At 38.4% G+C, this 522370-nt stretch overlaps 12 protein-coding genes across 31 annotated transcripts; 6 read left to right on the top strand and 6 right to left on the bottom strand.

Annotated features, from left to right (window-relative positions):
• Positions 1-51920: 51920 nt before the first annotated feature.
• On the top strand, positions 51921-122701 carry LOC134806059 (serine/threonine-protein kinase Doa). Of its 10 annotated transcripts, XM_063779271.1 has the most exons (14): positions 51946-52080; positions 53655-53694; positions 55607-55746; positions 99942-100068; positions 112889-112970; positions 113531-113597; positions 114828-114941; positions 115267-115357; positions 115774-115953; positions 118084-118213; positions 119088-119232; positions 120051-120156; positions 120757-120904; positions 122377-122701. In XM_063779271.1, exons 2-14 carry the CDS (start codon positions 53692-53694, stop codon positions 122451-122453), a joined length of 1410 nt encoding a protein of 469 aa, XP_063635341.1. In that variant the 5' UTR covers positions 51946-52080; positions 53655-53691; the 3' UTR covers positions 122454-122701. The 10 variants fall into 10 exon arrangements, with proteins under 10 accessions (XP_063635339.1, XP_063635341.1, XP_063635340.1 ...); XM_063779269.1 differs by lacking the exon at positions 53655-53694 and having other exon boundaries at positions 51921-52080; XM_063779270.1 differs by lacking the exon at positions 51946-52080 and having other exon boundaries at positions 53629-53694.
• Positions 122702-124808: 2107 nt separating this feature from the next.
• LOC134806044 (NADP-dependent malic enzyme-like) lies at positions 124809-175477 on the bottom strand. 2 transcript variants are annotated; one of them, XM_063779249.1, is made up of 12 exons: positions 175309-175477; positions 150358-150562; positions 135405-135563; positions 134780-134961; positions 134322-134482; positions 132183-132387; positions 131482-131608; positions 130913-131138; positions 130372-130514; positions 129264-129437; positions 128661-128784; positions 124809-125586 (listed from the first exon to the last, which is right to left on the bottom strand). In XM_063779249.1, exons 1-12 carry the CDS (start codon positions 175353-175355, stop codon positions 125453-125455), a joined length of 1887 nt encoding a protein of 628 aa, XP_063635319.1. In that variant the 5' UTR covers positions 175356-175477; the 3' UTR covers positions 124809-125452. The 2 variants fall into 2 exon arrangements, with proteins under 2 accessions (XP_063635319.1, XP_063635318.1); XM_063779248.1 differs by lacking the exon at positions 175309-175477 and adding an exon at positions 154617-154859.
• Positions 175478-176996: 1519 nt separating this feature from the next.
• LOC134806043 (translation initiation factor eIF2B subunit alpha) lies at positions 176997-190000 on the top strand. Its single transcript, XM_063779247.1, has 8 exons — positions 176997-177151; positions 177226-177327; positions 177723-177862; positions 182440-182556; positions 183398-183510; positions 184030-184174; positions 185645-185791; positions 189849-190000. Exons 1-8 carry the CDS (start codon positions 177139-177141, stop codon positions 189981-189983), a joined length of 912 nt encoding a protein of 303 aa, XP_063635317.1. The 5' UTR covers positions 176997-177138; the 3' UTR covers positions 189984-190000.
• A 298-nt stretch (positions 190001-190298) lies between these two features.
• LOC134806003 (tyrosine-protein kinase Fer) lies at positions 190299-259831 on the bottom strand. 5 transcript variants are annotated; one of them, XM_063779191.1, is made up of 15 exons: positions 259365-259831; positions 257427-257617; positions 206697-206793; positions 203636-203837; positions 202226-202363; positions 201509-201757; positions 198832-198933; positions 198093-198201; positions 196831-197013; positions 195032-195232; positions 194456-194632; positions 193743-193956; positions 192822-193097; positions 192474-192596; positions 190299-192300 (listed from the first exon to the last, which is right to left on the bottom strand). In XM_063779191.1, the coding sequence occupies exons 1-15, from the start codon at positions 259558-259560 to the stop codon at positions 192164-192166; spliced, it is 2595 nt and encodes an 864-aa protein (XP_063635261.1). In that variant the 5' UTR covers positions 259561-259831; the 3' UTR covers positions 190299-192163. The 5 variants fall into 5 exon arrangements, with proteins under 5 accessions (XP_063635261.1, XP_063635263.1, XP_063635258.1 ...); XM_063779193.1 differs by lacking the exon at positions 196831-197013 and having other exon boundaries at positions 259365-259830; XM_063779188.1 differs by lacking the exons at positions 201509-201757; positions 202226-202363; positions 203636-203837; ... (1 more) ...; positions 257427-257617; positions 259365-259831 and adding an exon at positions 201328-201480.
• Positions 259832-261772: 1941 nt separating this feature from the next.
• Positions 261773-279826, top strand: LOC134805997 (eukaryotic translation initiation factor 4B). Its single transcript, XM_063779181.1, has 14 exons — positions 261773-261842; positions 262350-262463; positions 263435-263628; positions 263987-264094; positions 264464-264552; positions 267496-267671; positions 268757-268886; positions 275233-275340; positions 276225-276298; positions 276955-277147; positions 277813-277897; positions 277975-278014; positions 278138-278676; positions 278838-279826. The coding sequence occupies exons 1-14, from the start codon at positions 261830-261832 to the stop codon at positions 278898-278900; spliced, it is 1926 nt and encodes a 641-aa protein (XP_063635251.1). The 5' UTR covers positions 261773-261829; the 3' UTR covers positions 278901-279826.
• A 2319-nt stretch (positions 279827-282145) lies between these two features.
• On the bottom strand, positions 282146-304834 carry LOC134806004 (uncharacterized). Of its 3 annotated transcripts, none has more exons than XM_063779195.1 (6): positions 304532-304834; positions 287279-287357; positions 284511-284765; positions 284288-284411; positions 283474-283988; positions 282146-283286 (listed from the first exon to the last, which is right to left on the bottom strand). In XM_063779195.1, the coding sequence occupies exons 3-6, from the start codon at positions 284673-284675 to the stop codon at positions 282711-282713; spliced, it is 1380 nt and encodes a 459-aa protein (XP_063635265.1). In that variant the 5' UTR covers positions 284676-284765; positions 287279-287357; positions 304532-304834; the 3' UTR covers positions 282146-282710. The 3 variants fall into 3 exon arrangements, with proteins under 3 accessions (XP_063635265.1, XP_063635264.1, XP_063635266.1); XM_063779194.1 differs by lacking the exon at positions 304532-304834 and adding an exon at positions 288875-289082; XM_063779196.1 differs by lacking the exon at positions 304532-304834 and adding an exon at positions 288875-289081 and having other exon boundaries at positions 284523-284765.
• A 6457-nt stretch (positions 304835-311291) lies between these two features.
• Positions 311292-430177, top strand: LOC134806037 (transmembrane and ubiquitin-like domain-containing protein 1). The gene is made up of 10 exons (XM_063779246.1): positions 311292-311491; positions 313936-314123; positions 315083-315151; positions 315623-315748; positions 316500-316649; positions 318527-318755; positions 321983-322142; positions 322892-323022; positions 324718-325993; positions 430106-430177. The coding sequence occupies exons 2-9, from the start codon at positions 313946-313948 to the stop codon at positions 324860-324862; spliced, it is 1188 nt and encodes a 395-aa protein (XP_063635316.1). The 5' UTR covers positions 311292-311491; positions 313936-313945; the 3' UTR covers positions 324863-325993; positions 430106-430177.
• LOC134805984 (large ribosomal subunit protein eL15) lies at positions 337066-339130 on the bottom strand. Its single transcript, XM_063779157.1, has 5 exons — positions 339021-339130; positions 338590-338782; positions 338268-338404; positions 337615-337725; positions 337066-337350 (listed from the first exon to the last, which is right to left on the bottom strand). Exons 2-5 carry the CDS (start codon positions 338759-338761, stop codon positions 337156-337158), a joined length of 615 nt encoding a protein of 204 aa, XP_063635227.1. The 5' UTR covers positions 338762-338782; positions 339021-339130; the 3' UTR covers positions 337066-337155.
• LOC134805988 (uncharacterized) lies at positions 344885-360948 on the top strand. 2 transcript variants are annotated; one of them, XM_063779165.1, is made up of 20 exons: positions 344885-344991; positions 345258-345560; positions 346383-346498; positions 346816-346999; positions 350387-350549; positions 350787-350896; positions 351167-351279; positions 351936-352023; positions 352583-352709; positions 352974-353194; positions 353614-353724; positions 354125-354209; positions 355375-355437; positions 356168-356317; positions 356615-356710; positions 356960-357058; positions 357492-357704; positions 359436-359632; positions 360055-360147; positions 360358-360948. In XM_063779165.1, exons 2-20 carry the CDS (start codon positions 345303-345305, stop codon positions 360820-360822), a joined length of 2952 nt encoding a protein of 983 aa, XP_063635235.1. In that variant the 5' UTR covers positions 344885-344991; positions 345258-345302; the 3' UTR covers positions 360823-360948. The 2 variants fall into 2 exon arrangements, with proteins under 2 accessions (XP_063635235.1, XP_063635236.1); XM_063779166.1 differs by lacking the exon at positions 355375-355437.
• Positions 368095-372267, bottom strand: LOC134806031 (ATP synthase lipid-binding protein, mitochondrial). Of its 3 annotated transcripts, none has more exons than XM_063779238.1 (4): positions 372191-372267; positions 371672-371747; positions 370781-370967; positions 368095-368727 (listed from the first exon to the last, which is right to left on the bottom strand). In XM_063779238.1, exons 2-4 carry the CDS (start codon positions 371714-371716, stop codon positions 368564-368566), a joined length of 396 nt encoding a protein of 131 aa, XP_063635308.1. In that variant the 5' UTR covers positions 371717-371747; positions 372191-372267; the 3' UTR covers positions 368095-368563. The 3 variants fall into 3 exon arrangements, with proteins under 3 accessions (XP_063635308.1, XP_063635310.1, XP_063635307.1); XM_063779240.1 differs by lacking the exon at positions 372191-372267 and adding an exon at positions 372091-372147; XM_063779237.1 differs by lacking the exon at positions 372191-372267 and adding an exon at positions 371926-371966.
• On the top strand, positions 372472-380162 carry LOC134806019 (juxtaposed with another zinc finger protein 1). The gene is made up of 5 exons (XM_063779222.1): positions 372472-372645; positions 372980-373168; positions 375915-376023; positions 377238-377378; positions 379742-380162. The coding sequence occupies exons 1-5, from the start codon at positions 372546-372548 to the stop codon at positions 380145-380147; spliced, it is 945 nt and encodes a 314-aa protein (XP_063635292.1). The 5' UTR covers positions 372472-372545; the 3' UTR covers positions 380148-380162.
• On the bottom strand, positions 392618-416659 carry LOC134805989 (vacuolar protein sorting-associated protein 16 homolog). The gene is made up of 17 exons (XM_063779168.1): positions 416379-416659; positions 415551-415740; positions 414900-415046; positions 412719-412845; positions 412039-412172; positions 410570-410745; positions 409727-409973; positions 400565-400708; positions 399782-399894; positions 398194-398332; positions 397736-397870; positions 396085-396246; positions 395375-395488; positions 394451-394556; positions 393886-394063; positions 393157-393357; positions 392618-392867 (listed from the first exon to the last, which is right to left on the bottom strand). Exons 1-17 carry the CDS (start codon positions 416426-416428, stop codon positions 392723-392725), a joined length of 2508 nt encoding a protein of 835 aa, XP_063635238.1. The 5' UTR covers positions 416429-416659; the 3' UTR covers positions 392618-392722.
• Positions 430178-522370: the final 92193 nt, after the last annotated feature.

Below are 522370 nucleotides of genomic sequence, written 5' to 3'. Positions count from 1 at the left end.
CTCCCATACAACAAACGTTTGTCGTTTTTCGCGTAATGGTACGGAGCCCTTCGTGCGCGAGTCCGACTGACACTTGGCCGGTTTTTTATCCTACGTGCGTTTCCTTAATGTTGGCGAGTGAATCAACTTTTTCTTGTCACTCGTTGTCGACGTTGGCATAGTTTCGGTCGCCTGGATCACTCTTTAAATCCTCGTTTAAAATAACCAAACGCATTTTTGTGGTACCTAGTTATAAGCCCTTTTCACAATGGACCATCTACCATCCACCAAGCACGATACGATAATAAAACGTGGTACGAGAGTTTTTCTAACAACCTGTGCCAATATTGTCGCCTGGCTGACGGGACAGAATAACAACAAGAAATAGTCGATTCACCCTGGCGTACTGCACAAGGTGTGGTATTTTGCTAAAGTGCCAGTGGTCTGGTCACATATGTCAGAATTCTGCTGATGGATGACCCCAACACGTTGAAAGTTTAAATCATGCAATCGTTAATGTGCACAGTGTGCACTGCGTATCTATGTATTTGTATGCTATATGTCTGGTGAGTGGACGGGCTTCACGGGCTTATTACCAGAGGATGGATGGACAATGGTGAACGGCAAAGGCCTAGATAGTGTAACTACTTTGCCTAAATGTGTTATTGCTATAACGCTATAACGGCTATTCACAAGAAAGTGTAAATGGAATTATTTCTACGCGGACGAAGTCGCAAGTGGAGACGGTTTTATAGCTCTTCTTTTAAGGGGGTAAGAGGTTGTTGAAAATTTGTTACGAGAGCAAATATTTATAATTTCATGGATTTAAAATTTCCTTGAAAGATATTGTGTCAGACAAATGTCACATGTTGTGAAACTATTAATCCAACTGCCTATTTTTTGCTGCAATTTAGAATTACAACAACCAACATACTCGTAAAACGCCACGCGAAGGAAGCTGCGGGCAACATCTAGTCAATTAGGTTTTTTATTATATAAGTAATAAGCCTGTATGTATACAGTCTGGGCAGAATACGCTGGACGCTGGACTAATCAATCGACAGGCGGCTGGCATCGACTTGTCACGCTTGTCAGAGTTGTCAGAGCCAGGCTCCATTAGGGTTGGCCGCTTGGCCGAGCATTCCCATCGGCTGCATGAGCGAGTTAGGTTCTTAGGCCAACCAATTTAACGTCCGTCGACGCTAAGTTTGCACTGATTTGGTGACAATCTATTGGAGTGCCTCTTGAGGTAGTAATTACTTACTTGGCTTGGCGTGGCGTGAAAGCTTAGCATAGGCGTACCAATACTTACACAACGAATACAGAATATATAATTAGGGCGAGCGAAGCGAGCCCTATCACTATTCGACAAACTATGCATTCCTGTGGTACACTTTACGGAAAAACTATCGCACTTATAGGTTTGAAATTTAACATAGTAATTTAAATTCATGTCTAGATGTGTTATCAAACATAAAAATATCATTTTATAAACCTAAAAAAATAAAATAAAGGAATAATTACTACTAGCGCCATCTGTTAGAAAAATTATGAATTAAAATTCGTGCTAATGTACTATGTGCTAACAAAGATGAATACAAAAAACTGGTCAAGTGCGAGTCGGACTCGCGTTTTAAGGGTTCCGTACATCACACAATTTTTAACAATTTTTTTTTGTACGTGAAACGACGTGAGTAAACGTCTTGAAAAACCCGAACTGGTCAGATCAAAAACCAGATGTAACATGAAGTGTTACGGAGCGGTGGCTTATATCTCTGCAACTATGCAAAGTAGCTTGGATAGGAAGATTACATCCCGATAGGGCTTGCAATTCGAATATTCGAATTTGTCGAATATTCGGCCTGTTTTGATATTCGAATATTCGGCCGCTCAGGTTTCGAATATTCGAATATTTTTTATTACTATAAAAAATCTATTTCATCCACTGTAGTTACAGTTTCTGTGTGTTTTCCGGGTATTTACAGTGAATGAGGAACGGTAGGTACCCAAATACGAAGGAAATAATATTTTACTGTATTCCTCTCGATAGACTTCGAACTGCGTAGAACGAGACTGCGTACGTTAAGCGATTTTTTGAAGACTAAACCTTGCCCGCACTTATCGCAATTCTCAAATTTGATCCAACCAAACCTGCCCAACTAGGTAATCTAACTATGCCCCTTTAGCTAACGAATAATCCACCCAGTAGTCAACTAACTTTTTCCCTTAAATATTCCAATATAATTAAGTCGACCTTTAGGAATAAAAACTTGCCAAAACAAACAAAGTCAATAAAGATTCAAAATACAATGGAATTACATGCCTTTTTACAGGCCTCTGAGTGACTACAAGTTAATTTAACTCTGAAAATAATTACCTACTAAAAAAAATATCTTACATACCTAGGTGTTTGGATGGTTAAAGTTATATTATTTCACGCAACGACGCATTTATAATAAAAATTTTATCTAGCAATATTGAATACGTCTTATTTTGGCGTTTACTTGTTTTTATAAATGTGGGCATCTCATAGTAGGATGATAAAATCTAGTTAATTAAGTGGATTTCTGCAAAATATCATTAGTTTTGCCAATATGTGATAAAAGCTTTTGAATAAAACGATAATAAACCGATTTCTCGTTATTTTTATTATTTTTTATAATATTCGAATAATTATTCGAATATTCGAATATGTCGTCAGAAAAAGTCGAATAAGTATTCGAATATCTGAAAGTTTCGAATATTTGCAATCCCTAATCCCGAACAATAGTACCTACAACTGTCCAAATGCGTCAGGCCGAGCTCCGCGTAGAGCTGAAAGCTCGGAGCGTCCGACGGGTTCGCGCTTCCCACAACTTCCGCAAGTGTTTTAAAGCGAAGGCCGAAGAGAGGTAATACCTATAGTGCTTTTTTAAACACGTAACAATAGTAACCTAATCAATCAGTAGTACAAGTACCATTACGGCTGTGTGCCAGATACAGCCTAGTCGCACTTTTTGTCTTCAGTCCGACTCACGCTTGATCATTAAGGCACGCCTCATCGGGACGCTTCGGGGCTTCGTTCTTAGGCCAAGCGCGCACCACGACTTTTTGTCGCGCGATAATTTAGTCGCAGAAATGTAACGTATGTGTTTATATGGCAGTGCGCGCATATGCGACAAAAAAATTCACAGATTTCGTGCCTCACACGACTATCGAGCACATTGGAAATGAATCTACGGAATTCGAAAAAATATTGTCGCTGAGCGACGAGAAAGTCTGGATAAGGAAAAAGTTACAAAATAAAACTACAACGTTGAATGATAATTATTTTATTCTTAGACTAACACAAGTATCCTGGACATAACGCATGTGAACAAACAAATAGCAAAATTTCCACACGCGTATCGAAGTTTGAATAATTGTCGCCGTGGCGCATTTCATTTTTCGATTCATAAGCAGGATATATTAATGTTCAAAGTACAAGAAAATTATTACACGGCAAATCCGTAGTCAACTCGAGAAGTGGTAGCCACATCGCCGTTATCGTCACTCGAGTCTTGATCGGCAGCGGCCCATCTCCCGGCTCTCCCTCTCCCTCTCCCTCTCCCTCTCCCTCTCCCTCTCCCTCTCCCTCTCCCTCTCCCTCTCCCTCTCCCTCTCCCTCTCCCTCTCCCTCTCCCTCTCCCTCTCCCTCTCCCTCTCCCTCTCCCTCTCCCTCTCCCTCTCCCTCTCCCTCTCCCTCTCCCTCTCCCTCTCCCTCTCCCTCTCCCTCTCCCTCTCCCTCTCCCTCTCCCTCTCCCTCTCCCTCTCCCTCTCCCTCTCCCTCTCCCTCTCCCTCTCCCTCTCCCTCTCCCTCTCCCTCTCCCTCTCCCTCTCCCTCTCCCTCTCCCTCTCCCTCTCCCTCTCCCTCTCCCTCTCCCTCTCCCTCTCCCTCTCCCTCTCCCTCTCCCTCTCCCTCTCCCTCTCCCTCTCCCTCTCCCTCTCCCTCTCCCTCTCCCTCTCCCTCTCCCTCTCCCTCTCCCTCTCCCTCTCCCTCTCCCTCTCCCTCTCCCTCTCCCTCTCCCTCTCCCTCTCCCTCTCCCTCTCCCTCTCCCTCTCCCTCTCCCTCTCCCTCTCCCTCTCCCTCTCCCTCTCCCTCTCCCTCTCCCTCTCCCTCTCCCTCTCCCTCTCCCTCTCCCTCTCCCTCTCCCTCTCCCTCTCCCTCTCCCTCTCCCTCTCCCTCTCCCTCTCCCTCTCCCTCTCCCTCTCCCTCTCCCTCTCCCTCTCCCTCTCCCTCTCCCTCTCCCTCTCCCTCTCCCTCTCCCTCTCCCTCTCCCTCTCCCTCTCCCTCTCCCTCTCCCTCTCCCTCTCCCTCTCCCTCTCCCTCTCCCTCTCCCTCTCCCTCTCCCTCTCCCTCTCCCTCTCCCTCTCCCTCTCCCTCTCCCTCTCCCTCTCCCTCTCCCTCTCCCTCTCCCTCTCCCTCTCCCTCTCCCTCTCCCTCTCCCTCTCCCTCTCCCTCTCCCTCTCCCTCTCCCTCTCCCTCTCCCTCTCCCTCTCCCTCTCCCTCTCCCTCTCCCTCTCCCTCTCCCACTATATTTTCACTATTTCGACCATAACTTTTTTTGTTTTTGACTTTCTCGAATAATTATTTTTGCACCTTACAGCTCTCGTGATTATGCGTCTTTTGAGCCTATTTTTTAATATCATATCTTCACAACTTTCCGAGATATAAGGGGATCGCACTTTTTCGCGAAATCGGACCCTATACTGGAGCGAACGAAAAGACATTTCCAATGTCAAAATCGCAGCGATTTTAAAATTGTGATTTGTCACATTTTTCCGCGACTACTCGCGACGGCGACGCGATTGTCGCAAAGTGAATTGCAGCATACGGAGTTGTATGGCCCCGCGCGCACTGCGATAATAAAATCGCACCCGGACCTCAGTCGGCATTTCGCAGTGAATTTTCTGCGATATATTACAGCGCGATTTTAAAATCGTGTCGCACAAATTAAAATCGTGGTGCGCGCTTGGCCTTATGCGGCTATCGGCCTAGTGCCTTCGCAATAGCTGTCTACACCACGTTTCACGTGGGCCATTGCGGCTGTGTCCCTAAAAAAGCCTAATCGCATTTTTGTTCTTAAATCCGACTCACGCTTGACTCTAGATTTTTAATAGGTTTTCCTGACATCTTTAGGTAAAGAACTATTTTGTGTATTCTTTACAAAATTTTAGAGCCTGTCGTTTCGGAGAATCAAAAATCAAAATCAAAAATATACTTTATTCATGTAGGCCTAGCAACAAGCTCATATGAATCGTAATTAATCTTAATCTAATTATCAGAGCATATCCATAATAAAATTGGATTATTATACATATCAAATTTTACACTAAGAATTTCACAAAGGGATCGTCAAACATTAAAAAGATTGTATAAAAAAATACTAGACTAGAATTTCTAGAATAAAATCTAAATGTCAAAAAAAAAGCATAAGTAACAAAAGAAGTAGATAGTATTACATCGGAATATCCATTTCCTCATCAATAATCAAATATACCTAATAAATAAATAATCATTTCGAATAACAATTACCTAATCCCACGTTGTAATATCATTCATGTAGTCTTGTGTGGTATAATAAGCTTTAGAAATAAGTTTACGCTTTACATAATTCTTAAATTTATTAGGGCGAGCGAAGCGAGCCCTATCACTATTCGACAATCTATGCATTCTTGTGGTACACTTTACGGAAAAACTATCGCACTGTTAGGTTTGAGATTTAACATAGTAATTTATATTCATGTCTAGATGTGTTATCAAGCATAAAAATATCATTATATAAACATAAAAAATAAATAAAAGGGTAAATAATGTGTATTACTACTAACGCCATCTGTTGGACTAATGTTAGTTATTTCTTTTTCTAACAGATGGCGTTAGTAGTGACTAGGTTAAAGGTTGTTCCGTTAAAATGCGCTGGGTTTTTGTGGCTCAATATAATTGGGTATTTGACTATACTAGTCAAATGAGTTTCTTTTTTCGAACTGTTAAAACGATTTGCTACTATGGAATTTATATGAAACACTAGCATGTGACGTCACAAGCAAATTACCTACTCTTTATAGTTGTTATCGGGTTTTAAAATAGAAATTGTGACTAAAAATAACTGCTATCTACGTTTCTCTATTAATCTTCTGGTGCTTTATTTCTTGCATGGTGTAATAGTAGATTGTACAACATGGGCATAAAGTGACCCATTTTTACCCGAGGCAATTTTTTGGTCTGAGCGAAGCGAAGACCAAAATAGTAGACGAGGGTAAAAATGGACATTTATGCCCTTGTTGTACACTCTGCTTTTCACTTCGATTGCGAGAAAAATATACAAAAAATCAAATATTTTAGGTTATTTTAACGTATTTATTCAAGACTAAAGAAAATTGTTCTTGGGCCGGTCGGAGGCGCGGGGTACGCCGATCGGGAGAGCGCCGGTCGGGGGCGCGCCGGCAGGGCTGGCAGCCCAAGTAGCATTGCAAGCTGTATATAAGCTGTATTAAAGTTTATTTGTATACTATAAGCTGTACAGTTAGGCTGTACAAAGGCTGTATAAGCGCTTATACAGCCCTTATAAGTAAAAAAAGGGCCCAAATTATACAGCCTTTGGCGTTATTAGAGCTGTAGAGTAGCTGTATAAGCAATACATAAGCTGCATAATAGCTGCATTACAGCTATATTTCGGTGTAACAGGAAACCTTAACACTACAGATAATCTGTTATAAGTACGATATAAGATTATAAGTTTTAAATGAGTTATAAGAAAGAATTACAAGAGAATAATAATCATTTAAGAAACTAAAATGTCTTAATCTTGTTCATTCGTAATATAGTAATGGCGACAATAAAGTGTTATAGTGGATGGTAAAAGTAAAAGTAAATATTATACAGGACTTGAATGGAATATTACATTATTGGTAAGTGCGGATTATTTTTTATTGTGAACCTGTGTATCTTTTCTGGCAAAATATTTACGCGCCTGCAAAATAACAAAGAGAAACCATAAGGAAAATATCAAAAATCGGTAAAGTTACTGTTTGTTTTTAAGGTTAGAGTATCAAAAATATTTATAAATATTAATTCTAAGGCTAAACAATTTATTTTAGCTGGTAATCATAACACGGCGTTAGTCTGCTAAATATTTGCAAGTATTTCTTTAATTATATTTACAAATACGTTTTTTTTTTATTGTAAAATGGCGACAATTTTTAAACAGCCTACAGGATAGTTGGAGAGCATTATAATCTTAGTAGCTGTGCTGTGTAATAAATGGAGTGTCTTTTACAGCTTTTGTAATTAAAACAGCTTTATAATAGAATATTTGTATTCGTTTGGCTGTATTTCGGTTCTCCGTACATAAGTTATAAGTAATTCTCTTTAGAGATCCGTATAACAAATGAAAAACCTGTACTGTAACTGTCATATATTCCTTTAGTTTTATAATACACATATTTTCAGAAATCATTACACTACTATACTTATACGAGTGTAAAATTACGCCAAAAGATTGTTATAAGCGACTCTATCAGTAATACAGAAAAAAGCTGTACTATAGCTGCCATTTATTCATTTGGTTTTATAATACCCTTACAGACAGAAGTTATACAACTACTATTCTTATAGGAGAGTAAGATTACGCCATAAGAAATAGCTTTAAAACGGGGTTGACAGATACATTTGTACAGCTACAAGTGCCAAGTGATACTACAATACAGCCTGTATACAGCTTTTACGATAAAATTAGCTTGTAGTGTTTCACAACACTTAATGTTTTAAAACGGAGTTGACAGATACTTTTGTACAGCTAAAAGTGCCAAGTGTTACTACAATACAGCCTGTATACAGCTTTTACGATAGAATTAGCTTGTAGTCTCTCACAACACTTTTAGTTTTATAGTAGATTTTTTATATTCTGATAAAGCACCCCATGCTTCCGCAGAATCCTTTATAATGATTTTATACAGCTTGAGCTGTATAATGTCTGTAAAGTACCTTTTATACAGCTTAAATCTTTTCTGACACTCTTATACGTCCCTTAAATCACTCTAAGTTCTTAATTGGCTGCTATATTGATGTTGCCGACACTTCCATGCTACTTGGGAGTTTGTATGGCAGAATTTGGACTTTATTGCTAAGTCAATAAGGGTCGTATTAGATGATTTTACTTTATGCTCTAGAGCATAAAATGCGATTTTATGTCGTCTACGCACGACATAAAGGTGCACTTTTTGAGCATGAGAAGTGAAAAATAATTTATCTTAAGTACAGTCAAATACCCTATTATAATCATAATTAATTATGGGTGAAATTTAATACGTGACTATATATTTTTTGATTGAATCGTTAATCGTTTTTACTACTATGGCGGTTAAAATCACACGTGATTGATTTCGAAATTGCGGCAGTAATGCAGTTGGCAGTAATATCGCAGCAGTATTGCAGCGCGATATTACTGTCTTACTGTTTCAAATGCCAAAATCGATTTCGCTGCCAGGGTTTTTGATATTCGAGGCAATAATGTAGTCGGCAGTAATATTGCAGTCAACAGCAGTATTGTAGCGCGCAAATGTCGAAATCGATATCGCTGCCAGGATTTTTGATATTTGCGGTAGTAATGCAGTCGGCAGTAATATCGCTGTTGGCAGCAGTAGGTATTGCAGCGCGATAGTACTGCCTTATATACTGTTTCAAATGCCAAAATTGATGTCGCTGCCAGGGTTTTTGACATTTGCGGTAGTAATGCAGTCGGCAGCAGTATTGCAGCGCGACATTACTACCTTACTGTTGCAAATGTCAAAATCGATGTCGCTGCCAGTATTATTGACATTTGCAGTAATGTAGTCGGCACTAATATCGCAGTCGGCAGCAGTATTGCAGCGCGATATTACTGCCTTATCGTTTCAAATGTCGAAATCGATATCGCTTTCCACTCTAGACGACCGGCTAAAGCAAGACAGAGGCAGAGGGCCCTTTTTATCCACCCTTCTATCGGGTGGCAGAACTTCCCACTTCCCAGGAGCCGTGGGAATGTTTCTTCCCAACAGCTCTCCACAAGCTGCCCTGCGTTGACTGATTGTACTGGTCCATCAGCAAGCGATAGGGTTGTCACATCCCTACGCTCATATTCATGTCTACCGGTCAAGAAGCTATAGGTGCTCCGGACATTTGTAAGGCTTGCTCGGAGTTTAAGCCAACACGTGAGGCCCTTTTGACATTCTAATGAGATGTAGTAGTAGTAGTAGTAGTAGTAATAGTAATAGTAAAACACTTTATTGTACAAAAAGAAACATAAGATAAGACATGAAAAAACACACAAAGTTTTATAGTACAAAGGCGAACGTATCCCTTTTAGGGATCTCTTCCAGTTAACCTTTGAGCAATTGAGGGAGAATTGGAGAGCGGTAGACATAAAAGCTGTACTAAACGGTATAAAAATATGAGAAGTTTTGGATACATCAAGATATAGATGGTTCCCTTATAATAGATTAAACCTACGTAATGTTAAACACTCAAGTATTGAAATGTAGGAAGGGTATTGATATAATATAATACAAACACTCTCGATATAATATAATACAAAATGATTTGGGGTATTAATTATTTATAGAAGCCCTTATATCATATCATATCATTTTTAGAGTTCCGTACCTCAAAAGGAAAAAAACGGAACCCTTATAGGATCACTTTTGTTGTCCGTCCGTCTGTCTACTAAGACCTTTTATCTCGGGAACGCGTGGATGTATCGAGTTGAAATCAAAAGCATAACTTAGGTCCTTAGAAAAGCTGTGAAAAATTTAAACTTCTAAGAGTTCTAAGTGATCGGAAAAAAAGATACGGCCGTTTATGCCGCAAAAAATGTATATTTCGAAACTCTCAAAGGAATCAAAATGTACCTATAAAGGGGCCCACTGACGGACTTCCCCGGACGATATCAGCCGGTCAGTTAAACGCAAAATTTGACAGCTTCGACAACTGACAGGTTGATATCGTCCGGCGAACTGGTAATCTGTGGGCCCCCTTAAGAATGGTAATTCCCGTTGATCTAGAATTTCTAGAACTATGAAATTTGGCAAGTAATATCGTCACTACAAGTACTGGGAAAATATTTGAAAACTATTTTTTTTGTAAATAAATTAATAAATACGTTAAATTTGTACGGGACCCTCGGCGGGCGAGTCTGACTCGCACTTGTTTAAGATGAATCTCTTATTAAAAACTACCTTAGTAATTATAATTTATAACTATATAGATAGAAAAATTCCGCGAGCCCTTACAAAGCTCTGCTTTTTGCTAGTTAATAGATAATTCAGTAATATGGTTTGGAAGTTTATTATAAAATCTTACACAATTACCCATGAATGATTTTTTAATTTTATGGAGCCGAGTGAAGGGCACTGCGAGCTTATATTTATTTCTAGTATTAATATTATGAATTTCACATTTTTTCCTAAAATTTACAATATTTTTATGTACATACAGAATATTCTCATAAATGTATTGACAGTGCACTGTCATTATGTCAATTTCCTTAAATTTATCTCTAAGTGAATCTCTATGGTTCATTTTGTATATTGCTCGAATAGCCCTCTTCTGCAGAACAAAAATGGTATTTATCTCTGAAGCACCGCCCCACAGTAAAATACCATATGCCATAATGCTATGGAAGTAACTAAAATATACTAATCGAGCTGTTTTCACATCAGTTAACTGACGGATTTTGCTCACTGCAAAAGCGGCAGAGCTCAGTCTATTCGAAAGAGTAGCAATATGGGGACCCCACTGGAGTTTAGAATCTAAAGTTATACCAAGAAAAACTGTACTATCAACTAATTCCAATTCCTCATCCTTCACAATGACACTTGTTTGCACATGCCTTACGTTACTACTAGTGACAAACTTAATACATTTAGTCTTTTTCTCATTTAACAATAAATTATTAACATTGAACCAATTTACTACTTTTGAAATGGCATTGTTTACATCATTGTAAGCTTGTTGCTGTCGTTTGACTTTGAAAATAAGTGAGGTGTCGTCTGCAAACAATACTATATCATGGTGGGTCTTAACAAGGAACGGCAAGTCATTTATGTAGATAAGGAACAGGAAAGGCCCCAATATTGACCCCTGTGGTACACCCATAGAGACCAATGACCCAGGTGATCGCTGTCCATTCACATCGACCCTTTGTATTCTACCATTTAAGTAGGACTTAAGTAAATTCAGTGCCGATCCTCTAACTCCGTAATAATGAAGTTTCCTGATTAATGTTTCATGACAAACACAGTCGAAGGCCTTAGATAAATCACAGAAGACACCTAAAGCATCTCGTGACTCCTCCCAGGCATCGAAAATATGCTTAATTAGCTCAACACCGGCATCGGTTGTTGAGCGACCCCGTGTAAAACCAAACTGCTTATTATGCATCAAATTATTAACGTTAAAATGTCGTACTAATTGAGAAAGAACTAATTTTTCAAAAATCTTGCTAAATGTTGGTAATACAGATATCGGTCTAAAGTTAGTGGGGTCAGAGCTGCTACCAGATTTAAATAAAGGAATTACTTTACTATGTTTCATTAGATCAGGAAACTCGCCGCAATCAACACTGTTGTTAAATATAACTACCAAGTCAGGCGCTACAATTTCTACTAAGGATTTGACAGCATGGACAGAGACTCCCCAGAGGTCATTAGTTTTTTTGACATTAATTGATTTAAACGCCTTTATTACATCTGAGGTACAAACATGTTCAAAATGAAGGTCTCCACAACACTCTGGAGCGTTATGTTTTAATAATGTAACAGCAGATGAGGGTGATGAATTTAAATCTTTAGTTGTGGATACTGGTACCTCGGTGAAAAATTTTTCAAATTCTGTAGCTACTTCTAAATTGGAATCTATAATTTTGTTATCAATGTTTAGTTTAAGCTCTTTAATTGTGTGTTTCGAGCAACCAGTCTCCACATTTATAACTTTCCAGGTTGCTTTAACAATGTCGGAACTACTTTTAATTTTCTGACTTAGATAATTTCGCTTAGCTATATGACAATCTACTTTAAACTTCTTCGAATACTCCTTCACATGTTCTTTAAATTCATCACTCTGATTAAACCGCCGTTCCTCATTTATGGCATACAGTTCACGTCTTCTTTGATGTAAGTCCGCAGTAGCCCAATCACTAAAAACTGATGCACCACTAACTACGACCGATTTTGAGGTGAATATCGCATTATAATGATCCATAAAAGTGTGAAAGAATGAATTATACATACTATTAGGACTCATATCGGAAGACAAAAAGGGTAGCGCCTGAACTAAACTTAGCTTCATTCTTTCCACGCGGTCCGAAGTTACTGGTACAAAAGTTATTTGTTTTCTCATGGTATTTTTCCTTAATGCCTCAAATACCATTAATTGACCTAAGTGGTCTGATTCTAAATTGCTGATAACTTTTTTAGCAATAGGAAAAATATCTGTGAAAATATTATCTATACAGGTTGCACTATAGATTTTATCTATTTTCTTGAATAACTTCTAAACTTTTTATCCTAAATTTATAATATATTTGAGATTCTCACAATGAGCCCTTTGGTTTGATATGTAACACGATATAATTTGCAAAAATTTGTTTTTTAATTTTCTCATTTACCCCTCAAAAGTAGTCCCTATGTTTAAAATTCATTTGATGACGTTACATGTCCGTCTTTGGGTCACAGACTTACATATGTGTACCAAATTTCAACTTAATTGGTCCAGTAGTTTCGGAGCAAATAGGCTGTGACAGACGGACAGACGGATGGACAGACAGACGCACGAGTGATCCTATAAGGGTTCCGTTTTTTCCTTTCGAGGTACGGAACCCTAAAAAGAGTTAAAATTTTGGATTCCGAACCATCTCGCTTCGGTCGGTTTGGTTCCCAATTTAGCAATTAAGTTTCTGTGAATACTGGAACATTCAATCTTGCTGTATATTCACTGCGGAGGTCAATTTACTCGTATGTTCTGTTCTGTGACGCCGAAGAACTGATCAGTCATGTTGTGTTAGCAAACTTAAATCGGGTATTTTCAGATCGAGAAACAGTTTTAGTGTTACAATTGCTTGAAAGTGCCAAAATCTATATATATAAATGCAAGTGTCCTGACTGACTGACTGACTGACTGACTGACTGACTGATTCATCAACGCAGAGCCGAAACTACAAAAGCCAGAAAGTTGAAATTTGCACACCAGATTGCATTTATAAAGTGTACAAGAGATAAGAAGCGATTTTGAGAAATTCAACCCCTAAGGGGGTTAAAAAGGGGATGAAAGTTTGTATGGGGTTAAAGTTTTCTTTTAAGCTAGGAATTTGAAACTTCGTAAAAAGATATATTATTAAAATACAAGAAAACTGATTTCAGCGTTTTTGAAAATTCATCCCCTAAGGTGGTGAAAAAGGGGTTGAAAGTTTGTATGGATATCAAAATTTTTTTTGAGTGTGGGACTTGAATCTTTGTATTTAGGGATATTGTTAGAAGACAGGAAAACTAATTTCAGCGTTTTGTAAAATTCATCCCCTAACAGGGTTAAAAAGGGGTTGAAAATTTTAATCCATTACAAATGATTTGAAACGTCGTAGAAAGGCATAATAGCCGATCACAAAAAAAGTGATTGCAACGTTTTTGGAAATTCAACCCCTAAGGGGGTTAAAAAGGGGATGAAAGTTCGTCTTCGGGTGCAAATTTTATTTTATGCTAGGAACTTGAAACTTTGTAAAAAAGTATCAAATTAAAATACAAGAAAACTAATTTCAGCGTTTTAGAAAAATCATCCCCCAAAGTGGTGAAAAAGGGGTTGAAAGTTTGTATGGATATCAAAAATATTTTCGAGCGCGGGACTTGATCCTTTGTATTTGGGGATATTATTAGAAGACAATAAAAGTAATTTCAGCGTTTTGTAAAATTCATCCCCTAACAGGGTTAAAAAGGGGATGAAAGTTTGTATGGATATCAAAAAAAATTTCGAGCGCGGTACTTGATCCTCCGTATTTGGGGATGTTATTAGAAGACAATAAAAGTAATTTCAGCGTTTTGTAAAATTCATCCCCTAACAGGGTTAAAAAGGGGATGAAAGTTTGTATGGGGTTACAGTTTTCTTTTGAGCTACGAATTTGAAACTTCGTTAAAAGATATATTATTAAAATACAAGAAAACTAATTTCAGCGTTTTTGAAAATTCAACCCCTAAGGTGGTGAAAAAGGAGTTGAAAGTTTGTATGGATATCAAACATTTTTTCGAGTGTGGGTCTTGAATCTTTGTATTTAGGGATATTCATAGAAGACAGGAAAAGTAATTTCAGCGTTTTGTAAAATTCATCCCCTAACAGGGTTAAAAAGGGGTTGGAAGTTTGAATCCATTACGATTTTGAAACTTCTTAGAAAGGCATAATAGCCGATTACAAAAAGAACTTATTGCAACGTTTTTGGAATTTCAACCCCTAAGGGGGTTAAAAAGGGGATGGAAGTTCATCTGCGAGTGCAAATTTTATTTTAAGCAAGGAACTTGAAACTTTGTAAAAACGTTTTAAATTAAAATACAAGAAAACTAATTTCAGCGTTTTTGAAAATTTATCCCCTAAGGTGGTGAAAAAGGGGTTGAAAGTTTGTATGGATATCAATCATTTTTTCGATTGGTGGACTTGAATCTTTGTATTTAGGGATATTATTAGAAGATAGGAAAAGTAATTTCAGCGTTTTGTAAAATTCATCCCCTAACAGGGTTAAAAAGGGGTTGAATTTCTCAATCCATTACAAATGCTTTGAAACTTCTTAGAAAGGCATAATAGGCGAATACAAAAAAGTAATTGCAACGTTTTTGGAAATTCAACCCCTAAGGGGGTTAAAAAGGGGATGAAAGTGCTAGGAACTCGAAAGTTTGCAAAAAGGTATTAAATTAAGAAACATGAAAACAAATTTAAGTAATTCTGAAAATTGATCCCCTAAAGTGGTGAGAAAGGGGTGGAAAGTTTGTAAGGAGATCAAATATTTTTTTGTGAGTGCGGAACTTAAATCTTATTAGTATAAGGGCATATTATTAGAAAACAAGAAAAGTTATTTCAGCTTTTTTTTTAAATTCATTCTTTAAAAGGTTTAAAAGGGGGGTTGAAAATTTGTATAGGGTTCAAATTTTATTTTAAGCTAGAAATATTTCATTCGTAAAGACTTATTTCATTAAAAGAGAAGATAACTAATTTCAGCGTTTGTCTAATTACTCGCACGAAATCCTATGTTCTATATAGTGGTTGGGTTTAACAAAATACCGCATCTGCATCCGCATCCGCATAAAATCGATGCGAAGCATCCGCATGATGCGGATGTCGACCAAGTCGGTAATAAACAGGAACGGTATTAATAGCGGTGGCGCCGGCGGCGTAATCTATATATTTAAATCATTCGTCATTATATATAACGAAATCGTCTAGATCCCGAAAAGTCGGCCAAGTTACTGTTTATTAAATAAAACGCACCTATATGCTTGCTCAGAAAATACTAAACGTTTCGTTTTTATTTAAATAAAAATGCTAAAAATGTAATAGTTGACGTTTTTTATTTAAGTACGTACTTACCAAATCTTGACATCCGCATCCGCGTCCGCGGATGTGAGGCTTTAAATATCTGCATCCGCATCCGCGTCCGCGGATGCCAAAAAATCTGCATCCGCAACATCCCGGCTATACTCAGCTTAGCGTTTATTTATTTTAATAAAGCTTTTCGTTCATAGATGGCGTTAGTGGTTGTCAATTTCCTTATACGTTCCCAAGTTTCTTTCATTTAATTAGTTAAAGACAACTTTTATTGTATATTCAATTATATCAGAAAATTCAATTATATCAGAAAATGCAGCACATTTTAAATTATTACATACTACAGATTAATATACGTAGTTTAAAGTTTACCTAATCTATTGAAATTAGTGAAGCTATTCGTCCCTAGATGGCACTAGCTGTACTTGATTTCTAAGATTGCAGCAAATAAAAAAAATTAAAAAATGGACTTCTAATTATTATTGCACGTCTATCTGTCACATTGTCATAAGAACACTAGCTCAGATACTGTAAAATATGTTTAGCGGTGGCGCCGGCGGCGTGATCTATATATTTAAATCATTCGTCATTATATATAACGAAATCGTCTAGATCCCGAAAAGTCGGCCAAGTTACTGTTTATTAAATAAAACACACCTATATGCTTGCTCAGAAAATACTAAACGTTTCGTTTTTATTTTTAAATAAAAATGCTAAAAATGTAATAGTTGACGTTTTTTAAGTACGTACTTACCAAATCTTGACATCCGCATCCGCGTCCGCGGATGTGAGGCTTTAAATATCTGCATCCGCATCCGCGTCCACGGATGCCAAAAAATCTGCATCCGCAACATCCCGGATATACTCAGCTTAGCGTTTATTTATTTTAATAAAGCTTTTCGTTCATAGATGGCGTTAGTGGTTGTCAATTTCCTTATACGTTCCCAAGTTTCTTTCATTTAATTAGTTAAAGACAACTTTTATTGTATATTCAATTATATCAGAAAATGCAGCACATTTTAAATTATTACATACTACAGATTAATATACGTAGTTTAAAGTTTACCTAATCTATTGAAATTAGTGAAGCTATTCGTTCCTAGATGGCACTAGCTGTACTTGATTTCTAAGATTGCAGCAAATAAAAAAAATTAAAAAATGGACTTCTAATTATTATTTCACGTCTATCTGTCACATTGTCATAAGAACACTGGCTCAGAAACTGTAAAATATGTACCTATTGTATAATGTATAATCTATAATAGCGGTGTATGGTATATATAGGTAGGTATAACATTCAATGAATAATTTGGTAACAACACGAAATAATATCCATCCTAAGACTCAGTTCAACATTCGAACGTAAATAATATCAATGTCAATAAATGAATTATCTGTACTTCTATCATTGGTTAAAAGTAAAAACATAAACTTAACATACTTTATGAGAAATCTTCTAAGTATTTAATTGTTTTTGAGTTTTCGTCATTAGATGCCGTTAGTAGTCGTTATTTTTTTCGTTGTTTTTACGTAAACATATTTTATAGTAACACGATTTACTACTGAAAAGGCAAAACGAAGTTATACTTATTACGCACACTTTTCGTCATTATTGTATTTATTTAGATATTAAGTAAGTATTTTATTGTTTTTAAAAAAGCCTGTGATTAAATTTAGTTACAATTGCACTCAATAGATGGCGCTGTACATGTGCCGCATGCAGTGTACTTCGCGCTATTAAGATTTTTCCAGATTTGATGGGGTGATGAGGCACGTCAAGCTAAGATTAGGAATTTCGGTAGTCGTTAGTCGTTTGTCTCGGTTGTTTCGTTGGTTGAATTGGTTCGTTTGGTTGTTTTGTTGGGTCGTTTGGTTTGTTTGATTATTTGGAGTCGTTGTTGGTCTGGGGAATTGGGAACTAATAATAATTGTGGGGTTATTTTAAGTTTGGGAAATTGGGAATTAATAATCTTTGGGTTATATTAAGTTAAATAAACGGTAATAACATCTTAATTATAATGGTCACGGAAATAATAAATGTAAGCGGTGTTATGAAACCTCACACCGTTGTTCGTATGGTAGGGGATGGAGCGTGTCTGTTCAGGGGACTCTCTTACCTATTATACGATACACAACTAATGGCCAGAGAGATCCGAGAAGAAATTGTGGATTACGTTGTGCAAAATTGGAATAAGTTTTCCATCATGACACACGACGAAAATGGTGATAATTACACGAACGCTGACGTTTATTACAGCGAAATGAGTCGTCCTAACACTTACGGTGGTTTGTGTGAAATATTTGCTGCCGCCGAGATTTATAACCACTGTTTTGAAGTGTATCGTAACGGCGAGTTGTATGTAAGTTCTGGACAAATAAGCCACCCCGTTGGTAGACTGCGTTTTACGGATAATTTGTCGAGTGGACACTTCGATGTATACATTCCATACGACGAACAAAGTATTTTATGCACGGAAATAATAAATGTAAGCGGTGTTATGAAACCTCACACCGTTGTTCGTATGATAGGAGATGGGGCGTGCCTGTTCAGGGAACTTTCTTACCTATTGTACAACACACAATTAATGGCCAGAGAGATCCGAGAAGATATTGTGGATCACGTTGTGCAAAATTGGAATAAGTTTTCCATCATGACACACGACGAAAATGGTGATAATTACATAAACGCTGAGGTTTATTACACTGAAATGAGCCGTCCAAATACTTACGGTGGTTTGTGTGAAATATTTGCTGCGGCGGAGATTTATAACCACTATTTGAAGTGTATCGAAACGGTGAGTTGTACGTAAGTTCTGGACAAACAGGCCACCCCATTGGTAGACTGCGTTTTACGGATAATTTGTCGAATGGTCACTTTGACGTGTACATTCCATGCGCCGAACAAAGTATTTCGTCACCGACATACACAAATCCGGATGATTTTGCCTCTTTTCAAATGCGATTTGTCCCATCCACTTTGAGTCAGGAAATATCCACACATTCGCCAACATTCACACAGCCTAATAGTTTAAATTTAAACACTTCTGGTACAATTTCTATGCCTGATTTCCAGTGTTCTCAACAGTCAAAAAAACGTAGAGTTCGTGTATTAGATTCAACCCGAAATATACAAGTAAGGAATGCAGCTACCAAATATCAAAAAAATAACCCTAAAGTGCATAGGAAAGCCGTTACAACCTATCAAAAAGATAACCCGGAAGTACATAGGAAGGCCGTTACAACCTATCAAAAAGATAACCCGGAAGTACATAGGAAGGCCGTTACAACCTATCAAAAAGATAACCCGGAAGTACATAGGAAGGCCGTTACAACCTATCAAAAAAATAACCCGGAAGTACATAGGAAGGCTGTTACAACCTATCAAAAAAATAACCCGGAAGTACATAGGAAGGCTGTTACAACCTATCAAAAAAATAACCCGGAAGTACATAGAGAAGCCGTTACAACCTATCAAACAAATAACCCAGAAGTGCATAGGGAGGCAGTTTCTAAATTTCAAAAAAAACATCCAGAAGCGCATAGGTTATCCACCGCTTTGCACGATTCACAGCACCCTAGAATTCGGCAAGAACGGAGAATACGTGAATGGAAAACTAAAAAAAATTCAGGATTGGCTTATGATGCTACTATCGCATACGAAAAAGATGCAGTTGTAGCGGTAGGCAAAAGATCTTTGAAATGCATTTATTGCAATGCCCTAAAATGGAAAGGTGAGTCAATTGGAATGTGCTGCTGTGAAGGAAAAGTTCATCTGCCTTCTTTTGAGCCTCTTCCTGAGCCCTTATACAGTTTAATCATGGATTTGCATCCTGATCATGCTCATTTCATGGAACGCATAAGAAAATATAATAGTTGTTTCCAGATGACATCATTTGGGGCAAAACAGGTCAAAGAAGATGGATTTATGCCCACTTTCAAAGTACAGGGTCAAGTGTACCATTTGATCGGGGGTCTGTATCACTTGCTGTTCCAGGGTCAGTTCTGCTAAAAATCTGGTTATTTTAGCACCTCAGGGTGAAACTGTAAACGTAGTATATACCGAAGTTCTACGGTGACAATAATAATAAAAAATTTGATATTTCTAGAGCTTAAATCGTACCTCCACTCTTATTTTTCTGTCTTCCTTATGCTCTTACCTTTTACATTAAATATAACTTACTTCTATCAAAAATATGTTACGTCTCTTTGACCTTATTTCCATGGATGTTTCACTATACATTAAACTATTTACATATTAAATACGTATATGTTTTCCTTAAACATAGACAACGTCAACTAAGTTTAAGTCTACCGGAAATCCCCAGCTAAAAGTTAAACTTTTCATCAAAGCGTCGCCCAAACAATGAGTTATTTAGACCGCTAACTACTGCTCAGCTAATTATGTAATACCTAATTATTAATTATGTATTTGATCTGTGTGATTTAAGATTTAAAAATTAAAGATAAGATTCCACGCGGACGAAGTCGCGGGCAACAGCTAGTTATAAATAAAGATAAGCATATTAGGCCGTCTGTATCGGACGGACTACAACCCAACTGCAACTTGTATGGAAGCTGCACGCCGACTGCACGCCAATTGCAACGTCAGCGTGCAGTTCAACAAAATGACCCAGAACCCTGGCAGTACCTAGCGGAACTCAGGTTTGGTGCAACATAGGCAAACGCTGTTTTGGTCATCCGACTCGTTTTTTTGAGCACTTGGGAGATACCAAAAATAGAGCTGTAGCTGAACTCTGGCAGTATTTAGTGGAACTCAGGTTTGTTGCAATATAGGCACACGATGTTTTGGTCATCTCACTCGTCTTGATGAGCACTTAGGAGAGTAGTACCCAAGGTAGCTGATGCTGAACTCTGGCAGTACCTAGTGGAGCTCGGGTTTTATACAATATAGGCACACGCTGTTTTGGTCATCCGACTCGTCTTTTTGAGCACTTAGGAGATACTCACGATAGAGCTGTAGCTGAACCCTGGCAGTATTTAGTGGAACTCACGTTTGTTGCAACATAGGCACACGCTGTTTTGGTCATCTCACTCGTCTTGATGAGCACATAAGAGAGCAAATTATACGTAAGTTCATGTGCGGAGCAGCATGATTACCGCCAGTAGGTGTCCAGACGGGATAGTTTTACGCTCAATTGTGTGGTGTGGACGCATAAATAAATTCAAGGACATTGACTCGCTGACCCAACATTATGTAGGAAAGCCAGTTGGCTTCCTTACAAAAAGTACTGGGCGACCGTGTAGGATGTAATAAGCGCTTATGAAATTGTATATTACGTGTGGATGATATTGGCAATTTGATTTTGTCGTCTGGACACGTTTTTGTACAAAGTACTTAAAAGCTGTAACAGACAGGCGTACCGGACAGCGACCGGGGTTCAATTAGTAGGTATATTTCTTTCTTGCTCTCACTTATAGCTGCATCCTTAACGGACTTATTACGTACCCATTCGATCGAACATGGAACAAGCCTCGGACTGGATCAAAGTCGCGGTCCGGTACGTTTAGGTAGAAAAACTCCGCGAGCCCTTACAAAGCTCTGCTTTTTGCTAGTAAATAAATAAATACTAAAATAATTACCTAGGTACAATTTCACAGTGACAATATGAGATCATTAGGAAATTTAATACCTACTGATTATCAATGCAATATGGTACGAAATGGTATCTACATAAATTAAATTCCATGACTGCGTAGGTGGGAATTTTCATTTAACTTGTACTTAAGTCGTGTTTCAGTAACGTCTAACCGTTACATTCCTGACAAAATGTATGGGATTTGACATTGACCGTCAGTTTTGTAACGATTGCTAACCGGCCGTTAAAGGTGTTCAATTAAGTGAAAATGCCCAGGTACGACGCATACACTATATTGCACACCGCAGCGACGTGCGGGTCTGCATCCAATGTGAAGACAGCACACATTCACTGCCCGCAACCTGCTGGTAGGGTTCTTTGTTCGTAGGCGTTTTTCGCTACAAATCTGAAAAAACGTGTTGCTCGCAATGCCCGCTACAAGCGTAGCACGTAGTTCGCGCTCGGGCTGGCAGTGATGCGTTATTTATATTTTATACGCCAGGGGCCGATTTTTGAATTTCGACCGCTCGATTTCATGTATTTCGTTCAATAATATCTCCACTACTAGGCATTTAAATTCTACAATACCACAAGATTCCAAATTTCGATCGCTCGTTTTTCAAAAATTAGCATTTCGCCGTTTTCCACCGATTTTCGAGTGACGAAATCGAGTGATCGAAATTCAAAAATCGGCCCCCTGGACCTCCAATGGCTAATTACCCGGGAACGACGCGGATGACACCCCTGTGGCACAAAAAACCACCAATTAGACTCCGGCAACCTTGACCCTAGGATTTTAGGGACAAGGCATTAACCCCTCTGTAAATAGCCTGGGTAAACAGGCACAAAAAAGTCTCTGTGGTTTGCGTTGTGGGGTGGATTTCAAAATCCTGCGAAAACTTATGGTTCGGTCTTTATAAAAAAAACTAGTAGGTTGTGCGAGTTGCAACTTTTTTATATGTTTTTAAGAACTATTATCTTCATGTTCCTTCAATTACCATCTCCAATAACTTAATAGTTTTTTTTATATAAAATGTTTTATGTGTCTAAAATCATCACCGTCTACCGGAAAAATCTGAACTTTATTGTTTGCAGTGAAAATTATAGCATACCTATCGTACGATTGCGATTTTTCTTTTACTTATATCTTTTCCATGTTGTTGTTTAACACATGGGAAAATATGCAATAATTCCTTCACCGAGAAAGTACATTTAAAAATATTTAAAATTTTGTCACGAATATTCGTCAACACCGTCATGGTAATGTCAATGTGAGCTTATCTCCGTGTATGAACAACGAAATACCGCTAAAGGTCCTTGCCCTATTTTTCACTTTAATATAGAATGCCAAAAATGATTTCACTATAAAGTCACATCATTGAATCGTGAGAAATATTACGAACAAATTTGTAAAACGTAGTTTGTCACAACAGAGCATCATCACCGTTATGCTTTGGTTTAAATAAGTTACAAATGATATATTAGAAATAATTATTGAAATGAATGGCAAACTACATGAAGTTTATTGTGTAGCATAGACATTAACTACTATTATTCGTATTCTAGAAATAAAAACAAGAAACTCTCAAATCGTCAACACCATACCCATCATCACCGGGAAAAAATGACGACCGGTGATGATTTCATGTGTATGGTGATGACGGTTCTCAGAAACTTTTCTAGTTATTTTGCTATAATTCATTATGAAATTAAGCTGTATGTTTGAAAAACGTTCTCTATGTCTTCTAACACTATATAATGTCTACCTTATAAATGTAGAAGAAGATATGACTATTTTTTTCACACAAGAGGATGGTTAGTTTTAAATAACATTTTGACTGAAGTAGGCAAAATTTAGGTCACTTAGAAGTTAGAACATATATGAGAATGACTATTTTTTTCACACAAGAGGATGGTTAGTTTTAAATAACATTTTGACTGAAGTAGGCAAAATTTAGGTCACTTAGAACATACAAATGTTTATTTTTTATTATCTAATAATGTAAATCGTGCAACTTAGAGTCTGTAATTGCATGTTAGTCGTGTTAAAACAAAGTATTTAAACAAGCAACATATATTAAGTTTTAAGCGACCATAGGCTACGGTACTGGCTCACTATCGTAATGGCCTTATGTTTTTTGATAATATTATATTAATTGATGTATATAATTACAGCAATTAATAATTATACCATTGGGTAGTCACCGGACCCAATACCTAACATTTTGTAACTTATGACATGCATTACAAGTAGGGGTCTTGCAACTTATAAAACACTGATTATATATTAATGTTTAGCTATTAAACAATATATATATGGATTTAAATCATTAAAGCTATTTTAAAGTTAATTTATAAAACAACAAAAATACAAACTTATGCAATGAATCAAATTATCAAAAAAAAGTAATATATCATAAAAATTAAGCTCACTGGTAAGCCAGCAATTTTATAATATGATATAAATACCAAATAATGCAGTAGATAAAAGAAGATGCGGGTTTAAACTGATAATAAGAGTACAATATTGTTAATATGATTTAACATTGAAAAAACCCAAAAAAATAAATTAATACATAAATTGCCTATTTCGGAATATAAATTATTTAAAATTATACAATAAAAATACTTGTTATATATTTATTTATATGAATAAAATGTATTTTTTATAATTTTCTAAAAATAATTTATGTAGCTAGTCTTATATTCAAAAACATGTTATTTGTAATGTTTATTAAAGTTCTAAAGCCTTACAATTAAAAAAAGTTTTTGTTTTTTTAATACGTTTTAATACATATATAAATTAGTTCCCAAATCGTCATTACCGTACATGCAGTGTCATTACCGTCTATAAAAGAGTCATTACCATACCATGATTGTCATCACCATCTTGCGTTTTTATTTTCCGAAAGCGATAACTTCAAATATAAGCCACAAATGAATCACCTTGGCAACCGCTAAAACGCACGCTTTGAAAACGTTATCAGTGAAATTAATATTAAACTTATTTATCCCCTGTTGTTTTACAATAGCAAAAGTGTGCAATAGTTTTCTAACCAACGACAATAATATTTACGGGTCGTAACTGCAGTTATATCCATTAAAATTCGTCGCAACGAAGACGCAGCGGATTTGGTTCAAAATGACAGACGTCAGAGCCAAAATCACAACAAAATAATACGAATTGTAATGATTGTTGAGTGTTTTCAATCATTTATTTATGTAAACCTTACTACACCCTAGTTTTGTTTGTGCAAACAGTGTATTCTGTGAATCCCATAAGTAATTGCTCGCACTGCGCTAACCAATGGATTATCAGGAGTATCTAAGACGTACAGCCACAAGGAAGTCCTGCACATAGAGAGAGGAAGCCCCCCAGTGTCCTTACCCGCTGAGCTGGGGCTCGCGCCAGGACACCTATCGTCTTTATAATTATTTTTATCCTTTACACTTTTAAGCATTTTGTTATAAGTACTGTTAGTTTTATTATTAAGTTTATTTGTAAGTAGTTTAATTATTCACTTTTAAAACCAGTCCTTTGTTGATGCCCCTTTCAAGCCTATCTTGCCCTACTCCACCCACTGCATTGCCAGAGAACCTTGTTCGTTGCCCTGAATGCATAGAACCGAGCTTTTTTAAAGGCCCTAGAGGCCTAAATATTCACATCGGCAAAAAACATAAACAAGGCCTCAGCCAGCCCACACCTTCTACACAATTTCAACCTAACGCCGTAGCCAGTCCCGATTCCCAGTCATCTAACTCAAATGTACCTTTCTGGAAAATACTAAGCGACCTAAAAAACACCCGCCCGGTCCTAAAGCGCATACCGCGCGGTGCGCGCGTGTCCGTCGCCAAATTTCTAAGTGAAACAATCAAATCAATAGTCTCAAAAAATTCCATTCACAGCTGGGAAAATTTACTAACGTTCACCTCTAGAGTGTTGCACATAAAACCGGATCAGAATACCAAGTCACTCACGAAAATTATTAAAGATTCTAAGCGCTCGAGCGATAATATATTCAAAAAAGTAGAATGCAAAATCTCCGATGGTGACATCAAAGGTGCCGCCCGCCTTTTGTTTTCTGACGATGCAGTGGCCCCGGCCAATTCGGATACCCTCGCAGCCTTACTTGCTAAACATCCACCCTCAGACCCGAACCTTCATCTTCCTGATCCCCCGCAACCCAACGACCCCAGTCTGCGTGCATCCACCGATGATGTTTTCGCAGCCATAATGTCGTTTCCTAATGGTTCCGCAGGAGGCCTCGACGGTTTGTCACCACAACACCTCAAAGACCTCCTGTACTGTGGCTGTGGTGACACCAAGGAAAGTCTCTTGAAGGACTTGACGGCCCTTGTAAATATCATGCTGGCTGGTCAAGTCCCTCTAGAGATTACAGGCATTCTGTACGGAGCCAACCTATGCGCCTTAACCAAAAAGGACGGCGGTATTCGGCCCATTGCAGTTGGTACTACCTTGCGCCGTCTCACTGCAAAAATTGCTTGTCACTCCATCCTCAAGGAACTTAGCTCAGAATTACAGCCTGTGCAGCTTGGTTTCGGTTCCAAGAGCGGCTGCGAAGCCGCTGTGCACGCTGTGCGAACCTATATCGAACATCAAGCAGGAGAGGTTCTTCTGAAGGTGGATGTCTCCAACGCATTCAATTCAGTAGACAGGGGCGCCTTGTTGACCCAAATCAAAGATAAAATTCCGGCTACCTATAATTTTCTTTGGCAGTGTTATAGTTCCCCTTCTAAATTGTTATATCAATCTAACCTCTTGGCTTCATCCGTAGGATGTCAACAAGGCGACCCGCTCGGCCCAGCAATTTTCAGCCTCGCCATCCATCCCATAATTAAAAACCTAAAGTCAAAATTGAATTTATGGTACCTTGATGACGGAACCCTTGGTGGTGAAGCGTTTTCAGTTCTCGGTGATTTGGAAAAATTAAAAACAGACCTCAGTATTATTGGCTTATCCCTTAACTTTTCAAAATGCGAACTCTTTGTTACAGAATCTTGCCCAAACAAGGAACGAACAATAGAACAGTTTGAACAACTAGCTCCTGGAATCAAAATTATTAAAAAAGAAACGCTTCACCTCCTTGGTTGTCCCATCTTGGACCAATCTTTCGAAAATTTTATAGATACAAAAATTCAAAATTTTAAGGCATCCATCGTCTGATCAAAATTAATATACATTCGGCGTATTGTATCATAAAACATTGTCTATTCGTCCCAAAATTCACATACATTCTCCGCGGATCACACCTTTGGAAACACCCTTCTTTGTTATCAAACTTGGACAACTTAGTTTTAGAAACCCTCACCACCATTTTCAACATTTCTTTTGGCGAAAGAACATGGACCCAGGCTAGCCTACCCATTAGGTTGGGCGGCCTGGGCATCCGCAAAATTTCCAGCGTGGCGTTACCCGCTTTCTTGGCTTCGGTACACGGTGCTCAAAACCTTATCGGGAAAATTTTAGCCCCTTCCCTTGGGGTCCTGGAGGCTTCGCACTGTACCGAGGCCAAGAACGTATGGCAGTTAACATGTCCTAACACAGACCCGCCTATCAACCCATGTTCGCAGAGGCAGTGGGACGAGCCTCTCTGCCGTCTAACTAGGAACCGTCTCCTAGATTCGGCACATAGTCCGACAGATCGAGCTCGTCTTCTTGCCACTGCGGAATGGGAGTCGGGTCTGTGGTTACAGACATTACCATCCACAACTGTTGGCACATTTTTGGATAACACAACATTCCTTTTGGCCACATGTCTCAGACTAGGGGCACCAACAAACATGCCCCACCGGTGCCAATGCGGAGATATGGTTGATAATCTGGGCCACCACGGCCTCTCATGCAGCCGTAGCGCTGGAAGGATCCCCCGCCACGCCAGCCTCAACGACGTCATTCGAAGGGCCCTTGTCAGTGCCAAGATACCGGCAGTCCTCGAGCCCAACGGTCTGGCCAGGGTCGATGGCAAGAGGCCTGACGGAATGACGCTGGTGCCTTGGAGTATGGGACGGCCACTTGTCTGGGACGCTACGTGCGTAGATACCCTGGCGCCGTCCCATATTCCAAGCACCAAAGTTGGCGCTGGTGCGGCCGCATCCTCGGCCGAAAGCCTCAAACGCCGCAAATATGTCACACTAGGTAGTAGCTACATATTTGCGGCGTTTGGAGTGGAAACCCTGGGGCCGTGGGGACCTAGCGCGCGTCGCCTCTATGAGGAGCTGTCAAAGCGCCTCATAGAGGCCTCCGGTGACCAGAGGGCTGGCCAATATTTTGCCCAAAGGATCAGCATTGCTATCCAGCGGGGCAATGCGGTCAGCCTTCTGGGCACCCTACCTACAGACCACGATTTAGGGCAAATTTTTTATTTATAAGTTTTCGTAGTGTTTTTATTTTGTTGTAAAAGTCCTGAAATAAAAGCCACAAATGATTGTATAAATACCATAAATATCCTCAATATACAGCCCCCTATTACTTTACCCAGCTAGAATCGTGTTAAATTAAACATTTAAAAAAAATATTTTTTTGTATGGTGAAATTTTTGGTGATGAAATCCACCCTGTGGCAAATTTTGAAAGGAGTTGCACATTCAGGAAGTTATTAGTATTTGCAAAGATATATGTAACTCCGTATAAGATAAATAAAGTCTAAGAATAAAACGTGCCTCGGAAATCACGAAAAAGTCATTCTCGAATAGATGGCGCCATACCTTTGGCCTATTCTCGGCTAGATGGCGTTCACGACACTGTTTGATATTTAACAATTTTAACACATATCAGTGAAAGAACATGGGTCAGTATGGTACAATAAAAATTAAAAATCATTTATCCGTAATCATAGTTTGATTAATTTATACATTTACAAATTTTATTTTAAGTTTTAATCGTGTGTCGATAGATGGCAGTAAATGTACCGTGACTACAAAATTTACTATGGCAATAGCCCTCTATACTATCTATTCTCTTTGGTATTTGTAAATGCTAGGGTAGGTTTTACGTAGTAAAGCCAAATGAGACCATTTTTACCAACTAAGTATTAGTTTACGTTCTGCAATATATAAAAAACTGCAATATCGCCTTCAACTGTAACATATATCAAAATATTTCTTCGACATTAGAGAATTTCAAGATGTAGGTAATTATTTCCAGTAGGTAAGTATATATAGGCAGGCTATGGACAAAATTATTTAAGTACCATTTTTTTATAATATTGCTGGCCTTCCGAAAATCCAAAAAACGGTCCTACATTGTAGCCTATTTGCACTAGTTCTGTGCTATTTGCAGAGTGTATAGGTACGTTTACAATGTGTGTGTATACTTACTGGAGGTGCTCAAAAATATCTGAAAACGCACTCTAACGCCTTGAAAATAGAGGCGTGTTCGGATATCTGTGAACCCTTGGACGTTCCGATATATCTAATAGCGACTGTACCCAATGACGTAGGTACCTAAGCGAAAAAGGGAGTGGCTCTAGTACTATCCTAATCTCTATATAATGCGATAGCAATGACCTTATCTGGTCTCTACCTAATCTAGTGTCTATGCCATAACCTACTCTGGTACCTATAAGGTTAGGTTAAGTATGGCACTTTTAGGTAGGTTCATTAATAACCCTGAATCACGCAGTCAAGATTTTGCAGCAAGAGCATGCACTAATTATAATATGATGTCAAGCGAAAATAATAAGTTAAATGTCAAGCAAAATAAGAGTGTACTTAGAACTAAATTAAAATGTGTCCAGTAAATATTCCATTATGGAATACTATGCTTTTTGTACCAAAAATCTAATATGTCTTGGCAACTTATTGTATATTTTAGGTGCCATCCCAAAAATACTTTTAAATTAGCAAGCAAAGCAGAGTTCACGGATTGGATGTAAATTTTGTCGCATCTGCGAGCACTTTTAAACATTGAAAATTGATGCATGATGTTCTTGACATAAACCGCAGTTTCAAAAATGTATAGACATGGCAGGGTTAGTATATTGAACCTAATGAAGTGTGGTTTACAGGTTTCCAGTAACGGTAATCTACAAACAGATCTTAAACATTTTTATTGCGCCTTAAAAGCAGCCTCTCGATCAGTGGAATTTCCCCAGAACATGACGCCATATCTTAGTGTAGACGTGACATATGCATGGTCGGCAGTCAGTAAAGCAGACTCGTTAACTCTTTTACTTAGATTATACAATGCGTAAGAAAATCTGCTGAGCTTATTACATACAATTTCAATTTCATTTTTCCACGTCAACTTATTGTCTAAACTTAATCCTAAATAAAAACTTTTTACAAAAAAAAAAGCAAACCGACTTCAAAAAGGATGAAATAAAATATTATCCTTTTTGAAGTCTATGCGTTACCAACTGATATGTTTGAAGTCGGTGCCAAGCCAAATTTTGAAGCATACCATGATTTTGGTGCGATTCGATATGGATGTTCCTACGTTGGATTGCCTTACACGACGACAATGAACGTACTTTCTGTAGGTACAGTCGACGTTAAAAATATGTTTACACTTTTCGCCTTATTACAAAGGAGTAAGGTGCAAAAGTGTAAACATATCTTTGACGTCGATTGTATCTAAGAACACACCTCAGAACACACGATCAAACCTTCTTGGCGCAGTCTGTACCATGTTTGTCGGCACATTAGTGGAAATCCAATGCATTTTTTTTCCGTCGTATTTTTTAAAGAGCATTTCTTACTAATGCTCGATCAGTCTATAGCACGCAAGTATGAGATTGGGACTGAGTAATTTCCCGTTCCTTATCCAGAGGACTACATTTCAAAATATAAAACAATTCAAGAAATTTACCTTTTTGCCAAATTTCACCTAAAGCGGTTCAGTTGTTTAGCCATGAAAAGGCGACAAAGAGGCAGACAGAATTACTTACACATTTGTAATAGTTATTAGTACAGTTCTAATGGGATTTATAGCCATAAATCTGATTATTTTTGACTGGTATTGTTACTACTTGGCTTGGCACCGACTTCAAACATATCAGTTGGTAACGCATAGACTTCAAAAAGGATAATATTTTATTTCATCCTTTTTGAAGTCGGTTTGCTTTTTTTTTTTTGTAAAAAGTTTTTATTTTTCCATTTTTAGTTTTAACGCATTGTTAAGAGCGCGACGCATGAATGAAAAACAAGATCATGTTTAACACTAAATTCGTGTACCTATTTCTTTAATAAATATGTAATCAGGAATTTTCTCGAGTCCGTCTGGGAAATTATAATTCCTGTCACTACTACACTAAATCCATCCTCCGCCCCGCCACTGACCCAATCCCTCAACGCCCCGATCACTCAACCTCACAGCGCATCAACCCCTGATCCAGGAACCCCTCGACCCTGAACCAGAAATTTTCTCGAGTCCGTCTAGGAAATTATAATTCCTGTCAACTAAATCCATCCGCCCGCCCCGCCACTGACCCAATCCCTCAGCCCCCCGATCACTCAACCTCACAGCACATCAACCCCTGATCCAGGAACCCCTCGATCCTGAACCACCAACCCTTCAACCGCCATTCCCCGACCCCTTAATCCCTGACCCCTTAACTCCTAACCCTAATCCCCGATCAGTAGCCTTACCAGCTTACTACGAGTTTGACATCGATATATTCGCTAGCATGTTTGTAACTTACTTCCTATGCATCTCGCTCGTACTAACCTTAGTGTGAGCGAGATGCATAAAAAGTTACATTTAGATGCATAAGACGTTAGCGAATGTGTCAATGTCAAACTCGTGGTAAGGCTACAGTTGCAGTACATTAAATTGGTGGTTTTCGGAAGCAAATGCTCGAGTTACTTTAGAAAACCCCGAAATCACTTAACACGTGCCTTTAAAAATTGAGGAGTTCCCTCAATTCCTCATGGATTCCATCATCAGACCAGAACCAAAAATAATACGGAAACACCTTGGAGGTAACTTCTTCCAAACAAAAAAAGAATTACTCAAATCGGATCACAGGTGCCGGAGTAATCGCTGAACATACTTAAATTTAAAGAAATCATCATCATTATCATCAAAATAATCATCATCATCAGGTCTACTTCATCAAATTGGTGGTTTTCGGGAGAAAATGCTCGAGTTGCTTAAGAAAACGCCCAAAACACCATGCATGTGCCTTTAAAAATTGAGGAGTTCCCTCAATTCCTCATGAATCCCATCATCAGAACAGAACTAAATTAAAATGGGACCAACTCGGAGGTAGCTCCTTTCAAACAAAAAAAGAATTACTCAAATCGGACTACGGATGTCGGAGTAATCGGTGAACGCACATAGAAAAAAAAAAAAAATAGCCACAACCGAATACAGAACCTCCTCCTTCCATGAAATTGAAGTCGGTTAAAAATTTGTAATGTCAGTTTCATCAATAATGTTATCTTTATATGACACAGTAAGATTAGGCAATTTGTCTACTCTTTGTTTAAAATTCATAATTTTTTTTTTAGTCAAATTAATGCGTAAATTGTTTCTGTTTAGCCATTCTATTACTGTTTCAAGCGTCTTGGTTATGTCAATTTGTAATGCATGTGGGTCTAAATCTGAGAAAACAATTGTACAGTCATCTGCAAAAAGGACCATGGGGTGATCTATAGCTAGTGGCAAGTCATTGATATAGATAGATGATACCTACCGATGGACGGGCTGAGCTTGCACGAAAGCTATGCAAAGAAGAGTATTTACAGTTACAAGTTGCCGGGATGAAGATGCTGAGGTGGATGTGCGGCGTTAGGCTTGACAAAATCCGTAACGAGTACGAACGAGGAAAGCCTGGGCGTGCGCGATATCACCGATAAAATGCAGGAGAGCAGGCTGCGACGCCTGCGATGGTATGATCACGTAAAAAGGCTTTCTGACTACGTAGGAAATTTGGCACTACAACTTTCCATCCCAGGTTGGAGACCCAGAACAAGATGAAAGGTAGTAGTACTAAAGGACATAAGTGGGTGCCAGTTGTCCGAGGACGATGTCGTGGACAGGGCGAAGTGGAGAAGGTTAAGCAGGAAAGCTGACCCCACCACCATGTGGGATACATATAGATAGTTAGGAAGAAAGAGAGAGAGAGAGGTACTCGTCCACCATCTACTAGATACCATCGCCCACATTGTTAACTGTACATGCATCGGTGGACCTTATTATACGAGGGCTGATCCGAAAGTTGTTAGCTGCTCCGGCTCTACTCATGCGATTGCAATATGATTTATACCATTGTGAGGGATATTTCAATGCTAATTATGGACATAATTTTTTTTTTCTTATATGTTTATTTTTTATATAATATATTTTTTACTAAAAGCTGTTTTGTATGGAGTTATAAATTACTAAAGAAAGTACTGCCTGAGTCCGCATCGAGAATACGCTGTCAGGTCAGTTCAAGCCGGAAAGAGGAGAGAGGCAGGGCTGTATATTGTCGCCTAAGCTGTTCAATATCTACGGCGAATACATTGTACCCAAGGCCACCGAGAACAGGGACGGCGGCATAGCGATTGGCGGGAAGACGATATGCAACCTGCGCTATGCTGACGACACAACACTCTTGGCTTGCGATGAGGAGGAGATGAGTCGACTGTTCAGACGAATAGAAGCCAAAAACATCAAATTAGCACTTTACGCCAACCATGCAAAGACCAAGCTGATGTTCGTGTATCGCAAAAAACCTCCTCCACGAAGCTTAGAACGAAAGGATCTCGATTGTGTTAGCGCCTTCACCTACCTCGGCTTACTTATATCTATGGTAGCTGTGACGGAGAAATTATCCGGAGGATTCAAATAGCGAAGATAGCTATGGCTCAGCTTGATAAGATTTGGAAGGATCGTAGCATATTAAGACGGACGAAGGTTAGACTTGTGCGTTCTCTGATTATCCCAATATTTATGTATGGTTCGGAGACATGGACTAACCGAGCCATTCTGACCAAGAGTATGGTGTTGGCGCCGGTTTCTACGAATACCCTGGACGGCAATGCGTACCAATCGGTCCATACTGGAGGAGCTACGCATTAAACGCCGGTTTTCAACGATATGCCAGGACCAAATGCTTTCATACTTCGGACACTTCTTACGTCGCTCTCCGGATAGCCTGGAAAGAGTAATAATGACGGGCAAAGTTGAAGTCGCGAGACCTCAGGCCCCTCCCCCTACGAGATGGTGTTCTCAAATCACGGCACCTATGCAATTCAAACTGCACGAGGCCATGCGCTTGGCGGGGAAGAGAACCCAATGGAGGAACCTGGTCTTCAACATAAGGACATGATGTCACTATCCTCAGTATTGAGGGACCGACTGAAGAAGAAGATGCCAGCGTGTTGGAGAAGATGTTTTAATGGTAGGCACATTTTCTACTCTACCGAACTCGTCATTGTTAGAGCTTAGATCGCTTGGTTCTGATACTGGATCTGATTCTACCTCTTCCTCATCAATAACCGGGTCGCACCGCGCCGCGCCGAGTGGACGAGCCGGCGGCGGCGGCGCGGCGCGGCGGCGCCGGCGCGGCGCGCACGTCTACCTAGTGGAACTCAGGTTTGGTGCAAGATAGGCACCTACTGTTTTGGTTAACCGACTCGTCGTCGTGTGCCTATGTTGTAGGGTTCCTCTAGGTGGATCAATTCACTTTTTTCTAATCGCCTTCAAAAACAAAGGAGGTTCTCAGTTGGTCCCGTATGTTTGTATGAATGTCTGTATGTTTGTTCGCGGTTATCTCGCGTTTGGCTAAACTGATTTTGAAGCGGTTTTCAGAAAAGTATTTGTTAAATTCTGGAGAAGGTTTTAATATACATGGATAACACACTTGGACCCGATAGGTGGCGCTGATATCGGTATATCGCCAAATTTGATTTGCTGAGACCGATTCAGATGGAATTTCGTGTTTAGATTAGATAGACGAAATGGTGGGAGTGGGAGTGCGAGACAACAGTGCGAGTGCGGGTGGGAGTGGTAGTGGGCGTGGGAGTGGTAGTGGGCGTGGGAGTGGTAGTGGGCGTGGGAGTGGGAGTGCGAGTAGGAGTGGGAGTAAGGTCTATCATTTACATGCCTATACTCGTATCTTGTCGAGTCTTTTGAGAGTTAACTTTTTCTTTATAAATCTTAATCTATTTGGGCTATATAAGTACGCCCCGGATCCGCATGGGTAGTTCAACTAATATACAAATTATACACGTAAACCTTTCTCAAGAATCACTCTATTGAAAAGTGAAAGCCGCGTAAAAATCCTTTCAGTCGTTTCTGAGTTTATCGCGAACATATAGACAGACGAGGACCTCAATACGAGGACCTATAATAATATGTATTGAGATGTATTGATTTTAACCCTAGGCAAACTAAGATACAATGGCAAACATATTACCTATACCTAACTATTTACATATCGTTTAACACCGAAACGTCAAAGTTTCGTCGCTATTATTCGATAGGATAACCATCGCCAACACTAGTACTAGCTCAAAACTTAATGGAGAGCCCATCTATGTATAAACAAACTAATATTTTAACTCAAAACCTAAAATAAATAAAGTACCTGTCACTAAAAAGTAAAAAATAAATAAAAACGGTGAAATAAAAATAAAATAAAAACGGGTAAAATAAAAATAAAATTAAAAACAAATAAAAAACAAAAACAAAACCAAAATAAATTATTTTTATTTCTTTTAAAAGAAAAGGAAACCGCTTTCAAAAACCAACCCACCGAAAAGCATTAAATAATTTTTATATACCCCACCCCTACTAACCTTATCCATTCCTTATCCCGTCCTAAAGCAAAATTCTGCCAAAAGTAATTAATACCTAATAATAAGCAAATTAATAACCATCCGGGTAATTACTTCGTTTTTGAAGGCGGTGCCAAACCAACAAAAACATTCTTTGCTGCCAAACAGAAAAAATAGAAGTTGTTAGTAGTGTAAGAACTAAATTAATGAGTAAACTATGTATGTCTTTTTTATGCAAGTACTTAAGTCGAGCGTTCTTCGTCTCAATAATTTTGGTTCTCTAACATTTTGGTTTGGCACCGCCATCAAAAACTAAGTAATTACCCGGATGGTTATTAATTTGCTTATTATTAGGTATTAATTACGGCAGAATTTTGCTTTAGGACGGGATAAGGAATGGATAAGGATAGGGGTGGGGTATATAAACATTATTTAATGCTTTTCAGTGGGTTGGTTTTTGAAGGCGGATCCCTTTAAAAAAAAAAAAAGAAATAAAAATAAGTTATTTTGGTTTTGTTTTTGTTTTTTATTTTATTTTTATTTTTCCCGTTTTTATTTTATTTTTATTAATTCCTTTTTTTATTTTACATTTAATATTTGCTTCGGGTTGGTGTGGTGAAAAATTTTGTGTTTCACTCAAGGACAAATTTTGTTTAACCCTCGTGCTTTGAAACCCTCGCAACGCTCAAGATTCCATTTTTCGAACCACTTGCTACGCTCGTGGTTCAATTTTGGAATCTTTCGCTTGCTCGGGTATCAATATTAGCACGAGCGGTTAAACACCAACTTTGCCCCCTTGTAAAACAAATAACTATTTTATTTGTGAAACGCGAGTGAATTGCCTTCAAAAAACCCGTAGGGCTCGGATCAAAAACTAAGTAATTAGTCCGACTCACGCTTGACTGCATATTTCTAATAGATTTTCTTGTAATCTATAGGTAAAGAACTATTTTGTATAATTTTTTCAAAATTTTAGACCCAGTAGTTTCGGAGATAAAGGGGGGAATGGTCATTTTTGGCTATTTTCTTAAATAACTTCTAAACTATTTATTTTAAAATTACAAAAAATATATATTTGTGATTCTCAAAATGAGCTCTTTCATTTGATATGTAACACAATATAGTTTAAAAACATTATTTATTAATTTTCTCATTTATCCCCCAAAAGCGGCCTCCATGTTTAAAATTAATTTGTTTACGTAAGATGTCCGTCTTTGGGTCCCGAATTTACATATGTGTAGTGTGTACCAAATTTCAACTTAATTGGCCCAGTACTTTTGGAGAAAATGGGCTGTGACAGACGGACACACAGACAGACGCACGAGTGATCCTATAAGGGTTCCGTTTTTTCCTTTTGAGGTACGGAACCCTAAAAACCGGCCAAGTGCGAGTCGGACTCGCGTTCCAAGGGTTCCGTACATTACACAATTTTTAACAATGTATTTTTTTATGTGAAACGTGAGTGAAATGTTTTAAAAAAACCCGTAGCTTTCTTAAATTACTTCTAAACGATTTATCTTAAAATTATAAAAAAAATATATTTGAGATTCTCACAATGAGGTCTTTCATTTGACAACACGATAAAGTTTTCAAAACTTTGTTTTTTAATAGGGAATATTAGGCAAAGCTCTGCGTAGGTGGCACCTTTGTGGCACATACAGTAAACAAACCACATTGACACATGGCCTACCGCGAAACAAGAAAATCGAAATTTCGTTATCTAATCTCTCTATCACTCTTGCATATCCGAGCGATAAAGAGGCAGATAACTAAATTTCGATTTTCGCGTTTACCGGTAGGCCCTTGTTAACAAACCGCCTTGATGCATCAATGTCATATTTTATTGTCTGTGAAAACTTGTCAAAAAACAGTTTAAGGCGCAGTATGTATAAGTTAGTCTGTGAATTTACTGAGTCGGTAGTGCTGCACTCTGGCGGCAGAACATTGCAGTAATATCCCCTATTGTCTCATTTACCCCCAAAAACAAAAGTGCCCTCTATGTTTAAAATTCAATTATTTACGTTACATGTCCGTCTTCGGGTCACAGACTTACATATGTGTACCTACCAAATTTCAACTGAATTTGTTCAGTAGTTTCGGAGAAAATAGGCTGTGACAGACGGACAGCCAGACGCGCGAGTCCTAGGGTTCCGTTTTTTCCTTTCGAGGTACGGACTGAACCCTAAAAATTAGCAATTAATCACAATAAATTGGTAAACTATAAAATATGAAAAAAATAAATATGGTTGTCTGTAAAGTCGGTTTACGGACGATAATTTTGCGTGATAACGTCAGAAAACATTGATGAAGAATTGCATACTTTGGCCGTATAACGTTACCATGGAGATCTGTCCACAACGTTACTATGGAGACCTGTCCACAACGTGACACTTTTTCGTGCATGCTACCGGTGTTCATCGATTTAGAAGACGTCATCACGTCAAAAACAAAAAATACAAGACCTCAAAGTTTACCCTTTTAACTTACATTTAATTTAAAAAATATTGTATATAGCCTGTCAAGCCATTTCCGTCAGTAAAAAAAACAGCCAAATTAAAAAATGTAGGTGCGAAGGGTTATCGTCCCATAGAAAACTAGATTTTCGCGCCTTTTTGGCTTTTTCTACTGACATAGTTGCTTGACCGGTTATAGCAACAAAATACATTTCACCGACAAAATCTTCATACATACATTGAAACGGCTTCATGAAATAAAAGACTATATCATCTGTAAAAATTTCAACTGCCTAGCTAAAAGTTGGTCAAGCAGATCTTGTCAGTAAAAAAGGCGGCAAATTTGAAAAATGTACGCGCGAAGGGATATCGTCTCATAGAAAATTTGAATTTCGCGCCTTTTTCTACTGACAAGATTTTCTTGACCATTCATATTTCAGTGATCTATCACTGTTCATGAGATACAGCTTGGAAAAAAGAGTAGAAATTAAAAAGTGGCAACACTGTAGTGTCGTGCCGTTTTTATAAATTGGTTTGAAAGGGACGACACTACAGTGTTGCCACTTTTTAATTTCTACTCTTTTTTGCCAAGCTGTACAGCCTGGTGACAGAAAAACAGACAGCGGAATCTTAGGCCTAACAGACTATCGCACCGCACCGCGACCTTGATGCGGTGCGGCGCAAGTATCGATAGTGTGTAAGCTTCCATCGCACATAATAATAATTATTAATAGCGATGCGATGGGCATGCACGTCGCTACGCACCAATTTCCCTAGTGTGTAAGGCTGTAAGCTGCATCGCACCGTTTGACAGCCGTCATTTTCAAATTATGACAGTGGATGGCAATGTAGCCAGTTGATGAAATAACAAAAATGCGGAAGCAGTGCTTTAAAGACGCAGATTTTTAAAATTTTCATGGAAAAAGGTGCGTTATATTACATCAGGCCGTTCATCTACCTCTAATGGCGGAGCCACATTAATTGAATTTAATTCTTAAAGGATTCCATTGCAAAAATTCATTGATAAACACGGAAATATGGGACACTTTGCAACACTGGCGCACGAGTGCGGCAGTCTGTAAGCTAGGATCGCACCCTTTTGACGGTTCGGTGCGATAGTGTGGAAGTCCACGCCAGTACGAGCTATTCCTAGAACTGCTCCAAGGTCGCGGTGCGGTGCGATAGTCTGTAGCCCACAGACTACTGTAGCCTTAAGTAATAGGGTCCCGTTTTTACCCTTTGGGTACGGAACCCTAAATAGACTATGTTAGGAGACGTTTCGTCAGTAACGTGCAATTGCCAGACTTTGACTATAATTTTCTATTCGACGATTATGCCGCCTACACACGTAACTATAAATCGTAGCGATTAATCTGTGCAGTCCGATTTGCGCAGTTTTATCTACCGTGTGTATGGCAAATCGTTGTCGATTATCGTAACGATTTGTCATACACACGGTAGATAAAATTGCGCAAATCGGACTGCATAGATTAATCGCTACGATTACAGAGGGGCTACCGCGAAAACCGAAATTGGTCAATTGCGGGGAACTTTCTCTGTCACTCTAATAACGCTTTCATTGGAGTCAAGGGCCCAACGTTTTCTGTTCTCTTTCACGGCGCAGCAACTAGTATCATTTCTCTCTCCTCGCTCTTTTAAAAATGCCGTTTGTCAAAAAAGGACAACCATACTGTTGACAAGATGGACTTCAAATCAAGTGTTGCCTTTTGTGATGCGCCCAGGCTGTGTATGTGTGCGTAAAAGCGTATATGTGTGCTCTTTTAGGGATGTGAAAAGTCGATTTTAATCATGTTATATATCGATAAACGCTACACAGCGGAACGAAATAGCGATTAATTGAAGCTTCAATATCTTCGTTAAACATAAACATAATTGAAATGCTAATGGATAATGAATATATTATAATATAATAATATAAATTAATTATTGCGGAACACCTATTTTAGGAGGTATTTATGTATTTTAATTAAATATCTGAACTTTCCCTTGGTTCCCTGCTGGGGCGTGACTATAAAATTGTGATCTGATAACCACAATAAAGAATAAAAGCGTTTTTGTTCATTTTAGGTACCGTTAAACCTTTGAAGTAAAATTAAAATTGCAAGAAATGTCGATAGTTTATCGATATGACTTTATCGACATGGCTACAGCAAGGTGGGCCTCATTGTTAATCGTACACTAAACAAAAGTGGCAACAGTGACAGCTCGCTGAGACACCGTCTCTATATATTATAAGTCTATGGTTGGAGTAAAAGAGAAAGATCCCCGCAATTTGCGAATTCCGGTTTTCGCGGTAGCCCCTCTGAGCCTACATTTTTTTCTCAAGCCCGCTCCACACTCGTGCGCGAATCGCGGCACGAAGTCGTGAACGCGAGTGTGGAGTCGAGTTCACAGATCTGCGAAATTCGCGCACGACGACACGAGTGTGGAGCGGGCTTCATGCTTTAAGGCCGTAACAGATTATCGCACCGCACCGCGACCTTGGAGCGGTTCTAGGAATAGCTCGTACTGGCGTGGGCTTCCACACTATCGCACCGAACCGTCAAAACGGTGCGATCCTAGCACAGACTGCCGCACACGTGCGCCAGTGTTGCCAAGTGTCCCATATTTCCGTGTTGTTCAACGAATTTTTGCAATGGAATCCTTTAAGATTGAATTTAAATTAATGTGGTTCCGCTTTTTTAGAGGTAGATGAAGGGCGTGAGGTGATATAATGCACTTTTTTCCATGAAAGTCTTAAAAAATCTGTGTCTTTTTAAAGCACTGCTTCCGCATTTTTGTTATTTCATCGACTGGCTACATTGCCTTCCACTGACATAATTTGAAAATGACAGCTGTCAATCGGTGTGATGGAGCTTACAAACTAGGGAAATTGGTACGGAGCGCAGCAGTATTATTAGGGCGAGCGAAGCGAGCCCTATTACTATTCGACAAACTATGCATTCTTGTGGTACACTTTACGGAAAAAACTATCGCACTGATAGGTTTGAAATTCAACATAGTAATTTAAATTCATGTCTAGATGCGTTATCAAACATAAAAATATCATTTCATAAACCTAAAAAAATTAAATAAAGTAATAACTCTTTGTATTACTACTAGCGCCATCTGTTAGAAAAATTATGAATTAAAATTCGTGCTAATATACTATGTGCTAACAACGATAAATATAAAAAAGGTTTAAAATTTTGGATTCTGACACATCTCGCTTCGCTCGGTTTGACTCCCAATTTAGCAATTAAGTTTCTGTGAATAATGGAACATTCAATCTTGCTGTATATTCACTGCGGAGGTCAAATGACTCGTATCTTCTGTTCTGTGACGCCGATGCACTGATCAGTCCATGTTGTGTTAGCAAACTTAAATCTGGTATTTTCAGTTCGAGAAACAGTTTTAGTGTTACTATTGCTTAGAACTGCCAAAATTATAGATAAAGATAAGCATATTATGCCGTCTGTATTAGTCCTGTAGCGCTGGCTATATTTTGAGCCCTAACTTAAAGTAATATTAAAGTCAATTATTTTTTCGCTTACGAATACTGTTTTAAGATGTTAATCTTACATTTTGTTTTGTGTCACAGATATTATTTGCTTCTTAAGTAATTTAATAATTTGTGGTGATTATTTTTATTTTGAATTATTTTGGAGAAAAGAATATTCGAGAGAAAACATGTAACTGTGTCGCATTTAGGATAGTTTTTTTAATGTGAAAACATAGTTTGTGTCAATTACGTCCATTGCAATCGGATACTATGTCATACTATTCAAAATGACTCAAAAAATAATTAAAGTTAAAAAAAATTGCTGACGTGGCATTTAACCGTGTCAATATGTACATTACATGTTTTTGTGTCTTATTAAGGCATAGCTTTATAAGATTTGTGATAATTTTGTTCTAACAGGCTATTACCATAACAAAAGAATATTAAAGTTACTAGAGTTCACATCTTATTAATATAAAAGGCGGGATTAATAAGAAATATGAATTTGTGTCAGTTTCATCCATTGCATAAACAGATAATACAAAAATAATGTTTGCGTTCATACGACGCTAGCGGGCGGCTATTAACGGGCAACGCGGGCCGTGCAGGGGGTCGGGCGCGGCGGGCACGGCGCGACCTTGGCGTGGCGGCGGCGGGTAAGGGCCTCTCTCTAAAAACCACACGTTGCGTACGTTTACTTCGCCTGCGCGCCAAATTAACGCAACTTATGCAAAGTTATACTACTACAAAGAGATAGATATTGTACAATGTCACCATTTACCAAAAGAACTGTAAGTAAGTACATCTTATTGCGAGAATTAAGGTCTGTTTATATCTATACCAGGGATGTAACGGATGTGGTTTTATCGGAACCGAAAACGGAAACAGATGTTTTCAATTTAGTTTAACGGAACCGAAAACGGAAACGGAACCGAAAACGGTAACGGAACCGAAAACGGAAACGGAACCGGAACCAGAATCGGAGCCTGACTTTTTAACGATGCAGTCGTTTTCCCCTTTCTAGAATAAACCTTCAGACAAAGTTTACACTTAGCCGTGTCCCCACCAACTTCATCAAAATAGTTCCAAATCGAACTTGATTTCGGCTTCATTGTGCGTTTTTTTACACACTAACATTCACCACACACACTACCGCGTGGCTCACTCCGCAATTTCGTCGCTTTGCTACAGGTAGCTAAAAGTACATCCGTTCCATACCAATTTCTGGGAAAGCCATAAGCCGCGCGTGGCGCTGTGCTGATCGTAACAGACGCGTTTTGTTAGAGAGCGAGTCTTCAGTACCCAGTACTATTATTTATTCTGTGACACTACACACAGTCAGTAGTCAGTATACAACAGAACTCATACGATTTTAATTTTAATAACACGAATAAAACAAAGTATAGAAACAAACAACAAATTAGCGTAGGACGTGGCAAGCGGGGCGATGAGCGAATGACTGGTATGAACGTTTGTTTTTGATGTACGCCGCCGCCGCGCGAAGCATTGACATCCGTTATAACTTCCGTTTCAAACATAACGGAACCGGAACAGAAACGGATGTGTAATACCAAACGGAAGTTCCGCCTTAACGGAAACGGAACCGGAGCTCCGTAACATCCCTGATCTATACACATTGAGAATGTGAAATTCCTCTTTGACGTTCGTTACGTAATGTTGATTAACAAATATGCGACTGATCCATCCTGAGGGCCTACCGCGAACATCGCAATTCGCAAATTGCGGACATCTTTCTCTGTCACTTTTATTACGTCTAATTGGAGTAAAAGAGAAAGAGTCCGCAATTTGCAAACTTCAGTGTTCACGGTCACGCATCATATATTTGTGACAGTGACAGGGAAAAGGTACCACTTTAGTAAAATTTGGTTATTAATACCGTGACTTAATATGAAGATATTTTTTTTTCATTATATATAGCATAAACCAGTCTTTCCATACTTAACATAAATTATACAAATAATTTTTTTTTAGCTCTTATCATTTTTTTATAATAGGTATTATTAATTGTGTAATTAATAATAGGTATTATTAATTGTGTAATTAATAATACCTATTAAAAAAAAAATGCTACGTACAAAAAAATTGAGGTTATTTAATGCCTGTTTATTCTGATGTTTTGAATATATTTACCTTAAATGATAATTACCAACACTTTTGATAGTTCAAGCTTCTTGGATTGGGTTCAATTGGCGTAAAGGACATTTTGGCGAAAATGAGTTATATCCACTACCGTAGGCTCAAAGGGCTTAACTGACAAAACGCGATTTTTCAGGAGATAAAAAAAACAGTTTTGTTTTGAGAAAAAAAATCAGACCTTTTTTGTTTGTTGGAATTAACTGATGCCTGTATGTGGCTTATTCCTAACTTTTTGAGGTCTTTTAGACTGATTTCTTGAACTTATAATGCTTATTTAGGAAAACAGCATGTCCGTTACGCCAAAAAACACGACTGTTTTAAGAAGGGCGTCCCTTACGCCTCTTCTTTATTGTTTATCTTATTAGAAAAAGGGCGTAATGTTCTAAAAATCAAACTGTTTTAGTACCATTTGGCGTAAATCCAACAATTTCGTTGCAATATTGGCAACTTGCATGTAGGGAACACTATACTTCTAAGTACTATAATTTACATTGTATTTTCCGAAAAATTATAGAAATGTATTCACTGTTAAGTTTTTCCCCATTTTTGTTATTTTGGATACTTAAACGTGGAGAAGGTCGTTTTCTTAGCCACAAAAACAATATTTTTTTTTATTTGTCTATATTACTTCAACAGAATCACTGCTGTCCTACCATTTATGTATATTGATATACAACAATTTGTAACAAATTAATTTTACTATAGAAAGTATTATGCGTTATTTCTGTTTGTAATGTTAATTGGATTATAAATTTTACTTTTACATACTAAAATACTATTAGGTATAATAGTAGTTTTGAAATTTCGTATGTCTATTCAGTAAACCTTAATGAATATCGACTACCGTAGGCTCAAAGGGCTTAACGGACAAAACGCGATTTTTCAGGAGAGCCAAAAAACAGTTTTGTTTTGAGAAAAAAATTATAACTTTTTTATTTGTTTGAATAAACTGATGCCTGTATGTGGCTTATTCTTAACTTTTTGAGCTCTTTTAATCTGATTGCTTGAAAATATAATACACTGCTTATTTACGAAAATAGCAAATCCGTTACGCCAAAAAAACACGACTGTTTTTAAGAAGGGCGTCCCTTACGCCTCTTTTTTATGGTTTATCTTATTAGAAAAAGGGCGTAATGTACAAAAAAATTAACTGTTTAGTACCATTTGGCGTAAATCCAACAATTTCGTTGCAATATTGGCAACTTGCATTTAAGGAACACTAGTACTTCTAAGTACTATAATTTACAATTATTTTTTCAAAAACTTATAGAGATGTATTCACTTAAGATTTTTCCCCAGTTTTTGTTATTTTGGATACTTAAACTTGGAAAAGGTCGTTTTTTTAAGCCACGAAAACCAATGTTTCTTTTTTTATTTGTTTATATTTCTTGAACAGAATCACTGCTGTCCTATCATCTATATCTATTTATGTACTTATATCAAAACAATTTATAACGATTTCTTTTACTACAGAAAGTATGTATGCGTTATATCTGTTTGTAATCTTAATTTGATAGTAAAATTTAAGTTTACACACTATAATACTAATAGGTACAATAGTAGTTTTGATATTTTGTATGCCTGTTCAGTAAAACTTAATGAATATGCGATTATTTATAACATAACATCAGAGTAGGGAGCAAAAAAGGCATATGGCTAGGCCAACTTCGTACTTCTATGGATTTAAATCCAAACGTTATAGACAATAACTTTCATATTCCTATAAATTAGGGTTTAATTTAAACGAAAATGTATTAATCAATGTATGTTGTATTATTATGTATCGTCTAATCATAATTGCAAATGGAACAGTCACATACAAAACCGAAAGTTATCAGTCTAACCTTAATTAATTGCCATAATTATCACTTGAATATAATCATGTTTTATTATTTTCTTAAAACTGATGAAAAAGGTACCAACTAGTTCAGTATAAATTGTCAAATTTTAGTAACCCTATATAATAAAGCATTAATGAGCACATGAGCAGGTAATGCAAGTACCTACTTAATAAAAAAAATGACAAGGAAAGTACTAGGTCATCCCAATTAAACACAAAAAAGCAACAATTATAAACCCGAAACTATACATAGTATGGGGGCGTATTTCTTACATTGAATTATCTAACACTCGTATAAATATCCATTAGTGGTGGGCGTAACGTACATTTAGCACTCAAAAAGCTACTGCAAAGAGGCGTAATCGACAAAAAATTACAACATATTTAATAAAATTTCCGATGCAAAAGGGCGTATCGTACACAAAGTTGGGAGTTACGCCAAAATGTCTCACAACATTTTTTTGAATTGGCAAATACGGCCAAATGCGTTGGAAAATTGTGTTTAAGCATTGATTTTTCATAGGGCTTAACGGACATTTTTTTCAAGTTATCGAGACGTTAAATATACTATTCGATAGAGAAAAAAATACTGAGTATAACTGCATTTTCGCAATTTTGTCCCTTACGCCATTTGAGCCTACGGCAGTCGTTATATACAGTTTTGTTCAGAATTCCAAGCGCTTTCGTTCTGTATAGTGAAAATTTCGATATCTCTTAAAAAGTTGCCTTTACGACCCAATTTTTGCACTATGAGCTTGCAAAAACAGCTTATCTCAAGGGGCGTAAATGACCAGTTATAAATTAGAAATTCATAGATATAATCGTAAAGGTTACCACTAAATATAAATATTGTTGTAAATGACTTACATGACTTTTGTCGTCCTTTAAGCCCTTAATTTGTCTTGATGATTTTTCATATCGTATCTCGTATGGTCAATATGGTCGTAAAGGACATATATTACTATTGATATTATTTTACTTGCCTTTTATGACCCGCCCTAAAATGATTTTACCATAAGTATATGAAGCGAATAAGGTTGTAAAGGAATTTTCTAATATTTGTATCGTTTACTACCACGAATTAGTTTCTAAACTCTAAATTTAAAACAAATAACATGGACGTAGCGGTGTGTAATAACAAATAAATAGTTTTCTGGGACGTATATTACTACATTGTAATGTTTGCCCTTAAATTTGAAAGCATTTACGCTAAGAGTTTTTTCGGCAGTTATCTTTGTTCATGGGCGTAAAGGTCTAGAATGCCTAATATATAAATAGTTGTATGGGTCCTTTATTACTAAAATGTAATGTTTGCTCTTCAAATTAAAAACCTCAGCTCGGTGTTTTTCAGCAACTATCATCGTTTTACTCGCAGTGGAATTTCTTATAGTATATTATTATACATATAATTTCTTATATTCTATAATATCGTTGTTTATCGACTAAGCCAATCTGTGTAAGAATGTCCTATAAAATCATTCATTCATTCAATTGTTTCATAATCGTTTTAACAGAAAATATTTTTAAGCGTTTGAAATTATAAATTATTGCAGCTAAAGGTAACGTGGTCTAAATAACACAGAAATTACTACTTAAATAGGAATGAATAAATCGTATTTTAAAATAAGACCACTTGAAATATTGAACCAATTATTACCTATTATAACATACCGTATAGAACTATAGTCTTTTGTTCATTAAGTAAACGTCCAAATGCTTGATATGCTAATTCTAATCATCGTTAGGCGATCTATTACTTCCCGTGTTATGATTAAAAGCTGTTATGTTATGATTGTTATAAGGCAGTGGGACATTTACTTTACCTTCATTCCCGTATATTAGCTACTTTTTGAGCATGTAATTATTTTGTATTATATAATTGGTTAAAAATATTGTGTTTTCTTCTTTATTTAATTTAGGTCTTAAGTTAGGGTTTTACAATGTGAGTATATAAGTACAATATAAAAACACTTACAATTCATTACAAAAAATATATAAACACATTATAAAAACCTAACCTAGGGTGCCGCCGGCAGCGGGGCAGGGCCCAAGCTGCCGGTGGTCAGGGCCGCAGAGTGAGGAACCGACGTACTATACGCGCCGTGTCCAAAATTACTGCCATCTGCATCTGACCCTTGATCCAACCACCCAGCGAGAGTGTCTCTAGGTGTTGGTCGAGACTCTTCGCTATGAGACCATTCGCCGACACGACTATAGGAACAATCATCGTAGAATCAACATCCCACACGGCGGTTATCTCGTGAGCTAAGTCTAGGTACTTACTGGACTTGTCCTTCTCGGCCTTCACGAGATTCTCATCATGGGGGATGGTGACGTCGACGAGCACGGCCCGGCGCTGCGATAGATCTATCAGCACGATTTCAGGCTTATTGGCTACAATAGTTCTGTCAGTGATGATAGATCGATCCCCATAGAGCGTGGCACGACCATTTTCGAGAACGGGCGCAGCTAAGAACTTCGCGGTCCACAAGGCCGTATGGCCAAGGCAAGCTGCCAGTGAATAATTCTGGCTACGAGATTATGTCTGTGCAAGTACTCGCCGTTAGCAAGATGAAAACACCCGGAGATAATATGCCTGTGTTTTCTTTATTATTATACTATATTATCAGAAAAATATTAATTATAACTCTAATCGGGATATACCTGGCATAATCAACTACCGGTTGATACATTTTTAAGCTTCGTAACAGTAAATTATGCTGAGAAAAGTTAACATGTGTACCGTGACTGGTAACTAATACACCCCGAATTTGGTATAAAATAGTCTGATAATGTCACTTACGACCCCCTAATAAACAAGATTCATTAAATTATCAAAAATTTCATGGCGTAAAGGACATTCATAGTGTTTTTGACCAATTTTAAAGGACATTAACTTCTTTCGTATTTAATTTATAGATATAATCATATCTATAGCAATCGCTAATTCAGGTTAAAGAGACTAACATTTTGAGTACTTTTCCAATACACATCAAAAACATACCTCGATAAACAACAAAAATATATTATAAACATCTTAAAAAATGCAGTTTTTCGCGATCCCAAAAAGTAGCATTTTGTCCTTTACGCCAATTGAACCAAAAGGTATCGTAATAATATATATTACTAAAATTAATAAAATCAGTCTTTATATTGTCTATCAACTAGGTACATATTATAGTTGCACATGCAAGTGCAAATATTTTCATTGCATTCAATTCATGCTATGTTGTGGGGGGCGTGGCTAACGATAATCGCAAGCCAAAATTTTTTCTCATGATTATACCAACCCGGTGGAGCCCGTAATATCACCAAAATAATTAAAACAATTATATTCTGCTCCTCAAACGAGCATATTTTTTTTTTCAATAACTTTTAAAATTTATGAAGTCTTGTATTCAATGTAATTGACGTTGCTTGCCACGCTTTATACATCACATAATTAGCAATACATGGCGTCTTAAAATAATCTTAAAAAGTGTACTAAATATCGAATAAATCTTATTTTTAAAAGTCGCTGATGTGACATTCTCATTCAAACTTTGTCGTTCACCATAAAGACGAAATTTTATTGTATCTTTATACAAATAACCTGTCAGAGAGTCCTTATGGCAAGGATAAAGTGGTACCTTTTGATTGCGAACGTCACGAATGTTGGTCAGTATGAGGAGCCTACATTTTATTTTTAAATATACTTACAACATACCTACTCCCACACTATGAAAAGACTTAATGTAATTATGCCTCCTAATGAAATAAATACACTGTAATGGCTCCTCTACACGATGGGCCAACGCCGGCCACTCGTGCACTCCAAGGGACGCATTTATGCTTTAGAGGGAGCAAGTGATATTGCTATCTCATTGAGTGGCCGGTGTTGGCCGATCGTGTAGAGGAGCCATAATGTTCATGTAACAAGCACCCTACCCGCGTAGGTAGCCTTCCCCGCGTACGCCGTTCATGCAAAGTTTTATTTTGCCAAATAGTAAAAAACCGTTGTTGAAAATGACCCAAATTATGAATGTTGTCTCGATGTGGCATTATAATAATGTAGACGTAAACTTAATAACATGAATTTTTTTTTGTGGCAGATACATCATGTTTATAATAAAAACAATTATTAAAAATAAAAGCGATGGATGAATTTGACACACATTTGTTTGAATAACATATTATAATATCCTGTGAAGTACAACACTTCACTTACCGACTATAATTTTATTTTAGGCATTTTAGGTTCACTATTAGGTATTTATTAAATGTCATTATACCCGTGGATGAAAATGACACAAAATGCGTGTGTACGTCGGAAGCCACTTTGCTTTTACAGGGAAACAAAGAATTTCATCTAGAATATTTTTTTTACCGAATGCTGTTTAAAAAAAGAAATACCTAAATTTCTACCTAAGCAAGTACCTAGGATGACACAAATTATTATTATTAGGTTTAGTGTGTGGTCTGGAAACTATATGTAAAAAATAAGCAACATTAATAATCTTATAACTTCAAAAGATATTGCTACCGGACTATATCGGCCCTAAATCACTGAAGTTTGTATTAAGAAAACTTCAGTGATTTAGGGCCAACACAGACGGACTACAACCCGACTGCAACTTGTATGGAAACTGCACGCCGACTGCACGCCAATTGCAACGTCGGCGTGCAGTTGAACAAAATGACCCAGAACCCTGGCAGTACCTAGTGGAACTCAGGTTTGGTGCAACATAGGCACACGCTGTTTTAGTAATTCGACACGTCTTGATGAGCACTTGGGAGAGCAGTACGATTATAGAGCTGATGCTGAACCCTGGCTGTACCTAGCGGAACTCTGGTTTGGTGCAACATAGACACACACTGGGTTGGACATCCGACTCGTCATGATGATCACTTGGTAGAGCAGTACCCAAGATAGCTGATGCTGAACCCTGGCAGTACCTAGTGGAGCTCGGGTTTTATACAACATAGGCACAGGCTGTTTTGGTCATCCGACACGTCTTGATGGGCATTTGGGAGAGCAGTACCCAAGGTAGAGCTGATGAGCTGATGCTAAACCCTGGCTGTACCTAGTAGAACTCAGGTTTGGTGCAACATAGATACACGGTATTTTGGACATCCGACTCGTCAGAATGAGCACTTGGGAGAGCAGTACCCAAGATAGAGCTGATGCTGAACCCTGGCAATACCTATTGGAACTCAGGTTTGGTGCAATATAGGCAAACGCTGTTTTGGTCATCCGACTCGTTTTTCTGAGCACTTGGGAGATACCCAAGATAGAGCTGTAGCTGAACCCTGGCAGTATTTAGTGGAACTCAGGTTTGTTGCAATGTAGGCACACGATGTTTTGGTCATCTCACTCGTCTTGATGAGCACTTAGGAGAGTAGTACCCAAGATAGAGCTGATGCTGAACCCTGGCAGTACCTAGTGGAGCTCGGGTTTGGTGCAACATAGACATACGCTGTTTTGGACAGCCGACTCGTCAGAATGAGCACATGGGAGAGCAGTACCCAAGATAGAGCTGATGCTGAACCCTGGCAATACGTATTGGAACTCAGGTTCGGTGCAACATAGGCAAACGCTGTTTTGGTCATGCGACTCGTCTTTTTTAGCACTTAGGAGATACTCAAGATAGAGCTGTAGCTGAACCCTTGCAGTATTTAGTGGAGCTCACGTTTGTTGCATCATAGGCACACGCTGTTTTGGTCATCTCACTCGTCTTGATGAGCACTTAAGAGAGCAAATTATACGTAAGTTTATGTGCGGAGCAGCATGATTACCGCCAGTAGATGTCCAGACGGCATAGTTTTACGCTGAATTGTGTGGTGTGGACGCATAAATAAATTCAAGGACATTGGCTCGCTGACCCAACATTATGTAGGAAAGCCAGTTGGCTTCCTTAGAAAAAGTACTGGGCGACCGTGTATGATGTAATAAGCGCTTATGATATTGTATATTACGTGTGGATGATATTGGCAATTTGATTTTGTCGTCTGGACACGTTTTTAATGGACAAAGTAAAAGCTGTAACAGACAGGCGTACCGGACAGCGACCGGGGTCCAATTATTTGGTCTGTATATTTCTTTCTTGCTCTCACTTAATTATAGCTGCGTCCTTAACGGACTTATTACGTACCCACTCGATCGAACATGGAACAAGCCTCGGACCGGACCAAAGTCCGCGGTCCGGTACGTTTAGGTAGAAAAACTCCGCGAGCCTTTACAAAGCTCTGCTTTTTGCTAGTTATTCCACTGTCATACTTTGAAAATGACAGCTGTCAAACGGTGCTATGCAGCTTACACACTAGGGAAATTGGTGCGGAGCGCACCAGTATTATTATTACCTGTCAGTTGGTGCGACGTGCATGCCCACCGCACCGCTATTAATAATAATTATGTGCGATGGAAGCTTACACACTATCGATAAATGCGCCGCACCGCACCAAGGTCGCGGAGCGGTGCGATAGTCTGACAGACTATCGCACCGCTCCGCGACCTTGGTGCGGTGCGGCGCATTTATCGATACGGTACGGGGTACGGACCCAAAGGATAAAAACGGGACCCTATTACTATATAAGACTCCGCTGTCCGTCTGTCTGTCTGTCACCGGGCTGTATCTCATGAACCGTGATAGTTGAAATTTTCACAGATGATGCATTTCTGTTGCTGCTATAACAAAAATACTAAAAACAGAATAAAATAAATATTTAAGTGGGGCTCCCATACAACAAACGTGATTTTTTTTGCCGTTTTTTGCGTAATAGTACGGAACCCTTCGTGCGCGAGTCCGACTCGTACTTGGCCGGTTTTTTCTACTGACGGAAATGGCTTGACAGACTATAGCGTCGCACAATAACACTAGCTTTACGGCTAGCAACACACCTTGTCACATGGCAGCACAAAGTCCCTTTTCCTATTTTGTATCAATTTGACATGATTTAATTTACTACTTTAATTTATATTTTCGAGAAAAATATAACGTTATTTTAAAGAAAATATATAATTTTTGTAACTGGTGATTTATTATTTTTTCAAATAAACACTTATAATTTATAAGTACATTGCTTGACTAACTTGACTTACTACGCCATTGCAGTGCTGTTCAGCCAACCAACAAAGTGCTTGGATTCGGATCGATGTTCGGGCCCTTGTTGCGAGGAAACATTCTACAAGGCTCTGCATCACGAACTTGGAACTGCGTTACAACTTTCAGCCATCAACTTTGGTGTAAATTGAAGTATTTACGTGAATTGAGGGTGAGTTAGAAGAATATGTTACTTTCTAGATAAGCGTATCCTATAGTTCCTACAAACTTGGAAACCAACATGGCGTTAGCGTAGCATGTAAATAACTATTGACGTTTATCTAATGGATTCTGTTATTTTTATGCGTAGTGTCGTTTTAGGTGTATGTTGTAGTCGTAGTTACAGTAATGTTTCTATACAGGTTGTTATCCTTGGTTTACAACGTTGCCTACACTGAATATAATATGTACTTGCTCCTCGTAGGCTAACTTGAGAGTTAAATTGGGAAGTTTATTTTGGTATCTTATCTTATTGCTATATTCGAGTAGATCTACGTCTTTTATTGAAATTTAAAAGTGTAAATTACTAAAATATCTCCAATACTTGTAGTACATTGTATTAGTCTTAAAAAGAGCTAATAAACAATGTTCATAGAAAACATTAATTTCTGAAGATTTTACTGCTTTGTACTTTGATGTCATAAGTAGATACATCATTTAATAACCATTATAATTATAATGCATCTATAAATGTAAGTAATTTTAGATATGTTATTGCTGTTTAGCAAGTAAATTTTTCTTTTTATAAACACTTAAGACTGGTTTGCATGGCTAGAAACCTATGCACAATCCCAATAGACAGGTTTGGTAAATCTTTACTTTATGGACCCACGATTTTTGAGGTGGGAAGGGGGGGTGGGGGGAGGGGGTGGAGAGGGCTACCCCCCAGTCCAACCCCCATGGTGAGGAACCCCATGGTTATGGAGATATTCATGGTTAAAGTTTGTATGGAATTACTAAGAAATAAGGGATTACAGCAAATTTTGAAGGAGGAGGGGGTGAGGGGTGAGGGGGGCCGCGGTGAAGCTGTTGGATCTGGGTTAGCTCCGGCGCTGCGGAAGAGCAGCCCTTCCGCCCTCGCGTGACTAAGCACGCTCACTACACTCGGCTCCGCAGCTTCGGCTTACTGGTCGCCTTCGGCGACCAGCCTCAGCCGCTCGCCTCGCTCGTTCCCGCGCTCCATCACGGCGGGCGAGGGCTGCCCTCCCTCCGCGCCTCCGTTTTTGGAATTGCTCTCTAGGGGTAGGACAGACAAGACCACGTGGATAGTGGGGTGCTCTGATTCGGTTTTAAGTGACCTTGACATTTTGGGTACCTTGAGATTCTGGTGACCAAAAATTTTGGTGAACTTGAGATTTTGGTCACCATAAAATTTCGTGACCTTGAGATTTTGGTGACCTTGAGGATGGTGGTGTGGTATAAAAGGTAATATAAATTAACAAACAACGGCACCTATCGACATCTGCTATTACATTTCTCCTTTATTTCATAGTAATTTCATACAAACTTTAACCATGGATATCTCCATAACCATGGGGTTCCGCGCCATGGGGGTTGGACTGGGGGGTAGCCCTTTGCACCCTCTACCCCCCCATACCCAACACACCCTCCAAATCGTGGGTCCATAAAGTAAAGATTAGCCACAGGTTTTCCAGAATCCTTGCTGTTAGACCTATTTGGCATGACCTGTCTGCTATAATACCCGGGGGTGCAATTCCACTGGTTAAATAAGTTTATGTTTTTCAGCTTTTTCTCATTGGATAGGAGTTTTGGTATCCGATTTATGGTAAGTGAAGGTACCGCTGTACTTTCCTTATTGTAAGTAAAAACCGTGACCCTGTCAAAAATATTCATTGTTTAACATTCATGATGATAACCGGGCTCACATTAATTGTTATTATTTTTGACAGGCTCATACAGCATGATTGGTTTTGTGATCAAAGCTTTCTCATTTAATTGCATAGCGGCAGGCTCATCTGAACACCATTGAACATATTTTAACCTTACCTTTTATTTTACATTAGGACATGTTTTGGAAGATTACCTAAGCCACAGAGGAATATAGTAAAAATAGAGTGCTCACTCCATACATCAGTTTTGGTACCAAAACAACAATTTTTTTCGAAGTCGACATCTAGCATCGAGTAGTGGAATTATCAGTACCGCTACTTGATACTAGAATTCTCTATTGTCGCGACTCACGAAAATTGTATTGCGCAACAATTTATAACTAAACAAAATAGAATTCCTGTTAAACCTGTTATATATAATATATGCTGAAAATTGTTGAGCATTAGACTTTTCGGTTGGTGCTACATCTATTGTTAAGTAGCAGTGATAATTCCGCTACTCAATGCTAGATGTCGACTACGAAAATAATAGTGTTTTTGGTACTAAAACTGAAGTATGGACTGATCACTCTTATGTATTTTTTTCTCTATGCCTAAGCATAGACATCAAATATATGTAGGTAGGTATTTATTATTTACTAATCAATAAAAAACTTGTACTCACAGCACAGTAAAAGTGAAGACCTGCTTTATGAAAGGAATGCATTCATAAAGTGGGTAAGCATTTTTGCAGCTGCAGTAAACACATATATTTTATATTTGACATCTAATATTAGGTTATTCTTCTGGGACCCTCCTAAATCTATTAACACTCCAACACAACATCACCATTATATTGCAATTATAGCATCAACAATTTAGAAAAACATACTAAAGGTGTAATCAAAGTGAAAATTATATCTTGCAGTCTTAAAAATCACAATTTCTGCTTGCGCTAGCAATTATTGCTTCAATTGTCATTTAGTTAATTTTACTGAAGTTGTAGGTTGTTGACTATAAAAGTTTACTTTGCTGTTAACCTAATGACAATAAGCTGTTTAGATTATTTTGAGCTTTGCAGGGCCTCTGCCACTGTGGTTTGCTTTTTGCACCCACTGTGCTGCAGTAGCAGTTCACACTACAAAATACATATTCTTTTATAATACTTTTAAAAAGTGGTGTAGATTTGAAGAGAATTGCCATGTGTAGAATATTACTAAAGAATAAACAGGATGCTCCGCAATAGTCATACCTGGATCATTGTCATCATAATATATTTAATGACAATTCACACATTGGGTGGATAGATTGTATATATTGTACAATGTTACACCCTAGTTTTCATTGCATTTTAATATTTCCATTAACAGAATGTCTTTTATTAAACACACCTGTTTTTCATTTTTAAAAACCAATATTATGCATGTTATTCATAACTTTTTCTTATTAATTGCTTGCCACTAGAACTAGAACCTTATGCATAACCTTTTACTACTTTAATACAAGCAGATGCCTTATTCCAATTCCTTGTTTTTGGAAGAGACTTTTGCTTATGTTACGAATTGTTATGGTTATGTTATGCAAAAACCCTTGAACTTGATTTTAACAGCTCTTCAAAATACAGTAATGATTGAACAATGTTTTAGGTCCACATACTATTATATTGCTAATACAAGACTTTCTGTTACAATTTTATATCCTTGAGCCATTGTTACTAGCTTGTTACACTCAGCCGTACAAACAGTTGTAAAATACCATTGTTTTCACAACTATTGACACAATTGCCACAGCATAAAGCCATAGAGATGGTACAGGGTACAACAACAATTTGCCAAGGGCACCAGTTACGACATGAAACAATGGTTACAGATGCCGCGAACCCGCAGGAAGCACTACGCATCGCACTCGCGGTCCCGGTCGCGGACCTACGAGGCGAAGCGGAGGCGGCTGGACGACGGCGACCGGGAGAAGGAGGAGCCACACAGAAAACGTAGCAGGGATAATGACAGGTTAGTGCTGCTCTTCTCTTTACAATCATAATGCTACTGTAGAACCTTTAGGGAACACCATTAACACCAGCAAAGAATAAGTTGCTCAAAATCAAATCTCAAGTCCAAGGGCTTTAATTTAATGATGTTTAGTTTTCAAAAGATTCAATTGATTCAATGCCTTAGGTTTTCAATCTATTTACCTCACTTTGTGTGTTTACATTGAGTAACTGGCAAGTGAAAGTGAAACCAACGTGTAATTTGATCCACTCCATTACAGTAACAATAACTGCAGCTATTTGCTCTGCAGTTAAATTACTATTCAATCTATCAGTGAGTGTAACATATTGTAATAAAATGGCATTTATTTAGTCGTTTACATACCTACCCATGTTGGTCAATAAAGTAAAGCGCATAATAATATGCAGCATCGTTGAGTGGCGCCCTCTTTTAGCGTGAAGTATATTCTATTAGCAACAGAGAGAACTGTTTTGACAACTTCAGTTACTGTAGCTTCGTTGTTTTGCTACTTGCTCACAGATGGCGCCTCTAGTAGCGCAAAGCAAAGACATATGTAACTTCGTATAAGACGAATAAAGTCTAAGGAAAAAACGTGCCTCGGAATTCAAGTAAAAGTCATTCTCGAATAGATGCCGCACACACCTTTAGCCTATCCTCGGCTAGATGGCGTGACGACACCGTTTCATATTTAACAATTTTAACACATAGATATCAGTGAATGAACATGGATCAAAATGATATAAAAATAATAAAATCATTTATCCATATATATACATTTTTTGATAACTTTATATGTTTTCATTTTGAGTTTTAGTCGTGTGTCGATAGATGGCAGTAAATTTACAGTGACTACAAAATTTACAATGACAGGACCCCTCTATACTATCTATTCTTTTTGCGCAAAGCAAAGCTAATCCATCTACTAAAACCAACCTACATAAAAGTAAACCTTTTAATTGATGATTGATGTCTGCGAAGTTAACACATTAAGTTTCACCATATCACGTTTCTATATTAATGTTTTCTTAGTTCTTCAATTCCTGATATCAAAGATATATGTCTCCGTATAAAATGAATGAAGTCTAAGGAAAAAACGTGCCTCGGAAATCAAGAAATAGTCATTCTCGGATAGATGGCGTACACACCTTTGGCCTATGCTCGGCTAGATGGCGTTGACGACATCGTTTCATATTTAACAATTTTAACTCATAGGTATCAGTGAAAGAGCATGGGTCGAAATGATATAAAAATAATAAAATCATTTATCCATATATATAAAAAATTTTGATAATTGTATTCATTTTCATTTTCAGTTTTAATCGTGGGTCGATAGATGGCAGTAAATTTACTGTGACTACAAAATTTACTATAACAGGACCCCTCTATACTATCTATTATCTTTGCTGATATGTACTTTTAACCAATATTTGTATTGTATTAACCATAAAACAAATTCTACGATATTAAATCACATCAATTTAACTAATTACCTACTACAAAAAATATATTTTGTTCCTAGATTTATTAAATATGTACTTACAAATTTACAATTTATATAAACATACTCAACCATCGACAAAACAGCATTGTTTTGACGTTGTAAACCGTCAGAACTCCCGAAATTGTGATGCACAATTGCCAATCCTCAATCGCGCAGTATATACACCTACGAAACATAAAGAGCCCATTTGTGCCAGCAACAGTTTTCCAATTAATTATAGTAAATTACGTCACTAATTGCCTTTGACTTTCCTTTCAATGACGAAGTAAATGACACGATCGTCACTGATAAGAGTGATAAGTGCATGGAACGCAGTGGGTGTGACGCAGGTCATAGCTAGTAGACGTACTTAGAAGTTAGATTATGTAGGAAACGACCTCCAAACGTATCAGATTACCACAAGTACCACAACCCGTAATTATAACCTAATTATGTAATTACTTAGTAACATTAAGGTATGAACAAAGCCATGTACAAGATATTAACGACCAAGTTTCCCTAGCTCGATATAGATATAGAGTGCTCCTAATAGGAAGTTCTTATAATATTAGTTCACAATGTGCGGGGTACTATTGGGCTTCGATACAACTGAAGAATGAATGTTAGTAGCTCTGTGAGCTACAGACCTCGCGAAAACTATGACTAAAACCGCTTTAATGAGAAAAATCTAAAAACTGAATCCACAATCTATACATTAATTGAACCTGCTGCGAACAAACGTTCACGAGAATCGGTTGAGTACCTCCAACGGAGAATAGCCGTACATAAGAAAGCATAGCCCAAGCTGAAACGGAGATGCTTCGCGTTTAGCTGGGTCAATTAGCATGGGATATTATTTGTTTTAACAATTCAAATTACAAGGATAAAAAATAACTAAGAATTAGGTTCCGGGGCAAGCCGCCGAAACTGACACAAGAACAGATGACGTTTCAACGGAGCCACGCCGTTCTGTCACCAACATAATATATGTTGGTCTTTAATATTTGTAATACTTAGGTCTTGTTGCCTGATCAAATCTAAAAAGAAATAATAGATGAGTCCCCAAAGATAAACGCTTTTCATAGCATAGTCCTTCTATTTGTTGTTCATCTTTACTGTAATTTGCCTGCCTAGTACCTAACTAGTTTTTCCGTGAGAAAACTATCCAGTGGCAGAATTATTGTTACATGTAGTTCAATCGTTCACCTGCATGATCGCGCAGCGTGAATGTAACGGTCAGTGCGCCGGCCGCTTCACACGGCGACCTAACGGAGACCTTTGCCGACCAAGGAGAGACGGACTAATATGACATAAAAATTATGTAAAACTATCCATTGCAGAGATGTCAACATGTAGATCGAACCTGAATGCTCAGTGCGCCAGCTAACCCGGTGGCCCTACGGTCTCCCGAAGCGAAGCCCAAAACCAACAATAATTTAGAAATTGATAAAATTTTAAGCATAAATAAACCACCCGAATTGGAGTATTTAGAATCAAACTCACCTCTTATAATTAGATCAATTAGAAATCAATTCCACAACATGATTGGGCATTCTTACTGCAATTTGGGTTTTTTAAATGACTCATGTACTCAGAAAGCATCATGTCCGGGTTGAATCGTATTGATAGAAGTCCTTTACCATATGTTTTTTATCTATACCATTTGGTATACTATCAGCCTGGTTTTAAAACCATCGAACCGGCAGTAGCGATTGCCTGGTATATATTTAATAATAATAACGTAAGGCTTCACAATAAATTAGCTATTTCAACCTCTATTTCGTTAAGTGTACTTATAAGAAGGACGAAAAGTTGAACGATGCGATTCGTTCACCGTGCTGCTGAGGAAGTCGTGCCGCGCCACGCCGGGTGAATCAATCGACCTCGCTCCCAGCGCTACCGGCCGACCCCGGTGAACTACGCCACCGGGGAATGCCGTACTTGAACACTTCGTCTATTGGAAATGGCAGACGTCCTCAATATCCTTATTACTTTCAAATTAAATCTGTCGAAGTAAAAATGAATTCACAAAATTATTCATCTAATATGACCTAGAGAACGGACAGACAACAAGAAAATGATGATGACATTGATATCTGATGAGCAACTAATAGTGAAGATAAGCAGCATAACAGCGGCTATGACCAACTTGTCGAGACCAAAGTTTAACCATGAAATGAATGACGTATTTTGAGCGAAGACAAGAAAGTAAACATTTTACTAGTTTGTTAAGTGGGTATCTGGGATTTGTAGCTAGTTTCTCCAACAAAATGTAATGCGAATAAACCTAATCCCAAATTACCAACAGTAGGTACTAATGACAGGCATGAAATCAGTGAGAAACTTTATGTGTCTGTTGAAAAAACGAAACGTGTGGCGCAAGAGCCTCCGTAAAATATGTTGTGGCAGCTCATGGTTACGATAAATAAGTAATTTTACCGACTTAATGTATGAAACTGTTATTGAATGCGTAGAGTTGGCGGCGCCTTTTTGTTGGCGCTCGTCAAGAGGTGCCAATCAAAATCGATTGATTACCTTATAATTCTTATAAACCTCCTATGAAGTGCAATTGTTTCATCGGAAAATCGACCACATGAACTAGGGAGTAAGATTCAAGTTTCGAAAAGGTGCCATTAAAGTTGTGAGTTTGGGAAGTATTAAGTGATCGATTTATTGTATGATTAAGTAGGTGGTTTTCATGTCGAGAGTTGTACAAATTGGCAGCACGACGTATGGCGGGGTGTCACACGTGTAATGATTAAACACTCGGCCTTCGGCGCGTGTCTCTTCGTGGGAATGCGTTTTTTTCCTTTTTGCTTGTTACTTTGACATTTACGCATATCAGAATAAGCGATTCGAGCGATCGTGACCTGCCCTATCCCGGGACGACCAAAAATATGTGTAAAGTAAAAGAAAACTAAAAAGTAGAAGACATATACGACTATGCGTAAAGCAATTGTGAGTCAGGTGCAATTTGATCGTGGTCTTCATGCAGGCGCTCAAGTGGTTTGTGTACTTTCATCACCTGGCACTACTTTTCCCCCAAATAAAACGCCTGGCATTGTTGTATTTGAATTAAATACATAATTAATTAGCTATGATATCACACCAAACACAGAGCTCTATAAATTGCACACCTTCAATTGATTTTACAACCCCTTTGTTGCCCAACCACTGTCACACCCACCGCTGAACAGCTGCCAGGCGCCCGGATTAATTAATAATCATAGTATGGCACACTAACTAGAGGGATTTCGTTGCTCTATAAATTGCATACCGTAAAACGGGGTCAACAGAAATCGCGGGGTGAATAGAGAAATTTTGAACTTTTTCTTTCAAGTTGTTATATTTAAAAATGTACATCTCTAAAATTAGATTTTTTGGAATGCGTATATAGTAGGCTAATTATTCTCTACATTGATACCAAAAGAACTTAATCAAACTGCCTAAAAGTTAGATTTTTTTGACCCTAAAGTAAGGTCTCGCCGAGGTAAGAAATGAAGCCTGTCTGAACTTTGTTCTAGCGGTATATATTTTGACATTAACTAAGTAAAAGTTAGCTAACCTGGTAATATAGTATCTGTAGTACCTAAATAATAAATAATATCACTAATTTTCTCTATGATGAAAAATTTTTTTGCAAAAAACTAACAAACAAGCAATTTTACGTAATAAAGGGGTCAGTGGACACGCATATGGGGTGAGTAGTTACGCCATACGGGTTAAAAGACACGAAAAAATAATTTTGTGTCAAATAGCTGTTTAACAGATATATATACCATTTGCTAATAGAGTATCAACATAATAATGACCAAATTCGATGCCTATGACAACTAAAACTTAATATTTCTATTCACCCCTTTCTTGTGTCTATCAGCCCCGTTTTAAGGATATGGAGAAAACAGGTAGTTTTCTTTGATTTTCTCTGAATTGGGCAGGTAAAAATTTATTTCACAAATGCAAAATTAAAAAACTAACCAAGACTCAAAAAATGATATCAAAATTTTTACTTTTATCATTTGGATTATTGGCGAAAATCGTCCTTGAAGTTGAAAATCGTGTCTTTACACCCCGTTTTACGGTACCTATTTCCGTAGCTAGCTCTCCGGCTATAGGGAGAAATCAGAACGAAATCAAATAAAAACAAAACCACCACCATATATGACGATATGTTTAAGTTGTTTTAAGAGCTAAGAATTTTTTCGGTGTTTGAGTTAAATTATATTTTGGTCAATAATATCGCCGCACCCGCACCCGACCCGAAACATAATAAGTGCTTTAGTATTAGTAAATTTTATGGAAATAATAATGTAACGTTGATATTTCTTTACATGTATTTAAAAGACAACATGCACACAGAATAGAAGATGCGGGGGGACCTATTACTGTTAAATTGTTAATGCAAGTCTGACTGGTTGAAGGTGGAAGGCCCGGCCGGCCGGCGCGGGCGCGGGCCCGCAGCGCGCGGAATCCTGTTTTGTCCTTGCGTGCCTCGCGCTCGGTTTTTCATCGCACCTCCTTCACGGATCCCTGGCCACCAAGTTAACGAAATGCAGCAATGTTTTATTTTCTTCGTTGTCCTTTTTAATTAGATGGTAATGCATTCAAGTAAAAAGATGGACGGGCATTTAAGAATTATTGAAATAACCTGTTAAAGAAGTGTATATAACGCACGCCACTGTTTTACAATTTAGCTCACTTGTAGCGATTGTTACTCTTGTTGAAACTGATAGTTAGATTAGACAAATTGACACATTAAGTACAATAGGAGCATTTGTTAACGTTAAGTTAATAGTTCCTTAGTCGACGATGACGTAACTCGGTTATTGCTTCTAATGCATTTGTCCAAGAGGCCGTTGAACTAGCGCGCGCGCCGAGGGCCAAGTCATTTACATGATAAATGTAACTCGTAGGGCAATAAATTGATATTTCGCACAAAGGCCCGACGACAGTAATTGTAGGTTGTCGGAAAATCGCGCGTACGTGTCGCAAGAACGATTTCTTTAATCACATGTCTGGTCTCAAGGATATGACTCTGCTAATGCCAAACTGTAATTTATGACAATGAGTGCTTATTGGCACTGAGATGAGCATCGTGAACAAAAGTGTCATTATGTCGATAATACACGACAGTGTCGCATAAATCCTCTTTTTGGCTGACACGATTGTTTTTATTATGAATTTTAGTATTTTGCAATATTCGCAAACCGTGTACTGCAAGGTCGCCTACTGAAAATGGTAATCTTAATGTTGATCTGTAATATGAACGCGCGATCCATAAGTTTTCACTGACGTCATGTCAACGGGTTGGGTTGGATACGCTTGGATTCCACTGTTTACGTCTTCAGTTGGACAACAATGCATACCTACATTTGTTATGATTGGTACACACAATACATATTGCGTGCCTATGGCAATTTTACTTTGCTTCGTTTAGTAAAAAACCGTCAGATAGTCTCGTAAGCGCTTGCGCACGTCCAAAGTTCTATTGTCGCAAGACTTGGTATAGGCGACGGGCGAGCCGGGGCAGCTGTGCGGGGCGCGGGGGCGAGGGCGACAGGCGTTGTTCTTGACACAGTAAAACTAGAAGTGCAGTAGGTGCAACTTGCAGCCCACGTCGAGCTTTTTGCAAGCCGACGGTACCTTACAGACATACCTACTTCGTCTAACCCGCTTAGTTACCAAACCATATATAAGTCGTTTCAGTTTGAACATCTGTCTAGAGCGAGATTATGTTAATTGTGGTTGCAGTGAAACTTGCATAAATTATAAAACATTGTATAGAAACTGAGTGAGAACAAAAGGCATTCTTAGCAATTAAGACCCCGTTTGGAAGTGCTGTTAGTGTATAGTATTTTTGATTTCACCGCGTTCCCGGCTCGGTAAGGCACGCGGCTGGCTCGCGAGTTATCTGGCGTGATCTGCGTAGATCTCGGCCAAGAAACGCTTTCCATGTCGCGAGGCGGAACAGCGGCCCGCGATTTATGCCCCGTATCGCGCCTGCGCGATACAATCCGTTCAGGATTTATACTTGACTTGTACCCCAGCACTGCCCGGCTTCCTGCATATTTTAAAACAGCTCATATTCATTACTCCTAATATGTAAATTTAAACAATGCATTTTTTATTTAATAGCTTAAATACTTTAAATAATTTGGTTAAGTGTACCAAAAACCTCTTAAAATGATATCACCACCAGTGCAAAAAAAGCTGCCGCCGGTAAGTTCTATAGAAGAGCATAACCCGCGAAAGTGCATAGTAACTACCTATATATCGTCGATATGTCGGACCGGAACTTGAAGCTAAATTGCTACGTCGTTTAATCCAGTTAGATGGTACAAAAGAGCGTCGGAATGGCATGCTTGATCTCAATAGTAATCGCTTGTGTTGTCAATTTATAGAACATGTTGAGTTTCTAGTCCGTGCAAAATGAAAACAATAATTGAAGAATGTTATTAGCTTGTAATGTTCTTCTAAAGAGTGATATTAATTTTATTTGAAACATTCAATCGATATAATTAGTTTGAATAGTCTTGTATTTCAACAAAGAGTCTTGTGTTTTTGTTTGAAGAATTGCCGGGGCCAAACGAATAACTAATTATTGTAATTTAGTTTTATGTGTTACAAGTCACGACCCTACTAATGGTGTTAAATATTAATGTAGTTGCAGTCTAATGTTTTAGTCAAGGCACTGCCGAGTAATGTCACATTTATGGCAAGGTGATGATCATTACCGAAAATGATTTCCTACCATGTCGGGCGCCTCGTCGGATTACCGCGAGGTCGCCACAGCCACATCCTGCTGTCGACAATAGGCCATCTCGGCCTTGCCGCGAGGGTCTTCCTCTTCAGGGCCTAGTTAAGCACGTCTGAGGATTAGGTACACCTCTCATCATCATCATCATCATCTCAGCCATAAGACGTCCACTGCTGAACATAGGCCTCCCCCTTGGACCTCCATACGTGCCGGTTGGAAGCGACCCGCATCCAGCGTCTTTAGGTACACCTCTGCACTGCACTAATTACTTAAGTTATTTCGATTAAGGGTGATAATACCGCGGTAACTTGAGTTTATTCCTGCGATATTTATGTTACTTGTCTTATTCGTCGCTTATTCTGTCGCATGGCAATGTAAAGTACATTACCATGCGACAAAAGCGTGAAGTGTAGTCATCATTTCAAAGACTTCGCATCTACATTCGATCCGTAAATTAAAACTATTTTCAGTCGGATTAGGGTTAGATTTACAAATTACACCCTTGATTGGAGGCGGGCAAGCGAATCTGCTGATTATTTGTGAAATTGTGTTGCATGTGTCACGCCAGTGTCGTCGAAAAAATTGAGATTTTAGTGAAATAAAAAACTCGTCAGAATTTCATTAAACACTCTTCTTCGTGTGGGGATTAAGCTCACCTCTGCAAACTTGCTTTAATCTCATAATTTTATTAGCGACAGCTTTAGAGATTTTAATGACGTTTTTATTAGCTTCCTCAGTCCCACATCCCGACAGTACTTAAAATTTTACGAACGTCTTTTCCACTGCTGCTAGTAGATATCCGATTTATGATTTGTGTTACCTATAGTCAAGTGTACTTATTTAAGTTAACGAACCCAATCCTAACGATTTCTCAGGTCTATATGAACACAAATCATAAACCGGATATCTCTATCGGATATTAGTAACACTACTAAAAAGGATAATGGATTATAGTGACGAAGTTTTGTGGATTACTTGTTTTGTCCCTGAACTACATAATTTTTACATCCAATTTAAGTTTCCATTCCTTAAGCTAAAAACGTATGAACCCTTAAGTCTGATTTAAAGCCATTGTGGGCGATTTGACGCAAGAATTGCCCAAGTTAACGGAGAATTGACGTGTTTATGAAGAGTACAGTGTTATTTACGATTCCCCGGTTGTGCTCGCATTGTGCGCCGGAACCAACGACCGTTTAGTGAGAGCTCGTACACTTATTTATAAATACTGCAATCACGCTAATAGGTACGCTACGCAAAATAAAACTAGCCACTTGGAACATATAAATTTCTAATATTAGACCATTAACCGCTGCCAAATACGCGACAATAAAACTTAATTTATCTATATCGTTAATTCTTTCAACGATGTTCTATAGAACAAATAAAATAGTAACACAAAAACAATGTCTGGTCTTAGAGATGTTGATCATAAATGGATACATCGTCATAAAACAACATAAGAGCCAGCCGTGTATTTATTGATTGTTGGTTCCGATAAATCACTGCTAGCGGTCCTGCTCGGCTCGTCTATAAATCATTCGAGTTTGCAACATGGACCCACTTTTACCTTAATCGGTCTGCAACTAAGTGTTTTTTAACCGAGAAAATTACATTTTTATCATCTTTACTGGCCGCGTAGCCAAGATGCCAATCGCTCACGCTCCGTAGCGATCGAAACGCAACTGTCACTGTCGCACTAATATGGAAGAGTGATAGAGAGACATAAAGCTTTTCGTTGTCGAAGCGATAGCGATTGTAACCTTGGCTAGGCCGGCTGCTCTGACAACGTGACAACGATACAATGTTGCGACTGTAGATGTACAAACTACGTCAAGTACTTACATGCACATGCTGCACATGATCCCTGCGGGCGTAGCATCTTTCCATTTTTATCGCCTGTCTCACTTTCGCACTTACATACTTGTTAGAACGTGACAGGCATGGTGACAAGCTATAAAAATGCGACCGTGCTACCGCCGCTGAACAAGCATCTTAAGTATCTTAACACCTCAACTATACGTCTCGTGTTCAGAATGTTCAGACATTTCTTATTTTAGTTATAATACTAAAAATTTTCGCCTCCGGTCTATCCTATGGCAACTCTCCAACCCATTGAGATAATACATACAATTTTACACTAAACTGTAACTTGACTCTTAGCTCTTGTACCTATTAATTATTCAGTAAAACTATGTACATAGTCTACTAGAATTAGCTTTTTGCATTACGGAACATCGACCTACTCGTCCGGAATCCTACTTGTTGCTTGGTCGGCCACGGCGCGGCGCGGCGTCGGCGCTGACCGACACGAGCAGACAATAGCCCGGTTGTCACGTCTGTGTCTCGTTTGACGTGACATTTGACGCCCAATTCCTTTACTTTAGTGAAATTGCGCGAGGGAACAATCGCTCCGTTCGCCTATTAACACAACAACTTGGATAATAGGCAGTACTTTATCTTCACACAACTCGGCACAGTTTACGTTACGACGGGATACTTCCAAGTTCCAACATGTTCACGGTTATTATTATTGATTTCATAAAATTTACGTAAATTTAGAACATTGCAAAACTGCCAAATGATTAATACGACTGTTGCTTTCCCGTTATTTTCCGCTGAACGAGAGGTTACTAGGTAAGGTACTTCCTTAACTAAAAGGTACAGGTTGCTAATTTGGAATTTTCGTCGGGTAGAATTTCGTATTTGGTGTGCTCGCTAATTTACGAAGTAATGGTACTGATTATGTATAACTGTGACTAAACGGTGACATAATGACTTTGATTGTCTCCGCTGGACAGATCTTGCACAACGAGCCGATAGGTACTAGTAAATCAATACGTGCCTACTTATTTGTTACGTATACCCTAGTTGAGAAACGTTTCCTGAAGAAATGAAGACATGTCTCATCAAACATTTAATAAATATACTCTTATTAGAATATAATAGAAAAAGTCATCAACTCAGACAATATTACAAGCAATTCACAGATTAAAAAATACAACAAACAAATACCAAGGCAGAATGTTCTCCACAAAGCAACGAAGCGGGTTTTCAGTGAATCCAGCCCAGCGGGGTTTACAGACGGTACTGTACGATTCTTATCAGGCAAAGTAAATTGGTCAATTAACTAGCGACCCGCCCCGGCGTCGCACGGGTTACACAAAACCTTAACAAATTATACACCTAAACCTTCCTCAAGAATCACTCTATTGATAGGTGAAAACAGCATTTATCCGTTCAGTAGTTTTTGAGTTTCTCGCGAACATACACACAAACAGACAGACGCAGCGGGGGACTTTGTTTTATAAGGTGTAGTGATTACATGCATGTTAATCATTATCTGTTCCTGTGCTGTCGAAGTGGGCCTAAAATTATTACTGGAGTGATTTGACGAAGTGTGTCGTTAAAATTATCCACGCTCCCTAAATTTCAAGTTGATTGGATTCCAAGCACCTAAATTGGATTTCAAGTGATATAAGAAATCTGTTGACGACGGATCAACTTAAGGTAGATCTGCTAATTAAAAAGAAGCTCGACCGCTTTTTACAGGCGTGTCGTAGAAAGCCATGCCATCATCATGCTGCCATGCCATGATGGGCACTTGATGAGCTCACGATTTCTTTATTAAAGTTGCCTTTTAAAAGGATTTATCTGTATTTTTGCAGATCCTATCTTTACCGAAACTTTAGTAGACATCTATAGTTAAATTGGCAACGTACAATTACGCGCCTATCCGTTGATTTGATACCCAAATTACCCAATACATACGTTACTTTGTTTATTTAGATCACTTGTACATATTAAAAGTCATCAATATCTGGGAGACCGAGCTTTGCTCCGAAAACATAAAAACTCAAAAATGCGCATTTTCCCAGAGATAAGACCTAGCTAGATCGATTTTTAGGCTCCGATAACCCCCATATACCAAATTTCATCGAAATCGTTAGAGCCGTTTCCGAGATCCCCGAAATACATATATGTATATAAATAAATACATATACAGGAATTGCTCGTTTAAAGGTATTAGATAGATAGATATTTAAAGAAGCTCTTCGCGCTTAAACCGCTGAACAGATATGAATGAAATTTGGTATTTGCCGAAGCTAGCACTAAATGCATACAGACTATCACACTACACTGCCCAGCTTATTTTTATATTGATCATATGGCAACACTGTCCGCAACGGGTTGTGCATGTTGCGGAGAAGCCGTTAGTCGCGTTTAGGCGCGGACGGGAGCGGTGCGGGATCGATTAGTGAACCGGTCCTGTGGACGTTGACTCCCGAGCCTGCGCCCACGTCGCGAATTGCGCCCGCCGCGCTAACCTAGCTGCATCAACTAACCACCTAGGGCTATATGCGCGAAATTCGACATTCTTATATTTCGATCTCTTGAAATAAGTACATACACAAAAGAGGGTAAAGGATAATACGTAGACAAATTTTCAATTAACGGTAGGTCCTGTGATGCACTTTAAAGGCTTTCTTTATTAAAAAGATGCGTTGCTGATTTAGGGAAACACGCACAGGGGCCTATTTCTCGTACGTTACAAGTTTTGTAATACAAGTGTGTATCTATGGTAACGCTTGTATTTCAATATTTTTTACAAGTTTCCGTTTCACGTAAATGTATAATTGTTACAAGAGCGGGGATAAAAGAGTTTTCACAAGTGTTGTTGTTTCACAAGTTGACAAACACTAGTAGATATTATATACTAAAATAGTAATTTCGTTTCTCAAAAGCTGTACTTTATACTTGTAGCTTGTGACTTATCACGAAATAATGAGGAGTCTCTATAAACTGCTAATATGGGTTTTTGGTAAAAATCGATTAATAAATAAATGAAGATATTGCATTTTTAAGATCTCAAACGTGTAAGTTTTGAATGCACTTCGTTAAAATCAGTCATATTATTTAAATTTAGCTTTTATTCTCCAATAATAAACAGTAAACTCATTCCTATGAAATTATTATAATTGGGAAAGAACCAGTAAATGACCAATAACATAATAATTTTGTAACGAATTCACCCGTATTATAAAAAAAAAACTGACCCACCCTGAAGCTTGTAAACATTCATAGAGTGACTGACGAAACTGAGTTTGATTTTACACTTGTAATTGATAATTTTGAGAAACGCTTTTCATTACTACTTGTATTATTATACGCTTGTATATTCCGAAAACACAAGTCAGCCATATTATTTTCCTCTTATTAAGATTATGATGTATAACAGTGACATTGACATTAAGATAACATTTATAATGGCCATTGCATTTCCTTTTTGCATAGTAAACAAACCTATTTTCTAACTTTAGACAGCCGCCTTGTAGCACTTGTAGTAATCATTCCTACGAGAAACAGAATTAAAACACACTTGTACAATGAAATTTTAAATGTAAGCTTGTAGACTTGTGAACTTGTAACGTACGAGAAATAGGCCCCAGATCGCAATATTCGTCGTCGAACGAGATTTTAACCCTTCTTTTTTTTCTAATTAATATTGTATGAGTGAAAATAGAGAACGGTGCTGTTTTTCTTGTACCGGGCAATTAGCAACATGGCGAGCAGTAAAAAATGATAAAATAAGCTAGATATTTTTATCTTGATGAATTACCTAGGTACTACCTAATATTATAAATGCGAAATTAACTCTTCACGCTGAAACCACATTTAGATGAAATTTGGTATGGAGATTGTTTGAGGCTCAAAAAAGGACATAGGATAGTTTTTATCAATCATTATCGTCATCATCATCAACCCACGTCTGCGAAGTCGCCGGCAGAAGCTAGTATTTTATTCATCCTTAGCTTTGGTATAGCTACATACCCAACATACAAATTTTTTAATCATAAAATTAAGTTAATCAAGATGCACCGACAGCTAGTGTTTAGGTACCGTTCACTTTTTAAAGTGACGCCCAAACAGTAACAGTACCCTTTAATAATAATTGAGGCTGTATGTCAGGCGGTGCCCCAGTTGATGATATGTGAGTCATAGCATGATATGCGATATTAACTTGAAATTTAGCACAGTTAAAAAAATGCATGTCAATTTCTCTTTCAACATTGAATGTAAAAGTGCCTTTTAATCGAAAGTGATATTTTGCTTTCATGTAATAGTGTATTAACGGAAGTACCGTTATAATCTCATACATTGTTAGAATGGTTATTTATTTACAAGGCCTACATTATAAATACCTTTTCTCGCCACTGTTCGGAAATGTGGCAATATATGGTCTAAAACCAAGCTGGAAAGTAGGCAATAGCTGTAGCACCTGAACCACCACTACTACAATGTTTCATTGTTATCATCATCTGTCATTGGTGATGGTTCGCTACAGCAATGAGTATCATTTAAAATTTAAAACATAAAAATCAATAAAAAATCCTTTTTGGCGCAACTTTTTTTTTCAAAAATAGAATTAGGTTATTTATAGGACCAATTTCTTGTTTAAAAATAAAGAAATGTCAAAACCATTTAGTTATTTTTTTTAACAATTATTCATTCAGTTCACGCTTAAGGCGTTTTTTACTTTTGTAGCTGTTTAATTGTGGTTCTTTAGCAAAAACGCTTCTAAGTTTAGAGTCGGTTTGAAGCAAATAACAGAAAAACGCCTCTTAAAAGTGATAAAAAAAGTTAAAAAGGCGGGATCGGAAAATACTTACTGAATTGGATAGTGTAAATTGTGTTTGACTAAAAAATACAAGAAACACGTATCTACGCTCGCTATAAAAATATGTTCTTTTAGTGAAGAAAATGATATTCTTACGCTGACGCCTACCGAAATTCAAGAGACAGCACAGGCAGTGGCTAGTAATTTGCTACCTGAGAAATCGCGGGCTAGTACTTATAGTTATGCAAATGTTTTCTAATTTCCTCGACTAAAGTAGTCGTGAAAAGCACTATGTAATGCCTCGGCCGGAAACGCTAAAGATGGACTCAGTATTATTTGAGGGCCTCCACTAACGTGTCGGCCCTCAAACTCACTCGTCCATTTTTTAGCGGTTTTCCGTCCTCTCCTACAATGTACTATATTGACTAACATACAATATCCTACATATAAATTTCATTAACTTACATTACACGAATACGAATTGTGTTCAAGTCATAAACTACCCCATACGGATTTCGCAACTGCATATTGAACTAAGAATTAAGACGCAACAAATATTCATACTTCACTTTGATTGCAAGTGTCAAGTACCAAACCACTCTGTCGCGCATTCTTTCCCTGTCGTTTTTCTAACTGTCAGACGTTTGCTTTAATAGAAATGTCACAACCATAATTCATAATTTACTGTACAAATTTAACCAAAGTTAAAAGTATGTATGTATGTAGTTTGCTTTCGTGACACTCTCACATAATACATAATATTTTTTTTTATACCACATCGGTGGCAAACAAGCTTACGGCCCGCCTGATGGTAAGCAGTCACCGTAGCCTATGGACGCCTGCAACTCCAGAGGTGTTACAAGCGCGTTGCCGACCTTTTAAAAACCTGTACACTCCTTTTTTGAAGAACCCCATACTGTAGACCCTCGGGAAACCTCGGAAGGGAGCTCATTCCACAGCCGGAGCGTCCGCGGGAGGAAATTCCTCTTAAATCGCACAGTACGCGACCATTTAGGTTCTAGGGTGTGAGGATGAACACCCTGCCGACGGCGAGCGGTGCGGTGATAGAAAGCGGCCGTTGGCATCATGTCAAATAATTCCTCAGAGCACAGCCCATTGTACAAGCGGTAGAAAACACAAAAGGAGGCAAAGTCTCTCCTTAGACTTAAAGGTTCAATACCGCTTGTGGGTTTGGGATCATCGACGATTCGTACAGCGCGCCTTTGGACTGAGTCGAAGGGTCCAAGCTGGCATCCAGGTGCTCCTGCCCAAAGGTGACAGCAGTACTCCATATGGGGTCTGACTTGCGATTTATAAAGCAGCAGTCTTTGCCCCGGAGTAAAGTATCGCCTCGCTTTATTGAGCACACCGAGTTTTTTGGATGCCAGCGCAGCCTTACCTTCCAGGTGGCTACGGAATTGGACGTCACTGGAGATGTCGACACCTAGGATCCCAATACGCCCTGACATGGTAAGGGCTGTGCCCTGGAACTGTGGGACCACAGTAAATGGGGTTTTCTTAGCGATGAACGCGCAAACTTGTGTCTTGGTGGGGTTGAATCGCACTAAATTGTCCCGACCCCACACCGAAACTCTGGATAGAGTGCTCTCAATGTCCGACACAAGCTTTTCACGACTCTCCAGCACCACAGAACGATATGTGTAATAGGCATCCCCAGTACTGTCGTCTGCATAGCAATGAATGTCATCGATAGACAACATGTCATTATTGTGCAGCAAAAACAGCGTTGGGGATAACACAGAACCTTGCGGAACGCCAGCGTTAATGTCCATGCTATCGGAGCAGCTTCCGTCTACTACGGCTCGTATGCGTCTGCCGGACAAAAAGCTAGCGATCCATTTGCATAGTCCCTCTGGCAATCCATAAGATGGTAACTTCGACAGAAGACCCCGATGCCAGACCCGATCGAACGCTATTACATAATTATGTATTGAGAGGGCTTGCTTGAATCTATGATCTTTGGTCTGCGTCAATCAGTGTTTCTAAAAGCTCGCGGTCGCTACACAGCTAGTACCTATGTAGTTGCAAAGAAACAAGTCAATGGAAGTCGTATGGTTAAAAGTGGCCAATAACTATAGCAGTCACCCTAATTATTGGATATGGGAGCGCCAAAGCGTGGTGGGTGACCGCCAGTAGTCTCATTTATATCAAGGATCAAGTATATCAAGTTCGCGCACGTAAGCCTAGTTTTACTGTGGTTGACGGGTTTAGCGACTGCCAAGATAAGCAGGTGCAGGACTCAGGTGGTGACTATTATGAGGAAAAAATCCTGTTCTTGTTCCGTTGGGCTTTAACTACCAGTTCTTAACGGGCATGATAATGTTTCCTCTTTTTTTACTCGCGTTTGACCCTCACCTGCGAAATGACATCAGGGTGGAGAATTGTTACTCTGAAGTCTCGGAACTCTGGTCATATATCTGAGATAGTATAAAAGATTTAATCTGAGATAGTATAAAAGATTTATCTACTGAGGTATATCAGTATTCAGTAACTCAGCTTATTGAACACTGACATCTTTTCCTTATGGTATATGCGTGATTACAAATGAAAAAAAACTATCTATTTCCTTGTTAAAATCACACATAAATGGTTCTGTACAAACTGCTGATTATTGTTTCCTTTTTTCAGATCTGAGGGTTTTAGATGCGTTCAGATAATATTTGTATTAACTGAACGCATCTAAAACCGCTGCATTGCAGCAATATGTTATGACATTCAATCTGTTTCGTCACAGCATAATAACATTGTGAATATTAAGATGAATAAAACATAGTAGTCGACGAGCGGTCTGGCCTGGTGGGTAGTGACCCTGCCTGTGAAGCCGATGGTCCCGGGTTCGAATCCAGGTAAGGGCATTTATTTGTGTGATGACACAGATATTTGAACCTGAGTCATGGTTGTTTCTATGTATTTAAGTATTTATATATTATATATATCTTTGTCTGAGTACCCACAACACAAGCCTTCTTGAGCTTACTGTGGGTCTTGGTCAATCTGTGTAAGAATGTCCTATATTTATTTATTTATAGTTATTCGCTTTATTTATTTTGCTTGGTAAGCCACATAATCCCGAGTCAATGTCGCTCGCATTCGTGTCCTTGTCGAGTGAGAAACAAGAAACATATTACATTTTTATTCGCCTTACTAAAATTATTGTGATGCCATTTCTTAACCTTGTCGTACGTAGAAAGAACTCAAATAAAGGTTATAATTCGCAATAAATAGTTAGGGAGCGACTGTTATCAAGGTAAGAAGAGTCCGCTAAGTGGCCAGTGTTGAACTTTTAGTTACGAAATGTTGTGCATTTGACAATGACCAACAAACTGCTAAATTGCTATATGCTGTTTATTGTGAGGTTTCTTTACTTACATTTAAAGCATCCGAGATTTGTGTAAAATATTTCTTTAAATCCGTCCCATTAAAAAGAAGTCAGTCCTTTTGTGTTAACTGGTTTCTCCTTTCTTTCGCCATTTATCTTCAACGGTCCGAGTGCAAGACAGGAAATTCTGGGAAGTGTAAACAAGAGGCAACTGTCGGAGCTGATTAAACATGATAAAGCCGTCTGGTATCGTCCTGAAGGTGCAAGGGCCACGGGCGCGCGGGGAGGGCCGGGCGACGAACCCGCGTGGGTCGCGGGTCAGCTCCGCGCCGCGACGCGTTCATTAGTGGCGCAGGCGCACAATGCTGCATTTTACGCATACTTGAAGGAATAAGTGGGCATAAACATTTTACGCCTTTAAATAACTCTCCGTTTACTCAACTCCGCATACCTTATCTCAACTCTAGAAATTGAAACTTAAACGATCTCACCGTCATTAACTCCTTGACTCGTAATTGAAGGTCGGGTGAGATATCGGACGAAGACCTCACCGCGGAAGCTGTAACTTTTTGTTTTCCGTCCTGTCCAAATCGCGCTTTATTGACTGCCCTCGAATATGTTTATTCTTGTTTTTATTGTCTACTGCCCGAGGTGCTGTAGGTAGTGTAGGTACACTCCGGTCCGGTTAATAATAATTCATTTCTTTGTAAAGGAAACCTATTGTTGAATTAAAGGTTTTGTGAGGGCATAGCTCTCTCCGTTCAGGGCCGACGCGAAGGTTTGCGGCTTGACAATAATTTTCTTTGCACACAATGCGTTCATTTAATACGCTCACTCATTTTAACTTGATGTTTACTGCGCAAGTAACGTTAAGTGGCGAGATGACTCGAGTCTTGTACGTGGGCACAGGGGATAACCAGCGACTCTTTTCATAAAACTGACAAAGAAATGTACATATGTAACGTACGTATAAGTAGGTACTTACTGTCATTGTTGCAGAGAAACAGTGTCAACGAAAGTTTTTGTTATTGACATTATGAATTTGTGTCAACGAAAAATAATTTAGACCGGTATCATTAATCTAATTCGAGTCGCTAGACGTATGCAATGAATCAGTATGAGTCAATCGAGAAAGTAAACCAGTAAGCATTGTTCCAGTGGATGCGCGGCGCACCGAGACTGCGTGGGCGCTGCGCAAATTAAAGCAGCTCTCTATTCATTACTCATCATTATTGCTATATCCATTTTCGGAGACGAAAGAGAGTGTTTTTGAGCTTGCTTAACTATCTTAAAGATAAATAAACCTTTAAACCGATTTACACTTTCCTATGTACACGAGCGACCTGTTGAGGAATTGATTATTCTGCGAATCCTCAACCGCCCTCTCAAAACGAATCTCAATGATGATCTGATAACAGAACGATAATGAAACTAATTAAAAAACATATTGTTCTATTTAACTATTAGATTATTATTGATTTGGTCCGCTATTAAGCACATAGAGCTTTCCCCATTGGCTCATTTTTCCGGTAAGGGCTTGTGCACAAATCACGCGAGGTTCGATAGGGGGGGTGGGGGTCACGAAAAAATCACGACAGATCACGTTGGGGATGGGGGGTATAAAGAGACCTCACGTGTATTTTTCTACAGTGAACGAAACTAAGAAAATACACCTACCACATGAGTAGATACTTTTTCTCGGTTTCATCAAACATAAATCTTCAAAATAGCGAGTCTATTTTACGAAATTTTGGATCGCGTGGCCTGACCGGTCGGATGGAAAAATTTCAAAAAAATACACGTGACTCACGTGAGGTTATGTGGGGGAGGGGGGGTAGCCGAAAACCTCACCAAATATCACCACGGGGGAGGGAGGGGTCAAAAAGTAGCCATAAACACCTCGCGTGATTTGTGCACAACCCCTAATCTGTGTCCTGTGTTAGGTACTGGTACTGCCTTCTTTCTTTATATCCGTATTATCTTCTTGACACTTGGCTAATTAGTATGGCTAGCGCTGATAAGAAGAAAATTAAATAAATCAAATTATCCAAGTGGTTTCAACGGGAACGACCAACAAGTTTTTATAGAAATGCACGAATATTATCAAATAAACTACATACAATGCAACAATAAGTGCAAGTAATTAGCCATGGCGTAGTTGTTTAATAAGAAAAGTCAGACAATGTTTACTCTTACTAATCTACACAATAGGTATAATAAAGCGATTGTTCGCGGATCGCAGTCGTCGGGGCTAGAAAGTACTGCGCGTAAGAGCGGTATTTAATTACCTGACGCACAAATTGTATTGTTCCGACACCAGTAGAGTTCCCTGAGATATGCTTGCCGTTTCTACGTCGTTTGTAACAGCAGATAACAGTAATAATATTAAATGCTATTTTCCTACTTAACCCTACACCACACTTTGTTGCACGATACCTAAAATTATGAACTAATGGGAGACTTTAACGTCCAATGACATTTTCTTATATACCTTGCGATTGTTAGTTGTGGTTCTGCTTCATCATGAATGCAGTTTCATTATAAATATTTCATCACTCGTATCTCGTATCCTAGTCTTGTCACAACCCACGGGTTATAAAAAAACTTATCTGTTCTCTGTACTGATGATGAATATTTGTAGTTTAGCGTACCGGCAGCTGATTTTCACAAGGCTTCATTACATATTTCCATTAACCACTCTATGCCGAGGAAGCCATGACTAACTGTTATCAGATATTATTCGTGGGTCGAGGTTTATAAAACATTAATAGCAGGATTCATACAAATAAGCAATGGCATTTTCAGTTACTGTAAATGATTATTTTGTTGCCGTCACTGCGCCTCAATTAATTAGTGCTAGTTTCGTAATCAGAATTCAAATGCGTGTGGTAATAAAACTAATAAATGAATAAAAGATACACACATTAAATATTTTTCGTCTTGCTTGTGCCTTTCTCTATCAAAATTATACACCGTGATATCTTTTCACTTTCACGACCACAAAGCCAATCAAAATAAATCTTAAAAAATGAAAATTTTATTCAATTACTTGGTTTAAATTAAAAGACGCTTTAAGGACCCATACATGTACTAGTCTTTACATGCTTTAAAAAGTATATTGTAGTAATATTCTATTATTTTATATATATTGATTAAGTTTATACTTGGGTAGCTGTACCTTTCTCATGAGTTTCATAGCGTTCCTCATAATTCTCATAACTAATCTGTTTTTCGCTCTATAATAATAGATATTTTTTTTCTACAAGTGCACATGAGAATGTCGCCGTCATGGAACTGGAATGATGAAGATCGCTACTAATAACTTGACGGTGTTTAGCAAAAATGTGTCAACCCACATTCATTTTGCAATAAGATGATAAGATAAGATAATCGTTTATTTGATAAAACACGAGTTATAAATAAGATGTCAATATATACAAGTTCAGTCCTTTACATGTCTGGCTGGAATTTCAGCATTCAAATATTTATCACAAAATTAAATTACAAACATAAAATAAGCAGTACAGAATAATATTGAAGAGAAAAAAAATGTCAATGTGTATCAATGTCAAATTACTAAACTAAACTATCTAAATATTGTTAAAATTATAAATAGTTGTAAATATAGTTGTAAAATTTTTAATCATTTATGTCATTATCGATATCGATGTCGATATCGATGCATTGCGACTAAAAAAAATGACGCTTAAAGTTGACATTTTATTGCAAAATGAATGTGGGTTGACACATTTTTGCTAAACACCATCCAACTGTAGTGTGAGTAGAGTGTACCGAACCGAACGATGTAATGGTATCTTTAAGATATACCGAATGTCTGTGAACCCCATTACGCACGATTCAAACAAATTTATGCCGTTTTTCTACGAACAGTAGCAGCAAACCAGTACCGGCGGCATTGGAGTGCTCCTCTGGCGGTAGGCGGGGTAGTGAAAGCTATTTTTTTTTATTTGCGCTTGTTTACGTCGGCTTATCTGTAAACATTAATTATCAGCCTACCTTTACAATCTCCATTTCACGGTTGTAATGATTTTTGATGCTATCATATCTCCGGAGGCCACAAATGGAGACATTGACTTCTTTTTAGGGTTCCGTACCCAACGGATAAAAACGGGAGCCTATTACTAAGACTCCACTGTCCGTCTGTCTGTCTCCCCGTCCGTCTATGTAAAAAACTATTGGGTCCTTACCTATGAAATTGGCGTTTTTGTTCATAGATATAAGTCTGATCCTAGTTTTTTTTTTTTTACAAAAGTACATACACAATTACAATAAAACTACAGTGCACTCAATAAACAACGATTTTACATACAATTAATTGTTATTTTTTATTGTTAAGTGTTCAGAATTAAGCCTTGAAAATAGGTCTTTTCATGTGCTGTCGGTTCGAGTATTAAAATTACTTATATTTTTCTAATGGTACCAATTTTCAAGAAATGGAGATATTGAAAACATACCTTAAAGGTGTCAAAAATTACTGGAAAAATTTTGTTTGGTTTGAATTAGCCATCAAAAAAATATCCGCAAAATTAATTGTATGGAAATTCGTGTTTCGTTGAAATTCTCCGAACAAAACGCCAATTTCATAGGTAATGACCTAATATATACTATCATGAACCGTGATAGCTAGAGACAGTTCAAATTTTCACAGATGATGTATTTCTGTTGCCGCTATAACAACAAATACTAAAAAGTACAGAACCCTCGGTGGGCGAGTCCGACTCGCACTTGTCCAGTTTTTTTTATATGACTAGTAACTTGCTTTATTTGGTGTTGAGTCTTCTCGACTAATCTACGCTTATAAAGCGTGGGTGATAACTTAAAGATCACTTTCAATAGGATTAATGAGTGTTTCTTTTTATTATTTCACTTCATACTACTGCTGTGTGCGAACAGAAAACGAATACCTTACTGTCTGACCAAATTTCTTCATAGTAATTTGTATGAGAATTTCAAATGCAAGTCTGCACGGTTCCAATTACAGGAATGACTTGAATTGTTTTTAAGATGTTTTGCGGTATGCGCTGTTAATTTATAAGTTGCAAAATATGGGTTCTTCTAACATAAGATGGGATTAGATGACGTTGCTTTAAAATTGGTTTATTTATTTGTTAGGTTTTTAAGCAAAAGGTACCGTGGGTGTATTTTCGATTGTCCGCTACGGCAAATTCTACTTGCGTTTATCGATACATCCGACAATGTTAGTGTCCTAAATATGTCTGCATACGGTCCTCATTAACTTTACACTTTTTTTTAAATCGGATTAGTCATTAGTTATTATAACCCGTGTAGCAGTTATAGGAAAGTAGATAAGAAATCATCATATAGGACCTAATCGAATGTGCCACATAAATATGCGCATGATATTAGATAAATGGTATCCGTTAAGTGTTTCAACGTGCTGATTTATAAGGTACCTACTCTGGTATTGTTTCGTCCGGGTGTGGGCAGCGGGTCTGTTTAGCAGTCAAGCAGTAAATAAAATATGGGTCACATACAAGATATGTATACTATAAATGTTCCTATTATCGAAAGCTGGTTGGATTATTTTTTATTATTATAACATTCGAATATATGCCTAGCTTGTGTCGGACATGACATAACGGATAGTTAGTTTAAAAAATGTTCACGGTTTTTAAGATATGTAGTCGCTAGTCGCTATATTAAGAAAAAAAAATCACAATCAAACATATGTGGCTTTCCATCAGAGTAGGGTCCCTATGCTTCATCTGCATTGCAATAAGGACTTTTATATCAGGATTCCTTATTGGACTTAAAGCATAAGGACCCTTCTGTGATGGAAAGCCAGTAGCCACATATCAAAGTTACAAACAAAGATAAAAGCTCCTACTCAGCATGTTGCCATGGGGCGCTAGGGCAAAGTTATATTATGTTTTATAAAAACTACTAAGGTACTTACTAAAAGAACATGTGTGCCTATACTCCGCAGTCCGCACATTCAATACTCACAGTGAAAATTCTTGTAAAATAATACTCATTACGAGTTTGAGCATTGTATTGAATTTGGAGTAATTTGCAAATGTAGGGAATGGGGGCAATCGGACCTAAGCCAATACTGTTAGCTCCGGTGTTGAGTCATCGGTAAATGCTTTTGTTAACTCGATTTTCATGAACAGACACGTGTTACCGTTTCCACAATCGCCACGCGATGTTTGAGATTATTGATACACAACAAGTCTACACTTACTCCAATACATAGACCGGATAGACCCGTAACCATTGATGGGGAAAGAGGAGTGTGGTGTTTATTGTGGTAGGTAAATGAAATAAATGTCTAACATTAATAAAAACCGGCCAAGTGCGAGTCGGACTCGCGCAAGAAGGGTTCCATACCATTACGCAAAAACGGCAAAAAAAAATCACGTCTGTTGTATGGGTGCCAACCCCACATAAATATTTATTTTATTCTGTTCTTAGTATTTGTTGTTAGAGTCTGTGCGGAAAGAGAAGAGTCGTGAAATGTATGGGCTCCCTTACGTTCCACAAGTCTTCTCTTTCCGCACAGACTCTATAGCTGCAACAGAAATACATAATACATCATCTGTGAAATTTTAAACTGTCTCGCTATCACGGTTCAAGAGAAACACCCCGGTGACAGTGGTGACAGACAAACGGACAGTGGAATCTTAGTAATAGGGTCCCGTTTTACCCTTTGGGTACGGAACCCTAAAAAGTCTAATTTTCCTACGCGTGTCTTTTTACGTAATAGAGTTGTGTAACCCATTATGCAACCATTAAATATTTACAAGTCGCCTCGGCGTAAGCATATTTTCTTTTTAACACTTGTACTGTATTCTAGTAGGGCAGCCTAGAGTAAATAAACGCACACCTATATAGCGACGCGTTTCGCCAGTGCCAAAGCACGTTTTATCAAGCTTAGTGAGTGTTAGTATATCAGACTTTTGCACGTGGCCTGTTTACTCATCCTTAGACAGGAAGTTGTAATGCAAAACTTAGACATTAGTCTGAATCATGAAGAAGCTCTTTGTTCGTCTCGGGTGTTGATGTTTAGTTGCCAGTTAGTAGCAATGACAATGACATTGATTATCACGCTCGCCATAGGAGGCAGTGCCCTGCCTGCGATTAGACCGTATGTTTATATTGTAGCTTATAAAACTCTACGTCACACCACATTAGCATCTTAATATGACATTTTATAGGTAATTTATTCAACTCTGTGCAGCTACACTGTGCTTGACTTGTTAGTTTATCCGATTGGCTTACTAAATAAAGACATACCGTGACCAGACCTCTAGACGATTATGCAAATTGTATCATTTATTTCCATTTACGAATCGAATCTAAATTATAATTATTCGAGTTGCCGATGCACTCGTGATGTTTACTAGCGGGGCCTTCGCAGGCCGCTCACGTTTACGGAAGTAAAACACTATTCCGATCATTTTTGTCAAGGACAAGCGTCTGGGTGAAATTCCACATTCTTCGCAAGAACGATCTTAATGACTCGAGGCCTTGCAGAACCGATAGCGATACTATTTTAAAGGAAAGACAAGTAAGTAAGGTACCCGTTTAAGGAGTTACGGCAATGCATCGACCGCCCACGATTCCTTCGGAAAGCGATGGAGGCGTCGCACTAAAACCCTACACACGATATTTCGGATCGTAATATGTTCACGGAAGCATTTAACTTACTTACTTACTGCCGTGGCGCAGCGACCCGAAGTGGATCTTGGCCTCTGACACTAAGGAACGCCATGCATCTCTGTCTAGCGCCGTTTCTGTCCAATCGACGGCACCGAGCTCGTTCAGATCTTTCACGACCTCATCGCTCCCAGCGATACCTAGGACGCCCAACTGGTCGTCGACCATCCGGACGGCCCGAATACGCTCTCCTCCATTTAACTGATACTCTTTCTTAATAAACGGTTTAGCTGCGACTTCCCTACCGCGTACTTCATATTGCGTCTCTGTTCAATAGTACCTACGTAGATTCGAATATTAAACAATTATCATTGAGGTAACACCAGATTTGACCAACCAGTTCATTTACAAACTAAAAAGGAAACATCTTCATGTATACGTTATCTTGTTAGATGAAGCTAGTTAAATAGAATATATATAATTAAAACTAATTCAGTTGCTGCACATCCTAAGCGTGGGCGCCGTGGTTTCTCTCGAAGCAAAGCTCGTCGTTTACGCAACTCTCAGTATTTGGCGTATCTCGTAAATTGTGATCACTTTTGTTTTCAAACACAAAGCCATGCCGTGGCCTTGATTACGATCCCGCGCGGTATTATTTGCAGCCATTTGTCAGCTGACATGACATGATTTCCCTTTTATCAAAAGAAATATTAATAAGCGAAAGTTTCCTTTTCAAGCACTGGTTAAATGACGATTTATGACAAGTATCCAATCAACGAATGACGTGTCAGATTATAAAGCAACGTCAACTCTTAACCTTTTTCTTGTAGAATGCTTCCGCGATTCGAAAACAAAGTGCATTTTCTGCATGAGTCAGTCAACCCGATGCTAATGACGGCGGCGTTAATAATTAATATTAAATAAACGTTTGTCTTTAGCAATGCTTTATTGCCTTGTTGTAAGGAAAAACTGTTTCATAAATTGAGTTTATCTGGAAACTTTCCGATGCGGTATATTTTTACACCTAGGGATAATTAAATTATATGTTTACAAGTTTAATTTCTGCGTTGAAAGTAGGTTAAGTTATTCGCGCTACGCTAAAGCAACTACGGCACTTCACCTGTTTTATGACCCGCAAACGAAGCTTTAATTGCTTCTTAAACTTAAAACCATGTACAACACCCACAAGCGGTATTTTCTCTAAAAGCAATACATACAATTGCAATTTCTAACCACACGTCATAAGTGTGACACGACCCCAAAAGTTTGATTATGGGAACAAGTAATGTTGTGTTGTGTATGAAGGATGACGAGCGGCGGCGGTAAATGCTGACCGCCTACGCGCTCATTCGCCGAATCGAACTGTACGGCGATGCACTGACAGCTTTCTGCCCCAATTACAGACGTCTCGATTTCGCCGAATTGTGGGAAGTCGCCGCCCGGTCATAGACAGCGATTTGCACTGCCGCCGATAAATAATGAAGAAAACTTTTACTTTACTCCTACGTTATCTATCACAAGTTGTGGCCACCAGTTTTTGTTACTAATCTTAAAAGAATTTAACTTTTACGTTGTCGTTGATTTTTAACAAGTCACGCTATAAACACTCGAATGCTGTTTTTTTTTTGTCTGGCGTAAAGGCTCCACCGTCTCCGTGAGTCACAAGCACGAAGGATCTTTGTTGTGCTTCTGAGAAGCTTTACCATCCATCAGGCCCGTGTGATAAAAACTTTTTGAAATACGGGTCGATCGGAGAAAATAATTAAACGCCGCATTTAGTTTGATATCGGCTGACTGCATCCGCTTGAATGTCGTCCAATCGGTCGCATGAATTATTTGGATTTTAAATTAAAACGTAAGATGTCGTGGAATGCATTTCGTTTTAACCAAATAATTAAAGAGTTGTTATAGTATTTGGTTGAACTGATTTTTTGATTGAGTGTTAAACAGTCATTAGAAGATGACGAATCTATAACGAGTAGTGTTTGGTTATTCATGAATCTGTATGACCCATTCTGACCCCAATGAATAATAAGGACCGTTAGATACTCCTACCTTGTTATTATTGCGTTACTTATTGAAATATCAGCCGTCGATATAAACTTTTTTTGCATAGTTTCAAATGTTCGTATTGGGATTTAATTGGTGCGCTTATTGTAACTATAATTATCTACTGGGTTGTAATATGTACTCTCGGGTACACACGCAGGAAAACGTTAGTGAGGAATCCCAGATTTACAGGAAGTCCTTATATGGAAGCTATTTTGATAAATTGTTTAGATTGTACTGAGAGATCAGGTTTCCGAGAGGGCTCCATTTACGGCGCTGGATTAATTTGCTACAGCACGGATCGTGTTTTAAGTGCCGACTAATGCTTTTAGTCGAGCATGTTCAAATGATTTGATTAGCCTTAAAAGATTGGAATGGTTTTTCACATCATTTCCATCCTCGGAACTATTTAGGCCCCCTAAGCACTCGAGGAGCGTCAGTATAAAATCGTGTCGAATTCGTACTTGTTCGTCACTATCATCTCATACATGTAGTTGATCAATGTTCATGAATCGCGGAAGCGATCCGACCTTTGATTTATTATAGGCATCTCGGAAGAGTTGAGAAATTAATTTAACCTTTATAATATCAGAATATCTAAATATAGAACTCCTAATTTAGTTACGTTTAGCGTACACAGAAACAAAGCAGTGGTACACCGCAGCCGGCTCAGACCAATTTTTCTTTCATTATTAGTCTAACAAGGCGGCCTAGTAATGAACCATTTGGGTCATTGGTCCTCGCCGTTTGTTGGCTGACGCCGCCCCCGGTGGTTTTTTTTTTGCCTCTATTTGCCGCCAATTGAATAGTCTGACGTAGTAGCCTACAATTACAACTCCAAGTGTTTTCCATAAGCACCTCTATGACTGTACTGATTGTGTTTTCATATACTCGCGAGTAACGGATTCATCTCGAGAGTTCGACCTGCCAGTCGTCGCGTAGGTTGGAGCCAAACACCTATTTTAGTAGGGTACACACAGGGTGAAATCGTAAACAATAAAATTAATCAACTTATTTTCTCCACTGGGACGTTGCCTTTGGATGTTTATGAACAGAGATCAAATGTCTCTTTTAATTGCTAATTAATTAAGAGAGCTAATTCGTTGAGATCTTAATTAGTGCTTCATGTTCATTTTAGAAAGCTTTTTCGGAAGATGTGGCAGTTTCACGACTTAAACTCAACAACAACTCCTCCACACTACAAAATTTATTGAGATATTGTTTTATACCTCTAGGTACAAATTCTACCTTTTTAGTTTAAAGCGTGAAGAGAAAAAGTAATAACATATTATCTTGTAATATACATATACAATTCAGCACGAGATGGTTTGGGCCCTCTCGTGCTTGAGGGGTCTGTGCCCAGCAGTGGGACGTATGTCGTATATAGGCTAAATTATTTTATTTATTTTGTATACCTACAAGTAAGTTATTAGTCAACAAGTAAAGCTACTCGCGTTCAGGTAAAATAATGCACCATGTTTTCCAAGTCATATGCGTCGTTTTTATACTAGAGAGTTTATGAGTTTTATTTATAATAACGATCGGGATATAGGTCAAGCTCTACTGCGTTAGCTTTGAGCCTAAAGGGGAAAAATTACAGAAGCGCATAATCGCTGGCAGTGACACACTTTGTCCGCTGAACAGGAGATAACACTCTGGGCTGTTTATTTGTTACCTACATAAATAAATGTCAAATGAACCGTGTCGCGATATACTGTGGATGTTTACACAGCGGCTAAATGACATCGCATCGATGCGTTTATGTAGGCTAAGCTAATGCACTCGACACCTGAGTAATTTTTACCCGAAATTTTATAAAGTACTTTTTTGTTGTGTGTTATTAATATTGATAAACGGTTAAATAAAACTAAAGATAAGTATCGGTTCTAAGATGCAAAATACAACAAAGACCAATTTACGGTATAATGTGGAAAGTTTAAACGCGAAGAAATGACAATAGGCATTGATTGATAAATAAAATTGTCTCGGAATTATGGTAGATATAATATTATCTTTCCTTTGTCGAAAGTATTTTCTCGGTAAAGGACTGTAGGCCGCAATGATTTATGTCTGCAGTGTCGGCTATTAATTCGATTTGTTTCTAATATTCGATCTTCGCCACTTTCTCCCGTATTGGGCAGCCTTAAGCTGGTATATAAATTTCTCAAACAATTGATTTATATGTCTTGCCATTTTCTAATTAATAAAAGATTAATCAATAAAATCTTGATTAATCTTACAAATGTGGATATAAATAAATATACGAATAGATAAATATAGATGGAGCAATATGGTTTCTGTTTTGTTTTAATTATGAATGTGACTTATGTGAAGTCATGAATTAAATCTGACAGAGTATTGAAACCGCACACGCCTTGTGTTCAATTAACGTAAATTTTGGACGCACATGAATATGCGTTGTTTATTTTTGTCTGTGGCCCAAATGCATATGTAATAATGTTCGATGCGTGCAGTGTTTCGAAACCCGACTCGACCATCTGCCCTTGTCCGTAGGTTTTTTTATGCATGTTTACTTCTGGGTACTTATGTATAAGTGCATAATATCGCTTTAGAATGGCTAATAATGTTTTAATCTTGTTTCAGGTAAACAAACAAAATGAAATCTGTTAAAAATATTTGAGGTGAGGCCTTTTTACATGATAGTAAATACTAATCGTTTTATATACTGATCTTAATTAATACATAGCGTGTGTTTATTAATTATATTTAAATCGAAGCGTGGAGCTGTTGCTGACGTTCTCATGGAATGATTTGATTTGATCGTCTCCTGCTGTCGTCGAATTCTGTAGTTTCTTGTACCTACGTATTTTAATCCATTTAAAATTACGCAAATATACATTTTCTTTATGCTTTATTTTTGTCTCTTACTGCGTGACTGCCAAAATTTTTCTCTGTCTCCATTTTGACTTATCATAATGAGTAGGTAGTTCTTTCGCTGTTTTTAACATAATTTATTAAGTTCTATTCGATCTATCTTAATGTTACACGTACTGTATGGTGGTGGCTTAAAAGCCGTGTCGAGCAGTCGATCCTATGCAGGGCAGTCGAACTGGCTCGGACGTATGTCGGCGGGCGCTCCTGCGATTCCACCCGTAGCGCTATCGAGTTAAAGTCACTTGTGGTAGACCGCAGGAGAGAGGCGCGCAGCGGTGGGGTCCTCGCACCGGTCCGCTCTACGCCTCCCTTCAGTCAGTTTAGTAGCAGCGGTGCACGCACACCGCACGCACAGTTCTCGCGCGCGCAACGAGAAGGTACGAGTATGCATGCGATCACGCACTGGCTTCCGGTGCCCTCTCGACCGATACCGAGCAATCCCGGCTAATGGGTCCCACACTTATCGGACTTTGTGTAGTGCACAGAGTGCCCTGTGGAGCCAGTGTATACGATCCGGTGCCTAGATCACAGTGAAATACCCAGTGCCATTTAATGAGCGGAAACGTGTTGATCTAATTTATCATACTAATAGTGTAGTGTTTATTTCTCTCAACGATAAAATTAATACTGTAATTTATATACAAATAAACTAAGTGTCTCATATGATCTGTCTATCACATTTAACCATACAGGCACGACGCATTCATACATAATTAATGTGTTTCGGCCTTGTTGTCATAGCTTAATTGACAAGAAGTTTAAAGTGATTGCAATGAGAAGAAAACAAATAAAATACGATTTAAATATTATAGACTAAACAGGAGTCATGAAATAATGTATTATAATCTCTTGTAAATAGCTTGCATTGTAATATTGCATTAACCTAGAAAAGTTGCAGTTATAGATAGCGATAATATGTCTGTGGCGGTGCAGCTGGGGTGTAGACAGGCGAGGATGTGTCCGCCGCAGGCCATATGGCAGCAGCGCTAGTAGCCTTATTAGGGATGCCTCCAAGGCGACACTCGATGCACTTATACGGCGTAATTGCTTCACGAAACGGGCTAACGTACAAAACTCTTATCACCACTTCACTTAATAACGGATACTTAACAGTTTTGTTAAATCTTTTAAAACTGTGGAGTATTGAAAGCGGTTAAAGTTTGACCGGCTGCATAACTGCATAAGAGATAAGGTAGGGCAAGCGGTTTGCGAGTAAGTTATGCAAGCGAGACGAGCGGTGGAGCGCTGCACGGCGGGCACGGCCTGGCGGGGCGGTTCGTTGACCAGTGCGTTGTCCCGCCGCGCGCGGCTGCCGCGAAGGTCGCGGCCCACAGCCCACAGACATCCATGCACCACACGCTGCACCTTCACGACTATATCCGCAGAAATACCGCCAACTCCCGTCGTCCCTAATTAGATCAACACGTCACCGTTCCCTCCTTTTTTCTGTACAGGTAGAACAGCTATGTGTTCACTGTGTTCAGTGCTGAAAGTTTGATTGTGAAACTAGTTATTTTTAATTAATAGTGGAATTTTTGATCTCAAAATGGTGACTTCGAGAATACCGGCTTATTCTCTTAATTCGGAGTTCAACAGGGAGTTCAGAAGTTTCCGCATAACGCGAGCGACGCCGCGGTCGAGCCTATACGCGCCAGCCATTGTTCCCATCCACGAGTACCCTAGGGTCAGCGTTCACGAACGAAGGGAGGCGCTCAAAGCGGCGCTCGCCAAAGCGTGGTCATCTAAGAGCAGCGAAAAGAAAAAGCACGACACGTGGACCGTTCCCAACGAACAGAGCCGGACTGGTATCATGACCGCAGATTTCACCAACAAGTCGCAATATAAAAATGGCATCAACGGCGAAGACGTTTCACGAGTTGCACTCGTCAAACATGAATTCGAAAGCAAAGATGTGGAACGTAGAGAATCATTCGACAATCGAGTGGAAGGTGGTCAGCCTGCAAGCTTTAGTTACAGCCGGCTCAACGGGAACGGTATAGACATACAAGAAACTCTCAAGAAGGGCTGTGATAAAGGTTTACACAGTAAACATTTAGGCTATACAGACTACTTAAATAATGTTCCAAAATGTAAAACTAGTTTTGAAAACAACTTCCTCAAACAGAACCACGAGGATCGTTACGGAAAACGAAACGGGTACGATGTGGTACTGAAGCGTACTGATAGAGATTTAAATCTTAACAATGTCGAATACAGCAGCCTAAATGGCGACACTTACGATTCTTTGAAGTATTCGCGAACTGCGAACGGAACAGAATCAGTGCAATATAAAAGTTACGGTAAGGCGGACACCGTTAAGAGTAAATTGCTCAGCACAGATAGTCCGAGAAGCGTAACGTCTTGCAACGGAGAAAAGTTGAATGGATACGGAGGAGCCGAACGACGCAGCGTCAAAGAGCAACAGCGGCTGCTGACCAGCGGCCCCAAGTCCGTCGTGGAGCAGCGCCTGGCCGAGCGGGTCGAGGTGAAGGTGGCCGAGCTGCCGGCGCTGTATCTCGGCGTCGACTCCTGGACGCCCAAGTCCCACGCATTCCAGAAGAGCATGCGCGAACACGAGTGGAGCGTATCGTATGTAACACTATTTTGCCAAGGAGCAATGCATTTTCTTGTTCTTTACTAACAACCACTTTCCTAATACCCTTTCGATGATCGTCGGATAGTCTGTGATTTCAGTAGGTATTTTTGTCAGGAATTTATTAATAAATACTGACGTGTTAACGCCAAGCGATCACGTGAATGGCAATAATAAGCTAAGTTTGCGATGCCCGAGTGCATCGACTTTCTACTGGTCTGGAGCGCGCGAGCCGGTCCCCGCACATGTTTCGCTAACCACCAACTTGCTCTACCGTTCTTACTCCATAACATCTCACACTACCTTATGTTACGAAAAACTACAGTTATTTAACATATTTACTTTTAAATTGTGGTCATTCGATGATGAGGTATGATAGAATTGTCCCTATGTTTTAAATAGCAACAACACAACATACGGTATTACGTAATAGCTACTATACGGAAGTACAAGTTGCATACCTATCAGCAGAATCTGACGTCCTGAATATAACAGAATTAAAAAATATTTACTCACGATCCCTATAGAAATCTACTGAGGATCCAAAATCGCCGTACAAAAAAGGCCCTGGAGACTGAGCCGTGTGTGCTTTTCACGGTGATTCCATCCTTAAGAAACTGCATACTCGTGGTCAGAAAGATATTAGTCAACCATTATAAAAAATTGACTAACCTAATTAAAACAGTTTTTTCTCTATTTAAAAAACTTTCAGTGTCCCCGGTACGCATTAATTAACTTGAATTCTTCTTAAGCCGAGACGCTAAATTTTTTAGCAAAATAACCTGTTTGCTCATAATGCAATTTTATAATTCAAAGTGACAGTCTCCAAGTAGTTTGGCGGGTTGTGCAAATTGTTGCACAATTTAGCGTGAGTCACCATCGTTGCGCTTTATTCCATCCTGCTGCTGCCCGGGTTGCTTAACCTCGCTACTCATTATCGCCATTTCGCCGCCGTAATGGTAAACGCATATTGAAGTCAAATATTCATTAAAACAATTTTATTTTCCTTAAGAGCGCTCTTACAAGAAAAGTCGAAATAATGCAAAATTGATGATACTAGTCGACGAAATTCAGGACTTTGCGCTCATTATTAGAAACAATGAGTACTTGTTCCAGTAAAAGCGTCTTCTTATCTTTATAAATATCGTTGTAAATATTAGAAAAAGGACTTATTAAATTAGTAATGATTTTTTTTCTGATGGTCGTTTCCGAAAAACCCCGTGAAGCACTGAATGGCGAGCTCTTATTTGGAAATGTTGAGAATTTTACTCTGCTAAACCTGGCTATTTTGTATTACTAATACCCTGTACTTTAGGCATATCAAACTATATTTTTCCTACATACCTTTGAGAAAGAGAAAATCAAAGTAAAACGAACTCTATTTTCTCTCCGAAACAAGTGTCAATTCCTACGAAAATCTACTTAATATCGAAGTCATTTTCATACTCAAGCAATCTGCAACGTTTGCTTATACTGTTGGTATACATTAGTGTTTATGAAATTCTACTATAATTTTTTGGCAATTTTTTGAAAACTACTCTATATTACCGATGACGCGCGCTGCGCCAGCTCAGTGCCGCGGCAGAGCTTGTAGAGGCAGGACGTGTGTCGGTCGGCTCCGCACATTTTCAACGGCGACGACGAGGTTTTTTATCATTGTGTGCGGCGGGCGCCGTGTAAAACGCTATACTGTGTGCGTGTAAACCGCAACGAGAGACTTTGATCCTAGCACTGTTTTTATAGTATTATAATTTATAATGGTACAGTTTAATAAACTACCGGACAGGATTAAAAATATTTGAAACGACCTGACATTCTATATGTATTTATTTGACTCAAGATAGTACTCAGGGTCTGATGATGGAGCCGGAAGGTGGTCACCGGTACCAATCAACCATGCAACTAAACCACTTCGTGTTTAGGCTCGTTTTATTCATCTCAACAAGATCTTTGACACAAGATAGTACTCAGGGTCTGATGATGGAGCCGGAAGGTGGTCACCGGTACCAATCAACCATGCAACTAAACCACTTCGTGTTTGGGCTCGTTTGATTCGGCTCAACAAGATCTTTGACTTAAGATAGTACTCAGGGTCTGATGATGGAGCCGGAAGGTGGTCACCAGTACCAATCAACAATGCAACTAAACCACTTCGTGTTTAGGCTCGTTTTATTCGTCTCAACAAGATCTTTGACTTAAGATAGTACTCAGGGTCTGATGATGGAGCCGGAAGGTGGTCACCGGTACCAATCAACCATGCAACTAAACCACTTCGTGTTTGGGCTCGTTTGATTCGTCTCAACAAGATCTTTGGCACAAGATAATACTCAGGGTCTGATGATGGAGCCGGAAGGTGGTCACCGGTACCAATCAACCATGCAACTAAACCACTTCGTGTTTAGGCTCGTTTGATTCGTCTCAACAAGATCTTTGACACAAGATAGTACTCAGGGTCTGATGATGGAGCCGGCAGGTGGTCACCGGTACCAATCAACCATGCCACTAAACCACTTCGTGTTTAGGCTCGTTTTATTCGTTTCTATAAGATCTTTGACACAAGATAGTACTCAGGGTCTGATGTTAGAGCCGGAAGGTGGTCATCGGTACCAATCAACCATGCAACTAAACCACTTCGTGTTTAGGCTCGTTTGATTCGTCTCAACAAGACCTTGGACACAAGATAGTACTCAGGATCTGATGATGGAGCTGGAAGGTGGCCACGGGTACCAGTCTACCATGTAACTGAACCACTTCGTGTTTGGGCTCGTTTGATTTGTCGCAACAAGATCTTTGACACAAGGTAGTACTGAGGGTCTGATGATGGATCCGGAAGGTGGTGACCGGTACCAATCAACCATGCAACTAAACCACTTCGTGTTTGGCTTCGTTCGATTCGTCGCAACAAGATCTTTGACACAAGTTAGTACTCAGGGTCTGATGATGGAGCTGGACTGTGGCCACGGGTACCAGTCTACCATGTAACTGAACCACTTCGTGTTTGGGCTCGTTTGATTTGTCGCAACAAGATCTTTGACACAAGGCAGTACTGAGGGTCTGATGATGGATCCGGAAGGTGGTCACCGGTACCAATCAACCATGCAACTAAACCACTTCGTGTTTGGCTTCGTTCGATTCGTCGCAACAAGATCTTTGACACAAGTTAGTACTCAGGGTCTGATGATGGAGCTGGACTGTGGCCACGGGTACCAGTCTACCATGTAACTGAACCACTTCGTGTTTGGGCTCGTTTGATTCGTCGCAATAAGATGTTTGACACAAGATACTACTCAGGGTCTGATGATGGAGCTGATGATGATAGACAGGTACCCGTAGCCACCTTCGCGCTCCATCATCAGACCCTGAGTACTACCTTGTGTCAAAGATCTTGTTGAGATGAATAAAACGTGCCTAAACACGAAGTGGTTTAGTTGCATGGTTGATTGGTACCGGTGACCACCTTCCGGCTCCAACATCAGACCCTGAGTATTATCTTGTGTCAAAGATCTTGTTGAAACGAATAAAACGAGCCTAAACACGAAGTGGTTTAGTTGCATGGTTGATTGGTACCGGTGACCACCTTCCAGCTCCATCATCAGACTCTGAGTATCACCTAGTGTCAAAGATCTTGTTGAGACGAATCAAACGATCCTAAACACGATGTGGTTTAGTTGCATGGTTGATTGGTAATGGTACCTTCCAGCTCCATCATCAGACCCTGAGTACTGTCTTGTGTCCAAGATCTTGTTGAGACGAATCAAACGAGCCCAAACACGAAGTTGTTTAGTTACATGATAGACTGGTACCCGTGGCCACCTTCCAGCTCCATCATCAGACCCTGTGTATCTTCAGTGTCAAAGATCTTGTTGAGACGAATCAAACGAGCCTAATAATGTTACTACATGGTTGATTGGTATCCGTGACCACCTTAATCATCATCAGATCCTCAGAACCAGTTCGTTTTTAAACCCTCGTTGATACAAACTTTACAACCTATAGGTACCAAATGCAATGACGAAACATGTAAATAAGCGAGTAGGTACCTATAATTTCTTTCGAGTAATATACCTTCATAAGTACGAGTATGGGGCTATTCATAAATTACGTCGTTTCAAATGGGAGGAGTGGGGGGGGGGTCTGGACATCGGATGATGGTAACATGACGTAGGAGGAAACAGATTCATCCGAAGCTTGATTTTTGGATGATTAGAGGGGGGGGGGGGGGGGTCAAAAATAGATGACGTAATTTATGAACAGCCCTTATGTACATTTGCACTGCATTTAGTATTTTCGTACTTACCAAATAACAGTTTTAGAACTTTAAAAGTTAAGTACAGTTAGTGTTGTTATGGTTGATTTCAATATGCTTCGCGAAGGATCAAGAATGTTTAATCCATCATTGTAGTGCGAGTGTGGTAGAAGGGATCGGCATACTGAGCTCGCACGGCCTGCCGCAGCGCGTAAAATACCTAAACTCGCTCAACGCCGAAATGTAATAGCGCTCTTAAGAACTGTTAAAATATAATATTTTACATTTTGCCAATTACGGTTGTTTTTTTAGTATTGGGTCTAAATGTGAAATTTTTAACCATGTCATTTTCGTGATCACGTCCATCAAAATCGGCTACCACTTTTATCTTCTTCTTCTTCCTGCCCTTATCCCAAGTTATGTGGGGTCGGCACTTTCATATAAATGTGTCTATGAAATTCATTTTGAGTTATAATTTAACAGCAATCAAGTTTAATCTGCACAACAGGTGACCGAAAGAGAAGTGTTTACAACATTGCACACTCGCACTCTAAAGGCTTTAATTACTTATAAAGATCGCTTATTAACCCTTTCACCATTATTTTTTTATAGCAATGAATCGAGAACTTTAACGATACGCACATATTGAATTTTTTTTTTTATGATTTTTGAGAAAGAGAAATATATATATTATTTCGGGGTTTCCGAATTATAAGACGGCAATATGTTTGCCGCTATCAGCCAAGGGCAGTAATTGACAAGACCGTCATGTGACATGTCAGTTTGCCGGGGGAACTACGGGTGGCATGAAGTATCTAAAATGAATAAATTAAAAACCGATAGAATGATACGAAATTATTAAAACCTTTATTGAACTTAAAAAGATTTGTTTATTCTATTTATAATATTTTTAATATATACTATTATATGTAGGTATTGTACATATATTATTTCCAAGTTGATATTGTAATCCCAGCAAAACTGTGGATAGGTTGCTAGCATGTAATAATTTGAAGTATTGAATTAAGCTATTGCTCCATATATAAATCAACAATAGTAGCCTAACCTACCCTTTCCTTCAATAAACACCAGACACTTAACGGATAGTGGCCAATATATTGCCGTCTTCTTTTTTTTTTTAAACTTTATATCGCCAAACTTGTCTCTGAAACTAGAGAATTGTGACTATCGGATAAATCCAGCAAAGAACATTTTATTTACAAACATTTTTGTTCAAATGTAGGCAATAGTTAAAAATCTAAGTTTGGGCCTAAGAATCATCATTTAACAAGGGATGGAATAACGTTTATCAGCTCTCCTTTTTTTCGTAGATTGGTACGAGTATATTCTCTTATGCGAACCAAAATTTATATTAACTAACACCACGTTCATTGATAAAAAAAAATATCTGAGTGGTATGACGGCAAATATCTTGCCGTTACCCACTAAAGGGTTAAGGCATTATTTCTACAGCAGAAAGAAAATCCGGTCTCGGTCCAAAGAGAATCCAAATTAATTTTACTGATAAGACTACATTTTTCACAAATAGTGTTACTAAACACTACTAGTGCGTGACTTTATTGAGCTATCAGTCACGTCAGTAAATGCTGCAATATTTAATTGTTTTCTTCATAAGTATTTTTAAAATCTATAATAACACAATGGAACGTAGATTCGTCCATTGAGATTCATTTCGATAGTTTGCAGTAAATGTTTCAAGGTCTTGTTCTGCTTAGCTGTTCGGAAAGGATTTGTCAACTCCGTTATCCGTATTGTAATGTGTATTTGTTCCAATTTGTTCTCTTGTCACCCTCATATGAGCACTGCAACGTTGTAGTTATTGTTATGGCCTAGCTAGAGAAGTGTAGAGAAAGTGTCTTCAATATGTTGTGGTGAAGTTTTGTGGCTTCCTTGCGAAACCTTAAGACAAATTCACCTAATAATATGTGAAAATATATCGAATAGGTTAATAATTAAAGTCAGTTAGGTACTTTGCTCAGACATGCTCAATTCAGCGAAGTCTAACGGGGAACAATATCTTAACGTAACTGCCTTAAACATAATACCTAAATAAGTAATAATCATTAATTAACGTGTACAAAGTTGCGCCTGAATCGTAAAGATGAGCGTTTTGCGTTAAATCTAAATACATTAAAGAATAGTTAAATCGATGGTTAGAGTCACACATTATACATTAAAATAAAGTAAGATAAAGCCTATTTTTCTTATTATTTAGACATAAGTCAATGCGCTTACATTTATAATGGATAGAAAATAAGTATGTTTGGTTCGTACGTCGGACATATGTCAAATGTGGGTCCGATCAACTTTCACTGTAGACTGACTGTCCCACTCGGTGCCACAAACACGTGCCCGCACCATACCCAAATACCAAACCTCTCTTGCATGTTTTATGCAATTTCTTTACGACTTCTAACGTAACATTTTAAATCGGCTAGAATAATCTCGTATTCAACATATTAGGCAGTGGGCGGCACCTAAAAATTGTCAGGCGATTATTTATAAATGTTATAATAAATAGTCTCGCCTTAATGCAAGGTGTTTATTTATTGCAGCTCGATTCGCTAACTAATTAGGTACATACCGGTTTGTTTTAGAGTCACATTTCGTAATAAACTAATTTGCCTAAAGGTCATCATATATTTTCTATTGGTTTGTTAATTAAGAGTAAGTAAGTATGTATTCCATATATTGATGTTGATAAATTACTAAAACTATCGAACTAAAGCTAAATTAGTAACTAGTAAAAGTAAATGCGTACATCCGACGGCACATGGTGAAATCGTTAATTCGGTAGCAGTCTAATTTGTTTAGCTAGAAAGGAGTCATGGTTGTCATTGACCCGGCGACCGCCGACGCGGGCGGTGTTTTTTAGACTCGCCCGTACTGACACAGTTCACAGTATCTGCTCATCCGGCACGGCCTTGTCGGCGACCGACAACCGACCAACTTGACACCAAATACAAACAATTTTCCAACTATGTAAATATTTCCACACATAACTGGCGCACTGCTCAAGAATCTGCTCTATATATATAGAAAAATTTTAATATTTGAAGTCGATTCTTTGTACTTCAACGAAAAATTAAATGTAAAACTATTTGCAATATTCCTCGGACAACTTAACTTGTTAGTCCATATCCATGCAATTCAGAACGGTTCCTCCACTTTGACTATCATTTCTGATTTCGTTGCTTTTAAAATGCAGTTGGTCCCATACATAGGAATAGACATGACGTCGGCTAAAGTCGCAAACCTCGTAGCTCCTGTCCAGGAGAGTTCAATCGACGGTGTGATCCTTACAAAAACGGGCTCGATTAACATCAAGAAAAAAAGAGGCAAGCGTATTACCGGCTCACAATTGGCGTGAAACCTTGACCGGACGTGGTCGTGTCATGTTGGGTTATGATTTCGTAACCAAGTCGACTCGCAGTTTCGGCCCGAGATCGATTATGGTCATTGTGCCACGACGTTTCACTCTCGGTTTCACGATTTGAACTTGTAAATTGTTTTCGCTTGTTTTGTTCTAGGTATGTGTTAGATATCTATTGAATATATTATGATTATGACAGTGATTCGTCTATTCGTAGTATAATATAATTATTCGTAGTATTATTATACGAATTCGCCATTGTTTCTAAATCTTGTTTGTTTATTAATTTATATACAATAGTCTCCGGCGACTAAATAGTAAACAACGATGCTTTTAACATTTACCATTCCAAATACCTACTTTTAGTCAACTTGAAGTAGTTGATAGCTTTAATAAATAATTATATTAATGGAGTTTCCGGTGGCTATAATATAATTAGAATTGACGTAGATATTAAGTGTAATAACCGGGAAATAACGAGCCGTAAAGGAAATATCTATAGCTTTTCCTTTTCAATATACTGCCATGAAATGTCTAATTACCTCCACCAGTAAGCAGTGTTTACATATACTTGAACATGTGTCGCAGGTTCCAAGTTACATACTCGTGTAGTTACGTAGTCGGCTTTCACCTTCGACGAGCAACCACCTCAGGTTGCCCGTCGTAATTAAAGCTCCCTAACCGGCAGTTTTACGAGAAGAGCGAGCGGAAGGAACCGACCGACCTGGCGCTTTCCATTCCACCAATTAAAAAGAAAACAAGGCCTTAATGAGCGAAATTAAGCCAGCCGTTAATAAAATTCATAACGAGAACTTTCAGATGTTTTAAATCACGAGCTGCAACTTCTCGTCACTGATGTGAATTTGTCGTAAGGATTAGTTTCTTAAGAGAGATTCACAAGCCGGTTTTCGCAGTAAACATAACAGATACCGCGAATCTATAATGTTGACGTCGTCAGTCGTGGAAAGTGAACGCTGCGTGTTTGTATTCGCGACGTATTGTTTGACACTGACGCTTGGCTTTGTCCATCATTGAAACGCCCTGGGTGACTGCCGGTGGCGCGCCGACGCTATTCAATGATAGCTATTCAACGGAAGTACGTAAACGTGCGTTCAACATTTTATATTCAAACTATTCCTATCTGATTATGACTCACCTCCTGTTGCTGAAATTATTCACGCATGTCACAGTCCGTCAGATTTAATTTAATTGCAGTTTCATGCCTATTTGAAACAATAATATTTCATAATGCACCTGCATTGTAATGTTAGGCATTCATTATGCACGTGCAGAATCGATCACATGAGCTGCCATTGAGACGTGTTAGTTCAAGTTCAACGTGTGGTGCTAAACACAATGTGACATTTAAATGCTGCCATTTATTAGGCGCCGCCCGCGCAGCTCTGTTGGCGTTAGTTGACGACTCGACCGAGTTCGGAATTGGATCGTTGAATGCAGATAACTTAATCTAACGCCATATGCCGCATATGGCCATCTATCAATCGTTCTGTACACGGCTTCATTAATGAAAGGCTTCCCAACTTCGAATTGTTATACAATGGAGATTAATCTTAGGTACTCATGTTTAACTAATTAAATCTCACACAGATTTTTTTGAGTAAGTTTGTCTCAAAAACAGTTGATAATCCTATCGGTAGTCAAAATAGAGTTTTTCGTAACTTGGTTACTATTTGAAGGATCGAATAATGAATGACGTTCAGTTCGTATAAACAATTATTCAACTACTCGGTACTAGATGTCGCCACTTGTTCATATCTTCCAATAAGTAAATGCTTATAAGATTCTCACTCTCTACTTGAAATTGGCATAATCTCACACTTCTATTAGTCATGTATGCTATATTTAACCCTTTAATGTCTCCGTCGGTCGGTAAACCAATTACGTAAAGTTAATTCCATTATAGAAGTGAGAGCGCCACTTACACATTCTTGTAGTTGCAGTTCACGTCAGTTGGCCATTCCTTCCCTACCTTCTTCTTAACCGGAACCTATTTGTATTTAAGATTAAATTCGACCATGATGTATATAGAAAAATTAGACGAGGAGTGTGATGATAGTGTTCGATTGATAAGGTTTTTCGACACGCTTCTCTATAGACCACAACACATGCGGGTTTGTTGGTAAGTCACATTACCAGTCTGAAACCAACTCATGGCGTGACAAACGTTCACGCCCGTCAGAAACGAAACCTGTTTTGTTTACAAGACCTTCCATCAATCCGAATAGTTTATGCCTACGAACCGTAAAGAGATTTTCAATATTAGGTGCATGCAAATTTAAGGTCAAGGTAAGCTGTTCTCAACAAAGTTAACCCGTTGCACCTATACCTACAAGCTCAAGTATGCACCTTAATCTCTATCTCAAACACGCGATCTATTGATAACTTCGTGGGTTTTTTATTCGTAATAATACCGTTTTACCAAGATAGATTGTTCAGTTATGTATGAAGTTAGTTGACGCACCGTTTGTAAACGCGAATTTATTGTATGTTGCTGTATCTAAGCAATCATGCCGCGCGTGCGACAGTGGTCGTGCTGAGTTGATTGGCAGTACACCGGTGACCGCAGCCCACGGCGGGTCCCTGTCAAGTGTGGCGTACTCTTGACATGCCTCGCTTCGCTTTACAATGGCAGTTCTTCTCGACCCTCTATCGCAACATTCGCTATCATTCAAAGAAACAGTCGACCGCGATACACGTCATCTGTTAACCTTGGCTTGCTAAGTATTTATTTTGTGCCCGACAATGCAGCGGATTTAGTGGTAACATTTTACGGTTTATTGATCAGTGTATTCTTTCATATTGTAGCTATTATATACTTGTTAAATGATGAGTGAATAGAAAAGAACTTGATAAATGGCATTGTTATATACAAATGTTTCACTGTAATCACTAGTGGACTCTAAGGTTATTAAAGGCCTAGGCACGGGGCGACGTCGTTGGGCTGCTCTATGCGCGGTCCTACGCGTTTGCTGCGTGCCGCCTCCCGACCAACTCGCGCAGCTCATAGACCCTCACTCCGGTGGCAGAGGACGATCGACAACGTTAGTAACAGCTCCGCGTTCCTAGCACGCTCTAACCTCACCTCAACATTATTTGTATACGATTCGTTATCGTGTTACCTATTCACTAACCCCCTACAGACTATTGATCGATGATTTCGCAGCTCGGAGCACTCGTGGAGGCGGCGAAATGAACGCTCCAAACGTTCGCATCACAGGCGCTCGCCGACTTCACACAGGCGGCGGAGACATCACCGCGACGAGTCTTCACCACGTTCACCCCCGGAACAGGTCAGTAACCGTTCCTTATTTCTTACTTTAAGGAGAAGTATGAAAGGATTTTTTTCTTTATACCCAACGCTCGCCATCACCACAAGTGTTCACCCGAAAGCCTGTCTGTTAGTCGTTCGTGATAACGTTAGCTCGTGTACCTGTCGAATGCAAAATGCGGAACCAGAATAAATCGCGAAACGTCAGCGCGCCCGTTTGGGATAACGTGCGGGACGGGTTTGGATTGTAAACGCGCGTGCGCCTTCGCCCGTGAAGATGTGCGCGAGAGACGGCGACCTCCTCGCGCTTGCGCCCGTTCTATTTGCGTTCGCCTTCGTCAGTTGGTACGCCTTCAGTCAGTCGCGAAGCTCTGCCGGCCGCCTGGCGCGCTTCTCCCAACGCCCCGAAATACTCGCCCGCCGCGCCCGGCCGCGCGCGAGCGCGAGCCATGGCTGACCAACCGTTGCGTCCGCCGCCTAACAATTTACTCTTCTGCGGGCCCCCGCCCGCCCTTCCGCCCGTTCTTCTCTTACCGGCAAACTACCCGCTCGAACCACCCGCACTGCCTGCTCAACCTGACAGTGCCCCAAGTTTAACAAACAATGAAAATACTCTGCACGAAATAAACAACGTGGGTGTGCCAACTTACAACACTCAATTTGAAACACATTTGGATGACCCCGAGGTACAGAAGGACCTTTATACGCAGCCCGTGTTACCAGCATTCAATAGCAATTTTAGAAGAACAAATAGTTTCGACGCGTCATACATATACAATGAATTAGAAAATGAAATTGAAATTAAACCACGGCTGTGTAGGTCTGAGCCAGACTTATCTAGATGTGGGTTAATGGTTGAACCTGAAGCTTTTGTAGAATATGAACCCCACGACCCTGCTCCTCTTGTACTTAATAATCCGTTTTATGACGGATCATACGCTCTTGGTCCCGCGCAATACAGCCATCCAGTGGTCATGTTGCCTGATAATTACTTGGCGTTTGAAGACTGCTTCGTGCCAACGTGGGATTATAAACCAGAACAATTTGTTGAGAGAGAAATGTATTATGACGGTTTACCCATGATACCGTCCAACGATCCATGGGCCATTATGCAGTATGGCACAGACAATGCTGCATTTCAATATTACACACCTCATTACGACGAAAACGCAATTGGAGATCATAAAGATATTCATTACATGCCATTGAGTGACATAGAATATGCGATACCTCAATACATGAGTTTGCCAGTGGTAGAAGAACCTAAAGATGAAACGTTTACGGATAGTCATAGTCAACCGTCAGCAACAACAACTACTGTTAATAACGAACAAACGGAAGACGACAAAAGTTTACGAACTGAAGACGATCAAAGTTTACGAACTGAAGACGACCAAAGTTTACGAACTGAAGATGCAACAACAACTTGTCTTTCAAGTGTTTCTAATCAAGAAACTGGCGATAGTGAAAAAGTCTACGGTGTAGACTCTATCTCCGATAACAGACAATCATCGGTCCAAAGTGAAGGGTCGTTAATTGCAGATACCTCGATCGATGTTACGTCTAGCTTGGCATTCGTACCGACCAGCCAAAGTTCAGAGACGCCCCTCGGCGGCGACGCCACCAGCGACGACGACACGTCCCCGTCCTCCACCGACTACCACGAGGCTTCTGCACTCGACCTAGCACAAAGTCTCGACGAACTGTCTTCTTGTGAAAGCACAGACTTTTCACAAAGTAGGGACGAGGTTTCGCCGCTTATTCCTAATCCACCAAAATTTGACGAACTAGTGCCAAGTAATGTTAGTAACAGTGTGAAAGATGAAAACTTAGTTTCAAATAAAACACCAGTTAATATTCCTAATCAGCTCATTCCAAATAATAACAATGTGCCCATAATTAACATAACTAACAGTATACCAGATAGAATAGACTCTAAAACAGATGTCACACTAAGAACATCAGTTGAAAAACACACCATTGTACCTGTCTTTGAAAATCATGAACAAGTTACTAAAGTGAGTGAATCGTTATACTGTAATAATAATAATGAAAAAAATATAGAAGCTAGTCAAATTGTGAATACCAGTGCTGCAAAAGTCAGTGTCGCCGAAATATCGCCCAGAACACCGCCGCATCCGCCGGCAGTGCCGTCTTCTTGGTTAACTAGCAAAACATCGGTTTGTGACAATCAGAAAGATGCAGTGCCTTACACATCACCTCAGATACAAATAGAACATGTAGAGGCGTCAACAGTAGTGGAAAAGGATGCTAAACTTCCGCCAAAGCAGCCATCTTGTGAGAGCAAGCCGGCTCCAGCGGAACCCAAGCCTTCCTGCTCTTTTGTGCCACTTGTTGTACCACCACACGTGCCCCAATTCAAGCCGAAAGAACCACCTAAAGAAGTAGAGGTCAGACTCATATTTAACTTAAGTGTGTACATCATCAATTTCATCATCAATTTTTAGTCATTATATTTTTATTAGAAATTTCTGAATCAAGTATGACCGCTATTTAGAATTTCTATGTACGCATTGCGCTGCTGCTACTAGCAATCGTGAATATTGAGAGCATATGTATCTATTTTTGCATATGATCAGGTCAAGGATTGATATTATTAACAATCAGATATTTAACCACGCTGTTGAAACCACTGCATTAACTGTTTTAACTAATGAAATGCATTCTCTCAGATTGCTGTTTCGTTACATAATATTTTACACAATAACAAAATTAATATGCATGTATGTCCTCGTTTAGATGTAAAAATTCAAATTAATTTGAACCAATGGCAATTTTCTATTTAGGTTAATTCCGCATATTTTAGGTGTAATAGTTGGCTTATGTCATGACATGAATATAAACGCAATGAAATTTTTATGAAGCCATCGGGTGTAAACAAATCCACGTACATGACAACGAAAATAGTCTTAGCAGCTGGTACAAGTATGTGATTCTAATGGCGTTCGCTAGATGGCGCCACGTGGGGCATATTCGCGCGTTAAAAACAACGCATGCGCACAGGAATAGTATTGCGACGATCACCTTCACCTAGGCGTAGCACCGCACGCCCGTTGTTATGATTACACACGATCCTCAAAGGCGCGCCGCCCACTCTATAAGAAGACAAAGCTTTATCCATCCATGCACTGACATGACAAAATACCCTCAACACCTTACTTTATGAAATTTCGTTTATTTGTATCTCATCTGTAACCGCAAATCATATTTTTATACAACAGTAATAACCAGACGTTTTAGACTGTTGTTTTGCGCTGTGTCACGTTTTATTGCTTCTGGCGTTTAACAGTTTGCGCATTCTTATTGATACTGAAATTACTGAATGGCGGATTGTATATTGACAAAAACTTTCCAAGCGCGAATACGTAGGTCACTCGAAAATTTTGAGATAAAAAAGAAACTATTGAAGATATTAGTATTATTTATTTTACATTTTTTCAAAATACTCTCCATTACTCTCTATACAAAGTTCCATTCGTCTGAACCAACTTTGGAAGCACTTTTGCCAGTGTTCATCAGATAGGTCCGAAATTGCTTCTTCTTCATATGCAGCCACGGCTTCTTCAGCACTCGAAAAAAACTTCCCTTTTATTTTTTCTTTCACCACCGGGAACAAAAAGAAATCGCAGGGAGCTAAGTCAGGACTGTAGGGTGGATGTGGTAAGGTTTCTATCCCAGCTTTATCAATAAACGCCTTTGTTCTGAGGGACGTATGTGAAGAGGCGTTATCGTGATGCAGCAAGATTCCCCGAAGTCCAGTCTTTGGTCTCCTCTCTCGCACTGCTTTGAGAACTTGCGGCAATGCTATTGTAGTATACCAATCAGAGTTGACTGACCTATAATTTTCCAGCATTGATGTTGATAAATGTCCGCCCCGTGAAAAGAAACTAGCTACCATTTTTTTGCCGACGTTACGAGGTCTTTGTAGTTTTGTTGGTAACTTTCCCTCTGAGAAGACCCATACTGACGATTGCCGCTTGTTTTCCGGGTCATATTGGTAAATCCATGTTTCGTCACCTGTAATTATTTCCGATACACGCCGCGATGTCCCGTTGTCGAATCGTAGACGCATCTCACGACACCAATCTACACAGGCTCGTGTACACATCGTCGTCGTCTACACGAGCCTGTTTCTCAGTATCGGAGAGCAAACGTCCAATCCAACGACAACAGAGCTTCCTTACTCCAAGATGTTGATGTAGAATGATGCTAACGCTCCCCGAACTGACGCCTAAGATATTCTCTATGTCGTTGTATGTTATTCGTGGATCTTCTCGCACCAACATTTCAGTAGTCCACACGTTTTCTGCAGTTACTGCTGTTTGCGGGCGACCACTTCGGTGGTCATCTTCGAGGCTGGTTTCCTTTTAAATTCGTTGAACCATCTAAAAACTGTTGCCCGTGAAGGAGCAGAATCTCCTAACGCTGACTGCAATCGTTGCAAACACAATTGTTCAGATAAACCAAATTTAAAATCTTAAAGCACGCAAATTTTCGCGGTTAAGCTCCATCGTTTCAAAAAACGCGGGAACCGTTTTAGAAAAATGACTAACATATTTTTTTTTTTTAATTGGAGCGAATCGGCAACTTGTGTTCTTATTTTAAATAAATTTGCTTTTTAAAAACATATAATTCAGGTGCGTTCCATTTTCGAATTTCGAGCATCTCAAAACTTATGACCTACGTAGTACTAATGTACCAAAATAGGTTTTGTATTTTAGGTAGGTAGGTAAATTTATGATAGAAAAGCTCGACCTATGATGGAGGTACTACCCATGTTGTATGTATGTACTTCCCGAGTATCATTTACAAAATGTAACCGAAGCCAGGGTCCAAAACAAAGGGTCCACAAAAGCGTAACGACCTTTGTCTCTATATAGACGAGGAGCACACAACAGAGGCGAACGGATTAAATAATTGTTCTCCTTTGGCGATTCCTATGCTGGTTTGAGTATATAATGTCCGATTTTTAGGCACTCGTCCGCAAGGGTGGCATGTTAGTACCTACCTACCTATGCATTTCCGAAAAACTAAAAATGATAAAATAAAGTAATAATTTACTTGATAGCTCTAGGATTTCTACATACCTGTAACTAAAGCCTCCGTCTCGATTAGGCCATGCGCTGCATTGATTTAGATTGCCTAGTTAAAAAAACAGAACCTAAATACTCGTAAAGTCAACGTAGACCCACTCGAACATTTGACTAATAGATAATAATCAAGAAGCGTCCGCTACAATTGTTTTGAATTGTACTACGAATTTTAAATTGAAACCCGCCTCCAGCTAGTTCAAGTCAGTTTTGCGAATGAATCAGATGTCCCGCAACTTCATTACAACTGAAGAAAAAATCATTCTGACGTTTATAATGCGTGACCAACGACCCATATTGTATATGTGCAGGTTTATTGAGTGGAGTTGGAGTATTCTCTAACACTTTAATTTCTCTCATTACCGTGTTACTTGACTGTACACAGCTATGTATTCTGTTTAATGTTAAAAAGGCCGTGTTATCTTGTTCCTTATTAACAGTTATCTGTTGTCCTTCTGGATGTTTTTTAGCGTTTATATCTTATTCCGTACATTTACACTTAACGATTACTCAACATCAAAGTCAAGAGTTCAAGTTCGCCGGTATAGGATGTATATGGGCATTTCGGTATCGCGTATCATTAAAGCCGGCGAGTGGCACGCTCGCAGATATGGTCTGATAAATGCGGTACACCGTTTCGTAGCCCACCTATCTATTTGGTAATGCCCAGTTCCTTCCGGTCGACCTTGCCCGTATCGCTTACCGCGTCTCTGCGGCGGCCGCCTTCAGTTAATTCAATCAATTTAACCCTCGTGAGACATAAGAATACTTCATGTTTATTGCAAAAAAAGGGAAAAATATTTTAGCAAGATTACCCTACTTATATTCATCAAAATTGCTTTAATGTTTTAGTATTCCGCAAAAATCGTATAATGGCAGGAATAAAAATTATGTAATCTGAAAATGTCCAATTTATTTACATTTTCCGATCAAAATAGCAAAATTCTTGCTTTTATTACATTAGGACGGCTGCAATTTGGCTGTGATGTCACACCCAGCTCTTGCTGATATGGTAATGGGTATGGTCTGAGCCTCTACCATCAGTTTTAACATTGACATAACGCTCACGTCTACGTAATTTACTTTCTGTACATCTCGCTTGCACTATTGCTCGCATATGCGAGTACGAGCGAGATGCATAGAAAGTAAGTTACGTAAACGTGAGCGTTATGTCAATGTCAAAACTGGTGGTAGCCGTAATGGTGTTTTGTCGGGATACGTACTTACGGTATCATGTTGTAAGAGGCGTTTCGTTCGAACGCCAAGTGCGAATCGGAGTTGAATTCTCATTTCCTTTTTTTTCTCAATTTCTACCGTCGCATAGCTCCGATATCGTTCAATGGATTTCATAGATAATATATGAAGAATCGAAAACGCGTGCGAGTTGAGGGATTAAAAGTTGGACCTAATACATTGACCTTCACAAAAAAAGGATAAAATGACGCCATACAAAATCTAGTCACCATGCGTATAGTGATACGCATACGCATGGCATGGCGATATTATGGTGTTTAGGTATCCAAAGAAAACTATGTGTAATTGCGTTGCTCAAGGAGTTGTCGACAATTAACGGGCCGCCTGAGCGCGGATAAATCCTGTTCCAACCAAAAGATTCCATTACGACTCTCCGCTCTATTGGTTTGCACTCCTCAATCCGTCGCCGCACCATACAGTTCGCTTCAAGACGATCCACGTCTCGCCTGAAATTCTGCCACAACCGTTTTAACGTGTTTTATTATTTATTTTGTTTTCTTAATATATAATCTTTATTATCCATTGTTATTTGAAGAAGATACGCCGCGCACTGGGTGGTTGTATCGTCCCCGCGATACAGTTGCGAGGCAGCCGGCGGGCTGAACACCCGCCGCCCTAACTTGGGCTCTGTTCCGTGTAAACCGTGTGAAGTGTAGTGCTAACACAATGACAGAATTAGTAATAAAACACCAGCATATAAGGCTGCCTCCCTCCTTGAGGTTCACGTCTTTCTATGAACTTTACAAGCGGTTTCTTAAAGATCATGGGTGCAAGTGGCATGATGTAGTTAAAGTGCTCTCCGCGGTAGCTGAAATACTTTTCGATGTGGATGGTGCGTGTAGTGGACTAGGTTCCAAGGTCAGTGTCATCTCTATAAAGGGATTTCTCATATATTTTCATCACTTCATACCATACTTTTGCTGCTTCAGGTTAATAAACTAACTACGTTTCTATTTAAATTTTAACATATGTATTTAGTAAAATAACATTTAGCAAATGTAATCTCTTAGATTATGTTTCTGAGTAAATTGAGTTAAATGTACCTAACATATTATACTTAATTTATTTACGAGTTCACTGAAAACTATAAAAAAAAATCTTAACCCGGGCTTCTCAGGTCCCCTCTTTGTAGTCTTAACAATACGTGCCCCTGAGAACTAGGGGATGCGTTATCCAATCCCGAATCGTTTCTTATTACCTGCACCCCAACTCGAATATTATAAATACTAACAACTGACTTCATCGGCAGTTGACAGCCGGCTGCACTATGTACTAATTGTACGAAACGTTCGTCAATATAGTGTTTAGTGATGATAGTACCCATTCAATATCTAGAATTCACCTGTGCTAACCCTTCATTCGGGACGTTGTTTTTATTAATTACTCTGTGTATAACAGCTTACAAAATGAAGACATTAAACATTGTAAAGACTCTCAGATATAAGTTACAAAGTTTCAACTATCCTCTGTCTATCGATGATTACTTGTTAATACCAACGGTATGTACCTACATTCTCCAGTCTATTAAATAAAATAATATTTTCTCAATAGTTACCAAATAAGTGGAATTCTGTATTGGTCTAAGCCACAGCTACTTGTCAAACACGTTGGTCATGTGAAATGGTTTGCATGTCGTGCTATATAAATTCTAGAACAACGTCGCCATTTCGCTGAAAATGAACGCAACCTACTACCTACTGTAAATTTGTAAAATTGGCTAGTGAAAGTAGGTAGCCACTTTTAAATGACGTCGGGTTGCGATAAACATGCTAAGATCGTGAGATCTTGGCAGAGCGTTTCCGTTGCATTGCATGCAAATGTACCTTAAAATGTGAATCAATGCAACTCGCCCTTAACACGTTCAAATCAAACATTTATTTAAAGTAAGTATGCGAAACCAGTACGTACTAAGATAAAGATATCGCACCGAGTACTCTCTTTGCCTGCAACAGTTTTGTTTACTTACACTGTGCCTTGTAAATGATAAGTGTGACAATCGCACAGACTGCCTTCGTGTTTCGTCGTTTCCCAGCTATCGGACGTGCTTCATTACGCCCGCATCCGTTCTGCTTTTAATACATTATACTTTTCCCCTATTAGGATATATACATGATACAATATCCTTATCATTTGACATTTGACCTGTTAGATAAGAGTTACGGCATGTTCAGTGATGATGATATTGTGGCATACGCGTGTCCAACGGCAGCGCATCATTGTTCCGTGCACGCGCTCCACTAACCCAATTACACGCCGCTTATTGACAGAACTGTCTTGGCTCTCAGCTCGCCGGTCAGAGAAAGGCGCTCGCCTCGCTATCAGGCAAACATTGCCGTATGTCCCTGTCAATTAAAATGATAAAAGGTGCCCTTGGCGCTGAAGGTAGACTTCTTCTTCATCTTCACCTGAAATTAAACTCGAAAGCGTAGGCAATAGAATGGATGCCAAAATCTTGTGTGCGTTGATGACTAATACCATACATTATGAGAGTATAATATTAAATTGAAATAAGTATACTTATATATGACTGATATGCAATTGGAAATCAAAGCTGAATTTGTGCTACCCATATTTTAATAACTTAATATGTACATGACTACTTATAAGGTTACTAAAATATTTTTACGCAAAAATATCGAATGTTCATTGTGCTAAATGTAGTCAAATTGGTGCGGTTTAATTTATAATATCGATGAATAGGTATTTGTAAGCAGAATTAGGTGCCACTTTGACATATACTGGTAGGTATAGAGAGAGTAATGCGACGAAATGCGCGCACGGCGGCCAGCCCGAGCGTGCGGGAGGGCGCTCCCACGGGTTGCTGATATTTTTAGTCCACGACCATTACTTGGCACTGCCGGCCGCACTCGCCTGCGCTACTGATCTTTCTGATTCTGAAATTCGTTCGCGCTTAGGTACGCTCCCAATCTCGAGATAGAACCAGTGGTATGTCCGGTGGGGTAGCATTAACCCCATCGGCGAATACAAAACATATCCATTTAATAATCCTGAATGTGAAATTATGACGTTTAGTGAGTGTTACGAGACGTGTCTTAGTGAAAAGAGTGCTTACATAAAAGTGAAAACTACTCGCAAGACTAAACAAACATGGCCAACATAACTGCAAACGGTAATGGCACAACAAGCCCTAGACGGCACCGCTACCAGAGATCGTCTACTACGGCAAGCGTAACTCAGCTGTTATCAGATGGGTATTCCAGTTTTATCAATAGATTGACACGACGGGGACCCTCCGAGAAATCAGACGCCGATACAAAGTTGACAGCCGCGAGAACTAGATATGACGATAAGCTTTTGTCCAACAAAAACTTATCGCTGTCGAACGTCCAACGATATGACACTAATGGGCACATCTCGCCGTATACGTCGCTCTCCGGTGTGACCAGTGCGAGGAAACTGAACGACGACCGTACGTACTCGAGTTACCTGGGCGCTTCCAAATCCCGAATAGACCTATCCCCACTGCATTCTACCTCCGGTATTAATGCTCTCGGACGTAGTGACTCATTCCGCAGAGCTCACATAAAAAATAACAATAATAAGTTATCACCGTTTTCGAAACGATATCCCCTTAAAGAAACTAATAACAATATAGAGAGCACAATTGTTCTAGGTAGCACTAGAAGTCGCTTAGAAGATAAATATTCATCCGTACTTGATCGAATTGCAGTTCAAAAAAAGGAGAAGGCCAGGAAAGACATTGTGGACCGAGATAAGACGTTAGAACCCGAACCGCCGAGAGGGTTGATGAAAAGTTTAACGACTACTTTCTTTGGGGAAAACTCATTTAAAAGAAATAATGTTTCTAGAGAGAAAACCCGAGATAAGACGCCTTACAGAAATACAGCTGACCGTCGAATGCCTTCGATGGGTAAGAAAAACCTGGAGAAGGAACTCTATGATAAAAATGGGTTTGATGATCCTCTTAGAGGCCATCATTATGGAAAGGATAGAGATAGCATTTATCGCAAGCACAGAAGGAGGTCCCTGAGGGCCGAAAGAAGCGAGCACAACGACAGAAATAAACTATCGCTGCGACCCATTGATATCAACATACATCCAGGTGCTAGGGACTTAGTATCCCCTCCACAGCACAGTATTTACGATACGAATTCGAAAAACAAAGTGACAAGAACTCCAACGTCGCCGGTGGGAGAAGTGGGTAGACAGAGACAGATTTACTTTCCGTCGAGCGACGAGGACGACGACAAAACCCCTGTCGGCGACCGCATACTCAGCGAGCGGGAAACGCGACGTAAAGAAATCCAGAGTTTGATAATGAAGTATGCCCACCTAGACGAGATGTACGGGCGCATGGCGGAGAAAGGGTCGGAGCTGACGGAACCCGGGCGCAAGCAGGAGCCTCTGGGCGTGGGCGACGTGGTGGCGCTGCCGCCCGAGCTGCGCAGCCGCCGGCGCCCGCAGCGCCCGCGCCACCACTTGCGGCGCGCGGCCACGCCGCCTGTAAGCACCGCCTAACCCACCGCCTGCCGTCTGCGTCTGTGTGCCGCGTGTCAATAACTTGGTCCGTGCTTTTTTTGCTCACATTCCAATATTTTCAATGTTATGATATGACTTTCCGTCTCGGCCAAATATCGGCCGAACCCTAATTCAAACAAGTCCCTGTTAAAAAAAAATGTTTTCCTTAAACTGCAACCTATAAAATCCATTGCTAAAAAATAGCTAGCGTTTCTAACACCGATCACAGTATTGGCTGCGTCGTTACGCCTGCAAAATTGGCATCTGCACAATAAGGTTCTGTGAAAGCAATTTTGTGTTTAGGTATTATATTACCGTATCATATTTGATGCATATACTGGATTTTGTAAGCGCAGCGACGCCACATTTAAAATGCACGTATTTCATCACTGAAGCACACATCATGGTATAATAATATACTCCGCCTGGTACTCTATTCCGAGATTCGCGTATGACCTAACTGACACGGGCCTACGTCATCATGCTGTTTACAGGTTCTCAAACTTTAAAATGTGGGAGAATTTTAACCAACGGTGAAAATTATTTTAACGGCATTAACACATTCATTGCCGCTAAGTGCTACGGGTTACGCTCGTAGCGCGTAACCACGGTTTCGCCGTATGGAGCGCGTAGTCGCTACGAACAGTGTACCCGACAGTGGGGTTCTTGGCCCTGAATGTGTTAATTTTAAGTTATTCATGTAGAAACATAGTAAAATAAAACAAATCTAATGTATTAAATTAAACTTAATTTATCTATACAAGACAAACGTTTGAAAAACTAATTCACAGTTACACATTAATTACCAAGCTTACGACGTGAAAAGTTTGGAAAACACTGCGACTGCTGACACTGAGCGAGAAGGAAATAACAATTAACACGCGTTCGACAAGGATGACGGTCAGGGCATGAAGTTATCTAGATCCGAATTGTCAAATGTGACAGCGCTATCCTGTGTTGCCAGTAATGTAAACAGAATTACCCGAACGTCTGAAATTTCATTCGTGAATCGGAAGATATTGCCAACGAATAATTAAAAATGACGTGTTATTGTAAAATTTAAGATAAAATACATATAAATGAAAATTATAATATTATAAAGAAATATTTTAACTTATTAACCATAGGTATAATGTACCCATGTAACATGTTATGTTGAAATAAAGTGGCAATGTTATTGTGACGTAGGCCCGTGTCACTCTGGGAATAGAAGACCATGTTTTATTAGACCATGGCACACATTATATATGTGGGTACTTAGTAAAGCATAAACTGAGGGTACACGATGAACATCGAGTCGTTATCAATCGCCAAAGTATAACCGTGCGTTGACATTGATTTAGTTTAAATATTAGTAAAATTATCAATGACTGCCATGATAGTGCATGTATTGTGCTTTTTTGTACGTTTTCTCAAGACTAACATGTCATTATTTTGCGTGAATATATTTTCGAAATCCAAAAGAAAAAGGTGCTACATAGATACGAGTGCTAGTGTTAGTATTGCAATGATGATTCTATTAGTGTAATTAGTGTTTTAACGTCAGGATACGGGTGGACACTTCCCCTATGTGACCTGTATGAGTGGTTATTATGAGAGCGAGATGAAAGTCAAGTGCGTATGTTGCGGTCCCACCCCGTCCCGGTCCGATCCCGTCGAGCGACGCGCGGCGGAGGCGGCAGCGCCGCATTCGCCCGCCGCGCATCGCTCGACACCGCTCCGCAGCGCCCACCGTCCGCCATCTAACAGCATGTACGACACACAATACCAATTGTCGCTTGTCTGACGGGCAACCGTTCCATTGTCTGATTGTTGGGTACAACACTACTCGGGTCGTGGCGATCGCGTGGCGCTCCTCGTGCTTGTGGCGTGGTGCGTGTGCGACGCGGTGTGACGGCGCGGCGCGATGCTGACGGCGCTGGCGGCGACTGCGGGCGACTCCTGGCGGCCTGGCGCGGCGGCGGCGTCCCTCTGCAGAGTTCCCGCGCGCGCTCCTCCGTCAAGGACGACAAGGACGGACACCTCGTCTACTGGCCCGGATATGTCATGGGAGCGAGATGTTCGTGTCCACAACATAACTTAACAAACTATATCTTTATTTTACACTACACATAAAATAATACTTTTTCAAAGACACTTAAAACTAACTAAAAATCTGGTGACAAATATTAATTTGTCGCGCATTTACATTCACACAACAGTTTGAATCAACATAAAAAAATTACACAGAACATCCACTTTTACAACAGGAATCAAGATTTTATAAAATCATTTGTTTCTTACTAGAACTTCAGTCAAGCTTTCCAGTTCAGTGTTTCCAGTTGAAAATGAAGACTTTAATTTTTTAATTTAAAATTTGATTACAAATAATATACATAAAAATAAAATTTAATACCATTATTGTAATGATATTTTATCGGAAGTCATGGTGGGGCTGTCAACATTGGTTTTAATCCTTTTTTAACCACATTGAAGTTAACAAGTTACAAGTCTTAAATATTGATGCTAATCATTCAAAGGGTAACTTGACAGTTTTATGGCTTAAAATATAATGTAAACTCCACCATGACTTTGTCACCGCTTCATTTAGCTAATTGCGTCTCCTTGGTTTCATTGCAGACAAAATCATCGACACGCTCGGTGAGGGCACGTTCGGCAAAGTGGTGGAGGTGAAAGATTTAGAAATGTAAGTATTATTTATATTGCTTCTGTTATTACATGTGACGTTTTCAACCAAAAGGTACCACATTGTCGGTTGTCGATAAGATTGATTTCAAATTGAATCTATATGGAAACAGCGCCTTATTGACAACCGACAATACCGTTTTGGTTGAGAATGGCACATATAGGTATATTATACCTCCAAATGTATTTGAAGAATTCAGGGGGAAAACGATTGCAGCCCATTTTTAACCGACTTCATAATACAATGCGATTTATACATTATTTACAGACTCCAAAAAAAGGAGGAAGTTATAAATTCGACCGCATTTTTTTTGTATGTATGTTACCTCATAACTCCGTCATTGGTGAACCGATTTGGAAAAATATTTTTATGTTTGAAAGTTTATAGTTCCAAGTTGGTCCCGTTTTTATCAAATCCCAGTTCTGATGATGGGGTCCATGAGGAATCCAGGGAACTCCTCGAATCGTATAGGCATACATATAGCGATTTTTGTGTTTTCATCAATAAAGCAAGTATTTACGTTCAGAAAAAGTTGACATTTAATTAAAAATTAAATGGAACTGCTGATGATGATCAAAACGGAACTCTTTAACGATGCATAGTTCACTTTGGCGATTTGTCCTCTTGGTTAAGTTTACTAAGCCAGTAAGATTTATAAAGAACATTTTTATCAAGGTTTAGTTTGATGATGGATTCTATGAGGGATTGAAGGAACTCCTCAAATCTTATAAGCATACATACAGCGATTTTTGTATTTTGATCAACAAACTAAGCATTTACAATTAAAAAGTGCCATTTGATAAAGTAGAACTCAAGTCGGTTTTACTTTTTTTTTTTATGATTAATTATTTTACTTGTAAAAGTCATATTTATCTCCTGGACTCTCTGAGGAACAATGAATAGTAACTATGGTATCCCAAAAAATCCCACTATGTAACAACTTGTAGACTGAACGGCTTGAGATTTTTACGTATCTTAAATTTCACCAAAAAACAAGACAATACCTGTATGGGAAGTTTTAAATGATCAATTACTTTCACGTATTTGTTTACAAGTCGGTTCCTACAATAAATCGTGCCGAATTAGAGCGATGACTAGCACTTTGAATGCCGGATGCTGAAACATTGTTTGGCAGTGTTGTGGTGTATTTCTATTTAGTTTTTGCTCTGAAAATTTTGCATGCAGCAACAATCGTAATCATAGATTAAGTAATTCTTTATATGATTTCAGGGAACACAGAATGGCTCTGAAGATAATTAAAAATGTAGAGAAGTACAGAGAGGCTGCGAAACTAGAGATAAACGTATTAGAAAAGTTAGCTGAAGTTGACCCAGACTGTAAAAAGTGAGTACACCTACGTTTTTTGAATAGTTTGCGAAACTACTATTTGATATCAAGGAGATTCGAATGTAACAATATTCGACCTTGCACGTTTATAAGCGAGATTATGGCTTCTGGTTGGCAGGTGGCCAATGAAGAACTTGGTGTCAACTCAAAACACAAAAATACCGTTTGCTCGCGCGTCATTTATTTCTAAATAGCGAACTTTTTGACAATAACTCTAGACTCGTACAGATTCTTGTCTCGCGCATAGACTTCATAATAATTGTTTGTATTTATACCCATGCAAATGCAAATGTACTAACGGAAATTGTTGTTTCTCTTTCAGCTTATGTGTGAAAATGTTAGACTGGTTCGAATACCACGGACACATGTGCATCGCATTTGAAATGCTCGGACAAAGCGTATTCGATTTTCTGGTGAGTTCTACCTTTCATTTTAATTAATCTCTTAAAGAAAAATAAGTAAAATCCATGCATTACACAATTATATAAAAGATACATCGTGAAAAGAAACTGGCGAATGCCGTCACGCTCCACATACCGTGCATTTTTGCTAAAATTTAATCTCGCATACTAAAGAACCGTAGCGTGTCAATTTATTGCCTAATTTACTTTCAGACATAGTCTGTCGCGGCGATAACGCCTTTTCTAATTGTCAGTTGTAAAGCTCATTAGAAAGCAACTTAAAGAGAGTGTCCTTTCTCCAGGCGTCTATAGTTTCTTTCGGACTTGTATATTTCGCTTGTAAAATGTTGAGTTTACTCATTCACCAAAACTAGTTAAACGTTGAGCGCGGATGATGTGTTTAACGTGTTACGTATATGGCGTTGCAGAAAGACAACAACTACCAGCCGTACCCGCTGGAGCAGGTGCGGCACATCGCGTACCAGCTGGTGTACTCCGTGCTGTTCCTGCACGACAACAAGCTCACGCACACCGACCTCAAGCCCGAGAACATCCTCTTCGTGGACTCCGACTACGAGGTGCTCAGTGTGTACGCTAGCTCTAAGAAGGTACGGACAAGCGCCTGAGGGACGGCTACCATGCACAATACTCATCGCGTTACATTACTCTTTATAACCTGGCGTGTACCTACGCGTGTTGTGAAAATTCACGTTAACAATAGGGTAAACGAGGAAAATTGTTGGCCATTATATGCCATTTATTTAAATGCTTTTCAAGGTAGTGTTTAGTTCAGACACTGCTGTTGGTAGATCAAACTGAAATGAAAACACGCCAGGATTTACGATGGTAAACAGTAATGACGATAGGAGATTTATTCGCAATTTATTAGGTGTTTTTGTTTATGATACCTTGTATATAACTGTACATTTCAATATTACACCTCTACATATACCTGATGACTCGAAATCTAATATTACTTTCGCGACTCATTGAGCGAATCCGTACGCCTCCGATGTTTGTCTCGCCCACTTACAGACTTAGGGCTGATTTAGACGGCGCGCGAACTCGCATGCGATTTTAGTTACATTGCGGACTATTGGTAACGTCCAATTTAACCGACCGATCAAAACCCGCAATGTAATGAAACTCGCATGCGAGTTCTCGCATAAATGAGCCCTTAGATACTGTGAGCTTATTAATATCACGAATTGGTTTCATTAATATTATCACTGTAACGTAACTCAAGATTGCATTGCTTTGGTTTCTGGTTTTCCCTAACATTGTTTTTCATAATAGGGTTCTCCATTCTTCATTATTATTATCAACTGTGTGGTCATATTTCCTGTTATGTTATGTATACATACTGCACCCTCGTCCCCGTTTGTATTCGGGCTGATAATATTAACACTAATGAGGAAAAATTGGTCCATTTAATCTTTGACTTTATGGAGTTGTGTTATTTTATTAACTACTAGTGACCCGCCCCGGCTTCGCACGGGTTAATAAATTATACACTTAAACCATCCTCAAGAATCACTCTACGAGGGTCGCACTGAAAGATTCGGGAATGGGACACTTAGAAATAACATAATAGAAAGAGGCATATAATTTATAAAAATGTAACTCTTTATAAAACTTTTAAGGTATATTCCATTTGGTTGTCATTTGTATTTAAGAATTACTGGCAATTTGAAAATTGTATGTCGAACATTATTTGAATTTTTGGCCAAGTGATTTTTCGGATCATATTTTTAAACGGTTTTCAATATGCCCTCAGCGAACAAATAAAAGTTACAATGGGCTTCTATTATTTTTTTATGAACTAGAGTTCATCGTACGCTCGTTTGCAGTTAAAATTAAATATGAAAGTCACTCATTCATTTTATCCCATGGGTGATCTTAAAGAAGCATGTGTCATTCCGAAGCGACGTCAAAAATTAAAATCGCATTTGTGCTGTTAATTAAAAAGACTGCCAAAAAAGTTGCATATCGGCAGATTTCGACATTCCTAAATATTGATATGACAACAGTAAAAAAATCTTTTATATATATATATATTGTAAAAAAAACTTCAATTCCGTTGGCTACTCCACGAATTTCATACAAAACCACTAAGGCCCCAAAATCGCCATACAAAAAGGACTTTGGGATTATGAGCCGTGTGCATTACAGAATGATTACTTTCAAAAGAAAATTTATATGCGTGGTCAGTTTGAGTTTAAGTATGCATTAAAATAAAGATTGACTGTCTAGATGCGATAGTTTTCTCTATTCCCGACATTTTCAGTGAGACCCTCGTATTGATAGGTGAAAACCGCATGAAAATCCGTTCAGTAGTCGCGGATATACAAACAGACAGACGCGGCGGGGGACTAAGGTTTAGTGATTGTAGTAATAAATTCGTCGGTATAGTGAAAAGTACCATTATTAACAAACATTTTTTTATTAAATACGACCTTATGACAACGAAATCTTTTCCCAAAAACAGATGAGAGGAGATGACTATGTATTATAATTTGTTGAGTTTATTTTACTCCGGTCAGAACCTGAACAACCTACTAGGCTAGGAGTACTAATGCCAAAATAGTAAAGTTCCTATTCGAGTTTGAACCGTAGATAATATTCGTCGAATCCAGTGAACGGGATAACGAAATCTGCATAATCAAAACGATGGCCCTAAGATAAGTAGGCATGGGCGACGGGTACGGTCGGTACAAGCTTGTGCGTTGCGGTTGCAGAAGCACGACCTGCGGCGTGTGAAGCGCAGCGACGTGCGGCTCATCGACTTCGGCAGCGCCACCTTCGACCACGAGCACCACTCCACCATCGTCTCCACCCGCCACTACCGAGCGCCCGAGGTCATACTAGGTAACTACCGATACTAATGCTTCATCAATACACTCTGCCCTTGATTCACCGAAGCTGACTGGAATGAAATATTAAATAAATTATAGATATCACGATTCGTAGACACGTACAGTTTGGAAAGCCAAAAAAGGAGGCGAGAAGAGTTGACCTTCAATAGAAAATTTGAATTACCTACGTGATTTTCGCGCCTTTTTCTACTGACAAGTGGGTTCGCCAGAGTATACGGACCATTTTGTCACATATTCTTTTAATTCACGTCAGCTTTGATGAGAATCAAATGTTCGACCTGTTCAATAAATGAGAGTATTTATGTAAATAAATGTACAAAAACAATTGATGGCGATTATTCAAGACGAGGTGATTATTGTGTCACTACGGCTATTTTTTTTTCCTATCAAACCACGGTAAAATGTCCATGATATAATCTCATGATACCATTCTAGATAAATGTAAGGGCATCATAATATTATTCAATATTATTATCTTGCGTTACATATGACCTTACATACTTTGACCTTAATTCTCATATCTACTTTTACTGCATTTCTAAACAGCCACTATCTGTTTATTTGCCTTATAATGTCTCATGTATGTAATATCAATGCTATTAGCGTGAACATGAATAACTACTAAAGCTATTTTCATTTCATGATTAAATTATACTGTATTCGGGCTTATATAATGACAAGTAATTTTAAATAATTGTGAGAATAATTCACACTGCAAATTTAATCTAATTTACCCTGATATTTCAGAAATATGTAGAAATGAAATATGTAGTGCAGAAGTGCAGATTTTTCCTACGCCTACGTTAACGTCTAAACAAAGGATAATATTATTTCAGTAAGTAATAAGTACATTTGTGATATTCCAGAATTAGGATGGTCGCAGCCGTGCGACGTGTGGTCGATCGGGTGCATCATGTTCGAGCTGCACCTCGGCATCACGCTGTTCCAGACACACGACAACCGCGAGCACCTCGCCATGATGGAGCGCATCCTCGGACCCATCCCCTACAGGTACCCTTCCACCTCATACTCCTACACTACACTCCACAGCACCACCACATCAGTAGGGAATGCTTCCGCTACTGAATTTGTATATCGAGGACCGGGCATTCCCGGTTCCAATAGTGTTTGTATTGAAAACTAAGACTAAGACCTTCTTTCTATCAATTTCGCGGTCTGCTAGCGCGTTGTCGCGTGGCTTTATTTTTCTTTGATATATGTCGGAATGGCGATTACTCCGCCGACAAGAGCTAGGCTCTTAAGAATAATGATGATGATGATGATGTCGGAATAAGACGACTCATTAATATTTGGGCAAATACGACAGCGGGTGTTGCTGGCATTTGACAATAATGAATAATACGCGGCTAACAATGATGATGATGATGCATTCCTGTTATCCCTCATTAGGGACATAGGGCTCGCAGAAGAATCGTCCATTTGTCACGATCTTCAGCGTCTACTTCCAGCTCTTTCTAGCGTCTAACAATAGGCATGATAATTCATACCTACTCCGTTTTCTGAAACAAAACACTATCTTATCTACAACTTGCCCGCGATCGGCCTCGTTTTATTAAAACACACTAGACAGGGCATTCCTTAATCCAGACTAATATTAGCATATAACTTGTTTGATTTGGTAACAATCTGGTATTTGATTTAAACGTTCACGATTATTAAACATTATCAAACTACACAACGGTACTTAATCGCGATTAAGTCCCGTTGTGTAGTTTGATAATCTGATATTTACTCACAGACGTTGCGAACATGACGTATTCTGTTTATTTCTTATTTTGTGTTACTGAACTGTAATTGTATATTTCCAGAATGGCGCGCAAAACGAGAACGAAATACTTTTACCACGGCAAATTAGACTGGGACGAAAAGTCATCAGCCGGCAGATACGTCAGAGAAAATTGCAAACCATTATTAGTAAGTAACCGTTCTGTCGCCCTTCATGCTCCACTGAAGTGCGCGCTCCACATAGAATGCGGCACGCATTGCGTACGTAAGACTTCCGTTACCCTTGACTGGTGCCCTGATTGCACGATTTCTAACATAAACAAAGTTAATTTAGATAAGCATCTGACTAAAGATAATCCGCTGTGTATGCATTGAGGTGTTTCTAACTGCCGACTACCTTCTGTTTAGTGCCAAATTAACTAGCTATTTCAATGCTACATCCGTCGGAGCAATTGGAAAATGCTCTATAAATATAATAAGTAAGTTAACCCTGGCCGTCGATTTGTACGATTTCTTTTTTCGACAAACCGACATCCCCATTACTTTCAGCATGTGTTTTAATGCGAATCGAAGTATGTAGTTAGACTACGACTTTTACTCGAGTTATGCGGCAATTACATAAGTCGGTAGCCACACGGAAACCTAAAGCTCCGGTGTGCGAACGGGACATAGCCGTGCACGTGATTAGCGCTGTCTGGCTCACACACCGGAGTGCTGTGTGGATCTGACCGATATACCCACCGCATTAGATGAACCTAGTAATGTAATGCCACCATTATGTTCCTGCAGAGGTACCAACAAAGCAACAGCGAGGAGCACCGGCAGCTGTTTGATCTCATCACGCGCATGCTGGAGTACGAGCCCAGCCAGCGCATCACGCTGCGCGAGGCGCTCAAGCATCCCTTCTTCAGCAAACTGCCCACACACCAGAAATTAGGTCCGTATACTAACTAGCGTAAACCGACTTGATCGACGACAAACAAAAAAAAGCAATTAGAAATTAACTTTATCGACCACCTACGATGTAGTACCCCTTGATGAACACCTGCAAACCTAAACAGCTGTGCGACAGAATTGCAAATGGTCTCATACAAGTTGATATGAGAGAACTTTATTTACACAATGATAGGCTCAACAAGATTGTTGACACATGTTTAGGTTGTAAACAGATCTTTAGTTCATGCGAATCTGACGTCAGCTGTGGTGAATAAATCTGGAATATGATGCGATAAAATAGGCGCTATGTATAAAGTGATTACCTCGCCTTTATTTTGTCTATTCTGTACTATGTTTGTGTTTTGTACAAAAAAGTGTCATTACACTCGGTATGACAGTAGTAATCGGGGCATAAATTTACGTTTTCAATCAAAAGGTACCACAATGTCGACGCTAGATTCGAATTACCATAATGACAACTTACAATTTTTTGTTTCAAATACAAATATTTCAAGTTGATGTTGGTCATAACATAATGTTAATGTACCTTTCACGTCATAGGTGCACTGCCATCGCCCAGTGGTGATTCACATTTGATAATCTAAATCATTAATTCAATGTACATAACAGTCACATTGTATTACAAAACAGTGATCTCATAATCAACATCGCTGTATAAGACACACTTAAGGCAGTCTGCTTCAAAGTATCTAAAGCTACTTTGAACAGATACGGTGTTATTATTATGATGTATGGTTTTTTGTTATAGGACACCAGTTTACAAGGCCATCATTCCTTAGGTCAGGCCTGTTTCACTTCTAGTTGCTTCTGAAGCTTCTTTATGTTTTCACGTAAACGGGTCATTCCTGAAAAATCTCATTCTCCTGGCCCTACCTATTCGCAAATTCCCAGGAGATGCCGCTTTATTAGCATCTCGTTTTTAGTGACCCGTGCCAAGTTCCATCTACAACCAAAATGCTGAGCTTCCGCTCTCCTGGAAATTTGCGAATATGTAGAGCCAGGGGAATGGGATTGCTGGTGAATGACCCAACCCATAGTGCGACATGATATTTTAAATGAATGTTTACAATGTGTTGTCAGTGTGCTCTTAATCTACTCGCTTCCGTATTTATATACCTGGTTGTTTTATGTTTAAGTATCATTTTAATACTTACAATACTATTTAAAGCTTCCGTTTCTTAACAAAAGAATTGTGAAAGATGTTCATTTCATTTTAAACAGTTTAATTCTGACACTATCATCACTATTTTTCTCGTTTCCGACTTAGGTAGTTTGATATTCTGTCTTTCCAAATTTCAATAACGTGGGTCGGAATGGGGTGTAGATTTTATTTAATGTCGCTCCGATATTAAATAATTGCACCTAGTGCTATAATGGACGAAGAGGGCCTATTTTCCCGATTACTTAATTTTTTATAGGCCACGTCTAGTAATTATTTGGTGCACGTTACAGGCAATGACCGGTCACGCGCCGGAGCCGGAGCCGGGTCGGCGGGGTCCCGGGAGCGCTCGCACTCGCTGTCGCGGTGAGGCCGCGGCCGCGGGGCCGGGAGGCCGCGAGGCCGGCGGGGACCCGCGAGCCGCGGCGAGGCCGGAGGCCGCGGGCCGACGCGCCTATGGAGCGCCCGCTCCAAACTTGTACATAGATCGTTATAATGAAGTGATAAGTGATCATTATTTTGTCGAACATTGTAATCTAGGTAATTTGTTGTGAATCGGTACTTCTCATTTGTATTTATAAATAATTATTCAAAATAAAGACTGTCGGTCTGAAATTACACATGCATTTTTACTGACGCGAGGTCGAGACAATTATGGTTATTAGACAGGCACACGGCTACCGAGTGTAATTTGTAGTTTTACTTGACCTCAAGTCCTTTTTTCTTTCGCCTATAAAGATCGGACCAAGCTCTGCACAAACTATAGCACCATAACATAACCGTCAGAATGCGTTACCAGAATTTAGAGGCACAAAACCTGGTGAAATAGTTTGTGGGAGACATATCTCCCTATTAACCTTTTCGACGCCGTGTCAAATACAAAAGCTGTCACCGAAGTGTCAAAACTGAAATTGAACTATGCATATGCACGTAGGTCTATGTTGCTCTGTGGTCTGTGGCCGATTAATCGGTCTTTGGCGTTGAAGCTGCGGTGCGGATATATCGATCATTGGCGTCCAAAAGGTTAACAATTGTTTTAGTGGTTTTAGTATTAACAAAGATAATAGATAGTAGATTGCGTTAATATTAATATTTAATAAGTTGACACATACCAGTGAAAGAAAAAGGATCAAAGTCAAATGGCATTCTAACAGTTTTATGTTCTGACGAAAGATGGCAGTAAATTTACAGTGGCTACATAATTTACTTTGACAATCCGTCTCTATACACTCTATTCTCTTTGGTATTAACCTAGCTTCATTAAATGTAAAAGATTGGCAAAATGTAACACAAATTCAAATTCGTTCATTCATCCTATGGACAACGGCACATTATGTACATTCAAATCCAACCTATCTATTTCAACTATCAAACCAGGAGCACGATATGGCCAGAGCACACATCAGGCGGCGTGTGCGTAGACGTGCGCGTGCGCTAAAACGTTGGAGCCGTAAGTACACGCATACGTCATGCAAGCGGTGTGCCGTCTTTCATAAGGACAAGGATCAAAAGTACATCAGGTCCTCCATTACGACACCCTCTGCTATAATAAGCACGTAACGTAACTACGTCGAAAATTTAAAGGGCCATATGTACCTATCTACTGTAGAACGTTCGATACACGTGCGAATAGGTAATTTACAACTCTTGATACCCTCTCAGGGTTCGTGTTGAGACTGTACTTAGCTTTAAGCTATAAATAAGCATCAAATGTACACATGAAACGCAGTAAAATATTTAACTTTGACTTAAAACACTCCCATCGGTCGTTGCGAATTTCATACTTGTATCGTAAACTAGTATGTTACAACGTGCACGTCTACGCATATGCATCCAGTGTAAGGCTCTTTAGTAATTAGTCCCCATCGGTAGGATATATATGTATATAAATATTCCATATCAAAAATACTCAAATATAATTTTGAATTTATAAATGAAAGATCGTGGAACATTTCTTAATTTTTATTATAAATACCTCGTTAATGCCGTGTAGCATCCACACAATCGTCTGCTTAGTTTTATCTCAGCGTATACACAGTTAAAAGGAACAGAGCTAAAACCTGAGCCATTATAAAATCTACCTCATATAAAAATATTATAAATCACAATTTAGATCCGGGTAACTTAAACATAACCACCAATTACAACTAATAGAAATCTTTGTTCGAAGATAGACCGACATAACCGTAAATATCATCGTCAAATGATGGAAAACTTTAAGTACATATATGTGACGTTATCTATGAAAAGGGACCTTATTGTCGATGGCGCTTACGCCATTATTGACGATGCTCCGATATAAATACAATACCGCGCGACAAGGTGCGGCGTAAGCGCCATCGACAATAAGGTCCCTTTTCATAGATAATGCCCCATATTATAAAAACAACGTCTGAAATGCATCAAACTGGAACTACTTGCGATATACTAAAACAATAAATACAAGGTTTAATTGAAAACATTTTTAGTTAGTTAGTGCAGTCTATGGTAGTTAATAAAATAATCATAGGTGTACACCTAAATAATTTCAACACAATTTTGTCTCTACACATCATCTACACATACACCAACAATAGTGTCATATATTATAAAATAAATAACGAGATACGAAATGATTTAAACACCGCCAAGAATATTTTGGAATGATAAATGTAACGATTACATAATATTCGCTGATTTCAGAAAAGGCATTTGTTAAGTATGTTGAACACTGACTCTGCTGGAGATAGAAGTGCCTTAACTATTTATTTATTTTGTTATCTTTTTTCTACAGTAACTGCAGTTCAGGGATAATTTAATTTACTTATATAATTTGTAGCAAAGCACTAACAATTTTCTCAAAAATGCCTACTCGGCACGTAAATGCACTTAACTTAAATTTTAACTTGTTTGAAAATTCATATTAAGTAGATATTTCTTCAAAAAATTTAAACTTAAGTTTATATAAATATATACGTTGCATCACAGATTGCAAACTGCTTTCATGCTTATTGTAGCTTGGGTCGGTAAGAAAGGTGTCCCATAGCACACATACATAGGTACCCTTAAAGTCGTTGTAATTAACAATTTATACCAATTTTACCACTGTTAATACATATCTGGAAAATCCGGAGTGATAATTTTATTGTACCAAGCTATGACATAAGCGACTTCAAGGTATACTGACAATAAATCACTAGTCACTAATTTACCTCCTAATTACGATCTTTATTATACTGAACTTTACGCGCAAAAGAAAGTTGCTCAGCACATTTGTACTACATCTGTACCACATTGAATTTACATACACACAGTGAACCTTGTGTAGTTAAATAGAAGGTTAGTTAGTGATTCGTGATCGCCGGGTTGGTGGTAGGCTGGTAGTATAGGTTAGACGACGTCGACGCGGGGCTCGCTGGGCCACGAGTACACGGGGGGCACGGCGTTGCCGTACCGCACGTCGTACATCTGCGCGCGGATGAACGCCTCCGTGTCCAGCGGCTGCGGCTGCACAGTCGCTTTGCCTGCGAATTAAAAAAATGTATATATTTAAAAAAAACATTGCCAGATCCAGAGGGAGGGGAAAGGCCGAAGGGTTCTTGGATGGTTTGTAATGTTTCTGGAACCTACCTACAAGACAAAGTGGAAGGAATAAACAAAGAAGGCAGAATAGTGAATGCAGGTATCATCAGATGTGAACAAAAAATAATTAAAAAAGATTCCAATCAATAATAAGGATGAAGTGCCCGTAAGTGCAATTAATTAGGAGCGCAAAAATAAATATTACTTATTATTTAATGGAACTGATAATATATATGTAGAAGTTACCTAACATAAGATAAGTTCGTTCAGGTAAAATAGGTACTAATATAACGTAAATAAATAGGACTTCCCACATGAATTCATGATATTTACACTTCGTACCTACGTAGAGTGAATCAGATGGGTTAATAAACGAGTTAAGTCTATTTCCATCTTTTTCCAAGATTTGGCAAGTATTTCGGAATTTTTCTATTTAAATTAGGAATGCCAATAATATTAATTGACGTCTGAATATAGAAAAACTGCAGACAAATTCATTACAAATCACAGATATGTTTTCTTTGGCCATTTATAATTGACATTTTGGCACGGTTTTGCGCCACGACAGATGTGTCCTCAAAACATAATTCGTCACGACGCCCCGAAAATAGACGTGACGTTGACCCTCCGCCGACGCGAGGTGGAATTAGAACAGGTGACTATACTACTAACTATTATTGTACAAAATAATCCTAGAAAGTTCTTAAAACGCTAAAACTAGAAGGCAAGATATCTATTCGAACTATTGGTGTAGGCATGGTATAATAATATACTCCGCCTGGTACTCTATTCCGAGATTCGCGTATGACCTAACTGACACGGGCCTACGTCATCATGCTGTTTACAGGTTCTCAAACTTTAAAATGTGGGAGAATTTTAACCAACGGTGAAAATTATTTTAACGGCATTAATTTTAAGTTATTCATGTAGAAACATAGTAAAATAAAACAAATCTAATGTATTAAATTAAACTTTATTTATCTATACAAGACAAACGTTTGAAAAACTAATTCACAGTTACACATTAATTACCAAGCTTACGACGTGAAAAGTTTGGAAAACACTGCGACTGCTGACACTGAGCGAGAAGGAAATAACAATTAACACGCGTTCGACAAGGATGACGGTCAGGGCATGAAGTTATCTAGATCCGAATTGTCAAATGTGACAGCGCTATCCTGTGTTGCCAGTAATGTAAACAGAATTACCCGAACGTCTGAAATTTCATTCGTGAATCGGAAGATATTGCTAACGAATAATTAAAAATGATGTAAGTAAGTATTATTGTAAAATTTAAGATAAAATACATATAAATGAAAATTATAATATTATAAAGAAATATTTTAACTTATTAACCATAGGTATAATGTACCCCTGTAACATGTTATGTTGAAATAAAGTGGCAATGTTATTGTGACGTAGGCCCGTGTCACTCTGGGAATAGAAGACCATGTTTTATTAGACCATGGGTGTAGGTATTCCCACTTGTGCCCGTCTGATAGAGCTTTTTAGCTTAGGTACCTAATAATCTAGTCTTTAGTTAAGCTAAAAGCTAGTCTAACCCTAGTTAAGTATCCAGAAATAAAATATACCTATTAAAAACTAGTGGCTCTGTGAGCTGTAGACCTCGCGAGCAGAGCTTGAAATAACATGGTGCTAAGAGCTTTAAATACACCGTGTTTTTTTTGATTTCCGTTAATTTCAAGGGTGCATTCCTGAGCTTAAATCAAGTAACTTTCTCAAAGACACCGATGTTCTAATTAAGTCCATTTCGGAGATAATCCATAATTTATTTTTTTACTATAAGGCCTCTACAAGCGTGTACACTTGCCTTAGGGCCGGCTTACATATTGATTAGTGTTTAGAATGAGTTCATACATTTGCTACTAAACTTAAGTACAATCTCGGTCGATTGATGTACGAAATGACATTGATATGTCACAGATTTCACTTGTTTAGTTGAGTTAAATGTAATGCCCGTGTTACAACAACGCTATATGCTACATTTAATTACTTTTTAAACAAAAAAAAAAACAAAAAAGAAAACAAAAAAAATGTTTTTTTTGAAAATTAACTATGCCATTTAGTTCTTATAAACGTACTTAACTATACCCCGAAGTTAACGGAATTCAATAAAAACACGGTGTATAGTAAATTAAAGAAAAACAATACGAAATTTATGTGTAAAAAAATACAAAAAGTTATAATATCCCAGCATACAATTACTGGGGATCGAACCCAGACCCTCTGTGCAAACAGAAAAAGCGAACGTTTACAAACTGAGCCAAATAGTTCTTAGATGGGTTGACGAAATTTAGCTACTCCTTCTCAAATTAAAATTAGTTAAAATTAAATATCTAAATACCGCCTAAACCAGCGATAATTTTTTTCTGCATTTTTTGCTATTAACTCTGTAAACATGTTTCAAAAAGAAAAAAGTCTTATGATATCGATACGACTATTTGTTTAGGCGCCAGGTATCACGACTCCGCCATTTTTAAAAAATTCCAAAAACCGGATTGACAAAAAAATTTTATTTAGTCATAAAATTCGGTCACAAAATTTCACGAGAATCGGTTAAGAATTGCGACCTGTAGAGGAGAACATCCGGACATACGAAAGCAAAATGCCCGAGTCAAAACGTAGACCTTCGCTTCGCTTCGGTCAATAATTGGGATCCGTTCGGCAACTTAAGGACCTAGTGGGTCGGAAAATTCTATACCTAACTAGAGTCAGACCAAGATAATAGCCGTAACGGACTATCGCACCGCACCGCGACCTTGGTGCGCCGCACCCAAAAGTGAGAGCGAGAAAGTGGTAGGTAAGTAGTCTGTTACGGCTTTAACTCTGCAGCGTTTTTATAGCACAGACGTGCAAGTGTTATTTTAAACGTCAAAGTTAATATAAGGCGTTATAAAAAGTATTTTTTATAGATTTTGGTGCTCTTTTGCACCACTTCAACTACAGCAGATTTTTACAAAACATTAATGTATAAATTATATGCAGTTCGACTCACCAGTCTTGTAGGCGCGCTCAACGATCTTCTTGGCGATCTTGACCGAGCAGTCTTGAATGGTCTCAAGCGGCGGGTACAGTCCGCCGTGCGCCAAGTCGTCGTCCGACACGATCTCCGCCAAGGACTGTAACATATTTGCTACATTACGACCAAGTACAGTCAGAGTAGACCTTCCGGCGATGCCAGTACTTGCCTAGCCAATTGTGTGACCAAGAAGGCTCACAATTTCACACATGGTTAGGACTGCAAAGGTGGTTTAATTGTTTTAATCTGTTATCAGACACCATTAATGCGTTGGATTTGTCGTCCTATTTATGCTCGGGAAAGGAGAACAGGCGGTCTAGCATAAGTTGCGTTCTCGCGCGCGAGTCCACACTTGAAGTCGCGCTAGATGTATGGAGTCGCGCGCGAGAATGCAACTCATGTTAGACCGACAGTCATAGGCACTAATTTGGATTATTTTTTCCTGTTCCTTAATACAAAAAAGGCCTAAATTAATCCCGTTTGGTACAATATAAAGAATTGGGATTATTTTCCCCAGTTACCAAATTTGAGTAACAAATGGAAGGACTAACTAAATGAATATAAATTAGAGTGATATACCTCGGCTGCCAGCAGCATGAAGTCCTCGCTGATGTCGATGAGGCCGGCGCAGATGATGCCGAGCGCCAGGCCGGGGAAGATGTAGGAGTTGTTGCCCTGCCCGGGCCGCAGCACGCGCCCGTCCTTGGCGCGGTACTCGGGGAACGGCGAGCCGGACGCGAAGATCGCGCGGTCCTGGTTACAACAAATGGTAAAGTTAAAAAAAAAATTGGCACCGAAGTCAGGCACCGAACGTCACCTCTGATAACCGCCCGGATACTTTTTAATCATTGTTAACAAAAAATACCTAACGATCCCACTTGACTTGAGGTTGAAATGGAACAGATCATCTCCCTTTTAAGTTATCAACCATTTGCGCCGTGTTAAATTGACGGGTGGTGTAAATAACAGATTCGTTTGTGTAAGTACCTCGCAAAACGGAGATATACTCGAAACGACGACCTCACTCGGAATTGTTCAAGACCGTCATCCGTTATAGGATCACCAATGTACAGTCAGCTGCAGAAAAAAGGTAGGTATGTACTAACTTCTATGCCTTTTTAGGTACCTATCTGTACAGTCAAGGTAGGTATTTAATATCGACACGGACAAAGTACCAAATATATATATGTACCTACTCGACCTTATTGCCTATACCTACAGATAGTGTGTACATATTTTTGGCACGTTGTCGTAAGTTTTCCAGCGGGAAGGCAAGGTAGATGTAAGCGGCTTCGACAGTGCACACGGCTTTGCTGGTGGGGTTGGACAGCGAGAACATGATCGGGTTGTCGTTTAGCTTGTTGCGCTAATGGAGCGGTCGGCAACAGGCGGCCCGCAAACCTCTCGCTTGCGGCCCGCGAGGCTCCCTGGCTATTTTGTATGTAATATTGACAAACGACAATGTCTGCTAAAGCCACAAATATTACCAAAGTGCGGCCCGCGTCGACTTCGTTAACTACTGTGGCCCTTGGCTGCTAAAAGGTTGCCGACCGCTGCGCTAATGGATGGCTGGCACTTCAGTTCCAACGTGATTTATTAACCCGTGGAGCGCCCTACACAGACACGTGTGCTGGTGCTGGAGTTCCATACTACGGTAATTCTGGGGCGCTCCAGGGGTTAAACTTACGCCGGTGTTGGAGTAAGCGGCTTCGGCAGTGCACTCGGCCTTGCTGGTGGGGTTGGACAGCGCGAAGATGACCGGCTTGTCGTTGAACTCGCCCATGCGCTGGAGGATGGCCGGCGTGAACGCTCCGCCAATCGCAGCCGCACCTAAGCACCATACAGTCGAATTAGGAATAGGTATTTAACACTTTAAAATACCTACGTTACTAATAAAATTTTCACAATGACCTTAATTTATGATGAAAATGTGAAGTCTACTCCCTGGACTGTCCACATCATAGGTGCACATCCACATCTATGTCAAAGGCAACTTTAGTCCTCTATGTGTTTTCAACGAGTAGGTAGGTATCTTTAGTAATGATGGAGCCAGAACAGCTACGCATAAATTTCTCAAGACCGATCCTGCGCAATTTTATTTTGTGATGGTGAGATGTGGTGAGTTCAACCTCGAGTCGGTTATTGCTTGTGAGCTTCTTGGGGTGGACCACCCAGATCAAAGTTAAATAAGCCCTAAAGAAAATAACGTAATAATCAATAAATCTTACCGATAAGCACTGTAGGCTTGGCAGTTTCAACGACTTCGGCAAGTGTCTTGATGGTGGGACGATTTTGTGCGAACTTCTCCTTGTGATGGTTCAGGCCGCCTTCGGGCCGGTCCTTCACGATGAGGCCCTTGGAGTCCACCATCCATATGCGCGCGCGCGCGTCCGCGTCGCTTGTGCCTTCCGCCTTCATTGCCATCACGCATAACTCCGCGATTCCGAGAGCAGCCTGGGAAAACGATTACGTTTTAATAAGACACGAACTAATACTTATAAGGGAAAATTGGACAAGTGAAAGATAACGCGTTAGCGTTTAACTTTTTATATTTGTAGCTCGTATAGAGTTTTTTGAAACGTGAGAGATTTTAGGTCTTGTAATATATCTATAGTGGAGCTAAAAGTTTCATGGTCGAATCACTTAATTCTAAATGTCAGTGTTAGCCATTCGAGTTAAACGAAAGAAAAAATAAAAATTTGAAAAACCGGTAGTCACAGCAGACAGCAGCCGTGCCACCGTCACCGGCGCAGTGACTTGTATGTCGTCGTTGAAAGATATAATTTGTGAAGCTCACCTCGCCAGCGCCCTGGAAGACGATGGTATTCGACGACAGCTTGGTACCGGTGAGCCTTAAGCTGGCAAGAAGCCCGGCCACCGCCACCGCCGCGGTGCCTTGAATATCATCGTTGAAAGTGCAGTACCTGACGACAAACGTCAATCATTTCATTTTATTGCAGACCTATCACATATGAATGTTACATTAACATGTTACCATTTTATTGATTGAAAAACCTTGACCATACATCCAACGAGGTAACAAACTAGCTTACAATTGCTTAAGTGGAGTAGATACTCGACACAAATCAATGCCTAGATAAAGCACTAATACGTATTTATTTTATCTACGACACTTTAGACACTAAGTAGCGTGCTATGCATAAGTACTGTAGAGTGTAGAGAAAGTAAGATTTTTTCAGTGTGTCTACATACATCATTTATCCTATAAAAAAGTAGGTAAGTATAATTATGTAACCACGTAAGTTTGCTTTGGGTTAACATAATCATGCTTGCTGTTAAAAGTTTAAATTAATTTAAGCACCTACCTAATCAGAACTAAATTCACTTGCTAAGGTAACTCTCAACAACCAAACATTTACGTTGGCGAAGTCGTCGAACTAGATCGGCGAAGTCGTGGAACTAGATCGGTCAAATTGCCCAAAGCGGCGTACTACTTCAAACCCGAACTGGTCAAACAATGCATACTTCGTCACTCACTTGCCACGGTACTTCTCGAGCAGCCTGAAAGCGTTAGCATTAGCGAAGTCCTCGAACTGGATGAGGCAGTTCTGTCCGAAGCGGCGCACCACGGCGCACATGAACTCTTCGACGAACTCGTCGTAGGCGGCGCCGCGGACGCGCTTGTGCCGCAGACCGATGTACAGCGGGTCGTCCAGGAGCGACTGGGTGTTGGTGCCCACGTCTGGAAACATTATTGCATTTTGTTAAACTCTGGCCTGTTGGGCTATTGGCAAATCTTTTCCGGTTCAAAGCTACTTAATGAGCCTTGAACTTTAGAGGAATTAAGGCTTTGACTCTCACTCAGTGTATACCTACTTCAACATTTTGGGTTTTTCTTGCCTAATTTATTGGCCTCGGACTGTAACTATGCACGTGTAGGTATGGGGGCGCGAGTTTAAAAAAGGCGCACTATACAGGGCGTCCCACGGCTATGCCACATGGAGGGAAATTACCCTGAATATTGTAGATGGAACATTTTACTGAAAGAAGACATTATTTTAATTTAAAAACCAATTTAAACTGCATTCATAGATTTTTAAATAATTACATGGTTGAACCGGGAATCGAACCCGCTACACGAGAAAAAAAAAATATCCTGTAGCTTTATCATACCGATCGAATGGCTTCATCATAAGGATTATTTTTTGCTAAATAACATATCTAGGTGTCAGAAATAAAAGGAGGATCATGAATTTTAACATTTGATGTGAAATTTAGCGAAATAATCAAAAGAGTGCGACTTTGTATTCAACAGAATGGGCTCATTTTGAGCATTTGATAAATTAAATTGAGTAATTATGAATTAAAAATGTTAAAATTGGTGGTCTTCCTTTTATTTCTGACACTATGTTATTTAGCAAAAAAATAATCCTTATGATGAAGCCTTTCAATCGGTATGATAAAGCTACAGGGTAATTTTTTTCTCGTATAGCGGGTTCGATTCCCGGTTCAACCATGTAATTATTTAAAAATCTATGAATGCAGTTTAAATGGTTTTTTAAATTAAAATAATGTCTTCTTTCAGTAATATGTTCCATCTACAATATTTAAGGTACTTTCCCTCCAAGTGGCATAGCTGTGGGGCGCCCTGTATACTGCGCGTCTTACTTAGGTACCTCGCGATTAAACTCCCTGAGGGGCGCTAATGAGGTGCTAGCCAAGAACTTTGTTTCTTTCATAAAACCGATCTGTGTCCGGCTATGGCTGAATGAAACTGATTTTTTTTATTATGACACTGATAATCGGAGTAGGTATAATTAGTAATGCCTGCTGATTAATCACGGCCTTTAAATCACGAACCGTAACTTACCCGTGACCGATGATTTCGTTTCAAATGCAAATAATTAAATATTTGCCTAGAACGATTTACATATGTTTACATAAGATACAGAAGGCCTTTATCAGCAAGCACTTAACTAATTATTAAGGCTGTATATTTTCACGTGATCGTAAATTTATAGGTACTTGCTACTGACAAATAATATTTCCCGTTCTATAATTGCACCCCTACAATTAATTGCTTTTTAACTATTACCGTATTGAATAAGTATTGAAGCAAAATATGAGGAAGTGTAGCTCTGGAGTAGAGTAATTTAATTGGCGCGAGAACAAATGACGCCCACGCACTTCGCTGGCCCAATATTACAGGGTTATATGTTACATTGTCACTAAGATAGCTGAAATTGGACTTAATGTCACTATGACAAATGTTCAAATTTCAGTTCGATATAAGTGAAACATGGAATGTGTAATATTGGGCCAGCGACTTGTTACAAACAAAAAAACAGACGTACTTAAATAACAAATAATGTTCGTGCATGTTCAGTAAACTATGTAGTGTGAAGTAATTAATAATGTAAGCCTAAGTAACATACAAAGTGTGAGTTTAATATTGCCTCTATGACGTACACTTAATAATACTAGGCCTGGGCGGGGCCCATTTCTCGAACGGTATTACGAACTGTCAAATCGTATGGGTTACCATGGCAACTCACTAATACTATTAAACTAATACAGTTCGAGAAATGGGCCCTGGAGTACAGCGAGAGCTTGCACGGGGATGCCCATTCCGCACGCCCAGGGTCCTGGCCCGGTGCTACAGCGTACAGTACTGACCTAGCGTGATGGGCAGGCACTGGTGCGGCTTGATGCCGGCCAGCGCGGTGTAGAGCGACAGCTTGCCGACGGGGATGCCCATGCCGCACGCGCCCAGGTCGCCCAGGCCCAGGATGCGCTCGCCGTCCGTCACCACGATCGCACGGACGTCCGTCTCAGGCCTAAAACACAAAATACCAATCTTTAGAAAACGCCCTCTACTTACATTTATCACCGGAGAACACTGTCACAGTTAATTACGAAAAAAATAGAGTAGAAATGGAATCATGCAGAATTTATGTGAATGCCATCTAGCTGCCCTATTTACGCAACCGCCACCGCCGCGGTACCTTGAATATCATAGTAAAAGTATAATTAGAATAAATAGCTTTTGTAATGAGATTTATTTATAAATACGTAATTTTCTTTCAAATAGAATTAGATACTTAATGGGAGTGAAAAAATCTAACAACACTCACCAGTTCTTAAGGATGTCGTAGACATGTCCCTTGTCGTGGATGGTGATGAAGAGCCCGCGCGGGCGACGGTAGATGAGCCCGTACTTTTGGCAGGCCAGCCCCACGGTGGGAGTGTACACGATGGGCATCATCTCCGCCACGTTCTCGCCGAGGAAGCGGTAGAACAGATGCTCGTTACGGTCCTGCAGATAACCCATAATCGGTAAGTTTCAATCTACTCATCACTGCAGAATAATAATACGATAAAGATCCTACACATAATAAGTACTTAAGTAATTTGTCTGAGAGTTGTGCCTGTAGGTAATTTCATATTAATAGGTACCATAATTTTCCTGATACTGTCTGCCGCTATGCTCAACTTTAAGTGGTACACTTGATATTTAGACTTTCTGATTAGTAAAGATACCTACATTAATAAATGCACGTATATTTATAGTGTGAATGACCATGTTAGCTTCAAATCTTATAAACACATATTCTGTATTAGGGTCTAATTTTTCATAAATGTCAGTTAAAAAGCATTCAGATTAGCGCCAGTTATTATTATTACCCACGACTTTCGAGAACACAAAAGAAACACTATTTTTTATAGCCATATTATTCCGGAGGTTGAAATACTACTCACCAAGAGTCCCATGAGGTAGATGTACTTGTTCAAGGGCTCTTCATAGCGGTCGATGGAGAGCTTGCAGAGCTGCACCTGTTCCTCCTGACTCTTTACACGAGCTGGCAACAGCCCGTGGATGCCCAGCATCTGGCGCTCCTCGATCGTGAACGCCAAGCCCTGTCGAACAAAACGTGTTATATATTTACAATGTGAAACATATGTAGGTACTTAATGTAAAATGGAAGACGATCACGACTGGAGAACTAGGTAAGTAGTAAGTACTTTAAATTCCTATCTATACCTATCTAGTATCTTTACTACTCAAATGCATAATAGACACAACATCGCATGGGCATATAAATTTTTACGAGTAAGTTATTGATGTACTCAACAGGGTTACTCAAATTCAAAAGAAGACAATTTTATTTTCAAATGAATACGAATGAAATTTGTGGTCGCAGAATTAGGTTATTGAATTTTCTACAATGGACACTTTCGCGTCCGGGTTTCTGGATGCTAGAATACTCTAGCTATCTATTTACCCCCAATAAATACCTACTCGTATTTATAGTATCGCTAATTATGTAACTTTTAGCATGTTTAGTTGTTTGTCAACTGAATAAATAAATAATAATTGTTTTACGGTTTCACTCACATATTTTAGTCACAAATATACAATACGCGACAGTCACGACAATTTAAAATTAAAGAATTGTTCTGTATTTTCTTTAGGACTAATGTATGAGGCGTTCTATTGACTTCAATCGACATTGGTGGATTCTGTAATTATACTTTCAGTTATGTACATACGTCGTTATCGCGGGAGCAAAAACAAGCCTGTCAAAGAACACATGTAACAGAACGTCTGTTTTGTAAAAGTGGAATATACTGCCTACACATTTAAACCTCTAAGATGTTCTTCATATCTAGCATAAAGTTTTCGCTGGAAAAGGTCAATTAATCTTGTATTTCACTTTGTAAACGTATACCTATAAGTCAACGTGTCAGTCAACTTGAAAAATAAGTCACCAATGTATTTAATTATTTATATCAGTATTTACTTACTTCTGAAAGTATTTTATGTGATATTAGTAAAATATGACCAAACTTTTATTTAAATTCGATTCTGCTACATTTTGAACCCATAGGTAAATATAAACGTTACTCGATAGGAATGTCACTTCTGTTATTATTTATTTGTCATAATCTTTCACTACTGTCAAATCGTTGTTGCCCCCGCGATAACGACGTATGGTTATGTACCTATTTATCTATCAACCGCCTTTGTTGAATACCTTGTTCGACGAAAAACAATGCCACTGAAGTGGAAGTTCGGAAACAAAAGACAATGCGATCGATTGTTAGCAAACAACATATGTATCGAATGTTGATATTGCAGATAAAAGTCCCGGTGGAATCCTACATTTTCCTCAGATCATTTAATTTCAATGCCATTTTTCGACGTCATCTTACAATGCAGTACCAGTTACTATAGTGAGTCATGCATTTCCTTGTCACAATCTGTCAATTATTCGCAAGGCTGCACATTTAAAGGTCTAATCGTTCATGTCATTGTTTAAAACCGAGCAATTTGTAATTTAGACAAATGCGATAGCAAACATTCCATTGAATATCACATCTCGATAATGTACTAAGTATAGTTCCAACGATGACTTCCTAAATTATCTCTATAGAAAGCGTAAAACGTAACACATTATGATTGTCTACACAAAGACCTAGAAAGTCACAGAAGGCGAGAATACTAGAATCGTACGTGTAGTAACCGGCCACTTCCTTATTACAACTTACAACTGCAGACTATCTACATTCCGACTATTGCAAGCAGTTTGAGTCAGTTTTGCATGGCTGAACTATAAAATGCATTATATAGTTACTTTAAATCTGCTTAATTTCATAATATGTACATGAACATACATATGACAAACTTATTGCCTAAATATATTGTGCACCTCTAAACTATTGGTTATGTTACTAAGATACCACAAGCTACGTTAAATAAAATCGTACTTATAATTTATAAACATAAATTCTGCATTTTGAACAATTGAATTACCTACGATAATAGTCGAGGCATTATAGTGTTAACTACCTACTTGGTACCTACGACGTATTGTGTGCTAACACTGAAATAATGTGCAACGAAGAAACCTTTGAACGGTAAATGGCCTGCGTACCTCATCAATATTATGTGCTTCTAGTATCATCCTTATATACATAATATATTCCATTTGTAATTAATTCATGAACGAGCCCATGTTATCACTAAACTTCTTTTAAGGTACCATAATTGTGACACGAAACTCCCGTCTACCTCCTTGTTAACTTTTCAAAGCTAATCGTAAATCTTTTGTTTTGAAAATATTTTTCCCAAGTTACGCATAGATATGTTGGATAACATTCCTCCGTTTCTACAAATAACTGATGATCAGTTAGCTCTATAGCGAAAAAGTCGTGACCTGGCCGTAAATACTACTTATTAGCTCTCATGTGTCACGTACGAAGGTTATCTCTGCGAAACGTCTAGGTCTTTTATATAAGTCTCCAATCACGCGACGAAATTATAAAGTTGAGACAAAGTTGACGGTGACAAGTGGATGAAGAAAAACCGGGCAAGTGCGAGTCGGACTCGCGCACGAAGGGTTCCGTACCATAATGAAAAAAAAAACGGAAAAAATTCCAAAAAAAAAATGGTCACCCATCCAAGTACTGACCACGCCCGACGTTGCTTAACTTTGGTCAAAAATCACGTTTGTCGTATGGGAGCCCCATTTAAATCTTTATTTAATTCTGTTTTTAGTATTTGTTGTTATAGCGGCAACAGAAATACATCATCTGTGAAAATTGTCTAGCTATCACGGTTCGTGAGATACAGCCTGGTGACAGACAGAAAGACGGACGGACGGACGGACGGACGGACGGACAGCGAAGTCTTAGTAATAGGGTCCCGTTTTACCCTTTGGGTACGGAACCCTAAAAATCAGTCTGACACTGTACGGCGTGTATGAGTGACCCCGGAAACGAGTTCGTACCGTTTGATAACAGTCAGCTGTGCGGTGAAGGTGACCGCTGATGACCTTCAACACTCTTGCTTCAAGCCGCATACTTAACTATGCCGCCGGCGCAGCACTTAAACCACGGATATAGAGTCCAATTTTGTTATAACGGAGTTTAGAAGTTAAATTGGTTTGGATAAAGTGCGAATAAAATCACGTCAATTCCCGCTAATCGCGTGTCACAGTGGGACTTTGACCGGTCATCATAAAAATGTAGGTCTGTTGAACGCGACTATGAAATTGATAGATCGATTTAATACCTACATACTTATACATTTTAATTGATGATAATACTTAACATGTACAAATCCATCAGCAGATACTTAAGAACTGTTAGATCTAATTTCAATACGAAACTTGCCCAAAAAGCAGTCATAAATCCAGCCATTCTAAACATCGGCATCGTACCAAAAATGAATATTCGCGTGAGTGTCAGGGCTGTAGGCAGAATTAGAAATTAAACTACAAGTTTGCTGAAGGGTAAAAGACAGAGTTTTATACCTATAAAGCAATTTTAAATATTTCAGTTTCATTTACCTCAAGCGAAAATCGCCATGATTAAGTAATGACGCAATTTCTTTTCGATCAAAGGGTACCGGGGCTTACCTCGTTCCTGGTAATTTAATTGCATTCTTAAAACAGACTGAGTTACCATTTTTCTTTCAAGTTTCGCTATAGTTACACCGAATATAAATCTCAAGCATGCCAATTCTAGAGCTACAATACACACAACGCAACAATAACTACTTACTCTAACCCTGTCTATATAGAGTCTGAAATGAAAATTGTTCATAAAAATAAGCCGCCGCGCCGGAGGCGCGGCTATGACGTCACGACCAAATGCGAAGAGGTCGTTATACTTCTTGTACTCTGGACTTAATTAATATCAAAGACCTTATGTTGACTCAGTAAAAGCCAAACTCGAATGTCAGCCTTAATCGCGTTAGGTTACCTGTTTACTCGGCAACGCGGCACCTAAGTGTACACGCGTCATGGAAAATTGAATCAATCTAAAACAGAATAAATTGGATGTGAGCTTAAATGAAAATGTAATGAATACAAATTGATTTCTTTTAGGCGCGTCAATCCCACGCCCACCTGACTGTGTAAGTAATAACGGGAAATTATTAAAATATGTCCAAATCGTGACAAGTACAGTCACCTGCAATTATATGTTACTCTTTGAAGGCCGCAAAAATATGTGCTTACGCTCTTTTACAACTACGTTGCCCGAGACTTGTACCTTTATTCACTAGGGCCACAGTTGAATGTTGAATTAGATATTGAAATGTTTCTATTTACCTATAGGTACGCGAGTGACGTTTATGGATTGACATAGAATTTCTCTGACGTCGAAAGAATGTGTCCGGATACCGTGTAAATCAAAACGGTGTAGGTGGAATATGAAGTGATTGGATACTTGTGTTAAGTTCGCATTCCATCTGCTGGAGTCTGTCTGTCTGTTCAAGTTAATCTCAAGGCTACATACAGAACGTATTCAATTCCTTTTATTTGTACAAAGTGTCTCTGTGGCTATGGTTTCATAAATTAATTCACTCTATTTTATTTAGAACATTAACAACATAACAATGTAGGCTGTTAGTAGCAAATTTATTTAGCCACCAACACAGGTAATTGTTTAAACACTAGGTACGTTTTTATCATTAACACTGAAAAGTAGAATGGTGATATCAATAAACAACCGCAACCGCCTTTGCCTTTCGAATGCAATCTTAAATCTAATTAAGCTCCATTAAAATATATACCTATTAGCCAAATTATGATATACATTGTAGGTACCTCTACACTCAGTACTACAGTTTATAAATTAATTCATTCAAAATAATCTGTCCATGCAATTTTACAAGTCGCTGTACAATCCCTCTACGGCTTTAACCAACACTGACAAACAAAGGTGTTTGAGGCGTCTGAAATGGGCACGAACCCTGGAGTCCACGGCGGCCAGGCACTCGGGCAGCGCGCACAGCTCGCGCCGCGGCGTCAGCTGCCACCACTCACGCTCCATCCTACACCTGCCCCACCACCACCAGCGGCACCAGCCTCTTGAACGCCTGACTCCTGATGGTGTGGTCAAGAACTTCCCACTACACGTACAGTAGGTCCAAACCAAACACTCTTTGCATATGGCACGCGACGTTACCGCGCAGAAACTCGGTCCGCGTTTTCTCTAATCCGTTTTATTGACAGAACAAACAATTAATCCTTCGCTAACACAATCCCGGCACTCGTAATTTGTTAACAACAAGCTCTTGTACCTTGATTCTAATATCCCTCATAAAACCAAGCTTCACGATCACTTGTAAAAATGAAGAATGAAATATATGTTGATTAACAATCAAAGCCCGTTGAATTACCGTTAAACTTTATCGTTTTCCTCGTTTATTTTGTATACTATCGGTACCAAATTAGAGACGTGTGTCTAGTGGCGTGTGACTGAAGGAATAGAACTACAAGCTTTAGTCCCAGCCAATATTATTAGGAATTTATTAGAAATGCAGTCAACACCGCGATCGATAACTAGGTTACTTACTTATGTTCAGAACAGTGGTTATGAAATATTACTTAGGTATAACTTCTACTGACGAAGAGATATTATTACCTTACCTTAATATTAGGACTTGTTGTCATATTCCTTCTCGTTATATTTTGCAACAGCTCGCTTGCAAGCGCTACGTACTTTTGTAGTAGGTGGCGCTACGTACTACGTACTTATGTATAGGTACGATACAAGTACATTTATTCATTACAAAATCTTGACTACTCTCTCTCTAATCTTGGTCTTGACGAATTAATCGTGTTAACCAATAATCGACTTTACCCATTTACATAAAACGGAAAGACCAAAAACGATTTACGTACTGTAGGTATTTCATTGCTCTACCAAATTAAGACATACCATTAATTAAGATTGACAAGGCGCTGTCTAATCTGTCGTTAGGCATCAATTATAAGCAAGTTAAGAGACATGTACTTAAGTGCCCCATAATGATTATGATTAAATTTAGATAAAATGAAAATGAATAGATAGATCAAACGAATTAATTATGAAAGTTTAAGGGGTTTGTGGAGAAATAAAACAATTATGTTGAAATGGCGAGAAAAGCCGGCGGCAACTTACGTAAGTTTAAGTGGAAGTTAAACTCTCATCTCTTATTATATTAATGTCCTACCCTCCGAGCTCTACGACCGCGCAGTGATTTGTTTTAGATACAACAAAAGACTTGTGAAGACCCGACTGATAATCGGTTTGTGATACCTACAATCAGCTTTGTAATAAAATATATTAAATTAATTTAATGCAATATAGTCATTCACCAAAGTTACGTAATAATAGCAATACAGCATTCTCTACCATCCATCACTGTTAATTGTAATGACTAATGATTTATCTCATCAGTTAAATTAGGTCAAAAAAGTTCAATAATTAAAACCAACGTTGACCTATCAAGAAACAAAAAAGCATCATAGGTAACTTATTTTTTAGTTTAACTAATGGTCAAGATCATAAGTTTTTACAGCGTTTCAGTAAGTGTGAACGCAAAAAGGAGGCACATAGTTTGAGGATAAAGCGCCTGAAAATACGCTCGCAATAAACTCATAGTGTTCATTAGGGGAATAAGTATTACGGCGGCTATGACGTAATTTGCGTATGAATGAGCAATATTGTTCGATATAGCCATGCGCAGGGACGACATAATGGTTTTACTAAGGTCTACGTTGAATTATTAAGAGCTAGCTCTATTTAAGAGAGCTATATTTTTTACTCCTTTATAAAATAAACGACTTCAACAACTCTAGAGAAAGATACCTACCTTTTAAGTTCAATAGTACCTAATAGACAACGGTCAGTTTGATTTATATATCGTCAGTTGACAACCAAAACTCACTAATTCCTATCACAAGTTCAGATCCACAGTAAACCGTACTAGTAACAAGACAACGTTGATTTCTATTTAATAATTGTTTTACAATTAGTGACTTAGGTGTCACCTACAAATAAATCAGCTACCCTATAAAATATAATGTATCACCTATTGTAAGTACATACAAGTTGTTGAAGTGAGTAGTCTAAATTGTACGGATGACGTATGGAGTAAAAGTAATTCGAGTTAGAGCTCGCAGTGGGCCCGGCCCGGCCTATCAACTAGCAACCATTCGTCGGTTGCATTCCTCCACTTGTTTAATTGATTGTAAACCACTTCGATTGTGCAAGTGTGATTTTGATTATAAACGAGTAGCGCATAATCAATATTTTTTAAATGGCAATAGGAGACGAGGAGCCATTGATCGATATAAAATATGACAGGCATATAATGTGCCATTCATTGGTTAACCCTTTTTAATGTTCTTATAATAATCAAATGTATTTACTAAAAAGAATACTTAACTGGAAGGCAAATAAATAAATGAATTTTCGTTGCTCTCGTTATATACCATTATACGTATATACCATTTTCCGGGGCTATCTCTCCGTCTATATCCGTATCAGCTATAACAGTAATATTGATAACAACACAATACACAAACAAACCCATGTTTATAATTGTCTAGACTTAAATTTTGACGTGGATTAGGCTATGAAAAAAATTTGCCAGCATTTATAACAAACGCTTATAAAATTTAATTAAGACTTCCTAAATTAAGAGAGCGATGTAAAAGAAAAAGGTGAAATAGATTAATTAAAAGCTGGTGAATTTAAAGTGAAATATTCGAGAGCAAAAACACAGACTGTCAACGAAAATCGTTTGTTCTGAATACGAAATGATTTGAAATGTTCTTGATACTAATTCTATTAAACAAGTCAGTTCTATTTATATTGTTGAATCTTGAATCAACAAGCTTATTGAATAGGTATTTATGTAAAATAACAAGTCTTAGGTTTTTCGTTTTTCATTAAAATTTTGTTTCTGGTATTGTAGGTTATTTACTTTTATCTAATTTATTTTAGAGTGTTCTAATATTAAATCGTTGCAGTACGATGTACATCTAGATATACTCGTAGATCTAGCATACTTCTGCATCTTTATGAAGGCTTAAAAGCAAATGATTTTGAGATCATACATGCAGTGCTGGCAATATGTGACTTTCAATACAAAGCAAGGATATAGCCTGGCTTAGGCCGCACAAATGCTTTACGACCTAGGCCAGACTCTCGACCGATATAAGTGTTCTAGGTCTGATCGCAATGCCTAGGCTAGACACATGTCCACATATTAAGATCAAGGTACAAGGCACCACGTATTGACATTTGCACACAATTATGTTTCTATACAGGTGTTTTAACGCGTACCACATCCTGCTCGCGCGCGGGAATAACTATCGAGAAAAGGAGTTGTAGTTATTTACGACGCATTTATTAATACGCTGATAACAGCAAGTTCGCCTTTGTTCTAATGACGAATTGATTGATTGATTGATTTTTGTACAATAAAGTGTTTTAAATTACTACTACTACATTTGAAGAGCCTGGTAATGAACGAGTTTTATGAACCTGCCGCCGTGCCGCCTCCCGAATGTTACGAGTTAGGCTTGACAGGGAACTTGAAGCATAATTAATCTTTTTACAACCACATTAAGCCTTCACTTGACTAAACCTTAACAAACGTTTTTGTATAGGTATATTAAGTCCAGAACTAAACACACGCATATATTATATGTTATTTTGAGATCTTAGTGCAACTACTAAGCTATAAAACTAACAAACTTCCGTTCTCTTTACTTTAGTTTGTGGTGTAACCTCAGTCGCGGCGGAGGGCTAAATTGAACTAATATTGTGTCGGGGTTTAGCGCCGCCGACGCGTTATCTGTCGTTATGGCGACGTTAATCCCGCCTGCAAACTGCCGGAGTGCCGATCATTAGATAGTTTTCCTCAGTTTAATGTAGGCTTCCATTCAAATGGATCACAAACAAACACGAACATTTGCAATTGAATAATTTCGGATTAAATTTCATTGCTCAAACCGCTGTTTTTCTGAAGATATCGAAAAGTAGGTAGGTATGTAAAGAAAAACTGAAATAGGTATTCGTACTATTGCGGAATGATAAAAACTGCAGACACGAACTTAATCCCTATTAATATGGCAATTAATAACCAATATACCTACTAACACTTGGAAATGTATACTGCGATTCTTAAATACTTACATAATAAAATCAGTTGTTCTCTAAATATGTATAAGTAGTATTATTGCACTTGTTGCTTAGGAAACACTTAAATAAGATATACATATATATAACATATCATAATTCTTATTCAGTGCATGGTAGGTATTCGTAGCTTTCTGAGAATTCGGGTTCACACGATATTGCAAACAAGTAAACATCTAAACATTCTAAACAATGTACAACTGCGTATTCTCTAAGGCGTCAGAGAAACTCCCTGCATTGAACGCAATTCCGAGCTCGCAGGAATTTACTCGCAGAAATATTTGGGACGAGTCCGATGATAAAACATTCAAATAGAACAGAAAGGGATCTCTAATACGACTGAATACGACATATCGTCAGATGACAAGCAAAAGTCACTAACTAACACCATTGAAATTATTGGACAATAAACCGTGTTACAAGTCTAATAAAGTGCATTGTTACTTTGATTTTTTGATAGTACTTAGTGACTTTTGCTTGTCACCCGACGATATAAAGACTGACAATACTGACATGTCAGAATTTTGCACATTATTATTTTCTTGTCTACGCAGTTTCCTAATATACGGCGCACAACTAAGCCACATAAGGGCGTATTTGATTAAAATTTTGCGTTCAGCTCCTAGCAAGGCGGTTATAAATGCGTCCCCTGTCCGAGTTATTCGAAAAATGAAACAAAAATCAATGATTTCCTGAACCCAATATCCTTATAACAATCAGTAGTCTCGTGTAGCGACTTCATTATATCAAGTTATCGAGGTAGGTACGAACACTATGTAACTTTTCCCTTCATAAAAGATAAAACATTAGCAATGTGACCTACATACAAGTCCTGCTTATAATCGTTATGTTTACAACCATTATACTTAAACATATATAGCCATGTCCCACGCCCGCGGGCTGAACCGATATGCCAACACATGCTCGTCCCTGAACTACATGCATGTCACATGCTCCATTACTCACTGCTCTAACCCGATCATTACTGTTACCTGTCTTTCATTGACCCACAGATATAATCTATCGATCAGGGTCAATCTATGCAGATAACTTAATGAACAGGACGAAATTAACGAACGAAAAAGTACTCAAGACAGCCAACCTTGCAGCAATCAAGCCTCTAAAGGATTTTTTAAGAAAACATTTAAAAACAGTTTATAAATAGCATTTATCTGCAGATAAAAAAAGAAAGGTAGAAGGAATATATAACCTGGGAAGATCAAAGGTTCCACGAGTGCCAATTAGGCACCTACTTTGCAAAACTCTCAAGCTTGTAAAAGCAAACCTTGTATTTGATTTGAGTGTGGCGAGTAGACATTCGAGAAAAAAACTGTAAAACAATTACGCAATCATTTTAAATTATTATCGCAACGACAATTTACTTGAATCTTATGTACCTACCAGTTATGGGATATTTTATGGAGCTTACTACCTACCTACTCTAATCCTAATGGTTGCATAAATACTTGGAATTGGAATGAATTACGTATTTTTAGAGAAGATTGTATGTATCTATTACCTACTCATACTTATTCTACGTCACTCGTATAATCAATAATTTCTACTTTGTAACTACTTACTTACTTCAAATTGATTTAGCTAATGGCAATAACGTATGACATTGAGTCGTTAGTGGATGGCCTAGAATGGCCACATAGCTACTGGCCACTATTAGCTAAGTACGAATAGTTACTGCCAATTTACAACTTCCTACTAAATGCGTGAGTAACATGTTCTAATGGTCAATAATAAACATCACAGTCACCATGACTTGGCGCGGCGTCATGATGTCGAACACGGATGAATTCTCAAGTTAGGTAAACCCCAAATCGATATTTTATAGCAGACCTCAATTTAACGCAACAAAGATAAATCAGTATAAAAACCGGGCAAGTGCGAGTCGGACTCGCGCACGAAGGGTTCCGTACCATAATGCAAAAAAAAAAAACAAAAAAAAAGCAAAAAAAAACGGTCACCCATCCAAGTACTGACCACTCCCGACGTTGCTTAACTTTGGTCAAAAATCACGTTTGTTGTATGGGAGCCCCATTTAAATCTTTATTTTATTCTGTTTTTAGTATTTGTTGTTATAGCGGCAACAGAAATACATCATCTGTGAAAATTTCAACTGTCTAGCTATCACGGTTCGTGAGATACAGCCTGGTGACAGACGGACGGACGGACGGACGGACGGACGGACAGCGAAGTCTTAGTAATAGGGTCCCGTTTTACCCTTTGGGTACGGAACCCTAAAAAGCGTACTTTTGTCCGTTTTACAGTACCTAGCGGATAATATTAGTCTGTTAGAATTTTAAAACGACGTATAAAGTAGGTATTGCAATGAAATTGCGTGCGACTCGTCATGGTGATACGCATGAGGCAGGTGGTTTTCCTTCATATTTTCAGCAAACAGTCAACATATTCGGTCTAATTCTAATTTGAATAAACGTCAAAAATTTGATACGTTGCATATCGTATCAAGATATAATTTTTGACGTTTATTAAAATTATAATCATCAGGCCGATTGACTGTTAAGTTCTGAAAAACTTCATGACATGGATACGTACCGACCGATTCACAAGTAACAGACGATATTGATTGCTTGCCAACTACGAGCAACTTGCGTGATGTCCGGAAATCCGATATTGAAATTATATTATCGTGTAGGTTAGCCAATATTATGAGTCATGAGGACTTCTGCAGGTAGACGTATGTCATAGTCATGTAAAAACAACTTGTTTCTGATACGGCGACACAGCCGATAAGTTTTTATTTTTATTTTTTAATTATGGTAGACCATAATACCTTACGATGACATAATTGTATGCTGTTTCTGCAACGCCATGACATAAGTAATCGATGTGCGTCATTCTATTGTATGTAAACAGGCATTATTGACTTTTTTTAGTTTAGGTAAATAAGTGTCTCACTTGACCAAGCATTTTGTGTCAGAAATGTTTATTAAACATTTATGAGATACTCGTAATATACAATACAAATCCTCTTTATTGCACAACCTCAAAAAACATTTACAGAGAGACACACATAATACATGAAGACAGCGGTAACAACAGGCGTAATATGTGTGATAAAATTTTCTGGAGCCGCGCATTAGAACTTTAAAAATAGTGCGTCTCGCACGCATCAATATACCTGCTAAGTACATAGAGATAGTTACAAGAGCACTGAAAATGGGTCACTTTTGTATGGAAATTCCCATATAGGTACCTATAATGTAAGTACGACATGTCGTGTCAACATGCAAATTATAATATCGTGTCGGGAGTTATCCACAAACTATATTTAAGGAAAAATAACTCATAACGCTAAGACGCTATTATTTAAATGCCAATTGCTTACCTATGTTAAATTTATGACCTAAATGATATTTCTCTCTGTAACGTCAAAACTGAATACATGCATGAATACTGAATCTAAATATAAAGCTGAGCTCTAAGTAGAGCTTGTAACACCTCGGGTTAAGACCTTAACTTAATGCACTCGACTCGGTTTTATGCGACCCGCCCCGGCTTCGCACGAGTTTACAAATTATACACGTAAACCTTCCTCAAGAATCATTCTATTTATAGGTGAACACTGTATGAAAATCCGTTCGGTAGTTTTTGAGTTTATCGCGAACATACAACAGACGCGGCCGGCGGGGGACTTTGTTTTATAAGGTGTAGTGATGAGTGGTGAGTCAAATCTATTTTGAAAGTTTTATATTGAAATAAAGCGATGTTGTCGCTAAATATTGAAATGCATGAATTCTTCTTAACTTCACTGAGATGGATTTTATTCATAAAAAGTGCATGGAACTTTTGCAACTCGCTGTACCACATCAAGTCTGAAGTTATTGAAGTCGTATTAATAAAATGATTTATAGGTTGATTGCGCAATTAGATATATAAAAGTATAGGAACCTAAGAAATATCCCGAACGAGTTTGAATTCGTGTTGAAATTTTCACTAGTAACTAAGTATTTAAAAGCGAATAAAATATGCAATTATGTAAGTGTTATACGTTCATGAAAATTTAAAATATTACTCTCACGATTCATGTTACACGTCATGGCGACCATAGGAAGGTCTTCATGTCATGAAGTGAAAAAATGGAGAGATTAGTTTTGTATGTATACATATTTTTATCAAATGTCTCCAACCCGTTTTAAGTAGATACTTGGACTACATTGCTTACAACATAAATACTTATTCGACTCTCCGCTGTCGTTTTAGGTACTCAGTGGTCTGTAATGTCATCAGTATCACATCAAGAAGTCAGACAATTCCTCGAATTAACAAATACATTGAAATCTAATTTCATGAGTCCCAAATTCCCAAATGTCCCAATCGCAAGAATAAGTACCCAACAATGCGAAAGACGAGTCCAGCAAGCCGGGTCTCCCGATTTCAGACGATTTGAATTAATGTACATAATTGAAAATGTTGACGATAACACGTGTACTGAGGGGTCTGCTCGCCACCCAGACCCTCGCGAGGGGCGGCTACAAGGGGGCCGTAGTACAAAGAGTGGTACTAAAAGCCTATATAGGTATTGTAGTCTTTGGCTATTGACATGCATGCCGATTAGATATTTTTTACTACTCACGACTGGTGCGATATGATACTTGAATACTGAATAATTTCGAGTTTGTATTTATTTTGCTACTAGGTCGAATACATAATTTTTTCCAGATGCACATGAATGATGACCATGATGAACATGATGCAGATGCAGATGAATGGTAATATCTAATTGATAGCATTATTCATAATAAATATCAGTTTACCTATATCTTTATTCCGAATGCAGACATAGGATTACATTTAGGTACTTGTACAATACTATTACTTATGACTAACAGTTAGTCAATTGGTGATGTGATGATATTAATTAAGAATACTTTAACAATATTGCAGATCAATATAATTCACTTAATTGTTACAAAATTATTTTATTACATATTGTTATGTTTTAATTATCCCTTTTAAAATATTTTTACCAAAACTTTTAGAAGCAGGAAGCAGATATCCCAACGCATTTTGATAAGTAATACATATAGGTATTTACATATAGGTAGGTATAATTTGTATTTTAACAAGAACTAGGATGCAGGAAGTAAATATTTATTATGTATTTCCAATGGTACCTACTCGAAAAGAAAAGTAACTTAAAGACTAAGGCCGCTATTCATAAACGCGGTACAAGCCTCAATTAGCTAAGTAAAAATCGTTTGTCTTTATCTGTCATTTTGACTTATGTATTTGTAAGAAAGGAACAAAACATAATTTAACTAAATCAGGTCCGTAAAGTTTTATGAATAATGCTCTAGTTTCCTAGGATAGCGGTGCCGTCATATAGCGGCCGTCTCCATACAAATACTACGACATCCATATTTAGGCGTATTATTTAGTTGTAACTTACCCCCTTATGGGTAAGTTGTAGCAAGCCCTACATTTAATTCAATTGTTTTCATTAAAATGTAAACAGTCTAAACACGCTGCAAAGTTGTCAGAAAGTTTAAACCACGTGAACTTTGACACCTGGCGCAAACAAACAAACATCGCGATTAGCATGACAATCGAGCAGCTGTTCCAAGTTCCGACGCCGGATCCGGGCCGCGGTGGATCACTGCGACTACTTCCGCACACAACCATGACCTAACCAAATTACTCGCGGTCATCGATCTATCCACGGGTCACTGTAAGGGGTACTACCACTAGTTACCTTGTTCAGGCCGGGATGTTTGAGCCGGTCAAGCCCTGACAGCCGGCTGGAGGACTGTCCGTCCCCGCAGCCCCACAGCCCGAGTCTGTCGCGGTCCATAGCGTCGTACGTGCACTTGGCTCTGGCGTCGGCCAGCGACTGCCGTTCGCCGCCGAACGCGCTGGTTTTGTCTCGCACCGCGGGGGGACCCATGGCGCACTCGCTCCTGGGAAAGCGGGAAAATTTTCAGCGATAAGTTTTCCCTGATAGGCCGGTGCGGTTGCGGTCGCCCGATAAGAGATGGCGCTGTGATACAATATTCCACTTTAACTTTAATAATTGTAGAATTAATGAAATACTACGTACCTATAATACGATGGGCAAACTGAAAGTTTTTAGATTAGACAAAACTTTATTTAACTCCGCCGTCACTCTTTATTTTAATACTTGCTTAAAATGTATTTTTTCGCGTGTACAAAATTTGATTAGGATAGGATGCCCCTGAAACGCACAAGGCTCATCCTCCCAAAGCCGTTATTGTATGATTTTGGGTCCTCAGAGGTTTTGTATGAAATACGTGAGCAACGTGAGGTACCCATCAAGATTAAAGTATTTTCATGCAAAAAAAATTCTGATGTCATAGGGACAGTATAGGGAATATTGATGGATTTCAAAATCTGCTCATATACAACTATTTGTCAGTCTTTTTTACTAACCGCACAACTGTAATGTAAACGCTGTTGCTTTTCTATGGTCATCCGTTAAACAACCACAAAAACAATTAAAGTTAAAAAGTAATAATATAACTGGAGCCTATTGTAACTTTGTTAGTAGGCTAAGCCCACATTAAAATCTGGCTTGTTTCTTTCTGATTTGTTAGGAATGGCCAATTTCTATGTAGTGGCCAATAACTATAGCAGTCACCCTACCATTTACCTCAAAAAATAAATAAGAATAATATTTTCCCAAATTATATGCATCTTTATGTTACATTACCTCAAAGTGGCGTTTTCTAAGAACTTTCAGAGTTGCCTATGTATTTATAACGCGTGAAGTACCTATGTATATTTAGCATACGTTTATGATGCGCTACATTTTCTATGACATATTTAAACATAGACTCGTGGTCACGGAACTTGTGCGGTCTGTCCATTCGATAACAGATGGCAGGCCGCGCCGTGGGAGTGGGAAATGTTACGATTGCACAACTTATGTAATTGAAATCATTAATTACATAAAAATAACATCGACTGTTTTTATGTCAATAAGTTATTATACTTTAAAAAAGTAATTATGGATATTTGAAATTATAGGAAACGTAAGGTAAATTTCGAGTCCCAATATTACAATGGTTAGAAAGTTTGTTGCAACCATGGCGATTTTATTTTAACACATTCAGTGCCGGAAACCCGACTATCGGGTATTTTATGATTTCGTTCCCAGGCCGGACGACCCGATAGTCGGGATCGTGGCACTTTGCTTTATATGACGAAATTGTTGTGGCCTAGCGCGGACGTCTTGTTTGGCTAGGTGGCAATGAATGTGTTAAAAAGTCGGGGTAGACTGTGTAACTAAGGTCAACCGAGGTTCGGTTGCAACTATGGGGTTATTGCGTCTATGTTACGTTTTATTCTCCAAGTAGCTCAGGCTTTTATAACTAGATAGCGGGAGCTCTTGTAATTCACGTTGTTTAAACAAAGAGCTCAAATAACCCGGTAAGAACCTTACAAATAGGTACATGTATTTATAAATAGCGCCATGGGTTCCAACAGTCACACATATTACATAACACTTATAATTATATTTTTTGATAAAATGATTCCACCAGAGACCAGAGATATCTATAGTTGCGTAATAGATATACATAAAACTTCAGTTATACCACTGAATAAATAACAAAGTCATGGAAATCGATACAACCACCAAAACCACATACACGTTTGAGTTATCATTCAGCGATAATTGCGGGGGTCGGTGACCCGCGACCAAAACATGTCATAGCGACAGGATAGCAACCTACGAGTACATTCTATATATCTATCGCTATGACCTCAACTCAACCCCCCTGAAATAGATCGATTGAGAATTTTAAAGCGATAGCGACCTGCCTACTTGAAATTTACCCGAGCACTTTTGCTTTCGACTAAAAGGAGGTACCTAATACTTATACTACTTAGGTACTTACAGCAAAAACTGATTGTGATTGTAGCTATAAAATAAAATTATAGGTAACACATTGTCAGGTGACAAGCAAACTACTTAAGTACTACCTGACTGACTAAATTTACTCTCTCTTCTCTTCTCTTCTCTTTCGTATCGCTCTTGACAGAGCGGTCGTGGTCACGTTGAGGCGTCCGCATCGGTAGTAGAGGCGAGGTACATAATTACTACCACAAGTTAATAGCCATAATTAACCATATTAATACCTTAATAAGATTGTTTTATATTTCTTTTTTTTTTATTAGCGATTTTTGCTGGTCACCTGACGACATAATCTGCTTAAGTGTAAGCCTTTTTGACAATCGCACGTCATGAAATACACTAGAGTCAGACCAAGAAAATTCTGCAGCGATTTTGATAGCCCATGCAGTGCAAGTGTTATTTATACGTCAAAATTTCATAGAAGTTGGACGTTTAAAATAACAATCAGCCGTCTCGCTCACGCTTACGCTTAGTGATTTAGTTTCATAAATAACAAAGTTTAATACTTTAAATAAATTAACAATAAATAAGAGGGTAATTTATACTAGGCAGCAGTACCGTAGTGACTTTCCTACAAAACTACTTTAGGGTCAATCATTGGCTATTTTACCCTACCAACCTCTACGAGATGGCTACTACGGCGGCCCTGTCTACGATCTACGCATTGCTACGTCACCGCCCTGAAAATTAGTTCAACCAAAAGGGCCAAGACGTATAAGTTATGTACTTTACCTAGGCTTTGCAAAATATTAACTGTTTGGCTATTTGTTTTATAAATAATGACAAATTTTACATAAATAACATTGCTGCGGGAAGTGTTTATAACAAAAACGTTATTGCAATTTTCCTTTCTTATTTTATAAGTAATTTATAGCATGTCATGGCTAGTTTATTACGGTGCCCTTAGAGTATTGCTTGAACTAATCTTGTCTATAAATATATACTTGGCTACGGCCTACCTACGCGGGCACCCAGGGCATTCGAAGCCTCTCTTCTGGCACACACACGCTTCCACACCCGACATTCAGCTGTAGGCAAACAGTCTAGAGTAAGTGCAACATTAACGTACCTACTTCTGGTAATATTTAGGCTACATACTGTTGTGTATGAATATGGGAGAAAACGGAGAATTATCAAAACTATCAAGTTAAAACAACAAGAAATTTTAACAATACTAATGATCTCTGTCTACCGACTGTGTATGTTATGTACTTGGAAAAAGTTGGTAGTATTATTACTCAGTTATAATATTCCGCGCTGTGGCAAATGTCGCCTCTAGTGCTGGTGTCAGTGCTAAAAACCGGTCAAACACAAAAATAATTAAAATACCTAATAACAAAAATACGTAAGGTGCAATGGGTTAACTTCGACGGCAGGGTAGTTTTGAAAATGGCAAATATCTACTAAATAGAACACACTTCTGAAGAAAGCACTTCATACTTTATTAGCAACACTTACCAAGGCATCTTGCTTACTGTTGCTAGTTTACTAGATACTGGCCTTATTTAATTTAACCCTTTTCCAGGCCGCACCAATCTACAAGGTTTTCCCAAAAAATCCAAATATATTCCAATTATATCATCAATATCATCATAGCTGGATAGCTATGATGATTCGTTTGAAGACAAGTTACATTTCCCGAAAGTTAAATCTGATTTGAACTTTAAATCGGATCGCTAAGGTTCAAATTATATTGGCGCGTAAGTGGTCGATAAATCGTAGTATGCCTGGAAAAGGGTTAAAATTAACCCGCTTTCGAAGTTACCCCTATGCGCCTTGCCTATACTTACATAAAATATTCAATTAAGTAATTTAGATGATGCAATTTTTTTTTCATATCTTATTGAATTTGTGGTAAAGATAGAAAGCGTAAGGTACACGACCGTAAGATAATTATCAAAGATCTTGTGAAGACCGAACTTACCTTTACCAGTATCTAGAGCTGTCTGTAATTGCACGGACTCCATAGAATTTAGTCAAGAGATACAAAAATAGCGACTGTTATATTAAGCCATCGTTAAAATAATTGATCTCGTGTGAGACTAATGTTTATACAATAAATCATGTAAGTAACTCACCGTGTACTCTGTAAAGTGCCCGCGCCATTCACCTGACGGGTGTCAAGCTGCCCGTTCGATCTGACTTTACGCGACAAAAATTCCATATTCAAATACCAAAGAGATCAAATAATATCACAGTGAAAACGTTTACTAAAAAGTAAATATATTTTTCAAAAGTTATAGTTTTAAATGTAAAGATTTTTTTAGTAAAATTCCGAAAAATTAAAAATGATAACACATTTTTAACACAGAGCTTAGGTAGAGCTCCAGTGAACTCTCAAAGACGACTGAAGGATGGAAATCTGGTGATCCCAATAAATATACAAGAAGCTTATCGACGACTATGCACTATGGTGCGGGCTGGTGACTTATATAACCACAATAAAATAAATATGCATCAAGGAATGGTTGAGATAAAAACATTAACTTATAATAAATCGACAGCACGGTCTCTAAAACAATTAGGTACTGTAAAGATCTAGGTACTTAGGTACTTATGTTCCATCTATGTTGTTACTAAAACAGATGTACCTAATCTAAGTGCAAATCTAACAAAAAAACACAGGCACAATCAATATCAAAGACAAATACTTCAGGTATTTTTTTCCTTTTTTAACAATGGAGTATGCCGCAAAAGTGTAAAATACGTAAATACTTATTTCACGTGTAACATACATATCATGTGGTTTGACCACAGTGGTCATCGCTAAAACATATTTATTATTGTGTACCTTCACGATAAGCCGGTTCTTAATTATGTTTCCGTTTTCAGCTGCACTGTTTATTGTCCTGGGTCGCGTTGCCCACTTAGCCACCCTTTCATCCTCCACTTGGCTATTTTTACAACCTTCTATCAAATGTGCGAGTAACGTGTCTGTTTGCATTTTAATCTTTGCTTGATCTAAGCTTGGCAAAGTTTACCGCCAAAATGTACCTAAAATTAATAAAATTTAAATGGATATTAGATAAATATTCTGCGATCCAGAATGGAAAGAATAATAAATGAATTGCTGTGGCGTGATGTTTTGATATAGGTATTATGTAAAAATAACGAGTAGATAATGAACACGTGACACCATTATCTCGAGGGGTTATGGCTATTTACCATTGAAATAGCCATGACGTACGCCTCTGATTACAACCATTTAATTACGATAAAACTTCAATCATTATCATTAAATAGCATAAAATGTAATGAAGTCTTTTTCTTTTTTTGTCTAAGTCTTACCCGGCTGCGTGGGAGCATAGACTGTGTATTTTGTCCCAAAAAAACACGAATCCTCAATTGCTCATTGATTTAGTAAAACGTAAGAGATAAACGCTAATCAGATAATCCCGCAGGTCGCAAGCGCATGGTCAAGATCAGCGGAAGGTCGCGCGCACGTGTCCTGCATGCTGCGTGATCGCCCGCCAGCGCACGCCTCATCCAGGGAGTTGTCGTTGAAATTCAACGTTAAACTCCATTCTAATCGAGTGAAATGGCATCGTGATTTGAAACACGAGCGAACTAAGGCGAAACGATACCGTCCAAGACACAAAGCAGGAGCGCGTCGCACCTCATCTTCGAATTTATTTGGTCCACGACAATAATAAAAGCGACTGCATACAGTCTCATACATTTATCGATCGTGACGATAAATCGTGTCGTTGCCGTCGATGACCATAGTACCTATACCTATAGTTCGTTTTTTCTATTCTTCTAATCAGTACTTAACTATTAAAAGGCGTGGCTCACTCCGCGATTTCGTCGCTTTGCTACAGGTAGCTAAAAGTACATCTGTTCCACACCAATTTTGGTGGCTAGCCATAAGCCGCGCGTGGCGCTGTCGCCACCTAGCGGCCATACCTGTCCTGATCGTAACAGACGCGTTTTATTAGAGAGTGAGTCTTCTGTACCTAGTACTATTATTTATTCTGTGCTATTACTTATGAAAGCAAAAGAATGTAAATAATCGTATACGATACGGATTCATAATTGTTACATATTTGCCGGGACTTATTTTTCAAAAGTGTTTTTCAATGAAAAGACACGTCAAGATTGTTTACTTACCTTTTTTCTAATGCCAACTACTTAATGCTAAAAAAACGAACTATAAAATCGACCAAGCTACGTCAGCTCAGACGCGTAGGTAAAATTGCCACCTTTCATACGCATGGTCTCATGAGGAATATTGTGTTGCATTGTATGCATTTTTAGATGTAATGATTATTACTTTATAAATTCAATTAATTAATTTCGTGATTAAGTCCACTGGGGTGTCTCTCTGTCACTCCAGTCGCTTAATGTGCGCGGCCGAGATGATCATCCATGCAAACCATTAATAATAGGGATCTCCGATCATGCAAAGTTATATTATCGTTGTACACATAACGAGGTCACGTTACACGGGTTAGTCTAAAAAACCGGAATCACCCGCGTCTAAAATATCCTATTTACTATTGATTTTTACGTAGGCACACACAACTAACATGTAACATTTTAATATTACAGTAATCTAAACTTTAAAAAACTACTACTATACTATAAAAAATATCGTCACAACAAAGGTGTTTTACCTACCTGTAATTTAATTATAAGACCTCGAAATAAGTCTTAGTCATATACCGGTCATTAAATATTCCGTTTTTTTGTAGTACTTCTTTAGGTTACTTTTGAGTACAAAATGTTAATATTTCGCAATTCACGACCCGACCGCGACATTTTGTTCGAGTGCGAGTTGGTTCTTAGTATAAACGTATAAAGCAGCCCTGAGATTTACAGTAAAATATGCGTAATCGGAGATCACAATTATACTAGTCTAATGGCAGTGAAGTAGTCGGTAAGCATTTGAACTGACTGCTACTGTACTGCACAGTTTCGCAAGTCCCCGTCCCAAGTCATGGTGGCGGATGGTTTAGCAACTGTGTGGTCTACCGCAACCTCATCGTTCTTCACGATACAGGACCTTACGACGACGGAATAAGCAGACTATTTGCTATTCATGCATATTGTTGCAATTTCAGCACAGACTACTAAAATGCCTTATTTAAAACAATGGACGAAAATGCTATTTGAAGAAGCCTGAGTGCCATATCACGTATGTTTTAGCATGAAGAAGCCTTATTACCTAAGCAATATTTATAATAAAATGTGCATTGTATATTACTGACGACCGTGACGAATCAGTTACTGAAACCGAGTCATTACATCGAATCATTGTTTGGAGAAAGTGTAATTTGATACACATTTGGCGAACGATTTGAGCTTGGAGAGAGCGATAATAAACATCTCAATTCGATATAGCTCCATCTATTGTTAAGCAGCGCTACAGGCGTTTAACATTACATTGCATATATCACAGTCAACAGTAAGTATATTAGTCATTCAAATTAACCATAAGAGTTGAAATAGTAGGTGGACTTCCTCCTAGCTGCAACCACCGTTCAGTTCAATGACTTCATTCTGTGTTCAGATCCCATACAAAATGCAAGTGTGATGATGATGATGAGGTCGGCCCGTTGCAGAACTAATGCCAGGATCGCACGTACCGAGTAGAGTGGCGAGACAGTAAAACGAAGTATGGAATTTTTACTCGGCCGAGTAACAATTTCATACTTCGTTTTACTGTCTCGCCACTCTACTGGGTACGTGCGATCCTGGCAACGATTTTCGAAAGTGTCGGTACTTTCAATGATTTACATCTCGTTGTAATTAAATAAGCAATGAATTTTAGCAGAGTCAATATACAGGAAACTCTAGAGCCCTTGTTCAATTATATTATTAAGGATTTCCTGCCTTGAGGGCCATTGTTTCCGGATTTAGTTTACTAAGATTAACAACAGATCGTCTATTTTAAAATTAATTATTGTTTATAATAAAAGAGCTTGCCTTCGTTCGATTCGAACTTAGATCATTAATTGGAAACTTGTGCGTCAACTTTTTTACTTAAAGTGCTATTTTCAGTTAATTTATTAAAATATTAAGCATGGTTTGTGTGTACATATTGCTATAAATATTAATACAAAACATATAGGTACATATGTGACTAACCCAATTAACAAAGTAATTACATAATTACATCAGCTCGCACATGCAGGCTATGATGAATGCGATGTGCTTTGCACGTAGGGGAAGTCCGGGTATAGTGAACGGAAAAGGTTTGACTTGACATAACAGAAAAATTTAACAAGGTAGAAATGAAAAAAGTGTCAATAATAAGTCTTTATTTAATAAACTTTTAATTTAAAACAACACTAGCCTCCAATGTTTAATAATTGCTGCAATTTTGAACAAAACGTAAAAAAAAATATTTTATTCGCTTTGCCCAGGGTGCCGGGCAAAATGAAACAGGCCTCCGGGCAAATCAAATATCACTAATAATAAAATCTGAGTGAACTTAATAACTAAGTAAAAATTAATCAACATAAGATCATTTCAATAATATTAATTAGAAAAAGCTGTCACAAGTAACTTTTGATATATTTTCACTAATTTCATTAGCATAAGTCTTCACGGAGTCTGAAGACATTTTATCACAGCGAATCCACATTTTGATAGCCATTTCCATGACGTCTGTTAGCCAGGAGCCATGATCGATCTTTTTTTGATATTTACATACCTAACCATCTGTAACAAACAAAATATTATCATAAAAAAATTTACCTAATAAATTCAAAGTGAACACGCTATCCGCTTTGCCCGATCCACTTTGCCCATTCAGTCAGTTAAAGATATTAAGAATTAAAAAAAAACCGTTGGATTGTTTTAAAAGAAATGCGTTGTAAAAAGGAAGATACTTTAATAAGCAATAGAAGCATCTTGAATTAAAATTCGAGATAATTACTATGACAAAATAACATACAATGTACGAATGTACTTACCTTTCAAAATCGAATATTTTGCACTAAAAACACATTTTGACTCGTCACCGACGACTCTCGCAGCGACCGCTCCCTGTAACGCTAGCCGCTCATACAGCGAAGCTTCAGCGAAGGATCCTGAACATCATATAGGCGCGTGGTGCGACAAAGTCGAATAGTTTAGGATTGGGAGCCCGAATTCGCTTTGCCTGGGGTGTTCGCTTCCTTCGGTCGGGTACCTTCCCCTATACCTACTAGCTGTTTGTGTCTCTTTATGACAAACATGTTAGAGACGAGGCAACAGCTAGTAGGTTGCAATCCTTTTCTAAAACGCGACTCTGCCGACACGGTGCAGGTGCAGTTGGCAAATAGGCAGGTTGTTTGCGCCGGCCGAGGCCGCACCCATAATGACGATTAACCAAATGGAACCCCTTAGCCACCGTGGATACAATTTAACTGTTTTCAAGGGCACTATAATTACTTTAATTATTGTGAATAGCAGGCTTTTGATGGTCATGCAGATACGTTAGATTACATTTATATGCGGCATCCGGCTTTACGCGATTAAACCGCATGGCTTAAAAAAAAAATAACTAGCTTATATATATAGGTACCATCATATATATTAAAGCCTGGTCGGAAGACAAGTTTCCTTCCGGCATCACTACTCTTCTACTAAACCCAAAACATACAGGTTAGACACAATTAAGAAGGCTATATATGATTACATGATTAGAACCTATTGGTAGTTGCACACCATTAATAAAATCACTTAATTTATCTTACTTTATAATTCATTACTACTGCACTGAATCTCGTTTGACTAAATGTTTAGGAACTTTCAGTTCTTAAAAATTTCTTTTATCTATATAATGAGTTTATTTACCTACTTGCCCCTATTTATGAACGCAATATTGTTTTAAAATTGCGTCATTCGTAAATGTTAGCATGAACGATGTGAATGTGAAGGAAAATTTTTATTTTGTCATTTCCTTCACGGGTAGCCAAAGTGCCTTGATATATATGCTTACCATGGCCCAGCGAAATTAGTTTTTCGTCTCCAGTGCACAGTGGACGACGACGACGTCCACAACTCCACATCGACATAAGGATTAAAAAACAAACTCTGCAATAGGTATCGCTTTTTCTACACTGTTTACAAAACAGACTATGCCCATAAGTTTATTTAAATATTTACCTCGACGTTCCAAATAATGCCCCGTAAATTTGCACCAATCTTAGACCATTCAGTGCAAGGAAATTTCTAAAACAGACTCTAATAATATGATACAATTATGTAGGAGTGAGTTTCAGAACTACCCGACATTCTGAAGTATTCGGAATCACTCGAAATTCATTTCAACCAAAAAATCATTTTACCTGAAAATATGAATCATATTATGAAGCAAAGTAAGTGAGCCATGGCAAAATGCCCCCGGGACAATGCTAGGGAGGTGGGAACTCTACGGGCCCCATTCCTAAAACTTTGTGTTATTCTCATACTCAATCACTGTAATTTTAGTAACTGTTCCAAGCTTGTCTAACCACTTGCACGGTTTCGTTTTCTTTCGCGCGCTTTTTATAACGTAATGACATTGAACGTTACCGTAATTTTAAGTAACGGCTGTTATTATTTATAATGACTGCTTCGTTATAGAAACGCGACGTCTAGAATATGTCACATAGAAATCTTGTCGTGGTAAAGAAAATCTGTAAGTGCCGAGCAGAGTGGTAGCAGCTTAGTGCTATGTTATAAACTATACCAAAGAAATATACTAAAGACCTAAACCAACCACATAAGTACAGCTACGTGATAAAGACTTGAAAGTGTTTATAGTGCTACCTCAAACACTTAATTACCATTTACTACACTGACAGGGTAGGAAGAGAGAGAATAATTAAAGTTTGTATTATATTTACCTATTATTTTGAGCATTATACGGTAATGAATTAATTTAGCTTGTAATAGTATATGGTATATGTTAAATACTTTAAAATTTACACAAAGTCAGTGGACACAAACGGAACATCTGCCCTAATACTTTAATACCGAATCCGAATACTTTAACTGTCACAAGTATACCGGTTTTTTTATAGGTGGTCACAGGACGTACAGCCCACTAGTCTATGGACTTGCAATTCTAGAGGTGTCACATGCGCGTTGCCGACTCTGTGATGTGTAAAATAGGTTAATTCCCTTGAACTTTTATCAATGACCCCAACAGTAAATGGAGCGCTCTATTACTAGAACAAGGACACAGGTGACGATTTTCCCAAGAAAATTCATTTATCTAATTCTTAATAGCTCCTCGTGTACACACTGATTCATCTATGCAATTTTAGCTAGGTCAATGCTTAAAACGATAGTCACCATTAAACAGTCAAAATCTTGTCAAAGGGACTTGATGGACAATATGGACATGAGTGACATGACACAGTAATCATGTAATTCAAGGTAGGTAGGTAAATACACATAAGGTAAACGTACTAGTGCTCGACATGCTAATGCCCAATAGATGACACCCTGCTGTCACCTCATGGTATAATAATATACTCCGCCTGGTACTCTATTCCGAGATTCGCGTATGACCTAACTGACACGGGCCTACGTCATCATCATGTTGTTTACAGGTTCTCAAACTTTAAAATGTGGGAGAATTTTAACCAACGGTGAAAATTATTTTAACGGCATTAATTGTAAGTTATTCATGTAGAAACATAGTAAAATAAAACAAATCTAATGTATTAAATTAAACTTTATTTGTCTATACAAGACAAACGTTTGAAAAACTAATTCACAGTTACACATTAATGTCATTAATTACCAAGCTTACGACGTGAAAAGTTTGGAAAACACTGCGACTGCTGACACTGAGCGAGAAGGAAATAACAATTAACACGCGTTCGACAAGGATGACGGTCAGGGCATGAAGTTATCTAGATCCGAATTGTCAAATGTGACAGCGCTATCCTGTGGTGCCAGTAATGTAAACAGAATTACCCGAACGTCTGAAATTTCTTTTGTGAATCGGAAGATATTGCTAACGAATAATTAAAAATGACGTGTTATTGTAAAATTTAAGATAAAATACATATAAATGAAAATTATAAAATTATAAAGAAATATTTTAACTTATTAACCATAGGTATAATGTACCCATGTAACATGTTATGTTGAAATAAAGTGGCAATGTTATTGTGACGTAGGCCCGTGTCACTCTGGGAATAGAAGACCATGTTTTATTAGACCATGCTGTCACCTCTATTGACAATGACAAAGTTTCAAGTTGACATAATGTACTGGGACCGCGTCGAGCACCAGTACGTTTACCTTATCTAATACCTTACCTACACATTGTTATAATTCCAGGGTAAGTAAATATTTTGTTGATAGAGTTAAATTAAATCTTTTTTCTTCATTTTCGTAAAATTCGTCCAATATCAGGTTTAAGAATAAATAATAAACAAAGACAAATAAGTTCCGTGCGTCATTGTTAGAGGCTATTATTAAGTTGGAATATGCGACGCTGCAGGCACTAGCCATGCACTTAAGAGCGCTCTTACAAGAAAAGTCGAAATAATGCAAAATTGATGATACTAGTCGACAAAATTCAGGACTTTGCGCTCATTATTAGAAACAATGAGTGCTTGTTCCAGTAAAAGCGTCTTCTTATCTTTATAAATATCGTTGTAAATATTAGAAAAAGGACTTATTAAATTAGTAATGATTTTTTTTCTGATGGTCGTTTCCGAAAAACCCCGTGAAGCACTGAATGGCGAGCTCTTATTTGGAAATGTTGAGAATTTTACTCTGCTAAACCTGGCTATTTTGTATTACTAATACCCTGTACTTTAGGCATATCAAACTATATTTTTCCTACATACCTTTGAGAAAGAGAAAATCAAAGTAAAACGAACTCGATTTTCTCTCCGAAACAAGTGTCAATTCCTACGAAAATCTACTTAAGAGCGCTCTTACAAGAAAAGTCGAAATAATGCAAAATTGATGATACTAGTCGACGAAATTCAGGACTTTGCGCTCATTATTAGAAACAATGAGTACTTGTTCCAGTAAAAGCGTCTTCTTATCTTTATAAATATCGTTGTAAATATTAGAAAAAGGAGTTATTAAATTAGTAATGATTTTTTTTCTGATGGTCGTTTCCGAAAAACCCCGTGAAGCACTGAATGGCGAGCTCTTATTTGGAAATGTTGAGAATTTTACTCTGCTAAACCTGGCTATTTTGTATTACTAGTACCCTGTACTTTAGGCATATCAAACTATATTTTTCCTACATACCTTTGAGAAAGAGAAAATCAAAGTAAAACGAACTCGATTTTCTCTCCGAAACAAGTGTCAATTCCTTCGAAAATCTACTTAATATCGAAGTCATTTTCATACTCAAGCAATCTGCAACGTTTGCTTATACTGTTGGTATACATTAGTGTTTATGAAATTCTACTATAATTTTTTGGCAATTTTTTGAAAAATACTCTATATTACCGATGACGCGCGCTGCGCCAGCTCAGTGCCGCGGCAGAGCTTGTAGAGGCAGGACGTGTGTCGGTCGGCTCCGCACATTTTCAACGGCGACGACGAGGTTTTTTATCATTGTGTGCGGCGGGCGCCGTGTAAAACGCTATACTGTGTGCGTGTAAACCGCAACGAGAGACTTTGATCCTAGCACTGTTTTTATAGTATTATAATTTATAATGGTACAGTTGAATAAACTACCGGACAGGATTAAAAATATTTGAAACGACCTGACATTCTATATGTATTTATTTGACTCAAGATAGTACTCAGGGTCTGATGATGGAGCCGGAAGGTGGTCACCGGTACCAATCAACCATGCAACTAAACCACTTCGTGTTTAGGCTCATTTTATTCGTCTCAACAAGATCTTTGACTTAAGATAGTACTCAGGGTCTGATGATGGAGCCGGAAGGTGGTCACCGGTACCAATCAACCATGCAACTAAACCACTTCGTGTTTGGGCTCGTTTGATTCGTCTCAACAAGATCTTTGGCACAAGATAATACTCAGGGTCTGATGATGGAGCCGGAAGGTGGTCACCGGTACCAATCAACCATGCAACTAAACCACTTCGTGTTTAGGCTCGTTTGATTCGTCTCAACAAGATCTTTGACACAAGATAGTACTCAGGGTCTGATGATGGAGCCGGCAGGTGGTCACCGGTACCAATCAACCATGCCACTAAACCACTTCGTGTTTAGGCTCGTTTTATTCGTTTCTATAAGATCTTTGACACAAGATAGTACTCAGGGTCTGATGATGGAGCCGGAAGGTGGTCACCGGTACCAATCAACCATGCAACTAAACCACTTCGTGTTTAGGCTCGTTTGATTCGTCTCAACAAGACCTTGGACACAAGATAGTACTCAGGATCTGATGATGGAGCTGGAAGGTGGCCACGGGTACCAGTCTACCATGTAACTGAACCACTTCGTGTTTGGGCTCGTTTGATTTGTCGCAACAAGATCTTTGACACAAGGTAGTACTGAGGGTCTGATGATGGATCCGGAAGGTGGTGACCGGTACCAATCAACCATGCAACTAAACCACTTCGTGTTTGGCTTCGTTCGATTCGTCGCAACAAGATCTTTGACACAAGTTAGTACTCAGGGTCTGATGATGGAGCTGGACTGTGGCCACGGGTACCAGTCTACCATGTAACTGAACCACTTCGTGTTTGGGCTCGTTTGATTTGTCGCAACAAGATCTTTGACACAAGGTAGTACTAAGGGTCTGATGATGGATCCGGAAGGTGGTCACCGGTACCAATCAACCATGCAACTAAACCACTTCGTGTTTGGCTTCGTTCGATTCGTCGCAACAAGATCTTTGACAGAAGTTAGTACTCAGGGTCTGATGATGGAGCTGGACTGTGGCCACGGGTACCAGTCTACCATGTAACTGAACCACTTCGTGTTTGGGCTCGTTTGATTCGTCGCAATAAGATGTTTGACACAAGATACTACTCAGGGTTTGATGATGGAGCTGATGATGATAGACAGGTACCCGTCGCCACCTTCGCGCTCCATCATCAGACCCTGAGTACTACCTTGTGTCAAAGATCTTGTTGAGATGAATAAAACGTGCCTAAACACGAAATGGTTTAATTGCATGGTTGATTGGTACCGGTGACCACCTTCCGGCTCCAACATCAGACCCTGAGTACTATCTTGTGTCAAAGATCTTGTTGAAACGAATAAAACGAGCCTAAACACGAAGTGGTTTAGTTGCATGGTTGATTGGTACCGGTGACCACCTTCCAGCTCCATCATCAGACTCTGAGTATCACCTAGTGTCAAAGATCTTGTTGAGACGAATCAAACGATCCTAAACACGATGTGGTTTAGTTGCATGGTTGATTGGTAATGTTACCTTCCAGCTCCATCATCAGACCCTGAGTACTGTCTTGTGTCAAAGATCTTGTTGAGACGAATCAAACGAGCCCAAACACGAAGTTGTTTAGTTACATGATAGACTGGTACCCGTGGCCACCTTCCAGCTCCATCATCAGACCCTGTGTATCTTCAGTGTCAAAGATCTTGTTGAGACGAATCAAACGAGCCTAATCATGTTACTACATGGTTGATTGGTATCCGTGACCACCTTAATCATCATCAGATCCTCAGTACCAGTTCGTTTTTAAACCCTCGTTGATACAAACTTTACAACCTATAGGTACCAAATGCAATGACGAAACATGTAAATAAGCGAGTAGGTACCTATAATTTCTTTCGAGTAATATACCTTCATAAGTACGAGTATGGGGCTATTCATAAATTACGTCGTTTCAAATGGGAGGAGTGGAGGGGGGGGGGGGGTCTGGACATCGGATGATGGTAACATGACGTAGGAGGAAACAGATTCATCCGAAGCTTGATTTTTGGATGATTTGAGGGGTGGGGGGGTCAAAAATCGTCAAAAATAGATGACGTAATTTATGAACAGCCCCTATGTACATTTGCACTGCATTTAGTATTTTCGTACTTACCAAATAACAGTTTTAGAACTTTAAAAGTTAAGTACAGTTAGTGTTGTTATGGTTGATTTCAATATGCTTCGCGAAGGATCAAGAATGTTTAATCCATCATTGTAGTGCGAGTGTGGTAGAAGGGATCGGCGTACTGAGCTCGCACGGCCTGCCGCAGCGCGTAAAATACCTAAACTCGCTCAACGCCGAAATGTAATAGCGCTCTTAACGGTAGCAAAAGGTCTTTTGTTAAACAATCACATCGAGATTTTATTAATAACATAATACCTACTCACTTTAACAACTACTTATGATTTATTTAGGTTTAACACAAGATAACAATCATCATCAGGTAGTCTCAAGTGGATACTGACATTTTAACACGTTCACTGCGGCTTGAGGCAAATCCGCCCCAAGCTCGACTACACGCTGGTGCGGGGCTAAAAGTTCGTGTTATCTCTCTCGTGCGGGAGCTGTCGCCGTTTACTTACAAGGCGTACGATAAAGACAAATATACATTTCTTTATGTTATTCAAACCCGGACTCGTTGGTACAAAAAAAATGTTTGAGGTCAAAATAAGCCCCAATCGCACTGGGTATATATTTTATCAACACAGTGCGGGTTGGGGTTTATTTACGCCTCAAGAAAGTGACCCCAAGGCCGCACTGAGCGGAACGCCTGGCGACGCGGGAGTCGTTCGCTTGACGTTAGTGCGGTCATAGTTGTCGATAACTCGAACCACGCGTGTTTTACGTAGGTAAATAATTGGTAAGTAGGTACCTAAATACGAAAGCAATCGTAACCGATAGATAATGTTTGCTAATTAGTTTAAATAATTAATACAAATAAACGGTGGACGGTGGCCGGTGCGAAGTTTCTGAGGCGCAATATGGCCCTCATGTATAAAAGTTTGGAGACCCCTGCATTAGATTGACTAAAAACGTCTTTTGAGGTATTGTACCAAAGATGCTCGGTGAAATGATGATTATTTCATCGATAATTTAGCGATAATTGCCATTCCCTTCACTAGTCTCAGATAAAATTTAGTGCGTTTTGGGGCCTAAAAGACCTCAAAAATTCTTTAGGTATTTTTTCTTTATCCAGAGGTCAGAAGCAAGGGCGAAGCTAACTGTATATTAAACATTTACTGACAAATGGAGACAACACAAAAGAAAACACCTAATCCTCGTCTAGGCAAAATTATGAAGGATGTAAGTAACTACTGAAATTTGGGGTCGATAAGGCCTCACCCGCACTGTAAAAGAACTTAGGTTTGGGCCGATTCGATCTCAACCGCACCAGTTTAAAGTTCACCAAGATTTGTCCCGCAGTGAACGTGTTAAAAACATCCGACTTTACCAAGTGTGCTTCCCAGAACTTTTCTGGGTTATTATACCAAGTGGGCTGGTTGACAAGACTGTCAAGGCACGATGGCCCACTTTAGTCGCCTTTTACGACAGGAAAAACCGTAGATTTGTCTCAGTTTCCGTTTGAATCCATAATCGTTAAATGAGTCGGTTGAAAGGCAAGTTATGTGGTTGCGTTGGTTGGTGACAGTGCATTTTAGACTTAAGAGCGCTCTTACAAGAAAAGTCGAAATAATGCAAAATTGATGATACTAGTCGACGAAATTCAGGACTTTGCGCTCATTATTAGAAACAATGAGTACTTGTTCCAGTAAAAGCGTCTTCTTATCTTTATAAATATCGTTGTAAATATTAGAAAAAGGAGTTATTAAATTAGTAATGATTTTTTTTCTGATGGTCGTTTCCGAAAAACCCCGTGAAGCACTGAATGGCGAGCTCTTATTTGGAAATGTTGAGAATTTTACTCTGCTAAACCTGGCTATTTTGTATTACTAATACCCTGTACTTTAGGCATATCAAACTATATTTTTCCTACATACCTTTGAGAAAGAGAAAATCAAAGTAAAACGAACTCGATTTTCTCTCCGAAACAAGTGTCAATTCCTTCGAAAATCTACTTAATATCGAAGTCATTTTCATACTCAAGCAATCTGCAACGTTTGCTTATACTGTTGGTATACATTAGTGTTTATGAAATTCTACTATAATTTTTTGGCAATTTTTTGAAAAATACTCTATATTACCGATGACGCGCGCTGCGCCAGCTCAGTGCCGCGGCAGAGCTTGTAGAGGCAGGACGTGTGTCGGTCGGCTCCGCACATTTTCAACGGCGACGACGAGGTTTTTTATCATTGTGTGCGGCGGGCGCCGTGTAAAACGCTATACTGTGTGCGTGTAAACCGCAACGAGAGACTTTGATCCTAGCACTGTTTTTATAGTATTATAATTTATAATGGTACAGTTGAATAAACTACCGGACAGGATTAAAAATATTTGAAACGACCTGACATTCTATATGTATTTATTTGACTCAAGATAGTACTCAGGGTCTGATGATGGAGCCGGAAGGTGGTCACCGGTACCAATCAACCATGCAACTAAACCACTTCGTGTTTAGGCTCATTTTATTCGTCTCAACAAGATCTTTGACTTAAGATAGTACTCAGGGTCTGATGATGGAGCCGGAAGGTGGTCACCGGTACCAATCAACCATGCAACTAAACCACTTCGTGTTTGGGCTCGTTTGATTCGTCTCAACAAGATCTTTGGCACAAGATAATACTCAGGGTCTGATGATGGAGCCGGAAGGTGGTCACCGGTACCAATCAACCATGCAACTAAACCACTTCGTGTTTAGGCTCGTTTGATTCGTCTCAACAAGATCTTTGACACAAGATAGTACTCAGGGTCTGATGATGGAGCCGGCAGGTGGTCACCGGTACCAATCAACCATGCCACTAAACCACTTCGTGTTTAGGCTCGTTTTATTCGTTTCTATAAGATCTTTGACACAAGATAGTACTCAGGGTCTGATGATGGAGCCGGAAGGTGGTCACCGGTACCAATCAACCATGCAACTAAACCACTTCGTGTTTAGGCTCGTTTGATTCGTCTCAACAAGACCTTGGACACAAGATAGTACTCAGGATCTGATGATGGAGCTGGAAGGTGGCCACGGGTACCAGTCTACCATGTAACTGAACCACTTCGTGTTTGGGCTCGTTTGATTTGTCGCAACAAGATCTTTGACACAAGGTAGTACTGAGGGTCTGATGATGGATCCGGAAGGTGGTGACCGGTACCAATCAACCATGCAACTAAACCACTTCGTGTTTGGCTTCGTTCGATTCGTCGCAACAAGATCTTTGACACAAGTTAGTACTCAGGGTCTGATGATGGAGCTGGACTGTGGCCACGGGTACCAGTCTACCATGTAACTGAACCACTTCGTGTTTGGGCTCGTTTGATTTGTCGCAACAAGATCTTTGACACAAGGTAGTACTAAGGGTCTGATGATGGATCCGGAAGGTGGTCACCGGTACCAATCAACCATGCAACTAAACCACTTCGTGTTTGGCTTCGTTCGATTCGTCGCAACAAGATCTTTGACAGAAGTTAGTACTCAGGGTCTGATGATGGAGCTGGACTGTGGCCACGGGTACCAGTCTACCATGTAACTGAACCACTTCGTGTTTGGGCTCGTTTGATTCGTCGCAATAAGATGTTTGACACAAGATACTACTCAGGGTTTGATGATGGAGCTGATGATGATAGACAGGTACCCGTCGCCACCTTCGCGCTCCATCATCAGACCCTGAGTACTACCTTGTGTCAAAGATCTTGTTGAGATGAATAAAACGTGCCTAAACACGAAATGGTTTAATTGCATGGTTGATTGGTACCGGTGACCACCTTCCGGCTCCAACATCAGACCCTGAGTACTATCTTGTGTCAAAGATCTTGTTGAAACGAATAAAACGAGCCTAAACACGAAGTGGTTTAGTTGCATGGTTGATTGGTACCGGTGACCACCTTCCAGCTCCATCATCAGACTCTGAGTATCACCTAGTGTCAAAGATCTTGTTGAGACGAATCAAACGATCCTAAACACGATGTGGTTTAGTTGCATGGTTGATTGGTAATGTTACCTTCCAGCTCCATCATCAGACCCTGAGTACTGTCTTGTGTCAAAGATCTTGTTGAGACGAATCAAACGAGCCCAAACACGAAGTTGTTTAGTTACATGATAGACTGGTACCCGTGGCCACCTTCCAGCTCCATCATCAGACCCTGTGTATCTTCAGTGTCAAAGATCTTGTTGAGACGAATCAAACGAGCCTAATCATGTTACTACATGGTTGATTGGTATCCGTGACCACCTTAATCATCATCAGATCCTCAGTACCAGTTCGTTTTTAAACCCTCGTTGATACAAACTTTACAACCTATAGGTACCAAATGCAATGACGAAACATGTAAATAAGCGAGTAGGTACCTATAATTTCTTTCGAGTAATATACCTTCATAAGTACGAGTATGGGGCTATTCATAAATTACGTCGTTTCAAATGGGAGGAGTGGAGGGGGGGGGGGGGGGTCTGGACATCGGATGATGGTAACATGACGTAGGAGGAAACAGATTCATCCGAAGCTTGATTTTTGGATGATTTGAGGGGTGGGGGGGGGTCAAAAATCGTCAAAAATAGATGACGTAATTTATGAACAGCCCCTATGTACATTTGCACTGCATTTAGTATTTTCGTACTTACCAAATAACAGTTTTAGAACTTTAAAAGTTAAGTACAGTTAGTGTTGTTATGGTTGATTTCAATATGCTTCGCGAAGGATCAAGAATGTTTAATCCATCATTGTAGTGCGAGTGTGGTAGAAGGGATCGGCGTACTGAGCTCGCACGGCCTGCCGCAGCGCGTAAAATACCTAAACTCGCTCAACGCCGAAATGTAATAGCGCTCTTAATATCGAAGTCATTTTCATACTCAAGCAATCTGCAACGTTTGCTTATACTGTTGGTATACATTAGTGTTTATGAAATTCTACTATAATTTTTTGGCAATTTTTTGAAAACTACTCTATATTACCGATGACGCGCGCTGCGCCAGCTCAGTGCCGCGGCAGAGCTTGTAGAGGCAGGACGTGTGTCGGTCGGCTCCGCACATTTTCAACGGCGACGACGAGGTTTTTTATCATTGTGTGCGGCGGGCGCCGTGTAAAACGCTATACTGTGTGCGTGTAAACCGCAACGAGAGACTTTGATCCTAGCACTGTTTTTATAGTATTATAATTTATAATGGTACAGTTTAATAAACTACCGGACAGGATTAAAAATATTTGAAACGACCTGACATTCTATATGTATTTATTTGACTCAAGATAGTACTCAGGGTCTGATGATGGAGCCGGAAGGTGGTCACCGGTACCAATCAACCATGCAACTAAACCACTTCGTGTTTAGGCTCGTTTTATTCATCTCAACAAGATCTTTGACACAAGATAGTACTCAGGGTCTGATGATGGAGCCGGAAGGTGGTCACCGGTACCAATCAACCATGCAACTAAACCACTTCGTGTTTGGGCTCGTTTGATTCGGCTCAACAAGATCTTTGACTTAAGATAGTACTCAGGGTCTGATGATGGAGCCGGAAGGTGGTCACCAGTACCAATCAACAATGCAACTAAACCACTTCGTGTTTAGGCTCGTTTTATTCGTCTCAACAAGATCTTTGACTTAAGATAGTACTCAGGGTCTGATGATGGAGCCGGAAGGTGGTCACCGGTACCAATCAACCATGCAACTAAACCACTTCGTGTTTGGGCTCGTTTGATTCGTCTCAACAAGATCTTTGGCAGAAGATAATACTCAGGGTCTGATGATGGAGCCGGAAGGTGGTCACCGGTACCAATCAACCATGCAACTAAACCACTTCGTGTTTAGGCTCGTTTGATTCGTCTCAACAAGATCTTTGACACAAGATAGTACTCAGGGTCTGATGATGGAGCCGGCAGGTGGTCACCGGTACCAATCAACCATGCCACTAAACCACTTCGTGTTTAGGCTCGTTTTATTCGTTTCTATAAGATCTTTGACACAAGATAGTACTCAGGGTCTGATGTTGGAGCCGGAAGGTGGTCACCGGTACCAATCAACCATGCAACTAAACCACTTCGTGTTTAGGCTCGTTTGATTCGTCTCAACAAGACCTTGGACACAAGATAGTACTCAGGATCTGATGATGGAGCTGGAAGGTGGCCACGGGTACCAGTCTACCATGTAACTGAACCACTTCGTGTTTGGGCTCGTTTGATTTGTCGCAACAAGATCTTTGACCCAAGGTAGTACTGAGGGTCTGATGATGGATCCGGAAGGTGGTGACCGGTACCAATCAACCATGCAACTAAACCACTTCGTGTTTGGCTTCGTTCGATTCGTCGCAACAAGATCTTTGACACAAGTTAGTACTCAGGGTCTGATGATGGAGCTGGACTGTGGCCACGGGTACCAGTCTACCATGTAACTGAACCACTTCGTGTTTGGGCTCATTTGATTTGTCGCAACAAGATCTTTGACACAAGGTAGTACTGAGGGTCTGATGATGGATCCGGAAGGTGGTCACCGGTACCAATCAACCATGCAACTAAACCACTTCGTGTTTGGCTTCGTTCGATTCGTCGCAACAAGATCTTTGACACAAGTTAGTACTCAGGGTCTGATGATGGAGCTGGACTGTGGCCACGGGTACCAGTCTACCATGTAACTGAACCACTTCGTGTTTGGGCTCGTTTGATTCGTCGCAATAAGATGTTTGACATAAGATACTACTCAGGGTCTGATGATGGAGCTGATGATGATAGACAGGTACCCGTCGCCACCTTCGCGCTCCATCGTCAGACCCTGAGTACTACCTTGTGTCAAAGATCTTGTTGAGATGAATAAAACGAGCCTAAACACGAAGTGGTTTAGTTGCATGGTTGATTGGTACCGGTGACCACCTTCCAGCTCCATCATCAGACTCTGAGTATCACCTAGTGTCAAAGATCTTGTTGAGACGAATCAAACGATCCTAAACACGATGTGGTTTAGTTGCATGGTTGATTGGTAATGGTACCTTCCAGCTCCATTATCAGACCCTGAGTACTGTCTTGTGTCAAAGATCTTGTTGAGACGAATCAAACGAGCCCAAACACGAAGTTGTTTAGTTACATGATAGACTGGTACCCGTGGCCACCTTCCAGCTCCATCATCAGACCCTGTGTATCTTCAGTGTCAAAGATCTTGTTGAGACGAATCAAACGAGCCTAATCATGTTACTACATGGTTGATTGGTATCCGTGACCACCTTAATCATCATCAGATCCTCAGTACCAGTTCGTTTTTAAACCCTCGTTGATACAAACTTTACAACCTATAGGTACCAAATGCAATGACGAAACATGTAAATAAGCGAGTAGGTACCTATAATTTCTTTCGAATATTACTCGATGGCGATTACCTTCATAAGTACGAGTATGGGGCTATTCATAAATTACGTCGTTTCAAATGGGAGGAGTGGGGGGGGGGGGGTCTGGACATCGGATGATGGTAACATGACGTAGGAGGAAACAGATTCATCCGAAGCTTAATTTTTGGATGATTTGAGGGGTGGGGGGGTCAAAAATCGTCAAAAATAGATGACGTAATTTATGAACAGCCCCTATGTACATTTGCACTGCATTTAGTATTTTCGTACTTACCAAATAACAGTTTTAGAACTTTAAAAGTTAAGTACAGTTAGTGTTGTTATGGTTGATTTCAATATGCTTCGCGAAGGATCAAGAATGTTTAATCCATCATTGTAGTGCGAGTGTGGTAGAAGGGATCGGCATACTGAGCTCGCACGGCCTGCCGCAGCGCGTAAAATACCTAAACTCGCTCAACGCCGAAATGTAATAGCGCTCTTAAATTTACGAGTAGGTATTTGGTCGAAATTTGGTGATATGTTAAACAACAAGTTCTTTACTAATTAGATAGGTATTTATATTATAAATATTATGATATAAGCATAATCACAGAACTTGTAACAGGAAATATAAATACTTCGATCAGTGAGATGCATAGCATAAATATCTACTCGTAGGTACGCATATAAGGTGTTTCGATATTATGTATATCGTTGCATGTAAATTGTTCATTATTTATTACACCTGCAGCAGTCAAGTAAACATTACATAAACAGTAGACAATGTAACCACACCGTGTAGGTACCTAAGTATACTCTAGATATCAGTCTTATCTAGTTGAAGCCTAATCTAGATTCACAACGTCTACGTAAATAACATGTATTGTAGATATGTGTAGGTATATTTATTAAATTATATTAGTTATAAGTAGATTAGGTAAGTATCTAATTTGAACATTAATAAAAATTAATGTATGTAAAAGTTACAACAGGCGGTCTTGTTGTTGGTAAATAGCGATCTCCTTCAGGCAACCTCAATACCTTACAACTCTAGCTATTCATCAGTAAAATGGTTATGTATAGTAGGTATACCTAATACCGCATTAAGACTAGGTGACCGAAATCGAAATCCATTTCATCTTTCATAGTACATTGTCGACTAACCCCAAGGAAAAAGGCCTACAGACATTCTCGCTAAGACACACGCCTTAATTCTTAGTTGTTGCCGTTGTAGGGCTAAACATTTAATTTGTTATCTTATCGTAAAGGTAATAGCTTTGCACTAGCTGGGTCTGGCCCTGTGGTCTGGCCAGTGCATATCTTGACAAGTAGGTAATGTTTCTGTCCAGAGGACAAAACTCTCCTAGTCCCATGTACCTTTGGCATACCTACGTGTATAATATCATCAATAAACAAGAAAAAAATTAATAAATTTATTTCATACCCTAGTAATTAACCTAACTCGATCTAATTCTCGCGAACGACCGGTTACTCATACGATAAAATAATGTTGTTTATTTATAAACAAGCAATCACAACAACTTACTGCCACTTCCTCTTATCGTTCAGCTTGACGGACGCGGAGTTCCCCATGGCACCTGCACTTCAAGAACTTTATTTAAAACTATAGTAAAACGGTATACTCGATCGACAGCGAGTGGCGGTGTGCGCGCGTCTTAGCCATGCGACTCCTCGAGACTGTTCTCCGCGGCCCTGACTTTCCCTCCACCTTATCCACCACTTGCGAACAATGAACATATCGTAAAAAAATGAGCTCCGAATTATCAAGATTGAGTTATTACTATGGGTAGTTTTAATTTTCATTTTGATATGTCATATTTTTTCTACTTGGTGGTAGATGGCGTAGACAGTTCCGTAATTCCGTTGATTCAATCTTCCTGCTATTAACTGCTATATAGCCAATGATAACTTATACCTAGCCACTTGCTTTGATATACAATAAATAGATAACGCACCCTTGTTTTTTGCATGTTTAGAATAAGCGTTAATAAATCATTCAATGACAGTGAAGGTGACCGAAACGCACCGCACCAGAATGTTGTATAGCACAGACCAACAGTATAATACAGAAGACAGTGGGTAGCTGAACAGTCTAAACTATTTTTGCAAGCTCTTATTCTTTCAGCAATAGAGTTTTAAGAATAGTCAAATGCTTGTTGTTAAATTTATTTCGAGCTACTCGAAGCTAGATGGCGTTGTGTCAAGTTTCCCACAATGCACTAACATTTAACTTCCTGTAACTAAATTATGTTTAATCATGACATTCATGACCTTTGTTACTGTTTTTGTAGCGCTAACAAAAACTGAGTAATTGGCGGAGACTCGCCGTACATCTGGGAACTTAACAAAAAATCTAAATCGGACTGAAATTTGTTAATGAGATAATTAAAATGCTCTAAGCGGTAACAAATTGTTGATAGCTTAACTAGGTTCAGTCGGTATTTTTGACATTAGTTGTTTTCCTAGTTAAGATCCATCGGGGTCGTAACACAGCAAAACCAAAGGTCTAAGTAGGTATCTTCTTCCCGAAAGGCATGTAATATTTTCTAAAGAAAAGAGTGTTACGAAGTTCTGGGATTATTTTCTTGATAAGGCGATACGGTGTTTTTAAATAATTTCACGGAACAGCGCCATCAAGCGTGCAATTCACAAACGAAAGGAAAATAATAAATCTGGGGTCATCATCCCGAAAAAATCTTTACTGTAGGTACATATGGTGCTACACATGTGCTAGTGCTACACACTAGTGCGGTAATAAGCACTTTCCATGCGTAAGGGGCCATATATATAGGTACTGTAAATCGTTGTACGATACAGGTGCGAATAGGTAATTCGCAACTCGTGTCGATTTCAAACAATCCCTTCGGTCTTTTTCAATTTATAACCACTCGTTGCGAATTTCCTACTTTCCGAACTTTTATCGTAAATAACTATTATAGCGCGATTCAGGATTCGGGTATCCGAAACAGGCGCCATCTAACGTGTTATTCGTAAACAAAAACTAAAAATCTGTGTGAGTCTGGGGTCATTACATTATCTAACGAAAAATCTAAATAAACGATTCAGGATTTTTAATACACGGAAAAGCGCCATCTTTCAAAATTTGAATATATTCCTTACCCATTATTAGAACGCAGCGCACTAGTAAGTCTAGTAAGATGTTGTTCCGAACGCAACCACAATCTGCTGTCACTGTCAAAGTGACATTTGCTTGACAACGTTAAAGCGACCTGACGAAATTTTGAAATAGGTTAAGAAAACTAAGATTCTAAACATTTAAAGTACATATTTTATATTATAGAAAATTAAAGAATTAATTCAGTATACTTTACATAATACTAGTGCTTAAATCACAATGAAAAAAGAAGGTAAGTCACCTACGAATGATTTCAAGCACCTTATTATGCTTAGATGTTTTTAATAAAACTTTTGTTAATTACAGAAGTACAAGACATTTTCTTGAAAATTTTGAGAGAAGAGGAAGATGTATCCGCTGGGGTTGCTGCAATCAGAACCTTGCTGACTGTTATAAAAACATATAAAGGTAGGATTTTATCTTACGCAAACATACAGTATTTATAATTTCAATTTGTAACAAAATACAGTCATATAAACATATTCATATGCCACGACAACTTGGTGTGCTTCAGGGCTATTACATAGCAGTAAAAAACCAGTTAACATTTTAGCAAGATTGTGTAATAGAAAAGAATGTGTAGATGTAGATTACAAAGAGAATTCACTTTACATTATCATGAATGCTCATATGGTCAATTTCTTTCAATTGTTTTGCATTAAAAAGTAGGCTATTAGTAATTTCACTATTTTCATACAAATTTAACTTGTATAATAGGAATGTATGCATTGTATAAAATTGTTAACAATTTGAAAGTTTTAGGTATAGTATGTCTCAACAGTAGAATATTACATTAATTGCAGTGGCAACAGTGCGCGAGCTAGACCTGAACCTGCAGCTGGCAGTGGATGCCATGCGCCACTGCGACCAGCCCGTCACCGCCATCTCCTCCGGCTGTGAGCTCTTCATGCGCTTCATCACATTTGCCAAACTTGACATGGAGGTTTGTAAGCGCTTACACTTTTTATGAAATATATGAATAGAATAGATTATTAAGTTCTGTAGAAACATTCTACTAACTTTATGGTCAACAATGATATTACCATTGAGGAGCTTTACAATGCTTCTTTTTATATTCAACAATGTTCGAGCTGGCAATACTGAATTCTGTTTTTCTCGCACTGCACACAGTAAAACTAAGCAATCTTGAAAATGCCTATGCTGATATGAAATAAACAAAATAAGAGTCTTAGAAATTATTAGCATATACAGGATGTCCCATAAGTGACACGTCACAGTGACACTGGAGGTAGGCCAGGCCAAGAGGAACCAAACCAACTTAACATGACCTCAGTAAAAGTGGCACGGTTTTTGAGTTATTGTCAAATTAAGGTTTTTCATGAATTTTGACCGTTTTTAACATTGTTAGTGCCAGTGTGCACTCGGAAAGGTCTCGAAGTTATTTTTTTTATGTGTACGGCATCATGAATAGTTAATTAAGATAACAGAATAGGTATTTTATCGATAAACAATGTAAAATGCAAAAAAGTACTGGTTTAATCTTGAATTAAATTCACAGCGAAACATTAGTTTCGACTTTGACCACCTGTCGTGAAAAAAAATTACTAAAAAAGTAATGAGCAAATAACGTCAAAATATTGAGCATGTTATGCAGATTCAAAAATGGTATAACACATGTACCTTCCTGCAAAAAATATGAATTATTATCATCTTTCGAAAGCCTCATAAAAAATAAGTGAAAACTAGGAACTCTGCAATCCGTCGCTACTTTTAGTAAAAATAACGATTTATGTTGAGATATCTAATTCTGGATTCAGAAGTAAAAAAAACGCCTATTCAGTATTTGCCGAATGCTTAAAAGAAAGAGATGGAAAATGGTTATGTCCCTTTGTAAGGATATCATTGAGTTGATAAAGGTTCAAAGTAAATAAAATACTGCAGGTTGAAGTTTAATCAATTTTTTAAAGTAATTTTATTTTAGAATAGGTGCTCGAATTGTTTTTCCCCGGCTCGTATGCACGCTTGGCACCGTCTTGTAAAACTTCAAGTTAATTTCCTTAAATTAATTTCGGATATGTTTCGTGCTGCCTCGAACATGCGCCGCCGTAGTTCCTCTTGGGACCTTATTGGCACGGAGTAAACTTTATCTTTTAAGCATTTTAAGCATCCCCAATGAAAAAAACCTAATGGGTTTAGGTCCGGGGAACGCGGCGGCCATGCCACTTGCCCCAATCGGCTGAGCCATCTGGGAATTTCTGTGTGAGGTGGTCGCGGACATCGCGAGCGTAGTGTTCTGGGCAGCCATCTTGCTGTGGTTCCAACTCCAGAAGATGGATCGGCCGACTGGTACCAGTGGCATGGCCTACGTTCCCCGGACCTAAATCCATTAGATTTTTTTATTGCGGATACTTAAAACATAAATTTTACTCCAACCCAATAAGGTCCTAAGAGGAACTACGACGGCATGTTCGAGGCAGCACGAAACATATCCGAAATTAATTTAAGATTAACTTGAAGTTTTACAAGACGGTGTCAAGCATGCATACGAGCCGGAGAAAAGCAATTCGAGCACCTATTGTAAAATTATTTAGGTAGGTAGGTTACCCTTTCAAACTTCAATCTGTATTATTTTCTTTGAACCTTTATCAACTCAATGATATCCTTAAAAAGGGAGATAAGCATTTTCCATCTCTTTCTTTTAGGCATTCGGCAAATACTGAATAGGCGTTTTTTTTTCTTTCTGTATCCAGAATGAAATATCTTAACATAAATCGTTATTTTTACTAAGTAGCACCGGATTGCAGATTTCCAAGTTTTAACTTATTTTTTATGAGGCTTTCGAAAGATGATAATAATTAATATTTAATTGCAGAAAGTTACATGTGTTATACCATTTTTAAATCTGCATAACATGCTCAATATTTTGACGTTATTTGCTCATTACTTTTCTAGTAATTTTTTTTCACGACAGGTGGTCAAATTCGAAATTAATGTTTCGCTGTGAATTTAATTCAAGATTAAACCAGTACTTTTTTACATTTTACATTGTTTATCGATAAAATACCTATTCTGTTATCTTAATTAACTATTCATGATGCCGTAAACATAAAAAAAACTAACTTCGAGACCTTTCCGAGTGCACACTGGCACTAACAATGTTAAAAACGGTCAAAATTCACGAAAAACCTTAATTTGGCAATAACTCGAAAACCGTGCCACTTTTACTGGGGTCATGTTAAGTTGGTGTGGGTCCTCTTGGCTTGGTCTACCTCCAGTGTCACTGTGACGTGTCACTTATGGGCATACATCGTTATCGCGGGAGCAAATATAAATGTATTAAAGAAGTGGTAAAACAGACTGCCCGTTTAGTAAAAACAGACCTTTCTGCCTACACATTATAAGCCTCCAAGAAGTTCATCATACATAGCACGAAGTTTTTGTTGCATAATGTTCATAAATCTTGCTTTACACTCTGTTAGTAAATAATGACCCGGAATCGACATATCAAATAAATATTCATGATTTATTTTGTACAACATTATTTAATTTTTGTTGATCTTAAGTGATTTTCGTAATATACGACATAAATTTTCTCTATGTTTTCTACTCTTAATCTGCGGCGTCGTGCAGTAAATATCCATTTTAATTGGCTAAATGATCTTTCGACTGCTACTGTTGTAATGGGTGCGTTTTTAAAACGACGGAAGTAATCAAATGTAGAACGATATATCGTTGAATCTAGTACTATCTCCTTCTCCGATATCAGTTCACACATTTTTTTCATAACTTCATATCCGGCATTTTTCTGCAAAACCACTTTGAACTTTTTTAAAATCTGTTTTCCATCTTTATTCAAAATTAATTTGGATATATGTTTGTATGTATTTTGTACTATGGTCAAACTTTCACTAAGAGATAGATTTTGGCACTGCAGTTTATTTATAGCATCTGGTATTACTTGCAGATACTTTGCTATGAAATTTACATCTTTTCGAACTTTTGCACTGAGTAAAGATTTTTTTGCTTTGACGATGCACTGTGCGTCTGAATTACGAAATGTGTCTATAACGCTTTTTATTTCATCAAAATACTTGTTGTAGTAAGTGGTAGCCTCGATCCATGTTCCCCAGCGAATAATTGTTGGGTTTGGAGGCAAAGGAATTCCATTAAACATTTCTCTTAATGCTTTTACTCTTTTCGGAGATTTGCGAAATACTTTCTTTACATTTGAAATTAATAGGTTAACTTCTGGAAAAAGAACACGAACTTGATCGGCAACTCTGTTAAGAGCATGGGCTAAACATGTAACATGGACAATGTTCGGAAAAAGTGTTTTCAAATTTCTGCCAGCTTTCAACATATACCCCACACCATCAGTCAATAACAACAACACCTTGTCATGCTTATTGTGACCAGGGCCCCACAAATCATCCAGGGCATTTTTTACAGTATTAGTTATACTGATATTGTTCGTTTCATTTAAACATTTGCTTGACAGCACGTGTGGAGTTCCAACATCATCTTCAAGCATAGCACCTACTATAACGTTAGCGATTTGACGACCTATAGCATCTGTGGTTTCATCAACACTTACATATATATACGCGTCTTTTAATTCGTCTCTAATTATATCCATCTCTTTGTCGTATAATTCATTCACGCAAGTCTGCCTCAGCAAACATTCTGAAGGGACCTGAACAGTTTTTTCAAATTTTCCAGATACACAATCTTCAATGAAATTTTTAAATACAGGGTTCTCTATTTGAGACCACGGTATGTTACAGCTTACTAGAAATTTTGTCAGTTCCAACCTAAAATCTTTTTTGAGAGAAGTGTGTCTTTCAGAGTTAAAATGACGTTTCACGGAAGATTTAGTTTTACAAAAACTAATATTGCACTTCGAGCAAAATAGATTTGTATCGCGAGCCTCTAGCTCAGGATAATCCTGTATAAACAACCCCACAAATTCATCACATGTTATTTTCCTTCGAGGCATTTTAAAGGCAACTTCTATTTGATTATGTTGTTACAAATAAAGATCAGTCAAGATTGACAAATGTCTAAATTGACTGATAAGGTTGCGTACCTAATAGGTAATCTTTTTAAGTACCAATTGATATTCATTGATATTCAATAAAATAATTATACATTTTAAGGTCGTAGGTATAAACGTTTCTCTATACGAATGTCATTTCTGTTTTTGACTGTTTTTTATAATCTTTCAGTATTGTCAAATCGTATTTGCTCCCGCGTTAACGATGTATGCTTATGGGACACCCTGTATAGTAAGCATAGCAGTTGTGAGACATCCATAGAACTTGCCTTGTACTTTATGTACATTTATTTTCTCAATATTGCCTGGTTCCATTATAGAAATTAGATATTGACAACTTTTTGGCCCACCACATTTTTTTGCCTTGTTTGGCATGGTTGGCAATGTTGAGAAATTACTCTATAAAATAAAATAAATTACAAATATTCTTCAGCTTCCCTACTGATCATTTTCTCGCAAAAACATAATGTTAATAATTTGGTAAAATGTAATTATGTTTGTTGCAGTCATTTGACAAGTGCCAGGAGATCATGCTAGAGCGGGGTAACGTGTTCTTACAAACGCTGCTCGAGGCGCGCGGCAAGGTCGCCGCTCAGGCACTGCCTTTCATCAGTGACGGATGTGTGAGTACCTGCTCTGTGAAACCGTCAGAGCAATGTCTGGCTGCTTCAAATGACATGAGTATTTCTGGGACAGTGCTACAAATTATCGGTAGCATACTTATCACCCTTATCACTCATTTCCAATTTAATGACAGTAGATACAGACTTACAGAGGCAAAGGGGAGGCTTAAGGTGTAATAAAGCATGATTTTGCCTTTATTACTCAGTATTTTAATCTGTGAAAGTCATCATGGGACTTGTTTTGTGTTTCATTGTTCTATGAAGTTTTGCTTGCTTGTTTTGTGTTTCATTGTTCTATGGAGTCCGAAGATCCGAAGATCTGACAGGGTGAGGAACACAGAGCTTCGCTCTAAAACCCGAGTTGTTGATGTTGGGGTGAAGACCGCCAGGCTACAGTGGGACTGGGCTGGACATGTCTGCCGGATGCATGATGACAGATGGGCCAAAATAGCCACTAGCTGGCATCCCCAGGGTAGTCGAGGCAGAGGCAGACCGAGAAAGAGATGGCGGGACGACCTGGATGCATTCCAGCGGGATTGGCGGGATCTTGCTCAGCACAGGGAGGACTGGAAAGGGAGAGGGGAGGCCTTTGCCCAGCAGTGGGACACACACATAGGCTAATAAAAAAGAATAAAAAAAATTAAGTTTTGACTAAATTTTAGCAAAATCAATAATTTTTTTGTTGACAATTTATATAAAATGGATACCTATGTACCATCGCCCACACTGTTAACTGTACATCGGTGGTCTTTATCCCTTTTGTAATAAGGTCCACCGATGTACAGTTAGGAATGTTGCTGTTTGTACTATGATGCATTTTCATATTATTTTCTTTTTTTAGAAAATATTGACACATTCAAGATCAAGAGTGGTACTGCAAGCCATGCTGGAAGCTGCTCAAGCCAACAAGAGGTTTCAAGTTTACGTCACCATGTCCGGCCCAGAGAATAGCGGGTTCGTATTATGTCCATTGAATATTTTATCTCCAATGCACTGGTTATGGCAGGTTAGACAAATGAGTCAAAATTTACATAAATACACAATAGTGTTAATATTTCCTGTAGTTTCGTAGGTAATAATAGATCCAATAGAGCAGGGGTCACCAAATAGCGGACCGCGGTCCGGATCCGGACCGCCGAACTATCTTATTTTGTAAACTCAAGTAGAAACGGACCGCAATGGTCATATTATTTTAAGAACCGGACCCCTAAAGAAACTAATTGGAGACCCGTGCAATAGAGTATTTCCATAGACGTAAGGAAGAGATCACGCAAGTATTAATTCGTCTTGTATAGATAAGAAACTGTCAACACCATTTTAAATTTTAGTTCATTATTTTTTTTATAAAAACTGTGTGTAGCATAGCATTCCATTGATTCACCATCCGGATAGATATAATAATCAACGAGCCTATTATTTTCTGAATTTCGAGACATATAAGTGAGTCTGACTGACTTGTCTTGTCTATTGTAGAGCTCTTATGGACAAGCAGCTGACGGCAGCGGGCGTGGACTCGACGCTGATCCTGGACGCGGCCGTGGGCTACATGCTGGAGCAGGTGGACATCGTCATGCTCGGCGCCGAGGGCGTCACCGAGAGCGGCGGCATCATCAACAAGGTACACTCGCGTTCAAATTAACAGGTGGCTAACGCTTAATAGGGATGATGACACATGTTGAATTTTACAACAAAATCTAGTAAAATAGATAGCAAATGAGCAATTTATCACAATATTGTGGATATTAAAAAAATATATGAAAATAATACAAAAGTACAGCACCAGAAAGTTTCAAAATTTTAGTTTTTTTTTCAACTTCCAAAAACGACAACAATAAGGATACGCAATATATCACCGACAAAATCGCAATTTTCTTGTTTTGTTCATACCACTCATACTTCAGGATGGACTCTCTGTGACCTTGACGTCACGGTCACATATCGTTTTGTTCGGGGCGTTTCGTGAGTGAAGTACGACTGTCGGACTTTGACTATCATTTCTGACTTTTGTATTGCTTTAATGCAATGGGTCCCATATAGACATTTGATCCTAAAAACAAACCTGATCGATTGATACTATAAATGAAAATTAGTCATCTAACCTTTTGACATTTAGATTTTATTCTAGAAATTCTAGACTAGTATTTTTTTATACAATCTTTTTAATGTTTGACGATTCTTTTGTGAAATTCTTAGTGTTAAATTTGATATGTATAATAATCCAATTTTATTATGGAATAATATTAACATCAATAAATTGCTCTGATAATTAGATTAAGATTAATTACGATTCATAAGAGCTTGTTGCTAGGCCTACATGAATAAAGTATATTTTTGATTTTGATTTTGATTTTATTGTAGTTTGTATTGAATTTTTACATGTTTCAATCAAGGGCCATGAAAAAAATTACACGGAAATTAGTAGAGATGCAACGGATAGTTGTTTGGCCGGATACCGGATACCGAATATCCGGCCTGGACCCTGGCCGAATATCCGGTATCCGGCCGCCGGATATTCGGCGGCGGAACTATACCTACATTTCGGTTTTTCAGGTCCGCATTCTGCAGGTTTGACCTGTTTCCCAGTAAACGTTCGCGCGAACTCATTTCTAGGTTCGAAATGAGTGCGCGTGCAAGTCAGTGGAATGATTAAATTGTTTTAAAAAAATAATCAAGTACGATTATGACCGTGTCTGTTTCTTAAATCCAATTTGTTTACACCGAAATCAAGCAATGATACTATCCGGTATCCGGCCGGATAGTAAAATAATGGCCGGATAGGCCGGATACCGGATAGTAACCGGATATCCGGTGCATCTCTAGAAATTAGACTATATTTGCAAGGTCGACTCCAACCAAAACCTTAAAAGGTTAAGTTGGTTTGATAGAAAGAAAATCCCGAAACATTTTTTTTTTTTTTCAGTTGTATCATGTTATGCATACCATAGCAGTATAATTTTATGATAAAAAAATAACTAGTGATAGGTATAGCCGAGGGTTCAGGCAAAAATAAATAAAAATAAATTTTTAAAGCTATTGGGATCGTTTTTCTGAAAAAGGCCATAACTTAATTTTGAATTTAAATCAACAGATCGGCACATACGGCCTGGCGATGGCAGCGCTAGAGCTGAAGAAACCCGTATACGTGCTCGCAGAAAGCTTTAAATTCTCAAGGATATACCCCCTCAACCAGCAGGACCTGCCCAAGGAGTTCAAGTATCTATCTAGCGTGCTAAAGGTAATTAGCAAAATTAACTTCTCTAGTCCACTTTAATATTTTAACGGGTCAACCACCTCGTGATCTTAAACTTGGCATTGACATTTTCACGACAATACAAAGCTGCTGCACCTTAGATACGGATCACGCTTGCTCCCTTGCACATTAGGGACTGTCATTTTGTTATATATTATGTCAGATATATGATAAAACTGAACTTGAACTTGACTTTGAACCTTTTGAACGCCAAACGGCGCATCCATTTGCCGTGCCACTGACGCCACGGGGGTAAAATTTAGTTTTGTGAATAAATAATGCCAACCTAAAAATGGGGTGATTTTCAGTAGATTTTCATCAAAAAACGATCGAACGTCAAATGCCGTCTTTGGCGTCGTTGTCACGATTTTGCGTTGACGTCATTTGCCGTCTGTGGCGTTTAAGGTGGATGTCTAGGGATGGGATGCCGATTATCAGCCAAAAGATGGCGTCAGTGTGCACGAATTGTGGATTTTCACCATTTCTCCCAAAATACAAAGTTTCAAAAGATGTGTTGATATGGGCGTAAACTATAAAAAATACTACATCCAAATCGAAACATGTTTAACTCAACAGTGTCTCATTTCGTTATTATCGGAATCCAACTGCAAAATATTGCAATTTCTTGCATTCACGCACACTTACATACCTAAAGTCAGTGTCAAATGTCAGTAGATTTGGAATGTTACAATAAAGCATCCTAGAGGGCGCAGTGCAGCGCATGAAATTTTAGTTTTTGTAAAAACAATTTAGAATTTAAATTCTTATTTGTGACATTGACAAGTAACTTGGAAGTAACTGAAATTTTCAGACGTTACTTGTCATGTGCTTGTGGCACCCACAACATCTGTTTTGATAAATTTAAGCTAGTGACAATGATTCTGGGTTCAAATCACGACGGTGCTTAATTTTTTTGTTTTTTTTTATTTTATGAAAAGTTTTATAATATTGTTATATACAGGATGGAAAAATCGAGTGCCACATGGATGGCAACTACCTACCTTAAATATTGTAAATAGCACATTTTGTGTAAAGGAGACTTTCCTTTGTTTTTAAAAACAATAAATTCTGCATTTAAGGATTTATGAAAAATCGCTTGCCTCAGTCGGGACTCGAACCGGTCAAATGTGTTAGTTTTCAATTTTCATGGCCTTCCGTTATTCTGATTGTATTTGTTATTTAGAGAAAAATGAACCTTATCAGTAACCCTTTCAATCTGCATCATAAAATACGGCACGTTATTTTTTGTCACATTTAACCGGTTCGAGTCCCGACTGAGGCAACCTAGTTTTCATAAATCCTTAAATGCAGAATTTATTGTTTTTAAAAACAAAGGAAAGTTTCCTTTACACAAAATGTGCTATTTACAATATTTAAGGTAGTTGCCATCCATGTGGCACTCGATTTTTCCACCCTGTATATTGTTATTTTTATTATGAATTGAAAATGACGCAAATTATTTTACCTAAAATTTCAAAAATGCTTTTAAGCTAGCTTAGTACTAACGTAACACTACTAAGCTGGCGTGTGAGTCACAGTTTTGGGGAAGTAATGAGAAACAGAAAAAATCAAAATATATTGTTCTTTAAACACAATAAAATATTCTGATTATGATGGGATGCGAACTCGTTTATTTAGGTACCTTATATATTGTTGTACAGTCGTCCACACTGTTAACTGTACATCGGTGGACATTATGCCTTTTGTAATAAGGTCCACTGATGTATAGTCAGGAGTGTTGCTGTGTGTACATAATTATAATTATGTTTCCTTACGTTTATACAGCAGTCAGCCTTACTTTCTGTACCTATCGTAAATATCGTAGTCATTGTTGGTCAGTCCTAAAATATATACCTAACTAAAGTAAGTGAGTATACCTTAACTTAAGTATACCGTACCTACATTTTATTAAAATTATACATAGTTACCATTTTACATAATCTCCTAATGTTGTTCCATCTAGATAGGATTTTAGAAAATGCAATGCTAAAGGATATTGAGAGCATTTCCACGCTGGATGACTATATGGTCAGCCTTTCCACCTTTTCTTATATATATGTATATTAAAACTAATGCAGAGTTAAAATAAATACTATTCATTATATTATTATTTAGAAACACAGTACTTAACCGTTTTAGTTAAGTTTTTAAAATGTACCTCCAACTTTTCGAGGACGACGTTGTCCCCGTTGTCTAAGAGAACTAAGAGCCCGACCCGACAACCACGGGGACTACGCCGTCGGAACGTTGGAACTCGGAGGTAAATTTTAAAAACATAATTATACGCAATTAGGTAAGTCCCGTTTGATAATAATCGTGTGATAAAAGAATAAGGTCATATAAAGCCAAAAAATGAAATAAAATAAATAAATAAATACAAAAATAAATGAGTCTTCGTTCGTGTTTTGAACTCAGTCATGCTGTTCAACTTATTAGACTTATACTCAATAGCTAAAAGCCACTAGACCATTTGACCATAGTAGACCCGGGCGAAAAATGCCTTCTTATTTAAGTAACCCATTACTGTCAAAGATATCAAGTTTGAATTGATTTGAAATATAATTTTTCATTGTCGACTTATTGACATCCAAACGTTGCGAGCATGTTGCCCTTTAAACCATTTGGCAACGTCGCGCGGGGAAATCTTCTAACAATGTAATATGTATGTCCTTTTATATTTTTATATTTATGAATTTATGATTATGAATTTATGACGATTCTTCTACTAATGTTGCAAATTGATTAAATTATCGAGAGAAAAATGCTAATGCAAAGAAAACAAGAAATATCCGTTTCATTTCTCATGCTATGAAAGAGGGTCATTGTTGTTGTAAAAGGTGTGCAGGAAATGATACGTTTCTGCACTAGAGCAGTTTAGGTTCCAATTCCAAGTACGATTTTATTATTCTTTTTACAATAAGCAATTGAAATTTGGGTATAAGTAAATGGATTTGTTATACAATTTCCATTCTGATATTTGACTCCCCATTCCATAAATAACGATACTTTTGGCCAAATTGTTAATTGAAAGTACCTACTCTCAAAAATACCTACTATAAAAATTTATTTAAAAAAACACATGCATTTTACTTTCTTCGTATGCGAAATGAAAAGTAGAGTGTTTTAACTCGGGTGAAAGGCAACATTTTTGAAAAAAATATCATCATGAAATGATCCCTTGGTTAACAATCTAATATTGTTATGCACAAGCAGAACATATAGAATCTTGTTTATTTACAAGATGACATTTTTCTCCACATACCTAATATATTTTTGAGAAAAATATAGCAAGGTACTTTAATTTAAAAATCATTGTTACAATAAATATAGGCTTTTCCAGAGAACATTTATATTTCTGCCGAAACGAAAGCAGAATTCACAAGGCTTTTCGGTGGACGACCATTACGCGAATGATTGTTTGGACTGACCTTTCTATTAAATGTATAGTTATATAAATGTATTTTATTGTATAATATAATAAGTTATATTAAATCTGGGAATGAAATTATATCAGAAAGGAGACTCTTAAATGAGTATACTCGTAACGTCATGCTTTGTGCATTAAATATATCTCCCTCTATTGAGTGAAAATAAAACAAAATACACAGGTAATCTGTGTTGCGGTTTTAAAGTGCCATCTGTTGCACCTTTGATAAATTAAAAATGATTGCTTGTCAAATGAAGTCGCCATGTTAGAATTACACCTATACTATAAGCATCACTCACACAAACAAGCAATGGAGCAAAATTTTACCAATATTCAATTCAAAGCCTTTTTTCTTAATAATATTAATCAAAATCTAGTATTTTTTTACGTTACGCGAAGACAGAAATATATATACTACCCAAACATTACATATACGAGTGAAGAAACCCTATATAATAGGAGCTATGGTGCCAAGAAAGTTTGTATGAAATTCGAGCAAGCAGAATCACCTTAAAAGGTTAACAAGTTCGTGGCAGTAAATGAGGCTTCTGTGCTGCCCCATTCTGTTCAGACACGCTCCCTATACGTTTATGCCGACAGACTTTATCTGTACAGAACGGCGCCGATCTGAGCAAGCAGCACCCGCTGGTGGACTACACGCCGCCCGCCTACATCACGCTGCTGTTCACCGACCTCGGCATCCTCACGCCCTCCGCCGTCAGCGACGAGCTCATTAAACTATATTTGTAATATATTTATTGTATATACAGGCTTGTTTTAGTTGTGTCCTCTGTACTCCTCGGAAAGTTACCAAAATTGCGAAATTTCCACTTTGAATTTTTTCGGAAACTTCTCATATTTTTACAAAATGAAAGTTTCCTTTGTTTCTTGTGAAGTTTTCGAGAACTTCTCCAACTTTTTGGAAAACTCCGCAATTTGCACATTTGTAGTCTTCTGTGTAAGCAAGGCAAACCTTGCCTTATGTATTGAGTAACTATTAAAAGTCACAAAATGAAGCTCTTATTTTAAATGCTCAACATTTTCTTAGGATAAAAAAAAACAAGCTTTTCCAATATTATCTGGCACATTTATTATGAAAAAAATATGTACAGTCAATTTGTTACCATTAAAATATAAAACGCAATATACTATAGCACTTACATTAATATTCATCTCACTTTGTGTTTTATAAACGTTAAATTCAAAAACTCTCATCACATATGCATGCACAAGATACTAGGCAAGACACATAAGATAATTATATAGAAAATAAAGTACACGGAAGCACTATACGAGTTATCACATTACATACCGAATTCCCGCGTTCATTTCTTAACATATATACTGACATAAACCATTTAACATGTGTTTTTATAACATCAAGATATACAAGGCACATAATGGAAGCACAGTGAAGTATTTTACTGAAACTACACAGCAATATCATAATAGAAATACAAATCTCATTACATAATATTCATACAATAAACAATATGAACTACACAATATTAATTGCATCAAACACTTATATATTTATTATGTGGAAGACTGTCTTAGTACAACTATATTTGAAAGATAATCTTCAGTCCTATATATGAAGACATTTTACTGACTACTGTCCGTGTCCTACTTGCTAGAAAGTACCATTCGAAAGAGATCATCACTCCGCGTCGTTCCAACAATACTAAACAACAAGTACCCTAACTGTACACATACACACATTATTCTTACAACTTACTTTATTCAAATAAAACAACGTTACATTTCATTTTTACAAACCGACGACGACGACACACGACGACGAATTTTTATATTTAAGCATGTTTTCACAAAGAGGTACAAGTATTCCTCTAAATTATTCCTAACTCTCGGTTCCATGGTATAATAATATACTCCGCCTGGTACTCTCTTCCGAGACTCGCGAACCACGTGACTGACACAAGCGTGACGTCATCTGAACCTGTGAACAGCATGATGACATTGATGACGCAGGCTTATGTCAGTCAGGTGGTTCGCGAGTCTCGGAAGAGAGTACCAGGGCGGAGTATATTATTATACCATGTCAATTTCAATAGAATCTGGCCATTATTACATCTTGCTGCAAACTTTCAAAAATTTTCTTGGCCAAACATTTTTAAAAGGTAGTATAATTAATATAATTGTCAATTAATCCAAACAATATCATTGAAAATACACATTCACTTATCACATTGCAAGGTTTTCTCAGAATAATTTCTATGAATGAAATGAATAGGTTATTACAAATAGAAAATATACTATATCAATTCAATGTCAACATTTTGGTCATTTGCATCACTTTGAATTGTACAAACTTTACTTAACTGACCATTATTATTTATTTTTGTCACATAAGGTTCACGAAAGGTCAATTAACTAGAAATTGGATTTAAGTGCTAAATAAAGTAAAGGAGCACTTTCGGAAAATAGTTCCTAGTGATCGTTTCTTACCTATCTGTACCGTTTTACTGCATTGACGGTCGTACGGTGCGATCTCCAAGTCCCAAGTCCTTTATATCAACACCATAGTCTAATAAAACATGGTCTTCTCTTCCCAGAGTGACACAGGCCTACGTCACAATAACATGGCCGCTATATATAGCGCTATCGCATATTATCATATAGCGCTGTCGCATGATGACGTAGGCTTGTGTCAGTTAGGTGACCTAGAAAAGACGGGAAGAGAGTACCAGGCGGAGTATATTATTATACCATGTATCAACACTAGGCTACTTATATATTCTCTGTGGTCTGGATATAGATGCATTAACAGCGCTATCATTAGATATGTGAACGTCACGGCCACGAGGCGAACGGTCGCCGATGCAGTCCCCACTGCAGTTATCCGCTCTGGGCTCTAGCACCAGTAGCGTAATGTAAGATACATGATTGGCATAGCCCGTAGGACAGGGCTATCTGTTGTAGATGTTGTCGATGGCGGTGAAGAGCTGGTGGAAGTGCGGCCGCTTGTCGGGCTCGTACTCCCAGCAGCGCAGCATCAGCGCGTACACGTCCTCGCCGCAGCCCTCGGGCGCCGGCATGCGGTACCCTGCAACATGCAACATCAAACACTTACTCACTAAACGAGGCCAAACTGGGTGCTTATATGGAAATGTGTTTAACGAAAAACAAATCATTTGTATTATCAAGTGGTGTCAGAACTATGTTACGAGTATTGAGCGTCAGCCAAGTGTATGAATGTTAGAATTAGATGGAGCGTACCCGAATCGATCTTCTCTCGAGCCCGCGAGTTGGTCATGCCGGCGTAGGGCGTCTCGCCCTTGGAGAAGATCTCCCACATCAGCACGCCGTAGCTCCACACGTCGCACAGGGACGTGTACTTGCCTGGAACACGACAATGTTCTATTTAATACACGTTAAGACTTGCTTTGACGCCGTCAGACCGGGAGTGATCGGCGTAGCAAGTCACGCTAATTCGGTGTTAGAAAGATATGGCAAATGTACAGTAGATGTATTTTATTTGGGATCTCTTTCCGAGCCATTGACAAACTGGCCATAAGGAAGGCTGTAAGGGAAATTGTATGCGGTCAGAATAGTTGATATACTAACCATAATTCAAGGCCTCCGGCGCCGTCCACTTAATCGGTATCTGCTTCATGCCCCCCGACACGATATACTCCTCTTCCTCTCTTGACATTCCGAAGTCTGAGATCTTCACCGCGTGGTCGTCTCCAACCAAACAGTTCCTCGCGGCCAGGTCCCGGTGGATGCAGTTCTTGGACTCGAGGTAGCGCATGCCGGCGGCGGCGTCGCGGCACATGGCCAGCAGGGCGCGCGACCCGAGCGACGAGGCGCGTTGACGGAGGAACGTTAGCAGGGAACCACCTGGGAAAAGTTTGTTCGGTTACATATTTATTTACTTATGTACTAACTCCTTACATTGTATTATAAATTAAGGACATTGTATGAAAAACACCAACGTTGCTATAAAACGTGACGCAATCTCGATTCTTGAAATATCTCAGATCTCGAAAGTTCGATCTATGGAGACGTCGAGACGATGGATTAACTGCTCAATGCATACCGTGATTAGTTGTGTAACTTTTTGGCGAACAGGTATAACAGCAAATACCGGTCGGGGACGGACTCATCCGACTGGCGATGCGGGCTGCGATCTTATCGTCTGGACGGTGACGATGGCGGCGAGCGGCGCGGTCACACCGCTGCCCGCACCGGCGATCGCGAGTGTCCAGTCTGCGGCCTTCGGTATTCGGTATTTCCCATCCCATTCGTCTTTAAAACATTACTTGAGATCAGCTACATGACTATCCTGATGTTGGGATGGGACCGCTCCAAGATCCTCAGATCTTGAATTCTTCCAGGAAGGTCCGCTTCTGTTCCTTTATCACGATGGGCTGCTTCTGCACGGCGATGCCGAGGAGCCTCACGATGTTAGGGTGTTGGTACTACATACTTGGGGACCCTGTCTTCTTGTTGGAAGGGCCGCTTACACTACTCGGAGCCACTTACCTGAGACCAGCTCCATGACTATCATGATAGGCTGCTTCTGTACTGCGATGCCGATGAGCCGCACGATGTTGGGGTGCTGGTACTGCTTGAGAATTCTTCCCTCTTGCAGGAAGGTCCGCTTCTGCTCCTCCGGCAGCGCTACGCGACATGTCTTCACCGCCACGTCCTGCCCTGTCGTCTTTAGCCGCGCCTTGTATACGTCGCCGAAGTTGCCCTGTCAATCATTAAGTAACTGTTAGGAAATATTATCCGAAAAAATGGTTGGCGTTAGTATCTGTTCAATGATTTAGAGTTAGCCGTAACTTTTTTCGATATTTCTGCAAATAAATTAACTACAATTCTTGATGCAAGGACCGAATCATGGTAAGCGACTCAAATACTGAAAACATGTCAAACATGAACAAAATGCCGACCTGTCCAAACGAGTAGCTAAAGAAAGGTTACAAACAATGTCGGCACGATAAGCTTAGGCTTGTTCATAATCATATATTATAATGCAGGCGCACCGTCGGGTTTCATCTAATAACTGCACATGGTAATTGTTGCGCTCCCGCTGCTGCCAGCTCCTTGTCTAGCGCCACTTGCACCATCCCACTAACCTGGGGCTAACCGGTTAAACCAGGTAATCCAGTGTCAAATTGTACTGGTAACCATGGCAACTCCAGGTTTAACCGGTTAACCCCCGGGTTAGTGAATGGTGCAAGTGGCCTTACCCGTCCGATCTTGTCCAGCAGCTGCACGTCGTCGTTGTTGAGCTCCCAGGTCTCGCGCGGCACGGCGCGGCGCAGCAGCGCGCCGGAGCGCGCGGTGACGGGCACGCCGCTGGTGCGCTGCCACGCGATCAGCTCCGCCACCGACGGGAACGCCGCGCCCTCGAACCTGTAGTGACCCTGGAACAAACGCAACTCTACTTATAGGGTATAAATAATCATTCAAACATTTGTAACAAGGAGCGTTTCAACAAGGGTACAGTATATATTCGATATTTCAGTACAACCATATAATCAAGTATTTTTGCGTACTTGTGTAGTACACATCTCACTTTTTTCAGACGGGCGAAGACATAAAATAAAATAAATAGTTGATTTGATTCTTTTCGGTTCAGAAGTGACTGGAAGTGTAAAGTGGTTTCTGATAGTTGATTTCGGAAATTTATTTTTAAACTTTTGTAAATGGATTCTTCTGGCGAGGCGTGCACGTGATTGTGCTGGCCCCAGTACACGTACAGCACCAACTGCCACGCAGATTGCGCACGGTCTCTCCACTACCAGTATACCACGATGACGTACCTCCGGCGTGGTCTGCACGATGAAGTGCTTGTGCTGCCCCCAGCAGACGGACAGCACTAGTTGCCGGGCGTGGTTGCGCGTGGTCTCGCGCACGAGGTAGTCGCCGTCGGCGCGCAGCAGCCGCACCACCTCCTCGCGCGGCAGCACGCCGTGGAACCACTCCTGCTCCACCAGCGACCGCTCCGCCTCCAGCGTGCCCACCTGCCAATCCCACTGCACATGACTACAAGCATTGGTTAAGAAAAATAAAGCATCTTTAGCAATGTGGACCTGCTATGTTTTGGACCTGATTTGAACACGATGTGCTTCCTCGAGTATACTTAATAGATGTTCATTAAACATACTTACATATATTATAATAAAGCGATAACAAGTAACTAGGTATGCGCATGCTTCCGAAGTTACCGTACATTGTCACAGATATACGCCTGCAATACAACAGGCATACATCACTCAGCACGCTAGTGATCAGTGTTCAGCTCCCTAAGTATATAAATAAACCTAATGACACCCTTTTTCTCACATTAATTGTAAGTAATTAACTAGGTATTTCATAGAAAGGGTTAGTGCACTTGACCCTGCCGGTAAGATAAAATGACATGACAAAACATCATTAGATTATGACCCAAAACCAAAACTTTCCTTGGTTTACCCATATGACTCACCACTAAAGAATTAAGTGGGTCGATGTGACGCTTCTTTCTAATAATACGTAAATTGGGTCAAGTGTTAGGTTATTTATTCCCCTAATAATGAATATCGCAGAGCCAAGTCATTCAATTAGTTCTCACAACGAAACAGCACGCGTTAAGTGTACTTGTAACGAAAACAAAAACGAACGATTGATTTCAAATTACATGCAAACACAACATTCCAACAACAACGATACAGAAATCGGACGTACGAATTCTTCTTCAACTTGTAATTCTTGTAGCTGCTGTAACTCCTGCAACTGCTGTAAGTCGTGTAGCTGTTGCAATTCTTGTAACTGTTGTAATTCTTGCAGTTTTTTCAAACGCTTCTTACGCCGCGGCACCACCACCGGCGGCGGCAACTCCGAGCGGGTTATGTACATCGAAAACGGATCATCCATCACGGCGATAGATAATTATATTATCACTTTATTATTATCTCTACATAATCACCAGACAGCAACCGAGAGAAACAGGATGCGGTTGATGTAAAACTACCGACTGAAACGCGTTTAGACATCACGTAAACAGGGAAACGTTCGAAGAACGTCGCAAGTTCGCTTTACCTTGATTTTGAAACTGAGTTTTGGAGCGAGGCGGTGCTATTTTAATTTCATTTGAAAGCTATCCCGAGCGAAGTTCGCACGCTCGCGCACGGCGCGTCTATAGTTAGAACGTCGCTGACGAACTCGTGTGTTTGTACGTTGTCGTATACATTTTGACGCGTGTAAAAATAAGCCTCATGCATCCTGCGAAAGCCCATGCCTTGCGTGATGGCGTTCGCCTGCAGGCGCCGGCGGACGACGCCGCGGCGACCTTCGACCATCGATCAGCGTGCGAGAGCGCGTGACTTGTCTTTGTACAGTTTCAATGGATCGAGGGCAACCACCGCATCGTCCCGGCCGCCGGAGGAGAAGCCACCCGTGCGAGTGATCTTCAGTGTTAGGCTCGCACACTCACCACACCGTTAGGACAACTACGTTTTCGCCTCCTTCTCTTCTTGAAGATGCCTTGGTTTACACGACAATGCACATACACGTCCATGCGTTTGGTCAAACGTCTCTTAAGGACTCCGAGCCGTTTCTTGCGGCGGGTCCCGTCGGTTACCGAGTCGGCGGGCCCCTCGCTGCTGCTGCGGTAGGTTTTGGGGGGGAGGGCCGGGCTGGAGGGCACGGACTTGCGCCGGAAGGGGCGCGCGAACATCCGGAAGAAGGGTCGCGGCGGGATTATGGAGTGCAGCCGCAGGCGCAGCGCCTCGGTGGACGTTTTCGACCCGATCGAGGAACGCTCCTGAATTCAATTACCTTTTAGTGTCCTTATTAAGCAGAGGCTTGTTTGTTTTGGGTACCGATGGCTTAACTACTTAACATAAGGAAACTCTTAATTGTGAGCTCAATAAGGAATACTTACAAAAACGTAGGTATTAACGTAACGGTTACTGCAGACGTTTGTAGATGTAGATTTTAGTTGGCGAACTCTAATATTTTACCGGAAATCAGAAGGTTAACTTGTTAGTTGCTGCCAGATACCAGTTTGTTATCTTAATCATGTGTTTGTTTGTATGCGTTCACATATGATAACTAAAAAAACTCATAACTCACGTAGCTCCGCTAAACAAAACATCTTACGCGCAATTTCCGATGTACGAATGTTATTCTGCAGCCTGAATTAACAACGCGTAGATTTCAAGAATTAAACCATGATTCATAAAATACAGTGGCTAAATGTAGATCTACTTCACAAACACCATTTCATTCAAGTGTATGTATAACAGGTTCATAAACACTTTAGAATGATACTATGGCTTGTTATGACGTTATTAGTTAGCAGAGTTAAAAATTTCGATTATAGACAATATTAAATAATTTAATAAAATACATATTAATGAAATTCACGATCTCGGAGAATGAATCTTGGATCCGTACCTGATTAACCCTCAAGTCTCAATTATTCTGAAAACATTGTGTATTACAAAGAAATATTATATTGACAAAGTATCATCAGATTCCCAAGATACCAATTTCCCAAAATATTACATGGTTTAATTTAGTTGAGAAGAGGCAGTTCTGAAGAAACTTGTTCGCCAAACTATGCATCTCACTCTCTCATTAAGCAAAATGTAAGACGCAAATACACATTGGACCGAGATATTGGACAGATCGAATACCACCCTTAAGTATACAGTACAGTACAGTATACGGTAAAGTGTCATTCTATGGAACATGCTAACTATGTAAACAAACCGCCATATGGAAATTGTCAAAGAATGACGAATTTACTAGTGACTTTTGGTTACATAGTTAGCAAGTTCCATAGAATGACACTTTACACTGAATATTCACGCTTATCTGAACCAGCAGTATACTGACCTGGTGGTCGGTCGAGCTGCCGTCCAGGCTGTCGACGCCCACCGTCTCGGCCGACAGGTCGGGGCAGCCGCTCGGCGCCTCCTCGCACCCCAGCTCCGCCAGCGCAGACCTGTTGGAAAACACACATGATAACATAATATATTACTCGCAGGATAACTGCCAAATTGTAAATGTTTATGAACACTATACACCTGACCTTAGCGGCCTGTCTGGTAACGAAATAGTCGGTTCTTATGACTATGTATTAATGTAACGGGTGACTACTAACAACTACATAATTTCATGGAAACAATCAAAAGTTAAACACGTTGATTTTAGGTAGGTATGCACCTCTTATCGGTTTCTAAGGAACATGCATGACACACAGAGTAAGTTGTGTGAAGAGTATTCTTAATCTTGGGGTATTACCTTGCGTTTTACGGTACAATTTAGATCCAAGAATCAAAGACCACGAACCAAGGCTCTCTCTCTCTAGAATTTTATGAAGTTGGAGAATTTGTTGGTCCGCACGATCGCTAAAAATGTTAGCTAAACCAAATTACGGCTGCGGGCGCAGCATGGTTCCATTTTTATCGCCTATCACTATGCCCGTCACTTTCGCACTTAGATACTTGTTAGAACGTGACAGGCATGGTGACAGGCGATAAAAATGCGACTTGCTACCGCCGTTTTTACGAATCTACGTCACGTTACGTCAATGAATGGAGGTTGTAGCGTACCAACTGAGTGTGGTACTTACCTAATCATCTCTGCCTGCTTGGCGCACTTGCGCTCGGCCATCCGCAGCTCCAACAGTTTCACCGGCTCGGACGCCGTCGCCGGGATCGGCGGAGGGGAATGCCTAGAACAATAGTAACGATACAGTACTGTACTGTTAGGGAGACACATCGTATACATATATTTTTTTTTATGTATAATTAACTTCAATATATATTTAGAATACATTTTATTTTACAATTTCCTTACACTAATAAAAGCTTATATAACGTACTAGCACAATAAGAAGATAAAAGTAAATATAGGTAGGGCTGGATGAGCATATATTACATATTATATTATAACATTTATAACACCGCTATATTGATTCATTTGCTGTAAATTATTTTAGGTAGCTTCCAGGTGTAGTGTTTTCCATCGTATTTTCTCGAAAACGTTCGTATTTGTCATGCTACTTCAGTCAACTTCAGTATTTTTTGTACAGAGACTGAGTAGACTGACTGAAGTAGCAAGACACATTCGTACGTTTCCGTGAAAATACGATAGAAAATAATCATGCACTACATATCTGTACTCTGTGCAAACTAGACATATGTAGTTAGTAGGTATATTGTACCTACGAAGTGTGTACTTTTTTAACTATCAAAGATAATCATGCTGATAAAAATGTCCGCTAACATTGAGTATCCATAACTTCCGTAAGTAGTAAATACGTGTTTAGCCTACAATTAGTTTCTCACAATCTGTATTATGTGTACTTGTTTATTTCTTCTCGGCAAGGTACTAATTTAGGCTAGACTTCCGTAACGTTATCGCGCGACCTAAACAAGTATTGTGTGTTTACCCCATTCCACTGTGTTTTCCATACATCAAGTCGTATGAATATCCGATTTCTGTGACGCACAGGCTTTTTTGTGTAATACATAGGTAGGTACATAATAACGATCATAATAAGCCAGCAATGCGCACTGAACACTATTTCAACACAATGCACTTGCAATGTAAGCTATATAGTTAGGTAGTAGGTACATAAAGATAAATATCATCAGCAAACAAAATAATGTAAGAGTTATAATTATGCTGATCACATATTTATGTGATCAAAGTTATGCTACCGCCGAATGAGTATCAGGAAATATACTCGTAATTTTATAATAATGTAGGTATGTTAGGTATCCTTAATGTTCGTTTATACTTTTATTTTAACTTAAAGTGGGGAAAAATGCATTTTAAATAAGGTAAAACAAGTAAAAAACAAATCAACCAACAACCAATTTTAGTAATGCGTAAATCCCCAAAATATACCTACATCATATGTATTCAAAAAACGTGCAAGAAAAATATGTAATCAATTTACCTACCGAATATTTATTTGCCCACAGAAATGTCGTTGCATAATTGACCTTAATTGAAGAACTGCAAGGTTTATTATCATACATGTCAATGCCATTGTCACCGTTGGTGAGCCTGAGGCTGGTGCTGTTCTTGCAGACGCCATTGGCGTCCGACACGTCGTGCCTAGAGATGGGTCGCGGGTATTTACCCAATTTACCCACCCAGGTAAATACCCATCTACCCGGTATTTACCCGTATCTACCCAAATGGACGGGTAGATTCATTTCTTGTTGCACATGTCGATTTGTGTAAAAGTGGAGAAATAAACCGAGTTAATGGTTGTAATTATTGTGTGTCATTTAAAATGAAATGGTTTAGTGAAACCTGCAGTTGTAACTAAGGAATTTTTAGTGCAATTTTGATAAATATTAAAAAAAGGCCGTCATAAGATTATTTTTTTTAGATTTGAGTAAATTATCGTACTTATACGTTGATAATACACATTCCAACTTCGGTCGGCGGGGGGTGTGGTTGGGGGGAGGGGGATAAAATAGAACTTTTTCATATTTCTTGGAATTTGTCATTAATATCGAAAAGTGTTGTATGTACAAACTAAAGTAGACATAATTTTCTACAAAAAAGGTTATATACATTTTTGTCCTAAAACTAACTGTATTTGACTTATGAGCTTCCCAAGTTGTGATACTGCACAATTTTTTTTTATGATCATTCATAAGTAGTCTTTATTTTCATCTTTCTAATGTATATTAAAAGCGTTTTAAAACATTTCCGGAAGCCAGGGAATAATTTTACACGATTTTCATAATTGTACTGATATATTAAAATCGAACTTCACCTCATAGCAACCTTTTCGTAATTAGTTTGAACATACATTTTATGTAACATTATAAAAAAATACTTAAATTAATCTTATTTATACTCACATACCATTAAACTCATTAAATTTAAAAGAAAAACGAAAATACCCGCGTATTTACCCGCGGGTAGGTAAATATCGGGTATTTACCGGGTAAATACCCGCTTTCGGGTATTTACCCGGGTAGTTACCCATCTCTAGTCGTGCCTGCTTCTCGCGGTTATCCTGCGGCGCGCCCTCCTGTTCCGTCAGTTTCTCCTAGTGCACCGTCCGGTTGTCTACAGCCCACACAGCAACTAGTCCTACCTGTCGATCCCATTGACGCCGTTGGCGAGGCTGGTGTTTTTGTTCTTGCAGACGCTGTTGGCCGCCGGCACCAGCTGCGCCTGCTTCTCGCGGTTATCCTGCAGCGCGCCCTCGAGTTCCGTCAGTTTCTCCTACTGCACCGTCCGGATGTCTACAGCCCACACAGCCACTATAGTCCTACCTGTCGATCCCATTGACGCCGTTGGTGAGACTGGTGTTGTTGTTCTTGCAGACTCCATTGGCCTCCGGCACCAGCTGTGCCTGTTTCTCGCGGTTGTCTTGCAGGGTGCCCTCAAGTTCCGTCAGCTTCTCCTTAAGCCACTCTACGGTAAGGTTGTCCACTGTCAGTTGGTTGGGCTGCAGCTTGCCGCTCGTGTCCTCCACTAGACTCTCGTCGAACGTGAACGATACTGGCGTTGAAGGGGGTGATCTGAAACAATTTAGCAATTCATCAAAAATATTTATTGTCATTTTTTAAAACAACACGCATGTATCTGTTTGTGGAACCATCGTATTAGTAAGTAATTCATTTATTCTGCCTATTGTTTTCTGAATTTTATTAATAAAAACCATTCGTATTCTCAGTTAATAGAATCATAAAATACCTAACAGGGCCTTTTCCTGCTCATAATTTAACGACCATCACCCATGTCATGCAAAACAAATTAAATTTGGAATCATATCATAACCACAATGATAATTAAATGATCAAAATAATATGTAACTTTTCTATGAACTCCTAGTACTTGTGGGGCTTGAGGTTCTGTACAGTGGAGTCCACCTTGCACTGGATCTCGGATCTCTCGAAACTAGTCCGTGTTGGCATCCGACTGCAGGTTATGTAAATAACATGATAGCTGTGTGATTAAGTTACGAGTAGGTAACCCTACGTACTGACTTGTACTTCTCAATGAACTCCTTGTACTCCTCGTGGGGCTTGAGGTTCTGCACGGTGGAGTCCACCTTACTCTGGATCTCCCGGAACTTGTCCGTGTTGAAGTCCGACCGCTGCACCACCTCCAGAAGGATGTTCTTCCTGTTGACAAGAAATATATAGTCGAGGTAATTTCAGGTTAAGGGCCATAATCTCAACACACAATATCGGAACACCGCGGTGGCGCAACTAGTCGCCGACCACCAACAAAATGTACAATCGCCTACTGCGCTTGCGGTGCTCCAGTTAAGAATAATTTGCCTTAAACCTTGCAACCGAGCGGCTACCTGCAAGGCGTTCAAACAAGTATCGCCCTAAAAGTGGCACACCGCGAGCGCAGGCGATTGTACCTATACACTACTAAACTACTATACAGCTGCGCAATCAAGCGAACACCACACAGGTGAGATATACCCTTCATAGAGTATACTTTTTGCTGGTCGCCGTTGTGTTCCGGTGTGATATGGCCCTTACTTTTTTCATTCCACCAGCCTAATAATAGACTGCTTTTTTAAGCAGATGAGTTCACAGTTCAAGTTATTAGCTCTACTATAACTATTCCGTAAATTATTTCACATCGATAGTGTCACGTTACTGAAGATTGATTATACATATTTGTTTCTGTAATACAACAAACAGTTGCATTTATTATGCAATATTCATTGATGAGTCGATGGCTGATTTATTTAATATTTATACAAATCTCGCTTTGCTTATAGTGAGTAGGTAGTAAGGTAGGTAAAAAAAAACCCCCGCCGCCGCCGCCACGAGCCGCGAGGAGAAGAGAAAAGTGGAGCTGCCAGAGGGTGGAGTAGCGTTTGACGCGCCACCTACCTACCACCACCTAGGTACATAATATACTGGTGTACTGACCAGGAGGTGGCGGTGGCCTCGCCCTGCCGCCGCTGCAGGTCGAGCAGCGCGGGCAGCGCGGCCGTCCGCAGCGCGCGCTCGCACTCCGTGGCCTCGGCCAGAAGCAGCACGTACTCGTTGTGCGCCCGGTGCAGCCGCCGACACGCTACATGTTACACTGTACTGACCAGGAGGTGGCGGTGGCCTCGCCCTGCCGCCGCTGCAGGTCGAGCAGCGCGGGCAGCGCGGCCGTCCGCAGCGCACGCTCGCACTCCGTGGCCTCGGCCAGGAGCAGCACGTACTCGTTGTGCGCCAGGTGCAGCCTCCGACACGCTACATGTTACACTGTACTGACCAGGAGGTGGCGGTGGCCTCGCCCTGCCGCCGCTGCAGGTCGAGCAGCGCGGGCAGCGCGGCCGTCCGCAGCGCACGCTCGCACTCCGTGGCCTCGGCCAGGAGCAGCACGTACTCGTTGTGCGCCAGGTGCAGCCTCCGACACGCTACATGTTACACTGTACTGACCAGGAGGTGGCGGTGGCCTCGCCCTGCCGCCGCTGCAGGTCGAGCAGCGCGGGCAGCGCGGCCGTCCGCAGCGCACGCTCGCACTCCGTGGCCTCGGCCAGGAGCAGCACGTACTCGTTGTGCGCCCGGTGCAGCCTCCGACACGCTTTGCCGTACTTGTCCCGCGTCTCGTCCAGCTTGCGACCACCGCGGCTCGTTGGACCTGGATTGTGCACATATTTAATGTCAAATATCAAGCCACATCATTAAAAACTAGTGGCTCTGTGAGCTGTAGACCTCGCGAGCAGAGCTTAAAACTGAGTAAATGTATGGCGCCGTTGTTTAGAAGAATTTAGAGAATCTAATTTGACAATTAAAACCTTATCTAGCGAACCTGCTTACAATACGCTTAGCCCGCGCTTGATAAATAAATAAGCAGTTTTGACTTATACAGTGTTAGTGATGGTACTTGCCATAACTATTCCAAATTTTAGGTACCTACATCAAACGGTCTTTGAGAAAAACGCATTTAACCGATTTGCTAGACCGAAGTGATCCCATAAGAGCACCGTGAACAAAGTTTTGTACGGTGCTCTAAAAATACGAAGTTTTTAATTTTTTTTAATAAAAAAATAAAATTAAAAACAATAATTGATATGAAATTTGAGTGTAAAAAAATACAAAAATTTAAGTAATTACTGGGGATCGAACCCAGACCTTCCGTGCAAACAAAAAAAGCGAACATTTGCAAAATACACCATGTTAGTTCTTACATTGAGGTGACGAAATTTAGCTACTCATTCTCAAGTAAAAACTAAATATCTTAATACCTCCAAAACCAGCGAAATAAAATTTCTGAATTTTTGGCCATTTAATCTGTAAACATGTCTTAAAAAGAATACACTCTTATAATACCGATACGACTATTTGTTTAAGCGCGAGCTATCACAACTTTTCCATTTTGAAAAATTTTCAAAAACCGGCTCGACAAAAAAAAATTATCGAATCATAGAATTCGGTTACAAAATTTCACGAGAATCGGTTAAGAATTGCGACCTGTAGAGGAGAACATCCGGACATACAAAATTAAATATCTTGATACCTCCAAAACCAGCGAAATAAATTTTCTGATTTTTTTGACATTTAATCTGTAAACATGTCTCAAAAAGAATACACTCTTATGATACCGATACGACTATACCGATCAAGAAGTTGCAAAAAAAATCGTTTTATATAATAGCCCGAAATATTCGTGTTGCATCTATTTCTCAGTGCCAATAGAAAAAAAAATACGTATGCTTCAACAATTTTCTATATAGATTAGGTGTAGTCTGTAGAAAACTTTTAAATATCACTACAGTACCATAGATCACCATCTGCAGTCGATGGGTTACCGTAAAGTTTTGTCAAGATGGACGCCTCATTGCTTTGACCGATGCTCAACGTGCATTACGAGTCAACATTTGTGAAAGTCTGCTGTTGCGCCCCCAAAGAAAGAGCTTCCTGGAGTCGATCTTCACTGGAGACGAGTCCTGGGTCTTGTACGAGAACGTTACACGAAAAGCCTTTTGGATGCCTTCCGATAAACGGCCACCAACACAGCCGAAAAGCAGTCCGCATGGCCAGAAACTTCTCCTGTCAGTTTTCTGGGATTCGCAAGGAATGTTGTTGTGGAAGTTACTGGACGACCATCAGACTATCAATGCCGAAGCCTACGTGAATCAACTACAGAAGTTGGCGAACGCTGTTAAGAAAAAAAGCCAAAACGACTCGAAGTATCATTACTTCATGATAATGCAAGACCACATACGGCGAAAATGACCTGTAAATTTCTAAAGGAGCTCGGTTGGACAACAATACCTCATCCACCTTATATTCCTGATCTAGCACCTTTCGCCTATCATCTTTTTCGGGCTTTGAAACAGCATCTTCGTAAAAAGAAATTCGAAAATTCCGGCGACCTAAAAAATGACCTTACCAACTTCTTTGTCTCTCAGCCACTTTCACTCTGGTCTAAGGGTATTGAAACTTTGCCTAACAGATGGTTACATGTTCTAGATAATGATGGTGATTATATTGTCGATTAATTGTTTCAATAAATAATTATTACAAAAAAAAATAGTTTTATTCCAAAGTGGGAAAAGAATTATGCAACAACCTAATAAGATCAAGTGCGCCGTGAGTGCGCCATAGTAAATCTATGGCGAACTTAATCTTGGAAATCGCCGGACAAGCTATACGAGTAAATGAATAGATATTATAGGACAATTTTTACAAAGATCGACCTGTAAGCTCAATAAGGCTTGTGTCGTATGAGATAGTTTTACATTTTAAGCGACAAGTTAATGCATCTATCAAGATGCATTAATTTATGGACAGATTTTAAAAAGAACACTGAACGGGTTTTTAAAATGATTCCTCGGTATCTAAATCATTAACAAAACTTGATTAGCGTTAGCGGTCACTACAAGCTCAGGCATATAGTTTTAGACACAGGTCCTTTTTTTTGTTCCTATTAAGCCAATTAATTAGGTTATAAATTATAAATGTTGGGCAAAAAAACATCTAATAAAATATACTTCCAACGTCAACTTGACTTCGAACGTACGTAATATAAGGTTTTATCATAAAATTATCCTAATTATTTACCACGCAATGTAAAATTAATGTCTTTGTCTACTATACGAGTTATAGATAATAATGGCCAATTAAAATAGAAGAGATGATTGAGAAGTGGTAAAGAAAGCCGGTGTACGAGTACGTTGCACGTCGCTAGTCCGGATAATACACTCGGTAAGTATTGGGTGCACGATGAGATTTGCAAGTGACTGTCGATCAAATTACCCCGCTTTCATACACTTCTGAAATATTCATGTAGAGTACTGTAGATACATTTTCTCCTACTTGAAAGCTAAAGTGGAGTATCTCGAAAGAAAATTGCACGAGACTTATATATAATTACCTATCTAATCTACTAAGGTTAATTTTCATTATCATATGCTTATGTACGTGTGCTTTCTCATTCATTACCATGCACTAAGTATCAGTAAAGCATAAGTAATGTCGTCTAACTTACACTTACATTTTAGGTAGTTCTCCTCGAACTTGGCGCGCATCTGCTTGTACGACTCCAGGCACTTCTGGTACTCGCTCTGCTTCCGCGTCACCTCCTCTGACAGCTGTAATAGGACAGATAAAATACAGATAAAATAAAAATGTCTTTATTGCATATAAAAAAGATGAATAGAGACGAGATTAAAACACATTATGCCTAATTTCTCATACGAGTTAAATTACAGGGGTCCCCCTACTAGGCTAGGTCTAAAGCAGAAGGTATGCTGGGTTGGGAGATTAGATGGCAGTCGCTTTCGTAAAAACTAGTGCCTACGCCAAATTTTGGCAATCAGTTACCACGCGGACCCCTGGCTCCGATGAGCCATGGCTGAAAGCCGGAATAACGCCAGGAAGATGATGATTATCCCTGTCTGAGGTTTTTTATAAACCAGATGGTATCAGGGTAAAGAAAAACTGCTTCAAATATGGTCCTAATTGACAGAAAGCATTGAAACTCTATTAGGTAAGTACAAAATAAATACTTAGACGTAGAGAGTAGTCGTAAAGGCGGGTAATTTAAAAAATAGATATGTAATCACTTTTATCGACTTCTATTCTGTGGTTGTGCATTGCTCTGCTTACCACCAGTGTGAAATCCACAAGGAATAGAACCCTATAATTATCGGCAATTACCAAGCAATAAAGACAAAGTGTCAATTGACTCAACTTGAAAACTACAACTTTCAAATCAAGACTCGAGAAATGTAATTTTATACGCATCGGAATCGAATCAAATTACAGACATCGAGGAAAATGATCGAGAAATAAAGTTGCCTCTTTGCGAGAGATGTTAAGGAGTAAAACAAGATGTAATAAACCGGTGCGCCAATAATAAACAATGAAATTAATGATAGGCGCGGGCTGATCGATGAAGCGACTTGATTGATCAAAGACCAGAAGGTACCGACGTGAGGAAAGTTTCTCACGAGCCGCTTGTAAATGAACACCTGAATTGCTTTTCTTTAAGGCTGCTCTACACAATCTTACAGATATGTCGATAAATCGTATCGAATAAGTCATAAGAAGATTACGAAGACTGGTCGTCATATAGGTCGAAATTTTAATCGCAGAATGAAGCGCGTTGGTTTATTTTCTACTTTAATACTAATTTGGGGACTCTAAACCGCTAAATAAAAGACCACTAATCATTGTTCAACCCAGCGTCAATGGCATCAATGTTCCTTTTTTACACCTGTAAAGTTATAATTTGTAGATTTTATAACATTTTTGAAAGACGACCGAACAGAAAACGACCCTTCGACTTGCTTGACAATTCAGTCGTGAGGCGCATAACATCGCTAGAGTCTGGCTACTGAAATATTACACAAATGTTTGGCGGGAAATTCAAAAAATCTTGGGCTTCACACTTTGTGTAGTAGGAATTATAGTTTTGATACTAGACAATATTTTTGATTTTCTGTGCACGCGTAAGGTACCTAAGGATATAAGTTAGGTAAATATAAGTCTAAGCTAAGTATAAGTCAGTAGTAATAATAACCAAAACTGTGAAATTGTGAACCATCAATTTTTGCTACACCCTTTCCAGGGTCCATGTATATAACATCTGTACTATGGTATGCAAATAAAGATCTCTTATCTCTCTTATCTTAAATATAGGCACGTTGACGTGCACTCAAAGTAAGCTCAAATAATTTCTACCACTATGTAAAGTACAGTCAACGATAAACACATATGTTAAGACGAAACAGGAGCTGAGTTTTAAATATTTTAGGCAAATATACCCATCTCGCTAACGGAAGCGGCACCTAAAAGTAGTGCGATAAGGACAAGGCGAAAAATCCTGCGTAAAAATCTCAAAAATCGAGGTTTCGTACTCCTCTGTTTCCTCCTCCTAAAACTTAACCAATCGTAACCAAATTTGGAAATCTAAATGATTATGAAATTATCTGTGTCGGACCGTTTTGCTTTTTTGGCTAATTGATATCAGTTTTGAATGCCACGCCTCTCATTGCGGCATAGTCAATTAGGCCATTTTGGCCATTTTTGAAGGGCTCTAGCGCCTTAAAAAACAAAAATATCAAAAAAAGCAAAACGGTCCGACACAGATATTGACAATATTAATCTGTGTTGAAAAAATCATTGCTCTAGCTTCAAAAACCACGGAGGAAAACGAGGAGTACGTTTGTATGGAGAAATGACCACTCCCGTTGGCTCTTAACACTTTCTCACCATATACCATTGTAACAAGGCGAAAAATGAATAGTAAGTAGTGTAAACAAGACCTAGCTCGATGATACCGTAATATTAATCCATCATCAAAAAAATACATAAATACTATGCCAAATATGCTAAATGCTAAGTATCAAAATATTTATAGAGCACCAACCTCCTGATTTGTTTACATTTGTTTAGGAGTTGTAAACATTGCAGTTTTTCGTTATAGGTACAACGCTACACGTCGACTTCGCACATTGTCGTAATTATTTACGAGCTTAAATAATAGTTTGCGAACCTCACTCAGTATAGACATTATTAATATTATTTAAAATAAACCCCTTATAAACCGCAGACAATTTGAATGAATGACATAAATTGACAACTGACTTTTAGCTTTTTTTTAATCATAGACAATTGGTGATACAACAACGAAATATCTGTCAACAGTTTTTGGCTAGCCAGACTTCTATTAGTTGTCAGACATGCAAAGATATAAGACAATAAATACATAGGTATTACGTTATGACGAGACTATCAGCTGTTGTTGATGACACTTATGTTAACGTCAATTTATCAACAGACATGTATTAAGTTTGATAGGTACTTAATTGCTTTACATTAGGTACATTTTAAATAGCATTCTCTAACTTAGCCATTAGCCGGCACTCAATTTTGTAATTTTAAAGTAAAGATTGCCAAAGCCTGTCCTAGATTTGGCAACAACACTGTTGCAGCCACCTTCATTAAATCTTTAAGTAAGTATATCTACCGTCTTTTGTATGACGTAGTATCATGATGACTATGTAGTGTAGTAAACGAAGCAAGTTGTTGTATGGAGACCCATGCATTAATTCCTCAGTCGATGAAATTTTGCTTGGTTATTGTAAAGTATGAGCTGAAACTAACATATAATTTATATAAAAAAAAAACCGGCCAACTGCGAGTCTGACTCGCGTTTTTAGGGTTCCGTACATAATTCCGACTCACGCTTGACTGCACATTTCTAATAGGTTTTCCTGTCATCTATAGGTAAAGAACTATTTTGTGTATTTTTTTAAAAAATTTAGACCCAGTAGTTTCGGAGATACAGGAGGAATGGTAATGTTTTGGCTATTTGTATTTTCTTAAATAACTTCGAACCTATGTATTTTAAAATTATAAAAAAATATGTCCATCTTTGGGTTACTAATTTACATACGCGTACCAAATTTTAACTTAATTGGTCCAGTAGTTTCCGAGAAAATAGGCCGTGACAAACAGACAGACAGACGCACGAGTGATCCTATAAAAGGGTTCCGTTTTTTTCCTTTTGAGGTACGGAACCCTAAAAACACTCCTAAGTTAGGTATTTATACGTAAAAATACAAATCTGTTTATATATTTAACCGAGTAATTCCTCCGTCCAAATTTTTTTTACCAATTAAGTTATTGGTATTTCTGCTGGGATATTTTTTTTTGTTATTTCATATATTGTTGCAATCAGTGTTGGCCGAACGTTAATGCAATTGACCATTAAAAATTAACCATTGAAAAGGTTAATTGCCATTAACCATTAACCATTGAAGGAAAATTAATTATCAATTGCATTGATCATCAATTTGCATTAATATTAATTTATTTCGAACCACTAACAATTAAAAAGAATTAATGGTTATTGCTTTACAAACCATTAAAAATTAAATCAATTTTGAATGAAAATTAAAAATGTGATTGATAATTAACAATTAACAAGAATAAACATCGTAATTTTTGTCTCTGTATTTTTATGCAGGGTTTTCCCATATGTTCCCCGCGAAGACAAATGGGAATTCACCCATTATTGGTAATTATTGGTAATAATGGGTGCTTATTGGTGTATTCCCATTTGTCCCCGATTCGCGGGACCTACGCCATGCATGAAGCTGGGACAAATGGGAATGTTTTATGTGAATGAATATGAACGGCGGGGTACAAAAGGGATACACCCGATATTAGTGTTCCCATATGTCTCCGCTCCAATGAGATGGGGAAAAATGGAAATATTTCTATGCAGCGTCTTTTCCCATATGTTTCTATACACTCATTATAGGTGCATTCCTATTTGTCCCTGCCATATGTGAGTTGGAGACAAATGGGAAACGGGGGCAAATGGGATTTATATGCAGAGCCTATTCCATCTGTTCCAGGTGGGAACAAATGGGAAAACATCAGAAAATGATGTGTTCCCATTTGTTCCCACCTTATTGGTGTGGAGACAAATGGGAAACGGGGTAAATGGGATTTATATGCAGCGTCTATTCCATCTGTTCCAGGTGGGAAAAAATGGGAAAACATGGTAAAATGATGTGTTCACATTTGTCTCCACACCAATAAGGTGGGGACAAATGGGAATGTTTTATATGAATGAATATGAACGGCGGGGAACAAAAGGGATACACCCGATATTAGTGTTCCCATTTGGCTCCGCTCCAATGAGATAGGGAAAAATTAAAATATTTATATGCAGCGTCTTTTCCCATGTTTATATACACTCATTATAGGTGTATTCCTATTTGTCCCTGCCATATGTGAGTTGGAGAGAAATGGGAAACGGGGACAAATGGGATTTATATGCAGAGCCTATTCCATCTGTTCCAGTTGGGAACAAATGGGAAAACATCAGAAAATGATGTGTTCCCATTTGTCCCCACCTTATTGGTGTAGAGACAAATGGGAAACGGGGACAAATGGTATTTATATGCAACGTCTCTTCCATCTGTTCCAGGTGGGAACAAATGGGAAAACATCGGAAAATGATGTGTTCCCATTTGTCTCCACACCAATAAGGTGGGGACAAATGGGAATACACTCATTATTGGTTATAATGGGTGCATTATTGGCGTATTCCCACTTGTCCCCTATCCACGTGTCCTACGCCATACATGAGAAGGGACAAATGGGAACACATCATTTTCCCATTTTTTCCCACCTGGAACAGATGGAATAGACGCTGCATATAAATCCCATTTGTCCCATTTCCCATTTGTCTTTACACCAATAAGGTGGGGACAAATGGGAACACATCATTTTCAGATGTTTTCTCATTTGTTCCCACCTGGAACAGATGGAATAGGCTCTGCATATAAATCCCATTTGTCCGTTTCCCATTTGTCTCCAACTCACATATGGCAGGGACAAATAGGAATACACCTACAATGAGTGTATAGAAACATATGGGAAAAGAAGCTGCACAGAAATATTTCCATTTTTCCCCATCTCATTGGAGCGGAGACAAATGGGAACACTAATATCGGGTGTATCCCTTTTGTTCCCCGCCGTTCATATTCATTCGTATAAAACATTCCCATTTGTCCCAGCTTCATGCATGGCGTAGGTCACGCGAATCGGGAACAAATGGGAAAACATCGGAAAATGATGTATTCCCATTTGTCCCTTCTCATGTATGGCGTAGGACACGTGGATAGGGGACAAGTGGGAATACACCAATAATGCACCCATTATAACCAATAATGGGTGTATTCCCATTTGTCCCCGCGGGGAACATATAGGAAAAGACTGCATATAAATATTTCTCATTTGTCCCCACCATATTGGTGTGGAGACAAATGGGAACACATCATTTTCCGATGTTTTCCCATTTGTTCCCACCTAGAACAGATAGAATAGACGCTGCATATAAACCCCATTTGTTCCCGTTTCCCATTTGTCTCCACACCAATAAGGGGGGGACAAATGGGAACACATCATTTTCTGATGTTTGCCCATTTGTTCCCACCTGGAACAGATGGAATAGGCTGTGCATATAAATCCCATTTGTCCCCGTTTCCCATTTGTCTCAAACTCACATATGGCAGGGACAATTAGGAATACACCTATAATGAGTGTATAGAAACATGGGAAAAGACGCTGCATACAAATATTTTCATTTTTCCCCATCTCATTGGAGCGGAGACAAATGGGAACACTAATATCGGGTGTATCCCTTTTGTTCCCCGCCGTTCATATTCATTCATATAAAACATTCCCATTTGTCCCCACCTTATTGGTGTGGAGACAAATGTGAACACAATATTTTCCCATATTTTCCCATTTTTTCCCACCTGAAACAGATGGAATAGACGCTGCATATAAATCCCATTTGTCCCCGTTTCCCATTTGTCTCCACACCAATAAGGTGGGAACAAATGGGAACACATCATTTTCTGATGTTTTCCCATTTGTTCCCACCTGGAACAGATGGAATAGGTTCTGCATATAAATCCCATTTGTCCCCGTTTCCCATTTGTCTCCAACTCACATATGGCAGGGACAAATAGGAATACACCTATAATGAGTGTATAGAAACATATAGTGTAGAGTCTCATGTTAAAATATGTATCACGATCTGATAATTCACTGAAGCTTGTAATGGTTATTTTTATTTATAATTTTCATAGTTCCAAGCAAAAGTAACATTAATTATTAGTTTATGAAAAAAATTATTTAATTCCATTAAACGTTAATGCAGATTGACAATCAATGTAATTAAACGTCTCAAAATTCAATTCTAACTAATTTTAATTATATTGATGCGTAATGCAATTTATTAATTGCGGAATTAATGGTTAATGCAATTGATTAATTGTTAATTAGAATTAACCATTACGGCCAACACTGGTTGCAATACGTTACATGAATATTTCCGGTGAAGACGAAAGTTTGAACGGAGCATTTTTCCGTAAAAAGATATTAACGATTTAAGACTTTAGGTATTTACTTAAATACTATTATTATTATTCTTTGGATATTTATACAATACTTTTTAAACAAACAAACAAACAAACAAAATTTACTTTATTCATGTAGGCCTAGCAACAAGCTCTTATGAATCGTAATTAATCTTAATCTAATTATCAGAGCAATTTATTGATGTTAATATTATTCCATAATAAAATTGGATTATTATACATATCAAATTTAACACTAAAAATTTCACAAAAGGATCGTCAAACATTAAAAAGATTGTATAAAAAAATACTAGTCTAGAATTTCTAGAATAAAATCTAAATGTCAAAAAAAAAGCATAAGTGACAAAAGAAGTAGATAGTATTACATCGGAATATCCATTTCCTCATCAATAATCAAATATACCTAATAAATAAATCATCATTTCGAATAACAATTAATCCCACGTTGTAATATCATTCATGTAGTCTTGTGTGGTATAATAAGCTTTAGAAATAAGTTTACGCTTTACATAATTCTTAAATTTATTAATAGATAATTCAGTAATATGGTTTGGAAGTTTATTATAAAATCTTACACAATTACCCATGAATGATTTTTTAATTTTATGGAGCCGAGTGAAGGGCACTGCGAGCTTATGTTTATTTCTAGTATTAATATTATGAATTTCACAATTTTTCCTAAAATTTACAATATTTTTATGTACGTACAGAATATTCTCATAAATGTATTGACAGTGCACTGTCATTATGTCAATTTCCTTAAATTTATCTCTAAGTGAGTCTCTATGGTTCATTTTGTATATTGCTCGAATAGCCCTCTTCTGCAGAACAAAAATGGTATTTATCTCTGAAGCACCGCCCCACAGTAAAATACCATATGCCATAATGCTATGGAAGTAACTAAAATATACTAATCGAGCTGTTTTCACATCAGTTAACTGACGGATTTTGCTCACTGCAAAAGCTGCAGAGCTCAGTCTATTCGAAAGAGTAGCAATTTATTTATTGATACTTTATCATATTGTAAAGTTTTTTCTGGCTGAGGAATTACTGCGGGGTCCACTACCTTTATTTACTACACTATATGGATATGACAGTCGAAAACATATTCTTGTGTGACAATTATGTCATTTCTTCTAACATGTAAAATATTTAAAACCCTGGTTTTCTGTAGTAGGTATAGACTTTTGGAAGTCTGTTAAAATATGCAACCAGACTACAAAAATAATTGATAGACTCCTTATATGTAGTTCTTATTCATCATAATGGGTTTAGTACTTTTAGTAGGAGTGAAGGTACGCGGTGGGTGGATGGAACACTAGGTAGACATAACGTAACTACACACCCACACTGCGAAATTTATAGCAGTTCCTTTTGGCATTGCCCTTCCTTTACATGTGTATTCGGCAAAATATATTTAGGTACCCGATTCTGCAATAATTGTAATCGAAATCCGTTTTCAACCTATATTAAGGACAGTCACGAGCAAAAATTAATGAATCACGACTTTATTCACAGCAAAATGTAGTCCTCTTATAAATGTATTTAACGAAACAGACACTTATCATTACCCGAGAATACCAGTACCAGGTGTACCCTTATGTCCATGTTGCGAAATATGGCTATAAAATATGAGGCCTATTGCACCGAGCTGCCTTTCAAAATGATCGCTCACCTATCTAATTTAGAAAACATTGCCCCTGTGTGGCTGCCAGCATAACTTGACTTCAGCATTGGTTACAGCAATGCCTAACCAGTGTTCAACCTATACTGGCACGGCCGTAGCGACGCGTTCGATAGGATACGTGAACAGTAGAGACGCGAGCGCCGGAAACGGTTCGAATTACAATCCCATGCCAGCGTCGCGAGACGGACAGACGCGTGCGACATCACAAATTAACATCATAGGTACGGTCAGCGAAGAAAGTGGTCTACCACTTTTCGACTCTATTAATCAGATGATAGACCACTTTCTTGGCTGACTGTACCATACCAAGATATGGGCTTTTGCGTCTCAATTAAGTAGAACATTGCCACTCATGCCATGAACGCGCACGTTAGGACATAATATCAATAACTAAATGACATCTCATCTCACGAGAGTGAGATCGATTTTCCGTCTTAGAATAGTTAAAAAAAAACCGTTAAAAGAACTAAATTGAACTGTACGTACGATGACGAATAATGATCATTGACAAATTTGTAAGGGCCAGTTGCACCATTCACTAACCCGGGGTTAACTGTGGTTAAACCTGGAGTTACCATGTTACCAGTACAATTTGAAAAAAAAAAGAACAGGCGTCAGGCATTCGCTAAAAATATCCAGCAGGCGAAACAGCAACCACGTAAACGTGATTATGTAAACAATTCTAAGGTTACAAAGAATGGCGCTAGTTACGTAGCAGTCACAGCCGGAATAATAAACAACCCTGATACCATGAGTAAATCTGGCGAAAGGGAAGAAAGTAAAGTCAATATTTCATCTGATTTACTCTCCAAGGCTAAGGATCTCATGAAGAGTTTACAAGCAAAGGGATATCCCGCAGAAACGATTCTTGATTTTGTGTTGGAACTCATTAATGGATAAGTTGCCCAACGTGCTTCGAAAAAGAAAACAGTGCTTGAGAATTGTGCACTGTAATATTCAAGGTCTTCGAAACAAATATATTGAACTTAAACAGTTGGCGCTAAAACATGAACCGGATATTATAATATTAAATGAGTGTAAAATTGACTTCACTAAAAGCAAATATAATATACTGGGTTTCAATAAGATCTATGATGCCAGGGCAGCTCATCTTGTTACGGCTATGTATATAAATCAAGGTCTTCCTTCGCTGGAATCTTACTACGGTAATCCCAGGAGTGGAAGACGTAGACAGGTGTATAGAGGGTGTGGCCATTAGGTTGGAAACATTAAATGGCGGTATAATTATACGTGGTCTGTATAATCCACATCTACGCTTTAATCAAATCCGAGCAGATTGGTAAGCATTACTGGAAGATAACACTACTTCAATTAATGTTGGAGATTTGAATTTAAGGATGCAGGAACTTGGACATACTCAAACACAGGCAGCTGGTAACTTAGTAAGACATGCCATTAACAATAGAGAGGCAAAGCTAGTGCATACCAACTTACCATCGCGTCCATGTCACCGAGGAGACGGAATACTCAATGTTGCACTAGTTACACAGGAGGCTATGGAATTAACTTATCGAACTAAACAGCTTGATTCTATCTCATCGGATCATTATCCATGGCAATTAGAGGTAGACATAGAAACGTCCGAACATATCCAACTTAGACGAACCATGCGGAATATCACAGTAAAGCATTTGATACCCTAAATCTGAATAAATTATATAAAAAATTACAGCAAAGTGGTATACAGGGGCCGGCTCTGAAATTGATAAAAAGCTATCACACAAATAGGTACAATACGGTTAGTATTGCAGGAGAACAAAGCGAGCTGCTGCAGTCTAACCAAGGCACAGCGCAGGGCTCGATAATCGGACCAACCGAGTACTTAATTTATGTCAACGATATGTGCAACATATTCAGGGAGGCCGCTGTGTACCAATTTGCTGATGATACTTGTTTAGTAACAGCTGATACAGACATCTTAAAGGCACAACGCAGGATGCAGCGCGAATTTGATGTATTATGCAAATGGTCCCATGATGCAGGATTAACCATCAATTACCAAAAAACCAAAATACTACATATAAGGTCACCCTACATCAAAACTGACATAGTACCCAAAATCATAGCACACAAACACTCTTGTTTGCATGGATCAGGTTCGAGTTGCAACTGTGAGCCCCTAGATATAGTAGAACAGCATACATACCTTGGATTAATTATAGATAATAAATTTAACTGGAGTCCGCACATTGACCATGTATGTAAGAGACTAAGAGCCGTATTCAGTAATCTAACAATACTTAAAAACAAAATGCCGTATAATACACTCCGCCTAATATACATGGCTATGATGGCTGACTCCGTAATAAATTATGGGATATCTAGCTATGGTAGAACCCACAAAACTCACCTACAAAGAATATATAACCTACAGGTAAGAATCCTTAAATCCATTGTACCGCTAAAAATCAAATATAAATATAAACATAATTATGAAAAGTTATTTCAGCATTGTAAAATAATGAATGTATATGATAAAGTGAAGCTAGCGATAATATTAGAATATAGACATAAACTGGGAAGTCTGAATAGGTATGATAGGCCAAATAACCTTAGAGTACTGATAAATAAAAAACATTTCAATATACCAAGTAGTAACAACTTTTATGGGCAAAGAGTCTGGTCGAGTTATTTGCCACACATCCTAAATAGTCTTCCTAGACATATAATAGATAACTTAGAAGATAAGCCTCATAAGCTGAAACTAATGTTAAAAAAGTACTGCATGAACTGATAAAGTAGTTAAGTCAAAAGTAAATATAAAATAGATACACATTATGTTATATAAATTAGATTAAAATATAGTAATAATAACGTCAATGATGTAACTAAAAGAAAACCTCTCACTTAGCTAATAATCTATTATAGTGTAGATTAGGTTAAGTACATAAAAAAATATTGTAAAATTTATTTATAATAAACAGTTTAAATTTAAATTTTTTTTTTTTAAACTGAATCTAAAGAGTCCCGAATCAAATTTCAAAACATTATTGAAGCTAATCTACCACTTCCAGAACCAAGTACAGATGCTGAAGCTGCCTCATATGTCAATAAAATGGAAGAAATACTGACTGGGGCATTAGATGAAATGGCACCTCTGCGAGAGACAAAGCGGAGAGAAGAACTACCGATGAACATCCAGTATATGATACTACATCGCAACCGCAGTAAACTAAAAGCAAAAAATGCACCGCCAGGACATATTTTACGTCGTATATACAATACTGCTAAAAACATTCTGAAAAGAGCACTACAAGAATATCGAGAGCTTCAATGGAATACCGTCATTGAAAGCCCCGTCGATAACTTCTCTAAAATGTTCTGTCTCTGAAAATTCAACGTTCACTTAAAGCTAAGCCACAGCGTCTTCCTGACCTGCCAGGAATGTTGACAGAAGAAGATACAGTTAACACGTTGGTCGATACAGCAGTTGTTAAGGAAGCGAATATAGATAAAGATCACAAAAACTCTGAAATATTTACACCATACTAACCACTACCGCATACTGACGTGGAGGAGGTAGTACGAGCTCTTCGCCTCTTCAAAAACAAGAAAGCGCCAGGTCCCGATCAATTAAGGGCAGATACATTGAAACTTGCTGGTCCTGCGTACCACAACGGCTTGGCATGCATTATAAACTATACTTTACACACGGGCTATTATCCAAAGAGATGGAAGCTAGGTGACTGTATTTTTCTGCATAAACCGGGCAAGTCCCATACCGAGGCTGCTTCGTATCGTCCCATTACGTTACTAAGTATCATGGGTAAACTCTGCGAGAGGATCATGTACAGGCGAATTCTGTCTGAAGTTAATCGACTAGAACTCATTCCAGAATATCAACATGGCTTCACAAAAAGTAAAGGAACGGGTACCCAAATCTTACGCACTGGCAAAGTGATTACCGACGCTCTGGCTCAGGGAAACAGCGTAGCCATGGTCTCGACTGATCTTAGTAAAGCGTTTGATTCGATTAATCACGCGGGGCTAAGTAAGAAACTGTTTGAAGCTGGAATGGCAAATAATCTAATAAAATTAATTGAGAATTACCTTTCCGGCCGAGAAGTGCGTGGCAAACTTCGCACGTTGTACGGAAGAACAATACCAGTTCCACATGGTGTTCCACAAGGCTCCATTCTGGGACCAATCTTATTTAATATATATGTGAGCGATATACCCAAGAATAACATAGCTGGCTTAACGTTATCACAGTATGCTGATGATTTATGCATTCTCAATGAAGCTTGTCGTCCAGATACTGCATCGCGACGTGCAGCATGGGCTGCCAAAACGGTGATCAATTATTATAAGGAATGGGGTTTGAAGTGCAACGTCAGTAAAACGGACTGCGCCATGTTCACTAACAAACGAAAATACAGTCGGACCATACGCCTCCAACATGAGAACTTGCCAATCAAATCGAGTATTAAATATCTTGTGAGTACACCTTGACCAAAGATTACTCATGAAAGAACATGTAAAAAACACAGTTAAAAAGGTTAAACAGGTTCGCGGTATGCTGGCGCCAATTATAGGATGGTATAGTAAGGTCTCGCTGGAGACAAAAATAAAAGTAATAAAAGCGACTCTGTTACCAATAATAGATTATGGCATAGTTCAACTCTACCCTAGGGTGAGTAAATCTAGGTTGACTGAATTAGAGAGACAATACCGCATGGCATTGAAAACAGCTGCTAATTTTCCGCGTAACACGAGTTCAGAAATCATTTGGGAGATGCTTGATGAAGACCCATGGTACATACGTGCTAGAGACCTCCATGAAGACATGCTCCGGAAGCTAAAAGATCAGCAAATTCCGGGTCTTACGCAACCCGGGGACAGATATGATAAGCCGAACCACCATAATCCTATGTTGCCTGGTCTGCGTACTGGTGAAATTGATTATGTGTGTAGACACGAAAGAGGAAAACCACTCTCCAAGCGAATGGCCCCACCTCGTATCCCTGTCATTTAAACGTAATACATAGCTTTCGCGTGAGCCAGTTCATGTCTGAACTGAGCCCCATTTACTTTACATTAGATCTTTTTGATACCTAAGACATATATGTAAAATACTACTGCTTGCACTTGGCGGGCCACTTAAATTATATAAAATAAAGTTTTATTCTATTCTATTCTATTCTACAATTTGACACTTGGTTAACGGTTAAACCGGTTAACCCCGAGAAGTGGGATGGTGCAATAAGTGGCGCTATAAGTGAATCTTAAAGTTAATCACAATAAAAATCCCTTGGGGGACCTAAGATAGGTGGGAAAGTTTTATTTATTTATTTTATTAGTTTTAATTTATTTACTTTATACTTAATTTTAATAATAGTTTATAAGTTTTGCTATTGAATAAATCTTGAATCACTGTATAAAAAATCCCGTTAATAATGGAAATTCAAAATCTTGTATAAAATACTTGTAGTCTCATTTGTTTGAATAATTATTACGATACATATTTTTTTACTAATAAAATCCAACGTCTTCACTGTAGATATGGACTGAGTCACACACATGTCATCAATATTCGATTAGCCAAAGTGCTTCTGAAGTTTGAACTTTAGGTGAGGTACCTACACCTACTCCCAACTAGGAAATACCCAAAACACTACAATGACAAAGATGACGCTAGACAACAAAATCTGCACAACGAAGATAATTTTAAACTACCTAATACCTACTACTTTTTTTGCTGTGGATGAGTATGACAATGACCCAGCCTGATGGAAATAGATAAACCAGCAGGTACCTAAAGCACGAATAGATGAAGAAAACTCTGTAGCTGCTGTGACAAAGTCCGATCGGTTCTCAGGTGGCTTCATCATCATCTCAGCCATAAGACGTCCACTGCTGAATATAGGCCTCCCCCTTGGACCTCCATTCGTACCGGTTGGAAGCGACCCGCATCCAGCGACTTCCGGCGGCCTTAACAAGGTCGTCTGTCCATCTTGTGGGTGGACGTCCTACGCTGCGCTTGCTAGTCCGTGGTCTCCACTCGAGCACTTTTCGACCCCATCGGCCATCTTCTCTGCGTGCAATATGGCCTGCCCATTGCCACTTCAGCTTGCTAATCCGGTGGGCTATGTCGGTGACTTTAGTTTGTCTACGGATCTCCTCATTTCTGATTCGATCACGCAGAGAAACTCCGAGCATAGCCCTCTCCATAGCTCGTTGAGCAACTTTGTGTGGTGGCTTACAAAAAATCAACTCTGAAATTCTAAGGTTACTATGAAGAACTAGGAGACTGAATGTTTCCATACAATAAAATTTACGACTAGAAACAGTCTAGGCCGAGAGCAACCAGCCCTTAGGATTTAATATTTAGGTGTTATACTGGAAGTCAGGAAAAATGGAATAAACACTTAAAGGAAAAACGGCGCGTTAAAGACGTGTTAAAAATTGGTACGAGTCATTCCCTAAAATATTTTGTTACATAGAGTAAGTTTAGCACCACATAAGTCGTAAAGTACGTATAATTAAATTAATGTGATATTTTAGGCAAAATGTACCATTGTCGGTCATAACATAACGATGGTTTTTACAATTTCTTTCTATGGCGGTCGATTTTGTGACAACCGATAGTGGTGCCTTTTGTCTGAATCCGCCATAAAATTAATTAGAATGATAATGTAAAAAAACATTCATGTTCTGTTCTGATATGAAAACTATTATTATTGAAACAAGAAAATATATAGTGCTTAAATAAGAATAAATTAACCCGTTAGATAAATAAGCGAATTATCAAGTCAAGACAAGCCTCAGACATGAATGGCCCTAATTCATGAATGAGTCTCATGAATAGGCAACAAGACAATGTAATTCTGAAATCTCACGATTAACAACAATGGACTATCCCGTCCTGTTAATGATTGGCAGCCATAACTACTTACATCCACTCAGGCGGGACCAGAGCAAAAAGCCGTATAAATATATACAAGAGGTTAATGAAGCATACACTTTTAATCGGAATTAACCCAGCGTTCAGAACAAAAATACTTTAACAATGTTTAAAACTCATACTTTGTAATCTAGTTAGTACCTTTTTCTTTCAAACGATACTGGCAGTACCGTTAGCAGGAACAATGGACGTGTGCTGTATCTCTCGAATTATCGACAAATGTCGCGTCGATGCAGATGTTAATTATGATTGCCTTGATACCATAATAAACTTTGAAACACAGCAGTAGCGATGCAGCGGCGCGCGGCTGTAACGTTCCTAATATTCTAGCTTGGTCGGACGATGTTAGTGCGACATACAGCGTTGTGCGCCGAACGACCAAATTGATGCCGAGAGGCCCGTATTTCATACAATAATTAGCACCACCGATTCGCACTGGTACCGCTTTCTGTGCGTTCCCAGCTTTACCTGCGATTCCATATAAACGATAAGTAAGTGTAATGGCAAACCGTTTCAGATTGAGATCTTTCGAGACCGAACAACTGTTAAGGCGCCGGTTGAGTTCGCCGCCGTTGAGATATTATTAAGAGTCGTTAAGACGCTAAGATAACGACGTTTAGCTTAACTGAGAACCCGCCTCGCGTAACATGACTTAAGCACTTACAGTAGACAATTTGAACCGAAACTATGATTAGGTAAAATCCATCATCTCATATTAATATACGTGAGAGCCCCATGTCAACCCAGTTAGTTCCCGAATTTATTGTGAAAAGGCAGACAGGATTTCTTATTTTTCCTACCCGATACCTATGTCGCTTTAGCTGATCAAGAAAACATTGACAGAAATATTTAAATGGACACAGTCTACTTGCTCTTAGGTACTTACTATAATACTTATACAACTAATAACTTTAACTTTTACTTGTTAATGTTAACTGTAAACTATGCTGTAAACCGTTAAATTTAAAGTCATAGTCAACCTCTTGTGGTCTTTTAAAAAAAAGATATTTTAAATATCTTGATGATGCCTTAACTCATGTCTTAATAAAACAGCCTTATCATGACATAGATGATACGTGCGTGCGCGGACCGCAAGTTTTAACGGGTTGTAATGAACACAAATTATTGCTTTAGACATGCTGGTTGATGACGGTCGCTATTGGGCTCCATTTTGCTGGTAAAAACCTTTTTTTCTAACTAATAGTTTGAATTAGGTATAATATTTTTTTTAAGAACAATATAACGAAAACTCATAATCAAACACAACATTCACATTCACACAGGTTAATAGTGTCGGAACAAATCCTTTGTGAGAAACTTAATCTGCATACCGGTTTCGGAATTCAATTTAACCGCTCACCAATAAAACATCGTTTATAGGCCGGATTGTTAAGTACAAAGAAACCATAAACATGGGGTCCCAGAGTCGGACCCTGCGGTACACCGCTAACTTGGTTCATTGACTCGGATCACTCTCCCTCTTGGTGATATCGCCGCCCGGTCAGCCTCACCTCATGTCCACATAAAATTAAAATGCATTGCTGTTGCAAATGCTCAAACCGGTGTAATATCATCAGTCCCTCAGTTGAACGCTTATCCCAAGTCGAAACCGAAAATTTTAACTACAACCCGCAAAATTAAGCACTCGGCCAACTCCAAAAGTAAAATGTTAATCTGTCGAAATTATGTTCCTACTATAAGATAGGTTGTTAATTCATTTGCACATTTGAGCTATAAAAGAGAGTTTGATAACAATTGGATAACAATAGCAGTAAGTATTAAAAGTATCTTCCAGCAATCAAGAAACCTGTCATTTGCAACTGCAGAATAGCAATTGCAGATGGAAAACAGAATAACATCGCATCAAAGCATCATGAGCCATGAGGCTGACAAAGGCTGAAAGTGAAAATGTCGCGGAACAGCTAAAGGCAACATAAATATTTTTTGCAATATCTTATGTGGTATTTTTTGCCCGGTGTTCTCTTGATTTACCTGTGGTTTTTTGCATAGGTATTCAAGCCATTAACTTTCAAGCTTATTCGTGTCGCAATAATTGCATTGTTTAAAGCAGGTACGACAAATACAGGCTGCGGATATAGGCAATAAATACTAATTTACTCGATCGAATTTTCAGAATTAATGTAATTACATACTTATAGTACATATGCATTCGCAACTCGCTTCACACTACCTATAATTTTTTAAATTATATATCAGGATCAGGATGGTGGCAAACGTAACATATGACAAACTACAGTTAACTTCCCAAAACAGACTTGGGAGCTTTATGAAAAAAGTAATATCATTACTTTTACCGTTAGAACGACGCAGCATTTGTTTGAATGTATTTAAAAACCATCTATTGTCAACCAAACGGTGACCTACATACCGCGAGTCGCTGCTCAAATGTTCATACCGAACTACATCTGTCAGTATGTCATCGACAGATTTGCGCCTGACATGCCGACGTTGGTCAATTAGTTACTTCGAATTAGTTAAAATGTAAATGTCAAACAAGTTAGTTAAAGTGTACAAATGATGTAAGTCTTAAAATACCTGTTTTTATTTAGTGTTACTTTTTTCAGAACATAAACATAGAATAAGTAAAATGACACGAGTAGATATTTTATACTCGCGAAAGGAAGGTAAACGTGTGAATGAGGAATATCTATTGCAAATTGCCAGAAGTCTCATTAATATTTCAAGTGATCGACCTTTGATTATAAAACAGACAGAAAATGATACGGCAGGTACCTACCTACTAACTTTTAGCTATAATCCCTATTTTGGTCAGAAGTTAATGGTAAAAAAGAGATAGGTATATCGAGCAACGGAAACTGATATAAAACCGTGCCACATTGAAACCACAACACTGACAGTGACACCTTGCCTAAGTGCACATTTAAGTGAGCCAACAACACATAAAGATACTATGAGCTAGCTGCCGCGCGGAGAAAGCGTTTTTCTCGGAAAACCAGAAGGCCGCTCTTTGTGACACTTGCCACATTGCCTTAAATGGAACAAACGCGCCTTTATACAAAATATATGTTCTTGAAATTAATGAGTAACACTTGAAACAGGTATTAAAATGCAAACCAGACCGCAACCCACCGTCTGGCCAATGCATCGGCAAGAAAAACTCGTTCAAGAGCAATTCTTGTTATAAACCATTTCGGAGGCTAATAGCTTTGGATGGATACATTGGTTTTCTTTGGTAAATACGTTAAATAAGAACGAATTTATAAAGATTGATTTGAGTTACTCAAAATAAAAAGCGTAAGTAGATAAAGGGCGAAACTTAATTTCTGAACACCTTATTATAGCTAGATAAATAGATAATTGATAGGCTTGGACATGACGTTATTGTAAAGAATGCTGACGTATCAACATGGCTTGCAGGTAACATTTTACATAATTGGTTATCGACATGAGTCATACTTAGGGACCGGGAGCTTTCTCGTGCGGGGAATAATATTCCTGCTGCTCTTTTACTTCAACAACGGCGAATAATTTTTGTTATACATATAGTGGTGGGATACGTCTAGGAGTGACGTACCTACACTCGGTTTAAATTCCAGTTCTTCACACGCGCGTGCGGGTAAAACGTTACTAAGTAAGTTATAATAAACTAAACTGACCTAGGTGCCACGGTAACAATCGTTTGCGCTACGATCTACGATAACGAAAGGCTTTGTGTCAATTGTGTCTCTCTATCACTCTTTCATATTAGAGCGACAGTGACAATTGCGTTTCGATCGCTACGGAGCGTAAACGATTGGCATGTTGACTACGCAAGTACGAAGTACGCACCCAAGGATACCCGATGTAAGAAGCTCGCATTAATGGATTTGTGACTTTCTAAATATGTGTGTACCTAATGGTCACGGTCACGTATTATCCTGATCTCGTTCTGTAAGAAAAAATAAATTGCTAGATAACTCCATCGTATTAAAATGTTATCAAATGTTTCGTGTATGTTATTTTATTTCCAGGCAGTACATACATACATCAGATGAATGTATGGCCTGTTTATCATTAGTTACCTAATTTGCAGGAGATACATTTGGCCTAAAACATATTGCATTTGGCTAAAAGGAAACCGTTTGGCTGGCAGCCAGGACCGGAGAGAAACGAGGCAATAGACGTAACGTAAGAAACAACAAGCCTAACAAGTGAGTTGCTCGATTAGCAATAAAGTCGATAAATCTCGGAATGGACAGCGTGTCTAATATCCACAAACAATTTTGTCTCGACTGTGAACTGGTCTCTAATGTAACTTGACCTGGTGATTGATGACAATTGTGTGTGATAGAGACGTTATACTTAGGTATTCTGGTCTGATTGTGGTGGTGTGGTTGGTAAACGTTGTGAATAGCTGAGCAGGAAAAGGCGAGGCGTGGCCGGCCGGGCGGGCTTTCTCCGGCCACACACGTGCAGTCACCTGCGGACCCGCGAAACCTATTCCGCAGTCCTGACACAGCTCTAGGTTTGAGTGAGATTAATTGAGATTAAATACTGTCATATATTTGTTTCGACGTTACCTTATAAGACTCACAAAGCCTCGGAAAGAATGATGAAATAAGGCACAATCACCACCTCGTCTTCTTAAATAGAATTGTCTTATCAATATCATTGTCATTCTATTTGCAACCCTTTATCCTACAGCATTTAATTAATACGTTAACAGGCCTTACTCATACCAGTTAGAAACAGTTTAATCTGTCTGACGTGTGGAGGAATGGAAGGATGACTCACGCTAGACCGGGCCGTACCCGGGCCAAGACGTCCGACATGTCATTTTCTATGACGGCTGATCGGTGATCATGTGGTGATTTCCATAGAAAATGAAGCGCCGGAAGCACCGGCCCGGTCTAGCGTGAGTCATCCTTTAATAGGTAAATTTTAATTAAGCGGGTGAAGTACAAAAGCTAGTGGCGTCAGTCCCTATTCTTCATCCTTAATTAAAATCAAGCATGAACACATAATATTTATCCAAGTTCCATTGAGTGTTTAATCCTCTGTTTTCCTCAAGCGAGGCTCGAGAGCCGGAGTGCCCCCGGCGGGTCCCACGTGAAACGCCAATTAGGTATGCACCACGCCTGTCTTAAGCCCCCTCCAGACTATGCGCGTGAATCGCGGGCGAAGCCGCGAACGCGAGTGTGGAGTCGATTTCGCTGTCTGCGAAAATCGACTCCACACTTGCGTTCGCTGTTATGGTCATCTCTCGTCGCGTCAAACTGCTGTCAAGAAAATTTCATATCTTGCAGCAAATGGGCCGCTGCCGATCAAGACTCGAGTGACGATAACGCCGATGTGGCTACCACTTTTCGAGTTGACTACGGATTTGCCGTGTAATAAATTTCTTGTACTTTGAACATTAATATATCCTGCTTATTAATCGAAAAATGAAATATGTACCTATACTTATGCGCCACGGCGACAATTATTCAAACTTCGATACGCGTGTGGAAATTTTGCAATTTGTTTGTTCACATGCGTTATGTCCAGGATACTTGTGTGAATCTAAGAATAAAATAATTATCATTCAACGTTGTAGTTTTATTTTGTAACTTTTTCCTGATCCAGACTTTCTCGTCGCTCAGCGACAATATGTTTTCGAATTCCGTAGATTCATTTCCAATGTGCTCGATAGTCGTGTGAGGCACGAAATCTGTGAATTTTTGTATTGAGACTGACTGAAATAGCAGGACACGTTCGTTGTGTTTCCGTGAAAATACGATGGAAAACAATTATGCACTACATCTGTATATACAATCACTGTGCGCTGAAAAATTATCAGGAAGAAAGCAACTCGCACGAGTAATTGTTATACCTCTCGTCAAGTCAACGTAAGAATACAATTGGTCGCATATATATGTATATTAATTCATCTGACACGCCAAGCACAACCCTTTAAAAAAGGATTTTTCAATCAGCCTACTCACAGAGCCTACTATATCCGTGAACAGTAAGCCTTAATGCAATTTATGTATGCATTTACTACACAGACAGACACCGGTTTAACTGCATCGGATGACTCACCTCTACGCAGTCTACTCTTTCTTTTTTTTCCTAGTATAGTCGTTTACTCGTACTGGGATTGTACAAAACCCGTCGGGGAACCTTTTTTTATATGTACTTTACCTCTTTATGTTGTATACAAAGTACCTGCTATAAAGTCGCAATGTCAACAAATAATTAAAAGGGAAGTCAAATTTAGAGTAATTTATTTATTATAATTATAACATCCCAATTCCCAATAATATATTATGTTTTTTAATCTAAATATTTCCATTTTGTACCTCAATCAATATAATCGAATACCGGTAGTTAAGTACATATATACTTACTCGTAATTAGTTGGATGTAAAATAGTGTGCATTAGTAGTTTATATACCTACGTATATCTATACCTACCCAACCTTACTTACCTAATATACTAATACGTTTTTTTAGTTTTCGACCATACCATCAAACATCAATGTGTTCTAGAACTAAGTACCAAGTACCAATTGCAACGGTAGTTTGCCGTAAAGTGAGGTGAGCAGGAAAACAAATGTGACCTAAGGGCGTTGACACAGCATGCCGACGCGTACGCAGCGTGACGAGGACCTCCCGCGGAACTAACAACCGAATCCTTTATCCGTAGATACTTTTTCTTACAATTGTGTTTTAAGATTTTTAAGTATCTTCAACTAAGAGGTAGGGCCGTACCTAAGAGTTTGATTTTATAAAGAATTCTTTAATCAAGAAACGATTTTATTCGCCATTACTACTATAAGCGCACCTATATAGTTATAGTGGCCCTCTACGGCGTACAACATGACGCTTCTAAGATTTCCAAACAAACACATTGACAAATACGTGACAGAACGGAGGAAGGCTTAGGCTGCCCGTGCCCACAACAGGCCAGTGTTGTGCAGATTGCAGGGCACTGTTCCTGCAGTCCAGAGCAGAGTAGAAAAACTAAAGGCGGTTCGCGACATTATGTAAAAAAAGGTTTGGGCACTTGCGACGCATCGACGACTCGACATTGTTTTTTAGTTCCAAATGTAATAATGTACCTATTTCAAATTCATGAATAAACTTGGAATAAAAGCACCCTCCAGTCTCCAGGTTCCTGATTATCATACACTTCCGACAATATATCCTTATTTAAACAAGCCGAGACACTAATCTCCGGCAACCGTTATCAACACCTTATCAACAAGACTCTTAATAAACCTTAAAAAGATAAATATTAATAAACTAAATAAACGGGAAAGTTCTTGGTAGTGGGCGCGTGGTGCTACCAAACCTGCTATTTGCACAGCTAAGCAAACTACATTCGTTTGTTGTTATCGTCAAACCATTGTTATAAGAACCGTAGAGTCTACGCTAAGGGTTGCGACAGAGCTCTTGGCGGAATAGTTGAGTTATATCAGAGTGTTATGTGTACCTATGACGGAGTTGCGCCAGCTAAGGAGCTGTAAAAATAATAGCATCATTGTCGACGATATCGCTTAAACTGGGTTAGGTTGTTTACTTGTACCTAACAGGCAGCTAAGCAGTGTTTTGCTGAACGATATGATTATACATGGCCAAAGCATTTATACTGAAATATATTGTGCGACCAGTCAGCAGCAGCTAGAGACATGTCTTTCCAGCACAGGCTGCAACGAAGACAGAACTATATAGATTTCAAAAAAGTGAAAAAAAAATAACTGTACGCGGGTAAGTCCCGTTTTGACTTAAATAATGGGAGACAGAACTGATAGCTAAGGCCCCAATACGAGAGGTAGGTAAAGAGCCTAGATACAGCAAAGAATAATGCTGTTCTAGCTGTCTATTCCGAGGGGACTCGGGGACCCCAACGATCACGATGGCATGTGTGCCTAGAATAGACAATTAGAACAACGACACTCATGGACCCATTTGCGCCGAATTGTCCGAAAGTCTGTGAGAAAGCCAGTGCAAAGCAAATAAACAAATGCAAATGGCGTAAAACAAAACACCCATTGATTGGGGCTCAAAATGTCAGCTGTCGACACCTAGTGTTAGGTTCCCTTAAAACACGATTAACAGGTGCAACATAATTAACATGAAGGAGGCACACGATCAGGGGTGATCGGACTTTGTCTGTTTGTTAAACTTTAAATAACATGGAAGGTGCTGATAACTTCAGGTAGTTTTACCCTTTCCTGTTCCATATTAATAAAATAGTGGTAGGTATTTGTATTGGCAGTGATGCTGCTTGCAGGGCCCGTACAGTTATTGTCTTGTCTATTATCCGGCGAGTTTACATAAGTGGCAGTGGCACTGTTTGAACAACTAATTAAACTTTTTGATCTGTGAATTGACGTCCACGCCCCAGTTGTGTAGATATCGTAAACTAAATATGTAGTTGGATTTTGTCTTATTACGTACATGTAACAGCTGTAAAGGAGTAATTTTGAAAATTCTAAGGAAAACACGTTTGTCAAAATAAGTAAGAACCATCTGTAAGAGTACATATTAGTACTTCGCTGCAAAAATATCTACTCAATATACGGATATGTACTGAAAGAGATCATTTTGAGAACGTTGTGAACTTCTGTTGACGGTATACACATTTCACTAACCTGTGGTGTAGTCACGGGCAAATGTTACGATTTGCGGTAGTTTTTGTAATAGTTATGTTAAAATTTGCCACGCAATACCCACCCAATGAAAATACAAATTAAATATTATATAATTATATAAAAACTCAATGTATGCACGTGAAACTTTTACTTTTAATCGATCAGTATTCAGAATTCAGATTACCGTCGACTTTCCCTCGTGGGATGGATTAGTCCAACAGCGATTCCATGTTTTGTCTTCATCCATTAGTCCAATTTTCTATACAATACATAATCCAGTCTATACAATACAATACAATACCAAAACGGTAGGTTTTTTAGATTTTATTTAGGTAATAAAAATGTTTGTATTTGATACATTTTGGATTTGCTTTTAGATTGACTTTATTTTGACTACTATTGTACTGCACACTTCAAGTCTCGGCGGCAGATTTTTCCTCCTATACCTACTAACATTTTTCTCCTCCTACGCGTATTTGCCCATTTCCCATTTCCAATTCCCTTTGGATATCAAGATCCAGCCTCAAAAATTATAGTACATTATTAAAAACCATTTACCCCCCAAAAGATATGTCGAAACACCAAACGATAAAGGACAAAGTCTCCAGACAAATAACAACTGTTATGGTGAACGAAACACGTTCAAGCGGCGCCGAGTCGTAAATTTACGACCACAAACAAGCAGCACTCACACAAAGAAGAGACGTAGCACACAAGCGAGGGTACACACAGCGCAGGCGGGTCGTGCGTCGTGCGCGCCGGCGGCGGCTGCGCGCCCGACACAGGTTTACTCAATGAACACAAGCCAGAGACGGGATAGCCAACAAATTATCGATTGCCATTGAGGCAACACGAAGATGTTGCTAATATTTTAATTAGATTTGAGGTTATTGCGACACTTCACTAAATCAAAACAAACGAACTACTCAATGAACACAACACAACACAATACAAGTGGCGATACTGATACCCAATATATAGTCGATTGCCTTTAGCACACTAATAACAAAAGCTACTTCAGTTATGCTCCGGTAAGTGTACATAATACCAAAACAGGTCCCATAAGCACACATATAATATTATACAACCGACGAGCTTATCAGAATATTACAAAAGTGAAAAAAGCATTACGACGTGTGCCAACTGACAGCAATACTATTAGCTTGGCACCTTTGCATACAAATTTCTATGCAGAGGGGTTCCTTTTCTCTGCAGTTGACTATACCTATCAAATATCAAATTGAGAATCCGTGAGCTTGAGTCGATAGGCACCAGTCCGATAAGTAGTTGCATGCGTCCATAGGCTACGGTGACTGCTTACAATCAGGCGGGCCGTATGCTTGTTTGCCACCGATGTGGTATTTAAAAAAACTGAAAGCGGTCACCAGATTCTTAACATGTATAAAAATAACAGCAAAATCTGTTAACCTAACATTTTAATATAGACATGATGTTAGCATCATTGACGAAATATACAAAAAGATTTGCTGCCAATAGATATCTATGTTGATGCGTCATCTACATCTTTATACGCAACAGCGCGTCCAACGGACATCTTCTTTACGACCGACCATGTCACTCACTTTTTAATTTATCGGTCCAATAGCTTATATCATGCCAGATCATGCTCTTAAACGAAACTATGCTAGAATAATGTGTCGAAACGAAATAAAACAGTTTAACCAAAAAATAAGGTAGGACATCTTCTAAGATCGTAAACATACTAACTTAATAAGATGAATGATTGAGATTTTGACGCGGTGGTGTATCGATGTGGCGCCACCACACCACTAGCGCAGGAGTAGAACTTTAAGTAGGCGGGATCGTTGCACCGGCTAGCGGTGCAGTACAGCCTTCCTTTCCACTCTCGGAGCCTCATGCCGATTCAATCTATTGTTGCCAAATATAGGTGACAAGTTACATTTAGCACGGCGTGAATAATTCATACTAACTGAGATTAAACGCCAAGTTCCCGAAGCGACTACGCCATAATTCATACCGCTGACAACTGCAACGGGTGGTCCGGTCGCAATGCAATTCCGTCGCCCGAGGACGGTATCAGAAGCGTATGGCGTTTCTAGTCATAAACACAGGTGCGATAAGTATCGGGACGCGGGCGATGGGTGGTCGAAGCGAAATTCGGCGCAGCACTCGGGCTCCAGACCGGTTCTGGGAAGGCTCGGCGGCGGCTATTGTGTCTGCCCTCCTCCGCCACACGCACCGCTTCATTACGACTCGCGGCTCGCGGCCCGAGGACCTCTCGCGAGCCCTATAAAACGACGTGCGATTACACGACTATAATACCTTCCAATTCTAATTAGGCTTCAATCTGCCCTGATAAAACGATTGTTTCTAAATTAAATTAGGTGAAAACGTAGACATAAATAAAAGGGCGTCATCTAATATGATAATCCTAAAAAAACAGTAAACCTTCGTCACAGTCTAACAGGTTGCCCAAAAATAACATGTAAAAAGGTTTTCAAACGGCAAACAGCGCCGCCGCTGGCGATGGCACAATAGACGAGGTATAATATCGTCCACCTAATCTCTTTTTCGTTACCGGCGCGCCATATTTCATTCTGGCAGCCATTGTCAATAACAACCGAGGTCAGAGGCAAATAGGAGAAAAAGAACTTCCACTTTTGTTTTCTTTTTCGAACACTCAAACAAAATAAACTCCGGAGCAGCCGCTTGAACGCGCCGCCTTTTAAAATTCAAATTCTAATAGTTTTTTTAATACAGTTTCTATCCCATCTTTTCATTAATATATTATGTTGAGCGCGGGCTGTCAATTTTAGTTTTTTTAACGTCGAGTTCGTTAGAGCTGGTACCTACCTGAGCAGCAGCACCGGTGGGCGGTCAGCGGCGGCGTGTGAAACACCATCAAATATAAATACCTAATTGTAGAGCGCAGAGAACCATTAACCAAACAAGCATGTGTCAAACACGTTCATAATAGTTTATTTTAAATAATAACTTATGTTAATTTGATCAATTTGTTCAATTAAACAATTTCTGTTATAAATAAAGCGTTGGCGTAATCGTCTTTAATAAAAGGAAGGAGTGCCAGATTGATATGCCTAATGAATTCATCATAAGTAATTAATTGGTGTTTCATATGATCACCCACTGAGCTGGTGCGCCGAAGCCGTCGCTGACTATAGCAAGCTGTCAGATTCCGGTGCCTATATTATTTGTCGTTTGTCGCCCTCCACAAACATTTAACTCCGGTTCGAAACTAAAATTATCCTCTACTAGCAAAATAAGTTTTCCACGACCGCTACGTAGACCAAATCAAGATCATAAAACAAACAGTAAGTTTGGCTTAATCTTCGTCAAGAGACCGACAATTTTACTGTAACAGATAATAGAACCATTTTTGATAAGCGCTCATTCGTCATCAGGATGTACGAGTAAATTATATCTATAAATTCTATAATCTATACGTATAACTAATTTCCGTCCTGTTAAAAGGTAAAATAGTTATTTGTTTTACAAGGGGGCAAAGTTGTTGTTTAACCGCTCGTGCTAATATTGATACCCGAGCAAGCGAAAGATTCCAAAATTAAACCACGAGCGTAGCGAGTGGTTCGAAAAATGGAATCTTGAGCGTTGCGAGGGTTTCAAAGCACGAGGGTTAAACAAAATGTGGGCCCGAGTGAAACACAAAATTTTTCACCACAACACCAACCCGAAGCAAATATTAAATGTAAAATATCAAACAAAATCAAACCAAATCAAATCCAAATGAATGTTATTATATATTTATCATCCAAAATCATCATTTAAAAATCAATTCTACCAGCAAACATAAGAAAACAACTCAAAATTTGCATTTGATTACTTTGCCTCACATGTGAATAAAATGCAACTTTGCTATCTGCTTTTGAAGTGCAAAGTAAGCCTTTCCGAGCTGGTGTGGTGAAATAGTACATTTCAATGCAAGTGTGAAAAGTATGTTATACAAGTACAAGTAAATAATAACACTTTCACACGTACATTGAACGACGTATTTTAATACATTTGCGAAAAAATCACAATAAAACAAATATTGGTAAAATGAGTATTACACTTACATTTACGAATTTTCCCTTGAACTTGAATGATGTTGTATATTATCTATTATTCAGCACTATAAACTACGTTCAGCGTTGATTTACATTGCCTAAATTAATCACAATAACTCATTTAATACAAAAACACTCTTACAGTTGCAATTTAAGATAATTATTTTGATACAACTAAATTTCAAGTGAAAATGGCGGGCGCCGGTTTTACTTTTTCATTTTTCATTTTTTCGAGCCAACAAACGCCAACGTGGCAATCTGGCAATGATATATGATATAGTTCCATTCAGCCAAATAATAAAAAAGTTTTTAGTGAAATATCGTATTTTATAACGTTTTATTTATATAATAAGTAACAAATAAATATTTACTTTATATCGTGTAACAATACTTTTTGTACGTAATAAATGTGCAATTGCAAAAAAAAATCCAAACTCTTTGGTGTGGATGTATCGAATACGGTCAGAATTAAATTTAAAACAGCTGGAAAAGTAAAAAGCACTAGTTCGCAAATAACAACTTTGCGAACGCTAAACAGCTACGTAAAGTAGCACTTTTTGAGCAACTGTATTAAAAAATAAACAACGGGTTGCACTTCGGGAGTGCCGACAGAAGTGAAAACTCAATGACTAGTCCAAAATGTCTGCAGCACTATGTATAATTGACCCATCCTCCTTTCTATTGAAACACTTTAGTTCCGAAATTGCTGGCCAGTGAGCTTAAATTTGTAGCGTTAATTGTTTAAAATTCGAATAGAAATTGTAAAGTTACCTTCTAGACCTCGCATCTAAATATATTTGGTCATGATATTTTGAGTTTTATTCACCAGTACTAGAGTTCACTTTTATTAGCGATTTCATCAAGATGAGACTTTCTTGAATTATTGAATTATATTGGAGTGATATAAAGTTAGAATGTAACTGTGAGATCCTCGTATTTCAGCCCGTACAAGATTAGAACATTGAGCTTTATTGCTTAATATAAAAGTCCAGTTTTAAATAATTGACCTGATTATGATACGTTATGACTAAAGTTCTTTGGTGAATAACATTGTCCGTGACACATGACGTCAGCGTTACGTTACGCGTTACGCTGAATCGAGTTTATCATTTTTCCCCACCTCAAAAAGTGCTCAGCGCCGCTATAGTTATTTGTACAACAAGAGATCAAAGTTTGATATTTCTTCGAGTGCTTATTTTGAGTCCCGTGCATGCGAAAGATTCTATAATAGATTCACGAGCGTAGCGAGTGAATCTAATTTAGAATCTTGAGCGTAGTAAGGGATTCAAAAGCGCACGAGATGTAAATAACTTTGATCTCGTGTAGTACACAAAATTTTTCACCCTAAGCAGTGAGAACATACCTAGAGGGACAGAGATAATAGAACCCAAGTATATCGAAAGGTCACTTGAATGTCATTTTGTCTCACTCAGTGAGCAAAATGCGATTTTGCTCACTGAGTGAGACAAAATGACTCAGTGAGCAAAATCGCATTTTGCTCACTGTTTTTAAGAAGCAAAGTACCCTTGTTCGAGCTGCTGAGGTGAAAAAGAAGTTTTCAAAAATATTTGAGTAAGGTTTTACGGAAGGTACCTACAATAAATGTACTTTTTTCCGACAAGATCTCATGATGAAGCCAGAATGGTAGGAAAAGAACTTCACTATAGAACAATGTATCCTAGCAGAATTTTTTTTACTTTCTAGATCTGCCTCATCGAAATCGAAAGACACTTTGACCATGATGATTGGATTTCAAAGCCTTATATTAGAGCCCGAAGGTTGGAACGCCCTAGTAAATAATCCTAAATATTTTTTCCCTGTGGACTGTGTTGAGAGGCACATTGATCACGATTGGACGGGCAAAGTACACGTACTTTTCATGAAAACATTGAGCAAACCTAAGGTGCTAAATGGGTCGCCTTAATAATTAATCATAATCATGATTCCGGCATACCAGATCTCAAGTAAGCAATTAGACGGTGGCAATCTGAAAGGAAATTGGCAATTGACCCCTCATTTGACCCTGCAATTGCTGGCCAGCCATGCCAACTGACAACCAGAAACGTTCTACTGTTTGCTCAATAGCATGTGAGATGAGAATGAAAATAAGTGTCACTTGTATAAAGCATTCACTCACTTCATCTAGTTCATTTTATTCCAATACCTACTGAGTATGAAAAAAGGAATCTCGACACGAAAAGAAGAAGAAGAATACTGAGTCAGTTGCACCAAAACACTACTTTCTATTGTATGGGAGGTTTCTGGAGTAATCATATCAAATTTAGCCCTCTAACAATGTAAAATCTACTTTAGGGCGGGTTACCTGGGTTCTTAAAATTCTTGGATATTTGAGAGATTTCATGCAATTCTGATAGGAAAAACATGATCCACCACATCATTGCAGTAGGGAATGCTCCCGGTACAGAGTTTGTATGTTGAGAACCGGGAATTCCCGGTTCCGGTACTGTATATGTATAGAAAACCAGTAACGGAGCACACTCCCTACTTTGCAGGTTATTACTATTACCATTGTGTTTATAACCACTCCATTTTTTTGTAGTTTGATTTAAAACAAAGTTTTGTACGGAACACTAAAAAGATTAGATCTCTTGTATCATCTGACCAACTGTCCCAGATTCGCATAAATGTAATTCTCATGACCTGCCGACACAAACTCATCAACCAGTGCACGGAATGTGAGTAACTAGGTGATGTTATTGTGGAAAATGATGTAATTTTAATTAATTGTAAACATAATGCACAACTTGCTCGTCCAGCACGAGACGGATTCCCACAGCCCACAGACAACAACCTTCAGTTTATTATGACATTATGTAGTATGAAAGAAATAACAATTCTCTCAAGTTGCAGTGTTATATCATGACCTGTGTCGATAAGCATCTGTTACGATAAAATTATTTATGGGCCTTTTTATGTTTTGATTAGTGACGATTAAGATTTTAAAAGTAATGTATGCAATTGCACGGGAATTTCATACAAGATTTACAGCTTCAGTATTGCTATTTTATGACTGGCCAAAATAAACTTCTGAAAAACAGATCTCTAAGTTTACGTAAAAATATTAGTTATGTGGATTAAGGTAGGTACAGTCACCACTCGGGATTGTTATGCCATATAGGGTTCTTGCTAAATTGGAAATTCTATAGCGTAAGTATTGAACAACCAATTTAGCTAGGACCCTAAATGGCGCAACAATCGCGGAGCGTGATGGTACATCAGAAATAAATAAATAATAGTTTAGAGTGTCGGTAGGTAAGTATAATGCTGGTACCAAAATAAATGATAGACACCGCTGCGCTGTAGAGTGATAGTAGATGAAAACTAGCAATTTGCTATGGCGAAATAATTTGCTACCGCCTTGAGTAGTACCTTAAACGAGTGCTGAAGTACATGAAACATTGTGAGTATTTTAACGATTTTTACTTTTGGTTCTCCATTCACAATTCAAACCATTCTGTCAGTTTTCAGCAAAATTCAGGTTATTATTTTTTTCGTTTTTACCTATCAATTTATTTAGTGTGTATGTAACACTAATATTTACGCTTTCTAGTATTGTGCACTGAAATACGAATTAAATGAAATGATATGTCACGAATGTCACGATGCAGTTGTTGTAAAAAATAATATTTTGTTGAAACATCTTACAATTTTAATATAATCATCATCGTGTTGTAAATAATTGTTTATAAACAGAGCCAACGTGTGTATTGGTCAATGTTCTTGTCACGAATCCGAATCATTTACAGACTTCCGGTATGACGGATAGATAAAAAATGTATCTCTCATCTTAGATCTCAGATCTTATTTCATGCAGGTGTACTGGTCTACTGAAGGATAAAGGCCTAGACTTAGACCAAAAAAAAGTCTGCAACAATTTTGATAGCATGCGCAGTGCAAGCCCGCCCAATGTACTACCTATTGTGTGCAATTAATGTAATTCGGGTAGTTACTAAATATATGATCAAATATGATGTCGTAAGTTCTGGTCACTAGCTAGTTATTCAGTGCCCAATCTTTGCGGCACGTTTCCGCCCAGTGCCTGTAATCTTTGCGCCGCACTCTTTATAGACCAATGGAGGATGTAATTTAAAGAAATTGCCTCAAAGACTTGCTGCACAGAGAGATATTTCAACCTTACATTTTACATAAATGCCTCTTTCAACACAGTGCTTTTATTAATAATTAACACTTGCTCTTTAGTGAAAATATAGTTACTTTCAGCAGCAAAACTTTGAATGACACTTTGAACTATGGAGAGGCGTGGCTCACTCCGCGATTTCGTCGCTTTGCTACAGGTAGCTAAAAGTACATCCGTTCCACACCAATTTTGGGGAAAGCCATAAGTTGCGCGTGGCGCTGTCGGCCATATCTGTGCTGATCGTAACAGACGCGTTTTGTTAGAGAGTGAGTCTTCTGTACCTAGTATTATTTATTCTGTGCTATGGACTACAATTGGACAAAACTCTTCCTTGAGATGAATTACAGAAATAACAGACAACTTATTCCTTCCTTAGAAACAACTTTACAGGGAAGTTTTGCAATATTAACGTAAAATTACCCTCATTCATATTTCCGATCAACAATGAAGTCATCATCATACCATAACATAACAAACAAAAGATTCTGACATTGACATTTACTCATAGTTTTTATTACGCGTTTTTATCATCTTTCGGATGTACTACTGTTTAATCAGACAAATATTTAAGGGGCTACCCCACGCCAATGACCTTCGATCTGAATCCCTTAGTTTTCTAATGTTTTGTGTAATATAATGCTTATTGCTTATTATACTAGTGGCTCTGTGAGCTGTAGACCTCGCGAGCAGAGCTTGAAATAACATGGTGCTTAAGAGCTTTAAATACACCGTGTTTTTTTTGATTTCCGTTAATTTCAAGGGTGCATTCCTGAGCTTAAATCAAGTAACTTTCTCAAAGACACCGATGTTCTAATTAAGTCCATTTCGGAGATAATCCATAATTTATTTTTTTACTATAAGGCCTCTACAAGCGTGTACACTTGCCTTAGGGCCGGCTTACATATTGATTAGTGTTTAGAATGAGTTCATACATTTGCTACTAAACTTAAGTACAATCTCGGTCGATTGATGTACGAAATGACATTGATATGTCACAGATTTCAATTGTTTGGTTGAGTTAAATGTAATGCCCGTGTTACAACAACGCTATATGCTACATTTAATTACTTTTTAAACAAAAAAAAAAACAAAAAAGAAAACAAAAAAAAAAATTTTTTTTGAAAATTAACTATGCCATTTAGTTCTTATAAACGTACTTAACTATACCCCGAAGTTAACGGAATTCAATAAAAACACGGTGTATAGTAAATTAAAGAAAAACAATACGAAATTTATGTGTAAAAAAATACAAAAAGTTATAATATCCCAGCATACAATTACTGGGGATCGAACCCAGACCCTCTGTGCAAACAGAAAAAGCGAACGTTTACAAACTGAGCCAAATAGTTCTTAGATGGGTTGACGAAATTTAGCTACTCCTTCTCAAATTAAAATTAGTTAAAATTAAATATCTAAATACCGCCTAAACCAGCGATAATTTTTTTCTGCATTTTTTGCTATTAACTCTGTAAACATGTTTCAAAAAGAAAAAAGTCTTATGATATCGATACGACTATTTGTTTAGGCGCCAGGTATCACGACTCCGCCATTTTTTAAAATTTCCAAAAACCGGATTGACAAAAAAATTTTATTTAGTCATAAAATTCGGTCACAAAATTTCACGAGAATCTGTTAAGAATTGCGACCTGTAGAGGAGAACATCCGGACATACGAAAGCAAAATGCCCGAGTCAAAACGTAGACCTTCGCTTCGCTTCGGTCAATTAACAGCAACGGCTTTAAGCAATATAGTATCCCATATTTACTTCAAAGTTCATTGTCTTCGAGATATTTGGCATCAAAGTTGAACAATTTTAGGCTAAAAAACTGGTTTTCTGGCCATAACTTTTGTGTTAATTAGTTTCAAATTAAAAGCCTGGACAGGTTTTTCGAGACGTCAAAGACGAACCCAAATATGTAGATTTCGTACATGTAAGACCCTTCATTGCAAACTAGATACGAAAAAAGTGTTTTTTTAGACGTTTAAAAAATTCATAAAAATAGTAGAGTTTCGTATCTTCGCCTGGATTTTGACACTTTTCCCAAAAAATCTCTCAAATTTGAAAGCATTTTAATCCGTTAAGACGAAAAAATGTTTTTTAGTACTCCCAACTATCAGTATACACCACTAAAACTTAGAATTTCATTGGTTAAGTTGGTCATAAATGGCCCCAAAGGCAATAGGCGATGTTTGGGGATTTTTCCCAATCTTCGCCTATGGCATGCCTTGCCGCTAATACTTACTTTTCTGTGACTTACACATGTTAAGTCGTATCGTCCTTGGAATGTGCTAATATACTATGAACCTTAACTACACCAGTCTAGCCATATTTTTAAAAAACGGGGTAGTAGGCGAAGTTTGGTAACAGTCTGAAGTTGTTTTCATACAATTTCTATAATGAAGCTAGGGCTGCCAAAAATTAACCAACATGCCAAATAAAGGAGAGTAATGGTTTATAAGTTCAAAAAATATATTCTTTTTAACAAAATTGTATAATTGTTGCAAAATTGTTGTTATTATCGTAATTGACAGCAAATCAACCTTATTTACACAAAGTGAGACATAAAAATACCTATTTGGTACCTACTCAACATCGGTAAGAGTAGAAATAAACATTTGCATAAAGCGTAAACTAAAATAACCAAACATAAGATAATATTTAAATTTGGAAACAAGTAATGTCATCCACCAATGAATGTGGTACCTACAAAAAATTTGTCCACCCTAGGGGTAGGCGAAATTTGGCAACAAGATGGACGCAAAGTACCCTCACCAATGTTTTATCCAATTGTGACTTCTAAACGTAAGCTAGCCATTAAATAATAGTTTCATATGAAAAAGAAATAGTTATAGGATATAATCATGTAAAAAGTTTATCATTACCGGGTCCAAATCACCGTTTAAAACTGAAGTTAAAACACTGGTTCAAAAAAACGTGTGGTCGGTGTCACGAAAAAACCTCACTAAAGGTCAACTGTGTGAAGTTAGCCGCAGATTGTTCGAAGAATGTTGACACCCGTAAAAAATACTTTGTATTTAGCAGTTCTATGTAAGGCTTACATTAAAAACATTTTGTTAATGGTAACTTATGTCAAACTAGGCGAAAATAGGTAGCGCAGGCAAAGATACGAAACTCTACGGTAAGTATTCATTTCTTTCAAAATCCGGTGCACAAAACCGGAGATAAAAGATTGAAAAACCGATAACCGTTAGTCTATCTGTAGTGCAAAAAAAGGAGATACGATTCAAAACTTGTCAAAAATCGATGAAAACCTCGGGTAGCCCCTTAAGTTATAACTTGCAGTTAAAACCGTTGGGAATTCAAAACTCTATAAATTGAGTTTTTGCTGCCTCAACATCGCACTATGTATGGGACAAAAAACCGGCCAAATGCGAGTCGGACTCGCGCACAAATGTCTTTTTTTCGTTTCAGCCCATAGTGCATCGTACGCACCTATCGTACATACCTACTCGTATTCTTAGCGTCTTCTTACCGCAATTGATGTCCGTACAAGTTGTTTATTACGGCCGGACAGTGCAACGAACTATTTAGAGCAGTGCGACATCGCGTTCCGAGAAACGCACCGCCTCGGCCAAGAGCCAGGGCACAGAATAGACAAGTTTTTTATACACTATGATGGTGGTAAACAAGCACAGCGACGGCTTGACTAGTAAGCAGTATCGCTCCACAAACCTTATTTAATTCAGTCGTCCTAATTAACTAGCACCCTAACTAGCATCCCAAAAATTTTGGTCCCGATAGTTAGTGCAGGCAGACAACTCTTACTAGGCTGCTTACTTCCTAAACGAGGTTACATCTTTAGGATTCTGAATTAAAATAAGTAAGATTTGTAAAGCGTTTATGAACTTATATGTAGTTGGGGGTGTTCAAGGAAAAAATCACCTTTAACAAAAAAAAATTAAACGAAAAACACGCTATTACAAAATACAAAAATAGCTATCAATGCTATTGTACCTATTACCTAATAATAAAAACAATATAATTCAAGTAACATGATATAGCTTTGATATCATGCATAGAAATAAAAAATTGTTACCATTTATTGAAACGTACCTATTCGTAATAACCGGTCTAAAGTGACTTAATAGGCGATGACGTATCTCAACGAATTAATAACAACATCTGATTCTAACACCATTATGGTTCAGGTACTTAGCGTAAAAAGTTAAAATAAATGAATTTTCTAAAGTAGTCTTCTGAAATGTATGCATTAACGCCACAGAAAACATTAACGCAAAACGTTAAGTTCCTATGTTGACTATTAGGTACTTTGTCTATCAAACAAAAACATTTTTCAGACATTCGGATTGCGACAATTAAATAACTATTGGTTGTTTTTTAAATTTTTGTGTAAAAGCGTATTTATACTTTTGGCGCTTATCGGTCCTATCACCAGATCCGAGTGAAAACCGCTTAAAACTGGGTTTCGATCAATATTCTTGTCTAGAATAATGTTTAGGAAGGCTACCGCGAGGACGAACCGACGAATGCCCACGAATGTCTATTTCTGTTGTCACGCTCACGATTAATTCCGTGCGACTAGCGCTGATTAGACATATGGCCTTAGATATGTGGACGTGGCATTTGTGCGGCTATAATGGTGTTGTTATGATTACTGATGATGTAGTGCTGGTTATAATGATTGAGAATCAATTTGGTTATAACAACCAATTAAAATTTTATTTCATTGTATTAAATGGGTTTGTTTTATTATTTTTACTGGCATTCGTACGTGCATAGCGCAGGTGTTCATTGAAAAAGAAATATATTAACATATCCTCACAAGGTAACTAAAACATATGTAAATAGCTACTATACAGATTACAGTATTTCTCAAGAATTGACACTTCCACAAGAGAGACAAGCTCCCTTTATTTTATACTTGTGTAATTTTCAAAACCCAAACAAACTTTCGAAATGCCCCGTCAAAGTATAGATCACTATATGAACGTTATTGTAGCGGTAACCAATCTTTATAATCAGCTGCAATACAAAGGATAATTTAAGGTAACATAAAAGCGGCAAATTCAAGTAAAGCTACACGTACAGCAGCTGATGCTTTATCCACCTCGCATTTTACAACTATGCTACATCCAAACATAAACGTTATTAAACTCAAAACAAGGTCGCTTTTAATAGGATAAGACGGAGTGAGATAAGAGTTTTACAGAAGTATGGATGAGAGAAGCGGTCAGACGCAAATAACAGGTCTGGAAGAAGCTCTAACGAGCGACCGTCGGCGGCGCGAGTTCGGTTGCTTCAAAAAATAAGTAAACAGCGGCTTGCGGCACCTCAAAGTCCGAGTAAAGGTGAGTGTCCACTACACAATATGTTACCGATCTCATCGTAAACATTTATCGTAATGACATGTTCATAGGATTTATTTTTCAGGCTATATTCCTTGCTAGGCTTCCTTATCTGGGAAGTCTGAAGTGGAATCAAGCAAGAATTTCAATACCGATCGGAAGCCACTGTAGATGCGCTCTGACCCATCGAAGGGGACCATAAATCAAGAAAAGCCAATCCTGGCTAGGTGGGCCGAGGATCTGATCAAGATCGCAGGGTAGAGTGGGAGGCCATTGCCCAGACGTGGAAGATTAGGTATCAGCTGATATGACGATCTGTAATTTGGGTATATCAACAATCTTTGGGACAGTTGTCAGACGATTATTTGTAGTGAGTACAGGCTTTAAGCAAATTGACTGCATATCACCGAAGACGAAACAGAATACATTAACGATCGATCGATAAAGCTTGCAAATTGCTTCACGGTCTCATTTCTGGGAAGTTTGGATCAATCGCTTCAAAAGTGGGCGGCATAAGTGAATATCTGAATATATATATGGCCGACTGGCCGGAACTGAGTTAGAATAGTTTAGGCGGCTAAGATAGAGGAAAATCAAGGTTATAGATATTTTATTATACAAATTAAATTATTTACTACTCAATTAACTTATCTATTTTATTTAACCTATTCATATATTCATCACAAACCAAACCGCATGATTGCGAAATTATATTAGTACATAGCAACAGCGAAACAGCAGCTGCGTCAACAAACATAACATTTACAAACCTACCTACCTATAATTATGACCAAAACGCGTTTTAGCAAAAATTTGCCAGCAAAAATATTTTGTTAATCGACTTTCTAAGAAATCAGAATCGAGTAAAGCCCCGACTACTTGCAGATATAGCAAGTAGGTATTAGGTATAGATATCATATCAATTATGAATATTATATTACATTCGTCGCTTAACGTATAAATAAATACACAATTAAGGATTGTTGGCTAACTGCTATAATATAAAACACGCAATAACATATTTTAAATATATAATTTATAACAATGCACGTTACTTTAACATAATTACGAAACATATGGCCGCTCATCTCAAGAATCCGCAATCTCTGCAATATGGAGCAGAAGGTCTGCGGGCTGCGTAAAGAAAGATGATAACAAAATGAACTCATTGAACAGGGGAAGAACTGCTAACTGGATTTGCCGTCTCGAAGAAACAATCTCAAATAAAACGGCTACAGCCACCAACGATCGCTCATTTGCTCAATCTCACCTGAAACAACCACAATGAAGAAATATTCGGTAACGGGGAACAATTTGACGATCAAAATACACGAGAACAAAACACGACTACGGATTATAGGAAACAACAATAATGTGGAGGCCGATAAGAACGAAGGCGAAATACAAATGGTGGGAGTCAACTGCACTGTGACAGTCCACCAGAACTCAGGAACGATCAAACTAGTCACCGATCTTAGAAAAGAAGAAAGTAAGATATTAGATGTTGTGAAGGACATGAAAATGTCTTTTATCGGAAAGCTGAGGCAAACGTTAAGGAAGAAATGGAAGAATATCTGCATATAATGAACAGTGACCGTGTAGTGGATTGTGTTCTGTGAATTGTGATGTGCCCGTGAACTCTGATATTAATAGATTGTCATCAATTATGTATTATTAATAAACCTCGCATCAGATGTCCTAAGATATTTTAAACACTCATGGTACTCTAATATAATTTGTGTCTTTTTTCTTAAACGCACAGTTACTTATACATATTATAAAATACATATTGTGACATTTGACATATTATTTGTGGTTGAATTTTCTGTCTTGCAAAAATGGTGTACTTACCTATATTTTATATCCGGTCATACCCGGTTACACCGTAACATTATTATGTTAAATAATCTTTAATATTTGAAATTCTCAAAATAAAATTAATCATTATCTATGAAACAAGCACACTTGTGTTGCATTTGTTATCTCGTCAGATGCAGCCTTGATATTTGCCGTGGTAAAAGGAATTCCAGACGGATAACCGTTTGGAACAACTGTGCTCGGAATGTAGTAGATAAAGCCTCTTTGTTCACGATAAACTTACGTATGCATTCAATTGCAATGCATAATTTTATTATTGAGTAGTTGTATTTTGCTGGCCCATACTTATTATGTTACGTAATTTATTAGCAATAGAACTTACAAATGTCGATTATTTTGCGCTAGGTACTTAATAGTAGTTTGTGTTACAAGGGATCAAAATGATATATTTCCGTCAAGGGCGTACATTGAATCCTGAATGAAGCGATGGATTCTAAAGTAGAATCCTGAGCGTAATGAGGGATTCAAGTGTTAACGCCCAAGACGAAATAATTTTGATACCGTGTGACACATACTGCTTTTCACATCACCTATGAGGAAATTGTTATGTTCCAAAATATGTATTGGTCAAATAGACCTAAAAAAAATAGTATGCAAGAAAGAAAAAAACGTGTCCTAGATCAGAAAAGTACAACTTTGATCCCTCCTTGCAGGGAAGAAAAGTGCCACTTTGATCCCTCCTAGCGGGGAAGAAAAAGCCCTTTTTCGTATAGGTGATGAGAAAATTTTATTTTATCTAAGCTATTAGATACTTTTGCTTTACAGAAAGTTAAAATTGCTGCAGTTATTGTGCTTCAGGGCTACTCCCAGTATTAGCTAACTAGTCATTAAGGTTTCATATTCTGGTGCAACACCAACCATTAGCAAATTATTGTTTTTAATTTTTCCAAGTTCTAATTGAAATAAACTGGATCAATGTCTTTTCATGATGATAATATTGATGACGTAGAACCATCTTCTCTGTGTCTGATTTTTTGTTGTTTGACGCGTGCAAAAACTATTATAGTATACCTATACATTTTAGCTATGAGCATTTTACAGAGTAGGTACTTGCTTGGATAGCAAATAGCAAGGGCACTAAAAGTCAAAGGTTATTTTATTATTTTTGCACAATTTGGTGTGTGCGACTACAAAGACAAAATAACCACGGCCATTTAGTTGAAAACTTTCAATGTCAAGACTATCCTCGACGTCAGTTAATCGGTGTAACATCCGCAACCCGAACAGGTGTGACGTCACGCCAACCTGTTGCCGAACTATCAAAATTAGATAACGGCGATGGGAGACTTTCACTCATCGACTGATTTCACTTTCCCCGCGCGGCCGGCCCACTAATGAGACGGTTCGATCTTGCGCAATAACAATGAGACGTCGCATCGAACCAGGCTAGCTTGCTGTTTAACTTTAATATCAGCTGATATCTCTTTTTAACCATGCAGACCATGCAGGCAAATGACAGGAGGACTAGAGGAAGAGAGACCATTAATTATCGGTGTCAAGTCAACCATAAAACGGGATATCGACTCTCCGAGACATTCATTTTTCACATGTGGGCGACTATTGTCCTTAAGCGAAATGAAAAAATATGACGTTTTACATAAGCGTACAAACACAACACCACACAATCATTACGATTTTGCAAGTCAAGCATTATGTTTGTATTCTATAGCCTTTTCGAATTTGCAATGAAAGTATACCAGCAAATGAGGAACTGAAACGAAGGCCCAAGGTAACGACACGAGAATGTTCGCGATAAATATATCGGTTAGTTAGTTTTTATCAAGATAGAGTACTAAAATAATGCAATGTCGTGTCGCAGAAACACGAGGCTGTTTGCCAAATTCAAATCCAATCAATAATGTGTCAAACGCAGCACAACATTTTGTCGGCCCATTTTATTGATGGATTTATGAATTTTGTAGCAGGTATGTGAATTAAACCAGAGGCTGAGAAATTAGAGGTCTATCAGCCGTATTCGAACAATGAGATACGTCAAATACTAGATAGTATTTGATACGTCAAATACTAGATGTTATTTCGATTCTTTTCTCGACGATCGAACCCCGACGTTTCGCAGTCTATTAGTTAAATCATAAACACAATGACGTAATTTTCGGATACGTTTGAGTTGAGAAAAATAATTTATACCTAGAACTAGCAGCTAAATACAATCACTCAAATTAACTTAAATGTTGTCTTCAAAAGTATACAAAACATAAAGTATACAATCGCCTATTCATTTACAGAAATAGGAGGACTCATTTGAAACCGGCAGTTTGGCCTAGTTGCTCTCTGATCTCAGTCGGCCTACATGGATGAACAGAAATGAATCCAGCTCATAAACTTACATTGTAATTTGCGGTTTAATAGTCTACTTTTATGATTGTTTTAGTTTAATTATTGTATTATTGACATTATTGTATTAACTTTAACAAGGCCATGGTTCATTTTTGATTTTCTCATTTTTAGGGTTCCGTACCCAAAAGGTAAAACGGGACCCTATTACTAAGACTTCGCTGTCCGTCCGTCCGTCCGTCCGTCCGTCCGTCTGTCTGTCACCAGGCTGTATCTCACGAACCGTGATAGCTAGACAGTTGAAATTTTCACAGATGATGTATTTCTGTTGCCGCTATAACAACAAATACTAAAAACAGAATAAAATAAAGATTTAAATGGGGCTCCCATACAACAAACGTGATTTTTGACCAAAGTTAAGCAACGTCGGGCGTGGTCAGTACTTGGATGGGTGACCGTTTTTTTTTTGCATTTTAGATTTTCCGTTTTTTTTTCATTATGGTACGGAGCCCTTCGTGCGCGAGTCCGACTCGCACTTGCCCGGTTTTTTTTTCTTTTAGAAGCAGAAAGTAGGTAAATATTCGAATTAGGTACTTAGTATCTTCATAACGAATATCTGACTATCTTTAAAAATGTTTACTCATTATTGTTTTGAAATTCAATCCGTGACGTATAGAAACGTGAGAGGAGCCATGTGTCAAGGTATTGTGAAAATCTACTAGCCTTACATAACATGAGTCATCGCAAATCATTGAAGGTCTGTGTTTGAGGTGGTCACTAAAAATTGAGGGAAGTGTCACTGAGTGAATAAATCAAAGAAATTACATAGTTTTAAAATAAAACACTTTTGAATGTTGAGAAGAATATCTACGGATTACGGATCAATATAGGGTCAATGTTTGCTGCCTATTATAATTCGCATATCTTTATACATTCGGGCGCTGAGCGAAGCTAAGTACTTATTAATGGTGACAATTCATTCTAGGGTTTAAATTCATTCGCAATTGATGAGGTCCTCCGCAGTAGCCAAATGGCCAAGAAATGGAAAACTTATCATAATCTTAAATGGGCACACAAGTGTAGCAGCTTCCCAGAAATAGGGAAGTCGAGACAATCGGCCTAGATCCCACATCTCTCGACCACGGATGGGTTACTTTACTCGATCTCTGCGACCGGAGTAACTGGGCCACGTCCGCTGCAACTACTCGGAGACAAGAACATTGACTGATACATTAACATTAGTTAGTGGCCGATGTAATACCCGCCATCAAGATCATGAAATTCGTAGGCATATCGTGAAACGTGAAAATCATTGCCTCGTTCCCTGAGTCGACGGAGCCGCCAAATTTCTGGACAGTTTGCCCTTCGGGCATCTAAAGCAACCTTACGAACCTATCCTATCTATTCGTCAAAACATATATGATACGATCGGGCGGATATTACGATCGGCCGCCGACATATTCATATATTCATTACACTATCGATGCAGATTTAACTTCATAGTTAGAATACTTAGAATGTTTGACGCTATGAGTCAAGTATATTTCGCATTACTTTTAAAAGTCATGCGCTAAGATTGCTTGGAAGTTGGGCGAGGGGAAATCCAGCCGCGTAGCGCGTGTATTTCATAAGTAGTAGGTAGCCGATCTTTATGTATAATTAATTAGAGTATTTTAGAGTCTTTAGAGGCGTCGATCTTAATTTGGCAAATATCTAATTGATCACCTAGGTACACAATTATTTAAAGTTCACACGATAATCATTAATAAAAAGAACTGACTTAAGACAAAACAACGACAAACTATTGATTGGTCATGCTCGCTCGTAGTATTACACTTATAATTAGCCCAAACATGGATTGATTGAAGTGTTTAATCAAGAAAGAGTTCCGTTGTTAATTTTATAGTCATCATCGACAGATCCATTTCACAAAATGCTGATTTCGGTGAGCAAATCGCACTTAGGTATACATATTAAATTAATTACCTACTATAAATCTTAACTTCCAAAAAAACGGCCTGGACAATTATAAACATTACTTAATTGAGCCAATAGATCTTAATGAAAAGTCAGAAAACACGTTAAAGGTAAAGGTAGAGCCGGAAATCCGAATTAGGTACCTACCTATGTTATTTATGTTGATTGTGGGTATTTCGTTACTTTAGAATTAGATGTGCGGTTCATAGTTAAATACCTTTTTAATACAAGGTAGTAGATTAGTGGGCAAGAGTAAGTATAAATTACATTCATCTTCGGAAGTCTAGGATAAATTTGTCAACAAAAAGCTAGTGGAAATAATGGCACTGCAATAAAAACATGTAAGACGTCGGTGCACGCGCCGGGCGCAGGCCAATGAACGGTGACAGGTGCTGCAGCCAATCCCGGCACTTTATCCGACTCATTTACGGAGATCATAGCGTGTCCTGTGTCCTTTTCTAGCTTGTGAACACCTAGTATACCTGAGCGAGACCGCCGGCAAGACGGGATATTTTTAAACTCTGTTGCGATGGAGTTATGTCTGAGCTTTGTTTACCGATCAATCTCAGCTAAGCTTTCCTTTTTAGGATATTACGGTAAATTTGCCTTGTAATTGGTTTACACAAAGTATAGTGGTCGGTGGTTTTTTATCTAAAACCAACCATCTTTTACTCGAAACCGTGCTGCTTTACAGATAAGTATTTCCTTTGTTCTCTAACATCTAAACTACGCGTGTCACGCTAAATTTTCATGTTGAACCAGACAGTGACCTGCAGCCATTGTCATTCTACGGGGATAGGCCCACGCATTCCAGGAGGTCGTTACTGCGGACTCTAATGTCAGTCATTCATTAACCGAAGTGCATTCCCTACATACAAATGATTTAATGGAGGATTTAAAAGAATCCTAGAGTTAAATGACCGGCGCCAGATTATTCAAAAATACTTTACTCAATTTTTTGTCCGGTTTACATAAGTAGGTAGGTACATAAGCGAACTCGACTATATGAACCTTTATTGAATGTACCTTCGTAACGCGAGATCGTAAAACCACCTTTGAACAAACGAAGTACCGCACAATAAACGCTGTTAGAGACTGGAACAACTTAAAACATGTAAATATTACAGAGCCAACATCTGTTGTATAATATTACAAATGAGCATTCGGAATACTAGGGTAGCGACGCGATTTCAGGAGCGAATGCAAACGTTACAATCTCGTATGGGATTTATTTTGTAACTGAAAAAACAACCTTTCACGGGACAGAATAAGATTCAAATTTCAAACGCAACAATGATGAGAGTTTGAGTAAGCAAATCCAGTTATAAAAGCATTTTTACTTACACCACGCTGCCAAAAAATTGGCAATAAGCCCGATTAGCGAGCAGACCGGGAATTATAACCTTGCAATTCGCTATGATACTATGATATACGATATACCTACATAATGACATGCGTGCATCTCGTATCGTAATGTAAGAATAATGTTCAGGACACTATGTTTAAAAAAAAATAAAGTATGTAGAGTAGACAGGAACTCCAATTGTTAAAAACTCCTACTACTATTAAGTAACCCAAGTAATAATTAAAAACAGAACATAATAAATTGCCTATGTCATGTTTACATTACAAAATCACAAAGTTTTAACCATTCTGAATTTAGTACTAGTGGCTCTGTGAGCTGTAGACCTCGCGAGCAGAGCTTAAAACTGAGTAAATGTATGGCGCCGTTGTTTAGAAGAATTTAGAGAATCTAATTTGACAATTAAAACCTTATCTAGCGAACCTGCTTACAATACGCTTAGCCCGCGCTTGATAAATAAAAAATACAAAGTTTTTCATTTTTTTTTAATAAAAAAATTAAATAAAAAACAACAATTGATATGAAATTTAAGTGTAAAAAATACAAAAAGTTATATCCCAGCATATAATTACTGAGGATCGAACCCAGACCTTCCGTGCAAACAAAAAAACGTTTGCAATATACAACATGATAGTTCTTACATGAGGTGACGAAATTTAGCTACTCATTCTCAAGTAAAAACTAAATATCTTAATACATACCTCCAAAACCAGCGAAATAAAATTTCTGAATTTTTGGCCATTTAATCTGTAAACATGTCTTAAAAAGAATACACTCTTATGATACCGATACGACTATTTGTTTAAGCGCGAGCTATCACAACTTTCCATTTTGAAAAATTTTCGAAAACCGGCTCGACAATTTTTTTTTATCGAATCATAGAATTCGGTTACAAAATTTCACGAGAATCGGTTAAGAATTGCGACCTGTAGAGGAGAACATCCGGACATACAAAACTAAATATCTTAATACCTCCAAAACCAGCGAAATAAATTTTCTGAATTTTTTAACATTTAATCTGTAAACATGTCTCAAAAAGAATACACTCTTATGATACCGATACGACTATTTGTATAAGCGCGAGGTATCACAACTTTTCCATTTTGAAAAATTTTCAAAAACCGGCTCGACAAAAAATTTTTATCGGTTCATAGAATTCGGTTACAAAATTTCACGAGAATCGGTTAAGAATTGCGACAGAGGAGAACATCCGGTCATACAAAAGCAAAACGCCTGAGTCAAAACGTAGACCTTCGCTTCGGTCAATTATATCGAAAAGGTTTGGTCCAATCGTTTCGCTTTGTTTTGAAAACCAATCCCGAGTATGAGTTATAGATATGAAATCGATCTAAATGTGTCCGAGTTAACGTATAAAGTGAGATTTTTATTTCACTGTACGCTATAGGTATAAACAGCAACACTCCTAACTGTACATCGGTGGACCTTATTACAAAAGGCATAAGGTCCACCGACTGCAAAACACAATCAGTGTCACTGTTCCTGATATCTAGTGCATTTAATCGTCCAATCATCAACAGATGACCAGTCCGCTGATTTAGCTCGCGTCGTTTACCGTCATAAATCATTCTCTGGATCGAATGCGATCGCATAGCCTACATAAAAATACGGTTATAAACAGGTTGGAAAATCCTATTTAACAGCTGATGAAATTGGCCTCGACATAGTTTAGCCTCAGACCTAATTATGTACAGCGAACAGGGTACTACAACTAGATCGACGATAGGAAGCAAGGCGGGAATGAGTTCCCGTGCTTTTGAAAACCACGTATGCGCCACTGAGACTTGAATGTGCATACAGCATTTCAATTACAGTGCTAAGCGTCTACCCCGACCATAGCCCCGACCGGTCGTAACGGTCGAACACTTAACACATTCATTCAAATGTAGCAAGAGCAGTACGATTACAACAACATCCGAGACAGAGCGACGAGACGCGACAGAAATATACAATAGAGATTTTAGTTTCATGAAGCTAAATTAAGCTTCTTATACAACGTGCTAAATTAGAAAAGCTTTTAAAGGATAAATAAGCGGTGGTGGCCGAGTGGATATGACGTCCGATTTTCAATCCGGAGGTCGCGGGTTCAATTCCTGGCTCGTACCAATGAGTTTTTCGGAACTTATGTACGAAATATCATTCGATACTTACCACTAGCTTTTCGGTGAAGGAAAACATCGTGAGGAAACCTGCATACATCTGCGAAGAAATTCAAAGGTGTATGTGAAGTCCCCAATCCGCATTGGGCTAGCGTGGGGACTATAGCCCAAGCCCTCTCGCGCATGAGAGGAGGCTGTGCCCAGCAGTGGGACGTATATAGGCTGAATTATTATTATTTAAAGGATATCTATCCTATTTAAAATGGGATAAGGAATCGGCCCATATAGAATAATGGGGAAAAAGATAGAATAATTATGTTTTAATGATATTTTGGCGTTATTCATAAAGGTGGGATCAGACGGTTAATTTTGTGTTCATTTTCGTGTTTCATTATATCATTATTCATCTTTCACTCAAAGTGACACGTGTGAACACAAAATGAGCCAAAAGTGAAAAATGAATTACATTAGTGAAATGATTCAACAGTGTTGGATATTTTCATTCGGCATCTTTCACTCGCACTCCAAATGAACAACAAATGAACAGTGTGAACACAGAGTGAATGTTCATTCCAATTTTGCATAATTTTCTCTGATCCTGTGGGTAGTAGTACCTAGACTTCTTGGAAAAAGCAGGATATGGTATTTGTAGGTACTCTGTAAAGATATTCCAGAGTTCCAAAACAATCGCCAGTTGCAACGTATCACAGTAAAATTTGAAGATTTATTCGGCTAGGTACATATCCGATGTAACTATGTAATTGTAGAAGTTCTTCAAAATTATTTAAATTCATCCGCAAATGATTGCGATACAATTCAGGATCTTCAATAACTAGTTTCCCCAATGTATTCGAAGCTCGCACCCACCACCGTCGACGTTTTCTTTGCTTTTTGCATGTTAACATCTTTAATAAATGATCACAAATAAAAAAAAATCCAAGACGCACAACTTCATTCGACGCCATAGTGAAAGAAAATAAAAAGTGAATAATCTTAGCACCAGCACCGTGTGAACATGCAATGAAAGAAAAATGAATCATTCACTCAAGTGAACATTCATTCGAGTGAACCGTCTGATCCCACCTTAACATAAACACTAAACTTGTCAAGTCCAACAAGCCCTTGATAATCGTTTGTCCCTATCCGTCATTTTGACATTTGTGTTGTTAGAAAGGGTCATTGAGCAACATGAACGTGACTTGTCAGAAGCTAAAAAACAAGAAAAAATAAACAAATTGGAGAGCCATGGAAACAGTAAAGTTGTTGACAAACTTTACGGCTAAAAGCCTTTGTCAATTACAAAATATTTACGAGCGGTTTTATACCGCAACCCGTAAGTGGGTGAGTCAGTTACTTATCGACAGCTAGACGTGATCCGACACGGTGATAAGTTTATCGGCTTACGACATTAGTCGTCATAGTCGTGTGTCGTTCGAAAGTTTATTGTTTTGATTCGAAGGTGTGTGGGCACGCTGACAAAGACAGTTTACTCACGACACGAACCATTAGGTTATCAAAGGAACGGGCTAAATAACTAAAGTTTGTAATGTGCCGTTTTTCATGGCTTTTGTTAGAATTTCTCTGGTTCATACGAGGGGTGTTCAAAATATTCTCGGTATGAAAATGAAAACAAACAAGTACGAAAAGTTTGATATTTTTATTTTTCAATATACTCCCTCCCTATGTTCATCCACTTAAAAGATCGATAAATTTTTTTTAAATCCCCGATAAAAAATTTTTTTTGTCTTTGGTGTAAAAATGCTCCTCCACTGCCGCCTTCAATGCTTCATCATCAGAAAAAAAATATTCCATGCAGATCCTTTTTAAGATTGGGGAACAAAAAGAAGACGCTGGGGGCTAAGACCGGACTATACGGTGGGTGAGTAACAGTTTCAAACCCACATTCAACAATAGCTGCCTTGGCAATATGAGCAGTATGGACGGGGGCGTTGTCACGCAGAAGCAGAACACCTTTGGTTATCTTTGCTCGCCTCTTTTCTTTGATAGCATCCTTTAATTGACGTTGAATGTTAGCGTAGTACTGTCCTGTGATATTTACACCTTTTTCTTTATAATCGATTAGTAATATTCCTTCAGAATCCCAAAATATCGTGGCCATGACCTTGCCAGCTGAAGGGACGACCTTGAACATCTTGGGATGAGCTGAACCCTTAATGTGCCACTGCATGGACTCTTGTTTACTCTCTGGGTCATAATGATGAACCCAGGTTTAATCTCCAGTAACTATTCTTTGCAGCACCTCATCAGGATTTTCACCGCACAGGTCAATAACATCGGAACTACACGCTACACGCATGTCTTTTTGAAGCCGAGTCAGCATTCGCGGAACCCATCTTGCACTTACTTTTGACATATTAAGATGGTCATGGATAATATCATGTACGATACCAATAGAAAGATTGGTTACTTGAGCTATAGATTTTACCTTCACTCGACCATCTTCCAATATAAGTTTTTCCACTTTATCAATATTTTCTTGTGAAGTAGCTACTACAGGCCGACCAGGTCTAGGGTCATCTTCAATACTAGCCCTTCCACCCTTAAATTCGCTTGACCACTTTTAAATGGTAGATAAAGAAGGAGCAGACTCACGGTAAACACAATCCATTTCCTCTTTTATGGTTTTTTTATTTTTACCCTGTTTTGTCGAGAATCTTATGACGCATTGATGTTCTGATTTAGTTAACATTGTCAATTCGCACATGATGTTCATGTTTGTTCAGCAATTGCAGAAAAACAAAAGAACATCTCGGTTCGAATTATACTTTTTTTTAATGTCAATGAATAAACCTTAGCGGCCAGTAACAAAAGAAATTTTAGAAGAGGTTGTAAGATATCAATACCGAGAATATTTTGAACGCCCCTCGTATTTCTAAACGTAAACTTGTAGATTATGTTGTTAGTGTAGGTAATTTTTAGTTACAGGGCACAATGGCCGAGAATTATTGAGAATGTCTGTAACACGACCGTGTAATGATAGAGATATCGATCTCCTTATACCTACTGTATGATGTGTATTCTGAGTGCGAGAAGCCAAAACGAGTAAGTTGTAGTTAAAAATATCACAAATTTAATTTAAAGCAGTTAACGTGCCAATATGTGAAAATCTAGACGTTTAGACTTACACACCTTCGAATTGCAGACGATATATAATTTCACGCACAATCAAACTAAATTGGCAATCAAATCAATTGGATAATGTTGGCTGGATAGGCGATTTCTAATAAAGAATATACATCGTCAATGGATTCGAATTCGATCGACCGCTAAAAAAATTCCATGTAAAATACCTATACAATAAAGGAACTCTGAAGTGGTTTTCACATAGAACCTAGGCTGTTGCATTGGTTCCTAAGCAACCTGGAACGCTGCCAAATTAAGGGCTAAGAGAACTGACCTGTGTGAACTGCGAGGATATCTTGGCGTGGTCCTCCTGGTAGACCTTGCGGGCCTTCCGCCGCTCCACCATGAGCGAGGTGAGCCGGTCCAGCGCGCGCGACTCCAGCGCCTCGGCGTTGGCTTTGATCTGCCGGCTCGTGTTCTCCCACTCTTCAGTCATGGTGCGCCAGGCTGAGGCTATCACCGAGCCTGGAAACAAAGTATGTACTCTTTAATTTCGTACCCGTGGCAGAAAAAGAGCAGAGCCCGTTAGTCTCGTAACTAAGATTTAGTAATTTAAAAAACTATAAATCGGAGAAATTGGTGTACCTATACCTATAGTCTGTATCTTTAGGTACCTATTTAAATAAAAGTAAACAAAATCTACCCTCAAATGGCTCCTTAAGCCAGTTGAGGGTAGAACATTACACGATCAAATAATGTAAGTTAAAGTCAGGCCGTTCAGTGACAGATCCAGGCGGTTTTGTAGGTGTTTGGTTGGTTAACCAATAAATGTTATAACTACCCGAAAATGTACAAATTATTTGTTAACTTTTATTTAAATATGTACCTAAAGATACAGAGTAGGTACCTAGAGCTCACTTCCTATTCAAAATGTTTCTAGTAATAGAATATCTGTCAATAATAATTGTCAATAGTAAGTAACTAAGTACTTGGGTAAAGCTGGAAACTTTCGAGTCACCTTCACACAGCTTCGCAGAATAGCTTAGGTATTAGGTATGATTTGACTTCCCCCAACCACACATTTCTCCCCATAATTTGATATGGTTCCAGGGCGTACTTACACTAAGGTTGGATTGGCCCTGGCAATATGTCAAGATTTCGAGATTGCAGCGAGAGCAATAGGTATATTACTAGATGAGAACTACTGTCACTTCTATATGGAGTAGAAAATTCGACATAGGTATTATCCGCGAATCAGTCTCGGCCCGTAGCTAGGGTTGCCAGATGGTCGGGATTTGGCGGGATTCTCCCGATTTTTAGCATGTGTTCCCGATTCCCGACAAAGTGAAAACTGTCCCGAAAAACAGCTTCACGTTATAAAACAATAATTTCATGTTCCGAACTGTCGTCGAGCGAACGAGCTGATGTAGTGCCAATAATGTAAAACATCGTCGTTTTTAATACAATTACTTTAATTTGAAAGTATTTTTTTTTCCCGACTTAAGCCCCAAAATCCCGAAAAATTGATATTGTTTCCCGATAATAGCGCCTTTCGATCTGGCAACCCTACCCGTAGCCCACCTCAAGCACCTCAAGTTAGGAAGTCTCTTTCGAGCCGTTAGACCGTTATTATTTTATATTTATATATATTTCAAAACACTACAGGCACCCTATTTTGATTGATCCAGTTAAAGAAAGAACAAAAAATGAGTATATTTCATGTCTACTTTTACCTATACCTACATTTATACATATAAATTTTGGCAACAAAAATCATGCCTTTTAGGATTCCGTACCCAAAGGGTAAAACGGGACCCTATTACTAAAAGACTCCGCTGTCCGTCCGTCCGTCCGTCCGTCTGTCACCAGGCTGTATCTCGCGAACCGTGATAGCTAATAGACAGTTGAAATTTTCACAGATGATGTATTTCTGTTGCCGCTATAACAACAAATACTAAAAAGTACGGAACCCTCGGTGGCTCCGGCTCGCATTTGTCCGGTTTTTTGCATCTACACGAGTTCCTAACTTTGACAGTAAGGTAGGGTGACGAACGTCAGTGAGAAACTTTCACAAGGAACTTTATTTCCTTCATAATTTAAATATAACTTTCGCGTGTTAGATCAGCTGTTTTGTCACGGTGTCCATTAGCGTTAATTGGCAATAACAGCTATTAACTCGGGCTTAATGAATATATAGCTGCAATTCAAGTTCTTATTATTATACAGTTAGAGACCAATTTTGCTTCAGAGATCAACAAAGAAAAGATCGTACCGTTAAGTTCCTCGCATTTGTCCATCTTCTGGCCCTGAGCAGCGGCCGCGGAGAGTGCGAGGGCGTATTCCCGGTCGCTCTTCATCTTGGCCTGGAGACTTCTCTTCATCGTCTCCATGAGCCGGAGCTCGGCGTCCTGTCGGGCCAGCAGCGCCTCGTGCGCCGCCCGCCCCGTGCCAGCCGACGCATACCCCATCCTAACCAGAACTACACAAGGCACATCTCAATCACAACACAACACAATTCACATCACCCTTGTCACCGGCACTGTTTTTACGTCATCGTCAACAAAGAGCTTTACTGTGAAAGAATATATAAATTTTTAAAATAAAAATCTGTTAAACAACTTCGCGTCAAGAGAGCACACGAAAAGGATTTGAACAAAAAACGAACGCTGAAATATTGCTAACAATAAAGTGAATGCGCGCTGCTGAGACGTACGTCCGTGCGGATACGGCGCGCGACCCGAATGCCATGCCATTTATCGCGACCGCGGCGCCGGCTCGTGGCTCGAGAGGTGAGGCGCTCGAATCGGTGCGCAGGCAGCTCGGGCTTTGACACGGGACGGGAGTCACAGGCTGCGCCGGCACACGAGGACTACTCGCTCGGGCTTGAGATTTTATGCGGCACCAGCGGCACAGCAATATTTTGCCCTCTCATCTTCATCTTCCTAGCGTTGTCCCGGCATTTTCCCACGGCTCATGGGAGCCTGGGGTCCGCTTGAAAACTAATCCTAATAATTGGCGTAGGCACTAGTTTTTACGAAAGCGACTGCCATCTGATCTTCCAACCCAGAAGGCAAACTAGGCAAATATCAAATGATATTTCGTACATAAGTTCTGAAAACCTCATTGTTACGAGCCGGGGTTTGAACCCGCGGCCTCCGGATTGCAAGTCGCACTCGCACGCTCTGATTACAGCTAGCACAGAATAAAGTATTAATACAGAAAAGAAACTTCCTATAGTCGCACCAATAAGTCTGCAGCGGATTTGATAGTCCACGCAGTGGAAGTGTTATTTATAAGTCATAATTTCATAGAAGTTTGACGTTTAAAATGACACTTGCACTGCGTGGGCTATCAAAATCGCTGCAGACTTTTTACGGTCTAACTTTATTAAATTTACAAAACCGAAGTACAGTGATAGGGACGAATTATGCTGTCCCTTTCATATACTGTACGGTACTATCGCTTTCGGCTATTAGGGTTGTCACATGAATCTAGTATTAAACTGGATTGGGCATTAGTGGCGGGGATAACTGACCGAACGGGATAGTCTTACGTATCTTTCAGTAGGAGTAGCAGAGAAAGCGCTATTATTGTTTGTCCTTATCACAGTATCACATATTTTTTGTTCCCCACCTTTTTTTTAGTATGGATAATGGTGGGCAACAAATAAATTCGATCAATCACAGTGTCGCATTTGCGCATGAATCTAGTATTAAACTGGATTGGGCATGAGTGGTGGGGATAACTGACAGAACGGGATAGTCTTACGTATCTTTCAGTAGGAGTAGCAGAGAAAGCGCTATTATTGTTTGTCCTTATCACAGTCTCACATATTTTTTGTTCCCCACCTTTTTTTAGTATGGATAATGGTGGGCAACAATTAAATTCGACCAATCACAGTGTCGCATTTGCGTATGTTTTGTCCCTCACGGAGGCACGCGTATACCACTTCTATACGATCCTACCTTCTATGCATTTGCGTATGTTTTGTCCCTCACGGAGGCACGCGTATACCATTTCTATACGATCCTACCTTCTATGTTCAGAGTATTATCTTATCGTACACGCAAAGTGATTATATTCTCTTTAGTCCCCTCCACACTCGTGCGCGAATCGCGGCGCGAAGCCGCGAATACGAGTGTGGCGTCGATTTTCGCAGTCAGCGAAATCGACTCCACACTCGCGTTCGCGGCTTCGCCCGCGATTCACGCGCATAGTCTGGAGGGGGCTTTAGGTCAAGACCGTCAAGTTGTGCCAATTCTAACCTAAGTTTACATTCGCGTGCGGAGATTGGAGTCGGGCTATAGGTATTTGGGAGCCAGTGCGCGATGACCATTCCCCCACTTTTCGCTGTTATTCTACTATAGTTGGTCAAACCAATTTGTAAGTCAGTAAGAACCAGGAAAACTATACTCATCCTTTTCTTTTGGGTGATAGTACTGGTGTAAAACAAAGATTCGAAGGTATGATTCTCTCTGACTATGATTGAAATGAGACAGTCCTTTGACAAACTATACTTATGTGACTTATCCTTACACTATTTCGATCTCCACGTTGAAGATATCTCTATCTCACTTTTACGTATGAACTCTCTATTTTTGGGCGGATTTTATGAGTCTGGGAGTCTGTAAGACCCTTTTTTATTTCTTTGGTCATCTGAACGCACCTTTTATATGGCAGCATTTGAATTTCGACAGCTTTTAGATCACTGGCAACATTTGACCCCAGCCTTATAATATGGCCGCTACAGGTTAGTTACTTAAATTTTGTCACGTGAAAAAACCCCAATTTTAACTTGTTTTCTGTGTTAATTTTGATATTTTCGTATATTTTTAGTTTCTCCCAAAACATGTTAATGTTATTTAACCTTTAAGTATGTATTAAGTCTCAATTATTAATGCTAACGTGTCATCATTTCACCTCTGCAGACGTTTGGATTTACCGCGTGGCCACATTCTTAACTTTTTGTGCAGAATATTAATTATTTAAATTTCAGCATTATGTAGTTTCGTTCTAACCTGATAAATTAAAACTATAAATAAAACTTTGATAAGTGTACTGAAACATCTGTGCGGCAAGTGGCGATTGTCCTTTGGATACGTGCCTGCTCCATGGATAACCGCTTTTCAGATTCGGTCGTAGTAGGTCGTTCGCTTGCTATGCGTCATCGAAACAATGCCATCCACTCACGCTTCATTCTCATTGCATATAGTACGCTTTCACCGAAATTAATTCAGTTTTACGTAATGTCTTTCAGGCAACAAGAAATCAAAGAAGTCGAAATGGATCCCAGTGAACATCACAGATATTATTGCGGAACCGACTACTATTTCGACTACAAACAACTGGGCGGACTCTGTAGATGATGAACGTAAGTATATTCTATATATTTCGTTTGACTAACGCCTTAAAAAAATAAAAATATGTGACCCAATGATGACGTGCAGAGGGCAATGGCCGGCCAATGTTAATCTCGTACTTGGGACACACATACGGGTGCTTGTCACTCTCTTTGTCCCGGGAAGGTCTGAGGAAAGGTCTTTTGTGATTTATACACATTCTAGCCGGGTGCTTCTCTCACAGAGAAGGAGGGGGAACCAGAAATCACGGTGCCATGTCTAGCCAGGGAAGCTCAACCTGTGGGGCTGGGTGGAGGCACAAACATGCTGCTGTTGGAAACCCCCATGACCAGCAGTTTGAGCACAATCTACGAGATGGCTCTTGCCACAACTCAATTCAGACTAGTCTTTCATTGGCCAGCTCCCTAAATATTGCTGAGGGTCTATAATTTGCAATAACAACTTTACTAATAAAAATGATAAAGATGTAAGATTTTCCAAGAATTACATCATTGATTTAGTTATTCCTTATCTCTATAGGTATTAGGTAGAAGTGAGTTTAACACAATAGGTAATGCTAATTTACAAACAAATTGCTGTTATTTTTGTTGTCTATTTCTATTTTTACGTTTGTGTAACTGAGCGAGGTCTTAACCATTTTGTTGCACCAACAGGAAAATGTACTCTCAGACTTATAAGTTGATATCTACATGATTTGGATAAAATTTAAAGAGACTGACTCATTACAGAATTTGGTATTGTAGAGAGAAATCTTATTACTTTTTGATTTTGAACCAAAAAAGACATATTTGCAACAAGAAACAGGTCAATTCATTGAAACTTAAAATGCACATCTCTCCAATTACAAACCTGTTACCATGTTTTAAGCCAGTTTTACTCTATAATCTAGCATGATTTAGTTACAGTAAAAAAGTAGTCCGATATTTAGAATATTTTAAGTAGCGGGAGTAGTCACCCAATAACATTGTTTCTGTTGTGGCAGCTACGGAGAGCTATGGGTACGCGTCGCGGTCGCGCGCGCCGGTGGTGCTGCCGTCGGCGTCGCGCGCCGCGCGCGGCGGGCTGGCCGTGGACGACGACGCCATCCCGCGCCGCCCGCCCTTCATCGCGCACATCTCCAACCTGCCCTACGATGTGGACGAGAGCGCCATTTCGGACCTCTTTGAAGGACTCAAGGTAATATGGTTTCCCTTTAATGTAATGGAAGTGTAATAATTGTTCACATACATACATAATCACAGAAAACTTAAACTTTTTATCACTTACAACTAAATTGTCCATCAAAATTGGTGGCTTTATAATTTGTTCATCTCATTTCTTAAATGCAATAATTTAAATGAAGCCTTATTTACAAACATTAAATTTGAAGCATGCAACCTAATCTACAATGCTTCTCTGACTATCCTATGTTGCTGAGAAAAATAATAAAATAATGTAGAATTATCAACGTTTTGTATTAGTACAATAAATATTTGTGTAATAAATAGCAGAAGATAATTATTGTACCATTATTAATTATCTACATCTTCTACAGATTATTAACTTGAGGCTGCCGCGAGAAGGTGACCGCCTCAAAGGATTTGGATATGTTGACTTTGAAGACCGAGAGAGCCTTATCAATGCCATGAATCTGCCCGATCTTGTAAGTATATTTCATATTTATGCAGGGGTAATATGTGGGTTGTTTTCCAGAAAAATAGCCGCATTTTCCATTTTCTGGCAGCTTTCCAATGCATCTACTCCAGTAATCTGGGGTTACATAAAATATCTGATGAAGCGGCAGTTGGCCCAGCTTGACCTGACCTAGTTTCGATGTAAAGTGTGTTAGTCATTCCTAAGTTGTTTTTTTAATGAGGATCAAATTCATGTAACTAGGGGGCGTTTTTAGTGTCTGCTTAGTGGTATTAAATAATGGCTAATATTTATATGCATATGTTTTTTATCTATATTTCTCTACAGATATGCGAAATTGTGCGAAATCATTTTGAATAACAATAATTTTGTTTATCAGAGTGTCGGCGGCCGGCGGATTAGGATAGAGGTATCGACCGAGAACAATGACCGCCGCATGGGCCGAGGGGGCCGCTCCGACCGGGACAGGTAAAACTTGCCGACCATTTGCATAGAATAAAAAAAAATGGGACTCCCCTCCGATTTTGACAAACAACTGTTCCCAAATTTTGCATGATTTATTCCAACGGTTTCAATGTGACAAAAGAATGTGCGATAACTGTATTTTGCATTGTTAAACGCATCCAATAAGTCACGTTTAAATGCATGCAACACGAGAACAGAAGAATGTGACCTACATTAGAAGCTCCATTACGAATGCTCTGAGACTTGATATTGACTGGTTTATGTATTTAGGACATTTCGGTTATGCAACCATCGTGTGACACTTTACATTATCATTATACGTAAGTTGTATTGTTTATATTTGAGGAGCAATATTTAATAATTCGCAATATACATTTAATATACACTATTATTCTTAAAAGTAAATAAAATTATGTTTAAATAATACCAGATTCACTATATTATTCATCTTTCACTAAAAGTGACACATCTGAACACAAAATGAACCAAAATGAAAAATGAATTCATTAGTGAAAGAATCCAACAATGTTGGATATTTTCATTCGGCATCTTTCACTTGCACTCCGAATGAACAAAAAATGAATAGTGTGAACACAGAAATGAACGTTCATTCGGATTTTGCATATTTTTCCTGAATCCTGTGGGTATACTACCTACTATCTAGCTAGACAAAGATAACGTAAAAGCAATAAAATGGTGTTCAAGTGGAACGAACAAAGTAGGATATATGGTAATTCTAGGTACTCTGTCTCTGCCAGTAGCAAGGTATCGCAGTACAATTTGGAGTTTTATTCGGCTAGGTATACTGTCTCTTATTAAAGTGTTTTCTTTCGCTATTAACGGACCTATTACTAATAATAGAAGTTCTACAAAATTACTTTAAGTCATCCGCAAATGATTACAATACGATTTCGGATCTTCATCGGCTAGTTCTCTCAGCAATGTATTCGAGGCTCCAAATAAATTTCTTCTTGCGATCCAAGGTCGCAGCCATTACCGACGACGCTTTCTTTGCATCTTGTTTGTTAAAATCTTTATTAACCCATTCATGGCCACGAACCGCTGAGCGTACACAATACGCCGGGCCACCATACAAACCGTTTTTAGCTAAAACGTATGACTCAGCTTATGGGTCTCGAGCCTGGCGCGCACGGTAAATAAATCGCCGCTTATGAAGCCGGCCAGTTGAACAGCATTATGCAACATTTTTACTAACCACCGTTTTTCTGTGCCTATCAAAAAAAACTAATTACTTATTGCAGTTTGGTTAGGCGGGTTCAAATTCCGGTAATCCATAGCCATGGTCACAAAATACGAAATCACAACAGCACAGGAGGAGTATAAAGTCGCCCACGAATAAATCGTGACTAAATAATATTTATTTCCCATGTTACTCCAAAATACATCTCTAATAGGGGGGATGGGATGAATCACTTCTTGAACTCTTGTGACAAATACGTCAAATACCACATGAAAAATAATACCGCCGCCGCCGCTCGGATGCATTCCTTGTTTATTGTCCAAGTGTGTCCGATAAGCTTACACCTGGTCGGTCATTTATCTTTGTTTTGGTAAACGCCATTATATTAGTAACAATAGAGAACTTAAAATGTATTATAGTACTTACTTTCTAATCTGCCGTAGAAACCACGACGTTTTAAAGAACTTGTAAATATTTGTCACAAACTATTTGTAATACACGACATATTAGTTAGTGATGACTGTTTCAACCGCCTTGTTTTATATTGAAACGAAAAGAAAATTAACCTTAACATCATTGTTAGTAGGTAATTGCCTAAGATACAATACAACGATCACCAAATATTATGACATAAAAGTACAGTGGGAGAAAATCCTAGTTGCCTTACCCCTTATACAAAACAAAATATTATTATACTACGGTTTGGTTCCTACAAAATGTGGCTTACCATCATCCAAACAGTAATCGGTTGTAAAATGGTACAATATCAAATAGCTTCAACATGAAATAAGCTTTAAAACAAGCCAATAAAGTTTATTTTAGCCTGCTACGGAAACATTAGTAGTTTTTACAAGTAGCGCCAGGCCACGGTGACCCATACCTTGAGCCATGTCAATAACTTCTGAAATATATATATTTTTTGTATTTTTTAAATATGGATTTTTCTGTTTGCTTGCATCGCATATGTATCTAGAATTTCAGTATATTTACTATATTGCACTGATAGTAAACCAAACTTGAATATTCTAGACCCTGTTTTCATTAAAAAATACGTGTTTATAATTGTTTAACCTAATATACCTTGTAGAAATGGTTGTTAGCGTATATGATACTTACGTTATTACATCAAATTACGTTTCGTTTAAGTTTAAATCAGAATTTATTCAAGACTCACATGTGAGTCACTGGCCCTGCGGAACTGTTTGAGCATGACCCATACGCTGAGTCGCTGGCCCTGAATGGGTTAAATGGTCACAAATTAAACTTATACCAAGATGCACAACTTCATTCGACGCCATAGTGAAAGAAAAGAAAAAAATAATAATCTTTGCAGCACCGTGTGAACGTGAAATGAAAGGAAAATGAAACATTCACTCGAGTGAACCGTCTCATCCCACCTTTAGATACAGAAACTGACCTATGATTCTATAAAGCGAACGTCGGACGCGTCAACCCTTAACGCCTTTAAAATGGAAACATTTATTTTATTTTATTTTATAGCCTTGTATCAGAATATGTGACGTATCGTTTGTTTAATTATTTTCCATTGCTAATTATTCTGTGTGCCCTTTGGCAAAGGCCTCCCCCAACACTTTCCAATCTTCTCTCCTGTGCCAGTCTGTTCCAAATGGAAACATACCATACATTAAATTTTTGCTTTAAATAAATAAAGAATTTACAGGTGTTATTATCATCAGGGTCGGGGGTTCGGCTCGGTGAGATAAGCAATGTATGGTTGGTTACAGAGACTACGACCCGGAGCGCACCATGGGCGACTGGCGCTCCGGGCCGCGCGCCGCGCCCGAGCCCGCGGCGCGCTCCGGCGGCATGACCCGCGACCGCGACATCACCAGGGACCGCGACATCACCCGAGACCGAGACATCACCCGAGACCGGGATCGAGACCGCGATCGTGAGGAATGTCAGTACTCAATATTATCTTTCACTTTTTTGTCATATTATCATGTCGTCATATTATCGTGTCGTATTGGCATATTCAGCTTCTTTATATATATATGCTCGCCCCAATCAAAATTGGGGCGACCATATTTCAACAGCTGTTAGTGATCATGCCTACAGATTTTTAGAGCACCGTACAAAACTTTGTTAATTCTAAAATCATAGGAGGATCAAAGGATCGTTATTCTTTCCTTTTCAATTCAATCGTCATGCATGTATTTATTTTGCACTTGTATAAAAATTATGTTCAACACAAGGGACAATTGTCTATAACGCCTCTGAATAAAACATTAAAGTGTACATTGCATACCTAGTAATCTGATCCATTATGTACGAATAATGCACCACAATGATGATAAGCAAATAGTGTTATGGAGCGGGCTCTAATGTCACACTTGGGACGTACATACTGAGTACAGTAATTATCAGGAAGCACACCATTCTGCGGAATCTAATTATTGCCCACATCGCTAACGTCTAACGCCACAATCGACAGGTTTCTTATTACTGAAGCTAGTGAGGTCATCTCTTGGTAGCAAAATTGATAATTTAAGTTACTCTAATCGTCCCGGGAAGGTCTGAGTAAAGGTCAGGTGTCGTTTATCACCAGCTAACAGTTCCTTTACACTAGCCATTTACTTGTATCCTTAGAGATTAATACTGTTTGTAGAGCCAGAAAATACGCTTGGCGATCAGTTAGCATTCTCTTTGGAATGTTCGCAAATCTCTAGCGTAAGGAATTGTACCCTCTAGCCGGAGGCGTCGCTCACAGCGGCGGCGGGGACACCAGAAACGCCGCACGCGGGGCTGTCGGGGACTCCGCACCCGGGCGGGCGGCCGAGACGAGGCTCCGCGGCGCGTTGGAAGCCCCCCGCGATCGGCCCTTTTAGTACAATCTGTGACGCGGCACGGCCGTAACTCAATTCAGACTAGTCTTTGGCCCGCTACAAAAGACTTTCGTTTAAATCTGAGTGACCCAGCTTTTCCGTTAGGTGTGAAGTAGGTAAAAGAGAGCTTCTAATTTAGGATTGTGTGTCGCACTTGCAGCCACGGCCGACATGCGGCCCGGCGCCTGGCGCGACGGCGAGCGGCCGGCGGCCGAGCCCGCGCGCGCGCCCTACGGCGGCCGCGACTCCTTCGGCCGCGACCGCGACCGCGACCGCTACGGCGACGACCGGTAACTACACAACTACCTGCATATCTAGTGTCATCTGCCTTCATTTATGCTGTTCTTAAGGAAATGGATTAAATTAAAAAATGGCTACCGACTGCCATGAAGTGCCATGCCGCATGTCCCATGCCTGGACGGACACGATTTGTTTCAATTACTCGTCATTTGACTAGAATTAACGTCGAAAGCTAAACTGTGCCCATTGAACATAATGAGATAGAGTATATTACAAGATTAATGTGTTCGCTTTTAACTATACAAATAGTCAATTCATAGATAATCAGGAGACCCAGCAAAGTGACAATTATTAATAGAAAACGCCTATCGAAACTTAAATGGAAAGATCACATGACGTTTCGTTCCCACCTGTCATCCCGATGCCTTTTACTTTTCGACTGGCATTTGCCAATAAATATTGTCATCTTATATACGACCCCAGATTAATACACTTTTCTCAAACATGCAATGAAATATTGATGTTATGTTCCTTATAATAGGCTGCGAAGTATGACGTTTCAGGTGCGGCTAGGACAAAAGGTCGTTAATGGAATTTCATACACATCTTGCAGGCCTAGGCCGGCAAAGTCCTCTTTTTTAATTTTCATTTCACAGATATTTGTAACACAGCATCGTGGCATTCATCCATTAAAAAAAATTAGAGGCAGTATTTGCTTTATGGTTCGTAATGACACTCTGCCACTACGCCTATAAAAAAAAAAAAACAAAAAACAATGTTTGCTATAATTTGCAGTTTTATTTGTATAAAATCAACATGAACTTAATAAATAATACATTCTATAATTTTATAATTTTAAATTATAAATTTAACTACACAAATAATCACATTTAAAATATTTCATCTAAACGTTAGCGGTAAAAAGGTCTACTCAAACACGCGTAGTTATATTTTTTAAATTGTTATGGAGGTAAAGTTGTAAAATATTCATTCTGCTTTATTGGATTTATGGTGCGTTGTTGATTTTTAGACTTTAATATGAGTTCCGACGAAATAATGAAATTAATATTAATTGTAATCGTAGGCGTTGGAATTGGCAGCGTAAGCAGAATTGATTTTAATATCTTGCTGCCTCTGCCGCCAAGTCAAAGACGAAGTATGTATATGGTTGCTTATGGCAATTTTATTATTTGAGAAACTAAGAAAAATGGCTTACAGTTTATTAGAAACAGTTTTGTGGCATATTTTAAATGGATGTAACTACAAATTTGTCAACACTGTGGAAATTATACTTATTTACTCCGTGCATAAAGCAACGATGTATGTGAAACATGATATCAACATGAAAGACTATGTAAACTTATGTGACGAAAACGACAGTCAGACGGATACAAGACGAAAAAATCAAAGATACATGAAAATATACGGGTAGTAAAAATACACGACTCGTGTAAAACATATTTGCTTTATGGTTCGTAATGACACTCTGCCACTACGCCTATAAAAAAAAACAAAATAATGATTGCTATAATTTGCAGTTTTATTTGTATAAAATCAACATGAACTTAATAAATAATACATTCTATAATTTTAAATTATAAATTTAACTACACAAATAAAAACATTTAAAATATTTCATCTAAACGTTAGCGCTAAAAAGGTCTACTCAAACACGCGTAGTTATATTTTTTTAATTGTTATGGAGGTAAAGTTGAAAAATATTCATTCTGTTTTATTGGATTTATGGTGCTTTGTTGATTTTTGGACTTTAATATGAGTTCCTACGAAATAATGAAATTAATATTAATTGTAATCGTAGGTGTTGGAATTGGCAGCGTAAGCAGAATTGATTTTAATAACTTGCTGCCTCTGCCGCAAAGTCAAAAACGAAGTATGTATATGGTTGCTTATGGCAATTTTATTATTTGAGAAACTAAGAAAAATGGCTTACAGTTTATTAGAAACAGTTTTGTGGCATATTTTAAATGAATGTAACTACAAATTCGTCAACACTGTGGAAATTATACTTATTTACTCCATGCATAAAGCAACGATGTATGTGAAACATGATATCAACATGAAAGACTATGTAAACTTATGTGACGAAAACGACAGTCAGACGGATACAAGGCGAAAAAATCAAAGATACATGAAAATATACGGGTAGTAAAAATACACGACTCGTGTAAAACATACGCGTGATAATCATATAGGTACGTGTTGGTTATATTTTGGGTGTAGTTTACTTTTAGTTTTTTGTATAAATAAAACTTGGGTTTCGTGGATTTTTTATTTTATTTATTTCATTGCATGTTTGAGAAAAGTACTATACATACCTCGGCGGGAAATGGGGTTGCCCGCGCTCAGACCTACCGTCTATATGTCTTCGGCCGGCAACCCCTTTCGTCCCGGCCTCTGTAAAATAAATAAATAATAAAAATAAAAATAAAATAAAAAGCCCATTTATTCCATAACCAAAGATTAAATTTACATAACAAAAAGGTAATTAAAATCTTTTTTTTTTAAATATATTTTGTACACTTAAACTATTTTTTTTTTTTAACTATAATTATTTTATATAATTTGGTTAGGACCCCTCACGGGTAAAGGCCTCCTCCAGCTCTTGCCATCTTTTTCTGTCTTGTGCAGTATTGGGCCAGTCCTTATCTATGTCACGGAGTTCATCTGACCACCTGGCGTTTGGTTTGCCGTGTCTTCTTTTGCCGTCTGGCCCTTTCCACAGCGTGGCCACTTTAGTCCATCTTTTGGCGTGCATTCTAGCAACATGGCCGGCCCATTTCCATTTGGACTTTAGACTGTATTCTAACGCATCTATTATTTTTGTCTTTGCTCTAATATCACTGTGTCTTATCTTATCCTTTAGTTTTATTTTCAGAATATTTCGTTCGATAGCCCTTTGGCAGCTTCTAATTTTGTTTTTGGCATCTTCGGTGTATTTCCATGTTTGACTGCCGTATGTCATAGTTGGGAGTAGGCAAGAGTCTATTACTACCTTTTTCAATTTAAGTGGGAGACTGCTTTTTAGAACTTCTTTCTTACTCCAAAACATATTCCAAGTTTTCTTGATTCTTCGATCTATCTCTTCTAAGTTGTTTGTTGCTTTAAAAGATATTTGTTTACCTAAGTACACGAAGCTTTTTACGTATTCAATTTCTGAGTTTTCTATGATAATGGGTGTTTCCTTGAAGTTTGTCATCAATTTTGTTTTTTGTACATTAAGTTCCAGGCCAATTTGTTTGCTAGCTGTACTTAGTGATGAGATCATGTACTGCAGATTTCTCGCTGTTTCGGCAACTAGCACGATGTCGTCAGCGAAGCAGAGATGTGTAAGTTCCTGTAGTGACATTCTTATGCCTCTGTTATTCCAATTTAAGCTTTTAGTCGTTTGTTCTAGGACGATTATAAATAGGGTCGGAGATAGCGGGTCACCCTGCCGTACTCCTCTCTCTATTTTTATTTCAGGACCGGTATTTTCAAGCTTGACTCTACTTTTGCAATTTTCATAGATGTTATTAATAATTTCTATGTATGTAGGGTGAATTTTTGCTGCAGTCATAGAGTTCCATATTGCTTCGTGGTCGATAGAGTCAAAAGCTTTTTGATAATCAATAAACCCAAGGTAGAGTGGTCTCCTGAATTCTGAGTATTTTTCTATAAGTTGCTCTACTACCTGCAGGTGGTCGATTGTACTGAAACCTTTTCTGAAACCTGCCTGCTCTACACCAACATAGGCCTCTACTTGTGGTGTTATTCTTGACTGTACTCCTGCTGAAAAAAGTTTATAGAGACTGGACATTAAGCTTATTGGGCGATAATTAGAAATTTCAGTAGGGTCTCCTTTTTTGTAGATAATAGTTATGTTTGATTCAGTCCATTCATGTGGTACTTTTTTTGTATGTAGTATCTTATTAAAAAGCATAGTTAGGGGTGTGAGTATGAATGGACAGCTAGCCTTTAATAAATCATTTGTTATACCGTCTGGTCCAGGACTTTTTCTTGTTTTCAGTTTATTTATTAGCTGAAGTATTTCCTTTTCATCGAAGCTTTTGATTGGACTATGGTGTGTTTCTAATTCGTTGTTTTCAGGAATATCAGGTTTATTTTCCATAAGGGTTGATTGTCTTTTCTTGTATAGATTTTTATAGAATTGAGTCGCAATTTCCTGTATGTCTACACCGGCCTCTGTAGTAATGTACTATTTATCCAGTATATCACTGATGTAGTAGGGTGGATTTCAAAATCCTGCGAAAACTTATGGTTCGGTCTTTATAAAAAAAACTAGTAGGATGTGCGAGTTGCAACTTTTTTATATGTTTTTAAGAACTATTATCTTCATGTTCCTTCAATTACCATCTCCAATAACTTAATAGTTTTTTTTTATATAAAATGTTTTATGTGTCTAAAATCATCACCGTCTACCGGAAAAATCTGAACTTTTTTGTTTGCAGTGAAAATTATAGCATACCTATCGTACGATTGCGATTTTTCTTTTACGTTTATCTTTTCCATGTTGTTGTTTAACACATGAAAAAATATGCAATAATTCCTTCACCGAGAAAGTACATCAATTTCTTTTTTTTTAATTTTGTATATTCGTCAACACCGTCATGGTAATATCAATGTGAGCTTATCTCCGTGTAGGACCAACGAAATACCGCTAAAGGTCCTTGTCCTATTTTTCACTTTAGTATAAAATGCAAAAAATGATTTCACTATAAAGTCACATCATTGAATCGTGAGAAATATTACGAACAAATTTGTAAAACTTAGTTTGTCACAACAGAGCATCATCACCGTTATGCTTTGGTTTAAAAAAGTTACAAATGATATATTAAAAATAATTACTGAAATGAATGGCAAAATACATGAAGTTTATTGTATAGCATAGACATTAACTGCTATTATTCGTATTCTAGAAATAAAAACAAGAAACTCTCAAATCGTCAACACCATACCCATCATCACCGGGAAAAAATTACGACCGGTGATGATTTCATGTGTATGGTGATGACGGTTCTCAGAAACTTTTCTAGTTATTTTGCTATAATTCATTACGAAATTAAGCTGTATGTTTGAAAAATGTTCTCTATGTCTTCTAACACTATATAATGTCTACCTTATAAATGTAGAATAAATGTAGAAGAAGATATGACTATTTCTTTCACACTAGAGTATGGTTAGGTTTTAAATAACATTTTGACTGAAGTAGGCAAAATTTAGGTCACTTAGAACTTAGAACATACAAATGTTTTTTTTAATAATCTAATAATGTAAATCGTGCAACTTGAGTAATTGCATGTTAGTCGTGTTAAAACAAAGTGTTTAAACAAGCAACATATATTAAGTTTTAAGCGACCATAGGCTACCGTACTGGCTCACTATCGTAATGGCCTTATGTTTTTTGATAATATTATATTAATTGACGTATATAATTACAGCAATTAATAATTATACCATTGGGTAGTCACCGGACCCAATACCTAACATTTTGTAACTTATGACATGCATTACAAGTAGGGGTCTTGCAACTTATAAAACACTGATTATATATAAATGTTTAGCTATTAAACAAAATATATCTGAATTTAAAACATTATAGCTATTTTTAAAGTTAATTTATAAAACAACAAAAATACAAACTTATGCAATGAATCAAATTATCAAAAAAAAGTAATATATCATAAAAATTAAGCTCATTGGTAAGCCAGCAATTTTATAATATGATATAAATACCAAGTTATTCAGTAGATAAAAGAAGATGCGGGTTTAAACTGATAATAAGAGTACAATATTGTTAATATGATTTAACATTGTAAAAACCCAAAAATATAATTGAATACATAAATTGTCTATTTCGGAATATAATTTATTTAAAATTATAGAAAAAAAATACTTGTTATATATTTATTTATATGAGTAAATGTATTTTTTATAATTTTCTAAAAATAATTTTTGTAGCTAGTCTTATGTTCAAAAACATGTTATTTGTAATGTTTATTAAAGTTCTAAACCCTTACTATTAAAAAAAGTTGTTGTTTTTTTAATACGTTTTTAATACATATATAAATTAGTTCGCAAATAGTCATTACCGTACATGCAGTATCATCACCGTCCATAAAAGAGTCATTACCATACCATGGTTGTCATCACCATCTTGCGTTTTTATTTTCCGAAAGCGATAACTTCAAATATAAGCCACAAATTATTGTATAAATACCATAAATATCCTCAATATACAGCCCCCTATTACTTTACCCAGCTAGAATCGTGTTAAATTAAACATTAAAAAAAAATATTTTTTTGTATGGTGAAATTTTTTGTGATGAAATCCACCCAGTATAAGTATATAGGAAGCTAATGTGTGTTGGTGTGCAGCGGGCGCGAGCGCGGCTTCGGGCGCGACGGGGAGCGGGAGCGCGAGCGCGGCGGCTACGGCGGCCGCGACGGCTTCCGCACCGCCGAGCGAGACGGACAGGGCTTCGGGTATGTACCCCGACTCATACTTACAACATAACGTGATCGCTCCGCGGGCCAAAAACTAACGACCCAAACACGCTAGTTTGGTTCGATTGCATACAACCTTATGAATCCTGTTGGCGAGTTGAGAAATATCGATCGGATCGACACGCATTTATCACGACTTCCAATTAAGTATTTGTTTCATTAGTAATTGCAACAATTATCAGTTTTATGGCTCCTTTACACTATCGGCGATGATCGTTGATAGTATCATCGGCAAGATCATCGTGCAAGCATCCACATGATCGCCTGTACAACGCAACCACCCGGCGATTCCCTTTGATGCGTGTCCAAAAACCGACAACTCACGGGTTGCAGGCGATAATAGACGATGTCGGGGACTGCCGAATGTGCCCCCTACATTATCGTCCCCGCCAGTCATCGTCAATCATCGCCGATAGTGTAGAGGAGCCATTACCTACCGCACATTTATGCACATGAAGCGACAGCCAAAATTAGAATATCTTGATTGTCGTTATTTTATCTTCTATGTGCTATATGAAACGGGTTACCTAGACACCGATTCGTGCCTAATTATGCGCGAACTGGTCGCTTTACACCAACATACTACTCAAATTTATTTTATTCTGGATTCTAAGCTAAAATAGTTATATTACATACATGGCTGTCATTACCTGCACTGCCTGCTGCCATTTCTAAACTTAATTACTTCATATACTATATTTAAACAACAACAACAGTGCTATCTATAGCCTTGAATATACATCAAATGTGTCTAGAACATATTATAACCAGTAAATCAAATATTTCCACTTATTACTTTTCATTACATATTCTTAGTAATCTTTTTTTGTCATAGCAGTTAAATGTTTTAATGCAAATTTTAGGAACCGCGAAGGTAGAGGATTCGGAGGCCGAGGCTTCGGTGACAGGGATCGCGACCCACCTCCACCCAGAGATGGTAAGTTTAGTTATATCCAATATAATTTTATTTATTTTTGACATTGGTTCACAACTTATTTGTTTCGATACATATTGAGTTATTATTTAATCATATTAGTTGGAGCCAAGATTTATTAATAGTAGAATAAGGTAATCTGGTAACGCCCAATATGTATTACAATGCACACTCCGTTTCAATCTAATTAGAATCTTTCATAACCCAAATAATGTAGCATTTCTTTTGTTTTGTTGCCTCAGACAAACTAAATTAATTTACTAATACACGAAGATTCAAATTAACCTTTTGAACGCCACAGACGGCAATTGACGTCAACGCAAAATCGTGACAACGACGCCAAAGACGGCATTTGACGTCGATCGTTTTTTGATGAAAATCTACTGAAAAACACCCCACTTTTAGGTTGGCATTATTTATTCACAAAACTAAATTTTACCTCTGTGGCGTCAGTGGCACGGCAAATGGATGCGCCGTTTGGCGTTCAAAAGGTTAAAATAGGATGATTTTGTATGGTGGGCTTTACTTTTTGGGTGGGTCTTCGAATTTGATAGTTGAAGTACACGTCGCTGTACAGCGCCATAAACTCTGATTGTAGATTTACATTATTATTTTTACTAGAATAGATTGAAAATGTAAGCAATGTGTGGTGTATGCAGACAAGCCCCGCGAGCGGCCGAAGCTGAACCTGCTGCCGCGCACCGTGCCGCGCGCCGCCGAGCCGCCCGCCTCGCCGGCCGACGGTGCCGCCGCCGCCACCCCCGCCACCGACGACCGCGACAAGCCGCCGCCCAAGCCCGTCTCCGCAGAGAAGGTGTTCGGCGCCGCCAAGCCCGTCGACACCGCCGCCAAGTCAGTACCACCCGGGAACACTCGTACCGTACCACCTGACACGGCCAATATACATTTACTTTGCGACCAACCCTGAAAGCGCCAAAAAAAATTTGGCTGTTACATTCTGGCTGGTCCATTTTTAGGTCATAATTAAGAGCATGGCTCTTGTCGGTGGAGTATGCGCCAGTTTTCGCGGACCTCTGCCAGGTTCTTTAGGTCCCTGTAAGACACGACATTTGCTTTAGCTATTATTTTTTATGGGAGCGTAAATTTTTTTCGCGATTACAGGGTTGGTCCCATAGTAAAAGTTGCTTAGTATAATCCTAAAACCAACCTTGGTCAAGCAGATCTTGTCAGTAGAAAAAGGCGGCAAATTTGAAAAGTGTAGGCGCGAAGGGATATCGTCCCATAGAAAATTTGAATTTCGCGCCTTTTTTACTGACAAGATTTGCTTGACCAGCTATAAATTCTGATATTATGCACATGAAGCGACTTTAAATATTTATGATGTTTTTAAAATTGGGATATTTACTTATTTGTGCTATAATAAAAGGGTCATCTAGACATCGTTCCGTGGCTTTCGATGTACGGATCGATCGCTTTAAACCGACATATTGCCCAAAATATGATTTCATTTCATTCTTAACTATATAACGCAAAAAGTAATCGTTTTTTTTTTCTAGGGAAAGGGAAATAGAAGAACGTCTTCGTAAACAAGAAGAGGAGGCACGAAAGGGAACTGATGAGAAGGAACGTTGGGGGCGCAGGGTAGGTTTAATACATCCATATTTGTATTGTGAGTTAGTTTTGAGTTACATCAATAACATACTCTTATTTCTTTTCAGAATGACCATTCCGGAGAACGTCGTGGTGGCGCTAGACGTGGTATGTATTGTGTATTTTCTGTTTCTGTTATCAGTATCAATTACTATCAACATCAATGTGTTCATACAGAAGTTATAAGCAATTATTTACCACGCCAACCAATTGATTTATAATATTTTGCAGACGACCGCGGCAGAGACAGCTACAACAGAGACCGACGCGACAGGGACGACAACGATCGGCGCGACCACAGAGACGACCGGGACCGACGCGACTACTCTGGCAACCGCGACCGGCGCGACTACTCGAGGGACGACCGAGACCGGCGCGACCCTAAGGACGACAAAGACAGGCGCGACCCTAAGGACGACAAAGAGAGGCGCGACTACTCCAAAGACGATCGCGACAGGCGCGAGTACTCCAAGGACGACCGAGACCGACGCGACTACTCCCGAGAGGACCGCGAGCGCCGCCCGCCATCCCGGGACCGGCGGCCGGCCTCCCGGGACCGCGAGCACCGCGAGGCCCGCGACCCGCGGGACTACCCGCGAGACGCACGGGACTCGCGGGACACACGGGACTCGCGGGAAGCACGGGACTCTCGGGACGCCGACTCGCGGGACCGCGACCCGCGGCCCCTCTCCCCGCGCGCCGACGACCGCAACGGCCGCAACCTCACTCCCGACCCGAAGCTGCCCAAGATGAAGGAGCAGGAGAAACCAGTGAGTACTACTTACTAATAAGACAATGTAGACTTTTTTCAAACCTATTATGTTGTAATGTTAATGAATCTTATATCAGTGTTCATGAATGTATAAATGACAGATAATGGAAGAGGAGTAGAAAAAAAGCGTATTACAGTACCATTTCTCTATTGTTACAGAACTTTGTAGCGTCGAATAAATTTAGCTTCCTGGAGGACGCAGACGACGGCGCGTCCGAGTAGCGCCGCGACTGCCGTGTAAAAGTGTAAATTGATCAAGTGTAAAGACTTGCGCCACTGAGACTCAGTCGCGCCGTGTAACAGAACTACAGTGCGGTGTGGAATATACGTCTGGGAGGTTGCTGCATGCTCCCGCTGCTCCGAGCCCGGCCCCAGCCCTCACTGGCCCCTATAAGGCTGTGACTTCTACTTTTGTAATATTCAGCTTGTCTCCATTCCGGTTGTGGGTACTCATTGTACATATTAGGGGCTCCGACGTCGCTTTCCTTGTAAAGGAGGCCGCAGTGAGGGCTGGGGCTCAATTTGTGACCATGTACTGATTTGATGTAAATTTATCTATAGGTTTGCTATGTAATAGTACGCGTACGGTCGCAAAGGCAACGGCGAGCTTTCCCTCGAAGTTTAGCGACAGATTTTGTTTTTACTATTTGATACAGGTGCTGCTCTCCGATATTTTGTGAATATTGTTTTGTAATTTCATTTACTTTATTGAAATATCAAAGCTTTTTGTGAGCACTGCGACGCAATACATCGTGATTGCCACCAAGGGAATCTTATTTCATTATTTTAGAATATTCCTTTATGTTAAATATGTAGTCGATATAGATTAATAAAATGTTAATTGTATTATTTATCTTTACAAACAGATATGGTTCCATAATCAATTGCCATGGTAGTGCAACAATTACTTGCAAGTATGCATTTTTCTGTTGTGTGGCCTGGCCTGCCCCATTGAGTTTAGTCAATGTGGAAATTCAGTGTACCTACAGACGGTTAGGACCGACCTTGTCACAAGGATATTTTTATTGGTAAACACATGTCCAACGACGTGAAAATTGTTTAATATGTATTAATTTCTCAAGTTTATTTCATATACTTTGTTCTAATTGTGAATTATAAATAAAATTACTCTTTTTACAACCAAATAAGTCTTTTATTTTGAATGTACTTAAATCTACTACATTGTGGACGTCGTCCACGTCGCCGTATACTGCGTTTCATCCATTAGGTATACAAAAAAAATAGTGTTCTAGAATCAGCAAAGTGGCACTTTGATCCCTCCTAGCAAGGAAGGCAGAAAAAGGCCTTTTTCCGAATACGGTGACACACCCCGGACACTGGCGATCAAATGTATGAAACAAACTCGTTCCTACGCACACAGTCTAAGCTCGTGTAGGTGAACGCGTACCTTGCTTGTGTGAGTGAGATAAGACGTGCTAGGGTTCCCGCCATTTTGTTGTCAAGTTCGATGACCTCAATGACTCAAAACTCATTGCGCGTAGTAGGAAGAAATATAAGAATCGTATTATGGTGTAAGGTGGGTATCTAAACTCGATTTATACAATATTTTCCTATTTTGAATCAGTTTAAACGAAGTAACAAAATTTTTGTAAGGAAATTCAGGCCACAAAAATATTACGTAAGTTCAAAACATGATTTTTTTGTCCATATAGATATTTTGTTGTTTTCAGTGTGATCTGATAGGTTTTGTAAATATTTGTTTAATATTTGAATATTTTACGTGGCCTCCGCTCTGCGCACCGCGTCGTCGCGTCCTTGCCAGCCGGTAACAGTGAGGTAACCGAGAGCGGGTGGGCGGCACTTTCAACGGGAGGCAGGGAGTGTCCATGGTATAATAATATACTCCGCCTGGTACTCCATTCCCGTCTTTTCTAGGTCACCTAACTGACACGGGCCTACGTCATCATGCGACAGCGCTATATGATAATATGCGATAGCGCTATATATAGCGGCCATGTTGTTGTGACGTAGGCCCGTGTCACTCTGGGAATGGAAGACCATGTTTTATTAGACTATGGGAGTGTCCATACTGTACGTTAGTACTATTTATTATACTGTGACGGTGATGTGAAAACCAACCTAAATAATCTTGCACTTACAGGACAACCAGGATCTATATAGGTACTTATTATAATATTTTTTTAGTTATTATAATTTCAGCAGTGAGAACAGCCTTCTTAAAAATGTTAAGATATGTGAAATGCTAACACAATCTGCAGTTTATATTTAACTCCAGTTTATGCAAGTAGCTCTAACATAACCAGGGGTGCGAAACTCCTGATTTCGGTCAAACTCGGCTCCGCTCGGCTCAGCATTGCTCCGAGCAATTATTAGGGTTGGCACCACTTGACTTCCTTTTGCCTGCACGACCACAGATAAGATAATCACTTGATTTTTGACAACCCTAAATAGCCGAAAGGGATAGTGCCATATATTAGAAAGGGACAGCATGATTCGACCCTGAACCGCTGTCAAACTTCGTTTTTGTAGGAAGTTTCCTTTCTGTACGGTAGTACTATTAATTATTCTGTGACATAACCTAAAATTAACGTACCGGGCTCTCAACCACAGAATAATTAATAGTACTACCGTACAGAAAGGAAACTTCCTACAAAAACGAAGTTTGACAGCGGTTCAGGGTCGAATCATGCTGTCCCTTTCTAATATATGGCACTATCCCTTTCGGCTATTTAGGGTTGTCAAAAATCAAGTGATTATCTTATCTGTGGTCGTGCAGGCAAAAGGAAGTCAAGTGGTGCCAACCCTAATAATTGCTCGGAGCAATGCTGAGCCGAGCGGAGCCGAGTTTGACCGAAGTCAGGAGTTTCGCACCCCTGTCTCAACCAACAAGCAAGATGAGATGAGAGAGTATAACAAGAGAACTCAACCTTTTAGTAGATGGGATTTCCTGATTCAACCCCATACGCATCTGCCGATATCTTTTACGTACTTCCTTTGACAGTCCACACATATTTTGGTATCTTACGATATCTTATAGCAAGGCAACTGGATGCCTTGCGATATATAATGCTCGGTATATTTCATTTCTCTCACAATGTAGGTGCTAGATAGAGCAATATGTAATATGTATGTGTGGTGCTTAGCGAACTCTAAAAGATCTGCTGATATTTTATCGCACCGTCTGCGACGGACTTTATATTTCCAGGATACTTCGGATGTTCGCCTATCCTATAATAGCACAGTGGTTCATAATCATAATGGTTTATTGCAACCATGGTATTACAAGATGTTCTTTAGTCGGTTCAGGTTCCTCCTTGAAATTGAAGTCTTATTGCAAGTTATTGAGAAACTTAATTTGGTTTGTTTATTTTATGCTATTTGAGACATAAATAATGTCGGTCCGGTATACGTTCGTAATCATTCCTACGATATCCGCAGATTCATCGAACTGGGATTACGTAGAGGTATAATATTTAAAAGTCATGTTTCAATTCACAATCATAATATTTACTTTCATTGATAACATATAGAAAAAAAACAACTTAAAACCATCACATTACCATGCAATATTTTACAGAAGTAAGCAATTCAATATTAAGATTTTACGATTAGTATTCAATGTCGACAATTTACAACTCTATAGAGACCTAATTACACGACATTTTCAACTTATTCAAGATATATTATATTTTTCTTTTCATTTAATTCTAGGAAGATAAAATTATCAGTATACGAGACATTGTCGACATAAGATAAATGTAAGCTCTAAAGTAATTAAATCTTAAGTCTAAGAGTCAAATCTAGTTTTTTTTTTTCATTTCCATGTTTTTATACAATCCAATGATTGCGAACATAACATATTAAAGACACATGCTATGTGCATGGCACCAGTCCCATCCATTTTCACACGAGGTACATCGCACTAATAATTACTCGTTAATATATTAGTTGTACTGGCCAAGAGGCGTCACCCGTGCTGTGAGCGTGGCAGACTAGCGTATGTTTAGAGTGCAAGGCACTAGAGACGCGATCAGGTCGAGCGGGGCCCGATTATTTCTGCATGATCGACGTGAGCAGAGCATCCTTCAGCCTCTTGGCCATCTCCTCCAGGATGCCGGCCTGGACTCGGAGCTTCTTGTTCTTCTCCTCGAGTTCGTCGGCCTCCTGCTCCATCTGGAGTTCCTTCAGTTTCCTGTGCATCCTGGAACGCTTGGACGCCTCGTTGTTTTTGTCCCTCAGTTCCCTGTACTTCATGTCCTGCGTGGACATAGAGGAGTTCTCGCTACACGCGTTGGAGACGGCGCTGTCTCTCCGCTTGGGAGGGCGTCCTCTGCGGGCCCTCGTGAGCTGCTGCGAGCCCTCGAGCGCCAAGATCATGTCCTTTATAGGTATGTTGGGCTTTCTCCTCTTGTATTTTCTGGGGGTGGTGCGCTCCTGATGTGGTGAATACTCCTCGTCGCTGTCCTCGCTGCGGCGGCGCCGCCGGGACACCCTGGCGGCAGCCTCCTCCTCGGAGTCGGGCTGAGGTTCACTCTTGGGTGTGATGGGCTGGTAGTCCAGCGGAGCCGGCGCCGCTGCCAGCGGAGACAAGAAAGTCTCCTGTGCCAGAGTTTGCTGCCGAGATTTCTGTGGACAAAGAAATTTAAATAATTAATAAAATTAATTTAAATTTAAGTAACTGGCAAGAACAGATTGATTTGATGACTGATAGGTGAAAACGACGCTTCTAATAGGTACCTAATTACTATAGGTAAAGTCCCAATGCAATGAGTAGCCTCCTCCTCCTCCTGAAGAACAGTAGTGAGATACTTACCAAGACAGCGAGGGGGTGTTTCTCCTGCTCTAGTTGCTCGACGAAGGACAGCACCTCGGGCGTGCTGATGACGTGGCTGGCCAGCGCGGGCCGCGCCGCCACGTCCAGCGACAGGCCCGCGTGTTTCCGTGGAGCCACGATGTACTCTGTGATCACGTCGTCGCAGCGCTCCACCTCGCTCGGCGTCACCGACGCCATGTACTTCAGGTCCTGGGAGTCGTCATCGATGAAGGGCGTATCGTGTGTAAGGGGTTTAGTGTACGTGTCCCAGCCGGCCCACGGCTCCTGCTGGTCGATGACCACGGGCAGGCTGGCGATGTCGACGAACTGCTCGGTCTCCGGAAGGGCGAACATCGCATCGACGCCCTCGGCCGGCGACAGCGGGTCGTTGGGCGTCGTGGTGTAGAAGCTCGCCTGTGCGGCGACGTTGGCGTCGAAGCTGTCCCAACCGGGGGACAGTGGTGTGTGTAGTGTGTCAGTGTTGAATGCCCTGTCTTCAATTTGTTTTGCTGAATCTGTGGAAAAAAAATGCTGTTAGAAAGTAGATCAGATTAGGCACCACCCATTCTTTCCGTCATCATATCAAGCATCGCTAGTATGTTATACTCGTTAATTTTGTGATAAATTTGAATACCTGGCCAACAGACTGATGCGGATTTTACTAACAGATTATTTTCAGGGTAGTTTTAGCCACTATATAATGCTTTAAAATGTCTCTTTACAGTACTTCATGTGACGTAGGTACGATTGTATTACTAGTGTTCGATACTTTAGTAAGAAATACGTAATCACGACGTGATGTAAAATATCTTACCAATGGTTTGTACTTGTTCTTCCTTGGCGGGATCGGAGCACCACCCAGCCAGTTCTTGGAAGAACTCGTAGTCCGTGTCGTGATACATATTGCTCTCGAACACTGGCTCCGGTTTCAGATACTCCTGAAAATTCAGTTTAACCATGTTAGCAAAAATCCTGGAAGTGAGCGGAGCTAAAAGTAATCTTATAATACATAATAATTGATTATTTTAGGTACTCACGTGAGTACTCACCTCGGCGAAGCTGCAGTGAGGCTGGGGCGTTGCGGTTGGTCCGTCGGCGATTACTCCGTTCAGGCCGTTCTCCTGATTCTCTTTCTTTATGCGATCTATGTCTACCACTTTCAAAATACTTTGAGTCCTGTGACTCGTTTGCGAAAAAACCATATCTTTTGGTGTATAAATTGTTGTTTTGATATCCGAGATTGTCGGTGCCACTCGCACAGATGATCTTTTGACCAACCATTTTGAATAGAACTACAAACAAAAATGATACGACGTAACATAATGTGCACATCCGTATGAAGCCAGGTGGAAGAGGAGGGAGGGGGCTGATGGAAAGATACATGAATAAGCTTGATTTTTATTTACATATATGTAAGACATTGTAAATGAAAAATAAATAATGGATGTGTTTCAAGGAGATATTCAAAAGCTCGAAATCAAATAAGTATGTATCGGGGTAGAAGATGCAATAAGAAGTCGGACATATACATGTATATGATAATTAGGACATAGAGGATAAAGAGCAAAGGTCTCTCGATGAACATTCTGTCCCCCATACGACATTTATGATAATAATGATGTGCTCAGTCACCGTGACTGGCAGAATCGAGGCATTACGTAACGTCACAAGAGACCTTGGCTTTGCCACGACGTCATAATGGGTAAATGCTTTACATATACGTGTAGCTTTTTATATGTTGGATAACGCATAAATATAATTATATATTATATTTAACGATATATATGTTTAACATGAACGGAAGATTAAACTCTAGTTTAATTTGAATGGAAATATATTTTTTGATTTTTGTTTTGTGATGTAGCGTAGGTACCTAGAGAGAATTTCCTGCAAGTAAAATATGAGTGTAATTGGTCCCGGAAACTGCTATAAGCGAGGCCCGGCTTGCAACCGGGCCTGACTATATCCGCCCCTGTGTTAAATATAGAACTAGACTTAGACGTGACTAAATTACTGTCTTTATACTAAAAGGGAGACTGCTTCTACAAGCGAGACCCGGTGTATAACCGGGCCTGACTTTCAGACCCTGTTGTTAGATTAACTTAACTAGACTTAGCTAGGGAATCGTAATTAGAAATAAACGTACGGGAACTATATTCTATAAAATTATGTATCAAGACGTAATATTTCTTAGAACTAGGGCGAAAAGGTACCTACGTTATCTTAACAATAATTAAATAAGTAATAAAGATAGGAATTTTAATGGTTTTTAAATGTTAATCCATTATTTGTTTTTCATTAATAGATCATTACGCAATAATGTAGTGTAGAAGCATTATTGAACTTGTTAACTGTTTAATTTGCGTCATGAACCTGTACTAGACATTGTATTAAATGTTTTGTGCTCATGTTTAGCGTCACAGGAGTGTAGATAATTGAGTGAGAAAGCTCAATGTATGTGTGTGTGTTTGCGTGAACGTGTTATTTATGTGATGTTTATGACTACCTATATTTATTTTTTGTTCAAATATGTAGTTAACATTTGAATTGTAACTGTTTACGGTATTCGTTTATAGTGTATTCGTGTAACGTCAGACGTTGCGCGATGGTACCAGTAGACTGGAATATTTAAGTGCCAGGACATGGATGATGATGAGGAATGATATGATTAGAATTTAGAATTAATCTCTACGCCCATTGCTAAAAAAGGTTCGAAAAATTTAGTTAGATAATTATTTTGCACAAAAGAAACATTCAACTTCAGTTTAAGTAGTGCACGTGATTTTGCCTCGAAGTGACTAAACACGTCTTTTACGCAGAAAGTCATACGAGGCAAATTTATTGTAGGTACTTAACTACAATTTAAATGCAAAGATTTTGATAACATCATGGTCTAATAAAACATGGTCTTCTATTCCCAGAGTGACACGGGCCTACGTCACAATAACATTGCCACTTTATTTCAACATAACATGTTACATGGGTACATTATACCTATGGTTAATAAGTTAAAATATTTCTTTATAATTTTATAATTTTCATTTATATGTATTTTATCTTAAATTTTACAATAACACGTCAGTTTTAATTATTCGTTAGCAATATCTTCCGATTCACGAAAGAAATTTCAGTCGTTCGGGTAATTCTGTTTACATTACTGGCAACACAGGATAGCGCTGTCACATTTGACAATTCGGATCTAGATAACTTCATGCCCTGACCGTCATCCTTGTCGAACGCGTGTTAATTGTTATTTCCTTCTCGCTCAGTGTCAGCAGTCGCAGTGTTTTCCAAACTTTTCACGTCGTAAGCTTGGTAATTAATGTGTAACTGTGAATTCGTTTTTCAAACGTTTGTCTTGTATAGATAAATACAGTTTAATTTAATACCTTAGATTTGTTTTATTTTACTATGTTTCTACATGAATAACTTAAAATTAATGCCGTTAAAATAATTTTCACCGTTGGTTAAAATTCTCCCACATTTTAAAGTTTGAGAACCTGTAAACAGCATGATGACGTAGCCCCGTGTCAGTTAGGTCATACGCGAATCTCGGAATAGAGTACCAGGCGGAGTATATTATTATACCATGGATAACATGTTTAATTTGCTATTTTTTATCAGGAGTCCTTTAGTTAATTAATTTTGAATGGAATCTTTAGTTAATGACTTTTACGTTCAAAAAAGTTCAATCTACATTTGAATTTTCAGCTAAAATAGCTTCTGGTGTTGACCCCGAGACGCAAGGGCTGATGGGTTCTGTAACAGAAAGGGTTATGGAGGTTGCGCGAACGCGATTACTTACTTCTTCGAACTCTTCTTGAGCTCTAGTTGAAATTGTAACCCTTTAGGCTCCCAACCAAGTGACTGTCACGACAGTAGGCCTGCAACAACGAAAAAAAAACACGTTAATACCTAAATATCATTGAACACACAAACAAAATGGCGGCATAATATAAGAATTAATAGATTTCGATAAATTGAATCCGGTAGGTCGGGGGTGTTTTAATAAGCTCTCAAATTAATTAGTTGTATTGTAACCCTATTGACTTGTTAATTACGAAATGGGTTAGGTATATTACCAAGCCGTTCTAACTATATCTTAAGGTGTAGTCTTGCCTACGTCACAATAAGTAAAACACCAATGTTAGGTCAAGGTAAAAATAAGGCGATAAAGCCATAGTAGGTAATAATCTACTTACCTATATCATCATTACTTTAAATTAAAACAATCCCCTTAACATCCCAATAGACCATATTGTATTAAGTATTTCAAAGTTAACAGGTACGTATGTAGAGTCTAAGTACATGTGCGAGTAAATCGTTCATACCTATTTACGACATTTTTCTCGTGGTTTGCAAAGTTATTGAATAAGGAACAACATGCAGATTTAGTAAGTGGGTTACAAGAACCGCCTTTACAAGGAAAACGATTGGAATTTCAATAATTGCTGCGTCGGGGGTTTCCCGTCTTCGTCCGCCCACTCACTCACGCACGCAAGGTGCGTGGTGGCCGTGGTGGGGGATTCGAGAGTAGAGGTTCCTTATGTACCTATATACATTTCTCACGGCAATTTTATTGTTTAATGATAGAATTCGGTGCAAAACTTAAAGATGTAGTTTCCAACTTCACTACCTACCTAGGTTTGAAAAGGTACCTACTGGTAATTTCTAAAGCTACATCCTAGGTACCGGTACCGCCTATCTTGAATAGGTACCTAGTTCTAAATCTAAAGCCCTAAAATCAAATGTAATTATATGTCAATATAGAAAAAATCTTATTCACTAGGTATCTTATTAGGATTTTCTTTTGTTATGTTAGGCCTATTCATCAATACATAAGTAAATACCTATTATAAAACTCATGATAACTCAAAACAACCAACAGATTACAACCCCTCGCCCCGGACTCCCAGCACTGAAATGTCAAAGTTCCAAGAACGCAATTGTGAACAAATAAGTATAATAATAGGTAAGTATTAGGTACTTATTCTTATCTACCTACTTAAAACCAATTTACGATGTCAAATTATTAATAAAGTAATCGAATCAATAACTTAAGAATCGAAAAATAATCAACTTGGAAGGTACAGATACAGAGTCGAAATTTCTAGAATGGAAAGTTTGAAAGCTGGCGTAGAGTAGAATGTGCCAATTCGGTTCCAAATAGACGCAAGACGAGACGGTGAGCGTTTCAAAACGAGGGGACGACACGGACAGGTTGGAACTTGTTCGCGGTACGTCGACGCAAGCTGCGGAAGGGACTCAAGCTTACGTACTACGTACTTATAGTATATGGCTCTTTTCCTTTCCAGAGTATAAATTATATAAAATTGTACCACCAAATTCTAAGTTGAATCGACGCATTTTGGGAAAACAATATTGAAATAATTAAACTCACCTCGTTACGAACAAATAATGTAACGCCTCCAGTCGAGTAGAGCTCGTAGAACTTTTCTTTTCACAAATAATTAAATTAATTGAAAACCTTAACGCGTCTGTCTTATTAGCGTTAGCTAGCAAAGGCGATTGAACCGAGTGAATACGAAATCGGTAATAGCACAAATGCGGAGAGCAGTACGTGCGCTCCGTTAGGACTCCGAAAATGTTGTGCAATAACAACGTGCTCGTCGCAGATACAGTTTTCCTCTATCCCCACCATTTACAATTTCATTCTAAAAATAAATTTGCCGCTCCGCTATTGGCCGCCGGTAATGACGTCAACTGCGAGAGCCAATGAGATGGGGTTACAGTCACGAGACCGTAGACAGTAACGTAGCATATCGACTCGTATCATAGTGTGTGTGGGTGCGAAGCTATGCATGTTGGATCCTGTTTTTCACCATTGCCCATGGGTGTTTAACTAACTGCTGTGCAAGAGAAATGATTGCTTTGGTCGGAAATATAACATCTGCAGAGTGCAGGATGATTCATTTTCCTCAATGTTTGGAGCGAGCAAAAACATAATTGTCCGTTTGTAGGGTAATTACGACTCCTCATCGTGGCCTGGCTGGTCAGAATTTTAAATACTTAAGTAAAATTACTTACTAATTAGGTAACTGCTACTAACCGACAACAGCAAAGGCTAAGTTCTTTGACAAAGTAAATTTACTAGGAATAAATATTATTTTTATAGCGAGTTTCAACACAACTTGTCAACATGATTCTTGTTTTTGTCCGTGTTACACAAAATGCACTGCAGCACTGCTGAATAATAACCTCCTACGAAAAAATCTCATTGCTCTGATGTAATGCATGTAATTGATGTTATTTTCCTTATTGCAATTCCGAGAAGAGGATGAGCGCCGTAGCTGTGCACAATAACAAGCCAAAAATAACCAGTACCTAGGTAAATAGTCTCAACATTCACCACGGTCTGTCTTGTGGTCTTTGTCTGGTTGCCACTTCGTAAAAACAGATGAAAAACATGTTGATACATAGGTATTTTTATTAGCTTAATGCCGGGGATGAATCACCACATGAAGTTTAAGACTGGATGTTTTTTTTTTAACCTAAGTACTTTGCCCTCTCGCGCATGAGAGGAGGCCTGTGCCCAGCAGCAAGACGTTATTATTATTATAGCCTCTTTATTTCCATAACTCTTACAAATTATTATTTTTTAGATTCGGTTAAAATATGTTTTTATGCTGTTTTGTGAAGCCTGTTTTGTGTCCCACGGCCACTCTGGCCAAAGGCCCTACGCCTTAAGGCCAAAGGCCACTGATTTGCTTGTCCAAAAGTTTTTTTTTAGATTAATCGCGTCGTGGGCTATATCAGAATATACCCCATGTATGTTAGCCGATTTTTCGTACTTATCATTTTTTAGATTCCTCACGTCGTGGGCTATCAGAATATACCCCATGTATGTTAGCCGATTTTTCGTACTTTTCAAGTTATGGGCGACCTTACCCCCTTTTTCCGGGAATTTTCCTAGTCAGCCTTGCTTGGATAGGTGTTTGTTTGACCTTCGTAAAACATGTCCTATCCAGCGCCATTTCCGCAGAAGTATCTCCTTAGCTAAAGCGTTTTGTCCGATCAATTCCCATAATTTAATATTGGTCCGTGGCCAGTAGACGAGTAGACTCCTACGATTCGGCACAAACACTTGTTTACAAACACCCTGGAGTCTACTGGTTATGTCTTGTTTGACGGGCCATATGTATGATATGTATGTCTCGCATCCATACAGGTGAAACCCTTAAGCTTGGTGCGGCGAGTGATGACTGTGGAAGTACATACGGGTTTCAATTGCGCATATGCGGCGCGGGCTAGGGGGACCATAACCATAACACTTCCCAAATTTGTACTACACAACAATATACCTGCTGTATTCATGAAAATATAAGTGTCTCAACATAAAACCGTGCATAGTAGGTAAGGTACTGTTTCTATTTAACAAAACTTAAATTATCTTTCACAGTAATGACCACTTCACTAAGTTCCAAGTGGTGGAGAGATGGAGGATAGGCTCCAAAATTAGGAACACTATCAAAAATACGAGTACAATTCATACAATGAACATATAAATTGGCTGTACTTTGCCTAGAAGCAATGCAAGGTCAGTTGTTTTTCTAGAATGATTCACAGCTCAATATCTTGCCCGAACTAAACATAGTATGACATCAACGAAGGTTGTTCAACCCTAGTACGCCGATTACAAGATGTATTATAAAATTTGTCTCTCTCTGTCTCTCTCCGTAGTTGTTTTGCCATTGGTCCTTAGCACTATAAGGGGTCATCCATTAATTACATCACACGTTTAGGGGGTGGGAGGGGGTCAAGAAAATGTGACATGTTGTGACAAGGGGGAGGGGGGAGTCATAAACTTTGTGACGTCACTTTAACTTCATCAGTAACCGAAAATGTATTTAAATTATTTTATACGCTAATTATTATTTAAATAACAAGGTTTAGAAACGATAATCGTTTTTATTCGTTTAATTTTATTTCTTAATCAGTTTTGGGTTATAAAATTACTAATATTTCTTTTGTCAAAAATATTTTGATAAAATATTAAATAAATATTTGCCGATTTCGTTGAAGAAATGTGACGTCACACCAGGGGGGAGGGGTTTGCCAAATGTGACCAAGTGTGACAAGGAGGGGGGGAGGGGTAACAAACCTAGAAATTCGTGTGACGTAATTAATGGATGACCCCTAATGCCACTATTATCTATCTATTATCTAGCAGTAAAACTACCTTTACCTTGACTATTAATCCCACAATCTCTCAATCTGATTTAGTGAAATTGGCCCTATATTTTCATGTCAATGTAAATTATCTTAATTTAGTCAGAGCCTGCAACTCTACAAATTCATATTTATTGGGAAGCCGGTGGACAAAGATTTTCACGAAGATTCACACGTCCTAGAAGTTAACTAGCTAGAAGCTAGCTGAAACCGGAAAAATATACTCGACCGTCGCACCTGGTGAGAGATATTAGTGTCGTGTATCTAATCTAGTGTAGTATATGTACATCGTACATCCTACACGATACGGTGGAAGCCACCCATTGGGGCCCCGTACCTGTCTGTGAAGTGCAACACGCTGTAGCACGGCATCATGATGACTAGGCAATAACTACGACACGTTATGTACTCGAGAGCTCTGCCAACACTGACTTAATATTAGAAATAGACACACAGAGCGGAACAAAAACGTCAACAAAACGTGGGTCAGAATGACACAAGCGCCAAATTTGCATTGATGATAAAAACGCTTACGTAAATTTTGAGTCAAGATAAATGTTTTGTTCGGAAAAGAACTTACTGTCGTAAGCATTAAGTGTCAAATTTATAAACATTAGTACCAACACTGTTAAAACTTTAAGTCCGATGGCACTAAACGTAACGTCACCATTGTATTTACGTCAAACGAGAATAATGAACGAATGGAGGCCCTTTGGTTCATTTTAATAGGTATTACTGTACAGAAAAACCAAAGTAATAAATGAAACAAATTTAATTTGATCGGAAGTTCAAATAAAATTAATTCATTGTAACAACCCGTGTAAGTTATCATAAAACAAATTTATTTTTAATAAGTAGTATACGTGTTTAAATACTATTTTCCTTGAAATAAATTCAACTTATTAAATAACTGTATATTTTAGATCTACATAATACTCTTCGCACTTTCGTTCTTTGCATATAGTGCACGGGGACATTTAGGTCGCTACTGGTACTGATTGGTTATGGTCTTTATCAAAAAAATCCTGTGGTTGTCACTGTGTTCAGACAGTTTTAGCATTTACAGTTAGTCGATGTAAGCCCTTATTGGTCGTGTATATGGGGCTATTCATAAATTACGTCATCTATTTTTGACCCCCCCCCCGCCCTAAAATCATCCAAAAATCATGCTTCGAATGACCCTGTTTCCTCCTACGTCATGCTAGCATCATTCGATGTGCAGACCCCCGCCCCCCCCCCCTAATTTTGAAATGACGTAATTTATGAATAGCCCCTATGTCGGAAACAGGGAAATGGGCCGAACACACAAGTGCCGTTTTGCCTTGTTTAAAACTGCATCACCCCTATCTCTTGCTATAATAGCAGTCCTCTGCACGTCGCATAGGTTTTCTTGGAAATCTCGAATTTAAACATAATATTATATCTTATTCTTATATTATTATTATTATTTTATTTTTTTGTAAATGTAATATGGGTCCTGGAACCTGAAATAAATGATTTTTAGTTTTATTTTTATTTATTTATCTTACGAATTCCATATAAAAATAAAAAAGTATTGACCTCACATCGACTCATTAGATTTTTGTTCCTTCACGTCCCTTCTTTGGTACTAACAAAATAATTTATTCAAAACCATGAAATTACCACCAGATTACATAAAATATGTAATGCTATCCAAAGAACTAACCGAAAGAAAGACATTCCATGCTTTTTCCTTGTTTTATCATTGTTATTTTTGCATATTTTTACGACCATTTTACGACATTGTTGACAACTTCACATTTGAGCGGTCCATACAAGACTAAACGAAAAAGTAACGCGTGATCTGTTTTAACGTTACTTTTGCGGGGCCATTTTTGGCGGCTGATTGGGTATCCAGTTCTTATTCTATATCAATGTCTGCCAACGTCACTCAGGATTTCAATATATAAAGGTACCCGTTTGTAATTCTCAGGGTGGCCACTTTCTGGAAAACCGGGAAAACCGGGAAAAGTCAGGGAATTTCGCTAGTCATGGAAAAGTCAGGGAATTGTCAGGGAAATTTAATGGAGGTCAGGGAATGAAAATTGTCTCTGTATGTACAGTTGACGTCAAAGGTATCTTTACATTTCTTTGACGTCGACTGTACATAATATAAGTACATAATAATAAAAAAAATTACCATGTCCAAACATTATAAATATCTACTATAGTAGGTAAATGCAATCACGCTATCACATCAGCATCACACTAATATTAAACTGTTGTATATTTAACGAGTATACGGACGCTATATTTTTTTCGACAATTAAAAGAAGAATGTTCTGCTTGTGATGTCGTTACCATTGGCTTTGACGAATCCCTTAATAAAGTTGCTCAGAAAGAGCAGATGGACATCTTTTTCCGTTATTGGGACAATGAGAGAAACCAAGTCCAAAGTAGATATTACGGCTCAGCTTTTCTGGGGCACGCAACTGCTGCTGATTTGTTGGAGGCTTTTCTTGCCATGTCTGATGTCATTGATACAAAAAAAATATTGCAGGTTTCGATGGATGGCCCTAATGTAAATAAAGTTTTTTTGCAAGACCTAAAGTCCAAACTCAAAAGTGAGGGCAAAGCAGGTGACCCAATTCTAAAATATATTCAATGTATGGGCCACTAGTTGCCTGAAATAAAAATTTTCATTCTTCATTTAGTCATTCAATTCTGCGTTGGATTCTGGAGTTGTGGACTTAATAATCTCAACAATGCGTTTAAAAAATCACTGAAAGCCTCGGGATGGAAGGTCGTAGCGTTTTTACGTTCTCTATACTACCTATTCTGCTATAGCCCCGCGCGACGTGAAGACTGTACAAGGTTTTCAGGCTCGAGTACATTCCCATTAAAATTTTGTGCAGTACGTACGTTGGCTCGAGAACTTTAGCGTTGTTGATCGCGCCACTAATTTCGTATGCTTTGACTAAGGGAATATTACGATCCCGCAATCGCAGTCAATGCAGAATTCCGACGAGAGAGGCTTGATAAAGTGTTGGACATATTTGTCAAAAATAACCGGCTATCAGGATATGAAGCAGATAACGCCAAAAGTGTCTGCAATGATATTTGTAAATCACCTGAATTTGAAAAATCAATTAAACAATTTTCCATTAAGGATGGTCACCGACTGGATGATGTTTGGCTCGGTTTGATCCACGCGGCTAGTAATGCTCAGTTGCTCACTCCTTGTACACGGAGGAGCTACACATAAAGAAGGAAAATTTAAGTTGAGACGCGAAAATCAGAGCAGAAAAAAGAAAAACTGCGGAAATGGTTAGAGAACTAGAAGCAAAACGGCAAAAAATTCTCGAATGAGCTGTCAAAGAAGCTGCGTTATTGGAAAAACAGATTACCAAGTTGCAATAGATCTTGTTATTATTTTTTCAAATATATAATAAACATGATAACTGATGAGTCTGATGACTAGGTAGTTTTGTTTCTTTCAGTTATACCCAAGGTTTTTAACCGATTTCAAAAAATGAGGTTTCTCAATTCGTCGTTTTTGTACCATAATACTTACTAATACGATTAAGGCCCGTATAAAGTGTTCCCTTTAGTATTTCTCGCTGGATTATATTATATTATACATTTAATATCCAATAAATTCAGTAGTCAGAGGTACCTACTGTTTCAATTAGTTTTTCCTGTAGGTATAGCTTTTAACAAAATGGTCAAAAAATAATGAATTATTGGGTAACTGTAAGAATTGTCTGATAGCAAATTACAATTTATACATACAATGAAACAGTACAAAAACGTCACCTGAAGTAGGATGTGAACCCACGACTTCCGTCTAACTAATATGCCTTCGCTCTTACCAACTGAGCTATTCAGATACTACTTCTTATTATTTCCGTTCTTGTATTATTTCATTGTATTTATAAATTGTAATTTGCCAGCAGATAATTCTGCAAAAACTCAAAAATGTATTCCAATTATATATTTTATATTTATTACATTTAAGATTATGATCAGGGAAAAACGCCTGGAAAACCGGGAAAAGTCAGGGAATTTTGGTTATAGTAAATAGTGGTCACCCTGATTCTGTTGAGTGTAATGTTATCGGGGACTTAAAATATGTAGCTTTTCTTCTACGTTATGTTATGTGCCATTTAAAGAATTAATTTTGCATATCTATACATATAATAAAGCTGAAGACGGTCGAAAGTCTGTACATGGAAGATATTTGAAAAAAAGTTGGCTGGGGATACTTAGAATCGATAACAGAACACGTTCCAAAAGTTTTTAGAATTTTTGTCTGTTTGTCTGTTTATCTGTTTGTCTGTTTATTTGAACGCGCATCACGTGAAAACGGCTGAACGGATTTTGATGAAAACTTTACTAATCTGTCGAGAAAATCCCCGGCCAGGTTATAGGCTATAAAAATTCAACCCCTAAAAGGGGGGGGTAGCCACAACACTCGATTGACTTAAGTTTGCCCCTGAATCTTATGGCAGTTATGGCGCTACTTAGGAAGGAGGGGCAAACTTTTTTCAAATATGTGCTACCACTATTGAGTACCCTGGTAAACTAACAGATGGAGCTGAATTTAATACGTTGTGACATGAATAAGCCACCGAGGAAAGATTTTGCCAAATTAACTCTAAGTTTAGAAGACACGGATATCAACAAAAATAATTGAATAATTATGTTGATTTAATAAATTAATAATACATCGAAAAATGTTCACGCTCGCTTCGCTCGCGTTTTAATAACTTTCTAAGATATGGCGACTGCAGCAGCACTACTCTGTTGCAACGTTGCTGCTGCAGCACTGTCAATTTTCGTGATAAAATGATGTGACTGACTTCCATACTAAAAGTAAACATGTACAACTGTCTAACTGTCTATCAAATTGGGTTTTTATATCGAAAAATTTTCGCGCTCGCTTCGCTCGCGTTTTCTATTACTTTCTAAGATATGGCGACTGCAGCAGCATTACTGTATTGCAACGTTACTGCTGTAGCACTGTCAATTTTCGTGATAAAATGATGTGACTGATTTCCATACTACAAGTAAAAATGTACAACTGTCTATCAAATTGCGTTTTTATATCGAAAAATGTTCGCGCTCGCTTCGCTCACTTTTTCAATAACTTTCTAATATATAGCGACTGCAGCAGCATTACTCTGTTGCAACGTTACTGCTGCAGTACTGTCAATTTTCGTGATAAAATGATGTGACTGATTTCCATACTAAAAGTAAAAATGTACAACTGTCTATCAAATTGCGTTTTTATATCGAAAAATGTTCGCGCTCGCTTCGCTCGCGTTTCAATAACTTTCTAAGATATGGCGACTGCAGCAGCATTACTCTGTTGCAACGTTGCTGCTGCAGCACTGTCAATTTTCGTGATAGAATGATGTGACTGATTTCCATACTAAAAGTAAAAATTTACAACTCTCTATCAAATTGCCTATTTATACCGAAAAAATTTCGCGCTCGCTCCGCTCGCGTTTTCGATCACTTTCTAAGATATGGCGACTGCAGCAGCATTACTCTGTTGCAACGTTACTGCTGTAGCACCGTCAATTTTCGTGATATAATGATGTGACTGATTTCCATACTAAAAGTAAAAATGTACAACTGTCTATCAAATTGCGTTTTTATATCGAAAAATTTTCGCGCTCGCTTCGCTCACTTTTTTTAATAACTTTCTAATATATAGCGACTGCAGCAGCATTACTCTGTTGCAACGTTACTGCTGCAGCACTGTCAATTTTCGTGATAAAATGATGTGACTGATTTCCATACTAAAAGTAAAAATGTACAACTGTCTATCAAATTGCGTTTTTATATCGAAAAATGTTCTCGCTCGCTTCGCTCGCGTTTCAATAACTTTCTAAGATATGGCGACTGCAGCAGCATTACTCTGTTGCAACGTTGCTGCTGCAGCACTGTCAATTTTCGTGATATAATGATGTGACTGATTTCCATACTAAAAGTAAAAATGTACAACTGTCTATCAAATTGCGTTTTTATATCGAAAAATTTTCGCGCTCGCTTCGCTCGCGTTTTCGATCACTTTCTAAGATATGGCGACTGCAGAAGCATTACTCTGTTGCAACATTACTGCTGTAGCACTGTCAATTTTCGTGATATAATGATGTGACTGATTTCGATACTAAAAGTAAAAATTTACAACTCTGTCTATCAAATTGCGTTTTTATATCGAAAAAATTTCGCGCTCGCTTCGCTCGCGTTTTCAATCACTTTCTAAGCTATGGCGACTGCAGCAGTATTACTCTGTTGCAACGTTATTGCTGAGGCACTGTCAATTTTCGTGATAAAATTATGTGACTGATTTTCATACTAAAAGTAAAAATGTACAACTGTCTATAAAATTCCGTTTTTATATCGAAAAATTTTCGCGCTCGCTTCGCTCGCATTTTCAATCACATTCTAAGATGTGATAAAGGTGACATTCGGGTGGCGACTGCAGCAGCATTGGATACTCTGTTGCAACGTTACTGCTGCGGCACTGTCAATTGTCGTGATAAAATGATGTGATTAATTTCCATTCTCAGCTGTAATGCGGCAATGAACGTCACTCAATTTACCAAAAAAATTCAATGTAATCTTGATGACCCTAGGGAGAGGGGGCACCATGGTCTAGAAATGCTTAGGGCATCAAAATATCTTAATCCGGCACTGGTCGTTTGCGGAGTCAAATGATTTGGGACTCGCATTTTATACGCATTACCATGCATTCCCGAAAACAATCTAATCATTCCCGAAAGTCTCGCAACGCATTGAGGTTACAAGGGGCACGTGTCTTCCTCAGGAGTCTGGAGAAGACCACGGTGAGTGGCGGTCTAGCCACAGGCAGGCCGCTTCGCTTTCGCTGGCGCGCGTATACCTTAAGGCTTACTGTATCGTCCGATATACACCTACTACCTACTCTGTCGTTTAAATCACGTGTAAAATTTGAATAAGGGCGAAAAAACTATTGACTTTGGAGTGTAGTTTTATTTAGTGGTACCTAATTGTAAAATATTTTATCTGGACTACAGTCCTCTAGCATATCCATCTGTCAACTTTACCTACTTCAAGTGCCGCCTCCAGGGGAGAGGGAGAGAAATTAGGATTAGAAATTAGCCGCTTACTGACAGACCGAATTCCACGCGGGCGGAGCCGCGGGCACAGCTAGTAATGAATAAGTCGACTGGATTCGGTAGAGCATGCGATTTTATCAAAGTTGAGATCGTCGTCGACGATAAGTCTTAATCAATACGGGCAGCTTTAAAGTAGGCATGATAGTGAGAATAATAAAATTAATGACTACTTGTTTTGGCTACAAAAGGATAACTAGAAATGTGTGGGCGGCAGAAGTAGGGTACCCACAAGTTAAATTTATGAAGAGCAACATAGGTATGTAGATCTTGGAAAATCAAAAACCAAAGTCTAACATCGTGAATCGTATTCTCCAAAACTTTGTTGCGAATTGTTTCACCAATTTCACATTTCCCATCACAAAGGATAAATATGCGGATTCACTAGACTCGGGTTGTTTTAATGTTTTTGCCTGCCAATAAGAAAAACGGCATACGGTAGGCGTATGTAATGAGGTGGATTGAAACCCATGGAAGACATTAGTTGTGCGGAAATGTTGAACTTGTTGAAGATCTGGATCTGGGCTAATAAAATTAGCCGAAGGCCGATAATAGGCCGACGCAATTTTTTACACACAGTCACACCTTTGAGTGTCATACGTTTAGGGTCAATGCCGGTCAATGTCTGACGGCGTATTAACACTTACGCTAATGAATCTGTTAAGACGATACACCAGCTATTGGAATAAAAGCAGAGTGTAGTTATGAAGTAGCACAGAGTATGTTTTAGGGCTCCTCTACACCAGTGGTGGGCAAAGTACGGCCCGCGGGTTATCTGCGGCCCGCGAATGGATTTTATCCGGCCCGCCGCCCGTCCTATGAAATAATTAGTATATGGGCTATATGGCATTGGCTCACGATTATCACAAATGAAAAAAAAAATTGGCTACAATTCTGGCCCTCTACTTAAATTTCCTAAACTTTCTGGCCCCCCATGAAGAAAGTTTGCCCACCACTGCTCTACACGATGCGCCAACGTCGGCCAATCCAAGGGACGCAGCTATGCGGTAGAATGAGATAGCAATATCACTTGCTCCCTCTAACGCATAAATGCGTCCCTTGGATTGGCCGACGTTGGCCCATCGTGTAGAGGAGCCATTATAAGAGTTACCATACCGACCAGCTTGCAACGGCTTTAGGCAATATAGTAGGTATCCTATATTTACTTCAATGTTCATTGTCTTCGAGATATTTGGCACTTTTGTGTTAATTAAAATTAAAACCCTAGACAAGTTTTTAGAGACGTCAAAGACGAGCCTAAATATATGTACATATAGATTTCGTATATGTAAGATCTTTCACAGTAAGTAATCGAGATACGAAATACGTAAGTGTTTTTTAACCGACTTCCAAATCTAAAAGGTCCTAGGTTATCAATTCGGTTGTTTTTTTTTAAATATTCGTTACTCCATATCTCCGTCATTACTGGACCGATTTTGAAAATTCTTTTTTTTATTGTACCCCAGACCCAGTTCTGATGATGGGATCCATGAGGAATCGTGGGAACTCCTCAAATCTTAAAGGCATACATATAGTGATTTTTGTGTTTTTATCAACAAATCAAGCATATACATAAAAAAAAGTGACATTTGATGAAGTGGAACTGCCGATGATGATCAGAACGGAACTCTTCAACGACGCATAGTTCACGTTTGGCGATTTGTCCTCTTCGTTATGTTTGTTAAGCAAGTTAAGTTTTTAAGCCACATTTTTGTCAAGCTCGAGTTCGGATGATGGGATCCATGAGGAATCGAGGGAACTCCTCAAACCTTAAAGGCATGCGTATAGAGATTTTTGTATTTTCATCAGAAAATTAAGCATTTTCATTAAAAACTGTCGCATTAGATGAAGTGGAACTGCTGATGATGATCAGAACAGAACTCTTCAACGACGCATAGTTTGGCGATTTCGATTTTGTGGGTTAGGTTAGGATAGAATTGCGACCCTTAGAGAAACGAAATGCTACTAGAAAAGTGAGTACCTAAGGTTAGGTTAGGTTAGAACTGCGACCCTTACAGAAACGAAATATGCTACCAGAAAAAGGTAACGAAGTGGATTACTATAACTGGTGATCAGTTAAATACCAGCCAATAATTTATATGGCATTTCAAACTATTTTGAGATGTCGGTTTTTTTCTATTAAAGATTATTTAGACAATATTTTTAAAAATTATATTAAAATAAGTATTAATTTCTTTCAAAATCCGGTAGACAAAGGATTGAAGAACCGATAGCCGTTTGTCTTATAATTCTATCTGTTGTGCAAAAGTAGGAGATACGATTCAAAACTTGCCAAAAATCGATGAAAATGAAAACCTCGGGTAGCCCCTTAAGGGGCTATTGCATCCAAGGGCGTCGCCAGCAGGGGGTGGCAGCCCTAAAGAATAAAATTTGTAACAAAATGTATCAATATATGGCCCTCCCAGGGGGAGGAAAGAGAAAGGCCTTAGCCAGTGGCCACATCAACTTCGGCAGGCAGGTATCGGCATAAAAATCATGTTTTGGCCGATGATTCGGTTGCGGAAAAAACTGCCGCACATTTCGGCCGCCGCCGGCTGAATAATAAGTGTTTCGTTGTTTATATGTCTAAAAAAGGAAGGCCACCAACATTTTTTTCAACGACATCAACGTCTAAACCGAACCCACCCATCACCCTCGGCTTTCGGCTTCAGGGCTTCACCCATTTATCGTGTCGTGAGGTCGTGAGAGTCGTGACCCTCGTGTGACGGTAAAACGTGCCGTTGCCGTAAAAATCCACAGTAAAATATAAACTGTAACGAGCATCCAATAATGGCAATAATCAAAATACTGTTTGTCAAAAGTTTTCCAAGAGCTTTTGAAGTGAAGTTAGTAGTTATAAGTATCGTGAACGTAAGATGCATGAAATGAATGAACGATCGAACTCTGAATGCAACTATTAGTAGAAGAGCCGGCCGCAAATTTTCTAACCGACTTGATACCACGATGAAATGCACAATGGTTTCCCATAAAAGTGATGCTAAGTCCGAATTCGATAGTCTGCCACGGCGGAACTTGCCGAAAGTACGAAAAAGAAGGCCACTTCCGGTGCGAAAAAAGGGGGCTGTTTAACCCATCTGATACCGAAATAATAGTTATGGCAGCAGTTAGAAATTTACATGTAGACACAGAAAAGCGAAGTCTGCCAGTATTTTTTTTGCCGGAAGTGCTTGGCAGACGCTCTCAAAGGTGGCCACTGGCCACAGGGACCCCTAATTTAACCCATCTGATACCACCATGAAACCAATTCCAGTCGGTAGGTATGAACCCTCATGTCAGGAATATATAAGTCTATATATAATATATAAGGCTTTTCCTGCCGAAACACTTTGGCAGACGAGATTATGTGAGCAAGGTAACCATCGGTTACCGTACACTAACCCATCTTATACCACCATGAAACCAATTCCAGTTGGTAGGTATGAACCCCCATTTTAGGAATATATAAGTCTGCCAAGGTTTTTCCTGCCGAAACACCTTGGCAGACGAGATTATAAGCAAGATGACCATCGGTTACCGTACACTAACCCATCTGATACCACGATGAAACCAATTCCAGTCGGTAGGTATGAACCCTCATTTCAGGAATATATAAGCCTGCCAGGGCTTTTCCTGCCGAAACACCTTGGCAGACGAGATTATGTTAGCAAGGTGTACATCAGTTACCCTACATCAACCCATCTGATACCACCATGAAACCAATTCCAGTCTGTAGGTATGCATCCTCATTTCAGGAATATATAAGTCTGCCAAGGCTTTTCCTGCCGAAACACCTTGGCAGACGAGATTATGTTAGCAAGGTGTACATCAGTTACCCTACATTTACCCATCTGATACCTTGTTTGACAAGTCCAGTCTGCCAAGTCAATGCCCTCCTTATCCTTCTCTTCCACTGTGCTCGGTCTTGAGCTGTGCTGGCGTCCAATCCTAATTGTTTTAGGTCTTTCTCGACCGTCGTAAGCCAAGTGGCGGGTGGCCTTCCACGTCCTCGTTTCGTCGTTGGCAAATCTTGGCCTTACTATATGGTCCTCTGGCCGTCTTTGGATATGCCCATACCAGCGGAGGCGGTTTTCTTTAACTTTTTCTGTGATAGGCAGCACCTGAAAGCTTCCCCTGACAAACTCATTCCGGATTTTGCCTAACCTGGTGACACCCGCAGACCAGCGAAGCATCCGCATTTCAGTTGTGTGTAGTTTGTTGAGGTGCTGTTTAGTTGTAGCCCAACATTCGGACCCATACATCATTACGGGACGTACAGCGGTTTCATACCTACCGACTGGAATTAATTTCATGTACCTGATGTACCGATGCCCGTTGGGGCGGAAAGGTTCTCGAGTGGCGACCACGTACCGCAAGGCGCAACGTGGGTAGACCCCCCACAAGGTGGACTGATGACCTGGTAAAGGTCGCGGGAGTCCGCTGGATGCGGGTGGCGCAAGACCGGTCATTGTGGCACTCTTTGGGGGAGGCCTATGTCCAGCAGTGGACGTTCTCTGGCTGATATGATGATGATGATGACCTGATGTACATCTTGCTAACATAATCTCGTCTGCCAAGGTGTTTCGGCAGGAAAGGCCTTGGCAGACTTATATATTCCTGAAATGAGGGTTCATACCTACCGACTGGAATTGGTTTCATGGTGGTATCAGATGGGTTAGTGTACGATAACCGATGGTCATCTTGCTTATAATCTCGTCTGCCAAGGTGTTTCGGCAGGAAAAGCCTAGGCAGACTTATATATTCCTTAAATGGGGGTTCATACCTACCGACTGGAATTGGTTTCATGGTGGTATCAGATGGGTTGATGTACACCTTGCTAACATAATCTCGTCTGCCAAGGTGTTTCGGCAGGAAAAGCCCTGGCAGACTTATATATTCCTGAAATGAGGGTTCATACCTACCGACTGGAATTGGTTTCATCGTGGTATCAGATGGGTTAGTGTACGGTAACCGATGGTCATCTTGCTTATAATCTCGTCTGCCAAGGTGTTTCGGCAGGAAAAACCTTGGCAGACTTATATATTCCTAAAATGGGGGTTCATACCTACCGACTGGAATTGGTTTCATGGTGGTATCAGATGGGTTAGTGTAGGGTAGCCGATGGTTACCTTGCTCACATAATCTCATCTGCCAAGGTGTTTCGGCAGGAAAAGCCTTGGCAGACTTATATATTCCTGACATGAGGGTTCACTTCATACCTACCGACTGAAATTGGTTTCATGGTGGTATCAGATGGGTTAAATTAGGGGTCCCGGTGGCCACCTTTGAGAGCGTCTGCCAAGCACTTCCGGCAAAAAAAATACTGGCAGACTTCGCTTTTCTGTGTCTACATGTAAATTTCTAACTGCTGCCATAACTATTATTTCGGTATCAGATAGGTTAAATCAGCCCCCTTTTTTCGCACCGGAAGTGGCCTTGTTTTTCGTACTTTCGGCAAGTTCCGCCGTGGCAGACTATCGAATTTGGACTTAGCATCACTTTTATGGGAAACCATAGTGCATTTCATCGTGGTATCAAGTCGGTTAGAAAATTTGCGGCCGGCTTTTCTACTATATGTACTTCTAACTTTAAACAATACTTAATACGCTAGACTAGACTAGAGGGTGGGGTGGCTGCTGGCTGGAAGAGGTGGGGTGGGGTGGGTGGGGTGAAATGAGACGAAGAGGTCAAATCAAAAGGCAAAGTCGCAGAACAAAAGCGGGAGTTTTAAACTAAGTACTTACATCTTGATATGTCTTCTAAAAATGCTGGTCTTAAACTTCTTTGACTTCTCCTTTCGCAAACAAATATTTCTACACACAGTGCCCTGCATCAACTGGGGCATAGGATGGTTATACAACGCGCTGGCCAAACTCTTGGGTTTACGGGAGTACACGTAGCTCATGATACCTTCTCTACAACCTCGTCTTCTTTACTTTTAGATTTCTTTCTTTATTTGCAACGAAAAAACACTGGCGGAGGTCTTATAACTTCTGTTAATAAGACCGGAATGAAAATAAAATAAAACTATGTAACAGCCAGAATCAACGAAACTAAACGCCGCTTTACGGAAAAAAAACTGAAATAGCTTCTCAAAGGTCACTTTTGATATTTCTTTTCTTGATTCATAAACTAATATGAGTGTAAACAATACAATTTATAGATTAAATCGCGTATGTAACAGATAACCAGAATCACGCGCAACTCTGACAACGAGTGTGTCAGGAATGACGACTGGCTGCTGGCTCGCTCGCTGTCTGCGGCTAGGGCAGGGCAGGTGGCAGAAGTTTCCCGTAACGTTGAGATGAGAACCTCGAACCGGGGCGGCTGATGCAATAGTAACGTTCCGTTCTACATCTTTATCTAATTCTAGATGTTACAATTGAAAGGTTCTCGTAAACATGATATACGAAAATAATAGGCAAGTTAATATAATATATTCATATTTTCTACTGTGTTTTTAATTTTTGAACGACATATGAAGTTTCCTAAAAATATCGAGTAGAACACACCAACAAAGATATCTGCGTAGAAAGGAAAATGTTAAATAACTTTATAGTGTAAACAACGTTATTTACGGTATTTGACGTCTGTCACTCACTACAGCAACACTACGTAAAATGTCTTGCACATCGAAATCACAAAGGAAAACAACTGCACTGCGAACGTTTACGTTCTACGTCTTTTTTTTTTTAATTTTAGTGTTGTCCGGACACCACCGTTATGAATCGGTAGTCGTCTAAGTAAATCGATATGAATATTTCATTTTAGGTCGCAACAAAGCATTATTAAATTTATTATATTTACTTTCGAATAGATAGTGTATCGATTTCTGAACGATCCGGTATTGACGTTTGAAAGTAAAGTTTTTGTATTGGTGCAGTTCGTCGTAGTTATATTATAGAAAGCTATAAATGTTTTGTTCTGTTTGTTTGTTTTGTTCGAAATAAAAATATTTCATTTCATTTCATTTCATATGGGTCTGTCCCACTACTGGGCAAAAGCCTCCTCTCTCCCTTATCCGAATTATCTATTAATAAATTTAAGAATGATGTAAAGCGCAAACTTATTTCAGGGGCCCACTGATTAACAATCCGCAGGACGGTATCGGCCTGTCAGTTGTTAGGAACTGTCAAAATTTTGTTCTAACTGACAGGCCCGACTAAAGCTTATTATACCACACAAGATTACATAATACTACAACGTGGGATTAATTGTTATTCGAAATGATTATTTATTTATTAGGTATATTTGATTATTGATGAGGAAATGGATATTCCGATAGTTTCAATTTTGACGATAGGTGCGACCTACTAGGTCGATGTATTAAATGCATTTACCTTGCGGGAAAAACATATAATTTTAGCTTTATTTAAATCTCAAATAAAAAATCATTATACGTCACAATTCGATACCTCAGTCTATGTGCCATCCAATCGTAATCGCTTGCTGTGACAATCGATTTGCGTTAGTTACATCTCTATATACGTCAGTCATAATGTGTCAAATACCGTAAATAAAGTTGTTTACACTATAGTGCGTTCTTGTAGTCATGAATTGCGCTAATTTTAATAATGTTATCAAATTGAAAACATTATTACTGATTCTCTACACACTTAATGTAAGTCATAAATTAGAATGACACTGTTTCTTTACCTTATTTGGAAAACTCTTTGCGAGGATTTCCTGAATGTTGGTTGATGTTGGTTTTGTTTTTCAGTACTTGAAGACGTCATACACTCCACGAATCCGATTTTCTGTCTCTTTCTAACAACTTAGTTATAGCAGGTTATAGTCATGCCGTTTCTTTTTCTGATGTTGCGTTGTGTAATTTAATAAACAATATGCTGTTTACAAACGCTTGTATGGTAATTTTAAAACGTGTCTGGTGTTATTGCTTTATTTATATTTAAAAAATATTATAATGGTTAAATCACATAGTTGTCATAGTAGAACAACATAAGATGATGCAACTTATTACAACATTGAGTGAGAATATTGAACTTTTGATTGAACCTAAAAAGGGTGTATGGTCAATTTACTCTTTAATATCTTAATTCTAATATCTCTTTATCTCTTAATAACTGAAACCGAATCTGCCTGTCCGCTTCTAGTTTCCAGAGTTCAGAAATATGAAAAAAAAAACTATCATAAAAAGCGAATAAAATTGTCCCCTGTCCCTAAGTCCAAGCAATAGTTTTGTTTTTCATTTTGGAACCTTCTCTTAATAAGGATAAGGGCCTCGCCCTCCGCCCTCGGGACTCAGGAGGATAGAACGGCCCGGGTAGGTATTCAAGTTGCCAATGAGGATCCTGGTCTCCTAGAATGCAACTGCAACCAGGAAAATGCAAAGACGCGAAGGGGACTCGTAATACCTAACGACTAAAATACCTAATTACTACTTACTATAGTTGGTCAAACCAATTTTTCAGTCAGTAAGAACCAGGAAAACTATACTCATCCTTTTCTTTTGGGTGCTAGTACTAGTGTAAGACAAAGATAGAATAAGAATACTTAATAAATTATTTATTGCCACACACGTACAAGAATACCAAGACGATAAAAGCAAAACAAACAAAAAGACATGTTGAACTATAATTGGTCAAGCAGATCTTGTCAGTAGAAAAAGGCGGCAAATTTGAAAAATGTAGGCGCGAAGGGATAGCGTCTCATAGAAAATTTGAATTTCGCGCCTTTTTCTACTGACAAGATTTGCTTGACCATGTATAGAATAGCAATTTCTTAAGTCTAATTAGGGTTTCTGCTCGAGAAATCTCGAGAAATTTGTCCTAGTCCTAAGTCGAGACGGGAACAAACTCAATGCCACGGGAACTCGAGAAATAAATCTCTTGTGATAAGTAAAAATAAATGTTAAAATATTAGTGTCCGACCGAAACATGTTTTTTTGCCGAAACCGAAACCGAAACCGAATGTTCGGCTTTGGCTCTAGTTTCGGCCGAAACCGAAACCGAAACCGAACCTTTTGTAGACTTGTTAAAATCGTTGAAAAAATGTCATAAAACCGGTTTTACACACATATTATGGGGCTGTCAACACCCAATGTCCTTGAAATTGATGTTACTTAAGCAGTTTTTTAAGAAGATTACTAGAGTTAGACCAAGATAATTCTGCAACGATTATTTTATTTTAAACGTCAAAACTTCTATGAAATTATGACGTATAAATAACATTTGCACTAGTTTCACTGCGTATGCTATCAAAATGATTGCAGAATTTTCTTTGTCTAACTCTATTCATTCACCAGTCAAGCCAACATGTAGATACAGGGTCAAACAAAAACGCGAGCGCGAATTTTTTGTTGACAATATCACAAGGCCGGCTACCGATCTTCACCTGGGCCTAAACGTCCGAAGTGCCCCAGTGAGGCGAACTTTCATGCGAAGTCAAAGCCGTGCTTCAGGCTTCAGGATAAGTAGTTGAGCACAGACTCCAACCAATGTCCATTGTATTAAAAAGCGAGATACATATTTCCTTGAGCGCTGGTGGCCTAGCGGTAAGAGCGTGCGACTTTTAATCCGAAGGTCGCAGGTACAAATCCCGGCTCGTACCAATAAGTTTTTCGAAAGTTATATACGAAATATCATTTGATATTTACTATTTTCTTTTCGGTGAAGGAAAAACATCGTGAGGAAGCCGGACTAGTCCCGATAAGGCCTAGTTTACTCTCTGGGTGCTAGTGCCTACGCCAATTCTTGGGATTAGTTGTCAATTTGACCCCAGGCTCCCATGAGCCGTGGCAAAAATTCCGGGATTACGCGAGGAAGATGATGAGTTTTCTTATTATTCCTTTGCCCAGGCCCAGTAACATGCGACAGTGCTATCTCATTTACTCCGATACAATTAGACAGTGTGCGCGTTATAGGTATTAACAGCCTCTTAAGACTGCGTCGACCGTCTAGTGGCGCCCTCATTAGTGGAATTGTGTTTTATACAATTAATAATAATAATTAACCAATTAATTTCTATACCTATACATGAATCAGTATATGTAGGTATATATTATAGTAGTATACCCTATAATGGACACGGAACCAGTAATGGGACAAAAAAACACAATTCCTCTAAAATAAGTATATAAAAGTAGTTTATAAACACTGGATATATTTTTTTCACCTCAGCAGCTCGAACAAGGGTACTTTGCTTCTTAAAAACAGTGAGCAAAATGCGATTTTGCTCACTGAGTCATTTTGTCTCACTCAGGGAGCAAAATCGCATTTTGCTCACTGTTGCGTCTCACTCAGTGAGCAAAATGCGATTTTGCTCACTGAGTGAGACAAAATGACATTCAAGTGACCTTTATACTCAAATGTCATTTCAACATGCGGGGTCTAATACAAGTTCGATATACTTGGGTTTTATTATCTCTGTCCCTCTAGGTATGTTCTCACTGCTTAGGGTGAAAAATTTTGTGTACTACACGAGATCAAAGTTATTTACATCTTGTGCGCTTTTGAATCCCTTACTACGCTCAAGATTCTAAATTAGATTCACTCGCTACGCTCGTGAATCTATTATAGAATCTTTCGCTTGCACGGGACTCAAAATAAGCACTCGAAGAAATATCAAACTTTGATCTCTTGTTGTACAAATAACTATATCATAAATAAGAGTCCTAGAGCTGATTATGTTTGATTTTTTATTAAATTCGGTTATTTTTTAAGAAATGTGCGTCAACCCAAAAGTTGTCGTGCTACTGAAAAAAAATATCACTAAAAATTCTTAACAACTTCGCTAAGAGAGGTGAGTTAATTTATTACATTTTAATTAATTAATACTTGATGAAAACTAGAATGTGTTTTGTTAATTGCATTTACCATGAGATAAGGTTGTATACCTATGTTGTACACTATGTTGTGACTCCACAGATGTAAAAAAATAGTGGTATTTGGCCCAATCCCATTATAGGAGCTGTAAAACTGCATACCTCCTATGATGGGACAATTGACATAATGATGCTTGCCATGCCATAATTTCATGTTTTAAACAATACAGAAGTAAAATGTAGTTACGAAATATGTCAACTAGGAGGTATTCTCGGACTTAGGATAAATTAATATAGTTATTCCAAACTTTTATTTAACTTGCCTTGTTAGTTAGTGTGGGTCAAATCTTGGTAGCTGAATTTGACCCACTTTTCGATTTCCGATTCAGTTGAAATTTTGTGTAAGTACGTAATTAAGTATGCAAATCGGATGATAATGCAATATTATGATAACATGGACTTGATCTGATGATGGAGACAGGAGGTGGCCATGGGAACTTTATCGCAATAAACCCTAACTAATTGTGTTTGGGTATATTAGAATTGTCTCGATAAATCTAATACAATAATAATTGGCTGTGGAAAGAAAAATACATTCAGCGATAAAAGCTTATACCAAAAATTGATTTTTTTGCCATAACTTATTCCCCATTTCAATATTTTATACTGATAGAGCAATGTCCATTATAGGGGGCCCATTACTGGATCCACGTCCATTACCGGGGGCCCATTACTGGAGCTTTGGTGTCCATGACTGGAGAAAAAAAGCATAGTTTTAATTTGTTAATTATGTGGAAACTCATTGCAGTATCTTTGATACAAAACGCCTAAAACATGACAGACGGATAGGACTTTCATCTTTTAACACGCTAAGCGGAAGACCATTTACATGTACAAGGGAAATATCATAAATACTCCAAATTTCCTCTTAAATGTCCCATGACTGGTGCTGTTACTATAATATTGTTGTCCTACTTATTCCCCAACTTTTGGTCTTTGTCACATAGTTTAGTTTCATAGTACGAAGTACCATTTCGTAAGTTTCGGCCCGGCCGAAAGGTTCGGCCGTTTTTTGGCCGAAACCGAAACTACAGCCGAAACATGATTTTTTGGCCGAAACTGGCCGAAACCGAAACCGAAACCGAACCTTCGGTCGGACACTATAAAATATGCGTATAACACGGAATCATACTGTCTTTGTCTTAAGGCCCCAGTACACAATGTGCCATCGCCAGCCACTCCAAGGGACGCATTTATGCGTTAGAGGGAGCAAGTGATATTGCTATCTCATTCTACCACATGGCTGCATCCCTTGGAGTGGCCGGCGATAGCACAGTAGCACCCAAAAATACGGTATTATACAGTATTTAAAATAAATTATTTTACACCATGTATGAAATAAAGCACCAGATAATTATTAGAAAAACACAGATAGGAGTTATTTTTAAACACAAGTTCTATTTAATAAATCGGATAGAAATATAAAAAGTAGGCGAGTTGACCGTGACGTCACGATGTAATGTTTCATATAAATTCCATATTAGCAAATCGTTTTGACAGTTCTAAAAAAGTAACTGATTTGACTAGTAGGAAAATACCCTATTTCCTGATTCTTTACTGACTGACAAGTTGTGTTTGCTAAACTATATAATGCTACCAGTGTTTTTTTGCGTCTAGTAATTCCTTTACATAAATGTCAACGGATCTGTCAATAGTGTCAATCTCCCACAGAATCTGTCACTCTGTGGCATTGTTATTTATATTATTTCCGTCGTATCTCAATTGCAAATTACTTGTTTAGCATTATTTCATTCTAGTTTTTTGTTAATATGATACAAGAGATCGTGCTCGGTGCATGGGCGTTGCATTTTTCGTAGTGTATTCCGTATCCATTCGGTCCTTAAGCTGATACTGCAAACAGGTAAGCAATGGTGATTTGTGATCTCTCAGCTGTGTCAAGATGTCGCGTTATTATTGATGTTATCTCATCTAGATGTATTTTGTAACATATGTTCACCGTTACCAGCATAGCGGTATATAAGTTTGTGGTAAAAACTATGGGAAATGACAGAAGGATTTTCACTTGGATGACCTTGAGTAAATCTACGGCCTAGGAAAGTTTATCTAGGTATAGACAGACCTTATGTCCATAGATAGATTTAGATCTGAGGTTTGCGACTTAGCTTATACTAGCCTTGCCTTGGGCATTAATCATTAACCTGTACATGTGTATTTTGCATTGTGGATTGAACAATTGAAGATTCTGCTGGTTGTTTGAATTGTATGGACTAGTTGCCAAACATGGTGTTAGGGCAACTTAGTGCAGCAATTGGATATTTAAAATATAGCTAGGAAACAAATCAAGCAATTTTATTAAATATTTTGATTTGTGTTATTTTTACCCAATGTCTCCGGACAAAAATTACTGAAATTGACAAATAAATTGATGCCAGATTGCTGTTACTAACTCTTAAATTTATAAAACATAAATATGACACAGATATATTCTATCAAAACATGTTGTCATCAAATGAAGAAACTAAGCATTTTTGGTTCATAGGCTTCTACGTCTACTTCCTCCATCATGACTCCTCAGACAATGGCAATATTCCACTGACGCTGTTAAGGAACATAAACAATGCTCATATATGATAAAATAAATAATATACAATGTGGAAAGATAAGTCGGGCCCTGGAGGGAAATTACCTTAAATCCTTAAATTTAAAAATAGGAAATATTTGAATGTAGTTTTGTTTCTTTTTAAAAATAAAGGAATGTCTTCTTTAAGTAGAATGAGCCAGCTTAAGAATTTAATGTAGTTTCCCTCCAGGGCCCGACTTATCTTTCCACACGGTATATATGCAATATGACATAGTATGTTACTGCTGATTTTGACAGTAACATCATTTACGAATTTTCGGTAACGTCAGTTACGGTATATTTGGTCGATTTTCTAGAATGTGTGTTTGTTTATTTGCTTATTGTTTTGATAATAATAAACATTGTTTAATAATAGGTTTTTATCAATTTCAAGGCTTTCTCTAAACAAACTTATATTCAGAGAAAATAACATTGTCCTGAAACCTTCACACTTACATGTCTATTCATTGTAACATCAGTTACGACAATTGAATTCAATATTTTAGAAAACATGCAAAAAGCTTTTCTATTATTTTGAGAGTCCAACATTATAGGGCCTTTTTATAGTACATTTAAAGTTATTATTAAATTTCTGAAAGTTTTATAATTACATTGTATCCTAAAATGAAATTTGCAACTTCACTTCAAATGTAACATCAGTTACGGTGGAATTACCCATATGCTATAGTACTTTTTAGCTGTTAATAGAACTTAGATGTGAAATTTGACCTTTGTCATGAATCTTTCAGCAAAATGCGCATATTTATTAGAGGCAAATAATAATTCAAAGATGGCATCTTTTGAAACTGAATTTATTGCCATTATAAAATTACTTGTTTAGCTCACAAAACATTACACCTATTCGTTCTAGAGCAGATTGCCATGACCCTATCATAAATTTGTGGACTTTCTTCTCTGTTCTTTGTTAGTAAAGATCTTAAAACACGATTGATGTGCATTAAAAATATTACACTAGACAGTCAAGTGTAAAAATATGGGTAGACAGTGCACACATCATACTCAAAAATATGTCTCATAGCTCTTATGTCTCATAGCTAATTAAGGGACTATGGGACATATTTTTGAGTAGATTAATAAGCACCCATATTTTTACACTTGACTGTACACTCCCTTTCAATCTAATTAGAGCCAAATTACTATAAAACAAGGTACAAATAAAAAATAGGATTTATTTTATGGCTGGACTTAGGAGGTTAAAAGTCTTAGGGGTCATCCATTAATTACGTCACACGTTTAGGGGGAGGGAGGGGGTCAAGAAAATGTGACATATTGTGACATGGGGGAGGGGGAAGACACAAACTTTGTGACGTCACTTTAACTTCATCAGTAACCGATTTTTTTTTTTTATATTTTATTCGCTGTACATTTAAATAACAAGTTTTTAAAACGATAATCGTTTTTATTCTTTTAATTTTCTTTCCTAAGCAGTTTTGGGTTATAAAATTACTAATATTTATATCGTCAAAAATATTTTGATAAAATATTAATAATACTTAGGTACTTACTTTATTCGATTTGGCGATTTCGTAGAAAAAATGTGACGTCACACTAGGGGGGAGGGGTTTGCCAAATGTGACCAAATGTGACAAGGGGGGGGAGGGGTCAAAAAACCTAGAAATTCGTGTGACGTAATTAATGGATGACCCCTTAAAGGCCAGATTAAATTAATTTAAACGCAACTAACATAATTGACATGTTTGCAGATCACCGAGGATGACATTGATAGAAGGCGTGGGGGATGAAGTGGTCCAATTCATGGCCGCGCTGGCGGTGGTGGGCGTCGGCATGCTGGCCTGGTGGTCCACCAACGCCCGGCCGGATCGCTACCGAACCGTGCTGGTCATGAGGTCGCGCGCACATCCAGTCACAGTCAGCATACGGCCCAGTCCCAGTAAGTCTGTGTGGTGTGTCGTGCTGGTAGTCCACCAACGCTCGGCCGAACCGTGCTGGTCATGCGGTCGCGCACACATCCCATCATAGGGTGTTACCACACCAATCGATCGACGTCGACATGGAACAGTAGACGTCAATCGATAGTTTCTACCTAGACAAATTGATGCCATCGATCGATGGGTGTGGTAACACCCATAATCAGCACATGCTCAAATTTTGTAGTTAATATATATAAACCTTTATCGTTATTTTATTAGGACGATGTTATACAAATCGACCTAGTTGAAAGAAAATGATCTCAAGGTCATTGATACTATATCTAGCATCTTTTAACATTGATTCACGGCATATTTATTATACGGGATGGTCCAAGTAGATGTAGATGTAGTGTAGGGACGCCTGGCCGGAAGCAGGCGGGCTGTCGATCGCGTGTCGCGTTCATTCAGCCCGATTCCCTGGAGTCGGAGCTGCAGGTTACTGTCCCGGCGGCATTCCCTCACCATTCTCCTCAAATCTTCTTGTTTTCCTGCAGAACAGAAGGACATCTTTGAGTTCGACGTCCTTTAGTTCGTTCTCTTTTAGTGTGCCTTTGCCGAATGTATTATGGTTCAAACCTTGACGTCCAAAAAATTTTTTTAGATTCCTCATGTCGTGGGCTATCAGAATATACCCCATGTGTGTTAGCCGATTTTTCGTAGTTTTCGAGTTATGATTTTTTAAACTTTTAACTATTGTTATGAAATTCCGGAGTTCCCATACAGGGTGGCTAAAAATAACTGCATTCCCGTTACCAGGGATGGTTTGGGATTATACTGAGCAACTTTTACTATGGGACCAACCCCGAAATCGCGAATATAGAATTATTTTGCACAGTGCATAACATTAGGTGCCTTATCAGTGCTGCTTATCGAGATTTTAAAGTCTTGAATGTATTATCACGTCAGTTTCACCTTCCAGGGCCGGCTACAATTGTCGCAAGTACAGTTGCCACGGTTTCTACGCCAGCTTCTACCTCTGAATCAAATGGTAAGCTTAAGATTTTAAAATGTATACAGTCAGCATTAATAAATAAGCAGCTTAGGTCAGGTGTCTAGAATAACGCGCTCTTATTCTCATAGCAATAAGGATGTGTTTGGGTCGTTTTGAACTTTATCCTCTTAGTTACTTCTGTTGCCGACTGTTCTTTTGCGGTTAGGTACTCTCGCCTGGTTTGTGCCGTCGTTGGTGTGCGCGGACGCTGTAACTGTGGCCGACTGTACTCAGGGGCCGCCCGGGGCTTGAGAAAGTAAGGGGTGGTCTTACGACTGGAGAGAGTAGCGTTGGTGTAGGTGTGGCTGCGGGGGATCCTCCACGCCAAATGAGCAGCCCGAACTTTGGAATCATAACTTATGGTTCATTGTTACTAGATCGATTAGGTTATATGATTTGATTACCTACTAGGTAAATTGTTTTAAGCTTCCTTTTTTGGGATAATAAATTTCATGATTGGTTTCATAGGGAGCACAGAGGAGGCGCCCCGGGACAGCTCCAGGGTGATCCCCCTGCAGGAGATGGACAGCATCGTGGACGCCGACATGGCCATGATGGACAACAATCGCCTGCACTTCTACAGGAGGATTGACTGTATGTTTAGACTAGTTATAGTAGCGATCGGCAACCTTTTAGTAGCCAAGGGCCCGTAGTAGTAGTTATCGAAGTTGACGCGGGCCGCACTTTAATATTTGTGACTTTAGCAGACATTGTCGTTTGTCAATATGTATTTCATACAATATAGCCAGGGAGGCTCGCGGGCCGCAAGTGAGAGGTTGCGGCTCGCGGGCCGCCTGTTGCCGACCGCTGTGTTATTTAATAGTATAAATCGGGGTTTCTCACACTTTATTCTGCAATTTAAAAAAAAAGTATTTAAGAAAATCAGGTTATACTTGTCGCTTGTTGCGAACTCCATTACGGTCGCCGGCGAACCAGTGGTGGTTTGCGTAACACACTTTGAGAACTCCTGGCATAAATGTTCTTATAAAAATTATTTTATTTTTAAATAGTAGCCAAGTTATCAATTACATAATACTTAGCTTTGACAATGTTTACACTTGTTATATAATACTGATATCTGCTAACCTTAACGTTAGGTAGTATCATTAACGTAATGACAGAGCACATTTTTTTTATTTCATAATATTATGTAAAAAATATTGGTATATTACTGAAGTAAATGCTATTTTTAGTAGTTCTTAATCTTTATTCAAACAAATACAAACAAGTATACAAGTTTACAGCTACCTATGCCAAGATTTAAGAAGTTTAACTTTATCCATTAACGGTCACCTGTTGCATTGTTCTGTGACTTCTGTGTATTTATATGTATACATAATTTTAGCCCCCCACACGCCGCTGCTGACACCCGATTCATCAGGCGACGAGGTAGAAGAGGAGCGGACACGCGCGGGCGCCGCGCAGATGCAGGAGATGGATAGCATCGTGAGCGCCATGGAGGCCGACGTTACTGCCCGAGACTTGTTCACGCCAGGTCAGTTATGTACTTAGGTATAGCATGCATTAGTCATATTTGTAGCCCCCCATACATCGCAGCTGACACCAGATTCATCAGGTGACGAGGTAGAGGAGGAGCGGACACGCGCGGGCGCCGCGCAGATGCAGGAGATGGATAGCATCGTGAGCGCCATGGAGGCCGACGTTACTGCCCGAGACTTGTTCACGCCAGGTCAGTTATGTACTTAGGTATAGCATGCATTAGTCATATTTGTAGCCCCCCATACATCGCAGCTGACACCAGATTCATCAGGTGACGAGGTAGAGGAGGAGCGGACACGCGCGGGCGCCGCGCAGATGCAGGAGATGGATAGCATCGTGAGCGCCATGGAGGCCGACGTTACTGCCCGAGACTTGTTCGCGCCAGGTCAGTTGTGTACTTAGGTATAGCATGCATTAGTCATATTTGTAGCCCCCCATACATCGCTGCTGACACCAGGTTCAATAGGCGACGAGGTAGAAGATGTATAGATGTAGTCCATAATTGTTATTCCTCGTATTTTCTCGGAAACGTTCGTATTGTCAGCTACTTCAGTCAACCTCAGTACTTTTTGTACCGAGACTGACTGAAATTAGTGTCCGACCGAAACATGTTTTTTTGCCGAAACCGAAACCGAAACCGAATGTTCGGCTTTGGTTCTAGTTTCGGCCGAAACCGAAACCGAAACTTTTGTAGACTTGTTAAAATCGTTGAAAAAATTTCCTAAAACCGCTTTTACACACATATTATGGGGTTGTCAACACCCAATGTCCTTGAAATTGATGATACTTAAGCAGTTTTTTAAGAAAATTACTAGAGTTAGACCAAGATAATTCTGCAACGATTTTGATAACACACGCAGTGCAAGTGTTATTTTAAACGACAAAACTTCTATGTAATTATAACGTATAAATAACATTTGCACCAGTTACACTGCGTATGCTAACATGTAGATACAGGGTCAACCAAGAATGAACCAAAAACGCGAGCGTAGCGAGCGCGAAATTTTTTGTTGACAATATTGAAAGGCCGGGTACCGATCTTAACCTGGGCCTAAACGTCCGAAGTGCGTCAGTGAGGCGAATTTTCATGCGAAGTCAAAGCCGTGTTTCAGGCTTCAGGATAAGTAGTTGAGCACAGACTCCAACCAATGTCCATTGTATTAAAAAGCGAGACCGCAGGCCGAGCATGGCTCAGCGAGGCCAAAGGCTAAGCTGAAGTAGAGGACATGTGGAACACAAAAAAATGGTAAATCGAGGTAAAAAGTGAGGCTAAGGTCGAGCACTCGTATGAAAAACTGTACTGGGGACACTTTTAAGGGTTTTTTCTTCGTTTTAATCAATAGTCGGCTGTTCAGCCTCGCAAAATATTAACTATTGAGAAAATCAACTTCGCGGCACTAGTTGAGCGTAGCCTACTTATTGCCCAACTTTTGGTCTTTGTCTGATTTGAAGTACCATTTCGTAAGTTTCGGCCCGGCCGAAAGGTTCGGCCGTTTTTTGGCCGAAACCGAAACTACAGCCGAAACATGATTTTTTGGCCGAAACTGGCCGAAACCGAAACCGAACCTTCGGTCGGACACTAACTGAAATAGCAAGACACGTTTGTACGTTTCTGTGAAAATACGAAGGAAAATAATTATGCACTTCATCTGTATCTTGTCACTCCGTACATCAGTTTTAGTCCCAAAACGACTATTAATTTCGAGTAGCGGTACTGATAATTCCGCTACTCGATGCTAGATGTCGACTGTGAAAATAATAGTCGTTTTGGTACCAAAACCGACGTATGGAGTGAGCACTCCATTCTTACTATAGTTCTCTATGGTATTGATGACATCTATTTCAATTTATAATGTGTTCTCATCCTTCCAGAGGCAAACTCATCCAAGGCTCTCGCTAAAGGTGACACAAAGGACAACAAAGAAGATACCGAGCCCGCCGGCGCTGAGGCCGCCGCCGCCGCCGAGGCCGCCGACGCCGATACCACGGACGCCGACGCCGACACCGCCGCGAGGAAGATACTCATCAAACTTAAATATCTTAACGATACGCTCAAAGAGGTGGAGGGGAGTCTAGACGAGTTACTTAAGGACTTTAAATGGTGAGTTTTTAAACCGATTTGATGCTAACATGGTGATTTAATTACATTATAACATTTATAATAATGACCTTAACACATGTACAGTGTACCACGGGCGGCAAAATACTCATCACAGCGCGAGCACTCTAGGGTAAAAAAATTGTAACCTAATTTCTTTGCTGTCTCGATTTTTCGGAAAAAAATTAATATACATGGTAAATCCGGTTTGTAATAGTATAAAAAAGATAGTAGCTTAGGCCATACATAATTACAAATGTTTTAATTGACAATTTAAAACCATGATGGGCAACGAGTAGGTAGGTTGTCACTACTCAGTTTAGGAATCATGACAATTTAAAACAAATGAAGGCGGTTAAAAACTAAGAGATGTTTTGTTCTTTCTCATGGTATGAACCATATGATCCAGCTTAGAAATAGTATGTATAATCTAGTAAATGAGTTGCTTATAATTACTTAATTAGAGTTACTAAACTCTCAATAGGACAGAGGTCACTCCTAATCATAACCGACGGCTTTTTCGCTCTTATTGCGCAGACATGAAGCTTTTTCCTATCGGATTTCGCCGAATGCGCGTCAATACATGTGGGGGAACCCTAATGGCAAAGAGAATAGATAGTATACAGGGCCTGTCATAGTAAATAAAATAACTAAGTATAATTTGAGTTAAACAAAACAATAAGAATGGCATAATCGTATCTCCCGAGGAAATACCTATGTCGTGAAATAATGTTGTCAGTTGTTGTGTTGATGACTTTGTGTCACGTATATTGTACTTGATGACATGATGACCTGTCGACCGCAGCCACAGATCATTTAACGTCGAGATCGCTATACGTTATAATTGGCGCTCCTATACCGCTTATTTTAGTTGCGGACAAATGTAAACAAAAAATAAGTTTTTGGCAAAAATTTCATTTTTGGTACAAGCTTTTATCGCTGACTGTACTTTTCTTACGACAGACAACTAATACTCATCGAGACAATTCTAAAAACCCCTAACACAATTAGGTTGCGTTGTTTCATCACAGAGTTCCTATGGCCACCTCCTGTCTCCATCATCAGATCAGCTCGATGGTACCATAATATATATTGCATTGTCATCCAACTTACATATGTTTTCAAATTTTCAGCTTCATTGCAAATCAGAAAACGGCTCTAATTTAGCTTGCAAGATTTGACCCGTACAAACAGTTAACTACATATTTACATAGGTACATTGCAAGTTAAATAAAAGCTTGTAATAACAAGTGCGAGTCTGACTCGCCCACCAAGGGGTTCCGTACTTTTTAGTATTTGTTATTATAGCGGCAACAAACACATACATCGTCTGTGAAAATTTCCACTGTCTAGCTATCACGGTTCATGAGATACAGCCTGGTGACTGACAGACAGAGGTTTCCCGTTTTTATTACAAGCTTTTATTTAGTTTCACCTGTCCGTTGTCTATCTGTCTGTCTGTCTGTCGTCTGTCTGTCTGTCTGTCTGTCGGTCTGTAATCAAATCTTGCAAGTTAAATTTGATCCACTTCCCGGTTTCCGATTGAGCTGAAATTTAGCATGCATGTATAAATCGGATGACAATGCAATATTATGGTACCATCGAGCTGATCTGATGATGGAGACAGGAGGAGGCCATAGGAACTCTGTGACGAAACAACGCAACCTAATTTTGTTAGGGGTTTTTAGAATTGTCTCGATGAGTATTAGTTGTCTGTCGTAAGAAAAGTACAGTCAGCGATAAAAGCTTGTACCAAAAATGAAATTTTTGCCAATAACTTATTACCTTTTGGGTACGGAACCCTAAAAATTGAGTTTCTGGTAGCATCGGTTTTCGAGTATTACTTAGTAAGCATTTGTCGTTGAAATATAAACTGGCAAAGGATAGGATGCAATACGTCGTAATAAATATAGAGCGCCTTTATTATCTATGTACCTTAATTATAACACTGACAATGTATGATTAATCTTCGACCTAGCGTTTTCCCGGCCTGGCGCCGGGGTCCGCTTTCCTGCTCAGTCTTCTCCACTTTGCCCGGTCTTCGGCATCCTCGGGTGTGAGATTGTTCTCCCCCATGTCCGCTGTCCCGACGTCCAGACAGCGTTTCTTAGGCCTACCGCGTGATCTAGGGCCTTGGACAGTGAGATTGAGGCATCTATTACCGACGTAGTCTACCGGTCTGCGGTGTATATGGCCATACCATCGGAGGCGACTTTCCTGCAGCTTATCCGCTACATCACAAATAAAAAACAACAAATACAAATAAACAATGAATATGAATATGTGGTCGCCTCAGTTCGGTCGGCCTATGTAACCACTTCACTAATCGGAATATTATGTGTGGTAGTCTACGATCACAGTGAATGCTTCATCAGCGCTGGCTACGGAGCACATTAGCTCATGCGTGGAAAAATACAAACGATTCCGTTACAGGGTTAAAATCCTATAGCAAATGATGTTGACATACGTCTTGTCAATAGTAGTAGGTTGTGTAAGGGCATAGTTATGCATTTTAACTTGTAGGTTTAAATTGTATCTGCCGCTAAACCTTCAACTTGAGTAATTATTTTGAAATTTGTAACTTTTAAGATTAATTTCAACTAAATTATAAATGTCTTTTTTGAGCCACGTGTAACTTTCCGTTGTGACCTTAACTAATCATAAGACAACCGCTAACCGGCCGTAATAGGTACATAATTATTAATTATTTATGTTATTAAAAAACATCCGTTAAAGTGACTCATGAAGCTATTCTTCCCAGTTTCAATGCCTTTTTCATTTTGAAATGTCGCGCTGGTTAGGGTTTTACGCCCCGACTACCTTTAGGAATTTCTTATATAAATATGCGGTAAACAGGAAAAGTGTGTTTAAAGCTGTTTCAAGACATTCAATGTAATGTACCTATTAAAATTGTTTCTTGGGACTACCATAAGATAAATTCGTATACCTATCTCCATTTCAATCATTCCACTCCAGTAAGAGAAAAAAACGATTTTCCATAGTTTGCGGTACCTATAGTTTGAATGTTGTAAGGTACTCGTATGGTAGAAAGAACCCGTGTTACCCGTTGCGTAACATTCGGCCAGCTTAAAAAATCTAAGTTACGATTGTCCATCTCCATATTCACATTATACAAATCGTATGGCGCCGTAGAACGCTATATCTAATTATATTGTGTTATGCCTATGCTATAAATAAGGTAACACGGTTTCGTATTTGTGTCCTCTCAGGCGGCACTTCTCCGTGGAGCTGTCAGCGGAGTCCCGCGTGCGCCTGATCTTCAACGGGCGGGTGCTCCTCGACGATGGGCTGACGTTACGAGCGTGCGGCCTGCACGACCGCGCCGTCGTGCACTGCCTAGTGCACCCCAAGCGCGCCGTGCCCGCACAGGTATACACTATACACCCAGGAATCACAGGTACAATAGGAATGAGCTGACATACAGGCGGTTTTCACATTCGATCACGCCATTCCGGTCTGCCAGCGGGACGTTGCCATATACGTGCATAGCGCTGTCTCAGTCACACGTTGTGACATATATTATATCGTCGGGTGACAAGCAAAAGTCACTAAGTACCACCACAAGTTCATAGCCATAGTGAACCATATTAGTACAGTCACCTGCAATAATATGTAACTCTTCGAAGGCAGCAAAAATATGTGACACGCTCTTATGTATCTACAAATAAGATCGTGTCAGATATTTTTGCGGCGTTCGTTGTGTAACATACTATTGCAGGTGACTGTACTAAAAGAAGGTCGATTTTTGTTTAAATTTTTTTTAGTAATTAGTGAATTTTGCTTGTCACCTGACGATATTGTAAATAATATCTATGTAGGTACGTCAAGGCAACGTTTGCCATTAAGTTCTCTCTGTCGGGCTTGCGGTAGACCATGTCGCATTGATCTCCGAAAACAATGTCTCTGATGATGATCACCTTTAAAAAATCCAGTTGCATGCAGCAAAATCTTTAACCACAGCTTTGCCAACTATGTTCTCATCAATCGTCAAAGTCAAGTGGTAAACCTATTTTGATGCCGTTAAGCTTTAGGAGTTTACTTCCAGATAGTTTAAGGATGCTAAAGAAAGAAGACGTGTTAAGATTCAATGCACTAACTAGATATATTTGTATGTCCAGACTCTGAATCCAGAGGAGACGGGCACGGCCGAGTTGGTGACGGAGGGCACGCCGCCGGAGCGCGCCTGGGACCTGGAGAACATTCTCATGACGCTCGTCTCCGTGGCCCTCACCGTGGTCTGGTTCTTCAGGTGAGTGCGGAGACTAGGAGAGGATAGGTAAAATCACAGTAATCGTACCAACGAACTTCATTAAGCAAGTGTCACGTCTGTCCGTCAAAGGTTCGACTCGAGTCGCATGAATCGCGCCATAAACACTGGCTGCTGGATGCAAGATTGGTGCAACTGCACACCAGCGACTCCATTTTGCATATCGCTGACTAGTGTGGGGTCTCTCTTAGGCCCGGCGTCCACGTCGGCACGGCTCGGTAGATTCGGCATGCCTTGGCAGTCTTCGGGTTGCTTCGGCAGCCTTAGGCATGCCTGAGGACGCATCGGCAATAATTATGCCGAAGGATCCCCTGCCGTGCTTTGCCGTTAGTGAACGCCGCGCCTTAGTACTAACAAATATGGAGTACGTGCTAAATATTGGCTAAGTATAAATTGGCAACCCCCACGCTAAGACATTGTTTTTATTTGTTTTAGCCCTGGCACTGACGTTCTGTTTGGGAGTCTTGTAGTTTTGCCGTCGGAAATGTCAGTGTTGTTGACTGCCATCGTGAGGCTAGTGAAATATTTTAGATACCGTTCTTTCGAATACTTTCTTCATGTCACCTAGAAATTTCATTTCTGTTTTATAATTTTGATCATGTTTTTGGAGATATTTCATTAGCCTTTATACTTAGATCCTGTCATCCCTGAAAGTAACAGCATGTTAATACAAACATAATGAATGCTATATGAAATATGAATTAAAAAGTATCAATGTGTGTCTGTTAAAAAACTTATATGACAGGATGGCAGTCACGCAATGATAACTATCATTCGTGTAGGTATATCTATTATTAGAACTAGCTCGTAATAATGTATGTTTTAGTTGTAACGTGGGTATCGCTGTACCTACGGCCAGCGGAGCTCGATTCTTCCGAGTTCCTCTTGTGTACCGCGTGCACATGCCTATGCTTTATATTTTATTTTAATTTTATCTTTAATCACCAAATATTCACAAATACCACTGCCCGACACTTTTGGTCAAGTCGAGTGCGTTTTTATCAGACTAGGAATCCTCTGGACGGAGCTTAGACCAATTATTTCATGAAACCGATGCTGCCAAAAATACAGGGGTGCGGGGGACGAGGCGAGCGAGTCCCGTGCCGTGATTGGTCCGTTCAAAGACACGGGCGTCACACAAAGACACTTGACTCGAAAATGGAGTAAAACTATCGTATATTTGTGGCAGAGGGGGTAGCGCTACTATGCTCAGTCTGGCGGATGTCTTGTCTGTGGTTTTTAGGGTTCCGTACCCAAAGGGTAAAACGGGACCCTATTACTAAGACTTCGCTGTCCGTCCGTCCGTCCGTCTGTCCGTCCGTCCGTCCGTCCGTCCGTCCGTCCGTCTGTCTGTCACCAGGCTGTATCTCACGAACCGTGATAGCTAGACAGTTGAAATTTTCACAGATGATGTATTTCTGTTGCCGCTATAACAACAAATACTAAAAACAGAATAAAATAAAGATTTAAATGGGGCTCCCATACAACACACGTGATTTTTGACGAAAGTTAAGCAACGTCGGGAGTGGTCAGTACTTGGATGGGTGACCGTTTTTTTTTTTTGCTTTTTTTTTTCGTTTTTTTTTGCATTATGATACGGAACCCTTCGTGCGCGAGTCCGACTCGCACTTGCCCGGTTTTTACATTATTTTAGAGTAATTGTGCGTTTGTCAACAGGTGCGAATATTCAAACATGTTCACGGCGAGCGCGAGCGTGGCGCTGTTCGGGCTGACGGTGTTCTACAGCGTGGCCATCTTCGGCCTGTACCTGTCCGACACCTTCCACTTCGAGCGGCGGCCGCAGCCCGTGCCCAACAACTAGACACCTTATTATCTAAGCCGTTAGGTCGTTTTCAGGCTGCGATACTAAACCGATATAAGCGATGATGCTCAGCCCTGATGGCTTATTTCAGGGGTCGGCAACCCCGCAGTAGAAACTACCAGTTTTAGGAATCTCAAAGGGTCGCAATTGTTGTTTTCAGTGGTCTAAGATGTGATTTTTTTTGGTCGCTTGAAATCGTACCTCCAAAGAGCCGCGGTTTGCCGACCCCTGGCCTACTTAAATGAATGGCAAGCTGGAGCAATAAAGCCACATATATTTGTCTCATTTACCGGCGTTATAGCCTTACCAAGGCTTGGTAACAACGAACCATATCTGGTCTGATTACGGCCTTAGGAGCGTTGACAATTGACATTCTGGCTCCTATTTCTCCACGATGACAGGTGCGACAATTCGACAAATGTCACTGTAGCTGACGTCACAGGCATCCCTGGGCTACGGTTACCGCTTACCATCGGGCGGGCTGTATTCCTGTTTGACACCATCATTGGTAAGTAATAGGAATTTCTCTTGCGAAGTTTATGATGATGATGATGACAATCGTCACAAGATTTAAAAGAACTTTCGGTAATTCTTGACAGGAAATGAGTTCTGTGTCGGAATTTCGTGTTTCTTGTGACAATTGTCATTAGCTTCGCAAAATATGTAAGTACTTATTTATTGGCGATATAATGGAGTTTTTTTAATTAAAATGTAGGTGGCAAACAAGCACACCGCCCGTCTGATGGTAAGCGGTTACCGTAGTCTATGGAGGCCTGTGACGTCAGTAACAGTGATGTCGACAATTGTTGCACCTGTCACCGTGGTGAAATAGGGGCCAGGTAGGAATCATTCGGATAAAGGTTTTATTTAACGCAGAATCGACTGCGTCTTACTAAGGAATCTTGTACAATTATTAACATTACTATTACGCAACCAGACAAGTTGATTTAGTATCAGGTTGCAGATCCAGCCTCTTTGAAATCATTTTGAAGTCTACATCAAAATGTCATCAAAAGTGAAATACGGATATTAGCGGTCATTATACAGGATATCCCTAGTCATTGGACAAAGCCGAAATGTACATATGCATTAGGGTATTTAGAACCAGTGTACAAAGTATCATAACAATCGGTGTAGCGGTTACTAATAAATTAACAAATTACGATTTTTTTACTTTGGAGCAACCTGTATGTGTTAGTAGCTCCTGAGGTAATAAATAGTATGAAACCTTCTTCGACCGTTTTGATTATCTTTTTTATTTATGACATGAATAAGATTCTGAGTTTTGACAAATGTCATCATTGCCGTACATTTCCAAACAAATTGTCAAAAGCACTGCCAATAATTACTACAGTATGTTTCTTTTTGTGGTCGATTATTGGAAATAACTTTTGTTTGATTTTTTTTTCTTTTGTTCTAATTAAAAAAAATACCGTTAGAGCATTTCTGAGAAGTAACCCTACGTGGGATTTCAGGGTTTGTCCAATGGCTAAGGTCACTCTGTATATAGTCGTAATCGGAGAAAATATTTTAGGTAATAATATGAATCGATGTTGTTGGACAATTATTATGAAGTAACTACCAACGATACATTCATCTTGGTGAAGACATCTTTACGTATTGTATGATCCATTTGATGTTTTTCCAATGGACATGTGAAGTTTACCTGAGGGACGGACGCTCATAATTTAACCCTTTATAAGGCATAAGATTATCAGGAATTATGCAAAATTGAACCCTATCACTTTGAAATAAAGTTCAAAATCAGTTGGGTAATATATTCTATGTGCCTTATAAAGGCTTAACATACAAACAAAATTATTTGCACCAACCAAATTTTATGTGCGTACAGGTATAGTTAGTTTTTTTTGCATTAGAAAGAAGGTAAGCGATCTTGACATGTCTTTTAATTGAAAAACGCTTTTTAAATATCAGTAACTATTACTTATGAAAGCAGAAGAATATAAATGATCGTATTAGATTCATAATTGTTACATATTTGCCGTGGCTTATTTTTAAAACGTGTTTTTTCAATTAAAATACACAGCAAAATTGTTTACCTTTTCTCTAATGCTATAAAACGAACTATAAACAGCATAAACAAAATGTCGTAGTTATAAAAAATCTTATTTATTATACTTATCCTGATGCGTTGCAATAAGTCAATAACAATCTTTATTTACTATAGGATACAGCCCGATTTAAATCTTAATTGTTTTTATTTTAATATTGGGGTAATTATTGAAAACCGTAAAGTAAATTATGTTGTTTCAATTTCATGATAAGTATTTTTTTATGTTTCATAATTGGTTCGGAAAATTTGTTTAGAATAGATCTACTTTGTCTTGAGGGATGTTAATCGTCATATTATTTAACGTCGGGTTTTTGGGAGCGAAGGCTCGCGAGTATAAGAATTATAGACTCCAACTTAACAAATAGTCATAACGGCTCTTGGGGGCTTTGGCTATTTTGGTTTATTCTCATATGCAAAGGTTTTGGTAGGATTTCGTGTTTATAAAGTTGAGTATGACCTTAACACATTCAAGTTCTCATATTTTTTTAATAATAATATACGATACTGTAGTTTATTGCTAATTCAGCCATTTCTTTATTGTTGTGCATGGAACGTACGTGTTCCATTGCACTAACAGGGATAGTATCTGTATCTGTACAGTATGTGTACACCGCGTACCGTCAGCTGAAAAAATCTGACATATTCTGCAAGCATAGGTACAGTCAAAGAATTTAAATTCCGTGCCATTACGTACCTTTTCACGGTGACAATCAATATAAAAGTCGCTAGGGACCTCATACTAAAGGCTGGCGTCCACTAGACTCGTCGAGGCGAATCGAATCGCAATAATTCGCCTCCTATATTTTTACACAAGAATCGGCGCGCCGCGGCTCTTCGTCAATGGACTCAGTTGCATAGAAAATATAGGAGGCGAATTATTGCGATTCGATTCGATTCGCCTCGGCGAGTCTAGTGGACGCCAGCCTTTACAATAGTATGATGTAGCTTGTCACAAGACAAGGTACTAAGGTAGAAATTGAATTCCTTGACCGTACATGTTAATCGAAGGTCTTTGAAAGTGTTAACTCTCCTTTTTGACATGGAATGTCTAATCTAGCCGTGCACAATTAAGTAAAATAACCAATATCGCGGGTTCTATGGCAAATGGAATTGGGACAATTCCATTACAATTATCATTGGAGTTTCGTCAGTAAGTTGAGCTCCCTATTATCAAGCATTACGGTATATTTTCGAATGACCGAGTAATCGTTGTACTTTGGGTGACTTTGTTAGTTTTAGACACGTCGGTAGATAAAGCCGTTGGACTTGTAGTAGGCAGGATTTTATGAACACAGAAGGTACACTCCAAAAAGTGTTTTAATTAGATTCGAGACGTGTTGCTTTGATGTTTTATCGTGTGTACTTTCTGATAGAGATAGTTTCTGTGGGTATTTAAGGCTGCAAAGCGTTTCAGCCGCCAAATGCACAGACGTAAATGGAAAATGTATAAGATAACTCAAGTTCATAGCAAAATGTGCGACATATATTCCTTAAAGTCATGAAAACTATATGAATTTCTTGCATTTTATACCAGTATCAATGAGTAAAATGCGATTGAAACGCTATGTGAAATTGTAGAAGTCGTTTGTGATGATATGTAATTTACAAAAACTTTCATTAGACTGGCAGTTAAATCAACATTTGAATGGAACATTTTGTTAAAACGCATCTTAAATGATTATATTATATGACCATACCACTTTATCTGCAGGCATCAATATAACTAGCAAACTGGTTCATAGCATAGCAACATCTAGCAAACTAATGTAAATATACACGTACCTACTAGATATATACTTTTTGTATTAATTTAGTTGTAAGATTCATTTGAATTTCATAATTATGTACCCATTTGGACACGCATTCATTTCTCATCGCTATCTTATAAGCGTGTTTGCACTTGTACATACCAAATTAATGAAAACATACGGGATATCTATGTATTTGCCACAATCACGGTACGAGAACGGGGACACTGCGAGTAAAGTTCAGTGTCCTGCGCTATACCTTTTATTGTTATTTACTTTTTAAGATCATTCATTATTCAAATAAAATATTGAGACTTAGTTGTAAATTTATTTTGAGCATAATTCATTAAATTATCGTGAAACCCAGATCCCTGTATGTTAATAACAGAGATGTGAAAAATACTTTATAAAAAGTATTTAAATACAAATACTTCCTTGATATACTATTTCAAATGCAAAATACAAAATAGTTTTTGAATTTGTATTTAAAATACAAAATAGGTATTTTCGAAATACTTTTTAAAAATACAAATACTTTGTGATAAAAGGTACTCTGAATAGTGAATTCTTCTTCGTCATTCCCTCATGTCTGAATTAAAAAGTATTACTTGGAATTTCCGAGTTGAAAAGACTCTCTTTATTCTTTGAAAACAGTGTGTCTATCAGTCCTCTATCTAAAGTGCAAATTTCTAGTAGTTTGCTCATATTAACCGGTAGGATGGATGGATGATGATTTTTAACGGCAAATCTTTAAAAGCATTAATTTAGATTTGTAATGTTTTACAGCTAGTATAATGCCTTTCGTTAGTGTGATGAAAACGTCTTGTTTGTGTTTCACCAGGGCAGAAAAGTTTGTTCTCCTCTCGTGCCTTGAAACCCTCGCAACACTAAAGATTCCACTTTTTTAACCACTCGCTACTCTTGTGGTCATGTGCGTCGTTACTAAACAGATTCAACAGTTCCATGTTAACAGAATGAGAGAGTTGCCAGGATTGTAACATCAGAAGAGATTGTAACTCCTACCTACATTACCTACTATGAAGTATTTTGTATTTTGAAAATAGGTCCCAAAAACTATTTCAAATAAAATACAAAATAGTTTTCTTCAAAAGGTATTTAAATACAAAATAGGTATTTTGCATTTTAAATACAAGTATTTCAAATAAGTCACATCTCTGGTTAATAAAGTTAGGTTAGAGCGTGTTTACATTGAGATTTATGATTATGATTTGCCAATGACAAAATGTGGACATAACATCATAGATATCATCTCATTCCTATGTTTATAAGGACACTATACACTTTGTTTTGTCAAAGTCAGCTTAAATGGACTCTCAAGGTGAATTAGGAAAGGTAACTTTAATAGTACGATGCAGAATTATTACTATACAAGAACGACGCCATCTATCGCGCGACTCTTAAAAAAATAAAACCGCATCCACCTGTCCAATTTCTTGGTGGAATACCACCCTAAGGCCCAACAAAAATAGCGAATTCAAGATTTTGTGCGCTACCTAAGTGACCTAAGCGTGGGATTTCTTTCCCTTTGAACGCCACGCCTGTCGTGCGCGGCGCGTCATTGTGAACCTTGTGGGAATGCACGAAAGTTGATATTGGTCTGTAGCCGAGCGCGTCACTTGACGTCTTTGGCGGTCAAAGGTAAGCTTCCAGTCTTAATAAAACATGGTCTTCTCTTCCCAGAGTGACACAAGCCTACGTCACAATAACATTGCCGCTTTATATAACGCTATCGCATATTATCATATAGCGCTGTTGCATGATGACGTAGGTTTGTGTCAGTCACGTGACCACGAAAAGACTGGAAGAGAGTACCAGGCGGAGTATATTATTATACCATGGTAAGCTTCCAAGAATCTTGGATTCTAGTAAAGTTGTAGGTGCAATTCAAAATTGTCACACGGAACAGGGCCGTCTAGCGTCCGATTCGTTAACTGTGGTAGTGAGTGAGGCTCTGAACCGGTTATTTTCAAAACCCCGAAATAGCCCAATATTTTTGTTCTTTATGTAGAACCGAATCATGTATTTAGGTAACAACTAATTGTTCCAATAAAAATGAAATGATAACCAAAGAACGAAATAATGCCGGTATTTTTTGTATGAAGAAAAAACCGGTTCCGAGCCTTGGTCGTGATAGCAGGAGATCTAAGGTCCACCACCTTGCATTTTGGAGACAAAGCAAACCGCTTGGAACATGTGTTCCTGGGGGTGATCTGAGCTGATTAAGCCCGGTTGCCAAGAGGTTCCCCCCAGCAGGTGGGCAGGGGAGGGGGGGTAAAAGTGCCTCCGGCGCGCCTCACTCTAAGCTTTATATCTGCAATATCTGCATACATCTCGCAATTATATCAAGTTTGGTGTCTTTTTCGTGTAATTCGAGGATGAAGAATTAATTTCTGTGACTAAATTTTCACTCACCCATACAAAAAAATAGAAAAATTCAAAATTAAAAAAAAACCTTGAATTTTTTTTTTTCGTAAATCCTCTAAAAAATTTAAACTATGAGGATTTGCTCTAGAAAAAAAAATACCTGTGAATAGCCCAGTTATCCTACTATACAGAATAGTAAACTAGTCAAACACTTTTTTTCATAACTCTGTTAAAAAAAATGTTTTGTGTCGCGCGGCGTACCTGCATTGTAAGAGCGGTATGCAGCGTTTAGGATTTTTAAGTATGTTTAGATGATTTCTGATAAGTTGTTATTCTTCTGGTTGTAGATTACATTAATAAATTACTTCTGGACATGATATATATACAAATATAAATTAAATATATAAATAAAGATGTTGGGAAAACTTTCGCCAACAGAGCTAAGTATTATAAATGTGATAAAATTAACATTATTATTTGTATGTCTTTTCCATATCTCGGGACCATGGGGTCCCGGACCTTTGGGAGGCGTACGTGGGGACGAAGCCAACAGCGCAGAGGCCCTTTAAGGCACGTTAATCTAAAAGCAAGGGATACATGTGGTGGATACTATCCCCGAACGCACAATGTGATACATCCGGAGATGGTCCCTGCCAGGTGCAAAGACTTAATAGGGGTTGCAGTGCAGCACTTTTGTGCTGAGATGGGAACTAAGGTCATGGGCTATAGATTTGAAAGTTGGATGGACTGGATAATGGGCTATGGGAGAGACTAGCGGACACCTGCCGTGACAATCAGTCTCAAAATTGTAAATGACAGGTGGTGACTCGCCAACTCATTGAGTGGGCCCCGCGCACAGTGCGACAACAGGGCAACACTTTGGAGTGGCTGTGAGGTTGTCGAGAGGTGAGTCTGCGGTAGCCAGATCCCGGTAATCCGTTCAGCAGGCTGCCGGCGTTATGACATTTTACACTTCCAACCTGGAGCATAGGTCCCGCTCTTGCGACTCCATTCTGGCCGGCCAATCAAGGCAAGCACAGAGACGAGGGCCAGATGACAGGGCCCTCTGGAATAGGGGCCGCGGTGTCGTCACTCACCGTCAGCTCGCCACAAGCTGCCCCCGCGGGACATTATTATTATTATTGTGGTGTTGTGGGCCTTTGAGTGTCGCATTGACCAGCATTGATCTATTGTGACGGCCCTTTAAGTTCATTACTAATGCCCGTTGCATCCAGAAAGTTCCAGATTCTTTGGGCCGTAATGTTTTGTACCTCATAGGGTTGCACTACGTGTCGCCCTAGAGGTAGGTACTTCTTTTTGACATTAGTAGTCCACAAGAACAGAGAATGTGCATTGCAGTCTCCTCTGACTCCTGACAGAACCTGCACGTCGCATCTTGTTTCTTGCCAATTTGAAACATATGTTTGTTCAACTTGCAGTGTCCAGTCAGTATTCTGGTCACCGCGCAGGTTTTGTGCCTTTTGAGTCTTAAAAGCTCCTTAGCAGTTTTGCTGTTGAACCCTTTGATCAGAGCTTTCGAGTGTTCTTGTCCTTTAACGAACTTCCACCAATCGATTGCTTTCGTTTTTTCTAAGTTGCTGAGCAGAGAATATGCATCTCGTTTTGTGCTTCCACAGAAGGGTTCTGGGCCGACCAGGAGTGTGTCTGCGCCCTTTCTAGCAAGTTCTTCGTTTCCGTTAATGTCGGAGTGCCCTGGTACCCATCTAAGTGTAACTTTGTTGGAGTAAGCCAGTGCATTTAGGTTTGTTTTACAGTTCTGGACTAGTTTTGAGTTTGACTCAAGGGATTCTAGTGCCAGCGGAGCAGCCTGGCTGTCTGAGTTGATGTAGATAAGCTGGTGTCTTAGGTTTCTATCCAGGTTGATCTCCGCACATTTGTTGATGGCGAAGACTTCTGCCTGGAAGATTGAGGCCAGTGTGCCCATGCTGACGCTAGTTCTGAGCTTAGATCTCTCACCATAGATCCCACATCCTACATCGTTGCCTTTCTTGGAAGCATCTGTATACCAGATGTGGCTTCCCTCTTCGACGTACATTTGGTTGTTGATCCATTTGTCTCTAGGAGGTATTTCTACTGTGTACAGTTTGGTGAGATGACATTCGGTGTGCTTGTCATCAGTGGGCATGCTAAGGGCTCTATTCGCAAAAACCCAGGCCTTTAGGCTTTTGGGCTTTAATGCCTGAGAGCGCCATTTTGGCCTGTTTAGCGTGCATATTCTGTAGACGCACTGCTTGGCCTCCATTTGCACCTGCAAGTGGAGTGGTATGATGTCCAGCAGTGCATCTAGGGCCGCTCCCGGTGTCGAGGAGTAGGCGCCTGTTACTGTTAAACAAGCCGTGCGTTGCAGGCTGTTTAGAGTGTCTATTGCTGTCTTTTGGCTGGTTTTGTTACACCAGACTGCGGAGGCGTAGGTGACAATTAACCTCACTACCGCTGTGTATAACCACATAGCAATTTGGATCTTAAGCCCCATCTTGCTCCTGCCATACGACAGCATGACCACATGGCATTTTCGCTTTTTGTATAATGTTTCTCAGGTGAGGGTTCCAAGTTAACTTTTGGTCAAAGGTGACCCCTAGATACTTGACCTCTGCCGAGAACGGTATTATTTGTCCATTAAGTCTTGGTTTTGTGAGTTTATCGAGCTTCCGTTTCCTTGTGAATGGTTAAATGGCTATTACAGTCTTGCTCGGATTAATGGACAAGTCATTTTCTCTATACCATTTGAATATTGTGTTTAGAGCTCCTTGCATTAGGTTAGATATTGTGTTGAGGCAAGGGCCTTTGACGATGACTACAAGGTCGTCGGCATATCCTTGTGTATCAAAGTCTTGGCCTGACATGATTGCAAGAAGTTGGTCCACTGCTAGGGTCCATAATAGTGGGGATAAAACGCCTCCTTGTAGGCACCCTTTAGTGGTATAAAATTCATGCTCTATATATAGTATTGATGGTCAGAGTAGCTACTCTGTTCGAGAGCATGCTATGTACCCATCTGGTGGTTTCGTCTACTCCCTTTGATTTCATACCATTGAGTATGGTCTCTGTGGGCGTATTGTCGAAAGCACCTTCAACATCAAGGAACGCACATGGAGCGGTTTGCTTTTCCTCTAGGGTTTTCTGCACCTTGTCAACCTGGTTGAAAATTATTTCGGCGACACGGCGGTTTTCAGTTGTGTCGCATGTTCCGGTGTAGGATTTGGTCTATGTTTGGGGACAGATTATAGCCCCTCAGCAACAGCCACCATGCTGACTGGGGCTGGTCCAAACAACATGGTTATTGGGAGCCCATATGGACAAGCCTACCTGCGACGGCTGCTGCTTGTTTAGAGCTTATTCATTGCCGCTGCAAAACAAAATGCGCAGGGAGGTGCAACTGCGTTAAAAAAAACCTCAAATGCACAGTCCCGTGGGCATGTAATGGCAATTACGAACAATATATATCTTATTTTAATCCGCATCCGCACACAAGTTTTTTTTTTAACAGAGTTATGAAAAAAAATGTTTGACAAGTTTACTATTCTGTATAGTAGGATAACTGGGCTATTCACAGGTATTTTTTTTCTAGAGCAAATCCTCATAGTATACATTTTGTAGAGGATTTTACTAAAAAAAAATTTCAAGGTTTCTTTTTAATTTTGAATTTTTCGATTTTTTTGTATGGGTGAGTGAAAATTTAGTCACAGAAATGAATTCTTCATCCTCGAATTATACGAAAATGACACGAAACTTGATATAGTTGCGAGATGTATGCAGATATAAAGAGAGTGAGGCGCGCCGGAGGCACTTTTACCCCCCCTCCCCTGCCCACCTGCTGGGGGGAACCTCTTGGCAACCGGGCTTAATCAGCTCAGATCACCCCCAGGAACACCTGTTCCAAGCGGTTTGCTTTGTCTCCAAAATGCAAGGTCCCCTTAGAAAACGGGACCTTAGATCTCCTGCTATGAGGATCACTTTGTTCTAGTGATGGGTCAAATCGAAAAAATTTCAAACCGAATAAGTCGACTTCGATTTAAACCCAAATCGGTTTGCAAACCGATCTGGCCAAGTCGATTTAATTTCTAGTTCAGTATCAGTTAGTAGCTCAAACCGCTCCGTAATCGAATTGTCAATTTTACGGTTTGTTCGACCCTTTAGAATCCTTAGACTAACACGACAGCAAAAACTTTGACTTAAAACTTTTGTAGTATTTTTTTACTTTCCGTTGCACGGTAGATCACAATTTCAGCTTTCACTAAAGCTAAAACGGGAAAGCACTATACGAGCAAGCGGAAAGAGCGTGCGGTCTCGTGCGATTCCGTGAGTCATTGCCGCGAATTCGTTCAGTTAGCAAATCGACGCGGCGTAAAACTGCCAAACCGATCCAAGTATACCGCTAAATCGATCTCTTTAAGCCCATGTGAAATTGAACCTTACAACTTAAACAATAAGTTACATTTTACTTTACCTGTAGATACCAAGTTTCGACTTGACTCAACTCAATAATGGCGGCAATGTGCATGGCTCCATTTTTCTTCCTGGTTTGAAGTCGATTCGCGTACATTTTATTCCTCAATATGTCAAACGAAAGTGACGCAGCAATAAATCGGAAAGGGTGCGTTTAGAGCGGGTGAACGTATCTTAAGTCGATTTACGGAACACTCACGTCGATTTAGTCGACTTCAGACCTAAATCGGTTTGAACCGATTTGTGAAGTCGAATCGTAACATCGCTACTTTGTTCCTGATCATTTATATCGGTTACAAAGTTTTCTGGATTATTTAGTCTTAGTTTCAGTTGAAGCTGCAGTCGGGTAATCAGTGCAATTAATGAAACCACGAGAATCATTTCATAATTTATTATGAAAAATGTAATTTGGGCCGGGTACACCAAGCAGTCAGTCAAAAATTGCCTGGGGGCCGATTTTTCAATTTCGAGTGCTCGATTTCGTTACTCGAAAATCGGTGGAAAACAGCGTAATGCTGATTTTTGAAATACGAGCGATAGAAATTGGGAATCGCATGGTATTGACCACTCGTTTTCTATTCTATTAGTAGAATTTAAATGCCGGGTACTGCAGATATTATTGAACGAAATAATCGAAACTCGAACGAAATCGAGCGGTTGAAATTCAAAAATCGGCCCCCTGTACGAAAATTATACTGTTTTTTATTGGATGACAGCTGCAACGGTCATAGTTTTATCAGTTTGTTAATGTGCATGGTGCAACCTGCCTTAAGTATTTTAAATAACCCTAGTTCTTCATTCTCCAGCCCAGATATTTTACCTGAAAACAAAGAGGACAAAGTCAGTAAATGTAGAAATTATGTAATTACTGGAATTTATTGCAACTTTATACAGTATGTATCTCGCCGGATTGAGGTTTATTGAAAATGTACATAACAATAACCTCACCTAGACAAGAAGTTGATCTCTCCAAATTCAAAGTTCTTGTAAACATGAGGAATAACAAGCAATCTAATTTGAGTTTGGATGATTAATACTGTAGAAAAAAATATTTACCTGTGGAGTGTGGAGGCAAAGTTGACGCGATGCTGGGGCTTCATCCTGTAAGACAAGGAAAGAATACATTGTAGAGATTTGTTTGCTTTTGCACTTCACTATGTAAATGTGAATGAGAGGTCAGCCATCCAAGGAAGTTTTAAATGCGTGGTAATCAGGGTTGCGCATATCATTAAGCATTATATCATCATTCAAACTATTGTAGAATTTAGTTTAATGTAGGGTACTAGTTGGATATGGATACTAAATTTATTCATTTGGGGCAGTCACTCAATGTACTACTATAGGGACAAACCATAATATGTAATGTAAATTACCTTTTTTCGAGTTTGGCTCCTCAGCTGAGAGCCTCATCTGAAATTAATAAAAAAACTAGTAAAAGGCCTAATTTGATATCAATTCAGTATGCATCCGGTATTTTAACATACTTACATGAATAAAAAACTTAGGAAAATGTCTCAACACAAAACATATTTAGGTTTTTATGTTTATTAGGCCATTGGCTTTCCATGTGAAAATAAATATAGACAAATAGAAAGTCATTGACAAGTGGCATTTCTTGTTTATCGCTTGCGGTGGAGTTGCAGCGTGTTGCGGCGCAGCCAGCAGGCGCGGCGGGAGCCTCCCTTGGTCTGTGAGTAGCGATGGCCCTTGCCAAGACCACGGGAGCTGCGACCAGCAGATGTGAGGCCGCGCATCTCGCGATGCTTGTGGACAGCATTCACTATCCAGTTGATCTTGGGGTCTCTACGAATGGCCTGTAAATATGGGTTAAGTTTAGTGAATTGTGTAGATAGGCATGAAAGGATGGAGTCTGTGAAAGTATATCAGATAGTTTGGTAGGTGAGTATTCAGCAAAACCTTTCAGATTGGTGCATGACAAAGATGTTCATCATAAGAATGCTAATGTTTACATACATGAAATTGCCTTTAAAATAACTTTAAAGAGAACATGTATTACTAACTCTAGATATTTTCTTTGTTATAATATTGATAGCAAGTATAAGTATAGTATTTCTTACCTTGTGGGAAGGATCCACTAGGATGACCTCAAAGTATTTGTAGGAAGAGTCCTGGGCAACCCAGTAGGAGTTGAGGACGCGGAGACCTCCACAACGGCGACCAACACGCTCCTAAAAATAAAGAAATAAGATTATTTAGACATGTGCTTAAATTAATACCATCATAAAGTTTGTGGACATTGAAGGCATTTTAACTAATTTTGGCAAATGCATAACCCAACTTAGACTTAATAGCACTAGTACTCAATACTTTGACTAACCCTACTAGAACTGTTTGGGCAAGATACTAATACTATGACCTCAAGTTTTCCTACAAATCGTATAAGAGCAACATACTTAACATAGTTAAATGAAAACAGCATGGTTAGTCTCTTAGTGATAGTATCCTGCATAAGGTTCTCTTGGCCACCCTTAACCTTTGAACGCCACAGACGGCAATTGACGTCAACGCAAAATCGTGACAACGACGCCAAAGACGGCATATTTTGACGTCGATCGTTTTTTGATGAAAATCTACTGAAAAACACCCCACTTTTAGGTTGGCATTATTAATTCACAAAACTAAATTTTACCCCCGTGGCGTCAGTGGCACGGCAAATGGATGCGCCGTTTGGCGTTCAAAAGGTTAATGTTGCATTCCTGTAAAAACTAACCTCAGCAATGGACTGCAGGTTGCGCGTGGGCTTCAGCTGGTTAACTCCGTGGCTCTTGGGCTTGCCGTAGGTGGCGCCCTTGGCGACCGGGCGCTTGCGGCCTCCACGGCGCACGCGGATTCTGAAGATCACGTACCCTGCACGAACGGTTGTTTTTGCGTTAGGATATAAAGTTGGCAACAGATTTTGAGGTAATAGATGGATATTTGATGAATTGTGAAGGCCAAAGAAACTTATATGAAATTTATAGAATATAAATTGATTACTAGAGAAACAACGTGGTTTAGGTTATGAATGAAAAATTACACAAGAGGTACATTACCTTGCTTGGCGCGGTATCCCATCCTCCTCGCCTTGTCAGGCCTGGTGGGCCTGGGGGCGCGGTGCATGCGCGTCAACTGCCGGTATTGCCATACCCTTATGCGCAAGAGAAAACGCATAACATCGCTCAGCTTTTTGCGGTACAATTCCTGAATATATCTGTACGCGCCCATCTTGGGAAGCCTGTGGCAGACCTAGCAACAAAATCAATTATTTGATCAGAAGTCACATCATCGGTCTGGCCACAAATAGAGCGATCCACGACCCTTCCCCGTCATATAAAACATGTTCACGCTGTAATCAAAAACTGGATTAAAATCAGATAATACACGTAAATAATTCAAAAGAACAATGCTTTAAGGCTTTTTAGTACTATGATTACTTAAAAAACCACTAATTCACTATGATTATTAAAGATTCAATTCAACATACGTCTCGCGTACTCCACAGGTAAACCGGAAAAGAATACTAAATGACTGACATGTAATTCATGTAAATGACATTGACAACCAGAACATCAATATGGCGGCAGTGTATGTTGCCATGTGCGTGAATAACTTTTTCCCATTTCAGCTAATTCAAGTTATAGTTGGTCAAACCAATTTGTCAGTAAATAAGAACAAAGTAAACTATACTCATCCTTTTCTTTTGGGTGCTAGTACTAGTGTAAGACAAAGATAGTATGATTCTCTCTGTCTATGTTTGAAACGAGACGTCCTTTGACAAACTTTATGCATTATTTTTTAAATCATGTGTTTAAAAGTAATCATTAAAATTGTACCGTTTTCACCAAAAAAGGTACTTATTGACGGTTGTTAATAAGACGCTATTTCCATAAAGCTTCAATTTGAAATCAACTTATACCGACAACCGACAATGTATAGGTAGTTGGTCAAACCAATTTGTCAGTCAGTAAGAATCAGGAAAACTATAGTCTGTTCGGAAAGAGTCGTGGAATGTATTGGGCCCCATACATTCCACGACTCTTCTCTTTCCGTACAGACTCTACCTTTTATACTTGGTCAAGCAGATCTTGTCAGTAGAAAAAGGCGGCAAATTTGAAAAATGTAGGCGCGAAGGGATAATTTGAATTTCGCGCCTTTTTCTACTGACAAGATTTGCTTGACCATCTATAGTTGAAAACGTGACAATTACTGTTTTAAGACCATAAATTAAATACGCAGACGGAATAACTCTTCGAGCAACACCGGCTTCCGACACATCGGAAGGGAGGGGCCCAAGCGATATCTCACCGTACAAATCTTTCTGCCATTTTTCGCGGGGGAAAGGTGCACACAGTCGCACTTCTCACACACTTACATACAAAATCCCATCAAAATCCAATCTGTAATGACGACACAAATACATAGAAAATGACACACGTCAAAGACAAATCTTGCAAACCTCGATCTCTTTTTGTGTACGGACGAGTGACAAGTGTCACAACACGCACACTAACACATTTTCGTTGAAGTATGTCATTGTATTCTAAGAGATGAGAAGTCGGATTTGTCGCTCGACCCATCCGCAATTTGTACTGAGCGAGCAAAATCGATAAATCCAACAATTACATGAGACTAAAATATAATAATTGTGTTTGAATGTAATTAAACGTATGATATGTAAAAAAAAATATTACATGTGAAATGTAACACTTTATTTTTGTAAATTTGATGTCCCCGACCTCTTTTTATAACAAAAAACCGAGCAAACAGACATTTTTGTGCAGCAGTGTTCACGCGCGCGTCTGGACTCGGTCTAGTGAAAAATCCAAGTGCAACTAGTTTTATTACCCGCGTTAGATTAGATTGACGCGCTAATCTTGTACCTCGGCAGAGGGGAAATAGTGCGAATGCCGCCTCCCTTCCGTGTTGCTCGAAGGAATACCTATTTCGTCTAATCTAGAGAATCTAGACAGCCTGCGTTTATTATTATCAGAAGATATAATGTTCTTAATTAATTTATGTCCCTCGTTTAAGGGTAAATATATTAAACTGGCAACATTTTTACACCGCCAATGCTACCAATCTACAGGAAAAAACCGAGCTATTTAAGGCAAATTTATAAACGTGAAAATATCGTATGGTATTTTTGTCTGATTCGTTTTGACTAGATAATAAAATGTTTTTTAAATTTCTAAACGAAATAAAAATGTTGCCTTTAATTCAAGCTACATCAACCCTCTAAAATTAGGGCTTTTTAAAAGTTTACGAGTAAAATAAAATCTATATGTCTGCATCGCCTATTTCTAACATTACAGTAATGCCGGCTACATACGTAACGATAAATCGTAGCGATTAAACTGTGCAGTCCGAACTGCGCAGTTTTATCTACCGTGTGTATGACAAATCGTTACGATAATCGACAACGATTTGTCATACACACGGTTGATAAAACTGCGCAGTTCAGACTGCACAATTTAATCGCTACGATTTATAGTTACGTGTGTAGCCGGGGTAAGAGTATTCTGTAGATTACGGTGGTATTTCTTCTGTCCAATGTCATTGCGTCTCACTCTCTCATTAAGCAAAATGTGAGACAAAATACACATTGGACAAAGAAATTGGTTGGACAGGGTGGAATACCACCCAGATGTAAAGAGAACGGTAACCACGGTAAAACATTTTAAGGACACTATAATAAATGTTGACTCCTCATATATTAAGTAGTGTCCGACCGAAACATGTTTTTTTGCCGAAACCGAAACCGAAACCGAATGTTTGGCTTTGGCTCTAGTTTCGGCCGAAACCGAAACCGAAACTTTTGTAGACTTGTTAAAATCGTTGAAAAAATGTCATAAAACCGCTTTTACACACATATTATGGGGCTGTCAACACCCAATGTCCTTGAAATTGATGTTACTAGCAGTTTTTTAAGAAAATTACTATAGTTAGACCAAGATAATTCTGCAACGATTTTGATAACACATGCAGTGCAAGTGTTACTTTAAACGTCAAAACTTCTATGAAATTATGACGTATAAATAACATTTGCACTAGTAGCACTGCGTATGCTATCAAAATCATTGCAGAATTTTCTTGGTCTAACTCTATTCATTCACCAGTCAAGCTAACATGTAGATACAGGGTCAACCAAAAAACCAACCAAAAACGCGAGCGCAGCGAGCGCGAAATTTTTTGTTAACAATATCGCAAGGCCGGTTACCGATCTACACCTGGGCCTAAAAGTCCGAAGTGCCCCAGTGAGGCGAACTTTCATGCGAAGTCAAAGCCGTGCTTCAGGCTTCAGGATAAGTAGTTAAGCACAGACTCCAACCAATGCCCATTGTATTAAAAAGCGAGACCGCAGGCCGAGCATGGCGCAGCGAGGCCAAAGGCTAAGCTAGGCTAAGGACATGTGGGACACAAACCAATGGTAGATTGAGGTAAAAAGTGAGGCTAAGGTCGAGCATTCGTATGAAAAACTGTACTGGGGACACTTTTAAGGGTTTTTTCTTCGTTTTAATCAATAGTCAGCTGTTCAGCTTCGCAAAATATTAACTATTGAGAAAATCTACTTTGCGGCCCTAGTTGAGCGTAGCCTTTAGCCTCGCTTAAAATTTGCCATTAGAGGTAGATAGAAAAATGACTGAATAAGAGCGAAAAAGACATCGTCCGACTCGGGTCGAGCTGATACTCAGCCAACGGCTACGTGCGACAGTGCTATCTCATTCACTCCGATAAAATTAGACAGTGTGCGCGTTATAAGTATTGACAGCCTCTTAAGACTGCGTCGACCGTCCAGTGGCGCTCTCATTAGTGGAATTGTGTTTTACAATAAACCAATTAATTTCTGTACCTATACATGGATCAGTATATGTAGATATGTATTAATATTGTTGTCTACTTATTCCCCAACTTTTCGTCTTTGACCGGACACTACTTAACATTAGTTAACACTACTTAACATTAGTTAAGTAGTGTCCGGTCAAAGACCGGTCGGACACTACTTAATATTAGTGTCCGACCGAAGGTTCGGTTTCGGTTTCGGCCAGTTTCGGACAAAAAATCATGTTTCGGCTGTAGTTTCGGTTTCGGCCAAAAAACGGCCGAACCTTCCGGCCGGGCCGAAACTTACGAAATGGTACTTCGGACAAAGACGAAAAGTTGGGGAATAAGTAGGACAATAATATAATACCGACATATACTGATTCATGTAAGGTACAGAAATTAATTGGTTTATTATGAAACACAATTGCACTATTGAGGGCGCCACTGGACGCAGTCTTAAGAGGCTGTCAATACCTATAACGCGCACACTGTCTAATGGTATCGGAGTGAATGAGATAGCACTGTCGCATGTTACTGGGCCCTGGGCAAGAGAATAATAATAAGAAAACTCGTCATCATCTTCCTCGCGTAATCCCGGAATTTTTTGCCGAGCCGTGGCAATGGGAATGGGAGCCTGGTGTCCAATTGACAACTAATCCCAAGAATTGGCGTAGGCACTAGTTTTTACGAAAGCTACTGCAATCAGACTGATCTTCTAACCCAGAGAGTAAACTAGGCCTTATCGGGAGTAATCCGCCTTCCTCACGATGTTTTTCCTTCACCGAAAAGCAAATAGTAAATATCAAATGATATTTCGTATATAAGATCCGAAAAACTCATTGGTACGAGCCGGGGTTTGTACCTGCGACCTTCGTATTGAAAGTAGCACGCTCTTATAACTACCGCTAGGCCACCAGTGCTTAAGGAAATAATAAGAAAACATTTGTAATAAAAATAAATGTGGATTATTTGTGTAATATTATATTACTCGTTAGCGGTTTAGGTATAAATTTTTACACATTGAGATTTTAATTTCAGATACATAAGTCAAAAAAATAAAACATTAGAACCGTTTAGTGGTGATTTTAAGCAGGGCCGGATTAGGCATGTCGGGGCCCCAGGCAGTGCAAAGTTCGGGGCCCCCTACAGTTAATTCTGCATACAGCATGTTCTGTTGTTCAGTACAGGGAAATAACTTTGTGTTTTTAATTTTAATCTTCAGGCGTTGGCCGAGTATCAGCTCGGCCCGAGTCGAACGATGTCTTTTTCGCTCTTATTCACTCACTTATTCAGTCATTTTCCTATCTACCTCTAATGGCAAATTTTAAGCGAGGCTAAACACTCAACTAGTGCCGCAAAGTTGATTTTCTCAATAGTTAATATTTTGCAAGGCGGAACAGCTGACTATTGATTAAAACGAAGAAAAAACCCTTAAAAGAGTCCACAGTACAGTTTTTCATACGAATGCTCGACCTTAGCCTCACTTTTTACCTCAATTTACCATTGGTTTGTGTTCCACATGTCCTCTACTTCAGCTAAGCCTTTGGCCTCGCTGCGCCATGCTCGGCCTGCGGTCTCGCTTTTTAATTGGATATTGGTTGGAGTCTGTGCTCAACTACTTATCCTGAAGCCTGAAGCACGGCTTGAACTTCGCCTCACTGGGGCACTTCGGACTTTTAGGCCCAGGTTAAGATCGGTACCCGGCCTTGCGATATTGTCAACAAAAAAATTCGCGCTCGCTGCGCTCGCGTTTTTGATTGACCCTGTATCTACATGTTAGCTTGACTGTTAAATGAATAGAGTTAGACCAAAAAAATTCTGCAATGATTTTGATAGCATACGCAGTGCAACTAGTGCAAATGTTATTTATACGTCATAATTTCATAGAAGTTTTGACGTTTAAAATAACACTTGCACTGCGTGTGTTATCAAAATCGTTGCAGAATTATCTTGGTCTAACTCTAGTAATTTTCTTAAAAAACTGCTTAAGTAACATCAATTTCAAGGACATTGGGTGTTGACAGCCCCATAATATGTGTGTTTGTAAAAGCGGTTTTATTAATTTTTTTCAACGATTTTAACAAGTCTACAAAAGTTTCGGTTTCGGTTTCGGTTTCGGCTGAAACTAGAGCCAAAGCCGAACATTCGGTTTCGGTTTCGGTTTCGGCAAAAAAACATGTTTCGGTCGGACACTAATATTAATGGTCGGTTGCACCAAACTGTTCGTATCGTTAAAGAGTTCGCTAAATTTTTATGTATTGAAAGTTTCATAGTAAAGCGCCGGGGCGCGCCGGCTGACGTTGATCAGTCTGTCAAATGTGGTTGGTGCAACTGGCCCTGAGTCTCAAAATTTACTTGTGCTAATTTTAAATAACTTGCTTGTGCAAATTTTGAAGATACAAATGAATGAAATATAAAAACAAAATGCTATATAATATATGTATTATTAATACTATTATATTAAATATTTTTTAGAAAATACTTCATCACAATTTATGGCGCCTTGACATTTAACGGTTTTTTTATACCGCTTCTTGGAAACACTGACGGACGACGGCCATCTTGAAGTGTAATTGTTGTCATGTTTACGTTGTGTGAAAGGTGAAATTAATGAGTTTTCATAGAATAATCAGGTAATATCACCGCTACTATACTTAAAACTAGCAAGTAAACCCTGAAGTTCCACGTGAAAGTGTTTTATATATTAAATTGAATGCGTTCGCTAAATAAATCCACTATGTAGATTGGGCGCCAAACTGTGTTAGTCGTTAACGAGCGACATCAGTGGGCATTGTTTAGTTCGTTCCTGTTTTTTGTGATCAAAATGACTGTGATAGACGTTTTTGCGTTTATTGGGAACCACTAGACTTGTTTATTGTATGTTGTGTATTTCTTTCAGGCCAGCTTTGATGTAATTCTGTATTGGAACAAGTAGACATTCACTATGTTTTACGCACATTTTGTGCTGGCCAAGAAAGGGCCGCTAGCCAAAATTTGGTTGGCAGCCCATTGGGACAAGAAGCTGACGAAGGCTCATGTGTTCGAGACGAATATCGAGAAATCCGTAGATGGTATTTTGAAACCTAAAGTGAAGATGGCTTTGAGGACATCTGGCCATCTGCTGCTTGGTGTTGTAAGGATTTACTCGCGGAAGGCCAAGTATCTGCTGCAGGATTGTAATGAAGCTTTCGTTAAGATCAAGGTGTGTTATGTTTTTATTTACTTTCACAATTTCTTATTCACTACTAGAATCTACACCCAATTTAACACAACAAAATCATTGTAAACAATATAATTGTCTTAGAAATTTGACATTTAATAGCTTATAAATCATATAACCTTGCCATCTAGCCCGTGCCATGCCAGCGGACCGGGGCTACAAGACAAAAATACCTCTAAGCTAACTCCTTGACTTTTTTATTATTATCATAATATATTCTCAATTAACATTAAGCACTAAATGGGCTGAAATAGATCTACGTAAGCATTTGTTTACTCCTGAAGTTCTGTTGTTGTTCTAAAAATAGGAGTTATATCAGGATATAACCCTGTAACATTTGGAATTCAGACCCTGAACTCTGGAGCAGTAGCTGAAGACACAACTTGTATAAACGCTAAGATGAGAGAGAGTATAGAATGTTTTGTCCAATATAAAAGCTTGGCTAGAGGTCGACAAAAAATCATATTGTATGAAGTCTTTGGTATTCGATTATTGTTCGTGATAATATCACATGCCGTTGAGTGGTAGGCAATTGAATTGTGGTTAATAAAATTTAATATAATTATAAAACTTTATCATTCAGTTAGCTCAATAATAAATATAAAGGCTAAGAAAAATATACTCTTATTGTAATGATAGAGATATAACCAGAACAAGTCAATTTGGCTGTATAAGTCAATATTGTAAAAGGACTACTAACAGAGATTTCAACGTATGATAAGCTTAGTTAACACAGCTGTCTCGTTTCTTTAGATTTCACTGTTACTTTTTATTAGATATTATATCTGAGTGTGATAATTCCAGATGGCCTTCCGGCCTGGCATGGTGGACTTGCCTGAGGAGCACAGAGAGGCCGCCATGAATGCCATCACCCTGCCTGAGGTGTTCCATGACTTTGACACTGCCATGCCAGAGTTGAAGTAAGGATTATTCTGTTAATTTTTTTTCACTCAGTGTACAGCCACTATAGCCTGTCACAGACGGAGCGATAATAAACCAAAAGATATCTTATAGCAAGGTATTAAGGCAGGGACACACTTATCCCACGTACACAACGTTATGCAATGCATTATGACATCTGAACCCTGAAAGTTGTATGCTTAGAAACATACTTGTCATGCGTTGCGGTGCGTATGACAAGTATGTTTCTAAGCATAGCCCTAGCTTTATACAATATATTTTACTTACTATTTGACAGAGCCCACACATGAAGCTATAATGTTTTGTTTTCATACAGTGAGGTTGACATTGAGGCGCAGTTCTCAATGAACCAGTCCCGCGCGGAAGAGATCACCATGCGGGAGGACTATGGTTCCCTCAACCTGGTCAACCCGGACGATGGGTTTGGTGACATGGGATTTGACACGGACAACCCGGACATCATGCGAGAGGCTATTGGCACTGAGGGAGGGTTGGAACAGGTAAAAAAGTATTTTAGACTGGTCGTATTTTTCACAGGAACTAAAAACTTTTTTTTTCTGGCTTACTCCCTGCAATTTTGCACAGGGTGAATTTGCCAATGTTGGTGTTGACTTTCACACGTGAGGAGAATGTTCGGTATAATAATTTTGTATTTTTGGGAGGATGTAGTTGGGGAAACCTAAAAACAAATAATAGGGTATTATACTGTATTTAAAATAAATTATTTTACACCATGCATGAAATAAAGCACCAGATAATTATTAGAAAAACACAGGTGAGTTGACCGTGACGTCACAATGTAATGTTTCATATAAATTCCATATTAGCAAATCGTTTTGACAGTACTAAAAAAGTAACTGATTTGACTAGTAGGAAAATACCCTATTGTTATGAACAGTGATCGGAATAGGCAGAGTATATTTACCTACACTTGGTAGAACATAGATAAAAAGTGGAGACTTCCTTACGACAAATTTTTTTTGCGGGACTAAAGTCCCGGGAACTTACCGAATAATTAATATTGTTCTGAATAGTACAAAAAACAATGCAAACTGCTTCAATACAATAAATAGGCATAAAATAAAACAACCAATATATAAACGGTTTTCTATATATTTTTTAATAAACTCTCTTTATGTACAAAGTTATTATTACTTTATTAAGTCTAAATATAAATAACATTGCAACTCAATCTACAAATACAAAATTATTATATTGATTTAAACTAACACCATTTTCACACATACCTATTATTAAATGAAAACGGGACTTAATCGCGTAACACTTATATTTAATATTTGGCCCAAGGTTTCGGATGTCACATTACGTCCGTGGTCAGAGGCATACGGGTAGGGAGTTGTGTCAACATTTTCTAGCTATACGAGTTTTTGGAACTACCCGCACTTGATTTCCATTAGTTACTTTTATGCTAGGGTAAGGTGCTACGCGATTAAGTCCCGTTCTCATTTACTTTACAAAATTATTTGTCGTCACTATCAGAATCACATTCATAATCATAACATTCATTCATTTCAGTACTATTATTATTCTCCTGGAGATGATTGAAATATATTACTATAATTTTTTCCATATTTTCAATTTTCAGTCTATTTTTTTTCACGCTTAAAACCCATTTGTATGTAGAAAATGACCGTTCAACGTCTACAGATGTGAGTGGTGCAAAATTATAAATCAAATCATCATCTGCGTCGATCCCTTGAACAAGGTACAGTACGGTAAGTATAATGTATGTAGGTTTAATACATTACACGGCCAAATTATGAACATAGGCAAGTGACTCAAGTCAATAGTCATAGTTCGTGACCATATATTTCAGCCTTTATTTTCTTACCTTCGATTACACATACACACAATGAAAAGGATAAAAATGTTAAATAATAAATACATTATCTTACCTTGAAACTTGGAAGTTTTGCAGTATCCGTGGTGTTTTCAGTATCCAGTAATCGCCAAATCCAATCAAAGCAAAATCGGTGTCCGAGTTCAGGCCGTGTGTAATCATCAAGTATAGCAGGCGAAATTCCAGTAAACAAGCAAATGTCAAATATCCAAAAAACACAGTATCTACACTTCCGTACGTACTCGACAAGGGATAGTAAGAAACTGATGTCAACTTTCTATTTAATGCATAAGAAGGGTTGCAGGTAACAGCGATAAGTGATAACGACATCTGCTTTGTCTTTTAGACGATAACAATGGAAATTACAATTAACATAGTAGATAGTAATACTGTTATTTCTATCTCTTTCACTTAAACACAGCTGGTATTGGCGTAAAAGAGACGGACAAGTTTGAAATAATATAAATACAATAATGTTATATTATCACTCGTAAACTAGTACAAACTTGTAGTGTTGTGGTTACTATTGGTGGTGGTTTAGAATTAATGGACTTAAACTAAACTCTGAAAAGACAAATATAATGAAATTTAACACTCGTCAAACTGACGCTAATAAAATAAATATACCTTTATCAAACGGCACAATCATTGACAGTGTACAGCATGTGAAACTACTTGGTTTCAACTTAGATCCAACATTATCATGGAAATCTCATATAAACTCAGTATGTGGAAAGCTAGCGAAAGGCATATATATCCTTAAACAATTGAAACCCCTCATCTCAAATTATCATCTGAAAGAAGCCTACTTTTCATACATACATTCAATCTTGTCTTATGGGATTATACTGTGGGGAAACTCAACTGACTTTGAACGTGTCTTAAAAATGCAAAAACGAGCTATTCGAATCCTGGCCAATGCAAAATATAATGATACCTGCAGAGAACATTTTAAAAATTTAGAAATATTAACATCTGTATCGACATATATCCTAGAAGTTATAATGTATGTAAGAAATAATCCAAGTGAATTTGAACGTATCGGTGACGTAAGTAAACGACCGACTAGATATCCTGACAACTTAAGACAAAGTAAATGCAGATTACAAATGACAAAAAAGTGTCCCAAAATAATAGGGCAGAAACTTTACAACAAGCTGCCAAAAGTAATAAAAACTGAGACAAATATTAACACTGTTCGTCGCAAAGTTAAACAGCTCCTACTTGACAAGACACTTTATAGCGTTAAAGAATACTTAAATAATAACTATTAATGTACCCATTAGTACCAATAGACTACTTAATTAATTAATTATTATTCAAATTGTATATGTAATTGAAATTGAATTATATTTTTAATGTTTTATTTTTTATTTTTCTGTTTGTAAAATAATGTAAATATTAGTTTAAAATGCGTACCTAGCGTACCTACCTTGACGATCTCACTATGTGTGCATATTTTTGTTTGTATTAATGAAAATTTTGTATTGCTATTGAGAAATAAATAAATCTGAATCTGAATCTGAATCTGAATCTGAATCTGAATCTATTTAATTTTACGTACATTGGGGATACATTATGAGATTTTATTTATTTTACTGATTTTTAAATCCGGGAAGTCCCGGTAAAAAAAATTATCGCAAGGAAGTCTCCACTTCATGACTTTGTTCCACCAAGTGTAGGTAAATATACTCTGCCTATTCCGATCACTGGTTATGAACATCACAGACAAACACATGACGAATACAACGATTAGCAAAAAAGCGGGAAGCGGATGACAGAACGTTAGTAGTGCCACTAGTGCCAACGTGAAGGAAGTGGAAAAGAAGAAAACGATATATGTAATATAAAAACGTTAATAATGCATAAAGTACAGAGTAGCACCATTGCCCGAATTGTCCAAAATATGTTTGGATATGTTTACTCAAGTGGAAATAGTCCATAAATTCATGACTGCAACTAACTTAGCAACTGATGTGGCTACTGAGCTGTGAGGCGGTTAGAGTAACCATCGTATCGTTCGCAGAGTAACCTGCTATTCGCCGACGGCTCGTCGCTCGAGCTGGGCAAGGAGGGCGCGAGCGCGGGGCTGGCGCCGCCGGGGCTGGCGCGGCGGCTGGAGGCGCAGCCGCACCAGCCCATGGACGACGGCTTCGGCGGCACCATCGGCATAGTGCCCGACTTCGGACGTGAGTATCATTCGTCCCTGTCTACTTATGGATGTAGGCTCCACAGAGCCACATTTGTATTGAGATTGATTTGTATTTGTAGTCAAGAATACATGTCCATGGTTTGGCCAAAATTGTCACAAGTTTACTATCTTATCCTGAAAATTGTTCCTACAACTTTTTCCGTTTTCCGTGACAATTTGTGTACAAGTGTAATTTATCAAATGTTATTTTAATTCTTCCTATATCTGTGAACAGATGCAGGCGGGCTGTTTGAAGGCGACCTGTTCGGCGATGTGTCGGCGGCGGGCGCGAGCGCCGGCTCGGCCGCGCTGGCCGGACCCTCGGCGCAGCCGCAGTCGCTGCAGGTAACCCCACTTTTATGTTACATTTCATTTTTAATTTAAATTCTACCTTTGATTTTAACTCATAACATGACAAATCACTGTCATCATTACAAGTTCACTGAACTTTATTGTATGGGACTTTCATACATTATGGTTGGCCCTTATGGCCCCTAGTGGCACTAAGTGTCATCTACTGTAAACAATTTTGTCAATGTTTCGTGACCGATAAATATTGCATGAATTGTGAACTGTAACTGCATTTATCTCAATAACGTCGGTTTGATATGTCAGGCGGAGATCGAGGCGGCGGGCGTGAGCGAGACGCACGCGCCGGCGCCGGAGGCCGCCGACTCGGACGACGACATGGGCGACCACTACGACGCCGGCACCTCGCCGCATCACAGGTACATGCTGTCAATATTTATCTACATAAAGTCAATCAATTACATTTCTTAACCATTTTAAACCTTGTAATTATATGAAAGTCACAAGGGATTTCATATCATTGTAACTGTAATTAAGTCCATACTAAGTGGCTTAGAAATCAAATCAGTTGAATGTGTAGTCAGTTGCAGAGATAGAACAGTTGATTCTTCGCCAAACAAATTTCTATGCAGATAAGGTTCCTTTTTACGCTTGTTTATACTTAAAATAGGTGACTAGAATTTTTGATATCTTCTTCTTCAATTTTAGAGGTATCCTCTTGTTGGTGGAGTGTTTTCCATTTCTCCCTCTCATAATCCATAGCCTTGACCTCTTGATACGACACGACACCAGCTTTTTCTTTTATTTGGTCTTCATAGCTACGTCTTGGTCTGCCCCTGCCTCTCTTTCCTTCTAGCTTGCCTTCTATGATGGTTTTAAAGAAGTTGTCGTGCCGTAACAAATGTCCAATAATTTTTCCTTGATAATATTCCCAAACTTTGACGTGAAATATTATTTGTATTTTCGATTCCGACTATTCGCAGTCTTTTTAGAAATCTCTCTGTCGGATATTTGTTGTTAATCTAGTATTGTATAATGTGTGATGCTGTATGAGTAATGTAACGTGTGTCCGCAGCTGGGGCGGGTCTGCGCCTGCGTCGCCGGCGCCGGCCGAGCTCATGCCGCCGCCGGCCGCTCCGCGTCCGCCCTCCGTGCGGCCCATGGTCAGTCACACCACCATACTATACTTATTCATAGCTCTTCATTCCAAATGGGCCGGCTACCTAGTGAACCTTCGCCTTGTGCCCACTCCACTAGCTACAGTCAGCAGCAATAGTTGCTAATCGTGCGAGATGTTCAAAATGATCTTGACGCGACTTTATTGTGTCAAGGTAATTTTAAACACCTCGCCCGCTTAGCAATTTGTGATGCTGGCTGTACGGGGTATCTCAGGACGGATAAACACGGCCGACTGACTCGAAGTGAAAAGTGAACGGCTACACTACGTCATACTACTACGCTTAAACTTAAATCGAATTCACTTTTTAATAGTTGTAGCGAGATTGAAACGGTAATAAAAACCATCAGAATTTATTAAGTAGCGGAGCGGCCTTAGTGCACGCTGCTCAAATCACCTGTGAGCCCGACGCCACGCTGCACGCCCCGCCGAACGCTCCGCTTCGAGCGTCCACTCAGGCCTCACACTAACTGTATAAATGCTTCAGAATCTACGCGGTTTCCTATCCTATATGGTTAGATTCTTATAACGTGTAATGTATGCAGGAGGTGGACGAGGCTCCGCTGGCGGAGCCGGCGCCGGCGGCGGAGGCGGCGCTGGACAACACCACGCTGCTGCAGAACGACGAGGAGTCCTTCGCGCTCGCGCCTGTCGACGCCACCGTGCTCAAAGGTACGCTGCCTACTGCCTAACAATACAGTTTCGAATTGATTTACATCGACCAAAGACCGCTTGTAAGCTGCTTATTAGTATGGTATTCCGCCTATCCAATTTCTTTGTCCAATGCGTATTGCGTCTCACATTTTGCTTAATGAGAGAGTGAGACGCAATGACATTGAAGAAAGATAATGGACAGGTGGAAAAATTGGCTCTTTATCATATGCATAAGTTTTATTTTTCACTTCACTCATTAACATTTGTGCTCTGCCCACACAGGCATAACAAAAACCAAGCGCAAACGCAAGCTGATCGTGGACGAAGTCAAGAACATATCCGGCGAAGAAATGAAGAACCAGCTCAGCAACACGTCGGACATCGTGACCACGCTCGACCTGGCGCCGCCCACGCGCCGCCTCATGCACTGGAAGGAGACCGGAGGAGTGGAGAAACTATTCACCCTGCCAGCAAGGCCCATCCCGTCCAGAGTCTTGTTCAAGGTATATTTTATTTATCGAACTGTTTCCATGAGATGATGATGATTCAACACATCGTGGCCACGCCCGACCTTAACTCGCCGCATCAGGCACTGGACGTAGAATACTGGGAACGCGGAGGAATGCGTGCGAGACTTGACTTGTATGCAGAATATGTACTGAAATTCTTACCCTTAATACTTTACCAAGTGGTTTTACAGACGTGCAAGTAGCAGAAAGTTAGGATACATTCTGGAAAAGTACAGAAATTCGAGGAATGTTCCATTTTGGAATATTATCATCACGGGAAAGTTATGCAAGTTTGGAAACTTTCCGTGGGCATATCAGAATATGGGCTATATTTCCGCATATCCTTCTCAAGACCTGCGTGATACTCGTAAGCCCATTGTATGAATAGATTGTGATGGTTGGTGTTGTTTCAGAAATACCAGCGCAACATGACGCTGCGCAGCGAGGGCGGCGAGGAGGGCGACGCCAAGTCCCCCGAGCACGCCGAGCCCGCGCGGCGCATGCGCAAGCGCCGCCACGACGAGGTACGCCACTACACTGCACTATATCTTAATCCTTTGACCGCCGAAAACGTCAACTGACGCGCGTGGGTACAGCCCAATAATCAACCTTGGGGCTGTCCATAAATTACGTCATCTATTTTTGACGATTCTTGTCCCCCCCTCCCCCTAAAATCATCCAAAAATCATGCTTCGGATGACCCCGTTTCTTCCTACTTCATGCTACCATCATCCGATGTCCAGACCCCCCCCCCCCCCAATTTGAAATGACAAGGTTGACTTTTCGACAAGGTTCAAAATGACGTGCCACGCACGATAGTCGATAGGCGCAGGGTTAATGGGCTCATAAAAACTTTTCCATTTTGACTACACATTGTTACAAAATGCAACATATGTCATGATTCATGATTGTTACTGTCCACAGTCGATGCTGCCCCCGGACACGCCAGCGCCACCGCCAGACCTAGAACCTCCCACACCTGTGCCGCAGGAGTACGAACCTTCAGTCGGTGAGTACCTTGGACATGCACATCTAGCATTGTGCCGTTCTCGAGAAATCTCTCCGGAAATATTCTCGAGCGAGAATATTTCCCATTCAAAACGGAGATCCTATTTGAAATTGGCAGAGTATGTTTATGTGCACTTCTCTGCGTTTTTTTTCATGGGTCTTTTAACATACATTTCGTATTTCTTAATAATCATATTTTCTCTCTATATAACATAAACTTTGAAATACCAATACTACTAACATACAACAAATCTGTCATGTTTACCGCAATCTTAATAATATACACTCACAGAATCACAAGTCATGCTCGAGAGGTCCATTTATGTCAATACATAGAATTTGCTCCTTAAATAACTTAATGAGAAAGCTATTAGGGTTTATCAATGTACTAACGTTACATGAAACATGCCTGTCCGTAAATGAGTTAAAATCGTTAACCTTATCGCTACAAATATTTGGGAAGATTTCATGGTAAATAAGTTTAAATTTTACAGTATAGGTATATAGTAAATGTAGCTTTACGCTCTTACTGTATGCTACCATTAACGTTACTGAAAAACATTTAATATTCTGATCATCTATTGGATTCCCAGTAAATTAATTGTAATTGACTAAGGGATCATCCATTAATTACGTCACACGAATTTCTAGGTTTTTTGACCCCTCCCCCCTCCTTGTCACACTTGGTCACATTTTGCAAATCCCTCCCCACCTGGTGTGACGTCACATTTTAGGCAATTTTGTTTTCAACGAAATCGGCAACACTAACTCGGCATAATTTTTTTAATAAAAAAATATTTTTGGTAAAAGAGATATTAATACTTAAGTAAGTAATTTTATAACACAAAACCAATTAGGAACGAGAATTACTTCTAAAAACACATTAAAAAATATAAATTAATTTTCGGTTACTGATGAAGTTAAAGTGACGTCACAATGTTAGTGACTCCCCCCTCCCCCTTGTCACAACATGTCACATTTTCTTGACCCCTCCCTCCTCCTAAACGTGTGACGTAATTAATGGATGACCCCTAAGTGTGGTTCTTCCCTCAGTAACATGTCTATAACGCTTGGCTTATAACACTCTTATCATAATTTTTATCACCATTTACTCGAGTCACCATTCACCTCCGCCTTACTAACTGTAACGCCATCTGGTTGGGTAGAGCCGGTGCAGGCGGGCTACCAGACCCCGCGCTCCGACGTCGACGAGGCCCCGCAGACCCCTGGTAAGACTAACATTACACTGCGTTGCTTTACATTTTACTTACAAGTAGTGACAGCTATCTTCTATTAACCTTTCATACGAGTATGAGTGTGGCTTAAGTATACTGTGTGTTACTGACCATCGGGCTTTAAATCCAGGGCTCGATTCTACTCGCTACTTTTACTATGGCACCAACCCCGAAATCCCGAAAAAAAATTTTACTTTTTCATACATTTTGGCTGATCAGGTGTCGACGTTTTCTATGAAAAAGCCAAAAATTTTTCCCCGATTTTAGGGTTGGTCCCATAGTAAAAGTAGCTCAGTTAAGCGAGTAAAATCAAGCCCTGGATTTAAAGCCCCATGGTCAGACACACCATGTATAGTGGGTTCAACAAACACTTAAAATTTCGACCGAGCCGTATAGAAGCTATATAAAGTTTAAAAAAATGTTCTTATAGAAATTGAGAAAGGTGACTGTAAAATGTGTTCTACCAAACACAGACGAAAGGTTTAATCTTGGGATACTTTATCTTTAAATTTTAAGGTGACTTCGGTTCAGTTTTTTTGTCAAATTATAGAATAGAGCGCGGCATAAGTATATAGGTCGCCCGACCCGGATCTACTTAACTGGTACAATCTGAATTCTGAAAATAGTATGTTTATCTTGTGTATTCCATTGTAGTTTCGAAATGACTACCGTGGTTTAAACTCGTAAGTTTCACATAGCATGTACAACATTGTTTGGATGTCAGGTATGCTGAGCGCGCTGGGTCCGCCGCTGACGCCGGGCGGGCTGGGTCCGCTGACGCCGGGCACGCTGCTGCAGGGCGGCCTCACGCCGGGTGGCCTGCCCCACGGCGGCCTCACGCCGGGCGGCTTACCGCACGGCGGCCTCACACCAGGTCAGTAATGTCACAGCGTTTTATCTAAAGTATGTTTAAAGCTCTCGGAAACCAAATCACCTCAAAATTAAATTGGATACGTGAAAGCCTATTGCCACACATTTTTATTTAATGAGGAGGCAAACTGATATTTTATCACGCCAGGTGGCGCTTCCATAATCGTTTGCTGTCACTGTCAAATCACATACATTTTTTCAAATAAATTGTAAACATTCTCCTTTTTCTAGTGTGCCTCCTCATTACCTCTTACAGCAATGATTATTTTAGTTAATTAATTCTTAATAATTTGTCTCGCAGGAGGCCTGCAACACGGCGGTATGACGCCAGCAGGCTTGCAGCACGGCGACGGGCACGACTTCGGCCCCATGACACCCGCCGGGCTGCACCATGGAGGTAACATAATATGGCACTGATATTAGACGTGCTAAGAAAAATTTGTGTCGTACACATTTATAGTAAATTAAAAGTAAATTTTTGGAACAAGTCTCTAGAGTCTAGACCCTACATCCACATGTATTCGCATGCATGCATTCGTTGAGCGGTTAATGAAATAAACAAAATAGACAAACGAAGCCAATCAAATAATGAATATGATAATCAAATCATCCCAGAGAGCCTATTAACAAGATACAATTATTTCAGGAATGACGCCAATGGGGCTAGACAGCGGAATGACGCCGGGCGGCCTCGGCCACGGCGGCCTCACGCCCGCCGGCCTGCACCACGGCGGCATGACACCAGGTAATCTTATCCAACATCACAATATTTTTTTAGTTAAATATTGGTCTCCTTTGGTCTATTACAAATTTTCATTCGTCTTTTCTGTATCTAAAAGTTGAAAACATTGGAAGAAAGTGTCCTTAATTTTGGTACAGCCCAAAACTACAATGGAATCAGTTTGAGGTGATTATACAAAACTCACCAAAAAAGATGCATATTTAATTTTATTAACCCCTTCCCTACGTCTTGAGACCTAATAGCCTCTAGACATTTGTCCTATTTACGCGCCTTTCTCCTTCGGGCATGGTTAAATTTTCGTTAGAACAATTCTAAACATCATGCTACAACATTGTGCCCCTTTCAACGTTGCTCCATCGACAGCTAAGCTAAGACCTCACTTTACATAACACGTAAAATTCTGGATCGTCTTACTGACAAAACCTTTAATGTCCAGGAGGATTAGACCATGGCGGCATGACTCCAGCAGGCCTCCAACACGGCGGCATGACGCCCGCGGGTCTCCAGCATGGCGGTATGACGCCAGCCGGTCTCCAGCACGGAGGCATGACGCCAGCCGGCTTACAGCACGGAGGCATGACGCCCGCGGGGCTGCACCATGGTGGCATGACGCCCGCTGGGTTGCAGCACGGTGGAATGACGCCGCAAGGTTAGTGATGAGTGATGAATACTTGTTGGTTTATTTCTCTAGTAGTCCCAAATTGCAACAGGGAACATCAGGCATTGCAACAGGGTTGCCAAACCCATTTCATGTTTCAGAAGTAGCTACTAAGAAATAAAGATTTAATTGTTAGTTTTATTGAAATAAGGTGACCTTAGGTTGTCTTAGAGCTTTTAGTTTAACATAGGTCCCAGCGGTTCGGAGTGGTGTTTTTTAAAGCAATAGCGCGAAAAATCCTTTGCAACCAATGCTCAAAGGGTTTTAACAAAGGCATTGGACATTAATCCGTTAAGAGCCCATCAACGTGCACACTAGCGCCATTGCGAAATAATCGTCCAAAGTTAAAACGGGCGTTTTTGTTTTGAGTTCATATATCGACGAATCCAGCAACATAAAAACTAGTTAGATGTATTCAAAAGGTACTTAAATACACAATACAGTCCGTAGCGGCCCCCTTTTTTAAATACCCGTCGTTAAATTTAAATAATCTCGATTATTTAGCAGTGGCGCTAGTGTGCACGTTGATGGGCTCTTAAATCCTTTCATGTATAAATTTAACCTAAATGCCAAAATAATAGGAACAAACGATTTTGAACAGCACGTTAGACCTGGCAGACGTTGGTACCGTATTAAGAGCTATTCCATTAACTGTGCGCGGCGCGTCATGGTGAAACTTGTCGGAAATCGGAATACACGAAGGTTGATATTTGGGTTGTAGCCGCGCGCGTCAGTTGACGTCTTTAGAGGTCAAAGAGTTAATAGTAGATTGTTAACCAAGGATTGAAAGGCACCCATTTCTGTCGAGGTAGTTTGGCGCTCGAGCGCAGTGAGAGCGCCAATAGTCCGAGACGGAAATGGTGTCTTTCACCCGAGTTAAACACTCTACTTTTCATATCGAATGCGAGGAAACCAAACACGACAGTTTTGCAAAATCAGTAATTCAACTACTTGCCTAATAAGTAATTCAATTACGGCCATGATTTTTTTCCTTAGGACTTGCAGTCGGAGACTTTACATGTGTGAAGATAAATAACCCCTAGTGAAAAACAATTACATATTTTAAGAAACTGCACTATTTTAAAATGATTTGTTCATTATTAATTTATTAATATGTAGTATGAAAATCGCGGGATTGCCTCTTACATTTAAATTTTTACTTTTTCGTTCTAAACCCCGTAACAGACTACCGCACTAATAATATTTTAAGAATTTAATATTTTTTAAATAGCAATTGATGAATGATGAATGAAATAAGCAAATTTTATCTTGTATTTTTTTTTCATGAATAATAGTGCTAAATAATTTTAAAACCCCATTTAATAACGTACAAACGTTTAACTGTGGCTGTATAAGATTCTTGCCTTTGCTCATTTACTCAAGTGTAGGGTTTAAAAAAATATTTTTGGTGTATTCCTTTTGGTTCCCGCCTTATGTAATCGAGTAAGTAAATATAAATACAATACAACATAAAAAATCAAGAATAATTTATTTGTATAACTTACATCATTTTCTATGAAAAAAAATTAATACGAGATTAGTAAAATTGAACAATTACCAATTGTTCCAAGCGGGGAAATAAGGACTCCATTTTGTTTCCACCCAGTTACTCGTGAGACGGGGACGAAGAGGAGTACACCATTTTTCTGCGCACTTTTTAGAACAACAACGACCCACTTTCAGAGCATGAGATATGAAAATGTTGTTGCATTGCATCCACAGGTCTATCGCACGGCGGCATGCTGGGTCACGGGCTGGAGCACGCGCAGCTGCCGATGATGCCGCAGCTGGGCGGCGACGTGCCCGCGGCCCTGCTGGCGCGCGCCCTGCCCGCGCAGGCGCCGCCCGACCACGAGCTCGGCCACACCGTGCCCATGGAGCCGCTGCCGCTGCACGGCCTGGACCCCGACTACCATCAGGTCACCATTTTATACCACACTTCTTTTATCTCATTGAACTTGTTTCGTTGTGTTCGTTTCTCTACAAATAAAAAGTGCTCAATTTCCTACTCTTCCATCTCGTCTTAGCATCTTTCTGATTACATCCTAAGTTGATTAAGATATTAAAGATTGTATCCTGAGTTGGCGTATTAGTCTTGTGACGAAACCGACTGCCATCTGACTTTCCAACACCTAGGGGTATTTGTCCGGTTACTACAAAGCGACTTTGCTACATAAATTCTAAGACACTCATTGTACAAGCTGGGGTTCAAACAAGCGACCTTCCGTTTAGAAGTCGCACGCTCGAGCGCCAGGCCATCTTTTGTATATTTGTAACACACAATATATAATTTTTCATTAAAGTAACTCATATGCTTAACAAATAATACCTTTTTTTTTAGGGTGGCATGCAGTTGACCAACTTGGGTTACGAGGACAACAATGGCCACCAAAGTCCACAGCACGACTACGACTTACCACCCAGTGTTGAAAATGTAAGTATTTCTTGCCATGTTATGATACTAAAATAAAGATTAAATGTACGAGTATCGCTAGGAACGGAAACATAACAAAATCACCAAGAAGAAAGGAGTCGTACGGCCAGTAAATGTTGCCGAAATTTACCTCTCAGTCGTAAACTGAAATCTCGGTTTATAGAGATGACATTTGAATACACGCTAGAGTTAATTTGTTTCACTCTCCAGGGCGAGGAGGGCGAGCGCGAGGCGGGCGAGACGGACGAGCAGTTCGAGGAGCGCGTGCTGAACCGGCGCGCGGCGCAGCTGTTCGCGGCCATGCGGCCCAAGCTCGCCGCCGGCCTGCAGCTCGCCTTCAGCGACCTGGCACCCCGCCACAACAACAGGAAACAGGTAACGAGCCTATACCCTACCCTACACCTTACTACAGGGCGAGGAGGGCGAGCGCGAGGCGGGCGAGACGGACGAGCAGTTCGAGGAGCGCGTGCTGAACCGGCGCGCGGCGCAGCTGTTCGCGGCCATGCGGCCCAAGCTCGCCGCCGGCCTGCAGCTCGCCTTCAGCGACCTGGCACCCCGCCACAACAACAGGAAACAGGTAACGAGCCTATACCCTACCCTACACCTTACTACAGGGCGAGGAGGGCGAGCGCGAGGCGGGCGAGACGGACGAGCAGTTCGAGGAGCGCGTGCTGAACCGGCGCGCGGCGCAGCTGTTCGCGGCCATGCGGCCCAAGCTCGCCGCCGGCCTGCAGCTCGCCTTCAGCGACCTGGCACCCCGCCACAACAACAGGAAACAGGTAACGAGCCTATACCCTACCCTACACCTTACTACAGGGCGAGGAGGGCGAGCGCGAGGCGGGCGAGACGGACGAGCAGTTCGAGGAGCGCGTGCTGAACCGGCGCGCGGCGCAGCTGTTCGCGGCCATGCGGCCCAAGCTCGCCGCCGGCCTGCAGCTCGCCTTCAGCGACCTGGCACCCCGCCACAACAACAGGAAACAGGTAACGAGCCTATACCCTACACCTTACTACAGGGCTCTCCAAACTTTTTAACCTGAGGACCTCTGCTTCCGGTTTGTGGATCGGATTGCATGGAAATGGCAAACTCACGGGTCGTAGTTTGATTCCTTAAAGTAATAAATCAGACCAAAAGGTTCTTGGTTGAAATAGTCAAACCGTTTAAACACTAGAATGTGGCCTATTGTCGCTGTGTTCAGACATAACAATATAATATCGCTCTTCCACATTAATAACATCATTATGATTTTGCTTCAATATTTTAAAAGGCCGGCTATGTGCAGTTTTTAACCGCATTACACTAATTTAATGCAACATATTTCAATGTTAAATATGCCAAGCTATTGCTCAGTCTAAACCTAGACATCGGCCATTTAATTAGTTAACAAGTGTAGTTATTGAATGTTCCATACAAAACATAAACATGACCATCTTATTTTAGTTGATTGATTAAATTCAGTGAAATTTTAGCTTTAATTGTGAATAAGGACCTGTCTTGCTTTAATAAAGCAAATAATTATTAGAATTATTAATTTTTGTTCCAGGTGGCACAGAAATTCTATAGTTTACTGGTTCTGAAGAAACATCAAGTATTAAAGTTAGAACAACACGAAACATATGGACCTATTACTATTATTAAGGGCGCACAGTTCGAGACGGAAGCGATCTAAATGCGATAATGTTATTTATATTAGCTATAATAATATAAAAGAGGAATATCTAAATTAGAATGTAAATGAGGGTATAAAGAGGTATCAGTTATAGTGATGTTTATTGAAGTTTTCTACTTCACACAGTACTAGATTGAGCCAAAAATAACGATTGTAAGTTGGCCTTACGATTCGAGTCCACGGGGCCCTAAAATGGAAAATATTAATTGACGGACCAAGGAGCGCGCTGATCTCAGTAATAAAAATGATACCATATATCACTACTGTACATGTAACACTTCGCTGGCCCAATATTACAGGGTTCTATGTTACATTTTCAAGATACCTAGTTGAAATTCGACTTAATGTCACTATGACAATGTTCAAATTTCAATTCGATAAAAGTGAAACATAGAACCCTGTAATATTGGGCCAGCGACTTGTCCCGTGGTCTCTATTCGTAAGCGATGACAGTTCTTTGATAGCCACGAGTAGGGAAACGCCTTATTTTGTTTTGCTATAGGTTAAGTCAAATTATTGTAAAAATGTTTACGAATAACGTTTTAAATGCTTTCAAGTCGAAGATAGTAGGTTGCTATTGTTAATGTATCTTGAATCCCAAAATTATGTAAGCGTGTATTTTTTGTACTGATCATGTTAAGGAGATAATTGGTATGCATGTTTGCAGAGTGCATCTATTCTCAAGGAAATGTAGGATATTGCACTGCAGTGTGAGTTTAGATCTGGGCCTTGGCGGGCCTAACACTGGGGACCTGAATTCGAACACTCTTTATTAATATTTTAAGACATTGTCAATATGGGTACTTCAACATCTTCAGCAAAAGCCATTATCGATCGAGCCATTAAGGATGATGTATTCCGATCATTTTTGCCACTCGGAAGTATGCAATATCGGAATTGTATATTATATTATAATGTAGTAATATTTATAAATAAATAATAAGAGGTTACACACAGAATTTCCTTATTGTTAGGTGTCAGCTTTTAGGATGCTTTTAAATCGTACATAACTTTATATCTGATAACATAGAATGCGCGAATAAGTTGCGTTTGAGATATTTCGTGTGTAGTAACAGTAGTGAAATTACGCCTCCTTATATCGAAATCTTGTGTTCAAATGTCACGAATGATGTTGTATAGCGGGCTTGGAGAACACATTACAATTATTACAAGCTTTTATTTAGTTTCACCTGACCGTTGTTGTCTGTCTGTAATCAAATCTTGCAAGTTAAATTTGATCCACTTCCCGGTTTCCGATTGAGCTGAAATTTTGCATGCATGTATAACTATAAATCGGATGACAATACAATATTATGGTACCATCGAGCTGATCTGATGATGGAGACAGGAGGTGGCCATAGGAACTCTGTGATGCAACAACGCAACCTAATTGTGTTAGGGGTTTTTAGAATTGTCTCGATGAGTATTAGTTGTTTGTCGTACGAAAAGTACAGTCAGCGATAAAAGCTTGTAGGTACCAAAAATGAAATTTTTGCCAAAAACTTATTGTACTATAACGTTGATACAGACTGGATTGATACTATTGTAGTTAATAAAATTTTCGAATATTAATAGCGGGAAAGACCCCCCTACACTTAGTAGTGCATTAAGTTTCTCATCCGTTTCCAAGCTCCACACTGTATACCATCATCATGTTATTCAAGTAAATGCCTTATCGTCTTTGCAATATCACTGTTAACATTAGTTTCTTTTTTTAGTCACATAGATATTTCAAACCTACATATAAATAAAAAAAAAATTACAGTTTGTCAGGATACTTGAATTGGTTAGGGTGGTATTCCACCTATCCAATTTCTTTGTCCAATGTGTATTGCGTCTCACATTTCGCTTGAAAGGGAGTGAGACGCACTGACATTGGACAGGTCAGGTGGAATACGACCCTTAGATACAACAATAACGTCAATGTGGCTAACAATTAAGCTAATAATGCAATTAATAATGTTTGTTTCTACGATATACCGCCGTTTTATTACCGCTACTAAGGTATACGTTGACGCCGCTATAGTGTTTACATTATACAATATTTTATGTATCGTTTATTCGAATTGTTAGTATTCGCTTAAATATTGCACATTGCGAGTATAGTGTGGTTGAAAAAATTAAATTAAGATCTTTATCTAGATAAATTAGTCTTGACCTCGAAATGTACAAGAATTTAGCGTGATATTGTATGAACACCAACAACCTTCCATAAATAAATATAAGTTTGTGGGGTTAGAATAGTTGTTACATTTCTTTGAGAACGATGTTTTTTGTGTTTTTTGACATAGCAAAGTGGATCCATTCCATATTTTTTTGGATTGTATTCATTTTGGAAACTCATTTAAAATTATGTGTAAAAATTATAACGCATTATAAATGCCAGGCACTTTTACCAAATCTTTCAGTTGACTAATTAATATTTAAGTGATTACCTCCGCATTGAGGTATGCCTTCAGATCTACGAGAGCTTCCTCTACGGACGGGGGTAGTCACTTAGATTTAGATTTTTTCGTCATAAAACTTTCTGTATTTGCAATAAATTTGTTAATAAAACTTTGTAGTATTAATTACATACTTTCCTCAAAGTTTTACAATTTTGTTAACCCTATAAATCTTGTTGGAAAGCACTGATATCGGACAGCTATAGATGATAATACTATTACTTATTCTGTGGCTATAGGGCCATGCGCGTCTGCAGTCTGACGTCTTCGTCTCGTGTGTGGTTTTATTCGGCTGAGATGGCAGGATCGTGTTCCTAACCAAACTGCTTCGAACTGTCATAGAATCCCTGCTCATAAGAGCCTTGTTTTGAACCTTGTAGCTTGGCACGATTCTTACTTGTCTCATTAACCTTTTGGACGCCAATAACCGATATATCCGCACCGTAGGTCCAACGCCAAAGACCGATTAATCCGTCACAGACCACAGAGCAACCATAATACACGGTGGCAAAAAAATTACTGCATTCCCGTTGCCAGGGAGGTTTTGGGAATATACTTACTGAGCAACTTTTACTATACCAAAATGTATGAATGACCTAATTTTGAACCGGAACGGATATACAGGGATATTTTATCGAACGAGCGAGCAAAGCGAAGCGAAGTTCTTACATTCGACTGAACACGCGGCTGGCTAGCGGCACGTCCCGGCATTTCGATGTTTTTAAGCTGAACTGTCAGAAGATAGTTTGATACTCAATCACTTAAGTAAATTTGTTCTAATATAAATGAAATTGAGTAAACGTGTAGTCGAGGGCATTATATTTTAGTAATTAAATTATGAGCAGGCCCGATCAAGGGGTCATTGAGCTAGAAGAGCTTAGAAGGCCAAAAAGCTGTTTGTGAGAGGTCTTGCTATTCTGGTCATGTTTTTGCAAGAAACATGGTCGAGTTTAGTATCAAATGAAAGTGCTCGACTTACACTTTTATAATATCGTTTTTAAATTTACCATTTTGAAATAATTAGCAAGATAAAAATAAAATAGAATAAACATATAAAATATCATAGGAATAAACATAATATATGTATTTGACATTTGACAGGAAATAATATTTGTTATAATATTTGCGAGGCGCCTCAACCAGAACTGAAATTATCAAATTAGTTTTGCAGAATGCTAATACTGTTCTCTACCAAACTTCTTTTCCCGTATTGACTAGTTTTTTTGGGAATTTTCAATCTTTTTTCCATAAGGTACCTTTTCTACTAAACTCTGAGACGACATTACTAGGCTTATAACTAACTTATAACAAAAATAAAAACAGGTAAACAAACGTTACGCATTAAGGTTTCAGATCACACAATAAAAAAAAATTGAGCATTTTTTCACCTCTTTACAAAACATTTCATATCTCCGAAACTAGAAACCCTCATAAGGTACCTTTTCCCGTGGAACGTCACATATTTCGGCTTAGCACAGATACAGTTTATTTTAATCTCTATGGTGGTGACTTAAATCCAGGGGAGGGATAGCCGTATACGAAGCCCTTTATTCGAAAAAATAGCGCCATCTATATTACTTAACGCTAAACTTGTAAATGGCGCTTCAAAATTGATGCAAAAAAGCAAATCTTGTCAGTAGAAAAAGGCGCGAAACTCAAATTTTCTATGAGACCATATCCCTTCGCGCCTACATTTTTTTCTACTGACAAGAACTGCTTGGCCAACTATATTATACATACTACTCTTTGCTTAAATCTATCAGTTAAGGGCTCCACAGACCTTGACCCAGACCAATAAATCCACGCGAATTTTGATCCATTGCCGCCTATAGAGCGACATAAAATAGTAGAACTTAAATAAAATGGAACTCAAAAATGTCCATACTAAATTGTTGCCATGTGTAAGCATTTTACGTCAAAAATGTGACAGTTACGTAGAAAGTGGCGCCCTCATTTATTTTCTATTATTTTATGTCGCACTATACAAGTACCTAAGTAGGTGTAACAAAGTCAATCGCTATATAATTTTTGGTTAACCGCGAGTTCTCAGTTCGGGGCGAACTACTAGTAATATATAGTTTGTCAAAGGACGGTCTCATTTCAATTATAAACAGAGAGATTCATACCATCGTTGTCTGACACTAGTACTAGCACTCAAAAAGAAAAGGATGAGTATAATTTTCCTGGTTCTTAAGGCCCCTGTACATATTGGGCCAGCGTGGGCCAGTCTGGGGGACGCATTTATGCGTTATAGGGAGCAAGTGATATTGCTATCTCATTCTACCGCATGGCTGCGTCCCTTGGACTGGCCAACGCTGGCCCAATATGTACAGGGGCCTTTACAAAATGGTTTGACCAACTATAGGTCACAGAACTGTCAAATATCTTAGAAAAAATCCACTATAGATACAAATGTACCTAGAGTTAGACCAGCAAGCTAAGTTGGCAGCGAATTTGATAGCCCAAACTGAGTGTTATTTTATACGTTTTTTCGCATGAAATTATGTTATAATATAACATTTGCACAGTCTGGGATATACAAAATCGCTCGACAGCTTAAGGTGGTTCGACTAGGTGACTCAAAGCTTAACCCTCGCTAGATGGCGCCACTTTCGCAAAATTTCAGGTTTTTTTTGTGGAATGGTCTTGGTATTTGTATACTTAAAAGTATGAATAGCGCACTCTTTAAGTAAATATTGAAGAACTATTAAAATAAACATTGAATATTTCATTGTGCAAAAACCACCCTTTATAAAAGTCGACGGAGTCAGGCGTGGCTCACTCCGCGATTTCGTCGCTTTGCTAGTAGGTAGCTAAAAGTACATCCGTTCCACACCAATTTTGGGGAAAGCCATAAGCCGCGCGTGGCGCTGTCGCCACCTAGCGGCCATATCTGTCCTGATCGTAACAGACTCGTTTTGTTAGAGAGTGAGTCTTCTGTACCTACTATTATGTGGCGCTGTCGCCACCTAGCGGCCATATCTGTCCTGATCGTAACAGACTAGTTTTGTTAGAGAGTGAGTCTTCTGTACCTACTATACTACTATTATTTATTCTGTGACGGAGTGTTGCTGTCACGCTTTTTCCTACTATTACTCACACGTGCAAACAGTAGTTGTCGAGATATTTAGCAATGTGACAGACGGACAGAGCCGCACCATAAGGGTACCTTTTTGGTCCGGAACCCTAAAAGGTATGTAGCCCACGAGGGGTGTTATAATTTTATAAATTAGCAAAGTGCTTTCGGCTATAGGGACCGTGCGCGTTGGAGGGTCTGCCATCTTGTGGCCTGAATCGGAAACATATGTGCACATGTACATTGCCAAAGCAAGTGCTACCATCTACCGTTCTCGTCGGTACGTTTCCTTGTGCATAGTAGGTTCTGCTATCTTGTGGGCTACATCGGAAGCATAAACGTCCAGTAAACGTCACATTTACGCCTCGCCATAGTACAGTCACCTGCAATATAATATATTACTCTTCGACGGCCGCAAAAATATGTGACGCGCTCTTATGGCTCTACAAATAAGATCGTGTCAGATATTTTTGCGGCCTTCGTTGTGCCACATATTATTGCAGGTGACTCTACTATTAGTTATTCTGTGGCCTCGCGCCAAAAAACTGATGGCTCCTATGCTGCCCCCTATGTACTTCATGAAAACAATAAATACAGGTTTCAAAGGAACCAAAATTTTTCTACACCAATTTGTTAAATAGAATAAAGAATTATATATTATATTGTACTGGGAAAAACTGTTATTTTTATTTAGTCCTATATGCGCGTATCTTGATACAAATTGCAGTAATAACGTGTAGAAAAAAATAAAGGGCCAATAGGTGTTTAGTATCATTTAATCGCCCTAAAAATGTACAATACATATTGCTGACATTCTCGAACAGAATAACGCATTTATAAAGTCGATGAAAATTCGTACACGCATACACGCATTCACTGGCTTAGTAAATTGGCATCGACTTCACAACATTAAACCCGAGATAATAATTATATGAATAACATGATTCAGAGAAACAGTCTACCAAAAATCAGGAATAGAAATAATTGCAGCATCCAAGTTAATGTTTACGTACAACATTTTATTTGCACATTTTCATTTATACTACATAATTAAATAATTGCATTCCTGATGACGCGCACTGACAAGTGTAACACATTATTTCAGTCCTTGCATCACTATGAGGGTGAGGTTTCCACACATTCGATTCCATGGCCGACCCCTAAAAGATAGTACACTTGAAACCTCTTCAGTTTGGTGGCAGTTGTAGTGTTCTTATAAAGTAAACGGCTTAGAAAGCGAACAGCAGCAGGAACGCCATCATAAGACAGAAGAGACCCATAGCCTCAGACAGGGCGAAACCCAGGATGGCGTATGAGAACAGCTGCTGCTTGAGGGATGGGTTCCTGGCGTAGCCGATGATCAGGGAGCCGAACACCGTTCCAATACCAGCACCTGGAATGTACAATCATCTCATTAAGTACTTTTAAGATAACAATTTACAATAAACAAATAATAATAATAATTTCAGCCTATACACGTCCCACTGCTGGGCACAGGCCTCCTCTCATGCGCGAGAGGGCTTGGGCTATAGTCCCCACCCTAGCCCAATGCGGATTGGGGACTTCACATACACCTTTGAATTTCTTCGCAGATGTATGCAGGTTTCCTCACGGTGTTTTCCTTCACCGAAAAGCTAGTGGTAAACATCAAATACAATCACCAGAAAAAAACTTTATTGATAAAAACAAAGAAACATAATAAAACTTAAAAAAACCTACAGAAAAAAAATGTAACTTTGGTTCAAGCCAAGGCAGAATCCCATCCTCCCAGCCCGCCAAACAACCAAAGACAAACAGATGCCAAGGAGTATCGCATACAAGCAATATAACCAACAGCGCTCCAAAAAACTAATACTTAAAAACCACAAGCAACTGGAAAACAAACAAACAACATCAACAACAAAAAAAAAACAAAAATAAACCCATCTCCCACTACGGCCGGTCACCGCGGGAGCATTAGACCATTACCCACTAGCAAATCAAAAAATAATCTAAATAAAATATATCTACAACAATGGAAGCTATTGGAGGAGGCCTTTGCCAACAGGCACACTGAGTTGAGAGACTTCCTATAGAAATAGAAGACATAAACCAATATTAACTAAATTCTCTCACCCAGTCCAAGGAGCTACATAAATAAATAAAAATATCAATTTATATTTTGTACATAACTTCCGAAAAACTCATTGGTACAAGCCAGGATTTGAACCCGCGAGCTCCGGATTGAAAGTCGGACGTCATATCCACTCGGCCACCACCGCTTATGCAAGCTGTCTCACCTGAATTCTATCTTCAAATCCATTGGTTGTATTATTATGTACATTAAAATGCATAGATAGGTCCCACTTGAAACATGAGATCTAAAAGGCGAATAACATCAAGAATGCTATCATTAAGCAGAACAATCCCATAGCTTCTGACAGTGCAAATCCCAGGATGGCGTATGAGAATATCTGCTGCTTTAGGGAGGGGTTTCGTGCGTAACCCATGATTAAGCATCCAAACACCACACCAATACCAATACCTTTAAGTGAAACATGTAAGGATTAGCAAATGAACAAATGAGCAAATGATACCCAAATTATCAAAATGTTTAATTGCATATATACTTGTATAGTTTTTAATTGCATGTAACAAAATGCCACAACCAATTGGTAAAGTTTTATCATAATGAATCAGAAACAGTCTGTTTTCCAATATGTGTTAAACTACACTAGGTGTTGGTCTCGTATTATAGAAGTGATTTGGGTATCATTTAGGAATTCCAGGAAGTGCACATAAGGGAAACACATAATATTAGTATCAAACCCTTAATCAAATAACAGTGTTTGTTCTCCACCTAAATTTTAAATTGTTTCCATAATTAATAATAATATATGCCCGTTTGTCTGTTTCACAACAAATCTGTGCCTTTTTCTTTTCTTTTTTCTTTTATTTCTTTGATTTTTGAAGATAACATTAAAAAAATCATACTTGGATTACAAGCAAAGCCAGGGGGAGCTACTAACTAGTAAAAAGTTCGTAACCGTATCGGACAATGGGAAACTATTTCCCACTTCATTCAAAATTTTGCTATTCCGTAACCCCCTTTCCCTCCACTTAATTTTTTTAAATATATTTTTTCGTAATCTACGCACCCAAATTACCTAAAAACCATTTTTAGTTTTCAAAAATCTCATAAGAAGTGTTCCGTTTGATTAAGGGTTAAAGAGTTAAAGTTAAGGGTAAAACCCTTTTAAGCCATGATGGAAGGATGAAAACACTGAAACACCCATCAAAAGAAAAAGTAACCATTATACTGCAGTGTTATGCAATCAGTTTCCTGGCTGCAAAGGGCTTGACATTGTCAGTGAATTAGCAAAGGAAAGACATAGGGATTTCAAAATTTGAATGATTATCAAGGCACAGACACAGAAGCTGAATGAATGAGGCGTTAAGGTACATACCAGAGCCAGCTACTCCGACTGTCGCGGCTCCAGCACCAATGAATTTGGCAGCAGAGTCAATGTCTTTCGAGACTGCTGTGGTCTGGAAGGAGCGGACTGCTGAGAGCTGGGCGGGGGCAGCGGGCACAATCTGTGTCTGGGATGGGACAGCAGCCAGTGGTCGGACCAGCGCTGTGTTGCTGAAGATCTGGAATGAATACCCAGTTATTAATGAGCCTATTTCCCAATGCCAGTGATTTTTTTCCTCCATATTACTATCTGGGAATACAAACTGATCACCAATGCACAAAAATAAGTTAAAAATTATGACATTATAAGTTTTTCATACATAAAACTGTAATTGAATAGGACTTCAACTGCTGACAATTCTAGTGTTTTATAGGAATGAATTACATTCTATAGTAGTTGTGTAATCAGGTGACTTTATTATCATTAAAACTAAGTTAGGTTATGTAGATGTCAGTAGGATTATTCCCAGTTGTAAAATGTCAAGAGGTTATCTAATAAAATCAATAACTGAGAACTTGTTTCAAACACTTAGAAGGAAGTGCTTTAGTTCAATAACTTTCAGTTGATCATTTATAATCACCATATTATCACCATGATATGAGATTATGTAATTATATAACACCCTAGTAGAAGTTCAACCAATATTGATTTTCAGGCAATTTGTAGTTTCAGCAGTAAATTTCATGTCATTCAAAGAGTTGCTGCTTATCAGGAGACACCGGTGGACGATCAGAAACATACAAGGTCAATGCAATTACACTGTATACAATATCAATTATAATGTGTTATATTCAAGTAATTGAACAGTATTCCTTTAAAAGAAGCCCGTATAATGTATAATATACATAAAAATACAATTATAAGAAAAGTAGGGTTACTTACAGCAGACCTGGCAGCAGGGGCGATCAATCTAGCGGCAGACAGCATTTTGTATTGGTTTGGGTGCGGCGAGCAACAACTGAAAGAAACCGAAGCAAGAGATGAGTATCCGGTAAGGGCACTAGCACAGATCTGAAGGATACTTGAAGACTTAAGACTTGACAGTTTGACCGACGAACTGCAGAGAGTTACGTAATTCGGGAGACTACGTAACGGAGTTGTAGGCCGCCCAATCAACACTAGTAAACAATTATTACATATTTGGTATCACTGAGACTTGCATTTTGAGTCGCTTCTTGATAATTTCAGTACAAATAATAAATTGACGATTGAAAAATGGCTGACTTTTCTGAGCCGACTTTGAATACAAATTATACTGTCAACTTTCGAAATACCGTAAAAATATTGACACTGACACCCACTGTAAATCTTTATGTATCGGTTTTGTCACTGGCTGGTAGAGGATGGCTAATAAATTTAACACTTTTTCACGATTAGTTTCACTAATTTCACCGCACTTACCAAAGAACACCGCGAAGGAGGAGACCGGCCTTTGGAATGTTCAATTTCTGAGTGGTAAAGTGAAACAGAGTATATATCGCGCACTCCTATTGGATGAAACGTTTTGAGGTCAGCGCAGTACGTGACGTATAGCCAACTATTGATCATTTTGTTAATATTACAGTACTTATTATTTTAAAATGCTAATAACCAAAAGTATAAGTAACATGAGATACAGCTAAAATATTTATAAATTAATTTATTGCTTTGAACGTCTTGATAGATGACTTAGTAATAGCTATGTGGAGAATGATAACAAAAAATTAAGTTGAGTCTAGTCTTGAATTTGACTCAGTACATCAACATCTGTACGAAGATGGCCGTCTTCATGATAAACATATGTAAATACAATGGCTGTGGCATAACTTTTCCGAGATTAGCGGACTTAATTGAACACATCGAAGACGTCCATATCGGTAAATATAAAATATTCATCCCATCTGCTTTCTACACATGACGAATAATTGTTTTATATTTATGATCCCTCCCATCTTTGCGTAGTTGTGAGGTTTCTTTATGTTGTCAGTATTGTAAAGCATTTCTGCTTCGAGGGCACCGCGGCAATATTCATTTTTATTTGAGATATCTTCTATTTTACAAGATGCTAATATAAATAAATGATTGTACCGCGGTGATTAAGTCATTTATATGTGTGTTCGACCGCAATATTTACTACATTGTTTTTGTTTACTCAAATCAGCTGATCAGTGATCAGTTGTTCACGATCAGAATAACGAATTGCATTTTCAGATTATGATCCTGCCGTCGTTGAACAAAAAGAGGCTTCCCAGCCGTCGTGTATTCCTTTAAGTTATGTGTTGAAGTTTTTCACCGAGGCTTCCAGGCGGGAGATCCAAAACATGCCCCCGGTGGCCGAGGTTCGGCGGCGCCTGCTCTCTGCACCCAAAACACCATCTGTCCGAAGCAGCACCCCTACTGGTAAGTTATAAGTAATGATTTATTTCTATGTACAGTCAGCAGCAGAAGTTGCTAAGCGGGCGAGGTGTTCACAATTACCTTGACACGCTCTTATTCTCTTAACCTCGCCGGCTTAGCAACTATTGCTGCTGACTGCACTTTTACAACAGTGATAAAAAAACCAAGCTAATCTTTGGATTTTATTATTGTCATAACCTAACTATTTAACAAGAAAATTAGGGGGTCTAGGGGTTGGGCTATTTACAATTCTACATACATACTTATATGTAAGTATACTTGTATAGGCATATACAGGGTTTACGGGTCTTTACGGGTAAGTACATAGGTACTTAAACTATTGTGAGACATACTAACATTGAATATTTTTTTTTAAACCTATATATAGAGTCTAAACCGTAAAATTATTCAATACGGTACTTATACTAGGATATAGTGATATAGATCAACATTGATAGTCTCTTGCAAGGAAGGTATTTAGTTTAGGGTGGTATTGGGTGGATTTCAAAATCTTGCGAAAACTTATGGTTCGGTCTTTATAAAAAAAACTAGTAGGTTGTGCGAGTTGCAACTTTTTTATATGTTTTTAAGAACTATTATCTTCATGTTCCTTCAATTACCATCTCCAATAACTTAGTAGTTTTTTTTATATAAAATGTTTTATGTGTCTAAAATCATCACCGTCTACCGGAAAAATCTGAACCTTATTGTTTGCAGTGAAAATTATAGCATACCTATCGTACGATTGCGATTTTTCTTTTACTTATATCTTTTCCATGTTGTTGTTTAACACATGGGAAAATATGCAATAATTCCTTCACCGAGAAAGTACATTTAAAAATATTTAAAATTTTGTCACGAATATTCGTCAACACCGTCATGGTAATGTCAATGTGAGCTTATCTCCGTGTATGAACAACGAAATACCGCTAAAGGTCCTTGCCCTATTTTTCACTTTAATATAGAATGCCAAAAATGATTTCACTATAAAGTCACATCATTGAATCGTGAGAAATATTACGAACAAATTTGTAAAACGTAGTTTGTCACAACAGAGCATCATCACCGTTATGCTTTGGTTTAAAAAAGTTACAAATGATATATTAGAAATAATTATTGAAATGAATGGCAAACTACATGAAGTTTATTGTGTAGCATAGACATTAACTACTATTATTCGTATTCTAGAAATAAAAACAAGAAACTCTCAAATCGTCAACACCATACCCATCATCACCGGGAAAAAATGACGACCGGTGATGATTTCATGTGTATGGTGATGACGGTTCTCAGAAACTTTTCTAGTTATTTTGCTATAATTCATTATAAAATTAAGCTGTATGTTTGAAAAACGTTCTCTATGTCTTCTAACACTATATAATGTCTACCTTATAAATGTAGAATAAATGTAGAAGAAGATATGACTATTTTTTTCACACTAGAGGATGGTTAGTTTTAAATAACATTTTGACTGAAGTAGGCAAAATTTAGGTCACTTAGAACTTAGAACATACAATTTATGTTTTATTATCTAATAATGTAAATCGTGCAACTTAGAGTCTGTAATTGCATGTTAGTCGTGTTAAAACAAAGTATTTAAACAAGCAACATATATTAAGTTTTAAGCGACCATAGGCTACGGTACTGGCTCACTATCGTAATGGCCTTATGTTTTTTGATAATATTATATTAATTGATGTATATAATTACAGCAATTAATAATTATACCATTGGGTAGTCACCGGACCCAATACCTAACATTTTGTAACTTATGACATGCATCACAAGTAGGGGTCTTGCAACTTATAAAACACTGATTATATATTAATGTTTAGCTATTAAACAATATATATATGGATTTAAATCATTATTGCTATTTTTAAAGTTAATTTATAAAACAACAAAAATACAAACTTATGCAATGAATCAAATTATCAAAAAAAAAGTAATATATCATAAAAATTAAGCTCACTGGCAAGCCAGCAATTTTATAATATGATATAAATACCAAGTTATGCAGTAGATAAAAGAAGATGCGGGTTTAAACTGATAATAAGAGTACAATATTGTTAATATGATTTAACATTGAAAAAACCCAAAAAAATAAATGAATACATAAATTGCCTATTTTGGAATATAAATTATTTAAAATTATACAATAAAAATACTTGTTATATATTTATTTATATGAATAAAATGTATTTTTTATAATTTTCTAAAAATAATTTATGTAGCTAGTTTTATGTTCAAAAACATGTTATTTGTAATGTTTATTAAAGTTCTAAAGCCTTACAATTAAAAAAAGTTTTTGTTTTTTTAATACGTTTTTAATACATATATAAATTAGTTCCCAAATCGTCATTACCGTACATGCAGTGTCATTACCGTCTATAAAAGAGTCATTACCATACCATGATTGTCATCACCATCTTGCGTTTTTATTTTTCGAAAGCGATAACTTCAAATATAAGCCACAAATGATTGTATAAATACCATAAATATCCTCAATATACAGCCCCCTATTACTTTACCCAGCTAGAATCGTGTTAAATTAAACATTAAAAAAAAATATTTTTTTGTATGGTGAAATTTTTGGTGATGAAATCCACCCTATTCCACCTATCCAAATTTTTTCTCCAAGGTCATTGCGCCTCACTATCTCATTAAGCAAAATGTGAGACGCAATACACATTGACCAAAGGTATTGGACAGTTGGAATACCACCCTCAGTCATGTGATGTTGTTGCAGGTAGCGACATGGACGAGGACGAAATGATGAGTCCGTCGGAGGATAGCAATGATTCTTGGACTACCGTAGAGGAATACAGCTCTGAATACATACTGCGTTATGGCGTCAAGTAAGTCCACGCTTTATCTAAATATACGCTTATAGTTCGTTTTTTTAGCATTAGAAATAAGGTAAACAATCTTGATGTAACTTTTAATTGAAAAACACATTTTAAAAATAAGTTACGGCAAATATGTAACAATTATGAATCTAATACGATCATTTATATTCTTCTGCTTTCATAAGTAAGTAGTTACTGATTTTTAAAAAGTGTTTTTCAATTAAAAGACTTGTCAAGATCGCTTACCTTCTTTCAAGTTCTTTCTAGTGCTAAAAAAAACGAACTATAGTTAAATGACGCTTAAAATATTAAACATACTCAATCAATAACTAAGGGCCGCTACAGAGGGACTGCAACCCGACTGCAACTTGATATGGGAACTGCACGCCGACGTTGTAGTTGGCGTGCAGTATCTATACAGATTGCAGTCGGGTTGCAGTCCGTCTGTATCGGCCCTAAGGAGGCCCAAGCTCAGAGATAGTCTTGTACATTCAAAACTATACCGGGATCAAATTGGGTTACGTTGTATTCATCCATTGAAGAGTATTTAGAATTCAGTGGTAAAGTGTCTCAAAACAAGCAAGCACATGGGAATCATGTTCTACGAACAGAACACCTTGTGATTGTCAGAGAGAATAGGTAACGATTCCATATGCCGATGATACCTACTATACAGATATTAGTTTAGTTTTATTGCTCACCGATATGAAAATGAACATGACATACAAATTAAGCACATAACTTCAACTATGGTACTTACACATGTTTGCATAGTTATTTTCCTTCGTATTTTCACGGAAACGTACGAACTTATCTTGCTATTTCAGTCAGTCTCGGTACAAAAAGTACTGACGTTGACTGAAGTAGCATGACAAATACGAACGTATCTGAGAAAATGCGATGGAAAACAATTTTGCACTACATCTGTAGACAACAGGCGGTCTTATCGCTAAAGACTACTAGTCTACTAAGCACTAAGTACCTACCTCCTACCAGTCCTACCTTTACCATAGTCTAATAAAACATGGTCTTCTCTTCCCAGAGTGACACAAGCCTACGTCACAATAACATTGCCACTTTATATAGCGCTATCGCATCGCATATTATCATATAGCGCTGTCGCATGATGACGAAGGCTTGTGTCAGTCACGTGACCACGAAAAGACGGGAAGAGAGTACCAGGCGGAGTATATTATTATACCATGTACCTTTACTATTTGCAGTCGCCTGGGCGCAGCGTCCGCGGCGGGCCCGACGGTGCAGGACAAGCCGTTCGCGTGCCCCGTGCCTGGCTGCAAGAAGCGCTACAAGAACGTCAACGGCATCAAGTACCACTCCAAGAACGGCCACAAGAAGGACGGCAAGTCAGTACCCTTTTATTTTTAATTTGGTTGACTTGAATGAAGAATGCAATTGCATAAAGACCAGTTGCATCAAACCTATCGGCGACATCGACGTAATCTTTGTTCCTTAAAATGTGGATGAATGGAAATGGCTCAGGCACCTGCCGCGATAGCAGAGGACGCTGGTTCGTTTCTCTGGGACACCAGAAGCCTTTGTCACTTTTTCTTATATGACATTCATTTCAGTTAATGAGGGGTCATCCATTAATTACGTCACACGAATTTCTAGGTTTTTTGACCCCTCCCCCCCCCTTGTCACATTTGGTCACATTTGGCAAACCTCTCCCCCCTAGTGTGACGTCACATTTTTTCTACGAAATCGCCAAATCGAATTAAGTAAGTACCTAAGTATTATTAATATTTTATCAAAATATTTTTGACGATATAAATATTAGTAATTTTATAACCCAAAACTGCTTAGGAAAGAAAATTAAAAGAATAAAAACGATTATCGTTTTAAAAACTTGTTATTTAAATGTACAGCGAATAAAATAATTTAAAAAAAATTTCGGTTACTGATGAAGTTAAAGTGACGTCACAAAGTTTGTGTCTCCCCCCTCCCCCATGTCACAATATGTCACATTTTCTTGACCCCCTCCCTCCCCCTAAACGTGTGACGTAATTAATGGATGACCCCTGAATGGAAAATTTGAGATCTGTGGCATGACAGATTCCTTCGCCATAATCGTTATATTTAACGTCGAAGCAGTTCATTGATGGGTAGTGCAACTTTTACTGTGTTTATTTCTAATTCATGGAGAGATACTTATGGTTTCATACCCTAACGAATCGGGCGCGCAAGCCGCCAGTGGAAGAGAACCGCGAACTCATCTAGAATTTAGACTAGATATTTCTAAATGATTTATTTTCTAATTCAATTTATTTTCTTCAATCGGCATATAAATTTTGTGTACCTAACAGTTAATTCAAAAATATCAATTTATTCAATAGAAAATACCCGTTTCTAACTGCGCCGAATCACGCCACCAAAAAGTATTTGCCAAGACCTAAGAAGCGTCTGACCGCGCAGGAGTATTTCTGGAAGAAATGGGTAACGTGGTTAGATAGCAGACAGTAGAGAAATGCATATCAAAATGGCTCAATTCCACGCGAAATTCCAACTATTATTATACCTATCACAATGGAAACCAATGAGTGTACCAAATTTTGAGATTGTAAGGTAAAGATTACTAGTGCTCGACATGCCCCGTGTTTTCCAACTTACCTATCTATACACCCTGCTGTCACCTCTATTGTCTATAACTTGTCTAAAGATGACGTGTACTGGGATACATTAGTGCCGAGCAGTTGGACGTTGGACCTTAGACATTTTTGATATGCATCCACATAATTATAACAGAATATTAAAAACAAAAAGCAAACTGAAAATAAACTTTTTCGCTTGTTTGTATATCACGTCACATTTTGACCAATGGCAAGTCAATGAAATCAGATATTTAGGTTCCTAATATAAGCCGCTATTTTAAATGTACGATGTATTTATCCCTTTATTAAGCATTCTGTTATAACTTATCGAAGGATTGAATTGATATTTTTATAATATTTACGGGCAATAGTTTTGAATTCGTATAGATAAAGTGGTACATTCATCTATTGATTTTTAAGTAAGTTCAAGAAGGTAATCTATATATAGTATCGTTGTAGTGCGTTCCATAAAAGTCACAAAGTAGGGTAACATGTTACATGAGATACAATTAACTCTTGTGGTATTGCTCTGAAAGTTGTTAGTACATTTAATTAGTTGGTTGTTGGATAGAGAACTGTGTTACTTGTCAAATGGATCATTTTACACCGATAGGGGTAACTATTAGACTGTATGGATCTTTGGAAAGCAAACGAATGGAAATTAATATAAGTGAAATGAAGAGTAATTAGGGCGGGCGTCCAGTAACTGGTGCGCTTGCACGAAGCGGTTGAGCGGGTTAACGAAAAATAGTATGAGCAACGCTAACTGTGCGGACGTATGCGACGGATTTTACCTACAATTGGCAATGGAGTTAAGGTTAAAGAAAATAGGATGGTAAGAGTGAAAAATTGTTATTCTATCACGTCACTGATGGCGAGCATGAGAAAAATGTCGAATGGAAGGTGAATGTTGGGAATTAAATACTGTCGCGAAAGGCACGGCGAAACGAATTAATTTCTGTGACCGTTGATGATAGTTTGGTCATTAAAATTATAGTCTAGACGCCTTTTATTTATTTAGTTTTGAGTAGCCTCGAGTAGATCATAATAAGTAAACTAGTATGCCTAGTATAAAATAAATTGCAATCAAATTTCAAAAGCAACATTTCTCTTTTCAGGGTAAAAAAGGCATACAAATGCCAATGCGGCAAAAGCTATAAAACCGCCCAGGGGCTCAAGAGCCACTCCGCCTCGCAACACATGGCGGCCCCGCCCGCGCCGCGCGCGCCCGGCCTCGTGGTCACGGCCGCGCCCGCGCGCCTCGCCGCCGACCTCGACACCACCAAGCTGGTCCGCATCTACGACGCCTTGAAAGCCAAGGATCTCCCCTCGTTCACCATCCCCAAGCACAGCCTGGCGAGTGTGAATATAGTGAACGGAGTGGTTCGCGCGCTGGCGCCGGCGGCCAAGTTCGAGCGGCCCAAGGTCACCGTGCAGGCGCGCCCGCTCGCCCCGCTGTCCCCGCTCGCCCCGCTCGCCCCGCTCACCCCCTACGGTAACGTAGGCAACGAGGCTAACGCCTAGCTTACACGAGCCTGGTGCTTGTCCCTAATGCTTAGTTGCACAGAACGCTTATTCATTTTAAAAATTAAGGTTTAAAAAAGCCGATACCTAAGTTTTAAGCCAAATATAAGAGTTAGCGTGCATACTACGATACACGCTGGTTTAGTTTCTTTAGCGGCCGCTTGGTACGCTATTCGTGATTGAAAAGAAGTGAGATTTAAATTGGTAAGGGCGAATTAAATCGTAATGTGACTGTATGGTATGCTTCGCCTAAAACGGCAACTAAGCTGCTACTGTGTAATTAGGTGTTAGTACCATGTTTCACACATATGGAAATAAGTGATAATTGCTCGTGTATATTCTTAATGACTGCCGTCCCCAATAAAATCTATCTTAATCTAGAATGGACATAAATTGTTCGTCTCTTTTTGACGTATAACGAACTTCGAAAAGAGCGAATGCCTTGTGTGTGCAACGCCACGGTGTGTATTCTAGTGATTGCCAACATCCCCCGATTACAGCTGAGAATTAAAAAATGTCATTGGGATTTTAAATATTGAGAATATTTGCGAATGACATAGAATATTGGGAACGGTGGTGAGGTGTCAATGTAGATCTATATTACATTGTACAGTCAGCAGCAGAAGTTGCTAAGCGGGCGAGGTGTTCAAAATTACCTTGACACGCTCTTATTCTCATAACAATAAAGTCGTGTCAAGATCATTTTGAATACCTCGCCCGCTTAGCAACTTCTGTTGCTGACTGTACGCATCTTAACGGCTTAAGGGGATCAGTGTAGCTACCTAGGCATTAATCTAATCTAATGCACAGAGAATTAGAGAAACTTCACGCTGCATTAAGATCTAATCATTGAGACGGCAGTTCGAACGGTGTCAACGTTTGAGGTCTCAATTGTTTCATGATATTTTCGAACTTTATCGTTGTATTTTGTCTTCGTTACATTTTCTTTACGTACTCGGCTTGTTTTCTCTTCGTCGCCGTTTTCTTTGTTCGACTGCTCAAAATGTTTGTGTTATTTGTGATGTTTTTATTATAATGTATCAAGAAAGATTAGCGTGTTTAACGAATAATAAAGGATACGAATAATGATTGTGACCGAAAACAAGCGACGACTAAAGGCGGGATTCTACCAGTGTGCGGCACTGTGCAGCACAAAAGCATTTAGTACAAAAATGCCTTAACTAATGTAACCTTTTATTTAAGGAAGAACAAACAAACCGAGTGCCTACAAAATTAAAGAATACAGAACGCGACAAATCGTAAATCTACCGAAAATATCAGAAAACGTATTAGGCGAAAATGGATCATACCGTTTCAACCGCTGACTCAATTAAAGTAAATCGAATTTAAAGTCATTAATGATAAGTGTGAACGCGCAGTTCCTATTAAAAAAATACAAAAAAATGTTCATTAATAGCCCTCATTTAAATATTTGTTACTCTTTTATATTTTATTCCCTTATTTAAATATGTTACATTTTGTATATGATTATCGTATGTTAGTAGCTAACTGCATGCTTTTTGTTTATGCACAAAATTTTTATAATGATACACTAAGGTACTTATGCGTTTTTAGGGTTTCGTTCTATAGTCAACAAAGAACCCTTATTTTCGTAATGTTAGAAAGGTGGGTTTAAATAAAATGTACACAGTTGAGGTCTTCATTCGTGTACAAAGTTACGCATGTAAATTGTATACCTATCAACATTTTTGTTAGGTTTTCAATTCAATCAATTAACTCAGACGACTTAAGTCCTTAATAATGTACATTTTCCCATCGAGATTTTTTTATTTATTCTTAGTTAAATTGAGACGCCGGTGACAGCTGTACCAAAAACACATTAGCGTTTATCAACGACTATAATTATTACCTATATCTGTCTTTTTCGAGAAAAACGTTAGAAATATATGTCGTTGATAATCCTTTTGTACCAAGGTCTGATGTGGCTGTGATGAATGTTGATTACTAATATTTATTAATTATTTATTTGACGGTTGTTTTGTGTTCGAGATTAATTTATGTTGATTAGTATTATTAGTAACGTCCAATGATTATTTAATTGTAATTACTTAACGAGGAGTTTAATATTCATTTATGTAGCCGGATATCACGGTTAAATGTTGTATTGTTAAACTGTGTGTATGTGTACTGTTATTTGTACAGTAAGCTGCAGAAATATCTACGCTACGAACGTTATAAAATAGCTTCGAGTCGATGTCAAATACCGTTCGTTCGTACTTATCGTATGTATTTTTGTAGTCGACTGTATCGCGCGATTTAGTATACCTATAGGTCTCCCAATTTAAGAAGAGGCGAATGGTAAGAATGACGAATGAATGAAAAAAAAAAACAGGTAAAACAAGTGTAAAAATTAAAATCAAGATGGCAGTTTTTGGTCCACACACGATAAGCAGAGCTCGGACAAATCATCGCAAAACCATCAAAAATCATTTATATCTTAAAATAGGACAAGATTTATTAAACTCATAATATGTACACAATATCCTTATAAAATTTCCAGATTATACTCAAAAACTGCAGTTCAAAATTGTTAAAAAAATTGTATCGTGTTCCATACCATATTTATTATTGCGATAAATTGTCCGAACTCTGACGATAAATATTGTTGAGTGGGTTGCGTAGCCTCTTCTTATGGTGCGATACCTACACTAGCGTCTTGCTGTTATATTTCTCTTCGTTGGTGTACTTAAATATCGCAGCTCTTCGCATCGTTTTCTAAATTTCTCCTTTATAAATGTATTCTTATGAAAATTATATTAAAACAAAAAAAATGTTATTTATACTTAAAGCGAAAAAAATACAAAAAGGGCATTTGTTTTAAGTAACATCTCTATATTTAGATTAAAGACGATACTCGGAAATGTGATATGTAGAAAAAAATAAAAAAAAGCTTATAAGCATACTCGTATATAAATATGTAGTAAGTAAGGCTGACGTTACTTGGGTTTGTTTTGTGATAGTGTTGTGTAGTTCGCTTTGGCGTTGTGAATCCTTTTAACGACATTGTAGACGGACTACAGGGCCTAGCCAACATGACAATAGTCCATCGCCAAACGACAGATGCTACGAAAAGGCACGTGACTATTTCCATACAACATATAATAATGTAAGATTAGATTGGCGTTTTCTATCAATGATTGTCGTTTTGGCTAAGCCCACTAGATGACTCGCGCGTCACCGACTAAGCCCGCCCGATAATAATGTTACTAGTAACCATTAATTAAAGTAGTAAAATATTTTGCGCTGCTTCATTAAATAATAAAGTAGCGCAAAATATTGTAGTCGCAGGTTTGACATCTGTAACAGATGGCGCTGTACTGTCTCGTTCATTGTGCTCCAATTGATTGCTAAACGCTGAAGTTTGACAATCCAATTACCACTTTTCGGGTACAATCCAACTTTACGGATCTTAGTATTGTATTGTCTATATTAACAATTTCTGTGGTTGGAAATATCGATAGGTATTTCGTTGTACTACGTTTGTATTTTACCGTGCTATCGTGCGGATTCCAATTTACTATATTCGTGTATAAATTTATACTTATTTTTGAGTCAAGACGGCGATTGGTCGGTGTTGCGAGAGTAAACTTGTCGATGTCTTTAAAAAAAACTATACCTAATACCTCAATTTCAGTTAACCTCTTAAATAATGTTTGCCTTTGTGTATATAACTGAGTATAGGTACGTTTACGGGCTTTACGTTATGTACAGTCACTGGTCAGCGTCATATAGTAGGTAGCATGCAAAGCATTCAAATAGTTCGGTACATCATATAATTTGTATGACGTACCGAACAATTTGAATACTTTGGATGGTACCTAATATACGACGCTGACTGTACCTACAGATTTGACTGATATTTTAACTGAAATGGCTGTATTAAGTTTTATGAATAAATGTGTTTTATGGAAGTTTTACGAAGGTACATTTTTAAGATCAGATTGGATCTTCCCGTCTTTTCGTAATTTATTTTTAACAGTACTCGTACACTTGACTTCCAAGAAAAACTTTTTGTACTTTTAAAACCCTCATTACCTACTAAATATAACATAAGTAGTTACATATACCTACTATGTATATTATTATATCTTTAAAATATTCAAATGTTGTTCAAAACAAGAGATTATTTTGTGTACGTTTGTCTCGACGTGAATTATTGTGGTTGTCATTAACCTTATATTATTATTAGTTTCATTTTCATACGTATGAAGAGTCCAGTGGGGAAAAGCAATAAAAATCTTTCTATTCAAGATAGAGGCTATGCCAAAATATTTCAATTATGGTGCCAGCAAAAACTCATAGGAGAAAAAAAATGTCACTAATATGGTAACATTTACTGTCATAGTTTTTTCCCTTGGACTTTTCATATTATGTTCTAGTTTTTCAGACATTTCTTTTGGTGACCGTCTCTGAACGCTTCCTTATTACTTACTGAATAAGGTTCTTGTTGTTCAGTGCTAGTCACCACTAAACGAAATTGTGAGCAATCGGGACTGCAATAATGATTTTTATGACAACTACAGACGGTTGGATTTAGCTTGAACACTAACAGGTTAAGATGCAAGGGATTCGGCGAATAGACTGCGAGGTAGTTTAGCTAAGAGAAAAATATTCTATGGTGTAATTTTGGAGGTGCTGTGTAAAGTGTGATAATATTAAATATGGTGTTATACCAAAGTATGGGGCACCGCAAGTGACGGGTTCCTATTTGCTCTGGAGATGGATTTGGATGTTATTTCATGGTGTAACTCTACAAAAGATCAGCATGTATCTCAAGTTGCAGAAGAAACTAAGACAACAAAATACTAAAATACAGTATTGTAAGTACCTCGCCCACACTGTTAACTGACAGTTCGTAGACTTTATTACAAAAGGCATAAGGTCCACCGATGAACAGTTAAGAGTGTTGCTGTTTGGACACAATAACAGTCTCTTTCGTATGTCGGGACGTCAAAGAATTCAGCTCAACGGGACAAATAGGAATCGGCCATTGTATTTGTGGAAGGTTTAGGTCATCTAAGATGAAGCTGTTCGAAACCTGTTGCATTGAATGCTTATCTCAGAAAGCCAAAGTAAATATGGTGTGCTTGCCATTTTAATAACGATCTTTCGGATCAGTTCTATATTGTTGCTTGATAATATGTGAAATTTAGTTGTGTGAAATTGACTGAACAACATACTAAATTACCGAATATCGATAGCCGTTGTTGTAGGTACCTACTCCACACTTCCTGTAGCTTATATCTGTGTTCACGTATTATTGATGTTTCTAAGTGTATAGTATATGTACTGTTAGTAGATACTTACGTTACCTACTAAAAGTAAGATGAGTGGCACGAATCCACACATTTAATTTTATGTCATAATCATAACATAATTAAAACAAGTTAAATTGAGTCCCGAAATCATTAACTAATTGAAAATTTTAAGTTGACATGTTTTATACCTAATTTGATTTATTATTTTCGCTTGATTGTTACAATATATGGTCATGAAATGGGGTGTTTATGAAGCTACATGAATCTACAATCTACACTCATAATTTTAAAAATACCTAGTTACCAGCATTGTTGGCACTGGACATTGAAGATTAGACAATTGTGAAATTGTAGGTAACTTTGTAGCTTCATGAGTTTGAAATAAAGGTGACTTGTGTATTTATTTGCTCATGGTATTGTCAAGGACGTGTAATGTTGGTAGCCATTATTTCATTTAAGACTGATCATTGGAAATTTGTAGAATGTAAATTTAATTTATTTCATGTTATTTTAGGACGTTGTCGTCAAATCCAGCTCTTTCTGAGAGAACTTTTTATACTCTTGTAGTGAAATGTCTTCATCACAAAATTAGTTTATAGCTTCATTCAAGTTGCTCACAAATACGAGTACCTATGTCAGTTGTTTGTTCGACAATTGAAAAAAGTAGATATCTAAAGTTATATTTTGAAGCGTGCTAAAGATATTTTAAAGATTTAGTTTTTAATGTTGCATCTAGTCTTTAAAGGGCTTAATAATAACAAGTTGAAAGAGATCTGTCATTACTAAGGTTTTTCGTCAATTAAAATGAAAATGACCAATTTTTAAATTGTTGCATAGGAGCAGTAAGACATTTGATGGATATGTATTTGAATAATGGCACAAACGCTTAAGAAAAGAAGCTGATACTTAGGTAAACCTCTTTTTAATAATCGAAACTACTCGTAATATTTACCTTTAAAGGTAAACGGTTATTTTTTATTACCCAAAAATATACATATATAAAACAATTACTGGACTTATTTGTGTAATATTTCACGATAATTATAAAGTTTTACCTAAAATACCTGTCTAAAGTTAGAAAGTCATCATTATCCATAAACGGTTGTGAGTGTAACAAGCGTAGCTTAGGGGATAATAAGTGCAAATATCAATTAGGGCTCTATATCTCACAAACATTTCCAATTATCCAAATAAAAAGTTGCTGTACACTTGTGCAAATAATATTGTACAAATCTTTGTGCGATAGAGCAGTCTTTAAATGTTAAAGATAATCTTATTAATTTTACCTTATACGGTTAGCAGCAGAAATATGTAGATACCTACTGTGCAGGTCACTTCAAGACCTTCGTTTGCATCAAAATTACTGCTGCAGCTGCTGTACTTATATGTCGATTTCATTCAAAGGCAGATGGCGTAGCACATGTATAATAATTAAATTACAGTATCCTATAACCATGAAAAACCTACAGATAATTTGGATTTTTCTAAACATGACAAATAATAATTGTAACTAATGACTCTCAACTATTTTATATGAAAAATATCCATTGTAGTATTTTTTTAGAATGTGTGTTGCCATTGTGTATAAATTAAATATTATAATCGCGTTATGGTTTAATGTTGGGTTGCAAATGTTTCATAATTTATGTGTTAACAATGAAAATTTATAATTGTTATATACCTATTTTAGCATTCGGTTTTAGTGTTTATATTGCAGCTTATATAAATTGACATGCCAATCCATTGATGTTTTATATTTACAAGTAATAAATAATACAATAGATCCTTTATCTGAACCGGTGCTAAATATTCAAATTGTAGGTAGGTATTTGAGTGAAGTCGTTCTGTTCAAAATACTTACACATTAGATTGTATTAACTCACTTTATTACTACGAAATCTAACACTAGTTTTTATAGCTGCAAACGCACGTCCTGCAGTATTAGAACACGTATGAACCAGATCACATAGACCGCTCGGGTCCAGCACGGTCTCCATCGGTTGTTCTATGTGACCTCTTTCAAATTACATACAGTTACAAGTATTTCTGGATGATGACAAAATTTTACCGTTACTCCTAAAAAAAACTATGCGTTTGCAGTTTTAAAGTTCGACGATGAAGTCAACAAACTATTTGAATATTTGCTGAACGGTTGTCAATCATTAATAGCACTTGTGAGTCAATGTCGTAAATTCATGAGTGTATCGGTGTTCCGGACATCATAATAAAAACCAATCAGCCATAACATTGTATTTTATTTACATATTTACCTTTTCGTATAAAATATTATAAATATTGAGAATGTAGTCTTAACTTAAAATTATACATTTTACTTAATACATTTTGGTTTAAACATCTCATAATTCGATAACTAAATATTTCGACAGTTGAGTGTCGACTAATTGTATTGGACTACCCATATAACCATTCCAGTCGCAGAATCACAAAGTGGTAACTAAATGTCAGATGTGTCGTAACAGAGTCCACACAATGTGTCTAGAATTGTTTCGAAACAAAGTGTCGTCGCCGTGTCTACACTTTTCCGTAACAAGGTGTCGACACATTTGTGTGCACTTTGCGTGCGGTTTGCGACTAAATCTGACAGCAAATTTGTGACAGCAAATGTCAATATAAAATACCTCTTGAAAACCAAGGTTTGTCAAACTACTATTAGTGTCTCGTGTGCTCGTAATTCTAGTAAGTCATCATGGGCAATGCAAATGATAATAATCGACCGAAACCATATAAACACCCAACACCCGTCAACCTTTTACAGAAAAGTTTTTAAAGAAATTCAATAAGCTACTTAGGTCAGGCAACGAATGCTCCAAAAGTTGTAGAGGGAAATGCTCGGAACACAATTTTTGACTCCGTAACTCGGTTTGACAAGTTAGGAGGTGAACATATCAAAAGTCCCCGGCCGTAGCCCTTGAGCGGGGGGGAGAGAGGGGGCTTTGAAGGTCCCATTTTCCCGTTTTTCGATTATATCTCGGAAACTATGCATCTCAGCGACATGGCCACTTATACAAAATGAAAGTTAATTTAATTTGTTACAAGTTTATTCAATCAATTTTTTCGATATGTTGAATAGTTTTTGAGATATCCGCTCTTGAAAGTTTATTTAGGGCTCTCAATTTTATCTTGATATATCTATATCAGTGAAGGTGCTAGGCCGTGTTTGGTATCGTTTTCGTATAAATCTGGGGTGCTGAATCCATTTAAGATATCACATTGACACCATTCCACAAAATAAAAATAAATCTTTTTAGGGTTCCGTACCTCAAAAGGAAAAAACGGAACCCTTATAGGATCACTGGTGCGTCTGTATGTAATATGTCCGTCTGAATACACAAAATAGTTCTTTACCTATAGATGACAGGAAAACCTATTAGAAATGTGCAGTCAAACGCGAGTCGGACTTAATGTACGGAACCCTTAATACGCGAGTCCGACTCGCACTTGGCCGGTTTTTTTGAAACTCTTCTTGACGCTTAACCGCTGAACCGATTTCGTTGAAATTTGGTATAGAAATAGTTTGCGTCCCGGAACAGGACATAGGATAGATCTTATAACCAAAATCATCTTTTGAAGGTGTGAAAAGTGGCGTGGAAATTTGTACGGGAAATCAATAACCGCTGAACCGATTAAGTTAAAAATTATGAAAAAACATGACTTCAAACGTAAACTTAAACAGTATTAACTTCAAGAAGTCAATACTGAATTCCCCCCTACACCTCATTTCACACCTTTAAAAGGATGATTTTTGAGATAACTTATTATATCCTGTCTCGGGACTCAAAATATATGTGTACCAAATTTAAATTAAAACTGTTCAGCAGTTTAAGCGTGAAGAGGAGTTTAAAAGAAAGTATTTTAATAAGTTTATATGTTTTTACTTCGGAATGGTGTCAATGTGATACCTTAACTAAATTTGGTACTGCGAATTTATACGAAAACGATACCAAACATGGCCTCGTAGCTTTACTGTTGTAGAAGTCAAAATAAAATTGAGAGCCCTAAATTCTTATTACTTGGCCAAACTTGTGTAGAAGGAAAAGGTAAAATAAAAGTCTTCGGCAGGAATATAAGACACAAATATATTTTTTTGTTTGCGTTACTATTTCATTCATCAAATATAAACATACCTTGATTATACTATTCTAGTGAGATCCTCATAGATAAACAAAAACATTTACTTAAAAAATTACAAGGTCGAAATGTCACGAAACTTGTGAGAGTAATATGTGAAAAATAAAAACTTTTATGACAAAAAAAATCTGGACACAATTTAAGAATCACCTAATTGCGTCGAGGAATCATCTGTATTTTTGCTTGTTTCATTACCTCCTCGCTTCTTTTTAGGGTTCCGTACCCAAAAGGTAAAACGGGACCCTATTACTAAGACTTCGCTGTCCGTCCGTCCGTCCGTCCGTCCGTCCGTCCGTCTGTCACCAGGCTGTATCTCACGAACCGTGATAGCTAGACAGTTGAAATTTTCACAGATGATGTATTTCTGTTGCCGCTATAACAACAAATACTAAAAACAGAATAAAATAAAGATTTAAATGGGGCTCCCATACAACAAACGTGATTTTTGACCAAAGTTAAGCAACGTCGGGCGTGGTCAGTACTTGGATGGGTGACCGTTTTTTTTTTGCATTTTTTCCGTTTTTTTTTTCATTATGGTACGGAACCCTTCGCGCGCGAGTCCGACTCGCACTTGCCCGGTTTTTTGTCCTTTGTATTCTGTAGCAATTTGTTAGATCTGAAAATAAAGATAACTTGCGTCGTCACGGATGTCGATTTATAGGTTTTAGGGAGTGCAGAATTCGAAAACGATGATCATTTTATAATCCAAGATGGCGGCTACGTATTTTGTCATAAAAGTGGAATCCAAAATAGTCATCATTTTCGAAATCTGCGCCCCCTAAAACCTATAAAACGATATCCATGACGACTTTTATGACATAGTGCATTGCCGCCATTTTGAAATTGAAAATGTTATCATTTTCGAAATCTGCGCCCCCTAAAACCTATAAAACGACATCCATGACGACTTTTATGACATAGTGCATGGCCGCCATCTTGGAATCCAAAATAGTCATAATTTTCGAAATCTGCGCCCCCTAAAACCTATAAAACGATATCCATGACGACTTTTATGACATAGTGCATTGCCGCCATTTTTAAATTGAAAATGTTATCATTTTCGAAATCTGCGCCCCCCAAAACCTATAAAACGACACCCATGACGACTTTTATGACATAGTGCATGGCCGCCATTTTGGATTCCAAAATGGTCATCATTTTCGAAAGCGCGGCCCCCTAAAACCTATAAAACGACATACATGACGACTTTTATGACATAGTGCATGGCCGCCATCTTGGAATCCAAAATGGTCATCATTTTCTAAATCGGGGCCCCCTAAAACCTATAAAACGACACCCATGACGACTTTTATGACATAGTGCATGGCCGCCATTTTGGAATCCAAAATGGTTATCATTTTCTAAATCTGCGCCCCCCAAAACCTATAAAACGACACCCATGACGACTTTTATGACATAGTGCATGGCCGCCATTTTGGATTTCAAAATGGTCATCATTTTCTAAATCGGGGCCCCCTAAAACCTATAAAACGACATCCATGACGACTTTTATGACATAGTGCATGGCCGCCATCTTGGAATCCAAAATGGTTATCATTTTCGAAATCTGCGCCCCCTAAAACCTATAAAACGACACCCATGACGACTTTTATGGCATAGTGCATGGCCGCCATTTTGGATTCCAAAATGGTCATCATTTTCAAAATTGGGGCCCCCTAAAACGTATAAAACGACATCCATGACGACTTTTATGACACAGTGCATGGCCGCCATTTCGGATTCCAAAATGGTCATTATTTTCGAAATCGGCACTCCCTAAAACCTATATATCGACACCCATCTCGACTTTTATGACAAAGTGTTTTGCTACCATCTGCATGCAAGACATTTCTATTATTTTTACGTACAAAAATGGCCCCCTGTCAACTTTCAATCGAGATTTAATCGATAATTTATTCGATTAATATTCAGATTAATTCAATTTCAATCTATGTTAGGTCGACTAAACTAATCGCGATTAAAATTTGAGAATTAACTTTTTTTATTCCATTAATTAGTCGAATAAACAGTTAATCGATTAATGCCCATCTCTGACCACGGCATTTTTACACTTTGAGAATATCTGAAAACAAATCAACACAAGGAGCCATTTTGCAAATCCAGTAACATACCAGTAACTTTGTTATTACTTTTGACAGCGCGTGTCATGTGTCAACACAGAGTCGACACAAAGTCGAAACATTGCAACTACTTTGTGACTGCAATATTTCTCAGCCTTAAACCATATTTATACATCATAATTAACAAGTTTCGTAGTATGTAAAGCGTTATTTCTGTTATTTAAGTATAGTATACGCATCGAAGTACTAAAAATGTTTCAAATAATATAGTTATGAACACAGGCACTGAGAAGTAAACAATTTCATTTCCGGCTAAACTAAAACAATGTGGTGGCGCGTTGATTATATTACACTTAGTTTATCAAATCACTCGAGCAGTTTAATTCCCCATAATAATTTAAGTCCTATTGTAATATAAATGCAAACAATATATAATTACGTCTTGTAATCCGTTTTAGAGATGGCGTATTAATGTCACTTATTTTTATTTAAGTATTTTTCCATCTGACAGTTTCCATTTGACAGGAACAAAATGAACGAATGAACGAATGATTTTGGCATAAAGTAGTCGCAAACCCGAAACAATGTGTGCACACGGCGACCACACTTTATGTCACTTTGTGTCATGTGTCGACCCTTCCCCATTTCTGGTAACTGTGTCGACACGGCGACGACTCTGCGACTGGAATTGTGACCGAAACAGACGGTGTCGACACAAGATGTGTCAACACCGCGTCGTAACGGCGACTGGAAATGGTTGTATGGGTAAGAAACACTGCACTCGGAACTCTTTAACATATTCACTGCCCCCGACGCACATGTGCGTCCACCGTCATACAAGTTTGTTCCTAGGCAGGCATGCGTTGGTGGATGCGTTAATCACGGGAGGCAGTGAATGCGTTAATCACGGGAGGCAGTGAATGCGTTAATCACGGGAGGCAGTGAATGCGTTAATCACGGGAGGCAGTGAATGCGTTAATCACGGGAGGCAGTGAATGCGTTAATCACGGGATATAAGCCAATAGAGATCGTTTACAATTCCTATAACATTAATAAACTACGTAGGCTATTTCCTTGTAGCCAGCTGATCTAGTAGCGCAGCGATTTTCTCGTGTTTGGTCGATTCGCTGACCGGGCATTTATTCTGTACGTAGAACAGGGCGTTCTGGTCCCTTTGTTCGAAGGCCACTAGAGCGGCTTCTTCGTAAAAACTGGAAAATAAAAACAAAAATTAAAAATATAACACTAGAATCGCTAAATGAAATAAATTCTGTAAATAAGTAACCTTTTCTTTTGCACAAAGTGATTTCTCCAAGTTATATTTTCGCAAAATGTTTGTCTAACCTAAATACAGTATTTACTTGTCAGTAGTTTAGTATGACGTAGTACTTAGGTTCGTTCTTGCGGTGCTTGAGGCACGCGTCCACGAACGGTTCGTAGCCGACCGTCTACTTCCAACCAATGTCATCCTACAACACATTAGATATACAACATTCTCACCCAGCCTTGACGTAGTACTTGACTTTGATGTCGTCCCGGCAGCGCGGCAGGTACTTGAGCGCCTCATCGTTCTTGCGGTGCTTGAGGCAGGCGTCCACGAACGGTTCGTAGCCGACCGGCGACTTCTTCGATTTGGAGAAGCGGTCGAGCTCGTCCCAGTCGTCCTTCTCCGCTAGAGTTAGGATGCGGAGCCACCAGTACCTGGTAAATAAAAATAGATTTTTTTTAAATAATAAACTGATCGGCGATTGGGTCATCTCTCTAGCCACACCTGATGGAAAGTGAAGGCAGAGCCTAAGATGGAGCTCACCGGTTCAGTAATATGCCTAGTATGGCAAATTTTTTTGAATTTTGTCGAGTTCAGACTGATTGTCATCAATCTTCCTCGCGTTATCCCGGCATTTTGCCACGGCTCATGGGAGCCTGAGGTCTGCTTGACAACTAATCCCAAGAATTGACGTAAGCACTAGTTTTTACGAAAGCGCCTGCCATCTGACCTTTCCAACCCCGAGGGGGAACTAGGCCTTGTTAGGATTAGTCCGGTTTCCTCACGATGTTCAGACTGATTGTAGTGGTAAATAAATCTTGTTTCGATCGTGCCATTACATGCATTTCATCTCTTTTGCGGTGTGTGTGCCGAGATTGCCGCATTGAATGTGCTATTTACATCCGTGCCAATTTATAGATCATATATTTAAATCTTCGTGTTCTAACTAAATGTGCACTTACCTCCTGTCCGGCATCTTGTATTCCGAGCGCAGTTTGTCCGCGAGTTTGATCTCGCCTAGCTCGAGCAATTTCTTGACGGTGTCGTGTAGAGATAGCCCTACGAAGCTCTCGCCGTAGGTCTCCTGCAGGCTGGACTGCTGCTTGCATAGCTTGCGGCCGTCCTCGCAGATGGCCACGCCTATGACAACGTGAAAAAACTGTAAGCAAAATGTCTGAAGGTACCGTGAATAATCACATTTCGGTTCAGATGTAAATAATGTAGATGAGAAGAACATTTAAATTTTTTGATTTTGTTGTCAAACTTCGTTCGGGATTCTAGCATGGAATCTTGACCGTAACGAGGGTATTATGTATTGCTTAGAGATGAAATACATTTTGCTACCGCGCTTATCTGCTATTCACACCCTGACTTGAGAAAATGTATATTGGAGGTAATAAAACCCTATTTTGCTCTCAACATAGTCTCCTGAGACCCCGCGTAGAAACAAATAAACTGCTTCAGAGAATACTATTAGGTCGGAAGCGTTTTTTCGAATATGAGGAAAAACAATGAGCGTTCGTGCACCTAAGTCGTTCTTGGCCTTCCTGTAGCACTCCCTGGCCGATATCAACGCGGCCTCAGCTTGCCCTGGCGGTGTGGGGCCACACGCGTCACGCACGTGAGCGGCGGCCTGAAAATTACAATGACAATTTATTGTATTGCAGACCAAGCGATTACATAATATTGTGATCTTGGGCCAGTTGCACCAACCACATTTAACAGACTGATCAACGTCACGCAACAGAGATCTATGAAACTTCCCATACAAAAAAAATTGCGAACACTTTAACGGTGACAGACGGTTTGGTGCAACCGACCCTAAATAAATAAGTAAATAACAATTAACAAGGTGCGACATGTCTTACTGAACAACGTGCAACTTCGAGAGAGGAATTGAATTACAACTACGCCAACTACATAGTATTAATTAGCTATAAGTATATTGTTTACATTGAAAGGAGGTAAAATTCGAAAGGAGTAGAAAGTTTTCTAAAAGCAAACATTAAATTTTAATTGGTTTTAATTTAGGTTATTGTCTATAGTTCGTTTTTTTAGCATTATAAAGAACTTGAAAGAAGGTAAGCGATCTTGAAATGTCTTTTAATTGAAAAACGCTTTTTAAAAATCAGTAACTATTACTTATGAAAGCAGAAGAATATAAATGATCGTATTAGATTCATAATTGTTACATATTTGCCGTAACTTATTTTTAAAATGTGTTTTTCCATTAAAATACACATCAAGATTGTTGACTTTATTTCTAATGCTAAAAAAAAACGAACTATAGGGTCAGTTGCACCAAACTATTCGTATCGTTAAAGAGTTCGCAAATTTTTTATGTATGGAAAGTTCCATAGTAAGGCGCCGGGGCGCGCCGGCTGACGTTGATCAGTCTGTCAAATGTGGTTGGTGCAACTGGCCCTTATTCTGGCTATTTGAACGACTCACCTGCGCGGGGAAGTCGTCCTCCTGCACAAGCACTTTGCGCAGCGCCTCGCGGTTGTGCGTGCCGCAGTACTTGATGTACAGCGCGTGCGCCAGCGGGAAGCTGCGGATCGTCAGCTGAAAAACAAACGTACAGATAAATTAACACATTCAGTGTCGAAAACCCGACTATCGGGTATTTTATGATTTCGTTCCCAGGCCGGACGACCCGATAGTCGGGATCGTGGTACTACTGCTTTATATGACGAAATTGTTGTGGCCTGGCGCGGACGTCTTGTTTGGCTGGGTGGCAATGAATACAGGTAATAATTTGACAAAAAAAATCGGAATGTTTTTCTTACTAACTACACGTCTTATACAAAATTTATTTAAAAATTAAAGCACAATCGGTTAACTAAGATAGAACGTTTTATCTTCAAAATATTCTCGTTTAGCTTTGATACACAAACGTAAACATGTGTTAAGGAGCCCACAGATTAGGTACTAGTTCGCCGGACGATATCTGTCTGCCAGTTGTTCGGAACTGTAACCTTTTGCGTTTGACTGGCAGGCTGATATCGTCCGGCGAACTGGTAATCTGTGGGCCCCTGTAAGATAATCAACAATATAAAAAGTGAAAGGCTACCCTTTATAAAAAGTGAAAGAGGGGTTTTGAATTTGGACCATTTGACCGCCAAAGAAGTGCTCGGTTCCTGTTTCAAATGGACATTCACCTCGAACTCATGCTTGCCCATCTTCTCCTTTAAGTGCAGTAGTACTATGTAGACGAGGTCGGTGTCGCCGCTGGCCGTGGCCTTGAGCAGCGCCGTCGGGCCCTCGCCCAGTTGTAGCAGCAACGGGACTTGCAGCTTGCTGTGGCTCTCGTACTCGAGAATCTGGTAACGAGGTATTTAGATTATCAAGTCAATAAATTAAATTAGCAGAGTACACGGTATAGAAAGTCTACACCTTGTCTACGCTCAAGGTTGGTAGGTACGGTCAAGGAATTTAATTTCAGTACCATTTTGTACCAACGTATAAAGTGACAAGTCACAGTGACAATAGTATGAGGTCCTTGTGACTGTCAGTGACTTTCATATTGATTGTCATTGTGACAATGTACGAATTGGTACTGAAATTAAATTATTTGACTGTACCTTTCATAAGCAGTTGTTACATATATAACATTATGTATTCTACGCTTATCATGAGTCAAGACGAGCGCAGGGCGAACTTTTGTTCGCGCATACTATTATTGTCAAATGAAGCAGTCTGTAAGATGACAATTTTGTTATTATTATTTTATTATTTTATTTTAATCCATAAAAAATTACAGTGTAATTATCACACTTATCTGCCAAACTGCAGAACAGTTTGTTGGCAGAAAAACTAAGTCTACCCTCCACCATACTCGTAACCGTATTATAAATATTAATACCGCAGTCGTTTTTATGTATCTTAACTTACATACGATTTGTACAATAGGATTGTTACTTGTTTCCTCTACTTAATAGTAGATTGTACAACAAGGGCATAAAGTGACCTATTTTTACCCGAGGCAATTTTTTGGTCTGAGCGAAGCGAAGACCAAAATAGTAGACGAGGGTAAAAATGGACATTTATGCCCTTGTTGTACACTCTGCTTTTCACTTCGATTGCGAGGAAAATATACAAAAAATCAAATATTTTAGGTTATTTTAACGTATTTATTCAAGACTAAAGAAAATTGTTCTTGGGCCGGTCGGAGGCGCGGGGCACGCCGATCGGGAGAGCGCCGGTCGGGGGCGCGCCGGCAGGGCTGGCAGTTTGTATGGCAGAATTTGGACTTTATTGCTAAGTCAATAAGGGTCGTAATAGATGATTTTACTTTATGCTCTAGAGCATAAAATGCGATTTTATGTCGTCTACGCACGACATAAAGGTGCACTTTTTGAGCATGAGAAGTGAAAAATAATAAATTATTTCACACCTTGCACGAAATAAAGCACCAGATAATAATTAGAACAACAGAGATAGCAGTTATTTTTAAACACAATTTCTATTTAATAAATCGGATTGAAATATAAAAAGTAGGGGAGCTAACCGTGACGTATCACTATACTCGTTTTCATATAAATTCCATATTAGGGGCTGTTCATAAATTACGTCATCTATTTTTGACGATTTTTGACAACCCCCCTGCCCCCCAGTAAAATAATCCAAAAATCATGCTTCGAATGACCTCGTTTTCTCCTACGTCACGCTACCATCATCCGATGTCCAGACCCCTTAATTTGAAATGACGTAATTTATGAATAGCCCCTTAAGCAAATCGTTTTGACAGTTCTAAAAAAGAAGCTGATTTGACTAGTAGGAAAGCAGCCTATTGTACATGGAGATGTTTACCTTGATGGCGAGTGCCTTCCGCCCCTTGTCGGAGGCCTTCTTGGCGATGGTGGTGTAGGAGATGCCGGGCACGTTGCGCAGCTTCTCTCCTATCTCGCGCGCAGCGCTCTCGTTATCCAGGTGAGGTTGCGTCACCTGATGGCATCATTTAAATTAATTTTCAAACCATATTAAAACGAATTCAATTGTTTTTAAAAACATTATGTTTAATTTACTACTTTGCACATACAGAAACGTTGGTGTGAGCAGTATCTGGCTCGCTCTATGTAATGCCTGGCGGTTCTAGACCCTGCAGCTTGGAGTGAGGGTTTAAATTACTATGTGGCAAGCTCAATGTGATAGTATGTATGTAGGTTTGGTCCTTGGCAGCTACTGGTAACCAACTAAAGCGACAGACAGTGCAGACGTTTCCTTGATTTGATTTTGACGTTATTGTGTTGGTTTAGGGTTCAAGTTACCTTGTAGCAGGCCCAGTGTGACAGCACGCGGGTCTGCCCGTCCTTCATCTGTAGATAGTCCGCGATGTGTAGCGCGAGGCAGTGCAGCCTGCGCCAGATCAGTCGGTCCAGCAGTATCCGCTCTCCTAGGTTTTGGACTCTGTTGCCTTGAGTTAAGGTTATATTTCCAATGGATATTCGTTTTTTTTTTATAAAATGCTTTCAGGATAAAATTACGAACTGGGAGTTTCTTTAATTTGATAATTATTAATAGCGTTATTCATAAACGCGCTACAAGCGTCAATTAGCATTTGTCTTAATCTATGATTTTGACTTTTTTTCTAATACATTAGCTACACTACCTACATTGGCTAATCTCGTACTTTCAGGCGACAAAGTTAACTGCATCATAAGTGAGGCTCGTAAGGTTTTATGAATATTCTATCCTTAATTTATAACGCAAAGACATATACATGAAATTCCAAAATATAGTTGTATGATTTCACTTAGCGTGCATATTTTCGCTTTATCAAAACATCTAAATGGATTGCCCCGTGATTCAACGACTGTTTCGTTTCACCCGTTAGATAAAAATAGATAACTATAAATAGTCATAACTGAGTTAGATGTAAATAGAGCATTAGGAAACACCAACTGTGTTGATTTCACGCGATCGCACGTGGCGGACGAACTTGGAGTCGTGCCAAATATAATACCTGGCTTACGCTAAACGTAAATTTTAAATCACCATACTGTTGAGTTGAGCACGCGCAACTAACGGCGTGTGCACAGCAACACTCCTAACTGTACTAATTAAAACCAAATTTTTTCCTTTGCTAATCCGCGAAAAGATAACGTGCTAGTCAATCAGTGCTAACCCGTTATACTTACTTGCGTATTTTTTACATGCAATTATTGTTCCCTCCCACTCTCCCACCGCAAAAATAAATACGCAAATAAATATAACAAACCACCACCAAAAGAACAATACTCGACACGTGTTTCGCCTCTCTAAGAGGCATCCTCAGGAGATGTTGACGGTCTGACGCCCGGCAACGGAAACAAACTATTCACTATTCACTCCTAACTGTACATCGGTGGACCTTATTACAAAAGATGATGTACAGTTAACAATGTGGGCGATGGTAAGTAGTGATCTGTCAGCTGCTGGTCCCATATGAAGCCGTTCAATAACGTTCATACTTACAGTGACCTACAAAGCAGAGCAATAGCAACATCAGATACAAGACTAAAGTTCAGGATATAACTAGAAAGATAAGAAGACAAAAATGGAAATGGGCTGGTCACATGGTTAGAGGAAAAGACAAATGGAGCAAACTAGTCACGCAATGGTACCCAAGCGATGGAAACAGAAAGAAAACTAGACCAAAGAGCAGGTGGGACGACGACATGAGACAGGTCGCAGGAACAACTTGGGGTAGAGTGGCCATAGAAAGGCCAGAATGGAGAAGATTGGAGGAGGCCTTTGCCACCTGGCAAGCGGGCACACAGAAATTGAAAAAAAGTGAAATATATGAACATGAATAATGTATTGTCCGACTAAAGGCTAAATAATAATAAACATAGCAGGGCGTGTATAAAAGGATACTGGTAGAACGTGAGCGGGATGGCCACCTTGGGGTCGCGGATGGCGTTGAGTACGCGCAGCCACCGGCATGTGCGCACGTAGTGATCCGTCAGCTGCTGGTCCACGATGAAGCCCTTTAACCAATACAGTTTATACAGTGTTTTTATTGGAACATGTTTTTTTACCCCACCTGATGGGAAGTGACGACAGGGCTAGCCCAGAGATAAATGAATAAAAAATAAATAATAATCGTTTATTTCCGAAAAATATTATCTTGGATACAGTTTTTACTGACCTCCAGACTAGGCAATGCCTGTCCCGTCAAGGACAGATTGATAATCTTAAATATCTAGTAAGTAATACAGTAATTAATTACAGAACTTAACTTATTACAGAGATATAGCTCACTGATTCAGTAACAGTCTATTCACTCTTACTTTAAGAGATCTAGATCGTATCTAAGTATCAGGGATTACAGATGAAGACAGCGAATTCTATTACTTAGCAGGTCGTTCGTAGAAATGATGAGACAGACAATGAAACAATGAAATTATATCGCGGTAGACCCGTTTGTGTAATTAAATATGTGTACAAAACGCGAGAGTTTAAAGTGTTATATGATGAGACAGATCAGATTAAATGACATGTCGACAGCGTAAGGACGCATTCGCTCCCTACGCCTGCAAACTGCATGCAAATCTCTGCAGCTGACTGGTCTAATAATTATCACAAAAATGCCTGTTTGGTGCAATTAAATCCCAGGTATGTAACCATAGCAACCAGTTGCCAAAAAGTTCTACTCACCTTGCCAAACTGCGCGGCTCGGATGAGCATCTTCTGCACGTCGGGCTCGAACTCGAAGGCGGCGGCGTCGATGCAGTCCTGCACCGCTTTGGCCAGGTCGGGCTTCACCAGGCGGATATATTCATCTGCCCTGTGGCTGCGTTTCTGCGACATATTTTTCGTGATTTTAAAAGCTAAAGATAAATTGTTAACTCAATATAATTCGCTATTAGTATATGTATTGTATATTATATATATTATCGAGGTATTTTATTGCACTACCACTAGACCAATAGTGGGACCGGATTTTTGCACTATAAGTTTTGATAATTCTAAAGATGAAAAAGTGATACTTATCTGACATGGGACATATTTTTAAGCATATTTGTAAAATATGACGAAAAGTTAGAACGAGCGTTAGATATAAATTAGGTATTTATATATTTTTAGTAATGATTTTTTAATATTGAATTAAAGTGCAATGTTTAAGTTCCATCGTTTATAATATGTATGACGCTTTATAATGTAAAATTATTAGAAATTTTTTTAACGTGCTTCTTAGTCAAACTACAAATTAGCTTATTATTTTGTCGATATTGAATTAAAGTTTAATAAATCCACAACAACATATCTAAATTCTTAAGTTAATAGGCAAGCTAAAAATTTAGAAGAATAAGATATATGCTTTAGAATTCATATGCGTTTTTTGTCCTATAATATCTAATATTGAATTAGAGTCTGTAAAAATAAGTCTATTACTATAAAATAATATACGCAGCCATATTATGGAAAATAAGAAATTTCGGTGTGTAGCTTGCATTGTAATAGTAAAATATATTTTCTCAAAAATGGACGGCAAAGTCGACTTTGCCGTTTAAAAAATAGGTCGCGAAGCGCGTAGTTTATGGTCAGTCAAAAATTAAAAAGTTAAAAACATTGCAGTCTCGATTTTGGGACTGCAATGTTGCATACAAATTCCATTATTTGTCGAGTTCCAAACTTTTTAAAAGTTGAAATGGCCATATCAAATGAAGGCACAGGCCCATTAAACAGCCAAACAGATGATTAGTACCGCGACTATTTAGCTGTCTCAAATAGGTTGACGTATTTTCGGCAGAAAAATACACTTCTATTTTTTTATTAAAAAAAATAAAAAGGTGGCAAAGCTAATTTTTTCAATTGTTTCTACTTTTTTCTGTGAAAATATATACGTAAGAACGTTGCTTTTGTAAAATATTTCTATGATATTTATATTTCTTGCACCATTTTTGAGAAAAGCACTATATATGACTCGGCCGGAAGGCTACTTGCTGGCTTCGGATTCAATTAAACGGACTCCCAAGGTCGTCCGTTTAAAACGAATCCTCAGCCTGCAAGTTGCTACTTCCGAGCCTCGACAATAATGTACTATTAAAAAGGCGCGAAATTCATACATACGCCGCGCTGGTCCGTCAGTGTCGCCGGCGCGGCGCCCGAGACCCTATCATAGCCTACCTATACCTCGCCCCTCGCCTCGCCCCACCTGCCGCTCACAGCACTGTCTGTCTTTTCTTATCATTCATTTGTTTGTTTACTGTGGACATATATAAATTAGATGCGGACATTACGTGAAATTAAAGGGGTCCCTTTGTTTCCCATAAAGTTTTAAGTCATAATGTATTGTTTGTCATATAAGAACCTTCGGGCTCTCGAATTAAGGTTTATTTTTGAATGGCCTTAGTAGCAGTTTGATAGCGTTGACTCGGCTCGGAGAGTTGGTGAATTGGCGATTCATTCGCCGAGTTAGCGGATCGGATACCAAGTTATCAGTTAGTTTAGTGGCCGAGTTGATTAGGAAGAACATTTGAATTTCGAAATTGTAATAAAAATGTACATGATATTCACAATTATTTTTTACCATAGTTTGTCAAAGGACTGTCTCATTTCAAACATAGAGAGAATCATCATACTATCTTTGACTTACACTAGTACTAGCACCCAAAAGAAAAGGATGAATATAGTTTTTTGTTTTTATTTACTGACAAATTGGTTTGACCGACTATACCTATTTCTGGTTCCTATTGTCATGTCCTGTCCTATTCAACGTCAATATCATATTATGTATATTATAAACCAACTGCTCAATATTACACGTATACATATTGAATATACAATAAGGTAAGTGACCTCACCTTATTGTATATTCCGTGTCGGCCGTATATGCCTATATACGGCCCACCTTAAATTAAAATGTTTTTTTTTTATAAACAGGATATTAAGTATGAAAAACTCACTCAAATAGGTATCTTATTTATTGAAGTTTCTTCATTATACCAAAATAGTTATAAAAATATTACGATACTCTTGGAAAATATACATTTATAAAAGTCCTATTGTGGGCCTTATTGAACACTAGCAGGGTATTACTTAATCCCGCAAAAAATAATAATGTTGACAGTAGACAATAACAGATTTTATTGTTTTTAACTTAAGAGTTATAGATATACAAATAACAATATTTGGTACTTCACAACAAGAGGATATTTATAATAAGTTAAAAATAATTCTTTTTATTAACTAAAGATATAAAAATTGTCTAGTTTACGCGAAAATAGTAGGTAACTTAAGTCACTAAACATAAAGCTTTATTATTATTATGTATTAACATCTGGGGGCACGGCAGTGCCCCCGCCAAGACGAGCAAAGCGCAAGGGCACTATCTACCTTTTCTCGAAGCGCTTCGTCGTTTTTTGGAACCCTCATAACTTGGGGTTGGATTATACTAGATAAACAAAGTTCTCGAACTTATTAAGCATATCAATTGCATAGCTCTTATACTTTAGATTTTATTCATATCTAAAAACTTCGATTTCGTCACTGACTCACTCACTTGATGATTATCAATACCTTTAGGGTACTTCCTGAAGTCCTCTAAGAAGCTGAAATTTGATATGTAAGATAGTTTTAGTACACAAACAACAAATAAATACAAAAACTTGAATTTTTTAATCCTTAAAGGGATGATGAGGGGGTTTAATCTTGTATGGGGAATCAATAATCGCTGAACCGATTTAGTTGAAATTTGGTATGTAGATAGGTATTGTTATGGGGAAGGATATAGAATAGATTTCAATCTCAAAGTTTACCCTTACGGGCTGAAGGCAGATTTCAACCCCAAAGTTTACCCTTACGGGGTGAAGGGTTTATATGGGGAATCAGTAAGAAGTACATTGTGTAACAGATGCCCCCAGATACTTATTTCAGGATTTTTAATAGTAAATCACCCCCAACCCTTTAAATTAGGGGATGGAAGATTGTCATAAGCAACTTACAAAAAGAAGTGAAATCCCACCAAAAACATTTTGATGTAAAATGTTGCCCAGACGAAACCATAAGGCTCGCACTGTCAAAAAGTTATCAGATCTCTTGCCAAGCTTCTAACTCTACAAGCCCTAACTTCACTAGCTCTACACCTTAGTCAAAGTATGTAGCTCGGCCGTTTCGTTTCTACAAGAACTATTGTATGTATAATAAAAAAACCGCCCAAGTGCAAGTCGGACTCGCGTTCCAAGGGTTCCGTACATTACACAATTTTTAACAATATGTTTTTTTAGTGAAAAAAGAGTAAAATGTCTTTTAAAAACCCGTAGGGATCGGATCAAAAACTAAGTACTTAAGTCCGACTCACGCCACAGATTATACAATAGTTCTTACGAACTGATACTTATCTCTCAAACAAAACGCAAGTACCTACCGTTTTGATACCTACACAAAAATACAATGGAGTGACCTTCAACGCGCCGCTCCCCGCACCGCGCGCACCGGCACAACGCTAGGGTTGCTGACGCTTAGAAATGATAAATAAATACCCACTTAAACAGAGGAGTGAAATAAAAGGAAAGCTAAATCTTAAATTATACCTAATATTCCGATTATGCTTTAGTGTTTGCGAAATAGTCATTTTAAAAGGTCATATGTCCCTGCAGTAACCGCAGTGTTTACGCCGTTTTATAAACCGCGCAATAATCCCAGCAAGAATTAGTTTTAAAACTTCGTGTAATTTAAAACCAGATAGAGATTAATGTTACATAGTAAAGAAAAATAATAGAAACCCCATGAATAAAGGTAATTAATTATAAGTTAACCAGAGCAAAAATGAGTAGGCACTTTCCGGTGTAAACTTACTGTCGTTAAAATAAACATTTACCAAAATAAATTAAAAATTTACTACCTATTTCAAGTAGTTTCTATATCTAAATCTATACATTTGTCACACATATTAAACATTACATGTTTAATTAAAGAAATTCAATAGTAGGTAGGTACCTACTACCCGCGCGATTCGAACTTTAAGATATCGCGCCGTTAGACTTCACTAGATATGAAATAGTAAAGATATGTGACGTTCCACGGCAAAAGGTACCTTATGGCGGCTGGCGCTTACGCTTATTATTATCGCCACTCCAATATTCAGTCGGGGCAATGGTACCTTTTGCCTTGGAACGTCACATATCTTTACTATTTCTTATCTAGTGCATCTCTAATTCATTTCCCGAATCCCGCCGTCCGTGTAACTATCGTAAAAATTGACAGTGCGGCGCGCGGTGACGTGCGTACGTGAGCGCGTGTGGCAACCAACTGGCTTGCTTTTCTACCGTGAACGGGAGCAGATTCGTAGGTATTAATCCGAGCTCGCGCAGAGAGTTCCATAGGCCTGCTCACGCTTAGCTCCACATTTCTAATAGGTTTTCCTGTCATCTATAGGTAAAGAGCTAATATGTGTATTTTTTTCATAATAAAAAGACCCAGTAGTTTCGGAGATAAGGGTAATGTTAATTTTTTGCCTGTTTTCTTAAATAACTTCTAAACTATTTATTTTAAAATTATGAAAAAAATATATTTGAGATTCTAATTCTAAAATGAGCCCCTTCATTTGATATATAACAAAGATATAGTTTTTTTTCTTCTATTTATCATTCATCTCAAAAGTGACCCCTTTATTTAAATTTATATTACATATTTACTTTACATGTATGTCTTTGGGTTATAGACAAGTTTCAACTTATTAGTCCAGTAGTTTCGGAGCAAATAGGCTGTGACAGACGGACAGCCAGACACACGAGTGATCCTATAAGGGTTCAGTTTTATTCCTTTTGAGGTACGGAACCCTAAAAATAATGATTATAATAAGTTTTTCACCTTATGCCCATGTGGCGGTAGCAAAACAGCCAAGCCACATATTTTGACTAAGGTGTAGAGTTAGTGAAGGGGCTTGTAGAGTTTGAAGCTTGGCTCGACAAGAGATCTGATAACTTTTTAACAGTGCGAGTCTTAGGCTTATGGTTTCGTCTTAGCAACATTTTACATGAAAATGTTTTTGGTGGGGTAATTTTTTACAGTATAAATATTTCTTCGTAACAGTTAGTATTATCTTTTAACATGATTTTTACTGTACATCTGGGCCCTATTTCACCAACGTGACAGGTGCGACATTTGTCGACATCACTGTTACTGACGTCACAGGCCTTTATAGGCTACGGTAACCGCTTACCATCAGACGAGCGGTGTGGTTGTTTGCCACTAACCAGTGTTGGGCGTAATTAATTACTCGTGTAATTTAATTACATGTAATTAATTACTCTTGTAATTTAATTACATGTAATTAATTACTCGTGTAATTTAATTACATGTAATTAAAATGTTTGTTATTTAATTACATAACATTTAATTACATGTAATTAATTTTTCTGTGTAATTTGCAATTGTGATTACATTAATTAGTAATTAAATTACTCAATTACTTTTCATTTACCTTTTTAATAATATGCAAATATGAACAAATTTACTTGTAGTAATTATAAAGAAAAACTTTTATGAATTCCATTATACGCTGGATAACGTTATAACATATTTTTTATCCCTGGAATCATACCTTTACAGGGTACTATGTGACAAACCACGTTGAATATGGCGGTCGGCGCTTACGTCGCGTAGCACCGCATTAGTTTGCACGATGCACATCCCTGGTGCGCCGGGTGCGGGCCAGCCCCAACCCTATCCTGTGTGTGATAGCGGACAGACTTGACTGCCCGTATATGAGACACTGCTGCGAAATGCATGTTTCCAGCAGTGTATATATATTGTAATAGTTAATTAGGTACTAACATTAGGAACGTAAGTCTACTAACAAATCTGTATGAGTCCATAGTTGGTCGAAATAAATATTTTTCATTTCATTTTCATTTCATTAGTTAATAGGGCGCCGGTAATAATGACGTAAGCGCCGACCTAAGGTGCCTTTCGGGTTGGACTGTAGCAAAGGGGGGGCTGGGACTTGAACAATTGTCACAAGAAATACGACAGTTGTCACGAAATTCCGACACAGAACTCATTTACTGTCATGAATTACCGAAAGTTCTTTGAAATCTTGTGTCAATTGTCATCATTATCATCATAAACAAGAAAGATACCTGTTTTTTGCCGATATAATAAAGTTTTTTTTTAATAATACAATGATAGTGACAAACAGGAATAAGGCCCGTCCGATGGTAAGCTATAACCGTAGCCCATGGATGCCTGTGACGTCAGCAACAATGTCACGTTGGTGAAATAGGGCCCTGGTGCTACATTACGACACCGGTGCTATAATAAGCACATTAAAACACTCCCTTTGGCCGTGTTTTAAAATTCGTCATTCGTTGCAAAATTTCAATTTTTCGCACTTCTATCGTAAATAACTACCTATGTATTAATAAAAAAGTTACCTATATAAGTAAGTAGTTACTGCCTTTAAAAAGTATAAGTGTCTAAATGTTATTAGACTTTTTGATTCTTTAAAACGTCTTTAGGTCAATAAAGCAAGTGAAAAATTATTAGAGTTAGACCAAGAAAAGTCTGCAGCGATTTGGACAGCCCACGCAGTGAAGGTGTTATTTATAAGTCATAATTTCATAGAAGTTTCTTCAAATCGGCCTTATTAATGAGAGATTAAAAATATTCAAAATTATCTAAAAATATTTTAATCTATTATTTCATCTCACACGTTCAATAAGGCCCGGGACTGGACCTTTTTACCTGCACTGACAGTGGATCTTCTTAGCAACAAGTACAAATTCAGAATAATAGGGAGCAACTGCTATTTTTGAATGCTGGGCCTTGTTACCCGCCGGGCCTCATATGCCTGCACCTCACCTACCTTATTTAAGTATTTGTTTTACAAGGGGAAAATTTGTTGATTAATCATGCTAATATTGATACCCAAACAAGCGAAACATTCTAAAATTGAACCACAAGCGTAGCGAGTGGTTCGTAAAGTTGAACCTCGAGCGTAGTGAAGGTTTCAAGGGACGAGGGTTAAATAAAATTTTCACTACATCAGCTCGTAAAGGCCCTCTTGATTGTTCGAAACGGATAAGAAGAGTGGCATTTAATTTGATGCAAATTTTGAGTTGTTTCCGTAGGTATACTCGTAAAGCTCAGTTGGTTGGTAAAATTGACTTTAAAATGATAAATATTGAATAACGTTAGTTTGAAATTGATTTAAATGATAAAGTAAATATTATCGGAGATATATATATCGGATATCGCTCTTAAACAAAAAATATATGTCGCTAGTCATTTATAACCTAAAAGCGCCAAATTACGCAAAATTATATTGAAATGACACCTGTCTATTGAATTTGAAGAATACTTTAACAAGGGTGGTTATCTGTATGACAATGCACCTAAAATAATTTTCAAATGTATCTATTATTTCTATACTTAACACGATAACGAATTCTACGTAAACCAAACCGCGGGCAATCCCTAGTACATATAGAAATAAATAAGTGTAGGTAAGTTTCCATTAGTGTACCTACTATTAACAATATAACTATTTACCATTGATAATAATTTTATAAACGTTTTGCGTATTTTTTACGGGCACCGCGCTAATCGCTAGCCCGCCACCGTCGATCGCTGCCTCCTGCCACGGCGCACAGCGCGGCGCGCGAAAACGCCGCGCGTTTGAAATGTAACTCAATATAAGCGCGGAATGCATACTTACGTATCAGTATTTAGTGTCGCCGTGATTTTATATTTCTAATATTTTGTGTGGGAACTAAGATAAATAAATAAATAAATATAAATAAATATTATAGGGACATTCTTACACAAATTGACTAAGTCCCACGGTAAGCTCAAGAAAGCTTGTGTTGTGGGTACTCAGACAACGATATATATAATATATAAATACTTAAATACATAGAAACAACCATGACTCAGGAACAAATATCTGTATCATCATACAAATAAATGCCCTTACCAGGATTCGAACCCGGGACCATCGGCTTCATAGGCAGGGTCACTACCCACTAGGCCAGACCGGTCGTCAAAAAGAATAGAAGAAAAGATCTTTATTATGACCGTGTAATATTAACTCTACAAACTTTAATTCAATATTGGCTATACTGCTTAACCAGAAATCAATATCTAGACAAGCACATTGTCTACATTTCTAATTTTTTACAAGTATACTAAGTTGATAGATAATATCGTAATTTTACAATATCAGCTACTTTAATTCTTTATTGACAAAGAAATTCGTGTTTTTACGTTCACCAGAAAGCAGCTGTTCCAGATTTCTAAAAACCGAATATTGTGAATAAATTAAAGTGTTATTGAACATGTTACAGTTTTTTGTAACTTTAATTTTATATTTACATAGTTATTTAGCAAAATTGAAATATTTAAATATGGCCGAACGCTCCACCTATAATTTTCTAATATTTTACATAAATGTTATTTAACATGCATGCAATAACATATCAAAAAAGAAAAAACTTTAATGTTATCAAAACCCATTTTTGTTCCACCGCTGGTCTACACTAGGTACTTTGTGTTTTGATTTTTATTTTGTATTTGTGAATGTTGAGGATAATTACAATTACAGTCATACATGTTGTCATTGTGATTGACTTAATTTTTCTACTTTAACATGAGGCCGGCGATATATAAAACAAGCCGTAGACCGCGCAAACCCTATTTTTATTATGGTTACGTTACAAAAAGCCTGTAAATTAATAATGCAACGATAGTAGTAAATTTATAACGATGAGATGGATTAACTACCAAAAACTAATATTTAAGTTCTGCATAAGACATGACCTATCCCGCAGTTAGCCTAAACATTCGGTGACTGTCTGCTTTTTGAGAAATTCTCACCTGGAACTGTTTCGATGCTTCAACCAAGTATGAGCCAGGAGCGGTGCTGTCGATCCTGAATATCTTCTCAATAACGACCGGCACTTTCTCTATGAGTTCGTGTGTGTACTGCGACACAACACGAGCGCAGTCCATCTCGGGGATGACGTGGAACGGGCCGTCGTAGGGGAACTCCGTCTTTTGCCCTTTCGAGCCAAAGATGCAGAGCATGTCGTCCCAGTGGGCTATCACGGCTTGGGATCCGCACCTGAAGAAAATGTATGATAAGTTGAAATTGGAACTGGAGGCCTTGGCCAGTTTTTCTTAGATATGACTTTTATTTCAGTTTGTAAGTTGATATTATTCGAACGTGTTCGATAGACTATTCGTTTTCCTGTTTACCCACGACCGACGGAACGGAGCCGGTAAATACATTTAGACAGTGTGAATGGTGAGTTTATGCGTTTGTTGGAATTATTATTTTCTCAATTATCTCCAAACCTGATCGAGCGATTTACTTGTGGTATTTTGTGAAAGATTTGCGGTACATCTGCGACAGTTCTGAGGTAGGTAAGTTGCAATTCACCAGATGCGGTCGATATTTTTAAAATTAACTGTAAATTAAAAAAATATCTTTTTATATATACCACGACGGTAGCAAACAAGCACGTTGCCGGCATTTTAAATATATGGGTTGTCACAGGGCCACTTGCGTCATTCACTAACCCGGGGTGAACCGATTAAACCAGTAATTACCATGGTTACCAGTACTATTTGACACTGGGTTAACGGTTTAATCGGTTAACCCCGGGTTAGTGGGTTGGTGTAAGTGGCGCTAAGTGATCTTATCATTGACGCACTAACCAGACTAGTTCCTTAGGTTGTTTGATGAAGCCGGTGTCGATCTCCGCGTACTTGTTCTTGCAGTCGGAGGAGCCGATCCACAGGAACCCGGAGTCCGTGAAGAGCGCCACGTGCCGCCCGTTCTGCGAGGGCACGATGCACAGGATCTGCGTGTACGGGTTCCGGATTTCGGGACGCTGGAAATGTATTAAGTTGACTTAGAAATAGGTGTTCTAAGACCCTTTATAAGGCACAATTCATATAAAAAATGGCCATCTGTATTTTTGACAGTATTTTTTCTAGGACTATGAAATAGCATTGTAGCTTGAATTGTAGTATTTGACATCAGGTCCGTAAATGGATTTATTTAAATTAATAAATATTTGAATATCTACATAGGTATTTATTGCAAATAAGGCGCCAGCCATAAGTTCCAAAACGGAATCATATTCATGTATGGTCCTAGCTAAATTGGTTGTTCCATACTTATGCTATAGAATGTCCATTTTAGCTAGAACCCTGAATGGCGTAACAATCACGGAACGTGACTGTACCTATCAATTATAATATAAAAACGCAATAACTACGATATTTTAAGTGATATTTAAGTTTATGCAAGCAACAATGATACTTAGATAGTTTTCATAAATTAGTTTCCAGTTCACCTTGTGTCGAAACACGTCATGTCGATCAGTAACTTACTTAGAAACTTGATGCTGTTTCGTATTGAGATTTCAGATAACTTGTCAGTTTGCTGTTGATTTGTTTACCTACAGTCCGCCTCTCACTTGGTTCTATTCAAGTTAGCTAACCTTGAATAGAACCAAGTGAGAGTATGCCATTATTTTTATTTTATTTTATTTATTCAATTACAATTATAAGCTTACAGTAGTACCAAAGCGCCTATAATGCTAACAACAGTAACAGCGTGCGAGGCCCCGTCGTCTGGGCTACGAACAGCGGCCGGCGGCGGCGTCCCGCCTTTCCGTATTGCGCGGGCACAAAGAGACGGATACCTTCCAACGCCACAGGATTGTCTATTTTCCCTCTTATCAGAAGGCTGTAGTGAACGGTAAGATGCAGCTAGCGTCTAAAACTGAGGGTCTCGAGTCCGACCATACCTCCTACAAAAAGTGACGGATATAGGAAAGGATAATATCAGTACTGCTATTTGTAGAGATGTCGAGCAAATTTTTTCTGAACCCGTTCAAGTAGGAGCTTATAATTCAGTTCAACAGCGTCATTATAAACGTCATATGAAGTTTGATTGACCGAGTGCGGGAGAAGCGCGTGCAAAGAGTATCCGTGAGTAAAAAGACTCTCGTCTGACTGTTGTAGAGGGCTACAGGTTACATTTCTCAACCGATTTTCGTGGAATATTGTGAGCAAGTTTGATGACAATTTTGTTAAAAAAGACAAAACTTTCAAGTTGTTTATGTGTCACTAGTTGGCAACTCCTGGCCTAGAAAAAAAGGTAAATAAAGTCATACCATGAGCACAGGTCTGGGTTCTCCCAGCTGGCACTTGTATATCTCCTTGTTGCGACACACGAGAAAGCCGATGACGGCCGACGAGCGAAGGCCCGCGCTCAGAACGCACCACGATGTGATTGGTTCACTGGCCCCTGGAACAAAACATCATCAGTACTTTCAGGTAATTTATAGCACTGCTTCGAATGACACACAGGCAGATAGGTAAGATAGGCGTGTAGTCATAAACCTTTCCCCACCATTTCAAATTTCTAAATTGTTTAAAATATTTAGGACAATTTCGCATGAAAATTTCTACGTTGTTACTCATACATGTTGTCAATGTATCTTTATTTAAAGCTTCTAGAAATCTTTAATCACAATAAAAACGTATCACGTAAAAACTACGACTCTTCAACCCACAAAATAGCCTAGCATGATAACCAATTACTATTCTGGCTCTATCTATGGCGAGATTTGCATTAAACTGTTAAAATTCCCATATAAAATCCACGCCAGCTTCTTGAATCAATCTATCTATATTCATCATCATCATAACTTAAGAGCTTTGCTCTTGTCGGTGGAGTAATCGCCAATCATTTCTTTCTTGTGCCAGTCTTTTAATTTCCTCATACGACGCATTATTTTTATCTATATTACCTAAACTTTTTTTAAGAAATAGAGCAAATTGAACAACTTACTTGGTAGATCTGGTACGGGCCTGACTTTGGGTTCGGAGATGTTGCTCAGCAGGAACATGCGGTTAGTGGTAGTCATTACAGCCAGTCCCACACCATGAGGGTTTGGGAACAGCTGTGCTTTGCTGACCTGTTCACAAACAGTATAGACAATATATTAGGGGACATAGTAGTAAAGTAAGGGAAGAGAAATGCATCAGCGCATATTATCTTATTTAAGTATCATTTCTTTCTAGTATGTTCTTAGTTTATTTATGAAATGATGAAAAGTATTAAATGTTTTTTCTTAGTTTATAGTCTATATATGTGGCTTTGTATGCTTAGAAATCAGTAAACTCCCCCTTTAGTGTAGTAAATAAAGGTAGTGGACCCCGCAGTAATTCCTCAGCCAGAAAAAACTTTACAGTATGACAAAGTAGTATCAATAAATAAAAAGTATTGTATAAATTTCCAAAGAATAATAATAATAATAGAATTAAAGTAAATACCTAAAGTCTTAAATCGTTAATATCTTTTTACGGAAAAATGCTCCCTTCAAACTTTCTTCACCGGACATATTCATGTAACGTATTGCAACAATATATGAAATATCAAAAAAATATCCCAGCAGAAATACCAATATTAATAAAATTTATTTTTTTGGCGTGTCTTGGACCGGAAAATTGCTCTGTCTAATTTTTTCACTGGAATGCCATTTTATTGCAGTTTTATACCTACAAAATGAAAATCTAAAAAATTACCATGTAACTATACTATTTTCAGAAATTGCCTTTTTACTTACTGTGGAAAATTTCTCTGTCCATTTTATTTATTGAATTAAGTTCACAGTTGTCTTTCTATTCAACTATAAAAACATCCAAAAAATAACGAGCGTATTAAAAACTGAACATATCGGGAACAGTATGTAGGGGAGCGGGGTGTACAACGGATGATATTTCTTTTGGATATTTTGGATTTAAGTGTATACGTGACTACTTAGTACATATTTAAAAAGAAATCAGGCTGAGAAATCTTCCACTCTCAGTTTTTAATAGTTCTAAAATACATAAATTTGGGAATGCATTTTTTTTTGATTTCCTTACCCACTACGCCAAATTATATTCTAAGATCATATAAGAAGAAAAAAATGACAGAGCAATTTTCCGATGAAAATGAGCGACAAAAAAAGGAATTATCATAAAAAAAATATTCTCATTTTTTACAAAGATTTAGATTTTTTTCTAGTATTACATACTGATACAAATAACTTATTTGGTAAAATAATTCTGGACGGAGGAATTACTCAGTTCAATATATAAACAGATTTGTATTTTTACGTATAAATACCTAACTTAGGAGTGTTTTTTTTTTGGATATTTATATGTTAGTTTCGGCTCATACTATACAATAACCAAGCAAAATTTCATGGACTGAGAAATTAATGCATGGGTCTCCATACAACAACTTGCTTCATTTACTACACTACTTATGCTTTCTCATTAGTATCCTACCCCTATTTCACCCTATTAGAAGATTAATTTCAGAATAATAAGTATCCTGCTTTATTCCAAGTTATAAATTATCCATGTGCCAAATTTAGTCCTTTTTAGGGTTCTGTACCCAAAGGGTAAAAACGGGACCCAATTACTAAGACTCCGTTGTCCGTCCGTCCGTCTGTCACCAGGCTGTATCTCATGAACTGTGATAGCTAGGCAGTTGAAATTTTCACAGATGATGTTTTTCTGTTGCCGCTAAAACAACAAATACTAAAAAGTACGGAACCCTCGGTGGGCGAGTCCGACTCGCACTTGTCCAGTTTTTTAGGGTTCCATATCTCAAAAGGACAAAACGGAACCCTTATAGGATCACTCGTGCGTCTGTCTGTGTCTGTCCGACCATTGGGGACCTTTATCTCCGAAACTACTGGGTCTAACATTTTGAAATAGTTCTTTACCTATAGATGACAGGAAAACCTATTAGAAATGTGCAGTCAAGCGTGAGTCGGACTTAATTACTTAGTTTTTGATCTGACCCCTACAGGTTTTTTAAAGACATTTCACATAAAAAAATACATTGTTAAATAATTGGGTATGTACGGAACCCTTGGAACGCGAGTCCGACTCGCACTTGACCGGTTTTTATCATTCAGTTTTTTTTGTTTACACAAACATGCATAAATTAATATGTATCAGTAGAACAGGATACCTTAGTGTCCCTAACTTCTTGCCCCATATTAAATGTCTTCTGGTAGGCTCCAAACATGTCGTAAACCAGCACATCTCCGCTCTCCTGCACACACAGCAGCTGCTCTCCGTCCGACCAGCCCATGTGGATCAGGACTCCGCTGTTCCACTGGAAATGACACAGATGATAGTATGTTTCAATATACAAACAACAGCATTGTAAATCAAATAGTTTGATTGCTTCAATAGAGTTGGCTGGCCAGAGTATTTTACAGATGAGGCCAGCATAGCTTTTACCTACAAACAGTGTTGTTAAAATCTTGTTTTATTTTATTGCAATTTTTTGGCCTGGATGCAAATCTCATAGAACAAAACTAGAGACAGATTAAACCTATGCTAGCGCCATCTATGAAAAACATTGCCAATCCCTTTTGTCCAGCCAATCTAACATTTTAATACAAAATTTGTACAAAGGCAGGATTGGGTAGTAAATTGCCAATCAAACAATTATTTGCATATAACATAATATATAAAAAACACACACTTGTAAATGTGTGGTTAACCCACTGGTGTTACTGAAAAGTTTCTTAAGGTGAGTTATTTTCCAGAGCATATTTTTAAGACAGAAAATATTTCTAAAATAATATTAAGATATAATAAAGAAATAACTTACCAAAATCTTTGATATAACATTCCCTATACAGTTATAAATTGTTATGACAGGTTTGGCAGTGGTCGCTATCCTGCCAAACTGCTTCCGGTCCCGCACCACAGCAATAGGCCCTCCGTATGGGGCTCCACTGATTACCATGTTGTCTAGGCCCTCGTCCATGGACCAGTTCATGTTATAAATTTCTAAACGCCTGTAATATATTAAATTATTTAAAATTAGGTAAATGAAAAAAAAAAAGAAATGTTTGTCATATAAAATACATTTGTAGCTATTTTACTTAATTATTTTTTTAAATGGCACATGTGGGATAGTGCTAGCTAAGGATGATGATAACACTCACTTTCTAAATCACAACACATACTTATAGTAAGTGTATGGTATTGGTATTAAGCAAGAAAGTTACCAGTTCATTTGTGACTTCCTACAATATAATAATTTATGTCATGGTAATAGTAGTTGTAATCACTTTAATGTAAACAACACAGGTTTACAAAAAAATACAATGTTTGCAATGTTAATGCTATTTGTTAATAGCAAGGTATCAACCAAACAAGAAAGATAAATAACTGCCTGCCTGCTTATCATTCTTTGGGCACCTTCTGCATCATTACCATATTGAATTTATACAGTGTTTATTAAGTTAAGTGTGTTAAGTTTAAAATTATATGAAAATATAAGAATGATTGCGATTATCAGTCTCTTGGTAGGTAGATAATGTTAAAAAATACATGACATACGCCCATATCTCCTCACTATTTCGTATTATATGACCTGTGCTATTTCTAAGCGGATAAAAAGTGAAATACTATATTGTTATAATTATCTGACCTGTAGTAGGAATCCAACTGGAACCAGTCCGCTGTTAGCAGCGCCGACATTGTGGAATAAAAATCAAATACACCTAATAATGATAATTGACTGATAACACAAAAATATCCTTAATTAATTTAACACAAGGGCTTAGCTCGGAAGAATTTGAGTCATCCAATTTAAATAATAACCAATTGATATTACAAAACTAGTTACATTAATACGATTGTATTTAAATTATATTAGTATAATTTCAACAAATTATTTGTTTTTCCTATGGAAGAACATGAATAAATAAACCATTTTGACAACAACAGACATCACAGACATGACACATGACTGACACTGACATTAAGAGTATGTTACGAAACCGAAAAATATTTGCTGTGTTTTCTACACAGTTGCGCCAAAATATATAAATATATATTTTTTTAAGCTTACTGGCAAAACTAATGTGACTGCAACGTATTTTTTTATTATTAGATTTTACCTGATTTTACCCAGCCTTACTTAATTTTTTACGTATGTAAATCGGTATATCTTGGAAATGGTCATGGTATCTGAACGCATCACCAAATGTCTGTGTGACATTACCTATGCAATTATGCCACTGAAATATGAAACCTATGGAAGTGAAACGTCAACGAATAATGCGTGCCACTGTGACGTCATCTTAGGACTAAACATGGCGGTTTTAGTGCTGCCCAGAAGATTTTTACTGTTACTAGGTTTTATCGATACATCGATACCTTTTTAAGGTTCTCGGCTCATTTTATTTAAAATACTAAGTATGTATTATTTGTGCAGTTTATGTTTTAATAGGAAGTAAGTGTATAAATAAAAATTCTTTATTAGTATATTGTTATGTGAAAAGATACTTTGATTGAGTAAGATGTGTGGAGTCTAGGACAATTTCGTGTTTCAAATTTGACAGGTAAACGAGATGACGCTGTACTACTCAATACATATTGCGATTTTTGCGGTAACACCTTAGAGGATATAACCAACGGAGACGCCATGTCTAAAATTTTCGGTACAAAATAGTCTGCCGTTTTTTGCGGGGGAGGGGCACATCAAATGTATAGGTACGTCATGTCAGATAAACGTCAGTCCATACATATGGTTGACCATTGGCCGCCTATTTTCGACAGAGGGGAACGCCTGTTAATGGCGGCTCCATTGTTAATTACTCCGAGGGTAACACTGATTTTCAAAAGTTGACGTTTGACAACTTAGTGACCGCAAAACACATGGCGCAGTACAGCGCCATCTGTTTTGGATGTCAGAATAAGTGTACGTGTTTTTCTTGGACTTTACCTCTCTATTACAATCAATTGTGTTGTGTTGCTAACCCTGAAGCAAGGCCTGTTCACTTCCTAAGAAAGTTATGTCCCCAAATAATTAGGATTGTTCATTTTTTTTAGAATCCCATTTTTATTTTATTTTCTGAAAATATAGGTTAATTTAAGATACCAATTTGAATGATTTATTAATTCACGGCTCGGTTGAATATTTATAATTTATTGAAAATATGAGATACGACTTCTCGTAAATTACATGTAGTGGCTGATTTGATAAAGCACAAGCAATAACAAATATTTAAAAAATAGTTGTAATTGTCAATTGATTGTAATGTCACCTGGAGGGCTACCGCGAAAACCGAAATTCGCAAATTGCGGGGATCTTACTCTTTTACTCCAATGAAGGCGTAATTTGAGTGACAGAGAAAAATGCCCGCAATTGACGATTTTCGGTATTGGCGGTAGCCCTACTGTCTACAATGTCAGTGTCACGCGTTTCTATAAATAATATCGTCTGGAAAACTCGTTTATTTTGAATCCCTAAATCAATAATTTCAAAATACCTACGCTATAAATTTGTGAAAGCTGATTCCAGAAATCTGCCTCAGTTATATAATATAACTTAGTTTTATTGGAGTATGTATCCATATAGCATCCAACTCCAACCATAACTTGGCTGAAATCAGGGGAGCAAAAATACAAATGTAAGTTACATCATATATTTTTTAACTGATTCGATTCGTAAGATGATTGGATTCATAAAATCGTTATAAGCGTCCATTGCTAAGGTAGCTTAGCACCCAGTGGGTTCTACCGGCTTGTCACCATTGTTTGGATATTGTACTATATTAGGTACATGCCAATTTTGCTAATTATATCCTATAATTTCAGGTCATCATGTGATTCCTATTTAGATACGGCTGTGGGATACGTAATGTACGAAGGAGATTGATTTTGTTAAGGCACTTGGGCCCTGAACAAAGTTGAGCATTTTGTATCGAAACGAACGTCATATTAATCGTCATAATACTTTACGACAGTAAATAATGCCTGGGAACAGAGTAAATAACAAACCATACACTTCTCTTCTGGTTCGTCAACAAGAAGCCATTGTCAGCTGCTCGTGCAGAACATGATGAACATACATATATGTATAGTTACTTTTTTTTGGGAAACATATATACATATATTTCCTAAATTAATAAAAAAGTAGGTAAACAAAAACATGTTTTATTATTCACAACTATTAACTTAAGTCTTGTCCACCATGATATCAGCAGCTTGAACTGCAACATGTACCTGGAAATTAGAAATTATATCTTTTTAAAGCAGTTTCAGGCTGAATTTTGAGTATGACTATGTATTCTTGTATAGTGTTTCTTTCTAGTAGGCACCATCTCTGTTTAACGGTTTGCCTTTATATACTCTGGCTACATTACCACAGAAAACACATAGGTCCCCGCGATCCTACCTACAAAGTGAGCTTTTAAATAATTGTAGTAAAATAATATTAATTTTATACTTACATCGACGTGATCCTCACAGCAATACTGTGTGTAAGTAGGTAGGTATTCCAAGTTCAATTTACGGCACCATGTTTCACGTCGTAGGTCTTCGCGGATTCGAACAATTATTTTTGTGAATCATTCCCACACGTAGGAACAAGGTCTTTGATATATTAAGCAACGAAAACTACTGTTTAGGTATCAATTATAAATCAAATCATAACAAACCAGCGCAGCGGTTTAACTGAAAAATTTCATTATGACAATGATAACTTTGACAATTACGTGAGTGACGGATTGATTTACTATGGTCCGATAACTTTTATTATGCGATGACTTTACATTCAGCCAACGAGAAAGGTCAAACTAAGGTCATAAGGATATTTGTTGAAATATCTTCAATCCTCAATTATTATATCGCAGCAAATGTCGGAAACTGTTTGAAAACCTCATATCTCGAAATGGTTTTCGAAATAGAACATTTAAAAAAAAATGAACAATCCTAATTGCGCATGTATGCGCCTGAAGCTTCTATGTGTGCTTTGGCCTCCTAGAAAAAGTTGCCAGTAATCAAAATAAAAACATTTTTCTATAGCAACATTGAGCAATGTTGCTGCCAACTGAGATTTAAATTTTCACGAATTTTTTACATTATTAATCATAAAACGGGACTTAAAACACTTAAAGCTGAACTACACGCGATTAAGTTTTATAATGAATATTTGCTTCCAACTGTCTTTATCAATGTTCATAAAATATATGGAGGGTAGGTACGTCTACCCACCATAATAATAAAATATATTTGTCAATGACTCTGTCCAACTGCTGTGGTTAAAGTTCATAACGAAAATTTTATTTATTAAATCTTTAAATAATAAGTACAACGTAGCGGTACTACCAATTAAGACTCTGTAAGTCTGTACCTACATGGATTACAGCAATGCACGTAGAAAATGTGCTAAATGCGGAGCAACGGCTGTTGAAGATACATATTTGAGTGAAATTCATAGCTTTAGTGGGTTCAGAAGGAACCGCGTCATAACGCATATGGAAAGCGTATTAATTAACCGTGAAGAAATGTATGAATACAAGTTGGAAATCTGTGTAAAATCCCGTGTGTAAAGTGTAGTGTATCTGTGTGTGTAAAGTGTAAGTAATAGGTATGCATGCCTATAAAGTTTTCAGTATATTATACTGAAAACTTTGTGAATGCGCTTTATTAACGTCTATTTTTTTATTAAGTTGTCAGGGTTTAATTTTCAGTGTATATTTCTATATGTAAAACATTTTTTTAATAAATTATTATAATACAATGCTATAAACATAAATATGCCTTTTATTTAAATCAATTGATAATACCACAAACAAGGGGTAATATTTGCATCTTTTATATATTTCGTGATATGAAGATAACAAATATGTTTATCAACAGAATTACTACCTATACCTACCAATACCCGCCAGGCTAAACCGGTTGTCAACTTTAGTTCCATTGGTACACAATGACGGCGCCACTAGTATAAACGTATAAACGGTTGGGGACATTTTTTTGTATGGAGTTACCGTTCTTCTCCTAGTGAGTATTATATTCTTTGCCCTGAAGTCTGTAACACACTACCGCACTGCACTTCGACCTTGGTGCGCCGTATCTATAAGTGAGAGCGATACAAAATTCAAGCTTATTAAGCGACGGGTAAAAAAAAACAAAACACCTTCAGAACATTTTTTTATTACAAAAATAAGGAATGACTTCCGCTCTTCAACTTCTTCAACATTTATTCAGCAAATAGGCCACAAGGGCATTTTTATACGTCAACATTGAATTTACATACAAGCAAAAATAATAACAATACATTAACATTAATCTCTTAATGTCGAATTATATAAAAAAAACTTTAATAATGATATAAAAAAGCCCGCAGGGCAGCTTGTGGAGCTTGTGGAGTAACGACCCCACGGACCCGAGTGCTCCCGAGAGTCGGTCATGGTCTCCATCTCCAGCTCTTTCTTTTTATGTTCATTTCTTGGTAAGCTATAAAAATGATTTAATTATTAAATTAAGATAATTTAGTTGGTTTGAAGCGGGGTAGCATGATAAAATAAGAAAATATAAATAGGCAATCATAATATATCGATATCAAAGTCGATAAATAAAGTACAACCCTAGCTGAAATGTTTACATTATTTAAGCGTAAAAATATAGTTAAATAAATCCAATCAGTTCATGATCTATAACTGCACAGAAGAACCTTGCTATTTATAATGTGAAACATCCTTAAATTTCCCAGGAACATTAACAATAACCAATATTTTTCATGTAAATTATAGCGTACCTGTGTATGGTTAAAGATGGCTGATTTGGTGGTTTTCTTATGCCGCACCCTAATACACTACACACTGGCATATTCGCGACGTAATTATTCACATTTGGCTTCAATTATTTTCAATCACAAGCAAAATATTGAAAGATAATTAATAATTTTAATTTTCACCACGACTTTTTGACAGGACAAGTACCGGCTGAACTGACAGACAATGACATTTGGGTGACTAAACATGGCGGATTTTCGGCCGCATTAGGTATTTACGTATTTTCATGGAACACTTTATGTCCGTACTGAAATACTGTCACCTTTTGTTGCTATGGGTTACAGTACTGAGTAAAAACGAGATAGATATATATTTGTGTGTGTGCCGTCAAAATGGGTGCTTGTCCCTATTATATAGGTCTATGAATTATGCATTACCTACACGTTCAGGAATTTTGGCATAGAAGGTAGGATCGTAAGTGGTATACGCGTGCCTCCGTGAGGGACAAAACATACGCAAATGCGACTCTGTGATTGATCGAATTTATTTGTTGCCCACCATTATCCATACTAAAAAAATGGTGGGGAACAAAAAATATGTGAGACTGTGATAATAAGGACAAACAATAATAGCGCTTTCTCTGCTACTCCTACTGAAAGATACGTAAGACTATCCCGTTCTCTCAGTTATCCCCACCACTCATGCCCAATCCAGTTTAATACTAGATTCATGAATTTTGGTTAATTTTATTTTTAAGTTCATTTCGAAGGCACCTACTTAGGGCGATTTTTTTAGTTTTATTCGGATAAAATTGGCTATTATATAAAAACTTTTTACAAAAAAAATTAAACCGACTTCAAAAAGGATGAAATAAAATATTATCCTTTTGTATGTCTATGCGTTACCAACTGATATGTTTGAAGTCGGTGCCAAGCCAAATTTTGAAGCATACCATGACTTCGATAAGGATTTACCTACGTTGGATTGCCTTACACGACGACAATGAACGTACTTTCTGTAGGTACAGTCGACGTTAAAAATATTTTTACACTTTTCGCCTTATTACAAAGGAGTAAGGTGCAAAAGTGTAAACATATCATTGACGTCGACTGGAGCTAAGAACACACCTCAGAACAGAACACACGATCAAACCTTCTTGGCGCAGTCCGTACCATGTTTGTCGGCACATTAGTGTAAATATATATGTTGCAGTCAAAAGTGTGAACTGGTCAAAAAAACTTTTAACCGACAAAACAGGCAAAACTGCTTTTGACTGAGTATGTTGGTCAAAAGTAGTTTTACCTGAAAATCATACCTATTTCTGGCAGCAGTTTCGTTTTTAGGGCGTAGCAAAAAAAATAACCCTAACCTACCTATCTCTGGGAACAGTTTCGTTTTTTGGGCGTAGCAAAAAAAAATAACCCTAACCTACCTATCTCTGGGAGTACTTTTGACTGATAGTAATAGTCACAATTACTATTAACCAATGATTTTCAGGTAAAACTACTTTTGACCACAATGCATGCTCAGTCAAAAGCAGTTTTGCTGTTTTTGTCGGTTAAAAGTTCTTTTGACCAGTTCACACTTTTGACTGCGACATATATATATATATATATATGCATTTTTTTGCCGTCATATTTTTTAAAGAGCATTTCTTACTAATGCTCGAACAGTCTATAGCACGCAAGTGAGGGATTGGGACTGAGTTATTTCCCGTCCCCTATCCAAAGGACTACATTTCAAAATATAAAACAATTCAAGGAATTTACCTTCTTGCCAAATTTCACCTAAAGCGGTTCAGTTGTTTAGCCATGAAAAGGCGACAAAGAGGCAGACAAAATTCCTTACACATTTATAATAGTTATTAGTACAGTTCTAATGGGATTTATAGCCATAAAGCTGATTATTTTTGACTGGTATTGTTACTACTTGGCTTGGCACCGACTTCAAACATATCAGTTGGTAACGCATAGACATACAAAAGGATAATATTTTATTTCATCCTTTATGAAGTCGGTTTAATTTTTTTTGTAAAAAGTTTTTATTTTACCATTTTTAGTTTTAACGAATTGTTACGACGCATTAATGAAAAACAAGATCATGTTTAACACTAAATTCGTGTACCTATTACTTTAGTCAATATGTAATCAGGAATTTTCTCGAGTCTGTCTGGGAAATTATAATTCCTGTCAACTAAATCCATCCGCCCGCCCCGCCACTGACCCAATCCCTCAGCCCCTCGATCACTCAACCTCACAGCACATCAACCCCTGATCCAGGAACCCCTCGATCCTGAACCAGCAACCCTTCAACCGCCATTCCCCGACCCCTTAATCCCTGACCCCTTAACTCCTAACCCTAACCCCCGATCAGTAGCCTTACCAGCTTACCACGAGTTTGACATTGATATATTCGCTAGCATGTGTGTAACTTACTTCCTATGCATCTCGCTCGTACTAACCTTAGTGTGAGCGAGATGCATAAAAAGTTACATTTAGATGCATAAGACGTCAGCGAATATGTCAATGTCAAACTCGTGGTAAGGCTACTAAGGCTACAGTTGCAGTACATCAAATTGGTGGTTTTCGGAAGCAAATGCTCGAGTTACTTTAGAAAACCCCGAAATCGCTTAACACGTGCCTTTAAAAATTGAGGAGTTCCCTTAATTTCTTATGGATTCCATCATCAGACCAGAACCAAAAATAATACGGAAACACCTTGGAGGTAACTTCTTCCAAACAAAAAAAGAATTACTCAAATCGGATCACAGGTGCCGGAGTAATCGCTGAACATACTTACATTTAAAGAAATCATCATCATTATCATCAAAATAATCATCATCATCAGGTCTACTTCATCAAATTGGTGGTTTTCGGGAGAAAATGCTCGAGTTGCTTAAGAAAACGCCCAAAACACCATGCATGTGCCTTTAAAAATTGAGGAGTTCCCTCAATTCCTCATGGATCCCATCATCAGAACAGAACCAAATTAAAATGGGACCAACTCGGAGGTAGCTACTTTCAAACAAAAAAATAATTACTGCAATCGGACTACGGGTGTCGGAGTAATCGGTGAACGTACATAGAAAAAAAAAATAGCCACAACCGAATACAGTAGGGCTACCGCCAATACCGAAAATCGTCAATTGCGGGCATTTTTCTCTGTCACTCTAATTACGCCTTCATTGGAGTAAAAGAGTAAGATCCCCGCAATTTGCGAATTTCGGTTTTCGCGGTAGCCCCTCTGAACCTCCTCCTTCTATGGAATTGAAGTCGGTTAATAAAAGAACTCATTCCGACACATATATATAGTTGGTCAAACCAATTTGTCGCGCAAAACGCGTCTGTTACGATCAGCACAGAACGGATGTACTTTTAGCTACCTGTAGCAAAGCGACGAAATCGCGGAGTGAGCCACGCCTGGGTACGGTAAAATTGCACTTATTATGTAGGTACCTACACAATAGGGAACTCTAGCTATCCACCAAATTGTCCAAATTTTATCGAAATCTGGCAATAAACAATCGAAAATAATAAAAATCGGCCCACTATGTTTATTTTATTACCTTCTTTTAAAAAATCCGACAAAAAACGGGGAACAGGCGCAAAGGCGTTGTTGTTGACAATCTGCGAAATCGACGCCACACTCCGTTCGCAACTTCGCGCCGTGATTCGCGCACGAGTGTGGAGGGCCCTTTTCCTTTATACTATAACAATTTTCACCGACTTCAAATAACATCCCCCGTTCACACCGTCGGTACTTCTTTTTTTATGTAGGCAGGTATGTTTCCCGATTTCATGATGAGGGCTATGGCTGGACCAATTTGCAAAATAAATAATGGGAAATACTTCACAGGTGGTAAGTAGTTGGCATTAAGGTGGATGTGTAGGGCTGTCCTGCCGACTAGCCACCAAAAGATGGCGTGATTGTGCACAAATTGCGGATTATCACTATTTCTTTCAAAACCCAAACAATTTTCTAAGATGTGTTAATATTGGCGCAAACAATAAAAAATATTACGTCTAAATCGAAATATATTCCACTCAACAGTGTCTCATTTCATCAAAATCTGACAAAACTGCAAAATATTGCAATTTCATGCATTCACGCACACTACCATATCCCCCAGTGTCAGTCTTGTGACCATTAAGCCAAAACAGACTAGAGGTCGCTAGTACAGAAGATGGCTTTTCTGATTACTCTCATTAGCTAACTAGGGACAAAAGTGTAAACTAGATGGCGCGGTGTAAGAGATGATTTTTTTTGCAAGATTAATTTAAGGTAAAGGCGCATCCAGACGAACTGAATTTAGCACCAGAATGGGCGGATTGTCTATGGTCACGGACGGTATATTCTGTAAGGCCTCGACAGACCTTGCTACAAATACCGGAATGGAACGGAAATCACATGAAATTATCGGTGAGGTATATAGAGGTCCATACAATAAATTCGTGACCGTATGCAGACCTTTATTATTCTTTTTTGCTCGACGCTGCCTTCGACTGCCATACATTTTGTTATACTACCTACATAAGCAATACCCACATTATATGCACGTAGCGTACGTTTCGTGGCTCCTGGCCGAGGCGTTAGCTTGGTCCGATTTTAAGCTACCTACATTCCAAATTGTAAATTTCAAAGGTCACGATTACATACTTTCTACAATGTTTGTTTTCACACCGCAATGAATGATGAGTGTTTCCAAATGGTCCAAAAGAGCTTTTTCCAAAAAAAAAATAGACCTGAGTCTCACAGACCCTATATATTATAATAATTTGTTTATCTAGTTCTTCCAGCTCAAAATCACTGGCATATTCAATCCTGATAGTAAAAAAATCCTCCAAATATTTGTGGCTTTCCATTACAAATGGGTCCTTATACTTCAAGTGCAATAAGGTCCTTTCCAACTGAAATTCTTATAAAAAGGTTCTTATTGCACATGAAACATAAGGACCATTGCATTGTCTGAATGGAAAGCCACATTTGTATGGAAATTGTAGATTCCACTAAGTAGGTACGTCAAACCATGAAGTTATATTGTTTAAACTGGAGCGAGTTGTCAGTTTTTTTGCCATACTAATTTGAACCTTATCACCGAGACAGAATGTTGTTCGTACCAGACTAGAGAAAACGGTCCACATGAGATAGAAAAACCTGAGCCCTGTGTCTCACTCGCACATGTTGCCAATGTTAAAAAGATACCATTGTGATAGAAATTATATCAATATACTACTGAAATTCATTACCTTCTTATACTATTTTAGTGCTATATTCTAATTACAGTTCTGATATCTTTTAAGTAATTTGTTAATTATTATGATGTTAATATTATTAACTGATTAAGCCAAGCATGTGCGCAACAAAAAAAACAGTAAATTGAATATGGTAGAAATTGTAGTAACTTTGAATATTAATTGGTATCCCCAACTTGATGACGATTAGGGTCACCATGATGTCGGTACGATTTGGATCGGTCTTACAAAATTGTTATTTCCTACTTAATGTAAAAATAACTTTACCTAAATAGTATACTAATAAATAAATAAAGATATACTTATTTTGGCATGTTTAATTATTCGGTTCACGTAATGAGAGCTACATAATTGCCAAAAATTAAATCCGAAGTCCTTACATTACAGATTGGACATTACAGACTCATATTTTTATACATAGTATTTAATTACTGGAACGTTAATTCTAACTATTTATATATATGTAATCGATTCTATATAGGTTGGGCCGACATTTCCGTCAGTATACAAAAGCGGCAAATTTGAAAATGTTGTTTCAATTACAGATCTACGATGACGCTAACGCTTAAAGAATAGCTAAAGTATGCAAAAGGGAAGTCATCACGTATATGAACACACCATGAGTATGATATTGATAGTGATAGGTATTTTGTTAAATTATGAATTATGAAGAGCATAAATAGTGTAGAATGCCGGTTTACACAGTTAAATGTAAGTTTTTATTTCGTCGTGTGCTAATACTTTATCATTTTAGTCAATAATCAAGATAATTTCGTGTAAAAACATAAATTGTTACGCTACGCTAGGGCTTCACAAAATGACTAGTATCGATAACCAGTGGGCATAGTAATAATATAAATTTATTTGCGTTGCAAGTGCTGAAAGTAGGAATTAAATTCGCAACGAGTGGTGATAAATTAAAACACGACCGAAGGCAGCGTTTTTAATCGATACGATTTGCGAATTACCAAGTACAACTACAACGTTTTACCCGACCCTAGATATTTGTCTCGCTCTCTCTTATAGCTGTCTTTGATAGAAATAGAAAATATTTATTTGGCGTACAAAAACATACCTACATTACGGTAAGTACACCATAAAGTTAACAATACAGTAAACATACACCAAATAGGATGCCGCTCAGCATAAGCAGTGTCTGTAAGACCCTACGCTGGTTTTCACCCAATACGTACGATGGACGTACGGCGGACCACCTTCCTCACAATAAACCACGATCGCATTGATCGCGATCCAATACGCCCATCCCATCTGGAACAGCTTTTATAACGACTAAAAGCTTTATAACGACTAAATTAAGTAAGGTTGTGTGAAGCGTTTTACAGAAGAGAAAAAAACTATATCCATCTCTTTTCTGGGGCAATTATACTAGCATAGGGTAAATACAGTATGATTCTCTCTGATTATGCACGAATGAGAAAAGATCCTGGCCAAACTATACATTCCATCTTATGCTAATATCCCACATTCATATGACTTATGGTCACCCTAATTAGAAAGAGATGGAGGGCTCAGGTTTGACCTCTCATGTGGACACACTTTTTGGCCAGTGTACACTATCCAGTTTACTCTCTACGTCCGTGCGTCAAACACGTACAAGTGAAGTACTAAAACGTGACGTAATGGAACGGACATCTCGGGACATTTTTTTAAGTGGTAGTACGGAATGCTGACGGTGTAGAATGAGCCCAAAAATGTGCATGGACACAAAGTTAAATTTCAATGCAGAACTGAAATATTCATGTTTTAGTTTAGGGGAAAGTACCTACCTAACCTAATGCAAGCTTTAAAGCTACTATTCCATCCGCTTACCGAGCGCGTCGAATGGGATGACCGCTTGGGCTAACCAGTATGGTCGTATTTTCCGATTATTCACAGTTCTTAGATCTCTAGAGGGTTCAGCCAAGATGCCAATCATTTGCGACAGAGAGACGTCAGAGTTTCGTTCGCTATGGCGCAAACGATTGATATCTTGGCTAGGCACTCAGTTCACACTACGTTGGACAGCGGTGAGAGAAACTCAATTCCCTAGTACTCGCCCGATATTTGTTTTACTCTGCCTGCTTATTAATTAACGATTGATCCGACTTTCCTTCTTCAAAGAATAAGTATTTCAAGTTAATTACTAAAGTGATACAAAAAGCTTAATATCACTAATAGATATTAGAAGTACTTATACATGCAGAGTGTAGTCTAGTCGACAAGTTCAAAATGGTGAAAAATAGAGATACTACTAAAAATACGTGTGATACCTGGATTCGGATGATGTATAGAAAAATGTATTCGAAGCGTTTATTAGAACACAAAAAAAATCAAAAGTTATAGACATAAAAGGCGGAAAAGAGAAGATACCGTCAACCGGGATGAATAGGAATGATAGGGGTGATAGGGAAGGTCTTCTAATAAGACCGCGTTTTCGCGTAGCAGCACGGGATATGGTAGCTGCTCTCACTGACCCAAGAAGAAAATCCACCCTGTATGTATACCTTTTCGTTGCCTGACCTAATATTAAGTAAGTTTCAATAATTGGTCAATGCACAAATTTATAATTCTTACGTGCTATTTAGTAGCTACTTCATAATACCGCATGAGTTTGTGCCGCACCATAACGATAGTACCTTGTAGTCGACCGGGGTACCACATTACGATATTATATAATAATAGTAGACAGTATTAACAGATTCTGCCCCATGTTCCGGCCCTGCCCAACCTTACGTGTAGCAGAGGAAGAAAGTTGGAAAGGGGCAGAATCTGTGAATACTGTCTACTATAATATAATAATGTGATACTCCGCTCGACCGCAATGGTATAATGGTTATATATTTTTTGATTCATATATATTTTATATAATTGTCACAAGATTTAAAAGAATTTTGGGTAATTCTTAACAGGAAATGAGTTCTGTGTCGAAACTTCGTAACAATTGTCATGTTTCTTGTGACAATTGTCATTAGCTTCGCCAAATAAGTACCTACCTACTTATTTATTGTATAATAGTATGCTGACTAGGTATTTTTTTACACTTAAATTTCATAGTTTTTTTAAATATTTACTTATCTTGAAAAAATTAAAAACTTCGTAATGTTGATTGATCAAGTGCGGGCTAAGCGTATTCAGTGCACTCCGCGAGCTCTTGAGATTTGCCTCAAAAATGGCGTGAATGGCCGCTAAGACCGAAATACTTGTTTTTAAATAATTATGTCATGCGTCGCCTGTTTGGGTTTGGATATGTATATGTAGGGCACATACTGACTGATACCATGGACAATATTGTATGTATGGCCATGGGACAAAACGGAAACGTACACATGCATTAGGGTATTTAGAGCCAGTAGACAGTATCATAACAACCGGTGTAGTGGTAGTGGTTACGAAGAAATTAACTAATTACGATTTTTTACTTTGGAGCAGCCTGTATGTGTTAGTAGCTCCTGAGGTAACCTTCTTCGACCTTTCTGATTATCTTTCTTATTTATGACACTAATAAGATTCTGACTTTTAATAAACGTCATTATTGCCGCACATTTTCGAACAAATTGTTAAAAGCACTGCCAAGGATTAATACAATACAGGGTATATTGTTTCAAATAAATAAATCATTCATTATACATACCACATGCTACAAAGTATATTTCAGAGTTTTTCAGGGCGAAACATTATTCCATACTTTATTCATTTTAGGCCCTGGGTAATGTTTAAGTAATCATAACTATTACAACACAGTAAACTAAAGAAAATAAAAGTATTTTCTTATTGTACTATTAAATTAAAAAAAAAACAACATATGATTTTACCAAATTTGAGTATATTTACAAATAAGTACTTATTTTTTTCATTTTCACTGGTTCTGCTGTGGCCAGGTGATATTTAGGAGTTCACTCCCGTAGGCAGGATATCGGTAGCGGATGTTTGTGTTTGATGATCAGCTAAAAAGGATCAAAATAGATAATATTAACTAATAAGGAATGAGGATAATAAATTTTAAGAAAATCTAGTTGAGACTAGTTGAGTCTAGTTTTAAAGTTACTTAAAATGAAATTACTATACTTAAGTTTTTATATTATTTACAATTAATAAGCTTATTTATTTATTTAATAACATTTATACAACTTTATAACAAAACACTAAAACTTATATAAAAAAAAAACAATTAATTAAATTTGCCCTGTTACTATGTATGTTAGTTAGTGTATCTAGGTCAAATCTTGAAAGCTAAATTTAGGCTTACGGCTCGATTCGGAAAATGAATTAGATTTCTACTAGACTTCAACAAGTTACAATACGGATAATTTAAAGATATTTGTAAGGTAGATATGTCAAAGGTCATTGGGCGTTTTGTTCGGACATATGACCCACAGCGTACACAAACGAAATAGGGCTAGGTATGTAGGTAAATGTATCTGCTACCCACTGGTATGAGTCGCATTCTTGCAAGACATGGGAGAATTGAGAAAAAAATAAAAATCATTTCTCATCATTATAGCATTTTTGCAATGAATTAAGTCAGAACTATTGGAATTATTTCAAATATACTTTGAATAGCTGCTGTTAGATTACGTTGCTGTTGTTATATTGTTTAATATCAATAGGAACAAAAATAAAATCCAGTTCTAAAAAAACAATATTTTTATTCTGCTTGATCAAAATCAATTGTTAATTCGTCTAAAAAGGCAGCAGCAGGCGCGTCAATCACTTCTTGATGCCTGGCCCATGATAAAAAATAGACTACGCTTGCAGCATGTGCACAGCTTCCGACGGTTTAGGCGGAGTATGTCACTTTCTTAAGAGGGCACTTTCGAGTTAGGTCACGTTCTAAGGACGTCACTTTCTGAGGACGTCACATTCTGAGTTCGTCACTTTCTGAGGTCGTCACATTCTGAGCACGTCACTTTCTGAGAACGCCACTTTTCGTGGGCGTTACTTTCTGAGTACGTCACTTTTTTATACTAAGATTTAAGCGTATACTTGCACGAACAATGGATACCAGCAATCAGCTGTACGGCATACGGCCGCTTTTATGTATGACATATACAGGTTGTTTTTTCAGTCGCCATTGAAGGAAAATATGAATCTATAGAGGATAACGGGCGTCTGAATCCAAACGGCAACGACAGTTTCCTGTTATCGTCTATAGATTCGTATTTCCCTTCAATGGTCACTGAAAAAACATTCTGTATGTCATACATAAAAGTGGCCTTATACCGTACCGCTAATATAATTTCTGGTATCCATTGTTCATGCAGGCGCACGGTGCACGTGCATGCTAAAAAAGTGACGTACTCAGAAAGTGACGAACTCCGAATGTGACGTCTTCAGAAAGTGGCGTTCTCAGAAAGTGACGTACTCAGAATGTGACGACCACAGAAAGTGACAAACCCAGAATGTGACGTCCTCAGACAGTGACGTCCTCAGAAAGTGACCTAGCTCGAAAGTGACCTCGTAAGAAAGTGACATACTCCGCCTAAACCCTTCCGACGGTAGTGCGATGGCCTTGTATACACGAGCAGTAATAGTTTTGAATACTATTTCTTCCAATAACAACACACAACACTAAGGGCCAGTTGCACCAACCACATTTGACAGACTGATCAACGTCAGCCGGCGCGCCCCGGCGCCTTACTATGAAACTTTCCATACATCAAAAATTAGCGAACTCTTTAACGGTACGAACAGTTTGGTGCAACTGACCCTAACACTATCTCGTACACATACTGTTGAATAACTTTTTTCTGCCGGTTGATACATAAAAAAAATTACATATTTAAAAAAGTGAGATTAAATTCTCTATTTTAAAACTAGTTTGGTCTCTGTACGGGAAAGTTCATAAAGCGGGTCAAAAACGCCCAATGACCTTTGACGTTTCCGCGATTCTGGAGGTCCTCTTGAACGATTTCGACAAGTTATGACTTAGATATCCAAGTCACATCTAGTCGATATCTAATGTAGATCTAGTTGATCTCTAAATCGTTGCAAGATCTTGTGATTATCTCGAAAACCGAATAGGCCTGTTACTTCCCGATTTCCGATTGAGCTGAAATTTTGCATTCATATGTAACTTGGAGGTTATTCCCACTAGTTACCACCATGTTGTTACCACCATCGAACTTTCCGTTTTGGTTTCTTGTGAACAATATGATAAATAATTATTAAAGCGGCAGCTGCACGACGACGTACGTCCATGGTTCCTGAGTACAAACTGGTCGATCGTCGGATTGCTTGCCGCGCGCGGCTGCCGCGCTATAATTCAAGATGGTGCCAAAAATGGCTCGCGAGCCAAAATACAGATTTGCCGCGGTCGAACAATGCTTGCGCGGCCGCCGCGCGATATCGAGACGCGGCTTAAGAAAAAGTGACCAAGGCCTCCAGTGCCCCGGGGTGGAATCGAACCAGCGTCCTCTGCTACGTCACGGCGGCAAGGGCGAATTTTTCTATGTACAGTCGACGTCTTTGATATGTTTACATTTTTCGGTTTATTACAAGGGAGTAAGGTGCAAACATGTAAACATATCTTTGACGTCGACTGTATGTACATATTATTATATATTTTAATGTTTGTTATTACCTATTTTAATTTGTTTGACATGCCTAGAATTAATTTGTTATTTTAGAATAAGAATTGCTGTGCCCTTACAGGGTCCATGTCACTGTACTCGAAATTGTATTGTAACACCTTTATGTAGCAACATGGAAATGCAATACACAATAAACAATGATGATCGGCCTAGCCTAGTCAAAAAGAATCTGAAGTAGATATGCATGATGCAGTTTGCAGGACAGGACCAGGTGCAAAAAAATATAAAGAATTAAATACGAATGTCACACATCGTGACAAACCATAAACGTTTATCGATTATATTATATATTCCTATACATATTTATACTCGCGCACGAAGGGTTCCGTACCATTAGGCCGCCGCCCCACTGCTGCGCACGCTATGTACACGACCCACGTTCCTATTAGTAGGAGATCCCACATATATGGTCGACCTTCACCAACCTGTCTGACGGATGAAACTATGAAAATATGAAAGAAAATATGTTCCAGAACATAAATAAGGGGTCATCCATTAATTACATCACACGTTTAGGAGGAGGGAGGGGGTCAAGAAAATGTGACATGTTGTGACAAGGGGGAGGAGTCACAAACTTTGTGACGTCACTTTAACTTCATCAGTAACCGAAAATTTATTTAAATTATTTTATACGCCAATATACATTTAAATAACAAGTCTTAGAAACGATAATCGTTTTTATTCGTTTAATTTTATTTCTTAATCAGTTTTGGGTTATAAAATTACTAATATTTCTTTTGTCAAAAATATTTTGATAAAATATTAAATAAATATTTGCCGATTTCGTTGATGTGACGTCACACCAGGGGGGAGGGGTTTGCCAAATGTGACCAAGTGTGACAAGGAGGGGGGGAGGGGTAAAAAAACCTAGAAATTCGTGTGACGTAATTAATGGATGACCCGTAAATAGGGTTGCCTAAAGAAATATGGTCAAGGCTATTTTTAATAAACTTTTGAAAAAAAATTTTTTTTCGTCAAATTTCACCGATTTGTCTGACGAACGAAATAAGTTTCAATGGAAAGTATACAACTTGTACAACATAAATAAACTAGGTTGCCTATCTTTTTCCGGTCACTATTATGTGGTTGCCGTGTTTAAAGAGGTGATTTTATATCGATAATTGCACTCATCTACCTGACGCTTGAATTATACATCAAAATGATGGCAATTTTATTGCAAATACAATGGTATAGGGTTGCCTGCGAAAATCCGGTCACAAATAAGGGTTGCCAGGATTTTAAATAAAATAAGAAGGGAAGACTTTATCGATAACTCATAAACGGCTTAACTGATCAAGTTTGTTTTAATTTTATTTGAATGAGTTTTTTAGGCACTATTTTCATGATTTTTTTCATATTTTTTGTTTATATATATTATATTGTTTGCATATTTATCCAACGACATGTCACACTATGGGATTGAAGCGAAAAAAATGGATACATACATTTTTTTATTTTTCTTCGGTTGATACCTATGTTGTGATATGTCATTTGATATGAATTTTAAAATGAATAAGGTTCTTCAAAAATTTTTTTTGCTAAAGTGAATATTTTAGGAAATAATCGCTTCGAAAGAAACAAAATGTATGTGAGGATTTTTTTTTTCGTTTCAACCCTATGGTGTGGGGTGTCGTTGGATAGGTCTTCCAAAATTAATAGGGGTTTTGGAAGAACATTTTTTGATTAAGTGAATATTTTCGGAAATAATCGCTTTGAAAGAAACAAAATGTGTGTGACAATTTTTTTATCGTTTCAAACTTATAGTGTGGGGTGTCGTTGGATAGACCATTCAAAATAAATAGGGGTATATAAACAACATTTTTTGATAAAGTGAATCATTTCGGAAACAATCGTTTAGAAAGAAAAAAAATGGCTTTTCCTTCTAACTTTTGAACCATTGGTCCAAAAAATATGAAAAAAATCATGAAAATAGTGCCTAAAGAACTCATTCAAATAAAATTAAAACAAACTTGCTTAGTTAAGCCGTTTATGAGTTATCGCTAAAAGTCCTTCCTTCTTATTTTATTTAAAAGCCTGGCAACCCTTATTTTTGACCGGATTTTTGCAGGCAACCCTATACCATTCCTATACCATTGATGTCCTTAAACTACGTCCAAGACCACCGGTGGACGGGCAGCAGCGTCCCTCAAATTCGGTGTACTCGACTGCGATCGCCAACCCGCCTGCCAAGCGTGGCGATTATGGCATTCACCCCCCATCATGATGAGCACAATAGAACCACGGCCCCGAGGTTCCGGCGACCCCCGGTGCTCTGGCTATGGTAGCGGTCAGGGCATTAGCGGGGTCAGGGGTGCTAAGAATCTCCGGCAAAGATCCGGCTACCCGCCCCGACGACGACTGGCCCTGGTAACACACAACATACGCACTATGAGGACTGACGAAAAGATCTGCGAGCTGGAAGAGGAACTGAGCAGGTTACACTGGGACATTGTAGGGTTATGCGAAGTCCGTAGAGAGGGGGAGGACACGACAACCCTGAAGTCTGGTAACTTGCTCTACCACCGGGAGGGCGACCAACAGTCCCAAGGTGGTGTCGGGTTTCTCGTTCACAAGTCCCTCGTAAACAACATAATAACCATCGACAGTGTGTCGAGCAGGGTGGTATACCTAATACTCAGAATATCCAAAAGATATTCGCTGAAGGTCATTCAGGTATACGCACCGACCTCGTCACACTCCGATGATGAAGTAGAAGCTATGTATGAGGACGTAAGTAGGGCCATACATACTTCTAAAACCTACTTTACTGTTGTTATGGGGGACTTCAACGCAAAGTTGGGCAAGAGAAGCGGGGATGAGTTGAGAGTGGGGCAATTTGGGTATGGGCAACGGAACCCTAGGGGTCAGAGGCTGGCCGACTTTCTGGAGAGAGAGGAACTCTTCATGATGAACTCTTTCTTCCAGAAGCCGCCTCACAGGAAATGGACCTGGATGAGTCCTGACGGTTCCACGAGAAACGAGATAGACTTCATCATGACCGACAAGAAACGGATATTCAGTGATGTCTCTGTGATCAACAGGGTAAAGACCGGTAGTGATCACCGAATCGTAAGAGGCACACTGAATATCAATATTAAACTTGAAAGGTCCAGCCTGATGAAGTCTACGCTCCGACCTACTCGAGCCTATGTTCAAAACCCCGAAAGCTTTCAACTCGAGCTCTCTAACCGCTTTGCTTGCCTAGAGAACTTGGCTTCAGTGGACGAAATCAACGACGGGCTAGTGGAAACTGTCCACACAGTAGGGTCTAAGTTTTTTAGATCCCGCCGTAAAGATAGACCTCAGAAATTGACCGAGCAAACCTTAAACCTCATGGCTGAACGACGCTCGCTACAGTTGCAGTCTCCCGATGACGCGGAGTCATATAGGCAGCTCAATAGACGTATATCTAAGTCCTTGCGACATGATCTGCGTCTCTTTAATACTAACCGTATTAAAGAGACTATTGAGCGAAACCAAGGCTCCAAAGTGTTCGCAAAGGACAAGTCTATTGGGCAAAGCCAGCTGACAAAGCTGAAACGGGAAGATGGCAGCATAGCGTCGAGCAAAGCGGAGGTTTTAGGTGAGATCGAGAGGTTCTATGGACAGTTATACACTTCGATCGCAAAGCCCGTTGACAGCTTGGTAGGAGATCCAAGAGCCAAGCTGTCCCGACATTATACCGAAGATATCCCGGACATCAGTCTGTACGAGATTAGGATGGCCCTGAAGCAGCTTAAGAACAACAAGGCGCCGGGCAAAGACGGAATCACTTCAGAGCTTCTGAGAGCGGGTGGAACACCGGTACTTAAAGTCCTCCAGAAGCTCTTTAATTCCGTCTTGTCCGAGGGCATAACGCCTGAAACATGGAATAGAGGCGAGGTGGTGCTGTTCTTCAAAAAAGGTGATAACAACCTATTGAAGAACTACAGACCCATCACGCTTCTGAGCCATGTCTATAAGCTGTTTTCAAGGGTCATCACGAACCGTCTCGAACACAGACTTGATGACTTCCAGCCTCCCGAACAAGCCGGTTTCCGAAAAGGCTATAGTACCATAGACCACATCCATACGCTGCGGCAAGTTATACAGAAGACCGAAGAGTATAACTTGCCATTATGCTTAGCGTTTGTGGACTATGAGAAAGCCTTCGATTCGGTGGAAACATGGGCGGTGCTTGAGTCTCTTCAGCGATGCCATATTGACTATCGGTACATCGAAGTGTTGAAGTGTTTGTATAGTAACGCCACCATGTCGGTCCGAGTACAGGAGCAGAGCACGAGGGCGATTCCATTGCGAAGAGGCGTAAGGCAGGGAGACGTTATCTCTCCGAAACTGTTTACTGCCGTAATGGAAGACGCCTTCAAGCTCCTGGAATGGGAAGGACTTGGCATCAACATCAACGGCGAATACATCACTCACCTTCGGTTTGCCGACGATATCGTAGTCATGGCAAAGTCGATGGAGGAACTCAGCATGATGCTCGATGACCTCAACCAAGTTTCACAACGGGTGGGCTTGAAAATGAACATGGACAAGACGAAACTTATGTCAAATGCCAATGTTGTGCCCATCCCAGTCTCTGTTGGCAACTCGGTACTCGAAGTTGTTGACTCGTACATCTACCTAGGACAAGTAGTCCAATTAGGTAGGTCCAACTTCGAGAAAGAGGTCAACCGCCGAATCCAACTCGGTTGGGCAGCGTTCGGGAAACTACGTAATGTCTTTTCGTCCGACATACCTCAGTGCCTCAAGACGAAAGTCTTTAATCAATGTGTGTTACCAGTGATGACTTACGGCTCCGAAACGTGGTCTTTCACTATCGGCCTCATCTCAAAACTTAAAGTCGCTCAACGAGCTATGGAGAGGGCTATGCTCGGAGTTTCTCTACGTGATCGAATCAGAAATGAGGAGATCCGTAGACGAACTAAAGTCACCGACATAGCCCACCGGATTAGCAAGCTGAAGTGGCAATGGGCAGGCCACATTGCACGCAGAGAAGATGGCCGATGGGGTCGAAAAGTGCTCGAGTGGAGACCACGGACTAGCAAGCGCAGCGTAGGACGTCCACCCACAAGATGGACAGACGATCTTGTTAAGGTCGCCGGAAGACGCTGGATGCGGGTCGCTTCCAACCGGCACGTATGGAGGTCCAAGGGGGAGGCCTATGTTCAGCAGTGGACGTCTTATGGCTGAGATGATATATATCGTTGTCTGAGTAGGTACCCACAACACAAGCCTTCTTGAGCTTACCGTCTTAGTCGGCTTAGTCAATTTGTGTAAAAATGTCCTATAAATGTCCTATAATATTAAATACATAATTTGTATGAAAATTTCAACTGTCGGACGACAACGGAAGACGGACGGACGATCAAACGGACAGCGGAGTCTTAGTCTTCGCCGTATTCCTTGAAAGGGGTTATTCTATGGGTCATTTGCAATGATTTAAGTCCAGTCAACCAGGGGTCAAAACTCATTGGTTTTCAAGTTATATGAGTTTTTAGTTTTTTGTTTACAAAACCCGCCTTTCGACTAAAAAGTGGTAATTGTGAAAAAACTACTCAAATTTGGACGTAAAAAAACATTCACCTAATAGCCAATAAACTACTGATTACGTGAAATAAAAAAAGATTGCCAAAACTTTCCAAAATTTTCAAAAAAAAAGGATTTGAAGTCACAATGTTTTTGTAATTTTCCCCAAACTTTGTAACATTTTAAGGCATTACTTTAAAAAAAAGTATGACACTTTGCGTACAAAATACAGAAATGAGTTCCTCAGCTTTCCAAAAAAGTACGAATGTCGACATGTTCTCTTAAACTTTTTAAAATAATAATAATAATAGCAGAGCAGGTAGGTACCGAAGACAAAAAATGCTTACGTAGAAACTAATTACCGTAATGACTTGACATGTATTAGGTACTTACCGAAAATGTAAAATAAGTTTATGGCAAAAATTTCATTTTTGGTACAAGCTTTTATCGCTGACTATACTTTTCTTACGACAGACAACTAATACTCATTATAAATTCTAAAAACCCCTAACACAATTAGGTTGCGTTGTTTCATCACAGAGTTCCTATGGCCACCTCCTGTCTCCATCATCAGATCAGTTCGACAGTACCATATTATTGTATTGTCATCAGGCGGCTTAGCACGGTCGTGTTTTTATCCCTTGTCACCATGCCTGTCACGTTCTAACAAGTATGTAAGTGCGAAAGGGACGCGCATAGTGATAGTCGATAAAAATGGAACCGTGCTGAGCCCGCAGAACTACATACAGCTGTAAATTTTCATGACGCTACGATCCTTGGAAGATGGTTAAATTAGTTACCTTAGATTCCATTACATAGTTAGTTACATACAGGTCGAGAGTTCCTATGGCCACCTCCTGTCTCCATCATCAGATCAGTTCGACAGTACCATATTATTGTATTGTCATCAGAACTACATACAGCTGCCAATTTTCATGACGCTACAATCCTTGGAAGATGGTTAAATTAGTTACCTTAGATTCCATTAAGTACATAGTTAGTTACATACAGGTCGACCTAATAAAAGCCTGTTAATGAGTTTTAGTTTAGGCGTCCGTATAAATAAATCCAGCGAGTAAACCACAACCACAATACTCTTGCGTACAATAGTCTAATTTACGGTGAACGGGAAAAAAATAGAGCGGTAGGTAGGTAGTTTAAAAAAACGTATGCAGAAAAACGCACAGCTTATCTATGGAATAAGTACCCTTCACACTCTCGCGGACTTAATAATAATTTATTATAAATGTTATGATCTTATAAATTTGTAAAATCAATGAAAATTCATTTATAATTTATGAATATATAATTTTTATTTAAAATCATTGAAAAATTATCACCTTACTACCAATCCCAGTTTTGAACTGATAATTGATTAACGAAAATTCCTAGAAACCCTTAGAAAGCAAATCTGGCCTGACCTCCGATTAGGTAGTTACATGTACTAATGTAGGGATCAAATTTTAACGGAAATGGTTTGTAAGCTAAACTATTACAACATATTTTGTGAATTATATACCCTTACGTTATTACCATCTATTGAGTAAATTAGACACTACTTAGTTAGGTCACCTGTGTTAAAGTGACATCTATGTTGGTTATTATTAAACTGAATCTCGCCATCTTGTTTTACATGGATAGTGTAAAGATCACTCACACAAACAAGCGCTTAACTAAAATCTTCGCATTTTTCAAATGGTTTTTAATTAAAAATATTGAATAATTGGTCATTATTTTTAACTTGGCGACGACAGACGATTATGCACTACCTAAACATCAAGGTTCTAAGTGCTGTAAATCTACGTATTAAGAGAAAATTGACCAATAAAATTGTATGAAATTCGCATAAGGAGAACCACCTTGACAGGATCTTGGAGAAATCGACGGAAAAGGAAGGAAAATGGTTCTTGGGAGAAATAATTTATATTACTTGATACGTATACCTTAGCTTAGGCATTGAGCTCCGAAGTAATAGTTGAGGGTTTAATTTAATTTGAACTACAATGTTCACTACATTTCGAAAAACCAATATCTTAATAACCAAATATCATAGTTTAATGGGTCGCAGTCCGTTTCCGATAAACGGGCAAACAGTTTAAGAGTGCAGACATATTGGACCGCGTCCCGGGGGAAATTTACCGAGCCGATACATAAATCTCATATTTCTGCATTACGACATGCCATATTGCGGGTAAATAGTTGCTAAAATTTCGTTCGGATACTGAATTTTAGGTTTGCATTAAAGTTTCAAGGATTTTCAGGCTGAAAATTAAATTGATATGTTCTGACAAATGTGATCTTCATTTTACATTGATAAATACCGCCAAAGAAAATAAAATTGTTTTGGCTTCACGTTTGGGTCAACTTGGAGACCTGGCCTACTTATCCTGTGGTTTGCGAGGGTACCTACCCTTAGTTCTTACGTATGTCATGAGAGCGTCAGAGCGTCACGCTTCGAAGTAGGCTGCAACATTGATGAACATGAATAAATCCAGACATAAGCGTTTCACTTTATTGCACTGCACTCAAAGCTAATTTAAATGTGAGTCCGGTTATTTTTGTAACATGACAAACCTTCAAGGTGCAGCCAAAGCACGCACTGGCCGGTGGTAAAAAAAACTAAGTCTTTTTCCGCTCGTCTTTTGTTTGCTCTGGTGATTTTTCTCTGGAATTTTATTTGAATGGTAGGTACAACTCTGATTGTATTTGTTTAATGTTCTTATAATCTAATGATTTATTTGTCTTAAAACTTAATACTTAATATGTGGGCTGCCTCTAATGCAGGTAATTTATTAAGTATTAAGTTTCTGCTTATGTTTATACTTAATCCAAGTTTTATTTGTACGTCACTGGTTTTCGTAACTAAATGAGGCTTGAAATAAGTTCCGAACACAAACTGTGACGTCCAGGCTCCGTTGTGTACTGGGTGATCAAATGAAACAACTGTTATCACTCGTGCACTCCGCCAGCTACCCACTCGCCATGACACTTCTCCACGGAGTGAAGCTAGCGGGTAGTTGCGTCGTACTGTTTATTGTGTAATCGTCACATCTCTCCCTTTTTATAATGATTTATTTATTTTACTTTATATATTTATCATGCAACAATAGTTCAGTTTATCGTATTATCTTATACTCGCTAGGTTAATTTATTTTTCCAATCTAGGTATACTACCACCGGTTCGGAAAGGTTAACCTCAGACCCGAGAAGAACCGGCGTAAGAAACTCGGCGAGGTGTGGATGTATTCATTTTACAACAGTTAAATAATAATATTTTCCAACACTAGCAAGCCTTTAAATCTGTAAAACTATTATTTTACTTTTACAATTTCTTCTTAGGTGTCAGTCCCTCTCCTTCTCCTATTTGCAGTTTTGAGTTTTTTATTCAATTGCTTATAACTCAAAGATTTACTTTTCCTTTTGATGCTTACACATTTCCAGGTATTTTCATTAGCATACAATATAATATTTGCCTAATTAATACCTATTTCATGATTTAGGTACAATAACATTGTAAGCTTGCCAAGCGTCTTGGACATTAGTTACTTATTGGCAATAACTGATTGACTCAGTTTTACTTATCTTGTATGATGTTAATATATATAATGCAATATAAAATACTTGTAGATAATCCAAGGTCAAATAAAGTAGGAATGTTACATTCGTTGTAGAGGTACCACGTCAAGTATGATTAGTTTTACTTATGAATAGGTTAAGCAAACAATAATCTATATAAATAGATTTATATATTATTAATTTGTTAGGTACCTACTAAGATTTACCTGCCTATTTGACCATTATTATTATTAATTGCATTGCATACATATCTAATTATCGTTCTTTAATTATAATACTTGAATAATATAATCTTGACATCAATTAATCCAAATATTTATTTTATTAATTTTATTGCTCAAAAAGTAACACAGCAAATATAATATCGAATGTAATATTATTCTAGCAACTTACTTATGCGAAGAATCATAATTACAATTTATGTTATGAAAATAACGTAACACTTTACTAATTGAAAGCTGATTTTTCAATTGAATTGTGACCAGTAAGTATTGTATTATTATTTCCACAATAATTACTGTCAGACTGTCACATAAATATTATTATTTGTACTTGTACACTTTTTCTTCGGTTTATTTCAATTACTTGCAACATATTTTATAAACCTGAAACATAGGTATACACCTTGTAAGTATGTCTGCTTCCTATATCCTGCCATTGGTAAGTATGTCATTTAATTTCAATAAACATCTCCCAACGAACCAATGGAATTCCATTATTCTAACCATGATCCCATGAAATACTGAGTACACCAGAGTACAGTTCGAATGTTTAGGTCCTTTACCATTTTATCGTTACGTTTAACGTTTCTAAATGATAAGACCTAGGTTTTTGGTCTTTTGAGTCTTAGTGCTCAATTAGTACAATAAATGTGTACTCTTGGGTAGATCAATGAAGTGGTTCAAGCTACAACTTTGATCTACTAGTTTTACTTAATTAGTTAGCCTCAACAAATTAAACATCAGGCAAACTGTCATTGAGAGCGATCAAAATCACGGTTAATTCGAATACTTATTGTTTTTATTTTATAATGTGTAGGTACCTACACACAGTATTTAGTTATTTGTTTCTGTTTTGATTTAATGTATCGGTGCTGAGACTATGTATAATTTCTAATGTATGTATTGTCTCAACCGCATACCTAAGCGTTTTGGCATCCTTAATTATTGTAAGTTTATGCATGTGACTGAAATAAGGAAATATATTTTCCGGTAAAGTGCCTTTTTAATTACACTTAATTATAATTAGTCATCACATCACACACATCACTCATCTTCATCTGAGTAGGTGTACCTACTACCTAGGTAGTTAAAAAGGAACTTCGTCATCTACACTGTTAACCGACAAAAGTCGTATGTCTATTTACAAGACATTAGGTTAACTGCTGGTCACTAGAGTTTTTTCTGTTAGTAACTTAGTCATGGTTGCCTTGGGTATAGTTTCGTAGTTTAGTTAAGTAAGCAGTGCTTCCTCACCGTGTAAGGCTCCCCGCATCGCCACTTCAGTTTTTACAGCATTGACTTTAGGTACTACATGACATGATGTATTATGACAGGCCCAGCGTCTATTTACGTACCTGTTGTACTTGGGTTTGTAATTGAGCTTTGCCCTGATTATTATTCTACAGAATCATGTATTCCGGCTCTAAAATAGATTGGAATTGGGATTTATTATATGAAATCTGGGTCATATACGATTTTGAAGAATTGTATATCCTCATCTATTTATAGGTTTTATTTGGGCAGTTTAGGCATGCCTCTGTGTTCCACAATTTCCACGGCTACTTACGCAGAATGCATTATTACTCTTATCCTGGTCACCTGCTTGTTTCTCTTAAACTATAATTTAACCCGTCTTCTAACTGTTCCAACAGGATTGCTACAACAATCTTTAACCGGAATACCGTCTAAGTCGTCGTATAATATATTTAAGCTGATACATTAAGTTCTTACCCATACGAACATCTGCAAAATGCAGTAAATTTATGATACGGGTATAGGTTAGAAGAAGGTTAAATTGTAATACTTTACAGGAAATGTTTTCCAACTGGCGTATTTTTTTTTTTTGTATAATTGAAATATATCCTGAATCTACATTAGTAGATATGCCTATTCCCGAGGCCATCCATCTATACCTACGCCTTAAGTTAACTGGAACAGTAGGCAGAGGCACTAAACTGCTTATTATATAATTTCGAATTCAATAAATACATTACATAATAGGAGGTCACTCTATACTAACATAATGTCAGTTTATGACTATTTTGCCTCCCTATTAAGTTTTGGTGGGCTAAAGAATCCATCTAATGGTGGTATCTAGGACATTTTGGATGACCTAAAACAAAATACTATCGTTAGTACCAACCAACACTATATCGCGTCAGTTTACTTTTAAGTACTATGTTGTACTAATTTGGACGACCTATAACAAAAGGTCATATCGTTAGTACCAACCACCACTATCGCGTCTACTAGACTAGTTACTAGGTACATTTGACTCTTTTGGTTTGTTAGTACCAGTCCAACATTCAACTTACTAATTATTCTCTGTTTGTATCGCAGGTAAGTGTTATGATTTCGCTTATCATTTCTTTTGTTTTGCTAGTACTAGTTGAACATTCAACCTACTACTTATTTATTTTGCTAGTACCAGTTGAAAGTTCCAACCTACTAATTATTTGTTTTGCTAGTACCAGTTGAAAATTCCAACCTACTAATTATTTGTTTTGCTAGTACCAGTTGAAAGTTCCAACCTACTAATTATTTGTTTTGCTAGCAACAGTTGAACAATCAACCTACTAATTATTTGTTTTGCTAGTACCAGTTGAACATTCAACCTACTACTTATTTATTTTGCTAGTACCAGTTGAACGTTTCAACCTACTAATTATTTGTTTTGCTAGTACCAGTTGAACGTTTCAACCTACTAATTATTTGTTTTGCTAGTACCAGTTGAACGTTTCAACCTACTAATTATTTGTTTTGCTAGTACCAGCTGAACGTTTCAACCTGCTAATTATTTGTTTTGCTAGCAACAGTTGAACAATCAACCTACTAATTATTTGTTTTGCTAGTACCAGTTGAACAATCAACCTACTAATTATTTGTTTTGCTAGTACCAGTTGAACATTTCAACCTACTAATTATTTGTTTTGCTAGTACCGGTTTAACATTTCAACCTACTAATTATTTATTTTGCTAGTACCGGTTGAAAGTTTCAACGTACTAATTATTTGTTTTGCTAGTACCGGTTGAAAGTTTCAACCCACTAACTATTTGTTTTGCTAGTACCAGTTGAAAGTTTCAACCTACTAATTATTTGTTTTGCTAGTACCAGTTGAACATTTCAACCCACTAATTATTTGTTTTGCTAGTACCGGTTGAAAGTTTCAACCTACCAATTATTTGTTTTGCTAGTACCGGTTGAAAGTTTCAACCTACTAATTATTTGTTTTGCTAGTACCTGTTGAAAGTTTCAACCTAGTAATTATTTGCTTTGCTAGTACCGGTTGAAAGTTTCAACCTACTAATTATTTGTTTTGCTAGTACCGGTTGAAATTTTCAACCCACTAATTATTTGTTTTGCTAGTACCGGTTGAAAGTTTCATCCTACTAATTATCTGTTTTGCTAGTACCGGTTGAAAGTTGCAACCTACTAATTATTTGTTTTGCTAGTACCAGTTGAACATTTCAACCTACTAATTATTTGTTTTGCTAGTACCGGTTGAAAGCTTCAACCTACTAATTATTTGTTTTGCTACTACCGGTTGAAAGCTTCAACCTACTAACTATTTGTTTTGCTAGTACCAGTTGAACGTTTCAACCTACTAATTATTACTTATACCAACTGCAGCATAAATGTGATGTACAGTTTACTTCTTGCAATTTATTTTTCTTGTTAGTCCGACTCCGACTTACTAATCAATTCATTTGATGCTGAGTTTACGTGTCTACTCCTACAGTAAAACAATAACAAAGCCCTCGGCATTCATCAGTCTAAGTACGCTATCTATAGTTCTTGACTCACTTGACATCGTAACGGTCCTTGATAATTTAACTGGTCCGTTACCTGTTAGCATTGTTTATTATCATAAACAGCACATACCTATGTATATATGAATACATGTTAAATCGACACCAAGTTAACATCGATTCATACCCATATCGTGCTATAAATAGCATTTCAATTGATTATAACTGGTTATTTTAACCGAACAATATTTCTGTTAGGACATAAGGTCCATAAAATGTATACAACTATACCGACTTGATATGCAGGTTTCTCTATACGTTCCCTCATGTAAAAATATCTTAGTATTTAATTACACGACTAAATAGGTCGGTATATTTTAAGTATGAACGGTAAATACACAACTCATAATAATCATGATTTCCGCGAAGGTAGTTTGATTATTTACCCTTTATATCATATGAATTCTAATATACGATTTTGAGTCAGAAAATAAACCATGTACCATCTGTATTTGTAACACGCAAACCATCAGCATATTCGTTTCTGTCATTTCATGGAAAAATTCATGGCTAATCCGTCGGTGCCATATCATAGGAATAATGTAACATGAGTACATTATTTTTTGTAGTGACCCCAATTATTGATCTATCTTGCATTGATTACACTTTTGGATTTACATTTGGTAACCAGGCTCACGCACAGTAGCCATTGTCAAAGAGTTAGTGTAATAAGCACGCGTATATTTCTTCTTTGCTTAGTAAACATTCCTCCCGAGCTACGTATCATCAATTATTTACTCAATAATAGTTGTAAAGTTAACCACTGTTCTTATGTAAACAGTCGACAAAATCAACTGTGCATATACATAATTGTTTTTATTAACATTGATTGTAAACAAAACTATAAAATTAGGTATAGGTACTAGATCTACGTTTTTACAGTAATATTTAAATTCTGCATTAGTTTCTTTAATACTCCTCTTACGTGAGTTTGGAATTTCATAACCTACTTACGTAAGTACCGCCTAACAAAATCGTTGCAGTTTTAATATTTTCGTATTATGTACAACCGTACGTCAATCGTTACACAGAATATCACCTCACCCAAAATTTTGTATTACCTGAATACAATCGGCAGCTCGGGAGGAAATGGACAAATACGGTAGCTATTAGGTTAGGATTTCCATACCTTAGATTTGTTTTTTTTTTTCCGCCACCGTTACCTTTCCTTTCCGTAATTTTTTGTAATATTTTACCCTCGTCGCCATCTGTGACGTCCAGGCTCCGTTGTGTACTGGGTGATCAAATGAAACAACTGTTATCACTCGTGCACTCCGCCAGCTACCCACTCGCCATGACACTTCTCCACGGAGTGAAGCTAGCGGGTAGTTGCGTCGTACTGTTTATTGTGTAATCGTCACACAAACTACTGCTTAATCCGTGGAGCGCCCTACACAGACACGTGTGCTGGTAACTAGTATAGGAGTTCCATACTACGGTAATTCTGGGGCGCTCCACGATTGTTGCAGCCCTTAAACTGATTTGTGTTGCTGAAAATTTTCTCGGACATACAGTAACACCCGAGGGCCGAGACCAATATTCATCGTTCGGACCCGTGGATAAAGATCAAGATACGAACTTAGGTAAAGGTTAGTGACGATCTCTCATTTGTTTACGGGTCACGTACTGACATTATATATTTGTTATTAAATTGTATTTTCTTTAAAGTTTTATTTACTCGCTACGACGAATTTTTTTTTCGTCTCAGTAAGGTTTTTTTTAAACTTCGGACGGTTAAAAGGTACTTACCTAAAGTATTTCGTAAACGTTTGTTTATGAAAACTCTCTATGCAGAAGGAGCTCTTCTAAAGATTCTTATGACTTTGAATAATTGATTAGACATCAAAAGTTTATTTTAAAATGCCAAAAATTAACAATTCCGTAATTAGTTGTAACACTGAAGTAATAATAAAAAAACATTAGAACTAACAATAATAACTATTGATTGGATAAAATGTTTCGTCTAATTTTTGCATTTTGTTCTTTAACCCCTTACTGCATATAATAAAAAATATTTGTTGAAATTTGAACTTTAATAGCTGTCAATAGAGTTAAATATCATATCCGCCATATATGGCTTCGTATGCGGTAAGGGGTTGCTCGCCCCTCAAAACTTATATGGCAAGATTTCCGCCGTGCCAAAAAACCATCACCGGAACGATCATGCAAGCACAGCTGTGCTCGATTTTCAGACTGCTCTAAGCACCCAGTGTAATGGTAAATATATTCTCTGGCATAGCACATTAGTACGTATTAACGTTAAGTATGGCCAATGATGCGCTAACTAGAGATGATGTCATGCAAAAGGGATGATATTTAACTCCAGTTCAGTTATATAGATAGCCATCTGTATGTTGATACTATTATCTATTCTGTACTCGTACAACGTAACGCACCATGTAACGACAACGACGTGGCAGCCGTCGGCAATGTTACGTACAACTGAATTTAATTTAAATCCGCGATAGCGCGCCCGATAAAGCGGAACATAATTGTGTACCCGTGCAACTAACGGCGCTGGGCTGGGACCAATTAAATTGCTATTCTTACCTAAATTGGTATTCGTATCTAAAGCAAACCTCGTTGACTAATCATGCTGGGCCTTTGAATAGCAAAAATCTGCAATAGACGAGTTACAGCGATTTTGGTTGCCCGGGGTTATGCCATAACATAATAATAATAATATATATATATATATATTGTGTATTTTGCCATCAAATGAACCTTCGACCTGGCTGAATATGTGGAAACATAAAATATCGGAGTATAATACGTGTAACTCAAATTTTATACACACACCACGGACATGACATTTGTTTGACAAAACGGTCAACACAATATTACGGTAAAACGTATATATAACGTATGAAAACAATGATTACGAGGAGTCAAAGACGTGCAGCGGAGTCGACTAACAACGCACGACCACCACCCCCGCCCGCCCCGTCCAGTTCCTCGTCCACATCGTCGTCAGGCGACGAGTTCGCAACGCCGCCTGACACAGACGGGTTCAGTGACGAGGGCGGGCCGCCGCCGCCGCCGCCACGACCACCTGCGCGACGAGGGCGGCCACCGCTGCCGGCACGCTTGGGGCCTGCGGGACATCCTGCCCCGCCCACGGCTCCCGCTACCGGTGGTATAGTGCGACGCATGCGATGGACTCGAACCATGAACGAGAATGTCATGCGCGCCTATTATGGGGCTACAGAGGGGGGAACACAGCTATCCGCCTATCGTTCAAGAATACTGCCTCTGTTTCAGGCTCTTGAACCCACCATCACCGTGTCGGAGCAGCGATTATCGGATCAGGTGCGCGTCATTCAGCGGCTAAAGCGCTTGGATGACGCGACACTTGATCGGCTTCGCCAGGAGGCTCTCTCTGCTCGCGCGGACTCCACCTCGGTGCGAGATCTACCCGCCACGTCGCCGGATCCGGTGCCCGCACCCGACCTGGCACCGGCGGCGCCACGGGTTGATTTCTGTACCGACGAGGGGGACTTCACGAGTCAGAATGTGAGTACGACTGCTAATGAGCAACTGAGGAGGACTTTGGAAGAGGCGATTACGCAGTATCGCGCCACAACCAACTCTAGGCCACGATTACCACGCCTGCCTATGAATAGACGCAATCTAGCGCTAATGGGAGCCCTAAACGCTTTACTAGAGCCATATTTACGGACTAGTAAAGATTTAGATGATACGCACTCGATCATGTACTGCGGAGCCATCGCGGCGTGCCGTGTTGCTCGCGTCAAGTTTCCGGACGCTGAACGTGCACCTAGGATCGTCGGAGGTGTCCCTGCATGGCAAGCGCGGATCGAGCGACGTATCAGCTCGTTTAGGACTCTCATCGCAAAGCTGATCTGCTTCAGGGGGGGCAACAATCGCCCCCGAGTAATGCGCTTTGTGAACCAGGCGTTCGCGGGGACGGATATCAGGCCCCGCGACTACATGGCCAATGTCACAGAGCGCATCGACTTTCTAAAGCAGAAAGTCTATGCATGGGCAAACCGTATTCGCCGCTACAGAGAGCGTGTGGATCGATTCCAGCAGAATCGCCTTTTTCAAAGTGACCAAAGGAAGGTGTACCGAAAGTGGGAGGAAACCAACCTTCGTACGCCCGACACGCGGCCGCCGGATGCTACTGCCATGACTGACTTCTGGCGTAGCATCTGGTCGGTGCCTGTCGGACACACCGAGGGGAGTTGGATGAGTGTTGTCGAGCGTGAGTGCGAGTCCATCGAACCTATGGGGGCAGTCACCATCAGCCCCGATGACGTGAGTTGTGCCATCCGCACGGCCCAGAACTGGAAAAGTCCTGGGCCGGATGGATTGCACAACTTCTGGCTAAAGTGGTTCCGATGCTCGCACTCGCGCTTGGCAGCACAATTTCAACAAGCCCTCGAGCTTGGTTCTCTCCCACCTTCCTTAACAACTGGTGTCACCTTCCTGCTCTATAAGTCCGGTAGTACCACGGAAGCGAAGAACTACAGACCCATCACATGCTTGCCTACACTATACAAGCTCCTTACATCCATCTTGAGAGCAAAAATCAACGCGCACATTGTTGCAAACAATATTCTGGCTTCCGCTCAAAATGGATGTAGGGTTGGGTCCCGTGGTACTAAAGAGCTCCTCCTCATAGACATGACCATCTGCCAACAAATCCGGCGGAACAAGGGGGCCCTCTCAGCCGCTTGGATTGACTACAAGAAGGCCTATGATTCGGTGCCTCATTCATGGTTGGGGAGGGTCTTAGAGTTGTATAAAGTTGATGCAGCTTTGAGAGCCTTCCTAAGCACGTGTATGGGGCAGTGGACCACAGTCCTTCGTCAACCAGGAGGCGGGGATGACCGCCTTGGCCCGCAGGATTTTATAAGGATTGAGCGAGGAATCTTTCAGGGCGACAGTCTGAGTCCCCTGTGGTTCTGCCTAGCTCTGAATCCCCTCAGCACCCTGCTGAAGGATTTGGGACTAGGTTGCCGGCTTCAGAGAGAGGGTGAAGTCATTTCTCACCTCCTGTACATGGATGACCTCAAATTATTTGCACCAAATAGCCAAGACTTGTTGGAGCTACTGAAAACCACCGAAGTCTTCAGTAGTGCCATCAACATGGAATTTGGTGTCGATAAATGTGCGGTTATGCATGTACAGCGGGGGAGGGTTGTAAATTCAAGAAATTTACAACTCTCTGAGACAATGTCTTTCAGATCTATCTCTGAATCAGAAACCTATAAATACCTTGGTATGTCACAGTCGTTGGGTATTGAGGACGAGGGTATTAGACGGTCGGTGAAGGAGCGCTTTTTCAGTCGGCTCACAAAAGTCCTTAACAGTCTTTTGTCAGGAGGCAACAAAGTGCGCGCCTTCAACGCCTGGGTAATGCCCCTACTCACATACTCCTTTGGCATACTAAGGTGGACTCAGACCGAGCTGGACGCCCTGGATCGGAGGGTCCGATCACTGCTCACCACACATCGCATGCTACACCCACGCTCGTCAGTTATGAGATTGTACATCCCACGGAAGTGTGGAGGCCGAGGCTTCCTAAATGCCAAGGATCTCCACAACCGCGAGGTGTACAATCTCAGGAATTATTTCCTTAACAACGAGTGTGGGATGCATCGTGATGTGGTGGCAGTAGACAGGAACCTAACGCCGCTCTCCTTGGCAAACGAGAACTGGCGCAAACCTGTGGTACTAAGTACTGCGGATCGCAAGGCGGCATGGGAGAGTAAGGTGCTACACGGGCGGTTCTACAAGGCCCTCACGGGACCCGACGTGGACCTGCTCGCGTCGGTGAACTGGTTACGATTCGGGGACCTCTTCGGAGAAACCGAGGGTTTTGCCTGTGCAATTGCGGACGAAGTGATGATGACGAACAACTATCGGAAATATATCCTGAAGGACGGTACGGTCGACATTTGTCGGGCATGCCGCCGTCCCGGAGAGTCACTCAGGCATATCATTTCTGGTTGTTCTCATCTTGCTAACGGCGAGTACTTGCACAGACATAATCTCGTAGCCAGGATTATTCACCAGCAACTTGCTCTTCTATACGGCCTTGTGGACCGCGAAGTACCGTACTACAAGTACTTACCTGCGCCTGTTCTCGAGAATGGTCGTGCCACGCTCTATTGGGATCGATCTATCATCACTGACAGAACTATTGTAGCCAATAAGCCTGACATCGTGATAATAGATCGATCGCAACGTCGGGCCGTGCTCGTTGACATCACCATCCCCCATGATGAGAATCTCGTGAAAGCCGAGAAGGACAAGTCCAGTAAGTACCTAGACTTGGCTCACGAGATAACCGCCATGTGGGATGTTGATTCGACGATCATTGTCCCGATAGTCGTTTCAGTGAACGGTCTAATAGCGAAGAGTCTCGACCAACATCTTGAGAGACTCTCGCTAGGTGGTTGGATCAAGGGTCAGATGCAGAAGGCGGTGATCTTGGACACGGCGCGGATAGTCCGCCGGTTCCTCTCTCTGCGGCCCTGACCACCGGTAGCTTGGGCCCTGCCCCGCTGCTGGCGGCACCCTAGGTTAGGTTTTTTATAATGTGTTTATATTAATTTTTATTGTTTTGTAAGTGTTTTTATATTTTACTTTTATATTCATATTATAAATAACCTAACTTAAGATGAGAAATGAATAAAGAGAATAATAATAATATAATAAAGCTCTTTATTTCCAAACATTTTAAGTAGGTACAGTTTATTTCCTAGGTAGTTAGTACTATTTACATACAGTATATTTAATTTTTAGTATTTAGTTTTAGTTAGTGTAGAATTTAATTATATTAAGTATTAGAGTAAGGTTAGGTAAATCTATGTTAGGTTTGTTTGGACGCCCAGTTTTGGGCAAAGGCCTCCTCCATATCACGCCATTTGTGTCGGTCTCTAGCTATTCTTTGCCATGTTTTGCCTGCCAGTTTTACTATGTCGTCTTTCCAACGTGTCTTCTGTTTGCCGCTATGTCTTGTACTTTTCTTCCTGTCATCTTTTGGATACCATTGTATGATGCGTTCGCTCCAGCGTCCGTCGTTTGCTCTAGCAATGTGGCCTGCCCATCTCCATTTAAGCTTACATACTGTATGAACTATATCCGTAATTTTCGTTATTTTTCTTATTTCTGAGCTTCTTATGCGATCTATTAATTTTACGCCCATCATTGATCTTTCTGCTGCTCGCTGGAAAGTTCTCAGTTTATGTATAGTTTTTGCTGTTAGAGGCCAACATTGACATCCGTACGTTACTGTCGGCAGAATCGTATTATCCATTATTTTTTTCTTAAGATGTATTGGTATTTTACTTTTAAATACATCTTTTTTTGACCAATATCTTTTCCATCCCATGGATATCCTTCTTTCGATTTCTTTTTCTGTAGAGTCTTGGAATGTAATAAGCCGGCCAAGATATATATATTCTTTTGCATAAGATATTTCTTTTCCTTGTATTGTCGTGATCTTTTGTTCTCCATTTGTCATTAACTTTGTTTTTTCGACATTCATGGTAAGCCCGGCTCTACGGCTCTCCAAATCCAATGTTTGTAGCATGGCTGTTAGTCCTTCGTGGCTTTCCGACATGAGAACGATGTCGTCCGCGAATCGTAGGTGTGTGAGCTTCTCTCCGTTTATATTTATACCATGATCTGTCCAGTCTAATCGTCTAAATATCGACTCTAGCAAGGCAGTAAATAGTTTGGGCGACAGCGGATCGCCTTGTTTTACTCCTCGTCTTATTGGAAAAGTGTCTCCTAATCTTTCTAGTCTGATTTTGGCTGATCCTGTGTGATAAATTTTATTAATTATATTGATGTACTTTGGATGCCATAACATAACCAAAGTGATTTAAAATCTCAAATATAAAATTTCCTTTTAGTTAAGATTATAGCGAGGGACCCTTAGCCTAAATTAGGTGTAATAAGACGGAGTTACAGGGTGTTAGGGAGAGGCAGAGTAGGTACTCTGATAAATTGCGTCCAACAGCTCACATAAAGCCACCTAAGTAGGTGGCATAAATCGAATATCCCAAGTATTTTCACATTATTGTTTGTTTTATTTTTAATCTAATGGTTAGGTAAACAATTTCACTTACTAGGTTTTTAGAATCCTACGCCTAAACCGAAACATTTGTGACTGCAGTTGCTCTGTTTGTGAGTCAAAGCGCGATGCCGCATAGTTGGTGCGAAATGCGGCAAACATTAAGCGAGACAGTTTAACGCGCAGTTTGTACACAACACAACAGTTCGGTTCTATTACAGCCTCAGCAATGTGCAAAACTCGGCATTTGGTCTGATTTTGAAACAGATTTAGCTGGAATAATCATTTTGGAACTGCGCTAAGAAATTAATGTTTTGTTGCAGGATCCGTACTTCACGTTAAAAATGTAAAAGTTACCGTACATACTTTGTTACGTAACTGCAACATACTACTAATTTTAATACGTAAATCATCCAGGGTAAATTTTACAATGGGATTGGGATATGGAAGTAGCCGAAGTAATTATTCTGTTCTACGCAGACGAGGTCACGGGCACAAGCTAATTATGCTTTATAAGGTGCAGGATTAGATACCTGTATGTTCCTATATTCATTTGTTTACATTAAACTGATGAACGTTTTCAATTTATCATTACTTTTTTATTTACATTTGTGGTTGTGAAGAATCACGATGATTATAACTATGATTTAAATAAACTACAAAACCACGCCGCATTGACTTACTTATCCCGCGTTATATTTTCGTCTCGTAGACCCGCTGCTCCATTATGCGACATGATTTATTCCAAGTCGGGAATTTATCACTCTCATTACATTTCCAAATTTCCCAGCGACACGTTCGCCAGACGTGTTTGAGGAACCGGGAATTTATAACCTTATTATATGAAGCGCGATAGTTTTTCATCTAGTATACGCTTTTTTTGTAAGATGTTAAAGTACCATGTCACTGATCTAATTTCCAGGAGCGGCATTCAGATTTTAAGGCGTTCCGAGTATATTTTATTGTATTTAACAATGAAATCTCCAAGAATGTAAAGCGTTTACGGTAGTGGACACAAAGGCTTTTAAAGCGTTTCCAAATTAAAATACTTCCTAAATTGAGGACTAAAAGCACATACTTCGCGAATACTTACTCGTAACAAAAGACAGCAAATAAAGCAGCTTTGAGCACACGCCTTCTGGCACTAAGTGCCGACCGAGGAAAACTTAGCAATACTTTAAAGTTTTTCCAAGTTCGCTTTGATGGCGCAAAATCTGGCGGACGTACTCTATCATTTGTCCCTGAAGTGCTTTTGTGTGTATTAACCACAATTTCTCAGTTAAAACTAAATACAAGTTTTAACAAAAGGCATCTTATTATTATTTCTATTGCGAAGTAAAACACGGCTTTACACTTTGCCACGCTCCGCTTCGTTCGCAGTTTTTCTATTGATATCCTCATTTAGGAAACCATTCGAATGTAGTTTGCTATTTTTACCTTTGAACTTCACAATAGCCAGTTCAGCTGCTAATATTAAGAAAATATTTCCTCTATTTAGAGCATAGAGCGAAATATAGGTAGGTACACACTTGTACACACTTAGATTTATAGCAGTGGCGTAACTAGGGGGAGGGGGGGGGGGGGTTGAGGGGGCACGTGCCCCGGGCGCCGTCCAAGGGGGGGGGGGCGCCAAAATGGGCAAAAGACTACCTCTCCGTACAAATTTTTAGACGTCAAGGTTTGGACCAGCCTGCATAACACATGCCGTGCCAACATTCCTCGTTCTGATACTAGAATGTCGTGAAAAACCTGTGTCAGGTATCGAGAGCATTCTATCCAGAGTTACGGTGTGTGATCGGGACAATTTAGTCCAATTCAATCCCACCAAGACTCCATTTTGCGCGTTTACCGCTAAGAAACCCCATTTTTCAAGGCACAACCCTTCCCATGTCAGGGAGTATTAGGAGCCTCGGTGACGTCCAATAATTTCGTAGCCACCATGCTGGGTTAGGCTGCGCTCGTATGCAAAAAAACTCGGTGTGCTCAATAAAGGGAGGCGATACTTTACTATGGGGTAGACTGCTATATATATTTTATGTAAGTCGCAAGTCAGATCCCATATATTGAGTAATGCTGTCACCTTTGGGCAGGAGCACCTGGATACCACCTTGGACCCTTCGAATCAGTCGAAAGGCGCGCTGTATCTATGAATAGTCTACGATCCCAAACTCATAAGCGATATTGAACCTTTAAGTCTAAGGAGACTGCCTCTTTGTCTGTGTTCTCTACCGCTCATAGGTACAATGAGTTGTTGTCTGAAGAATTGTTTGACATGCTGCCTAGTTGCCAACGATGACAGCTTGCCATCACTGCACCGCTCGCCATAGGCAGAGTATTTATTCCTCACACCCTAGAACCTAAATGGTCGCGCACTCTGCGGTTTAAGAGGAATTTCCTCCACAGCCAGCAGCGGGCGGGAGGAAATTCGTCGAGAAAAGGGAGCTCATCCCACAATAAGTTGAATAAGTTCCCTTTTCTCGAGAGGCTGGCCCGGAGCAGGCGCCAAATTTGGCTCAAATTTGGTGCCTGCTCCGGGCGCCATATCCTCTTGCTACGCCACTGATTTATAGTACCTGTTTACGATTTTATTTCCTAAAAGCGAACTTTGAGCGCAAATATTGAGCGATTTTTAATAATAACGGATAAAACGTTATTGGGTTGACGTGTTGTAGGTACCTATAGAGTATAGAGTTACACTTATTGCGCAGAATCGCGATTTAGGAAGAAACGCGTAGTTATCCAGGTATTTATGTTTTGAATATCAAATCGAAAAGATCACAATTCGATCTGGGCCCATCTCTATATATTACAAAGAAATTACTGTCAGTATTCTAAATATTTGTTAACCGACTTCAATTTCATAGAAGGAAGAGGTTCTGTATTCGGTTGTGGCTGTTTTTTTTTATGTATGTTCACCGATTACTCCGAGACCCGTGGGCCGATTTGAATTTTTTTTTTCGAAAGAAGGTACTTCCAAGGTGGTCCCACATTAATCTCGTGCTGTTCTGATGATGGGATCCATGAGGAATTGAGGGAGTCCTCAATTTTTAAAAGCACATGTATGGTGATTTGGGTGTTTTCTTAAGCAACTCGAGCATTTTCTCTCGAAAAACCACCAATTTGATGAAGTAGACCTGATGATGATGATTGTTTTGATGGTAATAATCATGACGATTTCTTAAAATGTAGGACGTGCAGCGTTTACTCCGAGACCCGCGTGGTCCAGTTTGAGCAATTCTTTTTTTGTTTGAAGGGAACTGCCTCCAAGGGCGTCCCACATTAATCTGGTGCTGTTCTGATGATGGGATCCATGAAGAACTGAGGGAACTTCTCAATTTTTAAAGGCACATGTATGGTGATTTGGGTATTGTCTTAAGCAAATGAAGCATTTCCTCTTGAAAACCACTAATTTGATGGAGTGGACCTGATGATGATGATTGTTAATGATAATGATGATGATTTTATAAATGTAGATTACTCCGGAACCCGTGGTCCGATTTGAGTAATTCTTTTTTTGTTTGAACGAAGTTTCCTCCAAGGTGTTCCCATAATATTGTTGGTTCTAATCTGATGACGGAATTCATAAGGAAATGAGGGAACTCCTCAATTTTTAAAGGCACGAGTATGGCGACATGGTTGTTTTCTATAGTAACTTAAGCATTTCCCCCCGAAAGTCACCAATTTGATGAAGTACAACTGTAGCCCTACCATACATCTCGCTCGCACTAATAGGATGCCAGTACGATGTACGATGCGAGACGCATACTTAGAAAGTAAGTTACGCACACGCTAACGAATATGTCAGTGTTAGACTTATGGTAAGGCTCTGAGGAGTCGGGAAATGGCGGTTGAAGGGTTCAGGGTCGAGGGGTTCCGTGATCAGGGGTTGATGTGCTGTGAGGTTATCGGGGGGTTGAGGGACTGGGTCAGTGGCGGGGCGGAGGATGGATTTTGTGTTTGTGTAGCAGTGGCGGCGCGTCTAGATTGTTCGTAGGCAAGCCGTAGCTGAGTTACCCTTCCTTTTCTTCATAAGTTTAAAGAATATAGCCCAAGAGTCAACATAAAGCTGATTATTTTTGACTGGTATTGTTACTATTTGTCTTGGCACTGACTTCAAACATATCAGTTGGTAACGCATATACTTAAAAACGGATAATATTTTATTTTATCCTTTATGAAGTCGGTTTTCTTTTTTTTTGTAAAAGTTTTTATATCATATCGCATTCGATTATATGAATGCTGCATAGTAAAGGGGGTTCATGAAAGCTTTCAACCATGCTATTATTTGATCGTACTTAAAAGATAGTTCAAGTTCTATTACAAAAGTACAATTTCCCAGCTCGCTACAGCTGTTCGGTACGAGTAAATGCAATAAGCCGGCGGTCAGCTGAGCCAGGCAATCTTAAATCTTATTTGCAATGTGGTACTTGTCACTACGGACTGAAAAAGGAATGTGGAAATAATGGCAGGAAACTGTAATTTGATAAGGAGTGGCATGTGATGAATTTTGTCTACGTTTGAACTTAGAGTACTTAGGCAGTAAATTCAGGAAAGGAAGGAATAGGTAACAGAGAGCTACGGAGAGAGAGTAGGCGGTTGGATAGCGTAGGAAAAAATACGCATAAGTGTACCTACATAAATAAAACAGAGCTCTTATAGTGTAGTAAATAAAGGTAGTGGACCCCGCAGTAATTCCTCAGCCAGAAAAAACTTTACAGTATGATAAAGTATCAATAAATAAAAAGTATTGTATAAATTTCCAAAGAATAATAATAATAGAATTAAAGTAAATACCTAAAGTCTTAAATCGTTAATATCTTTTTACGGAAAAATGCTCCGTTCAAACTTTCTTCACCAGACATATTCATGTAACGTATTGCAACAATATATGAAATATCAAAAAAAAATCCCAGCAGAAATACCAGTATTAATAAAATAATTTTTTTTGGCGTGTCTTGGACCGGAAAATTGCTCAGTCTAATTTTTTCACTGGAATGCCATTTTATTGCCGTTTTATACCTACAAAATGAAAATCTAAAAATTTTCCACTCTCAGTTTTTAACAGTTCTATAATACATACATTTCGATACGCATTTTTTTTTGATATTTTTACCCACTGCGCCAAATTATATTCTAAGATCATATAAGAAGAAAAAAATGACAGAGCAATTTTCCGATGAAAATGAGCGTCAAAAAAAGGAAGTATCATAAAAAAATATTCTCAAGTTTGACAAAACTTTTAGATTTTTTTCTAGTATCACATACTGATACAAATAACTTATTTTGTAAAATAATTTTGGACTGAGGAATTACTCGGTTCAATATATAATCAGATTTGTGTTTTTACCTAACTTAGGAGTGTTTTTTTTTTGGATATTTATAATGTTAGTCTCAGCTCATACTATACAATAACCAAGCTAAATTTCATCAACTGAGAAATTAATGCATGGGTCTCCATACAACAACTTGCTTCATTTACTACACTATTAGCATAGGCTGCAGTGATGTATGATTAAAATATCGAGTGTACGTGTGTATGTGAATAGGTACCTAAATATGTAAATAATACGCGCACGATATTAAAAGAAACATACATATTTATTACTTATATACTCACCGAAACATTCGTAATTTTTATTTTAAGATTGTTGTTTCACCCATTGCAATTTGCAGCATCATTACGTTCCCCAAACCGAGCATGCCGCAAGGAAATAAAAGGCGGCAAAATACAAGCGAAATTTTGAAGATATTTCGTTGTCACGTTCCGAAACACGCATAAAATTATCCGCGTATGGCGGCCAAAATCACGCGACGGGGCCATGGCATGATTTTAAAAGTTCTATTTTCGCGCTGCTTAGTATTCTGTGGTAGGGACTGTGGAACCTGCAAACACGGATGCTTGCGGAGTTATTTTTTAAATTAAATTTTTCGCCATTGCAAAGTCTCGTGGAGAGCGCGAATCCCCGTGTGGAATGAATTGCCGGGCCGCGGGTTAGGGCGCTTTTACATTATCCGACACGACAAGGTTGGTGTAGCGTAGCCTCGACATCGGGCAAGAAACGTTTGTTACGAGTATGAGACGGTTATCTGTCTAGGTCTACCTGTCTACTCATTTATTGGCGCTTTTCGATGTACACTTGTAGTGTATTAATATCATTTCTTTATTTAGTCTCATACCTTATAAACTTACAGTGTGTAAGTACACAAAATCGTTTTCGTGTTATCCTTTGCAATTTATAGTAATGAATACAATGTAAATTTACCGTACTTATACACGCATAAGTTAACGACTCCACTACAACAGTCCAAACACATATTATAATATTTATAATCCAAGCATTGGGTCTTAAATTTAAAATTATTGAAGGTTATAAAAAATACCACAGAAATGCGCAATGCGATGATATTAAAAATACATTTTAACAACATACCAAGAACATCCTACGTAATTTAGTCGGGTTCTTTGTTATTCATGAAGCTTTGGTGGGAAACAATAAGCCTACCGTCTTGAGGTGGACTTTTTTGTGATAGACAAAAATGAGACTATGACAAGGAAAAACAATATTAGAGCTTATTTACCTTGCCATCTCTTAGTATACGTGCTTTCAGAGCTGTAACTTAATTTTACTCCTATTGTAATTTATTTATATACATTACTGCATGATATAAAATTGTACGAAATGTCGGACTTAAGGCATTCTCTACAGTTAACCAATAACCAACCATTGGGTCAATCAGAAACTTGTAATAAGTGTAATGTGATGTTTGATTTTATATTTCCACAGCGATGAGCTTGTTTAACCCGAAAGCTTATTCTGATTATTAAAACAGTACGCCTCCCGATATACCTACCTAAGTTTTGTATGTGGGCTCCAATAGCGATATCGTGACTCGTGATTGATAGTCTAAAAGGAACTTTTAGCTCTGCGCCTACTGAAGAATTTTAATTCTATGCCTCTGTTAAGGACACTTTATGAGAGCGACATACATTCATTAAAATAACCAAGCACCTACCCTTTTTACTTGTACATACCTACTTTGTGATTTAGGAAGAAACCTAGTTAACTAATCTACCAAATCCTCCTCGCGTTGCTCCGGCTTTTTGCCACGGCTCATGGGAGCCTGGGGTCCAACTTAGCAACTAATCCCAAGGATTTACGTAGGCACTAGTTTTTACGAAAGTGACTGCCATCTGACCTTGCGACCCAAATGGGAAACTATGGGCCGTATTGGGATTAGTCCGGTTTCCTCACGATGTTTTCCTTCACCGAAAAGAGACTGGTGAATCAAATGATATACCGTACAGTCCGTACATAAGTTCTGAAAAACTCATTGGTACGAGGCGGGGTATAAACCCATCCTCCGATCTCCGGATTGAAAGTCCTCCAGCGCTCTTCCTACCTAATTGGTTACCAATTTACTTGAGACTGTATCGCTCGATTCTCATAATACCTACCTAATTTCTAATATTATACCGATTATTGGACTGGAAATCATGACCTACCTGCTACGGGACTGTAGCACTCTGATCTCACAATAAATTCGTATACTATACAGATTATTATACTTACTGGAAATCATGGAGATATTTGAGATGCCTCTCTTAGCGCGTGATCCTAGAAGCCCTTTTTACAAGGCTGCCAGTGCCAACAAAACTGTTAATGTATTTTGGCTGGATACACAGGAACATGATGCCTTAAAAACTTGAACATACTCTTAAAACTATTTTATTTATCAAAGTTTTTATTGCCAAACAGTGTGTGTCAAATATGACATTATGTGTCAAAAGTTTTTATAGTAAACGAGGTATTTTTCACTTTTATTATATTTTACTTTGAGTTTATCTACTGCTTAGTGGGATTTTTTTATTTTATTTATTAGGTTCGCCAACAGGTGCAATACAAAAAATACTTATAAATAACAAGTTATAAAATAATATTGCTAGAGTATTCACCCAATTACAGGCAAACTCGGCATGCTTGTAACAGATATTGCTTAGGTACATATGTTTTTTATCCTAAGTACTAAACTAGTAGCTATTAAATATAAATCCAGGTTGTAGTAGAATATAGAAAATAAGCTTAGTAACTAATGAGTAATGACATTGATACTACTTTCCATAGTCTAGCCATAGGATTGTGGACATTTTTATAATATAAAGTGCATTTTTCGTTTGTGTAACCGTGCAATAAGGCTAACAAGTATAAAATTTCCGCTTATCCAGAGCCTATTACAGATAAATTATAGTGTAAACAACGTTATTTACGGTATTTGACGTCTGTCACTCACTACAGCAACACTACGTAAAATGTCTTGCACATCGAAATCACAAAGGAAAACAACTGCACTGCGAACGTTTACGTTCTACGTCTTTTTTTTTTTAATTTTAGTGTTGTCCGGACACCACCGTTATGAATCGGTAGTCGTCTAAGTAAATCGATATGAATATTTCATTTTAGGTCGCAACAAAGCATTATTAAATTTATTATATTTACTTTCGAATAGATAGTGTATCGATTTCTGAACGATCCGGTATTGACGTTTGAAAGTAAAGTTTTTGTATTGGTGCAGTTCGTCGTAGTTATATTATAGAAAGCTATAAATGTTTTGTTCTGTTTGTTTGTTTTGTTCGAAATAAAAATATTTCATTTCATTTCATTTCATATGTGTCTGTCCCACTACTGGGCAAAAGCCTCCTCTCTCCCTTATCCGAATTATCTATTAATAAATTTAAGAATGATGTAAAGCGCAAACTTATTTCAGGGGCCCACTGATTAACAATCCGCAGGACGGTATCGGCCTGTCAGTTGTTAGGAACTGTCAAAATTTTGTTCTAACTGACAGGCCCGACTAAAGCTTATTATACCACACAAGATTACATAATACTACAACGTGGGATTAATTGTTATTCGAAATGATTATTTATTTATTAGGTATATTTGATTATTGATGAGGAAATGGATATTCCGATAGTTTCAATTTTGACGATAGGTGCGACCTACTAGGTCGATGTATTAAATGCATTTACCTTGCGGGAAAAACATATAATTTTAGCTTTATTTAAATCTCAAATAAAAAATCATTATACGTCACAATTCGATACCTCAGTCTATGTGCCATCCAATCGTAATCGCTTGCTGTGACAATCGATTTGCGTTAGTTACATCTCTATATACGTCAGTCATAATGTGTCAAATACCGTAAATAAAGTTGTTTACACTATAATGGCTTGTTAGTGTTAGATTGCTACCTTCTCTGTAACCATGGCAACTGAATATACTAATTAGGAAATCAGAGCTGTGCGAACGTCCCGATACTACGAAATACATATCAATTGCTACTATAGAAATGGATGATACAGCTAATATTAACTTCTCGACCTAGATGCTGATTTAATCCAGATAATTTTACTTGGTCAGCATGCGACCTATTTCTGGAATATACCTATATTTTCATAGTTCAGTTAACCCAATCAGATTAGATCCAAAATATGCGTTTTGAGGAATTAATTCCCAGCATTTCATTTGATCCTAAATGTGTGTTATCCGAGTTTGCTCCATCTCAGGAGGTATGCATAAATAAATGTTTGTTCTATTTTAGTTTATTGATTTTTACTTCCGTTACATAGTTGATACTTACCCGCTCTTAATAGTACCTAAGTATACTGTGAACTGTTTTAGTTGTTTGATTGTTTCCCTAGACTTAAATCTAAACAAATTGGTACAAATCCAATCCTACATTTGATTAACTGTCAGTAATTTCAAAGACCATGTTTGTCCGCCTCACCGGCTCACCACTATTGTGTTCCCTAGAAAATATACTTATTTCTTTTTCCATTTATATTGTCCAGATTTGCGAGCCATGAAATTGGGTCGGACCTAACCGCGGATGTATTTAAGTGATACCACCCATGTTTCTTGAAATTATTGATTGATTTGTGGATTGTTGTGATATTACCTTGTAAACATGGCCGTGAAATAGAAAGTAAAACTAAACACTAGTATCTACGTAACCTTTCAGTAGAGCGTGTCTAGATAATCAGTCGAGTTGAGAAAGGAAATGAAGAAAAATTTGAATTCCTTTGTGGCTGTCAGGTGTCGATCATGTGTACTCGCAGTAAAATTCTCATTGATGTGCGGAAATAAGTGAGTTAAATTCTCGAATCAACCAGTGTAACATAATCTCTAGATGCGCAACAACGGAGAGCACACTTATAATTGCATCCCTGTGCTTTGATATGCTTTGCTAGGTAAGTCAATGGTGATTGTCACCCCTTTACTGAAAGGGTTAAGGGATGAAGGCGTGTTTCGACTACTTTTGGGTTATAGGTACCTATATATCGATGAATTCTGACACTGAACTATTCAACACATATTCTTCATTTAAATCGACATTGTAAACTGTACCTTGCACTATGAAGCGCATAAACATTTCTGACACGTTCTTATCTATGTTTCTACAAATAAGATAGTGTCAAATATTTTAGCGCCATTCACTGTGGAAGATATTATTGCAGGTGACTGTACCTTTTTAACATAAGGTTTGTTGCATCGACTATTTTTGTTGTAACTAATTGTCTAAAATTTCATGAAATATTAAAAAACATTATTTATCCGACTTTTATATGGGTGCCTATGTAACCGCATGTAGATAATCCGAAATGTTTTTATGTAGGTAGTTATACTATTAGAAAATGATGATTAGGTACTTATATTTATACCTTTTTGTAAATAAATCTCATTAATATTAAAAGCGAACCGGCGAACCGTCTATGTTAAATATTTATCAACTCTTCAGTTCCAAGATTTTCTTTCTCAAAGAGCTATTTATTTATAGATTGGCAGCTCGGGTGCCTGGAATGTTAATAACGATGGTTTATAAAAAATTATGTCTAGTGAATTTATTTTTCCACACTTTCTACGTGTTTGTAATTCCATTCATTCATTATTTGTTACATTCGCCTCTTCTTACATTGCGAGACCTGAGCATTTAAAACAAGAAAATTCTGATACGTGCGAGACCTATAAAACTGAGCATTTAAAACACGAAAATTCTGATACGTCGCGAACTTTAATTACGAATGACAAAAGTCTATACAATACGAAACCTAATACTTAGGCCGTTTTCCAACCAGCAACGAAAAAAAGCAATTAGGAATTTTCAGAAAACAAAATGGAAAATATTCAACTGTTGGGACAGGATGTAGGCAAAATGAGTCGTTAGCTTGCCCGTTACCCGTTGATCATATCCGCATAGATAAATTATCTAAGAAAGACAAAACAGATCCAACTACTTTGAAAAATATCGATGAGAAAATGACAACTTTAGTCGAACACCATACCTAAAATAAATAAAAAACGCATTGGCTATCCAAGCACTGAGCGTAAACTTTTGTTAATCGCATTGTTTAATTTACAGTGAAATTAAAGAACTGCAAGTAGATAAAAAAAGATAAATCAAACAGCAGGCACAACAATAGAAATAGCCGAGGTTAATTCTTTTAGCGGCCTGTAATTATATGCTCCGTTTAGGGAAGATTAATTACCCTTTTCCTGGGAGTCCTTCCAGTTGCTCCCCAAGCGCGGGTGAGTCGTAAGCTTCTGGTGAACATTTACAGGCCAATATGAACATAATACATACACTATATCAGAATGACATGTAACGGCTGTTATTCAGTTAACGTGCATGTTGCTCGTACTTGACTTTTGTATTGACGCGGGCGAGACACAGGATAACTAAAACATGATTGAAATATCATTCTGATGTCTGTGTATGTTCGAATTGGCCTGTTAAGCCGACTAGTTACACATCTGCCACAGGGCCAATATCGGAATTTGGATCTTACTGGCCTCCTTAATTGTGATAGTAAAGCAGGGGTAATTGTATTTTTACACGCTATATTAAGAATAGCGCCACTGTAACAATATTTAGGCATGCGGCGTTCTGGTGTAGGAACTATGATCTTTATTGAACGGGATCTGCAAAAACAGTGTAGGTCTCTGGATTCCAGTATCGGCGGTAGGTTTAATTTAAGCGATTCGCTTTCACACTGAACTGCTGACATGTACCTATGTATATAATTATAGATGTAGTGTATAGTTATAGATTTCTTCCTCTTCTTCTTCCTCGATATCGGCCCTTCAGCAAATGTTTGAGTAGCCGGCTTTAAATGCGCATTATGTTCCCATTAACACATAACGGATCTGGAGGTCACGTAACATAGGTTCACCCGAGAACACAGCTCGCCCTCGAACAAACAAACAATGGGAATCTTCGTGTTCCATTGTTTCTCGTTTACATATATTTTTGTTGTGCCGGCTAAAACCCTTATTATGAAAAATATTTTGATCCCATAAAGCGTCACGTCTGGATAAATTAACGAGTTTCATCTAAAGCGAATTATAAATTTGCATAATGATTTTAAAATGCATGTTTTATATGAGAAAAGACTCATAAAACGAGTTGAATAATATTTTATAGGGTGATATTTACTGTACCACCGACAGGCAAGCTACGGCTGTACCTACGCGTATTTATATACCAAAACCTCGTATTATACACAGTATAATCGTAAAGTAAGAATGCAAGTTGAGGCACTTCCATTATAGACGCAATATTCTCACATGTAGGTACCTAACATATAATATTGCTGTTGAGTTGTTTATTTTATAAGTAACCTCATTAAAATTCAACACACTATGTAGATAGCTAAGCTCACCAGCGGGGTCAGCACGGTTCCATTTTTATCGACTATCACTATGCGCGTCCCTTTCGCACTTACATACTTGTTAGAACGTGACAGGCATGGTGACAAGGGATAAAAATGCGACCGTGCTAAGCCGCCAGGAAGGCAAATTTAGACTAGATATACACAAACAAGAGCATTTGTTAAGCTGGCGCGCCATAGCAGCGCGGTTCTGTCTCGTAATAGGTACAGTCAACTGTAAAAATATGGGTGCACAAATCATCTCAAAAATATGTCCCATAGCTCTTACGTCAGCGAATTAAGAACTATGGGACATATTTTTGAATAAGTTGGCTACACCCATATTTTTACAGTTGACTGTACCTATACAACAGTGGCGGCGCGTCTAGATTGTTCGTAGGCAAGCCGTAGCTAAGTTGCCCTTCCTTTTCTTCATAAGTTTAAAGAGAAAGGCCCAAGAGCCTGAATATCAGACAAGCCGATGGGAATCGAGTTCTATGGACGCTCCGCCACTGCAGTATACAATAAACATAAACCCATAACGAATGTAGGTAAATGTTGTAATAGTTAAAAGGATAAATATCAGGTTCATCTAAAAAAAATCAATTGAAACGATTACCTACCCGTACGAGTATTATACATTTTTTGCAACCCAAATATTATAATTATATTTTCTTTGTCGACATTTTCCCATCATATAAATATTTTTTTATCCGAGTTTATTTCTAACTATAGGTAATGACAAATAAAAAAAAATCGAGTTGATTGAGGGGCTTTTGGGCGAAGTTTCGGTTGATTTCATTTCAATTGAGGAAGTAGGTAAGCCTTTTTCTGGTCCATCTAGTTCATTGGAACTGAATATCTCTTTGTGTCAATCAGTAAATCCAATTTATACAAGACGAATCTTAACTGAAGAAAAATCGGAAGGTAGGGCTTTTAAATATATTTTTGATTACTGCTATTGTACTTATTAGTAATGCTAATACTTTTGCTTTTTTGCAGATATAAAAACATAACTCAAGTTAAAATTAATATTTTGACAACATAAGGTTACAGTGCAGTTTTAATATTGCGGAAAAACATAAATAATATCGACTTTAAATAGTATTAGAAAGTATATGAACATCTAATTCAGTTTACAATTTGTAGTTACAATAACACAGTAGTACATATTTCACAAATTAAAATATTTAATAAAATTAATTTGATTTGTTCCCTAGTTAAGCGTTGTTAGAAACTTTACTAAAACTAAACTTTAGAAATATTGTCTTTTTGCCTTAAAAAAGCTAGTTATCACTTTGCTATTAATGGTTATAGTTTATGGTTTAAGAATTTATTTCTCCAAAAGAATTATAATTCATAGAAAAATACAAACAAACACTATGTAATAAGACTAATAAGTATCAATAGCGGTAATTATTCAATATTCATGTTGGTCAATAAGTACATTTTATATATATTTTTATATTATTATTATTTTCTTTCGACGAGCAATGCGGAGGAATTTCCCGACATTCCGCCCACCCACGTGTTAAAGCAGTACCTAGTTTCGCAGATAGTGGAATGTGCAGTTCAAAGAGGTGCCTTCAGCTTTGAATATCTGTGTGAAGCTAGCAGAAATGTCTCTGTGGATGCCACGTTGTTGTCTGTATATTACTGGGTAATAATAACTTCAAGTTTGAAATTATTTTCCTCAATAGGTACCACATATATTCAAAGCGATGTCATTTGGATTTTGATCTTCAACATAACAAGGCATTAATAAACTATTAAAATGAGCTGGCTGGCTGAGGCTAGAGGTTGTCACATAAACTGTAGTACGCAATATCGAGGGTTTTTACTTTAGCTGACTAATGTACGCCTTTTTTATCGTAAATCGAATTGGTATTTTGTTTTGTTTCGGGAAAAGTTTGACGTGCCATATGTATACTTAGGTCATACTGAAAATTCCTGGACTGGCCACTTAAAAAAATAAGTCTTCTCATATATCAGAATCCAGAAACTTTCAGTATGGCCCACGATCGTCTCCCTATGATCAAAACAATCAATCGGAACTTACGCTTAGGCAGCACGTCGATAAATCGAAAGATTCAAGTACGGTAGTGTCAGTTACAAAGTCACTGAAAAGTAGTTCCCTCTTTTCTGCTCTGTTAAGCATTTCTATATGTATAAGTATCCCAATATAGATTTCCGAACAGTCTTCTAATGCCTTAAACGAGCGGCCGCGGCTCGACTCTCGCAGCCAACAGTTTCTTCCTTTTGTCTGTAACCTCGGCAAGTAGGTTCATTTTCCAACCATTTGACATACTCGGAACAAAAATGTCGTATGTTCTGCGTAAGGTCACAGTTACTTCTGTTACTAACGACGTTGTTCTTCTGAGCGTGTTATTTGGCGGGCATTGTGATTCTAGCGTCCATAAGCGAAGTTGGGTATTATCGCGATGGAAGCGGTAACAACCGTCGATAATGTTGTCCGAGCCCGCTCAGGGGAATGCACGGAATAGCCCATTTGACCGGACCCGACGGCTACGTGACAATATCCCCAAGAATGTGCCCAATAATGTGAAATCACGATGAGCTCTCGACGTCCAGCACAACTAAAAGAAAACTCTGGGCTAGTAAGGCGACGCTAAAGTTTTTTCGTTAGGTAAATTGAAAACCCACATTAAATTGATTAAGTTTACCTGCTATCTATGGAACATAAAATTTTTTCAACTTCACTTCTAACAACTGCAATCTCGTTGTTTTCCATAAAAAAATACCTTGGTATAGAATAAAAGCACACGTTCCATGTAGACTCGGAATGTATGCTGTCTTGAACAATCGCCGCGGGCTTTCACGACGAAAGTTACCAAATAACATTTTACACAAGGAATATTTGTCGCACTGTAAGTTGTATTCCTTTTGCAATCTAGTGTATTGATTTTGGAATACGTGCCCTGGGTTATGCGAGAGCCCAACGAGTTAATTTCTATTTTCACGGCGAAAATGCTTTTTGAACGTGACAGCTGCGAGTGGGAATTGCCTTTTAGTTTCAGTCCTTGGTAATATTTTACGTGGCCCACTGTTAAAATCGGATTTATATTTTTTAATATGGCATGAGGAGTATGAAAATTCCTGTTCGATTTGCAAGTTGAAAACTGCAAATTGCTGCAAGGGTTTATTATTAATTTAAATTTCTTATCTGTAAAATCACCGGCTACAAGTAGGTACGCAAAACCAGTTTGGTAGAAAGAGCCATTTCTCAGTAGATTACCTACACATAATCTCAAAATTGTTCTAAGTTAAACTTCCCAGAGTCTGCTCGAAAGAGTTAGCCGGAGGAACAATGCGGGCTCGTATTTTAATTATATTTTGACGGTCTTTTGTGCCATTGTACGGAACACAGACAATGCACCGCTGCGACTTATCATTTGGTACGTCAAGGTGTAGCTCAGGGCTATTACGCTCCATAAATTCTACTTAATATTGCAAAATCCGTTGCTAATTCCAACTTTGAATAAGATTCCAGTTAACCCAATATAATCCTAATTGACATATTGTTAGAATAAATAAAATATACCAGGGTTGGTTTGGTGTTCTATTCGGGGCATAACCGCATTAAGCTAGACAATCGCGGACATTAGAGGTAAACGGTCCATTGTGCGGCTTTAATGCCGTTTGCTGCAAAACTTTCTCACTTAAATACCAATTCACATTTTCCGCGCAGAAAGTTCTGACAAGGTCTGGATAAAAGATGCGATGCATTAGTCTGTTCCAAATTGCAGTGTTTTCTCATTAAGTTTAAACGCTGACAGAATTTACCTACGTAGTAGGTAAAGAAAATTCAAACTCTAACGTACAATCCACCTACCCACTGACTTTTTCAATAAATATGTATGCTGGCTAAGTAATCAGTTTGCAGTTGTGCAGCATTTCTTTTACTAGCTTCTCGTTACTGCGACCTCTGTAGTTTTTAGGCTTAGTCATTTTAGTGTTAGGTACCTATACTATTAAGTTTGAATAGATACCCAATGTATACAATTAATGAGCACGTAATCAGGAAAAGCCATTGAAAACCAAATAAAATGAGAGAGATTTCTTATAAATGGCAGGAAAATAAAAGCAAATGCATTACTCGCAAGGCATCGGGCTCTCATCGCGCGATGTTGCTGTCTGTCTTCATTCAACGATATAACCTGTGCTGTGATACGCTATTACGGCGGATTTTTCTTGACTACTACTTAGACTAGTATATAAAAATAAAGTTTAACCTTTTGAACGCCAAACGGCGCATCCATTTGCCGTGCCACTGACGCCACGGGGGTAAAATTTAGTTTTGTGAATAAATAATTCCAACCTAAAAGTGGGGTGTTTTTCAGTAGATTTTCGTCGAAAAACGATCGACGTCAATGCCGTCTTTGGCGTCGTTGTCACAATTTTGCGTTGACGTCAATTGCCGTCTGTGGCGTTCAAAAGGGTTACGAAAACGTCAAAGTGACTTTTTGAGGATCGTTAAACAGTTAAATAATTTTAGTTATTTTATTAGAACGAAAAAAATAACACGCTATTCTATTATGATTCTCTTTAAAGTCTTTGGTTATTTCTCCTTTATAGAACAATGTACAATTTTTTACATGACCATTTCATAATACACAATACATTACGAGACAAGTGCGAAAAGTAGGAAATTCGCACTCAGTGGCGATAAATTATAACAAATGTATACATATATAACATAATTTATAGGAAATTTAATGTATTTGTAATACTTGTAGATTATTACTGTACTCGTATATGTAACAAAAGCGATGTTTTACATGATTTTCGAGATACAAGCAAAATACTAAAAAACCGGGCAAGTGCGAGTCGGACTCGCGCACGAAGGGTTCCGTACCATAATGCAAAAAACGGCAAAAAAATAAAACGGTCACCCATCCAAGTACTGACCCCGCCCGACGTTGCTTAACTTCGGTCAAAAATCACGTTTGTTGTATGGGAGCCCCACTTAAATCTTTATTTTATTCTGTTTTTAGTATTTGTTGTTATAGCGGCAACAGAAATACATCATCTGTGAAAATTTCAACTGCCTAGCTATCACGGTTCATGAGATACAGCCTGGTGACAGACGGACGGACGGACGGACAGACGGACGGACAGCGAAGTCTTAGTAATAGGGTCCCGTTTTTACACTTTGGGTACGGAACCCTAAATAATAGGGTCCCGTTTTTACCCTTTGGGTACGGAACCCTAAAAAAGACACCATTCCCCACTCCCTCACCGCCGGCTCGCCTCCCACCCTCGGAGACTTTTAGTATGTTCACCTGGACACCTCAAAGGATAAGGATAGGATGCCCTTGACAAACTAACAATAACACCCTGGACGGTTCATTAGCAGCATTCGTTAGGTTAGACCGTTAGCTTCCGCCGTCGCTGCTTGCACGCAAATTAAACTATAATGCCTGGGATTTACGCTATTAGAATATACAAACTGGGTAATATCCTCTGCTATTTTCCTTGTGTATGTGCCTGAAACTATGTTTTAGCTAATTTCGTATTAATGTCCTGCGAAAATGCCCGTAGTTTGCATGTGTTTCCTCCAACTTTTATAGGTACCTACTCTAACCCTAATTTTGAATACTTACATTCCACACAGCTCACTAACCTATTTAAGGTTCGACGCAAAACAGAATAGTGTCAAGTGTCATTGAAGTTTTGGTTTATCATGCATTCTAGCTTTCCAGCCACTTATTATCGAAAAAAATCAAACGAGGGGCATAGCTCTGGGTGGCTCTGGTTAAAATACATGAAACTGCGTTAAAATATTTTCTATAATTTTTATATCCAGAGAGGAAAATGGGGACTACGTTTGTATCGAGAAGCGGTCGTCAACTATCGTATTAACGGGATGATAAGTAAAAATACCTAAAAGTTATCATTATCACGCATGTTAATTTGCTGTGAGTCTCGCACACTTTATATTAGCTAGATCTGGATTGGACGAACCTTTATGGAGATTATATCTAGGGTTTCACTCAGCTTTAATACTCGACTTCTAATTAACAAAACATATACTTTGTGTATAATTTTATGGTGACACTAACATTGTAAAGCAAGCTTAACAAAGACAACATTGTGTTAAATGACGTCGTCAGAATGGCCCTATCAAAGCAGAATTGCTACTGAAATATATTTCATAGAGACGTAAATTATGATTTAGAGGCTAATCTCGAAACAACTAGTCTTAGGATTAAGAGGAGTTATTGTCGACCGTATTTTCAAGGGCGGAATATTTATGAGGATAATAAGTGTTAGGTACCGGATGTGAAATAGTTATTTGTACAACAAGAGATCAAAGTTTGATATTTCTTCGAGTGCTTATTTTGAGTCCCGTGCAAGCGAAAGATTCTATAATTTAGAATCTTGAGCATAGTAAGGGATTCAAAAGCGCACGAGATGTAAATAACTTTGATCTCGTGTAGTACACAAAATTTTTCACCCTAAGCAGTGAGAACATACCTAGAGGGACAAAGATAATAGAACCCAAGTATATCGAACTTGTATTAGACCCCACATGTTGAAATGAAATTTGACTATAAAGGTCACTTAAATGTCATTTTGCCTCACTCAGTGAGCAAAATAGCATTTTGCTCACTTAGTGAGACACACTCAGTGAGCAAAATGCGATTTTGCTCACTGAGTGAGACAAAATGACTCAGTGAGCAAAACCGCATTTTGCTCACTGTTTTTAAGAATCAAAGTACCCTTGTTCGAGCTGCTGAGGTGAAAAGGTATTTATTAATTAGTGTATTATTTTTACTTTGTGATGTTTAGTTTTTACATCAAATAACCATTGACTGTTTCTATTTTCTATCAGGAATGGAGCGTGGGTGATTGAGAATAAAATAGACAGACAATTTTAGCGATAAAATACTATACTGAAATTCAATTTCTCCGCTAGAAAATGAAGAAAACAAAGCAGCATGCCAATTTTCAAAACTTATTTTGCTTTTCACAAAACTCTATCGAAAAAGGCACTCGTGAGACCGGAGTGTATTTTTATGGGTTATATTTCACATATTTATATCGAGCATCATTTTACCGCGCTTGAAAATACAGACTGTTATTTGAAATAAAAAACCGGGCAAGTGCGAGTCGGACTCGCGCACGAAGGGTTCCGTACCATAATGCAAAAACGGCAAAAAAAAAAAACGGTCACCCATCCAAGTACTGACCCCGCCCGACGTTGCTTAACTTCGGTCAAAATTCACGTTTGCTGTATGGGAGCCCCACTTAAATCTTTATTTTATTCTGTTTTTAGTATTTGTTGTTATAGCGGCAACAAAAATACATCATCTGTGAAAATTTCAACTGTCTAGCTATCACGGTTCGTGAGATACAGCCTGGTGACAGACGGACGGACGGACGGACGGACGGACAGCGGAGTCTTAGTAATAGGGTCCCGTTTTACCCTTTGGGTGCGGAACCCTAAAAAGATATTCACTCCTGATTTTTGCTGTGGTGATGGGAAAACGTTGTCTCCTCAAAATGTTGTTTTAAAATAAAATACCCAGATAAAAATTTACGTACCTACTTATAATTTTTTTTAAAGATTCGCTCGTACTAAGACATGTCCGCCCAGTGCACCGGCTATTTTGTGTGGGTACTTAGTTGACTGAAGCGACAATTGCTCGGTAACCCTTTTTCTGGATAAAATTCTCGCGAGTGGTCAATTTTAAGAAAATTTACGTGTGTTTAAAATACTGGGTTCTTTTCATACGTACATAGTCTAGTCACAGTCGACTATCACAACTGGCCAAATTCTCGCACGATTGTTGAAATGTGTCGGTCTCTAGTGTGCTCGTGTGGGCACTGCGTTTCTGATAAGGGTCACGGGATTGACATACTGTTTTGTAGTCGAGCGACGTGCCGCTGCCCGCTACGCTTTTCACAAACTTTTCTATTGTATACTTAAGGCCTTACAACTAGGCTCTAGTATGTATCAATTGCCTCCGGGATCAGTATATAACGCCCGCATAACGACTGAAGCTTGCTCACGAGCAAAAGTAGCTACTTACAGTAAAATCCACGTCCACTGTCATCTGGTAGTTAGTTTATTGATGCGTTCGGCGCATGGCACACTGCCTTCGATTCGCACGTCGCGAGACAACGCTATGCGCGTACTAAAAGCCAAAATCCCGCTCGCACGTGCGAATCGGATGCAGTGTGCCATGCGCCTTCAGCGAGCGTAATTAATAACAATCGCTGAATCAGCATAGATCTCTAGAAGACGTTTAATAAGTAACGTGCACAACGGACACAGTGTCTTGTTAATGGGTATACGACATTAAAAAAAGTATTATGTTGCAGGAACATGACTGTACAAAAATCTGTCAGACAATGTTGGTAGAGTGTATGTACCTACGCACGCACTGAATTTCCAACACTTTATCCGTTGCGGTATTGAGAGTGTATCATAGTCATAGCTATTGTTATTTATGTAATCAAACTGTTTTGATCGAGTTTATTATACCAATAATTTTTGTAATCTCTAAGTGACTTAGACATATTATTTTCTACGTTTTATTAATGCATATGGATAGATGGATGTAAAAATATGCTGCGGATAAAATGGTAGCAAAGTAACGATTATTTTCGATTCTTATTCATGCGGCAAAACTGACAGTATCGCTCAATATAATATGAATTTACTGCTAGAAAATGCTAAAAGTATTGTCCACCGTAGAGCTGAATTTATCGGATGAATTTTTATCACTGAACACTGATTTACAGTGACTTTCTACATGGCACTGAGAATACAGGAAAATTTCAGTTTTACTGTAGTGTGTAAGATGCAAATAAATGCTCTTGATTAAAAACGTTTGCTCTAGAATTAGTTTATATTGGGCATATTTATTGCATGGTTGCCACGTGTTATGGCTCCTCTACACGATGGGCCAGCGCCGGCCACTCCAAGGGACGCAGCCATGCGGTAGAATGAGATAGCAATATCACTTGCTCCGTCTAACGAGTCCCTTGGAGTGGCCGGCGCTGGCCCATCGTGTAGAGGAGCCATTATGCCTGTCACATCGACCATGCGAATTAGGGCTTGCAGTATCGGATGGTTTCCAATTCCGGAACTGATTTTCGATATTGGATTCCAATTCCGGAATTCCGGAACTGGTTCCGGAATTAGGGTTTTTCATATTTTTATTAAATTTTTTTGTAAAAAACAACAAAAAATGTGAAATTCTGATACTTTACGTTTATTCAAGTTAATGTATTGTTTAAGAGAAATTTAATTTGAAGTACGGTGTACGTTTTTTTTACCACCCATTTTACCACCTTATTAAAATGGTTACTTTTATTCACTTCTATGATACGGGGTATTTATTTGGGGAAACTATAGTTGCTAACCAACCATTCGATGCATAATTTTATAAAATAGTTAAATATAATAGCTTCCTACTCTTCCTAACCTAGTAGGTAGTGGTGTTGTTTAAGAAGTTGAAGGTCTAAGTTTGGCTTTTTCGTTCCTACTTCCTAATTATGATTCAGAATGTCATAGAGTCGGACCAAAAAAAGCCTGCAGCGGATTTGATAGCCCACGCAGTGCAAGTGTCATTTATACGTCATATTTTCATAGAAGTTTGACGTTTAAAATAACACTTTCACTGCGTGGGCTATCAAATCCGCTGCAGACTATTCTTGGTCTGACTCTATATTATGTGCTTCTACAGGATTCGAAATCGTTAATAGAGAAAACCTCTGTCACTCTGAAAACAAGATAAAAATCCAAATATTTTTAAATTTCAATTCTACAAATTCGGTTATGTAGGTTTCAGACTGTTCTGACGACTAAGCAAGTAAATCGCTCTGCTTTATTGTATTTTTATTTTTTTATTATGAACCCATATTGTCCCACTGCTTTAGCAAACGGAAAAGTAAAGTATACTTATACTATAGTTCACTGAATGACTAAGAAGCACTTAATAACGACAAAAAATACCCGTACAGTGTATAGTTTCTTAACAATTTTTAATAATAAACGTATTAAACCTACAAAAAGTACTTAAATCCAATTCCGGTATTTTCGATATTGAGTGGTATCAATTCCGGAATTGTAATATCGGAAAATTTGTCCGAGATTCCGGAATTTCGAAATTCCGGAATGCAAGCCGTCCGGGTCAATTTTCAAATAGGCATTTTTTGCTGTCCCACGGCTATAACTCGAAGTCCATCGGACTAAAAGACTGGGTTTGTATATATTTTCATCCAATGTATTGTGAACTTTAAATATAATGTACAACTGTACCTTAAATAATATTTGTTTCTGACAAAATCGCATTTGAATTTCCAAAAACGGCGAAATTTGCCGTTTTTTGCGTGTCCCCGTGGCGGCACACACCCAACAAAAAAATCATAACTTTGGATGTAGGCAACGTATTATGAATAAGTTTATATTTTTATAAAGAGGATTTTCTAGAGAATGGATTTAATAATTTCGATCATTTTATGCGTTATTTAATAAAACAAGGGAAGCCTTTTTATCGTTGTCCCGCGCGGCACTTGTTTTGTTATGACTTAAAGATACCCCCCAAAATTTTCTTTGTCTATTAAATAACTATTAAATTAAATTTACGACGCAATAGTGCGGTTAGTTGGGCGTCGATCAACATCGAATGTGGACGTGGAAGCAGTTTTATTTATATAAAAATAGGCAAGAATCTCTTTCGATATATTTTGGTACAACTACAACGACATTTGTATGGACGCTTAATATGTTGGTATACAGTCGAAATAAAAATGTGTATTTTACAATAACAGTTACAAATACAGTGTTATAATATATCGTAAAATAAATAAGTGAATCGGTTATATTGTGTAGGAAATATCGCAAAAAAAATTTATTGGCAACATTTGTATGGCGACATTTTTACGGCTATTTTGACCATATAAATGTCGATTGTGGTATACAAATGTCGATATACTGCCATACAAATGTCGAAAAGGTGCTATACAAATGTTGTCAGGGTCTTACAAATGCCACAAAAACAATAAATAGTGCCATAAAATGTTGATACTGCCATACAATGTCGAAAAAATGCTATATACATGTCAAAAACGCCTTACAAATGGCTAAATAGTGCCATACTAACTATAAAAAATAGAGTGGTGCCTCGTACAAGTCGTACAGTATATTTTTTGTTGTTAAAAACCCTTTCTAAGGCAATGATTATAAATCCGATTCCCCAAAAATAAAAAATTGCCATACAAATGTCGAAAAAACACCCTCTTCAAAAATTTACCCATTCTGCTTTGTGCTATTAAAATCAAGAGTAAGACCTACCTACTCAATGTTGGTTGACTATTTCATTATAAGTAAATCTTAAACAACTGAAATGGTGGTATAATTTCCCTGAAAACTGTCATTATTTTAAAGAAAATATCTTATGTAAAAATCTATATACTGACTTGCATTTTTCTATTGCAAGTTTGACGGCACTTCTGACTGCTGTATCTCTTAGTTTCACTAATAGCCTGTATATACTCAGCTTAAAGCAAATGGATATGAAGTGATGTATCGAGGGCCCTCACACCATATACGTTTATAAACCCTTCACCTGAACTTAACCGGCCCTAGCCCTAACGGCTCTGGGGAATCTGCTATTAATTCCCGGCCAATTTCCGAGGCTTTTGAGAAGCGACTTTTGATTAAGGTGGTTAAGAGGTTGACGGGTTGACACGGCCTGGCCAGCGGAGATTAAGAATGATGGAGGGCCTTGTGTCCAGGTACGTCTTGTTGGCACCTGGTTTAGTGAGGCTTAATTTGACAATCAGCAATGGCAAACCGCTCGGAATGTAATATAAACAGGATTAAAGTAGTATAAGACCACATGTTTTAACACACATATAATATTTGACACGTAAAGCATATTGGATGAATATTTCTTTAATACCTATATTCTTTAAGACTTTCTAAACCTTTTAGTTGGCTTGAAGATTTACCAAGACTAGATTAATCTTAACTTGACTAGATTAAACTCTAGGGTGTTTTAGACAATGTAGTAAAATTAGGTTAGTAGGTAAGTATTATATTTCAAAGTTATTACTGAATTACACTGTAAGTATAACATTAAAACAAGGTCGTATCTTTTTTATTATGCTACCGTTGTAGCTGAAGCATTGTAGCACAATTTTAGTTAGCCCAGTGTACGAGGGGAAGCACGGATAAGATGACAGTATATTTTGTTCTTGTGATTAACGTTACTATATTATATCAGTTATAATCATCTCCAGTTCATTGACTCTATCGGTGACGTATGTTTTTCTGAACACATTCGATAAACCGTTTCGATCATATATGTAGGTACTAGTAATAGAACGATATATGTATTAGGTAAGGACAAGTTGCTTGCTGAAATTTATATTTATGATAAAACTATGCGTGTGTTCATATTCACATAGTTATACTTGAAACGTGTTAAATGTCGTTATGTTAAGTTTTAGTGTAAGTATAGTATAAGTCTGTTTGTTTAGTTCCGATCACATTGCTATCCTAAAACTATTGTCGTACCTCCTAGTGGGAATTGTCTTAGGATGTAGGTTATATCTAAATTATGTAATTTTGCCTGTAAATATTATTGGCCTGTATCTGTTTTTTTTCCCCAATAAAGAAAATAAAAAAAACCCAGGTTATAGGACGAGCCCAAGAAAATATCATACATTGTTTAATACCTACGTTCATCGGGTTAGAAATAAGGCAAGCTCAATTAACTTTTATCATCGATTTGAACTGATTACTGCTACTTTCTTACCTTTCTTGGAAGTATGTTGTGTTCATGTTTTAGAGGCACCTAAAAATTTAATTTAAATTTTGGAGTGACTAACAGCTCCCAACAGATCCTCGATTTTAGGGCAAGCATGTTTTGTCAAGGCCAGGTCAAGAGCACCTTAAACTGGCGAGCGTGTATTATGAATGTTATGAAAGCGAAAGAGATACATATGTCAGAATCGTAGCAAGTGGAAATCCGTGGTCTCTGCCTACCCCTCCGGGAAATAGGCGTGATTATATGTATGTTTTGTCATTTTATCCATGTGCGCCTCTTTTCCCTATTTACCCTTTCCTTTTCAAAGAGAAACATCACGCAAATGAACTTTATATTCTACCGTTACGAGCATAGCTTGTGGCGTTTTTATAATAACTCAGTTCTTATTACGGACACAGAATGAGTAATACCTAGTATTAAAGTACAGCACATTATCTCTCGTGTAATGTTGTCGTTTAACTACTCTATATTTTTTTATTTGGTCGATGGTTACGACGTTATTGATTAACCATGATGGAGGGTAGTACCCAAGATAGAGCTGATGCTGAACCCTGGTAGTACCTAGTGGAGCTCGGGTTTGGTGCAACATAGACACACGCTGTTTTGGACATCCGACTCGTCATGATGATTACTTGGTAGAGCAGTATCCAAGATAGCTGATGCTGAACCCTGGCAGTACCTAGTGGAGCTCGGGTTTAATACAACATAAGCACACGCTGTTTTGGTCATCGGACTCGTCTTGATGAGCACTCATACTAAGATTGCTAACGCGATATACATATAAAAAGAACGAGTTGCATTTGAAATTTGAAATAATTAGAGTGTGTTGCTCAACTTTATGTTGCTAATAATTAATACATAATAACTTACATAACTATACGTTTTAGGCTATGTTGAATGATAAAATATAAGGTTTAAATAAAAAAATTGAACTACCTATTTTATAGCTTTTTTAGATACCATTTGTAGATTAGTAATTAAAATTTTAATTATATTTATGAAACTTATTTTAAAATTAATTTAATATTTTTAACTAGCCCGATTATTAATTGTCCCTGATGAAGTGTTAAGCATGTAAGTAGTAAAACAGCAAGAAGTGTCAGTGCACGTTTGACTTGGCCTGTCTATCTCTCAACTAAGCAAAACATAATTATATATGTACCTAGGTATACACAAAGTATGGCGGGTACACAACGTCTTACACAAGAGGGTAAGTACCCTGTAGTCAGAATTAAACTCAAACAGCACAATAAAATAATACATATTATTATCTCTGTAAGCTCCACAACGATAGTAACAATCCAACCACACAAATGCACGATACATTTACAAAATTGTTCACAAAAGAAATGTGCACATTTAACGAAATTGAATTTCATTGAATAGATCCGGACAAAGATTGTGCACAATCTCTGGGGTCTGACTTAAACTGGCTTAGAGTCCAAGATTGCGTGCGATAGGCAAATCCCGCGTTCGTCTTCCCAGCAATATAAAACGGCCCTAATACAACCGATCCAGATGCCATTTGGGAAAATTATTCGCGAACTTTGGGCAATAGAGGCGACGCGAGTTCGATAATGGAATTGTAATCGTTACTTACACGCGGTTGGCACTTTATGGCTTTGCTTGTAAAGCCGGTTTATTGCGTTTATTTTCACTGTGTTATTTAATATTTACCCTGATAAGGTAAACGTACTAGTGCTCGACATGCTAATGCCCAATAGATAACACCTTGCTGTCACCTCTATTGACAATGACTTAGGTTTCAAGATGACATGTACTGGGACCGCGTCGAGCACCAGTACGTTTACCTTACCTACTAAGTGTTGCTATATATTTACATATTTATTTATTTAGTTATAATTCTTCAAGGTCTTCAAGTAATAATCGTTTCAATACATCTTAACATTGTTCGTGTCATTATATTATGTCTGTAAATGTATTTTTACGTGCTATTTAGGGTTTAGGGCAATAATTTCAGTTGGAGTTCACAGTTCCCATTTTGTTTTATTAGTCTAAAAGTATGAGAATGCAGAATTGGACTTTACGGTTATTGTAATATAAAAGTTGTACAAAGCGATAAAATAAAGCGCTTATCCGAGAATATCGTTATGTCTGCACCGATGTGCTTTTATGTTTAACTTGAGTTACTCTGAAATGGCACAATACCTACATACACTAAAGTTACAAGTGTCCTACACTCATACAAGGCGGGTGCCAAAATTCAACAGAGAGACGTAATACATATCTACACATTTACCTATAAGCTATTAACAAGAAAATAACGAATCACACAAAACAATTTAGGGGTATACCTACGACTAATCTCGACGAATTACGAACCTCCGAATTAGAAATTTCGAAGTCGGTTAAAAACACGAGAACCGTCTTTGCCTTGAACTGTCCAATTAAGTTCCATTAGTGTTTTACACATACATTTAGAATTAGTTACCCCCGAAAATGCTATTACTGCTATTAGGCACCAATGTATTCGGTTAACAAATTAACAACTGACTCGTGAGTTGAGAACTAAATTCAACTGTAGATCCATGCCTTAGTTAACAGTTGAAGTTGCTTGCTTGACACGATACAGGTTATTTATTACATTGAGAGAGAAGATTACGCCTGACATTTATGTGGGAAATGTCAACCAGTAATAAACTAACGTACTCATGCTGTACGTACTCGTACTACGCATGTAGTAGGTACCTAAGTAGTTGATCGTACGAAAAGAGGGAAGTACCTTGTACTTGTATTGGACTGCGATTTTCATTTGAGTGTTAGCGGTGGGCTACCTTTATAAAAAAATGATTTAAAGAACAAATAATATCATTATGATTTTAATATAATAAATCTAACGATGTTTATCGATTATTTTGAACATAGTATGAAAATAAGAACTTAGGTAAACGTCCTAGTGGCACCTCTATTGACAAAGACTTGGTTTAACCCTTTACCAGGCTAAGGGATATATATTTCCCACGTACGGCACTTCAAACATGTGTTCTATTTTCGATGAGTAAGACTGACATTCGATTGTCATTTTTGAACTGGCAGCCTGGTAAAAGGTTAAAGACGACATGCACTGGGATAGTGACGAGCACTCTACCTTACACACTTGCCTACGTAATTTATAACTAAGTAGTACTTTCAACTTTTAAGAGCCAACGGGAGTGGTCATTTCTCCATACAAACGTACTCCTCGTTTTCCTCCGTGGTTTTTGAAGCTAGAGCAATGATTTTTTCAACACAGATTAATATTGTCAATATCTGTGTCGGACCGTTTTGCTTTTTTTTAATATTTTTGTTTTTTAAGGCGCTAGAGCCCTTCAAAAATGGCCAAAATGGCCTAATTGACTATGCCGCAATAAGAGGCGTGGCATTCAAAACTGATATCAATTAGCCAAAAAAGCAAAACGGTCCGACACAGATAATTTCATAATCATTTAGATTTCCAAATTTGGTTACGATTGGTTAAGTTTTGGAGGAGGAAACAGAGGAGTACGAAACCTCGATTTTTGAGATTTTTACGCAGGATTTTTCGCCTTGTCCTTATCGCACTACTTTTAGGTGCCGCTTCCGTTAGCGAGACGGGTATATTTACCTAAAATATTTAAAACTCAGCTCCTGTTTCGTCTTAAGATATTGTATGAATAATAAGTAGAAACATTTTTTTAAGTCTCTCTCTCTCTCTCTCTCTCTCTCTCTCTCTCTCTCTCTCTCTCTCTCTCTCTAAGTTTAGGTATAAAGATGTCACACCGATAAGATGATGATATTATGAGATGTCGGTCATTGTCAAAAGTGAAATTTCTTCAACCAAAAATGTAACTTTTGACACAGACTGATCGGTATCTTATCGGTGTGACATCTTATAAGCATTGTTCGAATTGGGCCGTCTGTATCGCCCTTTAAACGTATCTCTTGAAAAATGTATTCCTCACTCTGCATCATTTTCTTTTCCCCCCGCTAATTTGAAGCGAGGTGCAAGGGGCGGAAAATGCCATCTGCTGTAGTTTCATATGCAGCGCTCCGAGCAAACTCAGGTAATATAAATGTAAATTCACTAAAAGAAACGCACTCAGCTGGCTTACTGGGAGTCGGGATATAAGGTGTTGTATGAATAGGTTGTTTGCCGCGAAAATTTTTTGTGTTCCTGAAAGTGCTGTCGTTCACCAAAACTACGTTGTATACGGTTTAGAACAGAAGTGGCAACTTTTGTTTTTAAATCATTTCTCACTTACAATTTACAAACATGCTTGTTAGCATGTGCAAGCGGCGATAAAAGCGCAATGATGGTCGGTCTGCGCGTACCTGTTCAACTGCTCCAACAAGTGTTTATATTCTAACATCACAGCAAGTTATTATGGTTTATCATATAGGTACATACACGACTCAATATTCTACGATAATCGAATTGTTTATGATAGTTATTTTTATGTTTAATTTTTTTTCATAGGAACTTTTTAATAACCTTATTTGAATATTGTACATATATTTTTTGCGGATATGTATTATAATGTTCTCCCATAGCGAGAAATACCATAGTTGATTAAAGAGTCTGCAAGTGGAAGGGTATAGTATGGTATATGGTGTTATGGCATTTTATGCTTTAAAATACTAAGGTTGCTTAGAATAGCGTTAAGCTTGTGCTAAGATGGTTGAACATTTTGTGTCACATTGTAAAAAAGAACATGTAGCAGAGTTTGTACGTGCCGTCGACGCTAAATGAGTAAAAAGTACACTGTGTTCAAGAAGGCAGAGACATCCCCGATGTCAATCTCGCTTAGGATAGTCTAGTCAGCATAAAGAGTAATTTCCAAGGCTTTTTGTTTAGTCATTAGAACGAGTCGAACGCGATACAATTTCATTATTTTTATTCGGCTGGGTTGTAGCTAAAACGTCGGATGGTAGAGTCTGGCTACTGAAATTTTACTTAATTGTTTGGCGGGAAATTCAAAAAATCTTGGGCTGGTCACACTTTGTGTAGTAGGAATTATAGTTTTGATACTAGAAAATATTTTTGATTTTCTATGCACACGCAAGGTACCTAAGGATATGAGTTAAATAGTTGAGTTGAGTGTGCGTTGAGGCGCACTCAAAGTCAGCTCACATAATTTCTAACACTATGTAAAGTACAGTCAACGATAAACACATATGTTAACATTTTCTCACCATATACCATTGTAACAAGGCGGAAAATGAAATGTAGTATAAATAAGACCTAGCTCGATAATACCGCAATATTAATCCATCACCACAAAAAATACATAAGTCATATGCCAAATGTGCTAAATGCTAAGTATCAAAATATTTATAGAGCACCAACCTCCTAATTTGTTTACATTTGTTAAGGAGTTGTAAACATTGCAGTTTTTCGTTATATAACGCTACACGTGGACTTCGCACATTGTCGTAATTATTTACGAGCTTAAATAATAGTTTGCGAACCTCACTCAGTATAGACATTATTAATATTATTTAAAATATATCCCTTATAAACCGAAAATAATTTGAATGAATGACATAAATTGACAACTTACCTTATATTTTTTTTTTAAATCATAGACAATTGGTGATACAACAACGAAATATCTGTCAATAATTTTTGGCTAGCCAGACTCTATGTGTACAAGACGCAAGAGATTAAAGTGTTGTAAGGCTTTTTTTTGTTTTATCGACAGCTCGTGTTGGCGACCATCACTTTTATGAAACAATGACAGTATATACCGGACAAATTTTGCTTTTAAATGCATTATCAAAGTTGTAACGGATACTAAGTATAGAGGTAAAATCTTGAAACCTCTTTAAGTACTCGTAGTACGCAAACTTCAGTGTGAACGATGCTTGAAATCAGACGGTGAGCGTTGGGGAAAATAGAACAGATGATAACAACTTGGCTGTGAAGCTTTGATTTTAAGACCAAGGAATTAGACTTTGGTTTCCAAGAAAATTTCAGTGAGTAGGTAAATGGGGAATTAGGAAAAATATCCAATTTTGTTGACTTTTACATACCTATTTCATATTTATTCCAGAAATTTAATTAGAACTAGGGATATGTACCTTATAGGTAGCAACATAATGTGTAACTTAGGTATGCATTTTAGGATAAGTAGTTCTATTTTGAGACCCTAGTTAACATGTTACAGCCAAAAACAATTTATTGAATAAAAATATATATTTTAGTTTATAAAAAATATCTATCTATTCTTTTCCGCCACTTTTCTAATGTGCTCAACTCGATATGGTTGCGTTTTTTCTTCAAGTAGCTCTTTCTGACACCATCATCATTCGACTGCATCGTCAGATCAGCATATTATTGAAGGTACTGTAAATACTGTACCTAATGTATATTAGGAAAGTATACCAAATTTCAGCCAAATCAGACACGGGAAAGTCGGGGAAGTGGTTTTGGAAAATGATTTTAAACAGGTTACTCGCGTATTATTGAGCCGACTAAACGCTCGACATGTTTCGACGTAATTTACTTTCATGCTTCGTACGAGATTCAAATTATCTCGGGTGCAAAGGGTCACTTTCAACACTTGAATATTATATATGAAGAGCTAGGTATAAAGCATAAGCTCTGTATAGTCTGTATGCATTTCTTACAGTAGGTACTTAATTAAAACATAAGTAAAACTTATATTAACATAGGTAATATTTACTAATCATTTAAAATGCCGGAATCTTAATGAAGACAGAAAGTACATTTTAATTTAAGTAAATACTCGAAGAAAATCAAGCTTAGTTTTCAAATAGAACTTAACATTCAAAAGGATTTCATAATTTAACTAAAATTTGTTTTATTAGTTACTATATAAAACGTCTAGAGGTTGAAGTACAGCTTGAGGTGTCCAATTCCGAACAAATTAAAAGTAATTGTAGGGGTTTTAACACTTTTAACCCGAAATACAGATTGTAATTAAATTCTTTAAGTTAGTTTAAGTAAAACAAGTAAGTTACGTAAATCTTGGCTTGACTTTTTTTAATCATAAAATTCATAAAAATGACATTGTGCCAAGGACTTATTCGTGACTCAATTAAATAGCCTAGACGGAACACCCAGCTTCAATAAAAAGGCTTGTATTGTAAATCTCATCTGTATTGGATAACTGCAAAGTGCGAGGGGATTGTTGGTTAGGTACTTTGGCTCAAGAATCTCAAGAACCTAGCTATCGCCACACAATCGAAGTTACGCTTCTAAAACGACATGCTATAAGAACATGAATCTTTGCATGAAACATCTAGTTATCTATGTTTGTTACTAGCTTTGTTGTTAAAAATTCTAATACAAAGAAAATCAAGCGATTAGAAGTTTTACAATACGACATATCTACTGGATCTATTTTCTTTGTATGTACATAGTTAACGGAGTGAAGCCAAATAAAAACGTGTCATCAAAATAGTCACAAATGACTGAGTGTTAGTCTAGTTTTGGGCACCGGAGCTAAAGACGTGGAAGAAGTACATCAAGTAAAAATGTCTACATGTACAATATTATTCCTAGTGAAAAATGTCGGCGCTCCTCCCGAAAACTACCTACGTCGGTGGCAAACAAGCACAGGTGCAACCCGCTATAAGCGGTAACTCGCATGGTAGTGACGCCTGATATGTACAGTCTGCTACAAAGATGACCTCCCTTGCGTAAAAGTCGTTTTTCATTGGGTCAACAGCCTCTGTAACCGATTGTACTTGCTCAATAAAAACTTATTATTAACCATAGCGCGAGCAAGAATTAACTAAGCTTAACCTAAAAGACAAAAATGTAATTAAACCGTCAGTTACGAGTAGGTAGCGTTGCGACAACACGAAGGCTAAATGTGTCGACCGTGGACACATTTCATTTCCTCACTTAGACGATAAAATAAATCGGTCGCGGCTGTGGTTTGGAAAAAGGTTTTCCAATAAAATGTTGTGCTACCTAGTACTAGGTCTAAATATTCAGAATCCGAATAAAGGACAAAACAGAATGGCAGCTCGGAGCAACTTAAGCTATGTAAGTAAAACAGCCAAAAACAGCATTTTGAAGTCGTGTATTTTTGAAGTGAAAACTTCTTTAGCGGCGCTGTGCACTTTTTGAGCTGGGGAAAAAATGTTAAACTCGAGACAGCGTACGGCGTAAGGCGTAAGGCGTAAGGCGTAAGGCGTAAGGCGTAAGGCGCAAGGCGCAAGGCGCAAGGCGCAAGGCGCAAGGCGCAAGGCGCAAGGCGCAAGGCGCAAGGCGCAAGGCGCAAGGCGCAAGGCGCAAGGCGCAAGGCGCAAGGCGCAAGGCGCAAGGCGCAAGGCGCAAGGCGCAAGGCGCAAGGCGCAAGGCGCAAGGCGCAAGGCGCAAGGCGCAAGGCGTAAGGCGTAAGGCGTAATCCTCTCTTTCTATCGCGCGACGAAAATGTATGCCTGAGCCTGCTGTTTCGTTTAGGCGGCGCAGGGCGCTTGCGTGACGTCATGTGTGACGGACAATGTCATTGTTTTTTGATTTAAATGCCATCTAGTGGTATTAATATAACTGTAGTACTCACAGTGATGTGCTTAGGGGTTTCAAGTAATGCGACGATATAACGCTAGATGGCGTTAACCTCAATTATACATAGTGCTGCAGACATTTTGCACTATATGGCGCTGTTATTAATATTTTGAGTTACAATGTCGTTGAGTTTTCACTTCTGCCGGCACTACCGGATAGGGTGGAGCGTCGTTGTATGGAAAAAAATTAAAATTTGATTATCAATGTGGAACCGGTACCAAAAGTTGCAGTTTGTCATGTAGATTATAGTGATTATATCAAGTTTCAAAATCAACACTACTTTTAGCCCTCTACTCAGCCACTAAAGAAATTAATAAAGGTAAATTTTCATAAATTATTAAAATATACTATTTCACTAATATGTGTACATTTTATTGAAATTATTATGTCTTTCCCATCACGGAACAATGGTGTTCCGGACCTTTGGGAGGCGTGCGCGGAGCCGAAGCCAACACGTAGAGGCCCTTTTGACACTTTAATGAAATGTAAGGGGTACACCGAGCGGAGGCTGCCCTTGCCCGTGTCAAGGGACGCACGCAGAGGCAGCACCCGCCAGGGTGTAAGGACTATTGAGAGTTGATGGAATCTAAAATGAACTAGGTTATTGGGTGAAAGCGATGGACTAAGAACTGAGCTATGGGGTAAAAAACCGGACGCCTGCCTAATAAAACGGTATGCAATTTTATTTCCGGCAGACGGTGACTCGCCCTCACAAGATGGGCCCCCACAAAAAGCGACATCTAGGATGGCTCAAGGGCAACACCGGTGTGAGCGGCTCAGGGGTGTCGAGAGGTGTGCGCCGCTTTCTACCCAGTGGCTGTTAACAGCCACTGTGCCAACTCGCGTCTTATGCATATTTCACTTCCACCCCTGGAGCTTATAGCTCTAACGACTCCACTCTGGCCGGCCGGCTAAGGCAAGCCAGAGGCAGAGAATCCTTATTATTATTATTATGTCTGTCTGATTACAAATTCTCGGGACCATGGGGTCCCGGACATTTGGAAGGCGTGCGTGGGGCCGAAGCCAACACGTAGAGGCCCCTTGTAATAAGACAATTCACTCTAAATGTAATGTGACACCAACCGACGATTATCCCTGTTTGCACTATAGTAGTGCACCCAAGGACAAGCCCCGGTTAGTGTAGGACTATTGCAAGAAAAAGAAACAAAAAGAACTGGGCTATTGGGTTGAACTGCTAATGGACTGGTAACTGGGACTATGGAAGAGACTATGGCACCTGCCCTGCTCATATGTTAAAAAACATGAAAAAAAATGGGCCAGGTGGTGACTCGCCAACAAACAATATGGGTCCCCAAAAACGGCCGCTCGCACAGAGCGACAAGGGGACAACATCACGTGAGCGGCTCAGGGCGTGGAGAGGTGTACACCGCTTTCTACCCAGTGGCTGTAAACAGCCACTGTGCCAACTCGCGTCTTAGGCAAATTTCACTTCCGCCCTGCGAGCATATAGCTCTGACACCCCACTCTGGACGGCCGGTTAAGGCAAGCCAGAGGTGAGAGTCCTGCGGCCCCTGCTCAGTGTTCACTCCAGCCGGCCAATGAAGGCAAGCCGGAGAGAGGGGCCTGACCGACTCTCGGGGGTATGGGACCCAAGGGATGTCACTTCCCATTCAGCTCGCCACAAGCTGCCCTGGGGGTTTATTATTATTATTATTATAGCTTTATTTATCCATACAGTTACATTATTTGAAATATTTATGTGTATAGTATGTATATGAATATTATTGTATGGCCCCTATAGGGTAGAAAGCCTCCTCCATTTTATTCCATGTTTGTCTGTTTTGGGCTGCGGTCATCCAGTTTTTACCAGCTGTTTTTACAACATCGTCGACCCATCTTGCCTTTTGTCGTCCATGTCGTCTTTTTCCTGTGGGACCAAGCCACTTCGTTGTTTGCAATGTCCATCTGTTATCCTGGTATCTTGCTATGTGGCCTGCCCACTTCCATTTCAGTTATTGAAATTATATAATACTTAATAAGCGTATAATAAGTTATTACCAAAATTTTAGAGCATTTTTCAATATTTATGAAATAATATAATTTCAAAATTTCATATTAAACAGCAATTTCATGCAAAACAAGGAAAATGCTACAGTGTAAAAAAATATATGGGTTATTTTTTTTAGACATTCTTGTGTCAAAGTAACGATGTTATTGATTACGAAAAGTATCATTTTACTGCAAAAAAAGGGTTAATTATATGTTTAAATAAGCGTCACATTTCGCCCTTCGGCGTCGCTTACGCCCTTTTTGGGTCATGTTCAGACGTATGTTAGGCATATATATACCTATACTAGTATTCTTTTTATTATCTTATCATGTTCAAAATAGTTTTCACGATTCTGTTATGGGTTGTAAACTCCAATTTGTGCACAATATCCGGGTTTAAGGGCATTTTCCATAAAACCCGTATTTACGTGGTTTTACCGAGTCATTAAAATATACGTTATAAACAAAAATAAGTATAGGAATCGAGTATATCTGTAAGAAAAAGATGTTATTTAATGAATAAAACTTGTTATGAAAAAAATAAGCATAAATTAAATTTATTAAAAATATACATATATTGCTATATATAATCGAAGAGTAGAGGGCTAAAAGTATATACCAATATTTTTTTTATTATTTTTCCCTTAAATAATAAAAAAATAGACATCCTTTTAGAGGGGTTCCATTGCTATATTCAAGAATTTTGGATTTCGCTCCACCCTACTACCGGAGTGCAACCCGTTGTTTTTTTTTAGTAGATAGCTAGCCTGAATAACTAGTGGGATGCAATTATAGACTAGATTCTAGCTTAGCAGTAAAAAATATAAAATTAGAAATCAAACTATTTCATAAGAAATAAATGAGAGTTTTTGAATTCTCATTTAGGTAGAAAGAATTCACATATTGATCTAATTCAAACTTACTTAATTATTGTCACTTTTTATCGATGTCGCATGCCTTTAGTGCGTTTTTTTAAGGTACCTATTTAATGTCACAGGCAATATTATTTTGCAACCACGGGGAGAAAAATGCTTTGATTTTAAGTAAAACAATTTCTTCATACTAGTTATAAAAACTGCACGAAAACGGTCTACATTCTACCAACTTAATTTCCTCCAAAAGCCATTTAAAACTAGCTCCTCCCAAATCCACAAAAAAGGTTAATACATAAAGCGTAAAATAAAGAACTCTTTAATCTTTCACTTTGGCCCATTATAGTTTGTTATGAATCAGAATTAGGTAGCTTAAATTAACACTTCAGCGTAAAAACTATGCGGGCGGTAAATAATAAAAATTTAGATTGGTTTCGCTCCGAGCCGAATAGTAGTATGCTACGCTACGCTTACACTGCGAACGAAGAAGTATAATTGAAATGAAAAGTTGAAGCACATAAATTTTTTTTTTTAATAGTTTTAGGTGACATTTGCATGGTGACTGATGCAGCAGGTTGCGGCATCACTGCTGCGGCGTTGACACGGGAGATATCAGTGTCAATTTGCTTCATAGTTTGAGTTGATGTTGGCCCATTTACTCTCGCCATTGGAACGTTCAATCCGCCACTCATTTTATAAATACATCTGTCAGACCACGGGGTTAGGATTATATTATAAACAGTTTTTATTTTTACTTTTAAATATTGTGTTAGCTAATACTTACATTAGAATCCACAGCTATTTAAACTCATTCGATACAAGATTGTTTTCGTTAAAGACTTTATCCTCATTAGACTGAGGCATGTTAATTTGTGGTTATATTGTAATTTTGACAGAGGTGAATATACCTATCTTTTCGCAGTCTCCCGCTGACCACGAACGCTGTAAAGAGTTGAATTATAAGTTTACATAGTTATATTTATTGAGACAATATTTCATATTTTTAGCCTTAAATACTTTTTTATACTTATATTATTTCGATTTGGATACACTGAGGATCTAGTTAAATCTAATTCCGGTAGTGGTAGGGCCACACGGGATACGTATTCTGTTCCTGGCCCTATGAGCACTAAATGCAAATGTGCGTTAGTCGCGCTGACTGTTCCGCTCCCCTACTACGTTCGTTATAGTCCGGTGGCCGGCTGCATGAAACAAACCTCATCAAAAAATAGAATATACCTACCCTGTAGAGGTACCTGACATTTAGTAGCTTCCAACGCACTTGGTCGGCCTAGGCTTAACCTGGCAGATTTTGTACAAATGGCAAAAACGTTGGACAAAAATTCATCAAAAAAAACCTCATCGAAAAATAGAATGAAACTTGTATGGTAGTATACCTGACCTTGAGGACAGTAAAAAAAAAGTGGTCGGCCTCACCTTAGCCTGGCAGTTTTTGCAGTCCGACCAGATTTATTGGGTCACGTGAGAGCTACAATTTACCTCATCGAAAAATAGAATGAAACAAACGGATTATAATAGCTAAAATAAGCCTGTTGACGTATGTCTTGGTCGGCCTCACCTTAACCTGGCAGTTTTTGCAGTCCGACCAAATTTATAAAAATATCATCAAAAATTTTTTATCGAAAAATCGTATGAAACTGGTATGGTACGATGGCTGCCTTTGAGGACAGTAAAAAAAAAGTGGTCGGCCAAATCCTGTGTTGGCAGGTTCCTGTGTCCGACCAATTTTGTGGTACCACGTGAGAGCTACAATTTTACCTCATCGAAAAATAGAATGAAACAAACGGATTATAATAGCTAAAATAAGCCTGTTGACGTATGTCTTGGTCGGCCTCACCTTAACCTGGCAGTTTTTGCAGTCCGACCAAATTTATAAAAAAAACATCAAAATTTTTTTATCGAAAAATCGTATGAAACTTGTATGGTACGATAGCTGCCTTTGAGGACAGTAAAAAAAAAGTGGTTGGCCAAATCCTGTGTTGGCAGGTTCCTGTGTCCGACCAATTTTGTGGTACCACGTGAGAGCTACAATTTACCTCATCGAAAAATAGAATGAAACAAACGGATTATAATAGCTAAAATAAGCCTGTTGACGTATGTCTTGGTCGGCCTCACCTTAACCTGGCAGTTTTTGCAGTCCGACCAAATTTATACAAAAATCATCAAAAATGTTTTATCGCAAAATCGTATGAAACTTGTATGGTACGATAGCTGCCTTTGAGGACAGTAAAAAAAAAGTGGTTGGCCAAATCCTGTGTTGGCAGGTTCCTGTGTCCGACCAATTTTGTGGTACCACGTGAGAGCTACAATTTACCTCATCGAAAAATAGAATGAAACAAACGGATTATAATAGCTAAAATAAGCCTGTTGACGTATGTCTTGGTCGGCCTCACCTTAGCCAGGCAGTTTTTGCAGTCCGACCACATTTGTAAAGAATAATAATTTCTATATTGAAAATATGGTTTCTTCGCAGCTTGAACTTAACTTAATAATGCTAGCTGAAAAAAGTAATAAGTAAATGAGTCCATGGAGGTCTTAGAGGGCTTTAAATAAAAAGAAAACATTCAGTTCAAATTTTATTCATAAATCTATCTAATATCTAAATAACGTTTTTTAACTACTGACGTGGTTTCAGAGTAACACTTACGTTGAGATGATGTCTCACAGATGTTAAAAATAAAAAGGTTTTCATCGATTTTTGACAAGTTTTGAATCGTATATCCTACTTTTCCACTACAGATAGAATAAGGAGGCATAACTGACATTTTATCACGCCAGGTGGCGCCTCCATAGTGGAGTTGCTGTCACTGTCAAATCACATACATTGTTTCCAATAAATTGTAAACATTCTCCTTTTTTAACCGACTTCCAAATCCCAAAGGAGGAGGTTATCAATTCGGTTGTATGTTTTTTTTTCTCCACAATACTGCAATAGTGTGCGACAAATTGTGGAAATATACCTATAGGATCTCCCTTTTTTCCCAAGGACCCGATATGCATAAATCGGTGAAAAAAAGCTTTGAGTACCAAAAACTAAGGCAAATGACAAAGACCGTTTGTGTAGGCTGCATTTTAAGGAAGATAAATATTTTGGAAAGAGTAAATACACAGGTAAGCTAAGTTTTAACGAAGAAGTACATAATTTAGGGCATAATGGCTTGGCCACACATGCTGTATTCCATACGCATCATGACTTTGTGTACCTATCTGATGGGCGGGCGTATATGAAACGCCTTCTTGTACATGCAGGTGATCCAGGTATACACCAAAGCTTAGTTTTAAATCGAACACTTGTAATATAAGAGGAAAAACTGCACGGAGCCTTCCAAAATTTTAATAAACGGTAAATACACAAGATAACCTCACATATATTAAGTGATTATCTTTGCATCAAATCAGCCTTTTTGCCATCAACTGTAGCATTTCTCCTTCGAAGCTCGGTTTGTAGAAAAGAAATTCCCACCTTTTACCAGTGGTAACTACTGGGAATAAAAATTCCCAAACCGAGTTGGTGGTAACTACTAGGATTTATTTTCCCAGTAGTTACCAGTGGTAAAAGGTGGGAAAATAATTCCCAGTAGTTACCACTGATAAGAACTTGGTGGTAACTAGTGGGAATAACCCTTTTATTGTTAAAAATTACTGTTAATCATAATCATCTTCGGAGTCGAAGTCTGACGAACTTTCCCCAGACTTCGACTTATCTATTGTTATTTCTGGGACTCGCAAAGGCGTTATGTGTCCTTCAAACCATTTGATCTTATACATTTCATCTCTTAATGTCCAGCCACAATGTGTTGCATCAAATTTGATGCAAGTGGATTCTGCCGCACACTGCCACATTGAATTTATGAAAGCCGTCCGTAACAAGCCATACGTCAACAGGTTTATTTTAGCTATTATAATCCGTTTTTTTTTCATCCTATTTTCGATGAGGTAAATTGTAGCTGTCACGTGGTACCACAAATTTGGTCGGACTGCAAAAACTGCCAGGCTACGGTGAGGCCGACCAAGCCATACGTCAACAGGTTTATTTTAGGTATTATAATCCGTTTGTTACATTCTATTTTTCGATGAGGTAAATTGTAGCTCTCACGTGGTACCACAAAATTGGTCGGACACAGGAACCTGCCAACACAGGATTTGGCCGATCACTTTTTTTTTTACTGTCCTCAAATGCAGCTATCGTACCATACAAGTTTTATACGATTTTTCTATAAAAAAATTTTGATGATTTTTTTATAAATTTGGTCGGACTGCAAAAACTGCCAGGTTAAGGTGAGGCCGACCAAGACATACGTCAACAGGCTTATTTTAGCTATTATAATCCGTTTGTTTCATTCTATTTTTCGATGAGGCAAAATTGTAGCTCTCACGTGGTACCACAAAATTGGTCGGACACAAGAACCTGCCAACACAAGATTTGGCCGACCACTTTTTTTTTACTGTCCTCAAAGGCAGCCATCGTACCATACCAGTTTCATACGAGTTTTCGATAAAAAAAATTTAATGATTTTTTTTATAAAGTTGGTCGGACTGCAAAAACTGCCAGGTTAAGGTGAGGCCGACCAAGACATACGTCAACAGGCTTATTTTAGCTATTATAATCCGTTTGTTTCATTCTATTTTTCGATGAGGTAAATTGTAGCTCTCACGTGACCCAATAAATCTGGTCGGACTGCAAAAACTGCCAGGCTAAGGTGAGGCCGACTACTTTTTTTTTACTGTCCTCAAGGTCAGGTATCCTACCATACAAGTTTCATTCTATTTTTCGATGAGGTTTTTTTTGATGAATTTTTGTCCAACGTTTTTGCCATTTGTACAAAATCTGCCAGGTTAAGCCTAGGCCGACCAAGTGCGTTAGAAGCTACTAAATGTCAGGTACCTCTACAGGGTAGGTATATTCTATTTTTTGATGAGGTTTGTTTCATGCAGCCGGCCACCGGACTATTACTGATTTCACAGCTCGCCACGGCTTGCCGCCGGCGTCGAATTATGCAAAGACAGCGCAGCGTGGCACTTCCCATACCATTAAATGTAATATACTTTTATAGGTATGTCTGAATTTTTTAAATTCCATTCTATTAAATCCAATCCTCAGTTATATATTTCAGCGATTTTTATCCATATTTCCTAGCGAAACATTTATATTACCTATATAAAACATAACATTATAAAGTTTTTTCATCTTTATCTTTAATAATAGCTAAAGTAAATAAGGCAAGTTAAATGTTGTATGGAAATTGACAAAAAGATTTCATCAATTCTTTCATCATCTTTCTTTTGTTTTTGTTTTTTATATTAGTTTGGCACTATATTATTTAGAAATATAATTATTCAGAAATGGAACAAAAAGTAGTCCTTTTCAGCAGACACTGTTACATTATGTGCTCTACATGCTAACTTAATCATAAAATGAAAATATAGCACAAACCATAATGCTGAAAACTCTGCCTGCTCGCTTAGTTACATAGGTGCCACAACTTGAAGACAAAATTACGCGAACTACCACTCTCGTGAGCGAGCATACTCAGCGCCTGATTTATTTTACCGGAATAATCCGCTTAAACCTTCACAATTCGTTAACGAAAGCAAGGTACCTACGTAAACAAAAGCCCATTTGAACGGGATAATGACACCTATAATAGAAGTACAGGTACAAACAGTGCGATTCGGTCTAACTACCGTACATGATTCATTAAATACTGCCGATTTTTTTAGCATTTTAGCTAAAATCCTAAATCAACATCTGACCAGCGTGGTCCCAGTTTTTTGCCACGGCTCATGAAAGCCTGGGGTCCGCTTTGCAACTAAGTAATCCCAAGATTTGGCGTAGGCTAGCTATAGTTTTTATACGAAAGCAACTGCGACTGTAATCTAGGGGGGAAAAGGTCTTATTGGGTTTAAGTCCGGTTTCCTCACTATAGTTTTCTTAACAGTAAAGCGACTGGTAAATACCGTACATAAGTTCCGAAAAACTAATTCAACCAAAAAATTCGGGGGCTTTATCGCCAGGCTACGAGTGAAAATTTTGAGGAAAGATGCGGCTGAATACCAGAGTAATAATTTAATTTAATGCTAGTAGTAGTAGGAAGACCCAAAAAGAAGTGGATAGACGCCATCTCCTCCGTCGCAGGAAAAGACTGGCTCCAAAAAGCCCAAGACAGGGATGAGTGGAGAACAAGTGAGGAGGCTTTCACCCAGCAGATGGGATCTGCAGTCAGCCCCAAAACAGTTAAAGAAAAAGAAAAAAATAAAATAGCAACCTGACTGTAGAACAAATGAAGCTTAAATAATAATAATAAAAAGTAGTAGGAAGAAGAAACCGGACAAGTTCGTGTTGAACTAACCGTGGCATCACACTTATTCCTTCTTGTGTGACCGGTTTTTAATAACCGGTATAGAGCTACAATAATAAATAAAAGGTTTCTTGTACGAGTATGCCATACATACATAAAAAGTAGTATAATGTGAGTGATGATTTTCAGTTAAGCCCTGATTACTGTATGTGATACTTCTACTGTGAGAATGCTTAAGCGGATTCTAATTTGAAAACAATTAGGGTACGGCGACTAACCGATTACGTTGAGATATAAATTGATCGTCAAGCCTATTGCGAGGAGGTTAGTCAATTGTCCAAATATCCCTTTAATACATAACGTGTCTATTTGTTCAAAGGGGTTATCTCCAGTATCTGTATACTATAAACATAGCTTATTACCGGAATAATATTCAGCCGTGTGCCTTATTACTTTGTGCACTTGCCTGACACAATATGGTATATTTAAAAAAAATACGTTCTTTAGGAACTTGCCGACTAACATAGACTATACTTTTAATGAATTGTTTTCTCCGCTACTACCGATGCTGTTTGCATATCAGCATATGCCATTGTTAATTATATATCCATCATAGCACCTCCCATTTGCCGCTATCCGGGCCGCCAAACTCTTTCATTAGAGCCTGAAACTTTTCCTAATATACATATAACAGCGTGAATTGAAAGCATACATTTTAAACTTTCCGTTTAGCGAAGCCTGCTTGCTATTATAAATTGTAATAATTATAAACTTTATTGTAACAATTTGGATACATTCTCCATGAAACAAAATTGAAGTCCTTATTTTTCCTACTTTAATAAAAAGGGAAAACAAGTATTAAACAGCTATATCTATAGGAATAAGTTTTGTTGTGAGTTTTTGTTAAGCTAACAATTAAATTTTGTTAAGTGGTTTCCGTCAAAATCAGCCTTGGAGCATACATACAAGAAATTCTCTCAACTTTCAGTTTGTTTTCTGTTGGAAAATTTATTAGCGTGAGCTTATAGCTTCCTCAATTTGTTTTGTATCAATGACTGTATAGAAAATTAAATAGTCTTCGTCAGCAAGGCAGCAGTGTAGGCAAACACCATTGCAGGTCGAGTCTGCAGAATAAATCTATTTATAATTTACCACTAAAACGCTTATCCTCACGCCATAAAGGGGACAAAACTGCTCGTGTTTGGCTCCAAATACCTATATTTTCCCCTAAGTGGTGCCAAATGTGCAGCCTTTTTCTGATGGTAGGTTTAGAATTTAGACCGCGGTTTGTAACATTAACGTTTTGCACGAAACCGAGCCACCATTGTGACACAAATCGTATGTATCTACACCGCGGGCGCAGCATGGTTCCATTTTTATCGCCTGTCACTATGCCCGTCACTTTCGCACTTACATACTTGTTAGAACGGGCATGGTGACAAGCGATAAAAATGCGACCGAGCTACCGCCGCTGATTTACACGTATTCCAGTGTAAATGCAGCCATCATAGAGATTGTGGCGAATGAAGAATATTCCACGATTGTTATTTTTAACCTATTCTTCGATCTTTTAGAGAATTAAAGCAATGCGTTGATGCGTTCGCCCGACACTGACGCGACATTTGACGATTCACAGTGACAGCGATGTGACTGTTTGCTGCTTTGCTGTGGTTGCCGCATTAAGGTGACAGTCCATTTCCAACGACAGCAGCACTACCATTCATTTTACTATGGAAATTGACAATAACACCGACGCGTTCGTACTAGTAGTGCAGCTGCGCTCAGAAATGGAATGTTACACTTACTGTATCGTTTGGAACGTTTAATTCGTCATTCATTTTATGAAGGTATATTGACAGTGATATCGCACTGCTCCTTAAAGCGGCAAGCCGCAGCCGCAGCATGAAGGCTAAACCCACCACGTATATCATTTTCTCATTTAGGCGATAAAATAAATTGGCCAGGCCGGGGGGATCGCACAAGCTCTTGACGTGCAATGCAATATTGCACTTTTACCGGAGCAAAATTGCATTTAACTAAGTATATACTTATAGATGTTGCAGTCTAAAGTGTGAACTGGTCAAAAGAACTTTTAACCGACAAAAACAGGCAAAACTGCTTTTGACTGAGCATGTTGGTCAAAAGTAGTTTTACCTGAAAATCATACCTATTTCTGGCAGCAGTTTCGTTTTTAGGGCGTAGCAAAAAAAAAATAAGCCTAACCTACCTATCTCTGGGAACAGTTTCGTTTTTAGGGCGTAGCAAAAAAAAAAAATAACCCTAACCCTAGTTTTGCCTGTTTTTGTCGGTTAAAAGTTCTTTTGACCAGTTCACACTTTTGACTGCGACATAGACAAATATTATCAAACTCGACGAATGTTTGCTAAATAATAGACACAGCTAAGATACAATTAAACATAAATATTAAATGTCACGACATGCAAATGTATTGGTAATTAATATTTTCATAAATTTTTACGAATTAAATAATTAATAAATTTAAATGTCATTATAAATACAATATATCTTCATATGAAATGTAAATGTTATATGTACCCATATCAAACATAAATTATATTTAGCAGCAGCAGTCATCTCTTGCTAAATAAATACCTTCATGCAAAAATATTTAGGACATGACGGTCGGTCGGTTTTTTTTACAAATGGTTCACATTGCACTTTGTGTTAACATCGTTAATTTTATCAAAGCTGAATATCATTTGTCTACTTTTTGTCATCTATTTCCGCATTCGCATATATCCAATTTCCGTTTGGCGGCGTAACCGGCGACGCATACCCGTACTGCAATATCCGCTGCAGCTATCAGAACCCGAGCCTCGTTATGTGGTATGTGACACATCCTTTATATTTTAGGACTGACTAGAGAGGAGCATATACCTATCGTTGCTAACATCCATAGAAAACAGCGTTTATCAACTGTCAGTTGCCGTATCTCAAAATCACTTAATTAATGTATTTACAGTCAGCAGAAGTTGCTAAACGGACCAGGTATTCAAAACGATCTGAACAGTCACGATTTTTTTATTGAGGAAATAAGAGCGTGTGTAAGTATTTTTGAGCACATTACCCGCTTAGCTACTTCTGCTGCTGACTGCAGACATATAGTAATCTTTGATGTTTTTTCTCCAAAGTGATTTGTGTATATTATATGTTTATTTCTCTGTAACCAAAAAGATTCCCTAAAACAATATACCGATTTTTTTTGTAATTTTAAAACTAACGCAATAGATTGCGAATATTGCGATCCTGAAAGACAAACAATTTAAAATTCTTTAAGCCAAGTGCTGGTTTGGAAGAACCGCGACGTTGTCGCCAATAATGGAAGTCTCGTGTCTTCAAAAATTATTCTAATTCACGCAAGAATTAAAAGGATGTTCAGCCGAGACGCGCTAGTCTTCAACGAAATCACTTTGTACTTTTAATTAGGTACTTATTATACATATAATAACGTGGCGGGCTTTGAACTGTAGCACTGATGTTTCGAAAATTGTCTAGTATTGGATTTAAGAACACTATTCTTATTATAGTTAACTTGATCCGAATCAAATTCTAATTTAATCCGACTATCTATGCATCAATTGCGTACACACATTTGGTTACATTTTAGTTCAAGCGGGTGTGCAGGAACCTCTTCAAGCTTTTGTTTCGATCTTCGAAAACGCTACAAAAGTCTACATAATCAAAATGGTAGACGCCACTATACCTATCTCATATCATATGAAAGTACTACCAAATATTACCATATAATTTTGGAACACAATAAATTTTGAAACCTAACGATAACATATATACTAATAAAATTTTATGTGAACTTATTAATGCCACATAGTTTTTGCATTGGCACACAACTGTGCTTACTTTTGAAGCTGTGTTGTAAAGGTTACATTTAATTTCAATATGTACACAGTTTTTATTCTCAACGCCTACATTCAGTGCAGTCATTTAAATCTTTTGAGATTAAAATTATAGCCTAACATCTCGTTACTGGGGCGGGTATTTCACGGGCTTGAGTGGTGTTTCCTTAGAGTTATTGCTCTCCCAGGCCGTTTAAATAATCTCGCCGTGCAATAAAAGCTGGTCAAGCAATATATTGCAAGTTAACTGGCGTTAGAGCAAACACCACTCTGTAGTGTTCGAGACCAGCGCCAAGACTCGGCCAAGGTTACGTTGAGCCAGAGGGACTATTATGGTCGGGGTTTTATCGTTATCGTGGATGTGGCTTAAACATGTTTATTACACCTATATATATAATCCGGCTTACTTAAATTATTTAAAATGTACAGATATCAAATCTTTGCTATTTTTTAAGACATAAAGTACTTAAAGGCACTATTAAGGTTCCGTTCAATTATTGTGGCTGCAATGTTGCTTGCACTCGGTGGCAATTAGTAGGTACGTTTGGGCCACATGGCCCCGACCGCAGATCGCAGTTGTGTTGCCGCGCCCGATCGGCCGCAAATGAAAAATATTTTTGCGATTAGAAACTCGTTTACTTGTTGTTAGCATTGAGTGGGACCTGTATGCTAGGCTTCTCTTCTATTAGGTCCGCTTTAACTCTCGTTTCCGACTTTTGTGTTCGCGTCCGCTTTCATAGAATGATGTTTACCAAATATCATGTGAGATGGCACTGTACACGGAGCGGCGATTTCTACATCGCGCTAACGAATTTTTTATTGGGATTGTATATAAGGATTTGGGAGTTAAGTGCATACTGTTAGTAAATTTAACAAACGTTAGCAAAGTATTCCAGGGTAAAAAAACTTTTGGTGCGTTGTTCATCTGCTTCTATTGACGCTGACTGTACGAGCATGAGATACAGACATTTTGCCATTTATCACATGTCCGTTCCTGATTACCTAGTTTAATTACCCGTTGGAGTCATCTTGAATAAGGTACTTGAATGTTACACCTCTGAATACAAATATATATATGTAGGATTTTTTAAGCTCAACGTGTTTTAAACAACTTTAAGTAATTAATTACTACGTACTTTCATGATATCTCGCAAGTCTGAAAAGATTAAAGCTAAGTAAAATTTAGAGCCAGACCAAGTTGCACTGAAGTTTAAGCCAGTGTAAGCCGGTAACCCGGCAGAGCAGTGTATTAGGCACTTTAGGCAGGCATTAGCTTGTCGTGCAGATACCGCTGGCCGATATTTTTTATAAGGCAAACCATAAATTAAATACAGAATCCTACTGCGGAAGCATTATATTACGATATACTCGTGCTTCTCCTTACTTTAGCTACTTTGACCATGATTTATTAGTACCCGGAAATTGTATAATTTAGGTACGCTATAGGGATAACCGAAATACGTAGAAATATACCTACCAAATTCAGCTTTGGTATTGCTCTCAATACTCTGATGTCTATAAACTTTTATCGAAACTACGACTTATTTATTTTAGATAAATACTTAGTTCACGTTTAAACGTGATTATTTAAGTAGAATTGTTTATTTATTTACAAGCCTAATAAATGTCCAAGTGTTCTATTATAAGACTTTTTAAAGTGTTTCATGACAGCTTAGAAACTTTGAAATTGCTTAAGAACTTTGAATAGGGCCTGATAGTTACCGATTTATTTTAATTCTGTATTTTGTTTTCAAACTTAGTATTAGTAGGCAGCTGACGAAACCTGTTGGGGATGTATATTTTGTAAGCATTGTGCCTATTTTTAGACTTGATTATATTGACGAAGTCTGTGTGGTTGATTTTGCATCTTGGTAATAATTATTGCTTAATTTTGTAATAATTTGGTATTAAGTTATTTGCATAATAAAAATAGTTTGATTTTCGTTCAATTTGGAAGGTGAAATTGCAGTCACTTGCACAAAGTAGGTACATATACCAATTATATACGCTTCAAGCTAAATCTGTCAGGGGCCTTAAAAATGCAGCCGTCGAAGTGTTAAGATGATGATGATGTTGTTCCAAATGCGCACGACCCGTAGTTAATCCTTACGAGGCTGCACGTATTAGGCGGCAGATACGCGCCCGGACTTCCGGCTAGCTTATCGCAAGCTGCCGCAAGTTGCAGGCTCACGTGTTGGACTTGTTAAGAAACAGCTTAAGAGGCTTCTGTGCTGTTGCTTATGTCCATGGGCGACGACGACCGCTTCCCATCAGGCGGCTTGTCTGCTCATTTGCTGACTATCACCACCTATGTCCGACTATCGAAATACCTATGTCCGACATAGTTTCTCAGCATTTTATTCAGTAATTTTTATTCTTTATTTGTCATTGTAGACTGAAGCCGAGCATTTTATTATATTGTGGGATGCCATTATATTTAGGTACTACTATATTTAAAAGTTATTATTTTTACTATTCTACAGTACCAATACAATAAAATTGCCAGACAGCAATATGAAATACAGAAACAAAAGCATAATTTAATAATAAATTATAGATTACAATAAAGATTTAAAACATTGATAATAAGATCAATAAAATAAAAAGGAACCATATTTGGAGGTCATTGAATAATATTAGGTAAGCACCTCCATATTAAGTAATGCGACTGAAAGAGAATAAAATGAAGATAGTCCTTATTTCGATTACTTAGTTAAAATTATTTAGGCCTCTCTAACAATTAAGCCAAATAAGAATACCAACATTTTACTCTTATCACTTGCGCCCTGACGTAATTTGCTATAAGATAGTTGTTGGCAGTCATATTAAGTGGTAAGTATTTCTGAGAGAACTTCCTGCTATGAGCCAGTTCGCAAGTTCTATTGTGTCTAAAATGTAGTTAAATAGCTTTCTAACGAAGTCAGCGCCGCTCTGCCGTGCATGTAGCTCGTAAGGAGCGTTTTTTTCAAGTGCATTCTTAATATAGTTAATAATATAGCATTTTAATTGTAAGATGTGAGGCTAAGATTAGGTAAAATATAGTTAAATTAGTTAATCTAGTAACACAGCTCATGCTTATGATACCATTTTATTGTACGATTGATGAGCATTGATGCTCTAATTTGAATATTTTTTTATCGCCAAAAGAAAGAGTACTTTTTGAAAAACAATGTTTATTATATGGGTATTTTTTACACCAAGTGGCGTCAGAGTTGGTGTGGCTAGCGAAGAAATCTGGCCTAAGATAACGTAACGAGTAGCTAGAGTAGTAGAAAAAAAATTGGTGGCATATTTTTATGTATGGGTAATGGAAACAAGAGTATTTTTTTAATCGTGAAGAATAAGTATTTGTAGCTCTATATTTCGGTACTTTCATAGATTATGAACTTCCACCAAACCAAAATGTTACAAAGTATGCGCTCTTTTCACTAGTTTATAAAAGTATAAAAGTTTCATACGTGTAGCCAAAGGGGCCATACCTCGGCTAACCCTTGGCCATTATATTCGAGTTGGCTCTAATCCCCAAGCATAAAGTTGCCTAGCTCTAACGTGCTGCATAGTGCATACTTATTTCCCGTCGAATGGTCGGCTCACCTATCGCAGCCTTTGCATGCCATCAATTTATACTGCACCGTTGGCTTTAATAGTTTGGCTTGCAAAATAACTTAGCGGATTTCTGGACTAAGTATTAAAAGGTATTACGATGTTTGTTGCAATTTATACAAATAAGTACAAAAGTGAGAATTAAACCGAATAAAATGCGATAATCGGCCGAATACTTAAAAAAGTGACCGCATAGGCCGAATGTTCGTGGCATCTCTACTCGAAATGTTATGGACAATATTCCGCGCAGCGTTATTTTCCCCTTCAATAAGCAGAGTTTTTTTACTGCCATGTGGCGTGTTCCGATTGTAATAATAGGTTATGAATTTGATCTGGATTTGTTATGGATATGACCTGTCATTGTCGGTGTCAAAAGATACATTTCTTCAACCAGAATAGCTCAATCCACAAAAAAAACTCAGATCAAACTCATAACCTGTTAGTACAATCAGAATATGCCTCCATGACAAATACCGTGTTAAAAATAGAAAGGGGTACCTATGGGATTAACATATTATGTAAATAAAACCTGGCTTATTTTTTCCCAGTGCATAAAAAATGGGCGACGCAATAATTGAAGGCCTTGCTGAATGTTTAAATAATTAACACATTTTATATTTAGGTAGGTACGGTCACTCACATGAGTGACGAAAGTGACATATTACGAGGGTCACGGGTTTTACCGTTACAATTTTTGTAACGTTGACCTAAGTCTAATTTTAGTCTCATTTGTTTATGGGGGTGACGTCACGTATCCTAAAATTTTTGTTAAAAATGTTCTTCCTTACACATCTTTTACAAAATATAATTAAAAATTAAAAGTTATGGTAAGTAGTTTCATTACAACAAAATTATCTTTCAAGATATTCTCGTTTGGCATTGATACACAAACGCAAATCTTTGTTAAAATTATGAACAATACGCACTTGAAATAAAATTGTCTACGTATTTTTAGGCCGCTCTGTATTTACATATTTGTCTGTATACTGTTTATAAAGCAAAACATGATAATGAAGGTTGATTGTACGCCTTGAAACAACCTCATTGCAACACGAGCCGGCTTACCGCTGTCATTCTCCAGCTCCTTAAGGTTTAATCCCGGCGTACGGTAAATAATCGTAGCATCCTCGAACAAAGGCGGCTATGATCCAGGATTACCGAGTCCTAGGATCTCGGGACTGTGTTTCTCGATAGATACGACACGTGTACAATTGTACACGTGTCAACAGAGATGACTAAATTAGAGCGTTTAGTTAAATAAATCTTTATTTACATACAATATATATACAGTGGTACTACTAAACGAAATTAATAACTAGCTTAAATCTAAAATAGGCCCTTGAGGCATTGTACCAAGGATGCTGGCGGCATTTCCTCGCTGTATCGCAATGCTGATACGTTGTGCGAGGTAGCCACCAGCTCTTCGGTCACCAGTTAAGCGTTTAGTTGATGTTTACCTATGCTAGTTTTAGAAATTTAAAAATATGACAGATGAGTCAGATGATACAAAAATACAATTACTGAAAAAAAATAGAGCGAGTAGAAGTTCTCCATACAAAACTTTATATTTTCTTTGTCTTAAAATTTTTAACCACAAAAAACACGATCGTGCCAAAATTCACGTTATTTTAGCATGTTTTAAAATGAGAGTGTAGATTCTATTGTATGGGAGGCTTATTACTTTAGCGTCGGGTTCTTGTGACTCTTAAGTAAGTTTCGAAATGATTGTTTGGAGGTTGCTATTTCCAGGTGTGCTCTCGGATTCAAATTCTCAAGTAAGGTATATTATTTCAGTCGGTAACATGAAACAAGAAACACAAGGAAGATGGGCTTCTCAAGTTCCTTATGATTATCATCATAATCAGCTGAATCCACTGCTGGACAGAAGCCTGTCCTAAATGTTTACACAGCGTCCGGTTGTGTGCGGCTTTCATCAAGCGATTTCCTGCGATATTGGTCAGATCACCTAGATGGGCGACTTACGTAATGCGTTTATCGTAACGTAACGTAATGTAACGTGTGTGTAAGCGGTAGCCTCTCAAGAACATTTTTGCCTAAGCGAGAAGTCCACCTGAGTCGAATGCTCACATGCTCAGTGAGCGATGATAATAACAACCCTGAAATTGGTGATGTCAGAAACACGCTGAGGTCTCAAATCCTGGGATGAACACAGGATAATCATAAGCTATAAGCTGCCATTGATTGCTTGCCTTAGGCGCAACTTTGACGTCGGCGGGTGTATGAAAGGTAATTCATCTCCTGATTGTAACTAGTGCCGCCAAGGCTCGGAACCGGTTTTTTCTTCATACAAAAAATACCGGTATATTACGTTCTTTTTCGTTCTTTGGTTAATTATTTCATTTTTAATGGGACAATCTAATAATACGAAGTTGTTACCTAAATACATGATACAGTCCTACGGAAAGAGCATAAAATAATTTAAAATATTGGGCTATTTCGGGTTTTTCAAAAAAACCGGTTCCGAGCCCTGGGTGCCTCATTGTGCTTACATGTTAGTACTTTGGTCTGACAAGTAAAAAATTGGTTTGACGTATTATGTGTATTAGGTATAATACATTTTTTTTAATGCGGCTTTACCGAAAATGGCAGAGGAGTTTTTTTTATAGGCACATTTTTGTGGTTACATCTCCTCGTCGGTCGAATAAAAGGTTGCAAAGTTATGAATTAATAGAAAGCCATAATCTTTGAACAATAGTAAGTACTGCAAGGAATCAATCGAACCCATTTGTCTATGAGGTAATCGGGGGCTAAACTCGCGTCTCCCAATTAAACGTCTAGCACGGGCATGCGGATTAACGGATTTGCGACCTGAAGGTCGCTTCACAACACTCGACAGGGTAGATCGCTATAGATGGCCGAGTATAAGTCTGGTCTCCGATTGGGCATAGTTGTTATGAATCTTGGGGTAGAATTTACAGTAGGCATCAGTTCACTGGCGAATGTGAACTGTCTGCTGAAATGAGATACTAGTAGCGCTGTGTAGGTACAGGATACCCAGCGGGTACCTACTTCTGCTAATAATTGTGCCAATTGGATATTACCTAATAAATAAATAAGTACCGTAAAACGGGGTGAGTAGGTTTCGCGGGGAGAGGTGGGTTATGAATGGGGAAAGAAGGTTTGATAGGGGGGTGAGAAGGGATTTTAAGGCTACTGCTACAAAAATAATGTATTCCACTTTAAAATGGAGCTATAGTAATACGCATAATAAAAAAAAATCGATCCAACAATCTTCCAAAATCACCTTTGTATGAAAACCCCTCTTACCCCAAATACGAGGCATTACGGGGTGAGGTGGGTTTTCCTCTTTATCGTCAAAGTTATGAAATGGAACTACCCAAAATAAAATAAAAACTAAAATACAAACGTCCGGAACACTTATTATATATGTTGCAGTCAAAAGTGTGAACTGGTCAAAAGAACTTTTAAACGACAAAAACAGGCAAAACTGCTTCTGACTGAGCATGTTGGTCAAAAGTAGTTTTACCTGAAAATCATACCTATTTCTGGCAGCAGTTTCGTTTTTAGGGCGTAGCAAAAAAAAAAATAACCCTAACCTACCTATCTGGGAACAGTTTCGTTTTTAGGGCGTAGCAAAAAAAAATAACCTTAACCTACCTATTTCTGTGAGTACTTTTGACTGATAGTAACAGTCACAATTACTATTAACCAATGATTTTCAGGTAAAACTACTTTTGACCAACATGCTCAGTCAAAAGCAGTTTTGCCTGTTTTTGTCGGTTAAAAGTTCTTTTGACCAGTTCACACTTTTGACTGCGACATATACACCATTCAGTTTTCATATGTAAAAATAAAATGTTATCGAGGTTTGAATTTCAGTTTTGACCCATAGAGCTTCCATCCGCTCGCGCTTGACAGACAGCTGAAGTGTGCGAAAGGGAAGCCATCACGTATATGAACATCCCATGAGTGCGAAAGAGTCAGACTACCAATGAGAAAACGTAACCACTTTTGAGTTTGAGGACGGCCGCGGACGGCCAAGAGCGAATTACGGAAATTTACAAATTGAAAAATATACATGAATTAAGATGAAAAGTATAAAATAAAGTAGTTTAGTGAATATGGTGTCATGTAGTGTGCCGGATTGCAGTGTGACAGGGCCAAATAATCCAGCCAAATACTCATTTCACAAGTAATTATAATATGAGAGCGAACTTTTCTTAACGATATTTTGTCAAATTACCAGCATAAAAAGTGTAAGAAGCGGGTTTATACAGTTCATTATAAGTTTTTCTTCCGTTCCGTGCTAATATTTTATCATATGAGTCAATAATTTAGAATATTTTGTGTAAAAACATAAACTGATAGTTTACGCTAGGGCTTGACAAAATGTTCTTATGACAGTATCGATAACTGGTCGGTATATTAATAGCTATATAATTATTTCTTCACAAGACATCATTAAGATATTAGCTTTTATAACCGACTTCAAATAATAACGATTGTTATACCTTTTTGAAGGTGTTCATGTTTAGCGTGTCATGATAACTTCACTTTCCAACACAGTAAGAGTTACATTAAGATAAGTCTGCAACAATTTTGATGGCAAACGCAGTGCAAGTGTTATTTATACGTCATAATGTCGTAGAATTTTAATGTTTAAAATAACACATTTGAAAAAGTAGTCGATAAAGCAATCAAACATCGACAGATTATTAATATGTTGTAACATGACATCACTATTTTTGAGCTCACATAGACAATTTACGCACACACTTGCATTTCTTTTTTGGTCACACTTTTGAAGATTGACAGTTGTTCTTTGTCATCTAATTCTATGTTTTGACCCTACTTACCCCATTTTACGGTATCCTAACTGGTATAGGTAAGGACATACCTACCAAAATTAAAGCAAATATATCAAACAATTATGCTAAATTGGTGTGGCGCAATATCATTGTTTACAAACGCATCTGATCCGGATAATGATCCCGCTATAATAAAGTACCCGCTGGGAATACCATTGTATAATATGTAAAATAATATTAATAACAGTGTATTATTTTCATTGAACAGCAGAACATCCATTTTTCTGTAAGCCTATTACAAAACAGCCGTAATAGAAAAACGAACAATAAACCGTAATGTACACTCATCTCCGGGTTATAACTATTGAGCCGCTCTAAGAACACAGTTCCCACAAAACCGCGGGATCTAAATCGCATTGGCGGATCGGATCGGCGCTCCATTGTCGCGCGTTATTGTGAATTATGACATTATTTCGTATTGTGCTCCGTTGTAGCAGTCTGACAAAGGCTTATCCTAGGTATGTTTTACGAAATAGTTACCTATAGTTAGATATCTATCTAAGACACCTTAATATTTAAAAAGCGTCGGCAACCCTAGCGTTAAATCGGCGTGCGCGTCGCGGGGAGCTTGAAGGTCACTCCATTGTATTTTTGTGTAGGTATCAAAACGGTAGGTATTTGCGTTTTCTTTGAGAGGTAAGTATCTGTTCGTAAGAGCTATTATTTAATCTGTCATTAAGGTTATATTGCGGGTCACGAATTAATCTCGACTGAAAGAAAATGATTTAAATGACCTAATGTTAAATGGATTGGAAGTGTACACCAGCTTCCTCTTAGTAATTGATTAGGTTCGAACTAGCTGTATTGTGCCCATTTATATGCGGGTATTACACTGGCGCCGCAACCGGAAAGTGCACCAATATGATGACCGCCTTAATGACGTTCGACTATTATATTTACTGTAACAGTCCTGTTCATGGCAAAAAATATAATAAATAATATGTTTGAATCAAATTACTAAATTATTGGGTACTTAGTGGAGTCGAATTGGATTGGACCACATGATGGGACTAGATTGGGTTGGCTTTAATTTCATTTTGTTTTTTTGCTCTTGGCTGTATTTTACTACATATTTTTTCTTCGTGATACGAAGTGAAAGACTTAGAGGTATATTTCGTTATTACTTGTCTAAGTAAACAAAACTCTTGACAATACAATAGTTGGTGATTAGAATAGTAGTAAAACTGTTATTGGTTGCTTCTTATCAGAAGTAATATTTCGACGCTACAGTGCCTTCCAAGTGATCGAACTTGCAATCTCAAGTAATATCAGACAATGATTGTTCAACTTTGTCATTGATTTATTTGTCTAGACGGAACCATTGAAATGAACACGAGTATTTGACCTCTAAAAATACCAGATTTGTAAGTATAGGTGATATATTTAATATAAATATTTTAACATGAACCGTCGGAAGCTTGGTTGATGACCGTGTCGTACGGCTTATATTACCACCATCCATTTTCACGCTCCCATAGTGCCCACTTTAGAAAGTAACGATACTGTTGTTATACGGATCTCCGTTTAAGCTCACCTCTTGTTTTATCAAACAATATTGTGAATTTTCCGGTACACAATTCTAACGCAAATAAACCGAATCGCCATCGTGTACACACGAGTGCTCGGGCAGTAATATCGCCGGGGGCAGCCGTAAAACGGAGTGGCGTTACAAATATTGTGGCATGGGACCGCAATTTGCCGGTTCGGAACGCAACACCTTACAATTATGGCCCGAATTAACGTGCACTTCATTCGCGTGGACATATGGGACGTAAACACTAAAGTTTATGGTCCCTGAGAGTTGTGTGTTAGGTTACAATGTCGGACTATTCACTTAGAATGTAGTTAATGTTACACTATTAGGCCTGGATTGCTTCATAGGGACGACTTTTTGAATCTGTACTTAATACATACGAGTATTCTATGTAATAAAAATAAAAACAAAGTATTAGCCACACTTATTTTTCCAATATTTTTAAGAGAGACGATCTACTGATACATGAGTGTGTTAGCGCCATTGGCAATGGGCCATTGCAACTGCTTAATTTTTGGCCTTTAAGTAGAAACATCGTTCTGTTTGGAACATTAGTGACAACTTCACGTTTTCACTTTTAGATTTCACATGCAGTGACATGCATTGAATGAAAACAATGATTACATAGACACGAGTTTTTTATTTACGTATTTTCACACAATACCTACATAATAATATGTATATTACTCGCAGCACAGTAATTTACATGCCAGTGACCCTATCTTGCCCCGGCAGTAAAAGTGACACGTGGGTACTGCATTTACTGCCCTCCCCCAATTTAGCGCAACTATACTATACCATTCCTTCCAAAAGTTTAGCTCTGCATTGCGCTGAATGCTTAAAATTCCAGGAATGTGCTGTGAGCGGTAAATTTTACCCTGGTCCCCAGCTAAAATGCGTTTTATACCACAAATTATTTCATTGTAAGCTTTGGTATCGTATAACTACTGAAATTGCGGAACAGAAAAAGAACAAAAGTTTTATCACAAAACTTTAGTATTAACTTAAGATTTCAAACAAGAATAACGATGTCAGTGCTCATGGCAAATAGTAATATCGTTTGATTAACTTATACACACGGCCCGATTCGAACTTTCAAATATTACTTTTAGATACGATTTGGATTAGATATGTCAGTGTCAAAAGTGACGTTTTTGTTTGAAGAAACGTGACATTTGACACTGCGTTGGCTAGGGCATGTGCACAGGATGGAACCCTCTCGACTACCTCGTCGTGTTCTTCTTGGTGCGATTGCGAATGCAAAACGTAACGTTTGGAAGGCCATTGCTTCGCTTTAAAGATTGCGCAAAGGGGGACATGATTGCCTTTCATATCCACCACCCAGACTGGAAGAGGCTCGCAGAACAACGGACGGAGTGGTTGCAAATCCGTTGTGGAGGGTCGCAAGGTGAGGTTCGCCGCACTCGCTGGCAAGAGGCAAAAACGATGACAAGGCGTTTCAGCACCGTTTTCCAGAAACTTCTCTTATCAGGTCAAAGGCGTCTTTCCGGTGTTACACCATAAATCATCTGCAATAGACGATTAAGGCCAATGATGATGATGATGATGATAGTGGATTATTTTTGTCTCGTGGCGTGAATACACAAAACGGCCAGAAAAACGCTGCAGCGGCCATTGACTTATATATTAATTCGTTAAGACGGGCTTTACAGGCACTACGAAGTGGACCAGTTCGTTGGTGCACACAGTCATGATCGCTCGGAATTATATGAAGCTTTACTTTTAAAATCTTTGGTAGCGGCAACTATCTTTTTGTTAAAAAGCCTAATAATGGTCTATTGTGATTATATAGGTAATTATTACGTATGTTTAGCATTGTTCAAGTTTTGAACACCGATGAAACTTTACTAAGTCATCATTACCGCCGTTAAACATATCAAATACCTTCAGCGATATCCCATCTACAATTTCTCTCTATTTCAAATACGTACCAATCCATTACTAGCTATCTAGCTGACCATTGTTTGAGATAAAAGTGCAGAACTCGCTATCTGGTGGTCGGAGTTATCGCCTGTAATGAACGTCTAACGAGTCTGTGGGAATGGTTTATTATCACAGAAATTCTGAACTTGAGATATGAGAAGGAGCTATTTACTTGTACGATGAATGTGAGGGAACATGATGAACATGTTCAAGAAATAAATAAAGTGCATGTCATTTCAACTGTGGTTATTCTTTCATTTATGCGTACATAAACTCATTATATTATTAGTTTTTTATTTTATTTCAAGGCATAGGCACGAAGTATAACGCCGCTGGTAAAACCCAAAAACTTGTACAACTTGCGCAAGCATACGTTATGTGTCACGCTTTAACATAACGCGGGTAACATTTTAACTGACCTTTAAGGATGAGATTTTCTAAGAAGGAGTAGAAGTCGGGATAAAGTTTTTCGCACGTTTTGCTCGTTAAATCTGTGACTACAAGAAGCGATAACAAATTCGATAATAAACACAAATAGTTAAATAGAATTATACCTATTCCTTGCCTTGGTTTAAAAGTGGCTTAAAATACAAAGAGGCAGAAAAAAGTTTAACATTTCACTCGTGACTACAGGTCTCATCTAATTGACGAGGGAGCCCAGTTATAGTCCCCACGCATGACCACCGCTGGTTGAGATTTTCAGTCATGCCACTATATTTCAACAACTACAAAATGAAATAGCTTATAGTGACTAATATACCTAGATGAGTATATTCTATAAGTAGACTTGACTACATTAAATACTTACTTCCACCGCGAGTTCTAATCTAAAGCTCCCTTTGATCTAGACGTCTTTGAGAAGCGTGTTTATTTCACCAAATCGAATAATAAATGTATTTAATTCTGGATTAACTAGAAATTTTAGTTAAATTATATCGATTCTAATAAAATTAAATATCGTTTGAATAAACTGAATAATCTAGTACATTCGTACTAAAAATAATAGAATGGCGTTACTGAGGGCGTTACTTTTAATTTTTAATCCCAGACTTGCGCTTTTCTCCAACTTTATACAATCAAATTGAACCCGAATGTCTTTATCTATATTTACATACTCGATGGACGATACATTTATAGTTGTTTGTTATTCATGCCATTCGGCTGCTAAAACCTAATTTCAAACTACATATTAAGTAGTTTGATTTTGATAAATTGTATAAGAGAACGGAAATACGTAATTATAATTACTTATTAACAATACATAATATGCTAAATATATACAAGAAACAAGTGCGGTGACATCAAATAGGACATGATTAAGTAATTTACTCATGTTTTTATGTTAGATTTTTTGCACAGATTTATCAGAAATGGTAAAAGTGGAAGTTAATTCATTGCTCTTGAGCGTGAATACCGTAGCCGTACCTATTGAAGTAAGCCCCATTCATCCCAGATAAAAGGTTATTGTAAGTTTGTATCCATCCAAATCTAAATATAATAAAAGTAATTACATTTGCCGGTTTAATTTTATCCCTCAGCAAATCTGAAGTACGTACTATTAAATCCAATCTCTAAATTTTATTTGAGATAAAACAACGTCGGACGAACGAAAAGTAAAGTGTATTAACGAGTAACCGATATCCAATCAGTTGGGAGCAATGTTGTAATTTAATATCCATTAATTTGCCGGTCGGAGCGTAAAGTCATTATCGAGACAATCGAGTTGACGAGTTTTAATTCGTTCGGACAACACTAGCGATTCAGAAGGAACGATCGGCTAGTGCAAATAAATCCATGATACCTAGTATTCATTCCCATCCTTTACCGAGCGTACCGTCTCAGGAAAAATAGTTTGTCAGACATATATATGTACCAAGTAAGTACCTTCAATTATCGTTAACAGCTTATGTCAATAATTTATTTTGCTAATCGTTTCTGCTATAAATAGTTTCTAAGTATAATCATAAACGTCCTACCAAGCCTTAAATAAGTATTAATCATTTATACGTATATTATCTGTAAGTTTGTTTCTAAAAAAATGCATATACAACATATTAAGCGTTAATTAGAAACAAATTAAACAAAAATCAATAATGGCTGCTTAAGTTTTATGTATAAGTTATACCATATAATCAAAAGCCGCACTATATGCTAATTCCGTTAATTCTGGCCTTCTCTTGATACTCGTAAATAGGTCAAAATTATTTTCAAACATTTCAGCATCTAAATCGATACTTAAATATCGATACTAGCCTATTTCTAATAAACTGGCTTATCCTATTAAAATTCCTAGAACCTTTGAAGTTTGTTCGGAATAGACGGGCGAGGTGCGGCGAAACCGCACGCGAGGTATTGCTTAAAACTCCAAGTAATATAAATGTAAATTCAGTGAAACAAAGCTACGTTGGATCAAGTAGCGAGTTTGCCTCTTATTACTGAAGCTGGAGGTCGATTGCGCGATCGGAGGACGAAAAATAAACCGCGGGCGAAAGGCCGAAAAGTTGCGCCTAGCATTAGCGGCACAGGCAAGGTTTATGCTAAAACTTCTTTATTGACTAGACATAATATGTTGGGCAAAGGAAACTATTACTTACACGCAGGGTTGGGCAAAATACTGGCTTCCACGTATTTCAAATACAAATTACAAAATACATTTTTTAAAGTATTTGAAATACCAAATACAAACTACTTTGGTGACTGGTATTTGAAATACAAAATACAAATTACTGTGTTTAAAATAATGTATTTCAAATACAAAATACAAAATATTTTTTTTTTTTGTTTAATCATTTAGTTTTTTTAATGAATATCGTTTCCTTTAAACTTATAGGGTCATTGCGCTTGTTTTCGTCCAGCTCTAGTTTTCGTCCACTTGACGAAATTTTAATATAAACCTACACTGCTGCACAAATTTGGACTGATTTCAATCCTTAGCTAAACAATATAACTGTCTACATATAAAAATTATATTTCGCAAATAGTAAATTAAAAATGAAATATATTATTTGCTAATCTGTCAAGTGCTCGAAAACTAGAGCATGGACGGAAACTACTGCAATGACCCTATCCCCTGGCTGTTGACGAAAAGTTCCGCGCAGAATAGCTCGCGCATTGTACCTATTTGCCCTCGTACAAGTCGTACATTATATTTAAAAAAACGTTCCATTTTAGGATCATAGAATTTAATAAAATGTATTTGTAGAAATGTATTTTGAAGCTTGAAGTATTTGAAATACAAAATACAAAATAAATGTGAATGCAGTATTTGAAATACCAAATACAAAATACTTTTCCAGGTAGTATTTGAAATACAAATACAAAATACTAAAATGTATTTCAAATACATGTAATTGAAATACTGCCCAACCCTGCTTACACGGATGTTATGTTATGTTAAGTATAATTCGCAGAAAATGAAGAGTAAAAGTAATTTTGAAAATTATGTTTTATAACCTTTTTAGGTACCTAAGTAAAAAAAATTACCCAGGTATAAATGTTAAAATTATATAAATTCAGTTGTCATTTGGCCAATAGACATACATTTTGATTATTATTTATTAATGTTATTTTATTAAAGTTAGTTGATTAAATAATTAAAATTACTCATTATAAGATTTGAAGTAATGCTTCAGTTTTCTGAATCCAGATCCCTTCATTTTGTTTTTCGTTTGTATGACCTCAAAATTCTTTTCACGATGTACCAATCCGTTCTCCTATGCACAAACAGCAACATGCTTGCAGTTTTTCGTCGGTGGTTCGTTAAAATAATAGCCGAAAACCGAATAAATTTCCATTCACTAGCGTGTGTTGGCATGCCTATGTCGTGTTGCCGTACAAAAGAGAAAGGCATTAGGATGTATGAGGCTATACTTTGTTACTGTCTTCTACATGTAGACTGCCTTTATTGTTCAGTTCGTTCTTCGTGTGTATCAAATACAGTGAGACCGAGCCAATATCTAGCAGATGAGATACTTATTTGCTTCCCAGTTCGGGTTATTTGTTTTTGAAGGCAATCATGGTTGCAAAGTTCACGAAGCGGCTGGATCCTAAGAGGGCGCCTTATAGGCTCGTGAAGTGAAATTGTATGTACTTATTGATACTTAGGTACATTACATATACCTAGGTCAAACAAATTTAGAAAGATGACGTACTACGCTTTTGTACTGACTGGAAGAAACAGTGATAACACGTTTATTTTAGGAAATGCTAAACATTTTCAGTTTATGACAGTATCTACGAAAATTTAATCATAACAAATGCGCAAATAGAATTAAGTACCTACTTGTACCAAAAACATTTGTCATTCTCAAAACAGATTGCTTTGAATAAACAAGAAAAATATTAATTTAAGATACCTACTTGTAACGAATGGCTATAAGCTATAAAATATGACAACAAGATGAGGTAAATTGCTTTGCCGAGACCCGTGGTTCGGCTTCGGTTTTTTTAATAAGGTCAAAATGATTCTTTGAAGCCGGGCTGTAAATTTAATATAATTGCTAAAAGAAGAAAAATGTCTTAATACCCAGGGGGCCGTTTAGGCTCGAAGGGTAGGCGAGTGCTGCCCTTGTCACTCACTTGTCCGGGGCAGCTTTCCCGGCGCTGTATTAGCATGCAAATTGATGGGCTCGCGATTTATAGCCTTTTTTATCTGACTTACTTAAAAATATACGCTTTCCACAAGAGAATTCGTCGAAGGGCCTGCGCTCCAACGCTCGTGATTCTAGCGCGAAGGGTCATCCGGCATCGAAGATAACAATATACGTAATGTTACTTGAATCCAGCTTTACTGTAGAATCCTCAATAACTCAATATTCCATTTATACTTTGCGTTACTTCTTCTTCTCCTTCCAGCGCCATCTCCTACCGGAGGTCGGCTATCATGAGGGCTAGGCTGGAATCACATCTGTCAGCATCGAGCCGCATTTTATATATGAGAAATTGCTCGTAGTATGAAGATGCGTACGCATGCTTTAAGCTTTTCGGTGCGTACGCATCTTCATACTAACGAGCAATTTCTCATTTATAAAATGCGGCTCGATGCTGACAGATGTGATTCCACCCTAAGGGAATAACACAGCTGCGCGGAATAATTAGATTAATGAGCGTGTGCTCTGTTTGAACCTGAGGTTTGAACCATGTTCGGAGATTTGCGGTACTTAGAAATTGTATGTCGTTTTTACCATTAAAATTCATTAATATAGGTAGTCTACCTAATAGTTATCAATACGCTTCAACTCGGACAAGGATAAATGAGTATCGAATATTAATGACTAAAAGCCCTTTTGACGAAAGTATTGGAAGACAAAGAAAAATGTATAAGTCTTTAATTTAAATTCGTAGAGTACCCAACAAAGTTTGAGGAACACGGCTCTCTCCCATCCGAAACAGCTTGAAAGGATTTAAATGTTTCAAGTATTTTCTGCAAATCAACTGTTTACCAAACACTCGTGTTTTGGAATATTAACCTCTAACTAGAATAAATTAATACTTGATGGCGTAAATAAGTGCGAAGTATGTAGGCGCCATCGCCACTACATTCTATAGCGGTGATCAGAGTTATGAGCAGTAACTGGGGTTTTGGATGCCACACCGCGGTAAGTATATCAAGTTATAATAGTAATAAATTAAATGGATACACTTTTTAGCCCGCGATACCTTTTAATCTGCTAAAAAAAACCGCTATATACCGGGTGTGGCCTGTAACACGAGCAAATAATTAAAACAGATTGTACTCCTCAAACGGTGACACTTTTATTCAACAACTTTTAAAAATTATGAAGTATTTAGACTCCCTATTTTTCATACAAAATAAATATTATCTTCAATGGACGCCATCGCCACGCCATATCATTGTGATTGACGTTGCTTGTCATGCCTTAAACATAACAAAATTCGCAATACATTGCGTCTTAGAATAAACTTTAAAGTGTATTAAAAATCAAACCACAAGTTATTTTTAAAAGTTGCTGAACAAATGTTGGTCAGTATCAGTATGAGGAGTACAGTCTACAGTTGAATTTTGTGCTCGTATTACAGGCCACACCCGGTATAAAATTTACGACTTTAAATAAGCAGTTATTCATTAACCCCCCCGAGTGGCAACCAAAACCCCGATCTCTGGTTATGAGGTCCGAGGGTAGCCAACTCTTGGGTAAAATTTTCCTATAGATGTAGATGTAGTAGTGTAGGGACGCTCGGCCGGAAGCAGGCGGGCTGTCGATCGCGTGTCGCGTTCATTCACCGCGAATACCGCGAAAACCGAAATTCGCAATTTGCGGGGATCTTTCTCTTTTACTCCAATGAAGGCGTAATTAGAGTGACAGAGAAAAATGCCCGCAATTTGCGAACTTCGATTTTCCCATACTATTCTCTTCAAATCTTCTTGTTTTCCTGCAGAACAGGACATCTTTAAGTTCGATATCCTTTAGTTCATTTTCTTTCAGTGTGTCTCTACCGAATGTATTATATCGCGGTGCCGCATGCATAGTAGATTCTCATAGTAAGTGTGAGCTAGTCTCCTCCTTACCACAATGTGGGCAGGAGGCGTCTCTAATAATTTCCAGTATCTTAAGGTATCTGTTGAGAGTATTGTGACCTGTAATGATGACTGCTCTTACCTAGTTTCAAAAGATACCCAGTTCTCCTGTGGTCTATACCTTTAATCATCATCTTAGACTGTCCTATGATACCTATTTAATGAAAATTGTCCTATAATACATATTTATTTCTTTATCATTTATATATTTATTTAATAAAGTAAATGAATGTAGCAAAATACAATACGATCCACATGACTGACAAAAACTAAATGGCAAAAACCTTTACAACAACATACATTGAGGAACCGCTAATAGGTATTCGAAAAAAATATACATTTTAATTGAACGATTTACATTGACTTCAGTTTTTGTTACAGATTTCGCTATTGACTTCAGTATTGTCGTTAATTTTAATTAACATTAATTACTTTTAAGTAACGTTAAGTATAATTTTTGGATTTCACTGGATTAACTTTACTAAGAATATTTGCTTTCTCCTCCGTTAAACATGGAATATTGCGTATTGCCTATGTGCGAAATATGTAGTGCGGAAACTACTTGTATAAGCAACGACAATAGGGTATTATACTGTATTTAAAATAAATGATTTTACACCATGCATGAAATAGATAACACAGATAGGAGTTATTTTTAAACACGAGTTCTATTTAATAAATCGGATAGAAATATAAAAAGTAGGTGAGTTGACCGTGACGTCACGATGTAATGTTTCATATAAATTCCATATTAGCAAATCGTTTTGAAGTTCTAAAAAAGTAACAAAAGTTCATAAGAGCTTGTTGCTAGGCCTACATGAATAAAGTATATTTTTGATTTTGATTTTGATAACTGATTTGACTAGTAGGAAAATACCCTATTAATGCATTTGTGGAAAGAATTTGAACTATTATGGGACATAACATAAGCTTCATCCTATTTGATAAATATCGACTGTTATAATAAACTTAGACGCCGGGGAGTCCAATTCAGATTGAATAACTTGTTACTTGTTTTGATCTTATTTTGATACGTTCTTGAAGACCGCTCACGCTGATTGATGCATTCGAAATGAAGTGAAAATCGTGGAGTCAATCACTAAAACGATCGTCCGGGTCATGTCAAAACCAATGAAAGTCGACCTCAGCAGGGCCACGCCACCGCCCAACACAGAGCGAATAGGCACGAGTAGAGATGGGTAGTGAGTAAATACTCACGGGTAAATACCGAGTAAATACTCAGTATTTACTCAATATACCCGTATTTACTCGTTTATACCCAAATTGGTGGGTATAAACTATTTAGAGTGCTGAAAGGGCCATATAAATTTGAAATATAGGTGTATTTTGTAAGCCGCTACTGGATTAAGTACTCAAAATTGTAAGAAATGTATTTTTAAGGGGGGCACTCCATACATGTAACTAATTGTCACAAAAAGAAAAATCAGAAACCACCAACGTGTTGCACATCATAAAATGGGTCTTTAAAAATAACTGATATGTTTCTAAGAACATTTTTGGATAAATTGAATATTTTTGGAAAAAAACCGTTTCGTAAGGCCAAAATATTTTTTATCTCTCTATAACTTTAGAACCAAAGTTCAGAAAAAATATGAAAACATATCGGGAGATTAGCCGTATAATAGAGTACAAAAAACAATATTTTGAACATCATCGGTTGAGCCATTTTTGAGTTTTCTTTAAAAAACTCTTTATAAAAGGTCGTAAGTGCCGCGTAAACACGCACTTTTGCGCTACATGCAGTTATCTAGAAATTCTAGAACATCGATAGATTTTAAGTATCATATTTTTAAAGTAAATACCTTCTTATTTAAAACAAAATTGTTAACTATGCATGATCACAATTTGCCTCTCACAAATAATTACCTATTTTTCCTAAATTAAGCGTCCTATATGCTTTTTCTTTTATAGATATTGTGAATACACGTTAGCACTCTTCAATAAAAGACAATTTTGTTCTTAAATCTCACTTTTTGAGTATTTTATAACCAATCGTTTTTACCCACCTAAATTAGTAAATACGGGTATTTATTGGGTGCTTTGAGTAAATATAAAGTAAATACTCAGTATTTACTCACCCCTACCCATCTCTAGGCACGAGCCTCTTTTTACACGACTGCCCAAAAAAACTGTAAAATACCCCGTATTGTTTTTCTTCGTTGTTTCCGCTATCTCCTTTAACATACAGCAATTTCTTACTCTTGGGCATTAACGTAATGAGCTCCGTCTCCTACAAAGTACCCGTGAAATTCATTAAACG

This window comes from Cydia splendana, chromosome 2 (genome assembly GCF_910591565.1).
Source record: "Cydia splendana chromosome 2, ilCydSple1.2, whole genome shotgun sequence".
Taxonomy (NCBI): Eukaryota; Metazoa; Arthropoda; class Insecta; order Lepidoptera; family Tortricidae; genus Cydia; species Cydia splendana.
The sequence above is the reverse complement of the archived record's forward strand: the minus strand, read 5'-3'. Positions and strand labels throughout refer to the sequence as shown.

Bases quoted from the DNA above. Each gene is read 5' to 3' on its own strand.
- LOC134806059 (XM_063779263.1), top strand. From the start codon at position 100,496: ATGGCTGACCAACCGTTGCGTCCGCCGCCTAACAATTTACTCTTCTGC. The intron at 118,214-119,087 runs GTAACTACCGAT...GTGATATTCCAG, and splicing joins AGCGCCCGAGGTCATACTAG to AATTAGGATGGTCGCAGCCG. The intron at 119,233-120,050 runs GTACCCTTCCAC...GTATATTTCCAG, and splicing joins CTCGGACCCATCCCCTACAG to AATGGCGCGCAAAACGAGAA.
- LOC134806044 (XM_063779248.1), bottom strand. From the start codon at position 154,702: ATGGAATTTTTGTCGCGTAAAGTCAGATCGAACGGGCAGCTTGACACC. The intron at 131,139-131,481 runs GTGAGCTTCACA...TCGTTTTCCCAG, and splicing joins TCTTCCAGGGCGCTGGCGAG to GCTGCTCTCGGAATCGCGGA. The intron at 129,438-130,371 runs GTAAGTTTAACC...TGTTGTAACCAG, and splicing joins CCGCTTACTCCAACACCGGC to GACCGCGCGATCTTCGCGTC.
- LOC134806043 (XM_063779247.1), top strand. The intron at 177,863-182,439 runs GTTTGTAAGCGC...TGTTTGTTGCAG, and splicing joins TTGCCAAACTTGACATGGAG to TCATTTGACAAGTGCCAGGA. The intron at 183,511-184,029 runs GTTCGTATTATG...TGTCTATTGTAG, and splicing joins TCCGGCCCAGAGAATAGCGG to AGCTCTTATGGACAAGCAGC.
- LOC134806003 (XM_063779191.1), bottom strand. From the start codon at position 259,560: ATGGGGTATGCGTCGGCTGGCACGGGGCGGGCGGCGCACGAGGCGCTG. The intron at 194,633-195,031 runs GTACGTCATCGT...CGTTTGTTCCAG, and splicing joins TCGTGCAGACCACGCCGGAG to GGTCACTACAGGTTCGAGGG. The intron at 192,301-192,473 runs GTACGCTCCATC...TGCATGTTGCAG, and splicing joins TCGAGAGAAGATCGATTCGG to GGTACCGCATGCCGGCGCCC.
- LOC134805997 (XM_063779181.1), top strand. The intron at 264,553-267,495 runs GTAAAACTTGCC...GGTTGGTTACAG, and splicing joins GGCCGCTCCGACCGGGACAG to AGACTACGACCCGGAGCGCA. The intron at 276,299-276,954 runs GTAAGTTTAGTT...TGGTGTATGCAG, and splicing joins CCCACCTCCACCCAGAGATG to ACAAGCCCCGCGAGCGGCCG.
- LOC134806004 (XM_063779195.1), bottom strand. From the start codon at position 284,675: ATGGTTTTTTCGCAAACGAGTCACAGGACTCAAAGTATTTTGAAAGTG. The intron at 283,989-284,287 runs GTAAGATATTTT...TTTTTTCCACAG, and splicing joins AGAACAAGTACAAACCATTG to ATTCAGCAAAACAAATTGAA. The intron at 283,287-283,473 runs GTAAGTATCTCA...CTTTGTCCACAG, and splicing joins AACACCCCCTCGCTGTCTTG to AAATCTCGGCAGCAAACTCT.
- LOC134806037 (XM_063779246.1), top strand. From the start codon at position 313,946: ATGACATTGATAGAAGGCGTGGGGGATGAAGTGGTCCAATTCATGGCC. The intron at 316,650-318,526 runs GTCAGTTATGTA...TCATCCTTCCAG, and splicing joins CCGAGACTTGTTCACGCCAG to AGGCAAACTCATCCAAGGCT. The intron at 322,143-322,891 runs GTATACACTATA...TTGTATGTCCAG, and splicing joins AGCGCGCCGTGCCCGCACAG to ACTCTGAATCCAGAGGAGAC.
- LOC134805984 (XM_063779157.1), bottom strand. From the start codon at position 338,761: ATGGGCGCGTACAGATATATTCAGGAATTGTACCGCAAAAAGCTGAGC. The intron at 338,405-338,589 runs GTAATGTACCTC...CCGTTCGTGCAG, and splicing joins GGGATACCGCGCCAAGCAAG to GGTACGTGATCTTCAGAATC. The intron at 337,726-338,267 runs GTTAGTTTTTAC...CTTTATTTTTAG, and splicing joins ACCTGCAGTCCATTGCTGAG to GAGCGTGTTGGTCGCCGTTG.
- LOC134805988 (XM_063779165.1), top strand. From the start codon at position 345,303: ATGTTTTACGCACATTTTGTGCTGGCCAAGAAAGGGCCGCTAGCCAAA. The intron at 350,550-350,786 runs GTGAGTATCATT...ATCTGTGAACAG, and splicing joins CATAGTGCCCGACTTCGGAC to ATGCAGGCGGGCTGTTTGAA. The intron at 354,210-355,374 runs GTGAGTACCTTG...CTGGTTGGGTAG, and splicing joins GGAGTACGAACCTTCAGTCG to AGCCGGTGCAGGCGGGCTAC.
- LOC134806031 (XM_063779237.1), bottom strand. From the start codon at position 371,951: ATGCAAGTCTCAGTGATACCAAATAT. The intron at 371,748-371,925 runs GTAATAATTGTT...GGTTTCTTTCAG, and splicing joins GTCTCAGTGATACCAAATAT to TTGTTGCTCGCCGCACCCAA. The intron at 368,728-370,780 runs GTATGTACCTTA...TGTACATTCCAG, and splicing joins AGTCGGAGTAGCTGGCTCTG to GTGCTGGTATTGGAACGGTG.
- LOC134806019 (XM_063779222.1), top strand. From the start codon at position 372,546: ATGGCCGTCTTCATGATAAACATATGTAAATACAATGGCTGTGGCATA. The intron at 373,169-375,914 runs GTAAGTTATAAG...ATGTTGTTGCAG, and splicing joins CCGAAGCAGCACCCCTACTG to GTAGCGACATGGACGAGGAC. The intron at 376,024-377,237 runs GTAAGTCCACGC...TACTATTTGCAG, and splicing joins ATACTGCGTTATGGCGTCAA to TCGCCTGGGCGCAGCGTCCG.
- LOC134805989 (XM_063779168.1), bottom strand. From the start codon at position 416,428: ATGTCGGCGCTGCTAACAGCGGACTGGTTCCAGTTGGATTCCTACTAC. The intron at 409,974-410,569 runs GTTAGTGCGTCA...CATTTTCTTCAG, and splicing joins CAACCTAAGGAACTAGTCTG to GTGCGGATCCCAAGCCGTGA. The intron at 394,064-394,450 runs GTGCACGAACGC...ACGTTGTCATAG, and splicing joins GAAGGCCAAGAACGACTTAG to GCGTGGCCATCTGCGAGGAC.